A 547287-nucleotide genomic window follows, 5' to 3' on the forward strand; every position below is an offset into this window, starting at 1 on the left:
TGAAGAGTAATAGATAAAACTCATTTAAAATATAAATAAACCTCCTTATTAAAAAAAAAAAAAAGCTTTAAATTTCTTTCAATGCTTCTTAACAGAAAAACCCCAAACCAAGAAAATGTTTCCATCAAATTTAACAGATAAAAAAGAACCTAATTTTAATCCAGTGACAATCTCAGAGTCTAACAATGAGGTAAAGCATCCATAATTCTATTTAACTCTGCTTGATGTGAAGGTCTTATTTTGTGATCATTTTGGTGCATAAACCCTGATGAATAATGGAATTTTAGAAAAAGAACCCCTATTGAGTCAAGCTTCATTGACATCTGACTGGTAGCCTAAAAGCCTGCAGAGAGGGTCCAAAGCAATGCATCATAGCCTCCCAGCAGGTCATTAAGGCATTACCCAATTAGAAAGCAAGGCTACGGAGCAACATTGTTCACAGCAGAGCAAACATAATTGATTTTTATTTCAACAGGGGGGAGAACCTCCTTACTAAAGAGCTTTAGCATAATTTCTTATTTAGGAGAGGTTTAAAGAGATTTGTGCTGGAATATTTAATTCCAAACCCTGGGACGGTCTCTGGCAATGTGTATAAATTAAGGGGCAGTTGACTTCACTCATTCACATTCAAAATAGAGACTTGCTTGTTGCTCAAAAGTAGCATGAATATTTCTGAGCAATGGCATCCAACACCAGCTGCGCAGGGGCACCACAATCAGACCCTCACAACCTTTCTATGGTTCATGTAGCTACCAGCAAGCCAGCTCCCTGCTCTAAGTCTTCTCTCCTTGGCATTTTAAGATGCTAATACACTGTATGTAGGAAACAGCTCTTTAAGAGCACCGTGCAGATGGAATTTGCTGCCAAGACATCTTCATCATCATCGATCTCCTCCTTATCTTATTGTTTCCAAACTGGTTGTATTTGATCCCACTGTTCATAGGCACCACTGGGCGGGAATGTTCAGCAACATTCCTGTAGCAGGGCTGGCTCCTAATAAACAATAGCTTGGGTTTTTCCAGTTTACTGTATCACAGTAATATTACAGTGGAAAATGTTACCCCTGCTATCTCACATAAGAAACCTACATTTCCTTTTACATATGATTTACATGATGTTTTTTTCCCATTGCAAGCCATGCAAGCTAAAAAAACAAAACAAACAAACCAAAACACACCGCTAAATTTAAGTCCTTTTGCAAGCACCACACTCCAACTTTGAAAGCAATCAAATCATAAATTATACAAAGAATGTTTATTTTAATTTACTAACAGTCAGTGTTTCAGCGGCAAAAAGTAACTTTTCGGGAGATGTTTTCTCTGTAGTCTTTGCATTTAAGGTCCACTGGAGAACAGAGAGCTGGAACATGCTATAAAATCCTCACTTTTTTACAAGACCCAAAGAAACACAACAAAAATTTTTACTGGAAATATTTGTAGGATATTATCTCCAAACTATATATACACAGCAGACTTGAAAAAAACCATATTTTCCTCTATTCCTTCTACTTCAGTGTGCCAAATGAATCACTTTAAAAAGTAAATAAATTAAAGGATTTCTCAGCTGCAAAGGCAAGCAGTTCAACCAGCGAACTCCATAGGCTGGTTCTACACCTGAACAGCATGTGATTCGCATCTCTAATTTTCTGTTTTCCAGCACATTTGCAACAGCAGCAACAACAAAAGAAACCATTTTCAACTGGAATTATGCCTTAAACATTCGTTTTTCAAAATTCTTACTTAAAGAAAAACAGGGGAAAAAATATTACATGGCACTTTGGTTTCAAAGTTTGCCAGCTAGGCAGTGAGAATTGTACGCCTATTGGTTATTCTCCTCCTCTGTCTTGGTTAAGTGCTATCCCGAAATACAAAGAAAGCAAAGATACAGTGCAAACAATTTGTATCAACGCTTGTTTGCTCAGGTATATCGCAAAGTTAGAAGCAGCAAGAGCAATTTAACAGTCGTTTGTCTTACTATAGCACTTACAAGCCCCAAGCACAGATTTCCTACCCCTTCCTGATAGCCAAGACACTAACACACATCAAAGCAGCAATCACTACCCTGAAAACTCCTGTAAAATTTACACCCAAGACCAGCTGTTGATGAGTTTATCCATATATTCTCAATTTTGCTCCCCTTTTTAAACGTTAAGATCAAAATCAATTTTTACTGCTGTGCAGATCAAGACAAGTATAAAATTTCAGTAGTGGCAGCAATATACGGTCCATTGTTGTTCAGTCAAGTAGCAACAGAGCTAGTAAGTTTTTCTGAGGGCTGCCAAGTCCCATCCAGTGCCCATTTCACATTAAGACTGGCATTTTCTCTTCCTCTTCCATTGAAAGGACTACGGCTAAAATTGGCTTCTATGAACCCTTTGCCACAGATAAATTTACTGCCAACCCGCAGTCAATCAGATTATTCAAATCCACACATTTTTAGCTGACTAAAAGATTGCTCCTTTCACCACATCAATGCTTAAAAAAACCCTTTTAAACTAATTGTGACAGAAACCATCAGTGCACTAAGTGGCGTGGTCGTTTTTGTTCAGTTACTACCTGTACTGCAAACCGTTTCAACTGCAGTGGTTCTTGAGAAATTACCTTCGTTCGCAAAGAAGCTCCTATTAGCAGATCAGCTAAAAACCTGCAAATCCATCAGTAAAACACATAGTTTCTAAGAAATAGGCTCCACAAACATCCAAAAATGGTTCAGGATTAAGCTGATCCTCAAAAACAAATTATCTGAGTCAGTGGTTTTCTTCCCTTCTCTGTTCGTGAACATCTAATTTTTTTCTAGTGGTAACTAATACCCTGTATCATATAATAATAATAACCACCTTTATTTTTCTTAAGCTTGTTCTAACTGCCAATTACGGGTCAGATAGTACACTGAAAGAACGGAAAGTGAGCACATATTAATCAAATATCTTGAAAGCATGTTGGAGAAAGTTTTAAACTTTGAACTAGCTGAACTGCCCACAGGCAGATGCACGTTTACTGTGCACCAGCTGCACAAAAGAAGCAACAAACCTTCAGAAGCGCCCTGTGCAATGGTGCCAGGGAATGGGGGTAAAAGATCACGTGTTAAAAGCCAGACACAGGTACAGGAAAATACCCTTTCCAGCTTCAAAATGATAAGTGCGATGGTTTACATCTGGAATTGACAGGTCCCTTAATGAAAATAGGCAAGGCTTGGTTTTGTATGCTAGCTTAGAGTGTTTTGATTCGTAATGAGGAATGAAAGCGTAGAGTACACTGTACATGGCCACGTTCTCCCGCAGGTGTGTGATGTGTGGGCTGGAGAAAACGGGCTAATTTTAGAACCTTCACCCTATTAAATGTTTCTGGAGTTTAACTTTGTAATAGGAGACATGCTGATATTACAGTCCTTGAGCATTCCTCACCAGTGAGAAAACAGAGGGAAATGGTCCGAAAATTCAGTGCTCAAAATGATAACTATAAATTATACTGCAACTCCAGCACTTTTAAAATGCTTATTTTACTGGAGGATGTTGAGCAAGGCTGTGTTTTTCTCCAAGGAAGAAATGCTGTAGTTCACCACAGTAAATCTGTCTGCTAGCATTTAAGTTCATGAACAACCACTATTTAGTCTATAAAATCCTTCTCTAATATTCAGTAAATTGTATGTTTTTTCTTAAAAGGAAACCTTGCAAAACCATCAGAATTCTCTAATTTTACATAGTACCTTATATACTGGCTTATCTTCTATAACTTTATTTGCTCACTGGCTAGCTGTATGTTCAAAGTTTAACATGAATGGACAGAGTGTAACTACACACATTGTATGTAGTATGTTTGTATCTATACTAATTGAAAGACTAATTTCCAAAAAGAGAGAGACAAGAGCACGAAGAGTCGCTTCAACATGAAAAAGCTCTAAGGGTTGTTGACTAGGAAAGGAGCACATTTCTGAGCGTTAAAAGAGCTCATGAAGGTTCACATCTAACAGAGCCCTTCTGTCCATGGCTTTGAGAGCAACGCTGGGGGCAGAAGCCAGAGAGCTGAGTTGTATCATAACTATTTAAGAGGCCACAAACTTACTCCATGCATTTGCAAGTAGTTTGCATAAGCAGTTTGCCTGAAACAGGAAAAGCAACCCACAATTCTTCAAATCAGAGCTGACATTACCCTGAGAGACCTTTTGGGATCTAAACGTGTCACTCTCTATTCAGTTTTCTTCTTTGGAAATCAGAGTAACAGATAGGACCTCTGACCATAGACCAAGGTGCCAGACTGATACTGGACAACAAGGACTTATAAATAATGGGACAATGTGGGAAACACCTTCTAAGCAGAATCTTAGTTTTCCTCCCAAATGCCAATGAAAAAGAAAATCATCAAATGAGCCAGCAAGAAAAGTGACACAAAACAATGAATTAATCGGGTTGAAGGCTGTGTTCTTAATCTATATAACCAGATCATAAGGTTTTTGATAAAAATCACTGTTACTACTTCTTCCTTCTCCACTACATCTTCCCCTAGCAATGACGCAATCCTGAAATTTCTGTTAATTTTGGCTATGAAGAGGGATGGGGAGTGGATTTCTCTATTATTTTTGAGACCTTTCTAACAGGAAAAGAAAAAAAAAAAGCCAACAGAAATGTTTGGTTTATTTGATCACTTTAAAACTGTGTAGTAAGTATTTGAACAAATAAAACGGGAAGCAAGTGAACACTGAAGTGGAAAAAAGCACTATTTCATGGCTACTACCTCCCTTCCACAGCCACTGCATCCTCAGAGCTTCCACCTCTCCAGGATCATAAACTGACATTTAAATACAAAGAAATGAAGTTTAATGAAACAAGCACAATCCTATATTACATGAGGAAAACATAGATATTCTGCTTTTCAAAACAAAGCATGATTAGATTTTGAGGAGTTGAAGTAAATTGATTTCTGTAATAAAATCCCATACTAAAGGTAAATACAGTAATCTGATTGCCTTAACTCAAGTTTTTATGGGTTTTTCAGTAATCTATATTCAAAGACACACACAGAACAGTAGCCACTTCTTTAATGCATATCTCGTAGCTTCAGCAAATTGACAGTTTATTTCATGCTGAGCTTCTCCTGAAGTGAAGTAGAAAACAGAAGAGGTAAATATACAGTATGTTGGGAAGTTTCTGTAGCAATGTTACCATTGCAAAAAACAATTCACAATAAGTTTATTTACTCTGAACAAGTCATCGGTCTTCCAATATTTTCACTATCCATGACTTAATGTTTTGAGTTCAAGCATTTATCCAGCCTTGTGATGGTTACATTCACAGACACCAGTAAGAAGAAATGTTAAGGGTCATTTATCTCTGCACTGTTTCAAGACTAAAATCTTGGTGCTGAGCAATTCAAACTCTACTGATTTAGGAGATGCACAGCGTGCAATAGTTTTATACAGTGCAAGAAACTACAAGCAATGTTGACTATGAACTCATTAAGAAAAGGTGCAAATAACGAGGGCTAAACATGCAATACTAGCAATAATAAGACGGAAAACCTTTCTTTTCTTTATCTTAGTACAGTGTAATCAAATAAGAGATGTATGTCACCGAGGAGCATTTCTAATCATGCAATCCACGCCACTTTAAATGGTACAATAAGGTCTATGCTGTAGCCCCATGGAAAGCAGATGGCACCCTAATGACCCAGGCCTGCAAACGTTTGAACCTGCAGCACCACGTTCAAAGTTCATCCATGTCAAGGCACATCTGTCACGTGCCCCGATTTTAAACGAGGTTCATAAAAAACATCAAGCATGAAAGTGGTCAGGAGTCACACGGGGCCTCTCTTGTGAAGGAAGATAGTCAAGAATATGTTTGCCTGAAGTAATTTCAAGCCTGAGTTCGTGGAAAAAGGCCAGACTTTACTAAAGCATTTATCAGAAAATGGTGCACCATTCTTAGCATCTATAAGAATGTGCATTAATACATTTTCAGAAAATGGCACATTATACCAAATTTTATCTAAAAGTGGAAGAGAGAAAAAGCAAGGCAGAAAACATAATTTTTTTCAAATTCCTATCTCTTCCCGAAATTCCACATTATAGTTTTGCAACTTTTTCCTGTATATAGTTCATGTAACTCTAGAAACATTCTAATCATTTACCACTGTTAAGAGATGGTCGTAAATAGCAATTTTTATTTGTGCAACATTTTTTCCATTTTATGCTTTCCATGTGCCCCCAGAAGTTTCAGGAATACACATGGGAGGGTATTTGGGGAGAGTAGATTCTAACAAACTAACAACTGTAAAAAAGATCACACATTTTTCAATTTCTAACCATGGGAGGGAGTTATGTCCATCTGATGAGAAATACACCAAGCCCTTAAGAGGTCTGATAATTTACACTGCAAGAAGTATTGAAAAAAATATCTTTAAGCTATAAATACCTACAAAGACATGTGTGAAACTTGCTACCTTGTCTTTGCTGTTTACTGAAACTCATATATTTCAATAAATTATTCATTAGGATTAATTTTCCATAACTACCACACATAAATTACTGATAAATGCTAGTGAAATCTGACAGCTGGAAACATCTGTCCTCCCATGCTTCTACATTTTGGTTTTTCTCCTTCAGCTTGTCTTGATTTCTCAAAATTACCTATGCCAAACAGCTTAAGGATACAGTGTATTTGATTGATGCCATACAAGACAGAGCTGTATGGTACACTATACTCTTAGAAAGGATACAGAACATCGTTCCCAGGGCTAGAATTGTCTCAGCTTTCTGTGCCTATGGCTAATTAATTTATCCTCCGAAATAAATTTATCTTTTGGACTTGGATCAATGCATGCCTTAACTAAAACCATGTTTCTGTATACACATCTAACGAGAAGACGAAGGCCCTATTTAAATTGGAAGAGAACAGTATAAACCAGTGTGGCTTTTAAAACTAACTGCTTCCAGGTGCAAAAAGAATGGAAGTTTAGTGCCGTTTCCAACTTAATGCTTGGATGCCTTTGCTCTTGAAAGTGTAAGGTTTCCCTCATTCTCGGTTTTATGACTGCAGGTTTCTATGTTGCATAACACCCTATAACGGAGCACCAAAGGGCTTAGTTTTATTGTTTTGTTTCACTTTATTGACTGCATGTTTTATTCAGCTAAGATGTGCCATAGAGGCAGGCAGTAACATCTCAATTACACCACCAGTGCTCTTCCCTCTCTGTAAGTGACCAGCTTCAATCTGCACTTTATTATATTCACTTGCAGATGTTAAAAAGCAAGGAAGGAGGGGTGAGGAAAGTTCAAGGGGAAATAGACCTTTTAAAGCGCTACAACTGGAAAGGCTTTTTTTTCCCAGGTAATTTTCTGAAGTTAAATACATTCCAGTATGCGATATTTATACTGTGGCAAGCCACCAAGCATCAGCAACTCTTGCATAGAAATGGGTGTGAGAAAGTTCAAATCTAAATAAAAACCCCTCCAGAGTTTGATCAGAGCTGGATCTGGTATTTCACTTTACTCATTTCTACTATTGTGCATCCCTGTTGGAGAGCCAAAGAGACTTTGGCAACGCAACAAGTATACAAGCAAGAAATTGGCACTCGCTACAGCTTATTCAATGTCTTGAATATTAAAGCTTAGTTTTACTAAGGAAGAGAATGCTGAACAGGATGACATTAGGAGTCTTCATGGTTCCTTTTGTAATACCATTGGATTTTTTCGTTCCCACAAGGGCAGAGAGACAGGCCAGGTTAACATCAGAGACAGATACGATCTTTTCCTGTTAATCAAAAGTATGCTGAGCTGGCGGGCAATGGGTGCGAGGCTGGGGGAACAGAGGGGACAAAATGAGAAAAGAAAAGTCAAAAATGTTATTAATAAAAGAAAAACAAGGCATTCCTTCACAGGTGGAGCTGTAATTGAAGCAAGTTTAAAAAAAAAAAAATTAAAAAAATCTCTTTTTTTATCTGAAGGACACCAACTCTGATAATACAGCAGCCATCAATCAGTTTGGCACATGAGCCCAAGTCCTGCTAGTGGACTTGAAAGTTTAATGTCTGGTTTTCTGGCCATCAATAAATGGCCAGATACCAACAGCTACCAGAATCACTGTCCTTGTAACCAGCAACCTCTGGGTACTGAATGCCGTAAGGAATGACTTTTCCCCTGCCTTCCCATAGGAAGTGCCCATGAACCAGCAAAGGACTGTTCCTGTGGAGGCAGAGACTGCAGCAGTTTCTAACTAGAAACAATCTTTACAGTGTTTCAAAGATTATTAATAAATACTTTAGCTGAATTGTTTGTACTGCACTGTGAGCCTTCTGGAAAATGATGATAATTTCAGCTGGTGTTTGTAAAGAACTCAAATATTCAATATCTAGCTCAGTTAAGGGCAACTGGAAACAGCCAGATGTATCCACAGTGATACTTCATGCCAATTTGACAACAATAAAAAAGAATGATTTCTTTTTAGTGTGATATAAAGGGGAGCTTATTAGACAGAAAGTCTCCTGTCTTCAAAGGGCAAGAACCTGGCTTGGGTTTTTCATATTTCTCCCATATCCTGAATTTAGCACACGTCATTCTTATCCTACATTGGTCATTTTTGTCAAATACATGTTTCCAAGAATAAGTGACCTGCTCAAGATCATTCTTAGTAGCAAAGTCACGCAACCAAGTCCAAGTATCAACGGATATCCCCTATATAGGACACTTTCAGCCTGTTGCTCCACTCACTGACTACATCCAGTGGATTTAACGGATAGGGAAAGGAGAAAGACTTTGCAGAGCAACCCAGCAAGATGTGTTTTCTACAAGGTGCTACTGGTCTTTGCTCCTGTGGTGATACCAGGAGTCAACATTTGAGCTGACACCTTACATGAGTAGAGTATTTCCTTGATGTTCTTACCCCGGCTCACCAACCAAGCAAGCCCAGGGTTGATGCTTGAGTCTGAGAGGAAGCTGGATGGGAAAATTTTGTAACTCAAAACAGCTTCAATTTGTTATGTGATACTGAGCTTGAGAAATTTTCCACATAACCTTCCAATTCCTTCGTCCTTAATTTGTATCAAGTGCACAGACAACTACCCATGGTGGCAGCAATGCTGAAGGGTCAACATCTGCTCTAGGGCACCCTTCCCTCTGTTCTGAAAGCTGGTCTGCTCCTCACACCAGCAGGAATGATACCAACATCCCTACTGTTTTGGCTCAAAAAACATTCAGCTTCATATACAGAATGAGGAATGAGCAGCAGGCAAAAAGCAATCCCTTCCTTTAAACTGGGGAAAACAAAACAAAACCTTTAACACTCTATAAAGCCCCTATAGAGCCAGGCAGAGGGCAGCACCTGCTCCTGCAGTCCATAGGAACGATGTATAGGAGCAGCAGCCAGGAGAGGTGCAACAGTAGTGGGACCCAGCACGAGGTTGGTCTCATGTTCATAGCCCCATCCTGAACAGCTGCACAGATCACATTACTTCAACTTCATTGTTATTTATGATTATTTATTGAGCATCAACAGCATGCCTGCAATTGAATGAGGGACAAGTAGAGTCCCTTTCCAAAAATGGAAACAATTAGGCTTTGTGTGGGAATCCTGAAATCCACTCAAACAAAAGGCTTCAGTCTCCAGGGCTGTTAATTCAACACGTATCACGAGCAATAAATTCACTTGGAAAGAGTTTTAGAAGTCAGTGTTTGTTTAGTCTTTGACAGCTTGCTCTGAACCAGAAGTTAGAAGTCGAAGACCAAAAAGTAAACACACTTCTCCCTCAATCCCCCAGTTTATATTTTGCCTGAGTATATTAAAATACAGTCAATACCTTTAATATCGTGATTATTTCTTCCATGAATTTTATGGCCATGTAAAGATACTGCCTTTGACAGCTGGGGTAGATGCTTTCCTGATGTAAATCAGTGTCATACCACTAATGCCAATGTAAGTACATAGAACAAAAGCATGGACCGCTATGGACCTATACATATATTTATTTTCTGAATGTGGAACAGGATAGCAAGGCTTAATGATCCAACACATTTATTTCCTGCTGAGAGAAAAACTATCGTTCTAACTGTACGTAGTACATATTAAATTATTGTTATTGAACTTTCATGTTAAATCCGCAGTAATCTGAGTTCTGCTGTGTGGTGAAAACTATACTGCAGCGCTGCTGCTGATAACATCATAAATACAGCATTGCAATAACTAATGCTGCCCTCATATGACACACTGCAAATTAAGAACATTATTAACAAAACCTGAACTGAATGCATATGTCAAGTCTTCCTAGATGGAAATGTATTTTTTCCACTGTTTTACTCCCTTAACTACATCACAAAAACATAATTTTTCAGCTCTGTACAACCAGACTATATATTTTTAATATTAAACTAATTGAAAAACTGTTACTGTATCCTACCCTTTGTACACAGGAAATCTCTAACAGCCACAGTGTTCACGATATAGGGTATGATTTGGAAACAACTCTTTCGTTAACATTCCTCTCTAAATGGTGACTTCTTTATGTGGGTTTCATGAAGCAAATCTATCTTTAAACAAGAAAAGCTCTGGTGTGTGTTCAGTGATTCCCCTACTCCTGCCAGAAGAATCTCTTCAAGTCAATCTTCATGTCCAATTACACACAAAAAAAAGGCCAAAGCTGCAAACCCTGATTTCTCCTACCACAGGAGCCCACATGCAGCCAGTGTGAATGAGCATTAAACCTGAGTTTCTCTAAGAATCAACAAGACATGCAGCTTACACCAGGGGGAGAATGGAATCAGTCATTCTGTCCCATGGCCACAGTAGGACCAACATGAATTCCCTGCACCTGAGCGCAATGTGGGGCACTTGGTGTCCAGGAGCAACCTCGCACACTCATTTATACCACCACGGAGTTTCATTTCACTCTGTCAAAGTGAGCAAACTAAGTTGTATTACCAAAGGACTTCCAAGTTGTTGACATTCAAGCCTGAGATACACACACTTGGAAGGAGCATCACCAGAAAGCTAAAGCTTCTCCCATTTTGGACCCTTCCTTGTTTGTACAAAACCCACCATTAAACTCTGCTTTAACCAGCACACCAGACAACCACAAAACCATCCAGCTTATTTGGAGAGATCCAGCAGAAGCTGTTTTTGTGGGAATTTCATCTGTCGGAACTGAAGCGCAACGGACAACGATCGCTGCTTGAACACGTGAATAACCTGCTGGTGACGCGCATTTGAAAAGCCTTTCGGAAGAGGACCTGCACAGGCATGTTTAACATTCACCACACTGTTCCCATACCTAAGGCTGACTTGAGAGGAGGCTACAATATACTTTTGTGGCAAAATTAGTGCATTCAGCTTTGTTGCTGTTAAATATTTTCTCTTAACTGGCTACTCCACTCCTATAACAAGCAATAGCCCTGGAAGTGATCGGCCAAGAGCCCCATAAGCTCCCAGGCTCTGGGAGCAGCAGCTGTGCTGCTCCCACCCCAGACTGGGTTTCATTCCTTTCCAGTTAATTCTTTTGTCCTCCCTCCCACCCCCTGAGATCTGCAGGCAGAAAATGGGCTGGGACTCAGGGATAAACTCCCTGGCAGCCCCCACAGAGGGTAAAGGTGTCAGAGTTAAATGAGAATCTTGCTCTAAGAGCAGCTTGGGCCAAAATAATTATTAGCCCCTGCCTCAGGTACTGTCCTCCTCCCTCTCACCCACAAATTATATTTTGTGTGTTCCTAGCCTTTTATTTAATTTATTAATGAGGTCAGTAGCTCATTTCTTAATGAAGCCTTGGCAAGCAGCAGAGGTAGACAAGAAGCAATATGGCTGGACAGCACTGTTTTTTGGGGTTTTGAACGTTTTTTGTTTTGGTTTGTGTGTGTGTGATTTGTTGGTTTTGTCTTTGGGTTTTGTTTGTTTGGTTTTGTTTTTTAAGTGCATAGCATAGTAACTGTCTTACTGTGAGATATATAACTCTGCATGGGGGAGTAGGTACCAGCCAGTCAAGAAATGTGGATTCATTCACTGATCTGTTTAAAGTCACTGCAGCGTCAGTCAATCCCAGTGACTAAGGCTGAGCAGAAACCTGGTGGAGCTGACTTTAAGCCTTCCTTTGGTCCAGGAAAAAAGAAACAAAGGCTGCGACAAGACTTCCCTCTCTTATAAGAGATACATTTCCTCCACCTGACAGGCACAGGCTGGTACCTGGAGGCCCTATTTATATCTATTGCCTGAAAGAAACATGCACACACAGCCACCGATTCCCCTTTCCTAATTAGTTATACATGCCCTTAAGTAGTTAGAGAAACAGCAGAGCAGCAAAGACCACTGACATGCATCATGTGAATAGCTAGAGCTGTGAGCTTAATCAAAGCTCTTTACTACCACAAAGCATATCTTATAACATTGTGTTTGATGTATTTCTCCATGTACACTTTGGGTGCACTCTGGTCTCACCAAAGACAGTAGGAGTTTTGCTCTTCACTACAGTTGGATGTGTTTAACCTTTTGTGCTTAATTGCCAGTTGTTAGGTAAAGGAATAAATTACACTCGGTTAAATCCATGCACCATAATTAATTTTTTTTTACAAAATAAATGCTACCATGAGACTTCTTTATACCTAGCTGAAGTCTTAGAGAGTCCTTTTTAGGGTTCCGAAAGTTATTTAGTGATTTTTCTTCTGTATTCATGGATGGTTTCACTGCATTTGCATCAAACCAACTGAATCAACAAGAAAAAAAACAAATAGGGAAAGGCCATTAAGGGACAAAAGACAAGATTTAAAAACCTTTCACAACAACCCACTTAAAAGACTGCACTGTTTAGCTGGCTTGTCCAAATTTACAGTGTAGCAAGAGCAATAATCTCCATCAGTACTGGTTATAGCCCCTGCCAAGCCAAAGCAATGTTCTTGTTGACTTCTGTATGCAGATCAGATCCTGGAAAAGAGAGGTTGTGTGCCAGAGTCAGGAAAGTGAGACAAATGAATGTAAACACTGAGATGGAGCTATCCTTTCTCTTAGAGTTTAATTATTTTGCCATGAACAGGACATTTAAAAGTCTCTATCTCTATGGTATTGAGATGACCCATCTGTGTTTTAAAGCAGATTAGAGTGCATTGGGAAGCAAATGACGCATTGCATTACTTAAGCCAAACGTTCAAAATTCCACTTGCTATTGGTACAAGCTACACACACTGTATCTTCAGTCATGTGTCTGAACACATTCCCAGTGAGCTTAAGCACAGTATAGTTAATTGAATCAGTCTATAGAAACCTATTACACCACTGCTGCCTGAAGTTGCTCTTCCTATTTTAGAAACCGTTGAGTAATTTGCAACAAGATCTTCCAATTTTTCCTCTCCATCTCTGCACTATCTGTAAGGACTACTTGTTACTGGTCCACCATAGTATTCTTCTCTTCATTTAGATATATTCAGTTTTTCATTGTCTTTTAGAGCATTAACAATGCTTCTCTTCCATTATCTCAGTATTATGAAACTCGTCTGCATTGATGCAACATTCAACAATACAACACAAAGATACAAGTACAAAACATTGATTGAATGCATTTATCACGGGTTGCCTCTCTGATACCTTTTCTCAAGAGTCTCACCATCCACGTAGAACTGCCAGAGGCTTTCCCGCCATCCAGTCCTTGGACAGCCCTGTTGTGCTGCCTAATGGCCTTCTCTAGGCAATCTGAGAGCCAGCTTTCTAGAGTCTACAGATTTTATCAGTGAAAGGAACATATGCCATCAGCAAGAGACAGGCTGGAAGCGTGGCACTCCCTCATTAGTCAGCACTGGTGCTCAGAACAATCATTCAACGTGTTATTCATGTTTACCACATCAGTTCATTGAGCTGGCACTCTCACCCCACTTACAAAGGTAAATGAAGGCTTGAAGGGGTCTGTGAAACTCTAGAGCTAATGAAAATTATGTAGCTGGCTCCAAACTAATTCTGGCTCTGAGGTGCAAGATCTTGGAACCATCTGCTCCTTCCAGAGAGCTAATATTAATGACAAACTCATCACACCCCTGCTGAGTGAGAGGATGCTAGCACACAGCTCCCGATAGCTGCACACAGCTTTCAGCCATAGTTCAGCACCGCTGAGAGGTAGTTTCTGCCAGCTTTCTGGGAGGTGGAAATTTGAGGTGTAGCATCCACGTATGCACAGGTTGGCAGGGCTGGGCTGCAGCGTATCTAACCAGGACATCCCAGGGAGTAACACGTCCAGATGCTCCAAGCAGAGCAGGCCCAGCAAGGTATCTGGGCCCATTGTCCATGAAGGGTGCTCCATCTCCAGGATTTCCTGACATTTAAAACGTACAAAAATTGCCAAACTTCTCAAATTCCAAACCTTTTCAAGTGGAAAAAGAAGGTTCAGGAAGCTCAGGTGGATGACAGACTTCTGTTGACTATGAAGCAATACGTCTGTTTTAAAACAGGTTTCACAGTCAAAAAGCAATGTCTGATTTCTTCCCTACCCCACATCCCTTTTTGATTCTATCAAAATGATGCCTCATTGCCCCGTTAGCCTACACATACCCATCATCCTGCCCTTATTTAGGAGGTGCAAGACCCAGAAAAACGTGAGAGTCTGCTTAACGTAAAAATCACTCTTCTGTGCGTTCCAACACCCAGTTATGCAGTGCTGCCATTAGCACACAGGGAAAAACATGGTTTGTAGTAACATCCAAAAATACAGAGGCAAATAATTCCTGTCTCACTCCTGCAATATAGGGCTTCCACCAATAGTTTTTTCACATACAAATTTTTAAGTACGTACTGCGTTCTCCATACCACTGAAACAAATAGCATTGTACTATTTTACTCAAAAAATATTTGCATGATTAGTGCACTTTGAAACTGTGTAGCCAGACTGCCCAGCTATTTGTTTAGTTACACAAGAGATCTCCTGCTGCTAGACCCCCTCCAGAATTATCTTGCCCCCATGCCACTTCTCAGAAGAGACTTCCAAAATAAAATAAATCATTGATCCAGTGTCAGGAAAGCTGCTTTCTCAGTATTATCCAGTCCCACTGTATTCTCTGTAGGTCTGTTTCCTACAGAGAATAAGAGTAACCTTGAGGCATTTTACAGATCCACACACTTGAAATTTTACACATCACCTTTTGCACTAACATCCCCATTATCACAGATATGGGGTGCCATGCCTGTTGGAATTCCCAATAGATTGATAGCAACAAAATTGTATGGAAAAAATTAGTTTTCCATACCAAAAATGCTGCAGAAATTCTACGATGTACGCAGCTGATGCTTAAATTGCCTAATTTAATATATATACACTTTGCACAAGAAAACTATCCCATAAGACTATCATTAAAGTGGCAAAGGGCTGAGAATTTCAGAGATGTCAGAATCAGGATTGCCTGGCACACAATTTATGCACTTTCTGCATATGCTTTCAATAAGATATCAGCCCTGGAGGGCTGACTTCACTTATGTCCAGAGTAGCCAGTGTGGTTGAAATTGCTTCTGGTTTTAGCTGCTAAGTACACCAAGCTGTCCCTATGGGGCACATGCAAATCGTGAACCAAGGAAATCCCTACCATTTAGCCAAATGTGCATAGATTAGAAATGGTAAAACATCTACCCCTGCATAAAAAGCCAGACATTTCTTCCCCCACTGAATTTCAGGTCCTTACTTCAAAACATTGAAATATTTTACCTTTTCCAAGTTTACCACATTGTTTTGCTAGTTTATTGTTCTCTAGTTCTATTCTCAAGAATCATTTGGGGTAAAAATCTTCCTAAATAGTTTAAGGAGACACCCACCACAGAAAATTTCCTCCAAATTTTGTTCAAAATGGTTGATGTCTGGCAAAGCGTACGCCGATCAGAACAGGGGTTTGCAAGAGGCAATGTTACACAATCTTCACAGTAAGAGACACCAGCAGCTCCGCCTGTAATATTTTTACCACTTACAATTAATAGTCTGGAAAAAGGCATCTTGAGAAAGTAAAATAAGTAGCACAAAGAGGAGGAGGGTTTCCAGGCAACTGCTTCATTTTCATTTTAAGCCCATGCTGCAAAGTGTTAGCAGCAACTTAAGGAGCTCGTCTCATCCCCAGCCCGCAGGAAAGTGAAGAAACTAGGTTATAAACAGTAATTTCTTGCATATAACCTCAGATTAACATACAACAGGGGGATCAAAAAGAACAGTTATTTTAAATCATTGCACCCACAGTTAATTTCTATATGCAATACATCACACAGTCAGGAAATGTATTCGTATGGCCAAGTCACACTCCCACTGATTTTTGCAGATCCTCTGGTCCCTGGATCTTAAATTAATGAGGAAAAATATAAAGAAAAAGCAAGCTCAAGTACAGCTGTCCCTTAGCGAGCTCATCCTGAAAAGCTCCCTTCCAAACCCCATTTCCACTGCCACCTTATGCTGCCCAAGCTTCACTCACTCAGTCTTTACCTTTCTTTTTCTCTTGCCCTTTTTGCTAAACTGCATCTTGGAATTCTCACAGGCCCAGTCCCAGCCTGCTATATTTCAAAATCAGACACCTTCAACGAATGATCTTATTTCCAGTAGCTACTGAGTGTTGTCAGCAGGACGAGAGGACTTGCAGGCGCCCTGAATGTCCTGGAAATCAGGCCACTTTCTTCTGTGCTCCTACTTTCTGCTTTTCCAGTTTTTCCTCCACCCAGTGGCCACTAACAGGAACAAATCACCTCATAAAAACACTTTGCACTACCATCCTATTTACTGAAACATGCTCTCAACATGGCAGTGGTCTCTTGTTTTCTTGATTGCTACTTAGAAAATATCACTGTGTGCCTCTGTTATAGCATCAAGTACAAGATTACTGAGGATGTGCTACATTATGGAAAACATAGGTATGACAAGCAGGTGACAAAGATACGAAACTGTGCTATATGTGGTGATGGGAACTTGCACAGGACCAGCCAAAAATACTATATCCTAGACATATAGCCACAGTCAACAAAAGTAATTGCTACTATTGATAGGAGTGGGGAAAAGGAATCAAAACAAGTTGAAAACTATTGCCGTCATCCAAAGAAGAAAAATCTGTGTTCTTTCATATAAATCAACTAACTGATGAAGTGTCCTGTGCAGTTTCCTGCTGGTACTGGAAAAGCACAGGTTTCTTGACAATTGTCTGGCCCACCTGAGCAGATGTGATGAGCTGCGGGTCCAGGCTTCAGAGTGAAGCTCCTGCAGGACACGCGGGAGGGAGGAGTCCTCTTTGGTCTGGCTACAGACTGCCATGAAACCCTCTAATTATAATTTAATTTTGGATTTTAATATTCAGCCAGAGATTTGAAAAAATGCTTTGCTTCTGTAGATTATAAAAGCATGTTACTTTAGCCAGCTGGCAGAACTGTAAAGTTGCATTTATGTTTCATTACTAATAGCTATTGAATTAACTCTGTAATTGATTCTTTAAGACTATTTGCAAGTATACTACAGTATACTACAAAACAGTTTTGCTAGACATTTCCTACACTAGACCAAAATACAAACACATACATGCAGATTTACCTGTACATTTACACCCCTATGCATGTATGCTGGATAGACATCTCCAGCAAGATTCACACCTATAAGAGCTATCAGGTTAGGCAATTTACAGTCTAAGATACAACAAAACCAGAGAGATACTGAAAAGCATACTGTGTTATTGTTTGCTTATGGAAAAAATACAGTTTTATTTATTTTAAAATTCATTTAATCTTTGGCCTACATGCATTCCACTGCGTTACCAGTGCAGGACCACTCACTCTGATCATGAGTTAGGTGTTTGCCATTGCACACCATTCGCTTGCTCTTCATGGTCAGCCCCTTCTTCCACTTTCTGACCAAACAAAGAGGATGTTTCAGCTGGACACCTGAACATACCAGGTACAAAAGCACGCTGCCTAGCACCACAAGGCACACTTCCACAGCTCACAGCACTTTTCACTTTTGCCAGGACCTTTGCAGATTCCATTTACTCACAACGAGTTTGCTAGAAACCCCACTGACCCAGAGCACGAAAAGCAAATAAAGGCTGGAAATATAACCCCACAGATTAAGCCTTTTTCTGTTTGAAAGAAGATTGAGAAGGCTTGTCAGAGTATTTGCCTAGCTCTGGCCATAAAGATTTAAACTTGTTTGCTATTTTCCCCTCACCTTGAGTCTGTAGTTTATGACAAGCAGGGATGGGAGGTAGGGTGGGGGCAGCCAAGTAACTCGATGGTCCTCAGAGTGCTTTAAGGCAACATCATAAAAGTGATCAGGGACAGAGCTCTTAGCCATGACCCCTCTCTGCAAACAAAGCAGGAAATATTGGGCAACGGTGTCATTCACAATATTTTCCCCTTGAAAGCACCTCTGCAAGCCCCACCAGGCTGGGCAGCGGCAGGCAGCTGTGTGCATCCTCCGAGTAAATCAGCGTGGCCACGGGTTTGCACAGCTCCGTGTCTGACCTGGCGCTCTCGCCCTGGCCCGTGGAGCCGCAGACCTGCCACAGAGCTTCATGAATTACGTTGATTGAGTAATTTTCAGTGTTTCTCTGGCTGACAGCAGCAGTGGTGCTCTGTCTGCCAGCTCTTGGCTAGGCAAAGCAGATTTAGTGTCCCCCATCTGGTAGTTGAACTCTGCGTGCAATCTGCACGCAGCTACAGCCAACACTCAAACTGGGACCTCGTGGGGCCTTGGCAGCACTGGTACCAGGTAAGCCAACACTAAAAGTGCTGCAGTAAACCCGTCTTGCTGGGAAGTGACCCTTTACACCTGTGAGGAGCAGGAGTGGTGACAGAAATATAACTAAAATACAGACAGCCAGTATTGGGGGAAAAACAAAACAAAACAAAACACACACACAAAAAAAACAACCCACACACTAACAAAAAAACAAAAAGAGCTTTAATAGCTATGCAGATTAGAAAAAACAGAGCTGGCAACACTTCTGGGACTCTTTTTACACTTAATGGTAAATTTCTTCCAATATCTTGCTTAAAATACAAGGCTATTTAATAGGCAGCTATTGATAGGTAAAGGCATTATTGCCAGAATTTTTCATCTAAATAAGTCATCACGCCCTATAAAAATCACAGCTTTTGCCTATAGGCTGTTGTTTTGAATCCAGCTTGAATCAGTAATGACCAAAACCAGTCAGTGCAAGGATACTCAGTGACCTGTGTGCACCAAGTTCGCAGGTGCAGCCTCACTGCTGTTTGCCCACCTTGCCATGGGGCTGCTGCGATCTCCACACTTGTCCTTAAACCAGTCGTGTCACTCCATCACCCAGGACACACTCGTGAGCTTGACGTCACCTTCACACCACATGCTTGAGTCTGAAATGACCTGTAACCGGTGTTTCATCACAAACAAACAAGTCCCACTTATTTTTATCCTCCTCTTCCCAAAGGGTCAGTTTGTTTCATTGATCCTCCCCTACTTTATTTGCCCCTGGTGTACCCAGGGTCAGCAGCACCTGCAATCTGCACCAGAACCTCTCTGGCATCAACACAACCTGCCCCTGCTGATGCTCTGCCAACTGGGTTTCGCCAGGACCCATTTGCACACAGTCCTTACAGTTAGGACTGGATGCTATCCTGACATAGAAGTGAACTGAACTGATTTTGAACTATAACCCCTGCTCCAACAAAACCATTACAAAATATTGAACCTGAATTTCCTCAGTCTTCTCCCTGCTCCCACATCTCACTCAAGCTGTTTCGCGCTATGAGTGCATTTTGGTTTCAATCCGTGAAACTGCTTGTGAATCCATAACACCGGCCAAGCCAACTGCTGTAGTAGGGCTCTTTACTAATCTTTCAAAATCAGCCTGAACACACACATATGTGCTTTGCCCCTGCATTTCAACCCTGGCCTCCTGATCAGTGAGTGGGGCAGATTTCCCTGTTTATGTTCAGCAGCAAGATGTGCAGGTTACCTACATGAGGGAGATCCCTTCTAGCTGCTGATCATTTAGTATTGCTTCATTCAGGCATTCTCAGAGAGAACATGTAACCTGCAGCAAGTGTGATGTAGCAATTAGAAGAATCACAGTTCCTTTCATTTCAGTCCCGTTTCAGATTTTCCAATTAATTTCCATTTAATTCCAATTCATTCATGATTTTCTTAAATTCTTCACTGGTGTATTCTACTTGTGTGCACTATCAAATTGGCACAGTGTATATATAGTTATAGAAGACTATGCTGTCCTCCCTAATGGGGACAGTGATGTGCACAGCTGTGGTGAGGCAGCACAAGGCTGAAGGCTCATGCACATACAGCAGCTGCCTTTGACACTCTGAATCCTCTTTCATCTTCAGGGTCTCCTTTATAGTCGATGACAGCCTGAGGTCTAAATGCATCCACAGAAGCAAACCATTAGCAGCTTGGGCATCTGAGTGACTGGATTACCAACATCCAGAATCACAGAATGTCAGGGATTGGAAGGGACCTCGAAAGCTCATCCAGTGCAATCCCCCCGCCAGAGCAGGAACACCCAGCTGAGGTTCCACAGGAAGGTGTCCAGGCGGGTTTGAATGTCTGCAGAGAAGGAGACTCCACAACCCCCCTGGGCAGCCTGGGCCAGACTCTGGCACCCTCACTGGGAAGAAGTTTCTTCTCATATTTAAGTGGAAACTCTTGTGTTCCAGTTTGTACCCATTACCCCTTGTCCTACCATTGGTTGTCACCGAAAAGAGCCTGGCTCCATCCTCCTGACACTCACCCTTTAGATATCTGTAAACATGAATGAGGTCACCCCTCAGTCTCCTCTTCTCCAGCTCCAGAGCCCCAGCTCCCTCAGCCTTTCCTCACACGGGAGATGCTCCACTCCCTTCAGCATCTTGGTGGCTGCGCTGGACTCTCTCCAGCAGTTCCCTGTCCTTCTGGAACTGAGGGGCCACAACTGGACACAAGATTCCAGGTGTGGTCTCCCCAGGGCAGAGTAGAGGGGCAGGAGAACCTCTCTGACCTACTGACCACCCCCCTTCTAATCCACCCCAGGTACCATTGGCCTTCCTGGCCACAAGGGCACAACACTGGCTAAAGGTCATCCTGGCTCAGGTACATCTCCATGTATTTGTTGCTGTCTGTTTAACTCTTCCCCGCCCTGCATTTAAAGAAGCGTGTGATATTTATGACACTTGCACATGTGTGCACATACACTACAGAACACAACATTTCGTTTTCTGTTCTTCCAGCTGAGAGAAACTGTTCCTTTACTTACAAAAAAGCAGGTTTAGGAGGCCAAGGGCTGCACAAGGCAGAGAATTGTCCCCCCGGTGCCAGGCAGCAGCAGCCCCTCTGTGCTCTGGCTCAGTGCACCATCATCAGCACAGCCTGAGCACCAGGCACTGAAAATCCATCATGCAATTTAATTCTGTGTGAGGTACCAAGCAGCTCTATCTGTGCAATGGAGTAAGGCAACAGGTAGCCAGGCAGAGGAGGCGGCAGCACTGGATCCTCCACCGCTTCTTATCCCCAATTAACTGTGGGATGACGGCTGTCCTGTCTCTACTGACACTCTTCATTAGTATCTCTAGGCTCTAAATAGATGCTGTCTGTCTGCCGTGCCTATATAGTTTTAGGCCAGCAATAAGATGCAGGTATGAAAAACACCCTGATAAAAATCTGTGCGGGATTCACCGTAGCAGCAAAAAATTAAAAGCAAAATGGCAAGTGTTCCAGTACTCCACAGTCAGCACTTGCTCAGTTGTTTCTTAATGTGAAACAATCAAACATTTAAAATATGCAGGAACACACACACAATTTGTATGTATAAACATACATTATTTAGACCAGCTGAATTCTCAAGAGCTGCAAATAGTCCATGAATTATTCTGTAATTTATACTTCCCCCATCTGAGAATATGCTTCCACCAAAAGATTTTTCTTTTTCAATTAAAATTCATTATGTTAGCATCCCAGCCAAGCAGACAAAATAACACAGAGGGAACACAAGGTATGACCCATGGGCTTTGCATGTCAGTCTGCTCCCAGACATCATTCTCCCCATAAGGCCCCCAAGGCATAAGCAGAAAGCAGGCTGTGAGCCAGAGGAGCCATTTTGTCAGCACACACCTCCCAGCTAACATCTTTTCAGGAGGCTCTTCAAATACAACAGTAGATTGAGACCAACAACAGCCTCCTGCACACACACCGTTCGGCTGATCCAAAACCGAGCAGCGAGTCGGAGCGATCATTATCTCACCTGTTGTCTCACCCCATCACCTCCTTGGTGTGAGACTTTAGGTACCTCTGGCCTAACAAAAGGTTTTCTCTCTCCTCTGTGTATGTTTGCATGCTATAACATCACTCGGATCCAATTTCAAATGTAAAATTCCTGCTGCACATCAACATCCAGCTTCCCTTAGCTAGGTCAGCCACAGAGGAATGGTTTCCTCTTTAGCACATCTGCCCAGCTGCTGAACCCTGCATAGCACTGGGTCTGTAGCTTGTGAGGCCACATACTCTGTATTTCTACTCAAGGTTGTGGAGTTTCTGCTCGTTTCACTTTTGTTCCTAACCTAGAGCTTCTGGAGTCTTAATTATTGAAAATATATATATGTACACACATATTAGTTTTTCCTCTTATGTGTTACATATAAAATGACTTCAGATACAAAAAAAAAAGGAAATATTTTAATATTAGAAAGTTGATACCTTGTCTATCCTCAAAAACCCTGTGAAAACTAAGGTAATTATGACTGCAAAATAAGGTGAGTGTTGCACTACAGACAGAGAGAAGAAACATCAAGTCAGGCTGGTTCAGGTCAAATATTCGCCTGCTGCACTGATACCTGTTCAGTCCAAGCACTTAGCAGAAAGCTCTTTTTCTAAAATCTAAATGCCTCTGACTCTCCAAGCCATATTTCACTTTCCTGTCCTTGAAATCCCCAAGGAGTTATACAGGGAAAGAAGGGGAGGGGAAGAGCCGCAAAAGCAGACTTTGCATTCCTCTTATTTTTAAATATCATAACAAAAAAAATATCCACAAGCAGAAAGATGGGAATATTCAAAGCTTCCCAGACCTTTGTGCAACATTTTTAAAACCCAGAGGGAAAAACAAAACAAAAAGGAGTAGTAGAAGCCAATTTTAAAGTTTCCTTTGCAGGTCACCTTTGAGATGAAGTCACAGATTTCCTCCACATAATATGGTCTGAAAACACATTACGATGATATTGATGGTTTCTGCACGAAAACAGCAGTGCCAGAAATTGAATTAGAACTCCCTTGCCTTCTTCAAAATGCTGATTAAGTGCTCAGTCTGAAGTCTCGTTTGCTTGTAAAAACTTATCAACAGGGTAAAAACTCTCATCTCAAATACAAGCGCTTTTACCTGTTAGGATAAAATACCACTATTGCTATCAGTCCTGCAGAGACCCTTTCTAGCAACGCACATCAAGTGGCACCATGGCCCCCTCACAGTGGAGGTGCTTGGCATTTTTGGCTACTACTTCTTATAAGTACCTCAGTGTATTTTGTGCAGAAGCCCAGTGGAGATACCTGAAAGTAATTTGAAGGATTCACCCAGAACCCAACAACATTGTTCTTGACTTCATATTTAGAGCCTCAGCTGAGGATTTGTTTCAAATTTCAGGTTCATTTAAAGACAGAAATTCAATGTGGATTCATGCAGAACACAGTTACACTGAATCTACCTTCAAAGTCTTGCTGAATGAAGGGTTTGCACTGACTATAACAAACTTACTTGTGTTTGTCCACAAACTTTCACACTTCAAACAAACTCCCAACCATCCAGACTCCACACAGCTCAACTCCCATCCCTGCACTGCTTACAAAGCTAAAGCCACCTTTTGGGTGTCCCAGTGCCTCTGCTTGCCGTGGAGCAGATCTTGCTCAGCTGCACTTCAACGTATTCTCACAATCATTCCTACAATCATTCCTACATCAAATACAACTACTGTAGTTGAAAACACAACCAAAATTATGGTGGTTTTGTTGTTTTGGTAACCAAAGTCAGTGAAGGTGTAACAACTTGCAGCGTCGGGCTGTTGGGTGAGAATTTGAACAAGATAACAAAAAGCAGTACCTTGCATTGCCCAAAAATGTCATCTTTCACAACTTACAGGAGCAATCAGGCAGCTAAACTGTGAAGGGGTCTGTATGCCAACCCCAAAACTTCCAGCTCTTCCCTGAAGATTTTTCTGTTTGTCCATCATCCTTTGCTAAGGACCTTTCTGAGCAAAGCTGGCTGGCTGGCTAAAGGCAGTTCAGATTCCCAACAAACAGCCCAATGTCAGTAGAAAGCCCATCAATTGTAAGCACCCCTAGAAAGCGTCCCTGTGTGTTTTATATCTTTATTCTTGATGAGAACAGATACGGAATCACTTCCAAAAAAAAATAAGAAAGCAAGCAAGCACTTTAACTCACAGCCTAAACATTTCCTTTTTATTTGTGTTCTGCTACTCCCTGTGACTGCCAGCAAGGCTCAGCTGATCATATCTGCTGTATATAAAACACTGTCTTTACCTGACACTGTTTTGTCCAAGGGGAGCTCTCTTAATTAATTCCACAGGCTTCTCAGAGCCTTGACAATTCCTTTTTGATCTTCTCTGCTGCTTTCCAACATGTTCAGGGGTGTTTAAACCCAGTCAGAGCATTCTAAAATGAAGGGCAACTCTTCTCATAACACCGTCCCTATTGCTAAGGCTACTGAATTTCCCTTACACAACAACCACAGGTAAAACCAGGGCACTACACAGTCAAAATTAGCAGCATTGCAGGCATTTTCTCCTCCTTTTCTGTCCATCACTGGAAGACTTTGTAAGCCCACGTACCACTAAGCCAATGCTTTGCAGCCTGCTCAAGTAGAAGTAGAGAATTGGAAGGCAAGTGCCATCAACGTGTGAGACGGAGCTCCAGCTGCCAAGGAACACAAGACACCAGCTCAGTCTCCCATTTGGGTCAGTAGCCCATGGTAGAGGGGCAGCAGCAGAGCCCTGCCCCACACCAGGGCTGCTTTCTCATTTGGAGGACTGATATAGAAAGTATGCATTAATCAACCTCATCATGGTAAGTCGGTGTCCGCACATCATCTCTCTCTGCCCTGAAAAAGCTTCTAAGTTTGTAGAAAAACATCTCATACACAGAAATTTAGGCTATAGCCATATTTAAAATATTCAAAATAAAAATAGCTGTTTCATCCAGATAAGTCCAGCCCCATCACAAAATATTTCTCAGTGAATTAGACACATCTCCTGTGGGAAAGGCATGAAATATATTTTTCTGTTCTCACTCAGTTCAGGATTGGGTTTTGTCTCATTTCAGACCCCCTTGAGGATTCATTAGGTTGCGGGTGGGAAGCACACAGTACTTGAAAGCAAAGAATTTTCCTGCTAAGGCTAATAGCCAGCGTTTCCAAACTTGGGCTAGCCAGATCACAGCGGGCAATTACAGAAAATCCATGACATGCTAGAGCAGGAGCTGAAGAAGTTCAGTTTAGCTGAATTTCACACCATGTCAAAGTCCCATTTGCAGCTTAGAAAATGAATTTAATAAAGCTTTTCTGCCTGTAACATGGAGTGTCAGCTAGCAGATTCTCTGACACCTGCTGCTCTTTGAATCTGATACCATATTGCAGCATAATGTGGTCTAAAATTAGACTTCACACAACACACCAGGTTTCAATCTTTCAGAAAATAATTCTGTCCAGCACCTTTCATTTCCTAGCAGTGTTTTGGGACACATGTCCTTTCTTCCATGCTCCCTCCTGGACTAACACTTGGAATTCTTATGCAAGGCTTTGAATCTGTCAATAAGAACAATGAAAACAAAACCGAAATAGTTCCATTTCCACTTGATTTCAAATTACAGAATGAAGAAGTACACATGCCAATTTATAGAGTTGCTTCCTACCTGCACCCCCATGCACAGAGACAGCATAAAGCTGGAAAGCTTTCAACTTTGGCTGCAGAGAATCAGTGTCTGAGAAGGAAAAATATCCAAACCTTAAATGATAGTTGGGTATTTGAATATCTATTTGAAGACTGAGAACCAAACACAGGAAGAAGGCAATGACAGCTCCACAGGATAATGCAATTTTTTCTGTATAAATTTCACCCATTACTGAAGAAAAGAATTCACCTGATCTATTTCTTTCTCTAATCAAGATACATTTTTGTATTACAAATTTAAATGCAATTAAGTGACAGTTCATCCTTTTTATAGAGAATTAACTGCAATTAATGCTACCATTTCTTCTAAATAGTAATTAGATTTTTTTTAAAATGTGCCTAACCTTTAAAAAGCTCAGTTGGCTCCAAAACCCAGCTCTCAACTGAAATCGCATAAGAAGCTTCTTTCACAAGACAAATACCCATCTTGTATTTCCCAGCTACCTGAAAACTCTCTGAGACAATGTGGAGCTTATATATATGTATAGCACGAATAACATCTTGCTGCCAAGAAATCTAGCACTGGTTGATGCATTCCAACACAGAAAATCAGTGTCTTCAAACAAATTTAGAAGAGGTATAATTTCAAAAAAAAGTAACTAAAAATAATTTACAGATGTAGCCATTAAAATGCATAGAATTCACTGTTGCAGAAAAAGATACAGTCCTTTTACTGGCAAGAAATTGTTCTGAGTTATCCAATAGAATTAGTAACCACGCTCTCATCTTGGGAATTACAATCGATCTACTTTTTCTATCAAAATCAAATGGTTCCCAAACTTAAAATGTAACATCCTGCGTCAGTTTGCAAATGAGCTGGAGTGGAAAAGTAAACCGATCACAAACACTAAACTGTAAAAATACAAATAGCATGCGAATTGAAGCAATTAAGATATCCAGCGAAATAAAAACATGTAGCTTCCATCATTTTAACTGAATGTCCAGAATATCGTCTTGTACAAGACACCACCCGTAAGAGTAAAACTGAATCTGATTGACTGTCTTAGTCAATTCATAGAGCCTTCCTTCACCAAAGGTGTTTAAGCCAGTGAATGGCCTTTCCTACAGCAGCCAGGGGAAGCTCACCAGGGTATGAAAGAGAAGCACAGCAGTCAGAGCTTGCCGAGCATCACTAAAGCAACCCTCAAACCGCACCTGTAGGTGTGGGCTTTCCACGTGTGCCCCAGCACAGCATCGTGTACTGATTGACAGGTAAACCCAAACAAAAGGTTTAAAATAAAGGCTGATAAACATTTGATTTTGCACAGTATAAAATGAATTGAATTCTTTATACACCAATAGCACATTTCAGCTCAATAATTACTCTAAAACAAATGAGTGTATGCTGATCAAAATACGATCTCCTCACCCTTCTCACTAAGATATTTTTATCAGATGTTACTGCTTCCATTTAAAACATGGCTCAAGACTGAAATTTTGTTCTGCACCAATATGCTATAATCCCTAACAAACTACTAACCTTTTTCCCAAAATTACATGGGTCTGAGCAGAAGCTGAAGACAGAGGAGAACATAAAGCTTCTATACATCTCATTTTGTTTAAACGAGTTGCACATCTTCTTGAAAATGCAATCTACATATTGAAACAAAGGAACCATCTTAATGGGTACATTACAATAACAACTCATCCCATCAATCTCCATTTACACCCATCCATATGGAAAAAAAAATGGTAATCCAAACAGAAAGAGGCTCCTCAAACATTCCTGAAGTATTGTCAGGCTATTCAGCCCATCAAATTTACATCTATGAACATACTTCCCATTTCAGAGATAATATTCATTATACTCATCGAAAGTATTCAGTCTCATTTTTATGTTGGAGGTACAGATGCTTATTTATAGCTCAATTAAATTTAAAAAAAACCCACACCATCAAGAACTTTAAATTGCTATGACCTGCCTGTCTCAGAGGTATTCAGAGGTATTCCACAAGAACTGAAAACGCTGGTCCCAAAACCTTTCAGCAATGCTGCTACTTTGCTAACCTGGTTGTAGCCATGCCAGAGTTTTCCTTTGTACCTTTTTGAGATCTTGTTCTTTGTTGTCCCCTGATGTACCTCTTCGCAAACCAAGGGTGTCACTAACCGGACATACAGAGGACTTGGGAGAGTTCATTAGTAAAAACTTACATTTGTGAAGTACTGCACATTTTTCAGTGAGCCTATAAATCTCCAGATGCATATAAATGCAGTTATTTTAAAATTTGAAACTACATGCATAAGAAATACAGGCTAGAAGATAAGATTGCCTAAGAAAAGCATGTGGAGCATGTTGCAATTTGAGATGTGTTCAGGGCCTGGAGAAGAGAACCAGACTCGGGTAGTCTGGCTACACAAATTCTTGAGGTTTGGGCGGTAGCTCGTTAGCATCATTTTATGGCCATCCAAAGCTGATGAGGGACTTAGTCATAAATTGTTTATCTTTCATTTTAACGTTATTTCATGAAAACCAGCTATTAGATTCTGTTTGATTATGGTGCTGGTTTACATTTGAATCTGTTTTAATCATTTTGCACACTATGACTGCAGCCACGACAGAACCCGGCACAATATTATTGCAGAAACGCGCAGGAGAGGGACTGTACATGGAGGTGGTGGGGAGAGGAAATTGTGAAAGCTATTCAGAGGCATTGCCAGTGGAGAATATTTTTATATCCTTCTCAATTTTGAAATATGTAATACGTTACTTCATGTATGTTCAATGTCCCCAAAGCCAGGAGGACCTGAAAGCCGAACCTGAAAGAGGGAAACCTGACTCAAGCACAAGCTAGGAGCAATGAAAGGCATGCCCAGAAAACGCACAAGAATGTCTTTAAAGAAAGCAAATAGCAGCCTCCAAAGCAGAAGGGATGGGTTTGCCTTCACTGAAGCATGGTCTCCTTCAGCTGTGGCAAACAGCAGAGCTCTCAGGCAAAGAGGGAACTAGAGGGACCACTCCAGAGGTACTCATGTGGGGTTAGGTGGCCACTTTCCTTTGTTTGGTAGGTCTTGACAAATCGTTTGACACGCACATGGCCACAGGGAACCCTTTCCAACAGACAAAATGGGAATTCACCCTTCTGGAAGGAATCGCAAGCAAACCTTGACCCCAGTTAAGTCCTGTATGTCCCATCACCTACTTAAATACATATTCTGGCTGGATTCACAGGCAATAGGCAAATTCCGGTTTAATCCAAGTGCAGAGAGTTTGGATGAACACTGTTCTACTACCTGAGTAGCAGACAGGATGACTTCCTGGCAATTCAAGATGCTAAAACATACACACAGGAGAAGCTGGTCAGCTTTAACTGCAGACTCCATGCTTTACACACATTGACTTGACTGAGAACCCCTGTAAATAACAGGAACCCAGATGATGCTCCATGTAGATAATCAAATTGTCTCTTGCTGAGCAACTGAGATTGAGAAACTGGTGAAAAATACATGTGCATTTCATTCCTGCTTGAGTAGCACATGGCTTGTGGAAGACTCCTGAGGAACTGTAGTGTACATAGTTGAAGATTTGCTATTCCATCAAATTTGAGCATGAGCAATGGGAGCTCAAATCTCCAGGCGGATGGAAGTTATGATCTATGGCTCCAAACAGACAATAGGTCTGTGACATATCAGATATTTTCTTGCTGTATCCACAGCAAGTTATCTTTAACTCACTGTTGCTAGGTAGTTAATCAAGACATAGTCTAAAAAAGTTAAATGATCCTCTAGTTCATAATTGTTGGCTAAAATGCGTTTTCAGTAAACTGGTTATTTGCCTGGTCCATGATTTTTTGTTTCTGAGATTCAGTCCATCAGGCTGTAATGAAGCCAAGGGTTATTATAGAAGAAATGTCCTCAGGTTTTAGCAGAGGAGGAACAACACACTTCCCTGCCCCCCTTACCGTAGCTCCCAATTACCTCAACTTGCAGAAGGTTGATCCAGATGGTGAACACAAGACTGGAGGCAAGCATGGCTCAAATGAATTCTCAGTGTGGAAGGGTGGAATAAGCCATATGTTTTCACAAATTAGGGGTGACTCTCTAAAGCCTGAGTGATAAAGCAGATCCAAGAGTAAGTTATGCATGATCCTCTCTGATGAGTGAAGAGAAATGTTTTATTCAGTGCCTCATGCTGTGAGCTATATTTATACCAAATGTATCTCTTTGTACATTTTAAAATGTTATCTATTAAGAGAATATTGCAACTGCAACATAGAACTACGCATGCCATCACCTAAAACCCAAGAGCTAAATGAGGGCTATATGCAGCCTTGACACCATCCAGCTGTGAAGTTACTCCTGCAGGTGACTAAGGTCAAAGACCTTGAAATCCAGCCAGCAAACTGCCTTGGAGAAAGCCTTTTTCCCCTATGCACAATGTACAAAACCTCTGAAATCATCTGACCAGATGAAAACACAACTAGCACTGCGTTTTCCATTCTTTCTTACAGTAATTATGCAAGAGCGCAACGTTTGAGACTTAAAAAAAACCCAAAAAAACAGCTTCTGGAATCCTTATATCACATTAAAACCTTATCTTTTTCTTCTTCCTCTTCCCAAAAAGTTCATAAAAATTAGACATCAAACTAAAATTACTTATTACTAAAGTTATCGTTCTCTTAATCCCAGAATTGTTGTGGAGAATGTATAAAGCTGCTTGAGGGGAGCATTAGAGGGGACACAGCCCTTGGCTGGCCCCACAGGCCCTGGAACAGCATCCCCAGGGAGCTCAGCACCACAGGGGACCGACCCACCGCCCCCAGCACCGAGGGGATGCAGCCAGACAACAGCACTTTTGCAACAAGATTGTATTTCAGATGGAAAGAGAAGAACGGTAAAAACAAAAGCAAAGATCATTCCAACTGAAAATCCATAGCTACTCTTGAACATTATAACTACGATCACCTTTATTGACCATGTTGCAGAGTTAGAGCCCATCAGCAAGATCATCAGCTAAGATGAATCACCATAGCACCATTAACTTTACCACTTCACACTTGATCTCGCCCACTGTGCTCCCAAAATGGCCCCGGTATATATATTTTTTCCCTTTTATTGCACAAAAACACCAACCATTTTAAAAACTAGATTTACTGCACAGCTTACATTTCACTTTACACCTCACTGTAATTCACTCCCCAGCCTAATCTGTGTCTAAACATACGCAGCAATGCAGTCTACTGCATCCTGCTTATGAAATTCATGAACTGAAAAGTCCATAGGAAAATTTTTGAAGCTGTCTCCTGACCTTTTAATCACTTGTTACCTTCTGCAACAGAATTTCTCTAAGCTCAGCTGCGCTAAATTCTTGCCTGTCTCATGTAATGAGCAGATGTGGCAAAGTAAGGATTTGTAACATGATGAAAGTTATGATGACAGGTCTTTCTCTGCCAGATTTTTATGTTTTTACAGGCTAACACTGAACTGCAGCACGTTTTTTTTTCCAATTCAGCTTCTGACAAGAACACATAAAAAGCATATCAAAGGCAACAATAAATCCACTGAAATACTTCTCTCGATTCAAACAGATCTGCACTTTACAGGGCCGTGCAGATCATACTCAGCTTGAATGTACTTATAAATATCAAGCCCAATATCTCTGGAACCACAGCGCCCTGCACGTCCCTTCTACCGCCTAAAAATAACTCCATGTGTTACTTGGTGAGAGGAACTGAGATGAGGATATGTAGGAATATTTAATTGGCAGAAGAAGGAAGAAACAAATCCAGCACCAAAGACAATGATAAAAGGAAAACTGTCCTCTCTCTCCCCTGGGCAGTGAAGCAGTTACAAGCAAGAGCTGCTCCATGGTTATTATTGCAGGCTGAAGTGGTAGCGCTCTCCATGATCATCACAAATGTCTCCACTGGGAGGAGGGAAGTGGGAGGATTTACCAAGCAGCAAATCCTCCATTTCCCTCCCCCTATTCCCTGAGACTCTTGCTGAACTGAGCTCTCTGTAACAGAGAGGTGCCCTAGACAGATCCAGCAGATTTACACCCATCTCCTAGCAGAGCCAGACCAGGACTGGGCAGCCACAGGGACCATTTCTGCATTGACCATCACCTTGCCAGGCTCACCCAGAGCTAGCAAGGTCCTCCAAGGGTCCTACAAAACCTCTGGCTGAAAGCTGGGACATCTTGCTAACCTTTCTAGTTACACCCCTCCCTCCCAGTCTTTTATCCCTTTTGCTTTAATTCAGAACAATTCGAAAAACACTTAGGAAATGAAAATTCCAAATTATTTCTTCTCAAAAACAGTCAAAATGCTTCATCTTAGCGTCAACATTTCTAAGTGTACAACAGCACAACCTTTGCTCAAAATATTTTCATGATAACAAGACAAAAGTAAACATGTTGATAACATCTCTCGGGACCCTAAATGAAAAAAAAAGTTTCCATCTAGCTGCAAAATTAACCAATGCTGTTGACACCTACCAGATCCCTCTACCAAACAGGCTGATAACTTCAAGGCTGGTCCCTAAATGAAATGGGCAGATAAACGTGTCTAGCTATCAGGGGTACATCCATGCAATGCTTTGCAGGCTGACACAGACTTGTTCCACCAGCATGCCAAACCAAAGGAATTAAGATAAAATAACCAAATAAATAAACCCAAAAACATAAAGCCGGTACTTCAACAGGACGCTGAGCCCAAGCCAATATACTTCATCACACAACTGTTGTCCCAGGAGAGACAGCACAGATAACCCGTGGATGCCTGCTCTGCACAACACTCCAGAAACATACTTCTAAATGTCTGCAGTATAATTAGGTTAACAATGAGGCCCACAAAGTTTAAAATACGTCATCATCCCTAGGACTACTTCCTCTAGAATTGAAGTGTATTATTAGTGGGATAGAAGGGGAAATGGGTTGCATTGTCTAAGCAATACCTGGTCCATTAAGGGAAAAATCTGCCTACTGGCCTGCTGCTTTAGTATTTTCCTGGCTAAACCGACATATGGTTCATTATTATCGTGCATTACGATAGCCCCTAAGGAACCCAGCTATATCAGGGCCCCAGTCTGCTCAGCACTTGTACAAACACAGGAAGAGAGCCCCTCCTCTGAAGAGCTCGCTGTCTAAACAGAGGAGACAGACAAAGGGCTGAGATGCTGTATGAGGGTTTGCAAAACTCATCTTGCATTCGCGTTTGTAGGGTTATTTTTTATTCCTCCGGTTGTTTTTTCACTTTGGTGAAAATAGGATTTTCTTTTTTCGAGAAACAAAGGAAAACAAAGGGAGGGACGTAAAAAAGGCTGAGGAGTTGAATAGACAGCATGAAAACCAGGAACAGGGAGGTTAATGAGGAGAAACTGAGATATTAATAAATATAGATGACTTCTACCTTTCCAAGAGGAAACGGAGCATCTTTTCACCACATGTGCAGCAGATAAAACAAAGAGTAACAGGTTCATACTGCAGGAAAAACCTCAGATATTACAGAAAAAAAAAAAAAGAAGTTTGATGGAAGTAGGACTAGGGAAACCCAGAGACAGGCTGCTGGGAATGCTGGAGAGACACCAATGTTGGCAGCCTTCAAAAACACACTGAACATTTATCAGGAACAACCTAGACACAAGTGAATGAGCCCGCAGCTGGAGGCTGAGCTCCCTGTCCTTGCAATCGCTCTCCCGTTCCTGTTTTTCCAGGAGTGTCACCTCTGTCACTCACTTTTGGGTCAGTATCACGGCTCTTCTATTGTGGCTAGAGGTACAAAAAGAGCAAGTTTAAACTCACTCAGAAATACAATCAGAAATGAAAACACCTCTTCCCCCGTCTTCTCATTCATTTTTGTACTCCTGGTTCTCCAGACATTTGCTATCTTGAGATATCAGTAAGAAGGGATTGTATGCACAACCAAATATGCCCAAAAGGGGAAAAGAAAGCCCAATCTTTTCAACTTCATACAAAAAGACAGGCAGTTGCTAAAGTCTGAGTTGAATTTCCTGGGAAATGCTAAAGATGTCAAGTCCATCTCAGATCCTGCAGTGCATGAGCATGGAGAGACAGCTCTCCAGAGGGCTGGACAGGCAGAAGGAATAGCAGACGACAGCAGGACCGGTTGAGAAGAAAGCCTCTGTGAATTCCTTGAAGCAGATCTGTGACACATTAGGTAGGGCTGATGTCCTAAGCAATGCCCTTGATTTGTGAAGGATCTCCTTCTACCTCTTCACTGAGGACAAAGTGAGTACTTAAGATAACTAGAGCTGGAAGCATTCAGAGTTTATGATGTGGAGGGGGAAAGAAAAAAGAACTGATGAGCATCCAAGTGTCTTCCTTGTCTTGCGAAGTAGCAGTGATATCTGACAGAAGGAGAGAGCCCATCTGCTAGATCCTGTTCTTTGCTTCTCCTGCACAAGATGATCTTTTCCTTTACTCCAGGAAAAGAACAGTGATGCCTTCTCCCTGGTTCCCATTCTGAATGATCCGAAAATACCCTGCTGACTCCCTCTGCCCTCCACTGTGGAAGGGAACAAACCAAGTGACTCAGAGACAAAAATGCAAAGCAGTATGCACTTCCCCACCACTCCCCACAATCACAAACAAGTGCAAATTTAAGTAAGGTCCTGCAGGGTACAGATGGTGATGCACTGCTTGCATTTGGGGCTTGCAAAGGATAATACCATGTTTCTGCATTGCTGCTTTCTAGCAGAAGAGTCACACCCACAAGTTGTGCCCATCTGAAATATCTTGATTTTCCTGCAACACTCTGCTTTGACCATAGTATATGTTTCTTCTTCCCTCCTTTGAAAACCTGTTGAGAAAGAGACCATTATCCTGAGTGCAGAAAAAGCTCATACGAAGACCCCTTCTGCAGAAATAAACAGAAGTTAAGAGCCCTCTGTAGCTGCTTTCAGCATTGCAGACGCTATTGTTAACAGAGCAGCATTTGGAGGGAGTGAAGTGCTCCAGAAGTGCTTATCTTTATGACCTGCCTCTGGCAGAGAAATGAGATCATTATTATCTTAAAAGATTACTATAGTCAAGCATGTTAATATTGTTTCATTGTTTAGATCCTAAGAACTTTGGTCTCTCTCAGAGCGGCGGTTTTCTCATTGAGTTGTTCCAAACACCTAGAAAAAGGCAGCTCATGTTTTACTGAATGTAGCTACATTTCAGAGTTGCATAGGTCTAGTGGTTCGATTGCTTCTGCAGCCTGGAGAAAGTGCTCACAAGATCCTCTCTACCAAACCCAGCTTTCCCCCTTCCATCACCTCCACAGCCTCACCAGAGTAATTAGCCTCAGCAATTAAAGGAAAAAACAAAAACACACACACACACCACAACACACACACAAGAAAAACCAACAAACGAACAAACAAAACCAAAAAACCCACCGCCACAAACAGCACATAAAAAGCAAGAAAACTCTAACACACTAAAGCATATAACCTGGAATCCTTATTCTGAACATCGTTCCTTCACTGGCTCATCTGCCTGCAGGGAATTCAGTTAGCTACATTGCTAGACTAAAAAAACCTGAAGCTGTCCTCAAAATGAATGGCTCCATTCATTTAAGTAGGAGTGTGTTCTGGTTTTATTACCCGACCCCATATTTATACCATAGAATCACAGGGCAAGTAAGTAAAATAACCTGTTCTCAACTGTGGCTGCCTGGTTACATCCTCCTATTACATTAATTTGTGTTATTTTTCTGGGATTAATTCAGTGCCCTAGGAAAGGATAATATCCCCCACCTCCTTGTAAAAACACAGTTTTCAAATATCTTCTGAATGATTTAGTGCCACTCAGCCCATCGAATTTCTATCTCAGCAACTGAAAAGAAAGCCAAGATAATTAATTAATAAACTAAGAGGGGAAAAAAATAAGTATTCTAAAGTAACCATTACCAAAGCTCACTATAAGAAACAGCAGCCTTTCAATCATCTCCAGTGGACTTTATATCAGATCCAAATGTAGTCACTTATTTCAAATGAAATAGAGCTGTTAATTTGGAAACCAAAAAAAAAAATCCCCAACAGCATTCACACAAATGAGGGTTGGTTTCCCCAACCTTTTCATCCTCCTTTTACAAGGTTTTCTGGAGCGCAGCGTGTGTCTCTGGGGAGGCCCCTTCCCAAAACCGCTCTACAAGGAATTACATCTCAGACGTGAGCGTGGGCACTGGCCCGAGCCCCCACAGCTCAACACATCCCAGTGCACAACACATCCCAGAGCAGCGTTCACCTGGGCCAGCTGCCCAGAGCAGGGACGGGGTGCAGCACCCATGGGTGCTCCCTCTCAAGCATCCCTGGGGTGGCACCCCGGTCACACTGCCGGCCCCTCCTGCATGCAGAAATAATCAGTCTCATAATTCTGGCCTCATACACAAATAGGTCTTTATCACTAGCAAGCTCTGTAGTAGATAAATATACCTTATAGACTAAATCATTATCTAACTGCTGCCTTTTTTTTTTTTTTTTAATGAAGCTGGGCAATTATTTTTAAACCCCGCTATGAGGAATAATAGCTGACTTCCCAGGGCTGGCTGTGAATGGCCCATAATGCTTGGGGAAAGTCCAGGCTGAAATGCTCTGTAGTTTAATGACATGTTACACAGGGGGAAAAGAATGTGTTTGGAAGGAAATACAATTAAAAGAGGTAAGAAATAAAATGTTGCACTGTGAAATGCTTCTAAAAAGAAAAAATACCTGGCTATTCCATTTTCAAAAGATTTCAGAGCTTGTCTACCTGGTCTATGACAGATAAACTAAAGAAAAATACCCTGGTTCTGGACAGAGCTGAAGTTGACCTTACAGGACCTTCTTTGTTCTGAGACACAAACCAAGGAAGGTAAAACAGGTGCTATTGTTAAGAAAGGGATATTCAGCTCTAGGGTGATTATGATTCTTCAAGCTGTAGAAATGCAGTCAGAAAAATCTGCAGCAGCTTTAACTTCTATTAATAGTACAGAAGCATGTTCTGGCATTAAAATAATGAGGAATGCTAATTCCAGATCCCTTTTGATCCCATCTCTCTCTTTATTTTTTTTTTTAAATGACATACCTATTCTTTTTATTTTAATGTTTCTGATTATTCTGGAGATACTTATTCTTAAATAGTTTCCAGTAAAACCTGTTTAATAACCCATTTTCATTTAGCATCCCCGAGCAACACAAGATTTCTAATTACTTACATCAACAGTCACCTCTCAAAGATGACAGCAGCCTCTCAGCCACAATCCCATTACAAATGTGCTTACTGGGTTCCTGGCCTCCTAAGTCACAGTCAGCCTATTCTATATGCACAGTTTCTACAGAACCCATTTGGTGGCTATAAGCCATATAATGCTGGCATTTCCAAAGCAGTCTGATTAGATACCAGTTTCCTGACTACCCTTAAAGGACAATTGTGCAGCTGGAAAATTGAATTTCTTTAAAAATCTTAGTTGTGTAATTGTTTGCTGTTTTTTTTTTTTAAAGCAGTTAATAGATGCTTTTTGCCTGCAAGCAGAAAGGTCATATAAATAGATATCACAGCACAAAGAGCTCTCTCAAACTATTCAAAAAGTCTTGATCAGCAATTCATATATCAAGAGACCTATGAAACAAAGCAGTGCTGTCACATTTACCCAGTAGCTCCTGTAAAATGTAAGCTTGAGACCCTCACTGCAGCAAGTACCCAATAAATGAACAGAAGCAAGCAGTCTTAGCCCCAGAAAAGCTCTCAGTCCACATTAGGAAAGATGTAACAGGTATCATTGCATCTTGTAAGCCCATCTGATCTGCCCTATTGTCTGTCTTTACAGCATAGTGGTACACTGGTTCATGTGGGGGATGCTTAGGCACTGCCAAAACCAAAAAAAAAAGTAAATACATCTCAAATAAGGAGGAGGAAGCAAAAAAGAAAATGCATCAGTTAATCTGGTTTCATTTTTTTGGAGACGCGGTGTCAGTGATCTGGTTGGTAGCTACCAGCGACGTGCTATTTGATTAAATGAATGCGACTTGTTAATGGGAATTCCTTTCCAGTGTTGCTTTTCTGAAGAGCAAAATGGAAGATGACAGGCAAACACCTGCCAGCCAACGCACAGAGGGAGCCACGGCTCGCTCGCGTGGCTGCTCCGCTCTCATCTCTGCGCTATCAAAGCGGGAAGCGGAGCACAGGCTGGTGCATCGCTCCTCTCCTCAGGCACTTATCAATGTCAATCTTTATCTGTCTGACTGTGACCACCAATAATGAATGCTAATGGCAGAGCATGTGTTCCTGTATCAAGTATGGCATGTCTTATTTTGTGACTCGGTCTAGGAGTAGTATTGGTACAGCAAACCAGTGTAAATATCAGCTCACTGAAGACAGGTAAATAATGACAAATTCCTCTGCTTCAAAGCTCTCGCAGCACAAAGGTACTCTGGGTATGACAATGAGGAAAGAATGACAATGCTTGATAGCCACAGCACTTTGGAGGGTGGAAGGAAGCTCTTCTGGAAGCAGCAAAGTAGGAAGTCGAAAACAGCATCATGCAAAGTATTCATAGCTACTCATCCCATGCAGGCAAAGGAGCTGGAGGAGACCAGAAAGTTAAAAAAACACAGCATGAACAAAAGAAAGAGATTGCTGAAGGGATTACAAGGTGAGAAAAAACATGGCTGTCCAGATGCAGGCAAGAAGGAAATTCAAAGGCAAAGATAATGAGGAATATGCTATACCGATTGTCCCCCATTCACCACGTACATACCACCATCTCTTGGGCAGACACGGGCAACTTCATATTCACTGGAAACACACACAGAATACCCAGCTGCCGTGAAGACACATGCAGCTCTGGGTGGGTCTCCTGGTAGCTGCTACCATAGAGAGCTGAAAGACATCTCCTGTTTGACTCAGCAAACATGAGACACATTTTCCACATGGAAATAAGGTTTGCTCCTATCCCCGTGGGTTAGAGCCTGACTGAACCAGCTTGCAAGGCATCTTAGCTTTACTAGAAGAGACCCTGGGAGGGGATCCAGCAAGAAGTATTTATTAGAGGGAATTTCAAAAGCTTAATTTGGAAGAAAGAATAGTAACATTAGGAATAATCTACAGCTGTAGATCACTGGTAACTGTCAGCCAAAGTCCCAATCTTTACCCTGGATCACCAGCCCAAGACCAAAGCTATGTTCAGCAAGGAGCAGTCCTAAACCCAGCCCAGGAGCCACTAATGAGAAACAATTTGGCACACTGTGACTCAGTAAAATATACACCACACACGTACTGCATAGTGCAATCAGACACCCACTTTTCACGTCCATAGAACAACCAGAGCGAGGACCCCTCTGTGAAGCACACAGACACCATCTCTGAGCACCAGGCTGGCATCGTGCAGGGCTTCACTAAGTATGCAGCCAATCTCTCTACATGTATTTCAAATGACAAACTATGTGCAGCGCTAGACTGAAGCCTCTAAATTAAAAGTAGTCATTAAAATTCTTTGTTAGCAGGTACTGTAAGCAAAAAGTGTTTCCAGTTTAGTGAAGCAAGTGCATATTGCTTTTAACTTACCCTCTGAAATGCTGTCACCTGCCAAAATCTCTTCAAGTCGTGATAGCACACATCAGAAGTATTGCAGAGGCACTGTCTCCTGGCAAAGGGTTGACATTTATTTCCCGGTGAGGACCCACAGCCCTCTGCTGCTACAGTAACAATATCCTGCCAGAAAAATCAGTACAGTGTCTCTTTGAAGAAAAAATTCCTGGAGACAAGAATAAAGAGTAACTAAAAAGCGTGTCCTCAGAGGTGTACTGCAGCCCTGATAAAGGCATAAAGATTGTGCCAAATCGCTTTTAGACCCAGCTGAACCACACAGCCCTGAGAAGAAGGAAGAAGATAGCAAAAACGGGTAGAGAACACCCACCCTACAACTAAACCACCAGCCATCCAGCACTGGAGAGACCTAATTCCTTTATAGACTCGTTAGCAGGTTCCAAGCTGAAACACATTAAGCCATGGGCCTTCTAGTGATCACCTTCACCTGCCACACCGCCCTTTGATACTCAGCTGCATAGAAAAGCAATTAAGAGTCAAGCATGAGCACTCTGTGATATTGAATGTATATTGAAAAATAGCATAAACAGCTTTTTTATTCAGTACCACCAGGCTAAACCTGCCTGCTAGCTTCCAAGTCATTTTTAACTAGGTAATTGGGTTTGTTGAAGCAGATGCTGACTTCTAAGAAGCTATTTGACTGTCTGCTGGCTAGAGAAGCCGAAATTCAACATGTGACCAACTAATTCCTCTTTCCTTTAGCTGTGCTCTCACAGCTCAGGTGACAACAGGAAAAATACCTGCTAATATAATAATTAATATAATATAATATAATATAATATAATATAATATAATATAGGCATATATCTGCACACTGCAAATCCCCTAGATGTTATCAAAGCTAGTTTTAAACCAGCTCTGAGATTGCTGCCAACAACACAAGTCAATCCAAAGTTTTTAGCCAGCTTCTTGAGTGGGTTTTATAGCTGCAGTGAACTCATCATCAAAATATCTCCATTAAAGCTCCTGACTGTGTGGCTGAGGCCATTACTGAAGCACACACACACCCCTTGGTGACACCAAAGTAAGAGATCAGGAGCTGGTCTCCACTACTCACCTGCACAGAAAACTAATGAAGGTATCTCAATCCATCACAAGTCATTAACAAGCCAAGACACTGAGAGCTCTATTATTTTAATTTTACCAAACCTGGCAGAAACAGAGTCTCTTTGTTCAATTTTTGGATGCGTTAGTATTTTCCCTCCCCTTTCCATATGCTGGTCATTCTTACAGAACAAATTTCAATCGAGCCTGGGTACCATGGGAAACTGATGTGTCTGTCAACCCAGGCACACTGATGCTGATAAGAACAATTTGTTTATTGTGCCACTGAAATAAAAGTACTAGACTCCATAAATTGACTCTTTTTGTCTAGAGTTGAAGTATCAACCCTGAAGAAGGGCTTGTGTACCTACAGCTGTGACCATGGATGAGCCAGTCTAATAGAAGACATTACATTCAGTGCAAAATTTGTCTTTCTGAAATAATCTTCACTTGAACACTGTTAACCACTAATACAGGGTGCTCAAAAAGAGCCTTTCAGGGACAAATTCTCACACCTCTGGTAACAGCCATTATCACCTGCACTACTATTAATCCCATTGATTTCTGGCTCTAGTATATCCCTGCCTAAAGTACTGTTTTAGGAGGTAGCATTTTTGTGAGTAACGGCTTTCAAGCGTTTTCGTAGGTCTACCAGCAGAACGCAGTGCTATTCTGTGCGAGCAAAGACATCAGATTTGCTTCACATGCTGATATTTGAGACATGTGGCACCATTCCCAGAGGCATTAGAAGAGATTGTCTGAAATATAACATAAGAAATGGACCCTCTCTTTTCTTCTTCTTCTAGTTTCCAATCCACTATGAAGTAGTGATGTGTTGGAAAGTACCTCTGGAAACTGGGTAATCAGGTAACTTGGCCTTTGCCTGCCAAAGACATGAGGGTCTGAGAAGTACAAGAAGCTTACTGAGCTACAGAGAGCTTTTGAATTAGAAAAAATAGTAATTGGTGCTTTTAGCAATAGGACACTTTCTTCTGCTGCCTTTTAGTGTATTCTTCACCTGCAGGACATTAGTAAAACAAATCCATAGACATATGCACAAGGGGTAATCAACAAGCACGTACCACAACACCTCTGTTTTTGAAAACCTGTGCACACCTATTTTCTCACCATCCTTACCATGCACAGAGGGCATTGCAGTGAGCTTTTACTCCAGAGCTTAGAAGACCTAGAACCTGAAAACCCAGATATACTTCTCTCAGCATTACCATTGACTACAGACTTTGTCAGCATTCTTTTACTGGCATTGCTATAGAATACATATTAACAGCATTATACAGACGCTTTAAATAATTTCAGTAAGCAGCAGGTTGTTACAAAAGGAATCAAGGAGCTGGTGACAGGTACACAGCAGAAATCAGGATGGCGATGCACAGCGATGTGGACTTGTAGGAACATCCTGATCAGCCTTCAAGGCTCAGGGATTGCCTCCCCCTGTGCAGCTGCTGGCTAATTCTCCCTACACATTAGCATATCAAAGCGTACACCACCGACAAAATTAACAAAACATGGAGAATGAAGGAGACGCACTGAAACTGAATTGAGAAACCAGAAAATAAGCACACCTGCTATCATTGCCACTCGTGTGTACTATCAGCTGAATATTAGCGGCCCCGCAAGAAGGCAAAATTGTGCTGGGCTGGTTTGGGCCTGATTCTGCCCTATAGAGATTTTGTAATGCCACAGACAGTGAGCTTGTAAATTAATATCCACCTGCACACAGAAGACTCACTGCTGTTGCAATTCTTAAAGGTAGTGTCTTCCACTCACGGCCGGGATGGGTGGTGGCCGTCCCATCGCACACCACCAGGTGAATAACAAGGGACCTGGCAGTGCTCAGTCCGCTGCTCACATCCAACGGCAGCCTAGGAATGCAGGCTGGGAACAATTTAATTACATTGGTCAATTTAATTCCTTAAATATGTATAGTATATTGGCTAACTAATAATATAATTGCTACTTACTGTGTGTTTATCCTACCAGTACCAACATTCTAGGAACATCAAAATGATGCTTATACAGTTCTTGATTCACCAAAACCCCACTGCTTTCCATGCAAGCCCAAGCTTATGCAATAAATGTTACATCTCTGCTGTATCAAAGTAACAATTATTGCTCTATTAGACAATCTTCTATCATGTTAGCATCTTTCTAACCCTATAGGCAAATAATCTATTAATAAGGCATCTTCAAAATGGAATTGTACTCCATACATTTGTTTTCTCTTAATCCAAATGAAAACCCTGAAAGGCCTATTCACCCCTTACAAAGGTTTACAAAAGGATGAAAAAAAGTCTGCTGCATCAAAATAATTATATAAAACATTAGTCTCGGAAGAAAAGGCTGGGATCACAAAACCCATTTAGCTTTCAGAAGTAATCTTTTTAATATGAGGCCAGATTAAACAACATGAAGTGAAAGGGGTTAAGTATAAATCCATATAGATGCCCGAAGTATTTACAGTGTGCATTAAATAAATCATTTCATGTGAAAGGATGGTTATTGTTAGTGGAAAGGTTTCCTAATTCACTTTCAGATAAAAATAAAGAGAGCTGCATTTAGAAGCTTTGTACACTTTTTCCCTTCTGACAGCTTTCAAGTGGCAGCATATTATTTGGTCTCTGCTACATACAAAGTGTCTTAATTAAAGGTTGTCTAAAAATACAGAACATTTTCACAACCACATCTGCCATTAACTCTTCTGACATTCTGGTGGCATTAAGTACCAGAAAATTCTCCTTTTATTAAATACCATTCCTTTCCCTGCACTCTGCCTCACAGAAATCCTCACAAATTTTAGCAGCGTGTTGCAGTGGGTGCGCACCAGCGTTAGGGAGGTCGACACAGCCTGTTCTCCAGCACAGAAAACAGCTGCTCTTCCACCAGATCCAGGCTCCACTCCCAGCAGAGATGGCAACCCTGACACCTGGGAGATGGAGACTGCCTGGTAGCTTTGGACCCCGTCCTCAAAAGGGCAGCTTGTCCCCACCGTGCCCTGGGCACTGCCCTCTGCTCACCACCCAGGCCTGTGGCACGATCCTGAAACAACCTCGGGCTGGCCAGGGTTTCACCACCAGTTTATACGCTGCCCACGACATCAAGCGGTGACCCAAAACTGGTCCCACCCAGCCCTGCCACCAACATGTCCCTCGGCCACATCCCAACCTGGCTGGCTTGGAGGATGGGTGGCATTGCCAGACCTCTGCACCTTGTACCCAGGATAAAACTGATACCAGAGAGACTGAAGCAGAGGAAACCCAGGACTTGTGATACGTGGCTGGTGATTTTACACAGCTAGGTTATTTATCGTGAGGAGAATGAATGAGAAACAAGATCAACAGGGTTGAGAAAAATCAAACCACTTTTTTATGCAAAGGAATCATTCCACAGGCAAAAGTTCGGAAGTCTGGTTTTCTTCAGTTACGTCTGGTGTACGTGGCAGAGGGCTGGACTCTCAGGTGCCTAATAATGCAACTGAGCTAATTCTGCAGGATTTTCCCTAAAGGAAGCTCTGATTTGTTTTCCCTCTGCTGGACTGCTGTTTCTTATGAAATCTGGAGAACTGCAATATCCCTCAGTTCTTCATCTTACAGTCAAATTTGATTCAAATCAGGCTTTCTCCACCACGTTATCTCACAGGGGAGAGGCACTGGCACTGACTGGCAAAGTAGGAGCATATATTTCATTTCCTCAAGAAGTTTGGCTAAAACAGGGCTAGTTCAACTCATTTTACATCAGGTATGTTTGAACTAGAAGGAAATACACGCTGCCCACAGAATTCTTCTCTCATTCTGGCTACTTAGTCAAGCACTGTGGCTTGCTACGTATAAGCCATATTTGCAATTATCTGCAGTAAATACGGTTCATGGTTTAAGGAAAGGACCAACTCCCCAGTGAAATTAGGGAGTATTCTGCTTCCAAGTGCCATTCCTGTCCCCACAAGCAACATGGAACAAAATGAACTTGAGATTTTTTTGTAACTCAGAAGCCTTTTTACTTCCCCCAGAGACTCAGCTTCGCTTGGTGCCCAAGGACAGTGACTTTTAAAACCAGAATTGTGCTGCTCTCTAGCTAATGCTACATCCTTAAAATGCACCCACCAGAATAGAGATGAATTTATTAAACATCATGCAAGCAGCTTGTTGTTATTTACGGTTTCCCGTTGTTTGTTGGGTTTGGTGTATGTGGGGGGTTGCGTGTGTGTTTGTGGGGTTTTTTTGTTGTGTGTTTTTGTCGTGTTTTGTTGGTTTTTGCTGGTGGTGGTTTTGCTTGTTTTTTCTTAAAACCTAGAGTGCTTAAGCCACTTGTATTGATTTTTTCAAAGGTTAAAATACCTCTAGTGGATGTGTCCTAACGGAGCATTCGAGCTCAAAGAACAAGCTGTGTGACTCACCAGCTGTTAAGCAACCTTTAATGCACATGATTCTGAGAACTGCAAAGAATATAGCACTACAAAGCACCTTAGGCTCCCTGGGAAGATCCTGATAATAAAAACTACATTTTCACATTATTCCACTAGACAGATACGTTGATTGGTGGGATATCTGGCGTCTTTGGGGAAAAGGTGTTCCCACAGAGGTGGAACATCAAACTAGAAGATTCCTTTATCATTCTGAAGGGGTTTCAAGGTGGTTTATTCTAGTGTGAAAACTCACTTGGAAATTGTTGTAAAGCTTACTTATGTTACAGACCTTCAGAGGCAGGACTTTGCTCTGTGTTTGTACAGCACCCAGCACAAGAATGGCCCAGCTGCAATTAGCACATTCAAAGTATTTATGCTTAAACTGACCTATTATGTCCTTATCCTTCATTTTCTTCAATCACCATCTCCTCCTGAGAGACAACACTATGATGGGAATGCAGAAATCAACTTTGATTTTTATAGACAATAATTCAGAGCTTCAGGAAGCAGAATAATTCTGAAAAGCTCGACTGGCACTAAATTAACAATCCCTCTGCAGAATTACAATATAGAAGGTGAAACTGTATGAAGGACATGCAAAATGCACAATGGTATGATTTGCAGCAGTGTATGTTTAAAGACAGTCATGGCAGAGGGACAGTTTGCACTGGAAAGGAAGAGCCTGGGATTGAAGCCTAAAAGTGGGAAAGCGTCCAGGCCGGTGAGTCTCAGCTTAGTGCGCCTGCTTTGTAAACATTTCATGAAGATGCTCTAATTAAAAACCGCCCTCATAAATCATCGTTTAACCCACCTGCTCAGAAACAGACACTTTGTGAAGCGAGTTTCACTCCTGGCCTTTGCCCCTTTGGAAAGGCGGTTTTTCTTATGGTTTCAATGGGGCTGACACTGCCCTCCTCAGCTCTTGCAAGAGCAGCAGAACAGCGTAAGCAGGAGTATGTTATATCTGAGTTCATTATTTTAAAAGCAAAGAAAGAGGGAGAACTGCCTATACCTCCACATCTTCTTGCTCGGTTATGAATGTTGTTCAGCTGTTTTAAATTAAGATAAATGTCTGAAATACAATGGCATTATGGTTGAACTCCCTTCAGTTGAATATAAGTAGATTTTAAACCGGAAACTGATGGTCTTTTGAATGTGAAATTCTGTATTAGAACCAAATGTATCTCTTTAATCTCATTTGGTACATATACTAAAGTCATTATTACTTTATGAAACCTTTTTAAAGATTTATATATTCCATTGACTTGGACTTATATGGCAACTGCTTTTTCTTTAAGGTTTAAAATTAAAATGGGGAAAAAATCTTCAGCATTCTCAGAACTGTTTTATTTCTTTCTTGGCATAGAAAGCTGTTAAATGAAGTCATTTTCTCCATTGTGCAGCAAAGCTACAGTTCCTTGTATGTCAGTCAAAATATACTTTACCCAGAAAACTCCTAGCTGCCTTGTTACTGTAAAACTGAGGTTAGTCTCATTGTTCCAGTCACACAGTCACCAGATATAACCTCTGAAAGGGAAAAATGAAGTGCATATTACTGCTGTTAACTAGATTCTTTGACTCATGCTGAAAGTCTGGCAATCACAGTGGCATTGAGCGTGGAGTAACGTGACTGTCACAGCCCCAACGGAGGGTCTGAATCCCGCAAACCAGGGGTAGCTATTTCATCATATCTGAGAGAGGAAAAATCTGTGCAAGAATTTTAATGCATTCAATGCCCAAAGTACGTACTTGCAAAGGCTACAGATTACTACACGAGAAGCAACAAGAATAAAGGCATTACCCATCTAGCCACTCAAAAACATGTCCTGATTTTCTAAGAAAACCATAATGTCATAAATAAGTTAAATAAATACTCCTAGAGGTATAAAGTAAATCAAACAAAGAATACATCATAATAAAATCCAATGAAGAGAGAAACCTCACAGGCATATTGTTTGAATGCTTGTTTCTGTTTCAGTTAACTGATTGTCTGCGTTACCGTCACTGGAGACTGCACGGACCTCAAGCACAATCATGTCACTGTCATGCGGGGTAATTCGGCAGCAATGAGACGCCCTGCTCCGAAGGATGGACGGCAGCAAGCACAGCCATCAGACGAAGCAGAAGCACTGCTGTCTCCATCTGACCAAACTACAAAGCTAAGTGACCTGCTAAGTGACCTGCATAAAATTACAGATGATGGTTGTAGCAGATCTGGGACCTGAAAGCAGATCTGCCGCAGTCCCATTAAATGCCTGCTCCAGGAACCGTGCTTTTATTGGCTTTACACGTTCATTTTTCTCATGTGGTTATGTACAGCGTAACTTGTGCCATGGCCAAGCGAGCTCCCAGATCAGTCAGCTTATCTGGGAAGAACAGAAAGAAATGCCAAAAGCTGAACCATCTGGAAAGCCCTGCTGCCAAGAGCCAGGTTTGGCTCATGGAAGGTGTAACAGGGTCAGGCTCTTTCCTGGCACCGTTCGCAGTTAACTGAGGGATTTTGAAGGAAAGGTGGTTTCTAGAGAGCCAGTGTGGGCAGCAAGGTCAGAAAGGTCCCCGTGGGGAAACCAGAGCAAGGAGGTTTGCACAGACGCCAGGGCTGTTCCACTTCAACAGGAGGAGGAATGTGCGTTCTCCAGAAAGGAAAAGTCACATTTCTCACAAAGAAACTGAAACCACAAATGAATGGATTCTGATCTCTTACTTGGGCAACTTCCTTTCACTTCAAATAGGGCAGATAATGAGGTTTAAACATCAGTTTAAAAGCTCATCTATAGATTAATAGGCAAGCCCAAACTGTTGTTACAGAATAAATTTTCATCCAATATAACTGAAAACTTAACTGAGGTCAAGTAGACTCCCAGAAATGGGCAAAATAGCTCCACTGGAGCAAAATACTACTCAACAGATGGATGAAGAAGATGTTTTCTATACAACTCAGCTATTGTCACCAGTGGTCACTATAGTCTTTGGGGAGAAAAAAGACATTTTTGGAAGCCAATACCACCCTATACTATGGAAACACACGACTGAGATCTGCTCTACCAATTCCCTATCCTGCAGCTGTTTCTTGTGACATGAAGAAGAGGAAGGCAAGAGAAAGCAGCCACCAAAAGTCCTCCACGACTCTCAGCTAACCAAGAAAAAAGCCTGACACCTCCAAGCAGTTGCCTTCTTTGCCACAATTTCCCCTTTTCCTCTATATATTTGAAGAAGAGCAGCCATGTGACAAACACACACACATGGGTAATCCTTCCGAGGAGGAACTGTAAGGATAAATTTCTTTTGCAGCCACTGCTTTTTTCTTGGGGGGAGAAAAAAATCCAAACCTTGTGTTAAATATCTTTTAACAAAACCTCATATGGAACAGTTTGACCAAAGGTGCAGCACTGACCAAGCACTAAAGGGAGAAACCACAGAGAAATGTGGCATCAGGGCCACACTTGGACAGGGGTTAAAATCCTGCACCAATCTCTCTAGCTTCCCTATTTGTTTTAAATTGGTTTTTTGGCAGAAAGGAGACCTAACTCTTCTGACACAAATGTTAAAATTGGGGAAAACCAATGAAGATTAATGCTCTATTTTTTTTTAGAAGTGATGTTTTCTTATTCCACAAAACATGTATTACCCTTTTGTGACAACCAGATTTAAGTGAAGACATTTATTGTAAGGAAATTGGCCTCTCTACCCCTTTGCTACTTCCCAATTGAACCCACTTAAGGATAATTCTGGATTAAACACCATTTATCCATCATCTTTACTTCTAAAGACTTTCCATTTTTGAGAGAAAGAAGAATAACACGCCGGGCTCAGTGTTCCCACACGGGATATCCATTCCCTTGGCTCTGGGCATCAGTTTTAGTACAATTCAAAGGATCAGAAATTGGTACCCAGGCACCCTGAAGAGCCAGGGGAGAGGGCAAGTGCCAGCTCATAGTGACAACAGGGAAAAGTCCTTTTTCTCCACTCCCTGTGGGTATCCAGAGAAAAAGTTTAGTTCACGTCCAGCCAAAGAAATGCTCTGCTCGAAGAGCACATTCCCTTACACTACTAAGTTACTACAACGCCTACCACACTCCTTTTCAGCTCTCCAAGCTGCAGACACAGCAGACCTATGCAAAATGTATAGTTCCCAGTATAGCTGTTCAGGCAGAAAATGTTCAGCTGTTCTCATACATCTTTCAGCAATCCATTTTGTTAAAGGGAGAAATCGCGTCATACTAAGTTAAACTGATACCATGAGAAACACATCATTAATCTGATTTCTTTAACAGCTTCTGCTAGTCAGAACTGAAAAAACAATCTGTGTTAAGGTAAAACTAAATGATGGTAAGACATGAGCCAGCCCGGGATACCTGTTTACAGCAATTGCTGTAGCTATATTAGCAGAAAAACTTGCTGGTTGGCAGCAAAACTGCTCACAGAGAGAAAACCCTCTAGCCCAAACTACTAGAGTCTTCTTGATTTTAAGAAACCCCTTCAATCCCAGCAGAAATTGAAATTATGAGACAGCCTCTCTAATTGATGCTACACCCTAAAGAATTACAAATCCATAAAATCAAGACTCCCTCAGCTTTTCCCAGCCAGTTCCCGGGATGCTACACTCCCCCTCGCAGCCGGGATGCAGAGCAGGAACCACGCAGGCTGGAAACGATGCTGCTCTCAGCAAACAGCAACTGGAGACTCCCTTGGCCATCTTCACCATCTCAACTAGGCCTGGTACTGGTTCCAGTCTTGAAGTGAGAGGCCGGCTGCAGCCAGACAAGTACCATGGACCAGGCCCTGGAAAGATAATTCAAGTGAAAGCAAATTACATTAATGAAACCAAAGAAAAGTCACACCCCAGCCCTATACGATATATGCCCATCTGTTCCCACCTGGCCCCTGTCCACAAATGTGTGCGTGACCATCAGTTTCCCATTTGCATTTGATTTATGCGGGACATCGAGTTGCCTTGTTACCATGTGTATGTTGTCAGATTAATTACTAGTGGGACAAATCCAGCCGAAACATATAGGAGCAGTGTGCAGAAAAGGACAGCATGAACACATCAGGTGGAGAAAGGAGGTGGGGAGAAGGAGAAGCCCCTTTCAGAGCCAGAAGTTTCCAAAAGGAGCCATGGGGCAGGCAGAGCTGGCGGGAGGAAGCCTTTAATGCCCATTTGGAAATCACCAGAGATTTCAGCAATTAGCTCCAGGGAACGCAACCAGCTTTAACCCAGATATTAACCTACCATTTCAGGTGCACTCATTCTTCTCTAGCTCGTGTACTGGAAACATCTGCAGGTATCTTTTCGGAATTAACTTGCATACAGTTATGTAAAAAAACCCAACCCCAAACCAAATGCTTCCCTGAGGTTAAGTTGCAAGCACAATTTGAGGCTTTCCACACTGAGCCCAAACCAGGCCCCACCCCAGACGTGCATTTAGGGCACCTGCCAGGCTGCCCCTTGGTGTGCTGAGCCCCACTCTGCTCACACTGGGGTCACCAGGTGCTGATACCATGGCAAACTGAACCACAGGCAGCTGTGCTGGCAACCTGAAGATAAATCTGCTTCTATGGTATTACACAATATTGTGACCACTGAATGGGAATCACTGGGCTAATGCAAATTCACTTCACCTTTGCAGACTTGTTTTAAATTTTTTAATGGGGTAACTCTGTACTGAAAGTCTTCACACCAGATCAGCTGCTAACCTTGTCTGGCTCGCTGTCAGCCACCCTCCCACAGCAAGCACAAAGCTAACCTGAAAACATAGAGCTGCATAAACTTTGCATCATTCATCACGGATAATTTGACAGAAGTGTGACTGTGCTGTGCCTCTTGATTCAGATCAAATCTATTTTATCAGGTGATAACCCGCATCGTGAACAGCCCCTTTTTAATGATCATGACACCTGTAAAAATGTACCTGTGCCGTGTGCCAGTGTTGCCCCGCATCCATTTTCTTAAAAATCTAAGGAACTGCCTGTTAAACTTAGAGTGGAAATCACCTGCTTTTGTGCCACCTGAAACACTGATTGATTTGATGAGGAATTTCCCCTTAACTTCCATTAATGAAGCAGCTTTTAGAGGGCAGTGCTAGTGGTTCTCAATGCAGTGACGACACTACTCTGACTTCACCACAGGCCCTTTCTCTGCCTCTACCTGACATTTGGCTTTCCCCTCCATGCTGCTTTCCCAGCACACTTTCATTTTCTGTTTTGCTATGTCTGTGACATTTGTGCTTCTAAAGCAACCCTCCCTCTTTCCCATTTGCATGAGGAAGATTGACTCCAGTCTGGTTCGTACTAGTAGGTTTTCCCTCAAAATTAAACTAATTGAATTTAGAAGGTTTAGCAGCACCTGTCTAGAAAGGTACCAGCAGGTGAGCTGGGTGATTGCAAATGCTCATTTCCCTGAAATAAACCACATCTCCCTGTGTGACTGGAACATCTGGATTCAAAACTTTTATTCCACCTAGTTACCTTTCCTGTCTTTCGCTTCTCACTTTTTGTGTGCGAGTGTTCGACACACTCAGGTAGCTGCTTGTCTTGAGATAAGCCCATGCTTATCTGTGGTTTGGCCCTTTCTCTCTGGTGCTGTTCACTGTTTTCCATTGAAATCTCCAAGTCCTGGCTCTCTTTCAGCAGTTTATGTGATGCTGCAAAGGAGGAGAAATCCCTCCAGCCTACTTCACCCTCCATACACACCCTGATCTCTGAGGGTGCTATACATCTCCATTCCCTGAGCAGAACATTTTAAAAGGCTGTGTAGTGGGCTGCAGCTCAGAGCCCACTCTTTAGGCCATCTCCATCTTGCTCAGTCAAGGTTAGCACCAAAGCCTTGCACAAAAACACAGTCTGAAGCAAAATTGCTACATCACATCACCCCTTCACCCCTGGGCATCCCTACTGAGAGGCAGCTTTTTCCGAAGGTCCATCCCAGAACGCAACTCAAGTCATGTTCATTCTCCCTTCCCTAGGAGAGGTCTGCATCATCCACTCCTGGACCAAGGGCAGAGACAGCCCATCCATCACCCTCTTGCCAGAACACAGCTGAAGTGGCCATGTAAAATGAAGGTCCCTGCAACACAAGCCAGAGCTCTAGGACAGCACTGGAGGGGCCATTCCCAGACCCCAGAGCACACTCCTCTCTTTTGGCTTTGCCTCTTACATTCACAGGGCACTCTCAGCTATGGGAGCATGGAACAGAGCAGCCAGACTGCTCCAGCTCTATGGGGCCAAAAGGACCTATCGTAACATCCTGTTATTTCTTTCCAAAATCATTTAAGATGATCAGAAGTAATAAAAGCAAAAAATAAGGCAGGTATATAAATGCAAAAATTGAAAGTGGACTGTTTTTTTGGTAAACATTCCCAGAATAATGAGAAAAAGTCAGGTTATTCAGTCAGATCTGTAAATGGAAACATTTTGTTGTATTTTGGTGAGTCAATAAGGCAAAAAAAAAAAAGTCTAGAGCCTTCAATGTCAGCAGTTTTTATTTAGATAAGCAAAAAAAATAATTTGTATAGATTAATAGGTCAGAAACACTGCTTTCCAGGGGTGAGTCCTCTACCAACACCATGGGTTTTCATACTGATATGAGAGAAAAAAAGGAGCAAGGCAACACGAAAAAAACATGACTGATCATTCCCAAGTCCAAGTCCCTGCCTAAAGATAGTGAAAAGGAAATGAATAAATAACTAAGCTTTTAATAAGTGCATCAGTGCAGGAGAGACCTGACAGGGTCTGATGCAAAGAGGAGACGCTGTGAGACAGCCTGGCTTCTGCCCCAGAACCAAAAAATCCAGTAACACATTGAAATGAAAACTTATTCCACCAGCAAGACCAAAGCCAGACTCCAACTGCCTGTAAGAAAGGAGCAAAAAGGGGGGGTTGGGGGAAGAAAGAGATAAAAAGACTGTAAATAGTGGCGTATCACACTGGAGAGAAATGGAAAAGAATCTGGAGGAGCGTCTTCAAAGGGCACAAATCCCCTTTATCTTCCAGTTAATGATATCATACACGGATAACTTGAATAGCCTTCACAACAGGAAAAGCATGTTTCTGACTGGAAACAACACGCATTCCCTGGGTTATCAGCCACACGGAACATACCTGCTCAGTAAAGCCTTATGTGTGTGATCGCACAGGCAAAGAAACATCTTGTTGCCATCCATTGCAGGAAAACCCTGGGTCCACTGAGGTCAGAAAGCAAGCGGATGTTGACTCAGGTAGAAATTCTGGCTGCTTTCGATGCATCAGAGCAAATCCTCGCAGTCACTCTGTACAATTCATCTCCTGCAGCTCATCTGTAAACTACCATGACCTGAGTGGTGAAAGGTAGGAGAGAGGTTGGATTAAAAAAAATACAGGAGCTTTCTACATGACTCACTGTTAAATAAGTGTTACCTGTGAAAACACACACACACACACACACACACACAAATAGAGTTTTGCAATTACCAGCTGATAATAATGCCAATCCAACACAACAGTAGGTCTATAAAAGTCAACATATAGAGTCACTGGAAACAGCATTGAAAGTAACACTAGTCAAGTTACTCAACTTTCCAATAACCCAACATGTAAGATATGTTCATCTCAAATTGTCACGCAGTTTTCCAGACACATAGAAGAGCATCTCTGATACAGCGCAGATGTTGGTATGCAGTACATGTTGTTGACATCAGGAAAGCAATCCCAGAGTGATTGGTCCGTCTCTTAATACAATGCCATGTAGCTATTCAGCTCCTGGAATTCAGTTTTATGCAATTCAATCAGCTCTAACAAGAAGAAATAGCAACACATTAAGCAAAATTCTGAAAGACCAACAAATCAAAATGCTTTTTCACTGCAGCCACCGTCAGCCTAGCTGTTGCACATTTCTTACTGGTCCTGTTTTTCTGTCCCGATATGGAGAAATTATTGTTGAACACTAGGGATTAACCATGCCTGCTAATTCCACAGCATCTAAAATAACAAGATGCTTCACATTTCTATAATGCTCTCCAAATGAGAATTTTAAGCATATTTTAATGGAAGTTAACTTATCTTCACAGCACCCTAATACAAGCAGCAAAGACTATTTCCCTGTTTAATAACTGAGAGGAGAAATCCAGTGATTTACTCACATCAGAAGGCACAGCTGCAAGTTCAACTCTGACTTTCTCGTGTATGTCCCACAAGACCACAGCAAGTGTTTTTGCTCAGTATGATATTCTCAGAAATACTTGCAAGCACCCCAAGGATAATTTTTAGGTTTAGTTACCCCAGTGATTCATTAAAGCAGTTTGAGTTGTGTGCTGCTCCAAGAAGGGCTGACCCATCTGTCAGGAGCGGACATAGGAGCATCCTTTACCATTGTGAAGAAATACCGCATATCTTGGCATTTCTGTTTGCTTTACACTATTGAAATAAAAGACATTCTTGCTGTAGAGAGAGCCGTGGCATACTTCATCAAAAATCCTGTTCAAGCCATAGCGCTAAGCTGGTCAGATTCAGCTTTCATTTACAGCAGCATCAGGAGAGGGGTAATTCATATCACTTGTGTGAATTTGCTCTGCTTTCAGAGACACCCCCTCTGTGGAATCAGACTGAACAGGTCTGATTTTCTCTCAAACATACTGACTTCAGATACATACAATTACAATGATGTCACCAATGTTAACTGTGATTTACACTTCCCTGAAATCAAAATTGGACGCAGTGCACTTATAAGGAGAGAAATTTAACAGTAAAATACAAAGGGTCAACTCTGCTCTTGCAAATCATTGGTGTCACAAATCTCCATTTGTCGGTGAAAACCATAATCACCACGCATTTGCAGGTGTTAGCGAGAGGGTTCACCAGTTTTTCTGGTTTTTCATTATTTTACTGCCATTACTTCAATTATTATCTTAGCCTCAGATGTCAAGTTTTTCTGAGCCTCGAGGCCCAGTTTCCTGAATGAGATAATGAACTCTTACTTACTGTGTATACAATTTTAGCAAATACACTGGCATTCCAATCTACGATGGAACTACCTTCCAGAAGCAACACAGGGCTCTCATGGTCACTGGATTTTGATGTTTACAGAAAATTAGAGAGCAAACTGATATTAGCTACATATTCGTGCACGGATGGAGATCTGTGGTGTGCTTCTGACACTAATGCCTGACACAGAGCTCACCTCGATGTCCTGCGGCAGCAGAAAGACATCAGGCTCTGGTGAGTCCCATCAAAGTGTTTCTAAGATTCCACAGGCTGAGCAAAGCCTCCTTTTTCCTTCCTCTCTGCTTGTGGATGATCCAGGCTGGAAAGGATAAATGAAGAACAATAAGAAGTTGCAACGACACCTGAAGCTTTACGGGCTGACACAAGTTCCAGGAAAATCAACAGAAGCAAGCCCTGATATGTGAAGGCCAAAGTTTGGTTAAGATTCTTCACATGAAAAAGGGGTTAGAATTTATTTTGCTCTACAAGTTAAAGGATGCTCACTAATGCAGTTGTTGATTGCAGGGGGAGAAAGGATTAAACCAGTGTGGCTCACTCCATCTGAAGAGATAGTTGTGCTATTACTGTAATTAGCAGCTGTATTGCGGAGGAACTGATAACAGCCAGCCAACATCAACCACTGACAGCTAAAAACTGGCCTCGCAATTTGGGATTGGAACGGGAACCTTTTACTTCTGGGAGAAAAAGAGAACAAAGAGCGTTTTGGTGGTGTCACCTCCCTTAGCGCTCTACTTAGAAAAGTCACAGCAAGCACCTTAAAAAACATTTATCAGCGCTTAGCGTTTAATGTACGCCAGTGTTAGGTGATACTTTAAAAGAAGGAAAACTTTTTAAAAGGCAATTATGCATGAAGGGAGATGCATGCAAAGAAAGATAATCTTAAACAATACTAAAAATAAATGTAGCTTAAAAAGATCCGTTAAAAAAACAGCTGTTGACGTTAGAGATTTAATTAAAACGTAATTAGTTATACATTCTCCTTTGAAATGAACAAGCATATTACAGCCTTCATCTACAATGAATTGCCTTTTACATTCATACCTTGCTTTTGCCTGTAAAACTGGCAGGTTTTTTCAGGAAGTGTTGTAAAGATAGCATGGTTCTACCTAAAATTTTACAGTCAAAGAAAACATAAAGCGATTTTTTTTTAACCTACTAATACAAAGCCATATTCATTGTGCTTACCATGTTCATAAGATACCTTGCAAGTGTTCTTAAATGCACAAACTAGAAGAAAATATGGAGATAAATGGATGAGGGGTGGCACTTGCGATAAATCAGGATTCTGAAATAGGTCACTAATTAATCTGACTCCTTAATTGTCATTTACCTGAAAGAGAAATACATCATAAACTGCTCACCCTACATGGATTTGTACAGGCAACATGCACCCAAGTGCTTTCCCTGGGACTAACGCTTTATGGAAGCACCATTGACCCTGTTTTCTATGGCAGCTACACGGATGTTTTCAATTTCAGCGTGGAACTGCAGCCTCAGTCACAGCCATCAAACTCCACATTAGACATTCATGGAGCATTAGGCGTCCCGTAGCTGCCAAGGGCCACAATTGAGACATTGTCTGACCCAAAAGTCATATAATTAGGCTTATGGGAACCACACAAGCGGATGGTGCATTGAGCATATCCTAATTTTGGACAGGCCATTCTTTGGCTGTCTGACTACCAGTTAGCTGGGGAAGAAGTGAAGCCTGCTATTATAAACAGGCAACTTTGCTGCTAGGCCAGAGTGATGATGAAAGGGCCGTTTGGCTTGAAAACCACCACTGGGAAAAGGAAGGGCAGCCATATAGCAGAGATGCACTCAGAGACAAACAGGAGAATATACCTTTAATCACTTTTTATTTTTACAGCGTGGGTGACCCTACCCTCTGCAGGCCACCTCTTTAGCTGGAGTTACAGCGTTTCGCTACACCAGCTCAGTAATGGCCCAGCATCCATCTAACAGCCGGCAGGATGAACTCAGAGCTGGTGGCAGAGAGAGAAGCGTGAAATTCCTCTCATTAGCAGCGCTGCACGTTTGTGCACAAACTCTCTCCTTAAAAGCCTGACCTCCTGCACAGCCAAGAGAGAGCTTTCCAAGAACCATGTGACTCCAAAGACCGAGGACATTTTCTGCTGGAGTGGGTTTTTAACTCAAATTAGTCATAGAAAGTTACATTTTTGTGGCCTGAAAACATCTTCATCTGCGTCAAACACAAAGCAGTTTCATAATTGCATGTGATTGACTTTTTTTTAAAGAAGTGACATAAGGCTAAAGAAATATGTTTGTGAAGCTTTAAACTTCCCCCCTGCACTTGTGCAACAGTTGCAAATAATTCCAAAAAATATCTTGTGACTTACATTTCCAGCAACTAAAAGTGTATTGAGTCATTTAGGAATGTGATTGGCCTCTGGAAAGCGATACACACAGCAACTACCTTCACCTTATTGTCAACTGTATATTGAACATTATGAAAAATTAGGTACGTGTTTCATAGATTTTATTACAGCAAAACTCAGACAAATTCCACTGTTTCCAGCTATTCTTGCTATTTTAAAAGATGTGGTCTAAGACCTGCATGGCTGTAGTCATATCATTACGCAAACAGTATCCCAGCCTTCAGTAGTAAGAATAGATCTTATTATCTGTATTAAGTTCCCAACATCAGATCCCTTCTCATGCTTCATGATGTAAGACCCCGCTCCTCCCAACCCCCTTCACACAGGAAAAGTTCTGTTCAGTAACACCCGCCACATGCACAGGGATTACCAGATCGGTGCTGTATGCTTCTTTATAACGCTAACATTCTCATCGCCATTAAAAATGAGCTTCACATTTTAACGTGTTAGTGATGTCACACCTGCGGAGGCAAGAAAATTGCTACCTGTCCTGGTTTTGTTAAAAACCAAGTTCCTCTTTTAGTGAATTTTGCCTGTCAGCTAAAGCCTTCATATTAGCTGCATTTTTCTGGAGAACCAGATACAAGTTTTGGTAAACATAGCAATGGAATGTGAAGTTATTGATAAGCATGGATGGAGATCTCACGAGAGGGGCAATGAGAAACAAGTGGCCAAGAAACTGACCAACTGTGTATAACATTCCATCCACGTGAATACTTCATATAAAAGTGTGAGATCACGAGGATCTCATACCTTTTCCTTATGGCCGACATTAGGAGAGGACCTTGCGAGTAGCCCCTGTGAACTGAGGCCAGTGACAGACTGAATCCAGTTCCAGTTGGCTGCAGAGTCCAGTCCAGGACTTCGGGTGCCAGCTCTGTCGTTGCTGGGACTTTCAAGATGGGTTTTGTATATTTTGTGTTATTTTCTCTATTCTTATTAGTAGCATTAGTAAAACATCTTTAATTTTTCCAACTCTCTTCTCTCTGTCGTTCTTTCCCTCCCGATTGCCTGTCCTGAGTGGGAAGCGGGGAGAAGGAGGGGTAAAAGGGGGAGAGGAGGTTAACAATACATCTGCCAGGGTTTGATTGTCACCCCGCAATCTTAACCCTCGACACTACCCAAAGTTACTCTTCTATATCCACAACGAAGCCTATCAGGTCTATACGTGTAACGCTGGGATCACATCTTTCTCCTCAGTCAAGCACATCACACCTGGAAGTGCAAGGGGAAGGAGGGAGATTCTTACACTCACTGCATGAAGTTGTTCAAATAACATGTAAAAACAGCAATCTGAGAAGAAAAAACCAAACCCCACAGATTTCACATATAATTCAGTTCTGTGTTTGTTTGCTCTAAATCAATATGATTAACACATGCTGGCTACTGTGAACTGATTAATTAGGAAGTATCAGTAATAATATTTTGTACTTACATCAGGACTTCCACCTCAGGATACTTCAATAATGTCAATTAATTAATCCTCACTTCACTGCCTGTAAGTAGGTGTCATTAGATCATTCACAGATGGAAATCCTGAAGCATATAAAGGTGAAATTAATTAGCCGAGATGATACAATGACTCAGTAGCAGAACTAAAGATCCTGAAAAACACTCCTTTTCTCTAAATCTTAAGTGGCATGATTTACTTGGCCTTTGCACTTAAGTTGTGGAAATCATTTCCAAATGTGGAACAGAAACTTTTGTGGCTCTATCAAAACCACTATTTATAGGTCACGCTCTTGTTGAAATCTTCTTTTGATTAAAATAGCTTCCGATGTTTAGTACACCCATGAAAATACAAAGAACAACAAAATTAACTAAAACCTGCCACGAGATCTATAATGAACTGGAGCATCGCTACTGTTTTCTCAGATCTAAATTAACACTCTTTTGTAGAGGGTAAAAGTGAATAAAACATAAAGACAAAGGACAAAATAAGAGATGACAGACTATTCACCCATTCATGGCAGCCACATTTACAAGGCAATTGCCATTCATACTAATGTAAAGTGGGCCACAATTCTACCAGGTATGAAAGGCAGAAGAGCCCTTACACATAAGAGGAAAAAGCACTTTACTGTGTTTTATCTCCATCACAAGTGGAAAACCAGTAATGAGGAACATCAAAAAACTCTTTTTTGTTCTCCGTTTAAAACTAATAAGGCACTTCTCTTGGTGCAGTCTTATCAAAGGCTATAAATTTCTTAAGACAGCTAATCAATCACGCTCATAGCGGTAAAGGTATAAGATGCATTTAGTATGAATGTGTTTAACTGACTGGGTTTTTTTTTCACCAATAATCTTCTTACCACTGGAAAGCTGTAAATTGCTACAAAAGGTATAGCAAAAACTTCCCCAAAACCAACAAACCCGTATTAGGGAGAACCATTATCTGTGTGCCTTGGATAAGATTTTATATGCAAACTGTATTTGTCAGAGTTTAATTTATGGGGAGCATTAAATCCTGATCAAGGGGGGCTTGTGCTATTGGTTTCGTGGAGCCCAACGCTCAGAAAAACACAGCCCAGGTGATTTCTGTAGCCACGGCCCCACCTGATAGTCCTCAAGACAACAAATTGAGCATCATACAATAGAGATGATTTACCAAGATTGCACAAGTCTTAAAAGATCAGGGCTATATAGTACTTATGATATTGTACATATACGCATGTATATGTCTAGGGCACAGTCGGAGTTGCACATATGATGCGCATACAGAAAACATTAAAGAATAATCCGTATACCAAATGCTTAAATGTTTTTGATACAGCTCCATCACTATATAAGCACATCACGATACAACCTAATTCAGTAAAACTAAGCCAGAATAAGCTTTTTACTTTTTAATCAAAGTTAGAAATTAGATGAGATGTAATTATTTTACATATCCAACTGTGAAAGCCTCATTAAAATTCTTAATATTAAGTAATAAAACTACAATTTTTTTTTTCTAGTATTACAGCGGGTTTCTATTAACATTAATGCACTGAAAAAAAGGAAAGACTTTCTAATCCGTGTTTTTCTGGAGGATTTTAAGCAGTCAGCCGTGTGCACACAAGTGTTTATTGAATATATGGTCATATATATGTCTATATAACATTTTCTGAGAAGAAAGCAAGTAAACACAGTGGTTATGAGTGTTTGCCCACATCTGTCACCACTGGATAGAGCACCATCCACCTGCAGGGTCAGGCCCTTTGGCATTTCCCAGGTAAACGATCACAAAAAGGTAAACCAGAAACTCAAATGATTATACAGACTGAAGCAACCCTTAACTACCTTGGATTTAAAATAGTCTTTGTTCTCTAATTGAATCATCCTACTAGAGAGCCAACAAGGTACAGGGCACACAAATAAGCAGAGGCAGGGTGAATAATTACTTCTAGCTATTTCTAGATCAGTTAAATGCAATACTCACCAGCACACTCTTCCAGCAGCAGAATTCCCATTCACCTCAGTGACAGCCAAGCATAATTTAAATTTCCAAAATGACAAGACAAGGAGAATGGAGAAAAAGAGAGGGGTGAGGGGGTCGGCAGAGAGGAGGGAGAAACATCAAACAAAAAGCAATCCAATTTAAATACGTTACTGTACTAGATTTTTACCACTAAATTTAAAGTTTGCTTTTAAGTCTTGTTTCAATCAATTTGCAGGAAAAGAAAAAAAAAATCTAAAGAGTAAATTTAGATTAAATTGATCATTATAATTTATTTGGCAACACAATAATATAGTGGAAAGACCTTTTTCCCAGTAAAGGGCTCAGGCTTTGATGTCTGATTGTTATGCAAATGCTGTGGAGTACAAGATATGGACAGAGGAATAATTAAGCTCAGGACTCTGTATATAATAATTCTTACAAATGTAAATGCACCCTTTTTTCAAGATAATTATGTGTATACTTACTGGGAACCATACACATACATTAGCAAAGACAGGAAAACGCCCCAAAGGTGCAGGTCCTCACTGATCCCTCCAAGCAATGGGTTGGGACAGGGACAGAGCCGGGGACACCTGCACTGCACCCCCAAGCAGCTCCAGACATTGCAGATGAGCCTCTCGTGGCAAAGACCCCCACATACAATTCTCGGCACCCACACACAAACACTTGAAAAACAAAGTGATCTTTGTTTCGGAAGATAAACATTGACCATTTACATCTATATATTTCAAAGCACTCAATTAGAAACTGAACTTTGCCCCTTTCTCAGGCTTTGAAATATTCCTGCACCAAACACAGGCCTTTAGTCTCCTTTTGCGCGGGTATCCCTCTCCTACTCCTGCACACCATATGGCCCCCGACCCTGGGACAAATTCGGTGCTGATTTATGGCCTCTGTAGTCCAAGGGACTGACCTACGGCATAAATCCGGGGGGCGGTGCACATGTGCAGCCCGCACGTTCCTCCCCATGCTGTCTCTGCTCACGTGCCCGCGTCTCCACCAGCCAAAGACAAGGGACCTTATGCCCCACCAGCAAAAGCAGGTTTAGGTTCGGGCACATCGCCGAAACCCAGCAAGCAAGGAGATATAACGCAACAGACACCGCATGTGCCAGTACACCTCTGGAATATCCCCCAGTGCTGGGGGACACAACGGCGGCTGGAGGGACCAGGCAAGGGAGGTGCCTCAGGTGGCCACCGCTGACCTCGTCGGCGTGTGGCAAAGGGCTGGCTCTGCCACCACCAACACACATGCACGTTTGGAAGACAGGACAAAAGGGGCTTGCTGGACCATCAGACACCAAAGCCAAAGGAATTCAGATCGGTCCCTCCGTGGCTGAAATAATTCCCAAAGAGCAATGAACATCATCAGTATTTCAAGGCACTGCAGCCCATCTTCCCACCTCCAAAACAACACGCACGTGGAGGGTGCACGGAGGGGTGAAACAGCATAGAGAGGCCAAAAAGGCACCCAGGGCCACAGATGAAGAGGGGATTGCCTTTGTTTCAGCCACCGTTTGCTGAAGAAAATAGCAAGCGAAGTCCTGCAAGCCGAACACGGACAATGAGGAGGTTACGTTGAAGGAGGGACTCGCCGGCCGAGCTGAGCAATGCCCCGCTGACCACCCAGGTCGGGGCATTTGTGGAGCTGCTGCACAAGCGCTGCTGGTTGGAGGCACCACGGCTGCTCACAGCCTTCCACACCACTGCTGCTGACACCACGGGGACACACAGCATTGCACGTCAAGGGGGAAAAGAGAAAAAAGAGAATTAAATTTTCACTTTTTGTTCATCCTATTTACCTTTCGGTTTCACTAAGCTTGGCTAATTAAGCAAAAAGTGATCAAATTCACTTTTTTATTTATAATGATTTTCACAGCTTTTCCCAGACACCAGCACAGGATGTTTACACTGAAACAAGAAATTGATTGACGCATTTTGAGTACAATTCCTAAACATCTAGCATTAAGAAAATATACATGTGGACTTAAACTTCCTCATCCCAACCAATTTTGCCACGTTTTTTTTTTTTTACAAGATCCATACCACTTCTGTATTTAAGCCCATCTTCTCTATTACTCCGTAGACTCTTTTCCACAGCACTGGGTCGGTTTATTTTTCCACCATTCAAAATGACAAGCTTCCTGACACAAATGCAACACTCAGTGAGGGATTTAAACTCTATAAATCAGATGTTACCACAATCACAGTTCAATGAAAGAAGCAAAAATCAAATCAAACAAAGAGATCCCATCATCCCCTGCCGCATCCTCCCTCCTCCCCCTTCCCACCCACCCAGCAGCTCCGGAGTCCATAAAGGAGATCGGAGCAGAGCAGCTCTGGCACACGCTGCTAAGCATAAAGTCAAACATATGAAATACGCTACACAGTTTGGGTTTGTTTTGTTGTTTTCACTACCCCGCTGCAAAGTGCTCCGGCACCCTCAAACCCAAACACTTCCAGCGATCCACAGCTACCCTCTGAAATCTGCTCTAACACGTTTTACCCAGCAAGTTCATTCAAACACGTTGGCTACAATCAGCAACTAAAATATTGCAGGGTTTGCCTGGTGGGTTCGTAGGCTCGTTAGTCAGAAAACGCCTGCGCTTCCTTCGCCCCAACACCACTGCGGGCAGCATCAAAAGCAAACAAACTTTACACGGCAATAAATTTTTTATTCAAATAAGCTTGTCAACACCAATTACCAGAACCACAACTGCCAAACACCAAGAAGCACTTTCAGGAGCTGGGGAAAGATACTGAAGCCCTTGTTCCGCTGCAGAAATCACGGGGTTTGGGCCGCGCTCTGAGGTCCCTGGGCAGGGCAGAGCCGGGACCCGCGGGCTCAGCCTGCAGCAGCGCGTCCCAACAAAGGAGCCTCCCCGCCTTCCGCCCGCGGAGCTCTCAGCTCTGGTTCTTACATACGCTCCATTTGCTCAAAGTAACAATTCCTACGAAACAGAGTATTTACCACGACTAAAAATTCTGGAAAAAAAAAAAAGTAGTATTTTTAGACGTGCAATAATCCCAGCAATATGCCACATATTTAAAAAACACATCTTTTTTTTCTTTAAAAACATTATAAGGTATGATCGCTGGCAGGATTATTCTGGAAGCCTTCACAGACTAAAGAATTCCAGCAACATTAACATTATACAGTTTAAACTCCCAACATGTTTCAGTGCTACAAGCGAGCAACAAAATTCCAAAAGACACTCTCAGTACATCAAACCAAATCACCACACAGAGCACCTTCTTTTTTCTGTAATATTTTATTTATATAGAAATACTTAAAAAAACATGAAGTAGCACCATTACTTAAGTTTTACTTTTATTATGTAGAACTTTAAATGTCAGAAAAATAAAACTCTTGATACAATTTCAAATCTTGTCTCAGCAAATATAATATTAGTATTTGACCATGAGGTTAAAGGCCCTTTATCATAAAATAAAATATACTTTGTTTTTAAACTTTGCTCAGTAAAGTACATTTAAGCTCAAGTAACGTCACCTACATATACATAAACAAGTGGTAAACAAATGTATTAAAATAGAAATACTAAAACTATAGTGGTGCAACAGAATTTTGTAATTTCCACTGAATTCTATTTATACAAATGTTAGAAAGCTTCAACAGTTCCTTTTGACATATGTTTATACATTTCCATTTTTGTAATAATATAGAATAAAATATGCTTTATATCACTGAATAGAAAATATGCTGGGTGAAGCAGATTTAAAAGATTTTTTTCTGAACCTATAAAATCTCCATCCCAACAGAATACTGTTCAAAGCATTACACATTTTATGGTTTGTAATTCCGTTCACAACTGTGTGATATTAAAATAATACAGTGTTCTTTGCCATAAGGCCATACTAAAATAAAAAAGATTTAACCCAGCTACAAAAAGTTCACTGAACTTAAATTAAAATACTTGTAAACATCTTTGCAATATGAAATATAATTTTTCAAGTCAAAAAAGAATAAAATACTTCAATCTGTATTAATGCAATTTATCTTTAAAACCTTTAAACGTTTTTAATATATATAAGAGATATGTTACAGGTTTTTTTTTTTCTTTTTTTAAACTTTGATAAAGCTGCAGTATCATGGTTTTTCACAGGAACTTCTTGCCCTTTCAAGAACATTCAGAAAAGTATCCACCCATAGATTTAATTATTTCATATTAAGCATCCTAGGAACTACCAGCACGTTCTACTAACAGTCCACACACCATTGTCATCATCAGAAGCATCTTCTACTTTCTTTTTTTGTCTGTTTGTTTGTTTTTTTAAAAAAGGGGGGAGTTTTGGAAGCTTCGTATGAAAGTACAGTGTAAAAACTAGCCTAGCACTAGAATGGAGTCGCCCGTTACTATGTATAGCATGCACCCGCTCTCACCACCACCCCCCAGCCCTCCCGCAGCCCGCAGCCCGCACCCCCCGGCGGGCCCCGGCCCCGGCCCGGCCCTGCCCCGGCCGCTCCCCCCGGGCCGCCCCCGCGGCGGCGGCTCTCAGGAGAAGATGCGGATGGCCTGGGTGACAGCGCTGTGGCAGACGGGGCACTGCGGCTCCGTCTTCTCGCAGATGCGGTTGGCGCACTCCATGCAGAAGAGGTTGTGGCCGCAGGGCACCAGCGCCGCGATCACCTCGCTCTCGAAGCAGACCGAGCAGTCGCGGCTGCCCTTCCGCCGCACGCCGGACGAGGAGCAGGAAGAGCTGGACGAGGAGCTGGAGGACGAGGAGGAAGAGGCCGAGGAGTCGGAGGGCAGCCCCGGCAGGTGGGAGCCCAGCCCGTTGGCGTACAGCGGGTAGGACGCGGCCAGCAGCCGCCCGCCCGGGTCGCTGCGCACCCGCCGCGCCAGCGGGTGCTCGGGCCCCGCCGCGCTGCCGTGCAGGGGCGGGGAGAGCCGCGCCGGGGGCGGAGCGCCGCCGCCCCGCCGGGGGCCGCTCACCAGCAGCGCCAGGTTGGCATTGGCGGGCGCGGCGCCCGGGAAGGCGGCGGCGGGCGAGGCCGCGGGCGAGGGGGGCGCGGCGGGGCCGCGCTCGAACTGCGGCCAGATGAGGGCGGCCCCCGGCGGCGGGGCGGGCGCCAGGTCGAAGCCGGGCGGCGAGTCGAAGGGCAGATCGGAGCAGCAGTCCGGGGAGGAGAGGACGTCGCCGCCGCCCCCTCCGTACACGTAGCCGTTGGCGCTGTTGTTGTTGTTGTTGCCGTTGTGGGTGAAGCTCAGCGCCGGGCTCGGGGGGCTGTAATCGGCCAGGCGGGCACCGCCGCCGCCCCCCGTGCCGCCCCCGAAGTAGGAGTCGGTGGAGGCGCTGCCCAACGAGCTGGAGCTGTCGTTGCGGTAGTTGCAGAAGGGCTTGCGGCCCGGGGTGGGCGTGATGCTGGGTGGCGTGGGCTTGCTCCAGAGGCTGCCCGTGCCGTTCAGCTCGAAGCCTACATCCGTGCCGTTGGCGTGGAAGTCGTTCTCGTCCGTCAGCTCGATGATGCCGCCGGTGCGCATGGCGATGTGCGCCTCGATCTCCTCCCGGGCCCGGTCCACGTTCTCAGGCATGCCCGTCACCTCAAAGACTGGCTCCTTGTCCCGGCTCGGGGTCACGATGTAGGTGTGCGTCTGTTGCTGGATGCGCTTGATGGTGGCCCCCTTGGGCCCCACGACCAAGCCCACCACACGATAAGGCACCCGCACCTGGATGGTGGTTTGGCCGGGCAGGTTCGGGGGGCCAGGAACAGTGCCGTTCAGGGCCGTGTTCTTGTTCCGTGAGGCTCGGATCATGGAGAAGTGCTCAGCCGCTGAGATGATCTCCCTGCGGGCCATGGCCACATCTTCCTTTCTGCCCGTCACAACAAAGAGCGGCTCCTCCCCACGAACTGGGGTCTTGATGTAGGTGTTGGTCTTTGCCCGCAGAGCTTTGATTTTGCAACCTGGGAACGAGATGTGGGAGATGGAGGGCGAGGGGAAGAAAGGGGAGGGGGGGGGGGGAGGGAGAGAGAACCGGTTACAACCTATTATTTGGGTGCAGCTAGGGAGAGGAGACCAAACACACCCACCTGAAACACATTGCCCACGACCCCAGGTGATCGCTGGCATCTCGTCCATGAGCCCCAGTCACGGTGTAAAGTCATGTCAGCCCACAGCCCTGGCACACACCCAAAGGCATCGCAAGTGGCCACCAACACATCTCCCATGCAAACTGCCCCAAAACTACCAACGTGCAGCTCGCAGGAACGGCACCAAAAAAAAAAACCCAAATAAACAAACAAAAAAAATAACCAAAAAAAAGGAGTGTGCATAAAACTGCACGATCAGAAAAGAAAAATGAAATGCAAGCAGACCGAACAATCCAACACACCCGCCAGTCCGCATTCCTGCTCGGCACTTTCCTTTCGGAAAAATAAAATCGGTTTTTAAGAAGGTGAGGAGCAGCTGCTGTACCGAATGAGCCACATTCCCCACTGCGGATGCTTTATTCCAATCCCATTGTTCCACTTCCCCACTCAATTTCTCTTCCTTAAAAATAATCCACGATTTCTAACTTCGGGGGAGAAAAATCATAATAGCACCGAGGCTCCCATTTTCTTCCCGTTCCCTCTTGCAAATCTAACTTTTGCAGGCGGAGGAAAGGAGCAAATTTTATTATTTTCGCGATATTTTTTTTTTTTCTTTCCCTCCCGGCAGCTGAAAGTGCATCTCGAAACTGATGCATAACGCTCCTCGGAAACATCACGTCTGCTGCACTTTCTTTGTCTGGGGGAAGCCGGCACCGGCCACCACCGAACAGCTGCAGTTTTCGTGGGAATGGCCAGTGTCGCATCTGAGCCGCCCGGCCGGCAGCGCGGAGGGGAGACCCGCTCCCACACCCCCTCGCATGCAGTCACCCACCTTGTCTCCCCACTATCTCAGCGACATGCTCCGAGCTGGGCACCGGGACGCATTCAGTCATGTTCACGCTCTTTTTCCGAGGCTCGCTGTCGTAAATGGAGCCCGTCTCGTCGTTGTCCAGCCCCAGCAGGGAGAGCTGATCCAGGGCGATCTGAAGGGCTCTTTGGTCATCCAGGGTCTCTCCCCCTCCACCACCACCACCGCCGCCGCCGCCTCCGCCGCCGCTCCCGTTCCTCTCCATGTCTGCAAAAAGCGAGCTGGGCATAGTCCCTGTGTGTGTTGCACCCTCCTCCTGCACTCGGCTCAGTAGTAAAAGATCAGACACAAAGGAAAACCCAAGGCAGATGGCCAGCAGGAGAGAAGAAAAGGGAGGGTGGGCGACTGCTGGAGACCGGGGATTTGTTGCCTTTTGCTTGTATATTTTGTATCTTTTTTGCTTTTTTTTTTCCTCCTCTCAGTGCAATCCGGTTTATAAGATGTTCTCAGGACCCCCCCCCCCCGCTACTCCCCCCCCCGAGGTTTTTTTTTTCTTTTTCCTTTTTTTTTTTTTTTTTGGTCGGCTGGGGGTGGGGTGGGGGGGTGGGAAGAGGATAGCGAGAGGAGCTCCGATGGCTTCCCCCCCTCGAGTTCCTCGCCGGCCACAATGCCAAGCGACGGCAGCGTTTCTTTAAGGAGCCCCTCCCAGGCTCCACTCCACTCACTCAGCGTTTTTTTTTCCCTCCTCTCCCCTCCTCTGTCTGAGGCACTGCTGCAGCCAGACGGCTCTGGAGAGGCGGGCAGAGGGAGAGAGGGAGGGACCGGGGGGGGGACGCGTCGGGCGCCGCAGCGTAAGCGGCGATCGCTGACAGCCCCGCGCCGCCGCCATCGCTGAGCGCGCCCATTGGCCGGGCAAGGCGCGGAGGGGCCGGCGCTGCCCCTCCCGCTCCCCGGCCCGGCTCCGCTCTTTGTTGTCGGGTGCGGAACAACACCGGACCGCGCTGGCGATTCCCGCGGCCCGGCGTGCGCCTATTGTCCGAGGGCTGCCCGGCTCCTCGCCCTCCGTGTGTTGTCCCCCCCGCCGGCCCCGAATGGGGCCGGCGGGGGGGACAACACACGGAGGGCGAGGAGCCGGGCAGCGGTTGGGCTTTTTAATTTTCGGGGTGTGTGCCGAGATGGGCGGCCACCGCGCTCCTTTGTGTGCCGCCTGCCTCTCGCCGGAGACCCCACACCCCGCCTGCCAGGCTGCGAGCAGCAATCGCAGCCTCCCCTCAGGGACGCGGCGGCCGCAACCGCCCGGCTCCGCTGCGCGCTCTGCGCTTGCGCGCTTCTCCCCCGCCCTGCGCACTGCGCCTGCGCAACCCTGAGGAGCCGCAGGGGCCGGGCGGGCTCCCTCAGCGGGGAGCAGCGGCGGGGGCGCGCAGCGGCGGGGGCGCCCAGCGGCGGGAAACGGGGACCCCTCGGAGGAACGGCGGGAGCCCCCAGCCGCGGCCTCCTGAGAAGCGGGAAGGCAGTGCCTGCGGGCCCGGAGTCCTCTCTGGAGGCCTCACAACCGAGAGGCCCCGGCGGGCGCGGGCAGAGCCCTGTAAGGGGCAGCGCCCCGGGCTCGGTGCATCCCGGGCGCTGTGGGGGTGACGGCGGTTGAGTGCCACCGTGTCCCGGACTTCGGCCTCAGGCACCATCCAGCCTGCGTGGGGATGGAGCAGGTGACACCTGTCCATCTGCAACGTGGCTGACAAATAATGCGCTCACCGGCTTCCCTCACCTTGCATCTTCAACGTTTGTGCTTTGTACGAGTCTGAAATGGGAGAATGCATCACACATAACGGCCGAAACATAATTCTGCAAACGTCTTACATCCACTTTGCTAAACCACTAGAAAATAAGTCACACCTGCCTCTTGTTTGGGCTCTGTGTGACCAAATCATTTCACCTCTGCCAGCACAGGACCCCCTCAACCGAAAAAAAACAGCTTTTTCACCAAGTACACTGACACAAAACCATTCCTTCAGTCTGGTGAAGAGACGAGAAGTGTCCTTGTTCTCATGAACGCCACCATTACCTCTTCATTCTCCAGCTTTTCTCCACGTATCTATAAGGACTCACATTTACTGAGTCCTTGCCAGCCGTCAGGTACAAAAGACTTGACTTTCTCTTACTTCAGAGAAATCAAATACCAAGTAATTGTTTTCCAGTATCGAGTTTGACGGGGACAGGCGTTTACAAGTGCACACAGATCTGTTTAGCCAGCTGCCTGTACAAACAAGTGTAACAAGTCACAGGTAATTGTTTACATGCAGTGTTTATTGCAAATTACTGTCACTTCCTCAGGATGTTTGCATGTTTTATAACAAAGCTCCAGTGGATTGTTTTCTAGCAAGGGTACACACCGGTGATGTCCTTGTGTAAGTGCTTAGCTTGCCCCATCAACCAAGGGAATTCTGTAGTTTCATATTTAAAAGATTAGTTATTTTACAAATTTACACTTCCATAGGCAGCAGTGGTGGTTTCCATAGGGGCTAGATAAGAGGTTACTTATAAATGCTCAAGGATCTGGAAGGCTCTTAACTATTTTCAATATTGAACTTGGTTTTAACCAGAGGAAAAGGAGATGGATAGAACCTTTGACAACAATAAAAATAAAATGTCTGCTTCTTTGCTGTCTTTTTAACTCAAGGACTGTAAAATCTGTGAGATTTAAAATAACTGTACCCATTTACCAGATGGGGGCAGAGAGGACAGAGGGAAAGACATGGCAACACAGAGCGTTATTGTTGTTGAAGTCCAGCAGTGAGGGGCACAAATACTGAAACGCAGAGATGTGAGGACTGTGGTTGTGTTATCCTTGGATTTTACCCGTTTGTCATTTTGTTTATTCTCCTGATTATTATCCTCTTTTTTTCTCCCTCCTCCTTCCCACCCCATCTGCTGGTGTTTCTGCCCAAGATCACTACACTGCACTGAACACCCATGTACTAAGGAGAAAAAGGAAAACAAGTTATCTTCAGGTTTATGTGCTTCTATAGGAAAAATCTTCTCAAACCCAGATTCCGTGCTGATCTGGGTTTATTTTTTAATGTGAAACTATAATTAAAAATGTTTAAAATGCATATCAGAATAAGCATGATACTTTCCAGGGGCAGGGGGCGAGGGAGATGCATTTCTGGGAGACTGAGTGTGCACTGGTGTTTCAAGCCTCCCACGAATCCTGTGGAATGGTCCAACATCTTGAGGGCTATTGCTTTTTTACTATTTTAGGAAACATTTAAGAGCAAAGTACAGGGAATAATAATAACAACAATAAAAAAGTTTTACTGATATACCTTAAAACACGCATGCACCAACAGCACAGCCCCCCGGGACCACAGAATCCATACAATAGCATGCTTGTATGGCAACAAGCAATTCACACAAGATTCATATGACTCTACTGACTCCAAAGATGTATTTCTTCAAAATAACTTAATCAGATCTAAATTAAAGTGTTATCTGTCTACCTAAGTGCTTTTGTTCCATGAAACCTTGAAACATATGCAGAATTATAGTAAACTCCACCTCTAGGGGAGAGACCAACCATCTACCTACCAATTTGCAGCAACTTAACAAAAGCAGGAAGGGAGGATATATTACAGGCCATATTACAGGACTCATTGCAGGAGGAGTGTAATTCTCAGTCCTTTTAGTTTCTCTCTGTTATCATTTCCCATTTGTGACAGAGGTAATAAAACTTCCTTCCTCCGACCTTTATTTAATTAAAGTGTAAGGTCTTTGGGGCAGTGAACTTACTGTGTGTATATACACAGCACCTAGCATGGGGAGGTCATGAATTAATCTGAGGCCTTGAAATGCTACTCTAAATACACAGCTTTAGCAATAATAAGAATAGGGTATAATTTTCATCTAGAATAGATGGGACCTCTGTTTTCAATGTGTCATCACAAAGGATAAATTACATGCATCTCAGGGAATAACTAAATTAAGGGTCAAGGAAAAGTATTTCATATGAGAGACCTGCAACTCCACTCTATCCCAGTTGCTTATGCTTAAGGACACTGCTGCCTTCTGTTACAGCAGCTACTGTAAAATTCTTATTTGCCATAATCTTACAAAATAATGTCTCAAATCCCACAGGCCACATCATCAATAAGATTTGGAGTGCAGTTTATTCTGAGACAGTGCATGTGATTACTGTGGCAACATACTCAAATTAACCTTTTGCATGTGCAATAAACTGCAATTAGCAATCTGCAGACAAATGACAAGTTCCTTCGTTTCCTGTCATATGTAGCAATACACAAGCCAGATTTCCTATTGAATCCCATATTAACCTACATTCAGTGGCAGTGAAATCTCAGAGCACCATGTCAGAATTTATCATCTTTCAATGGTGTTAGCTCCACCTCTTGACAGTTCTAGACACGATGTTTATAAACAACTCATCCAGAATCTGCACAACTGCAGCTGAAAATGTTCATTATTTTTCCACCAGTTGATCCAGCCGCTTTGGATGCTTTATGGTAAGGGATGGGCAGAGCTCTCAAAACAGTGTGGTTGTGTTAATAAATGACAAGAAATAAAATGGAGATGGAGTAGTGAGTGGCTTTGTGATACTGCTCTGAGATGGAAGGAGGCTCAGGGGTATGGAAGCTGCAGAAGTGCCTCTTTCCTTCATGATAAGGAATGTCACATCAAAAAATACAAACGAGGAGACGATGCTGATGATATTCCCCACATGCACTTTCATCTTCGTAATTCTACACCTCTCATAACAGCAAAATTCATGTGCAAAGTATTTTTTTAATAACCAAGATCTTCTGGGACAACTTGTAAGAAACAATTTTGCCGTAAACCAGAAAAAGTCACAGACCTTTAACAGTCACAATCAGTCTCTGAAAAATGTTGATACAGTACTCTAAACATATACCAGTTGCTAACGGCTTTACTAAACTAAAATTTTTGTTGCCAGTACATTAAAACAACAACAAAAAAATATAATAGTCATCACATACGGTACTTTCTTCATATGCGTTTGCTATTAGTTTTACATGAGTGATTAGTGTGTGCATGTGTGTAGGGATGAACTGCCTTATAAGAATGCCATTTTGGTTAACATGACTGATGGAAGGCAATTCAAAAAGCATAAAGATGCCTTTATAATAAATCAGAACTAACCGGCCGGATCACCTGCCCACTTCAAAACTCTCCACCCGGATTGCGAGTGGCCTCCTTCATTTATTGTTCCATTCTGCGTCTCACTTGTGAACAAGGGTTATCGCACCGTATATCTGAATTAAATGGCGTTTAACAACCACGCTGACCTGAGTTTGAAAATGAAAATCACTTCTGCCTTTCCTTTGCTCTCCCATTCCGTGGTTGGAGTCCAGCCTTCCAGGCTGCTCCTGCTGCAGCCTCTCAGTGGAGCGCTGCTCTGTGCGGCTGCCGGATTGGAGCTCATTGTTACCATGGCCGTTGGGCCAGTATCCACTGTGTGATGCAGCGCTGGCATCTCAGTCTGTAAAGCACCTATCACACTTGTGGGCACTATTAAACAGTGGCTAGATTAAAAAAAAAAATAAATACATATCTGCCTGCTTAGACTGAGCCAGATAACTCATATATCTGTGAGGTAGCTCATAACCTTGAGTCTTTTTTCATCAGTTTTAATCTCTGAAATAGTAAATTATAATTAAATTTTAATTTAATTTTAATCTCTGAAATAGTCAATTATAATTACGGTCATAAAACATGTACAACCTTTGCTGATTCTCTCCCCCAGCCCTCCTTCCTTACTCAGCACTGCTACAAGAAGAAAAAGAAAATAATTGTCCCTTTAATGCTAATTGTTTATAACCTCCTTTGTACAGAGACTATGTTTGTATACAATGCCTAGGCAAAATCTAGGCACAAATGCAATACTCATAATAAATGAGTGAATAATGTATCCCTGATCATAATCCCAATGCTCTCCAATAAACGAATATCTAATTCCTGTCACAGAATTGCCTTGTAGGTTGAAGTTCAGCATATAAATACACATGGGAAAAAGATTAGATTTTAATTGATAAGTATTAATCATCCTTCATTTCTGTCTCTGTGGGAAGCATGATGTTAAAACATCTAGTTAATATACTGTATAATGGATAACCTTGAGGCAGAAGCTCTTGCATCTGTCTCTATCCAAGAAAAAATGTCAACATCAGCCTTTGTTGTAGCAAAATACTCTCACATCTGAATGGAGTTGCTGCTGCTGAAAAATTGACTGTTTCCAGTGAAATCCTTCCTATCTTGGGTCTGCTGCCTAACCTAGAAATGGGGGCAAATTAAAAAGCTTTATCTGCGTACACCTGTACTTAGGAATGTTTGCAATCTGGTCTGGGTCAGAACGCTGTGTTTGTGCTGCATCTCCGCCCTGAACAAACACATTTCTCATGTGATGCTCTCACTGCAACCACAAAGCATTAGCACTCACAAGAGCATCATTGAAGAGACTCTGGCTGTTCATTGAGAACAAAGCCATTAATGATTAATACTATGGTAGGACAAAATGTAGCAGCATTTCTTGGCAGCTGAACTGTGGCAATGTCTGTCCTACGTGCAAAAGACCCACGACTACCTTTAGCTCTTCTTACATAAGATGGTTCTTATTAGCTCCGTGGGAAGAAGAGTCATATCCCCCAAAACTACAGGAAAGTGAAGGAGATTTTCACATCTAAGACTCGATATATACAATACCTCTCTCTCTGATTGACCCAGCAGATGCAGACAGGCATTTACAAATCAGAGACATTACTGTCCCAGCAGATGCTGCAAAGTTGTCACTGACACAGACGCTTACTGTCCCCACAAATCTGTATTTTGGGAGAGAATTTTCGTACCACAGACACTACTGTCCCTACAGAACCACATCTGCTGGCAGAGTTATTGTTTCACTTACTCTTCTGCCTCCAGCAGATGTGAAAGATTGCCAGGACGACAGGCATTTCTGTCACAGCACATCTCCATCTACAAGGAATTAAATTGCAACTTAAACTACTGTTCTTCCTGAGCCCTTGGTGTGGACAGTGCTGCCAGGGACGAAACAATATAGACCAATGAAAATATAATGCTGGGCACCTAGAATATCACCTTTAACTGTCTGGATATGGCACTCAGCAGTGATGTATTTGGGGATGTGTCAGGAGGTGAAAAAGAATTACTTGTGTCCCACTCCCACCCCGCCTTTAACAAGTATTTGTTCTGAGAAGCTGAAAATATCTGATGTCACTTTCATATAATAGATCCAAGAAAGCACAGGTCATTCATGACTACAAGTTGACAACCTTAGGGCCCTATCGCAGGGACAAACGTGTGAGCTAGGTCCTCTTCAGCTTGCTTTTGAGCAGCAAAACTGGAGGCACTTTGCATGAAAAGTTTCAGAGTTTCCAGTTTGTTAACACCAGAGGATTTGATCCCCTGTTCTAGAGGCCTGAAAGCAGAAATTAAGGGGAGGGGTGCGGTTTTAGTCTCTTTAATTTGGGCCTTCATCTTTTGAGACTCCATATCATCTCCTCTCAGATTCAGGGTTGAACAGCAGCAGTCACTGGGAGTTTTGCTCCTGTGCAGCTGCGCTGCCAGCAGCACCTTTCCAAACACGAGGAAGAAAATCCTGGGTCTGTGCTAAGTCACGACTATGGCCAGACTTTCCCTCTGGAGTGAACTCAGCCTAAGGTCCATACCAGAGCATGTACTTACATATAAGTAATATGTATGGTATGTGAGCCTGGACTTGAGAGCTGTCTTGGGCCTTTGTTTGCCTGACTGAGTAGATGTATCCTTTGTGATTTGGTACTGGAGAGAAAAAACGTCCCCTGGTAATTCTGCAGTAATGTAAACCCTACTTGAAGAAACACCATCTGACTTTGGAATTCCCCTGTGGGGAGTCTGGGCATTTATCTTTATCTGAAGCATCAAGCGCTGTCCATTGGCAAAGGCAGGACACTCAAATTCCCAGAGTAATGATCTGATACAGCACAGCAAAACCTATATCCTTGGAGCAGATTGTGGGAAAGCATCAAGAGTTTGGTTGCTCTGCCAAAGAAAACAAGATGTTTCAAGCCCCATCATCTGCTCTGCAGTTCACACCCTTCCAGTGCTATCTTTTTCAGATGCCATGCCACACTGGTTAGTGGCAATGGTGCTGTCATGTGTGACTCATTCCATTTTACTGGAAATTAGAAAACCACATGCTGCACTGAAGAACTGCTTATTTGTGTAGTCATATCAGCCCAGAGAGCACTCCTCCTGCCATTATTTGTATACAGATTCTTTCATCTAGAATTTTGGAAATACAGCTTTTAACCAGGGTTCATTCAGAAAACAGATTAATCAATAGCAACGTTGCTCTTTCCAGGGCCTGTTAAGGCCTTTGTAGGTTCCAGCGCCACCCTGAAAAAGCAAATGATATTTTAGAAGAGAGTATCTTCGACATCACAGGATGTGTGGGAAGCAAAACAGAACAGATAGCAGTGGAATTGGAATTGTGTTAGCAGAGGTCTGTCACGTATTTATTTGAGCTTTGGGCAGGTGAATTTCACCCATAAGGAAAAACAGAGACTACTTTTGTCTGTCTTTTTCGTGGAGTGCCTTTATAAAGCCTCGTCAAACATTTCCTGAACAGATCACGCTACATTTACCATAGTGATTAATCCTCAGCATGAGTGATGAACTGGCATATTCAGGACAACAACAAAAAAAATACCAAAAGATGTCAACAGTGCATTCCTTCTGTGGAATAAGAATTACCACATAAAAATATTAATGGTTTTAAATAATACTTCATGGCAACAACAAATCAAGCTGGCTAAACCTTGAGTTCTGAAGCACAGGTCTACAATTACACGTTTCAAAGAACTTCATTTCCTAGATTATGAGTTTTCCTAGCCTTTATAAAATTAGTGTTACTAAAGCAGCAGCACTAGGATTAAAAGTTAGATTTGATTGTGTGTTGGCAGGCAAAGGCTGACCTCTACAAATTCCTGAGCTAAGAGATTGCCTTACTCTCTACAGATATATCCAGTCTTATCTTTAGATGAAGAAACTGTTAAGAAGATTCAGGCACCGCACATTTATGAAGAAAGAAAATAGAAATGCGAGCCATTCTTTTCCAAAGGTTAACATAGCTTAAACATTCCTGAAAATATTTATTGTCATAACAGGCTGGACCTACTGAAATGTTCTTGCCTAGGATTTGGTCTTTGACACTCTCAGCAATCCTGTTGACTTCAGCTGGATCACATGGTTGCCGCAGAAAGCAGAATTTAGCACGGAAAATAAAAAGACACAAAGTAGTTGAAGACCATTTGGAAAAAGACGCTTGCTTTCAACGTTACTGACTATCCCTCAGGACCCAAATTAGAGTTCTGTTATATTTTAAAGCATTGCTTTCAAGCTTGCTGAAAGTGTCAGACAATTTGAATAGATCTCCATTTTAATTTCCAATCTAGCAATATGGAACAGCTGCCATAACTTTGTGCAACGTGGCAAATTCGACATCCTCATTCCTCAAACGGCAATCATCGAGAAGGGACTCTGAAAAAAGCATAATATGCTTCTAGTTTTACTGCCTTTTAGTAACTCCCAGTCAAAATTGTACTTTAGAGAAAGAACCCAAGCCCTCAGTTGTACTTTTAACTTACACTGTCTACAACAGGAAGCAAAGATGTTGTGTGAAGTTTGATGGGATTTCTAGAAGCCTCTCTCCTACTTCCAGCCAGCGAGCTGGGGGTTGGTTTACATCCTCCTGGCTTACGTGTTAAAGGCTCCCGGTCAGGACTTCCCCCCAGCCGCACTGGGAAGGTGTAATGGAACAAGCCCCAGCTCAGCCGCACCAAATCTGCCGTGTCAAAGCCTCCTGGCTTCTACAGCCCTGGCAGACAAGGGGGAGAGTGTGAACTGACATGTGTGAACTGACGTGTGTCACCCTCACGCTTTTCCTGCTTCCTAGCAGAAACAAAATGTTGAAAGGAAGATGGAAATAACAATTATTATGTTCTTAGCTTTTGTATTTCAGACCATGTTAACTCAAGGAGGAGGACTGAATCCAGAGGAAAAGCTCTTTGGGATTCAGATGAAAAACCTTAGCACAGTGGCCCACGCTGGGGCTGTCTGGGCAAGGACAAAGGCAGCTCAGGCATATTCAAGGGAATTTGTGTGTATGAGCTGAGGTACATTTCTAAGCACAAACACATGTTACATGTAATTTGAGAAGGAGTATCTCATTTTTTAGTGTGCTGTAGTGTTGATGAGTTGGTCCTGTTAGAGGAACAATGTCCCATCTAGCTCACATTTTGTATTCATTCACAGATTATATACTGTGTGCGCTTAGTTAAAGCTGCCTCCTACTCTCCTCCTTAATTCTGAATAGAAAACTCAGAGGAGTTCTGAGACCTATCACCACACAGCGTGATGTCACCAGTGCACCCAGTAAGAAGAAACAGAAACATCCAGCAGAGATCCTGTTGCTCCAGGATGGACTATTTGTTTCTATACAAACAGAACACAATTTAAAAGCCTTCAGCATGGCTGATTTCAATTGCTAAATTAACATACCTGTTCTCATTTCTTCAACACTACTACTGAGTGTGTGGTTTCTTGCCTTCCACGTGATACAACCGGCTTCTGACCCTGAGATCCCTCCTTTTAATAGTCTATATTTCTCATTAATATCTCCAAGCATGAAACGCATTCTCACTAATCTTTTTTCTTTTAGCAATATACTAACAGATACATTTATGTACTGGGGAGGACACACATCAGGGTAGCATCGATGTCTCTTACTTGAGCTTGCCTCTAGCAGTTACCATTTGAAACACAAAAAGTAGAACAGAAATATTAAGGTCAACATTTTCCAAATGGACTCCAACTTTGTATGTCTAACTTAATACCATTTCCAGCCAATAAGAATAATTTCTTCACAAAAGTGGATTCCATCCCACCTTCTACCACACAATCAACTTAGATCCCAAGCGAACAGGTTAAGAATAACGGATAATACAGGAAGGCAAACAAGGAGGTTAACTAGATTTCATTTCCATCCTAGAACAGTTGGACATGGCTGCATGGGACTGGAAGCAGGCTGCAAGCCTGATCACCTCCAACACCTATTTATACCACACTGCATTTTCTTGCATTAATGGAGACCATAAGCATTACTTTGAGACAAAAAAAAAAAAACTAAAGAAGCAAACTTCAGTCCAGGTGCAGTAAAGTGAAGCCAGGACTCATTAACCACTGAAGATGGAAGCTTTCTGTTTTTTTAGTTTGGCTCATCGATATGCCGAAGCCTTCCTCCACGTGCAGGAGGACGGCAGCTCCCTCAGCTCAATGGGAATCTGTTCAGCCCGACTCAGACACAGATCTCCTCTGCATAACTCCTCTGGGCTGCACTAATTCTGCTCCTGGGAAGGCCCCATTACTCCCTTCCTGACTTTCACTACAATTCCTGCCAAGTGTAGCTTGTGGACTCTGGTGGCATAGACACATTAACTTCACCTGGCAATGAGGGATTCTGTCTGTTGGAGTGGCTGCCAAGAAAACCCTGATCTGCTCAAGAAATTATAAGCCATGGAGCTATTTGCACTGAAACCCCTGCAGAAACAGCCCTCCCCCACTTCCTTCTCTGCTAGCTTGCTCTAACAGCAGGCAGACAGAAGTGAAAGGAAAAACAATGAGAAAGGAAACTTGGGAGGGCCAGGTTAGAAGCAGAAGGAAGAAGCAAAAGGTCTGACTCTGCAGAGCATATTCCTGATGAAAAGCATTTGCACAAATAACCTAATTGCATTCAGTCGGGTTGCCAGGCTGAGTAAAAGTGCCACGAGTGCAAGCAACAATTGCAGAGGCAGGAAACAAGTAGGAAAAGAAAGAAAAAGGAAGCCCCACATGAATCAGACACCTGCACTGAGGAGAGCAGTCTCATACACCCCAGGAAAAACAAACCAACCAAAACGCGAGCTGCCTTTGAGTTGTTGCGGAAATATTTATAGAGCCTTTCCCGACCTCTGCCTCGTTTCCTGGCAGGCAACACCACAGAAAGAATCTTTACCACTGGCATCCCCTTCTTCCGCCAAACAAAAATTCAGTCCCTTCCCAAAAGCACAACAAAGAGAGACCAGCCAGGCTGCGAGAGCCGTTTGATCGTCACCTGAGGGAAGGACGAATGTCCAGCCAGGGACACGCTCATTGGAGGTGTACGAACTACTCTCACAGGAGAGAGAGTGGGCATCTCTTCCTTTCTGACGAGCTGGGGGAACAGCATTGATTTAGGTTACTCTCAGCACGGAATAACACAGGGGCCAAGGAAGTGATGGTTTCCACTGAAACCCCTTGTCTCCTCCAGAATGGTCAATTCTTTCTTTACAAAGGACGAAGAGGCACTGAAAAGAACTGGATGTCCAGTATCTGTATTGCTCCTTTTCCAATGAGTTCTTACAGGAATTCTCAAAACAACTTATCTGACAGAGCAATTCTACATTTATAAATCATTAAAATTACGCATTTATTTATCAAAAGCTCTCCTTTTAAAATGAAACACTAGAGAGCAATCCAGTCATTCCAATGAATATGTGTATTTGAATTCTCAGGCCTCATGCTAATTGGCACTTTTCAAAATGTTTCCAGTTAGATTTGTCCATAAGCTTGAAAAAGAAAATCAAAATATGTCTCTGTGAGATGGGCTGATGTTTGTGAAACAGAACTATGCAATCAGTGAGACCAGGGACTGAATTCAAAGCAATGATGGTTTGAGATCATACATTAAAGATGACAGCATCTTTCTAAATCACCTCAAACATGAAACACTTGCAGTGCGAACTTACAAACCTATCTGAAAAACACACACTACCACCTACTGGCAATTATTCATATATGGTATTTACATACTGATAAGTGGCAACAGTATGTGCACATCTGATTTGCATGAACTTGCTAGGACAAAGATTGGGCTTCGTCTTTACTAGACTTGTATTTGAAGAAAAATATATTCCTGTGCATTTTCTTCTTTTCAACAAGAACTTAAGCCAGAATAGCTGTTTATTTAAATACTTCTCATTTCAGGTTGTTGCTTTTGTCAGTGAATCCCTCTTATGTGAGACTGGGGGTTTTTGCTCAACCATAGAAGGCTGGTAACATGGTACCCCCAGCCTTACAGACTTTGCCGTTTTATACCCACTGTTTTGGAAACTGCGCACAAATTACAATGGTGGCATGGGACCAGGGAGGAGAATTTGGGCAAGTACTGCTCCTAGGTATGCACCTCTTCTGCACCAACCACACAGAAGCCTGTGAAAAGAAGGGCCATGGCTGGATAGAGGAGATAACGCCAGGGAGCGATCACACTCGGAAACACTCCTGGAGTGTTTCCTTGCCTTTTGCTCCAGCTCTCACCTTCTTGCCCTAAGCTTCACGGTGATGCCAAAGAAACATCTTGGGGTTAAAAGTGCTGTGAGGTATATGCAGAAGGTCATGTTATTTAGAGGGCTGCATGTGAATACCACAAACATCATCTTCGCTGAACTTGGATGACATGTTTTTCAGCCTGCGTGCTCTCTCTGGAGACCTTTGCCTGCTGGCAAAAATCTGATGGCCAATGTGGTGCTGCCATGGCCGATGCCTAGTTTTGGGCTGTATTTGACTTACACCAGTCAAAATACAAGTTAGTGCTAGGACTACATCAACAGGACCTGCAGCACGAGTCCTCACCTGTGAAAGGGAATGTGCTGGGGAGCTGGGCCTGATGCTTCTGAGTCAGCCCATGACCTGTCCTGGTGCTGCAGTACAGCTACTGCCATTTCTTGCCTGAGATCACCTTTCAGAGAGGATTTTGGTGCGTGGGTGGCAATGTCAGAAAGATCGGCTGGTCATGATGTAAAGGCTCACTGGAGGCCAAACACTGAGGCTGTGAAGAATTACCTCTGCAGTTCTGTGTGGGCACCTGCCCGCATGACACTGAGTTAAACCTGAGACAATGTCTATTCAAAACTCAAACCAGCAGCAGTAGAAGCTGATTGCCAGGTATTGTAGCCTCACAGGAAAACAACCTTTTCAGTGCCTTATAAATTAAACATTCTATCCAACAATGGCATTGTATGTATATAAATAGATAAATATTTAAAAACTAATACACTTTGATATATTTATAATTAATCAAATTTATAGTTTAATTATTATTTTTTTTAACCCAAGTCAGTTTTCAAAATATTTTTTCTCTTACTTGTATCTTAATTAAACACAAGGTTTCCTGCTGGCAAGTACCAGTCTAGCTCAGGACAGGACTTCAGCTATGCTATGCTAATGCCTGACACTCAGGAACAGACACTTTGCGTTCTCTTCAATATGTGCATTACAAGTAGTATTTTAATTGGGCTCCCAATTCAGAAAGCTGAAATGAGCTTGTGAGTCATTTTTACAAGTTGACTCACATGCTGCAAAACTGAAGAATTTGGTGTTGCAAGAAAAAAAAAAGAAGAAGAAAAGGCAGAAGGTGGATTTCTGCACATGACTGTCACTGGGGAAAAGGGTGAGCTTGTCCCTAGTACCCAGCTGCAGCAGCACAGCGGGTTCAGCAAGTGCATCACTTGGATGAGGCTTTTTTTCTGTAACTGTTGAAGAAAGATGCTCTTAGAAGTCTTTTGTTTCATGAGAGCTGTGATTATGAGATTATATCAAGTATTACAATTTTGAGATTCTTCCCTTTGGAAAGGGGACCAGTACCAGCACCACAGGATACCTGGTTTCAGCATGTTTCACTAATTGCATTTCAGCAGTTCCATTTCAAGACTGGTTAATGCATCAGCAATAGGGAGAGGGATCCTCCTCTCCCTTAAGTGCCAACCCTGCAGACTCAAATTGAACACAGAGTCAGATTAAGTTATTTTCTCCTTGCACATCACCACTGAGAAAATGTCCCACAGCTCCCACAATACCCATGTGAAAACCCTGTTGTCTTTCTGTTGTAGTCTGCATTGTTTGTGCAACCCCAGAGCCTCAAACCAAGAGGTGGGTGCAAGAGATGGGAACTCAGGCAAAACAAGCAAGTGGAATCAAATCCAGCCTTCTCTTTTCACTGTGTTAACTTCAAACAGTGGCAAAAAACATATTTACTTACTGAAGCAAGTAAGTGAGAATTGCAAAACACAGAAACTGCAGGTATGCTGAGTAAAAGGCTTTTCTGAACTGTCACTTTTCCTGCTGTAACCACATTTTAATACTTTTCTTTCCATATCCTTAGAGGAATCCATAAAATACACAAATGAAAGGCAGATTCAGAGAAGGCAGAAAATACCAGGGTGTTTTTCATTGTCCAGAGTACAAATGCCAGAGCCCTTCTGGGATATTCGGAACATCTAGTCACTGTATCTTATTCAAGGGAAAAGCCATCTGTCAACAGACTAATCACTGGACAGATTCAGAGACAACTGACAATAAAAAGCTAATACAAATGTGCAGATGAGGTTCCAGTCAGCGACTACTCACAGAAAGCAAAGAAATCCTGCCCACAAAGCCTGGTATTTGGGTCCAGCCATTTTTCACTGAAGTCAAAAGTGGGGGGAGAGATAATGCAAAGTGATCTCCAAACACAAATTTTCAAATCAATCAATATGACTGTGGAAAGATGGGCATGAACCAAACCTGGATCCAAACCCTACCTATGTAAGCTAGCAAGAACATCAGAGTGAAGTATGAACAGAACAACTGAGCATGCTACCATATGTTATTAGCAGCAGTAAAAGCCCTACTGTTTTATATTTAAACATTCAATAATACTGGACAATTTGAGGCTTAGTTCCTGGCTGAAAGCAGCCGTCATTTTTTTTTATTGGAAACACACTACGCCAAGGGAATTGGTCCAAGTGACTAATGTTGAGAGTGGCCAGGTTTCTATCACCAGTGAAAAGTGAAGCATCTGCCCCATGTGTGGGCCCAACTCTCATATTTTTTTCATGAGTGTCTTCTATGACAAGGGACTTGATATGTGGACTGAGATCTTTGCCCGCCCTCCTCTTGAAAAATGAAAGCCCTCTCCTGGGTCACCACAAGTACACTTTCCTCAAGCACAAAGCCACGAAGGAGAACCCTCTGCAAAGGAGTTCCTCGACCGTGAGGATCTGCTGTTACTTCATTTTCTAAACCTCACTTAAGGAGGTGCAAGCAAATGACGAAAGGCCTTAAATTATTTTGATTCTGCACCGAATCTGCTTTCCCATTGGTGAAACAATTGAACAGCACAGAGGGAAATCAGGGTATTTCAGAACATTACTGTGTGCCACATTACATAGACAATTGGTTAGACTTCAGTTTCAGTAACATGAATCATGAAATAAGTTCGGCTTAGCACTAGCCAAAATCAACCTGAAGGAGTCAGAACTTCTGACAGCTAAAATCATAATTGCTTCCTTAAAGACATCACTTGAATAAAATTAAATGCATTTCTCCAAAAGCCTCATAGCATAGCAACTGATTGGCCCTTGAGGATTCCTATAGATACTTGTCATTCAGCATGAAATCAGGTCAGCAGCTAAAATTAAACACCCACCTCTCCCCTGCACCACATGTGGAGTCATCGCTTTCAGTATTGCTCAGCCTCTGCCTCCCCAAATGGGTTCATTCTTACCACAAGCTTAAAGGATGCCTTATCAAGGAGCACTGATGGATGCAGCCATTCCTGTTCCGAGATGAAACGGTTGGGAATCAGACTCGCAGTCCCGTTGACTCCATCTGCATTGATTAGTTCTCGGGCAGCCTGCCAAGGCAGTGTGCTGCCTCTCACCCTCGCCACTGCTAATCTGCCTGAGCGAGGCCTGCAAGCCCTACAGAAACTGCAATTTCTCTTCATTAGTGTGATTCTGCCTGCGTGAATCTGATAACATATGGGGTATTATCATAAAACAGCCTATTTCACCAATTCATTTTCTCCTTTATGAAGATTATGAATGTACTGCAAGTGCATTGGGCAGGATAAAACAGAGGAGTCTACTGTACAGTTTATCTTTGATTTAGTTTCTACAATGCAGATATCCTTCCTTTTAAATTCACATTTCCCAATAATCCTGTGCTAATACGTTATAAAAACTGCTGAGTCTCTCTCCCTGATTTCCTCTGGTTCATTATGGGGCTGATCCGCACTACGTGTCCCTTGCCTAGATTGAGGCTGTAATGATGAACAGAGCTAGCAGATGCCGCACAATGGAAAATATGGGAGCTACAGTAACTGTTTAGTCAACCCTAATCACAGCCACAGTCTGACTAAGCCTGAACACGAAATATGACCACAGTTTGACTACCGATTATGCAATCCCAAACATTTGCTTTATGCCCCCTCGCTCCCTGCCCACTGCAGATAGCACAGGACTGGTGAACGGGCAGCTTCTGCACGGCTGAATGAGCGCTTTGTCTGGGAACGACAGGGATGCAGGTAGACTCCTACCTACTGCTGAGATTTATTAATTAGCACGTCCCCATTTAATGAAGCCCGCGTGCCCTCTGCTGGTACATGCCTGCACTCCCAAGAACGTCAACACTCCTGAACTGAACAGCCTTACACGTAGAACTGTTGTTGCAAGCTCCTTGGACAATGTGAGCATGATTGCCTCAGCACGCTTCTGCATGCAGTATAAAATGAAATGAAATTAAGACCGCCATTTATTCTAAACCTCACAGCTGTTTTGTCCTTAAAACTGTTAGGCTGGGTTTATGCCTCTGTTTTGAGGGAACTTTCTGCTAAAAGGTACCATTATAACTGCACAGTGCCTGTCTCTTTCAGAGGAGGTTTTTGTATGCACTAATCCATTCAGGGGTTGTTGCAGAGGACAGAAGCCTGCAGCAACCATAGACTTGTTCTGAGCTGCTCCCAAGAAAATAAAGTTCAGTTTTCCAGGATTAATCCATTACCAAAAGCTACACTAACTCCTGTCTAATCTGTCTCAATTACTGAGTACAGAAACATGCAGTAGAGGTCATTTTAATAAGAAATTCTCTCCTTAAATTACTCCCACTGTCAAATCAAGTCAAGACTGCTCAGGATCATACCTAAGGGATCATTAGCTTAACCCATCTGACAGCCTTTTCTGTAGAACCTTATAACTATTTATACTGTCAAACAACAATAGCAACAGCAGATCTTAGAAGAATATGGAATGGCTCTTTTTAATAAGGAAAAATAAAATATAGCACAAAGAGGCATCACATGAAGATGAATATGCCTATATATGACCAGTTGGTGCCAGTGCCCAGAGAGAAGCTGAGAGCTCCCTGCAGCTGGATGGTTCCCAGGGGTATGGGACATGCCCTCATACATGGTGTTATAGTAGAGCAGAGAAAAAAATATCTTGCTGTACCCTAGACTATGACAGACGCTGTGGAAAAAGACCTCGGAAACAGAATTCTTTCATGCCTCACTAATGGCATTTAAAACAATAACAACAACAAAAAAGGAAACAGCTGACTCCCTGCCTTGGGAAGTGTGTTGGCGTATCCTGATCTGCTCCTGGCAATTGCACAGCATCACTGGCATGGGTAGTGCTGTGAGAGTCTATCAAAAGGGTTAACCATTGCACATCAAAGAGAAGTGCTGGCATGAATGTAATTGAAAACTGGCTGGCCCAGGGCATCTTAAAAGCTGCATAAATTTTAAACGCTCCTCATCTACAGGACTCAGTTCTCAGTGCTTATGTAGTGACCTATGCCAGTGAGGTTTGGTTGCAAGAGGAAGTTATTGCTCAGATGTGTATCAAGGACTTCTTTCAATTCTTTCCTTTTAAACTGAGCAGAAGCTACTGCATCAGCACGTGAGTGAAAACGGGAGTTTTAACTGCTGCAGAAGACAGAAATGTCACATAGCCTGTCACAAAGAGAAGTCAGAGTTATATTCAGTCCTGCCTGGATGAAAATGTAGCACAAAAATGACCTATAGTGGCATCTTCTCTGTACTTCTGAGATTCACTTCATTATTAAACTCCATTCTCACTGTGGTCTCATCTAGACTAAAAGAAGCCACATGCAAACATAGAAGCAAACACAGCATTAAGCACAATTTTGTGCCCAATGTACTGTTTTCAGCCCTGTTTCAGTATTGTGATCCATGCTGAGGAAGCAAAGGCAACCAAAAGACAGGTGTAGACAGGTATTTTTCAAAAGTGCTAAAACGCAAGAGTTTCAAAGCAGAACCTGGCTGGAAAGGAGTGAATAGGCTCACTAACGCACAGGTACTAATGAGTTTTGAACCGTGACCCATTTTACAGAGTCAGGGTACAGCAGATGTCCACAGCGCCTTTCTAATAATGCCTGTGAGAGCGATCAGGGACATTGTGCAGTGCTGTTGCAGGTACAAGGAGCTAGATGTGTAGGTGAGCAGGAGATGGAGCCTGGTTAAACACTACAGGCCCAGCTTCCTGCCATACACAAAACACACATGTACACATTATTTTTCCAAATCGAGACATAAGCTTATTTATTTCTATTTCAAGAATACACACGTTCTACTAGAGACACATTCTCAGTAGCAAGTATATGTCCCTGCATACTCAAATTATCTTCCTATAGGTACTCCAGCTGGCTGGTGATGTCTGTGCTACCAGCACTAACCGTTCCCCCAGCCACCTCACATAAATTACTGAACAGCAACAACTCAAATTGCACAAACAACTCATCTATGTCTAAAAACTTAATTCTGTTTGTATGTTCTCACTTAGTATTTAGTTGAACCAGAAGGAAACTAGATCATCTACCTCTCTGCCTTCTGCTCAGAAGATACAAAGGAGACACGAGTTGGGAGACAGACTCTATTTTTATATAAATATATGTTTATATATATAAAAATCCTGACCAGATGGGAAAAATCTGCGTGGCTTCAGAAGCTTTTATATATGTGTGTGTGTGTGAATACATATCGATATATAAAAAAATATATGTAGTGTATGTATAAAACCTCTTGGCCTCCATTAGAAACAAGCCCCTGGCCCAGGCAGACCTGTGACCTGTCCCAGTGCAGCTGTGCTGGTGCAGCAGAAGAGCTGAGGGAACAGTTGGCTCTGAGCAGCCTCAGTCCCTGTTTCTCTCTCTACACAGGTGTTCTCCCTGCTCAAAGTTGCTTTGCCCACTGGGTTGTAGCAGCAGAACTGTTAGACTGGGTTTCTGAACCAAACACGTTAGCTTCTGGAGCCAGGCTTGAATTTTCCCATCTGGCCAGGATTAAAAACATGTTAGGTGGGTTTCCTGATTTCCTCCTACCACCCTTGAAGCTGAGTGCAAAGGAAGAGGAAGAGAAAGAAATAGCAGCTTTAGAAGAATAAAGTTAGGTAATAAATATCACAAACATTATTACAACTTCCAGCCTGTGAGGACATAAGCAAAGATCTTCAAAGAATAAGACCCTGAGGTGCAGTTGTGCAGCAGACTGAGGGGGCTGGCAGTGAGAGTCCAACAGACCTTGCCCCTCATTACTAATGCTCTAATCTGCTTAGCAATGGGTGAACAGTAAGATCTTGGCTAACAGAAATAACCATGCTTCAGTTTTAAAGCACAGAGATATTTATCAATTTCCTGGATCCAGTTAGTGTCTAGGTATTCAGCTCTTAAGATTAATGTTTATAAGGTTGCCTGCCAGGTCTACCTTCTTTGCTTGATGAAGACATGTAGGAGAAATGAAGAGTTATTTAAGATTGGATTGTATTCTTTTAGTCAAAACAAGTATAGAAAAAGTTCTTCATTTCCTGTGAACAGATCTGGCTCACTTAGTGTCTTCTCCTGCCTTAATCCTAAGATTGCAGTGACCTTAATGCTTGGCACTTGTTGTTGGATATATCCTCACTCCTAACTACCACCAGCAACCACAGCATTCCCTGCAGAATCAAAGCAAGTAAAACTTTTCTCTTATTGGTAATTTAAAAATGGAAATAGACTATTTGACAATTTTAAGAGCAATTCCTGTACTCAGAAAGATCTTAAAGCTTAACTGGGCTGGGAGTACTCACTAACAGTGACCCATTGATAAACCTAGAGAATGAAGTCCTGTTTCCATCCAAACAGCAGATAGCCTGCGCAGCACAAGTTCTCCCACTTCCACCTCAGTCTTGTTCTGACATCATGTCTAGGACTGAGAAAGTTCCTTAGTCTCCATGTCCATTCAATCGTACTATTCTTGGAATTAGATTCGTGCCTTCAGGCCTCAACCAATTCAAGATTCAGTTGTATGAAGCATTCATAATGTGAGACAGTCCCTGCCCCAAAGAGCTTACCATATATATAGCACTTTCTAAAAGCAAAGAGCACACGGTCAAGCTTTGCATTTCGCTATCAGACTGTCCATATGATGTGAAAATCTTGTCTATTTGGAATAAAAATCTCATATCCAGCAAAGCAGCCATCAGATGATGGTAACTATTTTTAGACTACTTTTGACCTTTCAGAAACTAAGGACTGTTCAAAAAAAGATGATTAAAATACTAAGTAAATTATGCAGAGAGTTGAATAGTCTGAAGAAAATGTAACTTCATTTAGTCTTGCATAATGCCTTTGGTAACACGGTTAGATTCTTCTGGCCCACAATAGTCAAATTTTCCACTGTAGTGTTAGGATGTAAGTTGGGCTGGTTATTGAGTAATGGAGAGCGCTTTCTTATTTGTGCAAACTTCTTAACCTTCAAGAGAACAAAGATTAATCAACAACTTTGAAGAGGCTGTTGTCATGAGATCCAGTCATAAGATTTGTAGGGACTCCTGCAGCAGTTGCAATCCTTAAAAAACTGGTTTGGAATAAAATCTAAGAGATGGGAGCACACAGAGAAAACATTTTCAAAATAAAATCCAACATAGTTATTAATGATGGAATAAAAGAGGTTCTATCATTGCAGTAAAGAAATCCGGAAAGCAAAGTGCAATTCCAGTGCATGAAGTAGACATAGTGAGCTAGGAAGAAATACAGATAAGGCCACATGGCACCCAACTCGTTTTCAAAGCAAGAGCTCTTCATTTTGAAAATGACTTCCAAAATCATCACCAGTATAGACTGGCCTCTCTCCTCTCAGTGTGGTGACATGGAAGTGACATTAAAGGAAATCTCTGCACCTTCAGGCAAGGTAGCTAAGGGACTCAAGGCTGTGTGGCACAGACGAGCATCCACACGTAGCTGCAGTCTATGTGGTTCCAGGAAATCGTGGACAAGACTTTCTAAACTCTTTGAGATTGCTGATTTCATCTTATTCAGCATAAAAATTTGCACTCATACTGGGAGCAGATCTACGGAGATGCTGAGCAAGTTCTTGGAAATTGCCAATTGTACTACCGGTTGTTTGGTAGTATTTCAAAAGAGGTGGGCTATGGTGTTCACACGGTGTTTCTGCCTGCAGCCATACTGATCTGCTTGTGACAGGGGCATTTCTAAAGAAATCTTAGCAAACATTCCTTCCTAATTAAAGATGGACCATTAGATTTCTGAAATTCCTTAACTAGGAAAGAAGCCTCCTCTCCAGGCTTGTCATGTAAGGCAGCCTGAGACATGGTGGGCTCAGCTTGTCATATCACCTTTCTCTGCACTACTAAATATCTTTCCTTATGGCTTACAATGAAGTGCTGAACAGTATCTGGGAGCTGGTACAGTACCAATCAAGTTGACGAGCTGGGAAAGTACCGAGCCACGATGACTTTAGAAGATGCATCCTTAACTCCCTACAAAATCATTACTTATCTACCAGGCAAACACAAATCCTGAAACAACCAAGTATTGAAACATCTGAGGCTCTGCTGCCAGACCTTTCAAAACAAGGGAGAAAAAGGAACAAGTAGTTAGTGATAACCATAGCAATGAAGGAGTTGAACTTAGAAAGAACAATTAGATGTCCAGGTAACTTGAGGAGATATGAGAACGAGGGAAAGCTGGAAGCAGTTGGCTTGTGCAGCTGAATGAAGAACAAGTTCCTGATGAGGAAAGAGTGGAAATAGTCATAGGGCCAAAAGGCTGGGCTGGAGGCAAGGAAGACTGTGGGTAGTTGCAGACCTGCACGTTGTGTCTCAAAAGAGTAGAAGCAGATGAGTGAAAACCCAAAGGTCCTGTTTTCTCAGCTACCCGTAATAAAAACGAACATGGCACAGGAAAGCAAGAGTTCCGCATGGAATGTTGCAGGGTTTCCCATGGACTGTCAGCAGCTTCTTGAGCACTTCAGGGAAGTCAGAAAAAAAAAGAAAAAAATACGAAAAAGAAGGAAACCAAAAACCACAGGCCAAGCTCAAGGCAAAGCAGCGAGGGTTGAGCACTACAGCCTGCAAAGGGCACCCCTGAAGAGCTGCAAATCAGAAAAAAACAGTGTGTGAAGAATTAAGACTTGCCTTTGTAGGATGCAGTGGCTGGGGACACAAAGGTGCAGGAGAGAGAAGGGAAGCAGAACCCAGGCTCCGTGCCAACCCAGATAACCAAGGGGACCGGAGGAAGGAAACCACAAAGCGCTGCAGTAAACACAGGGATTAGGAGAAGGGTAGACGAACCAGTCAGACAAAGTAACTGACCCAAAATTCTCTTCTCAAAACTCAGATAAGATTTGTGTTTTAAAAATATCCAGTGCTCTCCTCTCCTCCCACTTCCTATAGATTTTTTTTTTTTTTAACACTTTCTAGTTTTGGCCGGGATTGGATAAGAAAAGTGCCAGGATACTGCTAGGAAACCTGTCTGTTCTCTCAGTATTTCTGGCCCAACCAGGAGGAGGAGGGAGCTGGACTCTCAAGAGGGAGTCTGTTTCCATTTACTTTCCAGGCCAGTTTTGCAGAATTACAAGGTTGGGGTATCAGCCTTCTGGGTGCTGCTGAAAAAACCCTTGGGCCCTTGGAAACTTGTTCCTTCTCAGCTGTCAGGAGAAATGTTGTAAACTCAAAGGGAAGAGACTCGAGGAAACACGGTGTCATCGGTGGGCCACTGACATCCCACCAGGAAATATGGAGGGTTAGAGCCTCCCATGCCACCCCTCTTCGAACCACCCCTTTCTTCCCAAGGCCAGGTCTCTGTTTTGTAACAGAAACTGCATGAGCTTATTTAAAGCATTAAGCCAAGGCCAGCTCTTGTGTTGCGTAGTACCAAGCAGACACTAAATACAAAGTATTTCATTAACCACTTGAATGTTTCTTCCAGTTCTATATTTTACACTGTAACAAAATATTGGGGAAACATTTGTCATCATGAGTTGGGTGATGTACTGCTGGAGGGTTTCCCAGGCGAGGGGCCCTTGTGGGCTACTCATTTATTTGCTATAATTCCCTGGGGCAGCTGGGGGTGTTTTGAGGAGGCCAGAGAGGAAAAGTGTTCAGGGGCTGATGACTGAAAGGCAGGAAAAGCCTCCTTGAGAGCAAGCAGAAGTAAAAGCAAGGCCTGGTGGGAACTGTCAGCGTGGGTGTAACTCGCTGGAGGTTTGGGTTTTCTCCCCTCCTCCCATGGCAGCAGGGCCTGCATCAGCACCGCTCTTTCAGCTCCTGGCACCACTTTGTGTGTGTAACTCTTTTCACACACCAGCCCTGGCAAAAGCTTAAAGAACCTTGTGATGACTCTAAGTGTCATTAAGCAAATGGGGAAATGGTGCTGGATCTGTCGCTCAAAGGGCTCATGGAATCAGTGCAAGAATTTGTCTAGCTTTTTTTTATTTTTTTGCACTTATCTGGGGTTAAATTGTCAGCCCTTTTGAATATATTTATTTTCTTTCAGCATACCACAGAAACCACCCATTCAAAAACATTTGCTTTAAAAAAACTCAACCCCTCCATAATCAAAGACAAATCATCCTTCCTGGAATTCAGCAGAGGGGAGAAGCAAGGTTCCATATTTTAGATCTTGAAAGAAATCTTACCTCTAAGATGCAATGCAGACCTCTATTTCTTTCAGATTTTAATTCTTCTAATGGCAGAAAGTTACTTCAGCTGGGCTCTCTCCACGCTGCCAACACCACTTGCGCCCAGTCCAAAGGAAGCAACACCCCTCCTCGCTCTCCATTTACACAACTGACACGTCCAAAGCAGGATGACTGCAGCAAGAAGTCCCACGCCAGGCACAGCGCTAGCAAGAGATAGAAAAACAGGATATAAAAGGACCTGCTTGATGTGGGGTAAGTGATGGCAACATCTGATGTATATATAAAAAATGTTAGTAACATCAAACTACTTCTGAACGTACGTAAATTCAGAATGACAATATCTCAATGCAAACTTACACTGAGCTTATCAAAACACACTGGACAGAATAGGATTTGCTTCTCCTAATATCGTATACAGAGTATATTTAACAAACAAATATCACATTTCCAGCCTCTGACTCCAGCAGAAATGCAAATTTCTGAATGCACCTGCATCTTTCAGAGACTTTCTAAGATTTGAGAATTCTTCTAACAGAAGAAACTTGTATGAAGGTGAGATCAGGCCTAACAGATATTCACATTTATACATGCTTTACTCCCTACATGCATGGTTTTTCTGTTTATTTAGGAATTCTGTGCCCCTCAAGTGAACTCTTTAAGGTCTAGGCGAGATGTGCACATAAAACCTTCTGCGGTCCAGTAGGTCTCAGAAAGCCCTTCTAGATAAATCTCTTTTCTGAAAGGTTTTGGCTTGTCTAGCAAGGGCATGCAGGTGAATGCAAGGAGCTGTCTGGAAGATATCCAAGAAGGTATTCAAAACCTGGCTGGCCATGGTCCTGGGCAACCTGCTTGAGCACACAGGTTGGACAAGATGACCTTCAGAGGTCCCTTCCACCTCAACCATTCTGTGATTCTCTGGGTACAAGCCCAGGGTGGTGGCTGATGGAGAGAAGCAAAAATAGAGACATACATTTTATCCACACTGAAAATGTTTCACACTCTCCCATTCATATCTCTATCCCAAATCTGGGATTGCCTCCCTAGAAGATGTATCGTATTTAAATTATTTTTTAACAATCTAGGAAAGATGTAAAGAAGCAGCTCACTAAGGTGCAGCCTTAACTGTGGAGCAGCTACACGACTTCTAGTTGCCAGCTATGCCAGAGCATCTCTCCAAACCTGTTTTTAAATGGCATAAATGATAAAAAACTCTACAGATTTCATTAAAAAGTAACAAATCTTGTACATATGCCTGCTTTATCTAGAAAATGTTAGAATCAGAAACAAAGGAAGAATGAAGGTTAAACATTCATAAATGGTACTGGTAATGGAAACCTGGGCTATTAATTTTCAGCACTGCACAGATGGTAGGAAACCAGGGCACAAGTGTATATCCAAAAAAGCACCGTAAAAGACATTTAATTTTCTGACTCTGAGCTTAGTTAACATGCGGAAATACTTCCCAGGTACGTTATTTAAGGTAGTCATAATATGGATGAATGCTAAAAGAAGGCTCGGGGCTGGGAGAGGAGGTAAGGATGAACTGTCTGAGGGTGTTTATGTAAGGTGTCACCTACCAGGATTTTAAAAGCCTCTGAAGATACAGAGCATTTTCTAAAAACAACTTCTGAACATCAGCATTTTGGCTTGAGATTATTCAAACAGCAGTAGCTTCTATCATCCACTCACTTCTGGGGAGAAGGGCAGCTACACGGATATAGAAAAATACATGACCTCTTTGATGTTATATGCTACCAGATAATTACCAGAACTGCACAGGCAGCTTAAGGGTTGAATTATTTGTTTGTGTCTAAGTGTTGTGGGTTTTAACGTTGGCAGAAATGCTCAAGGCCTCCAATCGGTACAATTTTAAGTCATAAGCAGTAACTGTAAATTAACATTCTGCATGTCATTTGGTCACCCCATAAATTCCTTAGCACTGCAATACTTTCTCAGTGCACTGAGCCTTGACCTAATGACTGCCCTCTAGTGATCCAAGAGTGGAGTTTATGTTTGTAGGCATTGAACTTTAAGGAATCTTTGAACAAAGGCCACAAGGCAGATATGTAATGCATCTGACAATCCACTGGGGAACTCAACAAAAACATTAGTACTTTAGCCAGCCATGTAGCTTTAGGCTTCATAAGACAAAATAAAATACCTTCATTATTAAGCTGCCCATTCTTCCCAATGATTTAATTCACAGACTGAATAAACATTTTGGCTAGCTCCATAACAACATCTGTATCTCTCTAGGAAAGGAAGAGTTAATGGAGATGGCAGATGATGGGGAGATTCACCAGCCTTCCTGCAACACGAGGGCTGGAAGGCCCTTGGCAGCAGCAGCTCCCAGCCCAGCTGTCACCTTGCACGTGGGGACACAGGGAACCTCTCTTGGCCGAACAGCTGTCTCCTGTAATGTATTGCCCCGTTTGCTATTCCAGACACCATCAATTTCTCCCTGCTCAAATCCTCCTTGCACACGTTTGTGTAGCTTCTAGTTCAAACTTGCCCTGGGGACAGAGGAACGGTCAAATTCCGGACTACCTGTGCACAGGCGGGAAGCAGAATTGTTTTGTTCTGGCGTTCAGGCTGGAAACCAGATAATCCTGTAAGTGAGCTGAACTAGTCACAGTGTGAAGCGTTCAGAGAAAGCAGTTATAATTTCATAACGCACTTCAAAATAAATATAGAAAACATGTGCCTAAGTCAAAGAGCCCTCTCTGAAGGATACCACAGATAGCCATCTTCCTAAACAGATTTCTGCTTCCTTTAGTGGAAACAAAATACCGTGGATAAGTGCTGAGACGTGTCTCGAAGCGAACTCGCATTCAAAAGCGAGGCTCTTATCTTTGCAATCTTCTCACTGCGATAGGAGTGGGGTAAGCAAAGCCAAGGTTAGATGCTGTTCGGCTAACAATAGAAGCATGTGGTGCCTTTCAGAGCATGAATGCCAGTTTTTTATTGCAGGTGCTCTTGTGGTGTGGCCACAGGAGGAAAGCGATAACTGACATCCTCTTCCATTCAATTTACAGTCAAAAGAGTGCTTGTAATTCAGTAGTTGACTGGCTGAAGCGCAGCCCATATGGCGGCTGTTGTTTGGCAAAGGAAAAAAAATAGAGAGAGTACAGTACTTAAACCGGAAAGAACAGGCGGTCTGTGCATCAACTCAGCTTCAAGGGGGTTCTGGCCCACTTTCATTCATATTCAAATGTGCATGTTCATCACTGGGGATGGAGACACCAAGCCACATTTCCTAATATTGCAAATTACAGCTTTACTTTGGGGCTTGTGTGTTATATACAAAGAGAAAAAAACAAACTAAATGCAGATTTGCATCAGTGTCCCATGAGGAATGCTGAAGGTTAGAAGGAAAACCAGCTGGAAAATACATAAAGAGCACAACACAGACTACGGTCTGGTTCTTTTTTTCAGAATATTTATCTCCTATTTGTGTTCTGATCAGCAGCTCGAAAAGGTCCAGAAGTCACTGTCTACAGCACATAATTCTGTACACAAAGAAAACAAACACAAACTGCACAGATCATTTTAAATACATCTGTGAGGTGGAATGTAATTCTGAATGGAAATGGATCAACTTCAGAGGAGAAAAAAAAAAATCACTGTTATTTCTTTTCCATCTTTTTAGGAAAAGTGAGGCTGTTATCAACATTTCCTTAAAGACATTTTTTAAATGACAAATATCTCCTATGTATTCTTACAGAGAAAACAATACTCCAAACAAGAAACTGAAAGAATGATATTAAAATGAAAAGGGTAAGATGATTATTTCGGTTTAGTTTTAGCTTGGACACAGTACTACGAAACAAATGAACAATACATGGCACACCGGCTGCTTGCAAAGAACACGCAATCTTGCATGTTACGGCTATGGAGCCTCCCAAGAAAACATGGAATAATGGAAAATGGGCAAAGAGAGAAAGCAGCGAGCGGGAAGGAAGGAGAGGAAAAGGGAGGCAAAGCTGATGTTTCCTACACTTTCACTACAGCCCAGCCAAGTTTCTTAAATCATTTGTGGTATCACTGGGGACCTGGAACTGATACATGACTCAAAGTGGAGATGTGGTTATTAAAATTGTGATTAACAATCACAAGTGCAGGACTTGTGAAATTATGCTTTTCCTGTGCAAATAAATCCCAGAGATAGGAGCTTCACGGATACTGTATTTGCACATCACTGCACACATTCATCAGCTACTGCCAAGCAGCTTTTGTTCTTTGTCCATTTTCCCTTTAGTTTATCATAAGATACAGATCCCATTAATAAGCCAAAAAGAACACATTCCAGCCTGAAAGAAAAATAAAAAATGGTCAAAAATAATTTCTACATTCTTCCAACTAGTTCTCAAACTATCCAGTGTGTATACCTTGCAATCATATATCCTTAGGCACTGTTTTCTCTTCCTCTTGCCTGTGAAAAGCCATAGAAACGTAACTCTGAACATGCAGGAGAAAGACTGAAAGTGTTTGTACACAAATTGCTCTCAGACACCGGAGTGATCTGAAAACACTGCTTTGATTTGGTTGATTTTAGTGCCATTATGAGGCATTAATTAGGCATTAGAAATTAATATAAATAACAGAAAAGACCCATATCACCCAGAAGGTAAAATGCATACAAGTCAACGTATGGAAGGACCAACAACCGTAAGAGGCTTTCCTTGCTTCAACCCATTAATAGGCTGTGGCACTAATATTAAGTACTTAATATTAAGTACTATCAGCCCTTGCAGTGCCCTGGATGCCAACATGAAGGTATTTACTAGAGAAACTGACAGGCACCCTTCAGATGTATTTTGAAAAAAGACATTTTTAAGAAGCTCCACAGAAGAAGTCGTTAAATAAGAAAATGGTCTTTGTTGGCTCATGCAAATATGGCCTTTTCTATAAATTAAGGCCACTTACTGTAGGTAAACTGGTACATTTTGATTTTTTTGCAGTGTTCCTGCAATTTAAAAGTTGGTGATTGTGGAGAAGGGTCTCTCTTTGCTATTGTGTTTCAGGCTAATTAATAAAGCTGTGTGGATCACAGAATTAAAAGAAGTTTAAGTTACAGCTCAGCTAGATGTGCATATTATATGGGTTGGCATATAATGGACCTGTTAAGAACATTAAATGAGGCTACGAGTATCTGAATTTACCAGCTTTAAAAAGTAGTTCTGAGCAGCTAAAATCAGTTACACATCCAATAATATTAATGTAAGAAAGTGGTTGTTCCATACTATATATTTCTGCAGGTTTTATTAGCCAGGCCAGGAGTCAACATTAGTGATTTACAGTCTGTAAAAAGGATGATGTAATTGAAATGTGAAGGTCAGAATCCCCAAAGACAAATTATCTTAACAATAGAGTGAGATCATTCCATATACTTATCTGCTCCAAGGGGCAATAATCGAACAGACCTACATGTAAAGCCTGTGCTGAGCATTAGATAAAAAGCTTCAGAGGCAGCACTTTTTCTAACGTAATACAGTAGAGTGCTGTAGGTTTTGCTCTGAGCTTCACTCATGAAAAAGCCTGCTCTGCAAGGGTCCCAATCCCATTTAGTTTTGCTAAAATATTACAAAGAAAACATTAAAGCGTATGTAAGCCTGAACAGATCTGGTTTCATTTCAAACAGAAGCACTGACACCTACATGGAACTAAATAATAGGGCTCATTTAAAAAGGAGAGCTTGCCTTTGAACCTTCATGTAAGTTAATATACGGTTTTTACCTGAGCTAAAATTCTACAGGCTGGTTAAGATCCAAATCTGCATAACAAATAAAATCCCCCATAGATTCTCAGCCAAAATAAATCAGGTTATTTGATATCAAAGTGTTACAACACTAGCTAATGTTAGCCACCAAAACAAGAGACCTACACAAGTTTATACTATCTGAGAAAACATCCACATTTTTGTTATTCCTTGAGTAATTTTTACATAATCTCACCGGTTGTATCTCCGTCAACATCCTCCTATGGATATGGGTGGTGGAGGTTGCTGTGTTGTGGTAAAAGGAAAAGCTGTGCCTACAGAACAGGGAGTGATGCTGATCATCTGCCACAGGAATTAGCAAGTCATCAAAAACTAAGGAAGTTTTTAAAAATTAGGAATTAATTTGTAACACAAAGTCTCTCATTTAGAAGTGATAAACACTGAATTGTTAGCTTGCCTTTTTAATCTCAAATAAATATAAATTGCTGAAGTTCAGTGCTTCTGAAGTGAAAAAGAAGCCCTCCACAGTACATGTAATGAAGAATTGCGATTGTGCTCCCACATGAGCCAACCGGCTTCCTGGATGTGGGTGTTTCATTTCAACTTCTGAGAGGACATCAAACCACATTTACATGAATATAGATTGTTGCTTCCGCTGGGTGATTTAAATGCACGTTACAGCTGTGGAGAAGGATTTTCTCAGTATTCAAAACACCCTTCTTAAGGAGTTACTAACTTATTATTTCACATACATCAATAAAATTAGACCCATGTCTGTACCCCCCTCATCCTCCTTCCACTTCCCCTGTACAAGAACTCCAGTACTTTTGCCTGACAAACATTTGGTGGCACATTCTGGGTTTCCAGGGAATGCTCCTGCAGGTGGTAGACGTGCTTCACAGCTATCCCACCTGATGCTATCACAGCATCCCAGCACAGCCTACGGAGCGTCTAAAATCAGGTTTTTCCATTACTGATTAATATGGGTGTGCTGGAAGAATGACAACCATGAGGAAAGAGAGATCTCTGTGAAATACATTCTCTCTGAATATTCTGTCTACAAGGTTAGGATAATATTTTTTTAAAAAAGCAAAACAATACTGAAGGCTGTTCCTTTAGCAGGAAGAGCTGAGAGTAGAAACTCAACAGACTTCTTTCATGAAGTGGTTAAATGTTTGCTCGCTTTGCAGCTCATCTGTGTGGGTGAAGGTGAATGATGCAGCCCTATCAGCTGATCTGGGGAATGTGGTCCATTAGAGCACCATCCTGCCCTGAGGGACCCAACAGTGTGTATGTATGGAAGGCTGTGTCAATTAATGCTGCACAGACCGGTAATGACTTCTGATTAGATATTATAATACATCCCTGAGCAATCGGCACAGAAAAAAAACACCCCAGGTTTTGCCACCAGTTCCTCCTTGGCTACACACTCCACAAATCACACTTGGAATCATAAAATGTTGTTTCACTTTCCACAAGTATGCATTTAGCTTTTTTAAAAACATTGTACAGCAAAGTATGAAGTGTCCAAAAAGACATTTGCCAGGCCTGAAGGAAAAGAGAAAACACATTTTTTGATAACTTGATGAGTTCCTGGGCTCTCCCCTATTTTGATATCTTGAAGGAAAAGCAGCACACTCTTTGGGAGCATCGTTATAAGTCAGTGATGAATATCATCACCAAGAGGTTTGATATAGCAGCATCAGAAAAGGAAATATGGCACAATAGGGGAAGTCCCCGTCTTTGCCTTGAAACTCTGAAAATATACCTATGAGTCAAGCGACTTCTTTAAATCCCCAGAGTAAAAGGGATGCAAAATAAACAAACTCCCTTTGCTGTAAGTCTAAAAAAAGCTTTTTAGAGGATAACAACATAAAACCAACATAGCTCAAAGTTATGGAAAATATCCTTTGATTTGGAAATGAACAAAAGCTGCAGAATTTTGTAAGTATCAGGAAATCATTATTTCTGCAAACCTCCTCTGTAACAACTCCATCAACCTTTCCAAATTAATAGTTGTTGGACCCAAAAGGCCTTTGAACCTACCAAATTCTTATTTTCTCTTCTATAACGTTACCTCTGGTTGCACAACTTCTGCAAGTGAAGTTTGTAATCATCTTTCTCTCTTCTGGCCCTGACTACTGCTTCATCTACAACAGCATTTATTGTCAACAAAAGCAGAGGGAAAAGCTTACGCTGTGACTTTTTGCCCTTTCATTACTTAGTCAGGATGACTAAAGCTGATCTGAAATACTCTCAAATTGATTTTTACAACTGAAATATCAAATAACAACTTGTCGTTTCTCTCCCTTTTGTTGAAGTGCTGGATAATAATGTTGTGCAAGACTTCAACATTAAGTGTCTTTCTCTCATTAAGCAAAAGAAGAAAGGCAATTCCTAAGAACTGCTGAGAGAAGGAAAGCTCTAGTTCAGTTTTTAGTCCCCTTTGGTATCCCTTGCACAGTCCCCCGAAGATTTAACCAAAACACTTTGGTTCACAGAAGGGATGACTTGAACTTGTCTAGTAAAAGCACAATACAAACACACTTGTTTGTTTGCTCTGAGGTTGTATTTTGAGCAAATCTTTATAAAATGAAATCCAAAGTCTAAAAATTAAAATAGAACTAACTATTCTTTAAACATTTACCCTGACGAAAAGCAGGGGTAACTCAGTATACTTCCAGCAAGGAGGGAAGAACCAAGATGAGCATTTCTCCCTGCAGTATTTCAGCAGATTTACCGTCAACCTCCAGCCCTTTTGCTTTGGATCATGCAGACTCAGATCAAGAATCAAATCTAGAGAAAAAGGCATCTGTTCAGGGACCATTAGCAGCTCTTTGTTTTATAAAGTGACCAACATTTCCAAAGGATTCAACATCTTTGCTTTTTAAATAAGGATTTTGCAAGAAGCTTATCTGCAATGAAAAAAAAACCAACAAACCGCCACCACTTTATAAAAAGTATTACAAAAGTCACTTTTACAGTTACAGTAAAAGACCACAACACAGACATTAAGATTCTGTCCTTCAGAACCACAGGCCTTTCATTTACTTGGTGGTTTGGGATTTTTTGTTTGTTGCTTTAAAAGTAAAAGACTATATTTGGGGGTTCTCATATGCATTTGGTTTTTCCTGCCATCATAGTGAAGCTGCAAAAATGTTCATGTCTTTCTCTAATTTGATGCCAACATGAAGCCTGAATTTTTTATATTTTTTTTTTTTAATTAATGAAAACAGAGATTCTGATGAAATACAAGACCTGAGGTTTTTAGGAAAAACAAAATATCACAAGATTTGTCATAAAAACATGGCGCTGGCAACAGTAACAGTCTCCTTATGCACAGTAGCTTGCTATTTATAGCAGTGCTCACAAGTCTGCAGACATAATTCTGCTCTCCAGTAAGAAACCTATGAAGAAAAAAGGCCCAGCTAGCACTGTCACAGATACCTGTCACTCTGTAAATCAAGAACAAAATCAAAGTGGCACAAAAACCAGATCCTCATCTGGCAGAAATCAAACAGAACTTAACTGAAGTCGCATAAACCACAATGGATTACCCAAAATGAGATTCCGTCCTGATAGTCCAATGTGTATGTGCTAAAATCTGAAGGTTAAGCTGCATTACATACCACACTTGCACGTAACCAGCTGCAAAAGGAGTGCAGACCTCCAAGGAGGCGACACAAGGGAGTGGATGTGCCACACCGATGCAAATGCCACATCAGTCTCACGGCTGCACCAAGGAGTGTCTGACCAAGTACGTACGATTTTCATACTGTTCAGTGATTCTTTCAACTGTTCAGTGATTCTTTCAACTGTTCAGTGATTTTCTTCACTAAACAGCTGCTTTGCTCCTTCCAGCCAACGTTAAAGCTAATACCCCACTTCAACTCTTTTGGCTTCTGCTTTCCTTTGGCTGCTTGCTCACAGCACATACGCTGGATTAACAGAGCCAACAGCACGGACTGGAAAATTTGTCCCTTTTGATTGACTGAATCACCCGTCATATGACAATGACATTGCTCAAGTCCAAACATCAAGTCCTAACTTCAATACTAACTCTGTTCATACAACAAAAGCAAGAGAACCTTAAACTTACCTCACCTTACAGACGTGTTTAAAAGATCTGACCGTTTGACGTATTTTTAGTCAGCTATAAGGAAATATGTAGCTTCGTTCTTTCTGGCCAGAGAAATGTTACCTGCAACCTGTAGTGCAAAAGCAAAGCCCAGCTTGGCAGCCACCAACTCTTCTCTACACAGTTAGGTGTTTTCCTTTGTCAATCTTCTCTTTGGCTTGGAAGAAAAGATGTTGATAAGCTCAAACACAGGTGACAGCTGTCAGAAAGCAGGACAGTTACTCTACCTCCCCTCTTTGGCCCAAACTCTTGTAGCCCAGGTTGGAAAAGGCTTCTTCAAGTGCTTTGGGTGCTCAACTGAGAGAGAACCACAAGAACAAAAAAAATAATCAAGGACTTTACCTTAGAGCATTCTCTTACAGAGGGGATAGTAAACTCTGTAATTTCATGACCCTGGGCCCCCACCTTCATGCAGCCTGTGGATCTCAGAACAACATCCTTTCAAATATCCTTCCATGCAGTTCTTCAGTCTGTCCCAGCAGCAAGATTCAGTAGAAGCCACGACTCACTGCTGGGTCCTGGCAGAAAGGGATTTAAAACGTTATTTAGAGCTGCTTTCTATACAGTCAGCAAACTGGTACCCAGGGAGGTGCTGCTGCTGGGGATGCGCAGCTCCCTTCCACCACGCTCCCCGAAATGATGAGCCTGCTTCAGTCAAGGAGTTTCTGTGACGTTTACAGGATAGTGAGGGAGACAGAGACACGAGCTCCAGAGGTTTGTTTCTTCACGCTTTCCTTCGCAGAGGCAAGGCCACCCAGAAGCCACGCTCGGACTGGGAACGGCACTCGGCCTGCCAAGGCAGCCTATCTGCCATTTAGCACACTTGAACACTATCTACTATTAAACACTTCTGCAGCAGCACAGCAATCTCATTATGCAATTAGAACAGTTACTGTAAAGGCACCCATACGAATGTGATGTTATTTTTTTCCACTGCATTTTCACATTTCTTCCCCAGCCTTTCCCTTTCACACCAGCTGCAGTCAAATTACTCACTAGCCTTGATGCTTACAATGCTGGATGTGATAGGAACAGACTAGACATTGTTTTAACATGGGAAGGTTAATTTAATATAACCTTCCTAAGCTGTTCATACTGCATGACAGCCCCACTACAAGGAGGAGACATGGATTCATAAATAAGATCAGCTTTCAATCCCCAGACCAGTGATAGCAGCACTTGTCGTGAACATACTGTGCCTCGTCTCCAGGGGAAGTGCGGCTTCAGCTGCCACTTCCACAGCTCCTTCTGTCACTCACTCCATGAAGCAATGCCAGCTTTTCCTTCTTAAAAGCCATTTTCTTGACCTCCTAAAAGTAAATGCTACCATGACAAGAGATGAAACACAGAAAACAAGTAGCTGCAGGTATCCTCCATAGCATGACCACGACTGTATTCCAGCACCAGTTGGCTCTGGATCAGCCTGTATCACAGAGCAAATAAATCAGTCCTTGCAATTAGGTTATTATAAAATCATCATTTAAAGGAGCATTAGAAAAATTAAGGACTTAGGGTCAAACACATATATTAGACGCAACCAGAAACCACTGCTTAATAGTTGTATCACTCCTGCCATGAAAATTCTTGGGGTTTTTTTTGTTATCTCAGTCCCTACTCCTACATGACTGACTTTGAGTTTGCATCCTCCCCTTTGAACAAGGCAGGAGTAAAATCTCAGAGTACTCAGGCAGTAAGTCTATCCAGAAAGTTATACTCCCCTCCAATGCAGCAAAGGAGTGGGATTCCTGAAGGAGGCATGGACTTCAAGTCTGATTAAGTCTGCCTATTCAACATGAGCATCTTTCTTACAGCTCCACTGAGGACATTCAGCCTTGCACTGCATGGAGGCCGCTCCAAACCCCTTTCTTGAATCCTACAATAACAAGACAGCCGAATGTTCCTTTTTTCAAATGCTATGAAATCATCGCTATAGCAAAAAAATGGTTTTGTAAGGCACACAGAGTTAGAAGGCCAGGGATCATTCTGTACTAACCACCTCTAAAAAGCTTGTTGGTTACTCCTTTAAGATTGTGGGCTTTTCCTGATTTTTTAAGCAAGTTATAATCCAGAATTGTTCGTTTCAGGACAATATGGATACACATAACTGTCACAGAGGGACCACTAAAGCCCAAAAGTTTCATAAGGCCCAACTCTATGTCTGAGGCCTTTGTTACAGCAAAGAAAATGACAGAATATTCCAGGATAGAAGTTGACACTGGCACAAATCGTTCAGAAAGCAGTGAAACAAGAGTGGTTTATTCGTTACCTGACTTAATTTATTACAGCGTAAAAGAACCATATGAAAAATGCTGGAAAGAGCTCTCCACAGATGGGAAAAAGCCAGCACTGAATTGGTGATGATGATCAATCTGCCTCCCATTTGTAATTCCACTTGAGAAGATGCATATTTTAGCTGTGCTTTGTAGCCACTTCACAAAACAGCAGCACAACATTACTGAATTCCCCTCCCTCTCGGTGGGTAGCAACCGTGTTTGTGAGCATGTAGGAAATGCAGCGTTTAAAAAGGCTATAGATTCTTTCGACATAAGTTTTATTTTTGCTGTATGTGCAGATTACTATATATTGTTAGCTGTTTACATCAGCAGCTTTTTTTGGGGGAAAAATGCATCCAGATATCTCACCGGAGAACAGTGAGACGTGGGACTGTTGTAAGGGTGAACACAAGCCTTTTATATGGCCATCAAAAACTCTAATGGGAAAACACTACTGAATTTTGTTCCCCTCCACCCCCTTGCTGATAATAAAAATACTCCTCTAAGGAATCAGTGGGGGGGTTATGGAGTTAGATCCTTGGTGAAATAGGAAATGAAGGAGGAGAAATGAGTAGGGGGGGAGGAAGGATTAATTAACAACAAATAAATAAATAAAGCTCCTGTAGGAAAACAACATCTGTTGAAACAGAAACGTCTCTGCCAAACAGCCCAAACCACCCTACTTCACGGTATCTGGTTTTTTCCTACCGTTAGTCATGGTTTGCAGGAGTTTTATAAGCATAGAATGATACAGCTGTAAAAGACCAATGCCCCCAAACCCTGGGGTAAAACAGCTACATCAAGTTACTTTTTGAATAATCTAGAGAAAAATGGTTAGAGATTCATGGCACATAAGCAATTAGATTATCTTCTCACTAGTAGCTGTTACTAAAGAAAACAGATCTCAAATATTGCCACTAGCCCTTCTTGCAGGTTGGTTTGATTGTCTTCTGCTAGTTAGTGGAGTTTTTGCTCCCTACAATTAACAGCGTTGCCACATTCTGAATCAATCATTATCTTCATGCTGTTTGAGATGCAATCCAAAAATATGGCATAACAATATATGATTTCTATTGTTAAATATTTTAAAATCTATGTTAATGCGTTTTCTTTTTACTTCTTTACTTCTTTTCCTTTTTACTTCATACCTTGCATGGCTATAGCAGCTGGCAGTGCCCAAACGCTCCAAGTATGTTGGTACAAGCTCTAATAGGGCTGCTGCGCAGATACTCCTTGAAAAACAACGGCAATTTACAGAACAAACCTCCTAAGGAAGGCAAATATTTCATTTGCTTGAATAATTCATAAATACAATCTTAAAAGGAAACATTTCCATAATGAAAGCAAACAAGCTGGAAAAGAAAAGGCTGCTATTTAAAATAAAAGTTAAGCATTCAAAATCATTCTACTCGTGAAACAAGTAACAGTTTCCTATAAGAAGCAAAACTGATACGAGTAAGTTCTGCCTGCTGCATTAATTGACACACACAGAATATTTATTCAGGAAGATCAAGTACCAAAGGAGTACAAAGCAAGCACAAATTAAAGAAATAGCTATATTTTGTAAAGAAAAGGACAAACTATTTGCATGGTTATCTGAAACAGAACTCTCTGCAATTAGCAGAGACAAGAAGTAGCAGGAAGTCAGATTTAAAGACTTATATCCCATTCATTTAAAGAAATATCACAAACTCTTCAAGGACACCTATGTATTTAGTCTTAACCTTTGAGAATTCTTGTCATTTCCTTTTACAAATCTAAGCAGCCAAATGAGAAGATAATTAATGCATCACGTTTCTCTTCTACTCAAGGTTTCCATTTTTCTTAACTAAAACTCAGGCCATGTGAGGACTGTATTTCTTGTTAGTCTTGGTCTGTATCATTCTGGAGCATTCTGCATCCTAAACACCTGCAAACAGCAAGACATTTTGTATATTTTTGCAAGTGTTTCCTTCCACTGAATTCAAGACAAGAAGCTGAATGGGCAGAAATTTCTCCACTGGTCCTTAAGCACACAGGATTGGCAGATGTAGCTGTGAGCCTGGTTCAGAGGTGGCAGCTCCCAGCTTAGGATAATCTTAGGAACTTTGTAATAAGGTGTGATCTAAGGAGGGAAAAGAGACAAAACTTGCTTGGTTTGCAGTGCTTAGTCTTCCAAATGTGCTGGTTTTGCCCTCAGATTTAAAGAAGGTACATCGCTGCTTATGTGACTGCTTATGTGAGAAATTGGGTAAAACAATTAGTTTACAAACTCCTAATAGGGTTACATCTATTTGCATATAGGTAACTATGGAAAGTACTGGTGAGTAACAAATAAAGTGCAGAAATTGAAATAAATTTAAAAGACAGAGTCAGAAACATTAAGGAGCTAAATTCAGTGCATAGTTTATTTGTAACGAACTAGCTTACCAGCGCTAACTGTAATTACATCTGATAAATCATAAAGAAACAAATGAAATTAGGAGTTCTAATCCTGTGACAGAAGGTTCAATGTGGCAGTCAATTTTAAAAATTCAGACCAATTTCAATGAATATACCAATATTTTATTTAAATAAACAAACTATTTTCTCTGTATAAAAGTTGGAAAGGCTTAAGTTTATTGAAACATAAGCCACAGACATCATGGCATGTAAGAAAGTGGTGTCAAAGCAAAAAGTCCAGATGAAAGTCTGAATCTGCTGCATAGAAAATAACCCACTCACACTTAGCTGAGTCAGGCGAGAAAGAAAACGACACAGCTACTTATTTCTACTGAGAGTTCTTTGCTTTTCAGCATGTTCCACAATTTTCTCTTCTACATAAAGTCCCTTTCTCTTCCTTACTGCATTCATGTACTTGCGGGCCTGGTTCTCGGAGTCTGCCTTTTCCCCGAAGTGCAAATATTCTTCCTCAGTGGTTGGTACCCAGAATGGGTCACTTGAAATGATCTATGAAAAGAAAAATATAATAATAATACAAAGGTTTATTAGTACATTTCAGGTAATCAATATCTCTGAAGTAGAAGAATGCGAAAGTTGTGTAGATAGAGTTTTCTGGAAAGGCTGTTTCGACAGAAAACAAGAGTTAAGATAAACTACGTAGCACTTGCCATAAGAAGCCCGCAATAGCTTTTCAAATTCAGTTGCTTTTATCTGCAATTTTTTCTTTTAAAGCAAATTTAATTGCCAATCAGCAAACAATGCCAAACAGCGTTCAGAAAGTTCTCAGTTTTAAATAAAGATTTCCTTATTTAGAATATTATCTCACTATGATTTTATTAGAATTTATAAGAACTGAAAGTTTTTGCCCAGTTCTGTGCACCATGTTCTCCAACCCCTATGAGTTGGACAGATGGTTTAAAAATCATTGTTTCTGGTGCTAACATATTTAGCGGAGCTGTTCTTGCAGCTTAATATCTCAGAGACCGCCTCTAGAAGAGATTTCAGATCTGACAGAGAATAACTGGACGCATCTTTATCCCCAGTTCATCCTACAGACCTCACCCTTCCCAGACTATTATAGAGTGTGCCCAAGATCTAGTTATCTTACAAAGTCCTTAAAGCTTTTCTCATTTCATCCTGCACAGCAAAGCTACAACATTCCCCAAGAAAGTCTGAAGAGATATTTACTCTCAACCTTTGGGCTAAGCAGTTTTCACACAAATTCTAGGCTTAATGCTGAAGTGGCTGCCCAAAATGACAATTTCTTCCATTACTGGTAGTGACTCTCGCATTAATTTTCTCAAGCTGCCTAAATAATTCAGGCATACATACTGTTTCTAGAGCAAGTTATGGTGGCATCTGAAAATTTCTTTTAGAGGATCATGCCTATCTGAATGGTGTGAACACGCTGCAAAAGATGAGGTTAATTAGAACACACCATTTGTATTATCACACCATGGTAAGTAATGAGAAAGAGGAAGCCAGATCTACTGTTTCAATTGGAACCCCGGGCACCAGCTGGGCATCTCCTTTAGGAAGTCAGCAAATGTTAACAACCCTAATACACCTACACAGAGGTGTTACTGACACAGCGATACAAAAGAACTAGGAAGTTTTATCTTTTTAAAAGTTCTGATTGTGTAAGTGAAGGTGAGGGCAGAGACCAGATTGTCCCTCTCGTATTCACATCATCTCAACGAATAGAAGCAAATGCATATAGCAGGTGGCATCCATCGTTCCCCATATTCTGTTAATACAGTGCAAGCAAGCAAAAGGAAAAAATCTTTTCCGTATAATGCTCAAAAGCACTGTCATCACTTTGCTTACAATAGCAGCTGTCAGAATGGTGAGTCTGGGTTTCCTGGAATCAGAGCTGAGAAGCTTTTTAGGGCCAGAGCTATTGTTTGTATTCATGGGAACCGCACAGGGATGACTCTGGAATCTGCGACAGAAATTGAGTTTTTGTCTGGATAAAGTCCTAAATAATTAATTAGATTCTAAATGGATTAATACTTCTGGAATATGATGTAGCCATTTAACAGAAGGCTCTTACTGTGGATCCTGGAAGACCCACAGAAAAGACACCCACAAAAGTTACTTATTCTATGTTGCATGTCACTTCTTATTTAAAATTATTTAGATGTTTCCACATACTAATTTTTCAGTACAAAACTAAAACATATAGCCTACGAGTCATTTTAAAAACAGAAACGTGATAACAATGGAAAAAGTTACAATCCTAAACAAAATATTCAAGCAAAACAGCACTGGAAATTCAGAATAACATGCCTTCACTGGGAAGCACTGAGCCAGGGTGACAAGCAAATTATCACAGCCAAACTGTTTATATCCCAAGTATAAGAGGTAAAAGATGTCAAGAAGAACCAGTATTAGAAGAAAGACCCTATAAAACAAATGATGTAAGGGTATTATTAGCATGATGGTGAAATATGTTGTTAAATACCACCATACTTAACAAACACACCATGACTGTTTTGATAACTTGATCTTTTCTTCGGGAAGTTTTGGTAGGATTTGGGAATTTTTCTTAATAACAGCACAAACTAGCCACTGGCCTATGCTTAGTTTTGTTCAACACCAGAACAATTTGATGGGGACAACAGTGGCCTTAACTGCAAACTGCCCAGAAACAACAGATGAAACTCCTCCAAAGTGAGCCCGGCGGAGCAGCAAGACAGCTCCTGCTTCCTGCTTAGCACAACCGAGTATTTCTACACTACATCTGCAAGGCTGCTCTGGAAAGTGAATTATAAATCAAGGTTTGTGTAGCGAATCACTGGGCTAACATTTACTCTATTAAAGAACAAGTATTTTCTCTAAATGCAGCCCATATAAAATGCAATAGAGTAAAATGAATTAGTGCACAGCAGCTCATAGAATTCTTAAACCTATTATTGCAAATGCAATTCTTAGGTGATGGAAATGTTCCTTAATAGTATTGTTTAATAATATCTTCATTGATCTACTTTATAAAAGTCTTGGGTGATATATTTTTTTAAAGTATGACTATAAGCAAATCACTAGAATTCCATTATACTCAAAAACCACCAAATAGTTAAAATATGTGCTGAAGAGTGTGTTCCATAGCTCACTGCAGAACTATGAGCCCACTCTAGGTATAAATAAAACATTGTTTATAATGAAGTCAGTTGGGATTTGGTATTTTAAAAGAAGTTAAGAGATTACTTCAAATACTCTAAGTGCGAGGGTATTCTTGAGAAAAAGCAATCATTCCAAAGCAAGATATTTCATTAAATATCACAACTATTCAAACCAACACACCCAAACAATGAAGTCTCCTAAGACTTGTTTAGTAACAGCAAGCAGAATAGCATAGGCAAAGCAGCTGTCATTTTCTTTTAGCCTAACAACCTACACGTTAATTATCCAAACAATAAATGCCTGTACCTTTATCAGAAACATAATCGGAATACCTGTAACAATCCATAAAAATACAAATACTATGAGAGTACTATGTTAATAAGACAATGCAGTGTGTACTAAATTCTGCAAAGTATTATGTAAGCTAATCAAACTTTTTAATAAGATTTGAGTTAGAACAGATCGCTTCCAATTCAAGAGGACTTGGAATTTTAAGCCTTAATTTGAGGATGATTTATTATTTGTATTTCAGTGGCACCCAGATGGCTCCACTAGTGATCTGGGTCCCATTGTCTAAGTGTATTTCACAAAATGATGGTATGAAACAGTCTGTGCCTAAGGCAGTCTAATTATGCAAAACAAGGTTGAGAGAAGCATCAAAAGCAAACAGAAGGGATCTGCCTAGTTCATCCACAAGGTCAGGCAGCCTGGGAACACAGCCACGTTCCTGGTAGCATTTCCCCGACTGGTCCTTACTGCCTGATGAGGACAGAATATTTCTTTGGAGACAAATATCATCAGTGTGGAAAATGCTTTAGTTGCACCATGAATTGAAAGAGCAGTTTTACACTGTCTGGTGAAGATTTTAAGACCAGCAAGCAACATTTTGGCCTTTGTGAACTGCTTAATGAGAACTGCCAAGAACCACTAAATTCAGTGTGATCGGGCACTACCACAAGCAGCCCTTAACATGGCCGGAAAAACATTATGTCAGAAGCTGTTTTTCAAAAAAAATTCAAAAGAACTATTATGCACAATTTCAAAGATGATACAGGCTTCCGTGTCTCAGAACCATTTCTCCCTTAGAAAAATCCATGCTAGAAAGATACTTCAAGAACATTCACAGTTCAAATGGTGCCCGTCACTTAGTGACGACACAGACTATGCAACTTAGAGGGTACGGCTGATATGCACGTCTTAGATGTCTGAAGCAGCCCTGTCAAATGGAAACTACCTCTGCCTTTCAGATAAAATGATAGAACTTTGCAGAGGTGTACGTGAAATGTGACCTCAGAAAACTGTTACCTGCTGGGTTTTTGGTAATATGGTGGGTAACACTGTCAAAGAGCTTCTGCACTGAGCGCAACCAAATGGTGCAAGGTCCTTTAGATCCTGGCGGTGCGCTGCCACAACAGGGAGGGTACCCAGCAGGACTGAGGGCTGGGGGAGGCTCTAGCACTGCCTTGTACATTTTTGGGATGTGGAACAGCGGCATGGAGGACACGACAATCTCCAAAGTGGATAGAGGCTAATTTATTGATTGCACTGCTCCTGTGAGCTCAGATCCAGAAAGACCCATGATGTCAGTACTGAGTAAGCTTTTCCTGGAATATCACACCCAGTGTAATGTAGAGGTACTCAAGTGATGGGCTAAATCCCTGGATTTAACCAAGCAGTTACCAAGTCAGGAAAGCAGCACTGGCAGCACACGCTAGTGCCTGTACGGACAGGTCGTTTCCCAAGTCATTCCTTACCGCCAGATTCTAGAGTGGTGTTGCAAGGTGACATTTGGCAACTTCCAAAGCAATCTCCACATCAACAGCTGCTTTCCATCAGCCGCAGGTAAAACAGCTTGGTGCCAGCATATAACTGGGGGCTGCCACAGCCTGCAAACGTAGGGAAGTCTGAACACCATTTTTAAAGTGACTTCTATTCTACAGTGTTGAAATACTTTTGCTCAGCAATATACAATTGAAGAATAGGTAAAAATTATGATGAATTTTGCCATTCTGCTTTCAAAGCAGCCAGGTTCTCCGCCTGTCCTTGAAAGGAACCACGATTTTTAAAATCTCAAGGAAAGACTCTACAAGTTTGCATCTTTTCTTGGTGGTTGTTTAAGAAACTATGGGGTCTTACTGGTTTTATTCAGTGAAAACCCCTTTCATCACAGGTATCTCATTCCTCTATAAGCCTTTACAGACCCCAAATGCTTCCTATTCAGAAAGGAAGAGAATATTCTCTCTGCAGATCCAGCTTCTCCATCTTGCTGCACCGGTTCCAACCCAGGGGAACGCAGCTATCACCTCCTTTCCCACTCAGGAGTAGAGCGACTGTGGGAGGTGCTGAGCACCTGAAACACTTCCACAAAACATCATGCTGGGCATGAGGATTAAGTGGCAGAGGGTGGGAGGAGAAATATCTACAATATGCTGAAGAATTTTACAGAAGCACCTACACATAAATGTTCTCAAAACAAAAACAAGTCATACTTATTTTGTTAAAACACAAACTTTCACATTGTACCCAATACTTTGTGTACCAGCTCGCCTGTTTTATAAATAGCTAATCTCTATACCACATCCTGAAAGGAAAAAAAACAACAGCTAATTTGTAGCCTCCCTTTTCACCAATTGTTTGACTACCTTGTAGTTGAATCTTGGTTTCCCAGCACGCTGCCACTTTGCATCGCTACAGAACAACTGATGTATCAGACAAATAAACACAATATATCTTCTTCTCAAGATTACATGTACTTTTATATAGGCATTTAAAAGAAAGCCTGAAAACAGACTGCTTTCTTCATAACTAACTTGAAAAAAAACCTCCCAATTTTACTTCTGTTTTCCTTAGGAGTATTTTATCTCAACAGTTCTTCATTGTAAATTACAAGGTTTGGCAAAAATACCATTAGGAAAAAAAACAGAGAGTAAGCAAGACAGATGGAAGTTAGAAACCCAACAGAAAAGTTCACTTATTTTGTATCTACAGCCATCCTGCAAAAGCTTCAAAAATCCCCAAAAATATCAGGTTCATAACTTTTTGTTTTGCTTCTGAGGTTTAAGGGGATACAGAATAACTTGCAGTCAAACCTCAGATGTTTAACCTCCAGAGATGTATTAGGAGTGCAGATTCCCCACAAGTTAAATGAGTATCCACAAGTATTTCATAATTCAGAGATCCCATTCACAATATGGGATGGCCAAGGCCTTAAAATGCCTGAAGTCACATATGAGAGCTCCTCCTGCAATAAATATTGCAATAAGGAACATTTACATGATAAAATAAACTGATACAAGTTTATTTTGTCTTAAGAGCATAATGCTTGTTTGTTTCAATCAGTGACAGCTGAGCGTTAGCCTTGACTTCAGTCAGTAACTACAAACAGGAATCTGGGAACTGGAAAGAGAAGAGAAGTGTGGCTCTACTGTTGCATTTTCCCCTTTTACTTAAGAAATGTATTCAGGGGGAAAATTAAAGCCACACCACTACCACATTTATTTACTGTTTTAATTAGCTCCAGATGTCCTGGCCAATACAATGAGCTTTTCTTATTTGAAAGGTTCCAGGTTGCTCCTAGCATTCATTTACATGCTTCAACTGCCACTGGCACAATGATGTATGTAAAGTTAGAGTTCGAACCTAGCAGAGATTCACAGATTCCTAGAGTCTCTCTCATTACCTTAGTCTGCTTCCTCTTCAATGCAAGCCTAACAATCTCATCCAGCAGCTTCTATATTAAGCCCTCATCTGAGTTGTAAAATGACTTACATTTTGACAGGAATGAATTAAAATTCAGAACATAAAACTTCTAGATTCAGAATGCCTCTTATTCTTATGACTTACTACATGCAGTCCTCCTCTTACCTTTCTCCAGAGCCGTTAAGAATGACAGAATGATCACCCAGTTCGGACCCCCTGCCATGGGCAGGGACACCTTGCACTAGACCAGGTCGCTCAAAGCCCCGTCCAGCCCGGCCTTGAACACTCCCAGGGATGGGGCACCCAAAGCTTCCCTGGGCAGCCTGTTCCAGTGCCTCACCATACTTGATAGTGAAGAATTTCTTCCTCATATCTAATCTAAATCTGCCCTCTTTCAGATTAAAACAGTTACCCCTTGTCCTATCACTACATGGCCTTGTGGAAAGTCCCTGCCCAGCTTTCCTGGAGGTCCCCTTTAGGTACTGGAAGGCTGATACAGGGTCTACCTGGAGCCTTCTCTTCTCCAGGCTGAACAACCCCGACTCTCCCAGCCTGTCCGCACAGGAGAGATGCTCCAGCCCTCCGATCATCTTTGCAGCCTCCTCTGGACTCACTCCACCAGGTCCATGTCCCTCTTACGTTGGGGCTCCAGGGCTGGACGCAGCACTGCAGGTGGGGCCTCAGCAGAGAGGAGCAGAGGGGAGAATCACCCCCCTCCACCTGCTGGCCACGCTCCTCGTGGTGCAGCCCAGGGTATATAGTACATTCTAGACACTATTCTACTTAGAAGGGACACTGAGAAAGAATTCAGATTAAACATGTGTTTACAGTGTGCCCATGCCCTACCCACCCCCAAGAAAAGAAGCGTGTCTAACAGCCAATCATTATGCAATTTAAAATATGTGAGTTAACAGGAATATTATATATTCTGCAACTTTACAACCAGTAGACATCTTTGACAATTTCCGCACTTGCTGAGAATTCAATCAGCATCTGAATAGAGCCACATGCATTTTTCTTTAAACTATAACACAGATTTCCCAAATGGGATTAGAGCTCCATTATTCTAAGCATTGTGCAATCACAAATATCTTCTTGTTCAAAGAACCTTATGATTAAGATAAAATGACATGACTGAGTGAAAGATGTAGCTGCAAAGAATCAAGAGGGAACAAAAGAAACAGATTCAGACAAAAACATACAATAATTGAAGGTGTGTTATTAATTCAAGGATTAAAAAAATACAAGGAGTTCATAATTATCCCAAAGTTATATATTTCAAGCTAAGAACTCAGAAGAAAGTTTATGGAGAAATCTAAGAAAATATAGCCAAGTAACCCAAACACACTTAATATTTGCCTAGGGATTTATCAAGAAAAATACTTGGCTAACTTTTAAAATTAATTTATTTAAACTGGGATCAAACTTAAAGCCCCCGTGATCGGTTGGTTGCTGCCATCCTCTACAGGCAGGAATAAATTGTATAAGCACGACAGAAGAAATTAATAGAAAAGGTGTGTATGACAAGCCAGACCTCAATATGTGTATTGTTTCAGCCCCTGCGGCTGGAGTAACCTGAACTACACAAATACATTCATTAATTGAAGAAAAATAAATGGTAATTTCATTTCCACAGAGATCAAAATAGCTTCAATTAGATGAGGGCTCTGTCACTGACCTTCCTAGGTTTTACTCTACAATTCATACTAATGAAATACAAAAATAACTAAAAAATTAATTCAAACCTAATTTCTTTAAGCATAATTTAGGCATGTGATTTCCATGAGATCAAGTGGTTAAAAGTTTAAAAATACCAAAAAGTGTCTATTTCACTATCTGTGAAATAGGGATAACAACAGTTTAGAAAGAATCGGTATAGAGAAATACGTGTCCCAGGTACTCAGTTAATGAGCTGAGCACACTGAGAAAATACCACTGACACAGAATTGAATCAATGTCAGGGAAGGGTTTGGATAGAATGCAATTAAAGCAGCAACTAGACACTCGGTAACATAGGAAATGCAAAAATAAAACCAAGTAACTACTGCACTCCCTTTCCTTTTTTGGCACTATGGAAAAATTGTGGAAAAAGATTACCCAGAGTCCACATTATGTTATCTAACACAACGATACATTGAATAATTGAGATTCAAATAAAATGCTGGTGTTTATCATGTATATACATAAACCACCATAATTCATTGGTAGTGGAGCAATGTCAAAGTCATGCCTAATACCTGATGAAACCTGAGAGGGTATCTAATTTATTGGGGGTTTGGTTTTGTTTTTAGCAGAATACGGAAAGAAAAAGCAGCAGAGAAAAGCTCTCATGTGATCTGAGACACAAACCCATTTTTGCTGGCATGTCTGTCATACCACCATACTGAAAATTCTATTTATTTAGCAATTCTGCTGATGTGAGGGTAGCGTGCACTCCCTCTGCCATCACCGCAGAGCCAGCATTGCTTGTAGCTTAATAAAAGGCTTATTTTGTCACAAAAATATGTGAGCATGTCCTTCAATGTGACAAAAAAAACCCAACACAACAACCCTCCCCACCAACAGATTTGCCAGATGGAAAGGTGACTGGCTGACACAATCATTTTTCCTGCCATCAATACATTTTAACATAGGAACTGTAATTATAATCTCTCCAGAGGGAGAGCTTTAGAAAATGTTGCCGGTTGTTCAAATCTCCCTCTCTGATGCATATCTGTAATTATGTGTGAACATTTTCTTATGTAAAATTCATAACATATGACAGAGTGAACATATACACAAGGTCTGGGGATAGAAGGGAAGGTCAGAGAGGCAAGGGGTTTATGTTTGTGCTTAGTATTGGAGCACAGTAGCTACAAATCCTAAATAAACCGGCACAGAACAATGGTGAGCTGGAATTCACATCCTTCTGACTGATATTCCTTCAGGGCACTGATATCAGAGCCCGTTCAGACAAAAGACCAGTTAAGCCACAAAACCTCACCAGCTGCTCTTCAGATGAGAACATCCCAAACTGACAAGATGCTGTGTGCAATACTGCCAGCACTCCTGGTCTGAGGTACCTCCGCTGTCACTGCCTCCACCTACATCTCTGGACTCACAAAGCCGATGCATACACCATCCCCGGACTCACAAAGCCGATGCATACACCATCTATAGAGCATTGCCTTGTTTTTCCTCCTTCTTTTTCATATAGTATAGCTCTGCTTATCCCTTTTGTGGTTCTCTGTGAAGTCAGACTAAGTTACAAGATGATTAAATGAATCAGTACTGAGGGAGGAGAGGTAAGGCACTGGTCCGCTGCATTTTCTAACTCCAGTAAGGTACCACTGCCAAGAAAGACATAATGTACTTTTCTAAGTGTACTGTTTCAAGGATTCTCAGCTCTTTTGACAGCACATGACTCAGCTGGTTTGCAGAAATCCTCCTTTTCCATTAGCATCCGCATAAAATTCCTGAGGCAGTTACAACCATTACTAACAAAGAAATACTGCTAGGGAGATATTTAACAGACACTACCTACCAGGACAATTTAGCTACAGGAAATGAGGAAGAATCTACGCCACATGAAAAATCGGCACACACTTCAGAGAGAAACAGTGGTAAACAGACCTTAACTGGCAACTGCATGGAGTATTACTGACCTCAAAAATCTTCAGTTGTTTGTACTCGGAGACTTGACATTTGAGGTCACAAAATAAATCAGGAGATGAAACAAACACAAACAACAAAAAGACCTAATCCATTTACAAAAGTGTCTATGGTCCTAACACCAAATGAAGGAACACTTGACTAAAAAGAAATAACCAACAAACAAAGAGAAAAACTTAAGGCTTTAGTTATTTTAAAGATTGCCTGTGAAAAGTTTATACGCACTGACTCTTGCCCCTGAACCCAGTTTTAGCTCCTTCAGTGGAATCTTCTGAGGAGCTCTACAATGCAGGTTTGTCTTGAACAAGGAACTCTGATTAACAGCTTTTTATATTTCTCCTTGAAGATCTAATATCCACACCACAGGAACAAAACACAGTGCACTCTCAGCTGATGACACTCCTCATCAGCTTTCCCATTTCCGTATTTCCTTTACACCTCCACTTTCACCTCTTCATTTCTATAAGCGACAAAGATGGCCAAATTAAATAATTTTGAGGACACCTCAACTTAATATCACCAGACTTCATTTTGAAAGCATTATATCTATTCACTTTGCCTTTAAATATGAAAATATATGTTGACTTGGAAAATATAAGGACAAAAAAATACCTAGATGTCTGCTAACCCCTAAAAGGTTAACTCTCATAGGCATTAGATTTGTTGATACATTTTCTATTAGTGGGAGGTTGGGGTTTTTTGTGTGTTGTTTCCATTTCCCAAATAAGTTTACCAGACAACTCATTTAAAAAACGCACAGAAAATTGAGGAAAACACATCTATGAAGAATCAGTTTCATTTGTGAAGGACTTACTTTCTCTTGAAATAAAAAAGCATCCCATCTAAATATATAAATACATTTCTGAAGAGCATATCCATAAAAGCAAATAAGACTAACATAAAGCTACTTTTTCCCTCTTCACTTCAAAGAGGAATTAATCAATTGTCTTGACCAAAACTTAACCTTTTCCGTTTATTATTCCAGTCTGCCACATCTACAGGAAATAGATCACCAAAACAGATGGAGTGAATAGATATTTTTACCTCCCAGTGGCTGAACACCAGCTGCGGACTGGCCAGGCCACTGGTTCTCTTCCTGATTTCATCAGCAAAACCAAAGCTTTCTGCTACTGGCAGGACTGCCTTAATAATAAACACATCCGTCCCCTCTTTCATCTCTTCTTGTAACACTCGGCCTTCTCTTTTGGACAACACAGCATAGACACGACCTGAAAAGACATAATTTTGATGAGTTTACTGATATATTTATATTCTGCATCATGAAGAGAAATACATAAATATTTATTTAGAAAACTCCAGCATTAAGTAAAACACACAATTTGACTAAAATTCTTCCCTGTAAGTGGATCAATTAAATTAAAACAAGCAACATATTCTGCCAGTACAATGTGCAGAATTATATGAGTAACCTTTAATTAATTGTTACTACTGTATGGATCTAGATCATACTCACACTAGGTGCATTTTATGCAATTGTACGGTTAATTTTAAAGGCAGTTTGCCAGATTATTTGCCTACCTTGCTTTATTTCTTACAACCAAATATTTGAGAAACATTACTAAGAAATATTACTGTGTTTCAGGAACCATATCGTGACTACCTTTAGAAGCTTGTTTGGATCACTGTATCCCTATATGGTACTTGTCCCAGACACTACAGTGCCATTCTAATCACAGTTTATCTGAAACACTACATATTTATTACACTTAATGTGTTCAATTAGCTTTTTAATTAATTCAGCTTTGAGTTAGTCATGGATAGTTTTTATTTCTCTTTTCCAAATGAATGTTCAGTCCATTGAAACACAGTGTATGTATCATGAAAGTAGCTGTGAAAATGCCCATGTTCAACATTACAGCAGGCACTGATTTTTTAAAATGTTTTTGCAAACTTATGGGCTAAGTATTCTACAGACAGAGCCTGGCAAATACACGTGTTAATCAAGATAATAAAAACACAAGAAAACCTCTGCACTGCAAAAATGTTTTAGGAATACCTTCATTTACAAATGGGAAGAGTTAGTAAGTATTAGATGTACAAATAAACTTTAAAAGTACCTTGTAGTGAAGAACAAGTTTATATCAATTGCTAAGAAGTTCAAATATTTATATTATATTGCACTGAAAACACATGAATGCATGTTGCTACCTTGTAAATAGCTGGGCAGTACTAACTCTTACTGGAAATAACTAGAAACACCCAGTACTTAGGAATACATGCTACCTATTCTATACTATATCCACATAGACGGATTCGCATATATACTGTAAGCCTTTTGTGCGATACCAGAGGAAATGTTGGAGTGCATTTATTTGCAATTATATTTTTAATACAGAATCTGGCACTTGTTCAGATAATTCAGCCCAAGCAGACAGCTAGTACAGCTAAATCTTCCTGTTGGATGCAGGTCATGAAGCATCAGTTCAGCACCAATCAGGGTTTAGAGTTCTCTAATAAAATGTGGGTTGAAGTGTTCTTTCTGCCATCACTGATCATTTTAGCTCCTCATGCCCTTACCAGGATCTGCTCCTCTGACTGAGCTTCACCTTTATTATGCACAACAGTCATCTTACTGCTCATCAGGCAATTGAGGAAATACTTAAGACTCTATATTTAAAATCACAAAAAGATCAAGGCATTCTGAAGATAAGTCACGGACTTTGCCACGCATGTATAGCCTTTGTTAACATAATTAAGCAATTTCAAGTCTACAGAAATTTCAGTGAGTCCGGAAAATTCTCAGATATCAAAGGGTCACAACTCAGTAACTGCTTCAAAATGCAAGTTTAAATATACACGCTGCAAAAGAGCATCACGCTGGCCACTGTAAATATACTGTGTATGTACCACACAGTATATATTAAAGCCATTTTTTAAAGCAAATAAGTTCAAAACCACTTTATAGGTTATTCATATTAGACTCCAAAATATTTATTCTACTGATCGTTTTAAGTAGGACTTGGAAAGTTTTGCACACAAATTAATGAGATAAATAAGGTAACATTTATCACAAAGCACTTTAGATGTACATATTTTATGGTCATAATTCACTGAAGATTATTCTTTGAAATCATAAAAGCCAGAAGACAATTTATAGCTTACTAAATGGTTCGTAGCTACATGTATGTCATCCAAGCAGTCACGAGTATTGCCTCAGCTAATAGCATCACAAAGAGGTGATATAAGGTCTTCAGTTTTACCACTATAGGCAGACTGCAGTATACTGAAGAAATACTGGCTCTACCTCTACATTAATAAGTTGAATGGATTTAGCACCATCAATCACCAACATCTTCCTATTCAAAATAGTTAAAACGGTTATTTTGAAAATCTGATGCTACTTCAAAAAGAAAGCCTTGTTTCCATATTGAATAATACAGGCCCCAGTACTGACCCCTGAGGCACTGCACTGGATCCAGGTCTCAACTGGACTCTGCCCCATTGACCACGACTCTCTGGCTTCTTCCCTTCAGCCAGTTCCCAGTCCACCTCACTACCCGATTGTCCAGACCGCACTCCCTCAGTTCAGCTGTGAGGATGCTGTGGGAGACTGTGTCAAATGCCTTACTCAAGTCAAGGTAGACCATGTCCACCGCTCTGCCATCATCCATCCATCTTGTTATGTCCTCATAAAAGTCAATTAGGTTGGTCAAGCACGAATTCCCCTTGGTGAAGCCATGTTGACTGCCCCTAATGACCCTCTTATCCCTGATATGCCTTGAGATGGCACCAAGGATAAGTCGTTCCATCACTTTCCCAGGGATGGAGGTGAGGCTGACTGGTCTATAGTTACCCAGGTCCTTTCTTGCCCTTTTTGAAGACTGGAGTGACATTTGCTTTCCTCCAGCCCTCAGGCACCTCTCCCGTTTCCCAAGACTTGGCAAAGATGATGGAGAGTGGTCCATGATGCTTGTGTGCACAACAGCTGAGATTTTTACAGCAAATAACTGAATATTCAATTATTGTACATGGGATATGCTATAATTTCTGTCATGAGTAGTACAGTCAAAGGAAATTTGCTGATAGCTTAAATGTAGTGGAAGACAGTTTTAAACAAAATCTTGGTGCGCTGGATCAGATTAACTGTGCAAGCAATTCCCATGGAAAACTCCAAGAACAAATGCTTGGGTAAGTTAAGAATTGTTGTAAATAGGTCATAAAAACAAGTTTAAGTAGGTGTAAGCGGTAAGGTAATATAAGTGACACAAATTTGGTATGCACGGAGTTTGCAAAATGAGCAACTTGCATACCAGAACGATACAGATGCTACTAAAAAAAATATTAAAAAATCTACCCAGCTGGACTGTTACAATAATTTAAGGTTCTCTCTTTTTCTTGATTTTGTTTCTATATTGATTATTATATTAACTCAAAACATGTTGAAATGGCATTAACTAAGATTTTGCACTCCTTTTACAAACAGGATAGATTTCCTCACCTCTTCATGGAACTAATCCTTAATTATGAGGCAGAATGTCCATTCACAGGCATCAGAGAGGCATTGTAGAAATTTACTGGAGAACTATAAAAAACTTCTGAGAAAAGTTTTAATCAAGTTACACTTTCTGGTTCAGTCTAATTTATAAAATCTCACCTTGGAACTCAGGAAGGAAATTCTCAACAAAGGTTTACTTTGTCTGTCTTACCTAAAACTTCTGCAGTAGCCATAATTTCACATGTGTACATTGCTGCCATAAGCCTCTGTGGTTTTGCTTGCAAAGCATAACGACACGCTTCCTTCATGGTGGCAATCAGTTGTCCAGAGAAGGGACCATAACAATCTGCAAGTAAAACTTCTCCCTTGTGTTTACTAATTTTCTCAGGTGATTTTGTAACACTTTGACTGCTGTCCTGGTGTTCACTCGCACTGCAAGCTTCATCGGTGCAACTGCTTGCCAGAGTGGTATCTTCTTTATGTTCTGTGGCATCACATTCCACTGAATCCTGACTACTAGTTGACAGCATCTCTCCAACTTTATTCATTTCCCATTTTTCCACTGTAAAACAAACACCCATGAGGGGTTCTTCACACATGGGACCTGAAAGGGTAGCCAGCTGAAATCCACTTACTATGCTGTTGTCAAAGTCTCTGTATCTACCGACTTCTTTCACAGCGTTCCCAAGGCACTGCCACACAGACCTTTTATAGCCCTCAAAATTATATAGCAAAATATTAGGCCCACACTTCCGTGGTCCAAATGACCAGATTTGATCAACAGCATTTCTCCATTTTCTTCCCGTCAGATTTTGCTCCAACTTTTGTTTAAATTCCTTGATCCTATCAAGAGTCTTCTGATTTATCTCATGGGTTTTTTTATCCTCATTCAGAGATGTGTTAAATTGCTCCATAGTTCGAATTAAGTCACTGTTTTCTTCAAGAAGTCGAGTTACCTCCTCAGGAAGTGGCACTGCTCTTACACTGAGAGTAGCTTGTTTATTTGGAGTAGATATTGTAACAAGTCCATCAGAATCGACCTGAATACCTTCAGGAATTTTATTCTGGTCCTCTTTCGTTTGGTGTATGACAGCAACTTTCTGCTGTTTTCCTATTTCTTCATTCACCATATCAACTTTTGGAGGTCTCGTTATTGTCTCTCGGAATGGTATAATAGGCGCTGATACACTAATCTGTACCTTTGCAAACCTATAAAGTAAAGTTTAAAAATTAGTTCAAAATTTATAAAATACTTTTAAACTTGGGAGGGGGGAGAGGGAAGGTAGGGCAATGGTCTTAACACAGAACAGATGATCTTGAATAAATTTGATTGCAACACAGATTACTAGATAATGCACGTCAAACTCAACTCTTAAAAGAGTTATGTACTTCAATAAAGTAGCATTTCCTCACATCTTCAGAAAGATTTGGAAAGAAACTGAAAAAACTAAAAGCAATAGCACTGCTGTGCCCCTGTATAAATCCCTCATTCACCCACATCTTTTGCAACTATGTGCTGTTGTTCTCTCCCATCAAACAAGGTACAATAGAACTACAAGAAAATGAGAATAAGGATGATCAGAGGAATGAAACTGAAAGCAGCCTTCAGATGTTTCAAGGATACAGAGGTCTACAAAATCATGAGGGGTATGGGGCAGACTGATCGGGATTAACCAATAACCAAACGACAAGAGGTTCTGAACTCAAAACGATTAAGCATTATGGTCGCTTTGTTTTTACTTCTCCCCAGACATCTGCCACGCTGCTGGAGACACGATGCTGAGCAAGATGGACACCCTATTTGAACCAGAACACAGCTGTTCTTAGAGTGAGATACTCTGAAAAGATGAAGCACAGGGTAAGCTGAACAGGCTTTAGTAAAGGCGTGTGGAGCCACCAGATGCTATATCCTCACGTTTTCAGATCAAATACTCCCTCTGCAGCTAAGAAGGCTTGGAGATCTGATACTCCCGTTTTCCCCACACTTCTGTTACAGCAGATTCAAATCCACACAACGCTGCGCTGCCCACATGCGTGAAACTTCACACGGCAGCACAGGAGCAGGAGGATTGATGTAGGGAAAAAAAGCTCCCAGTGGCTTCACACTGTGATTAGCTGGTGGAAGCCTAACCCACTGCTCTCCTTCCAAATCTAAAGGATCATTCTGAATGGTGATCTGGTAACAATGTAAATACACAGGGCACTATTCTGAGGGTAGAAGTCAACGACTGCCTACAGTGGAATGCCTTTAAGGTGGCTTGAGGAGCAAATTTCAAGTGAAGCAGCTACTCCCAAGTATCACCAGAGGGACACATTCGTTACAGAATGAGGCCAGATAATTAGTTCATGTGTAGACCTGTGATTAGTAGCAGCAAAACCCAATCCCTCTCCCGAATACAACCTAAGCAGATTTACATTGTACAGTCGTTCCAATTAAAATTAAGTTATAATTTTTTAATAAAGTTACTTATGTGAGTACAGCTTTATACAAAACTAAAACATAAACGAAAGAAACTATGGGAGATAATTAAAACAAACTGACCATTAACTACAGACAAAAATTAAACCATCAATTCTATACCAGAAAACCCTATTATTTCAGGTCATTAAACACTCTTAAGTTTGTTAGAAGAGTTTATATTGGAAGATTCTCAAAGACAATAAATTCCCTAATGGAAAGAAACAAACACATTTGTTATATTCTGGATGAATCTTATTTTTGGGCTAATTAAGAAAAGGCAAGAAAAGTCAATGAGGTTGGTCAAGCATGTCAATGCACGATAAAAGGATGAATTACTTACATACTGCATGGACATACAACAGACACCTACTGAACTAAAAATATGTCTTCCTCCTTGCCCCTCTAACCTTTCTTTCAGGTCATCCAAGCAGCGCTGAAGATGAACTTCTCCTGCTGTCACTAGCACATGCTCTCCTGTCTCCTGGATTAAAACTTCAACACATGGATCAGCTTGGTTTAAAAGCTTCATTCCTCTGACCAACTGAGGCATATCACCTGGTAAAATAAGGTATTATTAACAAAGAAACACCAAAGGAGGAATACTTGAAGCAGGTTATACTTAAAAAGATAAATAGTAACACTCTTTTTTATAGAAGTCTAAACACAAATACACATTTTAGGAATACTCAAAAACTTTCAGCTAGGTTTGGAGGTCTTTCTGTGGGCTAATTTCTGCTTATGAATCACAAGGAGTGGTATGGTTTAGGAGCAGCAACTGAAGTTATAATCTATACTCATAATTTATCACCAAGAATTTACATATTGATGATAAATTCACATTGTACAACCATAACCATGATACATTTGAATAGATTGCACATTTTTGTTTTACATAGTTTTACAATAGGTTTAGCATATCAAGCTATGTTATCTTCCTTCCTATATACAATTCACTACAGACACAGCTCATAATAAAATTAAGTGTTATTGATATGAAACGATTAACAATTTCAGGATTTCACTCCTCATTTTCACAAATTATGAGAACATATAACCTTCCTTATTTATTACAACTGTTTAAAGTCATCTTTCAGTGAGTAATTGTATTTCTTCGCAATCTTTCATTCCTAAGTGTAGCAACCGGTATACTGCTAACGCTTAAAATGCTCCAAATACGTAAGTACTAACACGTTAACTTTACTAAAATAAAACCAAAAATAATTCCATACGGATTAATTATAAGGTATAAGAACAAACAAAGCACAAGAAGGATTTAAACTAGCTGGAAGCCACCGAGAAGCTTCAGTGCTACTACAGCCTAAAGAGAATGTGAGACCTTTTCAGTGAAACAAGACACAGCTGCCCCTAAAATGAAGGTGTTTAAAAAGAGTTAATGGAGAATGAACAACCACAGCTGAGTCAAATTTGGCTAGATTACATTAAAGCCATGCATAAACACCTCACCTCAGCTGCCTTTCCTAATTAATACAATTAATACAAATTAATTATGATTCTTCTTTTTATTTTACCTATGGGGTAAAGAATACCCACAAGCTTCCTAGGAATGCATATTCATATTCAGAAGGAAGAGTGACATTGAAGTTGTCATTCTCTTGGAGACTATTAAAAGAAATATGATATTGTATATTTAATTCTAAGCTTGTAAAGGTATAATAGAAAAGCATCCTTGAAAACCAGACATGAAAATAAACAAAAAGTGGAAAAAACACAGTGTTAGTTCACATGGCGAACACAGTTGAACAAAGATTTTCATTTAAGCCCACTGAGAGGGATGAGTAGATTTTTTGAGCTTATGGCAACCATATCAGAATGTGGATGTGGATGCGAAGATGTGCAGTAATTTTTCAAAATATACATAAAGAAATAATTTGTATTTATTTGAGTCACTTCCCCAAACAAGCAGGTGCAGTTTTGAAGGAGGTTTGCTGTGGCAATCCAAGGCACTTGTGTGTGCCAATGTGCCAGAGCCACCTCAAGACTATCCGCAGCTCACCAGACAACTGATTGCTTCCAAACTGAGCCTGCAATGGCCAAATTTTGCATAGCTTTCTGTTAGCGCAAGCGCCAGCTGATTTTCAGGAAACTTTTGCACTTGTAGCTACATTTGAGGCTTCTGTCCCTCTAACAAATTTAGTTCAAGCCATAGATTGAGAAGTTACTAGTGAGAAGAAATTAAGCAATGGTGTAAGAATGATACAGCTTCATTTCCATAAGGAAAAAAATTACCCCCAAAATCAGTCAGTAGTTCTAGATTTATGTTTCTTTAACATTTCCAGTTTAATACTACACTCAGTAGAACCAGTAATTTCCAATATTTTAAAACTGCTTTAACAAATGCAAGATGTACAATATATGATTATCTGTTATTCAAACATGCAGGACAAACAGCTGCTAAACTGTCCAATCACATTTGGAAAAACATGTAATCTTAGTGTTAAGAGTATTTTGTAACTGAACAGAAAGACGGTTATTTTTGTTCTACTAACACTACAATAACAAATGGAAATTGGGCTGAAATTCAAATATAGCCAGAGATACACTACTCTGTAGAGAAGGCAGAGTGGGGAATAAATTTGAAGCAGTACTGCAGATCTGTGCCATGAACCTAGTGACATCGTATAAAAGAATACCAGCAGAAGTGAAAAACGCAAAGATACCTTCACAGTATAGGAATAGTGAACCTTTATAGTCACATAGTGTCTTCCTTGTGGAACAGCTAAGTCTGCCCATAAAGGGCACAAGGTCATCTGTTATCTCCTCACCCACTGAGCCACGAGCTGGCCAGCTAGAAGAATTCGCAAGGACAATAAAGTATGGCCCTCTAGGCAACAAATACATTCATTTTACACTGGGTCAGTCTCTGATTCAGTGGATAGATCATTAACTAGCCAAATCGCTAAAGCTGGGAAGCTGCACTGCTACCACATTGAATTTGCGTTACCATCCCCGTTTTCTTTAAACTTACTTGGATGTTTGGGTTCAACAGCCACCCGCACAATCGGTGTAGCTTCAAAGTTGAGAGGTGTAAATGGTGAACAAGCTGGCGATGTTGACAGTGTTGCAGACTTTAGCACAAAATCTTGCAGACCTCCTATTCCTAATGGAAATTGGAAAAAGAAAAGTAAAACGACAAAAAATCACCCACTGTCATATTACATGTGACTATAAACATGATGGCAAAGCTGAAAAAAAGCTGAAATTATTCTAATTACAAAACTCAGATTCAAAATCCCTCACTGTCCATATAAAGTATCTGTTCAAACATTTGTGCATAATCTCAGTATTGAAGTCCCTGGTGTGACAGTTGATATTCAGTCTCACATTTCCCATTGCATTCCCTCTGTATTTGTAAAAAAAGCCTGTTTATAGCTCTGAAGAACAAAAGGGACTTTTTTTCCCCCTTCTAATATGTCTGATCCTTGGTACAGCTCACACTTATTTTTGGTGGTTTAAATTTAGAACAATTCAGATTGCAAGAGCCCTCCAAAGGTCACCTAGTCCAACCTGTAGCCAAAAGCAGGGTTAATTTCAAAGTTAGATCAAGCTGCTCAGGGCCTTGCTCAGTCAAGTTTTAAAATCCTTTAATGATGGAGACTGCACAGTCTCTGCTGACGAGCTCCTCCAAGTGCTTAATTAATCTTATTTTGAAGAATGCTTTATTTTTTCTTCCCACCCTCCCCCCCCCATATGCCCATTTGGGATTTCCCGTTTCTGCAATATGAATCTTGTAAAATTTATTTTATCATATAGTAAGCTATTAATTCTAATCCTACTATATTTTTAAATGCTGCCAGGTTGGAGAAAACCGAGCTTAAATTGTAGTGATAAGAAAAAATACAGAAAAATATATTAGCTATAAATCTGCAAAATAGCTGCTATAAATGTATATTTAGTCTTGTCCGGCTTGCTGGCACATTTAAAACAATTTGAAATTATTGCCTTCAAATTTCTAACCAACAGGACATCATTCATAATTTAGCCAGAGCTATAAAAACACTACCAGAAGTGTTTGAGTAATAAAGACAACAAATAAAGCTGATATTGATATATACAGTCACTTTTCCTGATTATCCTTCAATGGTAAGCAATGAGCACTGCAGTACTTCTAATGGAGTAGAAATTAAATGCACATGTAACTTATTATGAGAAAAGTTAAATCTTTAGCTCATAATCTCTATGCGCTTAAAAATTCAATTTGCATTTGTAGATTGCAGTATATTTGCGCTCCTTCCTCCTCATTCTCCCCTATGTGCCTGAGCAGTGATAAACAGAGAAGCTCTTAACCCACCTCCCCATTATCACCCTAATACTTTTCCAGGTTCTTTTTTGGCTTAGTCTTTATTTGAGGCCAGAAACAAAGCAGGTCAGCTTCCACCCTATGAGATCATGAGGGAGTTTAAATTCTGAAGAGCCAGTCTGCTGCAGAGTTCTCATCTGCACAATCGAGCTGTTTCTACAGCTCTGAAGTTGAATGTCTGGTCAGTAGGATATGCCAAAACCCAAAATGTCACTATTTAAGAAAACCTGCCTTAAAATAAATAGAAGCAGAAGAGCATTCAATGGCTTTAAATCCAGGATAGCAGATGCTACAAAGAAAATAAATCTGTATAAACTCTGTGTTGCACCTGACCTATGACCAGCATGTATTTCCTCTTTTTCACTTATTCAACATGTGGTTTGAATGAAAAACAAATGCTGGATCATCATCACCACCAGGGACTGAGAAAAGGGATGGGTCTATTTTATTCTGATCTTCTCCAGCTGGTAAAAGGAAAATGATTTAGAGTGGGAGGCGAACAGCTTCTTTTCACAGTGTAATGTGAACCAGAGAAATCAAGTTACCAAATCTTACTTCAGATAGACTCATTCTTTTCTTGACACACAATACAGTGTTCTTATTACCATAAAGAAAACTTAAAGCTCTCTGTTCTTTTATTTCCTATTTGAAGGCAAGAGTACATCAATTATACTAGTGTCTGGCAACAATCATGCACTAAAAATAAAAAAAATCTGTCACTTTTCACAAAAATCAGGCTTACGACCTGAGCTTTTTAATTGCTTAACCGTGTGAGCCAGCACAGAGCAGTGCCCAGCCCTGATGAATCTAATTTACAAATTCTTAGTAATGAACTTAGACAAAAAAAGTCCACAAAGGTTCTTGGACACTTTTTTCATAATATGATTATTAGTAATTGCTAATGTATTTTCTGAATAATATTAGACCAAGATGTAACACAACAAATTCCAAAGTACCACATGACATGGCGATTAAAGAATTCTATTAAATATGCTGATACATCAATCCTAAATTTACTTGTTGTTCATCCCACTAAAATTCACACATGCTACTTGTTAATTACTTGAATGGACTCAGAAAAGCCACTCCAAAATTAAGCTTACAAATATGCCTCCCATTTTAAGATTGGTTTTGTCCTGTTCAGCCTTTGAAGACAGACATTGTTATAACACAGACATTTTACTTCACATTTCTTTTTGTAGTGCAATAATTTTCAAAAAGAAAGGAACCAAAGGTAGGAAATAACTGTGTAAGCAAGGTGAGATAAACTACTGCTCTTTTGTTCTAGGTGATTGTGAGGCTGCTCTCAGCTGTCTGTAGAGGCTTCATCAACTTCCTCACCCTGATCTGGTGGCCTATAGTAGACGCCCACAATTGTATCCCCCTTGCCAGCCCGCCCCTTAACTTTCACCCATAGACTCTCAACTCGCTCCTCATCCATGCCTGGACAATACTCAATACATTGTAGTTGCTCATCCATGCCTGGACAATACTCAATACATTGTAGCTGCTCTCTCACATAAAGAGCAACTCCACCACCACACCTGGCTGGCCTGTCTTTCCTGTCAAGGACATAGCCACCCATGACCACGTTCCAGTCATGTCTCCGTAATTGCCACTAGGTCATAATCTCCTGCCCTAACACAGGTTCCTAACTCCTCCTGCTTATTCCCCATGCTGCACGCATTGGTGTACAGGCATTTCAGGCATTTTGACAAAGCATTTCTACTGATCAATAAATACAGTGCCGGAACTCAATTGGACTTGAATAATAGGAACTGAAAAATCCCACTCTCCAGGCCTCGCTCTGTGTGCCAAGGACTCCACAGACAAAAAGGTAATTTTACAAAGCTTAACACTCAGATGGAAACACCCAGACGAAGCAGTTCTAGTTCTACAAACTTGATACCATCTTTAAAGGAACAGGCAAGACTTCAAGTATTATATAGACATATAATTTTTAAAAGATGACAAATTATCTCTCTCATCCTAAAGAAGCCACTTCTACATGTATTTGTTTATCAAACTGATTTTTGATAGCAGATATTAGAAGTGTTTTCCACATTTATAGAAATGTAACCAGTTGCTTACTTTTTACATAGACTATTCAGATTACTCTGACAAATCATTCACAGTGACCAACGATAAACATTTCAAAGCATTAAAGTTATTTCAACGGTAACTGTCAATCTGTAGGTGGAAAATAAGACTTCCTCTTAACAGACAAGGAATTTATTAACAGCCTGTGAGATAATGTTGTGAAAGGCTGCCTGAGTTGGGTTGTTTTGTATTTAAAAGTAGACCAAATTATGGTGTACATCAGAGAGAATTACTACACAGATGAAGAAATGTGAGATTTACAAAGGTCCTTCTTTTGTTGAGCCCTTTCTATGGCTTGCCCTAGAAGATAAGAATACTAAATCAAGTATACACTTGTATCACCAGTGTTTTTACCACATGAGAGAAACTAAATTGTAAAAATAGATAAGAACATCATGACTGAAATTTTCAAAAGGAGTCGGAGATTTAAGACAAGTCTCCATTTACTTTTCGCTTCTGTGTCTTGCTGGTAACCACTACACCTTAGACACTAATTTTGAGCTTTAAAGATAAAGTGCACTTTTCCAGCTGAATTCAGCTATCAAGATCCAAACACATAATAGATCAATTTCAAGATAGATGTAATTAGTTTCCTTTGATGTAGAAAGATTTAGCATTTAATATTCTTTCAAGACGCAAAAAACGAAGCCAACGCCACCACCATGCATAACTTTTTCAATCAGATAAGGAAATAATTTAGTTTGCAGTGTGAAAATCAAACAAAGAAGAACGTAAGCTGTTTAAATTTTAACTTCTGCCACATTGTTATTAGCCTCGGCACACGAGTTCAGGGGATTTTTATCTTCTCTCACTGATGATATCACCACTTAAGAATCCTTGGCTGCTTTGGAATGGAGACATGTCAAGCTTTGGACTAACACCGTAACGAATAAAGTAAAGCAAAAAGCTAACGTTAGTCTTCACAAAATTTCACAAATCCACTTTTCTGTATTTGCCAAATGATATTAAGATCATTAAAACTTCATTAAAATAACTCCACATCAATTATAATTCTCCTTCAAATCTAGCACAAGCCTAGAAAAGATTATACCAGAAGCCCACTGTCACCTATTAGGGTGACGGACATGGTTTCAATGTTTCCTCGTACACTTTAAGCATTAGCCTCCATCATTCCATTACTATCCCTAATCAGTAAATAAAGAGTAAGTAAATCAGTAAGTAAGTAAAGAGAAAGAAGACGAGGAATTTTGCAAGGGGAAGGTGGCTTTTGGTAGGGTTAAACTCAGTTATTCCTTTTACATTTGAGGAATTTTCAAGTGTTTTACAAATTACGGGGATTAAATGATGGTAACTGTAGGGACTTTGGACAAGTAGTCACTATGGCTTAGGAAGATGTTATATTATACATTTATGACCTCAGATTTTTAGCATGTTTCTCTTGAGTCTCATGGGCACTGCACAGAGACATCTGACGGCAGAACTTGACCTTTCTATATTAGAAACTCTTTCTGGAAAGGAATGTAAATCAAGACACAGACCACATTCTAGTCAAGATTTCACCAACTTTTCTCTGTAATACAGACCACATGTTAGCAGATTGCTGGTGAGCCTCCTCTTCTCAGCCGTAATTGTGCATTTCCCCCTCAATTGTTCTAACTTGCTTCTGAAGCAAGTGAAACTGCTCGTATGGAAAACAGAATATTGTAAAGTATGTGCATGATTTCAGCTGTTCTCAGGACTTTCCAATCATTTTGCAGGAAAAGTTAATTCAACGTTTTCTTTCAAGTTTCATTTCCTCTCTCCCAATGTTAGGGGTTTTTTTGAGCTGAATCTCTAAAAATCACCAGTATCCAACACAGCGTAGATGCCTCTGTCCCAGTTTCTTCGTGACTTTCAAATAAACAATTTGTACCCAAATACATGCTAGAGATTAACAAGCAGAAACATGAATTCAGTTCCTCAATATGAAGGTATTGTAGAACTTTACTGTTAGTTTCACTTCAGTTTGAGGGCAAATTAAGCAAAACTTTCTGATCAGACAAGAGTAACCTCAGCCATATTATTAATAATGCTTTAACAAAATTCCCTTTTGACGTGACAAGTGACCTTTAATACAAGAAGCCCCATAAGGCTTTACTACTGAATCCTCAAGTATTAAAAGATGAAAAAGCACCAGAGCACCCTATTGAGATCTTTTAGGAAAAAGAAAACTAGCAGTTCAAAGAACAAAGCTCTCTGCTTTTAGAAGAACTGCACGGAGAGCAATAATATGATCTAATAGCATGTTCCACTAAAATCTCCTATTGCAAGAATATAGTTTGGAAGAGCATTGCTAACATATGAGTAAACAAGCATAGTTTACCTTCTTATCTTCTGCTGAGATTCTTCTGAAAAAAAATACCGTATATTTGATAGAGTACTTAAACTGCATGATAACATGTTTCCTAACTGTAGGTTGAGTTGACAATTGCAATTATGAACTTTCCTGCACTTTTTCCAGATTAGACTACGAACAATTTCAAGGAAGGTATAAAAAAAAATTTACATTAAACAGTAACAATTAAAAAATTTAAAGTGAATGGATAGAGATCTACCTGCACTCAGTCTGTGTGAAAAAGCAGACACCAAAGCTGAGTCAGGAATTTGCTTGCTGAAATACAAATCTACCTTAAAGGAAATAGAATTAAACCAAAATCAGTTAACATGCCAATCTGACTTCTGGGTTTACAAATAGGTGTAGTTAAAATGAAATATCCATTCCTTAAGTTGCTTAATGAAGCAAATAAATATAGAAGATGAAAGTACTTCAGATAATGGTGGGTTTTTTATGCTACAAAATTCTTTCATTTGTTATGCCATACTAATTTTTTGATCTCAGAACTAAAGTAAATCATCCTGATTTTTACATATTGATGGTTAAACTTCATTTTAGCATTGAAACATAGAAAGAAAAGTCAAGCTTGTAACGTGCTACCATTAGTCTTTATATATTATGCAATCAAGGTGTTCATAGATTTACACCCAAAAAAGTATAGAAGTATATATGTAATATATTTTGCCTGAGCCCACATATCATAAATCCTTTCCACACACCAGCTGAACTTGATATCATTTGAAAGCAGAGATACCAAACAACAGTAAATACGTGAACAGATCTTTGAACAACATGACTACATAGGCACTGGAACTCCCTTCAGTTAGCCTGTGCGTCAAATTAATACTTCCATTACTGCATGTGGAAAGCATTTAGCACCATACAAAACTCTTCAAGGGTTTCTGAAACACAAACTGAATTTTAGATTTATAATTACATTGACTAAATTATTTTAATTCAACCTGACAGCAACACATCTGAATTTACTTATTTTTTTTAAATGACTACCAGAACTTCAGAGGCAGCTCAGCACAGTTGTTGACCCAAACTAATGGAATTTAGGAATGCTTGTTTCAACATATTTACTTTGATAATCTATAAGTCTTTTGAAATGCTGATTTGTTGGGGTTTTTTATTAGTAATAGTAAACATGCTTTTGTAAATAAATTAATGAAATTGCATATTGTACTGGAAAACAGATCAACTGAATTCATATTGAACATTCTATGCAAGAGAAAAAATTTTGCCCAGCAATCCTTTAAATAAAAAGAAAAGCCTTCTACACAACAGAGCATTAAGTACACTCGCTAAAGACAATATATATTTTTTGGAGATGAGAAAGGTCTCACAGGTGTAGCTCTTCCTGTTGTCCTTGACCCCTCTCGCCAGGTTTAATTCTAAGGAGGCCTTAGCTTTCCTAGTTGCCTCCCTACACCCTCTGACAACAGCCTTATCTTCTCCCCAAGTGGCCAGCCCCTCCTTCCATGATCTATAAACTCTCCTCTTCCACTTGAGCTTACCCAGCAGTTCCCTGTTTAACCACGCGGGGCTCCTGGCTCCCCTCCTTGACTTCCTATATGTCAGGATGCTCTGATCTTGTGCCTGGTAGAAACAGTCCCTGAACACCAACCAACTATCTTGGGCCCCTTTACCTTCAAGCAGCCTTGCCCATGGGAACACTAATCTCAGCTAACAGATCAATAACATCAAATGATTTCTTCATAAATCAGGCCAGCTATGGCGTAGTCTAACAACCAATCGATCACAAAGAGAAAACGGCATTTTAGGTTTTATTCAGTTTCAGTAATGTGTCCTGAAAACAGGCAGACTTCATGTATATACTGTTGTCTTAAACTGAAGACTATAGAATATAAATAACATCTGTTACTTCCCAGAATCAATTATAAGTGGTGTTAAAATTAATGAGGGCTTCAGGCACTGATCTTGCAAGGAATTCATTTTGGTCTGTAGAAGTCTTGGAGGTTTTGTCATGTTTGCCTAGAAAAAGCTACATGAGCATATTGCTACAAGTTCTGCATTACTTACCCTCAGTACATGGGAAATTTAGAATCTACTACTAGAAGTGCCAACTACAAAAGACAATGGTAGTCAGTTTAAAAGCTCATTAAGTTTTGCCCATCTTTGTGCCAATTTAAGAATTTTACTGTAGAATCCCAATATACCTGAATTACGTCTAATCAGATAAAAAAAGAATATGAGGACTTTATCATTCAGTACATCAGGTAAACGCAAAGACGGACTAATCAGTTCCGAGGATATTTCAGACATCACACGTAGAAGCAGCATACCAATTACCAAATGTGTACAATATCCTGTGGGAAATACCCTACTGAGTCATTGACCATTTATCCTCTTAACTTGTAAGACATGCAAGTAGCTAATTAAAATTCAATTTTCCAAGACCTGACCTGATGCCTAATGCTCTCCTTTAAAGGCAACAGCCCCCCTGCTCCCTTACATCTGCCTATAAGTGATTTCTCTTTGCTTATTTTGTTGCCCTGGGAAATATGACTTGAAGTGTTCCAAAGTACCATGCATAATGGATCATTTCAGTCTATGTTATGCAGAGGTTGATGTTTATTTTAAATACAATTCTTTTCAAGAAAGATAAAGAATAATATAAAATTTGACTTCAAGCTAAAAGAAACCTTTACATAGCTCATTTGTAGTTACAAGCAATAATATTTTGGGGAATCGTTAATTAAAAGAAAAATTCTACCAAATGAAAGTATCTTTCCCATGCCTCGGATTAGGACAATTCGAAATAATGGGCATACAAAGAGATGGCAAGAGAGGGAACCAGGAATGCCTTAAATACACTTGTTATATCAGCAGCCTAGGAAGTTACTGATAACGAGTTATTTATCATGTGCTCCAATTTAATAGCAAAATAAATTCAGAAAAACCCCATAAAATGCATACAAAAATGCACTTGAAAAGCTATGACTGGGCCATTAACACTGACCTCAGATTGAAAGGCAAAGATATGTTCCAAACACATCAAATAACACTGAGCTACAATAGTGACAATTTCTCAGTGAAAAGTAATGACGGAATTCCAGAAAGTTATTTCAAAGCACAAACATCAATCATTGACTAAGTGCCTAAGAAATACAAAATAATAAAAATCTGGAGAAAATGTTCTGTTAGCCTTTCATTATTTCGGTTAAAATAGGGAGGAAAAAAAACCCTCTAACTTTTCCACAAAATTAAGACTACATTTAAATCATTAATTTTACAAGTCAGCTTCACATTAAGTATTTCTGGCTGTCTGTATAAACTTAACATACCAAAATCATGTATATTTAAAACATTAAAAAATACTTAAAACATAAGACTGCTACTCCTTTATCCCCATAATAACCTTTTTCCCCCAAAGGAAAGGAAAAGAGATTGCCATTTCCCCCCTAATCTCTGATTACTTCAGTTAATGTATCATTGAGCGTTATTACTGTAATTCATAGTCCATATAACTTCGACCTCCTAAAATATTGCAAAATTTTAGCTTTTATTAGCTCTAGGTCAATAAAAAATGGGAAAAATACATAGATCATTCCTAAGATATAAGGATTCTTAAGACTAGTGCAGAAGACTACATGTTTGAATTGGACTCTATTTCAAAATGGAGAAATTAAATAGAACTAATCTTGATTTTTAAGGTCCCCTTGCAAAAAAGTAACTAATAAGATTTAATTTATTTACATCCTGTCAGTCTACACGCAATGAGAACACCCCCAACACTGCGCTCTTTGTTAAAACCAGGCATGAGCCTCCTACTGACAAAAGATACCAGGAAGGGAGCTTGGAGCTTTAACATCTGCACATCTGGAAGACCCTTAGTGTTTAATTTCCCTTTCAAGAGTAATACCAGCAGTCGCTGAGTGCTTCATTTGCATTAGAGGGCAGAAGGAAGAGAGGCCCCACTCCAAAGGGTGGTTTCAGAACACCATCTCTAACAGAGCTGGGATGCTCTCAACACGAGCAGTCGTGTCCCCACTTCTGCCTTCCCAGCACAGCACTGGCATCTGTCAGACCCCGGGTGAGCCAATGCAGGACACTAAATAGACAAGTAAAACCAACCTAACGAAAAGGCAATTTTCCTTCTCACCCAATTTTCACTCCCCTCAACTAAGAAATACATTTTTAAGAGAAACTGCTTCTGACACGTTGCCCAATAAAAAGCAAATCAATGTATCGATCACAGTGAAACTCCTACCGCATAACGAAGCCAACCAGAAGTATAGGATTAATAATCAACATCTTATAAAACCAGTTAAGAAACCTTTTCCCCCCTCCCATCCGTGTAGAAAGTGGAGCTAACACCTCACAGTCCCATGTCTCACAGTGCCATTTGTCTCCATGTCCCACTGCCACCCCCTCCGAAACCAGACCAGTCTGCTGTCGTTTTTGCTGAGTAAGCAGAAGAGCCCGCAGACACCGTCTCATGTATCACCCACAAGCAACAGCAGCGACTCAGCTGCTGCCTCAAGACAAAGCAAAATCTTGAAACACACAATGTCAGCTGCTTTTCTGAACAAAAGAAATGTGGCCATTTGCCGCTGCTAGGTATCAGCTTTAAACATTTTGGAAGAGTTCTGGGTAGCTGAATCTTTTCTACTAAAAACGAAAAGCATTTCTGCTAAAAGCGGCTGATTACTTAAGACTTTTTTTTCGGTTGAGAAGGAATGCTTCCAACACAGTATGTCATACTTCCTGATGGGATTATGTACACAAAAGAATCTGTTAAAAATGGAGCGTGTTTTTAGTCTTGTTTCCAAAGTAAACGCAACTCCTGTAATCACACAGTCTCCCCTCAACAACTTTTAAACATGTTGTCAACTTCCACTAAGTTTACCAGCGAGAGAGAGGAGAGGATTCAGATATAATTAAGTTTCCACAGATTATGTGAAATCAATGGCTAAATACTGAAGGGAAACCAAAATTGGTGAGCTCACTGAAAAAAAGGCAGGCAAAACACAATCATTATATATCCCGCTTGGAAGCAGCTGCCTGGCAACCAGCATGTACGGCCTGGCCGGCCAACTGGGACAGACACAACTGCAGGATAAGCGGAGCTTAGAGGGAATCTGAGGATTTTAAGGACAGCAGTCCACAGGAATCCAGGCTTTGTGAGTACCACTGCTCAGATAACTTGCTTTTTGAACGTCACAAAACAATTAGTCTTTTGTGGAAAAGCTCCAAAAAATGCCACCATCAGGATTCCATATATTTTAGGTCCTGTTTTGGACGCTGCTCAACATGCAGCTCTTTGCATCGATGAACCATGTAGGTTGTCTTTAGAATTCATCACATGGGCTTTCAGCTTCTTTGTCCTCAACAGAATAAATAGGGAGAAATCTGTTTGAAATCTGTCTTTGCTGATGGGTAAGTGCGATAACAAAGGTAACAAGAACTACCAGCAGGTTCACGTTTTCATTTAGCTTAACAGGTTCACAGTCAAAAACTCACAATGGTTGACCCAATACTTCAACATTGCATAAAGCATGATCTGTACAAATCTTAACATATGACACGTAGAAACCACCAAGTATTTAAATGAATATTTATTGCTCAATACTCTGTTTCAGAAATCCAATTAGTCACCAAAACAGACTTCTATCAAAGCTAGCGATGACAATACTTTAGCCAATGAAGCCTAAAATGACAGTAACAGATAAACTAATGTGCCAGACACATTAACTTAAACAACTGTACAATTTATACATTCAGAGTGTGGTTTTTCTGTTTCCCCACCAGCACATTGTCTTGGCTCGTCTGCCTACATTCAAGTCAATAATCATGTGCTTAAATCAACACCAAGTGCCTTTGAAAAACCTGCTCACTTCAAATTCATTAGGATGACAGAAATCTCTTCATTCTGTAAGGAAAAGCTTTCACTCACGTCTCAGCTGGGTCCTTAAATTCATTGCAATTTTCCTATTGCAATCTCACTGTCTTCACACAGGCAGGCCCAGAAACAAAAATGGCAATATAAAACACTCACTACCAAATTAGGTGCATTATCTACCCAAACATGCCTGCAGAAAGGAAGGCCACCAAATGCAACACCCCAGAAAAACACCAGCTAGAGTCCATGGCTGTTATGACAGAAGAGCAGCTTTGGAAAATGGAGCCTCTCAGTTTTTTTAAAGCACTAGCTTGCATTTTGCCCAAATACATAACAGACCTCATTGGCGAGAATTAGTATGGAACAAGAAAGGTCTGAAAAGAACCGTATTTCTTTTAGGCTTAATTAGATGTAAAAAGGTACCTAAATTTCGTTCCAGGTATCAATGCTAAAATTGAGGAAAGTCAGCAGCTGTTCTGCATCTTAAGATAAAACCTTAATGGCAACAGTCCCTCAAACATTACCTTTATCTACCTATAACTGGAATGAAACAATTCTTCACAAACAACAAATTCTTACAAATTCAGATTCCGAAACCTGTAAAGTGAAACCAGTTTTCTCTATGCTTGCTATTTTCAATTCATACAATTTTGACAATGAAATTAATGTAGCTATTACTAGATAAATACAAACGGTGTTGAAATTCACACTACTTGACTTGCAACCTCTGCAGAAGAATATTTCTAGTAAATATCAACTTTTCCAAGTATTTACTAAACGATAAACCACTCAAAACAACCTTCACTTTGAGCCTAAACTCCCCAGTGCTGCCCCTTTAACAATGTTGTTTAGCAGTGCTCCACAGCTTGCCATCTAAATATAGCTCTGCCTTAACCCCCCCTACAGTTCACCAGCCACACAAAGCCAACTTCATGACTCACACCCCGATACAGGCCAAGCCACCCTCAAAACACTTCTGCAATTTCACGTGAAGCATGGAACAACATCAGAATCTTAGGGAGACATTTAGAAAATAACTCACTAAAACACAGCCTTTCTTAACAATCTCTTTGATTTTGTAACCTTCCCTTTTGCTGCATGGGATTTGGATTCTCTGCAATCGTGTTTGTGTTCAGTGGGGTTGCACGTAGAATCAATTCCAAACTGGTTTTTCTCACTCAGGTTCCCATTCCCTCATTGCAACCCCCTCCCTGCTTTTTCTGAACTTGAAGAAATTTTGGTAACACCAGACAATGGAAGCAAAAGAGAAACCTCCAAAGTAATACGAGGCTTTTGTGACTCGTTCAAACGTAGAAGTAGGGGCATTTCACAACCACAGATGGTATTTATTGCAAGAATATCATGTATTGCAGGCACCAGGCCTGTTACACAATAAGACAAGCACTTCTTCACATGCGGGTGTGAACACGTGTCCTGCTCCTCGCTCCGTTACGCAGGAGGCCTGGCTAAGAGTAGGAAGTGCTCTGCCATGAATTTAAAATGCACTCAAATCAATTGCCCTCATGGATTGGTGGTTTCTATTGCATAAACAACGCCGGTTAGGAGAAGAGGTTTTGCATTTGCTCAGGTTGTGGTTAACTAAAATGTTCTCATATAGTCTTACTTTATTGACATAGGATAACTAATGTAATCGAAATAAAAAGATAAAGTACAAAGAGTAACAGATAGAAAGGCAGAGGGAAATGTGGAATCTGAAGAGAAAACATGGGGCAAACACTAAGATTTCAGGTGGGGAGCTTAGGGGAAATATGGTACTTTTCAGAGCCCGTTAACACTCCAAAGACAGCTGAGGGAGGTCCAGCCTCATTTCTACAGCCTGGCTATTACTCTGTGCAGAAGGTAATTAGAGTAGCCATGAAAATTAAAGAAACAGAGAGGAGATTTTCCCATCTCTTTTTCATATAAAACAGCAGCTTTGCTCGGGACAAAGGAATTATCAAAGAAAAAATGAAAGCTAAACAAGATGTTTTCATGACAGTGGCTTTACTTAACACTACACTGCCTCTGAAACCACTACATTATTTCCAAGTTGAGCTAATAAGTAGGCACCACACTGAGCACAGATTTTTGGCTTTCAGAATACCCAGTGAGATTAATTTCATTTAGAGACAAAACATTTGTAGATTTTCTGCATGAAGAAGTGCACATTAAAAACCATAATCCAAAGTTTTCACTACATTGACAGTGCTGTGAATCCATAAGAGACCTTTCCCCAAAATTATACATTTTTGTATTGTATGAAAAACAGTGCCCTTTGGCTTCACATTAAATGGGAATCAGAAAACAGTTCAAGGAATAGAACAAGTTACCTTGTTCCTATTTACATTTCTAGTAAGGAAACATATGGAAAATTACGTGACAACTCTCTAACTACCCTTACTTGTCAAAGAACCACATCATCACCACATATTCTAAACCAGGTTTGATTTATGGAGCCTTCAACGTGTCTGAATTGCTATACATTAACTTACATGTAACAACGCATAGATTTTCAAACTCATTTGTGTTTAAGCAAGTATTTTGTACCATTCCTGAAATGATACTGCGTGTTCTCAGTTTGAATTTTAGAAAACCCATGGCCACATTAAACAAAGGAAACGCTCCTGTAAAATAGCTTCCTGAAAGTTTGAGGTTTCCAGCACACTACTTCTGCAAAGGGAATAATCCAGCATGTTTAATTCAGAAGTAGGAAAACAAGCCTAATACCACTTTGTACAGAGGGATAAAAGGTTTAATTATATAGTCTAAATAGAGATCCTTGGTAAATCAGGTAATCTACACCTCTACGGAAAACTGAACCTTAACCACTAACTCATCAAATTAAGCATGATTGCTGGATCTTGCAGTCAGTGCCCTGGTGTCCACATTCATCCCTGACCTGATGTTTCCCACTTTGTACAATATTTCACAGCAGGCAGGATATTCTTAGAAACGGAATTCTGACAGAGTACACAGCTGAAGTCACTTTGGTTCATCTATCATAGATTCTCATTTAGTTATGGATCTTTAGTTAAATCTCTAGAGATTTTTCAACCAATCAAGAGAAGTTAGATGGTTCCCCTTAAAACCACATCATAAGAAAGGAGAGAACACACAGCTGTACTACGAACTGCCACCTATTAAACAATACTGACATTAACGATGATACTGGTTTAAAAAATACAAAGCACCAAACACAAACTCATGCTCCATGTAATTTTTACAAGTAGACTGAGGTAGGGTATAGTTTTCAGGCTCTTCAAATGAAAACGTGAGATAATTTCCCAAAACCGTCAGTGATGTATCTCAGTGTGCTGGAAAAAATCCCAAATGCAACATTATGGATGTGAGCTCAGCCAATCATCTCAAAACTTGACTTTAACACTTCTGTTACTATTTTACACTGGTGATACTAACTACGTTAACACTCTAGTTCATTTACAGTATTGGAAAAAACAAGAGGTTTATTAGCCAAGTAATAAATATGACTGTTTCCGTAGATAACTGTTCTGCCTTTATTTATACATAGACATATTTTGTTTCATAGAGGGAGAGACTAAAAATAACATATTGAAGCTAACTAAAGAAAGAAACTGTGAAATACTGGGCAAAATCCCTGCCCTCTGTACTTTAAAGAGACTTAAATCACACCCAACCAAGTACTCACACAGAAGATTTGGAAATTTTGGAGATGAACCAGCTGGTATCTGGGACCTAAACCCACAAAGCTACAGAAAAGCTGAGGAACATCTCCCCAGTCAGTTCTCCATCCTTACACCAAGAAAAGGAACCAGTCTCCTGCTGCTGTGCTGTGAGTTTCTTCAAGCAGCAAAGGTATGAAATCATCTTGATTCTTGCTAGTCCCACCACTGCCCACAGACATATAAGTAGCAACAAGGGACGCCGACAAGTTTGGACAGTTTTCCTCCTAGTACTATTTGGGGAATCCTAAGTGCCAGCAGTACCTGTTTGCAGACAAACCTCTGCATACAAAGTGCTTGCCTTACATTCAGAAGATTATTTAGAAATCTTACATGAAAACTCAGATTGTACAGATTATAATAACTAAAAGTTGCTTTAAAACTGATATAGAATGTTTCACTGCATTCTCTCCATTCCTCAAAAACTTAACTATCTGAGTTTTCTGACATTATAACCCATCAGCAGTCAAGAGCTAACTTAAAGGCATTTTTGGCCAGATGAATGTATTATGACTGTAGCTTAAATAAGCTTATACAGCTCAATTTTTAAATATGATTAAAAACCCCTTGTGTTCCAGTGGCGAGATGAAACACATTTTTAAGATCTCATAATAAACCCCTGAAAATTAGGAGCAGAGAACATTCCAGAAGCACGAGAGAATTCAGAAGTGATTTTCTTCAGAAAGAATTAATACACTTATGATTTCCTTTTATAGTGCTAAGAAGCTACAGTCAGAAAAATAAAAAAAATAGAGCTACTCAAAAAGCAATTTAAAAATCTTCAATATAAATTAAAAAAAAAATCCAGCCCAAAAAAGGCTTTATAAGGGAACTATTAACCAAAGTATTCTTCCCCAAAAAGCCTTAGTTGGGTCAATAAAGACACATGTCAGTGCTGTACTTCTGACCTAAGACATGTCACATTTTTTTCTTATTGAGCGATATGCTGATATTGATTTGAAAACAAGGCAATGAATCACTTATTCTTTTGCAATAGTCAAGTCAAATCCCCTGAAATAATCACAAATAAACCAGCAGAAATTGTAAGGCAAACAAGGTAAATGAAACTTCGCAAATGATGAGCAAAATACGCTTCTAGTTTCATTTGATCCTGGTTCCTTAGATGCACGCCATATTATGATACATTGCCCAACAAGCAACACAAGTTACTCAGCCTGCTTGTTGGAACCACACAAAGCAAAGAGCAGTAATTGAAAAGGCACTAAGTCCACCACAGCAAAAATAGAGTTAAGAAAATGGTTTCAGTTTCCAGTGCTGAAAAAGACGAAACAGATTAAGCATCACGTCTTTAACTTCATATTTTTTTTTTCAACAATTTTTCATAAACCATTGATTAGGTAGGGAATTAACATAGATACAATGATGTCAGGTAAACTCAACGGTTCACAGAGATAAAATGGAATTCAATAACAAAATCCACTGAATTACATATCCTTTCCTGAATAATATCAGATTACTATAAACTAGTTAAGAATGCAACGTTATTTTATTGGAGTTGTGAGATGGCAGTTAGTCATAAAAACTGTAAGCATTCCAAAACTGAAGACAAAGGGTTGAGTTTTCTTTGTTTCATTCACTATTTTAGGCTAATTTCAGTAACATTCTTGAGCAAGACTGCCCTCCAGTGTTCACTGATCACTGGTCTGAGATTCCAGCCCATACAGCTGGAATCACTTCAAGCTGGCTATTTTTTTTTTTTTAATAATCACATTACTGATTCAGGGAGTGAAATTAGCCCACCAAATGTTTGCACAGAAATAAAAGGCTGGTGCAACAGCAGGACTGTTCCTAGGGCTTTCACAGAAGGTGGTAACGCTTGCTGTTTGGCATCAGTCCTAGAAAGCCATTCTGGGCCTTTAAAATGGCATCGTTGCTTGCAGCTGCTCTTTGCACTTAACAGAAGCTGCTTATTAAAAGCTTCTAAATTGTTCAATGAAGGCCTAAAGGAATGAAATGCTTGTTAGACACCTTGTAACAAGGTTAGCTGTGCTAGTCTGTACCAGTTCTTCACACTAACTGCAGCTGTATGGCACCTTCCTTCAGAAAGGTACCGAAGCATCCACAAGTATGAATCCATCATCACCTACAGCTCCCACGTCATACTGTTTACATGGCAAGAATCCTATAAGTGCTTTATAAATTATTAAAAGCATTTTAGAAATGGAAAAGCCAAGGTACACAGCAGTCCATCATGTAAAGTCAGTTCGTAGTGAGCTGGCAACAGGAGGGACCTCTAGATTCCTGCTTTTAACAACATCATTTGGTAAGTTAAAGAAACAAATGCTCTAAATTTGGTAAAACACTTGATATTTGCATAGCTGACTGTATTTGAAAACATTCCGGAAACCATCTAGCCTCCTATGAGCACTACACTAAAGCACTACAAACCTGGCAGTAAGGGAAAAGCTTTGCTTTTAACGGTATTCAATAAAAACAAAAAACACTTAAATAGTCACACAGGCAACTCTCAGAAAAAAATCTAGGTTTTGTATGCTAGCAAACATAAGACTATTGTTGTGGTACTTCTGGATGAAAAGCAGTACACATGTCAATTTTAAGATATGTGTTACTCTGAAATTGTGTGTCTGTGTGCATGAGTGAGCATGAGTCTACCTTGACTTGAGTAAGGCATTTGACACAGTCTCCCACAGCATCCTCACAGCTGAACTGAGGGAGTGCGGTCTGGACAATCGGGTAGTGAGGTGGACTGGGAACTGGCTGAAGTGAAGAAGCCAGAGAGTTGTGGTCAATGGGGCAGAGTCCGGTTGAGACCTGTATCTAGTGCAGTGCCTCAGGGGTCAGTACTGGGGCCTGTATTATTCAATATATCCATCAACTATTTGGACAAGGGAATAGAGTGCACTATCAGCAAGTTTGCTGATGACACCAGGCTGGGAGGAGTGGCTGATACGCCAGAGGCTGTGCTGCCATCCAGAGACCTGGACAGGCTGGAGAGCTGGGCGGGGAAAAGTTTAACAAAATATAACAGGTGTAGAGTCTTGAATCTGGGTAGGAACAACCCCAGGTTCCAGTATAAATTGGGGAATGACCTATTAGAGAGCAGCGTAGGGGAAAGGGACCTGGTGGTCTGGTAGACAGCAGGGTGACCATGAGCCAGCACTGGGCCCTTGTGGCCAGGAAGGCCAATGGTACCTGGGGTGGGTTAGAAGGGGGTGGTCAGTAGGTCGAGAGAGGTTCTCCTGCCCCTCTACTCTGCCTTGGGGAGACCACACGTGGAATATTGTGTCCAGTTGTGGCCCCTCAGTTCCAGAAGGACAGGGAACTGCTGGAGAGAGTCCAGCGCAGGGCAACAAAGATGATCAAGGAAGTGGAGCATTTCCCATGTGCGGAAAGGCTGAGGGAGTTGGGTCTGTTTAGTTTGGAGGAGACTGAGGGGTGACCTCATTAATGTTTACAGATACATAAAGGGTGAGTGTCAGGACGACGGAGCCAGGCTCTTCTGGGTGACAACCAATGGTAGGACAAGGGGTAATGGGTTCAAACTGGAACACAAGAGGTTCCACTTAAATTTGAGAAGAAACTTCTTCTCAGTAGGGGTAACAGAACACTGGACCAGGCTACCCAGAGGGGTTGTGGAGTCTCCTTCTCTGCAGACATTCAAACCCGCCTGGACACCTTCCTGTGGAACCTCATCTGGGTGTTCCTGCTCCGGTGGGGAGATTGCACTGGATGAGCTTTCAAGGTCCCTTCCAATCCCTGACATTCTGTGATTCTGAGAATTTCCACTGTTGGGAAAATAATATCAATAATCCTTGCAATTTATAAGATATAAGACTTTACTGCTGTCTTTGGCAATTCCTGGCAGCAATACTTACCTGGCTATACTCCAACCTGAGGTTAACAGTGAATTAGGACAGTGTAATCCCTAGTTTTCTCCTATTCATGCATCTTTTCCCTCCTCACAATTCAAAGTTCACAGAATCGTTTAATTAGAGTGCCTTCATTTTTTGCACAGATAACATACCTAAAAACATTCATAGATTTATTTAAGTTTTCTTCTTATTAAATCACATCAAAACAATTTAAGCGTATTTCGGATGATATAAGGATTCAAGGTCTAGGAAATGAACTATTAATTACAACTTACCTAGAACATTTCCTGCAGGTACTTCTTCAAGATCTTCAAGTTCTCTTCCCATAAGCAAGTAGAGATTCTCCAATGTACAGCAAGTCATGTGAGGTACTGATGGCAGATCATCTGTAGCAGAACACTGGGATGACAGCTACACAAACAACCAGTGTTACACATCTATCATTTCTTACCGATACAAACTTCTTCCTCAAAACTTATTTGCATTCCAAAGCTAAGAAAAACATTCTCCAATATTTTCATTTCAGAAGTAAAAATACTAAAAACCAACATATAGTTGAAAATACTTTCCCCTTCCAAAAATCCAGTCTCGTGTCAAATGAGTAAATATTACCAAGAAAACTTAAAAATAATGCTTTCTTTGGTAATTTTTAAATGCATACTACTCCTGTTTTTCATCGTCACTGATAAAACAAATGTTTTAAAGTAAACTCATAAGTAATGAACGTCTATGATCACAATCTCAAAACAAGTTTTCTTCGAGTCAAAGTATGCACATACTGGAAATGCCTTTAAGGTTTATAATGAGTTTACCAATACAAGCAGCCATTACCACAACTACCTAAATTACTTTGATACTTTTTGAAATTTTTGACTACTTCTTTTTTTTCTTTTAAATTTTCAGAGTGAGCAGCATGTAAAGAGTTAAGTCATCCATGTTACAACAGAGTCCCAAGTTATGGTAACATTTCACTGTCACCTCTTACCTTTTGCAAAGACTCAGCAGGATCATATTTTGGTCCTAAAACAAAGATCTTTTGCCCTCTTTGCACCACCCCACTGAACACTCTTGCAAAAGCAATGAAAGACTCCTTGTTGTCTGCCTCCTGTTTCACCGCCTTTGAGGTTGTGTTCTCTACTTGACCAGTGAGCTGCTGCTCTTCACCTAATCAAAGTCAGAAAAATATATGAAGTATAAAAGCAGTTTTTGCCTTATCACCTGAAGGAAAAAAATAGTCAATTACATATTATCCTATCACACCTTGCAATGCACTAAAAGACTGAAAGAATGCCCTGTTAAAATTCATAATCCAGTCCTGTTGCTTATACATTGCTTTTCCAGCAAATTATTATTGGGCTGTTTAGGAGGGGGTTTCGGTTGTGGGGTTTTTTTGGTTATTTTGTTGTTGTTATTGATTTGGTTGGTTGGTTAGTTGGTTTGGGTTGTTTTTTTGTTGTTTGTTTTCTGAGTTTTGTTTGGGTTTGATTTTTGTTTGGTTTTTTCCATCTATGGAACTGTTTGGCCTGGCATGTAGATGATTCTTTGTATGGTACACAAACCCTCGACAAGACCTAGAAACCTCTATTAAAAGTTCTATGAGAAAAATAGATAGCAGAGCATGACACACCTTTTGCATCACCACTGTTTGTAGTTACTTCCGATGAATTTTCACCTGGTGGCTTTTCTGACGTCTCCTTTCCTTGATTTGCTGCCAACTTTTCTGCATGCCTTCGTTTCGCAAGTTCACGACGATGAGCTATTTCTTCTTGAGTTAAAGGCCTACATTATATTTTAAAACATTAGTATTTGGAAATGTCATTTTTTAATTAATCAAATCACACTAATTAAGATTCTGCAAGAGACTTAATTTAGAAACTGCTTAATGAGACCCTTCATTTTAACAAAATTATTCTTAGAACTTGAGGAAATCGCTTTGAACACAGTTATCATACTTGCCTTTAATCCAAACATTTATCTCAAAAGAGTAATAAAACTATACATAAATTATAAATCTCTCTAAAAATTACTTAAGAGAGTCCTCTAGGATAAAATGGCAGAATTTGAAGTACAGAACTCAGAACCTGGGACAGACACATTACATGCCACAGAAAGAGCAAAACACAGACAAACTTGCCACCATAAACCTCTCAGCAATTCTTTTTCTTCTTCTGTTAAAAAAAAAGATCTCTTAAACAATCATTGTGACAGAACTATGAACATGTATCTCTGAAATTTGGGATAGTGTGGTAATTCTGTTTGGCTTGTTTAGTTTATTTTAGTGCAATAGAGAGTGAGGCTTAACAATACAAAATGCAAAACAGATGGTAGAGAAGAAAACTTTTTAATGATGATTTTTTTTTTTCCCCGAAGGCAGCTGTTCAAAGCTATTTAAGGGTTTGGAATGTCTGAAAAATTCCCAGAGGGGAGAGATTGATAGGGAAAGTACAGATGAGACAGCCACGGGTGTCATAAATGCAGTCTATATATGATGGCATAGCATACACATGAGATATACGTATGCATTCCAACACATTTTATTGTCCAAAACCACTTTTCATTGGTGTAAATAATCCCGAGAGTGAAAGAAAAAAGTTTGTTTGCTTTTTTCCCTTTACATGGTATTTTTTAAAGTATCAGTATATTTAGATGTTAAATAACCCTAATCACAAATGTTAAATGTACCTTAAAATTCTGAATGCACTCACGTAAGTTGCAATATATACAAGCATATGTAATTATAATCTCAATTTGATAAGAAGCAGATTGAGTGTAGGTGGGAATTTAGCTAGTAGGTACAACCTAGAGTTCCATCCTACTTTCTGTCAGCATCAATTTCTATAAAATTAGTCACTCCCGGTAGTATCATTAAAAAACATAAAAAGATAATGTTGTCAAATAAATCCTTATACAGAATTGCAACATACTCAAGCAGAACACAGAACCAGATTAATGCACAATAGGCACTGAATCTCCAACAACATCAGTCTGAAATTATACCTTGATTTATTCAATTTCCTCAGATGGCAAAACCAATCAGAAGGAAAATCTGTTTTGAACAAACGCTGCCCAAACCAGAAGAAAGATCCTCTCCATTTCTTCCCTCCCCTTTTTTCACTCTGCAAGAAAGGATCTACAGCCTCATAATAATGGCACCATGCAGTCACACAAAAACCAGTAAATTAAAATCTTGGAGCAGAAAGAAAGAGATATTCCCTACCTCCAGAGAGAGGTTCCAGCATCCAGACACCGTACACGTGAACAAGTAACAGAGCTGACATAGATGGGTAACGCACTATTTCTAATTCATCTTAACCCCAACTGTGTGGTAAACAAACACTACGCTTTCTGTGTCTGCTATACGTAAAAGCCAGTTTTGCCAGTATGTTACATTCTCATCACGTCCAAGAATCTCAATCCTCTCAACAAACAAAAGAACATGTCATTATCAGTGATAGAACCGCCAGAAAGCGATGGCCTCGGTGTAGTCTTCTCTGATAACTAGAGTAGCTATCCAGGAAAGCAGACAGAGCAGGACCAGCACTGCTGTCCTACACCAGCACCTGAGCAAAACTCCTTGTTCCAGACACATCTAAGGACACAACTCAGAGTAAAACTGCACCATCTAGTGTCTGGTCTAGCCGTAAGTGCAATACACCTTTCCCCTGAATTCAAACTTACTGCAAGAAAGATTTTTGGTGGAAGATTCATAGATAAGTGTGGTAAGAAAAAAAAAATGAAGTAATTCTAGGCAGTGTGTGAGAAACCTAATATAGTAGTAAAGCTTTCAAATATTACTACAGCAATAGTACCACTTTTGCACAAAGATTTAACAGTCAAAAGCAGTCTAATTTATTATAGTAGACAGACTAATACTTTCTATATTACTACACTGAACAGTGACAACCCCAGAAAATCATGGAATGACCAGTTAATACATAAGTTGACTACTGAAAATGCTCCAGAGGCTTACAGGGATGAAAGGTAAGAGGAACTGCATTATTATAAACCTATCGGAAAAGTACCTTTCTTCTGTAAAAAAGTAGATGGTTTCGGCTAAAAGCAGTCCACTTAAGGACGTCAGGGAAATGAAATAAGAAGGATTTACCTCTCAAAGAAAATAACAATAAAAAACTGTAACGAAAAAAAATCTTCAAAACCCCCAAGAATAAAATCTTTCTAAATGCATTCATGCCTTTCAGTTCACTGCAGTAAGTTAGTCAAGGCTTAGACTACTTTAACCCATTTTATTTTGCACTTGCAATGGACGGGATGATGACTTAACTAGTATGTCAGATACAACGGCAAGTGTTGCTTGGTGCAAACACAAGCTATTATGATCATGCCAAGACAATCTTACTGAAGAACTGAGAAAGCATTTCAACTCAATCACATTTTCAACCAAACATCCTGTAATAGCATGCAATGTCTGCACTGGGATGATGTATATGGACAAAAGTACTATTCTCCAACAAATGTGGGTAACAAAGATGCTGAAGGGAGTGGAGCATCTCCCTTATGAGGAAAGGCTGAGGGAGCTGGGGCTCTTCAGCTTGGAGAAGAGGAGACTGAGGGGTGACCTCATTAATGTTTACAGATATCTAAAGGGGGAGTGTCAGGAGGATGGAGCCAGGCTCTTCTCGGTGACAACCAATGGTAGGACAAGGGGTAATGGGTTCAAACTGGAACACAAGAGGTTCCACTTAAATTTGAGAAGAAACTTGTTCCCGGTGAGGGTGGCAGAGCCTGGCCCAGGCCGCCCAGGGAGGTTGTGGAGTCTCCTTCTCTGCAGACATTCAAACCCGCCTGGACACCTTCCTGTGGAACCTCAGCTGGGTGTTCCTGCTCCATGGGGGGATTGCACTGGATGAGCTTTCGAGGTCCCTTCCAATCCCTGACATTCTGTGATTCTGTGAAAGGTGGGGTTTTGGGGATTTTGTTTGGTTGGGAGTTTTCAGGGTTCTTTTTCGATCTTCTAAAACTACTATGATTAAACAAATAATATCTTGAATTCACTCAGAAAATCCCTACCTGCTGAAGGATTTTATTGCATCTCAAGAATTCATGAATTATCTTCTCGGGTCTAAAGCAATTTATCCTCACTTGCAACATAACTCTTCTCCTAAATGTATCTAATGTAAATCAGAAAGTTAAATGTTACATTTTCTTACCTTGGTTTATTGTGTGGTAATGCCTTCGCATCAACAGCAAACATTTTGGAAACAAAGACAATAACTGGGGCTGTTCCTTCACTACTGCATTTCATAAAAGCTGAACAAACATAAAAGGAAGTTATTTGCACATTTTTTTCCCCAACTGTAAGGACAAAACTATGGCTCTCCATTAATTTTATAGGAATTACTGTTCACTTCCTATTTCAATGGATAATATGCTAAAGACAGATTAAGAAGTAGAAAATTATTCTAGCCTTATCATTTGGTAATACTTCCATTATCTTCAAGTCTGTCTCACAACAGAATAAAATGAGCAAAATTGTAAAAATAGAACTCTTCATGGCCATAAAAATAAGACATAATATTATGTCACTGACAAACATCAACGAAGCTACTACAAGTAAAATAATGATAAATCTAAGTAGAGATTACTACACTTCTTATGATACAAAGAAACAAAACCACCAAGACAGAAACAATCTTCATGTTAATGGGAGAACACCTTCTCACCACTTTTCAGTTCCTGAGTTTCTGGTGGTAAAGAATCAAATGTTCTTGCTCCAACACACATCAACTTTTCCACTCTCTCTGCAGTGATGTCAAGAGGACTTGGAAGTTTATTACACACCATGGCTAAAACACATTGTTAAGGATATGTATTTATGTTTCCTTACTGAAAGCAAATAAAAGGAAGACAAATGCTTTCAATGTTTGTTTCTTTGAAGCAACCTCTTGCACAAACCGCCAGCAACAGCAGATAGCTAAAATCCTGTCTGTAACTGTCTGTTAGTGCCTACAGCTCCCTGTCAAGTCAGCAGCAATTTCTGGCATTTGTCCAGGGGCAGAATAGAGAGTCAAATGGGGTGGCTCAGCCTATGTGCAACTGGGAAACTAAGAATAACACAATAAGGCAAGATTTTAGAACTAATTAGGATTTATACATTAATAATGTGTGCATACCTACAATAATATGTGTACTATGTTATAAATGATGGAAAGTTTGCCTACACAGCAGACAAACAGCAAAGGCTAATATTGGATTAAGAATGCATACGCCTAAAACATAACACCAGATACTTCCAGAAGCTCATGGACATAAGAGTCAAGATGCTATTTTATAAAAGGAAGATTGGTTTATCCTTCAGGAAAAACACTAAAATTTGTATAGAAAACTATATAAAGAAAATGTTTTGTTAAATTGGCGCTAGTTTCATAATTTATTTCCCTAAAAAAAAAAGGACGTGTGGAAAAGCACAAATTCTGTAGAAATGTAAGACTAATTGTAGATATGCAACTTAAAATTACAAGTGAGAAAATAGGCTCAGCTAGCATAGGCACAGACATGAAAAAAAGAGAACAAATCACACGTTGAAATATGCAAGTACTCTCTGAAGTCTAAGAGCTGCCAAGAGAAAAAAAAATTCTATCTTCCTCAAGGATACAGAGGACTGCATCGGATATTGGTAGCCACTGGCTACAAATGGCATTAAGATGAACTTTAGGGTCTGCATGCCGTGATTCCCGTGCACCGATTTTCAGTCCCAAAGAGGTGACTATCTTTTCAATTTTTTCTTTGTCTCTGTAAGGAAAATAATGAACAGATAAAAAACCACAGTAGCAATACATAATAAGCACCTACAACATTTCTTGAGTATTTCAAAAAACACCATAGCACACAGAAAGAGATGCCATGAAAACTGTCTAGATCTTCTCACCTTTTCATAACAGCTTCATACAGACTCCATATGTTGTCCAGCACCAACTGCACGAACAAAGGTTTCTTTCCTTTTGACTGGTAGAACATAAACATAAAGATAATTACCAGCAATTCCTTACTTTTACAATAGGCTGAAGATTGCACTTTTAACTGACCATTCTCACAAGGAAAATCAATACAGTCACGCGTTTCTATACAAGATCGCTACTTCAGCAGTCTGTCTTACGAGAATGATAGAAGGAACAAAACAAACACAAAATTTAAAAGTAAAGGACAGGGTTTCAATTTCAGAAAAAATGCCTAATAAGTATAGAACATGTCTACCTTGGGCCTGTTATCACCCTTTTTATAACTATTAGTCCTCACTTAAGAAAATGCAAAAAAAATCAGTGTTAATTGAAAATAAGGAAACTCCCTTCTCCTCTCTTAACTTTTAGTGGTGGAAACACTTAATGCAAGAGAAGTGTAGTTTTTATGCTGGGGTTTTGGTATAGCATTCAATAGGATCTCACTAAGGCAAAAATTATTTTCTATATTCTAAGCTAAACATCGATATCCTAAATCCTGAGCTGCTGAAGACAGAGACGCACCCACTACTCTGGTTTCTACATTGTTAGTCTTCCATTCATCTTGTGTGTTTTGCTCTATGTTGAATCCTTGAGCTGGAATGTCCCTTCTTTTGTGAACAGAAACATTTAAGAGCAACTGTTAAATTAGATTCCTCCTTGTAGCTTTTGAACGGTCAATTTTTGAATGTTCTCTCTACAAGGGCTGGCACAAGGCTGTCCTAGTGACTTTATACTTCCACCGATGAGTGAAAAGGTACTGAGGTCAATTTCACAGAATCACAGAATGTCAGGGATTGGAAGGGACCTCGAAAGCTCATCCAATCCAATCCCTCTGCCTGAGCAGGAACACCCAGCTGAGGTTCCACAGGAAGGTGTCCAGGCGGGTTTGAATGTCTGCAGAGAAGGAGACTCCACAACCTCCCTGGGCAGCCTGGTCCAGTGTTCTGTTACCCTCACTGAGAAGTTTCTTCACAAATTTAAGTGGAACCTTTTGTGTTCCAGTTTGAACCCATTACCCCTTGTCCTATCTTTGGTTGTCACCGAGAAGAGCCTGGCTCCATCCTCCTGACACTCACCCTTCATATATTTGATCCCGCTTGCCGGGTCTAATTCTAAGGAAGCCTTAGCTTTCCTAGTTGCCTCCCTACACCCTCGGACAACAGCTTTATCTTCTTCCCAAGTGGCCAGCCCCTCCTTCCATGATCTATAAACTCTCCTCTTCCACTTGAGCATACCCAGCAGTTCCCTGTTTAACCACGCAGGTCTCCTGGCTCCCTTCCTTGACTTCCTATGTGTCAGGATGCTCTGATCTTATGCCTGGTAGAAGCAGTCCCTGAACACTAACCAGCTATCTTGGGCCCCTTTACCTTCAAGCAGCCTTGCCCATGGGATTTCCCCTAGCAATTGTTTGAAAAGGCCAAAGGTTGCCCAGCTGAAGTCCAGGGTTGCAATTCTGCTTGCTATTCTGTTCCTGCCACAGGAGAACCTGAACTCCACCATCTCATGGTCACTGCAACCAAGGCAGCCCTCAACCTTTACCGCTTCAACCAGACCCTCCTTGTTAATGAGGCTGAGGTCCAGCAGTGCACCTCTTCTAGTCAGCTCCTCCACCCTTTGCATCAGAAAGTTATCGTCATGGCACTGGAGGAACCTCCTAGACTGTGGCTGGCTGGCTAAGTAGTCCTTCCAGCAAACATGAGGGAAGTTAAAATCCCCCACAATGACCAGGGAGTAGAATAAAAAGATCCAAAAGAGAATTTTAAAAAATCAGGTATTGTTTCTGACAACCTCCCTACCTGATCGCCTTTCATTATCTTCTTTGCTTTTGTATTTAAGTAATAATCTCCCCATAAAGTCTTCAGAAGTACTGCAGGCTTGATTCCAATCTTTTGGCTGTACAGTTTGGCAAAATGCTCAATGCTGAAAAGAAACAAAATGCATCTTGATAAACGTGTAATGTTGTTTACATGTGGCTATCAGCCTAAGCAAAGGACAGCTTATCCTTGTTTTACTCCCATTTTTCCAATTGCCTTCACTTTAGGTTGTCTAGTTTAACATTTACAACTGCAAAAATATTTAGGTATAACTGCTAAAAAATGTCAGCAGTATTTGTATGTTTTTGTTTTGTTTCAAGCGAGCTTCAAGGCAGAACTTATTTATTAGAAATAAATATTTGTGTATTATCTCCATAGTAAAAGAATCAAAAGCATAATACAAAATTTCTAAATGTTTATGTGATGACTCTCAGATTTATTTTGTGAAAGACATCCCACAACACATTTAACTATGGTTTGTAACCAGAATGGTACAAGTTAAAAATCAAATATTCTTTTGAGCCACACTTGAACCATCAGATGCTGGTAATTATTTTTAAAATTAACTACTTAGGGCACTTCCCGTTGTTTGAATCATTGCTTTAATAAAGAGTAAAATGCAGAAAATAATATAAAACCCATAATGCCAAAATTGTGTTATAAAGCCAACTGTGTTGTTCAGTGGTCCCCATGAGATAATAAAAGCAGGCTGCTCGCAACCTACAGGAAGTGTCCTGAACATTAAGTGGCTTCCTTGCTGAGAATGTTCAGTGAGCAGTAATAGAAAAAAATTTCCACATATTTATCCTTGTGCACACAGAAACAAAAATACACATTTACAATCATAACAAACCTATTTACAGAACAATGATATTTGATAATCTTTTCTTTGAAATCCAGCTCCTGGATATGTATTTAAGGCATTCTTTCAACACTTGATGTTTATGAGAAACGCATATGTACTAATTGCACTAGATGAGGCTGGCACAGCCTAATGGCTTAATTTTTTCTGCCACGACAAGCTGTAGTGCCTTTAGGAACAGAACCCACAGCCATGTAACAGCAGTCAAGGCTTGCCCTGACTAAGGAAATCCCTCACTGATCCATATGGGCTTCAACTCTGCCAGGGGAAATTTAGGCTGGAGATTAGAAAGAAATTCTTTACGGAGAGAGTGGTCAGACATTGGAATGGTTGCCCAGGGAGGTGCTGGACTCGCCGTCCCTGGAGGTTTTTAAACTGAGATTGGACAAGGCACTTAGTGCCACGATCTGGTAAATGGACTGAATTTGGACCAAGGGCTGGACTTGATGATCTCTGAAGTCTTTTCCAACCCAGTCAATTCTGTGATTCTGTGATATTTCACCAGATTGCACTGCTGGCAGTCCAGACATCATCTCTTGAAACTAATTAAAGAAAATGTTCCTTTTCCTCCCCATTATACAATTCATCAGAGTCATGGCTCGACAGTTCATCATAAGAAACAAAGTAGTATCAGAAAACCAACAATCTGTGTACAGCTTCACTAAATACATTAACCCATTTTTAATATGTGAGGGAAAAATGGAAAAATAGGACAGGTACAAATAAAAAACCTAGCAGATAGGAGCCCTGTTATTTGTCCAGAATGTAGGCACATTTTGTGGGATAGAGAACAGATTGACACACATTAGTCTCCGGTATAATGTGCAGTCTGATCCAGCCCTAGCAGCAGAATATTAACACCCCTTGCCTAAGTTATATGCATAAAAGGTTTGGCTGAGATAAAATATTGTACATGGACAGTTCAATTAATACAATCTTTAAAAAGTTTCAATATATAAAGCAGAAAGGGATTAAAATTTGGAGAATCTTAGCAAACAGTTTTTAGCCTTACATTCAATACAAATCATTTTAAGTTTTTTAAGTTCCTCTTTTATCAGTATAACATTGGCAAAGAATAAGCAGAAAGCCTATCAGTCGCCTCTAGCATACCAAAATATCAATCACAAAAATAAGGACAGGTCACATGTGGCTCATTTTTTCCCTCCACTCAAAGATAAATTACAACCAATATTTAGACTGCAGCCTCACAGAAACTCTGCAAGTAAGGTTCAAGTCACTTGACAAGCATCTCAAGTGGCAGGTAGATAGCAAATGCAAAGAAATTACTAAAGTTTGACCAGTTACCACTCCAATTCACACTACCCTAGCATATATAATTAATCATCTAACACACATTCCACTCTTCAGAAATATCAGTTACTAACACATATCAAGTGCTACAAGTTTTGAGGAAAAAAAGAGAAAATTAACACATGGTATTATCTCTGAAAATGACAAATTAAAGACTCTCAAGCCCTAAGCACCATTTCACAAAAAATTTCTTCTTCATTTCTGGCATTTCAACATCTGCTAAAGAAAATCTTCATATTCTGACTCCAAACTTGAACAAGTTTGTAACAGTTGCATCCCAAATACTCTGTGTAACAGCAGCTTACTACCATAATCCACTTTTCCCACAGAATTTCAATGAAAAGTTAAAGTCAGAAAAGCTAAAGCCTACAGAGATCAAAATACTGTTTCCTTGACACCATAGAACAGAAAAGTGACTGTTGGCACCATATGGGAGTGGAAGACTTCAGATGTGTATTAATGTACAGATCACCAAAGGTATCAGCAAACACTCTTCAGCCTTCAGAAATGGACACGCATCCTCTGTGAAAATATCTCTAAAGAATATTCCAACATATCAGAATTTGAAGATTTGTTTTCAATTTCCTCTACACCACTTAAAATGATTTTTCTTTTTATAAATTATTATTATTCATGGCAGACAAACTAAAATAACCCATTTCATTTTCTCTTTCCTATACAGTGATATGAAATGTTCGTGTTAGGCTATAAGCTACGCATGAAACCTCATTTAAGAGCTTGACTTTGACAAAAATCCTGGAGTCGATTCTTTTTAAAGGTTTTGCAATATTAAAGACATGCATTGTATTTTCACAACGAAGACAACATCTCCACCTTGTGGCAAGCAATCAGAATTTGTGTAAGCTATACAGTAGCCTGCTACCCTTTGAAACTAGCTACCAAGATCAGGACTAAAAAACACAACTGATCACAAACTCAATACAGTAATAAAAAAAACTCTAAAACGGTTCTGTCCTCAAATTCTTACATTTACTTAAACATCTCTGCAATGTTCTTTAGCAACTGCTGAAACATAAAGATACTAGATAACAAGAGATAAGAAATGCACCTGAATGAAGAACAGAAAAAAACTACATTAAGATTGGTGAGCATAAACACTAGAGAACAAAAGGCATAATTTCAAGGTCAAGTCAAAGTCTGCTACAGAAAAAACAGATCACAGTAATGCCGTGACACAGAATTGTACTGGATTGAACTGGACAGCTGGAACTGCTGCCCTGATGCCAGCTGCCTGCCTTATGCTTCTTAGGAATGTCACTGTCCCTGTAGCTGGAAGGTCCCATCTAGTTGTGAGAAAGCTCCTGCAGAGCAGCAGGTTTTGACCTGGTCTATCACAGCCTATCAAAGGAGAGCGATTAATAAAATACTAAGTTCATCAAGCTAGGCTGGATACTACAGTTTGCTCAGCAGCTGCTGTGTAAGTAAAACAGGGGTCCCCGTCACAGATACCAAAACTGGTAGTATAATCAGCTGTTCAGTGCTAATAATATATTAGAACTGATTATATACAGTTGTATATCACAGAAAAATATAAAAAAATCTTTAAAAATATGAAGCACCTGAAAATACTTTAAGATTAACTGCAGTAATCAATGAAAACAAACAAAAAACCCCACAAGTAGCTGAATTCCAGACTTACCCAAAACCCCAGCCATCAATTGCACTGGCAAACACCACGTTTCCATGGTCTGGTGAAAAATAAAGATGTGAATCATCAGTATCTTCCAATCCAGCGCTCCAGTCATAAATTTGATCTCCTGACGCAGTGTCTGTAATACTTTCACTTTCTGTTTCTTTCTCAGCTCTTTCTTCTAAGACTTTAGAAGTAAAGAGCGTTCCAGTGACTGCATTGATCTACAGAAGGATATGCAAAAACACCCTATGATCCTTACACTCTTTCACAACCCTTGCAATTAAAATGCAATTCCCCCACCCTCCAGAATATTAAAAAAGGGTTTTTTAAACAAGATAGCATGCCCATGAGTAATTTTTCAATTTAAAAGACAGACCTTGCGTATCTGAACCCACGCATTTGAAAACAACAGGAGTTTGATGAGACTAACACTCCAACTTAAACATCATGTATGTTTCAAGTTAAAGTCAGACACATCAGGATTGAATCAGATCCAAAGTATCATGTGTAATACACCTTGTTTCTCAGAACAAGGAATGATGAAATAGGAAGTTGTTACTGCCAATAAACAACAAAGGAGGGCAAAGGGAAACCTGGTACATAAGTGCTGAAAAGTAAACTCTAGGGTAAAAAAAAAAGTTTGAAGACAACTTAACATACAATTCAAAAGATTAATTAACTTTATCCCTGCATAAATCCATCAATATCAGGAGCAGTATAAAGATATTATTTGTCTACCTCCAAATAAGTTTAAGCAATTTAACAGGAAGAACAGAACATTCAACTTATTATTTCTAAAAATAAAGACTCTTCCTGATAACCTGTCAGGAGGCATTTAATACTCTTTATCACATGAAGCTCAAAGACAACTAGAAATAAAACATATCTTAATGTTAAAAAATTAGACTAGCTATTATGATGCTCAATCCCACAAAGTGAAAAAAAACTGGTTTTGCTGCTCTAAATTTATTCCAGCTGTAAGGCAGTGAAAATCACAGTCTCTCCCCATTCAAGAATGGAGAAAAGCACGAAGAAAAAAACCTCAACAAAATCTGCTGTGTGGACGTGACACTGTAGCATAAATACCTGTTCTAAGATATTCTTAAGGTGCAAGTATGCTTCCTGAGGGGTGAGCTTGAGCTCCACAATCAAGCGATCAATTTTATTAATCACCAGTACTGGACGTATATTTTCTAGCCACGCTTGCCGTAGAACTGCTTGAGTCTATTCAGAAAGAAAGAGTTTAAAAAAACCCATTACAGAAAGATCGATACCACTAAAGAGATGGTATGTTAAAGTAAATTACAATATAACTCTAAAATTTAATTAAACATATAATATAGGACAGGTTGACATTCAAAACAGAAATTTGACTGCCATAGTACATAGTAATTATAGAATTCTGCAGAATGGCAGAATTTCATGGCAAAAACACCCACAAAAAAAAAAAAAGCACAACAACAATAAAAACACGTCTTTATAAAAAGTAAGCCATGAAAAAAGCAATGTCAATGTTATTTTGCCTATTTTTTTCACCTTCAATACTATAAAAGCACATGTAATGATACTAAATTTTTCCCTCAAGACATTTATTTCTTCTCTGTACAAATATTCCATTGCCTGAAAAACTGCATACTGTTTCAACCCTACATCACTACGCCCACTCACCAGCATTGTGCAGTTTTTCAGCACAAGAAACTAACGACCCTCTTCCATACCTCAAGTACACTGTCATTTATTAAGTTTGACAAAACTTGTTAAAGCAGCTCATCTTTTAGTTCTACATAATACGCTTAAGACTTTGCTCACCCTGTCTTCTCTACCCCTTTCTCTATTTAATATACTTTATTTCACCTGTGGACAGACTCCTTCAACAGCATCCACCACTATAATGCAACCATCACAGAGCCGGACAGCAGTAGATACTTCTGAAGAAAAATCCACGTGCCCTGGGGAGTCTATTAAATTAATCAGATACTCCTGATCACCTAGGATCAAACAATAAATTAATATTTCAGAACAGTTTTCAAAAATAGTTCTTTCAGCCACCTGGTTATACTGCTTAAGCTATTACTAATTTGTAAGGATCAAATCTGCAGTAACCATTACACTTAAGAAAAACTCCAACTGGACAAGGAGACTGTCAGCAGCATAACACCCAGTGGCTTGTACCCGATCTGTTTTAATTTCACTCTTAACACCAATCTTCCTCTTTCTATGCCCAAATACCTTTGGAAAATTAAAAACAAAACCACACCAGCCAATCAAACAAAAAGAAAAACTCTAATCCTGAATGAGCTTGTAGTAACATTACAAATAGATCGCTAGATAAAACACAAATCAACTGCATTACAGTCCGCATTTTAAAGATAAATCATGACAGACCATCATAAAAAGAAAACCTGTGTTCTTGATAAAATGAATCATTTCAACCTTGTGATTTATTTAAAACACACTTTTGACTCCATATTACCAAAATATCTTCAATATATCAATACAGGAGGAGTTTTCAATATTTTTTACACTACTCTCCCAAAAATTCTGCTTAGCAGAGACCCCAGTCAACTTTTGATGAGCTCACTGCAGATATCATCAGTCACAACCAAACCTGACCAAACAACTTTCCTGTTTAAAAAGTTGTATTAGAGTCTAAATTTCAATATAAGAGAAAAACAACAGACATAAAAGGTTCAAACCATTAAAAGTAAGGTCATCTCACAGTCAATAATAAACTAGGTACAGTTTACAATACTTAGCTGGAAGATCATTGATTTCAACTACTCTTTATAATCAGCTATAGCTGAAATAGTAAGACTAATGGTGGTTTTTCTGTTATTCTTTTTTTGTGCACAAGCCTGTTAGTAATGTATTTCATGGTTTTCTGCTTTTCATGTTTATCCTAGCTGAGGATAAGTCTGGCGAGGAACACGGAGTCATAACAAAGATGAGACTGTAGCTACGCTATAAAAAACCCTCTGAACAACTCATAGCAGAGTATAACAGGCACCTGGACATAGAAGTAAAGATAAGACTGCACAAAATAATTTAAAAATTTTTTTGTTATTGAAAGATCTTTTCTTTCAGTGACATTATTTCAAGATATATAGATCTAAAATAGAAAGATAAAAGCAACTATTGTAATTGCCTCCACTCAGTTTGGAGAAGAGGAGACTGAGGGGTGACCTTATTAATGTTTATAAATATATAAAGGGTGAGTGCCATGAGGATGGAGTCAGGCTCTTCTCAGTGGCAAACAATGATAGGACAAGGGGCAATGGGATCAAGCTGGAACACAAGAGGTTCCACTTAAATTTGAGAAAGAACTTCTTCTCAGTGAGGGTGACAGAGCACTGGAACAGGCTGCCCAGGGAGGTTGTGGAGTCTCCTTCCCTGGAGACATTCAAAGCCCGCCTGGACACCTTCCTGTGCGACCTCACCTAGGCGTTCCCGCTCCAGCAGGGGGATTGGACTGGATGAGCTTTTGAGGTCCCTTCCAATCCCAAACATACTGTGATACTGTGATACAACTGAAGATGGTTTTCCTAACCCTGAGATGGAACTCGGATTATCTTGGTGAACAGCTGAATTCATACCTTAGTCTTTGCAGAATCACGGCCTAACACTGAGAAACACAAAAGTAGAAGTTGCAAACAAAAAGATCTCAACAGTCAAGAGACAGAGAAAATCAACAAATATATATATTAAAGTTTATACTTGCCACCATCAACAACCTACCTTTCACAAAGTGCAATGAAATTGCACTAGATTTCATTGTTATTCCTCGGATCTGTTCATCTTCTCTACTGTCTAGATATCTCAGCTGAGAACAATAACAAAACAAGAGATGATAAATCTGCAGAATTATCTCCGTAAGCTACTTTACAACTGTCAAACAGTATGACTATGAGATGAGGTTTAGCAAGAATAGCAATAAAATCTCCTTCATCACCACTGATTACAATCCCACCACATACACACCAGAATTTTGTTGAAAATTATGGTATAACTCTACCTTTCCTGCCAAGCGACTTGAGATTATTCCATTGCTAGATATTAGACAATCAGCCAGAGTAGTTTTGCCTGAAAAGGAAAATAAATTACTTGTTGTAAATTAATACAGACAACAGAAAAAGATGCAACAATATTACAAATTCTGACATCTAGTGTTCTGAGATATCAACTTTAATAAAGACTTTAAAATGCCATGAAAGTAAAAGCTAGTTTTAAAAAATAAACAAATCTAATTATTCAACTTTGCCTGTTAGCTGCACACAAACTTATTTTTGAAGGGTGAATGCAAACTTACCTGTCATGACCAGTAAAAGCAGTTGAAATAACAAACACTATGTCAGAACGTCAATATATCATGCAATTAGACAAAATATTTGTGTGCCAAGGTAAGCATTTATTTCCACCTACATAACAAACTTCATCCATTAAGTAAACATAGCAATAGAACAGCCTACACAAATGCTTATATTTAATTCATGCCAACATTCAGCATCACAAAAGCATTCAGTTTCAGCTATTCTAAATTCTCATAAGTTTGAAGAGAAAACTTGCATCAGGACGAAAGAAACATGCATATAGCAAATTTACTTCCCAGAATTAGGTTTGAGACAGTTTAAACGCCTGAAAGGCTACTGCTTTTAAACAGTGACCAAAATATCTCGCCATCATTCCATCAGACACGCACACAAGGTTTCTCACAAGGTTTCTGTGAGTCACAAGCTCGTGCCTTACCATGATCCACATGGGCTAATATACAGATATTCCTGATTCCAGAAGTTTTCTTCTGGAGGGCGACCATCTTTTCCACACTTGTGAGGACCATGGTTGGCTAATTCTATGAAAAGAGGGAAGCATTTTATGCAGGAGACAACTTCAGAAACAGGTTTGGTTTTGTTAATTACAGAAGCTGTGAGGAAGGCTACTCATCAGGGAAAACACGTGGAGCGCGTCACGTTCCTCAGACGCCACTTACCCACACCTCGGACACCAGAAACTTACAAAACACGAGATGTGTCTCTATGCTTCACACAGACCAGCGGGCGGGGGCGCCGGTCAGTTTCCCGCTGTGTACAAACACGGAGCCGGCTGGGCTCTCCGCACCCGCAGGTGTCCCGCAGAGCCACGACCTCCCGCGTTACGCTCAGTCCGCGCAAACACCAACGCTTCGGCTCCGCACAGCCACCCCAGGGGCCGGTGCCCCGGGCGGGGGCCGCAGCCCTCCCTCGGCGCCTCCATGCCGGGACGGCCGCGGCGCAGCCCGCTGAGGGGCCCGCGGGCCGGGGCTGAGGCGACGAAGCGGGGAGGCCGCGCGCGCCTCCCGCCCTGCCGCCCCGTGCGCGCGCGAGGCCGGTCCCGCGCCCCTCCCGCCGCGTGGGCTCCGCACCGCCAAACGGCCCCTCACGGGACAAGGGGACGAGCACCCACCTCCGTTCCCCCGGCGCTCCGCCGCCTGCACCCGGAAACCCGCTCCGTCCCTGGCCCGGCCCCCGGTGCGTGACGCCCGACGGAAGCCGGTGGAGGCCGCGCAACCACGAGGACGCCGCCGTTGCCACGCGACGGAGCGCTTCCGTAGTTACCTCAGCGGAGCGGCGCGGGCGGGCGCAGGGAGCATGAAAGCGGCTCGGTGTCTGTGCGAGATCTGCACCTGCGGGTAAGCGGACTCACGGGGAACCGGCTGCGGGGGGCGAGGGGAACACTTCGGGTTCCCTGGAGGGCGTCCCGCCGGGGAGATGGCGGCGGGTCCTCTCAGCGCTCCGGCGCTCCCAATGGCACCCACACAAAACCATCCCTCATCTTGTCCCCCGCCTCACCCCGACCCCCGCCTCACCATGGGGGTCGCGTAGGGACCCCCATGCCTGGTCATGGCTAATGTTTGCACCAGTGAGAAGGCAGAAACCGGGTAACAGTCCCATTCCAAAAGTTCCTGGCTTCCCTTCTTTCTAAAAGGGATCTCCTCAATATATATGAAGTAATATGCTTAAACGAAGCAGATCTTAAATGCATTAAAACACAAAAGAATGGAGACACTCTTTCAAAGCTCAACCTCAGGACCAGGCTTTTCCATCAAGCGGCGCCAACATCGACTGAGGGGCTGCGCCAGAGGAACCCCCCAAAGAGCTCTGCCTAAAGCAGCCTTGACAGAAACCCGTGCAAGCAATACAGCCTTTTAAACAGATTTAATACGTCTTCATTTCTAACATCACATCCAATAATACTACCCACCGTGAAGGGAAGCCTCACTGCTTCTTACGTTCAATGATCCCTTATGGAGACACACAGTTCATTGTACTGTAGCCTCTTTGGCGCAGTGAGGCTGGCAGAAGAGAGTACAGCAGGAAATTTTTGTGTTTAAAATTGCTATTACGCATCTATAAGTAACAATATCAATGCCATAAGTACAAAAATCCACAAGGCAGGTCTCCCAATATCATAAGGGATTTAAACCTTGCCAAATGCAGATATATACTTACAGGTTTGGTGTCAGTACTGTTAAGATTTTCAATTTCTTCTCTATCCTACTTAAAAAAAATAAAAAAAAAAAAAAAAAGAACTACATGAACTACAGGTTTCCTTTCGAGGTTTGTATGGCAAACATACTCTTTATGTGTTTCTGTATGGGAAGTCTCATTTGTTTCCAAAGTCCTAGATCAATGAAGAGTTGGAACACACTGTTTTCATGATGAGATGTCAAATCTGGCTCAGGCTCAAGTGTAAACATGGTAATATAACACAATCTGACAGCAGAAAACTGGGTTCAACTCAACTGAAAACTCTCACTTGAAAACCCCGGCTTAATAATATGACTAATTGAATAAAATATGCACAAAACTTTTGGTTTAAAATATACTTTATAGTCAATAAAGTATTAAGCCATTATTGGTTTAGGCAGCACATTGTGTTTGCTTCCATGTCGCTATAGTGGTTTTGTTTTTAGGGGAAGGTTGGTTGCTTGGCAGTGTTACCTGGATATTGCAATGCATACATTGCAAGGCGAAGCAAAAGCTTCGCCGCTCCACATCAGCTGCTCTCGCAAGGGCTGCCGGGAGCTTCCGGGTCTCTCGAGAACGAAAGTGCCCGATGGAGAGAAAATAAAACAAAACCAAACAAAAACAAAAAACTGTCAACACTAGGAAAACAGACAACTCTTAAAAATAGTGTCCATATGTAACATCTGCCTTTCAGGCCATAGCATGTGCACTGGCAGTTACAAACAAACAAACACCACCACACAACACAAAACAGTAACTTGGAGGGATTTTTGTTTTTAAAATAAGTTCTTTATCATCATAAGCATGAAACTTTTGTCATTATTAGCCTAGTTCTCTGAGAGGAAAATACTTTGCTAGCAAGGCCCTTTAAATTTTCCTGCACTGTATTAGAAACAGATCCTGAATAAGTGAAACTCAGCATCATTCTGTTAATATAATCAAAGCAACAGTATTTGGCAGTAGAGAGCCCATATACTGTCAATTTTGTTTAGCTGAGATTCTGTTCAGACCTCATGCAAGCCACAAGACAGTCTCCCTCAAAGAAGGAAAAGAATAATAATCTGTCAAAGCAGGCATCAGTCAGTCATGGGGGAAGGCATGTTCTGACCAAATTAAGCTGAAGTATCAGTACCTCTGGGGTTGAAGATAATTACAAGTAACAAGTTTAAAATAATCAGCAACTCAAGGAGTTCTGGCCAAATTGTAAGCAAAATATTTCATTTAGCAGAGCTGTAATTTGTCTGCTTTGGTTGGTGATTCTTAGCATCATCTCTCTAAAGAGCTGTGATGCTCTATGTAATCCATTTAATAAAGTTATTACCTAACTGAAAACTTTTGGTTTAGCAGTTGGACAACATCCAAAAGTAGATTTATTGGTTAACCAAAAAACCCCTGATCTCTTCTCCAAGTCAAATTCATATTTATATTAAGGTAATTTTACATTGCCTTTTAGGTTCACTGGAAGTTCCTTCACAGCACAGAGTAGGGGGTGTAGGATCTTCCTGAATTGTCTCATTTGAATCCAAGTAATTTTGTGCATAGATAGAGGCTGTTCAGTATTATTTCATATGCTAGAAATGACTGGAATCAAGGACACTTTTGATTCAGCAATGAATTCTAATGCACTTTCAAAACTTTCTTTCCTTGGAGAGATACATTCGATTACTTTCACCTCTGTGTTGAATCATTCAGCAATACAGGGAATATGCTAGCAATATTGCTTAGAAAGTAGTGAGAGTTAAGGCTTTAAAGACTGGTGATACGAGAACAGAGAAGGTGTTTTGTTTGGTGATTGGTCTTCTGAACCAGCTTATGGCAAACTATAGACTGTCAAAATGAAGTTTTTGTAGATTAATATTGCTTCATTCAAACTCCTTTGAATTATATGCATAAAATATGTGAAGAACATTATTATTTGATACCCTATATTTCAACTATCTTTCAAAACATACATGCAATGGTTTTAGTTTCTGCTTAACTGTTACTTCTAGATGCTACATGACACAGCATATGCTGCTTATACTTACTGAAAAAAGTATTACTAAGGTGGTAACTGAATTTTGTGAAAAATGTAGTGGCAGGCAAGCACCATGCTGAGAAATAACAGACGCCTCCTTGTTTTCCTACCTTGCCTGTTCTTTCCGTCTTCTTCCTTTTTCCTTTTTCCAGCTGCGGCTCCAAAAGGATCTGGCTCTTTAGACAGGGCTACTTCATTTCTCATTTATTGAAATACTGAGTTGGCAAAGTCAGGCAGCCCAAACAAATACCAGCTTTAGGGATCTCTAGTTCCAGACAACTTCTTTTAGTGATTTTTACACTTCACTTTTCCCAGCAGGAGTCCTTCATGTCTGTTTCTGGGTTCTATTTTACCTTTCTTTGTGCTTTTTCTTCCTTGTAGTCAGTGCTAGCTAAATATCTCTGCAGACCTTTTAACTATTCCTTCGGTAACTAGGTTCCTGAAAATTGATTAGTACCCAGTAAGAGGTGTACACTTTAACCCTTCTTGTTTCTTTGGTTTTCATGTACAGAATTTTACAGAACTCATTTTAAAAATATGCTTTATTTCTTAATTCCCTTATACCTGAACCAATATTGCAAATTGTTAGCCATAAGTAGGAGGAACATTTCCATTTTATATCTACCTTAAAGGAGAGATTAAATCATAATCACACCAGACAAAATAAAATTTTAAAACTATGCTTGAAACTACCAGAGAGATGTAAGTACATTATGAAAAATAAAATGAATATAACAGCGTTTCCAAAACAATATAGAAAATAACGTGCAATTTAATTTCATGCATAATTTGCACAGAACAACAAGGTACAAGTAATAAATTAAGTCATGATATATCTCTTATCTTTTAACACAATGGTGTCACTAAAATAGGCAAGCAGGTATAATTGAAATAAAGCCTATTAAGAAAAAGGAATTAATTCTAAACAAGCATAGTTTTTGGACAAAGGCTTGAAAAGGTTGAAATGTCAGAAATGGCCTGCAGAGCACTAGAAGTGCAGATGAGATTTCACATCACTAACATTTTAATAAAAATGGTTAATTAAGAGTTGTGCTGAAAACAGGCGAGCAGATGCACAGGAATTAAAAGATAAATGATGAGGAAACACAGTAAAAAAGAGCATATGAGAGGAGAAATGAAGCAGAGTTGGTTATTTTTACAGATAAGACTAGTAATATAATTCAAGATTAAAAAAGAGGGAAGTGCATCATGGTGGTAGCATCATTTAAGGGACAGAGATCAACTCCATCCTTTGTATTCTGTACTAAGGACTCACATACTGATATAGTTTATGACCATACTAGTATAGTGTGCTCTGGGACCTATGCCATCAAGACAATATTTTGTGGTTTTATCACTCAGAAAAGAGTTTTAAACAGAAGCTGCTTGCATTGTTCAATCTTCACTATTTGTTTTTCACTCCCAGTAGATAGGGCATGGGTTTTCCCCTTAATGAAACTATTCAAAATGATCTCATCTGATGTGTTTTACCCAGGCGCCATCGCTGCCCTCATAAACCCACAAGGATTTATGATAATGGACAACAGCCGTGCCTCACAACAGAGTATGTGGAAAAATATCCCAAGTATAGCAACATCTCTCCTTCCCAGAGCCTCAAGCCGAAACAAGAGTACCAAGTTCATCGTGGGAGAATGGAAGGAATTACAACATTTAAGTAAACATTTTGAAGCAATGTGTTTTATAATTACTCTATAAATTTCTCATACTTTCTCATTTAAAGGAGGACCGAATATTGGATTGCAATCATTTTCAGAATGCAATCATTACATCCTTTACACTTTTAGCATACTTAAAAGTATAAATTTTGAGTGTAGAAATATAGTTACCACAAAAAGGTCATAAGAAACAGCAAAGAATACATACAAAAAGATTTGCATTCTTTACAGCATCCTTTAACCTACCATCTAAAATTTTTGTCCTTGTTCTCAGCCTCTTGGAAATCCAGGTCTCATTGAGCCTGAAAAAGCTGGCAAACTAGGTAACTTTCTGTAATACACATGTGGAATCTGAACTAATGGGAAAATGAAACCTTAAGAAAAAGGAACAGGATTTCCTTTATGCAGGCAGTTCTAAATTACTAGGAGTTTGAAGAAAGCCAACTGTCTAGGCGTTCACGAAGTCTGTCCTATCAGTGTACAGACTCTGCTAAGCTTACAAAGTTAAAGAGCATCTTTCAAAGAGTTAGAAACAGGCATCACTCATTATTAATAATGCAACAGGATCATGAACCTTTACTTTTTTAGTATTGTTTTTCTTTCAAACTATAAGAGCAAACTTCTTTCTTTGTTTCTAAAAAAACAAAAGGGACATACATAGAAAGGCCAAACACCCTTCTGCAAGGTTGATTGTGTACTACATATACTGTTTAAACACATATGTAATATACACCCTTTTAATTTAATGTGTCCATATAAACTGGTGGAATGATCTTTCTGATTATATTCCATTCTCCTCATTCAATTAGTAAATGCTGACACTTGTAGTAGTTTGACCTTTGCTCTGCTTCTCCTTTCTGGATCATTTCTTTGCAGCAACTTTTTCAAGACTCCTTTCAGAGATCTTAAAGAATATTTTTAAACTGAGAATGAGACTCAGAGTGTTGAAAAAGTTGCTTCACCACCTACCTTTGAATAAACACTATATCATGTATCAGAAACCCTAGATTTATGTACTATGGTTTTCTTGCTTGCTTGCTATCACTCTAACATATGGCATCAGATTGATTTTTTCAAAGTAAACACTATAAGTCATCGTTTTTCCACCTAATGAAAAAATTTAAAAAGTGACTCCATCAGAAAAAAATAAATTTAAAAAATAACCAGTGTTTCTTTTTTTCCCAATTTAGATCTGATTATTTACCATATGATATTGTGAAGCGACCTTTTCGGGTACAAGAAGAATATAAACCGAAGACAGGAGAGATAGAACTGGGAACCACATACCAGAAAGATTATAATGCTCATAAAATACAACCTGTGACATTAGTAAGACCTCTAGAGAGAAAACACACTACTGGAGGAAAATTGGATACCATACCAACCTATCAAGGTAATACTATATGCTGCCTTTAGAAAGAGAAATAACCAAGGTGAAGGTAGCATTTTGAATTATCTATATTAGAATCTGGGTTTCTTAGCTTGGGCCAGAAAGTAAGACATAATAGAAAACAGGTGATAATGCCTTAAGATGTTCGGCACTCCAGTTGTTTAGAGGTGACATTTATTGATTCTAAGCAAAAAGTTTTTCTCTGAGGTTTTCTTGGCTAAAAGGAGAGAAATTCTAACATACACTAGGTTAGCTCAGGCAAAAGTTGGTTGCAATTCAATTTCCAGTATATCTTTCAGATAGTTTTAGCTCATGTAACATGTTTTTTTTTTTTTTTCTACAGAAGTAGATTTTAGATTCCTTTCACGCGTACTGTATTGCTTATATATCATCCTAGTAATGACCTGGTTTGACACAAGCTATTCTGTTACAATGGTCAGCACAAAGGCACTAAATCATTTAAGTCATTCCGGCAATTGACTTTGATATATTTCATACAAGTAGAAAATTCTATATATAAACTGTGTTATTGAATTTGTTACATGTACTGCATGGCAGCCCCAGCTAAAAGTAAGTAACAGAGTTATATTTCACTAGCTTCTTTAAGCTTAGGCCTATGCTAGATAGAAATGCATTTGTATAAATATATTCTACTTATATTTATTAATTCTAAATAGCTTATAAGAAATTTAAATATTTCTATTTAGCCTGTAAGTAATACACTTGCAAATAATAATTTAGCCTAGTCTCATCATAAACAGCATCTCGTCTAAGCATTCAGCTGCTTCATTTAAAATGTGGTGCGCAGTTCAACAGGAAGTAAGGATCAAGGAGTGGAAAAACACTGAAGCTGAATTACTTCAGTGGCTGCAAGACAACAAATTGATTTCAACTGCCCATGAATAAGTTTATATCGGGCAGTAGGGTTTGTAACTATAGCAGAACAGTCTGTTAGTAAAAAAACACCCAGAAGCAAAGAAAAAAAATCCCAACAAGCTTTAAGATGATAGAATGTTGATAAGGAAACTATGAGAGAGAATTCTCTCGATCAGTAGTGAACATGAACCATTGACTTATGAGGTTCATTTCAATCTTGTATATTTGCATAAACTTCTAAGTAAAATGTAATATATTGTATATGGCTACTTTCTGTATAGAATACACACTAAGTATGTGCATGCAGCATTTTCTTTTTCCTTGAGGAAATATTCGAAATAGGCCATCATGTACAACTTTTTGTCTGTTTTTTATCACACCAATAAGAGAAGACAGTTTTATCATATCACAAACACAAAGATAATGTTATCATATATTTTCTTTGTTTTACAAGATTTAATGCCAGAAGAATTTGGCTTAATTTTAAAGGAATGGTCTTAAGTAATAACACCTGTATGGTGAAGTTTTGTTTTTGCCTTAAAGATGACTATAGGTCATGGGAAGTTCAAAGAAGGGAACCTAGTAAGGTGGAGCATATATACCACCCACCTACAGAGAAGTTTGGAAATTCTACTACGTTTCAAGATGACTTTATTCCTAGGGAACTGAATCCTAGAAGAAGTTTTAAACCTCCTTGTGTAGCCAAGGTTTCAGATGTGCCTTTTGATAGCACCACTAGCCATCGCACTTCTTATATCGCTCATCAACTGGAACCAAGATTCATGAGATCAAAAGAAGAGTACAAGCCAAGCAACCAACCCTTTGAAGATCTCACAACCCACCGGAATGATTTTAAAGGGCTACCCGGGCAACTTACAAAAAGCTGCAAGCCTGAAAATGTGAAAGTTGGATCCAGTGCTCATTTTAATGGAGTCACTGAATTCCAGGATCGTTTTCAGCCATGGCTGGTCTCTTTGCCTGAGGTCCACAAAACGAAAGAGTACGTTCCACCTACAGGCAACATGGATTTTAACTCCACGAGCCACCTTGATTACATTAAGCATGAAATTTCTCCTGCTGTCCCTGTAAGACCAGTTTCTAATGGAAGAAGAACCAATGCCCCTTTTCAAGGGAATACTACTACAAAGGAAGACTTCAAAGCTTGGGGCAGCTGTCGGCAAGAGATTATTAGGAAACAACAGGAAATTCCAAAACCTACAGGAAAATTTTATGATTTAACTACATTCAAATCTCATTACATACCACATCAGATCATTCCAGCTCGAAGTTTCAAACCTGTACATGCTATAGTTCCTAACTCAGCTCCTTTTCAAGATGAAACTATGTATCGTACAGAGTATACTCCTAAGAAACAAGATACCTGCCCAGCAAATTATCCATCTCCTCCAGGTTATGTCTACGTAAACACAGATTCTCACGGTCACAAGTTCTTCCGTCAGCTTACTCCAGAACTTTCTGAGTCAAATAGCAATCCTGTTCCAAAGGAAGTAGCTGTTCTGTCATAATATTTAAATGGCGTATTTCAAACACCCTGGTAAAATAATTGGGATCCTACTTGTCTACTTCTTCTTTAAATAATACCTAAAGCAAATTAAATCATGCAAATTATGATTTTAAAAGCATTTAAACTAATAGCTTGAAGAAAATCAAAGCAAAACCAGAAGTTTATTACAAGATTAGTAAAGATTTGGCAATTTTGGTAGGAATAATGCATCTTACATGGCATCTATTATTTTTTTGATTGTGCATTCTACTTTTCTTAACTTCCCTGATTTCATTATGCTCCAACTCAAGCATGTATCGTACATTTAATTCTTTCAGATTTTGTGCAAATTAGATGATTGTATTTGTGAAATAGCAAGTAACTTTTTATCATAACTTTTTCATATTATAGCAAATAATGCTATGATAATCTAAATAATTAGCTCATCAGTCCAGTTTTTCATCTCATCGTCTGTTGAGTAATCGGATAAAGTTATTTTTTTCTATACATTTTGCTGCCCATGTCGTAAGATAGCACCCTGTGACACCTATGAATTTTGGAAACCTGGGTTTAGCTGTAGTCATCATTACTTCTCCTTCATTCAGTTCTGAGCAGAGTATAAAGGTCACACTGAAATTTCTCATAGCAATTAACAAGTAGTAATGTTGCTCTTTTTCAGTACACATACTTGAAATCACTCAGACATAAAAAGCAGGTCATCAGACTCTGTTTCCTAATGTCCCTGATGGTGGTTTTTTCAGCCTTACTTCCAAAGAAAACAAAGCTGATACAAAGTTTTGGACACACCGAAACACTGTGTGTCCTCTGCTCTCCCTGAGTAATTATTAAACCCAGTATGCAAATTCAATCAAATTGCACAAAGAGATTTCACAGATGATTTTTTGAGTTTCTAAGGTAGATGGTGAGGAAGTAGAGAGAATGAGGCTCAAAACGTTAGCATCCATGTGACCACCACAATTTTTGATCCTGCTATCTGATTTTTAAAGCTAAACAGCCTGTAATCAGTGCCAAAGATCACTGCAGAGGCAGTCTGAAGGGGGAAATGGCAGAAAACTATAAAGGTGTATGTAGAGATAACGGAAACCAGTGTAAACTCAGTGAAAGACACATCAGCCAAGATGCAGAAATCTCTAGACAGCCTGGCTTCAGTCTGTCTGCTCTTCAAAGAATTGTTACACAGAAAACAAAACTTTTATAGGAACTGTACATGCAATGATTATGCTTTTGTATGAGATATTTTGTATTTTCTCTATGTGTATTTACCTGACTTTGGGAAATTTAGATTAACTTATTTCAGTCCTATTATGCTCATGATTTAACCAAGTCCAAATAAAGAGTTCTATGATTAACAGTATTACCATGTTCTATCACAGTACAGCAGTATGGTTTTTTTCAGTATTGCATAACTTGTACACACTGGAGAATTATGTGCTCATACTTCATAAACCAAATCACCAATAAAAGAACTAAGATCAACTTGGGTCATTCTCTGTCTGGCCTCAACTGAGGAAACAAAGTCAACACTTTGCACAGTTACACCTACCCAAGTCCATATCCTACACACAATCTTGCTACCTCATGAGTTTACAGAAGCTCCTAGTATCCTCCAGCTCTCTTTTCTAGGAAGAAATAAAATTCATTGAGAAATGCAATCTAAATCCATGAAATTACACGTGACTGCATGTTCTGCTGAAAATGACTCTTCCTCTGGGTCTGCAAACCCAGATGCTTTTTGTAATTTTCACAGCTGTTTTTTTTTTTGTTCTAAAGTCACTTCTTCTTCTTAAATTATGGAAAGTCATTTGCTGCCACCTGCCAGCAAAGCACAAAAATCTTTGAGAGGAAGTGAAGGGATATTGAGATACATTTAACAGTTCTTTGCAGATGTGTTTCAAGACTGTTAGAGGGGTGGGGGTGTATTCCCTTTCATTTTGCTCTTAATCTTTTCCCCTACGTTTAACAGTGAAACAGAGAAGCCTTTATTACATTACAGTTGAAAGAGCCACACCCTACCGATTGTGCTTCCAGACAAAGCAGCAAAATGCAAACCTTCAGACACTGTTCAACACTTGAGGTCAACTTTTTCATAAGCAACATACTATTGAAAGGCAGACAAGATGAACAGCAGGCTGGAAAACTAATATTTCTCAAAATAACAGATGCTAAAAGAACATTTTATGATGTCATGCTAAACCAAGATGTGAAAGCAGAAAAGTTACTTATGGATTCAATTGCTATTCTAAAAGTGCATTTTGTCTCTTCATGCACTATGCTATATATAGCGTGCTCCACACAACTGCTGCACAGAATCTATTTTTTTAAAGATTGCACAGAAAAAATGCATTGATGACACAAAAGGAAAACTAAACCAACCCATGCACCTTTGCCAATCACTCTGAAACACCACAATTTTCTTGCTAGACATTTCTTTTTAATTTAATAAAAATTTTTAAGCCTTTTCTTGCTCATGTTATTTATGAGACTTTTCTTTCTAAACTTTATTACACATACTGGATATTCTGAACCAAGGGTTTTTTTTCACATCCCTATTGCCTTCACCCATGAAATATAAACCATAGAGCTGTTCTCCTGCGTCTAAATGAACTCTGCTTGGTGCAGTGTATGAAGGCCTCGCAAAGCGATGTAACTTTATTCCACCTTTTCACAGAACCCTGATTCTAGATTTCAATGAGTCAGAGCTGACTTAACTGGATTTTGGCAAATTATCTTCTCCACTTCTTCAGTCAGGTTACATTTGCGTTGCCTCTTAATAGCAGTGCAAGCAGACTGCAACGAAGCTGAGAATCTGTCTGATGAGCTGTCAAAAATAAGAATTAATCTTCACTTTGAAAAAATCCTGGAATTATGGGCATTGTAGGTTGATAAAATAACACTTGGAATAAAAGCACAGCTACCATGAAAATTACAGTAATAAACAATCTCTGGGTAATCACAGTATTGAATAATCAAACTAGAGTTTATTTCAGAAATATCAAAACTACGTTCAATAAAGCTAAATATTAGACATCTTCAGTTACTGGAGAAGCAATAAAATAATCTACAAAGAAATATCATGCCAGATGCAATAACAAACATTTACAGCACTGCTTCTGTATAGCATGCATACTTGACCAAAGAGAAAATTAAAGCAACAAAAAATGCTATGTGTTAACATTTGAAATCTTTAAATATAAAAGAAAAACACAAATAAGAAATTTAGGTAATAAGAAAAAAATATACGTCCAAAAATCTTTATTAAACACTGTACAAAACAAAATATTGCACTTTAAAATCAGACAATAAATATCTACAAAAGTATCTTACAAATGTTTTCTTTTAATTTAAAAAACTGCTTAAACAAATCAAGACCCATTGCTGATTAAAAAGGTAATGATCAGGAATATCCTCTCCTTGCAGTCAGCCTTGGACACAACAGTCCACACTAAACATTTTCTATACAGTAGTGCTAATCTAGTTCTCAGTGATGCAAACCCCCTGTGCAGGAATGCTGGTTCCACAACTGCTCTTACAGCACACCCGCTAATTAGCGTGTCATGTAGTTCAGTAATACAAGATCCAAGTCAGTACAAGCGTTCAGGCCTCCAACGTGTGCAGTAGTCTGCAAACTACAAAAGAAAAAACCTATCTGTCTGCTGTTTTCTCTGAGGTTCTCTCTGCTTATAGCCCTAGTGAGGCATAATCTGCAACATGGAAAATAATTTACCTAGGAATATCATCATCAGAATTTAACAACTTGCAAAAGGCTCAAATGGTTAATGGTCACGATGAAAAGCCGTATTGCTGGAAAACTGCTCAAAATAGATTTCTTACACTTGTCTATCTTCATAATTAATAATTTTTTCTTGCACATTTTTGCCCATTAACACGGGAAAAAAATATTCAGGATGGAAAAATCTGAGATCTGTGTCTGGCCAGTTATTGGCTCCTCATTTGACTTGATGTGCACAAGAACAGCGGTCACAAGTGTTTCATTCACAGCTCTGACAAGGAAGCCTCATGTCTAACTTAAAATCAATAGAAAAGTCTAATCATGCCGGAGCCTCAACTGCACTTCAGTGACTGGAGCAGCATAGAAACAATGGAAAATGACTTCTCATTTATTTGAAACAGATCTATTGCTGTTTTGAAAATTGTACTAGCATCTACAATGTCTTTCACTGTGTGCATGCAAATACAGGCACAGAAAATAAAATGTACTTCTCGTGAGATCAACCCTTAAGCTCAAGTTGTTTATGAAAATGAGGTTGATATCAAGAATTTTACAGCTACAAGCCATGGCTTATATAAATTAAAAAAAAAAAAAATTGTGTTAAAGTTGATAAAACTATAAAAACAAAACCTAGGGCTCAATAGTTTATGACTTTGTTTTTCCCATGAGTCAAGGACAGTGAGCACTACTCAGTGCTTTTCAATAATACTTTTTCCCATGATAAAATGATAAGGTGATGGCCTGTAAAATTCTACGAGAGATATGCTGTGATATTATCTTCCTAACCCAGACACAAAAACGTTTAAAACACTAAAAGTTCCATCGCAAAGAGTGGATAATAAAAGTTCCCAGAAAAAATACCCTGTCCAGCATATCAATCTGCAATACTCTTTTTTCATTAGCCCCATATTTCCATTTAACTGTTATGACTAATGTCTTATTTACAAGTATGTACTTTGAGCAGGCTAATTTAATGAATCTCTTCCCATCTCTTCACTGCAGCATCATGAACTTTCCATAGAAGAGTTACACTTCTTGACATGATTGACAACATCTTTGGTTGTAGATGTCTATCAAGCATAACTTTAGTTGCTTTACAAATGTACAGTAGTGAGTTGTATCCTTGCATTCGCCTTCTGAAAAATATATTTAAACATTAAAAGGCTTTATAACGGACAAAAGATAAATAGTAGAACTTGTAAACAACTGACGGATTCCTGGTAACTTTGTAGTTATTTTATATTTCTGGCACTAGGTCACAAATCAGAGGTGTGATCTCACTGCATTCATGTACTTATTGTCTGTTTCAGAAAACTACCCCATCTTTCAGGATTTAACAGCTTGCTCAGAGACTTATGAGTCACAACTGGCACAGACACGTAGAGAAGTTTGCATAAAACAACTTCCGAAATATCCTGTTTCTAAAAGTGCTTTTGAGGCTTTAATATCAAACTGGCCTACTCAGAGAAAAATAACCCCAGGATGATGAAGTGCTCCTTGGAGAGGATAGTTTTACCCTTGATGTACAATCAAATGGTTGTAGAATCACTAGCATACAACCGTGAGTCACCTTCTAATATAACTGCTACAAACTATTACTATGCTCATATATAAAAAAACGTTTACATACTGCCACAGGATGTGACATTGCAGTGTTGCCAGGTCACTGGTCTCTTCCTCCATCCGCAATACTGATCAGCCACGGGTTTGTTACTCTTTCTGTGTACACAGTACACTCGTCTGGACTGAAACCCACTCCCACAGTCCACACTGCAAGGCCTCCAAGGGCCTGTCTGCCAATGGACATCACATGCCTCTGAAGAACAGTTTCTTCTGACAGGAGATCTGTGGAGGAAAATAAATGGCAGTTAAATGCTTGCTTTTGTGCTAAACCTTTATTTACAGAATGAAAGCATGGGTATCGGAAAGGACTTCTGGAGACTAATTAGTCCATGCCTCCTGCTTGTAGCACAGTAAACTAGTCCAGGTTGCTCCAGATCATCTCCATTTGTGTTTTGAATATCTCCAAGGATAGGGACCCCAAAATTTTTCTGGGTAACCTGTTCTAGTGTTTGATAACCCTCACAGTCAAAAAAAGCTTTTTCCTGTATTTTATGTATTTCATTTTGTGCCCATTCATCATGCCTCACTCAAGAGGAAACAGAAGACAAAGCTCTGTTTCTTTAAAACCAACTCCTTAATCCCGGAATACAAAAAAAAATGTCTCACCTTTAGGAAAACTTCACTGACCCTGAACTGTTGCATACTGGATACTACAAGTGCTTGGTGCATAACCTCTCTCCTGAACACAAGTAATAGTTCTGTGCTGACACTGAGCCTCCTTAAACGTTTGAAGTTCCCAAAGTGAAATCTTGGCTCTTAGTAGTAAATGAAAGTTTCACCATGTACTTCAACGGAATCAAAACGTCATTGTGTGTGCAGCAAAAATGCTTTTAAATGCCCACAATTCAGAAGCACTTCTATAGCAGGAAATATGAAGAGCTGAGTTCAGTAACCGAGAAACACGGTAACAATTTCCATGTATGTATTTGTTACCCATTTATTCCCTGCTCATTGTTGCCCTACCTACATGTTCAGTTTTAATCTGTCTTTCATTCAGCCTTTTTGAGATTATGGTGTTTTACTGAGGCTGCCATCCATCCATCCACCCATCCCTGTGCTATAGCGTAGTCCCAAGCACATCTGCTGATTAAGATCCTGTGGAGACATATGGCTTGTAGTTTTCATATTGAAAGGAATTGTTTAAAGATAATAAAATAAATTGGAAGTGTTCTTACAAAGAACACATACCTTGAGATAAAAAATATATATATATATATACTTTCTTCACCATTCAGTCTTTACAGACCTCATCAATACCTCAACAGTACATACTAAGAGGCAGATCGAGATCTATTTATGCAGAGAAGTGCACCTTACTTCAGTCATCATAAACAAATAAACCAATTTACATGGTCCACAAACTAAGGTCCAGAAATACTTTATTTTATAAAATTTGGGCAGCAATAGACCAGAATAAAAAGTAATGTCCGAAGAGACCTATCTCAGTAGTAACGAAAAAAAGTTATGGCAGATCACTCCAATTTCTGGTTTCTTTAGGGAGTCAAGATTCCCTCAACTCTATTTATAGCTTTGCCTTTAGCACAGCGGAGGACACTGGTCAAATCCATTACTCTCCTTGGACAACTGAATTCATCCAGTGTATCCACAGAGACGACTGTCATTACCTCCTTTCTTTGTGTTTGATATGTAAGAATTTGCATGTTTATACTGCATTGACAATCCTGTATCTTTGATCATCTAACTTGCAATGCTTCAGACTGTGTACCTCTTTCTTTCATCACAAGGAGAGTTTCGCACCAAAGATCCATTACGAAGCTGGCAGATGAAGTGACGATGCTGTAAACCTACGGGGCGGCCTACACAGTGACTGGAACACTAAAAAGTGAGAGAAAAGGATGAGGGGAAAGAGAAAGAAAAAAACAAGTTAATCATACATACTAACAATATATTAGCTTAAAACATGGAACATATAGTAATGGATTAGCCTATAAAATATATTGAAAGTAATACTCAGGTTTCAGCTCACGTCTTTGACAAAGCAAAGTAGCTCAGACATCCCAAGAAAAACAACAAAAACCAAACCAACCAACCAACGAAACAAAAAACAAACAAACAAAAACCAAGCCAAAAAACAACCAAAAAACCCCAAACCAAAACACACCAACCAGGATTTGTAATTCACTGGTCTGAAAGGTAATTACAACTAGTGCCATATAGCTCGCTCTTTGTGCAAGAGGATAGATGTTCAGCCCATGGAATGACAACACTGATACACTTCTATACCAAAAAGGAGTTTCCAGACAAACTCTGTAACTTACCTGTCCGTGTGTCTGTATTTTCCCTGCTGTACACAAATGACCCGTACATGGTTTCCTTCCCACAGGACGATCCCTGTGTACACAAGCATCTGGTAGCAGCGTGAGCACACTGCCGTTGGCTTTTACTTGTTGACAAGTTATTTGTCGATAGCGAAATCCATTGCCACAAGATGCAGAGCACTCAGACCATGGACTGGTTACCCACCTGTAGGATGAAGTAAATTTGTAGCAACCATAAAAGCATTGCAAACTTGCTGGTAGTTTGCAGCAATCTGTTTGCAAATAAGAACCAAAAAAACCTGTCATTGCAAATTTTAGTTATGAGCAAAGGTAGAATCAAAGCTTTTTCAGCTGTTGGGCAAGACCTTATAAATTTGGTTAAATGATGACTTCTGAGATAACTGTGGCTCAATATATGTTAACAGAATTTATACGGCTTCTTACCCAAAAGGTTATATTAGGTAAACCTTATCGACCCTGCTGGATTTAACATTTCTGAAGGAAGAACAGTGTACTTTTCTGTAACTTATAAAATGACTGGTACTGATTTACTTACTACTAAGGTGAAGGGTGTCATAACTCATCCAAATTTACTACATCAAGATCTTGCTAGATAATGGCTCAAGCAGAACATGTTACTTATTGATTAGAAGCTGCAAAGATTTAGTCTGTCTTGGCAGCTAGGAACAATACTGGGGAAGCAACAGGTGGTAATACAATTTATTTCACTTGATCTTTTCATAAATCTAGGTTAGAAATACAGAATGGGACTTTATGTGTAGCACAACTGTGACAACAGGAAAAATATTCTATTCTCTTTAGCAATTATTTCATTTTCATACAGTGAAACAGTTTATATCCATTCAAGAAAGATTAATCTTTTACAGTCTGGACTTTTGTCTTTTTCTTCCTTTTAAATCTCAAGTACTTTTGCAAACATTTGGTGCAGTGCATGCACAGCAAGTCAGCCAGCCCCAAATTTGGCAAATACTTAAAGCACAAGTTAAGTACATGCTTAAACTCTTATATTTGCTTAACTGTACTTCCATGCTATGCTGAAGATAAGTGATTAAACACATGCAAAACACTTCGAATTACAAGGGCCCATGACACTGACCATACATCTAAGCCTTTGTAATTCTATGGATACATTTTAAAGAGTTGTCCTGGGGTAAGAAGATCGTGCAGAAATCAGAAAGTGGGAAGTGGAAAGAGAAGTCTGAACATTTTGCACTTCCGTCCCAGGTTGGTAATGCCAGGGAGGGAGGAGAGGTTGGTGGCACCGGGAGCCAGACATAGGGCTGTTGTCCAGGTATCTGGGATGCACTTCCTATATGGGAAGCATGGAATACCTCATAAAAGAAAAGCAATTTTTATGTTAGCATATATGTATAATTCAAGGTAGAGTTAATTATGATAGTACGCACACAATCCCCTTCCACTGGTAAATTCATAAAGCCAAATAAAAAGCAAAATAAATCTAAGCATTTTTATTAAGAGAATTTAGGTCCCAGTCTGTTTAGCCATATTAAACAACTGATGCTTTTTTGTGGTGAATACTGTGATAATTAGAGATTGTGAAGTCACACACTGCGGTCCACTGAAAAGGCACAACCTTGCTCGGGAGAGCACTGGGCCCTCTAGTATCCTCCTAATGCTGTCATCTGCTCTGAATGGCTGAATTCTAAGAGGGAAACCTGCAACTGAGTCTGTGCGTTTCAAATGGTTAGTTCTATTTCAGTATTTTTCCACTGGCAAAAAGTTTGCTTGTTATGGGCTGGCTGGGGTTCACACTCACAATTTAAAATTTTGGCTGCCAATAACGAAATAGAAACGAATTTCTCTTGATATTTATCTGTTGCTATGTTTTCTGGTTTTGACACAGAGTTTAGAACATACTGGCAAGATGCACTCCCAGAATGTCAGCTAAGGTCTTAACACATCTCTCCAAACAGTTTCCAGCAACGGACAACTCCAAAATGCGTGCATGACTTTTCATCCCTCACAGATTTTTATGTTGCTGACAGGGATGGCCAATTCTTTCAAGCAACGGAAAGCACTTGTTTTGAAGACTCTTGTGGGATTTCCTGCTAAAAGCCTAGAGAAACGCCTTGTTGAGCTGGAATGCTCAGTGCAACTCACCAAGTGTAGAGGTAAGGTTTTGGCTTTTGGAATCAGATGTTGTGGTAAACTTGCCTCTGACATAAAGATTTCCTGACCCAAGATCACAAGGTACTCCAGTTAATCCAGTGAGAAAACTGGCAAGGAAGGACGTGCAAGGAGCGTGACACTGTGGTGAGGGGTATTAGCAACAAATGAGGCATTCCATAGTAAACATCCTACTCAGAGCTCTGCTGGCGTGGAAGGAGAAGAGGCAAACAGATTCCACACACGAGTATCCTGGCTGCTCTAAACGTAACGAGTTTTCTCTTGGGGCATTGTCATGGATTGCACAAAACTAGCACACCAGGGTCTCAGAGAGACCTCCAGCTTAGCTTTCAAGATATGAAAGTGGTAGCAGCAAGACTTGCTGCGGCAGCATTAAGACTTGCACAGAGCTCATTTATTCGGGTCTATCAAGCGTTTCCCTACTTGCTTGTTATCCATTTTCACATCTCATGCTTTAGGGTTCACGATAAATTAAACCCACATTTCAGACTCTGAGTAAGAACACAGAAGCAGTTGTGCAGGAGACAGTGAGTGCATTTTAATACACATAGAGCACACAGAAATGGAATAGAAAGGAGTTTACCTGGCAGGGCAGTCATCTGTGTTACATGACTGGTAAATTATCTCTGGCTCTTGCAGCCCTCTGCATAATGATTCATTTACTTTCTGTTTCTCTGCATTCACACACTGTAGTCTTCTGGAGCGGGTTCCTGAATTCCCACAGCTAGCAGAGCAAGTACTCCACTCTGTGTATTCCCATTTGTGATCTGAGAAATGCAATTGAAAGCAGTGTGAGAGAGACACTATACTTTATAACTGTGTCACATTTTAATTGACTTGGCAACATATTCTATAAGATACTGCATCCTCTATAGAAAAGCAAATATTTCAGCATTGTGAAAAGGGATCGTAAGCCGAAGTAGAATTTAGTCCTACTCAGCTTCCCCTCAAGTTCAGCCCTTACAAATGAGCATGACGTTCTCTATATGGCAAATGCGATCAGCACATGTGCACATGAAGGGCAGAACCCTGCTCACAGTAGGAATTGATGAACTTCTTTAAAAACTTTCATAACCTTTTTATACAATGAGCATTAAAAGGAGGAAACTGTAAATCAGGCTCTCTAGGTTTCCTGCTGTTCTAGAAAAGGTTTATTCTGAAGAAAACTCATCTTACTCCAGACACTTCCCATAATTTGAGAATTTAAGAGAATCCTGTACTGAACTATAGAAAAGTATTTAATGCATAAATAATTTGCAATCAAGGCATCTGGCAAGATGAAAAAGGAATTTGTTTTAAGGGTCACTTTATATTAAAATCCAATGACCTCCAACAATTACTACCTTTATATTTAGTCACAATTCCACACTTATCCCTTCCCCCACAATTCTTTTTTTTGACACTTGGTAAAAGATGAAGTACTATGCAATGTTGACAGATTTTTATGTGATCACAGGAGTCGGATTTTTCTGTAATAACCAAGAATAATTGATAGCTACCAGCTGTGTCCACAGGCTCCCTCTTCCAGCACATAATGAATTCTTTAACTTATTGTTTTTCAATGTTTCCTTATTACTTCTGGGTTTCTTAAAATAATACAAAAGGGCCTTTTTCAAAGTAGAAATAGTTAAATTTACTGACTGAGAGACTGTATTGTTTGTTTAACTAGGATGATACTACTCAGAAGTGCCCTCGATATGCCTACTGTGCAAAAACCACCGAAGGAGATTTTGCAGTCTTCACCAATGCATGGGCATTTCAGTGATGACACATTCACATAAGCATCAGAGTCAAAAGCTCATGACTAGAAAATGGGATCTCCCCAAAATACTGACCAGCCCAACTGGAAATGGTACTGGTTGACAAAAAGGCTAAAGCTAAAGACTGCAGTCGGATAGTTCAATGCCGGGCTAGACCTGTTCAGACATTCTAGCTTCAATGAGATCAATATCAGGACAAAGGGCTGGATATACTTTTTATTTACTTTGCAAATGTAACTGACTCCACAACCCCATGCATACCGGAACCATTCTCACCCACCAAAGTAACCCCTTGGCAGTCACTGAGAATCCACTGACGCACAGCATAGGGGATTTGCAAGATCTGACCTTACACCTTGAGTCCAGGAAGTGAAATCATATTAATGGGATAACTGATAAATCACATACAAAAACTTTAAATTTCAACAGATACTTGTTTCTAAACCTGATTTTCATTCCCTGATTATCGACTGATTAGAGACTTTTTTTTTGTAAGTGTCATACTTTGCTGCCAGACTCTTAGTAGGCTCCAAGTTCCTAACTCCCTTTTTTAAAGCCCAATTATAATGTAATTAGTTTCTAAAGCACTTTAAATATTTACAATCCTTCTAAAGTGTTTGCATACACAGCTGATTGTCCTGCTGGTGCATGGATTAATATAAGATCCTTGTCAAATTCATCTTTACTCCTCAGTTGCACATTTTATAAACTAACAACAGAAATGTAGTTTTGTGCAAGCGCATTACGTTGGAGAACATTACAAAACATTCTGGAAAACTGAACATTGAAACTGATGAGTGTGCACGTGCCCTAGTACATTGATAAGTTTCAGGGTGACTATTAATACGATAAGATGGTTACTATATCATTGTAATTACATTGGAATATGACAATGATATTAAAATTATTTTTATTATAATTAAAATATTTGCAAAGATTACCTCAAAATTAGGTCAGTTTGGTGGGTTATCAAGGCAGCAATTTGTATGATTTGTTGAAAGGGAAGCTGAGAAAACCTGCCTGATTTAAAGCTGTTTAAGCAGCAAGACACTGAATCAGGCAACATTTTCTCTGCTACACAGGTGAGAAATGAGGACCCACACATGATGTTTGGATGCACATGGACTCCCATATCCAACTCTAAGTATGGACATTGTCTAGTGACTAAATGGAAGTATTCACATATGTGAAATTAAAGATGCTTTTATTAATTACTTTCTATGTATAAAAGCATGTTACGTTTCAGGGAAGTCTTTACAAAGTTAAATAAAATATTCCGAAACTTAAGAATTTGTCATATAATTTTCAACAAACCTTCCTTCTTGACATTTACCCAAACTGACATTGGTTTTGCAGTAGCTGAAGTCCAACATTGGAATTGTCCAGCAAACTGACCGACGTTGGTGTTCACCTCTAGGATACGACCCCCAGCCAGGGTTCGGTATTCCAAGGTCTTAACTTCTGCAATTGGACTGCCTCCGAAAAGCCAGTGAACTGTATTTCTGTAGCTGGGCAGCACTGGGCAACCTAAAAATCAACAGTATTTTAGCAGGTTTTTCTATAAACATTGAAATATTTGTGGATAAGTATGTATGATTTTGTGATTCTGCAAAAAGACCTTAGCAGCCTAAATTAAAGAATGACTATGCATAAAATCAGTGAGGTCCAGCCTATGGCCTAAAATCCTGACTGCCCCTTGAGGGTTATCAGCTGGGTAAGCTGATGTATACTTACCACAGTTCTTCATATTTTGCTTTTCAGTAAGTTCTTACAAACTTCTGTATGAACAAAGGGCATAGGGGGAACAAGTATTTCAATGGAATGAAGATATCATTCCAGACTCTACAATGTGCAAATAGATTTGTACTGAAAGAGTTTCTGTCTATTTTGGAAAGGAGTCCTAAACACACTAAATGAAATCGCTGCGTTTTCGCTCCACAGGCACAAGCAGAGATGGAAACAGGGGTATTGATTTAGACAGAAAAACAAGAGAACAGTTCTAAAGCCCAGCTGAATTTCCTGCCATTGTTTTCGAGTGAAGCTCAAAGAGAAATGATGCAGCTTCAGTCTCATGGTGAGTCACCTACATGATGCCTAGTTTTAATTTTAAGTTTTAAAGCATTTTTTTGAAGAGCTGAATCAAAAAATAATTGTCTCTCTTGCTCTGAGGCTCCCTCCCTGATAACAGAAAGCTGAGATATAGTTAGAAAATCCAGGTCACCAAACCCAGACCGTTAGGAATTACACTCACTTTCTCTTTGGGGCCCTTTCCATTTTAATTAAATGAATAAATAATTTAAATGACAAAGCAGACAAGACAACATACCCATTCTTAGTGGATCTCCAGGTGCCACACTGACATTTGTACCAATTCCAGATGCCATTAGGACACGCTTTCTTCTGCTTCCTTTTGATAACAGAGTGTTATTCTCTACAAATCTTTGCTCTGTAACACAATGCATAAGCTCTCTTAGCAAGAATTAAATTAAGATGATGAAAAATAAAATTGTAGCAAAATATCCAACATGCTAGTTGTGGAGCAGAAGGACAATAGCACTTTGGAATTCTTTAGGATCAACCAACTTCATTTATGCAGTTAAATTGTTCGTCTAAGAGAAACTACTTCAGATATTTAAACAGGGAGATGCAGAAATGATTTCAAATGTATATGCAAGTTTCTAAATTAATGAAATTAGTTTAAAATATAAGACTGTAACACTTAGTGTAAAAACAACATTTAGAGCACATATGATGTATTTCCTGTTTCTCATGACAATGTTGCATTATTTCATTACTAGTTTTTTCACATCCAGAATTTTTAAGAAAAATAATTCTCTTAATGGAATCAGGCCAACTCCTCTGTTCCATTAGATGGAATTATGACAAAGTGTTGAAACAGAAAAAAATAAAATCTCTTTAAAATCTCATTTTGCATAGAGATCCATAATGTATGTAGAATCATGTGCCTGTCACTATACCAACTCCTCCTTTTTATCATATGCCAGACAGAGTAACTGCCAAAAATGTGGGCAATCTGTCACTAACACACAGTTTTTGCTACTTAGTCAACATTCTCATTTCAATGGACTTGCATAATATCTATCTATGATCCTCCTTCCAGAATGGTTTAAAACTTATGTTATATCCTAACATCCGTGGGTCATTTTACATTGGTTCAATGTTTTTCCTCAGTGGGCAACATCTGTACGAAGCCTCCTGCTCGTCTGTGTAAACACTGGCACAAAAATGTCTCCCCAGAACCACAGCAAGGCCGGTCCCAGCCAGGCAAAAGGCTGGTTGCCTTGTCAGTCCTTAGGAACTTGTATTAGAAAGGTTGCACAGATTGTGCATTGCTGCTTGACTGCCCCAGGTCAGGCAGTAATTGCTGTAGCGAAGTCCAAAGGGCTGACGTGCTGCTGCTTTAGACAACATTGAGTCAGCGCAACCTTCAAGTCCCAACACCAGAAGTTCTCCCATTTCATTGCAGTTTTGCCCAGCCAAAAAAAAAAAAAAGCAAAAAAAAAAAAGCAGAATTTGGCCCTACCCTATCTATCAAGATTTATTTAAACTAGTGTCATATGACCAGGAATAGAAATGAAGTTCAGACTCTTGTGAGCAATCTTGCCAGTCACATAATTATAATAATATTCCTTTCTGGAACACCTGAAGTGTTAATGTAGTCCAGGAAAACTGAAACCAAGAAGGGAGCTTCAGTCTACACTCATCCTCACACAGAGACTCCTATTATGTCTTTGGTACGTCTAACAGGTCCAAACATCTATAACCTACCCTACACACGTGTGCCTAAGAAAGCAAGCTTTGTTGCAGGATTGGCCATGTATAACTGTGTTGTACATCATACAGAAAATGATGAGAAAATCAAGCCCTAGAACTGAATGATCCATTTATCGGAGCTATTTGCAAGGACTGATTTCATTATACAGTATTACGTGATTAATCTTTCAATAGAATAATTTAAATCCAAGTTTTCTTTACATTTTGTATTCTGAGAGTTAGCAGTTCATATACACAATTTCTTGTTTTACGTGTCCCTACATTTTATTAGCCTCTATAATTAAAAAAAAAAAAAAAAATTAAAAAAAAAATCAAAACCAATCCCCAAACCAGCCTTTGCTTTCATTTCACTGCATGCATTTCCCTGCAGATTTTCCAAATAACTCAAGCCTGCCTCATTTCCCTAGATAAAACCACTGGGAACAATGGAATATGACAGAGGGTTTAGTTTTCTAATGTATGTGCTGGTTCAAGGGAAGCAAGAAGATGGAACAACTTTTGAAGTCACAAGTCAAACCATCTGTACCTAGAGCCGCTATTACAGGAAACACAAAATAGAAAACAGATCCCAGGGAGTGAGATGCAATCAACATTTCCAAGATCATAATAAAGTGTTAAATATCCCCTCAACTATTTTATTGGTTAAGCTTCATAATCAAAGTGGTTTACTGCTGTTATCAGTAAGGAATTTTCATTTAGCACTTACCGGTTAAGTGGAGAACAGACGCAGCTTCAGCTTGGCCGAGAGTGTTAGTTGCTCTGCAAGTGTATGTTCCTGCATCTTCATAGGAAACATTCCTCAGAAATAAAGAGCCATTCAAAACCAGGAAAGAATTGGTTTGCAGAATGTCTTTCTTCTTAAACCACGCTACGTTTGGTTGGGGAACACCTTGGAAATGCAAATAATTGAAACATTTACTGTGAGAGATAAACCGTAGTTTTTTTTATTGCTAATTGTTACAATAACATCCAAGAATCATAAAGTTCCTTTGTCATTTCATAGCATAAGCCAAAGAAACAACATTGCAGCAAAACAAGTGCTTTTTCCACTCACAACAAACCTTCTCAGTTGTGAGCTCTATTAATAATTCAGCATCCTGCTGAGATGAAAGGTTAAGCACAGAACAGTTTTAAAACTGCTACTGCTCCTACAAAAGTAACATGATCAGGTGTCTTGCTACTGAAAGATGCGAGACCATTACCCCCAATCAGGACCAATTAACATAAAGATCTGCACAGCATCTTTTAATTCAACCTGCATCCCAGAATATATGAGGAAGCAAATATTCAGTTTCTAATTAAAAATAAAGAAAAAAAATAAATTGAGGCAAAATCTTCCTCTCAAAGAAAAAAAAATGTGTATATTTGTCAATTAGATCAGAAAATACTTGTGGCTGATTTCTGCCAAAAATCTCCTGAAACCTTCTCCAAGTAGCAAATGTCATATATACAGCTTGTAACAATGCAGTGTGAAGAAAAAGGAACAGAAAGAGCTATTAACAACTAAACAAGGGACTCAGTTGTGAAGAAATCTCATTTACCATGTTAGAGAAAGCCAAAGGTCTATCATCATTCCCACTGTAAAGCTTGAACTCTGGGAAAGTCAGCATTTGCAGATAATTTGTCATTCAAAATTTTAATCAATGAGTTAACTTTGGACATTTATTTTTAATTAGACACTTTTTTTTTCCACTGGCACAATACCACCTCAGTGGGAGGACTTCTGCTGCTTTATTTTCCTCAAACATTTGCCTTTAAAAGGATATTGTGCAAGCTGGCAAATCAGACACTTCACTGCTTGTGCTCTGGTTGAGCTGCCGCAGCAGAAGTGCTCTTTCAAAGCTCCAAAATCCCAGATAAATCAATGGTAAGGCTGACATCCGTGGCACAGCAACTTGCCACAGAGGTGCACAAAGGTGCAGGGCACGAGACAAGTCAGCGCAGTTTAACTCTTTTCCACCTGAACTCCTTTTCTCTGAATGTATCAATCAGCGCTCACTGAAGACTCCCAAAATGGTTCTGCTGTAGGAGTTGACCCAAACGTGGGACATTTGGAAGTTTCAGCCATACTGAATGCTAATTCAGTCTCCTCTCTTCACAGATCATTGTGCGGTATTACTTTACAGATGATGCCTTCATGATGTGGAATAGCCTTTAGGAACAACTTTAACATTTCAATCACTGGCTTAGCACTTCCAATGTGCACCTCAGGTTTTTTTCCTTCACTATAATAGGAACCAGACATAGTTTTTGGAACCTGTTATTTCACTGAAGGAAAAAGCTCCCCCTACCATTTTGTCTAGAAAGAAACACTCTTCTGCATAATCACAGATTGTATTCTAGACAATTTAGCAACTGTTCAGGGCTTTTAAACTTGTAAGATTGTGTTTTAAGGAATGAAACTGCATAAAACAAAGTACAGATCCGCAGGGTGCACAAGTGTCCAAAAAACCAGGCTGTTTTTCAAATTTCCAGAAGAAGTTTTATGCCACTACAAAAAATCCTTTTGGAATTGGGATGAGGACTTGTTTTAAGGGTCTTTTTTTCCATTTTACCCCAGCTTTCTGGCTAAAGTGTATCATTCTCAGACTTATTTTTCCTTTACAGTGAGTGTACTTTCTGTGGCCGGTCAGGCACATGTACTTACTACACAGATGGGCTGAGGAGGTGTTGTGATGATGCCGAGCTTTTTAAACCTAAGGCCTAGAGGTTTGCAGCCAGACTGCCCTCACTGGCACCAAAATCCTGCAGACCAATCAGAGCCAAAAATAAGCCAGAAGCAGCATGGTTGGAATGGCACTGAACTCACAAGATTTGAAGTCAAATTCCACAAAAGAGAAAGATGCTTGGAAAGGTTCAAATTTAAGCTTTTAACTCGAGCCTCTATCAAACTTCAGCCCAATATCACCCCATGATGCAGTATTCAGAAATGTACCTCATTCCTGGGATTTAACTTAAGTAAAATATACAAACTGGGTTTGTGTTCTAGAGTTTACCCTGGAAAAATTGCCATGTCTCTACTCTTCTACCCATGTCTCATTCAGAGACATGTAAAGCCTTTTAAAACCTGGAGTTCAGTTTGCAGAACAAATCTGCAGAAAAGCTTTGCCGCTCATTTTAAGTTCAAAATTGGGTCTCTGTCACACACCTTAAACCTAATTTAAATTATAGGAAATGATTACTCTTTGTTTCTCCAAAGAGCTGTATGCATTTCTTTTCAGGAGAAACAAGCAAGTAATACCACACAGACACACACACAAGTAAATCAGACCATTTCTCAGGTGAACAGTGTGAATATGCACACATCAGTTCTAGGTCTAAGGAGCAGAAGTGTGCACAGAGCCCCCATGGCAGTCCAGCAACCAGCCCGACTCAAATGCACAATGAACTCATCTAGGCAGTCTTAGACGTGCTGCCACTTAAAGTGTGTGTGTGGGGGGGAAATCCATGAGAAAAAGATCAGTTAAATGTGCCATTGAAAAAAGAACACTATTATGCATTATACACGGTCATTGCACACTGTCATGTTAAAACAGAGTTAATATTCTCTAGATACCTTCAGGGTGAATCCGTAAACATGAGCTGTTTGAGCTGAACATAGCAGTGGCGACAATCACAACACTCCTGCACTGTATTTTACCTGAAACTATAGCGAAGTAACATTTTTATCTAAGGGTCAATAATTTTTATGTGAACTGTGTGCTGAGTCCCTCTGATCTGGCCTCTTCACAATGATTTTAAGGACCCTTCAAATTTTTGCATGTCACGGTTCCTTTTCTTTCACAAACATTTGTATTATATGGAAACCAATTCACTATCTGAGGATGAGCTTGGGACATATTTGAGCATCTGCTTAAGACCAGCTGGTATTTGCCATCAACCTCCTTCCATGTCCTTTTTCACGGGTGTTTGGTTAGGTTGCCATTAAGAGTATTAAGTCAAATCCTCAGCTGGAGCCCTGAGCTAAGGGAAAACAGAAGATACTTTTTCAGAGAAGAGTTCAGGAACCTGTCACTGGCTGGGTGAGACAGGACAAAGGGACGAGAAGGGGCAGGACTTTGGGCACTCTGCAGGCAGGACATTGCTGTATGCCAGAAATCAGGGGCCTCTCACCCAGCCTTTCAGGTGAACCTAAAACTAGTGAGCACAAATGTGATATAAAGCTTTTGGACTTGTTCATCCAGAGAGGCGCAGTAAAGAATCTGGCTAGAAAAAAGGTTTATTGTGTGGTGCTATCCCATCTGCTGATAGACACCCTTTAAACAGATTTAAGTAATAAAGCAGGAGGAAAACACATCCCTTATAGTCCAGCTCCTTTGCATTCTTCAGCAAAGCAGTGTGTACATTTCAAACTCTTCTGGACAGCTTCAGTTTATCCGTACGCTTGCATTGCCAGTGAAAAATCCTTTTCTGCCATGACCCTCATGAGAGACACTGAGTTCTTGTGCAAATTGTCATTTCTGGAATTCCTATCAGGAGAAACTCTTACTGTTGGAAGATACTAAACCCCATGATTTTTAGGTGCGCATTTACCTTTTTAATAGTCTCTGTGCTTAACAGTACTTTGTATAAAACTCCTTCTCATAACACAGCACAACCCCAGCGTGAAGCCACCATTTATATATACAAAAGCTCACATCGCGCAGATTTTTGATGCTTTTCCTTTAGAAATTAGACTCTGTATTAACTGCTCCTGAGTTAAGATCTTTCTTCCCTACCCGTATGCAGCGCTGCAACTGAGTTACGTCTCACCCAGCAGCTCCTCTGAGAAAGCAGGCAAAGAATACAACTCCCACGTTCCTCATGAAAAGACTCTCACAGTAGCACTGTGAAAAGTATTTTTCTACACAGAAACTGCAGGATGGAGTTCAAGCATACCATCAAAATGCAAGAAAAGCTCTTTTTTCCTACACAAATAGGTAAGGTCAAAAACCTGTGCTTTATCCTTTAGTATTTGTGTAAATAAAACTTTAAAAGTTTTAAGGACTGTTTTCTAGTCCAAGTAGAAACTAAACTAAGCAAAAGTAAGCCAGACCACGAGCACAATGGCGTGATTTCCTTTCTTGTTTGTTTTATTGTTATTTGGTGGGGTGTGGGTGTGAGTGTGTGTGGCTTTTTTTTTCTTAAAGGTAACAAACTGAATGGAGCTGAACTGATACTTAAGCTTTAGGAGGCATTCATAAGACTTCATGGAGAAGTTCGTCCTGTGTACAAAGTGGAATTCTACTGCAGACGCTTGACTCCTTTACATAAAGGTTAATTTATACAGGGACTTCATATGGACAGAAATTACATTCACAGTCTTCAAGAGCCTTTTTAACTCCAGAACTGTAGTGAGAAGACTTTTAACAGAGATGTCTAAAAGCTAATTGCATTGAATTTTAAAAACATTTCCTCCTCACCGCTATAATTTTCTGCCCTCTGTTCTGACTCAAAGAGATTTCTACTGTTGTCATTTGTCCTTTCCCAGACAGTTTAAAAACGTGTCTTTCCTTTCACCTTACTGTCCAAATTTAACATATCTACATAAGCTTCTTATACAGAACGGCTGCCTTCCTGTGTGTTAGAAGACACCAAATCAATTGGGGATTCATTTGCTAGATCTCTTCAGGAAAACAGTGAATCTTCCAGTTTGTAATCCAGGAAGTCATTCCCTATCTACACCCAAGGAAATATTAATTTCAAAAGCTGAATAACTCCTGGTTTGATCCCCAGCCAGCACAAAATAAAGGAAGAGGTACAGGATGGCCTGTAGCCACCTTTATTTCCTTCGTACCCCAGCTCCACACAGATGCAGCTGAGGATGAGCCCAAAGGCACCGACCCACCCAAACTGCCAAAGGTTCAGAATCCCTAAGTGCAGTTTAGATCCCAGTGGTTCAAATGGGAGATCCATCTCTGCCCTCTGCCAGCAGCGGAGTCAAACAATCATATCCTGTGGCTCCAAGTCAGGAAAACACTTAAGTCCAGGATTAAACCCATCCCTATGAGGGAATGCAATTAAACACATGCTTAATTTTAAGGATGGCTGTCATCATCCTTCATGAACAAGGATACATTCCTGAACTTGGGCCCTTCTTAGTCTTAGAAAAACCTTAAAAATCAGAATCTTACTCTTGCAATGGATCTAAATCCTCTGATGGTAAAATTTTCTACTACAGACCTAAGTGGCAATAAAGCTTTAAAATTACTTTAATCTATTTTTCTGACCTCAAACACAGGTTATTTTCCACTAGTACTGGAGCAGCTCTGAAATACTCAATGTTCCATGAAAAAAGTCATTTTCCACCATGAGCGGCCCTGGGACAGCAAATGTTATGGAAAAAAACTCCAGCTCCGGATGGGACTGTGAAACACGTGTTTAAAAAAAGAAAAAGAGAGAGAAAAAAGAGGAATCCAACACTATAGGGTGCCCTTAAAATATTCAGTGTTCAAAACCAAATTTCCTCCAACCTTGAAAGCCCTATGAAATATTACACACCATAAAAATCTTGGCCAACTAAATAGTTGCTCTAAAACATTGGATATGTCTTCAGAATTTTTCCCCCAGCTATGTAGAATCTCATAAAGTATTCTGTATTTCCCATTCAAGAGCAAGGCAGAACTGTGCTGGCACAAATCACGTTTTGCTGCACTTCACTAAAAACTTACCTAATTTAGAGGCTAAATTCATGTGTCATCTTTCGGAGAAAACAATTGTGGGTCAGTAACATGCACAATGGATGTCACCTGATTATTTATGCTACACTCACTAACACCTACAGTGGATTCAACGTAAGTTACAACGCAATTTCTTTGATTGATGCATCTTCGTATTTTCTCCAGCAGAAGTCGCGATCTGGCTTCATATTAATCTGAATGATGCTTGAACAATCAACTCCCGGCAAATCCTAAGAAGCCTAAATCCTGCTGCTGAGATTACCTGTATGAATCTTGACGACTTCACTGGGAATAACGCCCTTGGACAGAGAGCCAGTGTGAGATTAAGGTACTTGGTTTGATCGCCCAATATGCCCTCAGACACTGCCCCATTCTCTCGCAATCTTTCAGGGTTATTACCTCTGCTTCTTCCTACCAGCCACGCAACAGCTCCTCTTCCTAGGTGGTAGCAACATTTGGCAGGATTTAGGTGTACTTACGGACATCTGGCAGCCTCCTTAGAGGGGTTCCTGAAGCAAGACCCCTTCCTATCCCACCCTTGCCACAGCTCTGTCGGGTTCTGTTTAGTTCTCTGGCTGTCAGTTGAAAACGAACTTGATCTTTTTTCCAGCTGGAGAAGTTTAAGGCTGATATTTTCTATTCAAACTCCAGCATTTAAAATAAGGCAACTAAATTTAGACAACTAAACAAGAGGATCTGCATTGAGTATGAACTCAGAAATTACTGCTAGATTAAACTCTCTAGTTGACCCTCAACATCGACTGGGTTGGTGTGTGTTAGGGCAATTCTACAATTGGAGACTGTTTTGCCCAACTGGTTAGTAATTATAGTTTACTGAACAGCCGTGCTATTATATATCAACCAAAGACCCAGACATTTATGGTCATAAAGTAGATATATCCTCAGGGACTTTGAAAATATAATTTTATCAGAAATTACAGAACTACCCAGGAATTGCCATTAGTCAGACCTGAAGTCTACCAACCTCTGCAATGGGCACCTGGGGATGTAGAGGCAGAGAGTCCTAAAATCATGGCATTTTTTAATGGTCCTTCCTCAATATATCTTCCTAGCTTCCAGAACCAGATGCAACACTTAGACCATGTAATTTTAGGACTTGATAAATGTAGGAGTAGTCACATTCATACAGTCCTAAAATTACATTCAGCCCTTTGAAGGCAATTGTGAGGCTGATGTGGCCCCTGGTGAAAATAAGTTTGACACCCCTGACTTAGGCCATCATGCTACTTTCCTCTACATTGCTCTTCTCTCTACCTTTTCTAGCACTACTGTATCTCCTTTTCGAGATGAGATTATCAAGTTGCAAACAGGATTTACCACAGCTTTAAGCAATGGCCAACTTATATTTTCTTTTGTCCCTTCCTCTGCCATTAGTTTTGATTTGCCTTTATGGACACCACCCAGGGAGTGTGCTGGTGTTCCTACAGAACTAACCACCATGACTCCATAAACTGTTCTCTGAGAGCAGTCATTCAGGTACAGGTACATGTCTATATTTAAGGTTCATTCTGCAAATATCCCTCTGCAAATATCAACATTCATTCTGCAAATATCAACTCTGAACATCCTTTGCCCTCACTTAGCTATTGAACATTATTTGTGTGATCCTGCTGCAGCTCTTTGCAGAGAGTTTTAGATTTGACTAGTCTTTATAAATCTGAATTCTTCACAGCTTTAGTCAGCTAACTGTTCACATTCTTTTTCAGAACATTTGTAAAACGTTGAACATCACAAATTCCAGAACAGGATCTCAGGGCACCCCACTGGTAACCTCTGTCCACTGTAAAATTTGACCACTTGTTCCTTCCAATCATGTAATCAGGTACTAACCAACAAACTAACCTCTTCTTGTACACTGTGAGAATCTGTTAAACTTTGCCTAGGGAACTTCCTAACAGGTTTTTGCAAATTGAAGTAGGTAGTATCAAGGGAATATCCACATGCTTGACGAGCATTCCAAGAACTCTAATAGATTTTGGAATTTTACCTTTCTCTACACAGTCCATCTTAACCCTTCCTGAATCAGGAATTTGAAGGAAACCCAAGCCCCAGTAAGGAGAGCTGGGAGACAAAGGGAGAAACACCCAGCAAAAAAAAACAATGCTGTAAGTTTTTCTGATTTATGGTGTGAGGTTTGGGGGCATTTTTTGGTTGTTTTTTTCCTCCCCACAAACTCTGTAGGCTGCATCTACATTAGCAGGTAGGAGAGGGCATCAGGAATATGCTTCTAAATAGACATAGTTGGTAGGGAAGTCCCAAAACACATCCGAGGTGTGTTTGGATGAGGGTTGCTTTGAACTCCTCAGTGAATCTTGCCTGGATCTTTGGACGTAACTGCCCATTAGTATTTGGAAAGCAATAGGTAGAGTCCCCAGGCACACCTTTCAGGTTAGTTCTATTTGAAAGGATTCAGTTTGCAGGTTCCCAGACTCTTGCAGGGCACAAAACAAAGCACAATCAAGCATTTGAAGTAAATCTTTCAGTCCTTCCCACTCACACCTGATCCAAACAAAACCTCCAATATAGATGCACTTATAGTAAAAAGAAGCATAAGGTCAAAAGAGGTTCCTTTTATTAGTCTAATTATATAAAAAATAATAATAATAAAATAAATCTGTATTTACCCCTTTAAACCTTTGAAACAAATTACTGATACCTTTTAGAAAAACACGTAAAAAACCTAAAAGAAATGAAGAGCCAGAACCCTATGTGTTAAAGTGCTATTTTTCTTCACTGAGATGTCTTCTGAGGGGTTGAGCATAGAAGACAAAGAACAGCATCGAAGTTATATTTGGAATAGCGTGGGTAAACGAAGGAACAGATGGAAAACCAAATTCCTCATTTATCTGGACTTGTTTCAAGTTCCAATACTGACAACAAGTAGCTGGTCCATCTTTGTGAAACGTACGTGCAAAAATATGACCCTGATTCAACAGATTTTGTGTATTTCTCACAGGTTTTTTTTTTATCAATATGTTATTCTTCGAGTCCCAAAATACATTCATAGGAATGCAGAATTTGGATAATGAAGGAGTTTCTACTTTTAAAAACCTCTGTGCCAACATATTTCAGAGATGCAATAGAATGTATAAACAACCTCAACTCAGTATAGTTCCTTTCTACTCTCTCACCAGGAGGTGGCAGACGATGCACATTTTATGTCTCTTTTTATCCTCCCCCATTATACTTCAGCTCAAGACTTTCAAGATTTCACGATAAATGGAGTCTGACAGTTTTAGTTTATTTTAGTAATAATCACAGGACGATCTTTTCTGCAAATACAATAAATGTTATCCAAGAGCAATTTGGAGCAATCAGTATTGATATTTATACCATGTGTGTTGATTGAAAAGCTCTTGGCTGTAAGAATGGAATATAAATCTATCCAGAATCTTATGAATATCTTCTAGTATACACTCGTGTGGGAGCTATAAAAGTGAGTTTATTATAATTAGTGGAAAAATAGTTGTGTTATAGATTCAAATGAGAAAAGAAATCGATACTATTAGCTTTAGCAGTTTAGCTAACTTTTCCTAATCTGCTCTTTGATGTTCTTCTATTTATTAGGATACACTGCTCTTTAGCATTTCCAAGTTTTTCTTTCAATCTGAATGTGATTCTTGGAGTGTGCAAGAACGACTTTCAAGTGGACAAAAAGAACCAAATTGGCAAGAGTGAAAAAATAAAAACCTGCCCTCCACTGGCTAACACCATGTGTAATATTAAATTACACCTATTTTCCACTAAAACCATCAAACAAGAGCTGTCCTGGGTGACATGGCCCAATGAACCCAGAGCCTCTGAAGTGGAATATAGCTGGTTCTCTTCAGGCCTTGAGGAACTAAGGGTGTGTTGTGCAGCCATTACCCAGCCAGGAGGGGAAGCTGGGAATGTATCTTTCCTTACATCACCTCCTCACAACTGTCTGCAAGATTCTTGGGTAAGCTGCTCCTACCTGCAGTGGAAGTTCTGCTCTATGGTATGATATTCTCTCCTAAATGAACCATTAATTTACCATTTTACATATGTGCATAATTTTTATATACGTTTCAAAAAGAAAATTTCTGAAAAGACCTTACGCTGCTAGACACAAAACATAGAACTCTACGTGTAGAGTTATTCGCAGAGAAAAGTGGTTTGAACGGCTATAAGAAGTAGTATAGGTTATTCAGCCTATAGAAAAGAACACTCAGAAGTCATTGCAGCCAAGAAATTTAAAGGTAATGTAAGAATTCTGCTAGCGGCACGGCACTAATATTGTTCACACACACACAGACACCGTATTCATTAGATGGTTCTTATGGAGAACTATTTTGTGGCCTAGAAGAGTCCAATAGGTCAGATGTATCTGCTGGACACCACTGAGAAATCTGCAAGAGCGAAGTCTGTGTGGAAGGATCCTAAATGAGTATTTGTGTTCTTCATGTTCTGCTACAAAGTCTCATCTAATAATTATTCACTCAGGAGAGGCAGAGAAGTTGTTATCCACCATTTCTGTCGCTATATGACAACTCCTGTGAGTTGTCCTGTGCAGAGATAGGAAGTGGACTCAACAACCCTTGTGGGTCCCTCCCAACTCAAGACACTCTATGACACAAATAAAAATTGTCCTTCCCTCTGAGCACTCAGGAGGAAGGGCAGTGAGGAAAGGGTGCTCCAGATCCAGCCATGGTCTGCCAGACACTGGAGGAAGGGCTCTCTCTCATAATTACTCTTACAGCGCATCCTAACAGATCCTCAGCCGATAGACAGTCATTTTCAATCACTGTCCAGTGGCATTTTTACTCTAGATATTAACTGTAAGGATTTGCCGCTGGCTATTACTCCAACAAGGTAAAAGATTCTTACTGTAAATCAACATGTCTGATGAGGAGAAAAGGGCTCTTGTGGACTCGCGTTGCCTGTTTGTAGGAAGAGAACTTTCAGAGTGCACAAAAATATCAGTATTTTTTTCCTGAGTCAAACTCTTGCTTGACTTATAATCCATGTGAAGTTTTATCAGCATTCACAAAGTTCTCTTCCTACTTCAAATGGACATATTTTTGGGTTCCACCTATTAGACAAACATGTTAGCATAAAGTGCTATTAAATTCAACCTTCTAAAGTCAGTGGTTTATTACTTTTCATTAGGGAAAGGAGATCAGAAAAACACTGCTTACATCATTGCATAAGTTTTTCTGCTTCTAAGGCTTAGTGACATTTTAAGACACACAAGCTCTATTTTATTCACAAACAGTAATACTTACTTCCTTGGCAATGACAGGAAATAAAGCAATTAGATAAATCATTTTTTAAGTCAACACTGGTGCCTTAGCATAACTAAAGTTTGGCTCGCAAATATACACAACTCTAAAGCATTTGGAAATCCACAGTCCCATGTGAAAATATTAATTTATATTTAAATTGCTAACTGCTTACCCATCCTAACAATATTAATATTAACAGCGTGACATTAACTCTCTGCTGAATTTGAGATGTAGGTCAGTTACACACAGGGCTGGCAAACTATAGTTGGAAAATATTACTTCATCAAAGAATTAGCCTTGATACAACAGTGAATAGCAGAGCCACATGTCCTAACATATGTCAGCCTGGCGCCACTATTGTATGCAGAACTATTTGCATATATATATATTTCTATCACTGCTCTGGTTCAGTATCAACACTCTGATATGCGCTCCCGCAGCAATACGAATGTGAGCACGCTGACTTCTCTGAAGTCTCTCTTTGCACGTGGTTGCAATGTTCATCGTTAGTAGCACTTACATACATCATTTTCAACAAGCAACAAATGACTGACCTTTGCTTATTAAATACTTGACATAATATCGCTGCTGTGAGTTAAATCATACAGTTTAAACTTAACAGATAATAATGACAAGATTAAGAAGAAAATATCTAGCTTTCCAATAAAGGACCAGAAAATAAAAAGAAGCAGTGAACTGTTTAAATGCTTAAAATGCTTCTGATTAACATTAATGCTGCTCCACAGATGTTGACCTAAAAAATACCTCTATGCTCTCATGGCTCAGCACTTTTCTTTGTTTCCTTACTGCAGCTGCAAACTGATGGCTCTAAAAGGTAAGTTTACTTCACTGTCAGTTTTAAAGTTGTATTAAGCTATGGCTGGAGATTCCATTTTCGATTTTAACAATAGTCTAGACATATGTGCATCTCAAACAGGGATAAGGCAAGTTCTCTGATGAGCAAGTCAGCTGGCCATGCTTCCTATAGAAGCAAGATAGCCATTTGCTCTGGTGGGCTTTACGCTCTGTAATGGAGCCTCAGACCACTTCACGGAAAGAAAAGTACTTTTAAAGGAACGTCTGTTTGAACATATACGTGTGTGCAAATTAAAGTGACAGACAGGAAAGAAACAGGAATGCTGTAGGTGACTTGCCTCATAAAAAATTACTAATGATCAATTATTTTCTCCCTTCACTAGCAATTTCTTTCAACATACACGGTAAACTTCTGATTCCAACAGTAGAGGGAACTTCAGTGCAGTTCTTTCTTACCTGTCACTGGACATTTAACAATAATATTTGCTCCAGTTCTTGCCACAATTGTACCTCCAACAACTGCCGAGAGATTGCTGGCTTCCAGATTTGTAACATTCAATGCAGAGGACAAGATGACAGGAACCTCTTTGAAATTAAAGGAATAATCAGTTTTAAAAGCTTTATTTGACTTTTAAATATAGATCATGTATTTTAAGTAATCACATTTGGAACAGTATTTGGTCTGCAAGGAATCAGCCAGAAAATACAGGTGGGATAGCAATCAGCAGACTCAGTTCACACCTGCTGCTGTGTGGGAGCAACAAGACCATCTCATTGCTGCCTATTAAATGGGGCAGAATTTCACAAACTGCCAACAAAAGAAACTATTTCACATTGCAGTGGAGATGGGTGTTTATATTAAAGGAAAAAAATACACGCTCAATTCTTTGGGTGCTACAATCTTACCTGCACGCAATAGCAAAGATGTTTCCACATCAAAACCAAAGTCATTAACAACCAGGCACCCGTATGTACCAAGTTCCTTTTGAGTAGGATTCTGAATCTGCACTTTTCCAATGGTGTCCAGGATCACCCTGCAAAGCATTCAAGGAGAGACAAAGGTTATGACCCTGGGACAAACCCAGATGAATCTGTCTGCAAGAGTTACAGATCCAGTAGCAAAACCCCTTTTTAGGAGTTCCCCGTTCTAGACCAGGGCATGCAGTAACGGCTCTGCCTCCTCTTTGCTGACAGAAGGGAAGCACGGAGCAATACAGCCATGGAAGATTCTTCAGCCCTTAGAAGGACAGCTAGTTTGCTACTACAAACCAGAAAGCCTCAGGAACAACAGCATGAATAAATCAGCCTACCACAATTAAAAGTATTAGGCTTGGCAAGAAATCCTTCTCTCCAGAGCAGCTTGGTTTTCAGCAGGACTGGGGAATTTGCAAGCATATGATCCAATCTGACTTCCAAGTTACTGCAGTATTTTGTTGCTTGTTTTGGTCTTTTGGTTTGTTTGTTTTTCAATTACTTTTATTTCAATTTTAGCATCATTAAAGCTAAAGTCTTTCACCAAAAACCCACAGGTGTCTTGAATACCTTGCCTGCCATCTGAGAGGCAAGATATGAGCGCATATCACAGGCTGGGGAAGAGCCTGAAAACAGCAGCCAGGACTTAGCCCTGTATTCCCTTTCTCCACAGTAAGTTATGTGAATTACGCCATAGACTTAAGTCCAAAAAACCTGTAGCTCTGGTACTCTCCCACACTAAGCACACTTAGAAAAGGAAGATACATGCAAAACTATATCAAAAATACTTGTGTCTCAACAAAAGGCCTCTCATGCACGGCTTAAGTATGGCCTTTTGCAAACCTGATGGATAAGCAGCCCATTTATCTCCTGACATTCTCTTTTTCAGATTTAATACTACAAATCTCACTGGCTTTTGAGTACACACACATATATATATATATATATATGTGCATAAGAAACCTTACTGTGAAAAAAGTGAAAGCATCACTTGCAACAACTTAATGGGAAGTTATGTGTATTTCACAAAATAAACATAACCGGTAGGAGCCACATGGTTCCAAAAACATTTGCACTTTTAAAAATGGCTTTGTTTTCATGTCTTTCCTTTAATTGATAGCCCTGCAGAAGTATATTTTTCTTGGCAGTGCGGTTAATCAGTTAAGCATGTTGAAAAATACCCACAAGCACCTTTATCATTTCAGAATCATTTTTTTCATTACTCAAGAGCTAACTATAATTCCAAGAGGCTCACACACGAGGTTAATGTTAATATTATCAGGTGTGCTTCTAATTTATCAGCAATGAAGTAAAAGTGTTTGCTCAGTCTTGAGCAAATACCTGAATATAACACACACTTGCTGTACTTGTTCTTCAGATATAGTTCTCCAAAGTGACGGTAATACAGGTTATTATTTTGTATTTCGCTGTCCTCAATAGAAATATTTGCAAATTCTAAAGTATTGAAAAAAAAGTCCGTAAAGGCTCAATCTTTCTTTTTAAATTGAAGTTATGCAGCTACCTAGAGATTTATTGTTTGAAGGATGATGGTAGCAGTGATCTTTTCCCTCCTTAAAATGAGTGATTTCTATACCATGGCAGAAGTTTTTAACATGTTCCCACTGTATTTGGTGTATGAATCAATCCAATAGGTTTCTTAATTTGAGTATAAATCTATTCGTTTTCTGATGCAGGTGAAATGATTAAGGCAGATCACATAATACTCACTTAGGACATCCAAAACACTTCACCTAGTAAAACAAATCAATCCTCCCACATGATACGGTAGAAACAGACATAGTAAAGCCAAACAATGTGACAGACACTTGAAAGAGAAAACAAATTACTTAACTAAAAAGATGGAAGTCATGCTGATCGTGCTTATCTCATTTTTAAAACAGTGTGTTTGAATATTGCACAGTGGGGTGGATTTTTACAGTTGATAGAGACAAAATAAGTCGTTAAAAAATAGAAGATGTTTACTTACTTCTCAGAGGCTTTTAAAGTCTCGCCATCTTTTGTCCAAGTGTATTTCACTTCACTCATACCAGCTGTTTCACACAGCAGATTGACAGCATGAGTATTCTTGGTCAGAAAAACTGTATTTCCAATTCGCACAGTTACTGTTTTGTTGAAGGAAACTCGAGGAATTTCCTTTTGCCTCATAATAACTGGAACCTTCTGGTCAAATGTTAACTTATCAACAGTTTTTGTGCTGAAACGTTCAGATTCATTTGGCGATTTGCCTGTGACTTTTGAGGCAACTTTCTCATTCTGGGTTGCCTTCCATTTCTCAGTAGTTGGTTGTGGAGGCCTAGATAATTCAGCAACTAATTGATAAATGACCTGCGATGCCAAGTCATCATTGACTTCTCCGGTTTCAATGAGCTGACTCATGTTCCTTATCAGTTCTTCAAACTGCACAGTGTCCATGCTGTAGGCTCCTTGGAGAACTGCTGCCTCCAGTCGTTTATTCTTGAATTCACGAGAGCTGAAGTCTTCTGCTGAATTACTCCCAAAGCTTTCCAGATTTCGCAGAAATGGCTGATCGCTTACTTGCCTGTCACCCAGATAGAGCTCATTCTTCTTACTCCACAGTTGCCACATTTTGCTCATTTTATGCCATTTGGCCCCAAAGCTGTTGGACTCATTGTGATCTGCGTTACTGCTCTCGCTGGCGTGTTTTCTAAGACTCGGTGGTTCTATCAATCTGTTGTCAGTACCAATGAGTTTGAGCACAAATGTTTCATGCACAGAGCCTGCAATACACCGGTACATGCCAATGTCAGCGGCTTCAAGACTGTGTATTTTCAGGGAGCCCGACTTGGTGATGCCAAGTCTTTTAGAGTTTTGTAAGTGTTGCCCATCTTTCTCCCACCGGATAAGTGATTTCTGGAACCTTCGTACAGGGCACTTAATGACAACGGATGTTTTTGGAAGTAAGTAGGCTCGGCTTCCTATGGTAAAATTAATACGCTTCTCTTTTCTTGTTTGTATATAGACTCTGTGAATACTGACAATCTGAGGTCCATGAGCAGAATACTTTTCTGGAAGCTTTGGTTTAATCTCTGAAAGAAAACAAAGTGTTGAAAAGTATCTAATCACTGATAGTCGTGCTTACAAAATCTGCTTTTCACAGAATGCTTGACAGAGCTTCTCCTGACTCTGTTCAAGTCAGATTGCGACCTGCCGAGGTTTTATCTGAGTCACAAAAATGCAAAAATATGAACATGAAACCCTAATATTCCCCTGCTACAGCCAAGAATTCCATTGCTTCTTCCAAGTCTCCTAACAATAAAAAGATACAGGTAACGTATACCTATATTAAGGACATAGATGGTGCACAGACATAAATATATACATATTTGTATTGTATAATATGTTAATTTATATTATATGTAATTCTACTATGGTTATATTTCCTATATATTTCCTGTTGTGCCTTAGAAAAGCTGGGCACGGCGTGAATGGAAAAAGGTGAATAAAAAACTGTGAACACATTATCACTTTCCCCACATTTGAGCAGTGTCGAGTGCAGAATGACCTAAATAAACCAAAACCTATCCAAAAAGTAAGGCTCCCCTTGACTGTCAAAGTGTTGGCTGGCCACGCTGGTTGGCTGGGTCAAGCCAAACTGATAGCAACACAGGAGGTGAAAGGAACAGCGGAGGGAGACACGGTACATGCAACAAGCAAAGCCACTGGGTAATCATTGCCTGAGGGCAATTTCTTTGTGTTGAAAGATGAGATGCTCACAGCGTTGTGCCAAGAAAGCAGGGAGGGAAGGGAGGGAGGAGAGAAATAACTCAGCATTTTGAGAGGTTGAATACAGTAATGGGATGAACTGACAAAAGCAGGCGGTAACTGCATAAGGTTTCATGCAGACTTGGTGTAGAGACACTGGGTACTGTGAACTCCTCCTGAGCTGCCCTGCGGGCATGTGGGTGCTGAAAGGTTTCCAGGGAGCTGCTGGGTGGGCACCACCATGAGCAGCTTTCCCAGCAGCGCTGGACAACACCAGAACACTGCAATGTTTCAGATACCACTTTGTTGACTCACTCCCAGCAGCCACCGTGCCCCACTTTGATCAGCAGAACAAATCTTACTAAGAAAACACCAGGTAAGTGAGAACCAAAGGGCTGCAGGAGGTGCAGGGCAAGGGCATGCACCCCTGAGCTCGTTTCATGCAAGATGGAACTGGGCAGCTGGGAAGAGCTGAGAAACACTTCACACTGGTGCTAGAAAGCAACCCCGTTGTGTTCGGTGACCCAGGCTGTTGGTATGTGACAGAGAAAAATCTCAGCCTGCAGAATGAGTTGATGAGCCAGGAAACAGACACAAATCGAAACGCTTCTCAGTATGCCCGAGTCTGAAATCATTACTGCTATTTCTACTTGATAGGTAGATAAATAAAATTACACTACACTGATGGCACAAAAATGATATTTGAAAAACTGCATGCTTCTTATATACATATGCTTCAAATATGCTGTGAAGAAATAGGTGAAAAGCTAAATGCTTCAAGCATTCAATAAGTGTGTACACTATATGAACTACACCCTGGAGTGCATTCTTATGCTTATAAAACAAAATGGTTATTTTCAATGTTTTGGGTAATGAGTTCAGACCTGTGGGGATATCATGGTTTCATAATTACACAGCTTTTAAATCGGTATTTGTTATCGAGATACATGGTTCCCTCAACCACTTCACGTGGCACAGTAAATAAATTGCTTTAGGCACTCGGTTTACTGAAATTATTAAAGTAGCATCCTGTTTTTAATAAGTTACTGGGCCCAAAATATTTATTTTAAGGGAAGTGTTCCAGTATTCAATCTTCCATTTCCAAAGTCCAACTTACAGACACAGTAAGTGTAACTTTAAACACACAAATTAAAATACCTCAGGCTGTGCTGTGTTTACACTAGTTATTCCAGCATGGAATTAAACCCAGTGCATGCTTGTAAATATGTTAACAAGTCTCATCCATTTCATTTTTAAGAAAGAAAGACCACTAACTCTCATTAGCAGTTCAACACTAAAGGGTGTGTATATTTTTACTGGTGACTGGTGAGCGAGCCTAGGAGTGAAACAAAGTTCAGAGCTGTGGATGGCAGGCGATATAAATATATAAGGTCATATAAATATATGAGGCCACATAAATATGCATTTTCTAGATCCTTAGTATCTTCCAGTCTTGCAGCTGCTAAAGTAACAGACTATTTGGGAGAGGTTTTTTGCTAAAAGGTAAATCTTACTTAAGGATGAGATCATACTGGAGCCATTGGGCATTTTCACCTGGTACAAATCCATCTGCATCGCTGATTCTAATAGTCCTCTACAGCTTTAGCTGGATGTCAGGTCTCTGTGACCTCAGGGCTAGATTGGTGTTACATCCTATTTTTCAGACCCCACAGTCAGGAATGTTTCTGATTTCACAGGGCTTATTAAGTATAAAACAGCTACAATCACCAGTCCCAGGGTAAAAGGTTGAGTCTAAAAAGCCTCAGCACTATCACGAGGCAGTAAAAAAGAAGGAGCTCATCTGAGCCTGGAGGATGCATGTTCAGAAGCTTCGCTCCCAAAGGCAAGGGCCCCTCCACAGCTGGGGAATCCCCAGGCAGACCCCGGGGCTCCCCTGTTTCCCAAGTGCTTGTGGAGATGGAGAGGACGTTGATTCTCTCTGGTGACTTTGATCTGCACCCATTCGGTACAACTGAATTCCCTCTGTGGTCCCCTGCCCTGCTTTCTTGGCACCGTGGTGGAAGCTGACAATGTAACTTTAATATCAGTCTGTGCTAAGCAATTTGCGAAGCAGCTACACTGCCATTCAACTATCCACAATTAATTAAATTCAGATAGATATGCAGCTAAAAAATATTTTATTAAACCTTATGCCAAGGACATTCCTGAAAGTCCGCAGGGCTTTATTTAAGTGGAGTTTTGAACCTCAGGATTTTGGCATGTTAATCTGAAACACAGGCCAGGAAAAGAAGTTTCATATTATGTATGAATCAGTAATTATTCTATTTCTTATTTTGTTCTATGCATAATTTTTAAAGCAAAGCTTCAAAACATGTAAAGTAGTTAATTCTTGACAGCACTATGAATTGGGTCAAAACATGTCTGTCTCTGTGATCTGTGACCGAACCCAGGTCACTCATAAAGGCTTTTGGTTTTCCTCCACCTCAAAACTACAAACTCTCCTTTTTTCCTTTATTTTCAGTGTTCTGGTCCCCAAATCTACAAACTAATATTCTGCTTTATAAAAAGAAAGGAGAGCACAGGTTCAGACAGAAGGAACCTGCATTTAGAACTGCCTGTTCTAAACTACTGCATGTAATTGAACATAGTCTCGATCAGTAAGGTATTTTCATTAGTGTTTTACACACTCAATTAGTGCAGCTACCATCAGTATCACAACCTGATTGTGCCTAAATTGTGCAGTTTCTAGAGACAATATTTCTGAAAATATTTTTATATCAACAGTAATAATATACTGGATTTATTGAAGAGCGTCTGCACTGTCATCACTCCCTGGAAAGCTCAAGAGACCTTAATCCTCATTTCTACAAGGAAAGATAGAAATTATACCTAAAGTTATCACTGGCACAGAGCTTCAGGTTTTGAATTCCACCACGCTAAGTGAAACGTCCACTGTAATATAAAAGTACAGTGAAAAGATGAACCAGAACTGGATTTTTATCTCTTCTAATGTCCTCTGTAATTTATACACAGTCTATGGATTTTTTTGTTTTTTGGGATAGCATAAGGCAGGGGTATCAAACTCACGTTCACTGAGGACCACATCAGCCTCATGGTGGCCTTCCAAGGGCTGAACTTAATTTTAGGATACTTTATCCTAAAATTTTAGTATACTGTATCCTAAAATTAGTTTCGGCCCTTTGAAGGCCACTGCAAGGATGATGCGGTCCCAAGTGAAAATGAGTTTGACACCCCTGGTGTAAGGGATAAAGGAAAAATCAGATCAAATGTAGGTAAGTATGCGGGTGAGAGGTGTGTGCCACTAACATGTATTCAAAAACTACTTCTGAAGATCATAACCTTTATTTCTGACTGGCAGAAAAGCATTTTCAAATAATCCTGTTATTACTGGTCTAGTAATTATGACACTCAGTTTATGCCAAATTCGTAACATTGTAAAAGTATAGGGAGATGAGTGAATTAATCTGTGTACAGATTTTTCTTTATAAATAGATCGTTCCAAATCAGCAAAAAACTACATCCAGTACCATACTTACTGTTGCAGGCATTCATCTGACAGGACCTTACAAGCAGTGAAGGAGACAGACCACTACACATTGATCCATTGACTGTGACGTACTGGCCCTTTGCAGTCAGGCTTTGGCAGGCAAGTTTCCTTCTCTGGATTCCAACACCACAGCTTACCGAGCACTGTAGAAGGAAGGACGCAGTCAAACTAAACGTGGTGTCCCAGGCCACATGTCATAATTCTAAACTAGTCTGTTTGTTTGTTTTACTTCTGGGAGAAGAGTGCATATGTTCTAGTTCATATGAATCTTTGTGTTATCCAGACATTAAACTCTCTCCGCTTTTCCAGGCAATGAGAATATAAGACAGACAACTCAGGAACAATTAAAACAACATGAGAGTATTTCTTTAGTCCAACCATGAGCAGAACAGAGCAATGAGATCTACTACCTAAGAGAAACAATTCAGCACATTCTATGCCTCTCCCCCAGTCTGTATTGCATGAATCTTTAATTGCCGCTTCTAAATTCACTTTTACAAATCTTTTTTGAACATGGAGTGGTGGCAAGCTTGCATTAAATGGGAAAGGAGGACGTATTCCAGAATAATGGAAAGTTTTGCTTTTTGGAAGCCATACTCTGAAATAACTGATAGGTAAACATGTCTGACAGAATGCACGCAATGCATTACAGCCCGTCCTTCAGCCACTGAAACAGAGCGCAGGAAGGGAGGTGTGATGGGTCTGGCTGCAGGCAGGGACACTTTAGTTCAGACACATGCCTTGCGAAACCTCCAGCTACCCTGTGAATTTATTTCTCCAAATGCCTTATTCACCCAAGCAGAAACCTTTAGAGCTCATGCTGCCATGGAAGGTTTTGGTTCACCCTTGTTGGGGGCTGCTTACCTTGGACCATTCTCCTACAACCAGCTGAGGAGGACAATCAACTTTTGCACAAGATTTACTAGTTGGCAATTTAGGTCCCTGGCAGGTGTCATCGGAGTGTTTCAGGAAACTCCCATCTGTCAGCAGCTGCCTGCAGTACACCTTGCGGCTCTGAACCCCTCCTCCACAAGTACGTGAACACTGAGGAGAAGAGAACACGGCGTGTACACCTGCATGGACATCTGTGCTCACCCATTACACTTATTTTACACAAATATCGTAAGCCTTGCCTTTGCCAAATACACTCTCTTGAAAAATGACATCTACTTTTAATTAAAAGCAAGCAGCACATAGAAAAATTTTCTTTTAAAATATTCAGCTAATATATTATATGACGAGAACCTAGCTACCAAGTCAAAAAGGCACACCACTTGAACACAAGTAAGTAGTAGAAATCTTAGAGAAAAACATGCATTTTACACATAGATCTGCCTGTCTCACATCAGTTAATACACCTGCTGGGAGTTTAGAAAACTTTGTCCTTGAGACAAAAGAAAATTAAAAAAATGAAGCAACGTTTCCAAAAGCGGGTTATTGTGTTTTCAGAGCATAGAAAGAGAGGTCATGTCTGGAGTAATTGGTATCCAGACTTCTGAAAACTTAAAAAGAACTTTCCAACTCATCATGCCATTGGCATAGTAGTCAAAAGTAGTATTTCTGACCCTGGGCTAGTTTGTTCTAATGAAAGCAGTTGAAACACATACCAAAGTTTAGGAGCTACGTTCCACGTGATTCCAGTTAGAGAACTGCAAGTACCTAGCCAGAGGAACACATTTCAACTGTTTCTGTGAGCCGGTCATACCTGCTGCCATTCCTCAACGTGCCAAACAGGGGGACAATCGATCTGGTTACAAGCTTGTAAAGAATGCGGCTTTTTGTCTTTGCAGTCTTCTTCAGCGGCCGCCGATCCTCCCGGCTGCCGGCAGAACACGTCTCGCGTCTGGATCCCCACCCCGCACGTGGCCGAGCAGCGTCGCCAGGGCCCGCTTTGCCACCTGTTCCAACAACACGGCCCCAAGGCCACGTTTTAGCAACGCACTTGAGAATGGGGAAGGAGCAATTGTACCCAAACAGACCCCAGCAAAATGGAACTGCAGGCACAGTTATTGAGACATGGCTAAAACATCCCTTCGGTGTGGCTGTAACGCGAGATTATAAACTAGATTTATAAACCTATCGTTAACAAGGAGATGCAGAAGTTATAACAGTAAATGAAGAACCATTTGCAGACAAATTCAACTCCGGCATTTACTTTCACAATGCTCCTTCAGCCTGTTGGCAACCTGCTGCCGTTTACATTTATAAATGTAAATATGTAAATAGACCTTTCTTACATTTACCAAACTTCCTTTAAATGTGTATATGTTTTCTATAAAACATCCTGTTCCTGTTAACTTCTTCCCTGCATTTTGCAAGAGGAGGTTTCTGCAAATATGTAGAAACAATATGCAAAGGGATCAGGGATGTCAGGGATCAGAAGTGGGTAAATAAGGCAGCACGTGTCAAAATTTCACATATGGCCCTTTCAAGTGACCAAATTAGCCAGGTTTTCTTGGATTGGAACTGCTTTTGTTCTTTTCCCAGGATCTCTAAATGAACATAAGAAGCCATAAGGACTATGTGGAGCTACTAAAGAAGCATGAAATTTAAATAACTTTAAATCATAATTTCACCTTTTATTTTTTTTCCATTCAGTAAGGATAGAAAGTAAATATTCTCTGGTTCTTTTTGTGAAATTGCCTTAAAATTTTCCTTGTACCATTTAAGAGTTAAGGCTGTTTTTCCAACTCTGGCAAATATCTACACAGAAGAGATCTATTTCAGAAAATGTTCCTTATTTTATTAGTGACATGTGAAGAATGGAAAAGGAGTGAAGAAGACCAAAAAAACACACCCAACCCCAAAACCTTGTTAAAGACACAAGTAGTGAAATTTCATCCCAGAGCAACACCACAGCTCTGCAAGTTCCTGAGAAAGCCAATGTTTGTTTAAGTCACATTAACCATTTCTTTGCCACAAGCTGATTTCATTATTACAGTGTACCTCGGAGGGCAAAGCTTCATATTGCAAGTACGAGTCATTGGCGGGGGCCTCTTGGAACTGTCACACAGGGTTTCATTGCTGGCTTGTTTCGTCTCTACGTGCAGACACATTGCAATGGCTTCTTGTGTTCCTGAATTCAAAAGGAAAGAACTTGTGAAAGGCTGAAGGTGGAAGAGATTTCTGCACCTCCTACTCTGGAATAATGCTTGGTAAACATTCTCCAAACACTCAATTAGATAGCAGGCTTTAAAGCAACGTCTCAAAAGGAAGACGGAGGTAGTTTACGTATTTAATGCTCAAAAGATATTAGTGAGTTATATCTAGCACTTCTGTGATATTTAAAAGGCTTGATTTGACATTCTACCTCTCTGAAAACCCACAGAAAATCAGCTGCTCTGTCCAACATCAGCTGCTACATCTGCCTGGTTCTGTAATGGTCCCAAGCCAGCTACTGGCTTCATTGCCAAAATCAGGGTGAAAGTGATTCTCACCTTCACTTCAAGGAGCCAAAGTTCGGAAGAAAAATGTAATTTAAAAAATGCAGAAAACTTGCAAAACTATAATCAGGAGAATGGCTGACTAAACATAGAACCTTTCTCATAGGGGCCAAGAGGTGCAATAGTTTTGCTGAAGGCAGCAAATCTGACCCAGCCTTGAGTTCTCCTCACTTGTGACCATTCTTGGCACTTTCTGATCTGCAGCTCTTGCTACCTGGATCTTATTACTGAAGCATGAAAGATTACCAATACTCACAGTTCTATGAGTCAGAATGAAACGTAATATAAGTTTGCTTTAGAACAAGTCAGCTTAGCAAATACCCATCTTGTGAACTACTTTTATTTTTAAACCTATGTAATTATCCAATTTTATGTCTCATATTTTTAGTATGAAATCCTTGCTCCATTTCAAAGCTCACTTGCATGCACATGAAAGACAAGATTGTTTGTGATGTACTTGGGGGATCCTGTATAGCTGGGATGCTCTGTATAAGCAATTCTAACAATCATAATCCTATAGAACTAAAGAGCACTGAAATAATAAAATACCTATATTTTGCTTCCAGGTAAAATGGCTTTTGAAGAGTCACATTTTAAAGAATTTCAATCCCATCTTTCATGACCTTGTAAGGATACAAATTCGCCCTCAGCAGCGGGTAATGTTTCTTTTCCTTATGACAAATTCTAAAGTTTCAAAGGGAGTTTCATTTTTAACCGGAAACCTTTGCCTACCACTTCAGGGTATCCCCTATGAGATCACTTCAAAACATCACCACTATTGTTACACAAAGGCTACTACCAATATTCCTGCATCTGAGTCGATCATGCATGACAACTGGTTTCTTGGCACCATTGCTCATTAGCCATTCTGAGTTCAGTGGGCTCAATGAAATATCCTACACGGAAAGCTTCATCTCCATGCCAATCTATTTCAGACGCTTCAGCAGGAACAGACCAGCAGCGATTTTCACAACAACATAGATTCCCATTTCTTTCAGGCTCTCTGGGTCCACCTCTAGCTCCCCTCTGGGACTCATTTTCAGCTCAGAAAGACTTTGTTGAATAAATGTTTTGACTACATCTACAAAGTGATGAATTCTTATAGAAGACCTGACCTTAAATATGATTGACAACCTGTCCAGCTCTCTTCTAGCAAAGTATCGATAATTACATGCATTGAGTAGAACATATTTTACTAGTAGGGCTGAGAAGAGTCCTTTAACAGAGAATACCAATACTGTAATGCAGACACTAAAATGTCCCCCAAAAAAAAGACAAACCAGTAAATAAATATTGTTTCTAGAACTCTAGTATTTTACTCCAGACTGACAACCAAGGAAATCAAACATTTTCTGTCCAGTTGCTCCCCACATGCTTAACAGGAGCATCTTCCCTGTCCCCTCACATAGGAAATGCACATCTGTCTACAGGAGTGAAATCAAGATTTAGAAAGTGCCTTCTGTCAGAAACAGAATGACATTAGGAGACAAGCAATCAAGCCCATATCAAGCATCCATATAATCTCTCTTTTAAGCCAAAATCTACCCGATGCTACCAGCCTTCAGTTTTGCTGGCCTCACTGTGTTCCTGTGGGAAAACCACCCTTGGAGGTGAAGCTGCTCTGGAACAGGTTGTCATAAGTAACATCTCCTTAATACCTCACATAAAGGAGGGGAACAAAATGAGATTCCTTCCAGACCATCTAAGTTGGCAATATGTCCCCATGTCCCCATGGGAACATTTTATTTCTAGCATTATAAAAGCTAAATTGGCCAGGCAAATGAACAAAAGGTATATCGTGACCGGGTGACAGGTTTTGACTGCAACTTGCCACCTGGAGGTCATGAAAGCCCCTCTGCCATGCAGCAGGACCCACCCAGCTTAATGGTGTCACCAGGAGCAAACGTCACCATGCGGTGCATCTTTCATTTGACTTCACCACAGGGCACAAACTGCACTAGTGATTCCTTATTGAAGGAAAAACGGTACCGTTTCGATGGATAAGTACAAAACAGATGTTAAAGAGTTGTTAACATGCCGCGCGCCCCATTCCTGTGCCTTGGTTCTCAGTTCAAGGACTCGATTTGATTGATCAAACACACACTTAAAGGATGCAGCATTTGCTTGACCTTCACTGTCAAAATGTCTTGACAATTAACCAGATTTCTCACCCCCAACTATAATTTTACATTAGTTGGAAACTTCAATCACTGGTAAATTTCTTATTCTATGTCAATTGGAAAATGGAAAAATCTATTATTCAAACAAGCAAAGTTTTATATGTATGACTTTCTTGGCTTATAATATAAACATAGTAGATAATTTAACTAAAACATTATGTATGCAGCAGGGAGCACTAAGTATTTTTACAGTAATCTGATGCACCATTGTAGTAATTATCCTACTATTCAGTGAAATAGAATATTTTCTATTTTAACCCAGCATTCAAACCACATACATTTACATTCTTTTACGAGCTTTTCTGTGCAGTGAAACACACACGGCATGAAGCTGTGTTAAAAGAAAGTCCAGAATTTTGTTTCTGCCCTTTTTAGAGCACAAGAAAAATAGGGGTGGAAAGTTGCTGTGTAAATGGTGGGAGGGTGGATCTATTCTCTCTACCTGGAAGATGAAGGACAGTCGCTTATTTCTACCAGATCTTCTCTGTTGGTGAGTGCTTAAAATTATGTATTATCAGCTGAAAATAACTCAGAAGAAATGCCAAGTCCTACACATGCTTGAGCCTCTGTAAATCTACTGACACTGGCAATGTTATTTATATTCCTTCTGTAAAAGAGCAAACAGTTGGTGTCTGCAGTTACTGGAACCAGTCGTAGGAGCAACCAAATTGCCTACAACACTATTGCAAATGCTCTCAACTCTATATGAGAGTCTCAGAATGCTCGTTGTTTTTCTTAAGAGTCCTTAAATTTGGCTAGAATCCCTTGGTTTTCTAAGAATCTCAGGTTTCTTATAAATAAACTAGTAAACTTTCAGCCATTATGGTGCAGACAAAAGCCTGAAAACACGATTTGAGTGCACCTAAAGCTTCCAAAGCCACAGACTACAGAGAAAACAACAGGAAGCGCATCGTGCACGTATTGTTTAATCTCATTATTCTTAAGCCAACACAATGACTTTGGGAGGCCTGAATAATATTTTTTGAAGCATATAGAATAGAAATAATACTGATTACACTGCAATACCAAAATCTGTCTCTTGAAATGAAGTTTTTTTAAAGAGGGGCCCAGAAAATGTTCAATTTTTATTTTTTTAATGGAAAACATCTCTTTAAAATATTGCAGAGTAGTTAAATGATTGGCAATATTAAAGAAATACTACAGATTACAAGATAAACATTTCTTCTCCTCAGGCATACAATTTATTCTGATCATAACTATTGCTTCTCACTGATAATATGAAAATTATACTTATGTTGGGGGCTCTCACATCAGTGCAAAAGTTCTTCAGATTGCAAAATCAAACAAAACCACCTAAGCACAAACATCGTGGGAAAACAAGGACAAATCCCAATATCCCCCAGCACACAGTTGGATTATTTTCACTTGGGGGTTCTTTCAGTCACTGAAGACAAAATAGATCTCAAGCTTTCAGAATGGTTATGGACTTTCCTATGGGTGTTAAAGGGGACATCTGCTCAATTAGCCTGGACAACTTTTATTGGATTTGTGGAAAGACTGATGAAAGTAGCATTATTATACTAACAGACATAACACAACGTAGCAGTCCTCAAAAGCAGCAAGATTTATGGCACCCAATATTCTGCATTAGAAGCCACGTGGATTTGATGCAGAAACACACAAAATGGCCAAAGACTCATGTTGCTAATGCTCTAGAACCTACTGCGTACGATGAACTGGAAAGTAAAGATTATGTTTGATAATGCCTTGCAGATTGCTCTATCTCTGCTACTCCAATACCTCAAAAACAATGTTTCCATGTGCATTTTTACATCTGCTTTGGAGAGGGACCAGAGGAAAGCTTGAATTAAAAGTCTAGTCTGTATTAGGGTTTAAAAAAAAAAGGTGTGAGTGACAAGCGCTGAAACAGAGATTTAGTCCCTGCTCAAACAGTGGCTGTAAAGCTTCCAGCCTACCTAGACCTGCAGACATTTCCCTCATCCAGAGAGAGTCGAGCACTAGGAAATGGGGGGAGGGAGTTCCGAGGATGCAGAAATCCAGAGGTATTTATTTTAATAGCCACTGCTAGATACATGCATAGTAGAGAAAAATACCTAATATAATTTACATTACACTGGGATATTGCGAACTCAGACAACATTTATTCCTTGTAATGAAAGAGTTCATCTAATTGAAATGAGATTTGAACATAAAACTTAGCAGAAATGGATCGGCTCCTTTGAACTACACAATGGAAAAAATAGTAGACAGTGAGATCATTAGTCAGTACATTGCAATAAGTTGGAAACAGGAGAGATGTCTGGTTCCCTTAAAACTATCGGCAGGTAATTTTTGGTCTGTTTGAAATCCTCTGCCAAGCAGCAAGACCAGAACTGATAGAAGGAAAAAATCACTGCTACCTAAATACCATAACAGCACAGGGACTTCTGAAGCTGTTCATTGATAAAATATCCTGACAACTTCCCACATTTCCCAGGAGCATCACATGAGAAAAATGTCTAGACATAGTACCAGTGATACCACAGAATTCTCAAGAACACCACCAGATCTTTTCTTTCAAACTTCTTTCAATGGATCGTTTCTATTGTGTTTCAAACCAATGGTTCGATTACTATGAACACCCAATGGACAATTCTGGGTCAGGCAACTTCACAAATTCACGGAAGGGCCTGAAGACAACAGAACTCACACTCAGCTCCCTCAGGAACATGGGATTCTGCTCATCAGTCATTTTGAAGTTCCTTCATGCCAGTACATGAAACAAACATCTTCAGTACAGGCTCCTTAAATTACTGGCCCCTTGCACTCCGGCTGCAAGTTTTCATGTGAATGTTTTTGCATGGACAAACTGAACATGTGAAGATGCAAACAACAAAAACATGCACAAACGCAATAGCAGGCAGAGCCTAGGGATTATTTCAGACTAGATGTCTGCTGATGTCCTCAAAATTCAAAAACTTTAGAGTCTTAGAACGCCTCTGACAAAGGTGTTGGCTAAAAAGCTGTATGTAGCAGGGTGAATTTAAGACGGCAGTGAAATGATTGTACCTTTCAAAAATCAGTTGAGCTATGAAAAACTACAAATTCAGTAGTAATGAAAGCAGTGTTTCTGCTTTAGAGCACCATTTCCTCATTTCTAAAAACAATACCCTCATTAAAATGAAGAAACAGACACTCAGTCACAATAGCTGTCAGTACCATGTCATTTTTATACGTATATACTTGGACTACAACCCCTTCTACCTTACCAGTGAAAATGCCCACTGACGACAATGGAGGGAATGGGATACATCAGCTTTTGTGATCACAAGTGTTGCTGTTCCCATGGATCGACCTCACCAGCAAACAGCAGTAGTAAATGAAAAAGGAGGCACTTATCAGCCACTTACCACCCAACCGATGGCATTCTAGGGCATCTCTCCCAACTCCTGTCCCTGAGGTCTGAACTGGTGTATAGCTCAGAGGAGGCTGCTTTCCCTGAGCCCTAGACTGGTTCTCTGCTTCTGATTGTTTCTGTTCTCCTTTTCCTATACTTTTTATTTCTTCTATGGGTACAACTGTCTTCACTTCCCACTGATGTCATCAGTCCTGTCATACATAGGTGTGTTCACAATTCCACTGCCTCCCCTTAACACTTCATAACTCACTTGTGTTTGGTCCCAAAGCACAGTGTGCAGTGGCAACACCAGCAGCCTTGTCTAGTAACATGTACTTAGGACGACAGGGAGATTCAATTACATCCAAAAAGGAATGTGCCTAACTACTTGCAGACAGATGTATGGCACAGAGTTCCTATAGAGTGATATACCATACCGAGACCTAAACAAACTCCTCTTTGATCTTCGTGACAGTCAGACAGAAAACAAGTCTGCTTAATTACAACTTTACATCCCTACTGTACTGCAGAAAAGGCAGCATTTGGAAAGATAAGGAATAATTAACATGGGAATTTTAATTCCAAACTACACACTTTCAGTTCCTAGGAAAAGAAAGATCACCTAACATGCCCATCACTGAGGGATTAAACATGTTGGCACCACCAACTGCCTGGCAGCCAAGACTCCTGCAGCAACAAGACCAAAGCAAGTTGCTCTATCAACAACTTCTTGCACCTTACTTAACCAAATAAAGTCAGTGTTTGAACACAGAATATAAAGGAAACAAAATGGTTTTAAATACTCTATGCAAAACCTAGGAAAATTTAAAACTCGAAGCTATATGTTTCCCTACAGATCAATATAAATATTAATAATTTAGGGTAACACTAACAGAAGACCCAACAATGTCAAGCAATACCATATTCTTGCACCTCGGGATGAGTAACTAAATAAATGTACCTCCAAGACATGTGGCTGAACAAGGAGTAAAACCAATATATTCCCAGTCGTAAATCACACTGCCATCTTCAGCACGTGGAAATTCTGGTGCGATGGGGACAGGATCGCTGTCACACGATGCCTGGTGACAGACTCGTTCTGTTGGTGGCTTCACATCTTCACATTCCTCCTCAGGCAGTTCAACCTCAGTCTGAGTGAACGCGAGAAGAATTCGGCACTTCACATCTCGCACCTGGACGCCATTGCCACACGTGGCACTGCATGGAGACCAGGGTTCGGGAATAAACCTGCAAATAATCACAGCGCAGTAGAAACACTGTCATTTTATTCCGTGTAATTGTGCCTCTTTGCGCACAGTTAAATGTAGCTAAAACACGTAAATGTGTGTTTGCACACAAAGCGGACGATACATAATACTATTTGGTACTTAAATAGAATGCATAATCAAGTGTCTTAAGTCTTTCACTTGCCTCCTATCCCAGGCAATTTCTCAAAGTTCACAAACAAAAATATGTAGGAAAAGAGGAAAAAGCATCATGAGGAACAGGGAAAGCTGTATCCTTTTTAGGGGAAAAGGGACATCACCTAAATATTTTCTCAAAGTCCCTCAGTGGCAAAAAAGGAGAAACTTCATGAAGACCTATCTACACAATATAAAATAGGCCCCTAGGTATGTAGACTTATGCCCAAAGTATATTTGCAGTTGGCTTAAATCTGAGAAAGGCCATCACCTTATGTCATACTAATAATCAGCAACCTGGCGTAAGAAAAGCACTTTTCAAACCTCGCTATCTCCCGTGCACACCACCGCAGGCTGCTGTTCACATTTCATCTTGTAAGAACCTCTCATCTTCAATAAAGAGGTCTAACCGGCTCAGTCTATAATCCATCATTTTTATTAGAAAGCATTTATGCTTCTGATGAGCTATAGTAAAATCTTATTTTACGGACCATGAATTTACTGAATAAAAGGAGGTTTTAGTGTATGATAGTCTCTGACTTTGAGGGCCACGTTAATATCTGATAGCAATTTTCTAAGTGGCACTAGAGTCAAGGGGTTGAATTTCATTAATAAAGTCATCCCGAGTGGCTCTTGGGTACAATTTATAAAAAATCAAATGCAGAGTTTCATACGTCATTTTTTCGAAAGGTTGCAGTTGCTCTTTATGATATATCCAAATGCAGCTGATGATCAAAACACAAATGGGAGATTCAGGAGTATATTTTTGACCAGCATATTCTGGAAGGAAAAATCCAAATTAAGATTCCAAGATTTTCTCCTGATCTTTGATTAAGAATTATCTTTCCCTTTGCAGCAGAAAAACTGTCCTTACAAATACAAGAATGGTTGTGCAAGACAGAAATCAGTATTTACGTTCTACATACACAGTGAGCATAGAAAAATGTCAACACCATGTGGTTGATTCTGTGGACAGTTTATCTTCTCGAGCCAATGACTTCTTGCCAGTATATACAGAGGAAGAATCAAATAGAAGAAAGACCAGATGAGTGGGTAACCCGTAAGGGGACTCTAACTCAGGCCTTGGGGCAGTCACTCGAGCTGTACTTGGGACAGACCCCAGGACACTCTCCTGTGGAAAAGACTGTTCCCCTTTCCTATGGAGGTGACAAGGTAACTGGCTATTCTTTAGGGAGGTGTTGACGAAATACCTTTACAACTCTACTAGGAAGATAAAGAAAGATGTCAAAGCTCACCAGAATGATTTTTAGTAGAAAAGTATTATTGAAACGGTGGATGCTTGTGTCCTACGGGGATAAAATCTAAGTAAATTCCATACTGGTGCAACTCCACAGCCCATCCAGTCCAAGAGCACGGCTGATAGGGGTCAATGCCCAGATGCTGTTGATAACAAATTGTAACTGAACAGAAGCTGGAGGAGCTGCAAAGGCAGGCTTTCGCTTACCCAGCAGATAAACGCAGCTTAACCCTGAAACATCAGATCTCATAGTCTTTTCAAAGACAGCCACGCCAGCTCCCCAGGGCAGCCGTGGCAAAATCACCCTCCTCCAACAAAATGCTTCAGCGTGTGCCTCGCTTTAGGCATATTAGCAGTCCTCTGAAGTCAACAGGACTATAATGTGTCCAGAGTTAAACTTGTGTTTAAGTGCTTTATTGGACCAAGGCCACTGTGCATAGGCTTAACAAAATTATGCCTTTCCTCTCCTTCTGAGTGGAAAAAAGTATAAGTCCATTTGTAGTTATGTATCTAATTGGAAAACGTAAAATTGATGGACATTTATAGTTGAAAAGAGTTGGTTGGTGTTCTGACCGCACCTAACAGTTTACAGTCTGAAAGCAAATAACTTTTTTTGGTAAAAATATGATAGCAGGATACCAGAAATTAGTGTCAGCTTTGTGTATTGTTAGCTGAGTGCATTAAAACATTCCAAAAATAATGTGTGATGCATTCTTCTGAAATTCTGCATAAAGGAAATTTGGAACCACAGCAATCCTTTCATTCAGCAACCAATCGATTTCTAAAGAAACTCAGAAAATTCTAAGCGTTTTTTCTTTGACTTATAGCAAGTCTATATTATAATTGAGGTTTTCCTGTTGAATATTGGTGTCTGGTATTTTTCAGTGAAGTGCAAGATGAAAAAAATGACCCCAAATACTTTTTATTCTACCTTGGCATTTGCTAAACTAGTCACGTGACCAATTAGCTATTAAAATCCTAAATTATAGTACTTTACAAAGGATGACCATGTTAAAGTCACCCTTTAATTACCTTCAACAGAAGCCAATGGAGGCTGTTAATATAAAATTAGAGCAGCGAACTGACCAGACAGTGAGAAAGCCCCAGATGTTGGCATCGTATCTGAAGTCTGAGTTCACGCAGATGATTTAATTTTTATTCTTTATTTAACCTATGCGCAAACAAAGCCTGTGACAGATCATTAAAGCAAACTCCATCAGCCTCAGAAGATACATACATTTTTTGCTTAGTGACATGCACATCACACACCTGGTGATGCTTTAGACACAGTACTGCCTTGAAGCAAATTCACTTTGCCCTTGATGGGCACACACTCAGAGTGATCTCAGGTCAGGATTAAGCGTAAAACACTTGTATTATGATGCCTTGCAGAGCATCAGGAATTTATAATTGAATGGATAGGATGGTGGTAACTGAAAATTTTCTGAGACCTTTAAGTTTGTAGATGAGACTCCTGATTAAAAAAAAAAAAAGGAAATAATGGAAAAATGCAAATCTGAGCAGGCACAACTTTTCACAATCGGCCTTTTTGTACAGTCATTCTTCTCAGTGCAATGTAGAAATCAAATGCTCCTATAATCATTTGCACAGGTATAAATGACGTACACACTTATAGGCAGTGGAAAGTACGTCCATGCTGCAGCGCTACCAGTTTATCGTTAAGGGAAATGTGCGTTCACCTGGCACACTCTGAAAAAGCCAGTGGAGGATGACCTGGAAAATGAAGCAGTGACCTAAACTACAGATGATAAAACTGGGACAGAACAGCCCAACACAACCAAATCATCTCTGAGCTGAAACCTGAACTCAGCACAGCCTCCCAAAGACTTGGAAAACTTGCTGTCTCCTAATATTCCTTTTTATTATTTTCCTCATGCCTGCAGTTCTTGCTTGCAGTTAAGACAGGAAATGCCTAAATCCTGGAAAAAAAGGCTGCTCTTGTGATATTTCCAGTCCAACCCTACAGCGCCAAGGGGCCTGGATAAAACTTTGCAGAAGCATCTCAAACGTTGGCTGCTTGCTGGGGCAGAACTTCCACGCCGTTGGCAGCCTACCCTCCCCAAGCACCACTCTTGCCTTCTTCAAGCAGAACCGTGCTGCCAGGTTTTATCAATCTCGAGTGTAACGTGTTGGACAAAATCACCATTTTCAAAGAAGCGGCAATGGGGACATTTCTGTGAAAACAACTCAAATGCAATGAGCAGCAACCTTTGTGACAGACACCACATTTAGCATTCAGCAAGTGCGACCCCACAAAGCCAGTGATTACATTTTAGCTCAGGTTGCTGAAAAAATATATCAGCTTTTGAAAGCATTTTAGTTTTGTCCTAAGCCATGACAGGGAAAGGCAGCTGAGGTGTCTATTTCTTTAACTTACAATTAATAAAAAGGATGCAAAAACCTTGCCGGAGTTTCTCTGCGAATCCCACTGTAACTAAGAAGGCTCGAGGGAAGAACATTTAAAATAATGATTGGTTTCAACTGTCATCACATTCCACAACTAAAAACTAAAAAGGTCAGGCTTACATTTTTCTTGGCCTCACTTTAAGGGCAGTCATTTTTTATTTTGCTAATAGCACAAAAAAAAGAAGCTTTTGAACATTCCCCCTCTATGCAAATTCAGGACACCAGCCGTGGTAGACCACAGCAGCAGAAGTATTTATCTTTCACAAGCTACTTTCGGCATATCCATCACTTGTGGGTTCTAAAACACAGCTGCCATTATTCTCTTGTTCATTATCAACTAAAACATCACACGAAAGCATAGACAGTTTTAATAAAAGGATGGACTAGAAGTTGGGACTTCATATTGTGGTTTAAGTTTGGATGACAAGAGAATAACTAAAATTAGAAGTTATGGCATTTTACCAAGGAAATCATGAGCCTCCTGCTAGGCAGAGGTGGGCTAGGAGTTATCACAGTGCAGTGTGTAAATTACAGGGAAAAAATTAAACAGATTTAAACCAGAGCAAAATCTTGTTATAATTTACACTCTGGAAGAAGTAACAACCTATTGTTACAGGTTGTTTTTTTTAATCCTAAACCCTGACCCAAAAGCCTGACTCCAGCTAAAACACAGGAGCAGTTAGGGCATGAGATTTTGAGCATCTAGTGAGAAATTGCTCTGTTTCCAAACCACTACCCACACGACCAACAGGCAATCTGCAAAAAGGAATGGGGTCATACATCAGTTATTTCTCATTTCTTCTTACCTACTACCTTCCCTAGAGGAATAATGTAAGAGCAGGTGACAGCAGAAGACAAGTAAAAAGAAATTAAAAGAGAATTTGGCTGCAACGTTACAGCCCAGGGTAGCAGAGTAGGAAACACAGCACCTCTGTAAAGAGGATGGCAGAGGAGAGTCAGCAGCAAGAAGTGGCTGGAGAAACCTTTTAGACTTAGTAGAAGATGCTTCTGGAAAATGTGAGGGAAGGAATCCCAGGACAGGACCAGAACCATGAATGAAAATGAAGAACATCTAGGTCTCCAGAGTAAGTGAGGATGAAAAAAAGATCCGGAAAGTGGCACAGCTGGGACAGGACATGCACTGAGAATCCAAACACGTGGCTGCATGCACACTGCGAGGCTGGGGTGGAATACATTGGTCATGTCTAGGGAGACATGAATAACTGCTTGCTTTGTAAGGACAAGGTATAAGGGAATCCATTACAAAGTTTCTGGCTCAGCTCTGTTATGGTCTAAATACACTCTGAACTAGCATGCTGTGTTTCTGCTGGTCCTCCCTTCTTGTTCTGTCAGTCTGCTGCTGAAGAATCCTAAAAACCTAGAGATCCCATCACCTCACAGTGGCCACAACATGATTTTGTATTGCTAGAGATCATTTTCTTTGCAGCATCATGCTGAAACATCCTTAGAGGAGCCTCACATACCTTCATTCTGATATGCTGACATTCAACATGCACATTTGATTGCATCACCCTCTTTGACAACTACACTATTTTTATATCTTTGCTACTACCCTCCCTGAATCCAGGGCCACCAATTTGGAGAGTGAAATAACTGCTCACAGTAGGTTGACACTTGACTTGAGAGGCTGGAGCAGTGAAAAGTTAAAAGTACAGTCACCATAACTATGCAAACACCTGTTTGGCAAGGGTTTCCTTCTGTGAGTCAGTGCAGGTGTAAAGATTTTATTACTCGTGATCACACCTGTTGGTGCATGTCTGCCAAAAATCAGGAATAGCTAGATGGAGGAAGAAAAATACGAAGTTATGGGGCATACTCTGCTCTCAGAGCAATATAAATCCAGAGTAACTTCAGCAAACTCATCTAAATTATTTTAAACTAACATTGCTACAAATTAGTGCAGAATTCGGCTAAGCACAACAGAATAATGTCTAAAATCTCTCATTAAAAACTTATAGAAATTACTACTTTCTAGAAAGTTACGCACTATATATTTAATATATCAAACGTATACATGAAACATACACAGGGGATACAAGCAATTGTGTAGATGCCCTGACATACAAGGGACAGGAACAAGTGCAGCTGGATTCAAGTTATACTTTCATCCCCAGGACTTAAATGTTGTGAGGCTGCCCCCCATCAGCTTTCAAGGGGACTCGCAAAATCCAGATGTTATTTCACATGCACACGTGTAAAATGTCACAACTTTTCCCCGTAGATTCAGCTAAGCTCAGAGATCAGCAGGTTTTTCTCACTTTCTTTATATGCTGGTCTCACCCCCCAAGGAAATCCTGGCAACCCTACAAAGTACCTCTTAATTTTTAATATAACCACTACATTCCTGAGGTAACGGCAAAGACTGGGATGAAACTGAGTTTACTTCATTTACATCTGCTGAAATGTTTCCACACGCATTAATCAGGGCTTAATTAAGCTAAATTAAGATTCCCTTTGAGTTGCTTGAATGATACAGGGCCATTATAATAGAGTAGCTCTGTGTCATCCAGAACAGGAGCTCCAGAAGCAAAGCTCTTGAGATGTAAAATTAGGAACAGCTCACAACTCAACCCATCACTCAGGGAGGGCCAACTGTCAAAGCAAACTGCACAGCAACATATGCCGAAAATATTTCTTCACTGTGAAAGACAATGTACTTACGTTGGCTCCTCTGAGACTGTTCTTGTCTCTTCCATTTCATGTGCCTGTTTAAACCACGGCAATTTTGCTTCCACAGGATTTTTTTCTGATAGAGGAAACAAAAATAGATTCAGTTATTCCTCCAAAATCAAAGCAATATGTAAATGTTAGCATTATACACCTTAGCACTTTACATTGCCTATTGATCTAATGCTTTTAAATAAGATATCCTGGATAATAAACCACAATTTACTAGAAAATTTCTTCATGACATTTAAGCTCCATTCTGACACCCCTTTTTACTTAGAGAGTACCAGTAATCCAATTTCCAATCCTGTTTAATTTCCATTCCTAATCAATATTTTAGTTCTCACATCTTCCCCAAATGCAGGCAGTGCCTAGTAGATTGTAGCTTATATCTCAGTGCAATGGATTGTCATCACTATTTAAGTTTATAGCTGAAAATGAAGCCAGAGCATAGCAAATGTACGCATTGCTCTCCAGATCGACGAGCTTCATCAGGAAATTTTCACAGAAAATATTGGGGTTTGGGTTTAATTAATTAATCCTCTTTAATTTCCACCTACTGTTTTAAACCTTAGCAATTCTTTCAGAGAACATTTGTCAATTTAAAAGGCCCGTAACAATGATGTAAATGTGCAGAATTGGACGAGAGGCACAGAAACCAGTTTAATTATAACTTCATGAACTGACGAGGCCCACTGAGAATGCTGAGACATTTAATGAGATGCAAATGAACAAGATCCCAGGTGATATAAACAGTCTATCATTTCCATTTCAAGCATTATTGAACAACTTCTCCTCCACATGTTGAACTCATTAATTCTGGTTTTCTCAATTTGACAAGGCTGTATAGATTTAGTTAGTATGTTCACCTCATGACAGTCTGGCCACATTATCAGCAAAAAATACCAGCAGGGCACATTTCCTAGCACCAATAATTAAAATGCTTGGTTCTGCCAAGACTGAAATAAGTCCTAGTAAATTCCAGCTTCTGGCATTTCTGAAAAAGGTTACCAGGGGCTCTTAATTCTCTTAGCAAAAATGTGAAATAGTAACAGACGCAGACAAAATTCCAGTTACCTTTTGGCTTGTAACATGGTATTGGCACGATGCACTCTTCTTTTATGTGTAGTTTCAGTTGTGGATTACAGCCACCGACGTGTTGCCCGCGGTGGTCAATACACAGCACCACTCGGTAGCGCAGGCCTCGGCCACAGGTCACTGTGCACTGCAGGACACAGAACAACCCCCTCACGCTCTTTCTTTTTTATTATATTTACAAATACTGTTAAAAAAAGCAGGTTAGAAGTACCGATGATTTGTTCACTGAAGTTTTTCCACAATCAGTCAGGTATCAGAGACGTATGAAATTTTCCCTGCATTGCTAGGTGAATGAAGAAAAGGTTGATGCTGGAAAAAATGTCTAAGTTTTGGGAAAAGAAGTGATTTCTCGGGGTTCTGTTAAGCTTATCTGATTGGCAACAGCCTGAAACAGAGGTGGCTGTGTACTGAGAATGTGCTCTCAGTGGTCATTTGCAGTTACAGCTGGGTCAGACGTGCTGCAAGAACAGTTTCTTTACTGTATATCAGTGATGTCATTTGGATGAACTAAGGAATGATAGAAGTGCTGAGCTATCTGACTGTATCAGATAACCACAGCCAAGATAAGTTGGCTTCGTGTTCTTGTTACTATAATGAAAGGTAAGAATGCTGGAAAAATCAGACTTGCAGACATGTCAGCCCCTAGACAGACACGCCTTTAGCTATTATATGCAGTGGAATATTACATTTTTCAAGAACTGAGAGACAAACGACCTAATTGCAAAGGGGCCTGACCTCTGGCTCTAATTTCTCCTCCATGTAAAGGAGGAATTCAGCAGGCATAAATAATTCTATATGCATTTTTCTCCACAAAGACATGTTAACATTTTGATTATCAAGCCAAATTATTTTGCGTGAACTTCTGCTAGTAAGTACTATGAATTACGCCTGCAGGGCTATATTTTTTTAATAGCCCTGTGCTCACAAATACATGGGAACACAAGAGTAGAGGCTTTCTTTAGAAAACAGGAATAAAGGTCCAAACTACTTTTCAAACTTACTTGAGACCATTCCATCGCCACCCATTTAGGACAATCAAAGAGATTGCAGGTTTGAATGACTTTGGGCTTAGGGGCGTACATGCATTTCCACTCTTCCACTTGCAGTATCTCTCCATGAATTGTCTCCTCCACACACACAAAACTTCTCCTCTGAATGCCACCTCCACAGGATACTGAACATGCAGTCCAAGGGTTATTTTCCCACCTGGAAAAAGAACTCACGTATATTAAAAATAAGGCGATTTTTTATTCCGCTAACCTGTGTTAAAACTAAAATACCGTATCCAACCTTAACGTCATTAAAACCCACTGACAGTTTGGTCAGTGGATTCTTACCACGCACTGAATATAAATACATTGAATTACAGAGCTACCTTGCATTATTCCAGGCTTAATTTCATGCATAAAATGAAAACTAGAACTATAAATTTTAATACATTTCCCCAAATACCAGAAAAATCTTATTCTTATACATGACTTAAAGACCGTAATATACCGAGTTCAATTACTGGAGTGATTTTACTTGCAAACAGTCTAAATCACCTAAATAGAATATTTTTCACAGTTCATTTATACGGTTACATACACTCTTACTACCATAGCCAGAGACCAAGGAGCACATGTACTTGAGATTACGTGAAGTCCAAAGACAGAGACAGCTCTGGTTGTGCTGACTGAGGGGTTCGTACCCTCATCACTGCCCACATCATTCAGATCACCCTTAAAAAACAAACTGTTCATGAAAGAATTTTTATGGGAGCTCTCATACTTGTTTTGGGTAAACCCAGCCATTTTGTTTCATTTCAGACTCTCTTCATCCATAAGGACCGTGAACAAATTGAATTGTCACAGGTACCATTTGGCTGGCCATCACTGCAGTTCTGCAAGGGTTTTCCACCCTCATTAAAATGCTGTTGAATTAGTTTGTATTCGCACTTTCCAACTTGCTTCAAGCAAAAGGCGGCTCCTTATCCAGCCCAGCTGCTCTGGCTAACAGAGCCCCCCAAAGCAGGGGATGAACAGGTGGAGGAAAACTCACACAGCCCTGGCAACCAGCAGAGCTGGAGGCACCAGCACCCAGAGGGATGATGAACAACCTGTTGGGAGGGAATGTCTTCAAAACAACCATCTATCCATGATCTTGGACCCAACTACTATACAGATGGAAGTTGTTGCATCGTCTGAAGTGACAATTACATGGAGGTTTTGAGGTTACAAAATCTATTTCATTTCTCACTTGGTCTTAGCATGAATGTACATGTAAGCGATTACTTCACAACAAAAACTGGTTTAATAATGTCTTCCTGTCATGTTCAGAGCTAACAAGCTTCTATCATAACATTTGTCTGTAGGCTCCCCTGACTCTCATGCCATTTTTCCTCACCCTTTACCTCCTACCTTTTGCTTTCTTTCTACCACCCAAATCAAAGTAAGCCCTGGGAAACAATTGAGTTCAGCAGCACGTTCTATGGTTCTTCAATGTCTTGTTAGTTTAAAGCTTATTCCTATTGCAACTGCAGAAGCTCAGAAAGCATCATCAACAAAATTATATGTATTATAAACAATGGACTCAGCAAGTACTACAATAATCTCACCAAAATCAATTCATCAAGAGTAATTTAGCCATCACAAAAGAAGTCAATCTCAGTAAATGAAGCAAAAGCCTATAAATTGAAGGTAAATTTAAATAATTACTCCCCACTTTCTATAATACAGCAGGTAAATCGAGGGCGCTTCCTATTTTAAGCAATTCATTAAATTGCCTACAAAAACATATTCATCATGCTTAAGCTCAACAGAAGAATGAGTATGAAACATACGGCAAGCCACGGAACATTAACCATAGAGTACATACCCAAAAGCATTCAGAGCAAAGCTGTATGCCCAGATACTGATATCATATCACAAGTATAAAATACACTTGAAGAACAACAGTTACGCTTTTCTTTGACTTAAACGAATGGCTAGCATTAACATATTTGCTTTAAAAAAATTCAGGAACTAAAGAGCAATTAACTCTTCAATGAATTAGCAGCTCATGGATTTATATATACAAGGTTCACTGTGCTGTATGTAATACTAGCCTCACAAGTGTTTATAGCATAAAGTTTTATAGTTGTTTTTCTTTATCTCATCAGTTTCGAACACACTCCAGATCCCATACTCCCATAAGCATTTTCAAGATGGAGTGAGGTCCATGGCTACTGGGGAAAAGGGGGGTCCTGGGCAAGCAGTCAAGGAGATACTTTCCAGAACCCACAGCTGTCAAGGGATCCTCAACAGTCCAACAAGTCTGAAATAAATGGAGGCATTCCAAAAGCTTTAAAAGAAAATTTTCATCCTGGGAAATTTTTCTATTTATTTCAAAAGAATTCTCCATCTGTAAAAATATTTCAGTGGGGCATTTACAACTCTGGCCACAGGAGAACTCTTTCAAGATCTTGCGGTGTGCACCACGACTTTCCCACAACTTCCCCGTGTGAGTGGGAAAGTGGTGGTAAAGGCCACAAGACTGCAAAGGAGCCCTCCACATGGCCCTCGTCTCATGTGGGTGTGATGTATGACTGCTGCTCAAGGTGAAGGAGCCCATACGGCTCTGCTTAAACGTATCTACAGCACTTTGTTCTTCTGCCTGCTTTGCAAGAACAATCTTGGGTTAACATGCAAGAGACAGGTGAGAAAAGAAAAGCACAAAGAAAAGGTGAAGAAGCCCCAGCAGAACTGGTGCAGACAAATGCGTTGCAGTTACTTGACAGGCAACAGCAGATGGAAAATACATCCTGCTGCACCGAAGCAAGACTTGCATCTGCGCTGGACCAGATGCACCTCATGACGCAGGTACACAAACTGGCTGTTTCAGCTGCTGGGTTTTTTTCCAGAAATTCCATCAAGAAAAGGTGGTTTTACACCTCTGTCATGTTACTTAATGCACCATCTCAGTGAAACACAGCCTGTTTCCTTCCTGCTGGCACCAGCTCTGAGCCCAGCTTGGCCATGAACTGTCTTACAGTTCTTACTCCTGAGCATCACGCAGGAAGACCATGATACCTTCTGATAGGACACACGGAGGTGTTGAAGCAAGGTGGGCCTCTGCCTGCAGTTCTTGGTGTTTGAAATTAGAGAACCTGCCCACAGCTTTATCGCAGACATAATCTATCTCACCACAGTGTCGTGCAAACGTGCTGAGCACAGTAAAGCACAGAAAGAGGGATTAAATTTCTCTTCCAACTGGTGTCCAAGCCCTGAGAAGTTCAGAAGATTAAATACTCATGTAAATAAATTGTGCTGAGTTCCAGAAGAGATCTGAAGTACAAAGGAACTGGCAGAAGAAGTGGAAGGAGAGAAACACAGAATATAATTATGGAACTTTACAGGATAAAGCTGTAGAGGGAAAAAAAATCCCAACCTATGTATGAAAGCCAAAGTATATCACAGGATAGCAGATCCACAATAAATGTAATTGCTACAGAAATAAACTATGACATTTATATCAGCTGTAATCAGTAGCTCCACTGAGCCGCGCAAGCCTATGATTTCATTCTTATTACTTAATATCTTTACTTCTTTAGAATAATACACATCATTCATTTCATGACATAATAAAGCAGAGGTTCAACTCAGATAAATATGTATCTAACTCCGCCAACTATAATCCTTTACATTAACATAACTCGGCCCAATGTTTTTTAGTCCCAACATTCTTTACAAAATATCTAAACCTTCCAGAGAAGTTCTACATTCTTGTGATTAATTAAGGTAAAATAAAATAAACTGTGCTCTGATGATTTTAGGCAATAGATATTCAGACAATCAGTATCTGTAAAGTGACATGTCAGTCTTGATGTCAATAAATAGAGTGTAGTTCTGAAGAAAAGCAAAAGGGAAAAATAATCTCTAGAATCCTGTAACATAGTGAGACCTGTTCTATAAAAGAATATATTAATTGCTTCTATCTTCAAAATAAAAACCTTTCAAAAAAGAAATATGTGTATTTTAAAGGAGATGCTTTTCTCAGCACTACAGTAGGAGAAGGCTCAGGGGGACAACTCTTCATGCTGAAGTCTTCCACATTGATATGATCAATAACAGCCTATTAACCTCTTACTGTTAAGCTGATCACCCAGAGCACACTGAAATAGATCACAAGCTTCCAAAACGTGTACAGGATTGTTATAAACTTGCTCTCCTATACAGCAAAACAAATCAGAACTTGTTCCATGATCTTAGGACTCGAATAGTATGTTTGCAGTGAAAATCATGCTGATGCTGACACATACGCTATACAGATTATACATACCGAGGAAGTGGCTGGAAGTGATCATAGGGCATGATTTCTTTAAATCCATCACTGTCAACAAGATAAATATTGCATCATTATTTCTCATACTCAAGACTGTACCTCAAGTACATACTTTCATGTGATCATGCTTAAAGTAAGCAACTCCCAACACGAAATGAGGGAATCTTACATTCATTACACATTACCCTTGTGGCAAACAATAACTTGTATAATCCCACCACTGATGCAGGAATAGCAATCTATTCACCATACAATTTCTCCACTTCATACAGTCAAAAAAAAAAAAAGAAAATTAAATGAGCAAACCTTTGGCAAAGAATTTTATTAACAGTGATCTTTTAGGTCTGTGTTACCTTATTAAAAAGAAAATAGTTACATGTATCTGTAACAAAAGATCACTGAGGAATGTGAGTGGCAGTGAAATAAATGCATCACAGGATGAATCCTACACAGATCCTGAATCGTGCTTGAGACCCTCTTATAGCTCTTTATTTGAACTGCCCGGCACAGGGCGAGCATAAAGCCCTCCTTCCAATACTAAGAAATACAGTATTCTATCCAGTAGTATTTCCCTTTTTCTGTCTGTATAAGCTAAATTTGCAAGGAAGAAGCTAATTACACCCTTTCTTTCCCTAACTTTCCCATTCCAGCTTTGCAACATTTGGCACCCATTGCCATTCAACTTTACTGGAGTCTTACAACTCCATATAGTGACCAACTCTCCAGGAAAAAAAAACCCTGAAAGTCAGCACATCTATAACTGTTAGAGGTCACTATCAACAATTATGTTCAACAGGAATGAAAGGAAATGGACAGTTTAGCTATAGGAAATGAAATCCATTGAGAGTGTTTCCTTTTCTTCTTGCATATAACTCTAGCTCGGCCAGCTGGCATGTTAATGTGAGGTTCTGGGACTTGATACTGTGATGTTATTTTAAGATTCTTTAGCACAGCCAGGAAACCTCACCAGACAATCCAAAAGTTAGTTTGAAATACTGTAGTGCAATCCAATACAATTTATGAATACTATAGTCTTTATAATTTGGCAATAATATTCTGTAGTATTTGTACCACAAGTATATTTACGTTGATTTTACAAAAAACTAAACTTTCATCATGAAGTGTCAACTCCACAGTACAAATGAAGAACAAAACTTTTACAGCAGGCAGATGAATAAACCAAGTTAAACCATGTGCAAAGCTGGTACACGGACTGAGAACTGGAGCTACCGTCTGTCTAATGAGAAATCCTGAATGGCAGCATCAATAAATCCAAAAGCAGGCAAAAATCTGCCCTCCGCACTCAACCTCACAAAATGCTTGTACTAATGCTGTACCACTCAGCAAAAGACAATGTAGAATTAGCCCATGAATGGAATAATTGATATTTACAATATCTCTGTATAAAGCGAAGTCTCCTATTCTACAACACTGAAGTGCCACAAATCTACCGGCAGTGGTGCCAGGCACCAGCCTTTAACACGTGCAATGATCAACTAAGATTAAGTAACCCTCAAGATGGAAAGAATTGAAATGAAGTAAATACAATTGCTTGTTCCTTAGTAACTGATTATACCACACATTTAAATTTATCTGTCATACAAACCTAGAAGGGCAGGGATCCATGTTGCATTCCTTCAGCTTGGGCTTTGGCTTCTTGTTTTCTGGATAGTAATGACAATAGTGGTCTGGAACCACACGCTTCAGACGAATATCCACGCATTCAGCTGAATTAAGCTGATAACCTAATGCAGAAGCAAAGTTAAATTTGGGTAATGGAGATAAATAAAAGCAGTTTTGTTCCAAACACCTCCTCCTCCTCCCAGATAATGTGCTGCCCATCAAATTAATTTCCTGTGTTACTCTTGTTTGATTTGCTTTTAAACAAGGAAACACTGCACAGGAACATGCAGGACCAGATCTTCATCTAGAGCAATTCAGCATAACAATTATGTTAACCCGTGTCAGCACTAGATAAGACTCTGTCACGTTATTCTCATAACATTCCAAGTGTAAAAGTATACATATTTTCATGTGATGCTGGAGCAGCTCACCTGTCACAGAGGCAAACCTACAAGGTCATATGGTTCTACTACATGTTCCACACTTGATAACTGCCCTCTCTCCAGAAGAAGTGACCATTTATGTTAGAGAGCTATATTACACAGTCATGCATGCTAACAAAAAATAAATACTTAAAACAGAAAGCCAGAGGAATTGAAGATGAGATCCAAAAACATTGTGAAGTTAAATTGTGGAAAACCAAGAAATAGTTTCCCAGTTGAAGAGCCAACAAAAGAAAATTTGAAGTAACTATTTGGAGGGAAAGAAAAAAAAAAGACACTGATGTTGAGACTGGTTACATGAAGGGATCTGAGTTTTATAAACCACTAGGTTGGTTTCTTGGCTAAGAAAAAAAGACTCATTCAAAAGAGCTGAGTTGGACTTAAAATGAGGAGAGGAGGAGGATGTTCTGGTATGCGCAAAGAAAAAAAATCTGAAACCACAAGAATTAAAATCTAAATAGAGTCAATAAACTAGCAGCACAAGTTCCAGTGTCTACTGAAAATGCTGAGTATCATATATCAATGGCTTCACTTGTGTGTCTCTTGGCTGATTCAAAGCATCATCAAGCATGAGAGTGATAACCATGAAGAAGAACTAAGCAGTTCCAGTACTCTAAGCATGTGTGTTCCACTTCTTGTAAGTACTGAAAGGACCCAGAAGATGTGCCACTTGCAAACAAGATGAACATACTTGTGAACATTCTTGCCCGACTGTGCTTTCCGAGATGCCTGCCACACTCCCCCTTCCCACACATCCAGATTACAGAATTAACTGTAGATGCCACATCCAAGTGAGTAATGGTGGTGCACTGATTCCATATCTCAGTTATGAGGAGCTTTTTCTTTTATTGCCAGTGAAAGATGCCAAACAGACAATCTGGAAACTAAATCCACTTTAAGATAACAGGTTAAAGCCAGGCAGCTGCAATACAGTTTCTCTGCGTGCCTCAGTACTACAATATGCCCTTCCTAACACTACTGCTTTTCACGGGTAAAGCATTAGCTTTGTTTCTGTGCTGCTTCAGTTCCTGGCCTCTCTCAGGACTGCCATCAAGAACGTCAAGTCCTGTTGAGAAAGGTACCAGTTTCATATTATAAAATGCAAGGACAAAGTACAGCATTGAAAACACTGTCTAATTTCAAAGAGATTGGTGTGTAGTTGTAGTCGTCAAACCATAACGTGAGCCGAAATAAGGCTGGATTTGAGGCAGTAATTTGAAGGTAAATGTGTCCCCTAAGTTACCCAGGGTTTACATGCAGTCCTCAAAAATAACTGCGAAGCTTTACACTTCTTCCCTCGTCAGATAGGTTAGGGAAACAATCATAAATGCAGTACGATGGAGCCATCAGAGGATATGTGTCGCCACTCACAGTTCCAGTAAGAATCACACTTCATGAGGCCAAGTATCTTATAAGATACAGTAGTTTCCTGTGGGACTACATATTATACACCTATATTGTCTGCATTTCAGATTAAGGTGAGGTGCAAGTGCCAAACTGGATGGTTCATCAAAAGATCCCCAGACTCTGCTTGTGCTTTAAACATCTTTAACTTTTTTTCTCGTGTCCCGAGTAACCATATAACCTGTATTTTTACTCTGCAAGAAAATCACTACACCAGTATCCCAGTCTGTTTTTCAGGTGACGTGGGTAATGCTGGTTGAACCGAAATAGTGATCCACAGTGTCAAACATTCCTCCTGCCACGAAGCCACAGTTTTTGCAGACCAGACATGACAAGCAGTGGGCTGTGCTGGATGAGCAGTAACAGAGCGGAGTTGCACTTCAGCTAACCAATGCATAAGTTGTAATGTTTAAACCAGGAGTACACACTACAGTACAGTACCTGCTACTCTAACTTCCACCAGGACTAGGTGTCTACAATCAGACAGCCATAGGTATCGATAGAAGCTGTTCTTTAAATTCTATATACCTATGCTTATACTAAAGCAACCAACTTACCTGCTTTGCTGTCATTTCTATTTTTTAAGAACCACCAGCGTGCAAAGAAACACAAAAATTTAGTCAATAAAAATGTAAAATGAAGGTTGCAAATTAGATACTTTGAACCTGCAGCTGTAAACGCTCCTGAAGAATTGCCCTTACTTACCTCCTCCACACGTCACTGTGCAGGGGAAGAACTCTGTCTGTCTCCATTGATGACTGATGGGTTGATAGAAAAAGAACTGAACCACACTCTCTTTTGATCCAGAGTACCTGGTCTGAAGAAATTTCCATTACAACACATGTGTATACTGTACTCCAGTATTCATGTCATTTCAAAACTTATTTCGTGTATAATAACAGTGCAAAGAGTGATATGACAACAGGGAAATAATTTAGTTGTTACTGCAGACTTTCTAGAGGTTAAGTTTCCACTAAAATAAAAGTTGTGTACTCCTTTGTTTTCCAAATTAATCAAGGTACGAATGTGGCTATTTGATTATCAATCATTGATTGGCAAATTTCCTAACTGTATCCTGCCTCATCTCTTTATTAGCAAAATTTTTATAACTTTCTGAGGAGTTAAGTCAATAATTGACCTAACCACACTGGTTGATATTCAGGCAAGTCTAACTGCACGTGTGATATTGGAGACGCAAAATAAACACTACTGAAAGTCTGTTTCTGCAACATGACAGATAAAGTCAAATGGTACAATAATGAAACACCTGCCATTTCCAATGGAAAACTGTATGACTACCTTCCTTCGGCAGTAAAATATCGATAGTTTTGCATATAAATATCTGCACGTATGACGCAAGCCATCAGTATGTGATCTGAGTAGAAGAGAAACTTAGAAGTGGTCACTAGCTGGATTAGCAAGGTCTAAGGGAAATTCCAGGGCTCTGTGCTCCAATTCAGTAGGTGGCAGCCTTCAGTTGGATTAACAGCCATTCACTGCACAGGACCACGCTGTTATTTTTCTGTAACATTTAAAACAAAAATCCTGGCCATTTTAACCATTAAAGATCCTGTGATAGTTTCCATCACAGCAAAGGATTAACCTTGAAATATTTGATTTTGTTTGGATATACTTAGTGTAAGTTATCTCTGGACTTTGATTAGGATTCTTTATTTGCTAGATAAGATTTTGTTGTATTGCTACAACCTGACGGACAGCTGCCTACTCTGTTGCATATACGTGCAATATCTTAGTAGTTTTGTACATACACGCATCCCACCTTGATAATGAAATCTGCTCCAAGAGGTCCCTGGATCTTTATGATTTCCCTGTCTGTATTCTTCTGAAATTCAACAGTTGTATTTTCTATGACAAACGTTCCAGGACCATTGAAACTGTGCTCTCCCTTGTCTCCTTGCAGTGTCTTTGACTCTATAACTAGAGAAGAAACATGCAATTAATTAACAGTGTATTTTTTCAAGGAAGTCAAAGTAATGTTTACAACTTTGCTTTGCAAGTAGCAGCATTGCGTGCATTAAAAAACCACACAGAATATCTGTGAGAACATAGGCTGATACATGATCGCATGACATGTCAGCACAGGAATACCTGCCTGAACACACTGTTGTCTCGTAGCAGAAGCATTTATGAGACAGTTTTCCCTACACCAAGTGCTCTATATAGTTATAAAGCAGAGGATTCAGCAGGACAAGTTGAAAGAAACTCAATAAACATATTGAATTGATACACAGGAAAATGATTCATACTTCCATGCAACTCAAAAGCCCAGCAATTCCAGTAATCAGTCTCCAGAGAAGCCTGAATCGCATCAAATTCACCAAACACTCACCTCGATACCTGTGTCACTCTACCCATTCCAGAGGTCATTGACTCAACTTTGAATATTCCCATGTGAGGAAAAAGCACGGCCAGGAGGGAGGTGGGCGCAGCGCTGCCGGAGGGACGGCCCTTTCTCAGAACAGGTGGTGGTGACAACCCTTTTTGAGCTGTTCTGCATTCCTTGGAAACTGATTAAACTGACAGCCCACAACCTCCAGAAGACAGACAAAGCATTTTAGGATTGAGTCACTTCCAGAAAACTGACCGAACTACAAGTGGACAAAGCTAAAGGAAGATATTCATGATGAAAGCAGAATTTGGGGCTCTGCATAATACAGTGTATGTGCACAGTGAGACCCATGACTTGAAATACACTGGTCTGGTTACAATCTACCAGGGCACTGCATGAGAAAGGCATGAGTCTCAGATGAGCTTTTAGCTAAAAGGAACCTTCTGATGAGCTATTAACACCCTCTTTCTCCAGCTACTTTGCCTTTTTTGGCACTTTAAACAGAGTTAACTAATTCAGGCTAGGTAATTTAGGTTAAGAGCATCTGCTTTTATCTGCAGTGAAAACATACTCTGAATGCTGCAGTCCATCATTACTGTTTTCTTCCTTAATACCTTTTAAAATACAAATGCATTCTGAAGCATCCCCAACAGAGAGAGTGAAGAAAATCTATAAGAAATTAACTTCCTTGAAAAGGTACAAAACACTATCCCCAGTCTCCAAGTATTGGGTTCCACTATGCTTATAGGTATAACAAAGATCACATACATGGCTGGAAGGAAGTTTAAGGAAGGATATCCTTCTAGGAAATGACTTTAATGCTGATCACAGGGTAGGAATTTAGTGGTGAATTTAATGTACTTTGTCAAAGAAAACAAAATAAATCTTGAGGAATCAAAGTACCCCACTGTCCAACAGGTTTCCGTTAGGAACAAATAGTTATCAACAAATTGCAGAAAAAGCAACAAGTATTTAGATGATAGCTACGTATTTTTGTTTGTCACTTTTATGGAAGTTTTCTTGCCTGATCGCATCACAAAACAACCTTTTAAATATTCAGAACTCGGCATTCTTGGATTAAGCTTCTGCAAGCCTTGACCCCAAACTTACACCACTTAGGAGTTCAGTATTAATGCACAGTGCCTGTTGTTCTGTCATTTTGTTGAATAAGAGTCAAATCAGCAAACCTCCAGAACTTCTATCTCCACGCAACGTGATACCTCACCGAGAGGTGACATACGTGTATATGTTAGAGATACGCTAGATTTGAATCCAAGGCACGTGTTTATTTGCAAGGTCCAGCTATAGAGTGACAGCCTGTATCTCTGGAGGTCGGCTCAGGGAAGCTTAGAACAGCTGCTCAGATTTTCCCAGGAGCGTGTCACACACACAGGGACACAAAGAGCTGATCCACAGCACAACAGATAACCTCTGATGCAATATATTCCTCCTCAGCAATATCTAGTGCTTGTCATCACAGGCTTCTAAAACAGCATGAAACCAAGTATCTAGTGTATGTAACATATACATACCACAATAATCCAGTTCCCCCCAAAAAAACCACTTCATTGATTTCAGCATAGTAACTGGGAACAGAGGTTTCCCCAACTGGCTTACAGGCCAGGTTTAGAAAAGAATTCTCCAAACATCTATTGATTCTTCAGGGTCTTGTAATCCTGGAGAGGTGGGAAGTTTGACTTCAAGCTCCCTGGGGGGGGTCTTTAAGACTCCAGATGTGCAGAGTCATGAGGACAGGGAATTCTCTGGAGTGCTCACCTGTTTCTGTGCCTAAAAAGATAATCACCAGTGCCAAAGACCTATAACTGATTGTGTTACTTCCCTTACCTTGGTAAAAAGAATGTTTTCCCCATGGAAATGCTTTGCCTGGTTGTGGAAGGAAGATCCACAGCAAAAGCCTCCCATACTCCTTGTGGCAGGCAAGAGTAGGGCAGCATGGCATGGGGAACCCACTGCAGGTACCTCCCTGTTTAGAAGTGCATGGAAGAATTTCCAGGGAAATAACTCCTACTCCCAGCGCAAGAAGGAGCAAATCATGTTGCTACCCAAAAGCGATTCATTTGCGGATAGAACAATACAGAGACCCAAAAGAAAACATACTTTCTTCTTTGCATACTTCCTCTTTGCATCTGTCAAAAGCCAAAACAGAGCATAGATGTGCAGCTAAAGGCTGCCAAGTAATGCAAATTGCTGCAAGCTGAGAAGAAACCAACAAAAAGGGAAAAAAGAGTTGCAGTTCCTTTTAGTGAAGTGTAACCTCCCTAAGTTCCTGAATTCAGTTATCTAGCATTAGCCACTTGTAAAAATATTAGCTTCTGGTTTTCCTGTTTCTTCTGCTGGAGGATTAATTTCAGGGAACTTTCAATCTTTCTTTTGATTCTAATGCTCTTGAAACAACTGCTAGAAAAGTCGTAATTTAGTCCAACTCAAAAACAAAACCCAACAAAATGTAACATTTTATTCACAACCATTTTTTATACTGAATATATGGTTCTTTTCCACCAAATCATTCACAAAAAAAAAAGTAGACAGAAGTACAAGGGAGACCTATTCATAAAAAAACCCAAAGTAATGCCCTTGTTCTCTGATGAATCTGTTGCCCATCTTGAACTGTCCATACACACAAACAAAATACTTATTCTCACCAGCTGCAAAGAAACGCAGTCTTTCCTAAACCACTAAGCTGCTGATTGTAAAACAAGGTTCAGGGCATTTATTTGTTTCAAATCTGTTATGTACTACATCTCCAACCAGGTTTCCATTTTTTATTAATCCAGCAGCTGTGTTTCCTTGGAACAAGAGCAGATCATAAAGCCCAGGATGAAGCACAAAAGAACACAAGACAGAGGGAAAAGTGCCAGGCAGTCCATGGTGCTCTTCAAACATTTGCTGTTGCTGCTGACTTGACTTGAAGAGCAAATATTTACTGGCAACAGGAGGCAGTGTAAAACTCTACATTAGGTAGTCCCTGCTCCACCTGTTAAATACAACTCCTTACCAGCCAGGAAGAACATCTCTGACAAATGAAACCTGTAATTATAAGTGATTATTTTTTAAATTCTACCTTTAATGAGAGCAGCACACCCACACAGAAGTCGATGAAAATGCAGACCGAAGATCACAAACACACGTACAGTCAGAAAAGCGGACAAGCAAATTGTCCCGAAGCACATCCCCCTGGAACATGGGTGCCGGAAGATCTGGCTATGGAGCCAGAAGCAATTTCCAGCTTCCTCCCCCACAACAGCTCTCACTTTTTCACCTCTGCCATTTAAAATATTTTAGGTAAAAAATGTCTAAATCCTCACAGATTTGCAAACAGATGTGCTGGGGGAAGTGGTTAAAGGAACATTTCACACTCCTTGTCCAGCTAGAGAACCAGCTAACAAAGGTAACGCCAAGCCACAGCGTTTTTACGGAACCACCCTGAGTAGGAAGCCAGGAGCACTCTGTGCTTAGTTACCGAGCTGCTGCTGCGTTCCTCAGGAGCTTTCCAGAAATCCCCCAGGAGCCACTCAATCTCGTACTTTTTCCTCATAAGAAGCTGAAACAACAACCTCCTTCTGCAGAACTACTTAAGAAAGACCAAGAGTCCTGACCTGAACTCGTCAGGATCACTCCTTCATATGTCCCTTACAAAACTTTCACATGAATATTATTTATTTCAAGTTAAGTTCGTCTTTGTACATTGGTGAGATCAGTGGTACATCTAGAAGTTATTGTCACTCTGGAGCTGCTCTAAAGCAGAAGTCTTATTCCATTATTTCTTTGAAAGAAGATGGCAATGTATTCTTCAAAGCAAAGAGATGAGCAATTTTCAAATAAAATGCATTTCTGTCTTCTATTCACACATTTCAGAGCAGTAGAAGTTCTTATTTCTATGACTCAGACTAAGTCTTCCATTTTTACTAATAAAAAAATAGCTCAAAATGTTAAATGATGGTTTCTTTAATTCCTGGTATGGCAGCCCCACTTACTGTTGGAATGATCAGTTCTTTATCTAAAGCAGACTTATGGGTAAAGAAATTACCATATATACTACCATCAGCCTTATATAAAATACTAGGAAACAAATGTCTAAAAGAACAGCAAGCTGTTTCTCATAGCTGATGTGTAATGATCAAAGGTATTACAAGGAAACAGGACTTGTGTAGTTTATTTTACGTATTTTGTTTGCGTTATCTCATTTTTACCTAGATTACTTTTGTTTGAACACTGCCCACTGACCAAGTGGGACTTCAGCTGGACTGTGTGCACTATCTCAGACTCTTCAACTGAAATCCGGCGCGGGGTTATGCAAGTGCTACTGATCCCACACACAACTCTTTGAATGTCATTTTGACGTAATGGTTTGCACGTAGTTTAAGAATGAACTGTATTTTGGATGTCTTATATAAGAATTACTTGGCTTAAAGAAATTTAGAAACCACCAGTATGTATACTATTTCTTTTTACTAAGTGGACTTCCAGCGTTCTGTAGGGCTATCTCCAGGCTGGATATTAAAGATGGGAAGAGGAATCAAGGTCATGATCTTACCCATATTCCCAAAGTTTGGATGAGTTCAGATACAAGGTTCTGTTTTTATCTTCTGCCTATGAATAAATACATAAAACAGCTCAGTCGTACCAAGGTGTGCTGGTCCTTTCAGGGTAATTCTCACACTGCGACTCCCATGTGGTACAGCAATCACGGTTTCTTCCCCTAGGAAAATTAAAGAACTGTTTTAGAAGTTATCTTGCACCAGGGAATTTGCACATCACATAGCTAGACTGAAAACTGTCAAATGTGTCTAAGAAAATATTTAACAGCTTTCACAATTTTTCTATTAAAAATAATCATATGCTATTTTATTAAGTACAGTACACCAAGTCTGTTTGCTATGCTATGCAATTATTAAGGCCTACAAATGGCCTTGTAAATCTTTCTTGCTATTAGAAAAATTATTTGCTATTAACAAAAACAACTGAAATGTCAGTAGCGTATTAGGAACATATTTACACTCCCTTGTCCTGGTTTTATTTCCTAATCACTGAACTGACATAAGGAATCTGCTAAGTAGTACTTCCCCCTTACAAAAATCTGCAGCTGTTCAGTCTCGTTTTGCCCACACCTCATTTCCTGCTGCAGGTCACAACTTTAATAAGTGGCAGGACTTACAGGAAATAAATCATCTACTTAACACTAAACCTTAACCAATTACAGACCAGTTAAGAGCAAATATATATTAGCTATAATGTATGTTATAACAGAGTGTCTGCATCTAACTTACCATATAAGATCATTCCTTCCAGTAAGAGCCTTGATTTAAAATTAACTGTAAACCAAACCAGCCCTGAATAGAACATGTCAATACAAAACAGCTTTTGGCTGCCTGAAGGGCCTGTTCATATATAAATGTACAACACACTTACTTCAGTGCATTTTACAAAGGCAGAAAGTTATTACTTTCCATTTCAAATGTAGGAAATCTGTAATTTGCCCAAGCAAACTGAGTTAACAGTCAAATCAACAGACCAGAGACTTCCACGCCAACAAGAGCAGTGCTCTTGGACAAGGTATGCCCCGTACACAACGGGGATATCCGCAAAAGGATGGGAGAAGTGTCCAAGCAACAAAGTACCAACGTGCCGTCTCGCATTTCCATCACAGCTCAACTGCAAATCTTCTTTGGGGCAGGATCTGCAAACACGGACCCATTGCAGGAACACCCCACGGAGGGTGCTCTGTTCAGTGATGGCATTAACATATATCCAGGGGCTGGTGTAGAGGAAGTTCATTTTTCCAAATTCAAAAAGTAATGCATGTTGAAGGTCAGTTACACATTGGCTCCAGAATTACTCATACAACGCATAGAAGAAGAATATCCAGGTTTAGTTTTAACTAAAAAATAGTTGAAGAATGTTTCTTTCCACTTTAAACTGGACCCTTTTATAGTAGATGCTAAATTATCAGCTTCTGGTTAACATCTCCTTAGCATAAGTATGAAATCCTGCCAAATGTTCAGGATACTTCAAGCAAATACTGCAATTATTTTTTCTGAAATAAACACCTTCTTATGTTACAGTTTTTATATCGCCAATTTCTAGGAAGGTCATTTAAATATAACAATTTATTTTGGATGTAATAAAATATGATCTTTATTAATTTCATACTTGGGTATTCCACCAGAGTGCAAAATACTACAGTAAGAACAATAATACAGCTAAGGAGCCCTGGAAAAAACATTAACTACTGAACCACTTAATATCTTTTTGCATCTTGGTTTTTCATCAGACGAATTGCTAAAGATAGCCAGGAGGTAGTGGATGTGTATATCTTTAAAGCAAGGAAATAACTACTGAATTCGTATGTGCTCTCCGGTATCTGAGAGAAAGCAGGTTTGAGGGGCCCATCTGTCCCAACTGGGTCAGCCCGTCTTGACAACCAACCAGCAGTTACAGCACAAAACCTCGGTAAGAGTCTGACCACGACCAGTTCTGAATCCACACAACTGCTGTTTTGAAGTGGAACCAAGGGCGCCCCGCGCTGAAGGGATGAGGCCCAGATGTGCAGATGTGCAGAGATGTGTAGGACTGTTCCTCTTGAGAACAACCAGGCTTGTTCTGCTGCGCTCCCTCCATCTTCTCACAGCAAGCTCCGCTCACCTCAGCAGGCCTCATTGATCCCTTTTCAGGATGCTTCACATTCCTTTAGCACTACTGCAGACATTCCACCCTCACCAAGGCACTCTCTGATATGGTCCAAAAGTCTCATGGGGGTGCTAAATTTGGTGTTTCTCTGCGGCAGAGACAATATTGCCAGCAAGTATTTTATTTGCATTAGAGGAGATGACCACCACAGCAATGTTCAACCCCTGCAGCCCCACAGACCTGTTAAGAAGCCTGACAGCAGGAGATTCTTGCAACCTGACTGAGATAATTATGACCTAGGGCAGTCTTTCCATAAGGCGAAGTAAATTATAGGAAAAAATGAAAGTGAGATTTTAGGAACTCTGAACTGAGATGGGGAATGGGAAGAAGATGGGTCAGAGCTGACCTAAGGGGCTCCACCTTCTCCTGAGGACAGCTTCTACTTCCTACAAAACAGCAGTTACAATTGTCCAGGTCTGGTTCCAAAACTCTATATTCCAAAGGTCTCCCGTTTCTCAGTTGAAACATATAATTCTTATTCTTAAAGGAACAAAAGGCCCTGTAAAGCCATTTAAAAATTGTTATTGCTGTACATTTCCCATTGAATCATTAGGATCCACACTGTTAAAAGCACTGAACCCTTATGGAGATATAAGAAGAGATTGTTACCCTGAAATCCCTATTTAGAATTTTCAGTTATCTTTCCCCACACTTATACTATTCATGTATCTTTGAAGGTTAATCGGTGATCTTTGTACAAAGCTGAAAGCAACTAAGCTCAAAATAATCTGGAATGTGCATAAAACTAGACTTTAAAATCTGATTTTAGGGTCATAAAGGTCACCTTAAAACCTGGGAAACAGGTTAGATATTGTCTCTCTGTTCTAACACTGCTTCCACCGTAGGGATTCATGTGGGTCACCCTTCTTCAGCACCTGCTTGAAATGAGCTTTCTGCTCTTACCCGTGTTCACACACTACATACACACTGCACTTGCTTATTAAGCTCCCAGACTACTTTTGCTTTAGATGGCAAGGTTTGATCCTGTTTCTACAGTGTTAACGTGGATTTAGATTTTGGATTTCAATGAGATCAAGATCAGACTCCCTGCTATGGTAAGACTGGGAGCTAATCCCCAGGATCAAAATAAAGGAGCCACATTCCTGAGCTCAATCCAATTCAGCAGGTTTTATTTATTTTTCCATGTGGGCCATGGTGGACCCATTTACTGTTTCACATATGGGCCAGTTGGGATATTTTCCCCTCTCTCCTCTTACAGCAGTGCAGAGGGTTTATTTCAGGCCTATAAAAAACCATTTCTTTCCATGTATTTGCTCAGCACTTATCTGCTGGTCCTCCGGTTCTGATCGGAGGCCTCTTTGGTGTCCAAGTACAAAGAACAATAGTCCAGGAACAACTATCAGCACAAGGGAACTAAAAAGCTCAAGAAGTTTTAGTCTTATTGCAGCAGCCCACCTCCTCCACTCAACATTCAGTGCTGCGGTATGTGCTGAACTAATGACAAGAACCAGTGCAAAGCCAAATAGATATATTTTAAGAGACATCTAAACCAGATAGGTACTTCTCCAAGTAAGACAAAAGACATCAGGAAGGTAAAGAAGGAGGCTCCAACTACCTAAAAACAGCTCCAAGTAAAACAACCAAACTAAACAGAGCTATAGACAAAAATGGTCGGTGCTGAAGATGCAGCGTTCACACTATGCACATTGCAGGTGCTTCACTTTGGACTAACTCCAGCCTGATCCCACGGACTGCATATTCACCACCTGTTGGGGAACATTCGATGCTTTTCTGGAGCACATCTTCTGGTTTAGCTTCATGCAAAAAAATCCAGTTTATGCTCTCCAAGACCACTCCGTGATGTGAACTGACGAGCAGCATGTTAGGACCATGATGAAATTTGCTTCAAAAAATGTACTCCTTATCCAAACTGAAAGGCACTCTATCTCTCCCCACACAAGGTTTTCCTGCCAAACCAGTCCCGGTTCCCTCTTCTGGCTCTACATACAGTTGATTTTTCCCCTTCCTCTCAGAGTGTTTCTGATTCCGTCTCCCACCTCAGATTCCTTATCTAATCTGTCTTCTGCTCTTCCTTTTTCTCCCTTGATCCAGCGTATCTGTACATTCAGTCCTAGGTCCTCCTCCCACCTTCTCATATCTGTTTTTCCTTCATCTTATGAACGTAAGATGTCATTTTTTTTTCTTTTCAGCTAGTCGCATCTTTCTCTCTCCTCACGTGATCTCGTCACCCCCAGTCATAAGTCTGAAGCTCAGGAGAGTCAGGAGCTCTCCATGAAATCTCTTCTGTAATGCGAGGCAGGAGGCATCACAGACTTCATCTCATGGTGCCCATTCTACACTGCACCAAAACAGGAAGCAAGCGAAGCCTCAAGGAGACTTCTTTAATAGCTTAGCTCTATAAGAGCAACATGTTATTTTATTCTAAGGAGACAGCACACACGATGTGTTTGTGGTTAGGACATGCAACAAGCTAAAGCACACTTAAAAAGACAAATTTTCAGAAATGTCAACTGTTAACATCCAAGAAGACTCTACAGAGCCTGAAGGAAAAGGTTCTTTTTTGTGTGAAGGGTTATAGTAAAATATGTGTTGATATTCACAGATATTGCAAAAGACTCATCCATGACCAGAAGACAACTGCCTGCCAAATTTCAAATCCCTGATCCGTGATCAAGTCCAACAATGGAAGGTATTAAGACATATTAAAGAAAAGGTTTCAGGAATGTTTTGACAGTGGGAAACAACATGTTTTTCTCTGCTGCGTCCTTGGAATACGCTGAGTTGTTTGGGCTGAATTATCTCCAAAACATCCAGCACCTGGCATGGAAAGTTTCTGATCCAACTGTTGAATACTTGGCAAAAAAACATTCACATAAAGTGAAGTATCAGGCAACCTTGAGGATGGAGGTTGCTAGCTCCATGCATATTGATTTAAAAGATGGAAAAAGAGGCAAAGTAGCAAGTTGTAACAAAACTGAGCCAGCTGATGATAGTGAACAGGGAACCTTGCAGAAGGCCCCCTGTTTAGATAAATGGGCAAAGTGGAATTAGATTTTATTGTTAAGTGTTCTTGGGGATGATGCCATCAAAATAGGTGATAATAAGCAACCAATGGTAAATTACACAAACGCCATAACAAATAAAACACATGGCAAGAAGAAGTTAGAACAGTTACAAAGCCATTGACATCGAAACATTTGTAGGGAGCTTTTACCAAAAAGCTAAGAAACATAAAACTTGGAAGCTTGAGAATCAAATAAAACCAGATTAGGACAAGTCCGTGCCTTCAACTCCACTCCCAGTTAATTTCAGAACCAGCATCTTCTTCCTTGGTATCAGAACCAGAACATTTTCCTACCATTTCTTGGCAATAGCGGTGGAGAAAGCAGACATCAGTGCCCAATCCCACAATATTTCCATGCGCGCAAAGTGCAATGGAGTTAATGGGAGTTCCATGCATGTACCACTAGTAACATCAGGCCCGTGATATCTCATTTCCCAATGGGACGGTACATTTTACAACCTATTACACTTTTTGTTTGAGTATCATTAGTCAAACCTTTAATCATTTTACCAGAATGTTTGAATCTGGCCTGCTGGCAGAGGTCTAACTTACTTTGTCTATCAAAGGCAATTAAGTGTTAGTGGAAAAAAATAAAGAACTTTTGAAATGACAGTTCGTTTCATATTTGCAAAACAGTAAGCTTACTTTCAGAGTTGTTTAGTTTTCCGATCAAAGGCATTAATTTTATGTAAAAACATATAAAAAAGATAGTAAAACCAAGGGAGCCCTTTATTAGAAATCATTTGCTATCAATGCCTAATTTTCTTTTTCTAAAATATGGACCAAGATAACTAGGCACTTTTACTTTTCCTTTTATTGTCATATTAAAATCTTTGGCTCTTGCTTTACTTCCAGTTCTTTAATTTGCCTCATCGCAGAATAAAATGTACATCCTGCTCACAACTTTACAAGCTCCCTCTTCATTACATGCCTGTCATATCAATATTTTACTTCTCAACACTAGCTCTGGAAGCTTCCAAATTACTATATTGTGTCTCCCTTCGCTCATACAGTAACACAAAGAAAGCATGGTGGTATTTCCACTTTTCATTCACACAGAGGATAATCTTGACCCAAAAAAAAAAGATTTCTGTGCTCTCACAATACCAAGAAAACCATAATTTTTTTAATTTTAGTAGCATGTATACTGTTTTGCTTATATGAGTGGTAATTTATTCATATAATCTACCTACTACAGTGCACAAAAATATTCACTTTTTAATTTAGATTACTTTTGCTTTACATATGTATTGAATTACAGAAATTACAGACCTGCACAGTGTAGGATAGCCTAACAAAACCTTGTAGATCAATACAAACGATCACACTGTAAGCTTCCAAGCTTTAGGATAACAGATATTGCACTTCCAGTTACATCCAGTAAGCAGTGAGTACTGCAATAAGAATTAAGCATGATTCAATATACAACAGCTCTTTCAAAATCAGGTTGAATCTTTGCGGGCTGAACTGCAACAGCTCTAAAATAGGTGCAGTTGTCAAAGGCAGGTGCTTCATTCATTTAAAAAAATACCTGCTTGCATTTGAATTTTGAGTATTGACTTTAAGAGCACCACATCATCACCCTTGAGTCCTGTGGCTCTGCAGGAAGGTAATGAACCCCAGAGGCTCCATCTCTATGCGAGAAATGCACATTATGTGTTCAGAAACAGAAAAAAAATAGATGTGAGGCAACTATCTCACATGAGAAATACGTGGGACTTAAATCGTGAGATTGCAGGGAGCATCATTGGTGAGGGTGGAAAGCACAAGCCTCTATCACCAAACCTTGCCCGGATGCCAACACGGTCAGACTCTCGAGCCTCCAGTAAAGAATTTAGCTCTTAGAGCCCTCCTCTCTCGATTTTCAATACTACTGAGACCTACAGAGTTACGGTAAGATGCCAATTGTTTTTGAGAAAGAATGGCAAAATATAAGCCAAACATACAAAATAAAACAAAAACAAAGAGAAGTATTATTTCCTTTCACCTTGTACTTTTTGTGCCATACAAGTAGTTAATTTGCCTCTGAAGTTGAACTGTCTTTAGACACTTTAAAAAAAAAAGAAAAGGCAAAGTTAAGTTGAAAACCAGGCACTTTCAATCACAGGCCACAATTTCCATAAAACCATCTATATGATGTTTCCATGATTTAAAAACATTGCTGCAGCATCACATATATAGCAACACGAGGATACCCTCTAAAATAAGCTGTGCATCTTGATGGTTATTCCTGATAGAATGAATTGAGTAGCTCTATAAAAAAATACATATCTCACATTCTTTCCTAGCTATACCCTAATGTGTGGTATCCCTCGTGGAATTTCAATAGACTAATCTAGCACAGACTTTACAATAAGTAGCTTTGGAAAACTGCAAACAAGTATGTAGTGAAAAGGTCAATACTCTGCAGTATTTCTGTTAATACACAAGCAGAAAACATAGTCAAGGACAAATTATCATAGGATCAATTTGCAACCTACTTTTTTCTGGTGAGACATGTGCCTTAGCTTGTCCCCTCACAAGCCTGCACGTTGAACCATCTCCTGCACAGACTCCACAGTTGTCTTCCTTGGCATTGCTCCCAAGTTGTCGATCACAGCCTACTGCCTGCCAACATCAACACCACAGTCAGAAGGAGGGCAAAGCTGTAGTAGACATGCTCAGGTTTCTGGAATTTTATTTATTATGTTTTCCTTTTGATTTTACGAGCTGGCCTCATTCTTTTAAAGCATATATTGCTATTTATGATTTTAAAAGCACATTATCATTTCCATTATTTTCATGATGAACCACAACAACTGGTACATTAAGCTATTCAAACACAGGAAAACACATGAATCAATTTCCCACTATTTATGTGAATACCATTGAGCGTTGCTCTTTCCAACACAAGAGACAACTATGCTATTTACAATTTATTTTTCATCACCTGTTCAATTATGTCTGAGAAAGGATTAATGGAATGAAATAAACCAAGTTAAATATTTAAATGGCGCTCAGCCTTCAGCTTCACAGACAAGCAGCTGTGGGGCAGTGCCCATAATCTGGTATCATGGCCATAAAAACTGAACTGGCATTCATGTAGATCTCCTGTTTGTCATTCACATCAATGTCAATCACAGATACATTCGCTAACCAGGTTTTAAAAAACTTGGATGATTTAGGTCTCACCTTCTGATTTTTTTGTTTGTTTGTTTCTGAATATGAGACCTGACCTATAAAACTTTGCAATGGTTATTACAAAAACACCCAACCTTAAACACTTCCAAAAATTCCAGAAGTGAAGTTTTTAAAAACTGTCAGTTGAAAACTCTCCAGTTCCAACTCTAATGAAAACATTTTTCCAGGTTTTCCTTTTTCTTCATATCAGTCAGCCTACAAGAATCATGGGACTGAGAATGAGAAGACAAAGAAGAACAGGTAACATTGACTAAAAGCACCTTTTTGCTGAAAGGGAGATAAATATTTGGTCTCACCTATCTTACCCTTCACCATTTCATAGATGAAATTTGTAGGGAGTACCAAATGCTGAGCAATGTGTTAAAAAGCTTATATGCAACTCCAAGTTTTCTCAAGGCAGCCTATATACCTCTTATATCCACACAATCCCTGAGAAGTCATGGACATGTGTATTTAACCAAACTCCAAACTGACAGATAGAAAGCACTCTGGAAATTCACAGTTAAAACCAGTGCTAGAATTCTGAAACTGGCCAGCACACTCCTCTTCCTATATAAAAATGCTTGGAAGGGGCAGCCTGAGCTGCCAAGATCCAGTGGAGCCGTGCTGTGCCAGAACCGACACGCGATCCCTCGGAGAGGCGACGACCGAGGCCGCACGGCAGAGGCAGGGCCAGGGCTGCCAGCACCCGAGTTAACGCGCAGACACCCACACCGCACAAATCAGGCACCTCCGCTGCCCAACTCAGAGAAATGCGATCTTGAAGTTTCACGTGTCTATAGAAAAGACTGCAAAGCAGCCTCAGCTCCCACTCCTTTGCCTTATTTTCCTAATTCCCAGCAGGATGACCATGAACCAGCACTGGGCCCTTGTGGCCAGGAAGGCCAATGGTACCTGGATTAGAAGTGGGGTGGTCAGTAGGTCAGAGAGGTTCTCCTGCCCCTCTGCTCTGCCCTGGGGAGACCACATCTGGAAGATTGTGTCCAGTTCTGGGCTCCTCAGTTCCAGGAGGACAGGGAACTGCTGGAGAGAGTCCAGCACAGGGCAATGAAGATGGCCAAGGGAGTGGAGCATCTTCCGTGTGAGGAAAGACTGAGGGAGCTGGGGCTCCTGAGCTTGCAGAAGAGGAGACTGAGGGGTGACCTTATTAATGTTTACAAATATATAAAGGGTGAGTGTCAGGAGGATGGAGCCAGGCTCTTCTCAGTGACAACCAATGGTAGGACGAGGGGTAATGGGTTCAAACTGGAACACAAGAGGTTCCACTTAAATTTGAGAAAAAACTTGTTCCCGGTGAGGGTGTCAGAGCCTGGCCCAGGCTGCCCAGGGAGGCTGTGGAGTCTCCTTCTCTGCAGACATTCAAACCCGCCTGGACACCTTCCTGTGGAACCTCAGCTGGGTGTTCCTGCTCCATGGGGGGATTGCACTGGATGGGTTTTCGAGGTCCCTTCCAAGGTCCCTGACATTCTGTGAATTCCCTCTATCCTGCACTCTCGTAAGAGGAGGGCAGTACTGAGGACAGTTTATGGCGCCTTCAGCTGAGAGACGTGCTGCACTGAAGAGCAACTCCTGACTAAAGATTGTAAATAAATTACTCTAAAGAAGCTTATCTTCCTATTTTATCACCAATTAGCAATAAGAAATGAACGCAAACACCTTTTCGGAAACAGAAATTAACTGGGCCACTACATGAACCAGAAAGCAGATGCAATTTCACAGGATATAATAATACAGTGCTCAACACATCGGTCTTAGTCTCAACAACTTTCTTTCAATTCCCAGCTCCGCAACAGTCTTTCTTTTTGATCTTTGAAAACTTCCTGTGCTTTTCGATTCCAGTCTGTGAAAGGGTTTAACTTCACTTCCCCACCTCACAGGGATGTTACAAGAATAAATCTCCTCGAGATTCTGAAACATTCAAGACAGTGCAATGATGGGGACCATACCAGTAGTTGAGAGAGTCTGTCTATGTCTCGGGTAGATTGTTAAAGTATTTATTGTTCTCCACTCTTCCTCTGCTTATTCACACAAAGATACTACCAGCACATAGAGGGAAAATGTTAGAACTACTTCAAGTGTAATCTCTCCCCAGATCTCATAAATGCATTTCCATTTCATAGTGTAATCTCATTTTCTAAATACAAAGAATCTGTTTACTCACTCAGCAATTAATTCTCAAATGAAAAATTACGCTGCACATTGTGATAGTCTGTGTAAGAAATTGAGATTTATATTAGTTCAAGCTGTTGTATATTCGGAGGCTATAGATCCTGCAAGTCTTTGGTGGGAGGAAGGTATTGAGCGAGCAGAGCACAAGCAAGACAAGCCCATTAAAGCCCAAAATGATAAAAATAAACATATATACTGAGCTATGAAAATAAACTCTCGTTGCATATAACAAAAATTATACAACTGTGCAAACACAAGGCACTATTGCGTCCAACACGGAACGTAAGAAAAAAGATAATCAGCACAGCAGCATAATTTACAGGACTGTTTCATATAGTATTATTGGTTTGGGGTTTTTTTTTTGAGTAATACACAAATGCCACAGAAACTAAACAGGAGTGCTAACTGCAAGGGATTTCCCTGGATGTAGGAACAGCTTTCCGGCTCCCCTGCCAGCAAAGGTTCAGCCAGATGCACTCACCCTCTGCGGACTTCCTTCTGACATTATATTTACATCAACTGTTACGAGTATGAGTATCAAGCAATGCTATTCTGGATCACTATTTAGGCCTGAAATGAGCACAGAATTTCAGATTTTGCTTCACAAGAAGTACCCAAAACATCTGCAGATTTTAATGTGACAAGCCTGAACTTTAGACCTAATTCAACAAGTGTTGCTACCGTGCGATCTTTGAGTCAACACAAGGGTGGGGTGTATTTCAAACCTGATTGTCTAGATTCTGGCTTTTTGTAAAAGCTTGATAGGAAGTAGTATTTCTCAGACAAGCGGACAGCCATGGATCTCACCAAAACAATGGGAAGGTGCAAGGTACAGCTTTCAGAATCAGACCTCAAACACATCTGGTATTTTGGCACCAAACATCATGAATTTAAGGTACTCATCTTTTAGCCAACAACTATGAGAAAAGCACAGTTTGGGAAGAAGCATTTTAAGAGAGCACATGTGTATTCGCAAGCAAATCTGCAACAAGGATGGAAAATGATATATGGCAGCAGCCTTCCTCAGCTCACACGCCATCCCAGCAAGCCAAAGAGCTCTGATGATTTTCACTATTAAGGCAGTTGTTAGGGTTAATTTACCCCACACTGCTCGCTGTTTACACAGCAAAGGGATAAGCTATAAACATTACAGGCAGATTGGGAAAACATCTGCAGGATTTCAGGGCATATTCAGAAATAATTATATTAGGTGATTTTACCGTAGGCTGCATAAATGAAATAAATGATAACACGCACTGTGTAATGGAAGGAGTGGGACCCTGTCAAGTAAGGAAATCTGCAATCATAAATACCATCATTCAAAAAAAAGATACAAGCATTGTAATGATTATGTTGGAAATGAGCTTCTCAGACAGCTGGGACAATACTGACCAATAGGTAACAAGAAGAACGATAAGTGGAAACTTAATACAAAATAAAGTATTAAGAAAATGCGTGCTTTGTGCATTTAATAAATTGGCCATGATGGGGTCTCTATGAATTTGGATATGATGGTGGGATTATTTTCAGGAAGAGATGCCCGATTCACTACTATTTCAGGACAGAACATTAATATATTATTTGACTGTGTTCTTCTAATGAAAAATATAGAAATATGAAAAAGAATAATACCGTTTCCTCCCAAGAAGTTGGGATAGAAATAATCTGATCAAGCTGCCAACAGAAATGCTCATCTGCTTCAACCAAGTTATAAACCAAATGCCAGATATATATATATAAACCAAATGCAAGTGCTATTGTGAAAGACAACACCGAAGGGTGTTAAATATTTTGTAGCATGCTTAGAATAGTCTATGTAAGTTCAGAAAGGCAAAGGAAGAGCAAAAGGTCAGGGTATAAAATACTGCAATACAGATGAAAGAGAAAAATGAAATTGCTGCTGATACGTTGGGGTGACTACGGAATGCTACAAATATTTCTGCAAATATGAATCCAAAAATCACTCAGGAGCTCCCACAGCTGTTTCTTTAGCTCTTATTCACTCTGTAGGATTTCAGCTGAAGAATTAGACTTAAATAAATAAATAGAGCATGTTAATTTTGATTTATGAAGGTCAAAGTATAATGTGTTAAATTCAAGGATCTTCCTTTCCTAAGGAGTTGTCTGTAGTTAACTACAATGAGAAAATGGACAGGACCACAAGGTGACAGATTTTTAACTGAGCTTCCAATATGGCAAAGCAGCACTGGAATGAAAAATCTGGAACATCTCAAACCCCCTTCAGGGTCTTCTTTTAATAAACATAAACACAAACATGGACTAGAATTGCCAATGCAGAGCCCAGTGCAGGAGCAGGTTTTGCAATTCCAACTTTCACTTGCTAGACCAACTGAGCACTCACCTCCAGCTGCAGGCACTCTCATAATATGCACAGCACCATTTTTTGTAGAACACGTTCCACTGAGGTGAGTTGTCAATTATAAAATAACGTTTCTGGGATGTTAATAACTCAAGATGACTTCAAATAAAGAACCTGAAGATATTGCTATGCTCTTCAAAGGAAGAATACTGAAGTAAAATATGAGTAAAACAAGAGATCTGTGCATAAAGAGCACCATTTAAGTGTTAAGTATCATTATTACTATCAAAAGCATGATATTATCTACCCCAATATACATAATTATATAAAATATTTCTCTTTAGAAAGGGGGTCTCCTTCTATGGTCTTCTGGAGCCAGAGTTTGCGGTACAGCCAGAAAAAACAAACATACTGAGTTCTGCTAATAGAAATGGCCACAGAAGAATAAATCACTGCTGTTTTTATTTGTGACAGAGACATAAATTCTATGAAACATTAAGGCTGAAGTTGCACTAGTGCCATTCTTTCCCTACCTGCTGTGTCTTAGACTAAGCTCTTTAGCAGACAGACCATTTAAATATCCAGCTATATCTTTTCCTACGTTGACTAATAAAGTTTTGATTGATATAGACTGCCATTTATCAGAGATTCCATTAAAATGAGAAGTTACATTTTTCAGTGTTCTATGATCGCTCAAGGGGCCGGCAGCAATCAAGGAGTGATTCCATTTATTAATGTGATTTGGTTTAATAAAATAATAACAGAAAATCAATTCAACAATACCTCAATATGACATAGTTACCGTCCCTCAATGGGACAATGCTCAGGGAAACCCAGCTGAAGGCTGCTCTGACTGCATTCACACTCGTGTGCCTCCACCGACCCAGCTCTTCCAAAGAATGCACAACCATGTGTACTCATGAAAGAGACTGCTATGGGATTTCAACAGAAACATACAGGTAGCATTGATTAACAGTTGCATTCAGCCAATGCAGAAAACCCAGGAAATACTTCAAGGGAAAATGCTCAACATACTTAAAATCTAAAAGAAATACTACATTTGTGTTGAGCAAGAAACTGCACTGCAGAACACACAAATGGAGATGATAGTTGGATTTCTTCACAAGAATGTGACAATTATACCGAGAATCCTTTTCCTCAAGGGCTGAGCAGTCTGTAATTATCCCAGTACGTGATGCGCAGTGGGTTTTGTTCTAAAGCTGGCTAAGGACAGATGTGCGATGGCAACGTCTCACTGAGAGAACCCTGTGTTGCTTGGACCACTGATCTGCTGAAGGGTGGCAAAGACTTTGTGGACAGGGTACAACGGCGTTTTCACTGTCTGTGAAAGGTGCTAAGACGTGAAAAATACAGAATGAAAGTAAACTATTGCACCAAACATCCAGTGAAGTGGTGTAACTGTCCTGCCATCAGGATAGTAGTACCTTAATTGTTAAAACCAAACTGTTTATTTCAGCCTTATGAGAGATCAGAACTAAGATAGAAACGGAACAAAAACGTTTACATACTTTTAAAGGTTATCAGCATTGCGCAAAATACAAGATAACCTCGGAATTATTTCCGGCAAAAATATCTTCTCCAAGTCTTGTGACTTGACTAAGAAAGGACACATGTTTTATTTCAACAGTTACTAGTAAAACAAGAAAATAGAGAAAAATCCTTACATACCCAAAAAAGATAAATCTCTGCTGTAGTTTATTAGAATCACTCTCAAAAGGGAAAATTAAAGTCCTCAGGGTCTTGGTCAGGGGAAAAAGGATTTCTGTTTCTACGAACACAGACACACCACAGAATCCAAAACTCCGAGAAATTAAGGCTGTAATTTACTGTACAGCTGCATGTGCTATCGCAGTACGCAGATCTCATTGTATCAATGTCAGGTATTAGCTGCATTTTCTCCTGCTCTACTTGTCTTAGCACAGACTCACAGTACGGGCAGATGTTGGGAATGTCTGCATCCACACAACAAATAATGTTAAATACGGCTATGGGAGTTAATGGTAATAAAAACATGAGTATAAAACCCATCATGTGAAAATCCTGCTCTGTCTTTGTCAATATTTTCCATGTATCTTCGTCCTGCTGTAAAACTGCTGTCATTCAAAGCCCATCTATTCATTAGTTTTCAATTTCTGCTCACATCAAATGCTTTGTGATAACTCGAGTTTATACTTTATTTCTCCACAGATAAAATACGTCCCTGGAGAGAATATAAAGAAAAAACTCCCACTGTCTTTCCCATGCTCATCATCTGCAAGTAATTGATTCTGACAAGCAGAGGGAGAGATACCAGAATATATCTTCAATTAAGAAAGTAACTTTTCTTTTTCCATATTACTTTTAAAAGTTGTATGGAATATCAGCCCTCAAGCACCACTTTCAGCCTCTGGTTTATGCTCATTAAAGATTTAACTTGGGCTGAGACATGGTCCTGTCTCACAACTCTTCAGTTATGTCTAAGCTCAGCCTAACAAAGGCCTGATTGTGGCCCAGGTTCTCACATCTCTGCAACTGAGCCGTGCAGGTCCACAGCAGCCCAGACAAGCTGACAAGGGCTTCAGCATATGTTAATAAACAGAGTACAGCCCTTTCAGCGACCTTGGTATGTGCTCCGATTAACAGTGAATGTTCCCACCCACCACATCACAGCAAGTGAAGCAGCAATCCCAGTTGCTAAACTGAACAGGTATTAGTGGCAGCGGGAGTAAGAACATTTCCTTTGTAAGGATTTTCAGCTGTTCGCAGATGAGGAAGCAGGGAGTAAAGAAGTGTGCCAAAATGCAAACCTCACAATAGAGGCATAAAATAACGCAGAATGATGGGCACGAGGAGACACACCACACTATTCAAATTCCCCAGCCATCCATACAGAAGAAAAGTGTGTAAAGCAATAAAAAAACCCAGAAGATAAAAAAAATACAGTGTATAAAATTCATTCCATGTTAAGGGCTCCTAAAAAGATTTTGCACATATTTCTGCAAACATTTTATATCTGAAGGCAAAAGGCTAAAGAGTGTTCTGCAATTCTGTAAATCCACTCCCATCATATAAAGCGAAGCGTTTCCAAAGCATTTAACTCTTACTACAGGATCTGTCACTCAGATTGCACGACCACCCAGCCAGGAAGCAAGTACCCTTTCCCACACAGCTTCATTTTAGAAAATACGCATGCACACACTCAGAGGGACACAAATTCCCATCGGACTTCTTGTTTGTGAGAATGCTTTCAAAAAATATATCAATATATGGAATCAGATTACTCTGCTGCTCTTCAGGCTGGGTCTGGCCAAGTCTGCCTTGCTACATGAAAGCGAAGTTCGCACTGGGGGATTTGAGGGTCACTGAGGCTCTAGTTAAGGATGGCAAACAAATCCGGAGTTTTTCTGTCACTGTGCACAAGCTTTGGGATCTTGTTGGAAACTCAAATCGCTTTTGCACAAAGCTCGCTAAAACAAAATAAGACTTGGCAGACAGAGTCACTTAGGAAAAGAGAAACATAGATAAGAAGCTAGAGATGAGAAAGAATCCACCACTTATCTGACAAGAAAGGATAAACTTAGACAGTAAGAAATCCCTGTGGGGAGTATTTCTCCATAAGAAACAGTAGGAAGAAGAATAAGAGAAGATTTGAAAAGAGACATCGGTTTCTAGCAGCAGTGAGCAGCTGCAAATTAAAAACAAGTGATTCCAAAAGAACTTTTCAGTGCCTGGGATGATGCTATTGTCACCTGCAGTAAAAGCACATCTCTGAGTTACCAACAATGTCATCACAGGGGAACCACTACACCGAGGTGGACTGGGACACTGGAAGTGGTGCAAGTGCATCTATGGATAAGGTTTCCTCCATGCTCCAAAACATACTTTGCATGTTGGCTAATTAATAGTACTGAGGAAAGAATGCCAGGTTCAGTACAAAGGCTGACTTAACATAGAGCTACCTTGAAACCAGTTCTTCCTATGAATAATTACTTGAGGTTTGAAGGGTTTTTTTAGGATAAAAAGCCAATGCTCATTAAAAACAAACAAATAAATAAGATAAAAGAAGGGGTTTTTTAACTGCTATTCAAGAATTAACTACTGTAACATGCAAGAAACACAGTCTCATGTCTGCAGTAACACTGGATGGGAAGGAAACATTCCTTTTTAAGTAACCAAGCACCAAACCTCCGGTGCATATTAGGGAGTCCTTAACAAAAGATGTATCTACAGGAACCCAGAGGGAAAGTGCACAAAACATACTAAATTAACACTTTGAGAAAGCAACTCAGAATAAAAGGAGTCCAGATTCAGAAGAAATTAATAATCTGCTATGATTGAGTTTTAAGCATGAGCAAAACACACACACACACACAAAAGTGCAATATTCTTCCAAAAGCTTATAGAAACTGTTTGCAATGACAACTGCAACCAATATTTACATCAAGCCTAAAAGTGTTTTGTTGGCAAGTGAGATGCCTACTTACCATATCATGACACGAGGCAGAAAAGAACTAGTATAGCAAAAGTCGCTTGACAAATGTGTTCTGATGTCAGCTAAATTTATGCCATATGCTACAAAGCATCGTGTAGTGTCTGCCTTTTTTGGAACATAAACAACTTGCTGACACTAAATGGAAAGTTCATTGCTGGATTTACATCATCTTTGACCTAATTGTGACAGCCTAGGACAGAACTACTCAGGCTGTTCCCTAGGACTCCAGATTTTTTGGGTGATGCGTGTATTTATTGTCCAAACACATGACTCCATATTGGGAAAATTACCACTGTAACCACTTCAGGTACTGACTCAAGTAACACTCCAGCCTGCATTTTGGTAAGAAAAAAATATAGAAACGAGAAAAAAATCCACCACAACAACAAAAAAAACCACACAGCACATGTGTGTCTGCATGAATTAAAAGAAATAAAATCAAATAAAATATAAATGAGAGAGAAAGGCGGGGTCCCAAAGCAGGCAGAGTGACTGGGTAAATGTTGCCCACACGTGTGTCTGACATGCAGATGTTTTTAAATGTCTCCACCCACATCCAGATGGGCACAGCAGGAACATATTATATGAAAAAAAGTCAATGTGTTGGGAGTTGTGCAGAGACTAGAAAAACTATCAGAAGTTAAGTGTGAAAATCCTCCCAGCAGTGAAGTTTTGACCTGTCCCCATTTAACACAACAGCCCCAGATATTTGCTTTGGTAACAGAGGCGCAGCAGTAGCAGACTCAAACATCATCAAATGGTTTGGCTGAGCTAAGCCTCAAGCAACCCCAAAATATCTTATTAACTTTCCCAATAAAACTTTCCCTGTTCCACCGCCTTTAGATTTTCCTTCCCCTGAAGCCTCAAACCTCTTATCCAGTGAGCAGTTTAGTCACGTCATGGTTTTCTTTGACTCTGCTTGTCAAAAGAAGTGCAAAGAGTCAGAACTGAAGCTGGACAAGGGGAACTCATCGTCCTTGTAAATTCAAACGCTGCCAAGGAGAGAGCTGAATAAGAATCCAAGAGGCAGAATTAGTGATGCAACCCTAACCTACCAAGAATAAGAAAATGTATGAACGTGAAATCAGGGGCAGGGGGAAGGGAAGGAGAAGGGGAAGCTGAGATCTTATGAAACCTGCCAAATTTGAGACAAAAAATGAGCAAAACCAGCACCAGTTGGAAAGGGACTCGGGCAAGCCCATCTCCTTACACTAACTCTTTGGTGCTCGCAGGCATAAAAGCAGAGATATCCACATCAGCAGTATGACATGTTTATTTAGATGAGTTAACTGTAAAAACACTTGCCAAGTTATTTGCAGGTTGTGCCAAGTATATGTCAGAGCCCAACAGACTGATCTTATAGCAACAATTGCAGAGAATGACAATTCCGCCGTCTCTCAAACAGCAGTTGACTAAATTAACTCTCTTTTCGCTGAAAAGATTGGATGTCAATTTGTATTCTCTTCCTGCTTGAACAGGAGCAGCAACAAAGCTCGGTGCCGCTTTCTGAGAAGTTCTCCACCTCCTGCGGTCCCTTGCACAAGTAACCAGCCTTTGTCCCCTAGATTAATTTTATATATATGTATGTATATATATATGTATATATGTATACATAATTTTTTTCCTGGAGATGTTCTTTCACATAGAAAAATATTTTTGAGGAATTAGAAGGAATACTGAAAGAAAAGAAAAATGGAAGGGGTGAAGAAACAGATTCTCATCAACAGTATAAAAGATTTCCAGTGCCTGCTTCTGGAATGACCGATTTCTTCTGCTACTACTCAGCTTATTCCAAAAATGGATTATATTTCCAAGCATTTTATATCAGATTTACACATGAATACTACAAAATATTAACAGCAGACGTTGAAAGCAGCCATTTTACATATACTTTTCAACTGTTCTTCACAAAATTGGATCCAATTTAGACAAAGTGAATTTTATGTTATGCATGAAAGGTGGGAGATGTTTGAAGTCGCTGTGGGAGACACCAGAAACCTCATAGCACTCTGAGCAAGAGTCTCACAAGGCCCTGCTTTCAACATCCAACAGGGTGAAAGCAAAAGCTTGTATTAGAAGAGGAGACATCGCTAAGAATATTGCAAAAGAGATGTATTATTTGGCAAGTGCTTCCAGAGCGTATAGAGGTATATCCTATTTTAAATGTGCAGGGTAATGAACATTGTTGGATACCACTGTGAAGTACTATTGACAAATGCTGTCTCTTGAAGGGGAAAAGTGTAAGGAATTCTTCTATGTCAGAGGCAGCAGATGCATTGTGTGTTGGCACAACTGGTATTGGAACTGCAGTATACATAGAAGTCACATAAAACCCACAGCAAGGTCCAGATAATATATTAATGTTGCTGTAATCCACACACCAGTCTTCTGCCAAATGTGTCAAATTTTCCCCTATAATGGAGCTATTTTGCTCGCTGGGCCATATCCTGCATTTTTGAGTCGCACACATTTCAGGAATTTAACAGAGCAACAACCACTTGCAGAGAAAGAGAACTAATTGCAATAACATATCCATTCTATATAAAATTGCTCTGTTAATAAAACTTTAGATTACAATATTTCTTTGCTAACGAGACATAGGCAAAGGAGTCTACGGCAAGCCACAAATATAATTACTCTCCTATTTATACTAACTGTTTAAAGTCAATAGTGTAACTCTGATAATAAATATATCTAGAAATGTAGATTTCCAGTAGAAAGATACTAACAACCAATTCACTCAATGACAACACACGCTCATTCGTCTTGAATACTAATATTTGTCACCCTGAGTGACCGGTGCTCATAACAACCAGTTCAAAGTTATTGAGCCTGAAGTTATTCAAAAAGTCATTATGTTAGTCATTGATATCACCTACAAATGTCTGCTATGAGCAGGCATGCAGGGCACATCGTACATGTACCTTGTCTGTGCAAGGACGAGTCCCATTCCTGCTTCTGGCTGCCCAAAGCCTTTCAGCTGAGGCAGAAAATGCGCTGATACAGAGACTTAATGGATGGAGAGAAAAGCCTGGGTAGGACTGGTGGAACTAGGCAGGATGCTCAGCTGAATGAATATCAGCTGGCTAGAACCAAAACTGGGAAAAACAAAAAATGATGATACTCAAGACAAGAGTACCAAAGAATTATGACATTGTCCTCCCTCCTGCATTCCTGTTCTCCAGTTATTAAGGCAGCACAAAGTGCTGGGATCTTACACTGGCCCATACAAAAAAAAAAAAGCTAGAACTGTCTGCCTTTGCTTCAAGCTTATCAGGAGGTTGGGTCATCTGAACCAGCTCAGGTCAGCCCATGAAGATGCAACACCTCCTGACAGGGAGCTGTGTCTGGAGATGAAAACAAGGCAATGAAGAAGCTTCATCTGGTGAAGTGTTGGGAACCTGCCAACCAATTCTGTTCTCATACTCGGAGGTTTTGACCAAATTTTCAGGTTGACATGAACATTCTAAAAGCCTGAGAATGCCTCTTCCATCAAGGGACTTCGCAGATGCAAGCACGTTAGCAAAGAGTTTGGAGACTGTGAGATCCTTGTTTGTTATTTTTGATGTTTTTATCGGGGACAGGCCCTCCATTATAGATCGCAAATCTATAAATTCCAAATGTGTCGCAGGAATCCAGGAATTTAAGATTCAGCACTTATCTTGTTGAAAGGTAAGGAATTTACCTTGAAAACATATTACTACTGTAGACATATTCACTGCATGGACTGGGAACTTATTAATGGAACGAAGAGGTGAGACTAAGACAGGCAGACACACAGTGTGCACCTGTCCTTCAGTGCTCCAGCCCAGGAGATACAGACTCTGAGAAGGACCAAAATGAAACTGAAGGCTATGTAATTCCATCACACTCTGACAAACATACTAGAGGTTAGAAAGCTATAAATAGTTTCACTAATTTTTCACATGTATAAATAGAAGGATACGTGAATCTTGTTGGCCTTTTATTTATATATAGAAGTATCAAGGCTAAGGCAGCCAGGAACTTCTGTGTGCAAGAGAAAGGTGAGTTACCTACAATCCATTTGGCAGCGCTTGCAGATACGTCTAAAGTAGACTGATACACAAAGACGGAAAATAAACAAAAAGTGCTCATTTAATGTGCAAAGTGTCTCACAACACAGGTCACATTTAGATTTACACTGTGAACATACCTGGCATATTCCACTGATGCACATATCCAAGGATTCACTATTGCAACGAGTACCATCGAGTACTTTTGGGGCAAGCTCCACAACCAAGTTCTTCCCCAGCGCCTGACATTTCAGGGCACACGGTGCAGTAGGATCATTATACACAGGGATCCACTCATAAAAATGGCCCTGGTATTTGACATCATTGTAGGCTGAACACTGTTGTGCTCTGAAGTCCCCAACATCCGAAGGGCACTCCTAAAAACAAACCAAAGGAAAGATTTTTAAGAAGGGAATATTTTGCATTTCAATAAAGTTCTCTGATGATCAGTTTGTTTCAAGAACTGATCTGCTATGACAAATGTGCCCTATTGCAAAGTTTTACTGTGTGTATTAAAACAATTTATATTGCTTAATCCATTGTTTGCAGTGCAAGTAATGGAATATCATGCATATTCCAGTAATAACAACATAACTGATATGAGAGGACAATTAAAAATGCTATTTTTTACGACATTATATAGTACACTTAAAGTCTGGTTCTGCAATAAAAATCAGCTTCTAAAGTGTTTTAAGTGACTATAATGAGAGGTCCGACATTTAATATGTCTCTTTTCAATAGCTCTTTCCACTTAAGGATTTCTGAGCGCTCTGCACTCATTCATCAATTCATACATCAGAATGATGAAAGAGGTATTATTGCTACTTAAAGAAATAAACATTTGTCTAATTAATTGTTCAGTATTGCTCAAAGGGTGCAAGAGCACTAGGAGGAGACAACAGCACTTTCAGTGCTTAGTCCTTTAATCTAATTACAAAACACCTTTGCCTCTTGGAAGCAGTAAAGCTTACTTTATTGAAATAAAGTATGCTTCAAAATGGTAACTATTGATTATATAGTTCCAGTTCTAATGAGACAGTTCTGTATGTCCTGCCATACGGAGCCTTAGAATATACAGCTGAAAGACCAAATATGAGAACTGTTTGAAATAAAATATTCTAAAATATTTTTTCTCCATAAAGCATTGCACCCAAACAATGATGTTAATATTAAACTATGGTGACAGGAATGGAGATGAAGACTGATTTATTCAAAAATAGCTTTGGTAAAATACTGACAAAGGAGTTACAGTGTGTCAAACAATTTCTCACTGAAGACTCCATTTGAAAGTATGTCCAGTCAAACAGTCCATACGCCAGACTGAAAGGATATTCTTCCAGGAATTCCAACTGCACATATAAGCCAGATGTGAGGCTGGTTTTAACAAAGTTTTGTTTTCGTTGGATATAGGAGTGAAAGATTGTGATGTGTCAGCTGAACTTAGCGAACTTACTGCCAAGTACTAGTTAGCAATACTAACCCTGAACACAGCTTCAACCTTATCGGTGAACTGAACCTTCCCTGAAAAAAGCTAACGAAATCCTGAGTGCATTACACAGTACTGAAGATTAAAACGTACATGAGAGAGGTTTGAATTCCAGTCCAACGCTCTTAACAACATTGTCCTAACACCTATTCGCTCCCATGAATCTGGATGAGTTGGCATTGCATTAGCTCAATACTTTGACAATGCCTTAGAGACTTTTTTCCACCGTAGGAAACAGTAACTTAGAAATGTCTCAGGTTTATTTATAGTCTGCATAAAATACCTTCTAAAATCAGTATTCTCCCTACTGATCAACAGGTGCGGTTTTTGTAACTGAGCACCAAGTAATTCGCTGAGAATTCCCAGTAATGCTTTTCAACCCTGGCCAGTGCTACGCCTTACAGCGAGAAGATGTCAGAATGACGCTAATACATTTTGCATTATTTTTAATTCTAGTTTGAGTCATATTTTTTTGAACTATAAAATGATGGAAATTACAGTTATTGTAATTCTTCGAGAGTTTTACCTTTGCAAAATCCCCCAGGTCAGAGCTTCTAAAAACATCAAGTAAATACTATTAGAAACCACCCTTATTTACTGCAGTGTTGCTCCAGTGTTCACCAAGTTTGCACTGGTGTGAGAGCAGAATTTGGCTCTGACTTATCTGTCACCTCTCATTTTGCACAATAGCAAGTATAAAAATCGGAGAAGACTTCAGGGTTCATATGGATACCATATGGTTCCCTTTCACCAGTGCAAACGGAGGAGTAGCTAAGGATAAAAATAATAAGTGGAAGTTAGATTCAGGTAAAGTTAGAAGCACTGTTTTGGAGTGGAGTTACTCAGCCACGCACAGCTACCTTGTCATCACAAAGAATTAAAGAGCTATCTGCAAAACAGGCAGAGCGATGGCCTTAGGCTGAGTTTTGACAGGCTGTTGTTACAATTCATTATCACTTGGTGTTGACGCAATGCCAAGACACAAACACCACAATGTCAGGATGTCAATCCATGGTTACTGTATGTTTCTCATTGACTCAACACAACGCAGCTCCTTCCTTCCACTTGCTTCCTGGCTGCCTGAAAGCAAGTGAATTCTCATCTCCCTCTTCTGTTTTGGCATCTTCAAAGAACACAAAGTGATCCTGGCAACTCGATTCATATGCCAGCTCCACCTGCTTTATGTTTGAGCTGTGTTCAAAAGCAGGAATATAAAAAGAGCATCACACAAAGGGATATCAAAGGGCTGACATGATTATTATTTGCATTATATCAGAATTTGGATGGCAACCAAGTTCAGATCCCTGTTTTCCTGGGAACAATACCTATTTGTATAAAGAAAGTTTTATACTCTAAACAGAAATACAACAAAGCACAGAAAGGAATGTAATCAAGACAACAAGAGGACTCAAACTTGAGGTTAATTCTATTAGAATGGGTCAGAAAAGAGGGAGTTTAAAAGATAATGAGGAAAAGGGGGGAGACAAGGTGTGGGACAGGTGGGCAAAGTGGAGCATGTTTGGGCAGCGGGCAAGGCCCCCATCAGACTGCGACACATGGGCCCCAACACTCACCCTCTTTGTATGTCTTTTTGGTTATAACCTATTTCAGACATCAATTCATTCAATCATTCTCTCTTCTCTCTCACTACTCCACTTTTTTTCTTGTTTGTTAAATATTTTTGCTACTAATTCCAGGATTTTTCAGATTTCCCAATTTCAGCAATAGCTTTTGCTTTACACTCAATCCATCGAACCATAGCCAGGCTGTTCAGAGGTTTGCACACTACAGAAGGAGCTGAATCCATGTCTATGAGGTCTAATACATGAAAATGTTGGCAAAATAATCACATTGAGATCTTGTATTGGAATGAAGCGTATTTATGACACGACTTACAAACATTATTAGACAGATAGATCCGAAAAAGATGCTTCAGACACGACTACCATGCAGGTTAAAAATACATATATGTATTCCCGTTCTTTTTGTGACAGATGATTAAAAACTACTGCATTCCAAGGCTGGTTTATGAAATGTATCATTTAGTTTTGGCAGTGAGTGCTCTTAGCCTTTGAAAACAAAGCTAACCTGGGAAATGTGTATCTTTGTAGGCAGTGTTCATGTACAAAATATGAAGGTTGCATCAGACCCTGTGACTCCTGCCAACAATCACTGCGCTGAAAAAAGCACAAAAGAGAAGGCAAGAAAATTCCCAGTAAAAATGATGACACCAAAGAAAGTCTAGCCCTTTGTCTAGTTTTAGTTGTTGAATCTCATGTTGTTGAAACCAAGCCAAAAACCATGAAGTCATTGTTTTGTTTTCTTTTTGAAATTAGCTTTGGGTTCTCTGTTTTTCTTAGGCAATTTTCAGGCCACTTCTTAGCAAAATCGAGATACCCAAGCTAGAAACCCCAGCCACGAGAGCCATGCAGTGCAGCAGCATTACAAATATAAAGTAATGAATAGATTAGGCAGAAACTATGCAACTCAATGTGAAATATCATAGGACTAAAGGTAGGCACAGTTCAGCCAAGATTTTCTGAATGGGATAAATGAGCTGGTTAAGACGCAGATGCTGGGACAATAATCTGATGAATATGTTGAACAAGTGTGAGCATTAGCTGCATATAATAAAAGTTTATAATGGAATTATACACGGGCAAATCTGTTACAAAATAGTGTCTTTTCTTGCTGTAGAAGAGTCACTCTGGCAAAGGTACAAGTCACTTTTTGGCACATAAGAATGTGAAATTTATGGGGAAATGGCCCAAATAACTTGTTCTATGAATAGGACCCTAAAGGATTATCTTAAACACTTCCATATAGTGCACATCATAGCATCAGAATGTAACAGTATATACAAAAATGGAAATATAAAAAAGAGGGGTTAAGGAAGACTGAAAATCTCATTGAACAGCATATAATGAATCATTTATATAGTTTATTTCTCTAAAGTTTCTAGAAGAAAAGCTGAAAGCATACACGCAGTTGTAGGAAATCATGCACCTGGCATCTCAGTTATGATGGAAAGATAAGAAGGCTACACATACACCTTAATCTCAGCAATTATTTTGTTGTTAAGACCTTGAATTAATTTTTTGATTGAAATATCACTAATATTATTCTGAAACCATGTTTGAGTTCAATGAACTTACTACTATTCTATTACAAATCCAGATGAAACCAATTTTCTGGTAAAATGATTCTTGTTCTTTTCATTAGAATGACACACATATTAAGTTGTGCTTCATTTGTACTCCCCAATATAGATGTTAGTGGTGTAATGTATCACGTAGCAAAATTACATTTGCAGACAACTTTACACTGTGTATATATACTGAGTGTCTCATGTGGTTACCAATAATACCCACTAATGTGGAAGAAAGCTAGTTTAAACTCTTAATTTTCAAACTAAAATTTTACTCCTGAAGTGAGAAGCATTCATTAGGAACGATGCTTTAGGGAAAATTACAGCATTTGAAACAAAAACGGCCTAGTAGTCCCAGGTTTACATTAGGTGTAAGCTCCCATTTCAAGGTTAAGTCAGGTCTAATACGAGGTTTGAATCCAGTGACGCCAAATTCAAAGATCAACAGTATTAACAGTGGAAAGCTCATGAAATATATTTTTCTCAGGAGTTCTCAATTATCTGATCCACCATCTAAGAAAAACCATTCCTGAGAGAGATTCTGGCTGTATCTGAACTGAAATGGAAACTTGATTCTTTTCAGACATGCCCCAAAAGCAGAACTGAATAGGCAGCTTCCTGTCTGGAAATTAACATTTGAATCATCGTAAATTCAAACAGACTCACACACAAGACGCTTACCACTTATCGCTTTAAAATATACCTCAGAGTTAAAAACCAGGCCCCAGTGACTTCAGAAAGGATATAGTAATCATCTCAATTTTCTCCATGCTGAAGCACGGAGCGCCTTCTTTTCCATCAGATTTTTACTGCGTAATCCTTAAAATGAACACAATCGCTCTTAGGTATCATAAAAGCATGTAGACCCCTGTTTACCGCAGAAAATATGCCCAAATTGATTTAATTTTTGTCCTTTTTCTGTACTATGGGTAGTTTTCTGGTCCTTTCGCTGGAGGAACAAGGTATATACCACATCGACTTGTTTGCGCTGTTGCATAGGAAGCTGTAGTGCATGGGATCAAGCAACCAGAGCTATACTATGTTGCTGTATACAATGCATACAAGTAGATATCTACATAAGGAATGTAGCAAATAGATTTTACAGTAGCAATTTATTTATTGCTTACACACTGGCTGGCTGCAATTCAGCTTATCGCACAGCTTTAAATGATTATGGTATTTTTTGTATGTGGCATTTGTATCTATGAGATAAGGAGACAGTGCACAAAACTGCGATGTCTTTTCTTCTGAACGGGCGAGTGACAGGGTTTGTCTCCAGAATCTGATTTTTGCATGCACTCGGCCTGATTCATTAATCACTTCCACTACTTTCTGCCAGCAGAAACTCAGGCTGAGAGCTGCTGTGGTGGAAAATTCATCCAGCCCCGAGGAGTGGAGTGTTAGAGCAATTGGAGGTGCTAGCAAGCCTTGTTCTTGGGGAGGGCAGAAGCCAACTGGCACACAAGAAACCGTAGGTGTGGCAAACTGAGGAGCAGGAATGGCCAGTTCTCCCAGGAGATTCAACATATTTACTGGGGAACTTCCAGTGTCAGGCCTCCTAAGGAGAATATGTCATGCTCCACAGCTGCCTGCTGCTGGCAGAAGTCACAGGGTTGGCAATGACACCAGTATCACTTGCTCTTGCCTGGGTATAATTCAACCTAAGGAAACCGCAGTCCTCACCTTTTACAGGGTATTTGTGTGCAAATTGCCTTTCTCCTAGAGCCAGAAGCAGATCAAATGCACCACAGGAAAAATAAATAGAAGCTTTTACTTTAATTACTTATCTACCTTTGCTCTTTTCTGGAATGGGATTGTATGAATGTCACATTGTACTGCAAGGTAACCTGTGCAAGGGGGTGACTGCTGGCCATCAACAATCTGAATTACTGTGTTTGTACACACGGGCTGTTGGTCAGAGGTATCGCAAAGTCCTGCCTGAGTTGCACACCTTGAATGGGTGGCAACATCTGGGTTGGAAGGCAGCAGCTGTTTAAAGAGCACAAAGCATCACTAGACGTCAGGTGAGCACAACTCATGAAGTACACTGCATGTGACCGCTTGTCATAAAACATCTCTGCAAAAAATGTGATTGCATCACAGGAACAGCAACTGCATGGTCAAAACTCCAGCTTTACATTCAGTCATGCAAATCATCCCTGCCAATGTGCCTAAATATACAAACTTTTGAATACAGAAGTATAAAGATCTGAGCTTTGGCAAACAGAGGAAACATAAGCAGTAATTATCCAGTTTAAGGTTTGGAAGGGACACAGCGGTTAACCTCGTTGCTCATGTGAAGAGTGCCACTCTATCATTAATGATCACGAACTATCAGGAGCTCAGTTTAATGGTTCATCTGGCAGACAGCACCCCCAGGAAATGCACTTGCTAGTTTAACATGACAAGTGAATTGTTAATCCTCCAAAATGTGGAACTTTCCTTATACATTATATAAAACACACTGAATCACAATGGCACTCTAATATCAAAAGCAAACGTCCATTTGGGAAGCCTAAATTTGAGACCTCATGGTGTCATGCAGACTGAAATATTTAAAAATTGTAATAATGATGGAAAGAAAATTATGCACCATGAGGTTTTAAACAAGAAGCAGTTTAACTTTAACACATTGTTTGAATAAGTAAAAGAACCTGTAAAATAGGATTAAAGGTCAGACTCACGTTACTACTGCAGGTTTTATACCGAATATTTCGACCTTCACAGTTCCTGAAAAACAGAGGAAAAATGGTTACACTGCACAACAGCAAAACACAAGCCTGGCTGGTTTACAGTCACTTATTCTCTTGAAAATTAGACTTTTACTACTATTATACCATGATTTGGATTCAAAATAGAAGGTTTAAATACAAATCAGATCTGGGGACTAAACAGGTTACACTGCTGTCTCCCTTTAGCGAAAAACTTGTGGCTTTCCCTGCAAGCCCAGTTTACCTCAAACCTTACAAAAATCACACCTATTGTGTGAGAAAGATTTCACAAGGCAGCCCTACGCCTGATCTGTGCTGACTTCAGCAAAGCTCCTTCCAATCCATATCATACAACCCAGAGGAAAAGAGGGTTAGAATATCTAAGCAATCCTTTAATCAAGCATAGGGCTAACGAGCACTCATTTTTCTCTTCCTATTTTGTTTAAGAAACAGAAAACAGCCTTAAGTCTTTTTTTCTCTCAAAAAACAATGCAACGCTTTTGAAGAGCAGCATGTAAATTTACTGACCCATAGTCACATGAGCAGAATTCCTAATTCCAAATGAAATATGATTCTCATGGACTGCATGTATTTGTAAGGTGCCCAATGTATGTGAGTCCTGAAATCCAGCCAGTTCAGACCCTCCAAGTGTGTTGATGGTAGATGAAGTAACAGGCATATAATAAAGTCATCATTATTTATTGTGCTCTCATAAATATGGGGGTACAGGGGTTTCACACTTTTTTTAGGGGCACAGTTTGGAAAACTCTCAATAACTGACCAGTACTTTTGTAAAGAGTAAGATATTCTTCTTAAGAATGGCAAAATCAAAACCTTGAAAGAACTGAAATCATATTGCAAATGAAATTATAATTAGCGATGTCTCTGAAATCAGGAATAGTGTTTTGGAACCTCAACTCAAAAAGATCTGCCTTACATTAAAGAATGCATGAATGCCTTGCTGGTAATTTAGAGCTCTTGGACTAAATTTTCCACTTTTTGCATGAAAACTTATTGCAAGTATTTTTAAAAATCTTTAATATGTGTGAGGTATTGAAAAATGCCATTTGAAAAGGAAAAAGTAATGGACGCCTGGAGCACGAGTCCAACCAATTCAGATGAAGGTACAGTTCCCCAAGCTCAAGATATTACGTGTCTCAGTTTTCCTATCTTTTGGAAGACTGATTACATGGGAACGTGCAAGCTAAAAATGTTTATGGTACATACAACTGTGAAAACTTTGTTTCACAATTGTGGATTTCCTGGACATTACAACGACATTAAAACACAGGAAAAAAACATTCAAACCACACATTTGTGAAGGTATGGAAAACACATGTTTTTCACAAGGGAACACATCAAAAATACTAATAAAACCACAATGGAATTTATATTGCTACAGTTTATTAAGCTGGTTTCACAGTCCCTAACACACTGGTAGAATATCACAGCCTCTTGCTGGAAATATGACTTTTCTCAAAGATCTTTGTGCATTTTGCACTAAAACAGGTAGTGTTTTAATCAATCATCTTTAGCTATGTATTTCATAAAGTTTGCCCTTAACTAGCAATATCATGCTACACACCTCCTTCAAGAAAAATTAACTTCCTGGGTGATTTTGGATTAAACTTTAAAAATTATCAACAACATGGAAATTTAAGCATAACCAGCAGTTTTAAAAATGTTTAAGAAGAGCTCAAGTAAAGCAAGCAATTATGGACACCATCACAGGCGCTTCTGAGCTGGTTGTGATCTCTTCTCGCCTGACTACAGGCCTCTTGCATTACTCATACTTCCCAGATGGTAGCAACAAGTCCTACATTAGTCCAGCTTTGCTACTTGGGTAGATTGTTTTCACCACATATGCTCTTCTCTTAAAGCTACACTGAGGCTTATCCACGAAAACATGTGGCCACCAGGACCACTGCATAGAAAGAACTGGCAGAGGACAAGTTTACTAACAGGAAACAGCACTAGATACATCCATATGTGGAGTAAGTCACTTGTTTTTTACCACAGGGAGGACATGGAGGAGCCTGCACTTGAACATGATTCAAGTCTTAAAGCTCAGGGTGATTTGCATGCAGGTAACTCACCATTTGTTTTATGTCATTGTGCCAAAGATATCTTTCAGTGTTTGGCTGAACTAAGTAAATCATTCTTGTTATTTTACAAGCGTATTTAAAAGCATGCTAAAGTTCTATCGGAGCGAAAGGCTGCGCTATTTATCTACTATATTTCAAAAATTAAAAAAGCAGGATTTCGTAACACTTGGTTCCAGAAACAGAAGCCAAATGCTTCTCTGTAGACACCAATAGAGAGGGAAACGTGGCAGAGCTGCAGAAGAAGATATCCACCTCAGCACGTCACTCACCTGCCATTTAAACATCTCCTCAGCGAGTAAGAGGCTCCCCCTCCACAGGTCCGTGAGCAATCACTCCAGGCCCCCCAGGCATCCCAGGAGCCGTCCCTCTCTTCATCGGAGCGGGTGATTCTCGAGGTCTGGAAAAAAGGGATGGAGATGAGGAAAAAAGCAAAACACACAGCAATTGATTTGGTACATGTTTTACTGCTTGGCATTAATAGTACTGAGTGTGTTGCTTTGCTGCTTACATACAGTATCTGAAATTTATTTACAATTTTTATGATAATAATGGTATGAGATGAAAACACCAATTACTTTCACTGTGGGGATAGATATTGGGCACAAACTACTGCGAACAATAATGTAACAGCTACTAACACCATTATGAATGATAATCCTATTCTGGATAGCAAGGGGGCAGAGTCATTTATCTCACACGACAGAGAATACTGACCAACATTTCCTCAGCCCCAATACAGTTGCAAATGAAAGAACATGAAGAGTTCATCCAAGCTCTACTGAAACAACTGTTTATACAGCCAATTGTTTTGTTGCCATTGACTTCAGTGGGCATCCAAGCAGACCTCACATTGATAAACAAAGGCACTACATTCACATTACTATTTTATTTTTGACAGCATAGGAAGGCACAACTTAAACAAGCGGTGTTTCAGAATCTTCGCCCCCCTCCCAGAAAACAAGTGTGCAGAAAGACCAGCGAAAGGGCTCTGTCAGCAAACACAAGGCAAACAGATAAAAACATCACTAACTAAACTGCATCCAAGTTAAACATTCAAGTCTTCATAAACGACAATAAAAGAGATGTTAAAATGCTAAAAAGGTTTTCATGAATGACTTGATCCAGAGAAGTGCAAGAGATTACTATACATCCTAATACCGAACCAGATGAACCAACTTTAGTAACCCATATTTTCCCTAAGAAATTACTTAAGTAAGCTTATGAGAGCAAAACTCAGTCTTATTTTCTTCCCAAATGCCCCACAGAAGTGATTTTAAAGTGTGGAATGTGTAATTCAAATCTTATGGTACAAGGGGCTAAAAGACACATAACTCTTCCTAGATTTAACAGTAAGGATGAAGTCAGCTCATCTTCAGCCATGAAATAAGTTGACTCCAGCTAAAGCCTACCAAACTCGAAATGAAAATGACAAACAATAAAAATAAGGCTGTTTTCAAAATAGTATCATGCAGTGAGTACGACTCAGCACCATGTTGTGTAGGCAAAGCAATGTTCTCCTATATATTCTAGTAAAAAGAAAACTAATTGCATGCCACAGAACTTGAGTAAACTGGCCTGTTTCGCTGAACGAGCTGTTACACCTCGGATGAGTTCGCACCGCAGGTGTAAAATAACTATTTGCCATTTGGGTTTGATAGTTGTAACTTAGCCACACTTACGCAGAACTAAGAACTACTCAAGCACATTTTAAGGCATTAATAAGAGTAGGCAGGTGTAGTAGAATAGCCCTACTCTCCGTAGCTCAGCAGCTAACAGAAACATCAGCAATTTCCAAACTTTTGCACCCCTTCCTCTAAAACCTGACCTTGGCAAAAGCATTGTTAATTAGAGGATAAGCTATCTTCATTTGAAGAGTAAACGGCACAAGTTGGTCTAAACACAACAGTGACTCCCTAACTTTCTTGCTCCCCTAAGCTTACAAATTTTGCAGATACTTAGTGTAAAGTGTACTTAGGCCAACCTGCCGTTCCAGAAACAATAGAGCCCAGAGGAATCTTCTCACTGGCATTGGGTTTATTTTGCATCAGAAGCCAACTCTGAAATGTCTGACACTGAAAATGGAAGCAACTGCCTTCAGTCTTGAACAAAAGGAGCTCAGCACTTACCAGCGCATCACTCAGCCTGTGAAAGTCAGTCAAGATGAACAAGAGAGTCACTTTTTTCAAACTTATGATTGCAAAATTAAAGTTTGTCCTCTGTAATCCCAACTTACCAAATTGAAAAATGAATATATGCCACTCTCTCTTTTAGACTAGCCAGTTTCTTTTGACAAAGCGGTGACAATGCCTAAAATAATCCTAACTTCATCACTGTATTAAAGCCAGCCACATGATATTAACAGACAGTATGTCATCTAAAGCCCTAAACAATGTCCAGTTGTTCATTTACAAAACTGCTTTGATAAAAGCCATTGTTCTGAACTGTATCTAATTAAAAAGCTGTAAATACCAGGATGATCAAAGCAGAAGTTTATGCCAACAAAGCCTTCTCCAGAATCAGTGACTAATTCAGTGCCCACAGTGTTGATTTAAACTCCAGCTAGTTCAAACTATTTGTCCCATGGGAAAGAGTTAAAAGCAGCTTGCACTGGCTTAGTAATTTACTAGCAAAATAATATTGATTTACTAGCTGTCTGGTTTCATAAGCTCTACATATTACGTTTGTCTACACTATGGTACAAAATTGAAGTAAAATAACGAAAAGATCATCAACATCATGATTTAAACCAATAAAACCTTGGAAGCTTGTTTAGGAATTAAATCAAGAGCTAATTGCAATCGGGCACAAAAAGATATTATTGTACCTCAGGACTGCATTCATGGTTTGCTTCTTAACTTCAATTTTTCATGTATTTACTGTCTTCAGTAATAATTCTAACACGGTTCAGCAGTGAAGCTTTGCTCAACCATACTAGAGTGGAAGCGTTTTTCCTTTAGTGGTTTAATTTTGCAACAGATCAAGTGCAACATATATTAAGCATATTAAGTATGTATGTACCTACACATACATAAATGTGTGCATGTACCTGTACATGTGCACCCATGATGTAACATGATCAAATAAAGCCACACGCGCTGTAATGAATCCAGCTAAAATAACTTTAAGCGGCAATAAACACAACCGAGATGATTTGCTGCTCTTTACGTAGAACTAGATGGCAAAAAGCGTCACGCTTCCCACTGGATCCAGCTATGCTAGCAGGAGCTGTCACCTTTCCAAAAGCATCACATGTGAACGCAGGGTTGGATGCAAGTATTGCATTCAAAGCAATAGTTAAGAACCTATACATTGTTCTCTGCAAACATTAATCCTGTTTGTATGATAAAGGTAGTTTCAAAATACTTCATCGCAGTCTATGTATCCGAACTATAATTCATTTTGAAAGTAAAAAAATAATAAGTCCTAACAGCGCACATGAGCCTGGGCAGGGATCACCCCAATCAGTGGATGGGGGAAAATAAGCTACAAGTTTGGAAGTACTTGATGACATAGGCAGAGCCTCAAAGACTGAGATGACGGGATGCCAAGGTTTCCTCAAGGTCTGAGGCCCCATAATGTGCAACCTGAGTCTCTGCTGACAACCTTTAACTGACAGAGACAGCCTTGTACGTGGAGAATGTTACTGAAAGTGTGGCACTGGTAGATTTGGACAGGGGGGAAACGTTAGTGCCGGTTTCCCTTCTTCTATCCAGGGCTCTGTTTTGCTTCTGCCACATGGGCACATACTGTAACACCATGTTCTGCAAATTACTTGTATGTGTTTCCAGGCCATACTTGCCTTGCAAGGTACTACTCAAAGGAACTGAGTACAACAAAAGTGGGCACTGAGGTAGAAGAAATTAAATCCAGATGTTACCACAGCTGATCATTAATCTAAAACAAGGGGATTTTTACTGTCACTTGTAACACCCAGTAAATAACAACAGCTACATTGACACACATTACAAAAATCAAACACAGTGCTGTTATAAGGAGAAAAATGATTATTTGGCCAAACTTTTGTTTGGCTGTTATGAAGGATGACATAATTGTCTTGAATTTGGTCATGCAGACTTCAAAGGAGATGTGGTGCCAGAGAATGAAGGTCAGTTTATGCAGTTTTATTATTATTCAGACATCCATTACATAAGGCTTGGATATGTAAATGTTTAGTATTCGGCGTAGCAAAGATTCAGATTCTCAACAGAAATGCTCAGTACTTCAAATGTTTGTTTTCCAGAGTTTTTAACACACATTCTTGCTTTAAATACAAACACAAGCCAAGGACGCCGCATTTGACACATGAGAATTATTGTAACAGAACGTGTAATGAAAGAAACATAGAGACTCAACACTCAGACTCATCAGCAAGACTCCTCAAGTGATGATTCCTCTGCCATGTACATATTGCAACACAAACTACCCCAAATTCTGGCCCATGACGTGTCCCTGAGCCCTTCCCCAGAGCAGGGATCCCAGTTCTGACCAGTTCTAGGAGACATTCAGTGCAACCTCTGGGCAGCATCTATAAATGCAGACCATGCCCAAGGCTGGAGAGATGTATAAAATTATCTACTCAAACAGGTTAGAGTGATGTGGTTCACAAAATAAGTCTATCATAACAAGTACGTACGTGGTTATGCAGAAATACACACCAATTCATCTGCTACTGTGCCAACATCACTGCAGCTCGCTGGGGGAGCACTCTGTGGTTTTTCTCATGGCTTCTTATCAAAATGATTTGCATTAATTCAAAAAGACATGCCAAACTCCAAAAGAAAATCCCCATAAGGGGTTACATTGGCACAACTATATCATGTTGCTATTTAATAACACATGCATTTAGCTACATTTCTCCATACAGAATCTAGATTTTTCAGATTAAATTCAACCAAGTGAAAGAACCTATTGAAGTGTACAAACACCACTTCAGTCCCATGGAAGGTCTAAATTAAGCAATACCCAAAGCTCAGCACTGGCCCTTCTCCCAGGAGTAAATTTCATCCTTGATTTTTGAACAGAGATGAAGCATTTCCTTTTTATTGCATCTTCCCACTCTAACAACCCACAAATACTATTAACACTATCCTGACTTTCAGAGTCTTCCAAAGCCGAAGGTTATGGTGCTGTTCACTGATCGTCATGTGCAGCACTGCACCGTGCCATTTTCTTCTCCTCACACTTAGAATGGCGCCAAACAGAGGTAGCACAAGAAATTATGGCACTAAAGGGAAAATACCCTGCCTGAGTAGCTCTGTGATGCATTTCCCAGATTCATCTTTCCAGACACTACACTTGGTGTAAAAGGTATCAAATTGCAGTGTTGACTGGATCCGTGAGCAGAGTGCATAAGCAAAAGAACAAGTATTTACCTGCAGATAATCACTGGATATGCTATTCAGCCCCAGAACTGCAGCCTTCACTTTTAACTCTGGTTGTTCAGTCTATGGCTTTGTGAAAAACTGGACTGGAAATCTCTTTCCTTGCTAAAGTCACGTACAAAAGTTATTTACACTTGAATTTTGTACGATCTAAGTCAGGTGCAGAATGCAGATTACAGGCTTAGGGACAACTATTTCAGTTGTGGCAGCAATTAAACAGAAGAACAGTCAAAACTTACTTCCAGACAACTGCGAGTTACTAATGAAATCTTGTATTACCTGATTTTAGCAGAAAAACTTCCATTTGTTTCACTGGGACAGATTTCAAGGCATTTCCTGATAGATTTCTGCTATTGCTGGGTACATTATCTATTACCTCATTGTGCACTGTATATGTCATTAAGTTTAATAAATATTTTACTTATATGTACCCAAGTCAATTATATTTTATTCTGTATGTTAAAAAGGACATATCTGGAATTATAAAATCATGGAGAAAAAACAATGCATCATTATTTTAGATTGATTAAAAAATACCTAGGAGTAAATGCAGCTATTATAAGCAGCTGTTTAGAAGTAATTGGTTTTAATGTTACTGATATTATTTCAGTCACATTAGCCATTCCTTGCACTTGGCCTTGCCACTGTGTAGGAGCATCGTGCACTATGAACTGACTGCAAAATGGAATCTGAGCATTTCAGAAACACAAGCTGGTAAAGCTCAGTGACAGACCAGGAGAATCACCAGCAAGAAATGAGCCAAAAGGCTTATTCAGCCCCATGAAATAATACATCTGGGGACTCAGATGCTGTTTAGAGCTCTCGGTGTTGAATTCTGCAATATATTCTCATTCTACAGCAGTTTTGAATAAATTCAAATTCGAGTTTTGGAAAATAAAACATGCAAAAGAGTCACACACAGGAAATATTTACAACGTATTTCATTTTGATACTAAACTGAAGGCGAGCCCCAGCATGTTTTTCAGTACTATACTGCATCCAGATTTTCCGTTGTCAGTGTGTTGCAAAATTTCATATTGACAACACAGGCCTGCACTGCAGGAGTTGTCAGGACAAAGCTGGAGGTTTTGGCAGGTGGAGCGGGGATACTTGAGGCTTTTGGCATCTAGGAAGGGATGAAATGTTGCTTGGCTGTTTGGCACCTATGAGCTAGCTGAGGCTTTTGGCTCTGAAAAGAGTCTGTATCACCTCCTTCCTTCTTAGTGAGCAGTAACAGAGGGAACATGGAATTTGTGGGCACGGAGAAGGAATTGTGGTTCCTGCCCTAAGAACTCTAAGCAGAAAGCAACTGCAGCAGTCTGCCCGGCTCCTGAGGTTGTTTCTGCATCTAACAACAGCTAAAGACAGCAGCTACGTGTTCCTGCTAAAAGGAATCTGCAGTGTAGTTAAAGCACAGTAACGTTCAATTTCTGAGCTAACTACATTGTTTAAATGAGTTTAAAAAATACCCACACAAATTCTAGTTCTACTCACTGCTGACAGGTATTGATGACCCACACTGGAGTCCCAGGGTAGGTTTTTATCACAGAACTGACTTTCAGAAGAGGAGCACTTGCCTCTGCCCTCTCCTCTGGACAACAGGTTTATTTTCTTGGGTGATATTCCATCAATTATTATTTTGTCAGATAAATGTTTAGGCAAATAGAGAAACCGTTTTTAAAACCATATTAAGCATGTCACACAAATACACATCACTGCACCTAACAACTCGGACTTAGTTGCCCTGTTTTTCATTCACACTTGCCCAGCTAGAGCCATATGAGCCCTGTATCTGCCTGGGGTACAACACTAAGTATAATTCCACATTCACCAGTATTAGAGCATAGAGATTTCAGGTCCTGAGAACAGGGAGGAAGGGTAATAGCCAGCTTTGGTGATATCCAAACAGACAATAGGCCCATGCTTCTCTAATGCTTTTAGGTCCAGTCATCCAGGACAGCTGACCAAGATCAAGAACATGAAAAACTTCTCCTTGAGCTTCCAGTATTGCATTGTCTTCCAAGGTTTAAAAGTACATGTGAATATGTAACTAAATTTGAACCCTCAAAACATATCCATTCCTCTGAATCTGCCCCATCTGAAATGGAAAATATACTTAGAGATGTTTAGCATCACTCCAGTTCCCTCAATTTCTAAGTAGTCTGGAGAATTATAACTTAAAGATTTGCACGTGTAGCTGGCAAACAGCTCAAAAGCCACAGACCTTGGGGAGAAGCACACAGGTTCTTAATGGGAACATTACAATAAAGCAATAGAATTTGAAGCACTCTTTGCCCACTTTCTCAGTAGCCAGCCTGAGGCAAACACTTGCCAGGGCTTAGGCAGAAGTTAAAATAAGCAAAAGAGAAGGGATGGCATACTTTAAGAACTTTGTAAGAAACATGATATTCTTTTTGAACATATCATTGGTATTAACATTCCCAATGACAAACTTAAAAGTTATATCCTGGGATGTATAAAAATAATTTTTCAATTACAACCAATTACACAGAGTTCTCCATAATAAATACAGTTCTTGCATTTTGCTATGAAAATACATCTTGTCACAAGCACAATGAGAACATTTTCATGTGACAAATACGCAGTCTTAATACTTTGGAATGCAGCTTTCAAGGCTGTGTGGTGTTATGTGAATTTTACAGATGAGAACCTGACCTCAGGAAGGAAAATAAGGTGCATTATGTGAGTAGCACAGCTGAGAGCTGCATCTCAGTGTCCAAAGTCAGATTTTAGTGCCCCTTTTAGAGCTCTTCCACCTCCTAATTTGGAACTGTACACGCTGCTCTTTCTACTATGTGTATCTACAACAGGTACAAAGTATGAAGGGGAAAACAATCTTCAGGACATTTCAATACGTTAATTATCTCTGGGCCTGCTTACAGATCTGCATTAACACCATACCATGTATTTCCTGGAGTCCATAAAAGCAGTATGAATTCATGCAAGCTTTGCTGAATGCTTATTCAAAATTTGCACCTGGATACAGTGGGTTTTTCAGCCTTCACACTGCACACCACATGTTCCTCATCCAGCATAAACACTGTGATGGGTCAGCCAGAGTCCAATCTGCAGAATTCCTCAGGTGCGTAATAGAAAGATTCCAATTGCAGGGAAATATATCTGGCATTATTTTTTTGCATTACCTTATTAAATATATTTGCAAACATCCCAATAAAGGTGCTTTTAAATACTTTACCATGCAATATTTAAAACTGGTCTCAAAAGTTGAAAACTGCATCACCTCCATACATGTAGTGGAAAAAAAAGAGCAACACTGACAAAACGATGAGCATTATGCTTGTGACAAAGCAGAGGATTTCCATCAGCTCCCAAAGATTGCTCACTGGCACACTGGTGCCACTGTCAAATGTGCAAATCTGTCCTGATGAGGCTTATTTTTCAGGGGGTTTTATTCCATATTCTGATACCATATGAAATTGCAATCATATTTCAGTGATAACATATTTTTGAATTATTTTAAGTCATGCTTTCCATATAAAAAAACAGTACAAAACAGAAGTCCTACATATTCCTCCTAAGGGTCAAGTATCTAGACCAGGCTCATCCCCTCTTGATAAAATATACCTGTGCCAGCTTAGGACCTTCTCATTTCCTTCTTAAACGTGTTCATTTGATGGAGACCCATTTGACAGTGGCTGAGGAACTCGTTCCAGGGTAAGGAAAGCTATAGCAGGAATGCTATAAATTATTGAAGCTCTAGAATAATCAACAAGGTAATAAACTTACAGTTTACAAGTATGAGAAAAGCAAGAGGGAAAGCATGGTGCAGGACTCCTCCTTGTTTTCCAGCCTACACGTAAGCTGTAAGAACATGGAGAAAGACAGAGCTGACACAAAGCCAGGAGCTGTTACCACAATCAGATTTCACTCCTGCTGATTTGTGGTGATCCTGATGGCGTTTGCCCAAATTAGCACAGCAAACCCTGGAGTACAAGCAAGGCTGTTCTGCTTACATGACATGCACAAGACCTCTGAGTGCCCGTGGCCCAGCCCATATAACAGACTGACACAACAGTATCTACTGGTTCCCACAGCCTTATCCATTACTGTATTATGCTGAATTTGCTAAAGGGTTAATTTCTCAAGACTCTCATGTACAAGACTTAAAGAAAAGTTCCAGAAAAGCAAAGAAAGAGGGAGTGTGGGCATTTAAAATTACTTCTATTACATATTATTTACCTTACAGTTTATTACATCATAAACAAACTTTATCCCACCACAAAGATAAACCATGTATTTAATTCAAAGCAATACCCAAAAGCAATCACTTACAAATACACAAGTCCTTGAGATTTCCATACAGTACCTCTATGCACTTGCTTTTGAAAGAAAATTCATGTTTTCCATTTCTAAATGGTTACAGCATTTTTTTAAGAATTTGTTTAGGGGGTTTACAATGGAACAAACCACTGAAACCAACCCTTTTTTTCCAAAAAAAAAATGACTGCACCTCTAACTTCTAAAAGAGCCCCAATACATGTATTTAAAAAAATTGTTTAAAATAATTTTCCTGACTTGAGACACTGCCTGCCAAGTTCCAGCTAGAAGCAGGATTTCATGGCTAACTGCCAAACCTATGAATAAAAGGAGTTTATAGGGGAAATACTGACAGAAGAATAAACTGTAGCAAGAGCAGTCAGTAGAGAAAAGTCTTTCCTGTGCATTTTGCCTATCTATAATCTGCAATATTCATAACCCTGGATATTGGGATATCGCACTCCTTCCCAGCTCAGTTTCATGCCAAGATTATCAGTGGTGCCAGACTGTTTGATGATTTAGTTGTAGGTATTTATACCATATCACTCAGAGGAGGCACCCAAACTTCTCATTTGTGAGCTAGAGATTCGGCCCTGACTCACCCTGCTATTCAATACTATATGTAGCACTTTTAACGGTAATATTTCTATAAAAAGTAATGCAAAGCAGATCACAGAACATAAGCAGAGACACCTGGCAACAGAACAAATGTCAAAAGGAAAAATATTAAAGCTGCATTGTTAGCTGACAGCAATTATAAGAATCTTAATTTTCCTTTCTATAAATGCAGAACAATTAAGTCTATCAACTTAGAATTTTAAAGACGTTATTTTATGTTGATGTATTTCTCATCAGTGATTTTTAAAGCAGATATCACTTTGTGTAGAGCCATTTTAAATTAATATATTGAAGGAAAAGACTTATTAAGCCCATAACTGAGAAGCAGCCTGACTCCGGTCAGTTCTCCCCAAAGTAACTCTGAAACTTGTCAGCCTGATCATGGTGCCTCTTTACTGTGGCATAAATCAAATTTAACAAGATGAATTTTCTCCTCAGAGAAAACAGTTCTTGCCCATTTAACCATGAGCTGATCATTCGGCGATATTAAGCAACAGGATAACCGATCCAAAAATCAAAATATAATTTCAGTGTTTCTTTTTATTACTCATGCTTAACTTAGAGACAAATTTAATATTCAAGTTTGTTCAGCTTCACCGGCTCTGGCTGATTTCCTGCACTTGAAGAGCGGTTTTATTCATTGTTGTGAAGAGCTGGATTTACAGCAGGGCAGCCTGACATGGGGATGCTGTGAACCTTCCGTGCTGGGCACCTGCTCTGCTGAAACGTGTCCTTAAGCTGCTTCTGTTCTATCCCACACGTACCTTTGGTTTGATTACAGTCCGAGGTTTATACCAGTCCTGTCATCCTGAGCTTCCTCCAGCTGTGCTCTCTCACATGCAGCAAAACACACTCATTCTCCAGGAAGTTTTTCTAGATAATTAAAATAAACATTAAAACGTCCTGCCTACATCTCATCTTGCAGAGGATCCCAACACGGAGAAGCTGCAGGCCAAAATATCTTTTGAGGACAGATTTTGGATATCATGTTCATACAGGATTAAGAAAAAGAGCATTACTGAGGAAAAAAAAAAATCTAAATTAAGCTCCATGTGTAGACAACGGTTTCCCAGAAAGGTATTTTATGTGGGATTAAAAATGTAATATTTTCTTGTCATTCTTTTCCACTTTGAGTCAAATAAAATATAATCCGCTGAAACTCATTTGATATCTGGTGAATAGTTTGCCTTTTATTGATTTTCTACCTGCCAGCTTGAGGAAAGAAAACAAAGCTGTCAAGGGAACGGTTGCAATGGCAGCACAAGTCTAGATCCAATTCCCAAAGAAGCCAAAGTAAGGAAAGAAGGAATGCCACTGACTTCAAATAAAGCAAGATGGGGGCTTAACCACATATGTAGGGTAAAAACATATATTTCTCCATTTGGAAAAGGCTGAACACAACTTGCCTTTTCTTCTGTTGTCCGAGTTTCCGTTTTTGATTCTCCAAAGACAGAATTATCCAAGCAATGGTATTCGTGGTAGCAAAGGACAATTTCATCTCTCTTGAGTTTGACTTCATTCCAGATCTCTACTACTGTGTAGGTTTAACTACAGGATCTTCAGCACTCGGCACAGGGTAACAGGCCTGGATGCGGAATATCAGCACGACTCTTTCCATATCTGTTTAGTGCCAGTGTTTCCTATTATCAGTCCAAAACTTTATGGTTATTGTATTAGCTTCCCAGCAGAACTTTCTCAAGTCCTGTAGCCTGAAACCTCCATTAACAGAGGCTAAATACAATAGTTGTTTTTCACTTTTAGATCTTGCGAAAGCCCATAAAAATGAGTGGTCAGTTTGTCCAATTTTCTGAAGAAATTTTCCAAGATTTGAATGGGCAACTTATAAAACCACTAAAAATACACTTGGCAGCTCATTCATTTGGATTGTGCTCCTTCTGCCAAGCCAACTAATGAGCGGCTTATTCCAAGATAGGACTTCCGCATGAATTTTTTGTAGTAAAGGTAAGAATATCTATTTATATAATTCCCTGGTTTCTTGTATTTGAAGGGTTTAAAGAAGGGAGGAGGGTTTGTTGGTTTGTTTTTCTTAAAAGGGAACATTAGCTTTCATACTTATTTACACAAACTTTTCTTAAGCAGCAAAGCTTCTTCTTTGGTTTTTATTTTTAATTGTGCCTTATACTCTGGTAAAGGAAAGATAACCCAAATATTACTGTCAGGTAGTTAATGAATAAGGCTTGATTTAAAAGCCATCAAAATCAATGGAAAGTATCTAACTGAATTTGTTGGATTTTGTATAGGACCTACAAGAACCACCTGAATTCCATGTCAGATACAGCCAAGCTAGAGACGTGGATGTGATTTCTTACACAAATGCGCAGATAAAGATCAAAGAAGAGGAGAAAATACTCCTCCATACTTTTCTCAAATGTATTTCTTCTACCAGCCTCCACTTATCAGTGTTCTGGCTCTAAAGTAGGTATTTGGTTGGAATCTACAATTGTACTTCTTCAAATACCCACAAAAAAGATCCACTTAGGAACTTTTTTTTGGCCACAAGAGAAAGAAAATGAAGCCAAGTTCTGCCTCAGATGCCACAGATTTCCCCCAGGCCCCCCAAATAAGTTGCATTTATAGATCCATTAAGATTGGTTTGCCCTCATTGCAAAGAGTTGTCAGTCATGTTTCAGTTGCCAAAAGTGCCCTGTTTATCATCTCATCTCACTCCCCCAGTTAAATACGTGAATATTTGCACTGATACTAAATGAGAGTCTGGAGAAAAATAAGAAATGTCAAATAATTCCTCACACCAACATTTTAACCACATCATGTTTCTTCAACATCTTTAGAAGAGAAGCTCTTTTTTTTTGGCATGAAATAAATACGTATCTTTGATGTGTTTTCATGTATTCTGTATACAAATTTGAGAGTCTGAAACCATTTCCTGCTTGTTTACACACTCCCCCCAAAACACATAAACCTCAGTTATTTCAGTGAAGCTTTCCAGAGAGCTGAGTGACCAATGAGCTATGCAGTCCAACATGCACAACTCACAGATTCTATACCAGTTCACCCTGTCAGACTCCAAACACTCTCAAATGTTCCATATTTTATGGCATTACTTATTTCTCTTCCAAAAATATATCCTCACAAAAAGAGACGGCTTGTTTTCCCTTAAAAAAGAAGAGATCTTGCTCACCATTTATCAGTCAGTTCAAAGAATACAATATAATCAAGTTCACCATATTTATGCTGTTGAGCACAAAGGGAGACCAGCACCCTTCTTTTTTTTCCCTGACTGATGCACTGCATCTAACTTCCACGGTTTTTTCCATGCATATCATTCAATTCTATTAAAAATTATCTGTGTAGCATCTCATTGGTTCAAAAATAAAGAATAAGCTTCTCAGTCTTCGTAGAGATGACAAACAGCTAATGGTAAAAGTCTAAATGTGGGTTGTGATCTCATTCTCCTTTCCCCTTTGTGTGCTCAAAGCCAGAGCAGCAGCTAGATAAGAACAAAGGAAAAATAAGGGAAATTAACTACAAGAATAAGTAAATGCTATTTTTTTGGAAGGTTGTGCAATCCTGATCAGCAAATACATTGAAAAACAAGCTACACTAATATCCCACCAGGAGAAGTTTCCTTGGAGTTGATTCTGCCTTGGAGCAATGGAATCAAACAGGGTTTCTTCCAGAGCCATTTTCTGTTTGATCTGTACCAGACACTGAGGGAGGGGAGGAGAAGGGTTAGGATTTAGCTGCTCTGAAGCAGCAACTGGGATTCTGAAAACAAAAGTAAGGAAAGAAGGGTCTGTCACGGTTTTAATGCACACATCGTGCAATGATGCACATTTTGCTGGGAGACAAGGTTCATTTCTCAGCTGTTCTTCCCCAGGCAGCATCCTTCAAATCATATAACGACTGATTTGCTCTAAGCTTTTATCACAAATCAACTTTGTACTTCTTATTTAATACAAACGCAGCTTGGATAACTCAAGCAAGACGATTCCATTGTCTTCTGGAAACTAGCTATATATACCTATTCCTAGGTGGTCTGTCTGGAAACGGATACATTGCATACCCAAAAACGACTTCTTTGGGGCTTTTAAGCTTGCTGACGAACTGTTCCTGACCAGTTTGGATCATTAATTTACACTCCCAAATCCTTATTCACACTACAAATACCACTTATCATGCACATATATTTTCCCACACTCTAGGTCACCATGGGTTAACAGCTTTCTTTAGAAACTACTCATAAAACACTAGGAAACACCATTAGCACAGACAACAGCTGCTGTATCCAAATTCAGCTTGCTTGGGGTTGGACTAGATGGCATTTGAAGGTCCCTTCCAACCAAACTGTTCAATGATTCCTTTTGCTCCAGCCCCGTTTTCAGCAGTGTACGTGGCCACGTGGAAGGTGTCCGGCCATATTCCATGTTGCACTTGAGAGCTACATAAGTGACAGGGGAAGCAAAAGGAGCGAAGAGTGGAAACCATCTATAACACCACTTGCGCATTCTCTAAATCTGACCTGCTGTAGGGGCCAAATTTCTCCCTTTTTGACACCTCTGGTTACAGTAGCAGGTCTCTGACCCTTCTGGAGGTTGCATTGCAACAGAGAATCTCCTGACTGTAATCTAGGCTTTAAATTTGTGTTGTACACCAGAGACCTATTCCACTACTGATCCAAAGACATTTTCCTCTGCCTTCCACATTGCTTTTTAGTACATCCTGGAGCATCAAGTGAAGGAGGATAAGTCCTGCTGCTTTTATTTAATTCATTCAAGTAGTTTATTGCTTTTGATCTCAGTTTCCTGCCTTTCAGACACCCATACTGCTAGAGGGACAGTTCTGTGTATCTAGGTACATGGTTGGTCTGGGACTTACAGTTATACAATCAGAATTCATATTAGATGCCAATAAAGGGTTTTAAAAATATAACTATGAAAGCATGACAAGGATTTTAAATCTACTTTGTGTAATTTGGCTAAAGTTATCATGTTGCAAGGAGATCTATTCATAGGCAATCCTACCGGGGTTTTTAGACTAGTTCTCACTAGGGAATGTTCTGGAGGAAAAGTATAAAAAGACATTGTTTCCTTATTATATAATACTCCTGACTTACGCCAAGAATATTCTCATTGTAAGCATGTTCATAATCTCAGAGACTGACACAGCTATTGCATTACTTGTGTCTACACAAGTACAGCTTCTAAAAACATGATTTCTTGACAGTTTTTGAAAGGTGACTTACATACGATTAAAAAAGCTGTGTGCTTGTCTTTGCATTGCTGATTTGTAAATCCCATCCAGTAATTAAAAGCAGATCTGAAGTGTGTCTGCACAAACACAAAGTGAATACAGATCCAAGTTAGAGATGCATTAAGGGAAAATATAGCTTTGCTGGTGGATAACTGTTTAGACATTACCCGCAGTTTCCCCAAGTAAGAGAAAGTTCCTAAATAAATAGTAAAACTGATTATGTTGTTAAGAGAAATGTCTTCTAAATTTTTAGCTATAAAAGTCTAATAAAGGGATTGACAAATCAGAGAGTGTTGGTTTGTACCATCACATCAACCATGTTCTGGTACAATGGCATTAACATAACACCTGAAGCAGCTAATAAATTCCCTACTGGGAAACAGGAATAAAGCACTGATTTGAAAAGGAGGATGGGCATCTATAGCCTGACCATCTACTCTAACCTCTAATAGCAGCAATAGAATTTAATCTTATTGCTTTACTGAGCAATATAATTCAAATATGTTATATTTCCCCATCTGAAAAAATGGGAGGAAGTAAGCACATCCTGAGTTGGACGTAAGAGATAATTTTCAATTGCACAGCTAACATTTTTATTATATCCCAAAACCCTTATTCATAAAGCTGTTCAGTAATTCTTCACTGAAATCAAATCTCCCAGTACAGACACTTCACATCTGCCTCTCAGATGCCACAATTTTTGCATTTACAGTTATGAAATCATTCAGATCTGCTCCTTACAACAAGTTTGCAATAATGAAGCATTTCACTCAGCTGACACAGATGACATCAGTGAAAGATTTTGGTCCGTCAGTGCAAACTCTTTGTACAAAGTGAGAGAGCTGACAACTTTCCCAGAGAAAAGTACTAAATAATAAAAAAGGCAGAAAGAACAAAAATTACTTCCCTGTTCTACACCACTGAATTCAAATGTTGTCCTTGCCCAGTATGCAGAATAGGAGGCTCAGATGGTTTGATGAAGCTGGGAAAAGGACGGTTTCCTTAACAAGACTCGTGAATAAGGAAAATCAATAGGATGTCTTAGACAGTTAATACAAAGCGTGGCAGTTTCAGAGGCCAAAATTTTGTGCTTTATCATTCTTCTTTAAAGAAATAATCTTTAAAAGTGAAAGAAACCTTGTAGAGTGTGAGGGCTGGTACCCTCACTGCCGGCAATGGCTGAGTACCCTGAGTGACAGAGCTGAGATGAACGTGTTTGTGCTCTACCTCTGTTTCCATCATGCTACCGGCTGATTTTGATAAAGAACTCAAATGCCGTAAAACTTCTGCTGCTTCTCCAAAACTATTGTTCACCCCCCTGCAGTGCATAAACCTGTGCATGAAGAGCGTTTCAGATTTCGCTCTTGCTGCAGTGACTCCTCATTCAACTTGTCTAGGCCACGTTGAGAAGCAGGGAAGCACCTTGAGGCAGGGAGCAGAGCGTGGCTGCAGATCCGTGGCTGCGATTGCGCCGCACAGCGCTCTTGTAGCCCATCCACATCGGGCAGAGCCAAAACCCCAGCTCAACACTGACTGGAAACGCAGCCCGTCATAATGTTAACCTCCCAAGTGAGAACAAGAATTGTATTTCAAAAAAACCACACGATCCTCTCTGCCAAGCAATCCCTATAACTGTCCTAGTTACTTTGCATAAATCCCAGCAATGCAGGGGGAAAAATGCAGAAGCCAGACTACACCCTTCAGTAATTCAAACCCACAAAGCAAAGATACCCTGCTGTAACATACATGGTATTCCAGCATTATAATTTTTGCTTTGAGCCACCTTTCAATGTATAGCAAATGGAAGCAAAACTCATTCCAGAGTGTTACGAAGCCAGTTTTGCATCTCTCGCAATTATGTTTGAAACCATAATGACAGATTACAGGAAATGAACTAATGGGCAGAGTGATTTATAAACACTTTTAAACAATGCAACTTTTATCAGTTCTGCTACATCAATCACAGATCTAGGAACAATTATTTTTTGTATACGATATTCTCAAGAGTGGTCAGGACAGGATTTGATGACAACCTATCTTAAAAACTGAATTATAAATTGCATTTGCTTTCTGTGCCAATGTAATGGTCCCTTACAGATAAGGGAACAGAGAAGCATAAGCAGAGAACCAAAGAAAACTGGAAAACTTTGCACACCAACAAAAAGTCTTGTCAAATCACCCTGGTGTCACACTGGCAGCAGCTGTGGCTGGGAGGGTTAATGGGTTAGAAAACATTTCTGAGCTGGTACGCACATTTTAATTTCAAAATCAAGATTTATAAAATCAATAAAGCATATACCAAGTGAACATAAATGGGTGGCACTTTTCAATTAATACTTCCCAAGGAATTAGATGGAATTACTAATTAATAAATAAAAACAGGTAAGGTGAGCACTAACTAGGCAGTATGAAGAAGAAAATAATTACAGCTGCACTTACAGATGGTGAAACTGATTTCGAAATTCCCTCCACCATGCTGATGGTCCTATTTTTTAAAACTCTTGAAAAGCTTAATGTGCAAAAAGTAGTAATAAAAATGGCTTAAGGGCTGAGACAATGTCTTACCTACCAAGCTTCACAAACAGAGAGAACATAGGATTAGAGCAGTTCAAATGGCTTCCCGAGAGCAAATATCAGTTACTGGAAGCCCATTTATATCTATTAATTGTAGAAAGGTATAACTGGAACCAATCATTGGAAGCTGAAACTGGACAAATTCAAGTGAGACACTGTGCAGACATTTTTAATGCAGAGAATGCTTGGTTTGATACAAAGGTCAAGTGGATGAATTGGATGTGCATGTGGTCGCAAACATCATTTAATAATGCTTTCTCTTTCAACTTCTGTGAATATCTTAAGAATAGGGAAAATCAAGTCTAAGGTAACATTTTACTGTGGGTATTCCTGAGAGCTAGAAAAAAAAAACACTGAATAAATACAAATCTCATTCCATAGGGAGATCTACAAAAAATATAATGGATTGTGAATAATCTAAAAATATATTTATAGATTATATTAGAATACATTGTAGACATTCTGAGAGTGTGCAAAAAGGATCTCACCACCATAAACGTGCAACCACTCTTCAAATGCATTATCAGACATTAACACTGGTAAGAAAGCTGGAAATGGAACAAAATTCCAAATTACCATTAGTGCATAATTCAAAATCAAGTGGCAACCATGTAATAGCAAATTATACATTTCAAAAAATGAATGAAATTTAATATCGTGCCTGATTTGCATCTAATTTTAGAAAAGAGGTGCCACACAGGACTAACATTTCTGTTATTAAGGGGCAATGGTTTCCATAACAGATCAGATTTTCAAAGACTAAAACTTTGAAAGGAGATCACATAGTGTCTGAATTTCTTCTCTGAGGGTGAGAACATACAATGCTTCCTACACTCCATTCCACAAAGACTATCGCAGCTTGAACCATATGGTAACAATAAGCCTCCAGTACAGGAAAAGTGTTGGTCAATGGCTTACAGACCCCAAGGCTTCTTTCTAGAGAAACTAGAGGGTGAATCTCCCATTGTACCTGGTAAAAAGCAAAGTATTTTAGAGGAAAGGAGGACACTGCAAAAAAACCTACAAGAACAGAGGAAAATAATGAGAGTCTACAGCTCAGTGCAGAGCTGACTCAGAGAAGCTGCCAAATCAAAACCTACTTCTGTCTACTTCTGAATATCAGATCCTACATCTTGTATATTCAGAAAGTCATGCAAGTAGTAATAAAAATTGCTTGTATATACATATATATAAAATCTACCCTTGCCATAAGACAAGAAAGTCCCATCATCTCAGACTAAATCATGTTAGACTTGCAGAAAAGTAAAAAGTTTCTTCCGATGAATTAATTTTCAGTGTGTCCATTACTCTACTCATCATTAGTAGCAACTTCTCACCAGGGGTACTACTGGGTCAATCAGTCCCTAGAACAACGCATAACAAAATGAACCATGTTTCTACAACAGTAAGGAGACAGCATTATTTTACTGGAGCAGTAGAGGGCACCGAAGCATAGTAAAGCTCAGAGATTCTGGTGAAGAGAAGCTGCCTATAGGTGTAACATCCATACACAGCATGGAGTAGTGGCTGCAACACAAGACCTGGGATCCAGGCCCCTGCTTCCATATCTGCTGAGGAGTAACTACAAGCATTTGGATAAATAACTTTTTCTGACTCAGTTTCCCAGCAAATAAGTGAGATTATGTGCAGCTCATCCTTACAATACACAAAAAGCTGGTTTGTTTTTCAAATTTATGAGTGAACGTAACATTAGCCTAAGTAAGCAGACAGCTGGAGATGGTCAGGCTAATAACCTTGGAGAGAAACTTATTAGACACCCAATAATATCACTACGATATACTCTTCACAAGTAAATTGGATAGTCCATACTAGACAATGCAAACCCTATTTTGAATTATACTGTGAGTTTTAACACTTCAAATAGTCAAATCACAAGGTTTCGCACATCAAGGCATGAAAGCAAAGTGTGTAACACTTCCTCTGGAGAGCTGCCCAGGGTGCACTGGCCTCATTGCTTTTCTCCTGTGCCTTCAGACGTGTGCCAGCAACATCCTGCTGCCTGTTCCAAGGTGACCATCAGCTAAACAGGAAAAATTAACTCCCGGTGAAATGGTCAATAAGCATACAGCTGGAAAAGAGATCTGAAGAGAGCTTTTATGAGGTAAGTAACCTAGTTGGCTATCAAGAGCTTGGTTATAAACTTTAAAGAGAAGCCTTTATTTTATATCTACAAAGGTTGCTACCACCTCACACACCCCCCCAAAAAGAAATTCGAATGCAAGACCAGCTTGCAGTTGGGCAGTGCTTTTCCATATTAACCCTACAGACACAAAAAAAGGTTAAAATATGGTAATATGTTTAAGCAGGGAAGCGTCTTATAACCTACACAAAAATGAGTGAGGAGGACGACAGATGTTTCTTATTTTCTTTAAGCTGTTTTCAACCTTTTTTTATGTGCTTTTGCAGGAAAAAAAAAAATTATATTCCGATAAAGTACAGCAACCTCCCACAGAGACTGGAGTCCCACTGGAAATTTCTACCAGTTTATCTGCTACCTAGATTTCAGTTCCATGAACTTGATTCACTTTGGATTAATCTGCATTTTGTGAAAATGAGTTATTCTGACATCCGTTTTTCAGCACTCCGATCATGGGCTGCTCCCGTGCGCTCCCCGGCAGCAAACTCACTCAACCTGGAGCGGAGCTGCTGGGCTGCCAAGGCACGCGGCTTTTAAACAGTGGTACAAGACCAGTTTAGCCATAAACGAGGGCAGGCCCACAAGCATAACTTTGTTATGAGGCCTCACCAGAATAGTGGGAATACAAGTAAACAGTAGAAAGGCTTTTGCAGAGAAAATTTCTGGCTGTTGTGTTTTCCAGTCTTCATTAACTCATGTCACTGGGTCAGGGAAGACCCCATGCTAGCCCAAAGAAGGAGACTTCTCAAACAACTACTCAAAGGATAGCTATGTCTGCTCTCCATCATCCACATCTTACTCTGCAATAATAATGAGGTGAGATAGATTTGCAGCCTCTTAGGCCACACTGCTTAACCCATCTGGAGCCATTCAGCAAACAGCACGTTTCTGGGCAAGCTGGTAAAGAATGAAGCACCATGACTGTCTGGCAAGATGGGGAAAACAACAACTGCTTTCTCTATGTGTGAGGTAGGTGCTGTAATACCCCAGTGACACTTTGCCTGGGAAAGGCTCAGTGAGAAAAGCCCCTGCTAATCCTTCCTGTGATTGTGCTGTGAGCTACAGATCAGGGACTACGTTGTTGAGTTCACTTCCTACATAATCTTTTCATTTGACAAGGGTGAACTAGTCCAAAAAGGTATTTGCTTTCTTACTCTGCATCTGTCCAGCATACATTACCTTAGTCTCGGCTCAAGAAATAAAGACCATTTATTGCATGAATGCAGTTCACAACAGGCATACTAGAGGGTGAGTAACCTGAAGCAGCACTCCAGAATTAAATACTACTTGATGATTTTCCCTCTCAGATATTCTTTGGTGGCACCAAAGGTCTTGCCTTTGTTTCCTTACTCTCTTGTGTCTGAATTATTCTAGAACTCTTGACAGAAGCAGAAGGGTGCCACATGGCCATCGACTGGGAAGGCTGTGCAGTCCCTCAGCAAGTGTCACATACCATTATGGACAGGATCTTTCCCAATTCAATAAACAAAATTACCTTCTTTTTACATAGTGGAAGGTGGATCTACTCCAGAACAACATTTTAGTGTCTGTTCTTGCTCTGTGAATTCAGTGGAAGAATTCATATTCGGTATTGCTATGGCTATAAAGAAATTCAACACATTGAGATACAGTAAAACCAGTCTGATTCCACTTGTAAAGATAAAAACTGGAAAGTTTATAAGGGGGAAAACCACGAGGGGTCAATGTCAGATCAGATTTGGTTAAGTCTGGCTGCAAACCATAGCTCAAAAAATAGGAGGTTGTGTTTCACAGAATCCCAGAATGTCAGGGGTTGAAGGGACCTGGAAAGCTCATCCAGTGCAATCCCCCCATGGAGCAGGAACACCCAGCTGAGGTTCCACAGGAAGGTGTCCAGGCGGGTTTGAATGTCTGCAGAGAAGGAGACTCCACAGCCTCCCTGGGCAGCCTGGGCCAGGCTCTGCCACCCTCACTGGGAACAAGTTTCTTCTCAAATTTAAGTGGAACCTCTTGTGTTCCAGTTTGCACCCATTACCCCTTGTCCTACTATTGATTGTCAATGAGAACAGCCTGGCTCCATCCTCCTGACACTCACCCTTTATATAATTATAACCATTAATGAGGTCACCCCTCAGTCTCCTCTTCTCCAAACTAAAGAGCCCCAGCTCCCTCAGCCTTTCCTCATAAGGGAGATGCTCCACTCCATCTTTGTGGCCCTGCGCTGGACTCAAATTAATGCAGAAAACATTCAGCTGCATTTCTTATTTTCTTTAATTCAGAAATTTAGCATCTCATTGTCTAGAAGATAGTAATGGAATACTGTGGTTTGTGGCTACATTACTCTTGCAAAACAAATAATAAATTTTTAATAAATGTGTATTTCTAAACATGTTTGACATCAAGACAGACACATCATTGGGATCTCAAGGTAATAATATATGATTACAAATGAATATTTGTTCTTCCATCACTGGTAGACCTTTCAATTAAATTTGAATGTTCCTCTTAATTGTAGGCAAGCCTTTAAAGTCACCTCATGTATTCTCCAATATTCCACATATTTACACAGTGAGAAAAAAGGCAAAACAAATACTGTCTTGCAAAGGTCAGGAAACAACCAGATGCTGTTTCATTAAGCAGCATACCCACACAAATTTGAAAACGAACTTCTCTGGTTTTATATGTTAAATGTCAAGTATTTCCTCTTCTAACAAATTCTCTGTTTTCCCAAACTCAGCTCAGCTTCTGAGACAAGTTCCAATGTTGCTACCATGCTTTCTTCATTCAGAGGATAAAGCGGACAGGTACACTATTCAGTTTTCAATGAAAAATTAGTTACACAATTGCCTATGCAGTCTTTTCATAATTAACAAAATAAGCAGAGCAAAACACCAGCTTTTTCTGTTTGCTTTACAAGGATTATTGCTGCTCTTCAAAGCATATTTTGGGACTGTGTATTTTTAGAGCATACATAAATAGTTAATGACAAATTCTCACATATTAGAGTTTAATTCCAAAGAAAATATTCTTCTTCAAGAAATGCCTGGTTCAAAGAACAGTGTCTACTATCTTTCATGGAGGAAAAAATATATTATGGGCTCCTAAAAAGGTGACTGGTTTATCTCAGGAACAATGACTCCAAGTTTAATCAGGTGAAAAGAGGTATTTCACAAAGCTGCCTGGCTTTATTCTAATTATGTACAAAAAACACTGTATATAATTGGACCAAATCTTGTTTTGAGCCATTTATGGTAACCCATCAGCTGAACGCAAATCATCCACAAGACAGAACACCAGAAGTGGAGATATGAGATTAAAATAACAAACTGGGTTATTTCACTTGTGTGCTGTCAGAGAACGCTTCTTCCAGAAGCTTGTTTAAAAGCTGTGCCCTTAAAAATTGCTCTGGGTTATGTTCCTGATGATTTTTTGGCTCCAAAACCAATGTTTCGCTATATTAACTTACTAACTGTGAATAGAAAGTAGATCACCAAGTTAAGGAAAAAAGTTCTTACTATGTTTATAAACCGTGTTGATTTCTTCCCTTGTCTTCTCCCCAGAGAAATTTGCTGGGGTAACTGAATTGATTTACTACCTGCATGAGATTTTGAGGTAGAGCCAACTTAGAAGCAAACATGAAAGGTGTCTTGGTGGCATCATATTAACTGTGCTTCCAGATGAATGTAGAGAGGGGATCTTGGCAGAGAGAAGAAATGTTTGAAGAAACTCAAGGGGAGGGAAGAATATTGGTCCTGGCACTGAAACTCTTTTGGCCTAATGCTATTTTGGGAGCAGAGCGAGCATCTCTTTCACAATTCTGGACTCCTCCTGCTCACCCACCACTACCTTTCTGCTAGAAAAAGTGGGTCAGCAATACCAACTCCAATGCCATTCTCATCATTAACTGTATCTGATATGTAGGAATAGAGGAGAAAATCAGTGGTATTAATATCTAAAAAGCTGAACTGTCTTCCATTGTGAGTGGTGAGGGGATGGAGAACAACACAGATGTTGAAAATACAGCTCTTTAGAGTCTACAGAAGAGACAGCAGTGTCTGGGTCAAAGTACATCACAGCAGGGCGGTGAGCAATAAAGCTTGCAGGAATAATGAAGGGCCCAGGAAAACGATAGTGTCATTAGGCTAAGACTACCAAAAGCCTAAACCTACACCCAAAAGTCTCTATGAGTTTCATAACTTACTCCAATGACAGCAGGATTTGTTCCTTAAAAGGAAAAAATGAGAAACAGCTGTCCCTGGGCTTCAGAAGCAGGTGTGATGCATCAGTCCGGACTGAGGAGACTCAAAAACCTGATGGGTAAAGTTACATAACAACAAAAAAAAGTAGAATATATTTCATTTAAACTCTGCTTAGCATTTTACATTTTTTTTCCCTCAGCTTGCACATCTGATTTGTAACTTTCAATTAAATAGCAAGATAAATAAACTTCCTGTTCTTCTTTTAAGTGCACATTTTGGTGAAAACTTACACTACCATTTCTTAGTGACAGGTTTCATAACTTCTTTATTGCTAATTAAAAAGAACTTTTATGAGGAAAGTAACTTAATAAAAAAGTATCAGTGTGATAAAAATGTAATTGAAATAAGAACCCTGAGATGGCCAACAGCACAAATTATAAAAACACAAGAATGCCGAGCTAAATACGGTGAGCTGAACTTCAAGGTGACAGAAAACAAAGAACCTACAGTGTCCCCAATTTGGGTATGAAAAGCAGTACAAGAAGTACTACAAAATTTTTCCTTCTGACCTATTGAATTACATGTTTGTCAGTTCTAATTAGTTTTGTCATAGGATATACACAAAGATTTATTAAAGAAAAATAACCTTACACGCACATAAGATCATTTGATTCTAATTAAACAGCGTTCCAGACAGAAACAGTTTTAGCTATAGACCATTTCACCAAGAGAAGATGAAACCAGTGCAGATGAAAGGACAACCCGAAATACAAGCTCAGTTCTACAATAAGAGCAATATGAGGGTCACTAGTGGCAACAAGGGTTTCCTAAGCACAGCGATGATGCAGCTTTTCCTCCAGCTATTTCAGCAGCTGCCAGTGGATTACAGGAGGTGTTTGTGGAGAAGATGAGGTGCACAGCTATGCTGCTGAAGGTGCAGTTTGCACCCTGGCCTGAGAACAGAGCTGGGAGCAGCTACAGGGACTCTAACTGGGAAGAAGTCTCCTGGGAAACAGGGCTTCCCCCCTCCAGTACTCCCAGTATTTTGTGCTCTGAAAATACCATAATTTACAAATATAAAGTAACTACAACAACTCCTTTTTAGCCGTATTAATTTTACAAGAGAAACCCAAAATCTGACCTCTAGGCTCAAAAGCAAAAATAAAGGCTTCTTGCATTTCATTTTTAAGAATTTCCTGATCTTATTCAAATATTAATCATCCCTGATTGAGATGAAGTGTTGTGCCCCCACATCAGAGCAAGGTGAAGACAGCCACGTTGAACAGGGTCTCCTCCAGCACCAAGCTGACAGAATGATCTCTGCTCAGACCACTGAGCAGCCATTGCTCTACCAGGCAGTGTGGCAGTGCCAGAAACACTACATATGCTGGAAGGCACTTGGAGACTTAAAATAATAAGCACGCCTTAGAAACACCAATTCTTTTGTCATTGCCACTCATTTACTATAAAGTACTTATCACATGTCCATTAGCAGCTGTAGCTCTCGCACAACCTGACAGCAGGTCATTCTAGGAGGTACTACTGTAAAGCAGACCAAAGCCAAATTATTACTTAACAGTAGTTCCTCCATTAGCTTAAATTAGTTGGATCATGCCTTTAATGAAACTATTCTTGGCTCCTCTTGCACTTGGGGGAAATGGATACAATAAGCTAGTTAATATATCTGATGGTTTAAAGACTGGTACACGGTACAACTGCCAGGCTGTAGTAACAGTACAGTCCACATCAGTGTCAGGCCCATAGGCATCTACCCAAACAATCTTGAAGGGCTATCTTCTCATTTTGCAGCAATTGCTTCTTTGGAATCATTATGGCTCAATGTGGCCATCGCTGTGCAAAGAGCCTAAACAGTTTTGGGTAGAGCAGACCTCACAGTTGCTCCTCAGCCATTATGTGGTTGCCTACACGCACTGCAATATATCATTAATTCAATTGCTTTCGCTCCATAATACCAACTGGGCTATTCCAAATCGCATAATATAATGTATAGTATTATATTATATTTTCAAATGTTCACTGACAGGAGATATCAAGGCAGAGTCAAAGTGCACAGTAATAAAATTACAACTGAAAAGATATTATAACGGCTAAGTATACACATCAATGGTGTGCCTCTATTAGCATCTGTCCTTTGACTTCTTTTTGCAGTTCTGGGTAATATTTTGGAGTATTCCCTCAAATGCTGACCTCCAAGCCAGTGTGCAGTACTCCAGATAGCAGCCCTTCATCTCAGAGGCAAGCTCTGCATACCTCCAGCACAGAAATAGTGTTTTCATTATGTTTTAAGTACCACTATAGTTATTAATATTTGCACTATGCTCTGCTTGGGTCTGACAGGTAAACAAGAATACGATAGTGTTCGTATTCACGCACAGACAGCTCAAGGGCAGAAATACTGGTCTAGCAGAAGTTCACAAAGCCATCCCCACTTCAGGGAGCAACACTTCTATTGCGGGGCAGTCAAACAGGAGCACCGAGCTGCTCGCCAACGCCATCAGCAGCTCTCTCCAGTGTCAACCCAACACCTGACACCAAAACTCAGCACCCCCAAAAGGTCTCTGCTTAAACGGAACCATAGATGTACTACAAAGAAAAGCACTACAATATTAATCATCTGCTCAGCCTCCTCTTATTTCTTTGTTTCAGGTCTTGCTAGGTTCCTCAAGAAACGCTCACAGAGGCTGATATCAATTCAGCCACGAAAGTGTACTGAAAGTTCATTCAGTTTGGTTCAACCTTAATTTCTGCAGCTCCATATCTAGACATAGTACAAGAACTATTTGGCATAACTCAATCACACAGCTTTTTGACTTGGAACATTAGAAAGAGTTTATAATATTTTTAATTGACACAGAAAACCCAAGGAGCAATGAAACAATAAATAGGGATGGTACATATTTTAATGTAATTTGTGAAACAATTTGCTTTTACCATAAAAGGGACTTTGCATATAGCTTATAAGGAACTTGCATACAGCCATATTCTCCAATACGCTACAGCCAATGGCAAATTCCCTGCAATCAGAGATGAGTCAAAGGAAAAACGCTATCCAGAACCACGTGCCAACAGACAACTGATTATACATCGGTCCCACAGGCTGTTTTGCAGCCAATTTAAAAGCCAGCAGCATCAGAGCCAGCCAAAGCAGCAAAACAGTGCCAAGTCAGTACTATATTTGTTTGTGCCATTAAGCATAAAGAATGCCATTGCTTCCCAGTCTTATAGAGAATAGCAGAGCATGGGATTAATGACAATTACTACATGATAAATTACTTTAAAAATAAAAAACTATACTCTCATTACACCATGACTAAGACATCAGAAAAGGCATTTTAAGATAGTTTCTTTTTTTTTTCTTCCCCAAGAAGTATATTATTACATCATGGACAAAGTTTAAAAAAAATTGATTTTCAGTGATGGCTGCTGTTTTGTTTTCTCTTATGAAGCCACATAATGTCATATATAAAAATAAAGCAGGAACAAAACATGAGCACTTTTCATCTATGAATTTAGAGAAGGCATTAAGCCCTGCCTAGTTCCAGGTCTCCTAACAGAGATGCTCCAGCAAGCCAGGACAGAACTCCGGTAAAGTTCCCTTTCTCCATGCGGTAAAGATACTCAAGAATTCTCCACACTATGCATGGAATGATCTGATGTGAGAAGCTCTTTTACCTTCTTTCTGTTCTGCTGTTACACGTACATATTATGGGTGTACTGGTCTATTATACCCGTGTCTAGTGGGAATCAGCAGCCAGAGCGGGAATCTGTTATAGATATATGTTAGAGCAAGGGTGTGCCGATGAGTGTAGGCGCTCTGTGAAGCGAACCAAAAGCGTTACTACATTTTTATACATGTGTGAGTCTAAACCAGAGACTAACTATAAACTCTTCTCCAAAGGGAGAGATATAATGAGAAAATTTTAATGTCATAAACTGAAGTCAATTATGTTACCCCTCCCTCCACCATAAACAAGAAAAACATTAAAAAAGCAGTGGGTCCTAAGGAATCTTTGAAAATTCAAATTTCAAAAGGAATATCTATATATGTGTATTTCTTTTAATTTAGCACTCTACAAACTGTGAGATGACAAAGCATGTAGTCTTGATTCTTCTTTTCAGCATCTAAAGATCTTCCAGGTCTTTCAGGGAATTACAATAATCTCTGTTCACTTTGAACCAACGAATCTGGAATAAAAGACTCTAAACCCCATCGTCATGAGTCATCCCATACACTGAAAAGAAAAAAAAACACCAACATTTTTCAGCAATTAGGTACAATATGTGGTTTGTGGATTTTTTTTGCTGTCAGTCTGTTCTAGTGCCCCTTTGAAAGGTACCACAAACTCCACTCATCTTTGAAGAATGCATCTTGATTCTTTTCTCCACAATGTACTGTTATAGGTGGATTAGCATCACAGTCCTCCAGACTCCACAGTCAACAGAATGGGAAACGTGGTCTTGCCTTTTTTCTCATACAGTATTGCAGGAAAACCTGCCCACCCTGCCAACTCAGAAAATATGTGTCTGCATCATTCAATCTTTAATACGAGTTCCCATGGGTTTCAATGGCAGAGAACCCCAATATTAGTCACCCAGTCCTATTGCTGTAGCACTATTCCTGTCCTAGAGGAAGAGGTGCCATATACAGTACATTTCCACCCCGCTTGTGTTAATCTTTATTTCAGCACCTACTTAAATAGAAATGTAGATAAAAGCATTCCATTTGCACAGCGCAAGAGCTCAACCTCTTGTCAGATCAAGTGGGGGTAACCACATATGATGTGAATTATTCAGAAAGCAGAGTCCGTTGTCTGGGCTGAATGATCCCTGCCGCCTTCCTTTCCCTCCAGACCCTTTGGTAACATCCTGTGCTGTACAGAGAGAATTATAACGGAATTAGATATATTCAGAAATATGTTGTATCTCTGGAAAAACAAGGACTAATTTTATGACAATATTTATTATTAGTGTGCCATCCTAGATATTTAAAGTAATTTTATTATCAACCATCGGTAGATTTTCCAGAGGTTATGAGCACGGCATTAGGTTCTTTTTTATGAAGTCAGAAAAACAGCAACCACCTCAGATGTTATTTGTGTGGTTCTGATACCTTTATCAGCACTATGCCTCCTATATGCTCCATGTACCTATACAAACTACATGCATCGCCTCAAACTGATAGCATCCCCCAGAGAAGACTACTCAAGCCCACTTAAACAGATTATGTATGAGTTTAAGCCACATTTAAAGCAAAAATCAGTTGGGACCTCCCCACTGAAACCTCCAGGTCTTTAACATACAAGATGAAGCACAGCCCGCAGCAGCGTTGCTGGGTTAGAGCTGATGCCGGCTGCAAACACCCTCCACAAACCTGTGCCGTATGTACTTTAGAACAGAACCAAATGGCAGGAAGCAAACTGTCAGCCTGTGCAACCCTCGTGCACAGACAGTGCCTGTGGGCGACCTGCTAGATACGCTTTGTGTTAGCCCGTGTATCCATTTAGTCTTCAAGATCCACTCTGCTGAACAAAAGCCAAGCTGAGTTGCTTTCAGGTTAGAGAGTGGAGGTCTAACACATGGAAACTACTGCAATGTCATCATCAAGTGAAAACTGGGCACAACGATAATCTGCACATCCAGAAATGCACAATGGCCATAAAACCTCCAAAGGCTGCAAACTTCCTTAATTGTGCTGAGCCTACGCATTCTGAATATTTAAAATTGCCACACCGTTCTGCTCATCTTCCATACACCAGCTTCGCCTGTTCTTGTTCACATGTTCAAACCAATGATTCAGGCTCCTTTGCTTCAAAGAAGAAAATTATTTTCTTCTAAATTCTGAAAGCATTGCATCACATCGCCTATCTAAATTCCTTCATAAATTCAAACATTAGCCGCGGCACAATCACAACATTTATGTTTAAGGCTCTTTTCAGTCATAGCTTGTTCATCCTGTTATTTCAATAGTGTTGTCACATTGAAAACTGACTTAACTCCCTCAATTCTCCATGAGCAAATGCTAGCTATTAAAGTCTGGGTGATAAGAGAGAGCTGTTTTATAAATCAAACTGAAGCCCATTAGTGTGTGGTTTTGAACAAATATATTAACTACTGCCTTGAAGTAAATGAATTTTCATTTTCAAACGAAGCCACGCTATCTCCAAGTGACAGGTTTCTCAAAAATATTACAGAGATAAGAGAAATGTTTTATTTTAAAAGGAAATCCTGAGCAATTATTTGTACTCCTCTTGTAACACTGCATTTAAAAAAGCCTAAAGGCTTGCCCAATAATCCCACGTACATAGTAAAGGTTTGCTAGTATGAAAATGCAGTAGCAAGAAAAGACAGCCCTGTTTAGGTTTGTCATGAACTGACAACCTTGCAAGAAAGGAAGGACCCTCTAAAAAGCTACTACAGATTAGTCAATGGATTGCATTTCTAGGTGTGCCTTAAAGTTATCTCAAAAAAAGCATTATAGAAACATTTGGCATTGAAACTGCTGCAAACCCCTAAAAATACATACGCACACATATATACTGCCTCTGGTCTTCCATCAAGGTCTCCTAACACAAGCCTGAAATGAACTTACTATTCAAGCAGATTAATATCAACTCCTTTCAAGAATACTTGTATTCTTCAGTTATCAGACCATTCCTTGGCTGGAGGGGTGTGTTAAATGCCACATCTGTTTCTAACTGACATTTATTACCAATCTGATATAGTGTAATTAAAAATTCCAACCAAAATACACGTGAAGCTTTAAAAAAATAAAAAATCAGTATTAGAAAAGCTGAAGACCTCCCAAGTTTAGTGCTCTGCCATTTAGAAACCACAGCACATCCAGTTTTATAATAAGCAATAGATGCTGAAGTCTGTACTCTCATAGCCCATAGAAAAATCTTAAAACGATGCAAAAATAACAAATACACAGAAACCACTTTCAGTGTCTGTATTTTTGTTTAGTGGGGCATACATCCCTAGAACTCTTCACAAGGTGGTTTTCAGAGAAAGGTTTAAAGGTTCTGCAATAATGCACGAGATCTCTTAACTTTATGTAGCATCACCCAACCCAAGATCTCACAGCACCTTACAAAAGCACTATCTGATTACACAGAGCAGATATGCATTAACAAATCCTCTCCTACCCTGAAGCCCAAAGCACGGAAAGTAGAGTTTGCAGTTGTCTGGGTTTAAACTTGGAAAGCTTAGCACTTATCATATGGCATAGGGTCCAATTTGTGCAGCAATGAATGAGATTGGTATGCCAGGGCCACAGTACTGAGCTATAGCTGGAGATGTCTTCTAGTAGCTCCTTGCTGAGAAACAAGATGAAAGCAGCAAAATACATCACTGTGGCCCTCTCCCTGCTCAGGGATTCCAGTGCCAAGAGCAGATGAGAGGATCTCCCAAAGCAGCTGTGTCTGGGGCTCTGCTGGAAGGTCCCAGCCCCACAGGAGCAGAGCACAAGCTCAGCTGTGGGGATGCACAAGGACCAGCCCATTGCAAAATCTCCCATTCAACACCTGAGCCTGACAGCAAATCGTGGGCAAAATCAGAAATGTGAGAATATATCTGAAACTGAGGGCTACGACTGTGCTTTAGCCACAATACATTGTTTCCTGAATGGAGTATAATGAATATAAAGATAGTGAATACATATATACACACATCCTGATACATAAGAGCTATAGATACTATATATATTTGGCTTTGATAATATATTTATCAAATTATTGGGGTTTGATGCTGCCAGGTAAGCTGTAGAGGTGGGATATTGCACTTGTACTTTCTTCTCATGCAGTTTTCTGGCAATGATGGGGCAAATTCCTTACATTTGTGTAGACCTAACTTTGCCATTGAGCTTTGCATTGACCCCAACAACATACATTTTCACACTAAAACAAGAGAAATGGGAAATACTGTAATTCACTGTCTGCATGATCACTGCATTCATAACCGGCTTCAGAGGAGCATTTTGTGCGTTACACTGCCACATGTAAGCCAGTACGCTTTCACAAATACTTCACATGGGTCTATGAACTAAATAAGTCAGGTTCCCTATGGATTTGTATAGCAGGCCCGAGATCCCAGTGGTTTCTTGGATGTTTAATAGAGGCTCAACTCATGCTGCAGCCTTTCACTCAAGTAAAAGGCATTTGTAGCACTTCTCTGATCCATATAAATACCGATTTGTACGAATCGTACAGTGGCTTGATGCTTTAGAGTCTGTCACACCTCTGTCAAATTTGGATTAAATCAGAAAAGAAAAATTTATTAGGTGACAACTGATACAAGGGCATATACACACCTTCTTCACTAAGTCTTAATAGGAGACCAGACTGAAAAAGGAGCTGAGCAGTCAGACACGAAGTCTGGAGAAGCCACCCAGACCCAAATAGGAAAGGAGCACCCACAGTTAATTGCCCTGTCCCTTCAGAGCCACCATCTGTGAGAGTCCGGGGCGTTGTCTGAAAACACACACGGGTGTCTCAAAGATACTCCTCATTCAGGCCACAGATGAAAAGTAGTCATAACAGCTGGCCAATTTTTAAGCCATCCATTTTATGACTGGCAAACTCTTATCTCATTTTAGCCTTAATAGTGATTTCTGCTTAAATGTGAGCAAACAGAGTATCCTCAAGCGACCTCATCTACAAAGTGAAGATTTCAAAGATTGTGCAGAGGAGCTCTATTTGTGTCAAGTGGATCATCCCTTTTTCATCTGGAAGGGTGAATGCTGCACATGCCAGTAAGTTTCTGAGTCAGTTCACAAATTATAACAAATTTAAGTACTTGTAGTAAAAAACTACAGATGTTATTTTAACAACTATAAGGATATATTAAAGCATTAAGAGTGGTAAAAATTGTTTATTTTCATATGATTCTCCGCTTGGCAGAAGTGTGGAATACCAAAAATTCATCCCCATAACTAGGTCAGAGTTATGTGAGGGCAAATGACTGGCAATATCTTTAAGATAAACAGAAGGCTTTTGCTTCCATGCTTCTGTGTTAACTGCTGGGTAAAGTAGAAGCAATGACTCAGGCACAGGACGTACCTGTCTGGTAATCCTACATGAACGCCTAAGGCGATCTCCCTGTACAGTGTTATGAAGGACTCTTTCCGCCTCAGAAAACCTGTTCAAAATTTGTCTCCAAAGAACAGGAAGGCTTTTGCTACAAGACAAAACCATTGTCCACGCTCCAAGCGAGCTTATCTCTCCACAAAAAGCTGGGTAGAGCTGACCAACCTTTAAGCTTTCATGCCTCCCAGCTACCAGCTGTCACCCTCCCACCTGCAGCCTGGTGCTGCACTGCACATTGGAGACAACACCAGGTCTGGAGACTCTCTGGGTAAGAACCCTGGGCTTAGGGGAAACACACAATTCAAGCATATAATATATGAGGGCAGAAGATTCCAAGTACACAGCTTATAACTGATACAGACCTTTCAGGCTACCAGCCTGATCCTTCAAAAAGTGTAACGCAGGAAATATAGAGTCTAATTGCAGTGGAAATCAGCAGTGCCCTGCTCTTCAGCATGAATCCAATCTCAGAGGCAGAATTGGGTTAAAATGGATCTACACTCAGTCTGCTTTTCTAAATCCAAAGGGCACAATCCTATAGCCACTACACACATTGAAGTCTCAGTGCAGCAGCCTGCAACACGAGCTATAAAATATCACATCTTATGTAGGGAAAAATAAAAATTCTATTATTTAAAATGAGACTCATTGAAGTCTGTAGAAGAATTCCCATAGTGAAATCCTGATGTTTTTGCTTTCAATAGTTTTGGACGAGATTTTTAAGCAGAAAACATAAAGGCAGGCAAAAGAACAGAGATGAACAAAGGAAAGAGCAGGTAGATCTGCCACAGCATCATGCTTAAGGACAACTGGGATTCAGTTTTAATACATATTCTCACATATGTATTACTTTCCTATTTTTGCGTCTCGTGTGTGACCTTTAAAGAGTAAAACAGAGCATTTGCTTGATCAGCAACACTGATTCAATAAAGTGGCCAAGAATTTACCAATGAGGAGGTTCAGAAGTTGAGTTTCATTAACATTTCCTATTCCGTGCAGGCCATAAGAGAAAGTAATTGATTCCTTCCCTTGTCACACAAAAAAATGAACGGTTTCAAGCAATTTTCATTTAAGAAAACATATCCCCTGTACAATACTTAAAACAGCAGGAACCATCCTAGTGTAAGCATATAAACCTATAAAGTTACAGTGCTATTGCCAAACCAACTTGAATACTATCTGCATGCATATGCATTACTGCTCATTGGAAAAAACAGATGGAAGTTTTCCTCATCTCTGCATGTCATCTAGAAATGCTGGGTTAACGGGTGGAATTTTATTTTAAATAAAGAGGTTAATAACTATAAAGCTTGCTAAGAAAAATTATTGTAAGAAGGAAAAAAATCTGAACAAGCAATGCACAAATACTTCAAGTAATACAGGCTAGGAATGTGCCTGAATCTACTGTTATTTCACGTATTAGTAATGAAATATTTATTAAAGCACACAAAATCACATATGGACAAACCAGTTGAACATTGAGGAGCTATGACTTCTGTATGCCCATGTGTTAACTCAACTATGTGGACATGACCAGCACGGCAGATATTTTCTCACAGCTGGCACTCCAAATAATGCAGTTCTGGCAGGCAGCTCCTGGGGCTCCACATACAGACTTGCAGCAGCATCACATTTCTATAACTGATTCTGTATCATAACGAAACACATCAGTTTGTCCCTTTTTCTGTTGGGCAGCTATTTCAGAATCTTACAAAATGGCTAGAAAGCCTCCCTCCAATTTCCTTGGTAAGATTAACTGAAGGCCACCACACTTATTGATGTGTCCACAGTATCTTTAAATCTTACTATTTCTCCCTTCTAGCTTCATGCAGTGACAGGCAGCAATCACATGTCATCAACACCTTTCTTTAGCCAGTATAAAGGAACTTGTTATAAAATAAGCTGTCCATTCCCTAATCATGCTGATAAACTTTCTCCACGTCTGTTTTCTCCTGAATGCTATTTTATATACTAGAGCCCAGCAGTACTGCCAAGTTAGAACACAGTTCTACTTTGCCTTGTTTCCAGTTACAAGCTCCAAAGAGAATTTTTTTGCTGGTGGTCCCTACGTGCATGACACCGCATTTTGTTTTATTACTTCCATCTTCAAGGCCATCCAGTTATTATTGTAGTGGTCTCATACTCATCTGTGTTGACAGCTCCTCCTAACTTTATCTTATCATAAAGTGTAATGTACCCAACCTTCACCTTTTTTGTCCCAGTCATTAATGAAAACATTAAGCAGCTCTAGGACTAGAGTGATGCTGTGCATAACCTTTCTCTAGGCCAGTATTCCTCTCTCAGCACAGTCACTTATTATCTTCTCTCCCATTCCTTATTCATTTCCCACTTCACACACCAGACCACATCTCCTCTAAGTTATTTCCAGTACAGCATCACATCAAATGGCTTTACCAAAGTCCGGATGAATGAGGTTTCTGTATTCTCCTCATTTAAAGAAAAAAAAAAAATTATCAAAGAAAGGTATAAAATGAGTTAAGATATGTTTGATCTTCCAGACAAATCAGTTTTCTTCAGTTTTCCATTTTACCTTTATGTTATTAATTACCCCTTCCTCAAAAGCCATTCCAAAGCCTTATACACTTCAGATCAGACAGACACACTCAAGAGTTTCCTGGCTCTTTCCCTTCCATATATTTCAGTACTATTATACATTAGCCACTTGGTACCACCCTTGTTTTGATAGACTTGTTAAAAATTCCTGCTATCACAGTTATGATTTCATGTGACATTCCTTCAAATTTCTATATGAAATTCTTACCAGATTCCCCCCGCCTAGTGTGACTGCATTGAAGCTCTATGAGTTTTGCTGCCTTCTTGAATTATGATAAACAGTAAGCAGTCCCTGAAGACAGGAGTATATATATCATACCCTGGTAAAATTCCATTTCCAGAGTGATTTACATGATTCCTAGTAGTATGGTTTCATTTAAAAACAAAATACCTACTCCTTAATAAAAGACAGAGTGTTTTCACTTCAGAATAGCAGCATCTACATAGGTGTGTGCAATTAATACAAAGGGGCATAAATAAACTCTTTCTGTCATTGTAGGGACAAACTATTTAGATACAGAGACATTATAGTCATGTTGCATGGTATAACTCATTTACAAAGAAACTACATAGGGAGCTGTGAATGGAAGAGTGAATCCTTCTGTTCCTGGCACCAACATTTTGTACCCAAAGTATGTGTTATAAAATCGTATACGAAATGGTCCTTAATATATAAGGTGTTGAGAATAACCATAGGTTTCTTCTAGAAAGTGGACAGCTGTGTTAACATGATCATTAAATTCCAACCAAGAACTAAGCACATCCTTCATTTTCAGTCTGAAATGACTCCTTCAACTAAATTGACACTATTTATGTAAACTCATACCTACTCCATATGGTTTAACTTAATTCACATAATCCCTTACTGCACAGATAACAGGGACTGCATTACAAGCACAGGATTAGACCCCAAACACATAAAACTTATGAAAACATCTAGCAGTCTTAGATTTAAAGTTGTCAGTCGCACTCACCTATTTCAAACCCCCCATTTCTTTGTTCGTTTATTTCCATCAGATCATACCAGTAGTTTTAAATGAACACAGCAATGTGACACTGGAAAATACGTTACTATAAAAATCACACAAAATCGTGGTGCTAACATCACACAATGCTTTAACATAATGTTTGGATCAGCTGGCCACTTCATTGTTTTCTATATGCATTATCTATAGTCTGGAAATGGTGAAAGTAAAGACTCATTGAGCTGATTGCTTGGATATTTTGCTGTGAAAACCTGTGGCACAGTTGATCTGGACAGGAGAGCAGAAGAATCAGGGAACTCCAAAGGCAAAGCAATATTGAAGATGTTCAGTCTGAAGTATTTTGAATCAACTGTAAATACTCTATAACCAATCTACAGACAGAAAAGTGAAGTGTGAGCGTGTTGGTTAACAACCCATCAGGACTCTGGGTCTCTTCAGGACACCACTGGACAGAAAGAATTCTGATGACAGCCTAGAGAAGTGGATTCATACCAAAAGGAAAAATATGAAGCAATCACTTCACATTCTGTGAGGTGCTAAATTCCTCTCACAGGAATATCTGCTCCTTGAGAGTATGTTGTTTTGTAATCACTACCTAGAATTAGGTTTTGTTACTATTGTTTTGCATACCAGAACAAAGCAGGAGGTATATAGTAGGGATTTTGCTGGCTATGCCCAGACTCACTAAGACAAAGCAAGCTTGGCTGAGCTCAAGAAACGGTAACAAGGAGATAGTCACATGATTTTCAAAGTAATCACCCCCTTTTTCTGTTTTCCTACATGACAACTAAACATTTCTATATTAGTATTATCATGGAATTAACAGCCTGCGCTGCTCTGTTTTGTACTATCTCAGCCTCTTCAGTTGCACTACATGCTTGTGTACCTGCACCACACACACAGGTTTATAATATTTTGTTCACATCCCCACCAGCTAAACAGTGATTAGTGACACTACTACTCTGCAGACAAATCAGTTTTCTCCTCGTCAGCTGCAGTCATTTCAGATCTGGCCTTTCCACCTCCAAATCTAAACTGCTACCAAAGTGCAGCTGCAAAAGTCATCTCTCCTCCCACTCTAGGTCCGCCTCCTCCTAGACTCTTTTGGTCTCCTGCCAAGTCATATTCAAGTACCTTGTCTTCACCTACAAGATCTTGCATAGCAATAAATAACATGGAAATAATCACAATGTGCTGAGGAATTATGAAGCCACAATCCCCTGACTTACACCTTAGAAGGGCGGTTTCACAGTCTCCCCCTCAGCTCCAGCATCCGACAGGAAAGGTGCAGATCACAGGGATCCCTGCCTTCAACTTTGTTGGGCTTGTCTAACAACACTTCTAATTACAGTTTGGAGATTAGACAGTCAGAAGATTAACTAAACCCCTAACAGAAAGAAAACAAACACACAGGCCTTCTGGGACATAAATCTTGCAAGAATGGTTCCATATAGCACAAGTCGAGATTCCTGAATGGTTTATGATTCTGTAAAATCTTCACTGTAAAAGGCTGCATATACTTAAAATCTGCAAAGGTAGCAGCTTAAAGTTCTTTCTAGTCAACTCATAAAAATGTCTTTAGCACTTTTTTCCTAAGAAAAAAGAAAGAAATCCAGACATACTCTAAGCTTAGTGAAAAGATAAGATTCTGGATATAATACCAACATGACGTCACCCTTTATTTTGTAAAGGTTCAAAACAATACTAGATTAAAGTTTATATATAAGCATAAGGGATCTGCCAAAATGAAAGTGAAAACCCAGCAAATTACATTTCAGACACCTTGACATATTAAGCACTACGCATGCTGTCAGCTTCACTGTCCTTTGCTGTAGGCCGAACGCTTGAATACCGATCTTATTAAACTACAACTCTGAATTTATCCACTATATATAACATTCCAGATGTCGTACCAGCTGGGAACAGGCCCTTAGGCCATCTTTGGTCGATCTCTTAGTCGCTTTCCAGCTTTTGCCAGGCATTCATCCAAAAATATGAAGGAAAGTGCTAAAAACAGATGTCAGAGTTAATGGGGTTTTTTTTCTTCATGGTAGGAAATACAGAAAACTTGCACCCTACACCTATTCTATGAAATATGAATGTTGTCAACAAACCATAAGTTAATTTTAAATTAAATCATAACGTAGCAAAGTTAATTCATACACTTTTTTTCTGACAACAGGCCAGCCTCCACCAGTCTGTTCTTTGAAAATATTAAACGGTCATTTGGATTTTTTCATTAAGTTGAAAAATCTTCTGATGTCGTCAATCTGCAAAAATGGTTTCAAGTCCCTCATTTAAGAAAAAGTAATGCTTAAAATGTAAACTAGACTGATTGCAATTCACGGTAAGCTTTATGACAGTGTCGGAGTAATGGGAGTTATTAAATCAGTACACATCTGAGTTATGAAAGAGAAAGACCTGTTGGCCACATCATATTACACAAATGATTTCAACTTCCACTCACTGCAATATGAACGGGGGATGTTCAGACCTTCCCAAGAGGTGCTCTCTTTCTTTGGGGTCTTAGGAGTTTAAGCAAGGAATTTCAAAGAACGGGGCTGGAAACGAGGTGCTGCTCCTGCCAACACTTTTGCACATGTGCATCTTTACTTATGTGGGTAGTTCACTGACGTAGATGGGAGTCCTCACAAGAATTGAGTTATGCGTGTGCAGAAGTGTTTGGGCCCCACACTGCGACTTCTGCGCAAGAGAGGTCACCTCTCCTATCTGCTCTAGACAGTGGTCCACATTGTGTCTGCACTCACCAAAACATTAACAAACATATGTAGAACCAGTTCTCAGAAAGACTTCATCGTGCTGTCAGCAAAATCTCCCTTCGGTATGCAGGACCTTGGTCTCTAATATAGCAAAATACAGATAATTTCAATTACAATGATATCTTATGCAGGATGATAGACACCCTTTCTAAAATGAATTTTTGGGCAATGTTATTCACTAAGAGGAAGTCGCTTAATTGCATAGAAAAAGGACTATTCACAAGAAATATTTTCATCCTCCTTTTCGTTGCCTCACAGTCATTAGAATGCAAAGCTGAAAAATATGAGAAAAACAGACTACCCTATAGCCTCGATATTGAAGGAGCAGAAGAATGAGCATTAACTGGCAAGTTCGTTGTGAAGTATAAAAATATCTGCAAAAAAGAACAAAATCTGTTTCATATGGAATGAAAAGAACAGGGCAAGTCTAAAACTTAGCCCTAGTACTTAAATAAGATACTTAGGATATATTTCTGATTCATACATTAAATTACAATATTACCCTAATGCAAGTAGTTACAACAGAAGCCAGCACTTGATGGTGGTAACATTTCATGGTTTACAATCTGATATTTGAACATAAGTTACATCACCTATTAGTAATGTCAAAAAAAAATTGGATTCAATGCACTGCATTTCTTGCAAGTAAAATTGATGCATTGTAATATTTTAAGTCTTTTTTTTCCAAACAGTATAACAAAAAGAGGTTATTTTGCCATGATATGTTTTATCGATGTTATGAGGCATTATATGAGCTGGCTGAAAGAACATGGCTTGTTTCTTCAGGTTTATACCATATAAAACCATAACATTCAGACAAAGGAAGATCACTGACCTATATGTTACGCATTTCAGGAAACACGCATATTTTTAGAAAAGAGGGGGCACAAGAGTGGAGTAATGAATCACATTTTGTCAATATTTTGTGATGTGATTTGAGTCCAAAGTAACTAATGCAACAGATCAAATATTTTCAAAACAGGATGCATTTCAGCATTCAGGGTGCGTGAGAAGATTTGGTTGTATAAGTCACAGAAAACTGCGATCCTCACCAAATCTGCCAGCAGTTGACTGAAACTAAGTTTACTATACAGCATCTTTCGTACATCTTTTTGACACCATTTTTGAACAAAAGCATTGAACTTGTCTCTCTGCAGAATACTGAGGCTACAACGATGCTTGTGCTTTGTAGCATCCATCCCATTTTGCATTAGACTAATGTCTTAGTCTAACACTCTCTAGTATTTCTTCTGGTGAACCTGAGTCCAGCCTAACTGAAATCAATGGCAAATCTCTTTTGCATTTAAAAAAAATGAAGGCCTGATCCAAAGTCTTTTGAAATTACTACAATTTTTGGAGCAAAGCCTAAATAATCAGGTAAAGGAGAACATATAATCTGGTATTTACAATTACAACTACCTCCTAAGATTTATTTTAAAAGCTACAAGAACATGTCACACCACAGAGCAGCATATTACTACTAATTCATCTTACCCATGTGCAAATAGTCCAGTCTGCTTCATGAACCTTCCAATGAGCTAAAGGTTTGATGCCTTTTTAAGAGTCTTTTTTCTCCTATGCAACATAAAACATTAATAGAAGAACGGCTTATACCATCAAAACACTAAATTATTTTCTCTTATAGCACATTAACTCAAATAAGTTTACTTGCAATAAGCTATTTTTATAAAGCGAGACTACACAGGCTCAAGTGGCAAGAGGTCAAGTCTAACAGTCTCAAGTGCAGATTGTTTCCAGTTCTCAGAGGTCTGACTGCCACTCCTGGACCCAAAACCAGCTTAACAGTTGCCTGTCTATAGGAAAGTGGGAAAAAGTCCCACAGAGAATGAAAAGGAATGTTTGATTTTCCAATCATTCCACAAAATATGAAGCCTACAATTTGTCTCAAGTACATTAAAGTACTGAAGGCAAATGTGCAAGTATAGCATTGCTCTTTATCAAAGACCACACTAAACACTCAAGCAAAGCATTGACCACCTTCAACCGCTGCCTTAAATCACACACAAGCATTTATTGATGTAAATTGTTTCAGACATGCAGAAAGATCTATTGACTTTCATAGGATATCCTGTGTACTAGAAGTTGCACCCAAAGCTTCAGTGGTTTCCTGGGGGTAATGGTTTAGAGGGATTAGAAAATAAGTAATATTATTTTAGGCTATGGCCTAAACAGAAAAGCAAGTAGCTTCAATACATAAAACAGAGGGAGAAGGGAAGAAAAAAAGAAGAAAAAAAATCACTGAGCTTTCATAACTTGAAAGAATAAATAACAAATTCCATATCCTTTTTAATTTTAATTCAAAACACTCTCCCAGTTCTGTTACTGAAAACCATGGTCATCCTCTCTACCCTTAAGTCAAGCACTGAGAAGCCTTGGTACAGCAACCGTGCTGGTGGGAACCGGCACGTACAACCTGACACTTGAACCGCACCGTACCAGGATGCTTACCTGGACATCACAGCTACTTCTGTCTCTCTGAAATCTATATGCATCCTTTCTACCCGTCCTTGTTCTGATCCTGAGCTCAATCATTCTTGCCCATTCTAAGACCTGCCCTCCAAAGCACTTCTGCTTTCTGTAACAAAACCAGCAAATAACAGCAGGAAGTTCAGAGATGTTTGACCTTCTTCCTTTTCATCAATCATTACCTTATCAGTCTCTTAACATAACCGAGTAACAAGGGTATAACTCCCCTTCACAAACTGAGACAGTTGTTTATGAAACAGGATAAAGATTTAGCATCCAGTCACTAAAGGAAAAGAGCTCCGGCCCTTCCTGGCCATGCTGCAGCCAGATCACTTGACTACATCACATAAACACACTTTTATTGAATTAGATATCAGGAAAGACAGTTGCCGAAAGCTGGGAAACAGAAGAGACCATCCCCGCTTTTTGTCTTTATATCAACAGCACATTATTAATGTAGGTCGTGAAACCTGGTACAGTTTGTTTCACATTAGGAGCACTAAAATGCTTCAGATCTTACAGTATCACAACCTGTAACACTTTCTAAGCTCTGTGAATAATAAATACAGTTGTCAGTGGTGATCCTCTCAAGAACCTACATTTACAATTTACTATTTTCGCTGTTACTGCCAAATTAGTAATTAATGTATGTCATTTTCTCCCTTCTGAGCAAATAGCTTTTGAAGTCTAATAGTCAGTAGAAATAAATTAGGTTTACTGACAACACTGACAGTTATTTTGAAGTAGTGTGAAGTGAAATAACTGTTTGAAGTGGTAAAGAGATTGTTCTTTAGTTGTCCCAAGGCTGGGTCATTACGCAAGTGTTAATGATATCCAGCAGCATTTTAACTATTCCTAGAAAAAAAAGCCAAGATATGCAGATTTTAAAATAAGGTTTTTCACTGCATCTTCCACATTAGTGGCAAATGAATTGGCAGAAGTTTAAGTTCAAGAATATCTCCACTACAAAGGTCATTGTGACATCCAACCTGTACTATCAATCTGGTTTCCATGCTGGACAGGCCTAAAGGATGATTGTCAAGTATGTGAGAGATCTTATCCGCATGCTCAACAGTGGAAATTCTGCTTAAATTACCCACCACTTCGCAAAACAATAGAACTATTTCAGAAACACCTTACACAGAATGATTCATGTTATCAAGCAAGCGTTTTACTCAGCCTTATTTCAGAGCCAGTATAAGCTGAAGTTTCTTTTATTTTTGCACTAAGGCTTTCCATGTTAAGAGAAAGAAGCTACTATAAACTCTCAAAGGTCTTTTAATGTTACCTGTGGCATGGGCAGCACAGAAGAAAAAAAATCCAATCCATCACATTCATCCTTCATGAAAAATTCAGTGTTACAACAACATCTTCTCATTTTTGCAAAACTAAACAGGAGTTCTGAACAGCTTGAGAAGCTCTAGGAATCTGCCTATGTTATTGAAGAACTAAATACAATTTGTTCTGATCTTGACTGAGACCAGTGAAAAAATGCAGTTCTAAAATGTATTTTCTTTGAGTAGACAAAATGATTAACCCACCATTGGGTTTTATCAGCTTAAAACATCTTGTCTTCCACGCGCAATCTGAAGAATGACTTTTCAGTTCCAAGCATGGTGTTTCCTATACTACTTGAAGGACATATTTTGATTTAGAAGCACTTCTTTACTATATCTCAGTTAACTCTTCTTGATAGATGATAGCAGTGGTGCGTCAGACCTGTGTAAGCATGGGATCATTTCTGCTACCTCCGGACCTTTAGGTCCTAATTTAGAAGTCTGAAGCTGAGCCTTTATCAATGTCAAAATTCTTGGATAAGTACATGTGCCAACCACTGGGAGTGCACTGGGGTTACCAGGAGGTCAGAAGTAAATTCACATTACGGTCTGTATATTGTTAATTCATTTCACCATGTGTCTTGCTACCGGTTCAAAGTGGCAGAATTGAGTTAAAGACTTTACAGTGGAATATTTGCCCAAGTGCACATCCTTCTGTCTGCCTCTGGCAGGGGAGGGAAAGGGAGGGAAATAAAGACCTTAAATCTATTGCTACGAACTGAAAAATGCATTTTTGAAAGCTCTAAATTGACAACATCAGAACGCGATACACTGAATGTGAGTTAGAGATTCAATCCTTTATGAAAAATGTGCATGATAGAGAAATTATAACAACAAGGCACTTTCATTTTATAGCCTTTTGTTTTGATATATACCCACCTCAAATTGAATAAACCTGCCATTGTGGTCCCAAAGATATGGCCAAGAAAAAAAAAAAGGAAGAAAATGAGTATACCAAAAAGTATCGTGTTTTAACAATTAAGTTCTATTTTCCATTAGTAGAAAAGGTACTCGTTATTTTTCACTCACTTCATACAAATAGGTAGAAACTAGGAAATAGGTATTTCCTCTAATCTGAATCTTTTCTCCCCAAGTCAGTGATCTGCAGCCAAGCTGCTGGCACTAGCAGGGGCATATAGCAAAGCTTCATGGATCCCTGTGGAGCCCTTTGTCACCCGTTAGAGCAACCCCAGTGTCTGTCCAGCACCCAGGGGGCAGGAACAAGCACCTGAAGGTTCATGTCCATCCTCCTTTCTTCCTCGGGAAATCATTTTGGGGGAGGACCTTGCAAATAAGGGGCTGCTTCTGCTACCTGGGAATCCTCTGCCAGCAGCTGAGGCCGGTGCTGTCACAGCCACAGAAGGACTAGGGACCCAGGCCAACACATTTTACCACAGAAATCAGTGGAATAGGATTACAGCCTTGTAGCAGGTATTCGATCCGGACAGAAATGATATAAAACGTGTTCTCTGCAGAAATTGTATTATTACAGATGCCCTGTGAACACACTTATCCTGCATGAGGTGAAGACCTACTGGCTTCTGTAAGTGTGATTTATACACAGAGACCTTTGGCAGGGTTGGGACTACTGCAGCGATACAAAATAGGAAAGTCTGTAGTTTTTAGTGCCCAGAGAAAAATGTACTGCACACAGCATTTCCACTGTTTTCTCTGAACAACAAAACCCCAAGTTTAAAATGTTGGTTGGTGCTTTAAAATGTGCTAGTTCCCCATTGAATTTGCCAATCAACTAAAGTATGTTACAACAGTTTCCAGTTCACTAAGCAATCTATTTTGCACAAGAATATATCACTAATGATATAATTAGTTGTACATATGCTAGTCACACACTTCCAGCAAGCAATTAGCCTAAACAAAAGTATTAGAATAGGATCATGGCTGATTTATTCAGTACCAGTCTCTGTTACAGCAGTTCTGCCTGAAATTGTAAAGGGTTTTCATTGCTCTTAATCCCTGCCTCCTTCCCCCCAACTCCAAATCAGAAACACATTTCACTTGTAATCTAGATTCAGAAAAAAACAAAACCAAAACACAACCTTTAAAAGAGACCCAGATTAAACCTGTGAACAGAAAATAAAGGTATCAAAAGAAATTTTTAAAAAGGAGTAAAAGAGTTGAAAATCTTAGGGAGCACCTAATACCACCTTCAGTTAAATTTCCACAAAAACATAACGTTATGTCTTTTTTAATGGTTCTGAATGCTTCCTCAGGATATCAACAAAAATATCATGTCACAGGGTAACACAAGTGTCTGGCTCCCTCTCAAAAGGAGAGTGTTTGAGCTTTACGTACTGGGGTAGCAGGCGTGCTGCTAACTGGAAAACTCCCTCCCTTCTCAGGATTAGAGCTTGTCTTCACTGCTGTGGTAATCTGAAATAAATTTGTGCCTTACATGACTCATCTCCAAGCCCAAAATTTTCTAGCTCCATTTCCCTGGCGACCTACATGGGAACTAGCTGGCAATGGAACCACGGGGCTCAGACAAGGAGCAGCAGCTGGTACTCACCAGTTGTGACCTGGGGCAGTTCCACCCACACATCATAGCAAACTTCTCTAGCAAATCCAAAGAAATGCTGGTTATTAAGAGAACTGCACCAGCCTCAGCTGGTGTGTTGCAACTTGCACATCTACTTGAAAACAGACTCACTGGTTACTACCTTACCTCGCATAGCTAAATATCCACAAGCCTGAAAGTTCAGATTTTCATTATTTTGTTTGCTGGGAGGTTTTAAGATGCCAATATTTACCACTCTTCCTGATCGCACTTAATAAAAATTGTTTGGAAACACTATACTTCTATGGCAAGATTGGATACTTAGTGCCATATGCCTAAATCCAAAATCAGGACTTCCTTGTTATGAGTTTAAATTGGTAAACACCATAAAAGTTGGAAGGAACAAGGTCAGCTAGAAAGCTGACCACTCAAGCAAATGTTTTCTCACTTAAAAGATAACAACCTCTTTTGATTTTTCTTTCCTCCCATCCCCAAAACTGTTTCTTCCAGACAGCAAATCGAAGCGGAAAGGTACTTCAAACATCCAGCCCAACCAAGTTTGCACTGCTGTCCTTGTTGGTGGTCCGTCATATGGAATGGTTTTAATACTTGGAAGCAATACCTTAAGTGTCAGAAAACAAGAACATTTTATTTCTGCAAGAAAGCGTTCCAGTACTACTAGCATTTTGGAAAAGAAAAAAAAAAAAAGCAAATTCCTTGTAGTAGATTAAAAGGTGAAAAGCCAAAAGAAATCAGAAAGAAAATTAGGAAATTATTACTTATGGCAAGGTTCAGCGCATATCTTAAAGTTGGGGAAAGAGTTGTTACTTATACATTTATTTTAAAACTCATTCAAGAAAGATAGCAGAGGGGCATTTTTGTTTCAGTCTCAAATTTCTAATGGCAGATGAAGTCTTTGGCTACACATCAAAATCTATTTGGTACTAAGTGAGATTTAAATTACATTGACTCAGTAGAATTTTAGAAATGCAGTATGCAATGCACTGATGCAAGACATAGCTTGCTGGACAATGCAGGAGCTATAAGAAAATGCTCAATGTAAACATCTCTGTGTTTCTGCTCTTTGGAAGCCCTCTAAAGTATTTGTTTTGAATCACTGTTTTTCTTTTTCCCTGAAGATATAGCAGTAAATGTGTCAAAACTAGAATGTACCATTCTGTCCAGATGCCACCTCTGCAAATAAAGGTGGCAGTATTTAATCAGGGCTTGTCAGGCATTTTGTTCTATAGTCATAGAGGGGGTAAATATATATATATATATGAATTTTGAAAATATCTAGCCAAAGAATTTCATCTGCATGTAATTCTTAAACATACACATAGCAACTGAATATGCAAAGGGGGTTAGTGCAATCCTGTACCAAAACGAGAGCACGGTCCTGCCAGATTAAACCAGAACAAAATGTACTGTCTTGCATGTACAACAAAAATCCGTATGTAATTTTGCTGGGCTAGAACAGAGTACAGTGTGTTCCCATTAATATTTACTCATCTTCCATTTCAAACTTTAAGTTTGTCTTTTTCAGATAGCAAATACTTTTGAATATTTAAGTAACAGCTAGTTCTATTTTACTGAGATTACTTACTAACAAAGGAATGAATGATCCTGATTAAACTGGCTCCCTGCTTGAAAAATATCACACACAACAGCCAAAGAAAACCCCTTTGAAACATTCCTGTGTTTGGAGGCTGTAAGGAAGCTAATCTTGGATCATGACGGTAATGATGCTGCTATATAAAAATAATATCCATCTATCTCGACAAACTGAAAATTTTATTGGCCTGGATATGAGGAACGGTGCAAGGAGGAAGGGCACAGCTGGGAAGATGCAGAAGGATCCCTTTGCCTGCAAGGGTCTCAGCATCACGTTGAGCAGCCAAAAGAACAGCAGCTGTGAGCCACCCTCTTCTCCCACCCCTGTGCCACTGTCTCAACAGCCTCTCATCCCTCTCCTCTATTCTGCCCCTTTCCATCAATGCACAGAATCATAGCATCATTTCAGTTGGAAGAGACCCTCAGGGTCATCGAGTCCAACCATTAAAACGTACCCCTTACAGATGGAGGTAGGATCTTCACAATAGGTGGGTAATACTGATCTCTTATTTTGTTGGGGTCAAATGCACAAGGTAATTTCACTTTTCCAATTTTTAACTATGTACTTAGGACACACAGGAACACCAAGGCTATGTGGAGATGCCCACAGGACAATTCTGGTGTCCCAGGAAAATGGAGGAAGATATATTGTCCCCAGGCCAGCACTCCTTTACTTTCGATCCAGCCCCACTGTGAACAGCTGAAACCGAATTAAGGTGGGATGATCCTATGGCGCTTTTTTATTATACAGCAACCTTTTTGTACTGATTCCACTTCCATGTTGGATACACCTTTAACTCTTTTTAATCACCTGCATCCTTATCACAATTACCACATATCAAGCCTATCCATACCAGCTCACAAAAACTCAAAAAATTATCTGATGAAGGACTTTCACCCGCTGGTTTAAGAATTCCTTTCATTCATAGAGTAAACGTCCTATGAAAGAGTAGAAACACAGAAAACAAGAAAAATTCAAGTTTTTTGGCTCAGTTTGACCACATGATAAAATTGAGCTTTGTATGAACATTTCAGCAAAAATATAAATTATTATTATTATTATTATTATTACATTATTACAATACTTTGATTGATGTTCTAGAAAATTAAGGAGAATAATGCTTCTTTTTTACTAAAGAATTCTTGGTTTACTCACAGGAAGGTAAATTAGAGACATAGATCAGTTCCCATCTGCACTTCATGTATTTATATTTTTTAGTAACCCTTCGGGACTACATTTCCTTCCAAAAGAAACTACTACTGATACGGTTGCTTTTGTTTTCAACATTCTGATGTTTCAGCACCATTTTGCGTTCTAAGAATTCAAACGCAATTGCATAGTACTCACTAAGTGTCTGGGAATAGCGGATTTCAAAGCTGAATAGCGTTTGTAAAAGAACAGAAGCTGACTGGATCCCAGATGCAATTCAGATCCCAATGGAATTAATGGAAAAACTTTCATCAAACAGAATTGAGCTTGGAACTGGCTTCTGTGTATATCTGCGTTGGTATTTGAGGTTTTTGGTGGGGGGGGAATTAATTTTTTATGTGGTTTTGTGGGTGGGATTGTTTGTTTTGGGGTTTGTGTTTGGTTTTGTTTGTTTGTTTTAATGAGCTATGCTATTCACATGGTCCAAACGGTGTATTTAACAGCTCAGACTATCCCTCTGTTATATTTCTCTCCTCTAAAGTGTTCTCCATTTAACGGAAGCTATTTTGATCAAAGTGTGTAACCTTTACAGGGGCTTTCAGCTACCAACAGTAAATGCAGCCTGAGTTGCAGCTGCCTTTGACTGTCCTGTAAGTTATTGCTTTCCCAGGTGTTTGGTCCAGGGGACATTTTATCTAAGTACCTTATTTGCTGATAATCAAGACTCTAGCATAGCAAAAGTATGAATTATTATAAACATATTTAAACTAAATTCAAATAATTTACAGTAGCTCAACACAATTTCTGTTGTATCTTTCCTTTTCTCATCCTGAAAAGATACTCGGTCTAAAGCTTCAATAAACTCATCTCAGTTCTCTCTTTAGAGTACCAGTGAGAAAACTCTTTTCTTCAAAGTAGCTCCTACAAGGAGATGACCTTTCAAAACAAAGCTGCCAAGCCCTTGAGAGAAGCATATCTTGTGAGTGCAGGGCAAGTTTGGCTCTTCTCTCTCTTTCACAGGGAATATTTCCTAACAAATTCCCTCACCTTCCATTAAGAAACGTACTGTAAGTGTCTATGAATGTAATTCAGACAGTTTTGATGGGAAGTTCAACTGACTTCTGGAACACATTGTGTTATGAGTAAATTTCCACAGCATGCCACACATTTCCTAGATATACTTCAGATCTTTTGCCAAGATTAACAGCATTTCTTTCATGTTGCTTTCTTTACATTTATATCTATATTCCATGTTGAACATAATGTTTCTATGGTCTGGAGAAAGCATTAAAGATCTTTAACTTTAAACACATAATTTGTTGCTTTCTAAACACTCTGCTTCATCCATTATTACACTTTGCATTTGTTTCTTTATAATTCACTCAACCTTCCCCTTTGAAAACTCCATGGACTAATAAAATGTGCTGATTTTCACAAGCTGGGAGATGCAAGATCTGCCATATACTGATTTATCCATGAAATAAAACAATTTAGGATAGGCCAAATAATTCACAGAAAGCATAACCATGTCTAATTCTACACGTTTTACAGAACTATAAACATCCATTAACACATCACTAAAACATGGTTGCTTTCATCTCCACTACATCTTATAAGTATTTTCTGTAAGTGGTTGTGATCTATTAGTTCTACAATTTAGTGCCTTAATTTTCATTTTGTATAGCGTGCTGTCATTCGATTTGTTACGAATCTGATGTGGCTTGAAAAGGTAACACACTTTTGTTTGACAGTAACCTATATCTTTCACGTATGGCATACTGACCTGGTCATCGTAACGGTAAGTGAGGAATTGTTCCCCCGTGGTATCCTCAAGAAAACTCCCCTGTGGAGAAAGTGCAAACTCGGGCAAGAAGTATGCACCTTGGGATTGCTCTGCTCTCGTCTGTAAGAGATTCAGAAAGGTCACATTACAGCGACTACAAACACAAGTCAAAATTTCAACAAACTCTCTGCGTATAATTACAAAGACTAGACGTGAACTTCTGGGGTAAAAAAAAGGGATACATTTTCAAGCACAGTATTTCTGGGTGGATACTTTGGTACAGAGGTCTGTGATGAGGATATGCCAAATGCTTATAGAGTCCAAAACCTATTATGATGTCTCAACAGTAGAATCATCTGAATCATCTATTAAACAAAAAGATACAATCTCTGGCTTATGAACCATCACTGCTGAAAGATGCTGTGAAAAACACACTGGAAAAGCAACATTAAGCTATACATCTTCCTTACACACTTCACTAGACAGTTACTGGCTGCTACAGATAACAGGTTTTTGGTTAAATAGAGTATATAGTATAGATAGCAAAAAAAAGAAAAAATATATATATATAGTATATATTCTCACAGGAAGATACAAAGGCACAGAATCCTAGAATAACTCAGCTTGGAAGACATCTTGAGAGCTCATCTAGTCCAGCCTCCTTAAAGTAGGGTAACCCATGAGACCGTGTCAAAGTGAGAATTATTTTCCTATCCTGCAGGAAGATATTACTGCAAAGACATCAGAAGATAGCAGGGAACGACTGGAGTAAGCACCAGGCAGTGGTCCACGTTAGTTCTGTGCGCTATTCATAATTGGTAAAGAGCATTTGAGAACAAGACTCGGAGAGGAAAAAGGGCCCATTTCAAGCTACAGAGGAGCTAATTCTGTCAGAGTCGGTCAGTACCTCCAGCTGGGCTGTCTGACACCTGGGCCCTTACCAGACAAATGGCTTTTGTTCAACTGATCTATGCGTGTTCAGCAACCATAACATACCTGAGATACACTAGATACATTATTAGGGGCCTAGAGCATCTAATGAGGAGGGAGTGGGAGAGCTGGGTCTGTTCAGTCTGGAGAAGAAAAGGCTAAGCAAGGATCTTATCAACGTTTACAAATATCTGAAGGAAGAGATGTCAAGAGGATGGGACCAGACTCCTTTCAGTGCTACCTAGTAATAGGATGAGGGGCAACAGGTACAGACTGAAGCACAGGACGTTCCATCTAAACATGAGGAAAAACGTCTTTACTTTGAGGGTGGCAGAGCCTGGCCCAGGCTGCCCAGAGAGGTTGTGGAGGCTCGTTCTCTGCAGACATTCAAACCCACCCGGACACCTTCCTGTGCGATCTGCTCTGGATGAACCTGCTTTAGCAGAGAGGTTGGACTAGATGACCTCCAGAGCTCACTTTGAACCCCAACCATTCTGTGATTCTGTGCTGGTTGAATACCCCATCATTGTGTTGTGGGTCTAAAGCATCCCAGATACATAGCAAATATACTGCACATACACATCCTTATTCTTACCACATTGTAACTCTACCTGAGAAGTTAATTGGTTTGCATACTAGAGAAAATAAGTAATCATCTCTTGAACTCAGAATATTGAGTCCAGCTGTGGTAGGGGAGAGTGGAAATGGGAAAGAGATGAAAATTACCTTCCAAGAGGCTGAAGCCTTCCAGTGAAGAAAACAAGGCCTGAAATACACAAGTTACTGCTGGACATTTCCCAATGAGCCAACTTCATAAATGGGGTTTAATTGAACTATTTGTTACATTTTGACATACATAGTAGCTTTACACAAAAGCTAGCTGTTGCCATCAACCAGTTTCCAAACTGTTGGCTGAGACTGTACCAAATATAGGTGTGTAACCTCAGTGCTAAAGATTTCAAAATAAATCCACAAAATTCAACAGGTTTGTGGTGGAAAAGGAAGGCAAGACCTACAGTTCTCTCTTGCAGTGACTTCACTTTCTGAAGCTCACCACTTATCTCATAAAAAGCAGATGAGAAGGCATTCACAGTATGGGGCTGGAGAAGCTTACATTGCTTTGCTTACTCTCTTCTGTAAAGCAGAAGCTGTCAGCTTCTCACACTGTAAACCCCATCATTCATGACAGCATTAAATTAACATACTTGTTTTAAATCAAACAATCATCATATAAACCAGAAATAGCTTGCAAAGGACATGTCTAGACTAGGGTAAAAGGTCATATTTTAGCATGCAAGACTGAACCTGATTTAAAAGAGGATTTTTTTCATCAAGCCTGCATAAGAGTAATTCGTGTTCACATCATATTATCATGGCATTTCTATAAAGCCTATTATTGCAGCAGTCTCCACTTGTACACTTTAGCCAACTGACTTTATTTATGCAGAGCTAAATCATAAAATATGGAGAATTAATCTATATTTGATAACAATAGTTTCCCCATAAAGCAACCAAGAGAGGTCCACAGCTACGCCTAACGCTGAATCCAAGCTGGCTCAAGCAGACACAAGCCCTGACACGTTAAGTATAACCCAGACACGAAACTGGCTGACAAAATCTGGCATTTTTCCCCACTGGTTTCAATGGGCCATCAATAGATCCCATGTGAGGGAATATGGCAATGATGTAATCTATGATTTCAGCACAGGACTCATGGATAAGAGATATGCCTTCTAAAGCTTGAGTGTCCTGGGTTACAGTACTTAACATTTCTACCTCAGTTTCCCCAGGTTTAAAACACAATGAGAACACCAGTGGACCCATATTAACGGTGTAGTTGATATTTGTAAAATACTTTGGAAAATAATAGCGTTAAGTGCTAGCAATTCATAATATTTTTGAAAGACACGAGTAATTCACAGACAGAAGACAATTCAAATTATCCCACCACACTTCTTAGATAAATATATGTATCATACTGTTGCTTAATTTCCCATACACAAATTTGTTAGTAGGATATATAGCAATTAGCTTGCTTATGTTTCTCATCTTTATAAGCTAAATATTTAAAATAGAAAGTCTTTGGACATTCATCAGTATTATGCTTTGAATATAAAAGACACCAACATTTGAAGCTGAAATAGCAGTTTAATAAATACGACTGAAAAAGCAAGGGCTTCTCACACACATTCAATTTCTGAAACAAAAGCTAATGAACAGTCAGCCACTGGAGAAGCAGAAAAATGCTTGTTAGATTCAGGCAAGCAAAACCTGGCTTCTAAGCATGGAAAAAATCAATGTAAAAGATTAATGCTTCATAAGGTTACACAGGAGGTTCCAGTGGAAACTGATCTCCTAACTCCAGCAATAGGTACTGCTACCTACCCAGTATAACTAAAGTAAGGAATAATGCAGCAAAGCATTTAATTAAAAATAAAAATCTACCAAGAACACCATAGCAGTTGTCACAGTGAGCTGGCATTGAAACCAAGTAATTACAGCTGATAAACAACCCAAACCCAGAGGTTCATTAAAAACCACTAAAGTTTCAAATTCTCAAAGAACTCTTTTATATCAACTCAAAGTAGCAGAAAAGCATTTTTTCTGCTCTAGATATATGTACCTTCCAATAAGCTACATGTGTCCAATGCACTTCCATTCACACATTGCACTGAACACAAAACATACTGTTTCCACTTACTCCACTTTATTCCCCACTGAGGAATCTACCAATGTTCCTTGCGAGGCTTTTATACTTCTATGGGTACTTTTGCCTAAACCTAATTCAAATTTCAACAGTCTGTGGGTTTATAGCATATTTGGGATCATCTCTGAATGACTTGGCTAAGCCAATATAAATTCATGTTTTAAACTAAAGACTGCACGTGAATGTTTCAGAAAACAACTATATTTCATGCTAGTGTTTTAAATCTGTTTAATGGCCAGTTTAATGTTAATAACTTTAAGTCAAACGTGTCAAATTACAAGTACACTTAAGATTGAGAACAGGCATTTTAAAATAGCTTTCATTACCTTTTATTAAATGAAGACAGTAGAAGGTGATAATGTAGCTAAACCAGATATAATAATCACTGCATAAAATTCACTGAAATTAATATATCAGGTAGCAGGGAAGTGTGTACTATGGTTCTGACAAAGAAGAAAATGTCAACGTTGAAAACAGATTGGTGTTTGAAAATCTTTCTAGGTATCTGTTAATCAGAACACGTAATTTATTAGCCAGAAATCATTCTATGTGTGATGAAGGAGATGAAGGAGAAGTATCCTGAAAAATAAATAATGTAGGTAGGTTCTGAGAAGTGCAAAATGGCACGGTTCTTATTGAGAGGTTGCGACTGCTTCCTCACTCATCACTCCCCACCTGAGTGCTTTAAGACTAAATTACTCTTCCAACAAAACTAATGGCTTATATTCAAGCCTCTGGTTTTTCGATTTCCCTCTGTGACTTGTATGTTATCATTTTTACTGCTGCCCGATTTCATTGCTCTGCATACTACTCTGACTAGAAGCATCTGCCCAAGTTGAAGTTACTGGATTTGGGGATTTTTACATTTTATTTTATTACTGGAAGTAAGAGGGAAGATTACTGAGTGCTTCCCAGCCAATGCTGACATTAGCAAGCAGCACGGCCAAGTAGGACTGAATCTGCAGATAAAAGTATGTGCAGGACCAAGAGCCCACACAAAGCACATTTGAAGGAGAAGGGCTTATTTTAAACTAGGTCTGGTAAATCCTACGGATTGAATGTCTCTTAGTGACTGAATAACAGTAGGTGTGCTGCTGGGGCACATCTTCTGGCACAGTTTGACCCAAAAGGAATGCCATTAGCACGCTCTGAAACCACTATGCAATGCAAACCACTCCAGCTGCTCTTTCTTCTGGATACCCAGGATTCATATTAACTATTGCCATCCACTTGTAATCATCAAATCAGAGCAATTGTTAAGATGTAGTTTAGGACTAAAAATTACAAATATTACTCATTGGTCATTCCTTCCAAGGTTCAGATTAAGAATTTCACCTAAGGATTTAAACTGTTCTTGTAATTTCAGAGAAATTAAAAAATGTAGTTTAGTCTACAGTTCTCAGGGATCATTTGATACAAAGGCTATGACAAATTCAACTGAACCTCATAATAATATGCTACTATTGTATTTAATTATAACCACCAGGAGACTGGAAAGTAATTGTTCCATATTTATATATAAACAGTAGCAGCTTTAGAAAGTGAAGCTTTCTGCTACGTCTGAGTTGTGAAGGTCAAGAAGATGAGAAAACAGAGATGGAATGTCTCAAAGAAATGACTTCAACATAATTAGAAATAAACCACTAATCTTTCCGGTACAAAGGAATTTTTAATTTTGAGTTTCTTGGCAGCAAGAACCACATTAAGAGAAAAACAAGAACTATGCTCTTACGTACACTTAATGCAAATCAGCGTTACCTAGACTTAAAATCAGTCATTCCCCAATCCTACGTGCATGCTAAAATTGGGACCATACTGAGAACAAACTACTTTGTGTAATAAAGAAAATGAAAGCTTCAATATCACCTACTTTAAATGCCAAAGATGACAAAATACCACACTCCTCCTGAAACTGCTTCAATATCATGTTTTCAAAAAGTGGAACAGATGAAAGATAAAGGTCCAGTCACCTAAAGCTTTACAGTTACACACAACTGCACTATCCTGCCCAAAGTAAATTAATGCTATTAAAATAATGAGCAGCACAGTGGACGTAGTTTGCTTCCCTAGGTTTGTGGGTCTTTTATTAGTTCCTGTTGGAACGGAAAAATTGGGTTTGGTCTTGAGTGTCTTAGTTTCCAAAAAAATCACTGTTTTAGGGAAAAAGATGGGAAAAGCAAATAAAGTGATAAAAACTATCTGCATTCTTAATGACTGGTAAATACTATGATTCCTATGCATGGCAAGTCCAATCATATACCAAATTGTGTGTCTTCCAATTTAATTTAAATATCTGTCTGCTAAGCTGTTGTAGCACATGATTTACGCCCCAGGGAAGTCGTACGCCAGCTAAGTAGCTGTTCAGTTGAATGGATTTTCAAGGACTCCAGTACAACAATGTTGACCGAGCACAGCACTCCAGCTTCATCACAAGACGAAGTGTGTTAGCAGATAAAGTCACATTAACAGTTCAGAACTCCAGACATCTCCAGAGTAAGCAATCCTGATTAAGTATCTAATAAGACCCAGATTAGCTTCTGTCATGGCCAACATTTACAAAAACAACTTCCTAATGCTGGGCACTCGCAAACATTTAAAGACCCTGCAAGTGAACTGAGTTTCCACAGAAGCTGCCAGCAGCTCAGCATTTCTGGAGAGCGGGCTAATTATTTAATTATTAATATTAAACTACGAAGCCAATATTTCAAACCAGAATTAAACTATAAATGTCATTTCTTCTTAAAAAAAAAAAAAACTCAGCTGAACTGATGAAAGGCAAGCATTTCTTCATTAAAGAACCTGAAACAATCAACATGACTATCAGATTTCATCAGAGAAGTCACAAGTGAGATGACAAGACAACCTGAAAGACTGAACCAAAAGTTCTTGCAGGGACAGAACTGAAGTGTGTGAGTCAAGGATCAGTTTTCCATGGTGAATGCTCTGTATTAAAGGCAGACTTCAGACCTGTCTGATTTAAACCCAAATCTAATGATTTTTCATCTCATTCTACACCTATTTAGAACATGTAGAAATCAAACAAGCTTGGGAAAATGTGTTTGTAACTTGAAGATATATACAGAGATAGGTGAAAGACAATTCCTAAGTATTTTGCAGAAAACACCTATTTATGACACCGTCAAATGCTGCCAGCAAGCACTTAGAAACTCTAAGTTCAGCTATTGCTTGAGTAGTGCCTACTATTGAAAACTATTTAAGTACAAACTATTGTGTACAATGTGTTCCCAACTGCAAGAACACAACTGCCTCCATCGCCCGTGCTGCTCAGACCGAGCCCATTCTGTGCCCATGCAAGTACTAGGAGTCAGCCCACTGATGTGAACGTGCTCAAGATCACATCATCAACACTACAGTGCTCAATCTAAACCTTTTTTCATGCCGTAGGTTTGTACATCTTAAAGCCAACACAACACAAGAAGGATAAGTAAGAGAGTATCTTAATTTAAAATCAAAATTATCTTTCCGTGTTTTCTAAAGAACATTTCTACCAACATTTTTATTCATTAAATGCAAATACATTTTCCTTGGCATATCTTGGGCTGCAGACTGAGATCAACACATTTTGAAAATCTTTTTTCTGTACCTTCTAAAATTTATACTAGTGATTAAGCTTTTGGATATTTATCAGCAACTATTCATGTTTTCTCTTGCTATGCTCTGGCTAAAAGATTAAACTTTTCACTGAAAGGCTGCAGTAGTATTTAGCCAATGCCTCATTTAGTTTCAAAATCCAGCTTAAATATCAACTCTGTTTCATATTTCCAGAAGAAATATGAACTCTGGAGGTTTTTCTTCTTCCAACGAAGCTGCTTCTAAACTTTGCATTAGGCAGACTCTGCCTTCTTTCCAAAGGATTGAGTTGAATTGCCTAGGATTTGCTTTTAAAGGAGCTGCACTAGCAGACTGAAGTTGCTCCCAGTGATATCAACGGCGAAGTCCCCACCAACACCTTTCCAGAACCAGGGCCCAAATACCCCTGCAGCAGGACAGCATCCCTTGCTATATAGCATTTACCATTAGAACCGTGAATAACTGTAGATACGCAGCGCTTTCTAGCTGTGCACAAACAAGCGTCAAGGTGAAAAACAGCACTCAGGATGACCCCAGAGCAGTTCATCTCCAATTATTGTCAGGAGGTTAGTGACTGTAGATCAGATTCTGCTTTCAAAATATGCAACACCCAATTATTTCCTTAATTCTTCAGTTTAACCTTGAGGGAATGGTCACAACAATACTAATGTAAAAGCAATATTAAAGTTTTACTAAATCCTCTTGATGAACACTTCCCTGTGCCTAAAACAGTGAAAGGGAAGTAATATCTTGTTAGAAAAAAAAATCTGGAAGTGAGATGGAAAATACTATTTCATTAATATCTCTTTTTAACGTCTTGCAAGCAAAACAGACATAGGTAACTGAAGTCTTTGAAAAGACTTAGGTTTTATCCATTCTTTCACCGCATGTTCCGCTATTTCAAACAAATCCCTCTTTTTATTCTTCATTTAGTAATGTAATAATTGATAAAATTCTTGTCATAAATCAAGTCCTTCCAGCATAACTGGAACATGTTCTCTCTTATTCATTGAAGGTTTCTTTAGGATCACCATAGAAAAAATATGCTACAAAAGTACCATCAACAGCCTTAGCAAAGAAATCAGGACAATCTATAATATTTTTTTAAATTTTTGTTCAAGCGTCCTTTATCATGAGCACCATGAGGTGAAAGAGCGGTTTTTGCTAAACTGAGAAACTGCTAAAAGCTGAATGGATTCATTTGCAGGAAACAGGGAATCCTGCTTGTTTATCTATGGACATGATGGCAGCTTCAGTAACATACTGGAGGAGACTGGAAGAATAATATTTGAGGAACAGCAGATTTATTTACAAAAGGCAAGAAAGGAGCATAGTTTAAGGCTATATAGGATCACTGTCAGAATCAATGGAATTATAAAGCCAAATCAATCAACACATGCACTGAATGAAGATTCACATCATTTAAGGAGCAGAAGAAAGAAGAAAAGGAAATGAGAAAGGATATAGTGTGATTCTTTCATTGAGTGGTAGGAGCTTCTACCATGAAAGGGCAAGTAGGACAGCCCAGCAGCTTTGGCAGGCCATGCGTTAACATAGACCTTGGGATTATTCACTAACAACAACAAATAGAAAAGATGATGGGCCACATAAGATAAATGAGAGGCTGTTGCAGTCTATGGGCTGCAGGTGCCTAAATTTTAGTAGAGAGATATTTAAATAGCATTCTATGGGTCTGCAAGGGCCCTTTTCTAATAAATAACTTCCTTCTCATGCCCTATCCAGTATGCAGGTTGGATAACTGCTCTAGTTATGCTAAAGAAAGGATACAAGAAAGGTGTGAATGCTCCCAGGTAACCAAGGGTTACACCTAAGTGGGAAGCCTCCTAAAAGGTAACAAAGCAAGAATTTTGGGCAGGTGAAACTTCATGGCACAGTTTTGTAAGCAATTCTGCACCGCACTTGTAAAACGCCCCTTTGTTTTCATTTGTTCGCGGTGACATGGCCACACTGACGGGACTGCAGGATTTGGGATTTAAGGAACATCATCCTCAGCTAGATCTGACCAACCTTTCTACATGCAAGCTTAAACACACCAAGGGAGATGATACAGGTGGCGAGCAATTCACGTATGTGAGCAAAATGGGACATAACGCACGGTTGGGTCCTGCAAAACAATTTGTTAGCCACCATCAGATGCAAGAAAGTAGGATGCAAGACTTTACACAATACTTAGCTCCTAGACAGTATATTACATAGAGTTCAAAAATAGCACTTATTCTTATATATTGTAGTATTATAGCGCTATTCATCAAGTGATCTCATATGACTCAAATTTGTCATCATCCTCATTTTACAATGGCTGGTCTCAGGAGAGTCTGGCTAAGAATGACATGGGACTCCTGACTCAGATTTTCCTGATTCTTTTTCATTTAAATTATAACTTTAATGTTATTAATATTATATTATGTTAGCGTGATTATTTGTATTTAATTTCCTTTTGAGTTTTTTCTTCAATAGTGATATAATTTGAACTGACACAGTAACATGCTTTTCATATACTTGAGTTGAAATTGTGCCTAAGGGCAGTGAAATTCTCATCCATAAGCTGTGTAAGGAAAAAAACTGGTGCTCAGAAGCCAAACACCTGCTAGAGCTAGTGGCAGATCCAGATTTTTAAGAGAATTCCTGTTGCATAATGAAAACACAAAGAAGTGAAATGTGTAGGGCAACGGGGTGGTATTGAAACCATGGCATTTTGGGGGTCAAAAAAAATCCTAAACCACTATATACCTCAGGGATAAATACTGAAGATCTTGAAACTGAAGATGTTTAAAAGCTCAATTATAAACAGACTTTTTTTTCAAGTAGGGAAGGCTGAACAGTGACTCTTCATCCTGTACTGCGGGGCATTGCCATTCCTCTCATTGCTAATGACCAGGAGCTTTCTCCCTGCCCTCAATGTCTCCACATCTGGTTCTGATTGAGGTGGCAGGGGAAAATCAGCAAGTGCTCAGCCCCAAAGAAGTCTGTTCTAGCACTGGTCATTTTTCTTCAGTACACACTGTCTATCCAATGTAGTCACCAGCAAGAGCATGGTGTCTGTCACAAACTGAACAGGTAGATAAAGTGTACGGAATTGCTCTGCTACTGTAAATGACTACAAATTCTCATAACAGAAATAGACCTGCAAACGGGCAAACTCTCAGCCTCCGAGAACTAGAGTAATTTCTCAGTGAGAAAATACATCTTTAGCACAACTATTTTGAAGATCAAATAGCCCAAAATTCAAGTAGGAGAACCAAAAGAGCACACAACTGAGCAACTCTGACAGATTAGGGAGATTGAAAGTTTCTGATAAACTGCTCAATGAATTAGATCCTCAAGTAGTCCTGTAAATACCATATAAACAGGTATAATCCAGTAATACAAAGAATAAGGTGGTGAGATTCCTCTTCAGGGATGTGTCAAATCAGTTTACTGTAGAATATGCATATAAATATCCCTCTAAAAAAGAATATACTGATATCATACACACAAAGGTCATTCAGCTATACTAAAATAACTAAAATTAAAACAACACAAGATGCAAGAACACTCTTTATTGATCAGCAGTGCTTGCTGACCTACTTCAGAGACTTGCACAAAGAACAAATACACACAGATAAGGCTGTGTAAAGGCTTGTGCACGTACAGATTAACAAGAGTGAAATTGCTCACGTAAATGGAGAAATGAGCTCAGTGGCACCACAACTTCTCTTGAATGTCCCAAAGGCACTAATATGACCTGCATGACACAGGCTACAGAACTGGGGGAGGAAATTTCTGCAGCAAGTTCATAACTTCTTTTTACAGTGGGCAACATTTTTTAAAAGATTCAGTCAGTTTAAAGTGTATCAAGGAAAAGAGAATCTACTTAATATATATATTAGTTCCAAATTCAATTACCTTCATTGCTAAAATTCTGTATATTTTTGCTCCAAATTTGCCTAGCTTCTGATCTTGTCCTCAGGATAGGCCTGTGGGGTTTTTCTGTGCTATATTACACTGTCCTTCATTGTCAGAAGTAATGTTCTCCCTTTTCCTCAAACAAGGGCAACAAAGATGCTGAAGGGATTGGAGCATCTCCCTTATGAGGAAAGGCTAAGGGAGCTGGCGCTCTTTGGTTTGGAGAAGAGGAGACTGAGGGGTGACCTTATTAATATTTATAAATATATGAAGGTTGAATGTCAGGAGGATGGAGCCAGGCTCTTCTCAGTGACAACCAATGGTAGGACAAGGGGTAATGGGTTCAAACTGGAACACAAGAGGTTCCACTGAAATTTGAGAAGAAACTTGTTAGTGAGGGTGGCAGAGCCTGGCCCAGGCTGCCCAGGGAGGTTGTGGAGTCTCCTTCTCTGCAGACATTCAAACCCGCCTGGACACCTTCCTGTGGAACCTCAGCTGGGTGTTCCTGCTCCATGGGGGGATTGCACTGGATGAGCTTTCCAGGTCCCTTCCAATCCCTGACACTCTGGGATTCTGTGAAGATGGGAAAGGTGGGGTGGGGTGGCCTAAGAGCACCCACAAACTACCAAAATATTTATAAACACACTCCTGGAACTGCTGTCCCATGGAATAGAAGAGTTTGGGCTAACACTATTCTTCAGGGGAGCACTGGGAGCATCTGCTACCATCTTATCAACAGAACTTCAAAGAGAGGCTGGGGGGTGTCCCAAATTTCTAGTTACATTAACAGAACACCCTGAATAAGAATATAAATAACCAAAATGTCTCTCTTCCCTGTTACCTCTAGCTGATGAATACTTTCTCACCTGAAAGAAATCAGACTGGAGAGAATGCCACAGCCAGATGTTCACTCTCAGGCTACCTTATGATTTATAGCAGCTCAGTACACGAATGCGTCTAACACATGGTGAGGAAAACGTGATTTTTCCACTGTTAGTTTTCCACTAGTTCTGATAATTTTAGTGATATTAATCCGGTTCTTCATCTACTCTTCTTTCTCCATTGCAATAAATCCCTTTGCAGGGTTTATGGTCTAGCAGCCTAATACACTGACTGGGTCAGGCACATTTTCACAATAAGGAAGCAGTTAAATGGTCATGGCTCTGCTGCAGGAATGTTGGTTTAAGGCTATTAATAAGGCACAGGAGGTGAATGCCTTTCAGCCAAGCACCCTCCACGTGTGCACACCTGTTTCAGTACAATTTTAAAGAGAAATTCCCAAAAGAAACTGTTCACAGCACGTAGTCTCTAAGTCTCAAATGCTTTTTTGCAAATACTCAAGAGCTTGTAAGCTTTTTGTGCTTTACTGATGTCAGGAACACCAACACACCAGCCACCATGGTACTTCCTAGTAAGCCATTTTCCCTATGAGATGATCTTTGTCTTACCAGCATCTCTGTTGTTGCCATCTACCACTCTGAGATTATTGTCACTCACTTCCAGTATCTTGATCATTCCCTACCTGATCTTTCACTGCTGAAATGCTTTCACTGTTTCACTGTTCAAACACTGCGACTCACTTCTGCAAGCATATATCTACACTGTTACGTATTTAATTTAGCTTCATCTAAATCTCAGCTTAACTATTCCCTCAGTCCAGTGATGCAAGTCTTGATATTTTTATCCATCCACTTTCTAATTTCCTCCTAACTCTCTTTTTTCTGGAGGGACAGGGGATGCTTGTTCTCCAAGTGTAATCCATTTCTTGCCAGTGAAAGCATCTCAAGCAGGATGAGGTTTTAACTGTGTGTTGTATTGAGCCAGACACACTGTCCAGCATTAGCAAAGCAAAGGCTGACAAGGAAAAGGTCAATAAGTGAACAAAAGGCACATAATGTAAAAAAAATACATAGAAGAATACACACACTCCCAAAAAAGGCAAAGTCCATAAACCAGAAAACACTGAGTATGAAAGAGGATCTACCATTAATCTGAAGATTGTCCTTCCTGGTCACAATTGATCTGCTATCGTTAACTGACAATACTTCACACGTACACTTACTAATAAGCCACTACCAGATAACTATGCTTTAGCTGTAAAAAAGCAGAGCAATTAGAAGCTCACATGACAGGCATTGCAGGCATCCATTCACTGACAACTGTTAAGACTAATGGTCATTAGTTTAATGACTCATTTTTGTTCTTCTACATGATGTGTACAGTAATGCTGGAGGACTGATATGGTGAAGGGGAAAGGGCTGTAACTGAGGTGAGAGAAGATAAACACAGGATCTGCTGCTGGAAAGAGTGAAATAAATCCTATGAATGAACTGGAATTACTGAAATGTTAAAAACACAGCTGAGCAAGTCAGACATAACATGAAAATAGACACTGCTAATTTAGAACAGGATGCCTGTTCTACTCAGGATAGTTTCAACACTACAACTTTATCACCGTCAGCGAAGAAATTTCATTAAGTAGTTTTAAAATTATCCAGGTGATTACAGAAAGACATTCAACGAACATGACAACAGAAAAAGGACGAAGCATGAAGAACATGGAAGAAAATGTGCAATTCAAAGGCAAGACACTGTCTGATGTTTTGGAATTAAACACTATGATGCCCTCCCAAATGCTCTGCATTTTTTAATTTCTAAGCACAAAGTATCTTTACTGTGACTGATCTCACTAACTCACCCTTTTAATCCTCTAATGGTCTATATTTCTAATGCAACCAGTAGCAATTATAAGTGATTAAAACAGTTATCACAGAAGGAACATTAAAAGATAGGCCATGCGATTATATTCCTACTCACCCATCTTGTATTCTCATTCAAACAGCTGAGGTTGAGTGAATTGCTTCACTATGTGATCATTACTCTGGGAACTTGGCTACCAAATCCACAATACGCAATTTGCCAGCACATACCACCTGCACATTGAGGGAACGGAAGACCTTCCTGTGGAAGAATATCTTCCCATCCTGTGTGGGTGTACAGAAGCAGATGTGCACGTACAACAGATAGCTCCCAGGACAGATGAACTGTGACATGTCATAAGTCATGTATCGCTTTCCAATAATGATTATCTTTCTACCGGAAATTTAACAGAATCATTTTCCTCCCTCGGAATACCGCACTGGAGCTGATGATGGCATAGCAGATGGCTAGGAAGATAAACTACCTCGTTTCCTTCTCTTTTCCAGCAGTTTGAAGAATCTAACTGCAGAGGGTAGTAACTTTTCAGCATGTATGTAGTTACTGGCATTTCACAGAATCTATTGGCAACTAAGAATTAAGCACACAACCAAACGATGTGTAGAGGCTATAGACAAGCTACCGAAAAGCACTCCTACCTTGGCCAATACAGGAAAGGTTATGGAGGGGCTGGCTCTTATTGTTGTTTAAATCTCTTAATGCATACGTCTTGTGTGCAAAATGAACAATTAGCTCTAAGCGACCAAGGCATCTTTTAGAAGGTGGGTCACTCAGCCTCCCCTGCTTCCAAGTGGAAAGCAACACTGTTTTACTCAGAAGTAGGACAGTTACTAAGGAAAAGCTTCTCAAAAGCAGCTTTTATATACTGAATTCTAAAAGAGTACACGTAATTTTGGTTTGTCCACTTGACTGTGTCTTTTGAAAAGCTGTCATGCCTCTTGCAGGACAAGGGATACTCTGCTCTTTTAAAAACAGCAAGTGAAAGGGGAAATGCAGGACTCCCAGTACATGCCCAATTTCTAACCAACAGTGCAAAATCTCTTATTGTTGCATATCTATTAATAGCAGCTTCTCTTTTACTGCTACCATTTGCATGTAAGGTTAAATAGAAGTCTTGACAGCATAGTTTCAAGATTTATAGAAGGGCACTATTCCTACAGAATATTTTCAGCTGTTCCAGAGCACTTTTGGATGGATCTGTGGCAATAACCTCCCCTGAATTTTCTTATCCGCAGTCAGCTCTTAGTTTGCCAGTACAAGCTAATGTGAGTGAGGAGGCCAACCCTAACAGTTCAATATCTAAAGCTTTAGCATGGTTCCAGATTCTCATATGTTTGTCTTTAGCATTCTAAGGCTTTTCAAAATACAGACAGAATCCAAGAACAATGGACTGTGCAAAGGCAGGGAAATAAATTCACCCACCCTTTTGTTTAATTGCAGAGGATTCCTTTTGCCCTATATATCTACAGCTTCTCAGACTGAAGACAACCCTGACACCAGAAACTACCAAAGCTCAAATCTACACGATCTAGGGAATTTATAAACAGTGGTGTGAAATACTGTGCTCTTAATGATTCGGTTCTTATCACACATAATTATACATTTCTTCACATTCTCCACTGCTTTACAAACTGCAAACAATAAGATAGTCTCAAATCTCACAGTTAAGCCATGTTGAAGTTAACTGTGGCAGTAATCCTATTTTCATTTGCACTTTTTACAGGCCTGGTTTCCTCTGTACTCCATACCAAGTAAAATGTTATTATATGAAGCTTAAACAGCATCCATTTTAAACAACAAGACTCGAATATAAATCTTAACCTGTGTACGTCTCTGCAAGTTTGGCTGTACTTGGAATTATCAGTCCAGAACATCTTTATTTCAGAGCCCAGTCCTATTTGCCAAGAGAGATGTTTGTATCCTGATTATAGTGAAAAAAGCCAACTTGCTGGCCTGACTCAGGCTGTAATTATTCTGTGCCTTTGTACAAGCTTTTTATAGTTCCTGGTAGAAAAGTTGAAGGGAATCCTACACATCCACACAAGGTCTGAAATTTGTTGCCCTCTTGCAGAAAACCATTCAAAAATGACTGAATGAGATTTGTCTCTTCCTTATATGATTTTCCTTTCCTTAAGATGATACATGCAGCAGTTTCCCTCATTCGGTGTTATTCCAGCTTTAATAACAGAGGAAGGGGCTGAGTGCAAATTGTTCTACACAAGAGACAACCAACTTCTCAACCAAAAAAAACACAACAAACAAACAAACCTGATTACTGAAGCAACTACACACTTTGAGAGGAAATACAGGACAATAATAAAATGTCCCAGTCAAAATGCCTATACCAAGAAGATTTAATATGGCCTCGGAATTTCAAAATAAGCCAAAACTCTTCATTCCCGCCATTGCCAAACACAGAATAATTCCAAATTGCCTAAAAGCCATCAGAAACCAAACCACTCATGCAGACTGGGAAGGCTGTGCTGCCCTCCTGCTCTTGCTCCTTCAGCATCAAGTTCAAACCTGATACCTGCTCTAAATCAATATGTTCCACAAAACTACACCCTGGGAGGCTGGAGGTGAAGACATGTAGGAAAGGGAGAGCCTTTCTCCCACTTCTTCACAAGGTATAAAAATTAAACTAAAAATTCCAGTAATATAACAAGAAACCTTGCACTTAAATCCTCAGGTCTGTTGTGAGTGGATAAATAGAAAAACAGGGCACCCCACTTAAATATTCCACCTACTACTACTATTTTTTTGTCCTCACGAACATGAGAAACGGCCAATTCGTACTATTTTCAGAATAATATTGAAGGAACAAAGGAAGTTACGTACAGCACATTTTAAACAAAGTCAAAATACAGAAATCAAATTCAACCTCGGTTGAGAAATGTTTTTTAAAAATTGAAGTTAATAGAATAAACCCTTCTCTGTAAATCTCTTCCTATAATTTCCTTTAGCTAAAGATACTAACATAGTGGATTTAAGTCCATACATAATATATCAAATGCTTTCTTTACAGAGGATCTATTCATAGCAGCTTCTAGTCACAACATATGCAGCAAATTATACTATTAAACACTTAATCCTAATAAAGTTTAAATTTCACCCCTAACAAAAGCTTGCACAAATCTTCTAGAGTCGAAATAGGATTCTAGAAATAACCAATACAAGTCATAGGTAGCTATCATGACAATTAATAATTGAACGTTTGATATGTAAATTTAGCTGTTTACATTGACCGGTTCTGATGAAATCTTAAGAATAACTATAAGGGCTTTCTCAGTCGGTTACAGTTTACTTTTTATTTACGCAATACAGGAAAATAACAGATAGGTGAGAGCCCTGTGAGTTAGTTTACAAGTCTCTGAAACACGTGAGCTCTTATGTGCCCTCTGGAACAGCCATGAACGGTCTGATCCCACCGAGAGAGCCAATTCCAATGCGAGACGGCCCAGGCAAGCAGACCCCACGCTACGAGATGCCACCGCCAGCCCCAGCTCAACCAGGTACTCAGCCCAGCAAGCTGCATCACTCAACATGAAACATCATTCTGCATTTTTCTTGATCAATGTTCTCCTTTAATTGTGCAAAAAGATCTGATTGTGTCTACTTTCTCAACCAAAAATAACTGTAAATAATTATTTTATACAGCAGCCCTGCAACTTATATGCTGAGAAGAGTCCATCAGGCACCTGCAGCCATTTAACACCTTATTCAGACTAAAACTCAACTACAGACAATCTCAGTTTGCCTGAGACTTTGTTAGTGTAATTACATACTCTATACATCCATATATTCGCACTTAGCAAACACATAGGAATAAAGTCTAAAGTGTTAGCAGTGAATTGAGGTCTTCAACATTGCACACCACCTAAAAAGGGGAATTAGATTTTTCAGAGATGTTAAGTGTTCTTTAAAAATAAAAAAGTGCTAGCTTTTCTCTGCACAGAGACATTTACACTTTGACAGGTACTATTAGGTACGTTTGATTTAACTTGAAGATGCAGACGTAATTTCTCAGTATAATACAGATGTCTTAACTCTTTCAAACACATCAACCTGAGACACTGAAAATGTCACCGACCATTTGGGTCCTATATCACAAGGACGGGTTAATAGAACTGGACCTGCCTCGTATCACTGTGGGAATTGCATTATTACAAAAAAAAAAAAAAAGTAAATTGCTTAAATAGCATGGAATAATTTCATGAAGGGGTTCAGATTGGCCTGATTGTGAGAAGAGCTGGGGAAGAACTAACAGGTGCAAGGATGTTGTACCAGGAAACTCTCCTCTCAGGAGACTGGATAGAGCTGATGACATGGGAAACTTGGGTTGCCAACTTTCTACAGAGTATATAACCCTGAAACTCTGGGAAAATGAGTTGGATTATGAAGGTTAAAGAGAGAGGCCAGACCATTACTGAAAGATAATCTAATCGAATTTTGCCAATCTTATCTGGATGATTACTCTCAAGATGAAGGGCTCGTGCCACTTTTTCATTGCTGCTAGTCTGTTTTCTTCACAGCTCCCTTCTTTCACAGACCCATCTGGAGCTAAGAAAGCACATTAGTGAAAATTCCCCACAAAGGGCTGGTTTTGTGCAGCCAACTATGCCTTCCCCACACTTAATACAGCTTTTCTTGAAAGGATTTCCTCAGAACTCAGTATTCTTACTCTAAGAGTAAGGTATTCTTGAACAGAGCAAGGCAGCATTGAGTAGTAACAGTGGAACCTAAAGGTTGGCTTTGGCTATTCTGATCCAGACATACATGTTAATGTTTTCATAATTCATTTGCATTTTGTGCCAGAGGAATCTCTTACTTCACGAGTTAAATTTTATTCATAGCTGAAGTCTACATTCAAAACAAGACTGAGCTATTATGGAGGCAAAGACTTATAAAAACTGAAAACTCCCTTTGAAACACATGCTTTCCAGTAAAAGCAGCTAGCAAAATGCAAAACACAGTCAACATTCCAACACCATGATGTCAATTTTCATACGCACAGACAAAACGCTACATGTAGAAATCAGCTCTCTATATCTTCCTTATTTATGGTGTGCTTGTGTTTCCCTCTATTTTCATTAGCAGAACCACACCATGCAGTGAAGAGCATAACCCTTAAAAGGTTCAAAGGAATCTTCTGAATATAGCAAATCTGGCAAAAAGTCACACTGATTTTTAAAAAATTGAATTTCAATGTTCTGCTTCAGTTCTCCTGAAAAATAGAGTTCATGCTCTAAGGACTGATTTTGATGGTTCCCTCTGCAGTAGTTCAGGGAAATTCTTGCCAATAGGGATGGTCTGGAACACCTGATAAAATGGTCTTCAACAACACACAATAAAAGAGTAACATGTAAAAAAATGGAAATCACTTCAAATTTTGAAAGGTTTATAAGCAACAGACAAATTACCTTCTTATTGTCACTGCTTTTTTTTCAGAGGGATAAACACAGCCAATTTTCTAGAAGACTAACACGTGCAGACGCAGCTTTAAATGCCATCTGTCCCTAGCAGTTCTGTGAAGAAGAGACGAAATTATTCACACCACAGGAAATACGAGAACCAACTAGTTAATGCTAATGAAATTCAGCCTGGGTTTGCTTCCCAGATGCAGGTCTTACTCAGGAAAACTCCCACTGATGCCTCAGGCAAAGTGCCTGTGGACTTCACCGGCACTCTTAGTCAAGTGTAGAACGTTGTATTGTTGAAGTAGAAAGCCTTAATTTTACAAAGTAAGGACTTATTCGTGGTAAAGTGACCTAATGAAGTGCACAGGGCTCCACAGGACTGTGGATTTATAGTGCCTAGACCAAGAGTCCTCATACTACCAGTGATCAATGTGAGCTTTTGGCAGACAAGGAACGACCGGACCTTCCCATTGCACATTTGAAAAGGGCAAGGTCCTTTCTTCAGAGTTCTTGAGGACTGGCCTTAACATTTGAAAAAGTAAAAAGGAAACTCTACAATTCCTACGTTTTCCCCATTTCTAAACAGTGGTTTCTGTGTGACATATGACAGATGGCTCACAGAGGTCTAAATTCAGTAAGAAAAATAAGCAATTATAAACAAATACATCATTGGTGTTTGCTAAGGACATTATTCAAGCAAGTTCAAAAGATCAGAACAAGACCCACATGTTCTGTTATCCCTTCTCAAGACGGTTATCTACAGGAAGAAATTTTCATTAAGAAAAGCTTAATGTTCCCAGCACATCTCTGTTGACCTTGGAGAAACCATGCAAGTTTTTTAAAAAATTACAATTCAGCTCATAAATAAAAATTAAAAATATACAGAGTATAGACTGCTATTTAAGCCTAAAGATTTAAAAGGTTGCAAGTTAAGAACAGGTGATACTAACAGGATATTTGAAAGGCCCATGAGACTTGCAACATTAAGTAAAATGTATTTGCCTACTGATCTAATTGCTTACTAATTTTCAAATCTATTCCCACCGGATGAATAATGGCATTTTAAGCCCAGCTCCTGGTATTAAAAATACATTTATAGTTTCCTCTTAGCAGAAGATAAACAGCTGCATGGTAAAACCCCATACATTAAGATGGCATTCTGGAGCTTTTCCTATAGTTTTAACCAACCTATTGTGTTCTAAATTTAACTGAAAGAGGTAGGAAGAGGAAATGGGAAAAGCATTTGGGTGCGCAGTTTCACACTGGGGTGAAAGCAAGTGCTCACTCATGCAGGAAAAATGTCCGGAATATTTGTGTCTTTCAGAAGGACTGACCACATAATGAAAGTGGAACTTAAGCCAAGCCTTATTTAGTAAAATATCAGAAGCCATTTCTCTATTTATCTTGCTCAAGGAAATACTAGTGTTTGTTTAAAAACAAGAAACTATTGCAGCAATTAAGCAAAACGACCCAAATTTCCTTGCACACTTTAAAAATCATTCCAAAACTTCAAAATTTGACAATGCACCAGGAATATCATTAAAATGTTTGTAAAGAAAGAATTTAATAACATTGTTGTAAAAATACTCCACAGAGACACAAAGAAGCTCAGAAGGTGGGTACCTACATAAGTTTGGAGCAAGTTCTTATGCATCCAGGACATACCTTCAGATGCACCTGGAGTCTGTAGATGTAGCAGATGTAGATGTAGTCTTTAATGTTAGTTTTTAAATGATGAGTCACAAGTGACAGTAGGTCTAGGATTGGTTCTACCTTCTAGTTCAATGATCCTCAAAATGTAGCCCCAAGGAACATCAAAATGACATAAGAACAGCTGAATTAGTTCACACCAAGGATCCATTTAGCCCATCGGCTTCCGACAGCGCTGTAACTGGACACTCAAGGAGCAGACCCAGCGCTTGCACGTACAACACTTCCCTGAACCCACCTACTATTCTGAACCTGCTGTTGTTTGTCTAGATAGCAACACTTAATGGATCTTTGTACTCATCTTGTCACCCCTGAAATCCATGTAACCTCATACAAAAAACAAGCAAACAACAACCAAACATAGCAAGGAGCACCAAAGACCATTCCAGGGAGGAATCACCTTTCATTGGCTTGAATCCATCTCCTAGTAGTTTTACTAGGAGTTCTTATGCTGAAAGAAACAAGTTACCAGCCAATCCCTATCTAGCCTTTCCACTCCATTCATAAAGGAATCACAACTATATATAATACTCAAGTGTGGGAAAACCAGGACTTCACCCAGTGCAAGGATGATACTCTTTGCTTCATAGTGTTTCCCACCACTTAATTTGCACCGTTAACTGCTACCAAACTCTGAGCAAGCTGTTCCATGAAAAGACTTACCTGAGACACACCCATCTAAATGAAAAGTGGACTTGTTAGTCACATAAAGCACCTTATATTCATATAAAGTTATAAAATCAGGCCACAAAAACAGAGCCTGTTCAAGCAGTCTTATCAGTTAGTGGCATTAGTAAAATCCCTACATAGCATACAGCATATACAGCACATCTCTGCAGTGATAGATGTATTCCCTCTCCTGCTTTCTAACAAGAGTGTTGATGAGATCAGCCAAAAGAATCAGTAATATGTTGGATGTACCGGGCAGTTTCCAACTAGAACATCATCTACCAAGCAGGCAATACTCAAGACACTACTACGCTATTGTTTTTTCAGCCAACTTCCATGTTAGTCAACCAGGGAACAGTTTAAAACTATTTGGAGACTCAAGAAAACAAAACGCCAAATGAGTAATGAGACCTTGAAAACATCTAATAAAAGAAGATTCTCAAGAGAGGAAGCCAAATCATATTTTAGCATATTTCATTTGTTATCCATCCACAGAGAGCACTGAGCTTGTTTAGCCTGCTGCTTCCACACCACTGCTACACCAACAAGAGGCTGCAGTAGCTGGGAAAGCAAAGCAAGCTCTCATCAGAAAAGGGGAATCTGAATGTATCGCAACCAGCACTTGCACTGTCCTTTGACATCTCTCCACACCAGAACATGATCTGGAGCAACCACTTATACAAGCAGGGAAATGACAACCAAATCAGAGGGATATTTTGGAGGTAGTTAATTTCTAGCTGCATCAGCCAGCTGGGAATAAAGCCAGTTTCTGCAGCCTTCTCAAAGCTTCTGCAGCATGCAGGCCAGGCAGCATTTACTGCTAAACAGAGCTTGAAAGAACACAATCCCTTATGCTTCACATTCTGTGGCAATGCAGGTGTGCCCACATCATCTTACTTCTATGATACTAAAAGGCAATATATCAAACAGCTAAAACTCTCTTCACTATGTCTGCATTTAGTATAGAGTCAGCCTCTACAGGTGCTTCCACATATAGAGACTGTAAGCGATACCTTGTTCTGCTTGCATGCACTAACAAGTCATTGTATCCCATAAATTTTAAGCAGCTTCGATTTTTGGCAGAGCACCTGATGACAGGAAAAAAACATTACATAAATACATGTTTCCACATATAAACAAATGCTCCACTTATTTAATGGTACAAACCAGCATCATTAACCAGTTGGGCCCTCCCACCGTGACACAAATGACAACAGTTAGCATACAACAACAATCTAGTAATTGCAATCATAAATGCATTTTTAATATTGTTTCACAATTTAGTGGAGCTGACTTGCATTCGCTGCGTTTCTAGTGGATCCAGAAGCATGACAAACCGACAATTCCTGGAAACCACATTTCTCAAAACAGACCGAGAATGCTGTTTTCATTTTCTCTCCATAATGATGTTAAATCTAATAAATATAAAATTAGAAACAGAAATAACATTATTCCTAAACAATTTATGTAATATGCTGTCTGGAAGGGATATACTGGGCCAAGTCTTCAAAAACTGCCCTCCCTTTATAAACACATGATGCTTGTACTTGCACTTCTGAAGTATTATCCAATATCTACACACCCAGGTACTAGAATTTACACACCAGAAGCCTATTCTTTTCTCAAAAGAGTTTTAAGGCTGAAGGTTTTGGTTTAATCAGCTAAACATCATGACAAATGCTTAGCCAGGCTCTTAGAAGTGCCTAAGGGATCTAATGCCTGGTTCTCGTTGAATTAATTGAAATTTACCTTGTTGCTTGCTTCAAAAAATCCAGCTAAGCACCTACCAATACAGTTAAGTACTTGACAGTATTTGTGTTTAACTTGTGTCTCAAATCTTACTGAAAGCCATCAAAGCAAAGGCTCCACATTGCACAGACCCTTCTGAAAATGCTGCTATATCTGCATTAAGTTTAGCACCCTCGTGTACCTGATGGCCATGAAAATGTGAGTTTGTAAAACTGTATCTCCTCCTGGAAGCTGGAGCGAGGCCATTTTGAAAATATGACCCTTAAATTCAAGGGCACTTGACAGTCTATGTACTCCAGCTGCTATCAAGAAAAGTTGCCCTCTTATGGGGAAAAAAAAAAGTTATAAACATGCTTTCAAAACCTAAAGGAATTATTTATCTCTCAGTGACCATAAAGCGAGTGCAGAGGGTACATCAGAACTGCAGTGCTATACAGTTCCTATGTGGGTCTTATTCGTCACTCTGGAGTTGCCATGGCTGTACCCCATGTCCCTTCTGGAATGTTGTGCTCATTAGCAAACTGCACATCAAAACCAAACCCACTGTTTCAGCACACACAAAATGGCTCTGTTTTACAAAGATTTTGCATAATAAGATTTGCACTGGAATCGTTCAAGTAAGATTGTGTTGGACCATACACAGCCACAAGACTTTATCATCAGTATTATCAACTATATAAAATCTTAACAATGCACTGACTTAATAGTAAAGTACAACACTTGCAGAGCGTGATGTAACTCATGCCCAAAGATCTCTTGCACAGCCTTACAACACAAACAAGCAGAGAGGCACAATTATAAATCCGCTCCCACTATCACCGAAATTAATTTATTTTGCTACTTTATTGCAAGCCACATTATATTGGGTGTTTACTTAAACGTCAGCTCCTGGGTTCAGGTGAGCACAGAGAACTGTTTTAAGAAAAGCTTCAAGCCCAAAAATTGCAGATAAGGACAGAAATATGTGAACCCTACAGGTTCCAGAACTAAAAGTGAATAAAAAGAACTCAGATTTTAAACTATACGTTCTTTTGAAGTGAAACACATTATTTTGGATGGCCAAATCATGATTGCTGAACGAACAGTAAAAATGCTTTAATATCAGCACAATCAGTCATGTACATTTCCCAACGCAAAGGCAGGAAGGGAGTTTGGGGCACTGGGCAAAACTGCCCCCCTCAGTGCCAGTTGTGCCCCAGTTTAGTGAGGAATATGAAGGATCCTGTTGCAACAGGCAGACCTGAATGAATCATTATCAGTGACAAAGTACTCAAGTATCTGCTAAAACCAGAGAGCTATTCCTTCATTTCTTCACTACTTTTTCAACAGATATTAGAAGCCACTTGCTGTTGTGAGAGATTATTCCCACACTTGAAGCTTTTCTAAAAGTGTTTGACTCTCAGATATCTTTTTGGAACCAGCAATTTGCAGTTCAACACGCAAGTGATTTGAGAATCTCTGCCCAATTTCTAGTGTAACTGCAACAAAAATTATCATCACAGTGAGCCCAGATACCCATACCTGACGACGCAGATAGAGAATTCAAAATCTGGCTATATATGGAGACTAAACCACCTTTGCCGCACTGGAATGAATAGGTTTGGCCCATGCTAGAGCTGATTTTCCAAGTTGTATCACTGCAAGCATCACTTATAATCACTGCGATAAAAATGTTTACTACAGAAATGAAAACAAGTAAATGAGATAGTAAAAGGATCCCTTCACTGATATCATCTGTACTCTTGGGTCATCTCCCACAGCTGACTTCAATTTTTATGAGTACATTTTTAAAAATAAGTATTCATATACAGTTCATGTCTCAAGTCACAAGATAGATTCATCACCATTTTTCTGGCAATTCAGCTCCTTCAGATTGTAAATTGGGGCTAACGGCAGTTCAGATCATATGAGCACTGGTTGAGCAATCATTATTAGTCATAAATTCAAAGCTTACACAAGTTTTCTGGTAACGCTGTCACTGAGTTACAATCTTAAAAATAATGAATATTTTAAGTCAGAACAGTTCTAGAGAGTCTCAAAAGTGTTATTTGACTGTAGTAGAAGCATCTCAATCTTCCAACTAAGAATAAAACCATGGGCTATTGAGGCTGATGGCAAAATTCCAGATGGGTGCAGAATTGCAACTGGCCTACAAAGAAAGGAAAACTGCTTCACATTTAACTCTGGACTTGCAAATCTCATCCTGATATTTTTGACTGAAGTTACTGGAGATTTAAAAAACCTTACTATTGTATGGCATGTAGATCATAATCTATTTTCTGAACATCAGTGTGCAACACATTCAGTGACTGTAAAACAATCTTCCAAAGGTTTTCCACAAAGATAGTATCCAAGTCCACTATGTCATATAATGGACATCAGATTTTTTGGCCTTGCAAAATTCAGCCTTAAAGACGTTTGCTATGTTGGTAGGTTTTGGCAGATTGGTTATGGCAGAATCATTTTGAATAAGATAATGTTTTCAGCATGTATATCCTTTCTATCTGAAATATCACAGATAGTTAGAGAAAACCATAAGGCAGGCAGGGATTGCAGAAACATAAATCATAGGAACAACCAACAGTTTATTCAATGAATATGTGACCTAGGAAACTTTTCCTTCCATAGAAATCCAGAGTAATGCTGCTTAAATATCCAGACATGGTGTCTTTGCTGTTATTCCCTCCTCAGACATTTGCAAGCCCATGGTCTTTGAAGGTGAAATGAACTGACTTGTAGATGGTTTAAGTTGAACTGTAAGAACCTTAGAAAACATCAGCATATTCCTGACTTGAAACAAAATAACATCGAATAAATCTAAAGTGAATCCATGTGTAAAATTCTTGATGACATATCTGTCTATATGAATCTGCTAGTCATCATTTCTTGCTGTCATTAATCCATTAGTACGTATATGCAGATATACAGTCTTGCATACATTTCATAACAAATATAACCGCATGTAGTTGAATGGTGTAATGAAGTGTTATCACAAGGTTAAGAAAGAGTTGGCTACCAGGCTGAACATCTTACCTTTTCAATTACCAGTATGGAGCCACATGTACTCAAAAGATCACTTAAAACCAGCAAAATTGGACTTGGATGCCTTCTATTTTGTTTATTGGCTTAACCATCTCCTAAAATCTGTAGTATTGATAGCTTGCTTGCTACTATGTGAGAAGAACGAAGAGCCTCTTACACCATATGTAGCCATACATATGGATAGTTACACTCAAGGCCAAGGATATAGTTGCAGATCACAAATGCATATAGGTTGTGGAATACAGTAACTTCTTTAGACAGAGTCATCATTTATATCTTTAGAAAAAACTGGGATCTTTTTTTGTTTGTTTTTAAGAAAAACATATAGGTATTATTTGCTTGGAATACCATTGGCTTTAGAGTAACGCAGGTCCATTAATTTCATTTATGTTGGCACATATCAGAAAAAGTAGGCTCTATGTCTGCAAAAGAGCACAGTCAAGGCCGGCCTGTAAGTGATCTAGTCCTGAGTCAATTACGCCACTGCCCTTGGTCACAGAACAGATTTCCTGAACAGGCAGCTCAGCAATGCTCAGTGCTCAACTATTCACCGAGTTACCCCGGGAAATCTAACTTACTACTACAGCAACTAATCTGCCCTTGACAAAACTGTTTTGTCATACTTGAGACGCTGCATATCTGTAAGGGCAGAGTTCAGTTTGGAGCCCAGCTGAACACCACGCTGTGCTGGTTACGAGGAATCAGAAAGGGTTCCTCTAACCAAAGTTAACTTGCATTTCTCCTCTTTTTCACAACTTCTCAGATTAAAGTTTTCTTTGCATTATGTTCATACCACATTTCCACCACAGTCTTTTAAAATGGTCATGATTTTATTCTGTACCTGCCTCAAGCAGGATGAAATTAATCAATTGAACATAAGTGACATGACATAGACTTGTGACCTTGCCCAGCATCCAATTGTTTCTAATTGATTAAATCCAGACATAAGCACTTTAATAGCCAAAAACAACACAAGTGGAAGCTATGGTACAATATTAGGGCAGAATGACTGTGTGTGGTCCATATAGTATGGCCCCAAGCAACCAATTAAAGCATTAATGGTTATTGGATACCAAAAATGTTATGTTAAATAATATAAAGTATCTTTAATGTGCCTACAGTTGTGATAAAACACCTAAAACTTAGAAGCACAACGGCCTTCTACAAGAGTGGGGTAAAGTGCTAATGATTCAAATACGCCAAATAGGTTAGAATATTTTAAAGGACAATCAAGACCCAAAAAAAAGACTTAGATTGAAACGTTCATAAAGCTACTCACAATAGCCTATTGATTATTACAATGTGTTTGGGTTGTTTTTATTATAAAGAGACATGTGAAGCTATGCCAAACCATTCGTGGAGAAGAGGAAACTATGCCACTACTGTTTCCAGTTCCACAATAAGAAAAGTATGAAAGAAAGAAAAAATACCAAAAAAAAATTGTAAAAGAAAAAAGTGGTCTCTTCATGACCAAAAAGCCCAATCATGAAGGTGACACTTCCCTTCTTTGAACTTCTATTTTCGCCTTGAACAGAACTATCACGTGAACTTCACATGCTAATTTCTGGGTGTTTTATAGGGCCAGTTATGACAGCATCACTCAACTGCTTGCACACAAAAATACAAGCCAGATAGGCCCTGCAAACCAGTAACACTTTATTCTTGCATAAGGAACATGCAAGCAAAAAGCAGAAGATCCCACTGTTGCCCTATCTTGTTGGACATGCAGCTGCCAGGTGTCTCACAGCACACAGTGCACTCAGTGCTGCTACTGAGGATGGGTTGGAGCCCCATTCCCACTACCTTAAACCCCCAAGTCCACCCTAAATTGATCATAGCTTACTCAGCTGTCTACTACAATCTCTTCAGTTCTTCATGCTCCTTATTTCCATGCTATTTATTTCCAAAAATATTCTTCTATTTAGCTGCCCTTTTCCAGGGATTTCTGGATCTGAGTGTGTTTAAGACTGAAGAATCCTTGTAACATTCTGTGCTGTGGGAACTATCAGTATGGAGAATGACATCCTATAACAACAGCTCTGCTGCATGCCAGCACACCATATTTCTTGAAATACACACTTCTTAGAACTGATTAGGCTCATGTGTCAGGCAATAGATCAGTTGGCAGCTACGGTTTTCCTCTGTGGTTCCTGTGTTCATTGAACACTTGAAGCAAAGACCTTTTTGGACCACCCTCCCCCCTGACACTGACTTCCAAGCGCTTTAGATGTTTCTACCCAGGTATTTATATAACCCTTGTCACTTACAGTATCTTAACATTTATCGGGTGCTAAACCTCCTGGGGACAAAGAGCAGCTGTGCTGCTTAGAAAGACCCATGGCATAACACATCTGGCAAGATCTCCCTTTGGTCCCCACATAGTACAGTCAGGTACAATATTACTAGGAAGAGAGAGCATATTCATTTACCAGATGGGTGTCTTTGAAATTCAGTTCAGTGAAAGGAAAACCTAACTCAGAGCATTTTATTTACAGTATGATTCCTGCGGCAGTTTTCCATTTAAAAAACAGTAATTCAAAGTGTGCAGCAAGATCATCTGATAAAGGACCATGCATGACAATAGCAACAAGTTTGTCACCTACCTGTAGATGAGCATAGACAGCGATAGCAAGCCAAGTGATCTCCCAGAAGAGCCCCGTGGCTTTAGGGCTGGCCATCCTTGTGCCTTGAGGCTCTGCTGAGAGAAATTGTTTCAAGTTACAAACAAAATCAAGTGGGCTCTGCCAGAGTTTCAATGACTAAAGCAAACTGGGCAAAGGAATGGAACCGGCCTTTGGAAGAAACGCAATGCAAACACGGGAGTAGCGCTGGCCAGAGGAGCAGGCGCGCCGTGCATGCCATGAGCACAGCCTGCAGGGTGAGCTGCTGCCAACCACGGAACAGAAAGGGGGAAAATGAAAGGTTGGGGGAAGCTGGCAATAGTGGGCAAGCTGGAATATCTCCTGAACAGAAAAATTATCACATTGGGAACACCTCCCATCCTGATCTCCAGAAGGTAAAACCCAAGCAGCACAGGATTTCTGATGTACTGTTTCAGCACTTTCACTCACTCAAAGCTGAGAGCCCAGCCCTGGGGCCTCAGCAGTCATTTCCATTGCCTTTGAAAGCTCTGATCATAACAGCTCAGACCCCAAGCTATCAGGGCAAAGAAGAAAAAATCCCTCAATTTACTGACCCACCACCATTTCAGGGCCAACATGAAACTGTCACTTTTACTAAAGACTTCAAATTAAAATTCCCATCAAGAAAAAAACGTAATAATGCTGCTAATTCCTAGTGTTGATGTATCTTTTTGCCCCAGACTATTTATCAACCCCGTGATCTTAAAATAGCAGAAGTTTCATGCAGCCCTAAAACATAAGCACACAAACAGCGCTCCCTGCCCTCCTCCATACCACCCCACTATTTTGCAAACCTCCACAGTAAATGTACTCCTTTCTAAAAGGTCAGATATCCCAAAGGAAAAACGTCTATCCAAACAGTTCTTGCACCTGTCAACTGAGCATTATTAAGATTCCTTACAGAAAAAGGTATTTTATTTCCTTCCTCCCAAAAACTTCAGCACTCCTGGATGCTCTTGTCATTCAAAAGTTTCAATCAACTATGTCAATAAGAGGTGGAAGATTCCCCTTACTCCCCCCACGCCCGCCAGGCATTGCTGAGAGCCACAACTGGCAAAACACACCAGCCCTTCACAGGTGTCGGTGCCTGGGCTCCCCAAGGGCTCCCCAAGCAAGCCGCGCCGCTCTGCCCTGTCGATCGACCCCCGCCCAGCACCGTGGTCGCCCCCGCTTACGCTGAACCCGACCACCCCGTCTGGGGCAGCCACCCGCGGGGCCCGACCCGCCGCCCTGGCGGGAATCCGCTCGGAGAAGCGGGTCGAGGAAGCTGCCGCTGTCCGAGAGCCAGCCCGGGCTGCCGCGGGGGCTCCCGCAGCCCGGCGCGGCCGCCGAGCTCACCCACCTGGAGCGCCGCGGGGCTGGGGCCGGGAGAGAGGCGGGGAGCGGGTCCGGCTCTGCCGGCGCCTCCTTCCCGCTCGCAGGGCAGGGAGCGCCTCGCCTGTCACGGCACCGGGATACAGCATCCTGCATCAGCGCGGCGGCCCCTCCCTCACGCCAGGCTCCAGCCCACAGCCGCACGTTCGCCAAGGTCCTACAGGCTGCTGGCAGCGGGCCGCCCCCGCCCGCCCGCCGCAGCCCGGCCCCGCCGAGAGGCGCCCGGGCGCCTCCACCTGCGGCGCGGAGCCGCGGCCCGGCCCGGCGCCCGCTCCGCCGCCGCGGCTCGGCACCCCCCGCGCAGCCTCTGCCTCCCCGGCCAGCGCGAACGGGCGGGCAGCCAAGGGGGCCCGGCTCCCCCTCCCCCGGCTGCGGAGGCACTGGCGGCGCTCCGGTGTCGGCGGCCGAGACCCCGGCAGCCCGGGACCACGCGGTTCGTCTTCCCCCGAGGGGCAAAAGCTACCGTGAAGTCAGCCCCCAAATCTGATGCAAAGCAGCTTCCAAAACCACAACCATCCTGTGTCTCATCTCCAAGTAACTCTCACAATACAGCTGCAAATCTGCTCACACACCGAGGAGGTCTTTAATCATGCTGCCCTCTACGATATTTTTAGGTTTCCTACTGTAAATTTGACGAGTATGTCTCCTACGACAGCTTCTCCCTCGGAGCTTTGGGCTGCTAAACAGCAGCACTAAAATCCTCTACCTTCGCGCTACGGCTTCCACTGATGTCCCAAGCTTTCGTCGAGTCCGCTAGGAGCAACACGTAGAAAAAGGGCTATTATCCCTGCCACTGAAGTTAAAAATACGCTCCAGTGAACTAAACATAACCGATGAAGAGTTTGTTCAAATATGTTGCACTGGAAACTTTTCCAATCTGTGTAGGTTTCTCCCCAGCACGGGAAGCGCCTCCTCCACCGTGAGAACAGAGTGCCCTCTGCTGAAACCCGCCGGAGCACAGAGGAGACCGGCGCAGACAAGGCAGGAGCGGAGAGCGGTCCCCCCGGGGACAGCGGCAGGACCGCAGCTCTCGGGACACCGGCAGGAGCACAACCCGCGGCGCTGCCCGCTCTGCCTCCTCCAGTTACTTAAGCACATAGTCCTTTAACTATGCCTTCAGTTATATTCCTGCAATTTGGCGTCTTCAAAAGATACGTGCATATACACAGGTGCAGTCAGTATATAGACCAGACAAGTTGTTTTAAAGCCAGAACTTAGCCATCAGATCAACTGATGCAGAAAATCAGTTTTCCTGTCCCAAAAGCACGGCTGGTAGTACTATAAGAACAAAAGATGTTCACAACTACAGGACGAAGCTGACCCTCAAGATCTGCCATCTAGTTAGGAATGCAGAGAATTTGCACCATCCCTATATAGAATATCACTTCTCTTCAAATTATTAACCACTCAATAGTGAAGCAGACCCTGGGCCCCGCAAGGTCTTCATAACCCCTTCTGCTGAGTGAAGCAAAAACAATGAAAATCAGGTGTCCAAGCAAGATGTGTTTGTAAACAACCACTTCAAAATTCACAGCATCCATAGCTGCATAGCAGACTCTTCCAATATGCACCCTAAAGCTAAACGACACAAAATTGCAGGTTCTGGGTGCCTAATTTTTATCCCTGGAGAAGTCTCATCAGCAAATCTGCAAAAACTAGTTGACCATTCCAGTTTAAGATAAATCATCATTTTCTAAGGAAACATTTAACTTCCCTTCTGTTTACTGTCTTGTCTGTAAGGATTATAAACTCTTCAAGGCAGGAACTATTGTTATTTGTCTATTACACTATGTTTGCATACCATGTCCTTTAGGTATTATCTTATCAGCAGTTTTACCATGCAGCCTTCTAATTTCAACCCACAGCACATTAGCCTGGCAGAGCTGGTATAAGATTTTTGAATAAGAAATTATAGCAATGCTCTTAACAGTCAGAGTTCACATGCAGAATCCCTGTATTCATCTCTCAGTATTACCAATGCTTTTTTATTACATAAATACTTTTCTGTTGCTGCCCTCTAAAATACGTATCATTTAAATGACATTAAATATGAGAGCTATAAAGACCTTACTGTTCATAAAATTGTGAAATATGGACATTTGCACTTATTATTTCATTGAACACATCATGATCTTGACCATCTGTACAGCTGGCACAGTCTCTCCTGAGGAAGCTGGTTGGAAATATTATGGTCTTACCCTTTGTTTTACACTGGTTTGAGACCATGTGTCTTCACTATTAAACACAACCATTATATATTTTGTCATTCATTGATTTACATTTGATTGTAACATCAGAAAATTTCAACTTACACTCAACAGCTCAGGCAGAAATGGCAGAGAAAAGAGATCTTGCAAGATATAGCTAAGAGCAAAATTGAAGCAAATTATATCCCTGGTCTGTTAAACAAAAATCTCTGTTATATCTCCGGCCCAGCAAACAAAACCCTTTGTTCAATCACATGATAACCACCAGATTTCACTCTCTCAGTGAACACCAATAGAAAAACTTCCTATCTAAAAGAAAAACCACATTGCTCTACCTTTCTCCCGAAACACAGGTATACACACTTCTTCAGCACACTTCACTTGTATATAAATATTCTTTCAAAACAAGTTCAGCTAAGCAAATCTGACGATCATGAAGGCCCATTCTTTCATCACAACAAAAGTCTATACTACTCAGGAAAAAATATGTTTGGCTAAACTACAAATTTGAAATCTATTGAAACAGTGCAGAACAACATTTGGCTCATAAATCAGGATTATGTCTACTGAATACCAAAGCTGGAAGTATCCTGCTGAGGCCCCATGGAGAAACTGCATTTTGGTTTGAGGCCTCAAAGTTATCAGCAATAGAGCTGCACCTGATTGACTAATAAAAGCAAAATGTTAAATTTCCTGTAACTAGAGTCATGAGAACCCTGACATGGTATAATCAGTTCTTTGGCCCTTTATTATATTTGTACAGGGTGCTTGTTTACCCTGAAATAACAAGCTCTCTAGGGTAGAGCACAATCATGCACTGTCACACTTCTCAAATATGTTATGGCCTATAAAGAATAAAACCTCTATTAGTGTAAAGGCACAAAGTTCAGCTACAGCACTGTCTCTGATTTCTTGGTGTTATGGAACCTATTGTGTTGCACATTGATCCTCGTCCCTTTGGAAACAGCTCCATCAGTATAGGAAATAGAAAAGATTCCTGTGGCTTAAAGAAAGAAAAACTACTTACGTATAGACCTAAACATTACAGAAGAAAGCTACCGTCTTCCTCTTAGTTTGTGTTTAAATGAATCTGGCATTAACCAATACAGTATATACAAATGGTCACTATTTCAAGTATTTGAATAAATATTTGTCCTTTCTTGTCTCTTAATTCCTTTTTATCCTCAAGCAAAACAACTTGTGGGTCATTTGCATATTTATGATCCTATATAGTAGTAGCAGATGCATTACATTTCATGACCCTCCAGAGCAAACACATCTTGATTCAGATAGCACATACTTTTTGTTGTCATTCAATGTTCATAGCCCTAACTAAAACGTTAGAATGAGCATTTTGAGATAAATTCGTAATGCACTTAGATGATAATTTTGTGGATTTGCAGCATATCTTTTCAAAAGGATTTAGGTGCAGTTTTGTAGGCATAATTAGAAAATATAAACTTGTAAAGATGAAGATTGAATGCAGATAAGGCAAAATGAAAAATTCATTGCAGAAGTAAAATAGCATCAGTTTATTTACACATAGCTATGTGTTCTTTAACAGATTTTTTTTTTCAGAAAGCAACCCCACTGAGAACTGTGGATATGCCAAATTTGAATTCCTGAACTTGTCTGCCATTTTCTTCTCACGCAACAGTGACAATGATCTGTTTTCCTCAGTTCATAACGGCCCTTACTTCTGTGATTATTAAAAATAAAATGTTATTGAGTGCTACGTGAAAGAAGCAACATTTGGTGAACAAACAGGGGCTCTGAGGAAAGCAATGATGTTGCAAGTCACAAGCAACAAAGGTCAGCAGGACAATTACTGCCCTCACTGTGAACGGTCACTGGGGAAAAGCAAGAAGAGTAAATGAGGTGACCTGCATCTCACAAGATGACTTGTGTCACTACAGGAGTGTCTAAAGATGCACACCGATATGGAAACAGAAGAAGAGAACATAAGCAAGGAGCAAACAGTGAGAATGGTGAGAAAGAATGAAAAAAAGGACAAGGTTGAAGAAATACATAATTGGGAGGAATACTAGTGACAAAGACAATGTGGTTATGAAAGCAGAAGATTAATGATTAACATAGGAAAACATAGCAAAACCAGAGGAAAGAATAAGTGTGGGTAACAGTTCAAACAGAACTGAAAAAAAAAATCCAAAACAAAAATTAGGTCACCAGAAAATAGCTTCAGGAAAGTGACATCGTGCATCAAATGTTTGGCAACAATGGGAACAAAATTTCCACTTTCGCACATAGAGTCCATGTGTCAATAGAAACAGAGAAAAAACTCCAACAAAACCCATAACATAAAATGGTCGCACACTCCTGTAAGCTTGTGTGAGTTGGAACAAAGCAGCAAATAAAACATGAGATAATGCATTAACAGAGGACAGAACCCCCAAACCTACCTATACTTTAAAGCTGAAAGTAAATGTGAAGACAGAAAGCAAGTTTGAAATCCATTTTTGACTCTTCTGTTCTCTTCTACTTGCCAGCTTCTTTTCCTATGTTGGCAAATGCTCTTGTTTCCCAAGTTGCACATTTACAGTCTTCATTCAGAGACTATATTGGGAATCATTACCAAGGAAAAGCCTCCCTTCTCCTCACCATAGCCTGGCTGCAGCCCAAGTGCTCCAGATCAAGTGAGTCAAGTGCAATAGCAGTGGGATAAGTTATTTGCTCTCTTTGAAACGGATTCAACTCATCTCAACCCAGCAATGTTGCCTGGATATAAAGAAAGACATTTTTTGTTATTATATTCTACTAAAAGTGATGGAAGTGACTTCATTTTCACAAGGGACTCAGATTTGACTGAGCTCTGATCATCTGTGGGAGCCAACAGATGGACTTGTTATTCTTATTAACAGTTAGTGATGGCAATCCACTTGACAACAAATGAAGGTAAGAAGGGTTAGCAAGATTGGGTGGATGGATGGAGGTGGATGTTTTATCAAACCAAACCTGTTGTTTACTTTTGCATCTGGTAATGCCACAAATAATTTAATTGTTTCACTGATAATCACCTGGTGTTCCAACAAAGGCAAAAAAGCCTGTAAGCTGATCAACTTGTTCTGCTTAATTTAACAAGGCAGATGCTGAAGCATGACAGAGGAGGGTCACTTGTCCAGTTACATGTTCTGGACAGGACTCATCCATTTATGTATACTGCCACCAACAACACAGAAACAGATACTGCCCTCTAACTTCTCTGGTTTTTATTTCTAATTTTCTCATTGGCCTCCATATTTGCGCTGGTACTGTGGCAATTATTATCAGGCTAGTAGAACTCCATCTATCTTCATTAACTCTGGACAGGTGTTACCAAAAATCTATCTGTTAATATACTGCTCAGCAAACTGTTTATTGATATATTATAGTGCATCAGAGCAATACTAGTTGAAACAACATTACTGTTATATACAGAGGATTCTTAAACTGTTACAAAGGCTGTCCAGTGATACCTTGCTTTGTTTCCAATAGGCATTCAGGAAGAGGTCCGCATCAATTAGAGAACAGAATGACTACCAGAGAACAAAACTAAAATGCTACAAAAGTTTCTTCTGTCTATGCTGACCCTACATCTATGCCTATAGTAGACAGCACAGTATTTTCACACTAATCAAGCCTGTCCTCTTACTATGCACAGCCTCAAATCTCAAATACATTTAACACTTGAAAAAGTAGGTGCAGATTCCAACATTTTATATTAGGTCACTAAAAAGTCTAAAAAGAGATGCTACTATCAACAAGCTCAGCCTTACTTAAGTATTCAGCAGTCATTGCTCGAACAGTCAATCATCTGGAGAGGCAACGTCCAGCTGCTTCCTAGCAGACAGAGGCAAGTCAGGCAGGGGCCACACAAGCCACAGCCCTGTCCCACTGCTCCTACGCAAGATAAGCATAGGGGGAACTAGAGATAACAGCTAGGGTAAGCAGAGAACCCAGGCAAACATGAAAGTATAATATCAAGACAGAAAATCAGTCCATGGGCCAACAAAGCTTACAACTACACAGAACCATAACAAAGCTTAAAGAGCGACTGAAGGCCAGGCCAGAGCTTAAATGGAGCTCCTGCACCTGTGGGCGGAGTTGTGGGCAGAAGCCCCAGCTGAGGCTCATCAGGGTTGTTAAGACCTATTAGTGCACCCAGAGCATTTTGGAACCAATACCAACAGATTGCTCGCACATGGTTAGAGTCAGCTAGCAGGTACCTAAGGAAAAAGACAGCAAAAAGTTCAGTTGACTTTTTCATGGTTTTCATCACCTTGTGTTTTTTTTTCACTTAATTTCACCAGCTTAAGGTCAAGGCCCAACTAAGGCACTTGAAAAACCCCACAAATGTTTTTAATGTTCTTGTTTTCTTTATTCTAACTTTGTGGAATCTGCTAATACCACCTATATCTCCCATATCTACGTTTTCCTGCAAAAGGACTATTTGTAAAAAAACCTTTTATTATGCTTTAGTCTGGCATATATGTTTTCTCACAATTTTTCCTGATACCCTCCATATCTCTTAATCCTGAAACATTCCTGATTTCTTTCTACTTAAAACAGTAGGAAAAGATGGGACAGGGTTATCTCCACAGGAATTCCTCAGCTGCACTTGTGGTCCAAGCAGTACAGACTACAGTCTTAACTGAAGAAAAAGTCAGAAAAAATGTCAGAAACAGAAGAATCAGTAACAGATTTCCATTGTGCTCCTTTCTAATTTGCCACCTTCTGTTCTTGCCTAGGGAGAGGAGCTGAAGAATACAGAAGATAAAACCAGCTCAGACTATTTTTGAACTATTTCTTTCAGATGTTTTTGTTTGCACTATTACAAAGCCTTGGCAGGCAAGGAAAATATTCTTAGAATAGCAGATTTCTTGCTTTGTTCTGCATCTGTTCCAAAACCATACAATTGTATTTGAACAGCTGGCCAGTAACATGCAACCATCAAACATGACAATGACATGCGATCACAATGTGCTTTGCAGAGGACTGAGGTTTCAAAGCCGAAGTAAATCCTCAGATGTACATATCTTGGTCTTAGAGGTACACATTCCGATTTAAATCATACTTTCTATTTTTCTTGAACGGAGCTTTCTATTGGCACAGAAGAGCAAACAAGTACTCATTATATCAAAATAAAAAACTGGAACAGCTATACAGAAAAGAATTTCCTGGTGCTGTTACTAGGACTAGAACCAGAGGAGCTCAGTCTGGCCAGATGCCCTTATCATGCCGCCTATAGTTTCAGAGTTTTGAAATTTTGTTTTGTTTTTTACGCAAATGTGTAAATAAGTTCAGGAAAAAACCTTAATGAGCATCCACAGCTCCTTCTATGTCCTCATCTACTTTGTAAGTTTGCATCTAGGGGTTAGAAATAACCTAATTCGAAACCCCAGCTGCAATCTTGGGGCCAACTATGTTGTTCTCTTATGTTACTTGCCTGCTGACCTATGAAGTGAAGCTTGAATTTACACCTACAACCTTCATAAAATCTATCTTTGTATTTTAAAAAGTCTAAGAGGATGCCAAGGCTATTATTTTGTGTAGGAAATAACACTGCCCTAAGCTAAGTTCTTAAGTAAAGTTTCTTGTAACTGCTGCAACAAACTCCATAACTAACAGTTATATTAATGTTCAGAGATTTTTAGGCTCATATTGTATGAGATCTGTACAGCAGCTGCTATCCAAGATGTAAGCGAAAAATAAAAGGGTAAGTTAATTAGCTACTGGAGAAAACTGACAGCTATCATAGTACATGTCACTACGTTGAAGCAACTTTCTTATTGAACAATGATTTTTATAAAATACATTAGCGTAAGGCTTTGCAGACTGTTTCACACGTTTGTCTTGATGCAGGTTCCCTTTCCCCCTCCACTCCTCCTTCTGCTCACACATCAGCTTTCAACAGAAACACTGCAGCACTGGGATGGCTGACAGCCACCACAGCCTAACCTAAAACCTGAAACCACTGCCAAAGAAAGAGCAGGGGCTAGCTTTCATCAGCTGAACAAACTGGGAGAAAAAAACCCAGAGACAACAGGCAAAGCACTGACATGGCAGCATTCTGGAGCGTGAGCATCTCTGATTCTTCCTAAATCTGGGATTTTTTTTTTTCACCCCGACCCCTTGCACCTGTTTGTACAAACGCCGGGCGACCGTAAGCTTTTCGTAACAGCTCCTTCCCCGCCCTCTCGGGGCAGCGCCATTGGGCTGATGAGATGCATCAAGACATATGTAAAAAAATAATAATAATTAATTTTTTAAAAGTTCATTTTCTGGAGGGAGCCGCCGGGTCCGGGGAGCAGCCCGAGCCCTTTAAGCTGCCCACCCCGGGCCGGCCGCGGCGGCAGCTGCCGGTTATTTATACGCGGGCGGCGGCGGGCCCTGGGTGTCTTGCGCGGGGCGGTACCGGTAGCGGCGGGGCCCGGGCCTGGAGCGCAGGCTGCCATGGCCACGGTTCTCTCTTCCACGCCGGCGAGCGGGAGCCGCTCCCTCGGCCGTGTCGCCGCAGCCTCGCCGCTGAGCCCGACGCGGCTGAGCCGGCTGCAGGAGAAGGAGGAACTGCAGCAGCTCAATGACCGCCTGGCCGCCTACATCGAGCGGGTGCGGGCGCTGGAGACCGACAATTCGGCGCTGCAGCAGCGGCTGGCGGAGCGGGAGGCGGGCAGCGACCGGGAGCTGGGCAGCCTGCGGCTCCAGTACGAGGCGGAGCTGGCTGATGCCCGCCGGGCGTTGGACGAGGTCGCTATGCAGCGGGCCACGCTGCAGGTGGAGCTGGGCAAGCTTGGTGAGGAGCACCGGCAGCTGCACAGCAGGTCGGTGCCCCGGCCCCGAGCAGGCCAGCCCCGGGGCTGGCACCTCATTGCGGTCTGGCAGGGTGAGGGGGTGTGTGTTGGGGAAGGAGTGAGTATTGTGGGGTGTCTGGGCCATGGTGATGGGGACTGGCCATTGTCTTGTGTAGCCTCACACCTGCCTGGACACATTCCTGTGTAGCCTCATCTAGGTGTTCCTGCTCCAGCAGGGAAGTTGGGCTAGATGATCTTTTGAGATCCCTTCCAATTCCTAACATTCTGTGACTCCTCAAAGGCATGGCTCTGTGAGGCTGAGGTGTCTTGGGACAGGAGAAATCTTCATGTCTGTTCTGAAGATGTGCTGTGGGGACACCATTGTGTGTGCCTTCAGCTGTGGTGGAGCTGGAGAAGAGACCTCATTGCATTCATGTCTTCCTCACATGGGGAGGAGGAAGGGCAGGTGCTGAACTCTCCTCTTTAGTGACCAATGACAGAACCCAAGGGAAAGGCAGGAAGATGTGCCAGGGGAGCTTTAGGTTGGACATTAGGAAAAGGCTCTTCACCCAGAGCGTGCTGGACACTGGAACAGGCTCCCCAGGGAGGTGTCATGGCCCCAAGCCTGACAGTGTTCAAGAAGAGACTGGACAATGTCCTTGGACACATGATGTGAACTGTGGGGTTATCATATGAAGGGACAGGAGTTGAACTTGATGATCCTTGTGGGTCCCTTCCAATTTGGGACATTCTATGAATCTATGATTCTATGGTGTTGCTGAACCATTTCAGACCTCCCTATGACAGATGTAGGGGCTTTCCCCAGAGCTTGAGGTGCTGGGTGGCCTTATGGAGATAGTGTTGCATGAATACATTGCTGACTGGGTTTGGTACCACACCCGTGTTTATAAACTCGAGAAACTGCTATGCTGGAAATCATCTAGAAAGTTATGGGAGTAGGGGAAGGAATCTCCATATGGAGTTAGCTCATGTCTTTGTGGGGCTTTTTAGCTCAGACATTGCCTAGAGGGAAGACATAGAGGGCAGTCCTGTAAACAGAACGGCTTACCTGGTCTGGGCTGGTACTGCACAGAAACTGTCCCAGTGGTTCTTAGGTCTTGATTTACATGCTGCTGGGATGTACTGCCTGCTGTTTTAGGCCTGAATTTATTGCAAGTTGTGTATCCTGAGCCTGGAATCATCTTGTTGGCTGGTCTCACCAAGCCTGGAACAAAGGGGTAGCCCAATATGAGTGCAATTAAATGCTCTTGAATAAGGGAAGATGGTAGGAAGTGATAGGGAGGGAACAAGTACCCATATCCCAGCTTGTTGGGTTTGGACATCTACAGATGAACTTGTATCATAGCAATTTGGGCACCAGCTTTTCCTTTTAACACTTATATGGAGCAAATGCTGCCACCTCAGAGGCTCAGTAGGACTTAGTAGCTTTTCTACTTGAGAATAAAATGTGTTTTCACTCTAAGCTTCTGTTTTCAGCTGCTTAGAAGTTCTTGGGCTTGTCTCATTCATGCTGGGTTTTGGCTCATAGATCTGTTTCATAAATCTAACCAGCCACTTGAGTGGACAGTGAGGAAAGGGGTAATACCAGTTCTAAGACTTTGCTGCTGCTCTTCATGTTTGTATAATTCCATGGCTTTGTTTATAAAGCTTTAGGCTTGGTAGGTATGTGGTCCTCTGGGCTGACTTTTTTTCTTTTTTTTAAAGTAACTGGGTCTTAGAAGTGGTTAAATTTACAGCCCATGGGAAATGATACATAGTACATGCTGCTTTCTGAAAGGACTAGACTGAAGTCCTAATATTAATGAGTGGTTTGTATCTGGGCTGTCTAACTGCAAATGTCTCGGATGGCTTGGAACAAACTACTTTGAGGGTATCGTGTCCTTTATATATACAGCCTTTAAATAACCTGGAACTCTTATAGGATGGAATGTCACCAGATAATTTCCCAACAGCATTAACCATTGGCTCTCATTCATCACTGGTAAAGAGACTTAAAGCTTCAGCAACAGTAAATTGTGCTTGCATTTCAGCTTTTTATTTTTCTTACTACTTAAATAGTGGTAACTGGAAAGAGGCCAAAGACATTTGGGGAGGAGGAGTTGTGAATAAGCATATCAGTTGTTTAAATTCAGAGCCTGAGGAAGGTCAAAGCAACTACAGTAGCACAGCAGAGAAAGACAAGGCTATTTTCTTGTTGTACTGGTTCATATAGATGTGCATTTTGCTAATGAACCAGAAATATGCAGTGTAACAAACTCAATCTGTAAGAATGAATTTTGCAAGTGCTTTTAATGTCCTCCAGTTTTGACCAACTGGAATCTGTTTCAAACATCCCTGAATTCTTTTGGTAAAATTATTTACATTTTCCAGGTGAAGCATATGTGGCACCCTGATTTACAGGGAATGTGACTGGCAGTGCTTCAGAGTTATTGCTTGCACTTGATAGTCAGTAAGCCAGGCTTAGTTCTGGAATGGTTGCTGTATGGAATGTTGTAGAGCTCTGTAACTTTCACTGCTTGCTGTGTAATAATGCGGTGTTCTGAACAACAGACTTGGTTTAAAAGCACAGTAAATACTCTTGTCAAAGCGGACTTGTTAAATTCCTGTTTTCAAGGATAAAGCTACTCACTTCAGGGTGCTCTGAAAATATGTCAGGAAAGAATACAAGAAACCTGAACCCATTTGTCAGAGGCCTGCATCAGGAAAGTGGACTGTTAACACACAGATACTAATGGAATTTCAGTTTTGTACATACTTTGATTGCAGAATGGAACTTCTATTATTGTAGGAAGAAACAGTAAATTCAGCAGTTACTGATGTACCTTTTAATATCGTAACTTATACTCACAATAAATGGCAGCAGTAGCAGAGATCCCAAAAGGAAGGTGGCTAATACCTAGAAAAGAAAGAAACCTGTATGTACTAAAAGTACTACAACACCTTGTTTGTCATGGTTACCCTGAGAGTCTCTTTGTTTTTCTAGAGTCTTAGTAAAGAACACGTAACTTTCTCAAGTAAAACATTTGGGTTTGTGTCATGCTCATGCAGTATGAGGACACAAATGTTTCTAAACAGCAGGGCTATAAAATGCCTTGAGCAAGAACCTGATGTAGCCGCTTGCCCCAGGCCTGTGTTGGAATCAACCATACCTGCGTCTCTTCCAGCAGATGTTTGCATAACCCTTTTCTTTTGAATTCCAGAATATTCCCCCAAGCAGTGTGCTTCAGTGTTGAGCTACTGTCAGTTTCCCCAACATTTAACCCAAATATTCCTCCCTGCAATTCAAGCCTGCATTTCCTGCCTTTTCCACAACAGACATGGAAAATAGATTCCCTTCCTCTATGCAGCAGCCTTTCATGTATGTAAAGACTGTTATGTCTCCTGTCACTTTTCTCTTCTCTAGACTAAACAACCCTTACTTTTTTCCAATATTTCCCTGCAGTTTGGGGCTTTCTAGAGCTGATCACGCCTGCAGAATGACTTTGGATTCTCTCCAGCTGGTCCGCTCAGTTATCAACTGGAAAACTCATTGTATGAATTAGCACAACTTAGACACTTGGCAGAAGAGATTTTGGTAAAATAAGTTGAACATTTTGCTCTTTGCAACTGCGAACTGGAGTTTTGAGCAGGAAGTCAGTAGTGGTCAGGCAACTGTAAGGATTTCAGAAGTTAGAGCAGCCTGGGAGATTATCGGCCCTTTCTCTGACAGGGTCTCACTGTGGGCCCAGGACTTCTCTGCTGTGGTGACAAGTGAAACTGGCAGCTTCAACAAACCTGTTGGCTATCGAGGGAGTACCTGAGGGCTCTTTACTGGCGATTTGTGCAGGAAATAGCAGTCTTCTGAAGGCAAGGCTTCTCTTGCCCTGTAGCTCTGCTGTGGTGTGAAGAAGGGAAGAGTGCATGGCCCTTCCTGAGGGTGCTGTGTGGGAAGGGTGGTTGTGGTGGCTTGTGTCCCTGTGGCAGGAGCTGTGGGGCTGACAAAGGCTGGTTTGCCAGGGCTGGGCCAGTGGCCTCCTGGGGACAAAACTGCACTGTGGGCAGGCATGTCCTGAGGACTCAGGGGAGGAGGAGTGGCACCCCTGGCAGCCAGAGCTGCTTTCTGGTGGCGCTGCAGAGCAGGGGACACTTTGCTGCCATCTCTACTTTGCCCTGGTGAGACCACACCTGGAATGTTGTGTCCAGTTGTGGCCCCTCAGTTCCAGAAGGACAGGGAACTGCTGGAGAGAGTCCAGCGCAGGGCAACAAAGATGCTGAAGGGAGTGGAGCATCTTCCGTGTGAGGAAAGGCTGAGGGAGCTGGGGCTCTGGAGCTTGGAGGAGACTGAGGGGTGACCTCATTAATGTTTATAAATATATAAAGGATGAGTGTCAGGAGGATGGAGCCAGGCTCTTCTTGGTGACAACCAATGGTAGGACAAGGGGAAATGGGTTCAAACTGGAACACAAGAGGTTCCACTGAAATGTGAGAAGAAACTTCTTCTCAGTGAGGGTGTCAGAGCCTGGCCCAGGCTGCCCAGGGAGGTTGTGGAGTCTCCTTCTCTGCAGACATTCAAACCCGCCTGGACACCTTCCTGTGGAACCTCAGCTGGGTGTTCCTGCTTCGGCGGGGGAATTGCACTGGATGAGCTTTCCAGGTCCCATCTGATCCCTGACATTCTGTGATCTGCCATCTCCATCGCCCGCCTCAGGAGCGCGGCCTCGAGCTGCGCGCACAGCCTGCCCGCCAGGCGGCGCTGCGGGGCCTCCCCGGGGTGACGGGGCCTCCATGGCCGGTGGCGCGGCCGCCCTGTGTGTTAACAGCCAACAGCCGCTGTGCCGGAGGGCTGAGGGCGGCCTGTGCTGCTGAGGGGTGGCGGCTGCATGAGCAGCTTGTTCAGGGGTGGCAGGTCACTGTGTGGTGAGCTTGGCTCTGAGCGTGGCTGCTCCCTCCCTGTGGAGGCGGCCTGTGCCGTCCCTCCCTGCTCCGGCTGGTCATGCCGTGGAAAATAGCTGGTTTCCGTGTAGGATTCACAGAAAACAAGCTGGAAACTGGGTCAGAAATCTTTCTGGTTAAACAAATGATACTTGTCTGTGGTTTCTTTGTGCCGGCCCTGTGCTTGCAGTGTCAACTGACTTCTCCTCCCCTCAGCTCTGCCACAGACCCTGTGAAGGGAAATGCATTGAAAACAAACTTTCTCCCTCACCAACTGCAACTTACGAATGTAAAACTTTCACTTGCAGGAATTCAAAGAAAGAAGCTGATTTAAGCGTGGCACAGGCTCGCATGAGAGACCTTGATGCTCAGCTGAACGCAAAGGAAGCTGATTTAGCAACTGCTTTGAATGAGAACCGAAGTTTGGAGAATGACCTTCATGAATTAAAGGATCAAGTAGTCTCTGTAAGACTTGTTCCTGGAATCCCAGCTTTTCATCCTGAAGCTTCTGATTGTTTTCCCCAACTAGTTATTGAGATTTAAAGCCAGGGAAGGACTTACCTCTGGCAATGACAGGTGGACAAAAAGTTTTCTGCAATCTTGCTAAGAGCAAATGCTACTGATAGCTGGTCTGTTAAAACTTCCATGTTTTGTAGGTACCTTTATTCTATCACCACAGTATATAGTGTTTCTTCTAAGGACAAAGTAAGTCGAAGTGTGCTGTACTGTTATAGCCACTGTAGCATTCTGAAACATGTCAGCAAAGGGAGCGTTTGATGGACCCTGCCTCACTATGCTTAAACCTAGGCAGAATGAGTTCTGACTGGTTTTTTGTAGGCTCACGTGCTACTGAAATGAACTCTGCTTGAGTTGCTACTTTATGCATGCATTTCTAAGAGCATAGCTTTTGTACTCTTCATGTTTTAGTGTGATAATTGAATAAGCTGATTTCAAATCTTTAGGATGAAAACTTGGAGAAAAAACTCCAAACCCTTGTATCATTAAAGCATCGCACTCCAACACTGGAAGTATATAGTAGTTTGTCAAGATAGTTAAGCTATACTTGGAAGACTTCTTCTTAAGCATCAGACAAATGATATTGGAAGTTAGGTAGAAATTTGGAGTGCTTTAGTGTTGTGGAGGGGAGGAATGTACATGGATGGTATGATTGATTCTTCAGAAGTTTGAGGAGTTAAACTTAGCTGATGGGATTAAAAGCTGCTCTCTATATTCCGAGTGGGAAATCTGGTCTACATCACAATTAAATAGGGTTCCTTCTGTTGCTAATATGCTGGATCCCACTGAAATAAGAACTTAATCAGAGTAACCAACTTCATTTAAGCAGTGTGTTTTGATTGCTATGGGAATGGAGTTGAATGACCTGTAGTAAGTTGACTGTCTTAGTTTGGAAAAATGACCTTAATTTTGGTTACCCTGATGTGTGTCTTTTCTAGCTGAAGCTGTCACTGGAAGATGCCACAAAGCATCTCCATGGTGAAATGTTGAGGAGGATAGACCTGGAAAATCATATGAAAACTCTGCAGGAAGAAATGACGTTCCAGAAGCGCCTTCATGAAGATGTATGTTTTAGCTTATTAATAAGGATTTTTTTAGGTGCCCAAAATGCCTGGATGCACTTAAAAGCCAAGTTAAGATGTGCTTTATCCTTGAAGAGGTTGACCTATGACAGTCCACCAGCCAATAAAATCTGTCTAACTAGAAAGACTTCAAGAAAGTACCCACCTCATGTTAACTGCTGAGGTGCCAATAAGTATCTAGAATATGAGAGAATTTTTTCAGGCTGCACTGCTGAAGGCAACTACAGTCCCAATATACTACTACACTGAAAGTGCATGTGTTAAAGCTAAATATTTCCAGATGTTTGCTAGAAGCTTTAAAGAATCAGAGAAATTAAATCATCTTTAATAAGCAACTGATGTTCCCTACTTCCTTAACACTTATCAAAGGTGTCTGGTAACCTTTGTGTGAGCAGTCAGTACATAGAACTAAAAAATGTGAATGTACCAACTTCCTTCTGACTGGAAGTAATCTCAAAGTGTCGTGTTTAAGTGATAGAGAATGCTAGTTTCTCTTACCAAATACTATTACTTTTTGAATAAAACAAGAATAGGTAAAGTAACAGTGCTTAAAGAAACTGAAGTGTATATGCATGTGTTCCAAGTAAAGCAGAGAAATCAATCTAGTTCAAAGAACTGGTCTTAAAATTAAATACAAAGTACTGCATTTATTAGTTTAAGCAAAGTTGGCAGTGAGGAAGCAAAACAACCCATCACAGCTAGCAGGGTGGAAGTACCCGACTGAATGGATGAATATCTAGGATCTGATTAAAGGTTAATTACCATGCACTCAATGATAAATGTGCTTCAGTACTGAATGACTTACGAAGCTGGTACAGTAAGACCACTCTCATTCAAAATGTATTGGCTGGCTTATTCTCTGAGAAATTTCTTCTTTTCCTAGGAGCTCAAGGAGGCAAAAAGAATCCATGAGAGCAGGATAGCAGAAATAGAATCTGGCAGTCAGAGAGAGTTTGAGAGTAAGCTCTCAGATGCTCTGCAGGACCTCAGAAAACAACAAGAACAACAAATTCAAGGATACAAAGAGGAGCTGGAGCGAACATTCAATGCAAAAGTGAGTCTGTAAAAGATGCCAATAAAACGAAGCTTAAGTTCTCTGCCCCTTGATATTATTAAAGTCACGCTAGCATAAATGGCTGAGTGGTGGGGCCCTTGCATTCAGTGCAGAGCTTTGTGGTGTAAGTTGTTGCAGAATCTTGAAGCGGTGTCAGATTTTTACAATAGGATTTCTACAAATGCTTGATCCCCAACAAAACTGGTTCAAGCATAAATATTGTCCTTTGGGGAATGATTAGGAATGGCTAATGTAATAAAGTTGATAATAAGTCAGACTTCTGACAAATCTGAGAGCTTGTCTGACAAATTCAGGACTAAGGTGTGCTGTATTTTTATTAAGCAATTCAGTATTATTGAATAAAACTTGATCTGCTGATTATAGTTTTACTAAAATGCGTAAATTAAGGTATTCTTACAGTCCTACAAGAGGACTTTGAACTGTATGAGTGCAAATGTCCCTTTCCAGTTGGTAGTCCTGGAAAAGGGGGAGAGGGTGGCTATGGAAGCAGCATGAGAGTATGTTTCCCAGAAATGGCGTGTCACCTGTTTCCCAGCGTTAGCCACATGTGCAGGACAAAGTGACGCTTTGGGCCTGTACTCCTGGCAGGTGGGGTCCTGGGGTCAGGGGTTGGTTGCAGTGTACAGTATTGATATATTGAACCATCTTTAATACTCAGTGCAGAATCACATAATCTGCTGCTTTTCTCAACAAGTACATGTGTTCATTTCTTCCTGGTTCTTCTGGCTTTCTCTATATTCCGACTTAAATGCCAGCTCAGTGAATTCCTTTAGATGCTTCTGTCCACGTTTCCCCTGCAAATTCTGTGCATGCCTCATGTAGTAGCATGGCTCTACTTTATCCTTTGTTGGAACATCTCAAGATTGAATTGCTCTAGAAATAGCTCAGTGCTGCTTATAGTGATGCAGGAACTGTTTAGTAACAGAACTTTTGGGGAAGTGCGATAGTTTGAGGAGCACAGCTAATATCCTGTAACCCCCTGCTTTGACAAGCACCTTCTAAACATTCTCCATTTTTCTTCTCGAGAATCCATTTACTTCATATCTATACAAAGTCTTCATGCATCTGTAACTGAAATATCCTAATCCAGCAATTTTCACTACCTGATTATTGCTGACTTTTTCTGACATGAATGTCAAACTTGTGTAAATCTCTTTGAAAAGCAATGAAAAACTTTCTGACCTGGACTTCATTGGTATCTGCACACTTAAGTAAAACATAACTATTTCCAGATGTAACAGCTGGAAATCACTTGGTTTTCCTTCCTTATTTGAAATACATGGTCATAAGCAATTAATTACTAACAGTGACTTGTCCGTAGATGGAGAATGCCCAGCTGTCTGCAGCAAGAAAAAGTGACATGGCCAATGCTGCTCAGCAGGAGCTGATGGAAACAAGGATGAGACTTGATAGTCTGACATCTCAAGTTAATCAATATCAAAGCCAGGTACTATCTTTATTTGTATATCCTTAAAATTATTTTAATTTAGATACACAATTCAAAATTCTGGCCTCTCTAATCCTCCGTTATGGTTTGATTTTTCTCTCCCCCTTAATTTCAGAATGTTGCTTTGGAGAACAGAGTACGGGAGCTACAGGATATGCTGGATTATGACCGTGATCTCCATCAAAGGCGTATGGCTGAGAAAGAGAAAGAAATGGCAGAAGCACGGCAGCGGGCACAAACACAGTTGGAAGAATATGAGCATCTCTTAGATGTGAAACTGGCTCTAGATCTTGAAATAAGTGCCTACAGAAAGATGCTGGAAGGAGAGGAACAAAGGTAGGCTGTGTCAAGATCCACATGTGAGGATCTGCTTCATCCTAGATCTCTACACAAATTAACTGTGTATTCTTCAGAATGTGGAGGAGGCAAGAAATAAATATTAAGTATGTGATTAGTACCATAATTTAGTTCTTGAAGCATAGTCTTCTGTAGACTGTGGGTTTTTTGCCACATTCACCACATGGTGTAGTAAGATTAACTTCTTAAACTCAACTGATAAACTTCAAAGGTCTGTTAGACACCCCTCCCTAGAATCAAACTTTCTCAAAGCTTTGTGCTACATCCTAGAGATATCAAAGACAGAGCCCAAGTTTAATGAATGAAACTGGGAAGATGTACCAACTCCCAACTGTCCACACACTGCCTGGTGAGAACAGCATGAACTCTCAGTACACATTAAGGGTCAAAAACTTAAACTACTTCCACTAAAGACTGTGTCTGTAGCGACTTTAAATGAATACTGGTTGCCCAGGGAATCTCTTATCAATATAAGCTTGCTCTGAACTCCAGGGATGGGGCTGTCTTCCAAACTTAGCAAGCTACATAGCTGCTCTTGCCAGTAAAAATAAAATCTTATATTCAAGACTTCATGGAAAGCTTGTATATAAGAAGTTGTTAGGCTTGACTATAGTGGGAAGATAGGAGGGAGAAGAAATAAGCACATCATATTCAAGTGAATATTATCTGATTCCCGTATAGGCTAAAGCTGTCACCCAGCCCATCTTCGCACAGCGTTGCAACTCAAGCAACAGCTCAAGGGCGACGGTTCCTGCATGGGAAGAAAAGGAAAATGAAAGAAACCAGAAAAAGAGGGCATAGTTTTGGATTTAAGACTGTTCAGCATGCTTCATCTTCTGGAAATGTATCCATTGAGGAAATTGATGCAGATGGGAAATTTGTCAGGCTTAAAAACAACTCTGACGAGGTACTTGTGTTCATTCAAATCTGCATGGCCTTCACTGCGAAGCATGGCTGCTTGTGAACACACTTGTAGCTTAGGGAGAGGTGACAATAGGGAAGGATGAAGGGATGGGGGAAGAGTACGGCCAAACAGGATGCAAAGTGGCACCTCTTAGCTAACCTGGCTGCAGCCAAGAGAAGACGAGAGGCTTTTGTCTTTGTTCTTCTGGTACTACAGGTGTTTTGTTCACAGGGCTGTCTGGGAAGTGCTCTTGTGGGGAGGCTCACTGGGTTCTAGGATGCAGAAATCCAACACCTTCAGTTGTTTCTCATCCGATTCAGACTAGCATTGTCCTATAGTACTACTTATTCTCTGTGGAGTAAGTAAGGTACTTAGTAAATTGGACTATGATGGCTTGTTACTTAGACATGCTTAAAACAGCTAAAAGGTTAAGTAGAGCTGACAGTATTTAATCCAGGCAGAATGTTTATCTGACCAATTAGGTAATTATTTGACCAGTTTAGTCTGCAAATCCAGAATTATTAGAACCAATCCTCGGAGCTCCAAAACTTGTGGCTGGTAGCTTGGCCACTTTGGCCTGAGATGCCCTAAACCTTCACAGGCCTCTGTATGTGTTTTATGTAGATATATATGGCCAAAGTCGGTAGATGGGTGTGACCAACCTCACTTATTAGAATTTCCCTGGAAAACAGCATCATGATTCCCCTTCAACAGAAAGCAAGAATAGATGTGCCCAAGCTGGTGGGACTAAGCTTAATCCTAAGGAAGTACTGGGAGAAATCATAGGGAGGCTTTACTGGAAACTCAAATGCTTCTTCAAAATTGATTGGATTCTTGTACACTACAGGAGTGGGATTAAAACTCACCCTTGAGTCTGGAAAGAACCTTGTATGATATGGTGTTGGCTTGTAATGCTGAGAGAAATTTCTTGTCCCACAGGATCAAATGCTACATGGATGGGTGTTAAGAAGACATCTTGGAAGTGTGTCAGATGTAACGTACAAATTTCCTTCACAGTTCACTCTTCAGGCGGGCCAAGTAGTTACAGTAGGTAGTGGTCTTGTCAAAGTTATTCAAAGCTCTCTTGTTATGTTAGATGGCAGCAGGGACTCATGGAGTAAGGGAAAACTAAATTGAAACTACAAGTGCCTGAAGAACTAAAATCCTCATTTTATGTAGAGAGGGAGGTGGGGAAAAATCCTTGCAACAACTTGACCTGAAATGCCAATTAACCTTTCTGTAAAGGTAGACCTTGGGTTGAACTTAGAACATTCCAGACTGGGATGTGCTGTTATTATGAACAGAATCAGTATATTCTAGTTTATTCTCAGGGTTCCCCATGTTCCTTTGATTCGATACAGGTTGTGCAAAGACTTTTGCTGTTTCTAAAAGCTGTAGTGCACTACAGTTCAGCAATGCTGAGCTCATGATTTATGGGTACAAAGCTAAATATTAGCTCTAAAATGATACTGAGTACACTTAATGATCAAAGAGCCTAATTCTACACTCTGCACTCCAAACTCTGTATAAGCTTGCTCAAGAGATCAGTGAGTGACCCCAGGCTGGAGGCTATCTTGTATACACACATTGCTGCCTGAGTACATCTGTAACTGCAGCTTGGATCTGTGATGTGCTTGCCCCAGCAAGGCTACCTCTGTATCAGGTAGCAGCTGTTCACAGCCTTTTCTGCACTAATGGTTTTGTAGTCTTCAGTTAAAAAACACATTACTACCACTGTTGATAGTCCTGACAAGAACTAACCTGCCGGGGGTCACACTAGTTCAGTTTCTGTTGTTGGACGTATTTGGTATTGGAGAACTTAGGAGATGTATATGTTAAACTGAGTCTTAATCCAACTACAAATAAGGTTGTTCAGAAGCTCATTCTAAATCTGTTGCAGATCTGGGGTGCAGCTGCTGGTGTAAGCCCAGGTCCTAGCGATCTGGTCTGGAAGTCTCAGAAGTCTTGGGGAACCGGGAATGATATTGGTGTTAAACTCATCACAGATGATGGTGAGGTAAGTGAGATAATAAGTAGCTTCTACTGTACTAATACTGAACTTGTTTGATGTGCTTAATTCTTGAGGGTTCTTGGTGGCAATTCAATTGTATTGTAGGAACTTGCAGAGAGGAGGATAATATATGTACCCAGGGGAGAAGAAAGCAGTGAGCAAGATGATGATTATGAAGAAATAAGTGAAAGTGAAATGGGCTTTCCATCTCAGGTAAGCTGCCTGAAGTTTAAATACACACTATCAACAGAATCATTCAATGGCCATTTCTTTTCATTACTGTATGAAAATACTTGCCCAAGTACTATCAATATCCTACAACTCTCAACATTTTTCTTGATGTCAGACCAAAAGAAGAAGAAAAAAGAAATGTTGTTTGGTTTCATGATAGTGGTTCCTGTGAGCATCCTAAGCAGGTGAGATGGTGAGAATCATGCTTGTTAGATAGAAAACTGGCTTCACTAATAGTGCTGCAGTCTCTTGTCCCATGGAGGCGGTAGCTTGCATGGCTTTGCACCAGAAATTGAATTGATGTTTTGCTTACTGTCTGGCTGAATATGATCAAATGGCAGCATTAACTGTTTGGTCTCTTATTGCTGACACACTGAACAATACTAGCTTTAATGTCTGTTCCATCTAAGCATCTGTCTGTGAATAAGCTTAAAGCTTTTACAGCAAGAACAGAATGCAAACACTAACTAGAAATACCTTATTTCTGTGGAATGAAGTGACTTATTTGACACTTCAGTGTCCCTGACTTGCTCTTAAGATAACTTAAATTCACACTGAAGAAACCTTGTATTGCCATTCAAAAGTGTTAAAAGCCTGAAATCGAAGTTGTTAGTATATTGATTACCTAAGTCCCTCTTAAATTCAAGCATGACTTTGAGGCACTTCTGTTCCAGCCCATTTCTAGGAGCTACTTTATTTTGCTGTGCAAAATAAGAATCTTAGCCTTGCTTCAGTCATAAATACTCCCTTCAGTACTTTCCAAAGTGGAACTTGCACAGATGCAGGTCATGCTAATGGTATTAATGTAGTCAAACAGAACAGAGGTTGTTTGCCTTCAACATACTTATAACCCTTTGGCTACAACTTGCATGCTGTGATGCCTTGTGAAAGACTCTCTAGCCCTCCAAATGGCTTCTGACTGACCGTATTATAAGTTTGAACTTCTGCATATCAGATGTTCTTCGTGTACTTTGATATACTAGTAGTCAGGTATCTTTAATTGCTGAAATAGTCTAGAACAGAACTCATACAAGGGCTTTAAATTGGTCATAACTGAACAATTATGGGCTGTACTTGACTCTTGAGTTGGTTTGTTTCTTCACTTGAAATAGCACCAGGTCTTAAAGCCACCACCATTTCCTAGGTGTTTTATAATATACCTGTCTGAAAACACAGGAGTGTCTTAGTATGTCTTTCTGAATAAAATGTACCTAAGAACAGGCAGTTCCTGCCTGCTGCTTGGTTCTTTCAAACAGAAAATCTGGGTACATATCTGTTACTATAATACCATGTGGCTTAGGGGATGTCAAGGATGTCTGTCATAGTCTCTTGACTTACATGCACATTCTTGTAATACTTTCAGTCTCTCACTGAAGGAGGGTGAGACCCTGTTAAATAGGCTATTGAGAAAGGTTTTATAAAGCTGTTCTGGCCTGTGGGTACAGTGTACACCAAAGCAGTTCAAACAATAGCAGTGAAACTTTAGGTTTGTGGAGAGACTCACTGATACAAGCTTCTCTTTGTGTTCAGAGTAGGGTCTCTCCTTGAGGTTGGTTTGTGGTTTTGGTTTTTTGTTTTATTTTTGTGGGGTTTTTTGTTGTTGGTTTTGTGGTGGTTTTTGTTTGGTCTTTAAGGCTCCTTTTTTTGAATTAGGTAATCATGTGGCTTTTTTGGCAATCAATGACTGAAAGCAAAAGTAACTGTTTTCCTTACACCTCCAATCTGTTTTATCAGCAACTTTACAGTACAGTTGTGTACCACTTATGGTAAGCACTGATCCTAGTACTCCCACTCAAATGTTCATGTCATTCCTGTCTGCTGAATTCCTGTCAAACCTTTGTCCTTAGTACCTATCTGCTTCTGCTGCATTGATGGTACTGAAAAGGCAGCTTGGTAAAAAACAGTGAACTTCTTGCATGCAGCAAAATGCAAAGCAAGCATGCTGTGCTTAAAGAAAGGCAGGGTTTCCATGGATTTGGCTTCTGCTTTTACCATCCTAACCAGGGTAGCATGAATCTGCATGCCAGTTTAGTTTTGATGCTTCAGAACTGAAGTGCTGGTAGAGTTTGCTAACCTTTTGTTATGGAAGCCATAGCCTCACATATTGCATGGACTCGAGTTCGTTTTCTTTCCCCCACTCCAAAACCGTGTTGTATAGTTATGGTATTGTCTCTCTTGAAAACCTGCTTTGCTTTATTATCTATTAAAAAAGCCCCACACCTATATGAAGATGAAGTAGATAACCAGTAATAAATATGAAGTGTGTACACATGCTAATTAGCCTAATGTCTTGATGTTTTATTTCTGCAGCAAAATGAGGATACCAGCTGTTGTATCATGTAATGTGGACAGAGAGATGATCACCTGAGAAGACTTCTCAGTCCCAGGTGACATAGACTACATGTGGTTTAGATACCTTCTGCAATACCTGAAATGTGGAATTCACATCTCCCATTTCACCTCTTCGTGAGAAACATTGTCTCTAATTTTCCTACCTTCTCATACTGGACCCTGTCCTTGGATTCACTGACACAAAGAGCAGAAGAATACAAGCTCCATGTAAAGCTATTTTTGCTTTAACACAAGGATTTGGTTTCCATGACCTGCTGAAACAAAGGAAGGTACACAGTTTACAAAACTTCTAAACATATGCCCTACAAGAATGCTGCATACTTGACAATGATCAGGAGGCTGCCTCAGCTTTCTCCGTGTTCTGATCTGGTGTTTCTCCAAAGGTAATTTCTGTCTGAAGCCTGAGTGGGGAACTACATGGGCCAGATAACAGCTGAGATTGTACCCTGAGCAAGTCTGAACTTGGCTGAAGTAAAACGTTATCCTGAAGAGTGCCCAGTGTCTGAGATGTTTCCTGCTCAGATCCTGATGCTGAAATATAAAAAACTGGCTTAGATCACTTGATACAGTGAGACACTTTAAAATTAAAAGCAAGCTGTAAAAAATACTGTCTGTTGTTAAATGTACTGTTTCTGTATTCTAGCACCTGGAAATCCACCAGTTTCAGTATGGTATGTTCCTAGATAGAGTATATCACAGCATACCCATGTCAAACTGAACTTGGGTAGATCTATCCTGTAAATGTGAAAAAGCATCTCATTCCGACAGAGGTACTGTGACCAGCAATATTAGCACTCTGCTTGAAAGCTCCCCATGAGTCAATTTTTTAAGGGGTAGAACAAAAACCAAAGCTAGAAAGCACCAGCTGTAGTAAAAGGTGCATCAAAAAGATCTGCTCTTGGAATACTTATGAACTAAATCTGTGCAGCCCACGGTACTGCTTTGTGGATGTCTGATGGGGCAGCTGGGGTAATCCTGTCTATTGGCCAGTATGTGATTTACTGCAAATTAAATAGTTCTCTAGTCTATGTAAAGCCTGACCTATAACACTTAGAAACCAGGCAGTCAGCCTCTGGAATCTCTGCACTAAATTATTCTTAGCCTCTTTTTACTCAAATGCTTACCTTGATGAGCCATGTGAAATATGCTATAAGAGCATGAGGGGAGGGGAGCAGCTGAAGGCAGAGGAGCAGCTGAGACTGCAGGTTTCTCCAAATGCTGGATTAGTTTTGACTGCCTCTTATCTTGCCAAAGTATTCATTTTTGAAGTTAAGACCTGTTCTGTGTTAGGTTGTAGTTGTTAAGGTGGGCTTTCCTTGTACTAGTTTAAACTCAAGTTATTTAATTCTAGTTTTGAGATATCAAGACCGGATGCTGGTTTAAAACTTGCATTTTAGCAAATACGAATTATTGTTGTACCTTATGGCCCACATAGAAATAGATGCTGCTATAACCTTGCTCTATTTATCTTGATTTCTTAAAATTTTTTAACTACTGAAGGTATTTCTCATGTATATAAAAGCAGTCTTGGACTTTAACATTTGCAGGTTAAATAATAAAGTTGTTTGTTCATTGATCTTGAGTGGCTCAAAAGACTTTGAAGCAATAAAAGTGGTGAGTTTAGGGAAGATTCCCTGCAGACTGAAGCAACCTTCAGAAATACACTGTGCTGCTCTGTTTATATTTCTAAATAAAGCTTGAACTGTTATGAACCTGATTTAAGAGGAATCTTCAGTATTTCAAATGAAACTTTCTCATAGCACAAGGCAAAGATGGTATTAAGCAACAACCATGAAAGGTTTGAACTATTATGCAAGTCTTGATAGGAAATAGTTGTGGTACATGATGTTGTCTGGTACTGCCATCCATTGTCTTAAGAAATAAGATCCACATATTTACAAGACAGTTTATGGAACCTGTTCTTAGCATACAAACTGCGGAAGGCACATATGCAAGAACTGATTCTCTGCTCTCTAATGGAACCTATTGTGCCAATTCTCTTCCCTGGTAGGCAAACCTTAAAGACTGTTCATTTCCTGTGCCTTCTCTCTATACTTTATCCTGATGGATAACAGCACAGCTCTCTTATTTGCTTCTACCTCAAAACTTTTATATAGCTGTTTCTGTTCAATGACACATCTATTGCAGCTGAGCAGGAGCTCTATACTAAGTTGTAAGCTGCCTACTGCAATGGATTTTGAGAATTCAAACCTTTATATATAAATGCTTGTATGTGCATACATAGAATTCTTTGATCTAGGGAATTCTGGTGAGGTAGAAGAGAGATTACAACACCTTTTTCCTGCCTGCTACAGAACGGTCTGACTGGTGAGACCCCTCTGATAAAGGGGAGAAGAAGCAAAAGCAGCTCTGAATCCTAAATATGTAAACCTTTGCAAGCTGTCCCATACTTTTTGTATTCAGAACATTGGAAAATTTTTGAAGAAAAATAGCTACATATTGCTGCTCTAATAATGACTATGCACATGAATTTGGACAAGGGCTGATGAATTTTCTTTATGTGAGCAAGTCCAAATGCTGAGATCATGTACCTTAAGTAGCAAGCTGTAGCCAAAGCTACAAAGAATAATCCTTTACTGTTCTTGTGGCCATTGTGCAAGCCAGGGCCAGAGAGGAGAGAAACCAAAAGCCATGGTTAGGGGTTATTTATGCTGCTTAGATGGAAAAGTTACTGCACTTGTGATGCACATCAATCTTTTTTCTCTCTAGGAAATGCTGTTTCTACTGGACTACAGAACCAAGTAGAGCTTGGAACTTTGAAGCTGGATTCAAGCCAGTTTGCCTATAAAGAGTTCACAGTTTCCTTCTCACCACTTTCTCTCTTGTAGAGAGAGCAACTGGCAAAAGATGACATGTTCCTCTAGGGATACTGAATTTTTTGGTCATTACTACACCTGCATTTATTAAGCAAAGGAGAAGTATAACACAAAACCAAATTAACTCTATCATTTTGATTGTACTTAAGATACCTGTACCTGTCTCTCCTTTATTTTGAGGCTTTTTTGCACATCTTTTTCTCCACCTTGTCTTCTCTTTCTTCTTCTTCTCTATCCCTTTCAAATAAATACAAGAAGTGGAAGTGTATTGACTCTTCATGTGTTTGCAGTAGTCACTATCGCTACCTCTTTATCTCAAGGGCGCTCTATGCAAAGCCTGTGCAGCAAAGATCTGTTTGTACTTCAAAGGAATTTTTCTCTTCTCCTCCTGCTAGAAGAAAATGTAACAAGCATTATAAATGCTACACAATCAGCAGGGAGAGAGCGAGATTATTAAAATTGTAGTGGCTGGGGTGTTATAAAACTAATACTTGGGCTTTACTAATGCATTTTTTAACGTAGCATTGTTTTCTTCATTGAAAGCTGATATATTTTGCAAAAGTGAGCTCCAGCTCAAAAAACAAATGCCAGAACTACAGGAATAGAAGCAGCAACCACTGTTCTTATCCCACATAAATATTTATTCAGTTTGGTCAGTAAATTATAGGAATTTTCAATGCTGAGAATTTGTACTTAGTACAACAGCATCATAATATTGACAACAACCACTTTGCCTTTTGTCAACGTACAATGTGAAACAGATTAACTTGCTCACAATAAATTACAGTGCGATACATGAAAGGAGCTCAATGACATCAGTAACTTAGAACTGGTTACAGTTAGCTTCACTTACAGTATTTTTAAAAATGGTTTCCAAGAGTAAAATCATTGCAGCCAAAGATAAAAAAAATTCACATACAATAATAGCAAGGAAATGCATTTTGGAGCAACAGCGAGCTACCAGTAAACATCTCATACAGTGATCTTCAAGGCACAAAGCAAAAAAACTGGGCATGGGTTTTTTTGCAGGTTGATGGTGTCGGGGAAGGTAATTTTTTTTGGAATATAAAATAAATACATTTTAAAAAGACGCATACAAAAGTCAGTAAGTCAGTCAAAAAGCAAGGCTTTCACAGAATGCCACACTGACAGAACATTTGTGAATCCATTTCAGTCATGAAATCATGTTCACAGCTTGAATGACATAATCACTGAGGCAAGGGAACCATCACTTCAACATAATTAATGGGGAAGAAGCCAGACTCCCCGTTTAACATCCCCTCGTACCAATTCTCGTCAATCTGATTGGTCAGAGTTATGATGTCCCCTTCCTTAAACCCAAGCTCGCCTTCGTTTTCTGGCTCAAAGTCATAGAGAGCTTGGCAGCAAGGCTGATCCATGTGCATTGCAGAACCTGCCCAGTGACAGAAAAAACGTATTAATAGAGCTTCAGAGCATCCCACCAGCCACTGTGCATACAACAATGGTCAAACAATGTAGCCCTGCTGCCATCAATTCTGCTCCCCCAACAGTTTTTCCATTGCTTTCATCCATTGGTCCTTATATTTAAAACAATACTAGTAATAATTAGTTTAAACATAGTTCTTTCTCCCTTCAGCTGGCTACTCCGTTTTCATTCCTAGCTGCCTTCCCTTTCAAAAGGACGTTTGTCTCACACACCTTGAGTAATCACAGTTGTCAAACCAGTGTGGTCTCTGGAGGCCAGAGAATGGGAAGGGTAGGGGTTGAAGAGGTATAAGGGTCGACAGGCAGCGACAAGAAATCACCTGAACAAACCGCCCCACTACCGGGTGTAAACCCACCTGAGAGCAGGGCCAGAGCCACCAACGCGCTCCACGTGTGCTCACGGGAGCGTCCAGCTGCTCCTGCCCTACGGCTTCCACCCTCACCTGGCTGCAGCAGTCGCTGCTCCCCACCTTCACCTGTGCACCCCTTTGGTGCACGCATCCTTCAGCTGAACTAATGTGCAGGCTATGCTAGGAACCAGAGTGGCTGTCAAACTATTTCATGCCTGAAAACAGTTTTCCAATCCAGCATCTGGCTGCTCTTGTGACTTACGCTGTTTGCCCTGCTATAAAGATCTTCATTCCAAATAACTTTTTTAAAATACCAATGGTACCGTATGCAAACATAGTGGTGCAAAATAAGCAGATATAAAGCACAAAGCTGAATCACCATTAGAAAAAGAAGTGAACCTTGCAAATGCAGTCACCTTTTTACAATATATGCTCATGGAGAGGTGGTAATTGGCTTGGATTTGTGGTATGGATACATATGTAATATTCATATTTATTAACAACTTATTCTAATAAAATGTAATCTAACGTTCCAATTGTAAAGCTTACCTCTGTGGCCAAGGACCAGCCAGAGGTTCAACTGAAGTTCAGCCATAACAGATTTTTAAAAACATACACAGCATATCCAAGTAAAAGTGCGGTAATTTGAAATATAAGGGAAGAATAGGAGAAAAGACTTCATGCTGCTGCCACATAAACAGTTGTAAAACACATTCTAGCACGATAACGAACTCTAGAACACTCTAGAACGTACATTAAAGCAGTCAAACTTCTGAAATGCTAAGTTATTCAGGTTGTCTTATTTGCAGCGTTGCAAGAATTCTCAAATATTCCAGTCTTGACCCCCTCCCAGCTATCACACGCGCTAATCGTGCCATCACCTTGAAGAATAACTCTGGTCTGGGTAAATCTGCACACAATTGGTAATGTAATATTGATAGTTAAGGTGTTCAAAATGCATGCCAAAACGCATTTTCATCTGCTAATCATGGTCATGTGGAGGAACCTATTGAAAAGTAACTGTTCAGGAACCAGAAGTCTCCTAAGGAAACCAACTGACAACTAATTTGGTGATGAGTAAATGAGAATGAGGGAAAGCATCTTTTTAATTGACGGTAATACAATCGGGTGATACTTGGTGTTCAAACCAGGCAGTTGGAATTACTTTTTTATTTTGTAGGTATGTTTTATCCTTTATAATAACAGAAGAGAGCTCCCAGAACATTGCTGTAACACCACCGGACTACTCCCCTGCCTGTGGTAGTGACGAAGTTTTACAAGAACAAACTAAATTACAGCTGGTCTAATACAATGACACAGGTGAAAGCTCAATTCTGGCCATCTTTTGCTGAAATAGTCCGAGCAGAAAAAGACAAGCCACAGTTTCCCAGCAAAAAATGGACTGATTGTGTTCAAAAATAGCTATTTTCAGTCTTTGCAGAAGTGGTACCAGCTCACTGGAACCATCGGCAGCAGAAGGCAGCGCTCTGCAAAACTGACAAAGTTCCGATGGGGCTAATGTATTATTGCAAGCCAATTAATTCCTGACAGTGAGGTACCTGATAGGAGATGGATCACATTCGGTTCATTTTAAGCTCCAAAGAACTGAAGTGAAATGTCTGGCAGCCTGGAAAGATTCTTAAATAATGGTCACAGCCAGTACAACCGGTTTCACTCCAGGCTGGAGGATCAAAGTCTTCATTAGAGTCAGGCAGCTGCTGCTACTGTATAATCCAAGGAGACAAAGGTACCGGGGGCAGCACAGGCTGCAACACGCACTGTTCAACATCACAGCACTGGTGACATGATTCCAGCCTTTTCCTGTCTATTAAATACTCACACATCTTTTCCTGTTGCAGAGATTTAAGCTAAAGAACTTGCACTCCCTTTTCCTGCTAAGAGGTTTTGTGTTAACTGCCAACACTACGCACCCCTCCTTAACTTCTCCAGTTGGGGAGCTGAACTGCCGCACTGCACTGTCACATCCAAACGTGACTTGTCATTAATCTCCAGACCACTCAAACCTGGACGGCACAGACGGAAAAACCACCACAAAAATAGGTCGTGCAAGAAGGACTGTGACTATGGATGGTACGGGATGAAACCAGCAAGCCATTCGGTGCTGGTTTGGCTTTTTGCTTGTTGTCCCCACAGGGAGTTACTGCCTGTACCTGCATCCACTCTGTCTTCCCTACCATGTTGTATACATATGGTAGCAAAATTATACCTTAATAATCACAAACTGGAAGCTTGTTAAGATAATTAATCCAAGCCCCCCTCACAGCTGAAGTGAGTGAACATTTAGATTCTTATATTGAATTCCAACATGTGGCAACCAGACACATTTAAATTGCATCATAGTCAAACCTGATAAACAAAAAGAATGAAAGGCATGATGTAACACCAAGTTTAAAAAGAGCTTTAAAATGAGCCAGATGATGTTCATAGCGACAGCATATTAGTAAGGATAACAATGAATTAGAACAAAAACACAGATTTGTTATCTGTGGTTAATCAAAGCAGCTAAATAATTCACAACATTAAAATGAGGTTTCTGTGAATTTAGCCCTGTTAATGTGTGCAAGTCATTAGGAGTAAATGATCCCCATGTGTTAGGGACCATTCAAAGGAAAATACTATTTCTGCTCCAAGAGGTTGATACTTAAATTGAAAAGCTATGGTGAGACTCTTGAAAAGCCATTTCGATGCTGGGACCTGGGTTGTGGCAGCTGTGCTGAATGTGTCACAGCTCACTCTGAACTGTCCTCTTTGTTTCCATGGGTTCACCGAACACTAAGATACCACTTACCTTGAGCCACAGTATCAGAGAAATTAAAGGCCTACATTTTGACAGGGTCAACGTGCAAACGGGAAATTAAGCATGAAAGCGCTTGTTTGTGTAGGATGAAGAGATAAGGTGTCTAAAAGAAAAAAGAGGGTGATCATGATGCCATCACCCCATCACACGGAGACCTTAAAACGTGCAGCAGTTTTGCTTAGAGCTGCCTGGTTCACATTTGTAAATATCACAGACCATACATCCAATCTGTGTCATGATTCTGACTTTAAAGAGGAAGAGAAAGGTTTCCCCAATTACAAGTAGGGGGTATTGTCCCCACCGCACCTCCACAGAAATCTATATGGATAACTTCTGAGTAAAGAGAGGGAGAGACAGAAGAACAACGATTTCACTGCTGATTGTACCTGCTGGGGAGGTAAGCCCAGCATCCACAGCTGCTTCAGGAGGAAAGAAACATGAGAGATGGTCTTTATGATGCTATTAGCAACACTAAGCATAGCAACAGTTATTAAATGTATCCCATTCCTCCTTTTCCTGTCTTTCATGGTTTTATTTCTTTGTTCACGGCACTGGGTGAGCCAAGCAGTAAGTGCAACCCCATCACTGAGTGGTTTGCAAGCAGTTGATGCAACAGCCCATGAATGGGATCAATGAATGGAAGTGGCTCACTCCTCCTTATCTTAGTGATCGGAGGTCATCTATTTTGCAGTTCATTGACTGAACTTTAGCTCACTAAAACTGGCATTTTTCTTTAACTAAGTGGGCTGGGTGCAACCTGGAGAAGTCATCTAGTCTGTCTTTGTCCCAAAGGCAGGATTGATTACCCTTAAAGGACATCTTGGATCAATTGCTTCATGGCAATGATAAACCACTGTAATGCGGTTTGAAACTCGGGTTTGACACACTGGTTCATATACAGATGCAGATTCTGAATCCCATTTCTCCACTGCACATGCAAAGCAGAACAAATAAAGCCTGTATAACTTGACAAGCAATTGACAGGGGCCTAGAAATTTTATGCTGAACTTTAATAAAAGGTTGCTATGTTTTTACTACTTTTATCCAGATGTGCTGTGAAAATAACTAGGAAGTTATTGATTGCTACAAATGTCCCCGGTGCTTGGAATGAAATGTGTTCTTGTATCACATGTCTTAGGAACCAGTGGTCTGACTTGAGAGGAGTGTGCAAGAGGAGGTTTTCTCCCTCAATCTCACATTTAACAGCATCACAAGATGTGTTCTTAGCATTCGGGTGGCCTGGGAGCTTCACCAACGCACCCTCAAGCAGCCTGAAGCACAAAAGAAACAAACTGAGGAATAGTATCTTGCTGGGTGCATTTATGCTGCCAAACTGCTGCAAATCCCCTTCAGTATGGATCAGTAATAGCTTCACCTTATAGAACAGTGCAAGAAAATTAGAGACAGAGGAGCAGGAGGTTACAGCTCCAAGCTTAATTCTTTCACCTTTAGTTCTCTCATTTCCCTTCCAACAACCTTTAAAAAGGATGGAAGAGAAAACTGGACAGTGAGGAAGACAAGTAAAAAGAAAAGTAACTTCAGAAAAAGACCCTAGATACCATGTCAAGTAGAGAAGGGAACCTTTGCCTCACTGCTTCCCGCTACACAATTCCATTTCCAAATCTGGGAAACCAACCGCAGTCAGATGCACGGCCCCCGGTGCCTCCTGGAGCCCCTGTTCTCATGGTACAGGCAATACCTCAAGTAACAATCTGGCAAAACACCTATCAACATGTTAACCCTGTGGCCATAGACTTACCTGATGCTTTTATGGAAGAACTATACGCAATTCCATTGTGCTGCTGATTATCACCGATTTCCAGAGTTGTTGTTGTTACAGGCTTTGGCTTAAATTCACGTTTAGGCCGACTAGATGCTACATTTATTCTGGAACACAGAGAAGAGTGGCATGAGATTTATTTGAAGGGAGAAATACTCACAGAGCTTCCACTCAGGTTCAGCACTTTGGTCTTTGAAAGGTGGGGAAAAACAAACTCTTCTGTTGGTTTTGGTTTTATGTTAATTTTTGGGAGGAGGGGGAGGATGAGCACAGAGTGTGCAGGGCAGGTTTATTCACTAAAAGCTGCTCAATTCTCATACAGTATTTGAATTTCAGCAAGTCCCTACTTTATTTAATGCTTTGGTCCTGCTGACAGAGGCATAAAGCTTAACAGCCTGACTTTGAGAGGCGATGAGCATCCACGGCTGCCACTGAGTTCAGCAGAAGTTCCAGGAATGACCTCTCTGGAAATGAGTGCAAATGACACCTGCAGAAATGCAGCCAGGCCCGGGGACTGCATTTCACACATCGCTTTTTTATGAGAGAAAATGGGAAACAACCCTTCAGTCAGCACAACTGCCTCAGCACCTCTCCCCGTACGTGCATGTGGCCCCGCTGAGAGCTCCCTGTCCCTCTGTCCGCCCCGGCTGACAGTGCAGGGTGTCTGCAGGGACAGCTGCCCCGCGCTCACCCAGCCACCACGACCACTCTGACATCGGGAAACCCCAAACGGTTATCACAACACCGCAACTGGAATCACAGAATGTTACAGATTGGAAGGGACCTCAGAAGATGATGTAGTAATGTTTGTCTGCACTATGGAGACACTCGAGGAATTAGGTCTCCTGTTCTCTGAGTGACGTATAACAAATTAATGACAGCAGCATTTTTTTCTTGTTAGGATGACACAAAGTGTCTGGGCCTTTCGTAAGTGTTCCTTTCACAGCCGTGGCTGCTTCCTTACTCTGCTGCAGAATTCTGTTATACATCTGTTACATATAAATCTAGGCTTTTCTTTAACATCTTTGTTGGCGACATGGACAGAGGGACTGAGTGCACCCACAGCAAGTTTGATGATGACACCACACTGTGTGGTGTGGTCAACCCACTGGAGGGACGGGATGGCACCTTGACAGGCTGGAGAGGTGGGCCCGTGTGAACCTCAAAGTTCAACAAGGCCAGGTGCAAGGTCCTGCACATTGGTTGGGGCAATCCCAAGCAGAAATACAGCCTGGGTCGAGAATGGATTGAAAGCAGCTCTGAGGAGAAGGACTTGGGGATGTTGGTTGATGAAAAGCTCAACATGAGCCAGCAATGTGCACATATAGTCCAGAAAGCCAACTGTACTCTGGGCTGCACCACGAGGAGCGTGGCCAGCAGGTGGAGGGGGGTGATTCTCCCCTCTACTCCTCTCTGCTGAGGCCCCACCTGCAGTGCTGCGTCCAGCCCTGGAGCCCCAACGTAATAGGGACATGGACCTGGTGGAGTGAGTCCAGAGGAGGCCGCAAAGATGATCGGAGGGCTGGAGCATCTCTCCTGTGCGGACAGGCTGGGAGAGTCGGGGTTGTTCAGCCTGGAGAAGAGAAGGCTCCAGGTAGACCCTGTATCAGCCTTCCAGTACCTAAAGGGGACCTACAGGAAAGCTGGGCAGGGACTTTCCACAAGGCCATGTAGAGATAGGACAAGGGGTAACTGTTTTAATCTGAAAGAGGGCAGATTTAGATTAGATATGAGGAAGAAATTCTTCACTATCAAGTATGGTGAGGCACTGGAACAGGCTGCCCAGAGAAGCTGTGGGTGCCCCTGTTCAAGGCCAGGCCAGACGGGGCTTTGAGCGACCTGGTCTAGTGCAAGGTGTCCCTGCCCATGGCAGGGGGCTGGAAGTAGATGATCTTCAAGGTCCTTTCCAACGCAAACCATTCTATGACCTTGTGATTCTATATTCCTCCATCTCAATGAAAACAGGCCAACTTCTCAGCAAAGCCTCCAAAACACAACTCAAAGCATGCAAGTTTAAATAAACGCACAAACAAAGGGAGGTTGTCCTGGTTAACCTCTGCAGATGTGAGCGATTCTGCACACACTCAAAGCTTTCTGGGGCAGATCCTGCGTTACAATGAAGTCTCACAGCGCAGCGAGAAGTTGCCAGGTGGCAACACTTGAAAGCACTGAAGTCCAGTAAGGCACAGAGTGCAGCAAATGTGCATCTGGGACATGGTGCTACAAGATCTGTTGCTTCAGTGACTTTTCACATTCATGAACTTCAGCTGCGAAAGAGGTTCAGATTTTTCCGATGGGTTCAGTCTTACCGGTTTTGCAGCTTGCTTTGCAGATCCTCCAAAATCTCTGTGGATTGTTTATGGTAATCTAGTGCTGCTTCTACAAACACAGCCAACTGGCTAACTTGTTCTACCTGAAATATAGAGAGGAAAATACTGGTAAGGAGCCTGCAGTATAGTACATTCAAGCTGAAGGATAAACAAACAGATCATTCAAAACAGACCTGGTATCTCAATAGAGCATGATACCATGTGGAGGCTATTGAAAAAGAGCATATGTGATTCTACCTACGAAATTGCCAGCTGGAAAATGAACAAAACTGAGGTGTAATTTCTAGTTCACTAACTCAGGGCTGGGTCCTTGAGTCATTTCCTTTCACAATGTGCAAATCCCTTCTGCTTTCAGCTTCCCAGCCAGCTGTCTGTCAACACCCAAGCCTCAAATAATTAAAGAGGCCATGACCCCTTAGCAGGTGAAAGTGGGGCTTTTCTGATCAGCAATGCTGGAAGAAATTACACTGTGACAGCTCTTATGAGTCAGCCCCATTAGTGTTTATCAGCAATGTTTGCAAACTGCAGTTCTGAAATGATCTGGATTTACCTCACTAGATGGCAGCATTTATAAACCAATAAATGAAACATGATTTATCCACTTGGATTTTAAAAGTATCAGCCAATCATTCAAAAAAATGAATGCCGAGGAAATGGAGAATATAGAGGAGAAAAAAAATATTAATGAAGTAACAGATAATCTCATTCCCCTCACATAATCTGAAAAAAATCAAGCTGTACTGGGGATATAGCAGTAACAGATATATATTTGTCCCCTTCTTTTAAGACAAAATGAAGAAGACAGACTCCCAAGAAGTCTGACATGTTTCCATTCCATCCTGATGTCTGGATCACAAGAAGATATCCGAGCAGACCTTCTGCAAATGTTTTATGGACCCATGGCAACTTTGTGCTATACTTTGTCTGCTTTTACTCGGCTAAAAAGATTATTAGAAATTCTGCCGGGACTCCAAGAGAGCCAAACGTTGTCACACAGTGTTCAGAAATGCAGCGCACGGAACCAAATCAACAGCCGACACGATTCCATCACCGTCAGAAGAGAGTAATGGAAACCAGCTGAGGACAACGCACCAAGCGCCCGGGGTTTGGATGGGGTGGTCAGAGAAAATGGATAGACAGGGACTGTGCAAACAAGATGACTCAGAGCCAGGAGGGTTATGGAATTGAGAATTAGGAGAAGAGAGACTGGGAAAGAGCCAGAGAGGCTTGAGGGACTAAAAGCCACTTAGCAAGAGGAGCCTGGGACTGGCTGAGTGGGAAAGGCAGGAAGATGGATCTGATAAGCAGTACATGCAACAGTGTCTATGTGGGAGGTCTGGAGCGAGCTGTGCAAAAACCTGAGAAAGAGATGTGGATCAGGACTGAGGCTCAGAAAGGTGACTGGCAAGATGTCTGGGAACCAGAGCTCAGAGACTGCAGGGCAGGGAGAGCAGGAAAGGGAGACATTTGGGGAGCTGGGAAGGATGGGGAGGAAGCGATTGCAGCTCAGATCTCTGCAAAGCCAGTGACACCATCTGTGGTTAGACAGCAATGCTGTAATGAGAACTTAAAGCAGGACAGACAGACTGGGTCAGCACGGAAAATGGAAGGGAAGGAGCAGAGAGTTTTCTTTAAACAGAAAAAATAGAAAGTGGACAGGGAAAAAACCTCCAAGGGACATCCAAGTTCACCCCCTCCCAATGGCAGAATTAGTTATACTATAACTCATCAGTTCTCTAGTGGCTCAGCTAAAACATTTAATCCGTGCACGGTTTTATCCTCAGTTTGGTGCTCTGACTAATGACAAACAATAATTGAAACATTCTCAGCTGTTCATGCAAGGCAGAATTATAAAACACATCCACTGCAATCGGTAGAGCCTCCAGTGGAACAGTGCGCTGAAACTGTTCATAGAGGATGTTACGTCTTTTGCTGCCCTCATACACCTTGCACTGGTAAAACAACAAGAGGCTTATTGACTTATATACCACTGTAACAAACGTGTCCCACTCACAAACAGTTTAGGAGCTACAGGCTCGTACATGACTGCCCATTGCATGGGTAGAGGGAGAAGGTGCTTGTAGTTAATTATTCCCACTTAACAGCTCCCTGTGTTGCAGTTTGCTCACAGAAGAGAGCACGCTTCCTACCTGCTAAGTGTGTTTTTGTGATGCTGCATCTACAGAAGAAGAGAAAGCTTTGGAAATAAGCCGAAATAAATCTAGTTCTCTTTTCCTACATTTCCTTGATTACATGGGAGAAAGAACATCCTGCTATTCCCCTGTGTGTGGACAGAAAAGAGGACCATCCTCAATGACCACAGCTGCTCCTCATTTAGACAATTTCACCATGGACTTGGACTACGAGCCAACATGCAGGTTCTTGAGCCCAAGCCACAAGCTCTATGGAGTCATTTCAAGGGCGAAACGGTAATAATAACGATTTTCAGAGGTAAAATAATTCAGAGACTTCAGTTCAGCAGCAAAGTTTTGACAACAAGCGAGCGACAATTCCGAAAGCACAGGGTGCACCCCCTCGCTCACAGGCTCAGCAGCAGCTCTGTCACTAAGTTCATCTCCCAGCCTTCTCCCTCCCTCTGATCAAACTGCATTCTGCTCTCAGATAGTTCACTGCTCACAGATGATAAAACTGCTCAAGACCTCTGTGTCAGTCTCGTCCCAGCCACTGCATCTCCAGAAGAAATTCCCAAATTCTTGAGTTGTCCCATTCAAAAATGCAGGACAGACTTACATCATTTTCTAAGAAATTGAACATGCTTCTTTCGGCCAGTTCCTTTGACTCTTCGAATTTTTCTACTGCTTGTTTAACTTCTTCATCTGGTATCTTCCCAAGACGTTTCTTTTTATAATCATAATCCAAACGGCGTCCTTCTAGTTTCTTCAAATGATGCTAAATGAGACAGAACATTTGTGGGAAGGTCCAAACGGGACATGCCCCAAATAAACCCCACTGTGATTTAAGGAAATTTCAGTTATGGATGCAAATATATGCAGAATCAACAGAATACAAAACTCAGATATTATCCAGTCCATCCTTTTGATCTAAGGCAGCATCAGCTAAGTCTAGGGCTGTATATAGGAAGGAAATTTTAAACTGTATAGGCTTTAAACAAACAGCCATTTATCAACAATTGGAGAACTGCGTACCTTGATTTGCTAAACCTGGGCATCCAACTCATGAACTTTACTAAACTCTGATTTTCTAAATGAAAAGCAAGATCCAATCTAAATGACTCTGTGCCCCCATAGTCTACATTTAATTCAGTTTTACCTCTTGAATTGTTTGCAATATGACAGCTAAAAGTTACAGGGCTATTCTCCCCTCTCACTCTATCAGCAGCGCTCCAACAAATCCTGTATTCTTGCTTTCTTTGTGAGGCGTCAGTTTGACACTTCTGCCTGATATAACTACACAGGCTTTTCCGTTGCCAAAAATCACGGGACTGACAGACTTATAGAATGGACTCCAAGTGACAGTACAAAATGCTCATTAAAGCTCAAGTCAAACAATTTCTTTCCATCAGTTCAGAAGAACTACAACTGAAAGCAGTTATGTATCATAGGAGACAGCTACAGACACCAAGATGTTATTACTATCTTTCTGCTATGCTTTCCACATCCATTTATGTGTAAACAAGTAAATAACTTTCATTTCTGCATTTCTCACTTATTACCCAAGTCTATTGGAATCAACAGACTCAGACACAGACTGCCTGGCTTGCTTTGGATTGGCACATTGTAAACAAAGGCACTGAAAAACTTCACCCTAAAGGTTAAAATGCGTCCCTCAGATTCCTATATTTTTCCTATAGCGGCATATGGCGCTTCAAGGGTCTATGGCACTTTTCAGATCATTCTGTGATTGCCCTGAACAGCCTTTTTCAACAGTTATATTAATCCTTTATTATGAACAGTTTCAGGCTGACAGAGATGGAAAAACAGGATAATCAGTTGCAGTAAATCAGAGCCCACCCACATGTTCATAAAAATTAATAAAAATGCCAGTTAAAATAAAATAGCAGAAAAAGAAATAATGCCATTTTCTTCGAGATCCTTCTGGTACTGAATGTACAAACAACACAGCAAATTTAGTAAGTTACACAAGTGAGAAATAGCCAGGAATTGATTTTAAGCACATTTCACCACTGTTTTGCTAGAGAGACAAACTCAAATGCAGTGACATTTATTTCCCTTGTTTCTTTCAAGAGAAGTATCTCAGGGAACTGAAGTTTGATTGACTCTGATTATGGATAAGTGAACCTTTACCCAGAAAAACTTACCCCAATCTCTTTTAAATCTTTGTCCTGCAATAACTGTAGAGGATCAATAAAATTCTGTTTGACGTTAATATCGAGTGAGTCCTTCACCTCTGCCATTTGCTTCATGCTCTCACCAGCATCCAGTAGCGCGAGGCCTATGGTAAAGAATAGGCTACTTATATCTCAATATATGTAAAACCAGAAAATTTGTCTTATGAAACAGCTATTTCAAACACGTATTTTGTATCTGCTGTAGCCCTTGAAAATTAACCAAAAAACCCCAAAGCAAAACAAAAACACAAAACACAAGCTACGCATTTGTTTGATCGCTACAGAAAACTGCAACTGGAAAATTCTTGTTCCAAAGTATAGTTTGTTTTTTCGCCTGAAACCCCTCAGGAACAAAAACCAATACATATATATATACATATATATATACTTTCTCTACTGTATTTGCATAGGTAACAAACCTACTTCACCTTGAGAACTGCAAACCAAGCTGATTCATTTGTACAACTTCAGTGATATTATTAAATATGAAAAAAGACAGTAACTTTTTGATGACAAAATCACGTTTCATAGCTTCTTCACATACGTTTTTCTTTTCCAAACCTCCTTTTGGTCAAAATCATTCATGCTTCTTGAAAACCACCTCTCTAACGTACCGTACACTTTGTGAAACATGTAAGTATCACAATGCAGAATGGTGTTTGAAATGTTCTTTCCCCTTTCCTGGTTTTATTTGGTATTGCCGTTGCTTTTGCAAAAGCACAAACGCATCCAGCCCACAGACGAGTTGTCCCACTTCACAAAGAGACTAAAGGAGCCTTTGTTCTACCAGCAGCACCTCTCCCTGTGCAGCACCTACTTGGGTGTGCATTTCAAAGCAACCACAATGTGTAAAATTACAGGTATTAACAAGAGTATGTGACAAAGCCAGCCAGCTGTGTATCGGCTCCTGCATGCAGACCCGGCCCATACGCTCTCTCTGAGCCACAGTCGCCTATTTGAGAGGAAATAGGTAAGATTTGATTGACCAAGGAGTTGTAGCATGGCCAAGCTGGAGTTCATTTTCACAAAAAAACAAGAAAATGCATATTTAAGATGCACAGAAATACTAAAAAAACCACCAAACCAAAACACCCAGAGTTACTGGTTATTTTTTCCAACAGAAATTTTTCCCCTCATTTACTTCTCAAATACAGGGTAACCATTTTTATTTAAAGGTTAAAAGGAATACAGTGCATCTAATAATCACTCTAAATCATTTAGGTTTGGCAACTTAGAAACTAAAATAGCTATGGTAATAACATGAATCATCAGATAGCATCGGTAATAGTGTTATCAAATCCATCTGCAATAGAGGAAGACAAATATGCAGCATCATGGTTTGTTAATTATGTCAATCACCTTCTGACCACTGCACTTGACTTTCCCTCTTACCTGCGGTAGCTATTTACATAGGTTATATCCCTGAGTAGTATTCTGCACAGAACTTTATGCTGAAATATTCCCAGAGGAGATGCACAGACTCACCAAACATAGACTCATCGCCAAGCTCTCTGCCATACCGTATCATGCAGTCTCCCAGGAGTCCCTCTGTCTGGGGATAGCCTGTGGTTTTCACTTGTCCTCTGATCTTTGACATGGTGTTCAGCATGCCCAGCCTGGCTCTGTATGCTAAGGAGGACGTAAAAAATAAAGTTATAAAAACACTTTTAAAACTAGTATATTTAAAGCGATAAGTCATTTAACAAGTGATGTCATGGAGCAAGTCAGTACATTGGTCTGTAGATTCGTAAGCTTTTTGTTGTCAGTACATCATAGTCAAAAGTTGGAAACTGATATAAGATTCAGTTCAAAATATGGGCTTTTATTCCCAACTGAATGAACATCATTCCTCCAGACGGGTGTGCAGAGGGAGCGCTTGAATATCCTTCTGAGGATATTCACCAACACTCACATTCCTTGGAATGTTCCTGCTTGTGAACTCCCTCATTAGAACTATGGCAGAAACAAACACAGGAAAGATACAACCACAGCCAAAGCCAATTTCATGCGCTCTTTCCCTCCCTCTCCTGCTTGAATTTGCAGTTGTTCATTGCAGACACAGGTAAAGTTCTCTAGGACACCCATAAGCCTCACCAAAATGTCCTAATTATCTTTTATTTACCTAGGATGAATTTCCAAGAAAGAAGTCAATGTTAAACAAAATTCAACACCCGATGCTCCTTTCCTACCTGGATTTGGCTGAAGATACTCGGTGGATTTGGACAGAAGCTCTGCTACAGCTTTATTAGTAACATCGATTTTCTGAAAAAGAAAAGGAACACAATTAGCAACAAGCAAATCAATTACTAGAAAGTTGCTCATTTTATAAGACATAATACGCTATCCTGGCTAATTAAGAAATTTTATTTAAAATAAAGCAAATATTGTTGCTTAAAATAAATAGCAACGTTGTAGTTCTGACAGGATTTTACCAAAACCATATTCATTGGCAGGTAGTGGTGCGAAGGAGAGAAGGTTTATGTCAAAACGTGGGCTTGTCTTTCCAGCCCATCAGTCTTGCCTACTGCTTACAGATTCTACACTAACATTGTCCAGCCATCCCAACAGTTCTTACTAGAACTGCTTTTCTCCATAGGTGAAAAAGACTCAACATATCCCTCACAATCTTGCAGTGATGGCCATTTACAGCAGCAGTTTGCACTGTCTTCCCATTTGATGGTTTCTAAATGCTATAAAAACCACATTTCTGGTTTGGTTTAGTTTTTCTCCCTTAGGGCCTGCATATTATTTTTCCTCTTATAATGCAGAAAAAGGAAATAATTACTCTGTAGCCAAAGAAACTGAAACCTAGAAACCTATTTAGATGATAAATTCAAAAGTGCATGTTGGGAAAAAAAACCCAACTCACACAAGAGGTTTTTCCTCAATCTGCAACAATAAAAGCTGTGATTTAGGTCTACTATGAACATCAAAAAATACAGAGAAAGACAACAGTAATAAAGAAAGCACAGAAAAGCTGAAAAAGCAGAAACTGGCAGCTCATGGATCAATTTGCACCTTGTTGTGTTTTGGTTTGTCTGTTTGTTTTCTCCCCCATGTAAATCTACCGTACCATTCTATGACTTGAAACATGAAACGTGTTTGGTTCTGCAATAGCTTAATATTGAAAAACATAATGTTGCTTTCCTTACCCTTTCCATCTCTTGAAATTCTTCATCTAACTTGGTTCCTTCTGCTCCGCTTATTTTTTCACTGAACAACTGTAGAAAAGGCAAATTTAAAAACAACAAAAAAATGCATGATTATTTAATTACTGAATAAATATCTCTGAGAGTCACAGAAACTCATTTCAGATTAGAAAATATTCAGCAATCATTTGAGGCAACTGTGCAAGAGAAGAGAAACCTTAGTCTTAGAAGCGAAGCACTCGTTTTAACAGAGACAAAAATACCTGATACAAATATACAAGAGGCAAAAAAGCCCCATTTGTCATCTTTAAAGAGTTTGTACTTCAGGCACAGGGACCAGAGTCTGACTGCGCTGAATCCAGAGCACCCTTCCAAGGATGTCTCTCCAGCCTTGCAGCTCCAAGCACCTCCTGGTCCTGTGTCCCTTGAGTCTTGGGGACACATCCCCTGCTGCTGGGAGCTGCGTGGGGTTCTGTGGAAGGAACAGAGCAGTGGGAAGCACCACACTGGGACCCACCTGTGTGCCTGAGCTGCTTTATGACACTAAGAACAAAACCACCATGTCTTCTTCACAATGCAAAGCCCCAGTTTCAAATAGATTTACTAAAAATCTTCTTAAAATGGCTGAAACAGTATCAAACTTTGGTGTAGAAACTTCAGGCTGTCAGAGCTAAATTTGGTCCTCACTGAGTAAGCCATAATGAGGAATAAGCACTCAAGAAGAACTCAGCTATCTGCTTCTTGCAACATACAGTACCTGCACTGCAATAGCAGGAGAACAAAGCCAGGTCCTCACTCAATATGAAACAGCCTTCGAAAGCATCACTCAACTATGAGAGAAGTGGCTTAGCACATATTCGACAAATATTACACCTAAATTCCTAAGATAATTCCTGCAAAAATACGATGAGTTTCTCCATTTCAACTGACTCTTATAGAATCTTGTAACAGCATAATGTAAAATCCAGGCCTTGCTCACTGATTGCCGGTGTTCCCCAAACGTGCCCCCAACAAAGCGTTTTGTTTGTCCTCTGCGCCTTCTAGAAGGGAATTCATCTCACTGAGTTAAAAGGGCCTTGGAGACTTGTATAATCTGGAAATGGGTCACGGCTCTTTATAGAGTGACGGTGCCCTGTTCTGGGTCCCGGACCACGCTGCACAGGTGAACGGGGAACACGCGGCCCCCCAAAAACCAACTGGGAGCTCCAAGCTCACATCAACACCACCTCTCCACACAGCCACGAGAACAAGGCTGCTCCGCGGAAAACGCGAGTTCAAAGGGAGCCGTGCTGCTAATTATTTCTGTGGGCTTTACAGCAGCACTTGCCATCTTTATGCTCAGCACGCCAAGCAGCCCACAAACCTGTCAAGGTTATTTCTCTTCCAGAGCACCGACAGCACAAGCACAAAAGCAGATAAAACAGAGATGGAGAAGGCTGTGGGTCGTTGTCTTGCTGCCTTAAGATGTGAGAGCAGAGAAGGAACCGGAGGCCACGCGTGGAAGGGGACACTGCCCAGGGGACACTCCCCAGGACACTGGGGAGCCCTTGAGCGCAGGTGCAGAAAGGTGCGTGAAAAGGCTCCATGAAACTGTGCAGGCCCAGCAGAAATTGTGCAGCTTCTTCACACTGGCAGTTCGTCTCCTCCCTGTGCAATGTTAATTCCTAAGATAATTAGCGCCATTTTCCACAGCCTCGCACGTGTTTTCCTTCTCCAGCCGGCAGCGAACGCATCTGTGGTTTCCTGAACCGCCTCACGGTGATCCCTTTTCAAAGGCTGAGTGCGGCGGGGGAATTATCCTTCTCAGGCTGAAGCTGCAAAATCCACATTCAGTAGCAACCCAGAGCTGTCTCATTACAAATAATCCGTTTATACATTGGCAAAGAATAAATGCAATGAAGTAACATGATTGCTCAACTGTGAAAGCATAATTAATAATAAATTACCGTACCAAATGACTAAAATGATGAAGTGTCCCACGCTTAGAGAGAATAGATCTGAGAATCATAACATGAAGCATAAGTGGATGAGCAGAAAGTTCATACGCTAACAATAATGTCAGAGGGAAAAGAAGACTCACTGGCTCATTGGAAGGCTCACAAAGATAGCCTGAAACACGCAGATTATCGTCTGACATGCTGGAAGCTGATGTGTTTTCAGTAGGTGTCTCAGGGCATACACTATTGATCCATTGGTCCGGGCTGCAGTCGGCTCAGCCTCGCTGCACAGCAACGTTGCCACGCATGGTTAGTTTTGGTTTCTCTTCTGAAATGTTGCAAAACTCTTCACAGTCTTTGGAATGGATAAAATCTGGTGCCCCTCACGGAGAAACTATTTGCAACACCTCTGAGTCAGTCCTTGCACGGGGATCACTGGACTTGCTGGAGCAGCAGGGAGTAAGGAAAGTGTCTAAGTTAGATCCAGAAGGTCACAGAACAACTGAGTCTTCTATGCATCAGCTTCCAGAGGAAGAGACAGATTCCGCATCTACAATTTGCAGAGAATAATGGAGTGATTTAATAAACAACTTGGATGAGTCTGCTGGTGGATGGTGGAGCTGCTCCTCACAAGGGCCTTGGTTAAAAATGGGCTGAACTTCATGAAGCTCAAACACAAATGCAAAACCCTGAGCAACCTGCTCTAACAGGACCCGCTGCAGCTGGGAGGCCTCTCTGGAGGGCCCTTCTGACCTACCTCTCTCCAATTCTAATTCTGTATTTAATTTTGTATTTAATTCGTATTTACAGTGACACATGAACGCAACTCCAGAGATGCTTCTTCAGCGGTGTTTACTCTGAGCTCTATTTTCCTTTGGAAAAGGAGATTACCTCAGTGCTCAGAGAGATACCATGAAGAATGATTCCTTAAAGTCTATACGCTGTCTACACTCCCGACAGTAAAAATTGGTACAAAGTTCTAATGGTTATCGCCAAATTTTACACCACTACCGCTTATTTCCAATTAGTATAATCAGGATCGGCTTCACTATTCCTGCATTTAGGAACACAAAAGCTTTTGTTCTGATCATACTGAATTTAGGAGTTGTAAAACTAGCATCACCACTCTCCCAATTAAAAGTCACAGGATATCAAATTAATTCTTGAAAATGGATGCACAAAGGAGACAGCTGCTGCATTTTAGTTCTCCAGCTATTTGCTGAGCATCATATATATGCCTTATATCAGGCTGCAAAATGCTTTGAACTGGAACAGAAGCTTGTCCAGTGTGGGGCTGGGTAATTATGTGGCAATATCTATCGGTTTTTACGAGTCAGCTAATCAAAGGCGAAACTGCCATCACATAAGGCACGTACTCCGCGGGAGCTTGGAATTCCTTGTACAGGAAGAATTCTTCAACTCCAAATTGGGAAGCCGGGTGCCATGGATCCAGCACCTCGTCACCAGACAGGGCCACATCAGAACTTCAGGCTCTGAAAGAACCCAGTTGCTACCATGGTGGTCACCACCGCCTCGCTGTTCCACTGCCAGGCCAGAAGCTAAAGCCGTTCGTTAGTCATATTTCTGGTGGAGATAATTAAGGTTCCTCTGGAACAAAATCTACAGCCAGAGAACAGTTGTGAAATGAGACAGATTCCTTCCCCTCAGCTCTCTGTGCAACTCCCTCCATTACACTTGACGTATTGGAGTCAGTGGGGAGAAAATACCCCAAACTCAATACAAAAACACTTTCAAATCAGCCCTTGTATGATCATGTCATTGGTAGCTATATACCATAGCAAACTGCCTTTTATTGGGAAACTTGTATGCTCTGGATAACAGAACTTTTTGCCTGAAGAAATACAGCAGTTCGCACACAGATGCTTCTCGCTCATAACTTCTTCCTAGATCCTACTGTTCTTCGCAATACGGAAAATTAAATATGATTTAATTAGAAACAATCTACAAGTCTCTCGTGGGCTTATGTGGCATCTTCTGGGAAGGCAAATCTGGAAAAAAACCCCAACAGACAGGTTTTGAAAGAAAACTCTCTGGATGTGACGACTTCTATTTAAGTTCCGTATGCCCAGCTACTGTTCAAAAGGTAAACTGCAATTTTGTTATACAGTCTTCAAGGCTAGATATTGGTCTGTTAAGGAATTTTATTCCAAGAAATTATCTGAGAAAACATGTGTTTTCCATAAATGTAACACTGAGATTTTGTTGTCCCGCTAGTTCTTTGTTACTCTAATGTCTCTGAGATAATGTAATTTTCTTTTGATTTGTTCTGTTGTAATGAAGAACGAACACAGCACACAAACTGCCTACAGTTTAAACCAAAATCTACGGCTCACCAAAACTCTAAACTAAAAGAGCCTCAAGCTTTCATCCAATTTTTCAGTACTTTTATTTTGAATATGTTAAGATTTATCCTTCTCATTGCACAGGAATAGTACGTTTCTCCATTCTCATACAGCTCATAAAAATGAGCTTCAGAAAAAATGCTGTCTTTTACTAACGTTTTGAACATCATATCCACTAAATTACTTTTTCATATTTCACTAAGGAAGGTTACTGAACATACGAAACTGCCAAAAATATCCCAGATCAACAGAGAGCCGATAAAACTCTCAAAACAATTACCCTATTTTTTTATATGCCCACTGGGTATTTTATAAGACAAGTCAATAGGATTCTTGCCAGCCAATAACATGCTCTGACCTTCTGTTTCACTTGTTTTGCCTGTTTTGCAACCACCACTAACTGGGATTGAACCAGCACAGGGTTTTCTGGTGTTGTTCAGCTACTGCTGAAACAAGCGGGGCTGAAGAAATCCTTAACCGGCCAGAAAACTCTATGGTACACCACAGGTCAAGAAATCATCAAATGCCATTTACCGGCTGAATGAAAGGTATCGTATTCTATTAAATATTTACGAGCTTTTAATGACTCTTCACCAAGTAACAGCATTAATTTTGTTCTGAAGGAGTATCTGCTGAAATTATCTGCTGAGACTTTAATGGGATGGAAAATTCCTATGTTCATCATAAATATTCACACTGTCGAACCCATGAGGCAAAACCCAGATTTTTAGGAAAAATTATTTTAACAAAAAAGCCAAAGCTATTCGAATACTTTACATTTATTTCCCTCTCTCTACAAAGGAAGTAAGCAATCAATTGGGAAAACTAAGAGATTCATCCCACAGTTAACCCATACAAAGCCAGGAAATAATACGACTATATTGGCTACAGTTCCAAAAAACTGGGCCAAACTGCACATTAAGATATATCTTCAAATACAGTACTTAGTAGAAAGTACTACATTCTCTTAATAAATCATTAAAACTTGCAGTTATTGACCGGCAGCCATGTAATTGTTTCATTTGGTGTTAAGTTATTATGCATAGAGGACTTAATGCAATATGACAACACTAATAGCTTTTGAAAAAAGCTTATTAAAGCCTATTATAAACAATGAGAAGAACAAGGTGGCTGGCAAAACAGCCAGAAATTCTTGTCTGCATAGTAAATTATTTTCTGTACAGTTCTTCTGTACCACTTTGTGTGATCTCTTCCAACTTCAAACCATTTCTATGAATGGGGGCTACTGAAGACACCGAGGCACCTGTTGAAGTGTAGTTCATCAAACAGCCCATGCTTGGGAAACCACACCAAAGGAAAAGGAAAAGGTACAGAACCCAAAACATGACATAAACAAGGTTACTGGTTCATGAGTGTCTTCTTCAGGGAGGACTTACCCCAACATTTAAAAGAGCAATTAGTTGAACAACCTATATGACTTTATATAGGCTAAACACAAGACTGGGCCACTTCGGAGTATTATCACAGCAGAAATTTTTCAAACGTAAAGGGAATGCCATTTTGGTAAAGTCAGTGAGTGCATTACATAAAGATTTACCACACAATGCATATGATGTGGGCGTTCGACCATTTCTATAAGTTCCTAGCATCCTTGCAATTCTTTCTGAGAGAACTCTGGGACGCATAAAATGTTTCGTGATTCCTGTTCTTTCAAGAAAAATCAAAAAGGAAACTGACACAAGTATATCAGTGGTCTTGACAGACCTGTAAGATTCTGTGTATGTGCTTTAGAAACTTATCATCTCTAAAGCAAGCAGAGAATCATATAGTTACACCTCACATTCTAAGAAAAGATCTACAACTGATAAGGTACAATGAAGCGTCTGGCATTAAACAATTAAGTCATCTGTAAAAACAGGACGATGTGGTCATGGTCCTGTAGTTTATGGAAGTCACCAATAACATCAAGTGAAATATTATTTATGACTCGATTTGTTATCTGGTGTATCTTTGTAAAAAAATAAATCTCCTTTCTTTGACAGTAATACTGAGAACTTACCCCATATGATTTCTATGCTCTTATGTATTTGTTATATGTAATTTTTCTCCAGAATTTAGGGTTTGGTTGTATTTTTGATTAGTTTAGCAGTGGAAACATCAGACACTACATTATAGTGCTGATACTCCTTAAAGTTGTTCTGCAAGGAGTCTGTGCCAGAAGGTGAATTCTAAGAGGATCAGGAATGCGGCACTTGCTGTTACTTGGTCAACACTCAAAATCCTGTACCCAGCTGACTGGTCAGTGCACAATCAGGCAGTCTTTTAAATTAACCTTATTAACGAAATCCAGCCAAAGAATGTGCAAATATAGACTGTGTAATCTAGACTCACAAAGACGTCTGCACATTGAGAAGGGTGCTGTCTCTTCCCCTGAGCAAGCATGCTCTTTTAAAGCTCTTCACATATTTCAGAATATTTTATCTTCGCTGTGTAATGGACAGATTGGCTCTTTCTTTACACTCCCCAGGTCTGGCGTCTCTCATTAAGAGAAAGGCCGCGCCACTTGTGCTGCTCATGTTGCTTGTTCACACGTCTGGATTCCAGACTTTCTGCTCTCACCAAGAGCTCCTCATGACCCCCCCACCCCAGCTTTCCATGCGACAGGAACAACGAGGAACAAATTGCACAGATTGACCCACACAGCCCATAATTCAGGGGGGAACTGGCAACCTAAACTCTTGTCTGAATTTGGGTTAAACTGACCTGTCCTTGGCCACGCAGCGAACAAGTGGTAACTGACATTAGAATGCCGGCGTCCCCCATCTCCAATTTTTGTGCCCTGGAGAACATTGTCTTACAGAAAATGTTCTATACATACAGAAAAAGCAAGTGAAGGTTATGTTTATGGGATACGAATTGCGAGTTGTCAAGTACTGCACGATCATTAAACTTACAATAATAAGAATGCAACTCTAGATTTTGCCAGAGAGCGAAACTAAAAAGTGTTCAACACGTGCAAGAGAGATGTTTTTATTTTAGACACTGTTAGTAAACTGGTTTCCACGTTTCCATGTTATCACTAGTTGAGCGATAACACTTAAACCTGAAGAATTATGCTGGTTTCCTGCTGATCTATGCAATCGTGGGTTGTTCTAGTTCCTAAGTGACTGCAACCTCACAAAAGAGAAAATACACACAAAAATCTGCATTCAGGTCAAATATACATTCGGTTAATAGAAAGTTGAACGGTTTGCTCAAAATTTTATGAGACATCTCTGACCACAATTAGGAACTGAATAAACCCCATGCCGTCCAGCTGAACATCTTGAGCTCAAAACCAAACTTCAGAAAACACTGTATCAAAGCTACCTGAAATTGCACAAAGCAAGGAACCACGAACATCAGCTTAACTGGCTCTGCAATTACAGGGTTTACTTTAAAAAAAAATAATAGATCTTGAACTGAATAAATTCTGCTGAAATTAAATGTAAAGAAAACAACAACATCCAGTTGGAGTCTGATTCAGCAAAATACCTTTCCACAGGAGCATTATTAATGAAGCTGAGAATCTCCATGAGGATCATAAATCGTATCACATACAGCTACAGCGAGGCAACACTTAAAATATATCAGTAAGCAAACTGTTCAATATTGGTTATGCAACTAAATATATAAAAGACTTGCTCTCTAGTGCTGATTGGGAGATTAATGGACAATTAGTAAAAACATAAGGGTGGTATTTTACAAAACATTCTCGAGTTCAATCACTTTTAAACTTTTTTTTTCAGTCACTTTTAGCCTTTCTTTTTCCCTTTCTTATAGGTAAATGTGCCAGAGCTCAGCAACAAAACCATGCTAAACTGGGATTAGGAAAATTGATGTCTTAGCAATAAAAATGACACATAACAACATCATGCCATTAAACCTGCTGCTATGTGTCAAAGGATCCCCTTCCCATGCAAGTCAGAAGGATCAGCAAGTTTCCCTTTTGCCTTACAAATACAAGCGAGGGAAACAAAACGACAAAAGATTACAGGAAAGGAGGATACAAGCAAAACAGTATTTGTGAAATAACTCAGCGGCTCAGCAGACTGGGATGGAATGCTATTTCCTATTAAATTCAATATGCTTTTGCTCCAAAATAATAGAATTAATCAACAGCTCTGATAGGCACATGTGTGTATACACACCCCTCATATCCCCTCAAGAAACCCAAGAGGTATTAGAGGCCTGGATGCTTTTGAAAACCCCACCAAGCGCTTCTCTAAATCTCTAGGCATGTAAATACTCGTTAAGAGTCCAGCCCAAGAGACTCATCAGAGAAGCACACAGGACTCAGCACTGCCAAATAAAAGCTCTGTTTAACTTCAGACTCTAGTCCTAGGCAGCTGACAGCAGCTAAACTGCTCTCTACTAAACAGCTACTACTGCATTATTACTTAATGCCTTCTTTTCAAGCAGTGTTTTGCCCTTGTGCTTTTTCTAGCACAGCATAGCGAAGGCTTATCTTATTTACATTCGTAAATAATAGCTGGATAGGTGGTGGGTATTTTCTTAAACAATCTGTGCATCCACAGTGTAGAACCATCAAGATGCTTATGGCGTACACACAGTTCAGGACATGATCTGTGTATGGTCTGCAATTAGCCCACAGGAAACACTTCAGAAATTACCAATATTTAAACTGTTGCTTGACCACAGAGTTACCTGTGCAAGTCTGGACCCAACACTTACCTGCAAACAACCATGTATTTATCAACATCCAGAGCACTGCGGCCCAAAACATTTCAAATGGCATTAAGACTTCTGACAATCAGCAAATACTTTGCCACAAAACTAAGCTAGGTGGTTAAAAATTACACAAAAAGTTGAATATTCTAGAAGGAAGGCAGGCTTGCACAGCAAAGCGCAGATCAACGGCTCCTGGCTTGGAAGCATTTTGTCAGTGCAAATGAACAGACACTTTGATAAAGAAACACTGTGTGACCATTTGTAAAGCAAGAGCAATCCTACTGACCCAACAGGCACATGTAATAATATTTAATTATAGACTGATGCCCTGTTTTCAACAGCATTCTTGTTCTGGAATGGATTCAGTAATTTCTATGCCCCTCCTTTTGTTACCTCTCAAATCTCAGACCTCTGCCAGTAAAACTAACTCAAGTTGGCACTTCTCTCACCTCTATCACTAGTGCCAGAGTCTGCAAAAATGCAGTGCCAAAGGAAACTATGGCAGAAATTCTTACTTTTGCAAAGGTAGCGCATTTAACGCTCCATAATAACTTCACTTGGAATTCTATTTAAAACATCAGCACTTTACGTATTTCACTTGTGAACCAGTGAGGATTTAGCTCTATCTGCAGAAGAGGTTTGCTGCAATTCCTCCTTTCAGCCCGAGGATCCCAGTTTCCGAGTGGCTGGTTGCTGTACCAGCCACCACAGCTCTGAGACGGGAGAAGAGGTGCAGAAATGGAACACAACCCTGGCAAGAAGGGACGTAGCAATTCAGCGTATTCCCCAGGCTGGGCTCCCAGAGCCCGAGTGACAGTTAAGAGCTTGCTGAAGCTCTCAGTGCAATGCTGAAGTATAAACACCGCTTGTCTTCCAGAGAAAGAGACAGCAAAACCGATGCTCTTCCACACCACCAAGGTTAAATCAATGCCACAAGTTCAAACACCAGGGAAAACATCTGGTCTTTGTTAAGGGCACCATCATCTTAATGAAAATGAGAAATAGAGGCGTTTCGCTTGATGCTCAAAAACTGAAACAAGAAGCAGGAACGGGGAGAGCAAGAAAATCACTTTAGCCCTGACAGCTATTGTGTTACACGCAGCTCTGTGCCAGGGGCAGCCAGCTCTGTTAGGGCACTGAACTCCTGCACTGGGTTTTCCTGGCAGTCCCGTTTGCCCCCTTCTCACAGCCACCGTCCCCAAGCGCAGAGCTGTTGCCTTCTCCCATCCCGTAGAATTCCTACTCAGCTTTATAGATCTCCCTCACAGAAATATTAAATCGGCCGCGCATCCCAAGACACGTTTTATCCTCGTGCACTGGTCACTGGTACCTCTGCACTTCTTTTCAATTCAGCCAATTCAATTTAGTCTCTTTTCACTACTGCTGCTTCCTGTTAGTTTTTCTCTTAGTTGGCTCACTCTTTGTAATAATAATCTTTATATCTTTGTCTTGTGTTTCTTTCAGTTTCCTTTATTTTCTTCGGACACGCTTCTCTCAGTCTATGTTGTACTAAAACCCTGCTCAAAACCTGAGCAAATCACACACACAAAGGCAAAAAGAGCAGCAGCATGTGAGCTGGCAATCTGCAGCAACTCAGAGCTCCTCAGAGGGACAGAAAAGAGGGGCAATTTCTTCCATTTTCTTCCAAACATCCCTATTAATTTTCTTCCTTAAGTAGCTGTTCAAATAGTTGGTTTCATGAAACGGATTCCAGGATATTGTGGTTTTAGATTTAAATGCACCTAGAATCAATTTTCCATTGATGCTCAAGCACCCCTCACACAGAAAATATTGACACTGCCGAACCATGGAAATTTCAAAAGAAAACAGGTTTTTCTACTGAAATCAGTGGAACAGGGATGCAATCAAGAGATGCTGGCTCAGGTCACAGCAAGGCATTTGGTCTTATGACCATACATTTATTATCTCCATCTTATATTGTGCAAGAATAAACTTATTGGCATTGCTAAGGCCAAACAACCCATGATGGCACTCGAGCAATGGACTCTGCTTCACGACTGGAGGCTCCAGATGTCCCGTAAAAGCAGTTCCAGTGTGCAGGTCTGCATGTGAGGTGAAGCGTTTCATCGTAGCTTTACACCAAGCCTCAAAGCCAAGCCTAAATAAACAAAGCTGCTTCTCCCCCTTGAAGACAAACAAGGAAAGCCTACTCACTGCCTCCACACAGGGCTTATGTTTTCGTTTGGTTTATATTTTCCATTAACCTTCCAAAAACAACTAGAGATTAAAGGCGCTGCACTGAGGTATGTTTTCATTTTTCCTAACCAGTTCCATTTCATTTTGGGATATATGTGCACTCACAGTGAACCGAAACCAAATCCAGCGTGCTCTCTATGCTCTATAAGCAAAACAGGTCAATTACCATTTCTAAACTTCCTTTAAAGTCCCTTTTTCTGTATCTTCTTCTTCCCCAGGATATTGCCACTGCAAATCCAGCTATTCCATGTCCTGTGGCTGCACACAGGCCATAGTTTGTGACACTAAGGAAGGTGATGCAGGAAGGTAAGTGCCGTGTTGTTATTATGCTGTCCCTAGTATATGGTTTCTAATATTTCCTACTTGTACCTTGTTTGGGACAGCATGTTGCTTGTTGCTCATTTCTTCCTTAGAGATACATTCAAGTTTAGTCAGAAAAATGTCTTTGTAACTTTTGAAATTCTGCATATTCTACAGCAGCATCTTTGCCATAGAAAATATTGCTCTTTATAGTATAATTTTCTCGACATAGAACTGAACTAACTCTTCAGAACCTATTATTACAGACCATATGGATATCAGTTTGCATCTGCACACACATATGCATGGGAATGAAAGATAAATTCGGGATCTGTTTACCAGCTGGTGAAAATAGTAATTTAACTGCTATCTCAACAAGCCTGGAGGGGAGGAGTTGATTCCATTTAAAAGAAAAGTAACAACTAAAGGAAGCGTCATTGTTTCAATGACTTTATATGTTTTTTCCCCGTGACTGGGGAATGATCTCCTAAAGAGATATATTGGTCCTATGAAAAAAATAATTATAATTAAACGACTTAAAGATCAAATTTAACGGAAAAAAGTCTAAATCATGATGTTAGTTCCAATGTTAAGCCCAACTCTGAGGACCAAAGAGCTGTCCAGTTGTGGTTCCATTTGGTTGCATGTCAAGACAAAAAAATCCCACAGCTCCGAGCAGCAGCTTAGTAAAACGTTCGGAGAATTCATACTTGGGCAGGAAACATTTTAGAATGTCCAGCTACTTTGTGTATCCACAGATGATGATAATGCATTCCCCCTCCACTTTTTCCCCTGGCAGTCTCTGTTTTCTGTTCCCAGCCAGAGCTTCATGCACTTTTTTGTTGTTTTCAGTACTCTGCTCAAGAGTCATTTATTGGTGCACTCTCATGTTCTTTTATCAAAGTACAAGCCTGGTCTGCACTGTTAATTTATATATTCTCTACCTCAAGGCTGAAAGAATGAGGAGTCCTAGGACAGAAATACTGTAGCGAACATCCCAGAGTACAGCATGTACTTGCTGTTATTTTGAGAAACAGATAATAATGAAAGGAGAGAGCGGAAAACAGAAAGAGATATAACTACCCTTGCTTTCAAGGAGAGTTGCAATAAACCTTTGCTTGAAAAGCTACTTTCTATCAGCTTTGCTTTCTATCACAGATACGCACTGTTTATGACTCTCTCCTACATTACATTTGACCTTCTGCCTTTGAATTGCAAACGCACTTTCCCACAGATGCACGGACACCTCAACTTAAGAACACAACATATAAGCGTCACCAGTTATATTAACTGCGAACAGTTACTTGCCAAACAGCTTACAAAGCACTGCAGCACCAGGTTCAGAAAACGCAAGGCCGCGAGTTCTAAATCATCTGCAAGAGGAAAGGTCTCCCATTAGAAGTCTGTCACTTGGACAAAAATGTCATCAGCATGTATTAAATCCTTCCATTTTGAAATGGGGCTTGGGTATCCTCCTGCCTTCAGATCTGTCAGCTGCAAAACACTTTGTGATTTAAGCTCCAGGTGAGACCCTGCAGCTCTATTAGGTAAGATTACTAGACAAAGACGGGACTTAGAAACATACAGAGTGTTTAGTGTTATTGTAGCAGGAAATGTTTAAAGGAATGTATTCTACCACTTCTAAACCTAAAATGCTAAGTCCTTTCCTTTTATAATGCATACAGTACTTAAGATTTTTTTTTTCTAAGCCTCTTTGACAGAAAACATTAAGCAATAAGTAACCATATGCAGATAATTTGCGCGAGACCCTCAACTGTAGTTGCAAAAGCGGCGTCTTTTGTTTCTTTCCCATAACATAAAGCAGCTTTCTCAGCTTCCTAATTACGCGCAATCTTTTTTCCTTTTAAGCACTAGCTGCTGAATAACGTCAAAAGAAATGTGTGTAGTACATTTAGAGGTCAAAAGAGCAGCTGTCACAAAGCAGAAGCTCGATTCCAGCAACAGAGCTAGCACAGTATCTCGGCTGCAGAGAGGCCTGGGGTTTGCTATTCCAAGCCGTTCTGGCCAGAGGAGCTGAGCTCCCATAAAGAACAATTCCAACGTCCTTCTCCCCTCACTGCTGCCCCACGGTCTCTCACAAATGAGCTGGACCACCCAATGGAGCTGTTCATTAGCTCACCCAATCCGCTGCAGTAATGCCATGATCCTCAACATGGACCTTTACCTTTGGATCCTACAGGCTCTTAAACCAGCTGAACCTGGGCATAGCCACTGCTTCTAGGGCTACAATTAAGAGAGGCATTGCCATCTGAAGTCTTTCTTTTGGCCATGGTGATCCACCATCTCAAATGCTTCATACTCGGCACCCCTCCCGGTACCGAGCTGGCTTGCTCAGTGCACCCTGACACCGCAGTTTTCGCTTCAACTGTCTGACCACGCCAGCGGGATGAGCAAGCAACGCAGGCTTCACATCGGCACTTCTAAACCTCAGTGCTTTTATTCCTCATGCCCTTGGCAGCTACTGAACTTTGGGAGGCAGCAAAAACACTGAGAAGTCCATTCCACAAACTGAATCCATCCCATTGCAAGCTCATAGTTTTTCCAAGATTTCGACATGCCTCCTATTCCTCTTCACCAATAAATCCAGCTTACTAGTGGCAAAACCCAGCCTCCTTCCAGACAGCGAAATCCTATTCCTAAATAAAGCCTTCATCTCCATGCCATGGTACACATCAGAAAGCTCCGGTGACTATCATGCTTTCTCCAAACGTGTTCCAGATCTCTGCACAGAAAGGTTTCAGCCCGTCCTTCGATGACTTCAAGCTGTGGTCCTTCCAAGTAGCACTAAACGACCTTTCCTACCCATTGAAACCGTTCAGACAGAACATGAGCAATCGTTCTGGACAGTCCCACATAAATGCAGCTCTGAGGCCAGTATTTCTACCTATTACAAACAGCCATTCCAGTTTGACAACCAGACCTCCTCTTCAATCACATCTAAAAGAGCAGTGAAAAAGGACAATAAGATACTGAATCCGCAGAAAACAAAGGCAAATTATATAAATCAAACAGATCGCTGGTATGACATGGTATATACACCAATACTCACCATGGTGTCTACGAGCTTAAATTAAATGCATACAGACACTGAAGAAAAACAGTATCATGGACAAAGACAACATTCTTGTTCATATATGAATAAAGTACACGCTTCTGGACTCTATAGTGTGACTTTGCATTTCTATAGAGAGTGAGTCATTTCGCACCAGGCAGTGACACATCACAGTATTACTGAGCATTTTAGTCAAACTTGTCTGCTAAAGCTATTCTTTAGAACGTGCATTGTACAACAAAAACTACTTTGTACTGCAAAATCTTCAACATTTTCCTGACAAACCTTCACTGTTTCCCAAAGAACTCAACACTGATGCCTACACATGCATTTATAAATGAGTAAATTGAAAGTAATCATCATTGCACACATCTCGAAAGGGAAAGATCTTCATAATATTTCAAATGTAATAAACTATCCTATCTAAAGTTTTAGATGCAGATTATTTGCTCTGCAAGCCTGTTTAAAAGACTCTGTAATACAGTGTGAGAATCAAGACTGCCTGCTTTTCAGAAGAGAATATTCAAGTGCTTTTAATGAGAAAACCCGATTACACTCAAGTGTCTGACAAATCAATCAAATTCATTGATATGAGATTTCACGTAGCCACGAACCATGACATACCTCAAACCATAACGCTACACACAGACAGAATCACTCTTTTACTTCAGTACATCACTTCGCAAATCTAAAATACTGTTCCACAATCTGTTTAAAGCCTTGCTGTTCACGGAGTGAGCACATCCTAAAAACAGAAATGTAAAGTCATTAATATCCCTCCTCATTTTTCCAATTTCACTGACTCCTTGCTCAGTTCCAAACTTTTGTTAAAGAAAACATTCTGAATTTCTTAGAAAAGTAAAACTTGGGGACTTTTGTTTCCAAACTGTGACCTGTTTGGCACTTGCTTATCCAGCCGGGATACACTGGGACAGCACTTGTTCAAGGACTGCGAGTGAGAGGTGGCAGAGGGCACACCCCACAGGGACGGTCCTGCAAGAAGGCGAAGGATGAGCAGCAAGACTCAATGCTGGGTCTGTCCCCTGCCAGAACCATCTCCTGCCTCTGTTCAGGTGCCTTGTTTCAGACATAACAACCAGGCATTATTTCATCCCCTTTCCTCTGCACTGAGAGGAGCCGGAGCTGTGAATGACACGTGGAGCGAGTTCCACTGGCTGTTATCACATTAACGCTTCTTCCTCCCTCCACAAGCTCCTGGTGCAAAAATTCCCTTGGCAGCAATACAATCCTAATTTGGCCTCTAAGCAATCCCTCTTTCTCAAGTTGCTCTCTGTGCCTGTAAGAAAGGAGTGGTTTCCTTTTGACACACTCATGTACACCCACTGCAAAGATGAGAAAGGGTGATTACACTATAAACCAAACCCCATAAAATTAGAGATTTCAATAATCCCCTTTAAACACTTTCTTTCCAAGTAACATGAAGATCTTCCATATTCTTACTTACTCCAACTCCCATGTGATTTAAGATGTTTCTATATTAGATGTCTTTGTGACTGAATTTAAAGATCGCTTTTACAGATGCCAACAAGTAATTGGCAAAGTGGTCGCTCACAACATTCTGTTTTGCCCAGAGAGCAGTGAGAAGACACAAGAAGTTATACCACGTTTATTTTTCACTCAAAGGATTTGCAGGTTACATGCCCTGAGGTGCCGCTTTCACCAGGAACGTTCCTTTTACCTACATCCAGGTTGACCATCGTTTTACTTAAACCACTCATTTGCCCTGTTTGGACTACAGGCTTACTGGAATATGGATAGACCTTCTCGTCTCCTTTGCTTGTCCTCGTGTGATTGTCACCATAATCATGACAGTCACCACTAAACCCTGGGGAACCGGTAGCAGAGAGCACTTGTTGGCTAATCATTCAGAACATCAATGGGACACAAATCTCTTACAAAGCGTAGCTTATTCTACTCAATGTGAACAAAACATGCTAATATTCATTAAGGTATTTTTCCACAGCTGCTTAGCCTTCTCTAAATCCCTTTTATCCCTGTCGAGACATTGCCACCCCTTCCCTTGCACTGGTACCAGCTCTTGTGTGGCTGCGCTGTGAGCTGCTTCAGCCAGCTAATCCACCTGAAAGCTAAGCACACATTTGAGCTGGCTTAGTTTGCAGATGGATAAGCTGCCTCTATCAGCTCAGTGTGTGATCACAGCAGCACCAGAGCTGACCCAAGGAAGTGGGCAGGACCTGACTTGGAGAGCAGAGCAAGGCTACGGTGGCCTAGATTTTGGGTGATGCAAGTTGCTGTGCAACCGCATCCTCAGTCTGGTGGCATCCAGCTGTTAAAGCCAGTTCCAGAAACAAAGTATTGCACATCCAGTGGAAAGGTACGTATACAAAAAGCAATCTAAGCACCCACTGAGGCAGTCTGGCCTCAGTGACCTCTCTGTCCTGAACTAAGCAAGCTTTACATTACCTTGTCCATTCAATACCTCTTCATTTCTGTGCTCTTCACATGACATCTAGCGATTGTCACTCAGTCCAGTGAAAATCGATGCTTTGCCTCATTCTAGGAAATGTTGGCATATTATAAGTCATAGTCCTGGAAGAGTGCACTACTGTGATTCGTAGCTTCTAAGAGGAATCTATTGAACTTCACGTTCCAAGAACGTTACCTGACCAGTTCCAGTACAGTGCCCTGGAATTAATCCCAGAAAACAGATCCTTCAGCCTTTTCTCTTGTTAAACTACCCTGGCTTAGGCAGGAAAGATGCCTTCCACTGGCTCTCATGAAAGTGAACATTAAGCAAAGATTAAATACGTCAGTGATTATCGCAGAGCCCTGAACTCAGGAGGGTCCAGCCAGCTCTATGCACGTGAACAGTGCCAGAGCTCTCCTGGGATGAAAAGCAGGGCAAACACTTCAAGGCTTCATGGCAGCAAAGTTAGAGGTGTTACGGAAGAGCCAATCGCAACATTTTTCTGTTAAAGTAACATATGCTAGTGTTGGTATTTCTTTTACATCATTTGAAACAAAAAATTAAGTCCCAGTTCTTCAAATAAGAGCTCAATCAATACCTAAATCACAGCCTGCATGTCCAGAATTGGAAATTAAAATCCTTAAAATACTTATTTTTTTTTCTTCTTGAAAACACCTGACTGCACTGTACAATTCATGACTGTCCAGTTGCCCTCCTGCATTATCTATGACCAGAGATTTCTGCTTATTAGATGGCTGTATTGAAAACCCATTTAAATCAAAATCAGTTGTGGTCTAAAACTGTAGTTCAATTATTTTGATTTCTTTAATTAAGGCTGAGTACATTGGGCCTGCTTATCAGGACACCAAGCACCTACCACTTCATCCTGACTTTATGCCTTACGCACATCCGCAGTGCCCATATGCGAGACTAAAAAGATCACTTAAATCCGACAGCAGAGAGCCCTGGCAAGGGCTAGGAAAACATCACAGGTCTTTACTGAGTTTTTGGGCTACCCTAATCCTGATTTCTATACGTTAGAATATACTTACATCATCTTCACTGAAGTCAGACCTATCCCATTACACATTCAACACCACAGCAGTAAATTTGAGTCTTCAAAATTACCTGGCAAATACTTTGAAGTGCCCATACAGATCAACCATAGCAGAAATAACACAGACAAGGTGTGGGCACTTTTAATAGTGATTTACGGCTGTAAGCTCAAAGCTTATGTATTTGGCTTAAATATTCTTCAATTTGTCTAAGCTCAAGAGCTGCTAACACCAAAAGATACAGTTAGGAGTACTATTTCTAGTTTTTAAAAGTTACTCTACAACTATGTATCCAAGTCATGTATTCTAAGTAAAAACTTCCTTGGCAGTGCCATAGTTTAAAGGGACAGTTTTAGCAAATACGTTACCAGTAAGAAATGTGATCGAGATCATCACTACAGATCCCCAGGTGAGCTGTACAGAAGCGAACAAGACTGTCAACAGGAGTTGTGTGTAGACAGACACACTGACCGTCAAAATAGCAATTTTTGGTTGATTTGGTTTGGAATTAACTTCTCCGCACATGAGCATACTACAGCTCATCACAATGTTTATCAGCAAGTCTACCTTGTCTACATGAAAAGTGGCAAACAATCTCTGTTTATTGCTCTTCCTGAAACTCCTTCTCATCAGGCAGTAATTCATACAAAATTCCATTCCCACATAATCAAGTTAGAGATTTGTCCTTCGGTGTTATTAATCTACTGCTTACATTTTTAGCACTTGCGCTAGCCTTGTGCATTTTATTAAGTCACTATAAAATGGATTGACAACTCCTTCTCTTACCCTTACTTTTTACTGTACATTATTTTGATTTAAGTGGTACCATCCCTACTTTTTTGAGCAGTAAAATCATGTAGTTTCCACTGATTTTAGTACATTGTGAAACACCCCCATTTGTCTGCACACAGTGGGTCCCTGTTACTTGCTACTCAAGGTGACCCACCTGTCCCTGCTGTACACGGATTGCACAATTTCCCTTGGAATCACCAACATGTTGTCTCCTTTGCTTGAGAGGTTTCTTGTTTGTTTGTTTCTTCTTTTTAAGCCATTTTAGTTGATAGTTTTCATAAGCCTTTGAGTTCACGTTCAGCATTAGAACACTGTGCAGTAATGTACTTCCACTGGAAAGGCAACTGAGTTTTTAATGCTGTTACAGTCTCATTACTCAAATATTCTGAAAAATATAAAATATGAAAGCACTGCTGGCTTTGCTGGGATTCACACGAGGCCCTTAGTGATACCCATGGGAAAAATAGAAGACTTAAGGTATCTTACTCTCCTTGCTCATGCTCGTCATGAGTCGCAAACTCTAAATGGAACAAACAAGTCTCAAACACTCCTGTGTATCTGAAAGGTTTTAATAATCCATACTGCTTTCATTCACTTAACAGAAATTGGAAAACTCCAGGTATCATAGTGAAAAGAAGAAAAGGAAGGAGGAAGGAAGGAGAAGGGAAGCAAGGAAGGAAGGAAGGAGAAGGGAAGCAAGGAAGCAAGGAAGCAAGGAAGGAAGGAAGCAAGGAAGCAAGGAAGGAAGGAAGGAAGGAAGGATTCCTTTCATCCCTGTGCTCACCATGACCAGTCTGGAGAGCAAGTCACTGTGCATTTTTCCTTTTCTTTCGTAACTCCATTTCCAAACACACTAGTGGTTTTAGACAGCAACACATTGTTATATGCAATACCACAAGCTAAAAAGCAATCGGAGATGACGAGGCTTCCCAGCCACACTTCTAAGAAAGACACGCGCTCTCCGAATCTCCACAAGGCACAGGTATTTCTATGGGTAACAGCTGCACTGCAGAAATGCACCGCTGCACACAGAATTGTCTGTATTTCATTGTTATCAAACTTCATCGAATTCCACCTGAAACCTATGACAGAGAAAACTGGAAAAGTTTTCCAAGCATAATTTGCACAGAGAGCTCTGCAGAGCTCTGAAGCACCAGTGCAAACCATGTCAAGAGGCACCTCAGTACAGGCACAGGGCTTTCAGCAAGAAATCCCTTCAAACAAGGCCGTGCATCCAGCAGCAGCAAAACAAGCCAAGTGCCATGAAACACGAACCTTCAACCACGGCTGAGATCACTGAAGGGCAAATCTCAGTCACCAAACTCACTTGCAATGAAGATGTCATGATTCTTGCATTCTTCACACGAAACGAAGCAGTACATACAGCCCTTTAAACCTTCATCAAACACATGTAATAATTAACAATACGCGTATAGAAACATTCTTATTAACAATACAACTCTAAATTGCATACTATATAAAAAGCAGAGTTTTCCAAAATTTAAAATCACTGCTTGAAAAAATAAGTACCAACAAAAGCAAGATTTGCTATATTTCAACCCCTTTAGGATGGTGCCATGTGGAATGATGCGCTTAAGTTAAAGCCCCAACTGACAGGAGTTCCAGCAATGTCTGCAGGACCTAATTCATGTTATGGTTACTTTTTGGTCTATGGAAATAAAGGAACTGAATATTTTTTAACATTTGAACAGTATATTGAGCAATCCCTGTGAATGCACTGAATGCATCCTTATAACTGCATTAAACACAAAGGTGTAAGCTTCCAGGAATAGCAGAACAGGAAAACAATTACAGACAGGCTTTTGCGCAGCAGTATTTTCTGAGTAGTAATCACTAATACTAGTAGTAATTACTAATAACTACTGATGAAAGTATCCATTGAAGACGTATTTATCTTGGAGTCTCTTTTGCAATGTTATTTCCTCAAATATGAAGGTATTTCTGCAAGTAACTCCCTTCCTGCCCAAGCCAACCATCAGTTGAGTTTCTGTGCCTATTTCCTACCATTCACCACAGAAGTTTTCCTTCCCTTTACGCTAAAACACTGTGACAGGCATCAGCACAAACTTACATTAAACAGCACAAGGAAGGGAAAGTTCCCCTGAGGGACAATCTCTGGTCTTTGAACATGTGGAGAGCTGTAGGGCCAACCAGGGAAGTGAAGTTTTGTTTGCTCTCCCCAGTCCCCAGCAAAAGCAAACAGAAAACAAACAAAAAAGCCCCACCTCCAACACCAAAGCCATTTTAGGTGCTTACTACAACTTACAGAGAAAAGGAAACGGGGAGTATTCAGATGCTAAAGCCATGAAATGATAAACAGTTAAAGGTAAGTAAGGGTTGCTATGTTCCAGTGCATCCAGGCATCCAAGCAGCACAATTCATCCTCATGTCTTCAAAAATCTTATTATTTAATCTTATTATTTTCTTCGGAAGGCATTTCTAGACAGCAGAGTGGAACTGCTGGTTCCGAATTGATGAAAAGTTCTAGTCCTTGATTAATAATTTACCTGAAGAGGGTTTCTTCCCCTCCCGCCACGACTCGGGAGCCAAGCTGACAGGTGCCACATTCCCAGCGGGACTGGGAAAGCGTTCCTGAGTCTGTGCATCCTCTGACCCTGCAGATGGCACAGGCACCACACGGCACCTTCCAGCTCTCAACAGCACTACAAATGGGAAATTCACAATTTTCAATCAAAACAAGGACTTTCAGACCTCCAATTCCACATTTTATTTATGGCACTAAGTAATGTTTTTTCCCCCACTGCTTGGGAGATATCAATACCTGAGAAATCTTAGTTCCTGAAGCACTGCTTGCCTGTTACAAAGGGGTATTGAAAACACTAAATTTAGGTGAAAATACCATGTTCGGCCCTGCTCAACTTGGGGTCAGTGGAATTACACCACATTTATATGGAAGCTTTAATCCAAACTCATATCTCCAGTTCATGTTTATCCATACATCTAATGTTCTGTCACTGAACAGCTCCTTAACCTTGAAGCCAGGTCACCTTCAAGTACCTTATTTATTTGCATCTGTAAAACAAAGAATGGGAACAGTGAGACCTACCCGAATTTGCAAAGAGGCTGTTACTACCTAGGACCATTTATACTTGGTTTTAATATTTTATTTCTTTTTACTTGGTAAAAATATATATATGTTTTCACCTTTTTCACCTTAGGTCTGTAACCTGACTGTACAGGAACAGAAAAACTCCCAATCAAAAACACTCAGAATTTTAGAACCTCTTGATTTTCTTTGAGTCCTCAATTCTTATGTTCATTTCCTAAGCAGGTTAATTTCACTGCAGCTCATTAAACACAGGTAGAGTATCAAAAATGTAATTTAATTAGGGTAGCACAGAAACAGAATTAATTCTTATCAAAGGCTTGGCATTGTCCTTTGAATAGACAGCATGGAAGGCCAAGTTATTTTTGTGTTTCACATACACAGCTGCTGCTATTTGAGATGCTACAGGAAATTAACTGGTATAGTCTCCCATCAATGCACATAACTCTTAAAAACTTTAACAACAGAAACACGTAGACAGCGATAGGACACTAGAGCTCTGGAAAACAGAGTTCAAGGTGTAACGTAATAATTGATTAGCCCTCTTCTAACTGGGCTTGTTGAAAGCGTTGTTAAAACCTGCATCTTCAACTCTCAATCTGTCATAAAACTCCAGCAGTGGCTTCGTTTCCATGAACGAGAAAAGAAACTAACAAGAACACAGCACAGTATAGAATTAGACTATAGCAATATACTGGGATGAACGTGGCATTAACATAAATGAAAGCAGTTTGTTCTAAACAATAGCACTGTAAGACAAAGTTTGGGGTTTATAGGGTTCTAACGGAAGATATAAAGACTGGGATGCATTTGGTAACTTGAATTACTCGTGTGCGTACAGAAAGTGTTGGTGTTTGGATGGCACAACACACAAAAAGTTCTATTAAAAACACTTCTATTCTTTGGCAATAGTTTGTTCTGGAACCACAGCCATTAATGTATTGTGCCACTGAATATATACAACTTTCTTTTCTTAATAGGAAGCAAGTACTTGGAGTGAGGTTTTTTAGGCCAGATTCTGCTCTCAGTTGTACACTCATGCTGCACATTCCTATATAAGAGCCCTTCCCTGAGTCATCCCAGGTTTCTATCAGTGTAACTAAGCAGAATATGTCCCCCTGTATGTATATGATAAAGTCTGTGCCAAACGCTGCACAGGAATGCAACTTCTTGATAGAAATGCATCTGTTTGAGATATTTAAGCAACTTCAAGTAACCCTTAGCAAGCCATGCTAAAGAAAGTCTTAATGCAAAGCTGCTGTTGTGCTTCCCTTGCCTGTTTGTTTTGCAGCATTGCAGGACTCTCGGGAGGCTGCACTGCAATGTGCTGCCCAGTGCGTGCCGCAGTGACTCAGGCACCAGCGTGAGTTCAGCATGGAGAGCCAGCTCATGCTTCAACTTTCGGGATGCCTGTCCAAAAACCTTCGGCAAAGCCAAGAATCTATAAAAGGAGATGCATTCAAGGAGAAAGTACAGCTTCCATTCCATTATCCTATACTGTTTTCTATTGGAATATATATATATAAATATTTCATGGGTTAAATATAAGTAACCTCCTTCCGAATTGTAGCTGCATCTCTGCTAGATTCCCAATTTACAGCACTATGATCCATCTATTACAAGCTTTGAGAGCTGCACTGTTAAGGGTTGCAGAGGCATATGATTGCTATCTTCTGCTCATTTGTATGCTGACTGAAGCACTCAGAGTTTCTTTTTCCTTCAGTTATGCCTCACTGGCAGGCTACTTAGCAGGTTATAAATACAATTGCAAATATAACTGTAAACCTAAATCTTGAGAGCTAGTTTTCCCCTCCTTTCAAATCTCTCAGATATATATTTTTAATATTGAAAAATCACCTTCACGCCACAAGGAACTGTTTTCGTATTTCCTACCTATTAACCCAGGACTGTGGTCCCAGGAATCAAGCTTCAGCATCCACAGGGTGGGCTGCACGACCAGAAGTCGGCTGTATTACCTCAGGAGTAGGTGCGTTACCCTTAGTAAGGCCAAAGGAGAGAGGTGGGTGCAGACAGCTGTCCTCTTACCCCTTGCAGCCACACAATCCACGCTGATCTTTGCCACAGGATCCCGTTTCCCTCCAGTTTAGCAATAATTTTGCTTTGAAAGAAAGTGCAAAATGAAGACTTCTCCTTTTTCCACCAAAAAACAAACAAAAATCCAAACAGCACCGCTCCCAACAAATACTCACAAGTCTTCAAAGCTTTACACAAACCCCCAGCCTCTCTGTACATCATCTTCAGAATTTCAGATGAACAGTATATAATCTACCCTACAGTTTTATAATTACCGATTGCATAACAACAGTCTCCAGACGTGACACAGGTAAACACAAACGATACTGTCTAATTATATATCCACATATACACAGAAGAATGTTATTTTTTGTCCTTGACAGCGGCTGAGGGTTTACTCTCCTTTCTGAAACATGTATAAGAAGCATAATTACCCACTTGAAAACATCTCAGACAATAAACGAAATTCTAATGTCCTCCCCCCACAATTCTATAACATTTGCAAACAAATACATCCAATTATCTAATAAAAACTAGGAACAGGATAGAAGCGCTCTCTCTGTTAAGGTTTTGGATTCATCATGCCCAATTCGGGTTGGATGTAAAAGGACAGTATCTGTAACAAACTGTATGATAACAGCTTGTGGTCCTAGGACAGAAATATATCTGCATGCAGTCAATAGTTCATGTTCATGTCTCACTGGCAAGTTCAGGTTCTCTTTCTACAAAGTTCGTCTCTTCCTCAGTTTACCAAATTAGTCCTTGGTAGTGATCGCTTGTGTAAATACAGTTTTTGTGTACTAGCTCCATGTCAACATGGACTTTAAAAAAAGGCTTAACTATTATGTCTAGACTAGTGTCATTCATCTACAACATAACAGAAAAGAAAAACGGAGACACAAGACTCATTCTGTCTGGAGGCCTAGGTGGTTTTGATTCTGATCTGTTCTTCATTTCAACAGATTGGATCAAAATGGCACATAAATCAATGGAATCAAAGCAGGAATCTGGGAGAGAAGCAGCAGCATCCCTGCAACTGTTGGTGATAGCTGAAAGTTTCGAAAAACAAACAAAACAAAAAAAAATAGAAAAAGGCCTTTGTAAACATTGCTAAAAACTTGCAGTATTTGAACAGACAAATGCCATTCACGATACGTAAGAGACAAAGACACAGAGCATATACCTTATTACACTAATCACTTTCAGGAGGCGAAAAAGTTATAACAGGTTTTGTTTTGGTTGGAAAATGTGCTCACCCTTAGGCTCTATCTATAGACAATAGGGCCAGCTCCTGATTCACTCTGTCCTGGAGCCTCTCTTGCTTCACTGACAATAGGAGAAGGTTTAAGACACCAGTCTGCACAGGCTGACAATAACTGTTCATGTCTGCATTACAAATAAGATATTCACAATAATTGGCAGTCATGTGTTCCCTCAAAAAAGTATTAAGTTCTACTATCACTGAGAAGCTAAGCCTAAGAAATACACTATGAATAAGCTGTTGATAATGAGACAGCTGCTATGCACAGACTTCAGCTACAACTAATTAATAAGGGAAAAAAAGATGCAGAACATGTGAATTCAAGGTCAACAGCAGATTTGCTATGGCAGCATCATTGCTGAGCTTTCAAAGCACCCGGAGGGAGGGAGGTTCTCAGCGCGCTAGCCTCCAGCTACTTCAAAAATATCAGATCTTTATACTGAGATACTGGCCTGGCTGAAGTTTTAGAGCACAGCAGAAATTCTAACAGCATCTGCTGCCTATTAAGGCTTTCTTATTCACTCTCTAAGCTTCCTGCTTTTCTAAAGAGAAACACCGCTCTAAAAATACTCCCCGTATGCAGAAGATGCAGCCCTCCCACCAGCCGGGATAACCCACGTGTACAACCACCACGAGAACCAGGCCTACGAAACCAATACACCTACCCACATCAAAAGGTTTCAAACTGAAAACAGGAAAACAAATACATCGGAGGCTGAAAGTGACAGGAGACAAATGTTCATCACGAACAGAACTCCCTGAAGGTTAATTAAAAAAAAAAAAGCTGAATTCCATGAGACTTGCACATGAGTTACCCAGCTCTGCTGCCCTCACTCACCAGGCAGTCAGAGATGCTAAGATGCCACATGGGTTCTGCTGGATATCTCATTAGTCAAATGAGCTGATATTGAATGGATAGAATGGAAGCAATCCTCATTCCGGTCCACCGGAGTGTTTCAATCTAAACTTAGAAGCTAAATAAGAAGCATAGTAAAGAAAATTCTAGTGTACCTGAAAGCCATTATCTGTTACATAACAGATATATAACCTTTGGGTTGTGGATAAGACTTGGATCTATCAGTTCTGTGACGCCAGGGGAAGCAATTATTACGGTGCAGATAATGGAGCAGAATTGCAGCCTTATATATTGAAATATACAGAAAAATAGTTAAAAATGCCACTCACTCTGGGGTGCAGAATTTGCTGCAGTAATTCCAACAGATGCTCATAACTCAAGAGTCGTCTTCTAAATCTCACTACCAGATACTTAGGTGAAAACCTATCCATATGCACTATTTTCAATGGGGAAAAAAATACAACGGGATAAAAAATTCTAGGAGAAAACCATCAAGAACACTTATCGTGAATTAATGGGTTACAAACAGAGACATGGTGAGTTTTTAGTATAACGACCAAGTCTGCAATAGCGTGTCAGGCCTGATTTTGGTGAGTAACCAAAATTCAGTAACCATAAAAGGCTAGCTGCTGACCTTTTATAAAGTAAACACTTATTTACTTAACTGGAACTTCAGATAAGCCAAGCTGACATGCACCAGACAAACAGAACTGTCATTTATTTCAGTGGAATAGAATTCTACTTTAGCATGGAAATAGCATATTTTGAAAATACATGGATCTTGTCACTTCTTTGATATTGATTCACATTCTGAATGAGTTGTCAAATACAGATGTCTTAACCCACTTGCTTCACCCTTCAGATTCTTTGTCTTTAGGTTCTGTCAGCCTTCAAATATTATTCCTTAATCACATGTCCTGGCACAAGTCTCATTCCCTTCAGTATTCCTCAATGTCCTCTGGGAAATTTGCCAGTTTTTGTCATCTGCCCCCATTCTCCTTTGGGAACACTAAAGGAATTAATCTCATTCTTTCCCCAGCAATGCCTGTCTCTGCTGTTAACAGTTACCCTTGGTATCTCTCATCCATTCAGTACACAAACATATATGTCTCCTTAAGTCATCCTCCAGCATTTAGCGATGTAATGAATGTTCTGCCGATAAATACCTCTTTCATGCTCTGCATTTGCTTCTTATAGCATTTTGTAAAATAACTTATCTAAAAGATGGAATGCCAATATTAACATTTGCATGCTCCACTTTCTGTTTGTTTCAACAACCATTTCATTTGCACCTTCATACATACATATGTAAATGACTGTGTCTCTGTGTGTCAGAGACAAAAAGATCAGTTATTCAGACCTATAAGTTTTGATCAACTATATATATGCTATTTCTTCTGTTATTTTTTCCTCTACTACTTTGCCAAACATCTTATCTGAATTCTTCCAAAATGAGCTCTTAAGAAATGTCTTCTGTTTCCTCAAGCACTGACAAAAATTCCATTGCAGTATCTCTTTCCCACATGTTAACTTCCTACTGAACAGCCTTTCTTTGCCTGAAGACAGACTTTTCTCAATCAACTTACTTTAAATTCCCTGCTCAATCCTGCATCTGAAAATAAGTGGAAAATTCACCTTTGACCCACCCCAAGAATATTATCCGAATTACACATCACGGTTCCTTACTGTAATAAATACTGGAAGACATACCACAACTTTTCAATAAATGTACAGTCAGCTTCAATATGTTCTATTATTCTTTTTTTGCCATTACTACTACCTTTACCTTTGGGTTTTTTTAATGTTTACCGGACATCTAGGAAGGATTAAGCAACTTGCACTGTTACCAGTTGCTGGATGAGACAGCACTTGTTGTGGTTACCTCTTAACTTCCTCAGTTAAATACCTTCTGCTTCTTGAGTTACAAACTCACCACAGCAAAGGCTGCATCACTTATCAGCATAAGTTAGCTGCAAAACAAGCCAAAACCTTGTATAAATCATCCTTAAATTTGTTTACTCTGGGAGTCCCACATTTCCTTAAAGAAACAGTGAAAGTTAACTAAAGGATACAAATTCATGACATTTTTCAACATCAGTACCTAACACGAAATAAAGAGCGCTACTGAAAAGGAACATTAGACACATAGTTAGCATCTATATATCCCAACAAAGTGCCTATTCTGGATTTGAGCTGCTAACAAGCCACGTATCTGAAGGAGGACCTAGAAAGATGACAGCTAAGCACTCAACGAACCTTTCTTTTTGCCACTCACCAAGGCAAGAGCAGTTTTCCAATCTGACTGAATCGGTTACTACAGCACACTAATTTCAGTATTACCATTATCAATAATGAGAGCCAACAGAAATACAGATCTCTCAGGGCTGGAACAAGCAAGTAAAGCAGCTGAGGCTTCCAAACCCACTGCTGCCACTTTCTGAAGGCAGCGCACCAACATAGGGCTATGGGTCAGCACTATCGTGGCACCAAGTGCACACAGTCCACCTGCTCAACAGAAAGGGGCTTCTCTCTTGAAAGAAATCAGTGAAACTATTAAGGAGAAGCACATTATAGAAGAGAAAAGAGAACAGGAGAGAATGGGGTTGGGAGAGGACGAAGGTTCACCCAGGAAAAGGTAAGAGTGCAGCATCTAGAAAAGGAGGGAAAACTCTAGAAACATACAATACCCTCTATAGGACAAATAGAAGGTATGCCAGGTAGGACAAGAAACCAATAGTTTGTGGAAGAACAACACATCAAACTCTTTAGACAAAAGCTAGTATCCTATAGCCTATATCTTTAACTGAGGCCTCAGAACACAAACACAACCACAGCATTAAATAACAAATATGAGCAACTAAAAGAAAGACCTGAAACCCCAAGCAAAAAACAGAAACAGGCAACCCTGTTTCGTAAGGAACAACACAAGAAGCAATAATAAAGGGAGGACCCAGAGGTGAAGCTGAAGGAACCGCTCCCCGGGGTGATGCTGCTACCCAGAAGGTGGTCGAGGAATCCGCTGCCCCCTGCGGCGGGCGGCCGGCCGGGAGCGGGCGCAGGGCGAACCCCCCGTCAACAGCAAAGCCCCCTCTGCGGCTCTGCCACCGCTCCGGCCCCGGGAACTGCTGCCCTTACCTGGCTGGCTTTGTGAAACTGCTTCTTGAGCCCCGCCACCGACATCTTTCCCCCGCGGCTCCCCGGGGCAGCGGCGCTGCCCAGGCCCCGCGCCCGGCAGGTCCCCGCGCCCGGCCCGGCCTCTCGCTGTGTCACACAGCGCCTTCCGAGCGGGATCCGGGAGCGCCACCCCATTGGCCAGCGCCGGGGCCCATGCAAATTACAGAACGCGGAGTCGCCTGCCCATTGGCCACTTGCGGAGGATATGTAAATGAGCGCTCGAAGCCGCCCACGCTGCGCTGTCGCATGGAGACAGCGGCGCAGGGAAGGCGGGCGGGGGGCGCTGTGCCCGGCGGGGGGAGCCCAAAGGGTCCCTGTGTGCGGGTGGCACCGCTGCTGCAGCAAGGGCACCCTTCCGGTTCACAGGATGCTTGCTGAAGCACCGAAAGGCTTATCTGTTAGCGCTCTGATTGCATCTCGCTAGTCTTATTCCTAATAAGGCTCCGGTTTTCTCTTTATAGGCCTCATTTTTGTGTTTATGTGTAGCATCTCTAGTGGAGCTCATTGACCTCACAGAGCTATTATTATACACCATAATTTAACTGTAGCTTTTAACACATGAAAGCTCTTGCAGTGGTCCAGAAATATGGCAGGTTGGTGCTGCACACCAAAACAAAATTAACTTTGTAGCTGGACTCCATAGCTGTGCTTATGCTGCTCCACGTTCAGGAGGGCACAGTCTCCTGCTGACCTCCCCTGGAGGAGCTGATGCACTGGGAAGAGCCAGGGTGAGAGAATGGTTCAGTTGTTTGCTTGGTCACTATAGGATGGGTTCATTGTATCCTTAAATAGGAGTGTGCATCAGCGATGTGCTGATACAAATATTGAGATGTGGTTCTGCCTACAGCGGTCAAGCGCTTCCAGACCACACACAGAAGATACGCTCTGCAATGTGCTGCTCAGTCCTGGCCGTAAGATCACTGGGGAGCTCTGATTCAGCTCAAACTTATGTGCAGACCAGGGAAGCAGATCAGAGAGAACCTTTGCTGGCTGTAGCAGGGCTCGCAGTGTTACTCACTGTCACGTTTACTGCATTTTTATTGGGTTGGGAGGGAAAGGCATTTCCAGAGTGTGTTATAGTTATTTTATAACAGCAACGAGGACAATGGCAAAAAAAACCCCAGGACCTTTTAAAGTAATTATCCTGTTATAAATTGGGAGAAAAGAATCCCTGCCCCAACTGTTAGAAGCAATTACAAACCACTATGAAAAAAAGCGCAAAGATGGACATATTGAGGAGTTAGGACCTCTTAGTGGCTATTTTTTTGACAAAGGACCCTGTGTACCAGGAGAGGCTGAAAAGACAAAATGAAACCAAAGGTGATACCACCGGTCAACATTTGCTCTGGAAGATGAGCTGCAGGGTGAAGTTCTTCTAGGTTTTTGGACTGAGTCATGTCTGGAGGAGGTCTGCAATCACCATACTATCTGGTGCCACTTGTTTCTAGGGAAAGAGCATCTCCAGCCTCTTTTACAAGGAAATGTGATTACACCATGTGCACTTGATTGCAGCACCAGTTTCTCATCCTAATTGAAACAGGCAGCAAGATGTTAGCTGCCCAGGCCAAACTGGGTATGGCTTAAATTAGTGACACGTTTGTAGAGATGACAGGTGAGAAAATAAGGCCTAAACTAAGAAATTGTCCATCTGTAAAAGGTATTAATGCAACCTCTTAGTGTACCATGGAATTAGGGGAGAAAAAGTGGCTTTAACTAATCTTCAGCTTTAAGAAAGGGTGGACCAGAAGCAAAGGAGGAGTTTGAAATAAGTCACTGTGGAGGGGAATCAATAGATTATGGAGTCACTGTGGCGGTTAGCTGTAAAATTGGAATAGATCAAGAACTCTATAAGTAAGGCTATATGTTTACAACTTTTTCTTTTTTTTAAATCCTGCTTGTAATCCAAGGATAACACCCATGTTGTCTCTGCTCTAGTGATACAAGAATTTGCAAGTGGGAAATGCCCTGTGGAAATTCAGCTTCCCAGCCTAATTGCTCAGTGATACAGACAAGGTGAAAACCTAATTTAGTGAGCCAACTTGGGTGACCCAGGTGTTAATGGTTTGGTAGAGACACCCTGAAAGAGAAACTGCTGTTCAGTTCAGATATAAGCAAAAGTTCTAGCTTGTAGCTAGTAAGACATGCTGGCTAGGCAATATCTAAAAGCTTTATAATCACAGACGTAGTTACATCTCATGGAAAAATGGCATTGTGATTTTCTGGATGATATTACTTAAGTTCTACGAAAAGTTACTAATTCAGTCTGTAAAATGAGGGAAATCAGAAATAGTACTAGAACTATGGGAAGTGGTTCAAATAAATGCTGACATGATGGAAAAAAAACTTCTATTAAAAAAGAACTGTTACAAGCAGAAGGCCAGGGCACAGTACTACATGGGCAAAGTGAAAAGTGCTTCAGAAGGTCTAGGAAAGACTTTTACCTTCAGGGGAAAAGTTCTAGATGTCTAGATATTCAAACAGTTACAGTTCCACTACCCAGGAAAGCTCAAAGCGCATGAGAACAACAGATGATGGCTCCACTGTGTTATTGTTATTGAACCAGATGTGCTAAATAGGATGGTGAAATTTGTACAAACTGAGAAGAACTAACAGGGCTCAAATCAAGGCAGTGACTAGAAAAGATGCACTGGCTACTTATAGGGGAGAACTCGGCTTGAAAATTGGTCCTGTGAAATTCAAACTAGATAGGTACTTGGATAAGTGGATAAATCCATCATTTCAGTGTGGTGAATACTATGTAGAAAACACAGGCAGGGGAAACTCAATCTGAAGATGTGGCAAATGACCTTATAGGCATTTGGTTTTCAATGAACAAAATACATCACATGTAAGAGCTGAAATTGCAATAGCAGCCCTATAAAGTATTAGGTTTTCAACAGAATGAAAACTAGAACTATTTTTTAAATGATTCATAGGCATCTTAGCAGTTGAAACTACTTAGAATTTGAAGCCAGCTACATCCATGTTTGCTTGAATGTCTCTTAGAAATAATGAGAAATCACTTGGTGAAAAGTGATCTGGGTCTTTAGTCATTACTGCCACAAAAGATCAAAAAGGGAGGGAAAGATGAGTTTGTGATGGAATTCTGTTGGATTTCATTCTGGGCTACACTGACTACCTAAGTAAAGCACTCATTTATTCCTTGAGGCCTAAATATTCAAAACAAGTTACTGTATATCAGCTTGCCTTGCAATATATTTCTACACATGGTATTAGAAAGAGACTTTGGATGTGCCCACCTGATCCAGAACAAGAATTACAATAGAGGAAACCAGCCTACTGAGTAACCAATTATTGCTTACCATGACCGAGGTCACTGAGAGAAACCTAAAAGAGACCCATAAAGGAGGTTTTTGTCTGTAGTTGAATTAGAGATTAGCAACCCCAAATTCTGGGTTCATAATAGGAAAATAAATGGGAAGAGCACATAAATTCTCTACAGTTGTCAAACTTCGTATTCAAAATATTGGCAGTGGGGAAGGAGAGCAAGAGAAAACAGGCTTTTGTGGCTTTCAGCTTGGAAAAAATGAATTGCTACATCAGAAATGGTATAGCCACAGGGCTATGTTGAATAGGAGGGAAGGGGTGAAGTGTTAAACAAAAGTGAGCAAGACTCTCAGCACAGATGCGATAACCACTAATAGTCCATAAGGACTACATGTATTTAATGACAGTGCAGATTACCTGGTTAGTTTTTCATATTGTCAAAACCGTGGTCATAGGCTGTGGGGTTTTGGTCATTGGAAAAGAATATATTTGAAAACTAATGTTTAGAAAATAAGCATTCTGAAAAGGGGATCCTCTAGGAAAAGTACGCCATTTCAAAGAACAGTTGGCCAATACCCTGCTTTACAAAAGTAAATTTGTAAAAAGCATTAAAAATAAAGCAGGCTCAGATAGCAGGGTGTGTGCTTTTCTTAAAAGGAGGGAGTTCGTCCGATTCCACAGTTCTAGAAAGAAGAGGGGAATACTAAATTGAATTGACACTGATACTTGAGTAGGGACCCAAGTAAATGAAGTAATGTATAACGTAGTGTTCCAGAGTGAAATCCAAAGGGCTACAACACTGGATGAAATTAGTCCCAAGTTTCTTCCATTTCATTATTTTCCCGGTGTCAGCTCCCAGGTTTGATGTTGCAGGACCTGACACTGGAAAACCAATGCCAACAGCAAGCTACCCCAGTAACAAACTCAGAAAGAAGAGAATCCTTCTGCAAAAAAAAATGCCCAAGGCAGTGAGGACATTTTGTGAGCCTGTATTAGCACCCTTTCTACATACTTACATGAAACAATCATTTAAAAAAAAAAAATAATTAAAAAAAATGGTGATATGAAAATATGTTAATGTACAGGAGTGGGCTAACGCTATGGTTTTGCTTCTGGAACAGGAACAAGCAATTCTGCGTATCGCAGCACTTTCTGTGCAGATAAACTAGCTCAGGTGTTTCTGAGATGGCTTTGCATTGCAGTACACATTTCATAAGAAGGGGAAAAGAACAGACAGTCTGCTCTCCACAGCCAGCACTGGCCAGAGCTTGGAAAGCTCCGCGTTCCACGCGGATGCTGCTGGCAGTGCGAGCAGCAGTATGTGACCCTGGGGCCGGTAGACACTCTGGCTAACCTGCTTCATTTGTTTAGGATGCTAATGTTTGCTCCCCAGATCTTCTAACTAAATGTAGCTAGTGAATTATTTTTGGCATGTGTGATTGTTCTTCTCAAGCGGACTTTCCATATGTGTTGCTTTACCGTTATCCAGATCTGTGCTTCTCGTCTTGTCTCCTTCCTGTGTTTATATTCCACATGCTTCTCCATGATCCTGCAGAAACCTTCTGTCCTCACTTTCCTCAATCTCTGGCTGTTGTTCTACAAGTGTCAACAACAAAACAAACCCTTGTTATATCTTATGCCATTAATTAACAAATATAGTTCTAACTACGTGTTTATTTTAAAAAGACATACATTTTAGATGAATGCAAACTCTAGATATAGATATTTTTTAAAGTTACATATGTGTATACTCTAAGTAGGTACTCTGAAAACTCAGCAATCTACTGTTTTGTGTACACAGATCTATCATGCCACAGCTTGTAAATGTTTTGCAATCCTAATCTTGCAGAGTATACTGTGCGGATGGACTCGTGAACAGCTTCTGCTTGGAGATCTTGTAACTTTTAGGTGCCTGTGTTGTTTCTGGTAGCAAAAATAAAATAATGTTTGCTATTACATATACTTAGTCACTCGGTGCTCACAGACAACTCTAGACTGTTCAACAAAAATGAGTTACATCCATAAATTAGAATAACGATATGGATGTCCAGAATTACTCCACAGTGGAGACAGATTTAGCAAAAACTGAGTAAGTGCTAATCCTGGATACCCAGAGCATTTTTATTTCCTCCGTACTTGAGACTTCTAACTTGATAAACCAGTGTGAAAAATAAAAAAGTGAGATGTTAGATGCTCTAATTTCAAAAAACTGCACCTGAGTTCTGTGCTGCTGTTTCACAGGTTACAACATAGAGCTACCGATTTTCAGCACACAGCTGCCTGTGTTTATCAGAAAATGAAGACGTTCTCATTGTTGACAATGCCAGCACAGGAAATCTTTAATTGAAACGTTGCTAGCAGATTAATGCTCGCTTCAGGAAGGTGTAAAGGATGCTCATCGTGTTAAAACTACTGTATCACAAATGGTGAGGAATGTTTAGAAGCAGAAGGTTGTAGCACTCTGGCAGAAAACTGGATCACATTTGGTTTGAAATCTCATCTAGAATTTCATGTAACTGCTCTTCAGTTATAGAAAAAAGCTTGAAGTATCATCTTAATAAGTCTTGGTCTTTATAAGGATGCTTTTTAGTGGAAAAAGGACACACTGAAGAACACCACGTGCTGCCTTGCTTTACCTAGAGATTGCAATGAACAAGCTTCTTTGATAATAATTTATTCAGCTTTATCAGGGAAAAAATCATATAATCAGCAAGAAATCTCAGTGAGGACCTGAAAGAACACAGACTGTATTTTTACAAAAGTAAAAATAGTAAAAAATAAAATAAAAAATCCTGTGTTTTGCCTTCTCTGTGTATAAATATATGCCTAATTCTATTTCAACTTGCTTCATATTACAGGACAGAAAGTCCTATCAACTCTGTGACACAGTGTCCTTATATAATACACAATGTGAACGTTTCAAAGAATTTGACTGATGTTTGAAAGCAATTTGCATATCAATCAGGATCTTGTAGCAAGTTTGTGAATATTCAGACATACCTGATTTTAACAAAATTTTTACAGCATGGATGTTGTTTTGCTTTCAGTGTAATTTAATAGGCCTTTTGGGATCTGCCATGTTTGAACATCTGGGAATCATCACATGTTGTCTGTTGATCAATGAGGCAACAGGAAAGGCATGATGTGACACAGATGTGAAATATGGCAATACTCCATAGACTGACTGGATCACAAATGGGAATGATAAGACTTTGAAAAATCTGATTAAGATTCATTGACTGGTTTGGGTTTTTTTCTTGAATTTCCTACCTGTTCTGATAGCAGTGGGTATTAGAGCGGTCAAAGAATTATTGGAAACTGGCTTATTTGGAGGAACAAAATGACGTAACTGAAGACAATGACTTTTACTATCAAATACTTTAGAGGAAGATGAATATAACTTGCCAGGTCCCTGCTGTCTCGTCATGAAGATTAATGTCTACTACTGGATAACTCTGCCACTCCTACTAAAACAAAGAAAACATAAATCAAATTTATTGCAATAGTTTAAGCATCGTGGTTAATTGAGTAACTGCCACTATACTAAGAAACCTCTTTCTACCCTCCCTCATATGCAAAGGAGAAATAGCATATATTAATTCCTTTACTGTTAACCATGAATGCCACCTTCTGGCTATGTACAGAAACGCCCTTTGAGAGGAGCAGGAAAAGCAGCACAGGTTTCATCGTAGTTACCAGCTAGCCATTCAATTACATATGTCAAAAATGTGTGAAATACAGACATGTCCCTGACAGACTCCCTATGTTGCTCGTTGGAATGTTAAAGTAGTCAGATAGTTACTTTCCTAAAGAAATTGTGTAGTTTAAAATAGCAAACACACCTGACAGTGATCTGTAGGAACGAGCTGAAAACTGTTGTAGCCACTGAACCAATATCATGAATGAAATTGTGACCATACTGAAGCTGACAGGGCTTCTGCTGCTGACTTCAGAGGGGCCCGAACTTTCAGCCTGGATTTCTTGAAAGCTGCTCTTGTGAACTGGGAGTTGAATTCTCAAAAGTTTTTCAGGAAGCCAGGTGGACGTTCTTCTGCAATTCGGTGGGCACAGCATTTTAAAGAGGAAACTAGTCCAGCAAAACAAAGATGGTAAAGGTTTGCAGAGTTGGAGACCACTTGGCTACAATCAGACCAGATTAGCTGTTGCTTTTATTGCGTGAACTTCTCCAGCACCAGACTAACAGTTTGGTGTTGCTAGTACAGGTAGAAGCATGTCGTACTTATCAGAACGTGTTCCTTGAAGCAATCGTGTTATCGTGGTGTAACGGACTCCCAAATCAAAGCACAATTTTACTCTGGCTGCTAGGATGATATACACACAGCAGGGAAACAAGCCAGGGAATTTCTGTCACCTGGGGAAGCAAATAAGAAGCATTTCTGTAGTGCATGAAGAAGAATATTCAGGCAGAGAGCAGCTGAAATCCCCTGCAGTTAGAGATTGCTTTAACTCGACTGCATTTAACTTATCCCTTATTCTTTTCACCTAACTATTCCAGCTGTATGATCTCTTACAGAAGTAAATTCTCAAGTCATAGTTAAAAATCATTTCAGTGAGCTCAATCCTGCACTTCAAAATGTCGGTGGGAAATCAGTCATCTGTTCTCAGGTTCTTTTTGGTTCTATCCATTTCTTTACTGTCTCAAGTATAACAGCAGAGATTGTATCCAAGCTGGCAAATCACTTTAATGTCTAACCTTAACCTTTTAGTTTGCCTTATCTGTGATTCTAATATTTTAACGTTATCAGATATGCACTCATTTAAAGGATTCAGCAAAACAGAATACATTGGAACAGGTGAAAAAATAGTGACAGGAATTGTATATTAACAGCCAATATCTGACTTGTTTGATAAAAGTCTTCCTTGCAACTAAAAACTTTCTATCTGAATATCAAAGATACAGGAGGGAAATGATGAATTTTATTATTTTCTCTTTTTAAAGTTATGGTAAATGTAATGCATTTTGATATGCTGTAAATGGGTGGTTCTGTAATAAATAAAAATACCATGAAACCTTATCAGATTTTTTTTTTACTCCCTTCTTTGGAGGAAGAAAATAAATTAAACTGAGTTTAAACTATAGCACTGCTCTTCCTATAACGCCGTCCTTGCTTGTTTTTCCTGATAGGTCATCTCGCAGATATCACCCAGGCACTGATACATGGAGAGCAAGTACCCCCTTACTCAATCCACCCACACAATGTCCACAGTTTGCTATTTTTCTCAGCTGTTATCTGAGAAATTTGTAAGAAGCCATTTACAATTTTGGCAGGTATACAAAATTTTGGCATATATACTAGGTAATGGAAAGCACGTTTGTGAATCCCACTTTTTCCCCCCTCCCGCCACACTTTAACTTTGACTTCAAACATTATAGGATTTCTAAGATTCTTCAAGTCCTGTGCTTTTCCTTTAATTTGGGTGATTATGATCAGGGGGCCACAGAGACAAGAGCTGTGTTGGGTGACTTTGTGTTGTGGGGTTTTTTAAGGGAGAGGAGGGGTTGAGGAGACCAGTGCTCAAGGCCAAGAGAGAACAATGTTCCAACATGAGAGGAACTGTTCGGTTTTACTGTAACATCAGTGATACTATCTCCAATCTGTAGATGGCAGCGATCTTCCACTGCCTGATTCAGGAAGAAAGGGCGGGAGGGGGGAATCCTAAAATGAAAACCACTCTATGCAAAACAGATGTGGGGAAAATAAGTCATGAGGTAAACTTAATTCTGTATACCAATCCTCTTTTTAAACTAAAACCTACTTAAAGACTATAGGAAAGTATACCCTTTATTGCATTTCCTTCATAGAATAAGAAACTATGTCATGCCATTTAGAACCTATACCTTTCTGTATCAAAGGACCTTGATGACAAATTCCAGAATATTGTGGTTTGGAATTTATCTATGATCAAAACCCTGCTCTGGCATTCTGGACATCTTGTACATACCTTTGATACATTTCATTATTTTAAACGTGTTTATTTCAAGAATATCTGCATTTTTCCTCCCAAACTGCTCTGGGTACTCAGCTCCCTCCTTCTTCAGTTGTTCAGCAGGTCTCTATCACCTGTTTAATTTTTAGCTGTTTTTCTTTGACACTTGCATTAGTTTTCACTTTCATTCAAATAAACTGCATTAAACAGAGTGTGTGGGGCTGTCAGAGTCCACTTTACTGAAGGCTGTGATGTGAAGCCTGCTGAAAACAAAGAGAGTTCTATTAATTTCAGTGGACTCAGAGTCTTGCCCCCCAAAATCCACCTTGCTTGGTGACTGGCAGAGAGAATTATCGAAGTAGAACAGCAAGTCTAACCTTCCCATTTTGTCACTATTTTCAGTTGTGGTTTGTTTTTTTCCTAATCATTCAGCCTACAGAATATTTCAATATGATACTTTTCATGAAGATCGGACTATAGAAATTACAACGTTTTTTGAAATTCTAAGTGTCACACGGACTTCTAGCATTAGATTTTCATGGTATATAGACACACAAATGCAGATGAGGTGCCTAATAGCATCTAAATAGCGTTTTTAAATTTGCTTCTGAAGATTAGAAATATTAACGAGATTTTGGGAGGAAGATGCCTAGAATGCATGTATGTGCAAAGTGGACACAGAGAAGTACCTAAACCAGTTAATTTCTTAATATCCATTGCTTTCAGTAGAAAGCGTGTCCCTAGAGAGCGACAAATACAAAACTATTCATCTTCTTCTAAGGCAGCCCCGTTTACTTTAAATGGTATGAGCATTAGATACCTTAGAGCGACTCCAACTTGAGCCATTCCTCAGCAAGTCATAAGAAGTAATTTGTGGCACGTTCTTCCATTTAACATCAAGCCATTTCATTCCTTGCTGCTGAAAGATGTTTTGCAACATCACTACACCTCATTTGCAGTCACTGTTGTTTCACTGCAGTCAAGTAGAGGCTTATCTGTCATTGGTATGACCAATGGCAATTTTGACAACTTCTAGTGCAGAAAGCCAGTATAAATTACCATGCATCACTTAAATCCTTTTTGGAAAGCTTAGCTGGGAGTTATCTCCTTTTGCACAGGAATGTATCACATCCAATATGTTCTGGAACAAAAAGAACATATGCTCTTCATCCCAACAGCAGGCTTTCCACCCATTCCAGTAGGAAGATAAGACCATCTACCTGACATCCCCATCCTAAGAGCTTTCTTTACATGCGTCCTGCGTTTTCTCCTCTGAATTTTGTCACCTCTTTTTTGCAATGCCAAATAGCTTTTCCCCTTCCTTACTGACCACACTCTTCAGTTCTTCAAAAAATAGCAGCAGTTTCTTTATCTAATCTATCCACATTGCTTAACTTGCAGTTCTAAAATGGGATTTGTTTTTTAATGAGTGAATGTTGCATCTTTTCCATTGTCAGAACAAGAATCCATTAATCTATTCCCAGCATGCAGTACAGTTTCATCATATGCACTCTCACCCAAAAAAGGTGGTGTGTATAGCCAAATTCCCTGTTTATTTACACGTGTGCATGTGTATATATTAGGACTTGCTATCTTCCCTCACACTACTTACAGAGAAAATAGAGCATAGTACAGAAAGTTTTTTTTAACCTGAGATATTGAATAAAGCCTGGGTTTAATATATCCACTCCTACTCTAAATGCACCCAGTAAGGTCCTTTATTTGGGAGTTACTCTTGGCCACTTCACGAAAGCGCCAACATTAGAATCTTACGAAAAGCTCAGTTTATTAAGCCTCCTATGATTCTATGATTGGCTCAGTTTGCTTTAGTTACAAGATTGTTTGCAACACGAACTCAAGTCCGTGTTGGACTCTGTGTAACACCCCATGGCTTCCAGTGATGCTGCCTGACTTGCACTGTTGCTGTCTGTCCTTCTCCCCTTCTGCTTCTTCCCATTCTCATTCTGCTCCCTGCCTTCATCTTTCTAATTCATTCCACATGCCGGTGAATATGTACCATGAAAGGTGCTGCTTTGCATTCAACATTTGTTTATCCTGGGACTTATCACAGTATCTGAGAATCTCATAACTTTCACAGATTTTTATCCTCATGAAGCCTTTGTGAAACAAGGAAGTCGATGTCAATTTACAGGTGGGGAGTGGTCACCCTGCAGATGAAGTGAGGTGCTCGGAGCCCTGCTGAGCCGTGGGAGCTGTGTTCAAGTATTTCTTGGCTCCTGATCTCCTGTACAAATTGAACATTCCTGTCGAACTACATCTCCTGCACTGCACCACAGTCTCCTTTAGCAGTGAGGACAGGCCATCACTCCAGGCTTTTTGGCTTCAGAGACTTCTGGGAGATATGGACTGGCTGGGGAGACTCTTTTTACATTGGAACAGGGACATGAGACACAAATTCAGGAATTTCGGAAAACCCCATTGTGACTTTTCAAAATCCAAATTTATGGATGGGTAGGAAAGGGAATGTGTGTGGGAATGGGTTCAAGTGTCTGTCCTACATTTCTATTCCCTCTAAAGAAATGAAAACATCCTAAATATATACATATATATATATATAATTCATGGAAAACAGATACTTTATGCAAAAACAGTTTATGATCTAAAACTGTTGGCTTCTGAGGAAAATTCTGTAATTGCCCCGGTTGTATCAGAAACTGGAAGAAAAAGCACATAACTAATAAAGATTTCACTGTCGTTAATCCTTTCTCCTCATTTCACAGTATCTGCTGTGAGGACAGCATACTTTACTGCAATAAAATTCACCTCCCTGTACTCCAACACAGTTAGAACAGTCTCTTAATGTTGGTTCTAAATTAATTTTTTTGGAGTTGTCAAAACACAGGAATGTGTATCCATGTTTTATGACTCAAAGGCGTAGCTTGCAATGCAGTGAAAGGAAGGCTCACACAGGGACTGAGACTGGCAACATGTGAAATTTGGGTGCCAGATCATTAAGTATTCTGATTTAGCCGCGATGTGAAACTCCACAGTGAGCTCTACAGGCAGCTCTGCTGATACTGAGGTAGTGACCTCTGAGGCCCCGGTGTGACTGCCTGCCCAGGGGCTGTCTGGTCCACCAGGGTGCCACTTGCCTTTGATTTATCTTTGAGTCTGAGGAATTCTTTATTTTTTTTTCAGTGTAGTAAGAAAATCCTAGTTCAAATTCATTATTAGAGCTATCTATGCTGTCTGGCCCCGGTGGATAAATCCTAGTAACTAGATATGTATTTGCCATGGACCTATGCACCGACTTTAAAACAAGCCTCATGCAGATAGATGTCTGGTTTTCCTTATTAATCAAGGGAGATGTGGAAGGGAAGAGAAAGGGGAATATGTAATAGTTCACTTACCTGGGAAAAGCTGTGCAGCTGGGTGTGGTCTGTTGTATAAGGCAGAAAATATGCATCTAATCAATTGTACTCTCTTGGAACCTTCAAAAAAGTGGTTTATGGCATATGTTATTATACAAACTTGGTGATAAAACGAACATTCCAACTACTTCTGCACTTTTATACAGACCAAATACAGTCATCACAAATAAAATTAGAGAAAAAAAACTAACCAAATGAAGTGTTCGTATTTGTGTAATACTACTCTGGTAGTGAGCCCGTATCTCCTGTTCTCAGGGTTCAAGCTGCTTAGCCTGGTGAAAATGTTTCAAAACTGACACACAGAATGAGTGTGAGTTCTGCTGCAAGCATAACTTCCTCTGAACTGCGTAAAAACAAGGCAAGATGCAATGTTAATGCTAAGAAGAAAAGGTTAAATTTCAGTCTCTGTATACTGGATGGGTGTTGCGTAAGAAAGCCTTTTTCAGTACGTCAGTTTAGTGATTTGTCTGTTCAGTATTAGAAATATAATCAAAAGTTGCTGGATCTATCGCGGAACAGTAAAGGTGGCACCACTGCAGACTACAATAAATATCCAAAATCTCACCAGAAATCTGCTCAGAGGACTTCATCTGTCAGCTGAAGTTCTGCAGAAATTGGCTGTTTTGCTGCTACGCCCAACTACATAAAATCCCCCCGCATAACTAGAAATATAACTCGGTCTCTACTCGATGTTTACACAAGAGAGCCAGTCAGGAGAATATTGCGTCTCCTCTGCCTCCCAGCAATCCCAAGGAGCGCAGTCCAGCAGTTTCAAGAGCTATGTTTAATGCTACGAGCCAACAAAAATAAACAGCATCAGCTGATCAGACTCGGAATATAACACAAAGGCCATTGCACCTTGCTGGATTTTCCTCCAAAATGTCCCAAAAAATTACCTTCGGAACAGACGAAGACTGCCGTGCAGTTGATGTTGTACTTGGGCTGGGAGTCTACCACTCAGGGTAGACACGAGACACCGCCTGTTACTTTCATCGTTGGGTTTTTCCTTATATTTTTACTCTGTAAGGAATCCCCTTTCTCAACATCATTGTTATTCTATTTTTTGTTTCATATTTTCAGATACATAAATACATGGAAGCATTTTACAAGAGTTCCAAAGCTTCCTGAGAAGCAACTGACCTTTATAACTCTTGGAGTATGTGCAGTTAATTGAAAAGTTCTCCCCTCTCTATAGTTTCTCTAAACAATGGAGAAAATACATATGTTAAACAGAACCCCATCCAGGTATTTGTGTAAACCTGAGAGAAGAACACCAAAGACTTATTTATAAGAGGATGAAAATATTAAGTATTATTTATATAGTGCCAAATATATTCTTGGTTCTTATCTGTTCTTACAAGCAGGACTTTGTTCATATATGGAAGAAGCAATTTGAAGCCATGGCAGCTGAGCTACAGTAATTTTGATATAATGGCAAGGAAAAGATGCCAACAAAGTACCTTTTATGTGCATGCTAAGCTTTGGTTGACAGTGTGCCCACTGCAAAACATACACAATACCTATAGCAATGATAAACAGAGCCTTCCCCTAAGAAGATTTTCTTCACTTCTGTTGTATCTTCGTTACTAACTTAGCGCATAATTTAATCTATCTATTCCTTATCTATAACAGGGCTGCATCGGGACTGCTGTGAGTCTTGTCCAGACACATTTCAATGCCTTTTGAGCAGAAGTTATCCTGCTGGGTGATACCACCACACCTACTATCCCAAAGCCCCAGTCGAGACTGGGGCCTCGAAGTACAGCTGTAATAACCAATATGAAACATTCATTTTCTTACAGTAACTGCAGCCCTTATACAAAGAACAAACAAAAAAATACTATTGCTTGACACATCAAGAAGATGAAGGAAAGAGTTCTGGATATACTTTCAAATATCTTAGTAATACTTTCTGAACCTCTAGACACATTTACTATGATCACATCTCTTTGTAAGTCTCGTAAGCTAACACTGTCTTATTAACTTTTAATATATGAAAAATATGCACTATAGGAAATGTAACATTACTAATGAGGTAAAGATCTTTCCCCTCACTGTTATTTCCTGTCCATCTCGGTGATAAGTAACCATGTATCTTTGTATATGGACATGTACAAGATAAGTGGAATAGCTACTTACCCATCTTCAGTCCCTGTGGACCTTGATTAGCCAGTCAAAGGCAGAGGCCACATCAAACCAATGCTCCACAGAAGAAACCCGAAGTAGTGCATTAAGATTCTGCTCTTACAGTGCCAGCTAGGGAGATATTTGTACATGGGGAATACTGACTGGGATCTTCCAAAGCTAAGAGATCTTGCAAATGAGTTTTGTCCCATCTCCAGTAGTTTTCAATAAGATAGATACAAATAAACCTGCAATAAAAGCATAAAGAAGTACTCCATATTCCAGAAAACATCTCAGATTTTTAACTCAGCAGCCATACTCCTCTTGTTAGAAACATGGAGGAAATGTATTTACTTAGTAAATATAGCATATAAAACCTAAACTTTTTCTTTACCGAGGACTGCACACAGCTTTCAGATACTTTTCTGCAAGCCACAGAGACACATACATTTTCCTAATATAAAAGGCAACCTTTCCACGGTCTAATCAAAAGTAATACTGCCAGGCCCCAAATGATACTAAAAAAAAGGACACATTAAGTTTCTAAGGGTTGTTATCATTATGTGACATATGAGTAGCTCCTGTTATTTTTATTCAAGTATAAGATCATTCTTGTTTGCCCGTTGCTTTTTTTCACAGTTCCTCATCTTGACAATTGTTAGAATTTTCAAAACAGAAATCCTACAAAAAGAAGGAAGGTTAGTTCTAGTAAGACCGTGTAAGTCCAGAAGCGAAAGCATCCATCCTATTTACTTCAGAAATGCTTCTTTTAATACTATTTCTACAAGATCTCAGCCATTGTCATTTCTTCTCCTTTTTAAAAATGATATTCTCAAGAATAAGAAGAAAAACTCAAGACAAACTAGCTTAAGCCACTGGTCAAAATTTAAACAAAACCCACCCCAAACCAGCAAACCATGCAGAGCAGACCAAGCTCCGAATTAAAGGCAACTCCTGTGCATTTGAGGTCAAGCGGTGGCCAACGGCAGCTGCACAGGGATTAGCAGCGCTGCCTCCTCAGCTGAGCAACCAGAAATGTGAACTCACTCATCCATTGAAGTCATGTTGAACTTCTACTGAAGCGTGACTTAAATCAATATGTAGAATTCCAGATAAACTGCTGAAAACTTGTTCAGCGAATGAATACAGTAGAACCTGATTTAAAGGTGGCTATTGAAATCTCCCTGATACCACCCACTGTTTCAACTTCTCTTGAACGATTGATTCAATACAAAACTGCTTTGTAGCACTGCCATGAGCTTCAGATTTCCTGACCTCCAGCACGATGGAGACTAATTGCAGTCTCCCTAGATATCTAAAAATGCAACTTTTTTGTAATGGCATTTGGCTGTTTTGTCCCTATGTGAAGTGTAGTCCTGGCTGTGCTGAAATTTAGTTTTCATAAATTAAATAACATTTGGCAAGTGCCAAAACCATCAGTTGATCTATATCCATGTAACATTACAGCATTCTTGCTCTTGTTGATAATACATAGATTCCTAAGATTAGCCTGTTGGGTCTATCTAGAGGGACATCGGTTATATTTATAAGCTCCAGCATACCTGCTCATAATTTATTTATAATGATCACAATAATTTATTATGTAAATCAATTAGCTTCCTCTGATTTCCTTCCAATTCACAGAGTGAAATCTCTTCTGCCTGCTGTTACGCCGCCTATTTAAGTTGGGTCAACGTCCTTCAAAATCGGCTTCTTACACTGTGGGATGATGCATTGAAATTTCATTTTTCGATAACCTTCTTATTGTAAAATTCATTTGAAAAGTTTGGTAAAAGGAAGATGACAAGCCAACTACAGCATGTTCATAAACCAGGAATTACTATTATCTCAGCTTTGCTTTAAACCAGAAGCACACAGATAGAATATATAACCTACAGATGAAAATACCTTCCATGAGGAAAATAACAAATAAAAGGTAGAATTAGTACAAATGTACAGATTGTTCTGTGAAATTGCATTTCTGAGCTTGAGGAAATTCAAGGATCTGGGTTGCTGGGTTAGAAAGAACTGAGTTAGATGACTGTGCTTCTAATTTAGTATACTAGACAAAGAGAGAAACTTTATTTCAACAAAATGTTTCTCACGTAACATAACATAGAGTTATTTACACTGCATCTAAAAACAAGGTGATCAAATTCTTAACAAAAGAAAGGGGGGAAATGTAATTCTCCCCTCCATGCCCCACTTCGTCTCCCTATGTACCCACACAGTGCTAATACATATAAAAATGTATGTATCTAATGCAGGGGCACTTCATCACTGATGATCTGCTCCATTTTGGCCAGTTGGGAATTTTGTGATAGCCCGCACTGGGGCCAGCGTTCTATGTCTGGTTTCTTTCTTTTGGTAAGGTCCACAAAACCTTACATATTGTGATATCAACCCAATCTCCTCTCTATCAAACTGACTTCTGACTCAGCCGCTAAAAGAGCACCGTACTGGCAGTAGGTACTGTAGGCAGGATAATCACAGTTCTCTGCCATATGCCCCATGTGGGATTTTAAAAAATGACTGATTGCTGCATGATTCTGCTTTTCCCTGTAGCTCCTGGGCTGACTATAAATTTTTGGGTGTGGTAAGGTATGATGCCAGACTAAAATCTGCCTTATTAAACGAACTCCCAATAGCTCTGATATCACTTTTAATTTATATTATAATTTCTAAATTCTAGTTGCTCCTTGGCGATTGCTTTTTCTTTTGTTTCCCAAAAAGTGCATCTGGAGCTGAGAAACACTTTTGTGCAGCCACCAAACTCCTGCCTCCCAGTGCAATGTGACCTCTTTCACCAGAGCAGCCAGTTGTGTCCCACAGCTTCTGGGCAGTTCTTACTGTTGTATCTAAAGCTAAAAATTCCTGGGAATGTCCACAAATCTGAACCGGCATCTGTTCTTTTCCCATTGTTTCTTCTTTGAAAATATCAACCGAATGTTAATTACCTTGCCCTGATTTTATCCTGCTGCTCAGTTTGTTTCCTTTTAACTTCTGAATCTATTACCACCTGCCAATTTGTCTAATCCTGTGTTCTGGCAGATGTAAGGTTTTAGCTGCGATTCCTGCAATGATCCCAGAGGAAAATGAGCCACAATCTACCAGGTCAACGAGACTCAGAAAGACAAATCTGTTACAAATGTTCCTTCGTTATTTGCACAAGTTGGAATCTATTTAGAGAAACTTCTTTCATAAATTTGTTCATGGACGTATTCTGAGAAGCTTGATGATCTCTGACATGCAACAAAATGAGTCCCAGGCTTTGAAGATTTGTGCCTCCAACACTTTTGGACCTTGCTGTCCTTTTTATTTTTGTCATGTTCTTAAATTAATAATAAAATGAAACTTTAAGTAATTTGGAGATTCCTCCCTATTTCTCAGCAGACACATAAAAGAAAAAAGCTGATTCAGCATTTTCACACGTGCTCAACTCTATAATTGTGTGCTGTGCTAAATTAGAGAGCTGTGCTCGGGTCTCATATTACAAGGACGACTTTAATTTTACACAGGAAAAAAGGAAAATTTTACACCGTATTTTAATAAATAATTAATATTAAACTGCATCTATTAAATAAAGGTTCAAACTTGCACAGTGCCGTAAGCTCCCACTGGATGGTGTTTATCGACTTGCAAAATCAGGATCTGGTACAATGATATTTGGAGTGCTCTTCTGTTTCATACTGTGCCAGTTCAATATTGCTAACTACAGGTGTTTAAAAAGCATAAAGTGGTCCATCAAATATCAAAAGATTAGCTTGATGCTTGCCAGATCTTTACAAAATAAATAAATAACTTTGGAGCTCTGCTTATTTGCCTTGTGTTTTTTTGATACTCTAGGGTTCAGTTGGCTCATGTTTTCATGTTTTATCTCTAACCATAAAGGCTTGAACTGTTTTTTTGGTGGAGACTGAAGTTTGCATCTGCTTACTAGCCTGCAGGAGCAGATTTTAAGAAAACATCAAATATCATTAATGCTCATGGGAAAATTGTAAAAATGGGCCATGCTGCTTGATAACTTACTAATTTACAAACTTCAGTAATAGACATTGGTGCTTTGAACCACCGATGGGAATTAGCCAGGTTCTACTACTTACTTAATAGTCCATGTTCCTTGTGGCATTGAAATTGCTGTGGCTCAGAAACCTACTCTGCAGCTCAACACCGTGTTCCTCGCCGTGTGAATCTGGAACAGATTTGCTCCTGGAACAATGGGGATTTCTGTTGGAATAGAAAGAGTATTTTAAGAATAAGTATTAAGTATTTTAAGACTAGACTAGTTACTCTCATTGTTTTAATAATGAAACCGTTGCTTTCTTCTCCTGTTTCACTTCTTTGTCTCCCCTAAGAAGCTCTACAAAGGTCAATTTCATATCATGGATTTTCATTGTTCATTATTTCATGGATAAGACACAGTCATAGATATTTTTTGAGCCAGTTTGAAGAAGGACCAGTAAATCCCTGACCATCTACGTGTTTTGGTTTGGCTTAAATACAGGAGCTACTGAAGCAAGAGACATGAGGTGGATTTGTTGGAGGAATGACCTGGGTAGACAAGAATAAATATACACTAAGGCCCTATCACTGTAGGTAGCAGCACTGTGCCAGTGATGAACTTCTCTGAAGAATTAACAGTTGAAGACTCATTCCCTTCTCATTTTTTCATCTGGCTACATTAATTAGCCATAAGAATTACAAAAAGAAAAAAGTAAAACTTTTGGACCCATTTTTTACCCTGTGTACTGTGAGAAGAGTCACAGACTTGTTTTCTTTCACAAGCTGATTTAGTGCTTTAATTGGTTGCCGGGTGATATAGAAAACATCAGATTGCGTTCCATACCTCATACCTTACAATCTCTGCAACTTTCAGTTCAAATGAGACTGCAGTGATGAGCGTAAACCAAAATGAGCTGAGAAAAAAAGAGGAAGACTTTTTTTTCCTTATCTTTTAAAAATCTCTAGTGTTGGTAAGTAGGTATAGTAAGCATAGATGAACTACACGTAAAGACACCTAATTTAAACGCGGTGTTTTTGTAAGTTGAAAAAAAAAAGGCATTTCAAATTATGAGACAATTAAATATCTGTATTTTCCCCTTACTGTTCCGTTGAGTTTTACTTTATTTTAGGATTAACAAACTAGCACGCCTAAAATTACTCTGAATCAGTACTTGTGTACCTCCTACTGTGACAGTGCATTGTGAGGCCGTCTCAGCATATATGTCCCTGTGCTCTTATGTTTGGCATGTTTGCTTCTAAGCATCAGCTGAACAAGCAGAAAACTATTCACCCATTTAATAATATGCAAATATTTAATATTCTAAATATTAAGAATTAATATTCTAAGTATCCGTGCCTGAAAACATTCATATATTCCATTCGTGCAGAATCGTTTCACTTCAGAGTCAATTGAGGAATGAATAACCTTACATTTAGTTCATCAAATACCCTCTGCTGGACTCACTGGGTTTGCAGCTCGACTTCTTCAGCAGAATCTGCCAAAATTCATCACTGAAATCCCATTTTAAATTCTGTTAACATCTGTGACCTTTTGTTGCATGTTTTGCACAGCCCATGCTTACATGATCGTTAACAACTGCATATAGGTGCTGTATTAGTAAGGTTCATGCTTCCTTACATTATTATAAACCCTACAGTTAATTTTTATAAGAAAGTAGGACATTTTTAGAGCACTTACGCTTGCACAAAGTCAGGAGAAGCTTGAAATTGGCAAAGAATGCAAGTTTGGGCTTTTGCTTTAGTAAATGTTAATTACGCAGGTATTTCCTGCATAAGGAATTACTCTTTTAGAAATCCAGAGCAGTGTTGTGATAGTATTTTAAAGATTTATTTTTGTTACCATGTTTTTTTGCTTTCTAAATACGAACTGATTTTTCTCCTCGCAGTTCATTTATTGCTCTGGTTTTTTACCCCCTGAAGTACATCCCCGAGATTTTGATGTTGAATCTGCAATCCTCTTAGCTTTAGAATTTCACTGAACTTTGGCGAAGTGCCCTGGCCAAGGAAGTCTTGCAGAACTGGGCACTTTTAGGTGCTGAAGTATTTTTAGTTGCAAATATTAAAGAAATGCACTCTCAGCTGTTCACGCAGCAGTGTTTGGAGCGTTTGGAGCACTGGAGAATGCTGATACCTTGATATGTTTTATGAGTGTACTGTAGCTGTGCTTCAGGCAGAAATTCTTCAGAAGAATGAGCAAGAAGAACACCAAGCGAAGCTGCTTAAATTAAAAGAAAAAGGTTACCTTTTTTTTTTTTTCAAAAGGGACAGAAATCATACTATAATTTATATGGACAAAATATAACACAATGCAGGTATATTTTAATGTGGGTACAGTGTCTGAATTTGCTTCTGTTATACAATGACTCTATTGATACTTCTAAACCAGGTAATTATCTCAAGTAAATGCCGTAACGTGAGGATTATACAGCATACTCTTTCTGAACTGATTTTATTTCATTTTCTCCATAATGCTCATGAATATCAAGCTGTCAAATGCTCACATTGAAAATATTAGTGTAGGAACACAGGCAAAACCAGATTTTCCAGGGGGCTTAGAGAATGTAATCTGCATTCTACTTCCCCAAGTATCTACTTTTCATTTGCCCCATCTGAAGGGAGAGCACCTGCATTTCTGCATAAATGAGTTCTATCAAAAACCACCCAAGCCCAAGAGCAAGCTTGTTGTGAGCACTGGTCCCCCGAGCCCAGCAGCCCTTCTGCTAAAAGCCAGTATTGACCGAAGGCTTTTGAAACCAAGCAGTTGATTTCAGTCTTGGGAGGACCTCATGAACTGAAGATGGCGGTTTGCGTGTGGTTTTAGAAAAGTCAGTTTCAAACTTTGCAGATTTAAGACTTAGCAGGTGGTTCGGAGAAATCTGTTAACATTGGGGTGCCTTGCACAGACAAACAAAACCTTTCAAGTTTAATTTGTTTTTCCTTTTTTGTTTGAAGTCTGTAAGGCCTATTTGGAAGAAGGAACGACTGCCACGAGTGACCGCTGACGTAAACTAATAACTTCCAATGTAGTGCGCATCAAACCTTCTGTTTTATTTGCTTTGTTTAAGGAAGAATAGAAACCATAAAATAACAGAATCCTGTAAACAAAATCAAATTATAAATTAAGATAATATATCAGCCTTTTTCTTTTCCTCTATAGCCTCATGCATTCCTTTCAAACATGAAATAACTTTTGAAGAAAGGATGGCTGTGGTGAAAATCAATATTTTTCCTCTAGCTGAGCCTACTTCAGAGAAAAGTCAGATCCTGCCTATGCCCTCTGCTTGCATCTAAAAATTTTAGGTTTCATTCCCTGTGGTAACTATCATAACTATACAGCTACTTCATACAGTATATATTGACTTTGTAAACTGTGGTTGTTCTCTGGTGTGGGGATCAGTATTCTGGACTGAGCATTCAAGTGTGGAAACGGGAGAAGTCTGACATGTTATTAGATGTGTCCTTACTCATGCTCTTTGTAAGTTTTCCTACATATCCCTGGATAGAAAATCAATGGTTACGTATGAAGTATCTGTGGTTAGCCATTGGAAAGCAGCAAGATGTTTCCTCTATTTGTGAAAGAAGCTTGGCTTTCCTATTTAGCAATGGAGGGCTGTAAAAGACAAATAATATAGTTGATATGTAGCAAGCCTTAGCTTTGCCAAGTTTATTGTGAGAAGTACCACAAGACAAATGAGCAGGAAGTGAAGGCCTACATACAAACAGCCCTCTACTAACTACAGCATGAAGATTTGCCTTTGAGCAGAGCACGATCTACTGCTTCCGCAGAACAAGACAAAGTCAATGAGGTAATATAACTGAAGCTTAAAGTGACTACATACTCAAAATGGGAAAGCAGAAGAGAATCGAAGAGAAGAAAGGTACGTTTACACAAGAAATATTAATAGGTCTCAGAACTTCATATAAGCCACTGTTTCTAAGTTTAAAAAAATCATTAAGCAATATAGTAACAATTTTACAGTAGACCTTTAGTAAGGAACAGGGTCTCATATAATTATCAAATAAAAGACGATTTCCTGCTCCAAAGTGTTTTCCATCTAAGCACCAGTCAAAAGCATCAGATGAGAATGTGTTGCTTAGCTGTCTGACAGTTATTTTGTTTAAAATTCTAAAACCAAAATATGGTTTCAGCATCTGTGGGTTATCATGTATCAGCACTGAGCTCACTTACGTTTGTAGTGGAGTGGGCAGTTACAGCTCTGTAAGACAAGATCTACTCGCTCACATTTGAGATGTGAAAACAGAGCAGAATATGTGCCCTTGCGAGGCTGTAGTGTCTCTAGTTGAGCAATCATATCCTACTAAATACGACAGGCCAGATTCTGACCCTGCTCATGTGCCTTTGTCAACCCACTGACAATATTAACTACAAAATAATATAAAGTGACACAAGGATTAGGCATTTTTACAGCTTAGAAAGTAGTGAGCTCACCTAAGAACATCCAGGCATTCTAGGCTTAAACTAGTCATATCTTGCAGCTGCTAAATGTTCTTACTGTAGAGTATACATATTACATAGCATGCAGGTGGCAGTCATATCCTATCACTACTGTAAAAACAGTTTACTAAGCATACACAGTGTGACAGGGAAGTGGAAGACAGCCAGGAATTTGATCTTACCTGGTGCTCTATGCTGCTGCTTCACGGTCTCTTACCATGCTCAGAAGTCCTATGCTTTATGTTTGCTTCAGGCCTAGAGCGTCAAAGTGTATCAGTTCTTTTACAAAGCCACACAGCATCAGTATGACATGTGAAACTAGCCAGTTCGACAGCTCTTTACACTTCGAATGTTTTCATGATATTGAGCCTTGCAAGAAAAATGTCAGCCCAGCCTGATCTTTAAGCCTTTCACCATTGAATCGACTCATGAATGTCACAGGTGTTTAACAGTAACCGTAGAGATGGGTGAACCAGTTTGTGCAAAATCCTGACCCAGCATGTGTTTGCTCCAAAAGCCCTCCCAACCCTCTCTAAAACTCCTGTCACACCAGTGGGATCTTCTTACTTCTTTGTTCGTCCTTGCTGATTTCCTGGTCATCATGCTGCTTGCTGATGCTGTACTAAAGCCACCGGCCATCAACGTAACCAAGCCCTGTGGCTTAGTCTATGCAGCATAATTATGAAACTTCACTTTGGTAAAGCAGATAAGCAAATACCTGATGTAAAAGGGGCGACACTCTGCTGAAAGAAGCCGGATGTTTCACATGCTGAAAATGAAAACGTGCTTAAATACTTCGCTAATTTTTCTTCTTATATAGAAAGCCAGATGGGTGGTTAGTAGGTTGAGAGAGGTTCTCCTTCCCCTCTACTCTGCCCTGGTGAGACCACACCTGGAATGTTGTGTCCAGTTGTGGCCCCTCAGCTCCAGAAGGACAGGGAACTGCTGGAGAGAGTCCAGCGCAGGGCAACAAAGATGCTGAAGGGAGTGGAGCATCTCCCGTGTGAGGAAAGGCTGAGGAAGCTGGGGCTCTGGAGCTGGAGAAGAGGAGACTGAGGGGTGACCTCATTCATGTTTACAGATATCTAAAGGGTGAGTGTCAGGAGGATGGAGCCAGGCTCTTCTCGGTGACAACCAATGGTAGGACAAGGGGTAATGGGTGCAAACTGGAACACAAGAGGTTCCACTTAAATTTGAGAAGAAACTTCTTCCTGGTGAGGGTGGCAGAGCCTGGCCCAGGCTGCCCAGGGAGGCTGTGGAGTCTCCTTCTCTGCAGACATTCAAACCCGCCTGGACACCTTCCTGTGGAACCTCAGCTGGGTGTTCCTGCTCCATGGGGGGACTGCACTGGATGAGCTTTCCAGGTCCCTTCCGACCCCTGACATTCTGGGATTCTGTGATCTTTTTCACAGGAAGTAGAATAACCCTGAAAATGAGGCAGGGGGATAGGTCAAGTGTTTTGGGAAGCATAGGCCCGCAGTATGTTTGCTGGTTTACATTTCTCTGCATTCTCCATTTTACCATTCTGTATCCTCCCTTTTCCACTGCTTTCTTTTTTTCCGGGTCCTCTTCGCCTGTATTTTCTGCTTCTCTTCATTTTGCTTACAGATTCTACACCTGGAAGGACTTTACTTCGTAACTTTTTCTTGTATAAAATGAATTTAGTACTTATCCATCATATTGTATTATTCTGCCTTAAATGTGTACATACCACTGCCCAAGCAGAAGCAAATGACCTGTGTGAATGCTGGTGAGCACCTTGTTCTCTGCGGTTGCCACGATATAAAGCCTGTCACTCTTAATTGCCACCACAGATGACCTTTCAGCCTGAGTTTTGAAGTTCAATCATGAGATATATGGTATTTCCCAAGCTATTTGCACATGTTTTAACTGAAGCCTGTGTGTATGTGTATGCAGCCATGGGTCATTGCACAAAGTGAAACCACCAGGTTGCATGTTGTAGGCCACCAAACAGCCACCAGCTGATAATGACTCTCCGTTATTACTGACCAGGGTCAAATTCATGCCAGTGACCTAGAAGGAAAGGGCTCTACATCTCATTACTACCATTCTGAGCTCTCTAGTCCTACTGACCACTGCATTTAGGTCTTTAAGTAAAAGAACTGGTCGCAAAAAAATATTTAAAAATAAATTAAAAAATCAGGGAACTAAACCAGGTATTTCAGTAAAAGACATGCCTTGTATAGCACCACATTAAAAGCCATTAAGAGCACATGAAATTCTTCCACTCATAATCTCATAATGCATTCTTAACATACATATATCTTCTTATAGAAAACAGATGAATTAGTATGATAGAGAAGCAGCTCCATTCTCTTAAGTGAAAAACAGACATTTAAAGAAATCCATAAATACTTTTTTACTTGATAGTCCTGAAATTTTCTGAGTCACTCTGGTCTGTTCAGTGAATAATAAGACAATTGAAGCCTCCACACTACATTTTAACAGAAGATGAGGTTTTCCAAAATGTTCCTTAATTCATTCTAAGATAAACTGGAAAGCAAACGTTCTAAAATTTCAGGATATTCAGACAAAATGACTCAAATCTTCAGGGTTCCTCCACGGTGATACTGATGCGGCACATAACTGCAAATGCACGCTTTACTTCAGTTAAACTTCTGATTGCCAGAACACATTTCAGGATTTAGTTCTAATGGATCTTGGAATTCAGGGTCTTTAAAGCTTAACTAATCTGAATATTTTTTCAATTCTCCTTAACCTGATCAACAGTACAAAATCATGAACTGTAAGGTCTTTCCTACTTTGTCTGTACTACCATATAAAACATTTGTAAATGTAAATATCCTAATGTTGTCAAGGCACTCGTTAAAGTGTGAGAATTGATGGCCCCTAAAATAGTAGCATAGGCCATCCTCCTACCTCTTGAAACACCAAATCCTAAACTTGGGTTTAGGCAGGCAAGTAGAGGAATTAATTTTTAATATTTTGTTTACTATAGATTTGTATCATTTAGTTTGTGAAGAGCACATTATTCAGCTATTTATTTTGGCTTTTAGAGATATTCTTTCTGCTTATAGTATGCGTTAGCCCACTTCAATGCAAAAAATGTGTTGAAATATTGTGTCTAAATTAGTTCATTTGCTTGAAAGGGAGTGGGAGAGGAATACTGAGAATAAGAAAATTCTTTGGGTTTGTTATTCCAGGCATGATAGCAGCCTTGCCAAATCCAGGTGTTCAAAAACCAGAAGACAGTTCCCCAAAACACAGAATTGGATCAAACATCACAAGATTAGTATTTATCTGTTTTTCTTTTGATTTATTTTATGGCTTCTGAGACTTAAATTTTTTAAATGAAAGCTGAGATTCTTACCTAACCACAGAATTTTGGAAGCTGTGAGTTTAAGAAAAAAATTATACAGAAAACTTTATCTGCCCCTGCTTTTGCCCACCCTCTGTTGTTCAACATCTACAGCAAAAGTGCAAGGAAGGGACTACTTGAGCGATTTCAGCAGAGCTTCACCACCTGGATTCTCCGACACGCTGTGAACCACTGGGCTGCCGGTTAATGGAGCATTAAGTCTGCTCAGCGTTGAGGAAGGGACGCGGAGCAGAATGAGTCCCAGTGAATTCGGTCCTGCACTGGAATCCAGCAGCAGTATCACCTCCACTTCTCAGCTGCACTAAATGGAGGCACATCTTCCCACACCTTAAAAATACGGTGGTGATTTACAAGAATTGCTCAACATCAGCCCAGCCCAGAAACTACTGCAAAGGAAGCATCACTGTGTTTGGAAACCTTTTCCATTTCAGTGAAGGGTTTTTTCTTAGTTGTTCAAGAGGACTGGTACACTAAAGGCCCAGCTCTGTAATACTGAATTGCAGTAGATATATTTGTGGAGTTTATCTCAGAAATCAATTGCTATAAAGGGCTACAGCATAACACAGGTTACCCAGATAAATCCTGCTGTTGACACAAGAAGACATTTCTAGGATGGTGGCTTTCTATCTGCATTAATATAAACCAGACCCCAACACACAAACTGCTAACATTTTCAGCTAAATTCAGGACATCCATCATCAAATAAGGTTGATTATCTGGGTTACTCAGAGAGCTTTCATTTGATTTCTTCCAGAAAGGACTGTGAACACTGAATCTAAATTTCACACATTTGACTTCTTTTGGCTCTACGTAAACTAAGTTGAAGAAATAGATGCATTTGGCCTCAGAGGCTTATGTAAGTCCTATATGTGCACCTTCAAGTTTGTGATCTGCCTATGATTACCTCTTAAAAAAGAAAATATGGGAATTGAACAGGAAATATTTGAGCACAAAAGCAGCGCTTTTTCTTTTCTTTTCTCTTTTTTTCCAGAAGAAAAACAGGGCAACAGGCACATCTGGTGATCAGGGAGCTACGAGAGACAGATGGATTTCTGTTTGGCACTTTCATACTATGAAATGCTGACTTTGCAAACTGTTTTATGATAGCAGAAGACTTCAAAAATGTTTCCTATTTATAATCAGGCTAATTAATTACTGTGTAAAGTAAACAGAAATCTATCACTTCTACAAATGAATTAGCCCCTTATGAATCCCAAATTTTAAAATGCTTTCAGTTTTGAAAATAAATGTAGTCAATTGAATTTACCAGCAAGTCCTGAGTTTCTAGGTAAGAGTATAAGTTAATCTAGTTAAAACGGTGCATTAGAAACAACTAAACTGACTGTAGTTACCTGTGACTACAGGAACAGTCCTGTAAATGTGTCTCTATATTCATGCTGCTTTAAATCACGTAATACAAATCATGTAAGACTGGAGAGAAGCAGTTCAGTAACACCGAATTCAAAGGAACTGAATTAGCAGTTCATTAAGGCAAGGAGGCATTCATTTTGCTTTGATTAACCAGCATCTTCACCAATTTTTCAGCATAAGAGCCTCTTTGGTAAGAGCTCTTATTTTGAAGATTATGATTTTTTCATGAAAAACTGTATATACACAGCCATTACAAAGACAGTAGAAATATTACATCTAAGAACTTCAGGCTATGGCTTCTTCACAGCCAGAACATAGGATATGCAATCCTCAAAACTGAATAAACATTTGATCCTACTGTTCATTGATGTACTGGTATGCCAGTCAAAACAGACATACAAATTTATACATAGATATGTATGCATATATATATTTTTTTTCCATGTCTACCATAATGCCATAATTTAGTGAGAAACCACATTATTTTTAAGCCTGGCAATCAGAAATTGAAAAATACTTTTTTTTAGAAGTGCTCTGAACAGCTCTGAGACATAAAGTGGTGACCCCTACACTGGTGAATCAAGGCATCAGATACTTGCTACATGAAGAAATTCCCAGACAAAATCTTTATATAAATCCATTTACGTAGAGTAAGTTGAGGCATGGGATGTTTTGTTCCTGTATGGATACTGAGAAGTTTAATGAGTATTTTCAAAGTAGTGTTTACAGAATGCGTATGGAAGAAAAAAATTATGGGTCAAATTTGTAAGCACTGTTAACACCACTGGTTGCTGTGGATCTATAGCAAGAATTCATATGACACACTTTGTTCAAATGTATTGGCCTGCTCCCTTTGACATGACAGAGAGTCATTCCAAGCCAGTGATCTCGTATGGAGCAAGGAGGTAGGAGCATTCAAACCTCAAATAAAATTCAGTTACATAGTCTACCTGCTTGAAGGATAAATATGGACCAGTTGAACAACCAGCACTCTATAGATAAATCTCATTCAACAACAAACTAAAAGAAACAACTGAATTTATTACAGCTTCTTCAGAAATCCTCTCCCAAATGCAACATATGGGGATTCTGCTGCACATTTCCACAATGCTCAAACTTTCCCCTAGATGCTATAATAGCATAATTAGCCTTAGAGACTGTCCTGGTTTCAAAGTTATTTCCATGATACAAAATGTGGAAGGAGAGACAATGTGAGTGTGCTGACATCAGCAGGTCTCCTTGGACCCATTCCTGGGAGAGTGTTATTTACAGTGTTTAGGAAACTATCTGATCTCCGAATCTGTTTGTCTAGTTTAGTCTGGTGAGTACACACCTAAGTAGTGCCCTAGCCTAGTCTAGTATTCCAAAAGCATTACTGTGCTCCTAAACTGATCATCCCGAGCTTATGCAACTGTGCTTTCTGTCTTTCCCATTAACTTTTGAATCTATTGGCCAATCTCAAACAAATTTGATCGAAGAGCAGTGATCTCAAAGATATTAAGTTCTACCCAGCTACATGAAAACTGATGACTAGAGCGATGACTGGCCTCATTAAGGGAAAAACTGCAACGTGAACTCAAAAATTCTGTTTTGTCTGGTTTACCAGCTGGACCATCAACACACATACAGCTCATAACCGGCCACAGGACATGCTGCCTCTTGCCCAGCTAGTAACCGGGTATAGCAATGAGACCTTGGGATAGTGTGTATGGGCAGTGAATGAGGACAAGAAAGCACAGGTGGAAGATTTGAGGTCCTGGATGGAAGAATCACAAAGTCCATGAGAGAAGACAGCCAATGTTAGTATCGTGGAGCCATTCAGAGACATGAGATTAAAAGGCAGAAGTGTAGGTGTTGACTTATGACAACATTCTTCATCACAGGATAGGTGTGTTGGTGGTTGTCGGTAATGTGCGACTCTTCCTTTTTGATATTTAAGAGAAGAATGTATATCTGAGAATCGGATATCTAGGTTAGATGCTCTGTCAGAAGTCAGCGAGTCTATACTCAATCATAGAAACCAAAGACAGCAAGAGTGAGAGCTAAGACAATATTCTCTACAGAATATTCATAGCCTAAACAAGAAATCTCCCATAGTGTACTTGAAAGGCAAATCCTGCACTGACTGTGCTATGTCAACCCTGCTACAAACTGTACCATCGCAGAGATGTCACCAGGAACAGCGTTTGGGTCCAGAATATTTTGCAACAGTAAAATCAGGAGTTTCCACTGGCACTCACTGCTGTTGAATGCCATGCGCACAGGTAGCATAATTTACCTTCTAGTTTATAAAGATGCTTAAATTTACAGTGTATCACATACCAGAGTACCGTAAAAGAATAAAATAGGAACTACCTGGTGATGTGCCATGATGCTCCATGATAATGTGTATAAATATTACAAATATCTCTTCAGCAATATGTGAATATATTGACCTGTTAAGGTGTATGTTGTATAAGCTGCAGTGGTCACAAAGACAGAAATAAATTTCCCATCCTCAACTACTACCACACTGGACATCCGCATGTTATGCTTTAATCTCTGATAATGGTGAATATTCTCATCGTGACCTCCAGTTGTTAGTTTTCAGCATGCTGAACAAAACTGAAGAAAATCTGGTAAGATCACAAGCATGATGTTATATTTTCAGTAGTTACCCTTTCCCATACAAAAATTCAATGAATTTTTTTCCCAATAGAACAGGGGAAAATGTAGAACTCGATTATCTTATTTGCCCAAAGATCCCAGAGTGCAGATGAACTGCAATGTATGGAGCAGTGGCCTCACAAAGGAAACGGCACTGATCACACATGGGGTTTCTTCTGAAAACGATTCTAATGATTTTGAGTGGGGCACCCAAGTACAAAACCAGGACCTTTATGAGTCCCCTTGAAAGACATTTTTGATACAAATTTCATGATTTGGCAGACTCACTATGCTATATGAAGGATACTTTTCTTATGAAGCTTTTCTTATGATGCCTTAAAAAAGCTACCATTGTGCTATTCTTTCCAAGTAAGCAATGACTGTACAAATACTTCAGTATATGGTAAGAGAATAAAGGCAAGAGTTTTGATCTGCATCTCTGACTCATGTTCCTGAATTAATTAACCTCGGTGGACTCACTCACCTCTGTCCAAGAATAAAACCTATTCTCAGTGAAAGATTAAGCTGCAAATGGTAACACTTCCACAAAGTCCTGGCTGACACAAGCCATTTCCTTGTCTGGTATATGTTAGAGCACTGTTAGGGTGCTGTGAATTAAATCCCTCTACCTATCATCATCAAAGGCCTGATGCGTCAGCTGGGGATCAACAGGCATACACACCACTGACACTGTTGGAAATGCTCTATATGAAAAGTTCTTGTTCAAGAGGAACTGACATCTGGAAATACCTACGAGCTTTCTGGTTCCTTTGTATCCCCGGAACAAGAGCTCAGAGCTCTTGAACAGGACTCAGGAATTAGCTCCTGATTGATTTATCCATTTCAGTATTTCTGCTGGACTCATCAACGTGATAACTTGTTAAGATGGGCTTAACTGCTTATTCAGTTGAGCATTATTATTGCCATCAGCATTTCATGTGGATCTTTCAATGAATTTACAATTACCAGTGCACAGCTCGAATCCACAAATTCTGGGCATCTGCCAACAGAGAGGAGTGGACAGTTGAGAATCAACAGCATTAAATAAATATCACTACAATGTATAAAAATCTCAATTTTCCCAGAGCAGAACAAAAAGTGTAACCTGCCTGTTTACCGTCCATTAAATTATATCTATTGTACTTCCCTTTAATGAAGCAGAAATGCTATCTGGTAACATTTTCCCTAACAAATAGCAGAGCCCGGAACAGTCCTCACTACTATAATGTCAATGTCTGTAAGAAGTTTGAGAAAATTAATTATGCTATAGCATAAACACTGGTGGTATCAGTCGTTTTGGAACTGGTTTTCAACAAAGCATCTCTTAGAAAGTATGGAGCACCGCAACTGCCACCGGGCTCAGTGAGACTGACAATATGTTTTAAAATAAAAGCTTTTGCATATGTGTAGGAAGAAAATATGCTAGTCTATCCCACAGTTTATAAATTGTTTTCTTGAGAAAAGTTCGGCTTGCACAATTAAATGTTTCAATTCACAAGCTCTTCTCTAAACAATATTAAAGCAGATCATATTCTGACATATTTGCTCTCGGTGCTTCCTGATCCTTAACTGACTAACCAGGGAGTGTTATTTTTGATTCACAGCTGCAGATTTCATTTATGCAATCTCCATGTTTTGTACTTGCATTAATGAAATCTGTTAGAAGCAATCACCTGTGGCTGTGTCTTTTGCTTTTCCACATCTTGCAGGGTAGCAGCATGAGAGAGAAAATATTTACAAAGAACGACTGATGAAGGTGATTTTTGTCATAAAGCAGAAGAACATAGTCACAGTGCCATTTGTCACTTCCCTTAGAACAAATTCCTGTTGCTTTCTAGATTGTGACTTCCAAGGTTTGTCAGGTCGATCCCATGTATAAAATATTTGTGCTGGTCTTTTGCCAGCTGACAGTTAAAACCAATAAAACTCATTGTGAAAACATTCCGCCTGGGTTTTAAAATCAGATCTAGGGTTAAACTGAAGATTGTACCAACTGTATGTCTTAAATCCATTCATTCCATCTGACCTGCAAGTACACATCTGCTGCATGTTAGCCTTAGCTTGCTGTCTGACAGTGGCACACATTTGAATCCTCATCATTTTGATTAAAGACTTAGTTTTGTTAGGATGTCATGTACAGTATATCAAAGGAGATCAGTAACCAGTCTGAAAGTCAGATGACAAAGAAAACAATCAGCACATGCACAGTTAAGCAGAGTTTCATGAAAAGAAGGCTTAATGTAATGAGTCATAATTTGGAAAAGTGTCTGTAAGTGGTCTCAGTGCTCAAAACTCATAGTGGGCAGTTTAGGATTTTAGAGACTGTTACTAAGTATGGATAGTCACAAGAGATGTGTTGTCATGGGCTCTCTGCTGTTCTGAGTACAAATTGGTTATCTCAGATAATCAAATTGCACAGCATTCAGACTTGGGACATGCGAAGCATAGTGTATTTCAAAACATTTGGTAATCATTTTTTTAAAGTTTAGGGGATTTGTCCAGCTGTGCAGTAAATTAAGGTAGATTAGGAAATTGTCTTTCCTTTAATCAATGGATAATGAAGAGCATTTGTTTCTGACTTGCAAGACTACCCAAAATACTAACTCTGCCTTTGTTCAGTAAAAATGTGATGTTTTTTGCTTTACCTCACGAAAAAAACTGCTGGTCTCTGCCTTCCTGACTGATTTCTGGTTTTAACATCTTAACCTGTCATGTTTTCTATTTATGTTTATTAGTGTATATATGGGCGCGTCTGTGTGTCGAGATCATTATTAATCATAGTAATGGCAGGAAAAAAGAAAGAAAACTTGTAAGCCCACTGGAAGAGCAATAGTGTTCCAGTACATTCAAGGTCTGCTAGGATTAAGGTTTGGCTGATCTGAGCCACCTGTTCTTCAAGTGAATGCAAAAAGATGTGAATACAGTCCCTGAAGAAGAGAGCAAGGATTAGCTAGTCTTAGCAAAAGACAAATCCAGATCTTTGCCGAGAAGAAATGGTCAGTGTTAGCTGCCAATCCTATGACAACAAAGTTGAAGGCCTGCTGTTTGTAACAGTTTCTTTGATGGTTGCCTCTTTACATTTCTTTATGTCATATTTAAAAAGTAATAATCATTTACATAAGACCTATATATATGTGTCTCTATTTCTCAAGGTGTACAGGAAAACTTGTTACAAATCTTCCCATGAACTTTAAAACTGGGTGATTAAATTGACTAAATTGTTTTTTAAAAAGAAACCTGTGTTTTTGTGATCCGCCAGTCCTTTTGGTTATATCACTTCAGGATTTCACGAGTGAGTAATTCATAATCACATGAGCTGGCCACTGACGGATCAGGCTTCCATCCAGTGTACATATGGCACTTGTGCCTTAAGGCTTTGGGTTTTAAAGTCTGTAAAGAAATGCAGTGAGGCATAAAGCAGACTACCTGTGACCTAGAAACATGTGTTCATTAAAGAACACCTCTGCAGGAGGGAAACAGCACAGCAGCTGGTAAAGCTGCGTCAGGGCGGATTTACTTGGGTCGCTAATGTTAAATGCATTTGGAAGGAAAAGAGCGGCTTCTTGCACAATAAGAAAAATATTACGTGAACACTCCTACTAACTGGAAAATTCTGATCCTGAACATACGATTAATGTATTTCCCAGGTTTCCTTTTAAAATAATCTGTGTTGTTTTAATGCAGTTAAGGGCATCCTGTGTTGTATCTTCTGCACTGACATCAGCAGAAAATTTTCCATGGTATGCTAGCATTTGTGCATGATCTTCAGCAGGAAGCTATCCTCTGCTTCTCTAAGTCATGTGCTATTTATTAGAGACCTAGGGGATAGGAGCTGATATTTTCATAAGCAATTATGTGAATGGGGACCACAAGCCCTTCTGACTTGCAGTAAAACTCACTTGAAACATTGGCTATTTTGAAAATTTCAGCAGCTGAGTTTTGAAAGAGCTTTGGAAAGAGCATGAACACAGTCCTGTATTTCATCTTTGTGAAAGAAATATTTTCATTCATTTTCATATTCATTTCCTCTGTGTCTTTGGATCAGGCTATAAGCAAAGATCACATTTACTTTCTGATTTCAGTTCACAAGGCTTTGTAAACATTAATTTGCTAATAAATTAAGAGTTTCATTGGGATTTCCTTGCGAAGATTGACTCAACATCAACACAACCATAAGAAAACGTGGATTGCTACACTGGTGAGCCTACCATATCAAAAGTGAGTTTGACTTGTCTTGCTTTTGTTGACTTCACTGCTCTAAAAACCACCCAAGTATCTTATCACACCAGAATCCACAGATTAATAAGGTGGCTGCTGTAACTTATTTTTCTGTTTAAGTGCTTGTTTAAGGTCTGTTAAATCATTCTCGCTGTCTTGAGTCACTGGACTAAACCTTGGAAAAAGGTAGATTGCCCTTTATTCAGAAAAGTTATCTTTGTAAAAATACTTATTCAGGACAATCTGCAGACGCAATACCAGATTTGTGTTCAGATTCAATGATGCACAAGATACATGCGCTCACCCTCCTTAGCTATCCTATAAGCTACGCCTTTATATCCATGTAGAACGAGTGGTACCATGGCTGTACACGTAACATCAGAGGATTTCCCTCAAAAAGCAGTGCAGTGTAGTTCCATTTAAAGACTACAGGGATGAATCAAGCCCTCATTATTATTTCTGAAGATCTGCAGCATCTGTTTCTATTAAGAGGACATTAGGACATGAGAATGAGCCTACTGAGTCATGTCAAGAGGCTCTCCTGCCCTGTATCCTATCTTCAACATAAATGGATGCCTAGGAAAGAGCAGCAATAAGATGAATGTTGCAGAACACAACACAGTCTCAGTGCTAGTGACACATTGCATCAGAAAGCAAATGTTTGCTTAGTTCCTTTTTAAGTGAGCATTGCCATTTACATTTCAGCCGATGTTTTCTTCCAGTTTCTACAGTTTTGTGCTGTTTCCCTTCAGCAAACTGTACAATGTTTTAGGAAATTAAGATCCTATCACAACAAAAATGCATATTTATCATTAACAAAGCAGACTGACACTGGCAAAAACCAAGAGCTTTGTAAACACAAAAAAGCATTGTGAGAAAATATGCATTTATAAGACACAGTTTTGTAATTTTCTGTCTTTTCTCTCACTTAGGAAAAAAAAAAGAACTATTTCAGCAGCAAGTTCATGGAAGCCCTGTTAGAACAGACCTTCAAAGGTATGTGCTAATTCTATTACCTGGTGCTCAGCCAGCAGATGGGGCTATTAAAGTCACATGAATGAAACGGAGAAACAGTGCAATTTGGAAAACTAATGAAACTCTCTAAGTAATCAAGTCCAGAATAAAGTATACTTTTCAACTTGGAAGACATTTGGATGCATTAAATAATACAATAATTTACTGTATTTTTTAAAAACAATGTGCATGTGCTGGAGAGTGACCCAGAGATATTGCACATACTCATTTCTTTTTGTAAGGGGTTAATCATTCCCATTTTATTGCCTGGGATAAATCTCTTCCAGAAATGAGACCCACTTATGTCAATGTGATACTCGTGATACTTTTCAAATAAGATCTAAAAAAGGTGTCTTGATTGGATACCAAGTACTAAATCGGTATAATTCCAGTGTTTTGAATTGCCATGGGAATAGCTGAGTTCCCATCAAGTTAAGTCTTGCATAGGTAGCAGTCATGCTTCTCTTTTCCTAATGGTGCTACCATCACTCCCTGTTGACTATTGTTCAGGTATAATTACAATGTGCCTGCAGAAATCCCATTAAGTGTCTAGCTTTTGTTTGTAAATTATATGTATCGTAAGGTTTATGAACTGATTTGTGTGTTAAAAAATCACAGAAGAATTCCAAGTAAAGGCCTTAGAATATTATTTTTCAGAAAATAAAAATAGCAAAAGTAGAAGTCATATCAGTATTTTAAAATGGAGATTTAGGCCCTTTTCTCCAGCTCAAGCGAACCTGCCTTTCAAATACTACAAAGGACAATTGGGCATTGCCTGAAGGTGGTCAGCTTGCAAGCAACACAGCCAGTGAGCAATTTATTAAGGGCACAGCAGACATGTCATTCAGCTGCACATTTTGCCTAGATTTTAACCCAAAAGTGCTGTGAAGGACCTTAAGTTCTTGAATTGCTCCTGATTCTAGCCAAAATATTAATATATTGCTGGAGTAGTTTTGTTATCGAAGTCGATCTGAAAAGTGATACAAGCAGAAGGAGGTTTCTTGTTTAAAAATACAAGTTCATCTGCTCAGAGATCTGAAATTGCATAGGACACTGAAGAAAATACATTTAAAAGAAAATAGCAAAGGAGAAAAGAAGGGATATATTTGATGAAGTATGAGGTCATCCTGCTGTCTCAGCAATCTTGTCTGTCTCTTTTTATCACTAAACTCGTGTATTAGTTTTCCACGTATCTTACGTCTGGAAGGTTGAGATTAATGCTTGCTGAAGGTCCAGCAAACACTCAGACTGTCCAGCTGTGCAGCAGCCTGCTCCTGAGATTCCTATTTTCATAAAATTTAAGCTATCAAAACTGTTCCCTGGTTTCTTAATGGGCAAGGATTACACGTGAGAATTTTAAACCCTGTATCTAACGTTTCTCCCTAACATGAGTTTCAAACCAGTTGGCTTTTATACATCAACTGGATTTTGTATATTTAGGTGGACCAAGATGGAGAATTAGGTCCAATAAATCTGGAACTTGCACACTATTACACATAAGACCATGCCCTAGCTTTTCTGTAGTGTACTATTTTTTACCTCACTCTAGAGCTGAGAAACATGGAAATGCTGGTACTGGTACATCAAAGCATTGGAAAAATTTAATCAACGGCACCTTCAAGCTATTATGCATATCAAGTGGCAAGATAAAATCATGAATAACAAAGTTCTGCAAAGTGGTTGCACAAACAGAGTTGAAGCAATCTTATAAAAGCGCCGTTTTGCTGGACTGGACATGTCCTCTGCATGGAGGACACCAAGCTCCCAAAGGAAAAAATGTGTAGTAAACTTTTAATGTGTGAAAGATCAAGAGAGCGACTGAAGCAGAAGTAAAAAGATGCCTTGGAAAAAAAAAAAAAAAAGGAGAAAAGAACCTCACCCATTGTGACACAGGTAGCAACACATGTGGCAAACAAAACGTGTTGGCAAGGCCCATTAACATCTGCTACAGAAAGCTTGGAAGAAAGACATGCAAGCCAAGAGGAGAAGAGGGTAACTGGCAAGCAGAGAGAATGTGAGAGCAGGAGCACGTGCAGAGAAGCTGCGGAGACAGACGGCAAAAACAATCCCAATGTATGGAAGTTGATGTCACACAAAGTCGCGCTTCTTTCCTCTTCAGAACAGGCATCAACCAACAATGACAACTTCACATTTGGACCTTCATGCCAACCCTTAATCTGTGGTGCAGCAGCTCATGTTATTCTTGGAGTTAGACAGAGTCTTGCCTAAACAGAAGTAACCTAAAAGAGTTGTGTTCACTTCGGCTTCATTAAAAAATATGGGTGGGGTGAAGTACATGGGAAAGAAGCAATCATGAAAATGATCCATAAGGAAGTTCATTTCATGCTTCTAAAAAGGATTTGGCAATAAGCAATTGGGGATTTTCTGATTAGGGAAAGGTCCTTGTACTAAAAAAAAGGGAGACCATGTATACAGTAGATTTGAGAGAGAAGAGGTTCAAAGGCATTCATTTTTATAAAAGAAATTGTCTATTTTTTTGCATTTTCTCCTTTTCCCCCGGCAATGCCTGCTCCAATTCTTTGTTACTGAGCTTAGGAGACTTTTACTTTCACAGGAGACATGAAAGAAGGACATTAAGTTCACGTCACATCTGTGAACATGTTGCCATGTCAACAGGCAGTACTTTGTGGCTTAATTATTGATTGACTCATGTTCCTTTAGGACATAACACAAGCAATAACAGCACACTGAGCAGCTTTTCTAACTTAGATACCTATTTATGCCATATACAAGAGGTGTGGTACTTCCAGCCTAAGCACGGCTAAGGTCTACATCAGAGTCTTCTTACAGAAGACCCCACTGCAGTCATCTTCCATGAAGAATACGATGGTCTCAAACACACATAATTATGATAGACACATCGATAAAGAACTAGGATTACAGCCTTTGTCTTTAGGATCAAAATCCTTAGCGTGCACAAGTCCAGCTGAAGAAGAGCTCTTTTAGGCAAGGCGTTCAAGTCACACATAGCAACCAGAACAAGTTATTTCCAGGCATTAATTGTGAAGTAGGAAAAGCTAAGAATTTAGAGTGTGATAGCTAGTTAGCTAGAGTGTGGTAGCTATTCATGCATGCACTGTTTTCCTGTGGTGGGTACAAGGTTGCTTAGCCCACTTTCATTGAGCAGCACGCTACCTAAACTTACCTTATGTTTACCAAGACGTAAGAGTATATACCCTATTAACTATTAACCACACAATAACAAATACTAAAAACTACCACCCTAACTTGCCTCACAGGAATTTGCTCCCACAATTACATGCCATTTATGTGTCTGTATGCACAAAGCAAGGGGACTGCAAACAGGCAGAGATGAGCATTTAGTAGTTCCAAGAACTCTAAGTATGGGGAAGATAAGCAGAATGGGAAGAGAGGAGCAATATTTCTTTAGATGGCAGACCTGAATCTCATCCATTCCGTAGCACAGTAAATCAGGATTATCTCTGCTGAAGTCTTACGAAGTCTCCTTCACAAGAGTAAATTTGGATCCTGTATCAGAAGTGTAGTCAGGCAGGATTCTTAGGCACTCAAAAACAAAGCAGAAGAGTAGGGTCTCATTTTTCAAAAGAGGGTATTTAAACCAGGTATGTAATAAAAGGCATGTAGGAATTCAAGATCTCTAGTCTTTGTTTTGGTTTTTTGTTGTTGTGTTTCTTTGGTTTTTTTACTTTTTTTTACAGTATAGGCAATTTCTTTGACAATTCCATCTACCACTTACAAATTTAAGCTTAGTATGCTGGGAAGAGGATGCACAGAAAGAGGCAGCCAGCATCTTGGAACATCCTTTTGATGTGTGTGGTCATGTTCACATCTTGCAAAGTTTAATATTTCAAACCCAAGCTGCAGACATAGTGGTTTTCACACTCACTCAATTTGTCACTGTTCTACCATTATCTATATGCTGTCAACCAAAGTAAGTGCTCTTTGCAGCTTGGTTCTTTTATTGTAACATATAGAAATAATTAAGATATGGCTTCAACTTAGAAAGTTATCTTTGAACCAAACAAGATTTAATTAGGAAAGCTGAACCATTTTTTGCAAGATTTTTTACATCATGGAGAGATAACTTCTAAATGTGTTATTCTAAGTCACTTACGTATAAAAATTACATTTCTTAGAGATGCGTAAGTTATGCTGAAAGATATACTTTTACCATAAACTTTAAACCTCTTTTCTGGTTAGAATGTATATTCATTTGGAAACGCATTTCACATTTGCTTGGCTGGCAATATTAGCTTTTCAACACTTCACGGTTCTTTGGAATTTACTGTTGTTTCCTGTGGAGTATCATCTCCAAATCAGAAATCTGGTCTCATTACTAAGAAAATGTGTTCACTCATCAGATCTACTGATTTTACTCTGTGGCGGGGATCAAGTCTGCCCAGGTCTCAGAACTTCCCCTATGTAATCAGGAAAATAATACTTTCTCTCTTCTCCTTTTTATTCTAGGGTGTCCACTTAGCTGCAGGGACAGTCTCTTAACATACTCGGCGCTCAGCACACTAGGATTACAAATCCTGTTAGGGCTTTTAGCACTACAAATGAATGATAATGAGCCTATTTTAGTTTCAAAAGAGTACATCCATCCAAGCAATTCATGTAAACAAGTTAATACACAGAAGTGCTGCAGCCTTACAAATTCTGTTTCCCCTAGACTGAAAAAATGACATCTTTAGCTCCTCAGTGCTCGTGCTTAGATCTACTTTTCAATTTAATGAGCGAACTTTTACTTGGCCCTGCACTCCCCTCTCTTTCAGCATTAATCTCTTGGGTAAAACATCGTCAAATGACTCCTGAAAATCTAAAAATATAATGTCTATGGTATACCCTATCTCGACAGTGTTATCTTCAAAGAGTTCCAGAAGGCTAGTGAAGCATGACTTCTTTTTTCCTAAACCATGTGTATACAACTAATCAGGCTGAAGGATGCTTTTACTAAATACTCCTTCTCCTAATCTGTTAAAATTATTTCAAATATCTTTCCTACAGATGAAATTAGCCTCACTGGTCTGTAATTCCACATCTTAAGATCTTTATTAAAGAAAGCTCAAAGTGAAAGAAAATAATTATACAGAAAAGCATATAATTTGTGAGGACTTCACATAGGCTGCTTGTGCAGTAATAGAGTCAGAAAAATCCTGGTTTGGTTACATGAGTTATTATATCACAATGACTCAAACTTTCTTTCTTCTTTTTAAACACTGGAATTGGCCAGCTCTGAAAGAGCCATCCACTGCCTGGGCAGAGAGGAGCCCACAAGGAGTCTCCTTCTTATTTTGTATAACCTGAAGAAAGAAAAAATCCAGAGTACTCTTTTCTTGCTCCATTTGTTACAGATATAGCCAGTAGAAAGCAAAAGAGACATGGACCTGGTACCCACAAAACTGACCAGGATAGTCATGTGTACGCAGCAGAGGACACGCAAAGTGCCTCCTGCTGTTTCCTCCGGATTGATACACCTTGACATTACCCAAAACAAATTAATGTCCTTGAAAAGCATATATTCACACACCTTAATGAAAAGTAGCATTCATTAATACTTTCTTTGTTATATCACCTTTTTTCTGCATTTTATATGGTCCACCGTATGATGCAGCAATCCAACTGCCAACCACAGAATGACAAACCAAGAATTTGTTGTTTCGTGCAATTCCTGATTCCATCATTGTTTCTCAAATATACAGCCCCACAGAGAGAAGAATCTCTCAGCTGGTTTAAAATAGAGACTCTGTAGCTGGCGTGGCTTTACTAACCAGTTGTTTAGCTGAATGACAGCATAACCCTGCACATCCATCCCACAGTAAAGGTACAAGAGGAAATAAGATGAATCAGAAGTGAAACAGCACCATATCATGTTCAGCAGTATGATTAGGCTGTTTATTTCTTTACAGCTGGACATGTATCCTTCCTATCTACTAGCTGTGGCAAGCCAAAATGCCAGAAGCGCAAAACATAGCTGTATGACGTCACCATGGCATTAGCCAATTTTTTTACTCAAAAAAAACAAAAAAAGAAAAGATGCTGTTCATTCTATTGAATGTATACAGTGCTACATGATAAAAATCCTACCTCTGCGAAAGATTCATGCAGGGAGACTCTTCAGTGGCTCGAAAAAAAATCTGCCGCTGGCATGAATGACATGATTTTTTTCCCAGTGGTTAGAACTGTGATTACTCTTAGATGCATTTTCCTAAGATTTTAGAATGCAAATCATTTACAAGCTTTATTCATCAAATGCTGTAGCTCATGTTTATTATGAAGTTATAATACAGTAATTATTATATGACAAGGCTAACTGATTCACAACAGAGCTACCCCTGTACCCTTTATTCTTCTGATAAGTACAACTCTTGTTTTTTAAAATGCAGTTCTAAACAAATGATGGGCAAATGTTGCTTCTCCCATATGTATTATGCAAGAGCATCTGAGTGACTACGATGGAGTGAAGTCGTCACAGCTGGAGAACAGAAAATAACCAGAGGGTGAAGCGAGTCAGAAAACAATCCGATCTCGGGTTCAGAAGGTCTGCCTGGCTTCTGGGGTCTGCAGTGGCAGTGAATTAATGAATCTGACACAAGGGTGAGGATAAATGGCAATGATCTCTGGTATTTGAGAAACCTCTGGCCTTAAGTTTTGTGTGCCTATGTGATTTTCCTTCAAAGTTCTATTTAGTCACACTTAAGATTCTAAGAGCCTGAAAAAAATAATACTTTACCTGGGTTTGTATTTAGCATTGTGTAATAAGAATCTCTACACAATTGAAAAAAGTTGCAAGTGGTTCTTGACAAAATCTACAGGTACAGTTCCCCACACTACTTCCTCAGCCAAATATAAAAACTAACCATGAATACCGGGTATTTATTTGAACTTCAGTGTTACGTTAAGCACTCCACTAGGCCCGGCCATTCTCTCAAATACTTTTAAATGGGCTTTTCCTGGTTTAGCAGTCAATTCATTTACTTGTGCAAGTCTCTAGGTGCAGGACCCTGTTCTGTCAACCAGCTGTGACTGTTGCCTGTGGAGATTTTCTTGGACAAAACAGATGACTCAATGCCTCTTCTTTTTACAAGAATTTGAGGTGTGGTCACCTACCTCAGTATGTTTCTGTCCAGAATAGCAACCTCGCATGACATGCAACGTAACACAACACCGCACCATGGACACACCACCAGTTCACATTCCAGCCCTTTCACTAAATGGAATGGAAACTTTATACACTCCTTCCAGGTATAAAATTAATCTCTTCCTAGTGTTCACTGGACTATTAGCTTGGCAGCCTTTCAGCACTATGCTTTTAGAGCGTCAATTCATTTCAAAGAAGAAAATAATGAGTCTCTAAATTCCTGTTTATAAAATTGAAGATTCTTTGATTGTGTTTCAGAATCACGATGATCATGACATAAAACAGCAGAGTTGTGTGCAGAATGAGTTGTCTGTTAGATCTCTATTATTCACATTCATTTAAAACCTTCTGAATTTGAAAAGACCCATTTACTTGAAGAAGAAAGATTATGGCTTAGTGAACTTCACTATTTTAGTGATCATATGCTAAACATTTACAAAAGATTCATTTAAGAGACTTTTTTCTATTGTGTGTTTCTCACATTTTTATTGGAAGACTAGTAGGAGTAGTTTCACTCGTAGCATTATATCAATATGACCTTTTCCCTAAAAACTGCTTGCTTTCTGAATGGTTATAACAGCACATGATATTAAAGAATTTCAGTGCAGATATTATATGTATCACAAACCTCATGTTACATCCTCAGTTTGCTTACTGTAATATGCTTAATTTATTTTATTATTTAAACATTTTTGTCTGATTAGTAAATGGATTCTATAAACATTTTCTCATGTGATTAACTGTGGATAGTTGGTTGATTTCAGTCGCTGTTTTCACTAAGACTCAGGGTATAAGTGATTAAAGGGTTTGAATTTTGTACATCATTTGAGCACCTAACTATATTTACCTGTTCTACGTGAAATCATGTGGATTGTTATTATATTGTCATTGATCTTCGTTAAGTACACATTATTTAAGAAACAATAAAATTGTAACAGTGTAACTATGTCCACGCAAACTGATTTTCCAGAGCTGTATAATAACCTTCTAGCCTAGTTAAAAAGACATTAGTTGTTTTGGCAATAAGGTAATAAGATGTTTTTCCCCCATGTTCTGTGTACGTGGTATACAGCAATATAATTTGTATCTGGCACACAATGAATATGCAATAGTATCTTTTTTATACAGGTAGTGATCCATATTATCCATACCTTAGAGTCAGAATTTCTAAATCTTGTTGGGAAGATAAACAGAATTCAGTCAACTACTCACTTTTCCATTCTTGGCCACATTGGTGGTCCGTCTTAGCAGTGGAAGCCTGCAGAAGAAGAGGAGGAACAAGTTAATTCCCTTGTCACTTGCCCAATTTTACCCTGATGTAACTTCACACACTGATGTAGGATCGCTCCCACTTTACTCCGGCTTAGAAATCAAATTCGGACTTTTCATAAAACTCTTTCCACGGGGATGCACTGACAGGACATGCCACCTCTTGTCGCAGTGACCTCAGTGGGCACAGGGGTCTGGAGAGGAGCCTGTCCCACAGGCGGCAGGTCCTCACCAGAGACTTTTGGAGGATCCAAGGGTCGTGCTCCTCACGGTACCCGAGCCGTGGCCTCCAAGCCAGCAGCACTGCCTCCATGGCCAAAGCAGCTCCAGCACCTGGCGGGGCACGTCCCGGGCCTGGCCCCGGCCCCGCTCACGCAGCGCCCGCAGCCTCGCGACGCGCGGCCCCGCTCTGAGGGAACCCGGGAGGAGCCGCCGACCCCGCGCTGCCCGCCGAGCGGCCCAGGGCAGCGCTGGCCCTGAGGGAACCACGGCCGCGGCGGGGCTGGCGGGGCGGACAGCCGGGGTGGCGGGGCGGACAGCCGGGGTGGCGGCCCCTCCGGCCGGACCGGGGCTGCAAAGCGCTCCCAGGTGTGCGGGGCGGAGCGGGGCCGCCCAGCGGGGGGTGACAGCCGCGCAGGTGACAATCAGCGGGTCACCCTCCCCCTGCCAGGGGGAGCAGGCCTTAAATCGTGAGGGGGACAGAACCGCCTTTGCTGGGAGAGGACAGGCCGCCGCCGCCAGGACCAGCCCCGAGCCGGGTTCTTCGTTGCCCCGTCGGACATGGAGCCCGTAAGTACCTTCCCGGCGGGTTAACGGGGGCAGGTGGGTGGGTTCTTCTCTAGGGGACCTCGCGGTTATGTGGTGCGGCCTTGGCAAGAGGGGAAACCCCGCTGGAGCCTGTGGGAAGGGCCGGTGGCTGAAATGGCCGAAGCCCGCCGGGCCCCTGACTGAGATGTGCCGGCGGGGCAGGGCCGGGAGGCCGCACCGGGAGGCGGCCGCCTCAGTCCCGGCGGGCGGGCGCTCGGAGCCGCGCAGACCGGCCCCGGCCGCCGCTCTCCCGCTCCCCGCCGGTCGCACGTGGCAGCGCCCGCGACGCCTTCGCCGGGGGAAGGGACGGGAAGGGCCGAGAAGGGACGGGAAGGAGCGACCGGGGCGGCGGCGGCCCCGCGAGCGGCCGAGGGCACGGCCGGAGCTTCGGCGGGAACACGGGCTCTGTCGCCGCGTCCCCGAAGGCGCGGAGAGAAACGGCTCACGGGAGCGTGCACGGTTACCGTCCCCGTGCTCCGGGAAAGTACGAGGTCGCCTTTGGCCTCAACTTCTTCTATTTTTTATCTTTTAACTGCCAGAAGACATGACTGCTTTGCTCTGTTAGGACACTTGGCCATTACACATTTAGAGGATGGTTAATTGCTACCTTGTGAAGACTTTGATAGCGGTAAATGTTTATGTAGTCATAGGGAATTATAGAAATATACACGTATGTACCCAAAGTCACCGAAAAATAATGGAAATATTGTAGGCATAGCATCAGGTACCTTGCAGAACACCCTCTGGTTCCATTTTACCGATTCCACTAATTCAGGTGAGTGCACAGACTCAGCTTTGACACTCACGTTTTAGTGAGTTACACCAACAGTATCTATTTGTGTTATGAGTTAGTGTTTAAAGTTTTTTTCCTCTTGCATTTAAACACCCCACCGTGTGTTTTGGGATTGCCTTTTCTTTCTTGACAACCCCACTGAGCTCTCACGCAAGCAAACTTTCTGATCATGTTTATTCCATGTAGGTGAGTATGACCTTTTCCTGTACAAAGGTCTCTATGAACCAAAAAGGCAGCTCTAGTGGAACAGCAAAAATGTTTCTATCACTTTTTTTCCATTACATTCTAATGCATTTTCTCCTGAAATCCTTTTTGCAATCCCTCTTGTAGCCAAATCTGCATGTGTTACCTCCAAAAGATTGAGCTGTTTATCTGTGAAATAGATTGTCTTAATTGCACCATTTCATTTGATGTGCACTTCAGCTGGTCATTTCTTCTGTTGCTGTAAGACTGCTTTGAAGGGCAGTTTTAGTGGGGGTTTTCTTAATGTTTTAGAGATGATTCTAGGCAACCAGAAAACCTGGTCAGTCCTCTGGCTCTTTTATGGTGAATAAGGAGTGAATAAAAGGTATTTCCTCACCTATTGATGTTTATACTGGCTCTCGCTGTTCTAGCTTTTCCCACCCTCTCCTTTATTTTCAAACCATTGTAATTAGAAAAAGTCCTGTTTGTGGCAGCAAACTGAAAATACAAGCATGCGCAGGATTTAATGATTTTAGCTAACATAGCCATCTGTTGGCTATATGTGTAAACATCTAGCTGGACGAGAACCTGTGACAGATAAATCACGAAACACCATTGTTCCAAGTCAGATGCCAAAGATCGTTTTGAAAGTCTTCAATGAAGTGAATTCTAAGGTAGGAAGGAAGACTGATGTAAGTCTTGAGCATTTTGTGAATGCCACTGACAATCCCAAATATGTGACCATCTTACGAATGCAGAAAGCTGTGTGTTTGAGAGAAGAGAAGCAGCAAAGACAGCAAAGCCAGGTTCTCAAACTAGCAATGGTGTTTGCTTGGACAATCTCAATGTGGTGACCTTCTGCATTATGGTACTCATTTAATTATTTATCATCATGTGCTTTCCAGAGGACATGTTTCACTCAGCACATATAAAGGATAAGGCTGACTTATGGGAGATCTTTGATGTGTCTTTTGTCCTTTTTAATGGAATAATCCTACTCGAAGACATAAAACCAAATTGTGGTGCACACATAGATGCAAGCCCTTTGGAATTTCCTAATAGGGGAAGTTTCAACTTTGCAAACTGTGTATATATATATATATATGTTGTTGTTTTTTTTTTCCAACGTGTATTTTAATGTTAGTTTTCACTTAAGCAAAAAATTCTGCAGTTAAAGCCATGGAACTCTGTTTGCTATACGATAGGATTTAAAGGGCAGAGCTTGTAGAAAGATCTTCACACATTGAATCTTTACCGCACTGGGCTTATTGGTAACAATAAACAGACTGTTAAATAAACTAATTGGGGAGACATCAGACTTGTGTTTTGTAAATGTATTTTGTAGCTGTTTGCTTACAGCCGTTGTTTGAGAAATACACTTTCCCGAGCTCTGTACCCTTGTGCATTGGCCCATCTATTCCTGTCTCCCTTAGCGTTTGCCACCTAAGCCTGTTTCTTCTCCTCTGTTCTCCACATCAGGAGCAATTTTTCTTCTTCTACACTGCCTGAATGTTTTGAACACAGCGTGTTCAATAAAGGCGTCCTTTCTCCTCTCTGTTCTGGCACCTGTTGTTACACTGGCCACTTCCTTCATCTAATAGAGGTATTTTGATTAAAATTCATGTTCAGTCCTCGCATACCCTGCAGTCCAGAACTTCTGCAGACTCAAGCGCTTTATACATGTTTATGAATTAACCCTTGCTGTACTTTTGTGGTAAGGAAGCATTCATTTTCCCACCCTCAGAAGAAAGGGAGGAAGGTGCAGTGATGATTCCGAGGTGTGAAGCACGAGCAGTGGGAGCTGCACATGAAAACCCTTATGTCTTACCATCAGTTTGCCTGAGATCACAGGGGAGGTTGGGCCAAGCCCAGGTGCAGAACCTCTACCCAAGAGTTGTGCTTTCACCGCCTGGTCCTCCTTCCTCAGTGGCCAGACCTCATCTGCTGATTTTGGTTTTAAATCACATTTCTTCTTTAGTACTCCATCACAGAAGCATCAGATGCACAGTTAGTGGAAGGAGCTGACCTCCCCAATGGAACAGCATGCCGTTCCAGGCCTGTTCTCTGATTTTAGTCTCTGTAGCTTGAATCATTTTACAGGGGGACATTTATATCCTGAAACACACAGCTTGATATGTAATGTGATGCAGGATTACATAAATCTTAACTATTAGGCATAGGTTTTGCTAGGAAGTAAGACAAAAAGAGAAAATGGATTTAAAATTAAGAGAGAACTGTAATTCTAACTCTTCAAGTTCAAACCCTGCCCAATAAAAACTTCCAACCCCTTTTAATTATAAAAGATTGGTTTGCTGTCTCATGTGATATTCAAAAAGCTTTATAAACTGCTATGAAGTAGTTGTTGAAGTATTTCAGTTCACGACATTCATATAGTATCTTTGGATAGTACAGTTTTATGGAGATTTTTGCACATGTCATTTATTTGGCTTTTGAATAGCCTGGAAAAGTTGAGCACTGGCAAGGAGATTTCTTTTTTCCTTTGTGTTTCCTGAGCAAGTTCTGACACACACAAGTGACGACACATCTAGGGCTGTGTTTGAATTCAGTATCAAAATGTTTTGTGACAAAAAAAAAAATCTAAAGCAAAAGACAATGCCACTATTTTTGCTTTTGCTTTCCTGCTGTTATTCCAAGCAGTTTTACCTGCTTTCTTCTGCAGAATACACTGAAAAGAATCAATACAACACCTTTGTGCTGAAACCTAGATGGGTTTGTGCCAGCTGCTTGCTGGGCTGTTCCTACTTAAATCTCGTTTGTAGTAATTATTTTTAAAAATAACTTTAAGTGTTATGCCTGTGTTTAGCTTATATCTAACAAACATTTTTTGTGCAAAGCCCTCAATAACATTAGCATTTCTTTCATTCTAGTCCAGAAAAGTGTCTTGTCACTCAGAATATTGCTTCTCACAGTTGGTCTTTTATTCATCCTGGTATGCGTAGAATTTATCTTTTCATACTTCTATGCCCACTTTTAAAGTACAAACATACATATTTATAAATTAGAATATCACTATTTAAGTACAGACTATCAAGCAGATGATGATGTGTTGTATTTTCATTTTTTTGGTCTGTCCCATATTGCTTCATACTTCCAAAGTCAGGTCTCACACCATGACTGGAACTAAATGTAACTTCCTAGTGAAAAGTAATGTATGATACATGAAGTGTCAGGCAATTCATCAGGAGTAAGGAGGAGATGGCCCTAAGGCAAACAGTTTGCTCTTTAGAATATAATGGTTACTTAACCCTTTAACTCATATAGCACATGTATAAAGAAGAAACTCGGGGAAAAAATACTCTGAAGATATTTGTGCAAACCATACAATGAAATATTAATTCTCTGTCTTGAGATGTTAGTAAATGAAAGCAAGCCCTTAGTCCATTGGTGTTGATATTTATGAGCAATTCATTTAAATTATAAAAACTGCATCTGATTTTCTTTCTTTTGAACTCTGGGTAGTTACTTTAAGTGTTTTTAACGTTATTAGTGGTGTGTTCCTGAAACGAAAAATAGTTACAGGCATGTTATTTTTTTCTGAACAAGTTTAGTGCTCATTATTGTATGCTTTAGACTAGAGCTGAGATAACTTTTAATGTAATTTCTTTCACAAATGATGGAAACCTGAAATGTATTTTTTGTTTTTATAACTGTTTAAAGAAACACTGATGTTCAACTTGAACCTGGCCTACTGGAAGAGAGGTAGTTTTAGGAAGTGCAGTATTCACAGGTATATTCATAGTGCTAGCCTTGCAATATGTTCTGCTGAGTGACTTTTTATGAAAAACCACCCACAAACTGGAGAGGTGAACACATTTTGTACAGGAGAGATGAATGAAATTGCTTGGATAACTGCTTTCAAATCCACAAAATACTTTTACCTTCAATACTGTACAAATAGTCTTGGATACAATTCAAATTTATTATTATTTTAAAATAAAATTGATTCTGCACTTTTACATGAACTGGCATGCTTTAATATTGGCCGGTGCCTTTTTAGCTGCTGTTTTACCTGCTGTTAGGTCAGTATTGCGCTTTTAGGAACCAGGACGTTTATTTTGTTACTTTTTTTTTTCCTTTCATACAACATTTATGGAGGAAAATTGTTTTTAACAATGTTATTCTTTATATGGCTTCTGTTTTTGTTTCAAAGTAGCTGTCTCAGACCCTGACTAAACAAAGTGCTTAAGCACATGTGCAACTTTTGCCCAGGGACTATTCACAAACCCAGAAGTTGCATGCAAATTTATGTCCCTGGGGCCAGAGCAGACCAGAGAAACAGTTGTAGAGTTTACCGTATGGATTTTGGATTAGAAATCCTGTTGATTTAAGGCCTGAATAGTCTGTTTGGCTGAAGGGCAGTTAGTGGGCATTCTGATTCCAAGACAGCCTAAGTCTGAAAAAGTGAACGTAAAACTGTTTTGAAATTTTTACTGTGTCATTTTAGACAAACATGTGGGACCGCATCATGGTATGAAAAAAGGAATACTGTGGAACACCAGCTCTTAACTTCTAATTCCTGTCTTTAAGAATATACAAGGACTGAGATGCTAATGATTATCGATAGCCCAGTATCTCTTTTAGTTCCTCCAAGCTTTATCAGGCTGGATCAAGGTGGGATTTGCTGTTGTTGGTTGGTTTTTTGGTGTGTGTTTTGTTGTTTTCTTTCTTTTTTTTTCCCCCTCTTGCAGTTACTTAATAAAATTTGAGCACAAAGCCCTTAGTTACTCCTGAAGGGGTTAATAGCGCGAAGCTCTTGAAGCCATCTGGCAGAAGCTGTGGGTGTTGGGTGTGGCAGATCCCAGGGCCGTACCAGTCTCTACAAGGGAGCTGTCATCCTCCTTGATTTATCCTTCCCTAATGTCACGGGGTATGGATGTTGAAACTGCGGCTAGAATGCGAAATACGAAAAACATGAAGATTATGATTTAGTGTCTGGGGAGGCTCATTGTTGGCCTCTGTTCACAAGTTGTAAGCATCGGAGGTAGCTTGACACAGGTTACAAAATCTGGTATGTAGCACCAAAAAAAAAAGGCAAGAGTATTTTGGCGTTTGAAACTCCTACATGTGTTAGTGCACAAAAAATGAATGACAGCAACAATTAAATCAAAGGCTGCACTGATGATATATTGCATTGGAGGCACATAGAAGGTGCTTATAAATAACATTTAAATAAATGTACTTTCTGATCCTTCATTTGCAAATAAATATAACAGGTACAGTAGATTAAGAAAGTAGGGAAGTAACTGTCTTTAGTAGACAGTTTGGGTACTTAATTGATAGGCTAACAGAGCTCAAATGTAAGCATATTATGTCCATGCTTTGGCATCTTTTGGAATCTGACATTTATAGGAAGTGAAGTTTTAGTATAGGTTTACAATGCTTGTACAAGCATTTTGCTTGTGTCACCAGGTCTAAGTGGTATACTCGATGCAATAGAATCTAAAGAGCAATGAAGACTTAGATATTAAGTATGTATTACTCAGTGGATTATCTTTCTGGGTATCTTTGCTGTCTGAATCTTGTTTGGATTACCGGGTCATTTGATTTCAGTTACATTTGTTGGGATCTCTGTATAACCTTATCTTTGACTTCTGTTCTCGTATAGTACCGTGTGAGCTCATCCGCTGTAATCGTCTGTAGTCTGGAATAGTGGAATATGAAGCCAATAAGGCTTTATTAAAACAACATACCAGTAGTAAAAAAAGGGGGGGTGGGAGGAAGAGGATCGTAAGTATTTTCTCTCAAAATTATGTAGATTTGGACTAGTTAGGGCATCTGGAGGGAGCCTGAAGGCAGAGAAAATGGCTCAGCTATGCAAGGCCAAATTGGGGAGGAGAAAAAGAGGGGGGCAGCAACATGGACTCATTATTGATGCATAAACCAGGAAATTAACAAAGTGATGAAGTGTAAGATCACACAACCATGTGCTAATAAATAATGTCAGCCTACCCAGCATCTTTCATAAATGTGGTATGTTTATAAAAACATAAAACCCAGCATTTTTCATAAACAAAAACTTTGCTTTTGTTGTCCTGCCACCCCGCTGCATGCCTGAAAGTAAAAGGTTTGAGAAAGCGTGTACCAGCAGAGTTCTTCTGCTTCCCTTGGTGTCTTCACAGGTGCGTGTGTGACTAGAAATGTGTTGCTTTGCTTACGAATTATGTTACTCATGTCTTGTCATGATCTGGCAGTGGCCCTTTTCAATGTCCGAAGAGTGTTCTCTCGGTAAGTGTAGCTATGGGTGTCTAACAACCCGGCTACTCTGCTGGTTTGCATCACTCCTACCTGCAAAAATGAGATCAGCTGCTTTTCTGTGTATGGAATTTAGGAGATATGTTGGAACAAGCTAGAAGTTGTCATAAGAGAGAAGGATCACTCCTACCAGCTACAGAAAGCCCATGGGCTCCCGATTTGAAAGGCCCTCTTAATTATAGGAAAGGATCTAGGCACACACATAAATTCAAACGTGTTGGGAGTTGGGTTTCCAGAAATCTTTGGGTCTTTCCAAAATCACATCCTTTCAAAGTGAGTGCAGCATTTGAGGAACTTTCTGCATTTTTAAGAGCTCTGTTTCAGGTATGAGAATAAATAACTAGAAATACATTTTTACACCATCTTCCGCTGGGTTGTTTTTGTTCACTTAGTCTACTCTCTACAATACAAACTGATAAGGAAGAATCTAGAGACCTAAATTTGGGATGTTATTAATTACTGTACTTGTCTTTCTAACACAGAGTGACGGATATGGAAAATTCAGTAGGATGCAAGCAGAAAAGAGTTTTTGAGTGGCAAAACTAATGCGTACTTTTCTGAATCTTGCTCTACATACCAAAGCAACTGTATTTATGCAAGAAAAGGTAAAGGGTTTTTTCAGAACATGAGTTTGTCATTTGCAAATCCCATTCAAGGCCATAAATGTTTTTGCTAATCCTGAATAGGCTTTCAATAATTGGAGTCTTAATAAATTAATCCTGCTTGGTTTATTCATATTTTGTAGAGATAGTTTGAATCACATGCTTAATTTGGAACATCCAATTGTTGGTTTTGTTTCTTTTTCATAACGATGCTAAAAACAACTTGTTTTGTTGTTGTTTAGGTTACATCTGTGGGAAAATATACAGGAAAGTATAGCATATAGCCTACTTCAAGTCTAAACATGATTGCTAACGTATATACAATTAAATGAAACAACTTCAAGATTTGAATCTAACCTGTCAGTTGGTTGCCACACTACAATAGTTTAAAATCCATAGCCCCTCCTTGGACCAGTTACTATTAAAAATCCAGAATTTTATGTGAATTTAACCTTAGCATATTGTCTTTCTGTTCATTTTTTGTTTTTTTAAGATGCACGTTGATCATAACTGAGAATTCTATATATGTTAAGGAATAAGATGCAGGCTTTTGGGAACTTCTGGTGAACCATGACATTCTTGACCACTGTGATAAATAAGACTCAGGTTGGAAACTACTTACTCAAACTGGAACTGTGCCTCCATTAAATCAGTGAAATGATTCCTTTGAGTGGCTGTTCAGCGGTGTGGATAAGAGATTCACAATCTGTCTGAAAAACCACATGCATATTTTCCAAGAGTGTTACACATCAGCTTCTGTTAGGTCAAATGATTGCTTTCTATGTAGCTAAATCCTCCTCAGTTTAAAGTAAATACAATATTCTTTGCTTTCTGTCCTAAATATTACGTAGTAGTTCTGTCTGGTGTGAAGTAGCTTTTGTTCTGCACCCAGATAGAACTGTATTGCAATGAGGAGTGAACTGATCATTGTGTGGCTCTTTCCTCACTTGCCATAGAGGCCGGTGGGGGGTTAATGAATTGGTTGTAAAGGAGTTTTCAGCGCTTACGTGAAGTGCGCTGCTACGGAAGTATGGAGTTATTTACTCTCAAGATGAATCGTTCTTTAAGAGATGGTTTAAACAGTCTGGCTAATATACAAGACGTAAAGTCTCTAAAAAGTCATCATACATAACATTTGAAACAGCATAACCCCTCCCTCCATCTAAAGTTTATAGCAATAATAAGCTTTGCAGATGCTTTTCCTGGGAATTAAGGACCAGCTGGGGTAAACAGACCTCAAACTATCCTCTTAGCCAGTCATTAATCTTCAGGGAAAGCCTGTGCTTTGATCGTTATTGCTAAAATATGCCTAGTGCAGCCTGGCCTTACAAGCCAGTAAAAGCAAAATAGTATTTTGCCAAAACATGAATATTCTTTTGTTTTTCAAGTAGCCCTTAGTCTTGGACTCATTTTCTCATCTGTGTAAGCATGCCTGTGTATATGTGCACACATACAAACAGACAGGAGGGGATGAGTTTCCAAGTTGAATTATTCATTCTACGTTTATACCGCTGTAAATTAAATGGGGTTTCTCACTCAACGCTCTTGTAGCGTCAATCAACCTTTTAGTTAGCTTTGGTTTTTCTCAAAACTTGTGAAAAGTCTTGGATCATGTATCTTTGCTTTTGAAAATTAGTAAGAAATATTTTATCCATGTATGGCCTTATGGAGACCGACTTTAAAATATGCTGGGGTGGCTCACTGAGGACTAAAAAGAATGGGGAACCGTGCAGCCTATTCCATCCCAGCCTGGCCCTTCCTGCTGCAACTAGTAGACTGAGAAGTATGTGCTGGTGTTGTTGATGCTTGAAGTTATAAAGCTGACAGGTTTCCCAAACCTATTTTTTCTTGTATTTCTGGAAGGGACTTGTCTCTGTGCAGTGTATCTAGTAAATAATCACAGTATTTCTGTGGTCACAGGGCTTAATGTCCAGCAAGCAGTCTTCCTAGACTTCCAGGGTTTAGTTTTCCTGAAGTGTAGCAAATACAGAACTCTGAGATTGGAGGTACCATGAATCATTCTGCTTCTCTGATTAGCTTGCTGTGTGTTATGCGTTAGCCGGTGAGTGTCTTCTGGTCAAGAACCACCAAGAAAACAATATGCACTTCAGATATTTGCTGGGTTTTTTTGCAAAATTACCTGTATTACTTGCCTATATTTTGTCAGTTTAAGCCTGGATTAAGGAAGGTATTCAATGTTTGCAGTGTTAAAATGGTTACATTTACTAGAGACTTTGTGAATTTCTACAAACATCCCTGAATTAGAGACAATATTTCTTGAAGGAAGAAGATTCCTCTAATTGCCTTCTGTAGTAACTCTGTTTATTGGGAGGGGAGGAGGGCGGTATTTCTATTTTCTCCTGTTGTCTGTCAGTAGAGGTCATACCGCCCTATTGCGTGGGGTGTTGGGCACTGTAGCAACATAAAAGAAGGTACAGTCAGGTACCAGCTCGGGTTGACAAATGAACTGTATTGAATAGATGCAAAAGAAGAGAGCTATTTCACAACGTGTGTCCTTTACCCTAAAAGAGACTTTTGGATCTTCCCCACTACCACCAGTGTTGATTTTCTTTGTTCTGTGTCCCCTAAGGGGAATCATCAAAGTAGCAAGAGAAGGAAATCATTCCTAGATCTTCTTGCCAACAGCATTTTCCCTATTTTACTATAAATGAGTAATGTGGAGGAAGTGGAGAGGGGGAAAAATCCTGCAGATCCTTAAACACCCTGAGCAAAATCTCGGCTGTTGCAGAGTGTGAAGCTTGTGCTTGTCTTTGAGAGCCCTGATGGACCTTCCTGCAAGAACGGGGCAGCTGGTGTGAAGAAGCTCCTGCTGGTAGAGGGCTGGGTAGGATCGATTGCTCTATGGTGTGATCAAAGATAAAAGTACATTACGTACAGCATATATAATGGGAACCAGCATACATAATGGCAACTTAGAATAATTTCTTACATGTTTAAATCTTATATTTTAAATGGCAAGAATTCACCACTGTGATACATTGCTATTAGCTTCAATGGGCAGAACCCAGTTGCACTTGATTTTCTACCAAGTGCAGTTGCCTGTGTGATTTTTCATTGTTGTATGAAAAGAATATTTCAGAAAACAGCAGTTTAGATATAGCTGCTTGATCTTGTGTCTTGGTATGAGATTTTTTTTTATAATTCCTTCTCCCAAAAGTACAAAGCAATAAATAGCCAGGCTCAGTGCTCTGTAAAAATAGCCTTTTGACCTTTCCATTTATTGGTATACCTTTAACCTTGCAGGTTTCTGACAGTCTTTCTGCTTGGCGCTGTTTTCCTCAGTGTAAGAAGAGAAACTGCTACTAAAGTGTGGCAGCAATGCAGTGTTGGGTTATTTGCTGAGCAGTTCCTGAACTGTTTCTCATGTGTTAAGGGGGTCTTTAATTTAATGTATCAGTTGCAATTTATCTTTTTGCATTTCAGCTCAAGCTGACTACTTCCCATTTAAAAACTTGCTGCTCTGTGCAATGATTGACTGCGCAGGCTATCGCTGTTAAACTAACTTCATTGCCCCTGCAGAAACTTCAACTAGAGTACATAGGTAAATCAAGGTTTCCAATTTAAATTCATTACAAAAGCTGCATCATTATTGCTTAGTCCATTCCCATCATACCCTTACAGTTACTTTGGTTTCCTTATTAGTTGACATCTCTGGATGCCTCTGGCCTGGAAAGTCATTCGAAAATTCCTGTCTGTTTCCTGTGCTGCAGGAAAACTGCCTGCATGCTCCCCAGCCCCACAGAACCATTGCCAGCATTTTGCTTTTGCTTCCTAGCAACTGCCAATTTGGCAAAAATGAATGTGTGGGACCTGGAACTTTCTAAGCTGCAAGAGATGCAGAAACAAGGGTCTGTTTGTATTGCATGGTTATGTTTTATAGTTGTTTCAATAGCAAAGAGGTGTCAGTGTCACCAGCCTGCCAGCGTGAGAGATCAAGGAATAAATTTACAGGGCAAAAGATATCCCTCGTCTGTAAGAAGTGTTTGTAGAAAAGAGCAAAGACAGCGTGAAGAAACCAGTACTATGCAGTGTGTGGTACCATTTCTCTGTCTAACTAATGGTCCTCAGCCTTGGACATTATGCCCACACTGCAGTCAGGAGCGTAAATGCAAATTTAACCGGGATGGTGTTTAAGAACTGTCTTGTTCAGGTACAGTGTTTTCAGCAAAGAGCAAGATAACCATCTCCGTATAAAACTGCCTGCTCACTTGAATTTTGCAGACCACACTGAGCTTTGTTCATCTTCCATTACACGACTATTGGTTTAAACTTGGTCCGAGGCACATCGACACCAGCTGCCGACACCACGGGCTGTGGTGTGCACGTGTGAACGCTGTCACCCCTCTGGCTCGTCCCTCACACAGGTGAGGGCAGCCTGCATTGTCTGTGTGATCTTTGCCCTACTTTTTGCCTTTAAGAAAGGTGATTTTCCCCTCCCTTCTTAAAATCGCGTAGGTCAATGTCTCTCTTTGATCTAGCCAGTCAAAAAACGTTTGGGATTTTGTTTTCCTTATTCCTCCTTTTTACTTACACAATCTGCAGTCGCACTTCTGCATAGTATTTCTGATAGGAACCAGGAAGCAACTTGCTTTGCACAGAGAATGAATAACTAAATGTTCTTTTTTAATGTTTTGTCTCTTCAAACACATTTAAATTCTAACATTTGAAGCACCTGATTAATTTTTTTCAGAATGCTGGAAACAAGTGGTCCCCTGGCTGAGATCCTGTGCAAAACATTTCAGCCTGCAGCAAGCTTTTCTTTTTAATCTGGAGTTTTAGTAAACCCTCAAAAAATTGGGTTTATAATTGAAGTGACAGCACAACCCTAATTGTAGCCCTACTGGCACACCTCCATAACCAGAAGCATAGATTGCTGCAATTTTTAAGAATAAAATTAATCCCTAATATACTAGGCAGTGGCTTTTATGCTTCCTGCAGTTTTCTAAATTTGTTATATCTTTAGAAAAATCTGAAAATTACAATTTGTGGCATTGAGGATGGACCGGCTATCTCTCCAATTGGCATAAATCAGCATGATTCAACTGGTGGGAGTGATATTGTGCAGATTAGCCTGAGGTGATAGAGTGGCATAATAAATTTTGAAAGTGTGAGTTTGTAACATGTAGGGAGTTTATGTTTTCCCAGGTGGAATGGCTGGTTTGATGAGAGGTTTTTTGAGTACAATAATACTGAAATTTCCAAGTTCCATTTTGTACTAGGAAACAGCTCTTTAGTAAAGAAAATGTGGTAGCGTGCTTAACCACACGTTACACAAAACTTTCTCTTTTCTGTAAGTTGATGAATTCAAGAGAAATAAAACTGCTCTTGAAGAATTTGCATCATGATTGTACATCAGACCCAAGTGGCCTGAGCTGCTGGGTGGTCCTGAGGACTCTGTGACCTGCCGGTCAGAATTTATGTTGTACAGTGACAGATATGGGGGAAAAAATAGACCAGTGTCATCTTCTCACGCATGTCTCGTGGTACTTGTTAGCATGTGAATATGTAACTCTTTATATAATCACCTATAAATCTCCATGGTGTAACACATCTAGCCTTGGGAGTCCAGGTCTTTGGCAGGAACACAATTGCACATTAGACACTCCTTGTTATTTTCAGTTGTCAGGAGTGACAAGTGGAGCAGAGTATCACAACAATCATGTTCTACCAGTGAGGGGAAAAAAAAGTACTTTGAAATGACTTGCATTCGGCTCACCAGCCAGAAGTGAGCAGTTGGATACCCCATCTCCCTGGGACAGAAGGAGAACTGAAGGGAGGGTGTTTACAGAAGAGAAATGGTGGCCCTCTCTTGGAAGGGTTTCTTCTGCCCCAGCTCAGTTCAGCCTGTGTGGGGAGAAGCTTAAACTGCAGATACTATTGCTTGTCCTGCCTTTGTGATATGGACTGGTAAGCCTTTTGTCATTTGACATCTGTTAATGTAAGGCACCTCACCAGTATCCCCTTAAAAGGGCACATAAATGACAGTATAAATTGATGTGCTTAGCACTTGAGGCAAACCTGCATATATTTCATAGTTTAACTGCACAGTTATGAATTTAATATTGCATTGTCTAACATTCCTTGATAGCTATTGCTTCAGTGTGAGTCCTGCGCCCCAGATCACATAGCTCCATGCTCCCACCATAGTCCTTATGGGGAGTTGTTCAAATGATATTTAATTCTTTCTCGAAGAGTAAATGTGGAGGCAGCTGACAGAAATCACTGTAAACACACCAGTCCGCATCGCTTCCACCAGCAGTTCTCACTGCTGTTATCTCTGACACTCAGGGTAACTTTTTGTAACCATGATGCAACATCGCGAGCAATAATCTGTCGTTAACACACTGTCCATCAGAAATGTTTACTCGCAGAGTGACAGCGAACACATCTGGACTGCGTACCAGGTTTGATCTGCAACACCAGACTGCTCTACTGCAACACCAGACTGCTCTACTGCAACAATGACAACACTGTGCCGTGGTTGTGCACTTCAGAAGCAGATATTTGTGTTTTCAGAATGTAAGTGGAGGAGATGACAGCAGGGGGATAGGGGTAACTGGAAGGGGACAGAGGGGAATTAATGACTTTTATCTGTTTCGCTGGATCATGTTTATCAGGATACTGTGTAATGAGTTTTTTGTGGGTTGAAGTCTGAGATGTGTGTTTCTTGTTTAAGGTGAAGAATCAAATAGTGCTGGGTGGTTCATTTAGGATGATGCTGTAAGGCAAGAAAAAGCGCTCTTGCATGTCACATGAAAAAAATGATCAAATAGACATTTCATGACTGGAAAAATGAGGACTAAAGGGGCTTATAGGACAGAAAAAATAATTATACAGAGCTGTCTCTCAATTCTGCCTTTAATGATCACCCTCTTTTCTAGAGGAGCTTTACCTTTAGACAAAAATAATAATGAAAGGACTGTAATTTATATAATTTTATCCTTTGAAACTACTGTTCTTCATAAGCCTAAGAGTGTCCTTTTGCAATAATTATTCATTCTAAGAGGTAAGGATATATGGCGGGATTTTTCCTTCAGTCTTTTATACCCTGGGGGAAGAGCTTGTTTGGAGATTTTTGTAGTACTTGGTGGTATACAAGATGCACAGGAAAGATTAAGAGGAAAATGTAAGGGAATTTTGGCATACAGTAGAAATCAGTCTTGCTTTCAAAGTGATACTGAATTATTAAATGTCAGGGAGGGTGCTGCAGGATGAAGAAATGGTGTGTAGGTGTTCCCTGGAAAGACCTGATTGATGTCACAGGCTGATGTGAGAGATCTTTGGAAGACTGGGGACCTGATGTGAGCTCTTTTACCTCAAGAGGCCTGTAGGAGTGTCATGGGTTTCATAACTGCAGTCGTGATCAGCTCGTGGGCAGGAGATTTCAAGCTACCTGGCTTTTTCTCCTTAGTAAAGATAAGAGATTTCCAGAGTGAAAGCAACTGGACTTGTGGATCCTTGTGCATCATGAGTGGTTGCACTCTAGGTTGTCTGCAGGTGAACGGGTTTTAGAAACTGCAGCTCTTCATGAAATTCTTTACTGCTTTGTAGCTCTAAAACTGTAAATGACTGTATGTCTTGTGTTCCATCGGGTTTCTGCAGGGGGATATCTGTGAGAAAAGCAGAAATATAGCAAATATTGTGACCTTGAAGGTCCTGATCCTGGATTTGTGACATGAATGTGGAACAGTGCCACAGCATTTTGATGACCCCTTTACTTGCTTTGTGTAAGTTACAGTGATTAATGAGAAAGCTGAGATACGTTATCTTTTATTTCTCTGCACCAAAAGGTACTCTTCAATTTGTACTCCGTTGTTCACTTTATAAGTAGGTGGAACAATGTATGCATTAAAGGTATAAGTTTGACAAACATGGCAAAGTTAAAACTAGCATTGAGGAAAAGATTGAATCCCCTGGGCTAACAAGAGTCCTCTTGTTTATGTTTTCATATATTTCATTGGACAGTTTTTATTTTAAAGCCAGCTGTCACAACCTGATGTTTCACAGCCTTCACTGTGGGAACATGCGTGTGTTCTGGCACCAGTCTACGTGGAATATCTGTTTGAACAAATGTAGTATCGGGGCATGCCAACTATGGCCAGTTGCATTTAGTTACAGCAGTTGCTCAATGTACCTGGAGGGTCGACGTTCAGCAGGGAATGAAGTCAATTTTGGCATCTCTCTAATAATATTTTGACTTCAAAATCTGTACCTTATCACAGTACATGGGGGAAAAAATGACTTTTCTATTGAAACTGAGATAACTTACCTGGCTGTGGGACCAGCATAGCTGTGAGGACTCAGTTTGCAGTTGGATCGTGAAGGTCGTTGCAAAGGCTTAAGTGAAATGCAAGTCTGAAACTGAAACATTGATCCCTAAGGCCACTGTAAAAACCCCAAGACCATTAACTGCTCCCTGGATTGTCTCTTCCCACAGATTATTTCTAGTTACAAGAGCATTTTGTAGTAACTGTCCTGCTCCCATGGGCGACCCCACTGTCAGCAGCACAGTCTTTTGTTGCACAAAATCCAATTTTGCAACATTCTGTAGGAGCACTATGTGTATAAGGAGGCAAATATTTTCACAGAAACATGAGAATATGTATTAGGCCTAACTTCAGCCCCTGCCTTCAAACGTGTAGAAGGTTCCCCCAAAATAACCAGATGAGGTTCATGCATGGGAATGAATACAATGTACATGCTATGCTATGGATAGTTCTTTTGAAAATATGCAGCTTGTTCATCATCTTTGCAATTTTCACTATTTGAGATGAAAGAATCTGACAGTCTGTACTGGACTAATGGTCCACAAATCAAGTTGTCGTTAATCACACCTGGGGAGAGGGTGCCCTTTTTGGAGTGAGTTATTGTTAGACAGCTACAAACAGCGCAGCTCGATCATTGCGTAGGAATAAAGATTCATACACGAAGAAGAGTAACAAGGAAAGTATTTGGAAAATCAGTAAAGTCAGTAAGTTAGTATGGGTTTTAAGAGAAATAGTCTAATTAATTGATTGAACCTGTAACAGATGTCTCCAGGTTTGATAGATAAGTGATATTAGAGAAATCTTTTCTTCCACAAATGTAGGAAGGCTGATCCTGACAACACCCACTGACCTAATATTCAAACTCAATGAAATAATGGATTACAGTTAATTTGGGGGCCTGTCTGGTGCTGGGAACAATATGGAGCAAATACACCTCCGAGTGGGTCTGCTGAGTGTTGTTTGAATACTGTCTGGCATTCCTGGGGAGCACAAGTGTTGCTCCATCTTGTGTCTACTTTCATAGTTCTGGTGGGATGAAAAATGAGACACTTATATCTGATTGCAGCACTCTTCTTGAGGTGCAAGGAAGGAGCAGGAATTGGTTTGTGTCCTCTAAAGTGTGCAAGGGCTGTAAAAACCAACCGGTCCATTAACGTGACATAGAGGGTTAGAAAAAAACCCTTGTTGTCTTCCTTCCATTCCAAATGGTAAAGGAAAAGCCAGATAGATCTAAGCATGTTGAATGTGCTGAATCATGACCATTGTCAAACCACTGCAAGGAAGAAAGGCTGAAGCTTCAAAGCAAACCCTGGAATTGCAAACTGCAGGCACCAGTCTATTATATAAGCCAAAGTTGCCAAATCTACTTTATCTTCTGGCATGTAGAAGGGCCACTTAGAGCAAAGTTACTAAATTCTGCACAGTTATGTAGAGATAAAATCTAAATTTGAATACCAATATGCTACTCCTTGATATTTGGCAGTGTCTGAACCAGTTTGGGGCTGATTTGCTTTGGGGAAGTGGCATAGCTACCCTTGCATCGTGTTTCTTCCAAGTTTAAACCCCTACCAGGAAGACTGAATGCAAATGGGACTGTACTGCTTCCAGGCTTGAACCGGTACCTCCAGCCAGGTCTGCAGAGCTTGGTGAAATCTCCCGGTGTGAGTCAGCACTCTGCCCCATGTGCTGCTGTGCACTGCTCACATGAGCCAACGTTCACGGGGAGTCCATGGGCCAGGAGATATTTAGCAGGCTGGGTAAGCCCACCAGCTGGTTGGTTGGCACTCAGGCTAGAATTCCATCTTCAGAAGAAGTGTTTTTCCTACTTGAGTCCAAACCTCCATGATACACCTTTTGGGAGAAAGGGTTACTCATGAAAGAAAAAGTTTTGCAAGATCAAGCCCAAAGAAAGGAAAACGTGTGCTTACATTGACTATAAGATACAAGGCATGTATGTGTTATGCAGACGTTGTACTGAATAAGGTATTACACAGGGAAAGCTCTGGAAAACAGAGCGGTAAAAGAGGTTCCAACACGGTCAGCAGTCAGGTCTAATTTTCAGTCTGTCCTCTTTCTATGTAGTTATTTCACTGCAGAGTAGAAATACTGCTTCATATCCATAACTAGGACAAGCTCTTGAAGATATTTATTTAGGATATTTTGGAGCCATCTGAAAAAATTCTAAATTTGTGTACACACACCAACATGTTTTGTTTGGGCACAAAGTGACCAAGTTTTAGAAGCATTTTTTTTTCCTGGTAGCTGGAGAGAGATTTTACTCAGTGCAAAGGCAGAGGATTTTGGTGGTGGACACAGCCATTCTATAACACTGTGTATATGTTTACTCGCAAGAAGCAGGAGTAGGACAGCCATGACTAATAATGATTTTTTTAATATTAGCATGTGTAAATTCCAAATATAAATCATATCATGAGACTCTCAAATGGGAAAGCGAAGCACTTTGTCAAATACAGATCAGATTTCTATTGGCAGCCATTTATTTTCCTAAGTTCAAATGACAGTGTTTTTTTCCAAGGAGAAGTCTTTAATTTTCTAACTGACCTGAGTGATTTGCATCAAAGGATCTATGGCAAAAAACACACACACTTAAATGTTGGTATTTTTATTGGTTTAAAAAGACTTGCATCTGCACCCTTCATTTCAGAAGATCAACATCTCTCTCAAGATCTGTATATAGATAGCAATTAAAGAAAGCAGCTCGCCCACACATACAGTGGCTTAACTCTTTAATAACAGTTTATTTTTTGCAAAAAAAAAGCATAAACATATCTCAATCACTTAACGCATTTTTTGTTGTTCTGCAGAGTTCCTTAGTTCCTTAAAAAGTCCTCAGGAGCACGAGCTGATCGTAGTTTCACAGCAGACAGCTGTTGCGCTCACCCGTGTCCACACACTTGAGGGGAAAAAGGTGGTAAGCCCAAAGAGCTCTTAATTTATTCTCTCCATAGTAATGCCAAAAAAGAAATGAGCAATGAATGCTTCTACAGCACATAGCGCAGAAAATTGATGGATATCTTTTGAATGAACAATAATTTAATTGTACCCTAGCTAATACTAAGGCAGCACACATAAAACCATGACAACAAATGCTATCATGTGAAGTTTCAATGACATTTAGATAGTACAAGACACAACATGGCTTTGCACTATAAGAAAACTCAACTTGATACCTGCTGGTATTTTGTGTTCTGTTGTTTCACGGTTATTTTTTCCTTCCTATCTCTGTTTACACTTTTGGTATCTTGCATGAGTACATACATTGTTATTTTGGCTCCTCCTGTCTTGCTATGACAGACAAAGACAGTCAAAGACAGAGCCTTCAAGCACTACAGGCGATGTCTTGAGGACCCTCTCACTTCCACTCCTATACAAGCCTCCAGTTGCTCCTCCATAGGAGCCACAGCACATCCTTTACTCCTCTGAGAAGCGAAAGCTTTTTACGTTGGGAAAGTATCATTCAGCAATTCTCTAACAGGAGACAGAAGAGAGGAGTCGGGAAAAAAAATCATAGTTATGAGGCTCTACTTTTGTCTTATTAATTTTCTTTTGAACCACTTAACTGTTCTCTCTTGTTTTTGCTTCTCATTAATGCTCCAGCACCAGAATCAAATAATTTGCCCTGAAACCACCCTCAAATGTGCTTTGGTGGAGCGGGAAAAGCCTCTGAAGTTGTGGAAATGGCAGATAGGTGCTCTTGGGGTGAAAGGGCAAATTTGCTACTGGAGATTGCGAATGATGCAAAGTATTGTATAACCGACATGCAGAAGGCAGAAATCTCTTTTTGGCCCACTGTGAATTGCAGGTTAGTGGGACAAGGGAAAAAACAGGAGAGAACTGGGAAAAAAACAAACAAACAAACTCAACCTAATTAATTTAAAACCTCTTCGATCAATATGATTTAAAATATCCTTGATTATCTGGATAGGAGTAACTCAGGAGGCACACGTGTATGTGTGTATTTACATACACACTTTTTTATTTTGTACTTCTGTTTCTGACCGTACCATCCATGTCTTGTATCTCTGTTGCCTCCCATCCTGTGCTTAGCTTATATAGGTCTTGGTCTTATGTATGTATGGTTCCTAGTACAGACACCTGCTTAGTCCTGTTTTTTAGGCTACAGAAAGCCTCAGTTATTAAGCAATGGTAATATTCAATGCTTATAAATGAAGAAATGAGTTGGGGGGGAAACTGCAGATGCACAGTGGGTGTTTCCCCCCTTCGGCTGGCATGGGTTTTCTTATCTCTGATCTATGGTTGTTACTAGAAGAGGTAACTTTTAAATGACCAGGCATTGTTTTTTGAAAAATGGGTTGCAGGATGGACTTTTCTTAAGTCAGAGGAGCCCTGCTTGTTGTTTGAACTTGAATATTATTTGAAGTTACTTTTTTTTTTCGGCCTCTTGGGCATAACTGGAACAGGTGTGCGTTTGCCACAGGCCACAGCTCGGGAGAGCTTTGTCAAAGCACAATGAGGTCATTGTGAAACATCAGTGTTCTTCCAGAGGCCTGGCTATTACAGACAGGAATACTTAAGAAAGCTCTGTGAACTGGATTCCAGGTGACAGACAGAAAAAACTTCATGAAAAATCTCTACATCTGCCTAATTTTGCCCAGTGAGAACTGCATCTTATCACCCACCTCTGAACAAGCTGTTTGAAACAACTATTGTTGACAGCGAAGTGGGTTTGCACACATCCAGCTTGGGGCTGATCTTTGAGTGCGAAGGAGGTCTGGTTTCTTTAAACAAATTGTCCTGCACGTGAACAAGGTGAATATTTCCAACGTAAAGTGCGCTTTGACTTGGAGCGTGTTGGGAAATGCGGTACCCACCAACTGATTGTCAAACGGAGAGGAGGGAGCAGTTCCCAGGCGTTACGGAGCCAGGCTGTGCTGACGGCCTGCGAGCTGACACCGACAGCGCTGCCAGGAGTGAAAGAATATGTTGTGTAACTCACTGGCTCTACCAAGTACATAGTGGTACTCTGCAAATAAACTTTCTGTCCAGGTATTTTTGGACTTCTGCCTCAAACCAAGTGGATAAGAAGCATTTATGGCTCTAGCAATAAAATTCTGCAGATGTTCTTTTTCGTGTGCGCAGTACTAAAAAGGAAAGCCATGCTATGCTTTTATCAGATCAACTTGAAATCAGTACAAGTGTAGCTCAGGGTTGGGATTTATGCTTTTGCAGCAACATATCTTTTTACTCCAAGAAGGCTTTCAATGTTTGCGCTTAAAGTCCCGCATTAAGCCCCCCAAAGTGACAACAATATGGTTTTCTTTGTGAGATTTGAATGTCTGGATTAGGTCACTTCACTCTTTTATAGCTTTAACCAGCTTCAACTTGTACTGTGGTGACACACATCTGCTGACTCGATGGATCAGTGCATTAAGCTTCAGGCTGACTGGTGGGCCATGCTTGAAAGACTTTTGGCATGTGCTGGTGCCTGCATTTTTCACCCTTGACTGAAAGCATATGCTTCATACAATTGAGACAGTGTTAGCATGTGGGTCTCAGGCAGCCTCCTACACATCTGGCAGAGCCTGGCCCTCCTTCCAGGTGAATCATCTCTCCTGGGAGGGTGGCTTGCAGCACTGTGGCATCTGCAGAGTGGCAGGAAGTGTCTGAATTCATCTGAGAGTGATTTTTATCTTCACATGCTTTTCCAATTTCATCAGGCCCCTCATGCTACATTCCAAGTGACATGATTAAACCTGCCAAAGACAAAGGGAGACTGATTGATAAAAATTATCTCTGACCCTTCACAATCTGTCATAGCTTAAGATAGTAGTAATAATAGTAGTAATGATGGAATGAAATAAGTGTTATGCGAAGGAAGCTATTACTGTTTGAATAATATTCTGTAAAACAGAATTACTTCCTTGCTTTTTGTTTCCATTTTATCACCCAAATTAACTTGTCATCAGCATAACAGAAGAATGGACTGCAAAGGATTATAAACTTTACGTTGACTTTAAGTGGCACTTTACTGTGATTTCCATTGTCTCGGTTTTATTTTAACACGCAAGTTTGAAGGCACGATAAAGATGCAGACCAACAGCAAAGGATCAGTTTTCACAGAGGAGGTTAGACATTTAGGCAGGGGTGGTTTTTTAACAAGGAGTATTATGGATCTATTTTTCTCAATATGAAAAGAAAATCCTTGAAGGGTGGTTCTAAACAGAACTGGTACTGCACAGCAAATAGAATATTTTATAAGCACGGTACATAAAAATATTTGTATTCTTTAGCCTGCTGCACTAGTCCAGGCACTTGGGTTATATTTCCTCCCAGCCAAGCATCTGGACTGATATGGATGATCTGCAAGAAAGGAGATTAACTCTTTGCACCCTGAGATGTGTTGCAGGTCTGTTGCATTTGCTGGCATTTCAGTAATGCCAGTGACAAAAAGTTCTGATACAAATATAATCGGTCTCTTGCCTTCTTTAGAATCTACCCTTGATTTTCCCAAAGGAAAATGAAAAACAGCTAGGCCATAAAGATACTTTAAAGTACATAAAGTAGCACATCTGCGTAAGTTACAGTGGAAAGAGAACTGCAAATTTAGCTCTTGGTTACTGTAGTGTTAATGACGGATAATTCTGTTGATTTCGTTTCAGTTATTCTGAATTAATGCTTCTAGTCAGGGCAGAATCTGACCCACTCTGCTTTGATGTGTGCTCTGCTCTGTCAGGAGCTGCTAGCTTCTTTTGAACAGATGCCTGTATTCTACTGATACGCAGGGTCATTAAAAAGATCAAGATGACCAAGGCTGAGCCGTTCGGAAAGCTGCAGACAGCTGCGCTTCGCCTCTGCAGTCGCCATGGGGGTGGATTCTCCGTGAATTTTCCCTCTGAGGTTAGTTGTGTGTGGGAGCGTTCTGCATACTGACCACTGCCAAGCCCCAGCCCAATGGCTGGATCTACAAATCTGGGCAAAGATTCCAACTTACAGCTCTTTCTGAGAAAGCAGTAGGTTCCCATGTATCATGTAGGAGGAAATCCATGCAGGGCTATGAGAAACTTGCAGGGCTTTTCCCAGAGAGACAAGGCAGCAAATAAATAGTTGCTGAGTGTATTGTTTCTGCACCTACAAGGGTTTGGTGTTTAGTGTTCTGTAAGTACAGGACTCTGTAGTTCACTGCTACCACAGCAAAGCAGCTGGTCACCGAGTAGCTGAGTCAATGTTAGATAGCCTGCAAGGCTTCCTTCAAGATATTTGATGGAGGAGTTAAAATTGCACGGGATACTAAGATATCCTCAAGTGATTGCAGTGAATACCAGCTATCAACTTAATCAGGAAATAATACTTCAAATGTTGCCAGCTTGCTAGCAAGAAACTTCTTTGGTGCCTTGGTGAAGAGGACAGTTGTATCTTACTCAGAAACAAATGTTTAATTCTCCCTGTTCAGCATCAGTTTTGTGCCTTTTCATCTCTTTGCTGCTGTTATGAGGTACCTTAATTCAGTGTATGCTTCAGTAGGTTGTACCAGCATGTATTTGTTCATTCATTGTTGGTTTGGGGTTTTTTTCATTTAAAGTCTGTTGGAGGTAAAGGGTGAATAACGTTATTGCTTACATTCAAACATGTATGTAAGCAGAATACCATCATTTAGCATAGTAAATATGGGGTTTATTCCTCAATGCAAATAAACTCCCTCAGCTAAATTTAGGTCAAAACATTGAATACTTGAAATAAGAGCAAAATAAAGCTGCACTTCACTGTTAAGATAGTGAAGCATAATCTGCATTTTTTTAAAAAGTCATCACACACTTGGGATCTTTCTCAGCCATGTTTCCTGATTGGAGAAATCTGCTGCCAAGGCAGTAGGATGGGGTTCACCAGAGCAGTGCTGGGGACAGCCATGGGCTGGACAGCAGGGAAGGCTCTCACACTTTCCCCCAGTGAATCCATCCCAGCTGAAGAAATAACAGCCCAGTGGTGAAACTGAGCCACACTTAAAGCACTGCAGTGGAATCCTGTGAGATGGAAGCTAAATAGACTTTCTCATTTGGACCTGCATGGTTTTCCAGGAGAGACAGAGAAGGGCAAAGCAGACTGACATTTGATCCTTCTCTTGGAAAGCCTCTTTCATTAAGTAGCTGCTGATAGGAAGCATCATTCAATAGCTATAAAGTCTGATGGTTGCAGATAGGTCTCTGGAAAGGCTATAGACCAAGCTGAACGTGAAGCCCACAGAGCCGAGCAGGGGACGCAGGTGTAGGAGCGCTGAGCCTTACAGGACCACGCTCATCAGCCAGCGATGTGCCACTTGTGTGTCTTGTCCACTCCGCAGCCAGGCAGGTAACACTGTCTGACATATAGAAATGTTGCACTAACTTAGATTTATGGCAAACTGTGCATGTAGCATGTGTAGCAGTCATTGCCTTTTTTTCCCCACCAGTTAAGGTGCAGGAGATTTTTTTTAGTGAATCACTATTTCTAGCTATTCACCATTTAGTAGCTTGTATAAATACGTAAAGACATACACGCATCATGCTTCTTATATCCAACAGTAACTTTCTTTGAAGATAATTTTAATAAGGCATAATGATATACTCCATTGTGGCAGAACTATCCCTTACCTGTAATAAAAGAAGTGGGGTTCCAAGGTGGGTTTTTTTCCTCCTGAAAACAAATACAGTAAAAGTTGTTTCAAAATTCCTGTTTCCACTATTCCTGACCTGGCCCTCACTTCTTTGGTCTTATACTCCCCTTTGGAATTTCTCCAGTGTTCAGTAGGGTTTTCCTTTTTCTCATGTATACTTTAAGATTGCCAAGAGGAGACATTTTAGATCAGGAAAAGTTAGAATATATACAGTCATTCCTATATATTCATGTACATGTATTTAAATGTGCAACGTTACATATTCTAACAATGTGTACGTCTGTCTTTTTCCTACTCAGTTGCATAGATTGAGAAATCAGTGTTTGTGAAGTGCCACCGCAGGTGTAATTATGAGCCAATGTAGCAGAATGTAACATTCTTGCTGTATTTCTTGGCACTTATACTTAATTGTAACCATAACACTGTATAATGAATCGATTAATTTAATTTTCTAAGTGCAGCGACTGCACTAAACCTTGCTCCCCCCATGCCTCTGTGTGCCCTTGCCACCGGTAAACAGTCTTTGTGCAGCTTGTGTTCTTGTCTGGTGAAAAGGTCTGACAAATAGATGCTGGGTGTGTGTGTGCATGCATGCACATGTGCATGTGTTTACTTTACTCTCATTTAGAGCCATTAAGAACTTGATCCCACACGGTTCTGAGCACTTTTATTTCCTGATGGCTTTTCAAGGGGAACACCTTGCATAAGGCATTCAGCCTTGATCATACCATCCATTGCAGAAGGAAAAAAGAGAAGGTGAGGGGAAGCAGGAGGAGAGATGGGAGTGAGCAGTGGAGCATGACCAAAAGCACTGAATCCATCACTCCTGTTCCTGTCTGTCCAGTGTGTTTGCTGCCATTAGCTTCATGACAGCCGACCAGTTTGGAGACAGGACTTTAAATACATTAATAGGTGTACATGGCTTTTATCTACCACTGCCCTCTACTGAATAGAGTATGAGATATGATATTTCAGCTATCTGTTTGAAATAATTTCAGTCTTGAGGTCGCTGGGACTCCATTAGATCAGACAGCAGAGGTCACATAACTCTGAACATCTTTAATTTTGTGCAGGAAGTGATATACAGCCTTCTGTCATCTAATGCAAAGGTATGGGGCTTGGAGAAAACACTCCTACTAATGTTAAAATTGCAACACAGCTTAAACCCCTTAGATTCCGTGCTTGTAGAATTAATAGCTCTCAAGTCAATGCATGAAATGTATACTTAGCTTTAGGAAATATATAATCATCACCAACTCTTGTCACATACAAAAAAAAAAGTACCAGGCAGCTTGCAAGCAGAACAAAGTTTAATTTTCATGTAATCTTCTTGTCCATAATAAATCATCTTAATAAATGGAAAAGAGCAGCAGTTGTAGGTTTGGGGGGTTTTTTTGCTTTAGACAATTCATGGCAAAAATTGTGTTTGTTTTTTTAACCTCTGACATGGAACAAAATAGTGACTGGAGCAAGGTATGGTCTAGCTTTCTCTCAGTTAATGGGAAAAAACTCTTGGGCTGTCTCACTGTTTCATCAGCTTTCCCTTTAACTAAAGCAAGGGACAGGGTTTCATGGTGAAATAAGAGAAAGCAGTAAGAGAGCTTAACAGGGCCCTCCAGGTAACATGAAAGCTGCCTCAGTCATCCTCTGTCTTGTTACTCTAAACACCAACTGCATTGTCTCAGTCGTTTTCCCTTGCGGGAACACTTAGCCTTACCAAACACAGCTCAGCCTCACAGGTACATTCCCACCAATTAAAGAGGAGGGGTTCCTCACAAGTCCTGCCAATGCACCCACCTAGCTTGAGCAAAGATTGCCAAGTACAACAAACAGTGCCAAAGCGTGTGGTGGTTTTGGGCTCTACTCCAACGGGGACCAAGATGAGACACTCAGTCACAACTTAGCCTTTCCATAAAGCCAGATCTTTGTGTATTCCTCTGGATTAAGCTTGGAGCCGTCCTCCTGCTGTAATGGAGCTGAACCTGGGTGGCTGCTGGGCTCATCTGCTGGCAGAGCTGCACCCAGAGAGACAGGGCAGTGCTGCACGCTCCTGGTGCGGGCTTCGTTTGGGGGTGACCAGTGAGGTTGGCAAGTCTGGTTTGTGGCAGTCACAGTTGAGATTCTCCTCCCAAGCTTTTCAGCTGTAAAGAGTATGAATTCGATGAGGCCTTGCAAAATGCCAGCCTCCCAGAACACAGAAAATAGGTACCTTCCAGTCTTGGTTCTAACAAAGAACTGAACCCAGAGGGTGGGGTTTGGACAAAGGTTCAGATCTGGATTCCCTGTTTAGTTTCAGCTTTGTGGTTTTGGACCATCAGTAGTGGTAACATACAAATGATTTTTCACTCTAAAGAGCACAGTAAAATGCTATTACACTTGCTAATCTCCTTCTTTATATCTTGCCAAGTGAGGACTGCTACACTGCAGCAATACAGCTGGCATGGTGGAGGTGCCTGTGTTTTTGCCACTCTTTGTTCGTGGTGGAATGAGGACAGTTTTCTGTACACAGTATTCTGGCCTCCCCTTAAAACGTCTGAGTCACACAGCTGTTTCCCAGTTAAATCACAGGCTCAATCTGACTGTACATTAAGTTGTGTTCTGCAACACAGGCTGGCAAACTTGGCCAGTAATAGTAACCCCACAGAAAAATCTGAAGATAGACAAAATCCCAAGAGGTGGGTTTGGTTTTCTTTGTGCCAGTGACACTTCCATTAGAAGGTCACCTTGCCTTAGTTTGCTAAGAGGTATGGTCGCCGTTTTTCCTGGCTGCAGCAGGCTCTGCCACAGACGGCTTTAAAAATCTGCTGGAATCTCTGTAAGAGAGCCCGCAGTACAAGATTTGTGTGCCATGACACCTTGGGTTGCTGTAGCTGTGAACCTGCCCTGGCCAGGCTGCTCTCCCTTAGTGCTGCTCTGCTCTTAGACCCCCAACAAAGAGGAAGGCTGGGGGTACTTTCCGCGGCTGCAGCCTCTCCCTGCGCTGCTGGCAGAGGCCGCGTGTCCTGGTTTACGTTGGCAGAAGCCGGCATAGCTCAAGGATGAATTTAGCCCTTGGCACTCCTTGGAGAGCTGACTCAGATGACTGCACATGAAAACTACAAGTGGATCTCTTATTTAATTCTCCTGGATGTTCAGTATTTTTTCAATTTTTTTTCTTTTTGTGAAACTATTTTTTTTTTTTCGGTAAGAAAGCTTTGCTGTTGGATTCCCAGGGATGCTCTGGAGTTATTACAAGAAGGGAGTAATGCTAGTTTTCACATATACAGCACCCTATCCTGAAGGATCACAAGTCCTTCACAAAAAATAAATTCAGCCTGATCAGTGGGCCAGCTGGTAGATAATGTTTATTGTGTATGAGAAAAGGAAGGTATGGAAATGTTAGGTGATATGCTCAAAAGTGCATGGCAGATCCACTTCAGAACTAGGATACGAGGTAAATAGCACAGTTCCTTTCCCTGCAAACTGTTGGCAAAATGATGACCTCTGGAGCCAGGATTTGGGAGGATTACATGTAATGTGTTAGGAGGAGTCTCTTTAGCAACCAAACAGTATCTGTACCTAGGTCTTCATAGGGGTGAAGACCCCCTTGCACCATTTCTGCTCTCTTGCACTTTTGCAGCATGCAGCACAATCCTTAGATTTTGAGGCAGAAGAAATGAAGTTTGTCTTTCATACTGTGTGAATACTTTGGCCTTGGAGAGAGCAGAGAGCCCTATACAAACACAGGAGAAAACAAAGTAGAGATTGGCTTCCACAATAAAATTCTGCTGCCCTTGTTGCCATTTGCCCATGAACCTGCTTCTTGCCAACTCCGTGCCTGACACACATTTACATTGGAAGCAGAATTGGTTGGGGCAAGTTTGTGGTTGTAGCTGGCGTTTCTGTGGAGCCTCGTGCTGAACGCGCAGCCTCTCCACATCCCCGGTGTCTGAACGCATTAGGAGCGCTGCGGGGAGCAGGGCCGGGCTGGGTTCCGAGGACGAGAGCCACGGGGCCGATGGCTGCGCAGGCTCCTGAGCAGAGTTCACTGTCGCTCTGCTCGGGCGATCAGAAATGGTGAAGGACAAGTCGACTGAAACTGTGATGCAAATGGCTGAGAGACACCATTTGCTAATATGATCCCTGAGCAAAATCGAGCTACTAATGGGAGATTTCTATAACGCTGTATTTTTTTTTATAAAGTGGTCTTCATGCTAAATGCAAATATATCAACTTTAACAACTGAAATCACAGGATTATTTTGCAGCGGAGGGACTACATTAATTGTTCTAATAATATCTGACTGAAGAAATACCTTGCTACTCAGTAGTGCCAGGTTTTGTTTCTTAATCCAATCACCCCATGACTGCTCTCTAAGCCTTCTCTTTCCTCTTCTATTCTTAACATGCAATTAAAGTGAAACTCCCCTGTGTTATTACTGCAAACAACATGAAAGTAAGCGAAGCACATACTTTTCAAATGTCAATGCTTTGCTCACTTCTATCTATTGCTCTATTAGCCAACTTCAATGGATTTACGCCAGCACATAATTTGTCCCCTTAATAGTCGAATAAGTAGATGTTCAGTAATGACTAGACATGATTTTGTTTGTCTCTGTTATAAAGGTGGGTTTGCTCTTGATTTAAACAGCCATGCAGCTCCCTTACTGCATTCCCTGAACCAGACACAAACGGGCATGTGGAAGCTGCTCAACTACAGAAGTTTGTCCTTTTGGAAGTTCCCAGCTTTCTTCCACTTTTATTTCTCAATATTAAATATAATATGTAACATAAAAGTCCAAATAACTTGGACAAAACTCATTTCCTTTTAAGACAAAATATCATTTAATTCAATCTTAAGTGATTAATTCCAACTTTTCAATGAAACTTTCCAATGGTGTGCTACAAAACCACTCATTTTTGGCTAAGTTTCACTAAAACTCTTCTACTTTAGGACATTTTTGACACTTCTTTGAACTGCTGTAGAAACTTAATAAGCTCTAACTGAATTCTGTTGCTCGCGAAGGTTGAACAAGTGACAGTAGCTGGATCCTGGGCAGGCCGTGCTGCAAAACTGCATCTGTTCCTCTCAGCCCGATAAGCTGCAACTCAGACCTTGGTGGGCTTTGGATCAAGCTCTTCATGTGTGTTAAACCAGTGCCTTTGCGAACCTCTGAGTGGGATTCTGTAACGATGATTGTACGCTACAAAGCTGGCCAGATGCTGTGAGATTTGTAATGAGGGTAAACACCCAGTAAGAATGAAGATGGATTAGTCAAACTACCTTCATATACTCACCAAGCTTTCAAAAGTGAAAGGCTGCCACTAAACCAGAAGACCCTTACTGCAAGTAGCACCATGCGGCTGTAACGGGTATTTAAATGACTGCAGTGGAAGGTATATCTTAATAACCATGTTACTAGTGCAGAGTTGCTTAATGACTTCACAGGCAAATAGATAATTAAACCATTAAACACTGTAGAACTGAAAATTGTGTCCCCAGCGAACTTCAAAGTTGTCTGTCTCCTTAATGGACTGTGAAACCCAAGCCTGGGTCTGAATCACTTATGATGTGAAATGGAAAGAAGTGCAGGAGAATATGGATTTGGATTTTGCCGCTTGAGCCATTCTCCTGGTTACTCAGATTTTTGAGTTATTTCCTTTGTAAATGTGCTTGTAGATGTTTATACGAATACACTGTGGGTTTTTAATCTTCTGTCTCATGGGAGAATAATATGGAGTTAAATAAGAAAATAGTGTGAGAGATATAATTCTAGTGGAGTTCTACTTTTGGATTTATGGGCACAAGGTTTCTAATCCTGCAGAATTTTTGCAGCATTTACGTTAGGTGTGTTTGTATCCTGAGATAAGGCAGAATGTGTATTCTGAAACGGGCCCGTTTCCTCACTGGAAGCATCTTAGAATGGGAAGAGGGGGATACTTTAGTGAGATCTCCAGTACTTCTTGGAACTTCATGCTTATATCTTACTTTTTTATCTTGAAAATTTAAAGAACACAAATAGCAACAAGAATGGCAAATATCACAGATCTCAGATGGCAAGATTTGCAGCAGTACTTCTTTTCTTAGGACAACAATAAGCCACAGATTGGTCAGCAGATGCTATGTCACAGGAACATGTATTATTTAAGGTGCATTTCTGTTCCACTATATGCATCTTTTTTTTTTGGTAGGCTAAAATTAAGCATTTTGATACAGAGCTAAAGCAGTCTGCAGTGTTTGTAAGATTAGAAGACGAGGTCACGAGGCCACAGGGCATCTTCAGTTTCATCCTCTGAAAATAGGCGAACGTATTAAAAAGCGATGGGAGAGTTTTTATAAGTGAGTAAATCTGACTTCTATAACAAGACTTTTATTTCTTGTCATCTGTCTGTTTTTATTAGATTTTTTCAGTTTTCAAATGACATTAAAAGAAAAGAAAGAAAACCCTCTGAAGAGGACCCTTGCCTGTAGCAGGAACTATAATCTTCCCATTTCTCTCCCTTTTTCTCTCTCTCTCATTATATGCTGGCATGAACACTCTGACATTGCTAATTGCCTCCACATTACACTGGCTGAATTCCAACAGTAGTGGCATAAAAATTAATGAACAAGACAGAGCTCACACATAAGGAACATATGGTGCAATAGCGGTCAATTGCATTCTAGTTTAAAATAATGTCTTGAGAGAGCCATGATCAAAGCAGTTTCACAAAATGAAAAGGGCCAGATTCTCCTTGCACTATATATCTCTGCTACCTCACTGTCCTCAGTGAGAGTGCTCATGTGAACAGGAGATTCCCCAAACTGTAAATACAGAATGCCAAAATTAGTTTATTCTTCCAATATAACAGTCATTTCCTCCTCTATTCTTATGGTGAAAAATAGCGTGAATTAATTTTCCTCCGTGAATCAAGGCTTTTTAGAAATGGAGAGAATTCTTCCAAGTTTATCAGTGTCCCTCCTAACAGTGCCGTCGCAGAGCCAGCTACGCAGTTTACAGAAAGGCAACACAACAGTTTTTCCCATTATCCTAAAATGTGCAATTTAAAGTTAACTTGAGTTGGTTTTATCTGTGTATATGCTTCATGCAAAATCCAGAGTTGGAGCAATTAAGATAGTGTTAATACAAGGTACTCTCAAGATTCTTTCAAGTTGAAAGCTTGCTTAAGATTAATGTTAAAATTCAGGTTTTATCCTCTTGCCAAAGTGCATGCCAGGTAAACCTCTCGTTAACTTTAATGGGAGTTATATATTTGCACTCAGAGGAAAAAGACCCCAGTCATGATACAAACTATGGTTATATTATATAATATAAATAAACATTGCTTGTTTAATAACTTTTACTGTGTTATTATAGAACAAAGAGTTACAATAGTACTGCAAGGCCTTATGATATAAATTGTTGGGTTTTATTATGTTGGTGATTTCCTATAATTGCGTACATGAGGTTTTCTTTGTTTCATGAGATTCGAACATTAACTTTAATTTATATGGGCTGCATCCTTCATCAGTTTAATGAACGTCCCAAATAAATCCGTGGATCAGTACAATACTTCATGTACAAGGAAGGGAGTTTTCTATCACTTGAGTGTCTGTATCCTCAGCCAGATGAGGTGCTTTGGTCTGTACCCCAGGCTACAGCAGCCTGGGTGTTGCCCAAACTGACAGGTGGCCACAGGTGGCCCCACCAGGTCACTGTGGCCACTGGAGAGAGCTGGAATGCAGGAATGTCCCCTGTCCCCTCTGTGTCTCCTGCTGCTCTGCAGGAATTGCCTTGAGGCCACCTCACACCAGCATTTCTCCTTCAGCTCCTGGCAGGATAAAGAGTAGGTAGGGGCAGCTTATCAGGGCAGTGGGGATGAATGGCAGACTTTTCTTTACCTATCTGAATATGATTCTTATTTGGTTTTGAATTTTTCTCATCTGCTTAAAGTCAGTGTTTTTCAAAGAATTACCAAAACATCCCGAAGTAGTACTTGCTTTTCATCTGGATTTTCTGTATATGATATAATATTAATTTCAGTTGAGCTCTTATTTTCTTATTTTAAAGTTAAATTGAAATATTTGATTTTAAATTTTGGACATAGTTTCGATTTGTGCTTAAGACATTACAAATTACATTTTAAAGGAAAAATCATACAATAGCTGAGAGCTGAGTTCAATGCAGTACAGTGGCTTCAGCATAACCCTTTCCATTTACAATGCAATTAGATGTTATTCTCCTGCAGTTAATGGGCCAAATGACACTCCCAGTTATTATAATAGGCTTCCTGATATAAATCTGAGATAGCACAGATTGATCCTGAGACTTGTGGAAATGCCCGAGATGCAGCTGGGACAGAAAAGCACCAGCTGAGTTGCTATTTCTGCTGCTGTTGGGTTTGGCCCATTGTGTCTTGGTTTATATACAAGTAAGCAGCTTCTGTCTCTTTTCTTCTTTTTCATAAAAAGAAGGCAAAAAGTACCAGATGGCATGTGTTAAAGAGCTTTTCCTTCTAGCATAGAATTTATTTCCAAGATGTAGAATTGTGAGGATTCCTTCAGTCATCCCCCTAGAGTCACAGGTTTGGTATCTCGCCAATGGCATGTAATACACTTCCTGGCATGCTGCAGGAGAAGTAAAATTAGTTCAGAACTTCACTTTACAGTTGGGCCTTTTTTTGTTTCTTACTGTGTTATTTGAACATGCCTGGAAAAGGATCAGTGTTGAAGATTTATAAACCATTCCATTCCTGAGTTAGCCATAGCCTCCCACCCTGCTTTTAGATTGTCAAAATACGTGAACGCTTTGAGTCTTGTTGCTTAATGCCATATGCAAGTATCACTCCTGCTTTGTTTTGTTTCCTTGGTAGGGACTAAAGCATTGGGAGGGAACTGGAAGTGATATTAGGAAAAATCTTTATCTGTGTAGCTTTTCTTAAAAAATAAAAAAGTATTAGTGGTAAAATTTCTGCTTCAGGAGTTGGGGTTTCCAGGTGTATTTTCGGAATTGCTTTTGTAAGCAGAAGAGAAAGAAAACAATCTAGAAGATTCAAGTGAGTAATTGTTGTAGGCTATTTCCCTGAATAAGGTTTTAAGTGAATTTAAATCTATGTGGAAAAAAAAATAATCGTGAAACAGTTGTTACAACGCAGTGATTAATGCATACAATTAGGTATTTCTCTGGTTTGCAGGTTTGGGTGCAACTTAACAGTTGAGTGTCAAAAGCAAGCTTATCTCAAGGGGCTTCAGCAAAATCTTTGTTTAGCTATTGGGACATGACAATGCAATTCTTTTGTAGCATTTGCCTCTTGAAGGCCTTTTCCTTTTTTTTTTAATTAATTAAAAAATTCTTAGTTGCATTCAATAGGTGTATTTGCTTAGTATTAGGAGGAAAACTTCCTGGGTTTGGGTTTTTTTGCTATATTTTTCATACATTCCCTTAGCATTTTATGGCTGTGCTACACGGCTGTCTCAAGAACAATACAGATCACACCGTATGCGTGTAGATGAGCGCGTGTTTATATGAAGAAGGAGATTGTTTCTGTCTTGCTGTAATCCGTGTTTGTACAATTCTTTCAATGTCTTTAATTGTTTTGAACTCTAAAATGAAATGACTTCTAGATAAAATGAACTTTCAGCTCTCTCCTTTTGTGACGGATTCCAGAGCATCTCTACCTCAAGGCACGTTTGGTCACCATTTTGCCTTTGTGACCCTTCCTAACCTGTACCACTCAGCAGACTAGCACTAATGTCAGTACTGTTTACTTGGGCAAGACTGATAGCATCCAGGTGGAGTTTCCAGTCCTCTGTTTTCCTTTTTTTTCCCCCCTTTTCTTTATACAGCCATGGAATGCGTACCCTAACCAAAAAGTCAAGCAGCAGACTGTTTTGCAGATCTGCCAGGTCTTTATTTTACAAACTAGTTAACATTGTCATTTTCTTTTGCATAAACACAGGACAAAGCCCCAGGTCAGTGGGAAATACCATGCTTTAACTGACTTTGGTGGTCTCACACCACTCTGGCGTGTACTAAGGATCTGGCTTGCAAATCGGATTTTTTCCATTTATTTGACCTTTTCCAAATAGTTTCTTTACACTTTGCAGTGAGCTTGTAGTCCTCACTTCTCACTAAAACACTTACACCAGCACATCTTTATTTCATTGATTTAATATAATAACCTGTGTGCTGGTTTAGTGATACCAGCTTCCTCAAATGTCCGTTCCCTATATTTCTTCCATTATTTACAGATTGCACCTAGATGAACAAGGCTGTGCAAATTAGTATAAATCAGTCCACTTACAACTCCTGACTCTTATGATTTAAGTACTGAATTGCTGTCCTTGACAGCTGAAAGCTGCACGGTTTCTCTCCCTTCCGAATTTAAGACAGGAATGTAATTCTTAGCAATTAATAATAGATCATTAGAAATACTCTGAAAGTATCCACAATTGAACTGTAAAAGCGGTGCGACTGATCGGAACCCTACAGAGTCCTGCAGCAGCGCCTGTCAGAGAAAGATTTAACAGCGAGCGCTCGTCGGCCTCTGCTTTGTCAGCTCCTGCAGAGCAGGGTAGGACGAGTCCCCAGCCGTATCTTTAGGGACAACCTTTGCAAAGAGTTTCAACACCATTAGTGTGGCAAACAGTGCGGGTGCTGCTTGTACCAAGTGTGGGAAGCCCAGTACAGCCCCACTGCGCAGCTGGGCTGCGTTGCTTTAATGCACAGATTGCGGGAGGCTGCCGCTCAAGTGCAGTGTGAGTCTCCATCCTTCGGCTCCAGCTGCAGGGCTCCTGCTTTACCTCACTTCCAGATAACGCGGTAGCTGTTTTCCAAATGTTTAGCTGTAGCTCGATGCTGATACCTGTGTGGGTTCCTGGGGTAAATGGAGCCGGCTGAATCTTAGGGAGAGGTAGCTGAATTATTCGCCTATTCAAAAAAAGGTGGATTTTGTCAGCTGGTGAAAATCTGTAGGGATAGGGGTTTTTAAGTGTATTTTGCCTCCTTCTATTGGTCTTGAAAGCGGTGGTTTCATTTTTCCTGATTGCAGGAGTGGTGTGACGCGTTGTGTTGTTCTGCGCTCATCTAGTTAGTGCTGCAGCATCTTGGTAACTGCCACTGAGGATTTGTGCACTGCTGACCTAATGCTGAGATGATAAAACTTAACAAAGTACCCCCAAAATAGTTATTTGTCTTAAGTTGCAAACTGGAGAACAGCAAGATGTTGGTGATTTTGTTTCTGATTGGTTTTTAGAGCTGTTTCAAACGTAGTGAGTCCTTCATTGTGTTGGTGTTCTCTCTGCTTAGAAGCCAAAGTTCCCTGCAATAAGAAGAAAACCTGTTCATTGTGCCTATTTTCTTGTGCGAGTCACACCTAGTTTTGTTATATTTATGGTAGATGATTGAAATACAGAGGAGGAACTCGTTTTTGAGAAGGTTCACAGATAGCGTTTGTGGCCATGTTTTAAAATGCCCATTCAAGAAAACAGTCAAGATATTTAGAAGTCTCAACCTAAAATTCATTTACCACAAAATATCAGTGTGTCTTGTTATGATTTATTATATCTTTGTACAGGAACACCGTCACTGTTGCTGCTTTTATCACTGATAGCATACAGGGATCTCATTTTAAACATGTTTGAAGGGGATTTAAAGGCAGAAATCTGTAGTTTTATGATATTACCTTGATCTGGTAGTGTTTTCTTTGGTATGTTTGGGGGCAGGAGACAAGGAAAGGAGGAAAGATGGCACTTAATGACTATGTGGCTCTGAAACAGCCCTCGGCAGTACAGCCCAAGCCACCCTCTTGCTTCTGCAAATAGAGCAAACCCCCATTGCACAGGCAGTAGGGACAGGGATGGAATCACCTGCCTGTAGTCGCACAATCATCTGGCAGAAGGTTGGGAATGTATTCCAAAGTCAGCATTTAACCCATTAGGCCAAATTTCCTGGAAAACTGTATAATAAATGTATATAAGTCCAAAGGTATTTGAGCTTAACCTTGCATCCTAAGGTCTTGCTTTGTTATATAAAGAACCATTCCAAAACTTTTGTTGTTGAATGCTCCTGAGTGAATGACCTTTTTACATGTAAGATTGATTCAGATATTTCTGCAAAGGTGAGGTGGTTACTTGCAGTGCTAAAGTGGACACTTTCTCCAAAGATAGGAAATGTCTGGCTTCATTGCTACCCCAGGAATTAAAAAAATATCAAAGTTACACCAATAAAGTGGTCTTGCATCATGCCTAAGGTCATTAGCATCTGGCTTTGGGAAGCTGCCAAAGGGAATGAATTTCAGAGGCTGAGACTATTAGTTGAGAGCCTGCCAGTCCCAGGAGGTCTTGCCTCAGTCTTACAGCAAGAGCTTCCTGGCAGCTCTTAATAGCTATGACAGTACTTTGGGTGCGAGGGTATCACGATGGAGTCTAGAACTACACAGGACTTGGAAGAAACTTTTCCAGCACGAGGAATGGCTCCAGGAAGCCACCGAACCCGGCGACCGGCCCGCGTGCAGGTGTTGCCTGCGCACATCGCTTCTCTCTGCTACGGGGGAAAACAGATGCTTTTCTGCACCTGCTCTACTTTCAGCCCAGCTAAGAAGAATGCACTGCATTAATCTTGTATAGAGGTGACCAAGGCAAGGTGAATCCGCATGGTCTCTTCCCCAGCCATAAGCAGGCAGCTCTCTAGATGAGCTCTGTTGTATCTAAGCCCGTAAGCCAAGAATAGTCAGTGCAGATGCAGAGCAGGCACTGCTCCTACTCACTTCTCCAAATACTCCTCCAGCCAAAAACCCTGATCTCTTCTAGCTCATCCGAAATGAGCCACAGTCAGATTGTTTCATAAAGTCCCCTGTCTTTGTCAGGCACTGAGAAATGGATCTCTGGCTGAATGTTGTGTGCCTCTTCGTGTGGCGCTGCAGGTCAGAATATGTAGCTGTGCCTCCCAGCAGCCTTTACAGACAACACAGCGAGGACAGGAGAACGCAGAGTTTTCTGGGGTACAAACTGCTGCCTAGGGGTGTGCTTTGGAGCACATCCATTCGTTTTAAAAGGGGGGAGCGTGTGTGTGTTTTAGCACGTAAATAAAATCCAAAAGAACTTAGGCTGAGAGGCATGCAGGAAGCGAACTTCCAAAAACCTAATAAATAAATAAAGCAAACCTGCAAGTCAAATAGATCACTGGAGCATTTCCTTTTCTTCAGTACTTTGTGTCCCTTTTCCAGTGTACTTTTGTAGTCAGTGTCAGTTATTCTCTCTATACATTAAAAAACTGGTGTGCTCATCTTATTACTGATGGAAATGTGCAATGCAGTGGTTGAAGTGGCGGAGGTCTTTGTTTTCTTTTGTGGATGGTAAAATAAACACAAGTGCAAAGGTATTTAATGGTTCACCCAAACCTGCCTTGCTTCACTTCCAAGTTCCCCCTCCTGTTGTTCTCACCTGTTCTTAATAGATCATTGGTAATCCAGGTGTGATTGAAAGAAGCACCTAAAATCACTTGCATGGCTATGTAAGCAGGCAAAGAAACATGTGATGTTTGTTCCAACAGTGTATTGGTGTTGCTGTACATAAAGAGATGAAATATAGATCTTCTACAAATAAAAACCATCATTGTTCCACAGAGAGAAAATGTTGACATTTAAAACTTAACCTGTGGCTCATCACTCTTCTCCATGAGATCATTGCACAGCAGAATGAATTTCACAAAACACAGTGCAGATAATTTTAAAACAAGATGGATTATTGTCTTGCTTTAACCTCAGTAATGATGACTGGAAACTGTTCCACCATGGAGCAGTGAAAGTTGATAGGTCTCAGTTCAGTTCCCATATGGATTCAGTTTAGTTCTTGCATGGGAATGTGTACATATCGCTGAAACTGCCATTTTTTTTGTCTTTTTCTTCTGTTAAATGAGATAATATTCAGCAAGATCAGAGAAAGCAAGGAATCAAGTGTGCTGTGAAAAGAGAACGTGTTTTTCTAGAGTTGGTCTCTCCAGAGCTACTTTTGGGTGGTAGGTGGGACAGGGTGGAAGGGTGAATTTGCAACTGCAGGGCTTTGGTAGACACTTGTTGTTTCAAACTGTGCTTATTTACTAGAGAGATAATAAAGTAGGTATCTGCCGCACTCCTGATCACAACTGTCATTTACTTATGCTCATTGTGTGAGTTTTTCTAATTATGACTGGCTAGGTGCGATGCAACACTTTAATTGGTAAGTCAGCAGCGTGTTCTACTGCTAATGGCTGCTGTGCAGAGCAGCTTCTAATTAGATTAAAGGAGCACCAAATATTGGCATTTTCACAAACTGGCTTTCCAACAGCTTATTTGCATCACAAAATCTGTATATAAAAGCAGCTCGCATCCCTCCTCCCCTGTAAACACGTGTTTCACATTCTGTGAGGCGGATGCTTCACAATGAATGTCATCCAGATAATCTAGTTCGGAGTATGGAGAAAACACCTTGATAAAGAGAATACACACTTTCAATGGCTAGAAATGAGTTTTTAGAGCTTTCTATAGAAGGCAATTTTTAAAAATAGATGTATTGCAAAGGCTCTACTATTTCTCTTTACTGGCCAGTATAATATGATGGTTCTGCTCAAAGGCATCTTTTCTCAGTCTATAGAGGAAGAGTTTGTAAAAGCTGGGATTGGGCCTGTAGTCTGCTATATTTGTGAACAGCAATTGGCACTCACTTGCTAAAATGGTTGTCAGGAAAAAGTGCTGTTCTTGGGACGAGGATGAAGCCACAGAACTGACTGAATGACATGCTGGCTCTGCCATAGGTTTATTATTTAACTTTGAGTAAATCACAAATCTACTGTTTTATAAAAGGGAGATAATGCCATGTTTACAGTCAGGGTTCTGATGTTTCATTGGTGCTTTTTTAATAAAATGTATTGAAATTACTTGAAAAAATGGCCTCGGAGGTAAATGGATTTTATTACAGACCTGGTAGAAATTGCATTTTTTGGAACTAAACTGACTTACACCAATGAGGTTTTAAATATATTCAGAGTCGAAAAAGGCACTTCCTTCTTATTAGTCCTTCTTTACTATAGAGAAAATTAAAGATCACAAGTATTTAATTTCTATTTCAAATTGCAACAGGTTTTTTAATAAAGATAGTGCTGACAGTGTCACAGCGTGTTAGCATGAGTGATTTCAAAAAGAAGACAGCACTAAATGCTTATGTTGAGTTTAGGGTTTTTTCCCTATTCAGGTTTTTCTCTAATCAACGCAGATGCTTAGTGCTCCTTTACCAGAGAGTGACAGGGGCTGGGTGCTGGCTGCATCTCCTGCTTGTACAAGAGATGGTTCAAAAGGAATATTCTCTTAAGAATCTGTTGGGCAAGCTGCATGTTGTAGAGCCATATCTGGGTGGAGAGTTTAATGCAGAAAAATTAATGACAAGCCAGGGGCTTTGGAACAAGGCATGTGGCCGGACTAATAAAAATGTCTCACAGTTACTGCTGGAGGGCTTGATTGTGCTTCCCTTGAAGCAAGCGACACAAGTCAAGTTGGCCGTGCAAAGGCAGGATAAAGTCCTTTAGGTTGTGGGGGCTCTCAGCAGGAGGGGACACCTGTCTGAGCCTTGCAAAAGGCATCAAAAGTAACCCCCCAGCTCCCATTAACCCCATGCTGCTCCAGCGTGGGCTGTTGCAGTATAGTTGCTTTACATCCTATAGGGCAATGACCACTCGGCTCTTCTCTATAGGAGCCTCATGCTCCTTCTTACCACCGCTGTATGGTTTGTTTTAACACTAGGACAACATAAAAGAGAAAAGGAGGTTTGTGAAAAGTGACACAAACCGTGTGTGTGTTTAGTGTACCTGAAGGTTCGTTACTTCCTCGTGGTAATCCTGCCAGGCCTCCTTGTTCAATCCCGGCTGTGTCGGTCTGGCCGTCAGCTTCCTGCAGATATTATGCCCCAAACCACTGCTCCATAAGAGACTTCTGTTTTACACCTGCCATCCTTCTTTTAATTGTATGATTTCGCACCTTGTTCTAGGCCTGGCGCTCCTCCAAGCAACTCCCAAGCGTCCACTAAAAAGTGGTTGGTCTTGAAGCACTTTCCTTCTTCTCCACTTCTCATGCTCTGCATACTCCCCTGTTATTTTAAACCAGGGTATTAATGGAGGGAAAGCCCTGGTAACCAGTCCAGTACTTCAAAGTTATTAACAGGGCAGCTCTGGTCTCACCTGAAAATAGGCTTGTGCTTGTTCAAGTTCATTTCAGGCGGTATGGATGCTAAAACTGAAGGGACTCAGTAGCCAACACAACACTTATTCATAGCAACTTTGTGCTTCTTGAATGCCTTCTACCTGTTGCAACATTCAAACATTCCCACAAGTTATTTAGTTCCCAAAGTTGGTAGCTGTCGAAATAAGCATCCCAGCCACTTTACCCGAGTTTAGTGTCCAGATCACCCAGATAGATACAGCTTGAGCTGACAAGTTTAGTTCCAGTCTGAACACATTTAAGCTAATAATTTCCAGTATAAAAGTCTGCCTAAAAGTACCAGGTAGCAGAGAGATTCTTGTTCCGTATAAGCAGCGTCCTGTCGGAGGGCTCTGCGAGAGGGGGGTTGGCAAAAGCAGGACAGAGGCTGGAAAGTCAGGGTGTCTGTGCCGGGAGGCAGCTCTGGATCGCGGGTTCAGAGGAAGGCAAAGGGGCGAGGGGGCGAGAGGAGGGGAACTGCGGAGCCCGCCTGGGCAATGGGGCAAGGCAGCGTCGGAAAATTAATGAGAGCTCACGGCAGATGCCGATTCCTCAGCCAGCTATTCTTGGCAATGAATAAAAAGGTTAAAGCAAGGAAGAATTATATTTATTTATATATATGTGCGTATGTATGTATATATGTGCATGTGTTTTATTTTTAAAAGGGTGCTTTTATTTCCAGGTTTTCAATTATTTCAAAGGTTGCCTGTATTGGAGGTGCCACAATAACTCAAAGCTTCACAGGGACAAATCTATTATTGCTTATATCACAGGAATGCCCAGAGGCCTCTTGTAAGGACAAAGCCCCATTGTGTCATATGTTATGGAAACATCATGTATATCTTTGATTCATAGTGGATTTTGAATCACCCTTAATAGTTTAATATTTTTTCCCCATCAGTTAATTTCATTTTTCAAGCTCTGAAAGAGGCTTTTACACAGCATTTGTAGGTTCTGGCAAAAATTTCTATAGATCGCTACAGCCACCTCTCCAGCCACCTCTGCATAGCATTTCTATACACCACCATTGGCAAATACCAACAGCAGGCAATAAAACTAGATGGAAGTGATTCTGAGAATGTATCACAGTGGTAGATCCAGGCATTAACTGGAAAAATAAAAAAGGAAAACCAGACTTTTTGTGTGTGTGAAGAAATCTTAGAATTGAAGTTTCCCTTTACTAGTGAAGTATTTAGACATTCTGTGGCAAAAACAAGGGAGAGAGTAAGGTAATTGAAACACTGAAGGATCATTTGGAGAAAATCAGCGTAACATTTTCAGTATTGTCAGCTTTAGTGTTTTTCCTTGAGAAGTGTAAGACCTGTCCTAGCTGCTGATAAACTGCTTTTTTGGATAAGAGAATATAACAGGCACTAGGTTGACTCCACAGTGTAAAGTTGTCCTGTCCCACAGTGTAAATAGTGGGATAGTTGCTCGCATCATTTAGCAGCAACTCTGCAAATAATCTTTGGAAGCCACTGAGACTATTCCTGTATTTTAAACAAGTGCTGCTGCAAAGTTCTGGCTTTGCCAAGGAATGGCGATTTTATTCATTATATGAATGCAGCATCATAAAATAGCATCCGCTATGCGCAAATGTTGGAAGACATTTGGACTATGGCTGCATAAAGTGATGGTTGGTGTTGTTTAGACTGGTGTTCACCAGAATTCCAAGATTTTTGTTAACGCCACTCATATCATCAAGATATATCTAAAGCTACCACCAACTACCCAGGCAGCTCGCGCTGCGAGTTTTTCACATATTATTCTTCTGCGCTCCATTTCTGAAGTCTTATCTCCCTTGTCCATAGCCAAAAGCTACTACCTTGGAACAAAGTTCAATCAAGACCCAAACATAATGAAGAAGGAGAAATCGCAAAAGATGGAGTTAATGGCTGCAGCTACCGCTGCGGATCCTTTTGCCACAGGCTCTGAAAGTCTGGAAAATTAATCAAAGTTCAATCAAGGGTGGATGATATTGCGGCGGCTGCAGCAGCCGCGTCTGGTGTCACCGGGGAGCTGCCCATTCAAACCTGCTCCCCGCAAACCGGCCCGACATCGATGCGCTCGCCCGGCTGAAGGGGGGAGGCAGATGCTACTCCAGGACATTGCTATACCTTCTGCTTTCACTCCTGGGTAAACTTCAAAAGTTCAACACATATTTTAGACATAAAAAGAACAGGCACATGTCTGGAGTAAGTTAAGAAAAGAGGCAGTTTTAAAGGAATCTACTAAGTGGAGGATGGGTGACCCTTTCAAGGAAGATTTCTTGGAATGTCACTGTAAAAGAGGAACTGAAATTCCTTCCTCCCAATCAATAAGGAGATGTAGACAGGAAAACATAACTGAGAATAAAAGTTTTGGCTCAAGCATAAAGCTTTTTCGATGTCTTCAGCAGAGTAGGAGAGCTGGTAAATACACTTTCATAATAAACATTGATTGTCCTAGTGGTAACAGTACTTTAGGCATAATTGTTAAACTCAGCCATTTGGTCAGAAATTTGTACGTTGTGAGCTCGGACAAAAACCTTCTGCAGGTAAACCGTAGGAGGGGTTTTTTTCACAATAATTCTTCATCCAAAAATAATTTTAAAATACAGAATGTTTGCTTTTTATTTCATTGCTTGGGAAAAAAAATGTCCTGTGGGCTGTGCGATTGACAACACTTGTAGGCAGGGAAAATTCAGCTTCCATTTTGTCCGTCTGCCACTGAGACATGTCCTACTCATCCCTCTAATACTGCAACACTCCCATGAAACAAAGCAAAATTGCCACCACTGCTATTACTGCTATGTTACTCATTGGTTATTATGTGCCGTAGTTTAAACGATTGAAAACCACTCCAAGAAGGAGAATGGGGGATTAAAATAAATAAATAAAGGAAGGAAAATGCTGCAGGCTGTGAAAATAAATAGGAAGCTGCAGAGTGTAGGTGAAGTGTCTCCTGTATTGGTAGAACTCGATTGACTTTGGAAAAAACCCAAGAGCGTTACTGTTTTCAGGTGTCCTACTGCTCGCTCTCCTCCTCTACCCATGTGAATTTGCGTGGCTCCCAGTTTGACGGCAGGCATTTGATTCCGGCTCGGGCACACCTCTGGCCCCGTGTCACACCCTTGGCCCGGGGGCACGAGCGCGGTTTCTGACTATTCCTCTTATGACAACACAAAGTCTCTGGAATTCCGTCTCGGCCCTTTCAATCAGATAGCGTAAACATGTCTGTCTCCCCATTGTATTTCTGCCTGGTTCATCAGTATATCTTAACTGAAATTACTGGTATTCTTTTGATAAACCATTACTGTTAGGAAGGGGGTTGAATTTTTTTGTTAATTACTAAATCTCAGTGACAGACAGAATCTGCCTGTTAAAACTTGTGTTGTAATTTGAGGATTAGATGCTGCGCCTCTGAGAAACATCAGTATCAAAACTGATTTGCTCAAAGAGACTTGATGTTGTAAGGAGCTGCAGTTTGATACAGTAGATTCCTTAAAACAGAGTTAGCAATTAAAGGTTTTAAACTCCTCACAGGACTTTGCAAGGCGAGAGGGTGGTTGGTAGAATTGTGCAGAAAGGGAAGCGTGTAGCCAATACAGCTCCCACCTTAATCCTTGACAGCGAAAGACTTCAATTCCCATTATTGTTTGGTTAGTAGATAATATTTGGAAATTGCATTTCACTTGATAACACCCTTCTCATCCAAAGGTCCAAAGGTTTGCAGGTTCATATTCTGTGCACTCTCGTGTAAGCCCACCCCAAACCAGACTGGCCATGCAAAGAAGGATGGGCAAGGCCACCAAGAACACTTGGACATCTCATCCTTGCTGCAGTTTGAAAGCGGGTGCTTTTTTGGCCTATTTGCCAGCTTTAGTTACAAATACAGATTTGGATTGTGAAACCCTCTTCTTGAAGTTTGAATTTTGTGGAGTTTGATCTGCTTTACAAAGCATTTTAAAGACAATAATGTCACCATGCAAGCTCTTTGTCATTTCCTTTCTTGCACTCTTTGGTTGTACATATTGAAATCCAGGTATAGAAAGCTACTAAGCAGGAACATGAAAGGTAATGGGTTTAGTTTAACATTATAAACTGGCAAAACAACAAGAACAAACAATAGGAACAACCAGAGAGTTTGCAAATGTCTGATAGTTTAACTGGATGCTCCAGGCTCCACATTGGGTGAAATGGTGTTTACTAACACACTCAAGAGAGTAGAGAAGGAAATGCTGCTTGCACAGAAGATACATGGTTTAGACTCATTAAGACTCCAAATTGTGATCGAATAAACCAACCTAAAGAGCAGATAAAACTGTTGAAAAATGTGAAGGAGAGCACGCTGGAAAGAAATAATTTTGAGCTTTTGTAAATGCTGTCAGGTCCTGGAATTAAATTGTAAGCATTACACGGAAAGGCCCAGTTATCACAGAACTGGATGAACTCACTACAACATACGTGAACAGTGGGTTAACTCTATTGCTTTCATTAGGAGAGAGAAAATGCTGTATTTATGTTTGTCGTCAAGTATATGCTACAAGTTGTGTGTGTCTTTTGCTCAGTGTAAAATGGCATTAAAGGGAGGAAACTAAAATGCTAGAAAGTAAAAGAGTGGAATAGAGTCATGTTTAAAGGCTGTTAATGCTATCTGAAAGTCAAGTGGGGCAGTGTATCCCTTTTGGTGATTTTCAGACATCTCCAAAAAGATTTAAGCAAAGAATGAAGAATGAAAATAGGAGAATCAAAATACACAATTACAGAAATCATTAGAAGCAGGAGGTAGGAGGATCATCAACAGGACCACCTCAATTAGTGAAGAGATTAATAAGATATGACATGAACAAATGTAGTGATTGGCACAGATGAGTCAAACCAAGTCCTTTGGTTTATTCTGCTTCACATGTTTTAAAACCTGTATGTTAGAAAGTGTTTTTCTGTACAATGCATAATTAAGCTATGTTGCATAAATATGGTACCATTCATACTGAGAAAGTGACCTTGAAGAAGGATGTAACGTAAAAAAAACCAAACTATATTAGAACTTGTTTTCATTGGGTTCTTTTTGTCTGATTGCACTAAAGAAGATGTAAATAGCAAGACGGGGATCAAGATCTGAACTCCGGTTAAACTATTAGTGGCAAACAGTTTTGGACTCTTTATAGCCCATTATTATCTACTTGGGCCACCTTACAACATCACCCTACCCGGAGACACTGAACAAGAGATCCGAGTTTCTCCGTATGCTCAGGTGGGAACTGGTGTGCCCTGCCTGACCTGCCATGGATCTTAAGAAACTTTATCAAGTACTTTATGGCTTTAGCAGGCCTATTTGTAGCTTTACTAGTGCTCAAAACGTATGCAGTAGCACAGTAAGTTTAAAACTATCTTCACCTTCATGTGCAGAAGTATGTTAAATTTTAAAAACGTTTGGGCTTGCAAGTTGTTTGAAACCCACAACTTTGTCTGTCTGACAGCACCTCAGCTCTCCTTGTTTTCAAGGTCTGTTTCCTCTTTCCCTTCTACCTCCCCAAAATGTTGTGTCCTTTCAGTCCAAGACAGCAGTTTATTCTCCTTTTGGCATTTCTCCCTGCAAGGTGACGGAGCGCCCGTCTGCGTGATCATGGGGCTGACCATCCCTTCATGTGTCTTCTGAGAGGTGAAATGTTTAATCCACACATGTCTCCAAGGCACTAAGTGAGCAGAGCATTAAATTAGTGCTAAGATCTTTGCCAGCACTGATTTAAGTAAGAGGGACATAATGTATTATGTGTTTGGAACTCGGGCCAAGCAGGCAGGACACGGAGGTTAATGCCGCTTTGCAGCTGACCCTGCTACAAGTGTGAAGCAGGCAGTGCGCTGTTGGGGAAAGCAGCAGCAAAAACCAAACTTAAACCTAGCATTAATATGTAGTCAGTGCTTCATTAGTTTATTGTTACCCTTTTTTAGAATTATTTTGGTTTTCTTTTTGGAATCAAACACCAAAACTCAGGTGATGATTGAAGTTGAAAAGTTAGGAGAAATCTTCTTGGGGATTGTATTGCACTTTTGTGCTGCATCACACTGGCTCAATTGTAGTGATTCCTTAGGATTAATAGCATCCTAGATAATAACATCAGGGAAAAGCAGCAGCTTTTTGTTTACGGTCAGTTGCATGTGTTGGAGCTCTTCTCAAAACTCTCAATACGCTTGTATTTGGTTAAGTAGTTCTAGCACTTCACAGTCTGTCCTACATCCCCTTAACGTTCATGCTGCTCTGAACACACAGGCTGAGACACGGAGAAGAAGAAACAGGCTGGGGCAGGTGGGAGGAGAAAGCGGCTTCCCTTGGGCTGCGTTGTTACACCGTGATTCTAGGTATTTACGTGATGACTTAACATGGAGTTTAAACCTGGGGACCCCTTTCCTTTGCTCTCAGCACTATCCCTGAGGGTGCAGTAAGATGCTGTGGTTTCCTCAAGGAGCTCACAACTCAAATTGATTTTAAAAGAAAACAATCAGAAGGAAGGAAATAGAAATCAGAACTGAAATAACTTGCCCAAGGTCAAACAGAAGCTCAGTGGCAGATCCCCAAGTGATGCCCAAGACCTCTGGCTCCAGCCTGGTGTCCGGACCCAGTGCCCATTTCTTTACACAAGAAGCTGGTTTTCCATTAGATTTCACTGCTGGAAGAATTACGGGACTCACCCTCTTGTTTCCATTTTGGTTGTTCTTCAAGACACATCATTGTAACTGTTCTGTACAAGCAAGCTTGAACTATGAATCAGATGAAATTACTCAAAGCGCTGTTAATGTGCCAGTATTTCTTTAAAAGTTGACCTATAGATTACAGACTGTGCCTTGCATGTCACATAATGCTAGTGATCATTGGATTTTACTAAAAGGTGCACAGATAGTAAAATGCTAAAATATTGCTGATCAGTACTAGTGAATAGTTTGAAAAGAGCAATGCATGAATATGTTCCCATAAAATATTCATAGAAAAAGCTCGAATAATGAAAACAATGCTTAAAATAAAAGACTGTTAGTAGATAATTAAGTAAAAAGTAAATTGGTCTTAAATTGTTTGCTAGGAATAGTTAACCCATTTAATAAGAATGATCATCTTCCAGGAGAATGGCAGCTAGTAAATAGGTTTTTCCTGGGAAGTGGCTGCAGGGGAGAGCAGCTCTCCACAGCTAACTTTTAGTCACTTATCATTTTGAAGTCAGCTCAGAGCTTCTGGCAGTTTATGTCATCTTAAGCCACGCTTCCCACTTTGGTTGCAGAATTCTCAATCAGGTAGAGTCCTCTTTAGTTACATCGCTGCTTAATTCATTAAGAATGAAATATAATTTTAGTAACAAGGTGTGCCTTTGGCTTGGAGTTATGGTCATGAGAGAGCAGTTTGGTTTTGTCCTCAACACAGAACACACGCTTTTGAGACACGGCTGCTAACAATCACCTCAAACAGCACGATGTCGGCCACGACTTCTCAGGCACTTTTTCCTACAGTTTACGAGATGGTGTAATCCACGTGTATCTATCCCGGGTATGGAGAGAGAAGTGCCCCAGCACGTTGCCGGGGGCAGAGGTGGCACCGGAGTCACCATGCAGAGCTCTGCTGGGGAAGGACTGAGCTGCCATAGGGCTGGACTCTTCTCACCCTGCGGTGGTTTTTGGCACAAGTGTCTGGCACACCATAGTCTGAAACTAAACCCCCTCTCTGTTTTATAGTGTTGTTCAATAACTGAGTGGGAGACATAAGGTAGGGGGTGGAGAAACCCAGGGACTTAGGGAGAGCGTATGCTTCATGTCATGCTCTAGGGGTCCAGATTCTGGCGTTGCATTGGCTTTATCCTGGCTCCAGCTACTGCCATGGACTTAACATTAAGTGTACTCCAGTATTAAGAAAAATGTAAATTAGGTTCTCTCTTTAAGCATTGTGCATATATCTAGCAAATAGCAAATAGAAGACAACAAATTAACCAACAATAATAATACGTTAGCTGCCTTATCCCTACAGCCATCTTACTTCCCGCTGCCTTTCCTATGGGGTTACAGGGATTCATTCATCTGGTCAAGTCCTGTCCTGGTGTGTTCCTGCAAGGATCCCCACTGAGTTCAATGAGCCTGGCTCATGTCTGTCTCTGGGTGGAGAACGGTGTATTCCTGGGTTAGAAGAGCGCCAAGAAATTATCTACAGGAGGCAAAAGTAGAGAGGAGGGGAGAAGTGTTTTGTTTGGGGCTTTGTTTTGTTGTTGTGGTGTTTTGGTTTGATTTCTTTTAATAGGTGAGAAATGACTGTGACAAAAATCCTGCTCTAACTCATTAATGCAACCCAACACCTGAATAACTGAAACCAGATTTTGGCCCAATTACTGGAAAGTAATTCTTCTACTGTCTTTATGACCTGTACTTCTGTTAATAGGAAGCTTCAACTTCATAAAAAGAAATAAAATTCGGCCCAAACTCAAAAGTAAGTTGATAGGGGGAAATGTTTTAACTTTAAAAAATACACACCCCGCTCAGTGAACCTTTGAGACCTGCAAATGTTTAAAATGAAAGAAAAAAAAAAAAAACACACAGCAGCCGCAATTTGAAAAACAACGCTGCGATGCTAAAAATAAGTGATTTTAATTGTAAGTACCTTGTGGGTTATTTGCAGCTAGTCGTACACGCTGAGAAGGAAAAAAAACCCGGTACCAGGCCTTAGGTCAGCTGCATTGATTTAATGCATTACTTAGGCTGGCGGAGCAGAGGTAGAGTCTCCTCGGGCCGCGTTCGGAGCGCCCGAGGCTCCGTTTGATCCGGGCGGTGAGGGATGGGTGTCGTGCCCTCCCCACGCCAGCTGCGCGGGGGCTGCCCCGGCCGGGGGGGCCCGGCCCGCGGGCTGGAGGTGAGAGAGAGGCGGCCACAACTTGGTACTGTAGGTCTGGAGAACACCAAGGGGGAGGATCTTATTTCACTCCCCTGTGCACAGCCCGAGCATACATCAGACCTTGAGGTGCTCAGAGTCAGACAAGAGTAAAGAGGCGTGTGATGGTTCTGCCTTAGTACTTGTACAGGCAGGAGTGTTTCCAGTACTTCTTTGTACAACTCACTGAGGGAATGGGAAACTGGTTTATAGCTCTGGAAACATAAGCACAGTAAGAATGTCTGAGGTAAGGAAAGTTCTTTGCAGTTCTATATGAATGTGTATTTTTACTGTGCAACTTTTCCTTGTGGTCGTGCACTGTGGAGATATAAGAAATGTTGCAATGGTGTTGTTTTGGGTAATGAACAATGGAGGTGAGGGCTGTAAGGAGCTGCACTCTCCATTTCTTAATTACAAAAAGATACTGTAAAAAATCCTGGGTTTCTTTCTGCTGTGCACTGTAAACAACTGTGACTTTTCTGTTCTACAGTGAGTAATGAAGAATTGCAGGCTGATTATAATAAGCAGAGCCATCACTTGTGTAATTGTTTTCCAATTGAAGCAGTAGCATGTAAATCATAAATACTTGACAATGTTTAATTGTACAAGCCCTCAATATACGTTAATAGCAATAAAATCTGTGATTTGTGACTCGGATGTGTTCTGAGTCAAGGGCTTTAAGCAGATACATTATCATTATCGTGACGTACAAATGCACTGGAGAGCAGGCAACAATGTAATTTCACTACGAAGTTCTTTAGAAATTACCACTGAAGTGGAGTCTAATGTATGCCCTTTATATACAATTTATTGTTGACTATTTAGCATCCAGAAAATAAGGCCAGTAATTATTTTCTTAGGATCAGTCTCTTTGTATTTCAGGAGGGGAAGACGGGGAGAATGAGAGTGTGTGTGTATGGGGGGGGTTGGTTCTTTAAATATTTTGCGCTAATTAAGAGGTTAAATGCATTGGAATACAAGATGCTTATTTAATTTATTTTTGTTTTTATTTTTTCATCACACATAAAAATAAACATGGTTTAATTGTCAGCTCATACATAATGAGGTTCTGTTAGATGTGTTTAAGATACAGCATTTTACTTTCTGCTTTATTAATTGGCCAAATACTTCTAGTCCTCTGTGTGAGAAATCCTTGCTTTAAAAATGAGGAGAGGGCAGATAGGAGGGCTACTGATATACACAGGCTGTGCTTTATCCTCCTTTAAAATCCTATGCATGAAAAGTGACACTTTTATTTTTCCCCCATTTTTCTTTTTCTCCATATTTTTTTTTTTGCTTATTTTTCCTTTTTAATAATAATATTTTTCAGTTTGGGTAACCTGGGAGCCAGCAATTCTGATATTTCTGGGGCTGTGGGAGAAAGCAAATGAAATCAAGTAGTTTTGTTTCAACTTAAACCAAACCATTGTCTGAAAGGCATTTAGCAGTCAATTTTCACGTGCGATCTGAAGTTGGAGTTTATCGTGCTCATTTAGTTGCGACTGTTGGAGCGATTTCTATAGACATTTTTGTAATCCATGTAACTACTTGGCTTCTTGAACCTCGGGAGCTGATTGTTTGTCTTATCTTTGGGTGAGCTAACTCTGCGGCGTGTTGCAAAACCTTGGGGCATGTTGTGTTTCTTCGTGTTCCTGCAGCCTGCAAGTGAAGTCAGCTTCATTAGTTTCATGATGGCACATCAGTGCATGGCTGGTGTTGCCGCTTCCTTCCAGCTACTCCCGGAGCATGATCTGGGCTGCCTTGGTTTGGATAAGCTTGTAAGGATTTGTCAGCCAGATGTGACAAGATTGTCAAGAGGCAAGTAAAGAAGGAGATCTGATATTAATCAGTGCATAGCTTGGAGCCAAACTTTCTCAAATGCAGTGTAGTAACATGTTCTTCTCATTTACTGCTGTTCTTTGTGGCTGTAGAACTGCCACTGTCTGAGTTTGACGGTTAAAAGGGATGCCAGCTAATAGTCTTTAATTGTAAGGATACAATTCTAGGTGGGAAAAGCTCACGCGCTTCTATTTTTAACGTCCTTTTGGAAAACACAGTTCTGTTTACTGCAGTTTGCTGAAAAATATGCAAGCGTGATGTTAGAAAAGACTCTCTGTTTCTGCACTTTGGTTTGAAAATACTGAAATAGTGGCTCAGCTCTCAGTGCTGGAGTGGGAGGTGGGGAGACTCACTCCAGGTCATGGTGCAAAGTAAGGCTGGCATGATTTTTAACTGCTAACAACAGTGCCTGTTGGATTTCTTTGTTCTAGTGATTAGAACAATATACACTGAAGAATACCTTTGGAATTTCTTCTGCTACAGAAAAGGGAAAAATACAGATTAAAAGGAACGGATCATATATATTCCATTAGATCTATTTACCATTATGTGGATAACACTAAGTTTTCTGTATCATCAGTGCAATTGTGCATTTCTGTTCGAATTAAACTCTGGAGGTTTTGGTAGTTTGCAGCTTAATCAGACTTCTATTTTAACAATAGGTGAATATGTAAAAAGTAGCTAATCTTACATTATAGAGGAAGTATTTTTATTATACTTAACACATTGATTTCTGCTTGATGGATTTTTAAAAAGTAATTGTTGTGTTTATTATTTGAACTACCGAACCGTCTACAATCTGTTCAGAACCCTAAAAATAATGGTGTCTGAAAACATCCTCAAAGCTGCAGGACAGCCAAATCTTCACAGAAAGAGGAAAAATTACTACCGATGTTGGGCCACTTGATGGGCTTTACTGTAGCGGAGAGGAAATTCTGCTTCTTGGGCTGCAAGAAGGTTTGGCCCTTTGAGACCAATGCCTGGACGTCCAGTTTCCATGCTTGCTCGTGACACTCTTATAGAACCAGTTCATGCAACATTGAGCATGTCACTGCATTGCCAATCCAACTAACCAGTAAATCAGTTTGTTTTCAGTAATAAGGACTTCATTATGATAATAGTAAATACACCTCTGATAAGAAATGTTCCCGTTTTACGTCAGATGACAGTTTTTGCTGCATATACATACTTTTAAAGCACTTTTTGTATGATTTGGCATTTAGGAAACGGAGTGAAGATCATGCAGATTTGAGCTCAAATTGAGGTATAGATCTTGAATTCATTATTCCAGGAAAACATCCACCAAATGAGGGGACCCTCTGGGTCATCTCTGCCCCTTCGTGGCTTCAGTGGTGCGGGAGCTCTCCCAGCTCCGATGTGTTGGGCACACAGGTTTTGTCCTCGCAGATGCTGCAGTTGAACTTTTACAGCGTCATCACCTGTCTCCTTTTTATTTCTTATTATTTTGGTGCTAACTGCTGTCTAAAAAAATCTGCATAGGGACTGAAATGTCAATATTCAGACTCAAAAAATCTATTATTGAGAGAATGAGGAAAAGTGAAAATTTCTAACAGACTTCAGTCATTTTAGAGTGAAGAACACTGACATTTTCATTCCACACTTTAAAACCATGGTGGGATTGTTTGTTTAAAAAAATAGGAAAAAAAAAGAGTCAAATACAAACATTTGACTTCAAATTTCAAATACAGCTGATTATTAATGAGAAACGGGTACTTTTTAATTTGAAAGTAACCTATCTCTGAGAGCCAGTTAAAAATGCCCTCACCTGTATTCAATACAAAAGAACACCAAGTTATAAATTGTGAAATTACCAATGGAGCTCCACTGTTGCGTAAAATATTGCATAACTATAGCACCAGAGATAGTATCGTGTGCATGTGTACAAATACTGTTTGGGCTTAAAATTTATGAAATTGCGTGAAATGAAATTGTGTAACGCTCGATATTTCAGAGCGCTGGTATTTTTGGTTTATTGTTTGATCTTCACTCTGTGAACAGGAAAAAAGGAAAAAGATTAAGTGTGCGTGTGAGGAGCTGAAAAACTCGAAACTAAACCACGTTGTGCACATGCAACATTTTATAAATAAAGAGTTAAAGACGTATTTTTAAGGGCTCAAAATTGCTTTATCCTAATATTCTTCATTTCTCTGCTACTTGTGCATTTGTGTTTTTAACACTTATTTCTTGCTAATATAGGGCTTGGAGTTAAATATTTAATTGAACTTCAGTTCATTGATAGGTCTGTAGTTTCAGCATTAAACGTGGTATGCATAGCATGTCAATATGGATAAATCATATGTGTGTGATTTATTTGCTAGAGCTAGTGCTTTATCATAAGAAGTTTCACACCATTTCTATCCAGTGACTTATCTTTATCCCTAAAGCCTGAGCAGTTTTTCTCATCAGTGTGTAGCAATCTGTTATTCATTTTTGAAATGCACTAATAAGAATTATTTTTTCCTGTACATTTATTTAAAAGGGAAGTTCCTTCAATACCTTGTGACAGGTACTGCTTAATACTCAGCAAAATGTGCGAGTTTCTGACCTGCCCAGGTTAGGACAGGTAGGCCATGGGAACTGTAGCATTGACTATTTCAGAGTCAAAAGTAAATAACAACTGTAAGATAATGATATTGTGACGTTTTTCCTACCTCAGTTTGTATTTCTTGTTTTCTTTTCCAAACCAAACGTAAAGGAGGATCTAAAGGCATTCCTGAGCTTGACCAAGCTGTCTGTCAGCACACACCTGTTGTTAACAAGTGAGATTAATTGCAGTGTCAGCCAATGTATCTACAAGCACGTCGGTTTAACGGCAAAATGAAGTTTTACTGTCCGGTGCTTTGTGTTTGAAGAGCAGCAGCCTGAGTGTGCGCTCACACACACACACACATTCTTTGCTCTTTATAATTATTTTGACAGTGCCATTAACGAGAGTTGCCCTAAGGGGCCCTTTAGGGTAAGTGACATGCATGAGGAGTGATTTTCATCCCACAAGTTATGCCGGGATTAAAGCCTGGCCTTGCAGCGTGCTGCCGCTCTCAGCAGCGGCTCCCTCACCCCGCTGCCAAGCCGAGCCCAAACTGCACTGGGAGTCTCTACTTTAGTCCCTTATCTCAGCTCCTCACCCTCAACTGTTCTCAGTTAAAAAAACTTCTTAGCGAAGTGGTGACACATGGACTCCTGGTCCCTAATTCAGTAGCCAGCCAAAAACAGCTTTTAAGTCCACAAACATGGTTGCTTTGCTTGGGTGGTGTCATCCTGTGAAGGTATTACCTGATTTTGATTCCATTTTACTGAGCTTTTTCACTTCGCTCCCTCACTTTCTGGCTGAGTTTGAAGATATGTTAGTCAGTTCTTACAAGGACAATTAAACATTTTCAGCTCAAGGTGCCCATCTGCACCCACAGGAGAGAGATTTGGTCGCATTCTAGGCCAAAACTGGCTTTGTTCAGCCCCACTGAGGGAGAGGGTAATGGGGTAATGCAACTTGCTGCAAGATCTGGGTTGTAAATACTCTGTTTACGTGTGTTCTCAGGCTGTGGCTGTTTAAAAGGAGGTCAGGTTTTGGTATCTGACCCCAAATAAACAATATGAACATGTACATAAGGATCCAGATAATTAATGGGATGTATTCTGTGGTCTTATCTAGAAAACGTATTCAACTTGAGGCCTTCATGTTCTTCTACAAGTAAAAATCATAACATAATTTCCCCACAGAGAAGTAATAAGTGGGAATTGAGTGGTGGCAGCATCAACCAGCACTTTCAGCACAATAGGTGTTAAGTTCAGCTCCTAAATCCATGTTTGGCCTCTGAAACAAAAGCTTTTTTTCTGGGTTTTTTAAAGATCCTTGCACCTCCCGAGCTTGGTAGGGATGTGCATGCACGAAAACCAGCCTGGTTTTTGAGGAGCCATCGCGGATTTGAGAGCTGAGTTGTGCGCGCACCTTTGTGTTCAGTGGCACTGTAAAAGGCAAGTTGTGACCCATCTCCATCTTTCTCATCTCTCTCTTGGTTGGTCTCTCATGCAGGAGGCAAGAATTTTGCTATATTATTTTACTAATAAGCAGTTTGTCGAATGAATCATCGAGGGCTGGCATTTTAAACATGTCTGTTAATGGAGAAGGTTGGAGCTATTTGGTCGGAGATGTTTACTCTGTCACATCCGTGTGTAACTTAATTAAAAGCTCAAAAGAGGGAAGATATCAGACTTCTAGATAAAACAAACTGTAAGGCTTGTTTGCTTCTCATGAAAGATGTTTGTTGTTACTTACTATGTTTATTAAATAACTGTGTTAAAGGCAGCTGTTACTTCATAAGAAACATGTTTTGTGGGATAAAACTGTGGAAATGGTGTGTGCGGCATTCGGTCCAGTATAACTAGGAATGTTATAAGGACCTTTTCCTTGTTTTAATGATGTATATAATTATTTATTTTAGTCTTATAGTATTTTAAAACTTTAGTCTAGAAGCAATAGAACCTGCAAGAACCAAGTGTACTTGAGTAGGCACCAATGTAGGTGAGTAGGACCCCCTTTGTTTGCAGGGGAAGGCTGTGCAGGCAGTGTATGTGGATATACATCAGCGGTGTGTAATCACCAGTGCAGCTTTGACCTCGGCTGAGAACCTTAAACACGTGACAGCAGAAAACACCGCAATACTGAGCTGAGCACATGCGAGTTTAGCATGGGCCAGGTCTATTTTGTGCAGGCTAACTCAGCTTGGCTTTGCCGTCAGACCCGTGCGCACGTCGCTGCTGGGTCATCGTCTCCCTTTTCTCCATCCCTGTGTGTCCTCCCAGCTCTTCGACAGGCAGGTGGGATTCGTAGCCCTACTAAACTTGGAATGGGTTGATGCTTTCAAGGAACAGAGATAAAAGATGCTTATTCTAAACTCTTAACAGATATAATGTCAGCATGCAGTTTAGGCTTAGTCGTTGGGCTGTACCTTCAACAAGTACTTACACCATTTGTAGTTGTACTTGGAATACACTGGAATGTATTTTAATTCCAATAAATGCAGGGAGCTCAGTAAAGAATCAAAAACTGAAACCTGTGTTTAGGAGGAACAGCCACAAGGGCTACATCTGGACTGCAGAGGGGACAGGGTGGAACTCTGTGAATACCACGGGATAGCTGAAAAGAACAAATATTATCAGTGCGATACAGATAGGCACAACTGGGCTGTGAGACACTGAAAGGTGGACAAAATGGAAATGGAGAACTTGTTTTAAATCCTGACAAAACTGGCAGATAGCATTATTTATCAGTGCAATATATCCCATGGGGAAGTGGCAAAAGTCGTCTGACAAAAAAATGGACAAAGCTAAGCTTTACTCATTGTATGGTGTGGAAAAGTACGGCATTGACAGAGATGCTTATGATAAGGGTTTTTTTTACATTTGTCTCTCCTTTTTCAATAGTTGTTCAAAGGATTCAAATGCAGAAGTAATCAAGTGTAAGTGCCTGATGAAAAACAAAGATTTATTTAAACTTTGCAATGCCCAGAAATGCAGTGGATGGCAGTGAAAACAGGAAAGAAACAAACTGGTCAGGAAGGCAATTCACGCTCATGTATAGATACTCTTTTCTTTACAAAAGATGCACACAGATTTGGATTTGGCCTTTGATTTAGCTGTGGATGATGCTTTTAGTGTAAGAGGTGGTTAATGTATCCATCCCTTTACATGCCTTGCAAATCTTCTAAAAGTGCAAGCAAGAAAATATTCCCGGATAACCAGACATGTCTCATGTTTAATTTTATTTCTACAAAACAAAAAGCTTAATTTCTGTGGATTGTTCTTAATATGTGATAAAATTGTTACCTGTACCCTGCTAGTCATATTTTAGCTGATTGGCAGACAAAAAAGTCATAATGCTTTGCAAATTAGATGCTCTTGCCTCTTCCTCCACAATGTGGAGCCACTGCAAGTCCGTTCTTCAGAAATGTATAGAATCTATAGAATACCTGCTCACCAGGGCACGTGCCTTGGAGGGTTATGTATATTCAGCAGGATTCCTTTTTCTGGGAAATGAAGGTGAGGTGGCCATGGGAGGTATGGCTTGTTCCTAGAAGCCCTCAATAAAGGATGTGAAAAGCTATATGTTTTGTTTCATCTAATAAAAGTTTCTCTCACTTTCTTTTTTTCATGTGACTCCTACTTCTCCATCAAACTTGCATTTTAAACTGTTAGGGATGTCTAATCCCTGCTTGCAAATGATGTACCTGTAGCACAACGTTTTGTCATCAACCTGCGGAGCAGCCGAGCTCTCATGCTCTTCATGCGCTAGAACAAGTGAGGGTGCTGAGCTGTGCCTTACTGATGCTCAGCAGTACCTGGTGATCTGGGACTTGCTCTTCCAGGGTACTGATGCCCGCGCTTGCAGCTCCTACAGACCCAGAGCGGCTTTCTAGGGTGAGCAGAGCTCTCTAACTCCATCTTGACAGGCTCTTCAATATTTACTTACTTTTTAATTTATTTCTCAAGCCAAAGTGCTGTCAAGCCAGAATCCACTTAACACTGAATGAGATCTGGTACGCTTATCCCATCCTTCTTCTCTTGCTGCATCTGTTTTAAACTTGCAAGCCAGCAGAGGTCCCAGGAGGCTTCAGGAGAGCGCAGGTGATCTCAGGCTTCCTTTGGGAAAAGAAGCCCGATTATATACACAGACTCAGAATGAACTTGTTCCATTAGCTTGTGCTTTTCTTCAGCTGTGAAAGCTGCAAAGAAACATTCAGTAACTTTTGAAGCGTAGTCGAAGCCACATCGATATCTGGCAAAAAAAATATGTGAACAGTCCTGACTCTCAGGCAACAGACGTGGAGATTTCTTTTCCAGTGATTAGTAGTTAGATGTTTTTCAGTGACCAGTTTAATGGTTAATCTGTATCTCTCATAATGAGGAGTCATTGGTATTAAAAATCCAACGTTCAGGTTCCCATAGTCATGCTGATAAAACCACAGAAAATGTTGATCAGAATTTTCAACTCTATTTTTTAAAAAAATGAAGAAAGTTGCTTATAATGGATTTGGGAAGATCCATTTGTGAGGGAGAGAGTGATGGGAAAGCAATAACAAGATCCTTGAGGTTTACTTTTTTAAACATCTGCCTTATGCTTCTGGAAAATAAAACTAAATAATAGACCTGAATGAAAGGGTTGCGCTTTTAAAAATTTCCACTTTAATTTCCGTCTACATTTCCAATCCTTTAATTACATTTTTGAAGCTTTACATGTACGCAATATAGAAAGTTATTCCTTTGTTCTGTAGAATGAAACTGTGTGTGCATTCCACTTGTTGGGAAAATAAAGCTCATTAAAAGACTTGATATAATTACAGTGCCTTAGAATAGGCATATTAAGCGTGGTAGCATTAACAAGGAAAAGACAATCAAATTAATCTCATGAAGTTTTGCTAAGTTTCTCTTCATTAATCTCTGATATAAGTTAATTGGGGAGATAAAGTACATCTTTTACAAGTGCCTTTTTAACTTGAACAACGAATGAAGATTTAAAGTTGTGACTCAGTGCTTATTTTCAGAGTTAATTTTGCCATGTTAGAAATTCTCTGTGACTCTATGAACACAGATCTTGCCAGAAAAGTTTTGGGAGACACAGACTCTGACAAGCACAAGTGAGGGGAAAATGCTGCCAACCTGAAATTCACACTCGTTTCTTCTCAGGGAATCTTACAAGCAATTTTAAAGTAATTTTTGACTTGAGAGGGGATCAATTCCATAGTTAGAATAGAAGGGGAACCCTGCTCCTTTTCTAATAGCACATTTCCTATATGTAAACCAAAATGTCCTCCTTTTCCTGGTTTTTGCATGGGCAATCTTATACACATACAAGAAGGCAAAATAAATGCATGTACCATATGGAAGAAAGATCTTACACAAAGGTCTTTCTTTGCATTATGAAATGCAAAATTTTATGTGGTATCTCTTTCTTGTCCAAGTGCGCAAATTAAGAAGAAAAAAAATAGTTTGAAAGGTCAGCGGTTTGTGGAACGTGTCCAAAGGAAAAGGAATTAAAAAATGTTTGAAATCTCAATTAAGTTATCATCATGACAGCTTCTTTCCTTGTGCATATTTCTGTTACTTCTTGCAGAAAAGGGAAGTACAATTTTGTAATATCTGTCTGGAGGGACTGCGAAAGATGCATTCATGGAATGCACTGCACTTACCAAACCGAGCAGGGTCACCCGTGGAAGGGCCTCAGTCTGTGCAACTCACAGAATATCATGTATGTACAAAGGCAGAAGACTTCAACTGCGCTATTGTTTGATATCTTGCAATAGAAATGAATTATCAGCCAACAACACCTCTTTTCCCCAACATTTCCTTAAGAAATTTATGGCTTTTTGTTGTTATATGGAAGTATTTTAGCATCTAAGTGAAAATATATCCTCTAATAAAGTGAAGCCATTCACACTGCGTGGGGTATTGATGTGCATTTTACGACTTTACGGGGAGCACAGAGCTTTCCTCAAGAATTCCGCATTTTGCAATGGCTCCTTTAAAAGATTAAAGGCAAAGTGATTCAGAGGTTTCAGTAGCCATTGCCACTTGTTCCGATCCTTCAAACAAAAATGGATCTTGGTATCAAGTCACCGCGGTTTGGGGCTGTGTGAGCTCACTCTGTGATAAGCCAGCTACTGAGATTTTCAAATCTTAGTCCAAATGCGGTAATGCGAAGCACCAGGCACCCAAATGCACATGCTTGTTCATAGTAGACTGTTGTGTGTAGTGTCCTCTTGTGCCCCGAGTCAGTCAAATTCTTCAAGCCTAAAGAAATCCCCCTTGCAAACCACAGTGAAATTGCCTTTCGTGTCCTTTTCATTTTAAATATTTCCTGTGTCTGTCTGTCTTAGCCTGATTGTCCAAAAACTTGCTTCTTGGTATGTTTTCTGAAAGTGCCAATGTGGGGATGCGTCCATTGAGAAGACGTTACCTTTTTCTTCAAGTCTTGTCTTGCTTTTCTATGGTTATTAATAAGTAGTGGAAGTCCCCATTTTGCCTAAGAGCCTGGAAGCAGGATTAGCAGCCAGTAGTGGGCATAACTTTGCCTTATTTCATATCTGCTTCTCTGTACTTTAAAATGTGAACCATTTTATTTTAAAACCACAATTGCATAATCTAATTTTTTTTTTTAATTCCAGTTCAGACTTTCTGCACATTAATTTATCCACTTTTTCTTCCTTAATAAATATTCTATTTATCCAGGAACTAGTCTCAGTGTCAGATCTAAGCAATACAGAATCCTACAAACACTTGGCTCTATAGCAATCCCTATGGAGCTTTAACTGGGAGTTCAGCGTTGTCTGTCTGCGTTCTCTCTTACCGCAGATGGGCACAAGCAGCAGAGAGCAGGTATTCCAGGAAGCAAGTTTATATCACTCTGTTGCTGAGGAATATCTCAATGCTAATTTGATCTGCGTTATAGATGACCTTGGGGAGGGTTGTGATGTGCACATGGAACTGTGCAACTGCATGCTCTCTGTTTGGGTGATGTATTTTGTCCGTTACCTTTGAAGCATTTCCCTTACAAAATGTGACTAGAGGAGCTGGAGAACTTTTTGGTGATCTTTGTTACTGAGGAGTGTTAGTGAACTCCTGTGTCTTTGACAGGATACATTTATTCTGTGTGGATACTACTGATGTAAGGGATGATATCCATGCAGAGCTAACACTGCTCATTCCACCCTCCTTTATTGCAGTATAGAGTTCCAGCAGAACTTCAAGAGAGTGCGACTTTCATCTGTGTGGCTTTGTTTTCAAACCTTGCTGATAAAAAGTGATCTTACATGAAGATCATAGCTTAGGTGAACGCACAAGAACAGCTCATTATTGTTATAAAGGTGCTTTAGCCTAAATAAATCCACAGAAGTGCTGCTATGTATGTCATTAAATATTTTGCTTCCATAATATTCTAGTGTTCTGGCTGGTGACTGATTCTCTTTAAAGCAGAACTAGTCTTGCATAACTTGGGGTTCCCTGCGTTACTTACGTTGATAGGTATGTTATATCTGTCTTCATGTGGGTTTTATGGGTATCATACGTGTATAATCTACACACTCTAGATGGTGCTTATATATAACCTATAATCCTTTCTATTGAATTCCAGGCCATCCGATGCACTCTGCTGAACTGTAGTTGTCAGTGTTTCAAACCTGGGAAAATAAATCAGCGACAATGTGACCAATGCCGGCATGGATGGGTAGCACATGGTAATATTTGTTCTTACAATCTATACAAAACCTTTTAGGATCTGCCTCACTATAGCATGCTTTTTTTGTGTCACACCGCCCCAGTATTAGTTACATTCTGTTTTATCTGTCTCTTGTTACTCAAGTTTATTTACATTTTGTGATTTTATTTGCAGCCCTGAGCAAATTAAGGATTCCCAACCTCTACCCATCAAGCCAGGTAGAAATAGTTCAATCCAATGTTGTCTTTGATATCAGTAGCCTCATGTTGTATGGAACCCAAGCCATTCCCGTGCGCCTTAAAATCCTGCTGGATCGACTTTTCAGTGTTCTGAAGCAGGAAGAAGTGATACAGATTCTCCATGCTCTGGATTGGACTCTGCAGGATTATATACGTGGATATGTGCTACAGGTATTTAGAGGGGCTTTTTTAATATAAATATGATAGCTAAGTAGTATTTTGTAATGTTTTCTAGCTTAATCTTACCAGTGGTTCACACAATGCATGAGCAGCGTGGTACCTCTGAAAGGCAGCAATAGACTTGTACAAGCTTAGCACCGGAAAAGAAAGGGTGGATGTTTGCTCATCACTCTCTTTTTAATCTGACTTAACTGAAATCTTCCTGCTTTACTCAAATCTATCAACAAAGGTAAGCCAAGATAAAAAGAAAAAGTTACTGGGAATATATCAAAGTAAAGGCTTCGGAATTTGCTCTAGTATTATTTAAACAGCGAGTTTACTTTTATAGAGTAGAATAATACATTGGCAAATAAACCTGCCATCATTTTAAACACCAGGGGCAATATTCATCTCTGGTGCGGTGCTACTGACCTCACTGGAGCTGCATCAAGTATGAATTTGGCCCTGCGTGCTTGCACTGATGTTAGTCCTGGCTACCGTGGAAGTTACCTTTTATGTAAAGTAACATTATGATCTTACATTATGACATGAATCAATATTTAATGGTCTTGATAATCTTGCTTTTTAGTGTTAGGATTAAAAATATGGAATCAATTACCTTGAACCTCTACTACATGAAAAATTTATAATGTTACGTTCTTCATCATCTTAGAAACTCTTACATGCACTGTGAAAAATCTCAGTAGGCCATCAAATACATGTTCTGTGATAAAATATTTATTGTAGTTATTGGGAAAAGTTAGGCATAGCTAGAGTTTGAAAGAACTCCAGCACTCTAGTGTAATTACAGCTGTGCTCTGTGAACACTGGCAATAGATCAATACAGGTTCATTTGTTCTCTGATCTTAGTTGCTTGGAAGATTATTAAACTTGCAATGAAAGAATACTTAACTTAAATGAGGAGCTAAATCTGGGTCTGATTGTTCCATCTCTGCTGTCTGTACTTACATGATACTAACTGTTGTTCAAATGACGTGTCTTAATTTTTGTGGAAAAAAAGACTTTCTTGGAAAGCATTCTTGTCAGTTCAGAAAGAAATAATATCACCAATGTGGTAAAATTTGGAAGAAAGTATCACAGAATTGGCATTAATCTCTCATTAAGTAGAATGGTTTTATCATTTTGCTAGAGAATAATTTCTAGTCCCTGAAAAAATGAGGTTTGGGGGGAGGGTTTTTGGTTTGCCTGAACTGATGGCTGACTCATTGAAATATTTTTTGCTTTAGGATGCTTCAGGAAAGGTGCTGGATCACTGGAGCATCATGACCACTGAAGAAGAACTGGCTACTTTGCAACAGTTTCTTCGTTTTGGAGAAACCAAGTCCATTGTAGAGTTAATGGCAATTCAAGAGAAAGAAGGGCAATCTATTATCATTCCACCACCAACTGCCAATTTGGATATTAGGGCATTCATTGAGAGCTGCAATCAACACAGTCCTAACTTTTCTGCCTCCTTGGACAAAATGAGTCCCACCAACATTCATCCCTTTGAAAATATTGTAAATAACATGGCTTTCATGCTGCCGTTTCAGTTCTTCAGTCCAGTGCCTCCGCCTTTGATAGGTTCACCACCAGAAAGACATTTGATTGAGCAAGGTCAAGACCACAGCAATGAAACTAAACAAGATGTTCAGATACCATTTTCTGAAAGCAGCTTCTTTACTTCTAGTTCTGCACCATTTCAAGTTGAAAATGAGAGGAGCATAAATGGTCCAGATGTCACGACTAAAACAGAAGATGATGCCCTTTTAAGTGATTCCAGTTCACATAATACAGCAGCAAAGCTTGAAATGACGGCACTATCTCCAGAAAACAAAATGAAATCTGTTGAAAAAAATGGCACTGGGCCAAGGAAAGGGCGTGTTTTCTGCACTGCATGTGAAAAGACATTTTATGACAAAGGTACTTTAAAAATACACTACAATGCTGTTCATCTGAAGATAAAGCACAAATGCACAATTGAGGGCTGCAATATGGTGTTTAGCTCGTTGCGAAGTCGAAATCGTCACAGTGCGAATCCTAACCCCAGACTCCATATGCCAATGAATAGAAATAACAGGGATAAAGATCTAAGAAACGGTTTGACCATTGCTGGACCGGGAGATTGTAAAAGGACAGAATTTACAATTTTAACTCCGGATAGCAGAACTATTACCAGCTACGCCAGCTCTTGTACAGATTCAAAGGCTCACGCTGGATTCCCCAGTATTGGACAGAACGGTGTCCTCTTTCCAAACCTGAAGACAGTCCAGCCCGTTCTTCCTTTTTATCGTAGTCCAGTCACACCAGCTGAGCTTGCCAATACTCCAGGTACTCTTCCTTCTCTGCCTCTTGTTTCTTCCTCGATACCAGAGCAGCTTATTTCAAATGAATTGCCATTTGACATGCTACCCAAGAAGAAATCTCGTAAGTCAAGTATGCCTATTAAGATAGAGAAAGAAGCTGTTGAGACACCTAATGAAGGTAGCGATGTTGCCAGTTCTGAAGATGACACACGTCTGCAAGTGGTAAGCGATGGAGAGCTTGAGACCTGTGAGCATAAGATAGAGAAGCGGTTGACCGACAGGGTGGAAAAGCACCCCCATTCAGGTAATTCGTGGAAATCTGTCTCTGGGGTAGAGGGCCCAAAGTATTTTGAATCTGTCTTTGCGCCAAATAACAAATACATCAAGGATATCTCTGACAATGAATTGCACCACTGTGAGAAAGAGGTTAAACCAGAAGAAAACCAACCATTAAAAATAGTTTCCCATGAGATTATATATGAAGATCCAAAACACCACCACAATGATGTTATAAAACTAATGACTGAACCCCCCATGTATATTAAAGAGCAGTCAAAACGCAGGATTCCTAAAGATGACTGCCCTGAATTGCAACACCACTTGCTGACCGGGGGCTTTTTCAGCACTTTGTCAAACAGGGGTGCTGCCATTCCTTGTTTTGAAGACTCTAAAGATATGGATCATGTCAGTCAACATGCACTAGGGATTCAGAAGGAAGAAAGCCGCTTTCATTGTGACATCTGTATGAAGACTTTTAAAAACCCTTACAGTGTAAAAATGCATTTTAAAAATGTACATCTCAAAGAAATGCATATTTGCACGGTTGAGGGCTGTAATGCTGCTTTCCCTTCTCGTAGAAGTCGAGACAGGTAAGAAAATTATAAACAAAATTGTATTTATTTTACCATCACAATGGAGCCTAATTTGAAATTAAAATGAGTGTTTGAGGAAGGGAGCCTGCAAAGATTTTCTGTGTATCCTCGTACAACAGGTACGATAACTTATCAGAACATTTGTGAAATCCATTGAAAGAAACATTTCCTTTCCACTAGACCACGAGGTATTAAATAAAGCCATGAAAATTTCATAACTGATAAAGACTGCAATAGTTGAGAGAATACTTTAGAACATAAAGCGAAAGCCACAAGGGCATGAATTGAGCAATTTTCCAGTAGATGCATGTGTGGACTTATATGTTTAATATGTACTTTCATGTGTATTCTAATGTATACAGTGTTGTTTAATGAAAAAGCAATGAGATCAATTCAGGACATCTTCACCTGCCCTTGTCCTTGCATTCATTACTCCAGGATTTTGAACGGACTGGTGGGAAGAGGCCCTTAACATGACTCTGTCAGTACAAAATTAACATTACGGAGTGCTAGTTGAACTTACGCTGTCTGCCGTGTGTCCGCATTGGTAGCACTTTTATGTGAGATTACATACTAATTCCTAAACTATTTCATGAGCTTAATTCGGTTTACTCTTAGCTGCAGTGTTGCTTTGCTGTAAACCATTATTCCAACCCATTGTGCACATAGGCTGAGAAACAGGAACTGAAGCTTTTATTGTTGACCACCAGTTACGTGTCTGCATTGATAAGTGATAGACGACAAACCCGTTAACGTGCAAACGAGTGTTGTCAGTTTTCTGACTCTCTTGTAACAGTGTTAGAGCAGCTTTTGGCTGCAGCGAGCGTGCCTGGATAATAGTCCAGAGCAAGATGGGGTTTAGATGGTCTGTAACGTGCTGGGAGTGCTGGAGCCAGCTGATGCAGTCCAGAGAGGATGGGCTGGTCCCTGGGGACTGGCCGCTGCATCCGAGCTGTGCAGATTCATCTGGTGCTGCCTCTATCCTCCCAGACGTGAATTCCTCTCCACTAACTGTGATATGGGCCGCAGGAAAGAAGGCCAGCAGTAAGATTTGCATTCGCATGCCATGAATTCCTTCCCACACCAATAAGTTGGGTTAAGTTTTAACATAGATGCTTTTGGAAGATGGTTTCTTTAAAAATCAAAAGAAAAAAGCCAGTGTACAACCAAGTTCACAAAGCTTTGTGCAAAACAGTAGTTATTTGGAATAACTTTGCAGAAGTTTCTAGACTTTAACGTAGAGTGCTGTGACTGCAAGGGCAAAATGTTTCTGCGCCCTTTTGAACAGTTCATGGTTTGGATGAAACCATGATGGCAAGGGGAAAAACGAATGTTTTCCCTGTCTTGCAATAAACTGAATCTCCAAGCCAGAGCCTGGAAGTTCCCAGGGAGCTGATTGATAGTATTTGATGAGGAGCAGTGATTTCATACGTTTTGGTGGTTTTAAACTGACTCTAGAGATACCCATTCATAAACTGCAAGTTGTGTAAAATGCAATATTCCTTCATCCAAGGAAACTCCTGCCAAGGAAAAGCTCTGTACCAATGTGTACAGCTGCATCCTGGCACATGGTTACGGTACTTAAGAGATCATAAATATTTTTTGCAGACTCAGGTGTCATTCCTTTCCTGCTTTGTCCACTGGGAAAGGATCTTGTTTCTTCCCACCCTCAGTCCATTCTCTGACCTCAGTTCAGTGTAAAGAAGCTGTTTAGTCTGGCTCCCAGCTCTTTTAAGCCCAGAACTGGATCTAGTGAAGCAGAGAGCTGTCCACAATGCAGGAGAGAATCTGAAGCATTGATTTCTGTAGAGTTATTTCTGATATAGGCCAGTGCAGGCAAGTTCAGCTACTCAGTCATGTGTGTAAATCATCCGTGTGCACTCCCAGCATGGCAGTTGGTCAAATTAGAAGTATACAGTTCATGCATGCTACTAAATATTGATTTATTATCGTTGTTAATGATCATTATGAAACAGCTGTTAAGTGAGGTGAAACACTTTCTTGCTAAGCTTGTCTTTGTTCTTCTAGACATAGTTCAAACCTAAATCTTCATCATAAGCTTCTGACTAAAGATACACTGGAATTCAACAACCATTTCAATGCAACATACCTCTTGAAAGACATGGCTAAGGAGTTTTGTCAAGATGTCTCTTTAAAACAGCATGTTGGACATACTTCTGTAATCTTCAAAGGAATGAACAGAACAGGCAGCTTGGTTTTTCCAATGAGCAAAATTAGAGAACCCTGTTCTGAGAGTTATGGATACGATCCATTGAATGATGGAGCTGTTCTGGATCTAAGCACTACTTCCAGCGTTAAATCTGAGAGCAGTGCTCATTCTTCTTGGGATTCTGACGGAGGAAGTGAAATATGCACCATGCCCTTGGATGATAGTGATGAAAGCTGTGAAGGACCCAGCCTAATGCCCAATGATGAACTCTACCAAGACTGTACTTTAGTTGAGAAAGCTAACCAAAACTTTGCAAATTTACCTTCCAGTTTGCCAATAACTTGTCATATATGTCAAAAAACTTATAGTAATAAAGGAACTTTCAGGGCTCATTACAAAACTGTGCATCTCCGCCAGCTCCACAAATGTAAAGTCCCAGGTTGCAACACCATGTTTTCATCTGTTCGCAGTCGGAACAGGCACAGTCAAAACCCTAATCTGCACAAAAGTCTTGCTGGGTCACCAACTAACCTACAGTAAGATCATGCTGATCTTTATTTATTTCTTTTAAGAATTAATCATTTCAATTAAGGAATGTGTTAGCATTAGTTTATTGAAACTCATTTGACTTCCAGCCCACTCAACAGCCACGGTCAAATTCTTTTCTCCTGGGTGTGCTCTCCAGCAGTTTTCATTCAGCAAAGCTCGGTGCTGTAGTTTTTGTGGAATTGTTTGGTTTGATGTTAAATAGTTAAAGCTTCTGTAAGGAAAAAAAAGCGTCTTAGAAATGGGGGAAATATGGAGATATTAACTAAAGTATTCCTGATACCTGTGAAGTATTACTTGCCAACAAAAAGAGCTTCCGATGAGAACCATCGTCCCGTGTGTTTACATGTTAAATGAGTTGTGTCGAAATGAGGAACAGTTGGGGTGAGTTTCCTCTACTTGGCTTGAGAGTTTTGGGGCTACTGTTTCGTTCCTGAGACCACAGTCTGGAGCTGACTTGCAGTATTAGTTGAATGTGGTATTTGTAGTTTACTGTACCCCAAAATCCAAATGAGAAAATAGACATTTGGGAAGACTTTGCATACAGTCCAAGTCTTCTGGCAATCCTGCAGTCCTTACTCTTTAAGTTGGCATTTCACTTGAATAAAGATTGCAGTATTTTTGCTTTCTTAGAATTTAATACGATTTGCTTTGCAATAGGAGGGGCTGCCCAGTTTGGCAGGGTTACCTGAGTAAATGTGAGATATTCTTATGAATTGTAGCGATAGAAAGAATGAATAGGTTAAGCTCAAATTTCTGAACCACAGCAAACGCATCCATAAAATAGGGGGGGAAGGAAACCCTTTAATTTAAAATGCACTTTTTGAGTTCCACTTTCAGGAAACATTTCTGTTAAAAATAGTATGAAAAAAAAGGGGGGAAAAAAAAAGAAACCAACCCAAATATCGGAACCGCTCACCAGTTTGAAGGTGCAACTCTCAACCTTTGAGAGCCAGAGATAAAATGGATGCAGTAGAAATCTTCCATGATTCAGCAGTTATTGTTTCTTTTAACTGGTGGGGGCAAAAAACATACTGATCGTTGTAACAATAGAATGCTTCTTCTCATTCACACCTTCCTTATGAGAGCATTGTTTAATATCTGTTAAAATGTTTAGCATCTTTGTACTTGTCCCTGTAATTAACAGTATTCTGCATTATGTTCTATGCACTTAAGAAGACTGGTCTTGCATTGTATTTAAAAAAACACTTTAATATTTAATTTGTAGTCACATCATACAAATGCTGTGTGTGTACTTGTGGTGCATCTTCCTTGACTGAATCATTTCCAAAAAGAAAAAGAAATAGGAAAGCAAGTCTTACAGTAACCTTCTTCTTTTTTGTACTTTAATTCACCGGTTGAAAATCCGTTGGTCAATTTTCATATGCAAACGTGAGATCGACAGCACAACCTGTACATATTATACCAAAGCTCTTCCATTTATTTGTGGTTTCTAGAACTAGTCTAGCTTTCCAGTATAACTGGATCTTAGTCTTTATTCATTTTTGTGACTGAATAAAAATAGACTGAATTTCTGGACTTCATATGTATGTAGAAAGAATATTACAATGCTATTGCCATATGTCTTGATGTTTAACTTATTCTAAAAAATCCTATGGTATTGTAACCATTTCATATTGTATAAAGGAAACAAAAGTGGACTGAATATTTCACTACTTCTTTTGAAAACTGGTTTGTGTGTGAGTATGGGTTATGCAAGAAAAAACCACGACACAGTTGTAAATGTTTGTGCTCACTAGAAATGGTTTCCATGCATTGTGTAAAGTAATTTCTATTTTTTTAATTTACAGTAGGTTTATGTGATATTTAAAATAATCCATTTGTGCTTGAAGCTGTCAGGAAAAATTATTAGCCTGGGGAAAGTTGTGCCATTGCTTTGAGTTTTGGTGGGTTGGGGGGGGTTGGTGTTCTGGGATTTTGGGGGGGAGCTGGGAGGTGTTTGGTTTTCGTTGGGTGGGTTGGTTGGTTTAATGGGAACTCCTATCAGTGTAGATCGTGGTTTGAAAGCTAAGGGCACATCAGAGGAGACACAACCGCTCCCAACCTTTTGATAGGATAAATCAATTATTTGTTATCCAGCTATTTCAAGCTCTTTATATATATATATATATATATACATAAACATATTTGTTTAATAATAAACGGTGTTTTTTTGAAACAAAATGTGATGTAAACTGATCTTGTAATGCCCATTAATTTAGCTTTCACTATGTCCAAAAAGGAAATACATTTGTATACCCTAATAATTTTGTATGTGTTAATAAAAACTGATAATAATGCCTCTGCTTGATTCAGAAAAATAGGCTTTTGCGATTGAAAAAAACTACCATTCTTAACCTGAGAACACATCCCGTCTGTAGAGCACTGTTTTGACAATGGTACTAACTTATTCCATAATAAGGAAGTGTCATTATTTTAACGAGCCATTAGAAATAGCGTAATAAATGTTGCCAGTTATTGATTTTTTGCGTTCTTTGTGCAGTAGGCAAATGTAGAGATTAGTTTAAATGCCATCAGCTAAAGAGAGGATAAATACCTCACCGAGAACTGTGTTAAAAGAGAGATATTTTGTGCCCTATTTGTACTTTTTGGAAAAGTATTTTTGTTATTTCTTCAAAATCTGGGCAGGATGAGCGATTTTTCAGAATCGGCTGAGCCCTTCCTACCCCTGGTAGAGCATATGTATCTCATGAAGCATTTGTGTAGCTCCCTCCTCCTAATGACCACAATGTGGCTGGACCAAACCTCAACATCTCCTGTTAGTTTTAAAGATGTGTGATGCTTATAGCCGCCTGTATCACATATTCCCCACAGATGTCGAAGGAAGTAACCTCACTTCAGAATAGTAGTACTGTTAGTTTTTCGAGCTTTTTGGGGTCGATCTGGAAAGCTGACGCAGCTTCCACTGACTCAGGCTCAGTTCCAGAGAGCTTTACATCTGCGATGCTGCGCGTATGTACAATTGGAGGCTCAAACCTTGGCGTGAGGTTTGAACTGGGCCTGTACGTGCCCACCCTTGCTACCCAAGTATGTTGCTCCATTTCTTTATTTGTATCTTTTTTTTTTTCCCCTTAGAAAACAAGAACCTCAAAAACTAGATCCTGTCATCTTTGTGTGACTCCAAAGGAGAAGGCACAGATGCACACTGCGGGGTAGCCACTCTGTACGTTTGAGCATCCGATTTCTCAGAATACAGGTATTTTGAATAGTTCTTGCTAGAAAGCCTATTATCGCTCAGGAGCAATGAGTGTCCCAGTGCTTACAGGAGCATTTGCACAAATCCGTTTTGAACAGAGCGTAACAGATCTGTCTTTATAGCTCCGGTTTTCTGAGTACTTTGAAAAGAACTGTGGCAAAACCAGAGGCTGTTGTTTCTGATGAATCTTTAGTGAAGTTATACGTTGTAAAACCCAACAGAGCAGAGAAACAAGTTCTGAAAATACCTGTTTGATGCCCTGCATTGAATAGGGAGCCTAAAAAACAGCTAAACTACTTGGACTTAGTCCAGGGATTTTTTATTAATAATAATAATAAATAGGGTGCCAGGTCCTCCTTGAAAAGCGCTCACAAGCAGCTTCTGATTAATCAGCCAGCATAGGTTTAAGAAATGGAGCTAAACCAGAAACACCTTTAGAGCTTGAGATAGAGCCCATAAGGATTCCATTCAGCCTGCAAGCGAGGGTTCATTTCCAAACCGAAATGAGAGTTTGACTCTGATTTGGGAAGGAGACAACAATGCAATAAGAGGAGGAAAGCTGGATCAAAGAGGTTTTGCAGAGAAAGCCAAGCTACAGGTTTTGTTCAGAGCAGCATTTGCTGCCAGTCCCCCATTTGAGGGGAGGGCAAGACAATATATAAAAGGTAAGGTTTGAAGCTGGATTAAGTATGCATAGTGTGATCAAGTCAGTTTTGAATTACTTGGAAGACTTTTGGAAAACTTTAGTACATTTTGCTGGCTAGGGAGATTGCCAGCATGTTTCTGAGGCAGACTGGCTTTTGATTTCCCCCAGCCCTGGCTCCCCGTGCCTTTTGGCACTCCTTGGGTTACGCCAAGTTCCTACTTCGCAAATGTTGTGTTGAAATGTCACCCTGTTAAGCTCTGTTCCCTGTGAGCACCCTTCAGCTTTCACGTGTGTTTTATAAACGGGTAAAAGAAAGGGAAGGCGTGGAGTGACGGTCCCGCTCTGTGAGCACTTCCTCTAATTCTGCACCAGTTTAGAGCTTCACAGAAGCACTTGTAGCCCTTTGTATTGTGTCACTGAAGCTCCTATCCTAAACTGGTAAAACTGAATTATTTGCCATTATTGCCTGCAGATGCGTGTGTTTAATAAGCAGAGAAATTGTTTTTAACTCCTGAGTTCAGTACTAAAAGAGTTTCTCAAACTTGTGCTTGCCAAAGTCTCTAGCAAAACTCTCATGAGTTTGAATTGTAAGGAGTAACATATATCAGCATCCTTCTATAATTTTTTGAAACTTTTTTTTCTTTTCAATAAATTAAGGCAAATCCAAACATGTCTTAAGTGTGAGCTGATTCTTTGCTTCCATTTTTAAGGCTTTGGTCACTAATCTTCTGTAATTTCTGTTCATTCTGCATAGGTATTTTTCTAACGTGTCCTCTTATTGTTAGTTCCCACCTCTACCGCTCTTTGGAAGCTTACAAATTAAAGTAGAGCAATCACTGAAGACTTTACGCTTAGCAGGTACTTGCAAGTCTGAGAAACTGTCAGGATTGGACTCTGGCACTCGGTTACCACATTCTGGGAAAGCGTGTTGATGTGCTGCTTGAAAAGAGGCCCTAGGAGCGCCATGTACTAGAAAAAGCCCAAGCCTCTCCTATCATGATGATATGGGGGAGAGAATTCAGGACTTTTGAAGCTTTCTTGTTGACTTTATAATGTTTTGAGTCAGACCGTAAGTTTCTTAAGATGCGTAACACGTTTCCTACTCATTCCCTGTCTGCACATCTCCCACCACAGACGAGCATTTCTCAAGTCCAGAAGGCCAGCCTGCCCTTCTCATTGAAGCCTAAAGCCCAAAGTCACCCAACTACCAAGGATGAACTGAACCATCCCGATTTTTTTTCACCTCTTCTTTTTATCCATTCAAATTCCAACAGCTGGTCCTAACATTTGTTCAGTAGTCACAGTAAGAAACTGCAATGGCTTCCTAATTAAGACCAAAAAAAGAGGATTCTTGAGTTGCAAGTAACACATGATTGTTGAGGTCTGTCCTGAGCAACTTACACTGCAGTAAAAATGAGCAGACAAAAAGATTTCAATCTGAGTTCTCATTTTAATTCCAAAATTACTATGTTTAATTATAGTCATTATACAAGCCCTTTTCTAGAAAAATATTTATCTTATCTGAATCTGCTGATTTATGAGAATGACAGTATATATATGCACTCCATGCATAGGTAATTTATGCACACATATCAATACATAATACAGCTGCATATGCATAGGACTGCATATTCATCTTAAACCAAATTCCCCTGTCGTTTATGGCAATATAAGTTGGGAGCAATTTCAATGAATTCAGTAGAATGGGGCATATAATATTGGAGTCATGTCTCAACAAGAATCATAAGATATATGTGCGAGTACATAGGCCCATGTTGGCTGCTTATACTGCTTTATAATTGCTAGCTTAGTGAAGCAGGTCAAAATAGAATATTGGAAAGAGCAAATAATTTTTGCTAATCATGATGCTCCCATCCCCACTATAAATGACTGGTTTGCAGCTGTATTTCTACACGGCCAATGTAACAAGAGTGCTATGAAAAGTGTTACCTTTGCTGGTAAGATTGCATGAGACAGATCCTGTGTAGATGTAGAAAACTGACTGTGAGTGAGCTCTGCCAGCTTAGGCGAGTTCAAAATCTGGACAGATAAACCTTATGATATTCAATCTCCAGCCAAAAATTCTCAAAGAGAACAAAATGTGTGAGCGTATGGTGTGTAGAGATGTGGAAGAACCAGGAGCCGCCGCAGTGACTTCAGAGGAGATGTTAGGAAAACAACATAACTCACTGGAGAGGAGACACATTATTGCTGCTCTGGGAAGCCGACATCTGCACCTCTGTGTGGGATGATATAAACCTTACGTGGGATTCCTGAGCACAGAGAGGCCATGTGCAAGTGAGAGGGATCCGCAGGCTTCTCAGGCTGCAAACAGCTTGAATACAGCGTGCTGCAAAGGAACAACTGCCATAATACTATCATATGCACGGTAACATAGGGCTTGTTAATAATATCGACAAAAATGAGGGCTTATGTCTCTTCAGAAGGTCACTGTGCAGAGCTTCCAGCCTTCACTGATGTCCTACAGACCGTGGGCCTCTCTGCCTTCTGAGGCATATGCAGGAAAAACCTTTTTGAGTGAAATAATCTACTTAGGCTGCTTTCCTGGCACTCCGCCTGCTTTAGCAAAACCCCCATGTCTTTACCCCCTGTATACACGGGATGGAGCAGCCAGAGCTTCTGCTCTTGCCATCCTGCCTCTTCAGGTATTTCTTCATCTCCTCCCTTTTCCAGGAGAGAGGTGGTTGGGGAGAGCACCTGCGTTTTTCTCACTGCTCTGGAGTTTGACAAAAGTCTCCAGGCTCCTTTTGGTTTTTCTCAACCTTATCTTGCACAAACAAGAACGGAGAAGAGCAGTAGCTCGGAGTGAAACTTGGGGGCTGTAATTTGGAGAATAAGCACAG

General features: G+C 40.2%; 7 protein-coding genes and 3 long non-coding RNA genes across 37 annotated transcripts; 3 read left to right on the forward strand and 7 right to left on the reverse strand.

Moving 5' to 3' along the window:
* Positions 1–46565: 46565 nt before the first annotated feature.
* On the reverse strand, positions 46566–62924 carry LOC139828962 (uncharacterized). 8 transcript variants are annotated; one of them, XR_011741118.1, is made up of 10 exons: positions 62724–62924; positions 60658–62386; positions 58672–58772; positions 57990–58252; positions 57607–57697; positions 56023–56167; positions 55013–55135; positions 53308–53627; positions 52960–53170; positions 46566–49641 (listed from the first exon to the last, which is right to left on the reverse strand). It is a non-coding gene; the product is annotated as an uncharacterized lncRNA (long non-coding RNA). The 8 variants fall into 8 exon arrangements; XR_011741115.1 differs by having other exon boundaries at positions 52960–53627; XR_011741117.1 differs by having other exon boundaries at positions 52960–53627; positions 60658–62389.
* A 1006-nt stretch (positions 62925–63930) lies between these two features.
* MEX3B (mex-3 RNA binding family member B) lies at positions 63931–68090 on the reverse strand. Of its 2 annotated transcripts, none has more exons than XM_065847522.2 (2): positions 67562–68090; positions 63931–66603 (listed from the first exon to the last, which is right to left on the reverse strand). In XM_065847522.2, exons 1-2 carry the CDS (start codon positions 67824–67826, stop codon positions 65192–65194), a joined length of 1677 nt encoding a protein of 558 aa, XP_065703594.1. In that variant the 5' UTR covers positions 67827–68090; the 3' UTR covers positions 63931–65191. The 2 variants fall into 2 exon arrangements, with proteins under 2 accessions (XP_065703594.1, XP_071670152.1); XM_071814051.1 differs by lacking the exon at positions 67562–68090 and adding an exon at positions 66730–67555.
* Positions 68091–106892: 38802 nt separating this feature from the next.
* EFL1 (elongation factor like GTPase 1) lies at positions 106893–164617 on the reverse strand. The gene is made up of 20 exons (XM_065847866.2): positions 164545–164617; positions 163852–163954; positions 163121–163188; positions 162844–162928; positions 160963–161096; positions 160195–160332; positions 159115–159329; positions 155264–155387; positions 153398–153474; positions 153125–153261; positions 152193–152315; positions 151680–151779; positions 148139–148290; positions 147497–147675; positions 146787–146922; positions 127321–127452; positions 124742–124889; positions 122085–123082; positions 118462–118646; positions 106893–107451 (listed from the first exon to the last, which is right to left on the reverse strand). Exons 2-20 carry the CDS (start codon positions 163940–163942, stop codon positions 107263–107265), a joined length of 3411 nt encoding a protein of 1136 aa, XP_065703938.1. The 5' UTR covers positions 163943–163954; positions 164545–164617; the 3' UTR covers positions 106893–107262.
* Positions 164486–174697, forward strand: SAXO2 (stabilizer of axonemal microtubules 2). Of its 2 annotated transcripts, none has more exons than XM_065847676.2 (4): positions 164486–164770; positions 169121–169300; positions 170492–170694; positions 172111–174697. In XM_065847676.2, the coding sequence occupies exons 1-4, from the start codon at positions 164730–164732 to the stop codon at positions 173091–173093; spliced, it is 1407 nt and encodes a 468-aa protein (XP_065703748.1). In that variant the 5' UTR covers positions 164486–164729; the 3' UTR covers positions 173094–174697. The 2 variants fall into 2 exon arrangements, with proteins under 2 accessions (XP_065703748.1, XP_071670156.1); XM_071814055.1 differs by having other exon boundaries at positions 164686–164770; positions 169121–169189.
* Positions 174698–175529: 832 nt separating this feature from the next.
* On the reverse strand, positions 175530–355909 carry ADAMTSL3 (ADAMTS like 3). Of its 7 annotated transcripts, none has more exons than XM_065847389.2 (31): positions 355022–355192; positions 353641–353735; positions 324599–324718; positions 274098–274225; positions 271697–271742; positions 264519–264755; positions 250664–250790; positions 243075–243149; positions 237860–238017; positions 236785–236896; positions 234216–234354; positions 232607–232657; positions 228310–228514; positions 227288–227435; positions 226205–226289; positions 219378–219664; positions 212382–212511; positions 211141–211333; positions 210300–210479; positions 209425–209578; positions 204150–205230; positions 202097–202224; positions 201647–201775; positions 189155–189337; positions 186980–187099; positions 185968–186180; positions 183477–183660; positions 180725–180929; positions 180172–180281; positions 178453–178667; positions 175530–175910 (listed from the first exon to the last, which is right to left on the reverse strand). In XM_065847389.2, the coding sequence occupies exons 1-31, from the start codon at positions 355140–355142 to the stop codon at positions 175837–175839; spliced, it is 5433 nt and encodes a 1810-aa protein (XP_065703461.1). In that variant the 5' UTR covers positions 355143–355192; the 3' UTR covers positions 175530–175836. The 7 variants fall into 7 exon arrangements, with proteins under 7 accessions (XP_065703461.1, XP_065703463.1, XP_065703462.1 ...); XM_065847391.2 differs by lacking the exons at positions 175530–175910; positions 355022–355192 and adding exons at positions 176051–177958; positions 355760–355909 and having other exon boundaries at positions 353641–353732; XM_065847390.2 differs by lacking the exons at positions 175530–175910; positions 355022–355192 and adding exons at positions 176051–177958; positions 355760–355909.
* Positions 355910–363266: 7357 nt separating this feature from the next.
* LOC136106975 (lamin-B3-like) lies at positions 363267–382060 on the forward strand. 10 transcript variants are annotated; one of them, XR_011741123.1, is made up of 13 exons: positions 363645–364078; positions 369289–369445; positions 370435–370560; positions 371462–371632; positions 372975–373100; positions 373216–373436; positions 374139–374364; positions 375301–375408; positions 376262–376378; positions 376478–376585; positions 376719–376788; positions 378338–378369; positions 378914–382060. XR_011741123.1 is itself a non-coding variant. In XM_071814058.1 (12 exons), the coding sequence occupies exons 1-12, from the start codon at positions 363711–363713 to the stop codon at positions 378919–378921; spliced, it is 1971 nt and encodes a 656-aa protein (XP_071670159.1). In that variant the 5' UTR covers positions 363643–363710; the 3' UTR covers positions 378922–382060. The 10 variants fall into 10 exon arrangements, 9 of the variants coding, with proteins under 9 accessions (XP_071670164.1, XP_071670159.1, XP_071670161.1 ...); XM_071814058.1 differs by having other exon boundaries at positions 363643–364078; positions 376478–376788; XM_071814060.1 differs by lacking the exon at positions 376719–376788 and having other exon boundaries at positions 363644–364078; positions 378257–378369.
* A 352-nt stretch (positions 382061–382412) lies between these two features.
* Positions 382413–427412, reverse strand: SH3GL3 (SH3 domain containing GRB2 like 3, endophilin A3). Of its 3 annotated transcripts, XM_065847772.2 has the most exons (10): positions 427269–427355; positions 400097–400503; positions 398020–398088; positions 397057–397129; positions 396353–396496; positions 394838–394971; positions 393289–393447; positions 390517–390620; positions 388187–388314; positions 382413–383206 (listed from the first exon to the last, which is right to left on the reverse strand). In XM_065847772.2, exons 2-10 carry the CDS (start codon positions 400151–400153, stop codon positions 383001–383003), a joined length of 1074 nt encoding a protein of 357 aa, XP_065703844.2. In that variant the 5' UTR covers positions 400154–400503; positions 427269–427355; the 3' UTR covers positions 382413–383000. The 3 variants fall into 3 exon arrangements, with proteins under 3 accessions (XP_065703844.2, XP_065703843.1, XP_071670165.1); XM_065847771.2 differs by lacking the exon at positions 400097–400503 and having other exon boundaries at positions 427269–427412; XM_071814064.1 differs by lacking the exons at positions 400097–400503; positions 427269–427355 and adding an exon at positions 399968–400049.
* Positions 427413–433742: 6330 nt separating this feature from the next.
* Positions 433743–436798, reverse strand: LOC139829022 (uncharacterized). Its single transcript, XR_011741186.1, has 3 exons — positions 436560–436798; positions 434438–434967; positions 433743–434059 (listed from the first exon to the last, which is right to left on the reverse strand). It is a non-coding gene; the product is annotated as an uncharacterized lncRNA (long non-coding RNA).
* A 4287-nt stretch (positions 436799–441085) lies between these two features.
* On the reverse strand, positions 441086–446271 carry LOC139828979 (uncharacterized). Its single transcript, XR_011741157.1, has 3 exons — positions 446164–446271; positions 442076–442308; positions 441086–441136 (listed from the first exon to the last, which is right to left on the reverse strand). It is a non-coding gene; the product is annotated as an uncharacterized lncRNA (long non-coding RNA).
* A 25873-nt stretch (positions 446272–472144) lies between these two features.
* On the forward strand, positions 472145–543143 carry BNC1 (basonuclin zinc finger protein 1). 2 transcript variants are annotated; one of them, XM_065847506.2, is made up of 5 exons: positions 472145–472351; positions 534185–534287; positions 534443–534678; positions 535914–537841; positions 539873–543143. In XM_065847506.2, the coding sequence occupies exons 1-5, from the start codon at positions 472343–472345 to the stop codon at positions 540552–540554; spliced, it is 2958 nt and encodes a 985-aa protein (XP_065703578.2). In that variant the 5' UTR covers positions 472145–472342; the 3' UTR covers positions 540555–543143. The 2 variants fall into 2 exon arrangements, with proteins under 2 accessions (XP_065703578.2, XP_071670166.1); XM_071814065.1 differs by lacking the exon at positions 472145–472351 and adding an exon at positions 522230–522448.
* Positions 543144–547287: the final 4144 nt, after the last annotated feature.

This window comes from Patagioenas fasciata, chromosome 12, assembly GCF_037038585.1.
Source record: "Patagioenas fasciata isolate bPatFas1 chromosome 12, bPatFas1.hap1, whole genome shotgun sequence".
NCBI classification, from domain to species: Eukaryota; Metazoa; Chordata; class Aves; order Columbiformes; family Columbidae; genus Patagioenas; species Patagioenas fasciata.

What these genes read in the sequence shown, in the direction of transcription:
- SAXO2 (XM_065847676.2), top strand. Translation starts at nt 164,730, where the DNA reads ATGAAAGCGGCTCGGTGTCTGTGCGAGATCTGCACCTGCGG. An exon ending in TGCGAGATCTGCACCTGCGG is followed by an intron (nt 164,771 to 169,120) that starts GTAAGCGGACTC and finishes TGTTTTACCCAG; the next exon opens with GCGCCATCGCTGCCCTCATA. An exon ending in GAAGGAATTACAACATTTAA is followed by an intron (nt 169,301 to 170,491) that starts GTAAACATTTTG and finishes TTCCCAATTTAG; the next exon opens with ATCTGATTATTTACCATATG.
- ADAMTSL3 (XM_065847387.2), bottom strand. Translation starts at nt 355,142, where the DNA reads ATGCTGTATCCCGGTGCCGTGACAGGCGAGGCGCTCCCTGCCCTGCGA. An exon ending in CTTACCGTTACGATGACCAG is followed by an intron (nt 274,226 to 324,598) that starts GTCAGTATGCCA and finishes CCTTTTTTCCAG; the next exon opens with ACCTCGAGAATCACCCGCTC. An exon ending in GAGCAGATTTCATTATCAAG is followed by an intron (nt 236,897 to 237,859) that starts GTGGGATGCGTG and finishes AAATTTCTTCAG; the next exon opens with ACCAGGTACTCTGGATCAAA.
- SH3GL3 (XM_071814064.1), bottom strand. Translation starts at nt 400,036, where the DNA reads ATGCTTCATGTTATGATTCTCAGATCTATTCTCTCTAAGCGTGGGACA. An exon ending in GTATCTTCAGCCAAATCCAG is followed by an intron (nt 396,497 to 397,056) that starts GTAGGAAAGGAG and finishes CGTCCTCCTTAG; the next exon opens with CATACAGAGCCAGGCTGGGC. An exon ending in TTCTTCCATAAAAGCATCAG is followed by an intron (nt 383,207 to 388,186) that starts GTAAGTCTATGG and finishes GTCACTGGGCAG; the next exon opens with GTTCTGCAATGCACATGGAT.
- EFL1 (XM_065847866.2), bottom strand. Translation starts at nt 163,942, where the DNA reads ATGGTCCTCACAAGTGTGGAAAAGATGGTCGCCCTCCAGAAGAAAACT. An exon ending in CAAGTCGCTTGGCAGGAAAG is followed by an intron (nt 162,929 to 163,120) that starts GTAGAGTTATAC and finishes TATTGTTCTCAG; the next exon opens with CTGAGATATCTAGACAGTAG. An exon ending in ACCTGCAGGAAATGTTCTAG is followed by an intron (nt 127,453 to 146,786) that starts GTAAGTTGTAAT and finishes AATTTCCATTAG; the next exon opens with GAATAGGAGGTCTGCAAGAT.
- BNC1 (XM_065847506.2), top strand. An exon ending in GCATGGATGGGTAGCACATG is followed by an intron (nt 534,288 to 534,442) that starts GTAATATTTGTT and finishes TTTTATTTGCAG; the next exon opens with CCCTGAGCAAATTAAGGATT. An exon ending in TACGTGGATATGTGCTACAG is followed by an intron (nt 534,679 to 535,913) that starts GTATTTAGAGGG and finishes TTTTTGCTTTAG; the next exon opens with GATGCTTCAGGAAAGGTGCT.
- LOC136106975 (XM_071814057.1), top strand. Translation starts at nt 363,711, where the DNA reads ATGGCCACGGTTCTCTCTTCCACGCCGGCGAGCGGGAGCCGCTCCCTC. An exon ending in TAAAGGATCAAGTAGTCTCT is followed by an intron (nt 369,446 to 370,434) that starts GTAAGACTTGTT and finishes TGTCTTTTCTAG; the next exon opens with CTGAAGCTGTCACTGGAAGA. An exon ending in CTGGAAGGAGAGGAACAAAG is followed by an intron (nt 373,437 to 374,138) that starts GTAGGCTGTGTC and finishes ATTCCCGTATAG; the next exon opens with GCTAAAGCTGTCACCCAGCC.
- MEX3B (XM_065847522.2), bottom strand. Translation starts at nt 67,826, where the DNA reads ATGCCCAGCTCGCTTTTTGCAGACATGGAGAGGAACGGGAGCGGCGGC. An exon ending in TGAGATAGTGGGGAGACAAG is followed by an intron (nt 66,604 to 67,561) that starts GTGGGTGACTGC and finishes TCTCGTTCCCAG; the next exon opens with GTTGCAAAATCAAAGCTCTG.